The following is a 512,321-nucleotide window of genomic DNA, read 5'->3' as shown; positions in this document are numbered from 1 at the left end:
CCCAACTGCAGCCACTGATTCCAAGAGCTTGAATACCCCAAACCACCCCTTGTCAAGACCCCAGAAATCTTTCGGGCTGATGGGATCCCTAGAGAAAAACCTTTTGTGTTCAATGCATAGTGACGCATGCCAGCGGGGGGCATCAGCGAGCCATGTGGTTTGGTTTCCCAAAGCCCAGAAAAGATCATGCAGACTTGGGACTTGGTGAGAACAGTAGTAACAGATCTGGCCTAATTTTCAAACAAGCAGATTCCAGACTGAAAAGAGAAGGGAAGAAGGAAAAAGTCTATGGTGAACTACCCCCCCTTTCCCCCTCTTTCCAAATTAAGGAAAGTCTGCCTCTGAAGTCCTGATTCATAAACCGAGGTTGAGTTTAGGATTAGAAAGTAAAAAAGCAAAATTTCGGGGAAATGGAGTCCAAAATTGGGAACGCACACCCTCCAGGACCGCTTAGGACTTTTTCTGAGTCCCTGAGCTCAGGTGCCCGTGGCAGTGGTTCTTATGTGGAGATAAAAGGGTCTCCAGTCCGAACTTGACTTTTATTTTACTCAGGTAGCTGCAGTGGTACTTAATTTGTGAGAATCAAAGGTTATTCTTCAGAATCCCCTAACCGCTGCAGCATGTTTGTAAAGGGACAGGCCAAGAATGTCAAACGGGCTTTCTGGCTCCGAGTGAAATTTTAGCTCTGAAAACCGCAGTCTTGCACGTGAGAAGACTCACCAGAATCCTGTGAACTTGCTAACCCGCTTGATACAGTCGTGTCTACGGAGGAGCCACGATGGCTACGTGCTGGTGCCTAGACAGAGGTGGGATTTCAGGCAGAGGGGTGGGGAGGGGTGCAGCTGGCTTGGGTCTGGAGGCGGAGGGGGTTTGCCCGGAGTCGGAGTCGGGGTGACCACCAGGGATGGGGGGAGTAGATCCCGAAAGAGGCGGGGATTAGAGACCTAGGTTGGGAGTCCTGCTCCGGGAATCGGGGAGGAAGAAAGCGAAGGCAAGTGACAATGCGGAGAGAGGAAAGAAGAGGGTTAATTTCGTGCATTTCTGGTGAAGGAGAAGCTGGAGAGGAGGTGAGAATCCGTGGGAGGGGCCAGGGTGGCGGTGCTGCAGGCCAGGGCCAGGGGAGAGGTCGGGCAGCCCAGCCGTGGCGGTGCCAGAGGACAAGAGCCGCAGCAGCGGACGGGAAGGAGGCCAGGGGCCGTGTGTGCACCGGTCCAGGAAATGTGGGGCAGGAGGGGGCGGGGGGACGGGTCCTGGGCCCGCTGCAGGTCAAGGTCACTAAGACATGGAGAGCCCCGAGCTCGAGGCCTGGGAAGGCGCGTGAGGAGAACCGAGAACAGGGGTTGGCCTTGGCCTTAGGAACCGGGGAGGACGCTCTGTCCTCAGGACCAGAGGAAGGGGACAGTGAAAGGAGCTAGGTGAGTCGTAACCTTGGAGCAAAGTTGAAGAAATTCAAGTGGCCGTTTCTGGCTTCCTAACCAAGAAGGAAGTGAGGAGGGGCCCCAGGTGGGGCTGGGGGCTGGCGGAGCACTGCTGAAGGCCTGTTACACACACAGACTCCGTATCGGCCACTTGAGGCCCCCTGAGCGGGGATTGCAGAGCCCTAAGAGATGCAGACAGAAATTCAGGCAGTCCCAGCCCAGCTCCCCTGCACCGCCCCTCCCAGGGCCTTCTGGACCCACGACCCACGACTCCGCCTCTCCCTGCTCTGAGCTGCCCTGGGGTCTGAGGAGACTGGGGGCGGGGGACTCCTGAGGATGAGTAGGGCACAGGGGTCTCCTGGGGCCACCCCAACACTTCCAACCCCTAGATACCCCCCGCCCCTCACCCAAACACACGGGTGCCTTGGGGGCCCTGGGATCACTCCAAGGCCGGCAGAGAGGTGTCCCCCAGTGGCCAGACCCACATATCTCAGGGCCTCCACCTGGCTGCCGCAAAAAGAGAAGCAACAAACGGATTGCAGGGTGACCCAGTAACCTCCAGTGGTTGACCCTGGAGAAAACCTCCAGAACCCCCACATCTGGGCCCAGGCTTGGAAGGAGCCCATTCAGTCTGACTTCTGCCACTTGGCCCAGACTCCTTAGCAACCCCCGTACCCCCAAGGCTTCCACAAGCAAAGCTGCCCCCCCGCCCCATGTGGTATCTTAACTTTACGCAGCTCACACACCGGTCAGAGGAGCAGAGAACATGCACCTGCTTCCAGCCTACATTTTATAGTGAGGACATGGGGTCAGAAGGAGCCAGGAGCAGGGACAGGGCAGGATGGACTTGAGGCTAAAAGCAGCCTTCTTGCCCTGCCCGCCAGGTCCCTGCCCCAACCATGGACTCGGCCGCCCCCACCCTCCTCCCAAAGTTAGCATCTCTCCCTGGGGCTGCTGCAGCCTGGGGCCCTGGGCTCTGGTGTCCTGCTGGGGAATTCAGCATCCCCCCCTCGCCCCCCTGCAACCTGCGGGGGCAGCAGAGGGAGAGAAGGAAAGATGCATCCATTCAACCTCCAGACTTTCCACCTTGGGCGGCCCTGGCTGCCAGATTCCTGCCCTGCTCCCCCCACACCCCGCTCTGACCAGCCCTGGGTCCGCTGGACCCCCCTCCCGGTCCTGCTGCCCTGCCATCTGCACCAAGAGGGAAATGTCTGAGGGAGGCTGCAGGAAGCAGGAGGCATGAGGCCGGGATTCCTCCACGGGGCCAGAGTTGTCCTTTCAAATCACAAAATGTGCCCAAAGCCACGTCCACCTAGCTCTCCCCCACTCCCACGTGCTCCTGAGGAACTAAGGTGCTCTCCTGACGCTGCACAACCTCGGGATGGGGTCGCTGCAACTTTCCAAGAGCACTGGTGGGGGCGGAGCCGTCTCTCCCTCCCCGAGGTAAACGGCATTAAGGACAGGTCCCCTTTGCGAAGGTGGCCGGGTGGAACCCAAGCAGCAGACTGGATTCAATGCCTTTGGGATCTTTAAACAGAGGCTGTGGGTTCCCGTGGGCCTGGCCCCTGGAGCCCTAGTCTGCATTTAGCCCCTGGGTTAAGTGCGCAGCGGGCAGGTCATCCCTCCCTAGGCCGGGCTGCAGAGGGGAGGAGGGATCAGGAGGCGGCAGGGAGCACCCAGGGTGGGGGCCCCTGTGCTGGTGGGGAAGGGGGCCCAGCTCCTTGCTCCTGGTCCCCAGGCCCCTTCGGAGTTGTGCTGTGTCCCTAGGTGGGGGAAGCACCCAGCAGCCTGGTTGGCTGACTTTTCCGTCTTAGGTTTATTCACGGGGGACCGTGGTCGGTTTTGCTCTTTTGTTGTCTCAACAGCTGGTTGCACAGAGGTTTCATTGTAAGAGCACGTAATGATGTCCCCAGGAGCGCCGCGTCGCGCGGACGGCCGGCCCGCCTCGTACGATCTGTGCAGATCTCGCAAAGCCCTGTGTGTATCCTGAACTAACCTCATCTTTCATATGCACAAAGCCGTGAGGGTCACAGAGGTCCTTCCAGAATAGGCCAAGTCTTTGCACGCCAATGGGTATGGTGGCTGAAGTGTTGCCCCCTCAGCAGGTGGGGGCCGTGTGGTGTTTAAATCTGCACAAATTGGGCGCCTGGGTGGCTCTGTCGGTTGAAGTCTCTGCCTTCGGCTCAGATCATGATGATCTCAGGGTCCTGGGATCGAGCCCCATGTCGGGCTCCCTGCTCAGCCAGAAGCCCGCTGCTCCCTCTCCCCCTGCTCATGCTCTCGCTCTCTCTCTCAAATAAATAAAAATCTTAAAAAAAAAAAATACATCTGCACAAAGATGGATGTGATGTCAGCGTCTGCTGTCGCCTTACGGGCCTGTTCAAAGGGCGGAATGAACTTATTTTGCTTAAACACAAAAGCCAAGCGAACAATCAGAAAAGCCAGCGGCCTGAGCAGAGTGGGCGCGGGAGGCCAGCCCTTGTCCTGCCTGGGAGGAGACAGCCCGAATGAGGACGGAGCAGCAGATAAAGCCAAATACCCGCTCCCAGCCTCAAATAAAGACACATTTGAGGATGCCATTGTTCGGAGGCTGAGGAAGGAAGTAGAGAGGGCACGGGGCCTACAGAGAGGCTGTTTTACTGTTGTTTCTAATCTTACATAGATTCTGTATGTGCGCCTTTGTGTTATGAAATAGTCAATAAAAAGCTAAAAGCCTCCAAAGAAATCTTGCATCCCTCTTACGGGCTTGCAGACTTCTTCCAGAGGTTCAGCCTGGGCAGCTTTGCACCCCCCCACACGTCAGGAGCCCCCCAGAGCCCCACCACTGGAATGTGACTGCAGCCTACAGGGCACTAGAACCCAGGAGGACTTCTCATACCCCACCCCCCCCTCCCCCCCCACCCCCCGTTTCAGTTTCTGGCCCAGCTGGGGCTGGGGGCAGAACGCAGCATTTGCTCAGGACTCACCATGGATTCTGGCGCTTTCCAGGGGATTCCTGCATGGTCTCAAACCTGAGTCTTCCTGTCCAAAGCAAGTAGATGTCCTCAAAGAGCACTGGACCCAGGCCACCCCTGGACTGTGGCGTCTGGCCTGGGCTTGTGCTTTAGGTGGAAATTAATCCACCTCAGTCCTTGCATATGCCCCCAGCCTAGCCACGTGGGCTCTAGAACCATCCACCTCAGGGCAGTGCAGGGTACAGATCCACGGGAACCAAGAGAGGGGCTGGTTCCTGGGGCCTGGCATCTGGGGCGGGGAACCCGTAGCCAGGAACGGGAAGCAGCATTTCCCACAGGCCCAGCCCTCCAGGTCATGCTCTGGTGCACCTGACTGCTAACCAGCAATTCTCCTGAGCCAGGGATCCTCTGCTGGGTGCCTCCTGGCACCGAGGGCTGAAATTACCATAATAAGCCCCCTGTGGGCAAGGGCTGTGCTATCAGCTCCACCCCAACTTCCTCCACATGCCCCAGGCATCCAATGAGTGAGTGAGTGAGTGAGTGAGTGAGTGAGAGTGAGGACGCAATATTAAAATACAATCTCTAGAGATGCCCAGCTGGCTCATCGAGGGATGCCCAGCTAGCTCAGTTGGAAGAGTAGGAGGCTCTTGATGGGGGGGATTGTTAAGTTTGAGCCCCACGCTGGATATAGAGATTACTAAGAAGTAAAATCGTTTTTTTTTTTTAAAGAATGCATTGTTTACACACATAATAAAATAAAATAAAATAATAAAATAAAATAAAATAAAATTTCTGCCCTCTAAGAGAATGGCCACTATTTTTAGTACAGATGGCCCAGAAGCTGTCCCGTCCAAGCGGGGCACTGAGAGTTATTTGGTGAACACTGGAAAGAGACATCAACGGCAGAACCTATATATGAGTATATATGTGTATGTCTGTAGAACCCATATTTTACATGTTTTAATTAATGCATGTCAATGTAATTCACCAATCTTCTGGTGTTGATGTAGCTAAGCCTGTTTTTTGTTGTTTTTTTTAAAGATTTTATTTATTTATTCATGAGAGACACACACAGAGAGAGAGAGGCAGGGACACAGGCAGAGGGAGAAGCAGGCTCCCTGCGGGGAGCCCAATGGGGACTCGATCCCAGGACTCCAGGATCACAACCTGAGCTGAAGGTAGAAGCTCAATCACTGAGCCACCCAAGTGCCCCCCCTTTTTAAAAAATTATAGTTGTACTGGTTAGAAACTTGTGTCTTTCATAATCCACATTCATATGGCATGGTTTGTGAGTGCCACTTTGGATCTCTGTCCCAGCTCACACGAGAGCTCAGTGAAGCGATGAGAGTGCATCATCCCGGATTTTTTACCTTTATCTAACGTCTTAGAATTGTCACCCTCACACCCATTTGGACAGCAGGCTTGGTTTTGTTAGCAACTTACCTCCATCAAATGTTCTAAAGCATTCCCCGCCACTCTAATAAAAACAGCTCCTTTTCTCCTATGTACTCTATAAGTTTACACAATAATTAGATTCTTTGATTTTAGTAACAATTCACATGAGAAGCTTTGGGAACACAAGCAGCTGTTTCTCGGTGAGCACAGCACACCCCTTATGGGGACGGAAGACCATGGACTGGAGCAAGGCCACCAGGCCCCGTCCCCTGCCCGTCTGCCCCCGAGCTAGCTCAGTGGGATCTGCTGAGAGAATTTCCATCGTTGGCTACAATTGTGGAGAATAGTGCAGAGAGTCATTCACCTTGGGAGAATCCCCAAAAGGGGTCCCCCAAAGGGCAGCGTTAAGGACATTGAGGGACCTCTGCCCCTGATTTCTTATTCTCACAGAGTTTGGTCTCCCATCTCTGGGGGGCCGCACAGTAGCCCCTTGGTGGCCCCCGAGCCCCTGTCCCCATCCGGCTCTCCCCTCCTCTGTCCCTCTCTCCTGGGGTTTCTGTCCCCAGCATCGTGGCAGCCAGGCTCCACACCGGGCCCTGTTCTCCCAGACTAGAGAGTGGCCACCAGCCAGAGGCGACACTGGCTGTGGAAGTCAAGCCACCCACAAGGGACACATAGGCCGGGAGAAGCTGCTGAAGATGCACCAAGGCAGATGCCGGCAAAGCCCGTGTGCTCACGGACCCAGAGCCAGGCTTACCGGTCTGAAGGGCTCACCCGCAGGCGTCACCCGGATCTCAGGGCGGGAAGGACGTCAGCGATCGTCTTGACTGATGTCCTCTGCTGTCACGGGAAGCCAAGTTCCAGAACTGCCCACGCGTCACTGCAGGACACTGGCTCCCGCATTCTGTGAGGTCCCCGTCCAAAGGGGACGGGACAGTGGGGCGCGAGCCTCGGAAGGGCAGGAGGCACCAGGCAGGGCTCTCCACGGCGCTTCCCCGGCAAGGTGCCTCCGGGCCTGGACCTGTCGCCCCCCGCAGCGACCGGGTGGGCTGCGCGGCCCGGCCAGGGGACATCAGAGGCTACATGCGAGGACTTTACTACTGCTCCCTTCTCAGGCACATCCCCACATGCACACCAGAACCTTCTGTGACTCTAAGAGATGAGCACTTGGATAAAACAACAGATAAGATTAACGAATTCTGCAGAATGTTTGACAGAGCAGGGCAGGTGAGCGAGCTGGAAAAACCATCTTTAGGCCGTAGGACGAGCGTGGGGGCCCCACATGAAAGTTCCTCCATAAATGTGGGTCACCAGCTTGGCCTGGGGATGATAAAGCATCTGGGGACCACGTGGCTTGTGGGGCCGTGAGCCGGGGTGCCGGGGCGCACCCGCCCTGCCCACGTCTCCACCGCTGGCATCGCCCCCGCGTGTCACCTGCCCTAGAAGGCACAGCCGCCGGCTCCTCTCCAGCACAAGCCGCGCTCGAGTGAGGCGGGACACCTCTAGCTCCGGGGTCGGGGGTCCTGGAAAAATAAGCGGCAATAATAACACCCGCTGGATTTTGGCTTCTCTCGTTCTTTCAACACGTAGTAGGGGGTGTGAAGTCTGAAGGAGAGAGCAGAAGCCGTTTACTTTGCTGAACTGCGGTGGAAAGATGGGGAACACCGGGGGGGTTTGCCGGGGCTGCCGGAGCTAAGGACCCCGCACGGGGACCCAACAGCCGAGGTGTATTCCCGCGGAGGAGGAGGCTGGCGGCTGAGCCCGGGGGTGGCCAAGGGTGCTCTCTTCCCAGGCCGCCCTCCTGGGCTTGCGGGAACCGGCCGCCTGGTGTCTTCGCGGGGTCCTGCTTCTTGTGCCTTCCTGCGCCCCAGTGTCTCCTTAGGACAGCCGTCCATCGGATCGGGGCTCACACTAACCACTCCACTGCAGACTGTCCCCAAGGGCAGTCCCATTGGCAGGTACGGGGGTTAGGACTTCGACATGAATTTTGGCGGGACGCAAAGCATCCTGTAAGGAATCCCTTGAGGACAGAATGAAGGACCCTCCTGCTGGGGACCGACCCTGGGCCCCCTCTCCGCAGCGGTGATGATGCTGACAGCGGCGGGGGCAGGAAGGAGGCAGGTAACTGGGGCGGCCATCACCTCCCAGCCCGGTGGCAACCAGGCCAGCGAGTAGGCTGGGGAGGCGGCGGGCCTGTGGGGAACACGGGCTCGACAGGCGCCACCCCGCGGGCCTCCCTGCCCGCACCACCCACCTGCCAGGCACCGGGCCGCGGGGCCTGCTTCCTACACCTACACCTACACCGGTAAAAGGCGTATTACGGCAATATTCTTCATGCATTTTGATACTACTAATAGGCTATCCTGATTTTAAAAATGAATACTGGGGATCCCTGGGTGGCGCAGCGGTTTGGTGCCTGCCTTTGGCCCAGGGCGCGATCCTGGAGACCCGGGATCGAATCCCACGTCGGGCTCCCGGTGCATGGAGCCTGCTTCTCCCTCTGCCTGTGTCTCTGCCTCTCTCTTTCTCTCTCTGTGTGACTATCATAAATAAATTAAAAAAAAAATTTTTTTAAATGAATACTAAGCGGGGGCAGGGGTTTGCCTGGGTGGCTCAGTCGGTTAAACGTCTGCCTTCGGCTCAGGTTCTGATCTTAGAGTCCTGGGATTGAGCCCCACATCAGGCCCCCCTGCTCAGCAGGGAGTCTGCTTCTCCCTCTGCCCCTCCCCACTTGTGTACATGCTCTGTCTCTCTGTCTCAAATAAAAATAAAATATTTTTATTAAAAAAATTTTTTTAAATTTTAAATAGCTTATTTATTTATTCATGAGAGACACGCAGAGAGAGAGAGAGAGGCAGAGACACAGGCAGAGGGAGAAGCAGGCTCCATGCAGGGAGCCCGACGTGGGACTCCATCCTGGGTCTCCAGGATCACGCCCTGGGCTGAAAACGGGGCTAAACTGCTGAGCCACCCGGACTGCCCTAAAATCTTTTTAAAAAAAGAAAATGAATACTAAAGATTCTGACATATTTAATGTCATGCAGTTGCCCTGGCTGACCTTGGTCAAGAAATATTCCCACGAACCTAGACACCTGTCCATTTATGCATGTACCTCTGCATCCCCTGGTCCTCCTTCTCTCCTCTTAAAAAAAAAAAAAAAAAGGTTTTAAAATGGTGAACTTCTAGGCACCTGGGTGGCTCAGTCAGTTAGGTATCTGACTCTTGATTTTTTTTTAAGATTTTTATTTATTTATTTATTCATGAGACACACAGAGAGAGAGGTAGAGACCTAGGCAGAGGGAGGAGCAAGCTCCCTGTGGGGAGCCCGATGGGGGACTCGATCCCAGGACCCCAGGGTCATGCCCTGAGCTGAAGACAGATGCTCAACCACTGAGCACCCAGGTGCCCCTGACTTTTGATTTCGACTTAGGTCTTTATCTCAGAGTCGTGTGTTCAAACCCCACACTCACAGTGGAGCCTACTAAAAAAATTAAATAAATAAAATAAAATGGTGTGTTTCACCAGAGACTCTTCTCCATTGTCTCCTTCTGTCTTGTGTATCTTCACCATCAGCCTCTTCTCTGATTCTTTCCCTGCTAGACTGAAACCACAACAATTTCTATCTGGTTAAAAAAAAAAAAATCCCATCCCTGATTCTTGAAGACCAGTCTCTTGAGACGTGCTTGGACACCTGCTGACCCCGAGGTCTCCTCAGCCTGCTGCCATCTGGCTTCGGTCCCCCCCGGCCAGGTTTTTGCCAAATGCAAGATCACTCCTCAGGCTGCTAGTCATTTCCTCCTTGTTCCCTCACCTCTCTTGGATTTTGTAACATCGTCCTCTCAGTTTTCCTGCCACTTTCTTCCCCGTGTCTCCTGTAGGTTTCTCAGGTGCTTCCCTCCCTTAGCATGAATGTTCCTCTTGGTGTTTTGCTAGGGCCTCTGTATTCATCATGCCTTTTTATATTCTGTATTCTGCTGCACTGGCTTCCAGGCCCTTGAGGGAGCACCTGGAGGGAGGCACTGCCCGCCCCCCACCCCCTGCCCAGGGTTAGCCAATTCCTGGGGATAATAAATGAGTGCACTTTTCAAATGCAAACCAACCGGTCCAGAGCCCTCCTTTGTCAGGCTGGCACAACTCACCAGCCCTAATCACCCAGGACCTCGGGAACCTGCTCCCTTACCCCATACCCTGTACCCCGGAGCCCAGGGAGGATTCAAGCTCACCTGGCCTGAGTTGGTCTGCTCTGTGGCTCCTGCCACGTTTCTCCTCACTCCCCCTGAGCCCTGACTCCTAACCCACCCTAGAGGTCCTTTGTATGGCTCTGCAGGGTGTGGTGTGCCCCTTCTCTTGGGAACCTTAAGTAACTTTTCTTTTTTTTAAATTTTTAATTTAAATTCAATTTGCCAACACATAGTATAACACCCAGTGCTCATCCCATCAAGTGCCCTCCTCAGTTGTCCTTCACCCAGTTACCCCAACCCCCGCCCACCTCCCCTTCCACAACCCTTTGTTCCCCAGTTAGGAGTCTCTCATGGTTTGTCTCCTTCTCTAATTTTCCCCCACTTAGTTTCCCTCCTTTTCCCTTATAATCCTTTTCACTATTTCTTACATAGTAACTAACTTTTCAATGACAAGTGGCTCCTTATCTGTTAGCCCCACCATGCGGAATAATGTCATAAAGCCTACACCACGCAATGAGCTCCCACCATTCTCTCTGGGAGTATCATCTACCTCATACCTCCCAAATCTGTACCCTCACCCTAAATCTCTCTTCTTGTCCTGCATTGTACTGGACACCTCCATGCCTTCCCACCTTCTCCCACCCCCAAACTAGATCTTATCCTGTATTGATGCTGTCATCAAGCCAGCTTTCCAGCCCCAAACCTGGGAGCCCTTGCAAACAGCCTTCCCAGGCTCTTCTTCCAGCACTTGACCCCTTACATGCACCCTACTGAAGGGAGTAACATCAGGCAAACACACAGAGGGCTCTTCGCTCCCCGAGGACACACCACCTCCCACTGCCTGTCCCATTGCAAGGCATCTAAGGCAACAGACTGCACGTCGGTGTTTCTTGGAATCAAAGAATGTGAGCACAAGAAGGTGGTGTAGACCTTTGGCATTAGGAAACAAGACTTTCAAGATTGTTTTTAAAGGATTTATTTATTCAATCATTCATTCATTCATTCATTCGAGAGAGAGTGTGTGTGCAAGGTAGGGGAGGGGCAGAGGGAGGGGAAGGATAGAGACAATCCCTGAGATCATGACCTGAGCCAAAATCAAGAATCGGAAGCTTACCCGACTGAGCCACCCAGACACCCTAAGTCTTTCCAGATTTCAACAATTATAGAGGAAGCAGGACTTCCATGGCCTGACATGTGATCTGACCCGTGCAGCACAGGGTTGGGGCCTCTGAGGGTGACGTGGCCTGGCCTTGAGCCTGGTTGCTGCAGCCCTCACATGCCAGAGGAACTTCACACTCCCTGTGCCTGTCGCTATGCAGTTGCTTGGTGAAGTGAGAAAGAAAGCTGTAGTGAAAGCTGGACAGTGGTTGACTTGTGGTGTGCAACAACGCCAGGGAAATGTGATTCTTAGTGAAAATGTGCTTTCTGGAGAAAGCCAAGAGACTGTAGGAGCATTTGGGTATCTACGAACTTGATTGATGAAACTCTCTGCTCTTCCCCCTTAAAATGCCAAGGGATCGAGATTCTTAGAAGTTGACATGAAACCCTCACCCCAATGGTAGACTCCCCTGCACAGCTCTGCTGGTTGGGCACCCTTTATACATCCCCAGGGAGTGGGACTCGGGGACCTTATCACAGAGCCCTGACATACATGGTTGCCCGGGGCTTCATAGTGTTCTCTGGACCCATCTCCCATGAGAAGGGTGAAGAGACCTTTCAAGGGGGTCACTCCAAGGCTTCCATTTTGACATGGGTTATTTTGATAGGGCCTAGAAAATAAACCATGACAGTTAAACTATTTTTAAAACCAACTCTGGTTTAAACTAGACTGACCCATCTTACCCCTTCTTCCAAGCCTCACCCTCACAGTGGGGCTCTGAGGCAGGGTGGGGGTTTAAAGCTGGGGAGAGTTGAGGGATGGGATGGGACTCAGAAGAGTCTGGAAACAGGTGTCCAGAAATGGGTGGGTGTTATGGGTTGATTTTGTCCTCCCACAAGATAGGATGAAGTCCCAAATCCCAGCACCTGTGAACATGACCATAATTGGAAGCAGGTTCTTTGCAGGTGTAATTAAATTAAAACGAGGTTATTAGGGTGGGCCAAATCCAAAATGGCTGGTGTCCTTATGAAAAGACGATGCCACGTGAAGGCAGAGACACACCAGGAATAACGTGTGAACATGGAGGCGCAGATCAGGGATGCTTTACAAGCCAAGGAACACCAGAGATCACCAGCAAAACCCCAGAAGCTGAGGAGAGGCTGGAACAGAGTCTCCCTCACAGCCTCAGAAGCAACCAGCCACATCAAACCTTGATTTTGGAGTTCTAGCCTCTAGAAGTATGCAAGAAGGTTCTGTTTTAATGGAACCAACTGACAGTATTTTGTAACCGTAGCTTTGGCAAACTGGCACCGTGGGTAAGAGAGCTGCTGCCCACAGTCTCCTGGGGGGGACATGGTCCTCACACTTGATTGAGCAACAGGATTGCCCAGAGGGCTTGTTCGAACAGAGTGCTGGGCCCCTGCCTCAGAGGGGCTGGTTCGGCAGGTCTGGGGTGGGGCCCGAGAATCTTTCTCCTTCCTTCCCTTCCTTCCCTTCCTTCCTTCCTTCCCTTCCTTCCCTTCCTTCCTTCCTTCCTTCCTTCCTTCCTTCCTTCCTTCCCTTCCTGCCTTCCCTTCCTTCCTTCCCTTCCCTTCCTTCCTTCCCTTCCTTCCCTTCCTTCCTTCCCTTCCTTCCTTCCCTTCCCTTCCTTCCCTTCCTTCCTTTCCTTCCTTCCTTCCCTCCCTTCCCTTCCTTCCCTTCCCTTCCTTCCCTTCCCCTCTTTCCCTTCCTTCCCTTTCCTTCCTTCCCTTCCCCTCCTTCCCTTCCCTTCCTTCCCTTCCTCCCTTCCCTTCCCTTCTCTACCCTTCTCTACCCTTCCCTTCCCTTCCCTTCTTCCTTTCCCTCCTTCCATTTAAGAGAGACAGAGTGTGTGTGAGCTGGCTGGTGGGCGGGTGGGGGGGGGGGAGCAGAGGGAGAGGAAAAAAAAGACTCCCCACTGAGCGCCGAGCCTGATTCAGGACTAGATTTCATGAGATCATGACCTGAGCCGAATCAGACAGTAAACCCAGGCGCCGAGAACATACATTTCTAAGCTAGGTGCTGCTGGTCTGGAGACCACAATTGGGGAACCACTGCTCTAGTGGCTAGGACATGACCTGGGTGTTGGAACCTTCTAGTTCCAGTAATAATGAGATATATATCCCCACTGATATGAGTTGCGCTGGCCCACTTAGAAAACTTCAGTGACCGCAATCCATTTTCATTTTAGATAATTTCTTTAGTTTTAAATGACTTATACATGTGGTTGATTCATGGCCATCTCCCCCACCCCAGCAGTCACCCCATGTGATAGGTATTACAGTCCCAGTGGTTACAGACTGGAAAATGAGGCTCAGGTGTGGGTGGGAGTCCTCAGCAGGACACTCCCCTCCTGGCTCCCTGAGCTCAGGATTCTACACTCAGAGCCTAGCCCTGGAGCATCCCTGGCGAGCTGAGCCCTCAGAACTCAGATGTCCCTCTTTGTAAATCACGTCTGAGAAGCAAGCCATCCCTGTCCATCTGTGGCTGGTGTTCATTGTTGTCACTTCCCCCAGATCTCACAACCCTGCTCCTCTTTCCTGATCCTGTTTTATTCCCAAATGCCCTCTGGATATGACTTCTTCCTGCTTGCACGGGCTCTAACAGAACAACTGAGAAGCTTTAGAGCTGAGAAGCCGGGCATGCAGGATGGACAGGTTGTGAGAAATGCTTAAGGGAATGGCAAGAAGGATTCGTAATGTCTGGAGTCAGGTCTGGGCAGTCCTACTTGCCCGGCCCTTCTCCAAAGAGTCGGCCATCTGGTTACAAGGTTGCTCTGGGGCACCTCACCACACTGCTGGTGGGCCAGGCCCCTCTAGCCACCTCCGTGCCCTTTGATAAGTGCTGGGTTAGTGCAAACAGAGTGGGAATGTGAGCTGTGCACGCCAGCTGCCAGGTATGGACATAAACTGTGGGCCCCTGGGATTTATTCAGCGTGGTTGATGCAGGATGCGGAAAAGGACCACATCTTGAAGGCATCCTGGAGCAGAGTTCCAAATGCTTTGAGCCTTTGGTTCCGCCTCCAACCCCTGCCTCAGCAGGCCAGAAGCGCTCCACTGAGTGCTCGGCCGTCACGTCCCCAGAGTGACATCAAGGCTGGGACCTGTCTGGCCACAGGGGCCCACAGCCACGGAGAGTAATTCAAAAGCTGAGTGTCCTCCCTGCTCAGAATCCAGTGGAGCTAGACACTGGGACAGATGGAGGGAGCACGCCCAGAACTTTGACATGAGTCCCTGGGGGCTTTTCATGGACTACAGTGTATCCGGCTTCAAGAAACCAATACTCCTCATGGGCTAAACCAGTGAGAATGGACTGAGCACCACCTCTCATTACAGGCTGAACCCGTGCTGCCCTGGGGTGGGGGACAGGGACAAGGGGGCTTAGTCACAGACACTCAGGAGCTCCCAGCCCAGGGGCCACAGGGCACCCCCAGAAGACAACAGAGCCTGAAGCTCCAGACGGAAGAGTCAGGTGCCCAAAATGTCAGAAATTGCAAGGTGCATGAAACAGTTCATCAGGGTCACTGGGGGCTAGGGCTGGGGCACCCCATGGAGGACCCCTTCTGCAGCTTGGGGCCAGGACCCAGGGAAGCACGGGGCGGGTGGCTGACCTGCCACTGAGCAGGGAAGCACAGGTTGTGTTTCACGAAACTGAAACTGCAAAATCGAAATGCTACATAGGTTGCTTTTAAACTCTGGAGGTGCGATGAAAGGTTTGTCTTCATGGAATATAAACAACGCTTGCTTGTGTGGATGCGCACTTTCTGAAAGGCACTAAACAAACGAGGGACATATGCCTGCTTTTCTGACTTTCTTCCCTTACCCTGCCACTGTCCCCACTGGGGGCACAGGTGACAGGGTGCTTTCCCCTTGCAGGAGGTGGGCTCTGCAGAAGTGAGCCCGAGCCCACCCCACCCCCCACTCCCACTCTGCTCCTACCTCCAGATCTGGAACCAGGGTGCCTCCCCAGTGTTTTCTGACATTTCCAGGAAAACCTTGGCATTTTTGTAGATGTTAACTTTAAGATTTTACAAACTCTGTCTCGGAGGGAGGGGTGCTATTGCGCTTTACAACATTTTGCCTCCCCAAACTTGAAGCCTTCTTGTTTTGGTCTTTTCTTCATTTACTCTGCAAATTCTCTTTTCCAGAAAGAAACAGCACAAACCCCTTCAGAGGCCCGGGAGCTCCCTTATTGTTTATTGCAATACATTAAAGGTGCTTCATCATGAAGCTAGCAAGTTCAAGCTTTGGGGTCCCTCATCATCCAAGTATTTATTCTCTCATTTTTTTCTTAACAAACCCACCCCTCAAATCATCTATGCTTCAGGTCTGCCTAGAGATCATCTTAAAGCCAGTGACTCATTAGACTTTATTCTCTTTTTTTTTTTTAAGATTTTATTTATTCATGAGAGATAGAGACAGGCAGAAACACAGGCAGAGGGAGAAGCAGGGTCCATGCAGGGAGCCCGACGCGGGACTCGATCCCAGGTCTCTAGGATCACACCCTGGGCCAAAGGCGGCACTAAACTGCTGAGCCACCCGGGCTTCCCCTCTCTCACTTTTTTAAAAAAGATTTTCTTTATTTATTTGAGAGTGAGAGAGAACACAAGCAAGGAGAGAGGCAGAGGGAGAGAGAGAAACAGACTCCTGGCTGAGCAGGGAGCCTGACGCGGGACTCAATCCTAGGACCCTGAGATCATGCAGACGCTTCACCAACTGAGCCACCCAGGTGACCCTAGACCTTATTTGCCTGGAAGGAAGAGGAGGAGGATGCTGACACTCTGAGTTTTCAAATGCTGAGGAGCCATCTCCTGTAATGTGTAGATGCAAAGAAGTCACTGATGGAGTCAATGCCACAGTTCACTGAGCGGCGTGGTGAACTACAGGGACAGTCCAAAAGCCTTGTGCTCCGGGCACCCCCCGAGGGCAGAGCACCCCCGTCGCCATGAACTGGATGATGTTGAGGTGGCAGAGGCCAGAGCACACAAGCACAGCCACCTGCACCAGCAGGGTGAGCAGGTTGGCCTGCCCATGGCATCCCTTCTTGCCCACCAGAGGGTTTTCCCGGGGCTGCCCTGCACACCTGCCAGGTAATCTTCACGGAACAAGATAGTATGATCCCCACTGGCCCACAGATGCCACTGGGACCATGGGGACCATGAGGGGCAGCCTGAGGATTCCCTCGACACTGTCATGCTCCGTGGAGGCCAGCTGGAGTCCCGCACATAGTAGGTGACCCTTCCAGTAGAGCGAGTGTGAACAGGAGGTCAGGGGCCGCCAGGTGAGCCAGGTACACACCTGCTGTGTTGATCTTCTTGCTCTTTTGACAGGCGAGGTAGAAGGTGAGGATGTTTCCAGGGCACTGGAGACCAACGGCCAGAGAGTCAGGCGGACTGCCGGGTTGGGCAGTGAGGAAGCAGGAGGTGGCATCATACGAGAGGCTGCTCAGGTTGCCGGGCTGGAGGCCACGTCATTGAGGTCCCGAGGAGACCAAAAAAAGAAAAAAAACATGTAATATTGCCTCTGCACTAATAATCTGCTGAAGGAACACACATGAGAGAAACCCAGCTCTTTGGAAGTAAACTTTCTGTTGAAGTGCAACATGTCCTTCCAGTTACTATTGCTGCGTAACAAATTATCCCCCAATATGTAGCAGCTTAGAACACACTTTATTGTGTTCATAGTCTTTGAACAGGACACAGGAAGAATGGCTTGGTTGGGGAGCCTCAGCTGGGAAGGGTCGGCAGCTGGGGGTTACCTGATGGCAGAGGCCAGGACCATCTGGGGGTGGCTTCACTCAGATGAGGGGCAGTTGGCGCTGGCTTTTGGCTGGGACCTCAGGGGTGTCACACACATGGGCTCCTTGTGAGACTTACTCACAGCCTAGCAGCCTGAAGGTCACTTGGATTCTTACCCAGCAGCTCCAGGCTTGAAAGGAAACTGTCCCAGAAACCAGACAGCAGCTCTGTGATTTTCTGTATTCCAGTGCTTTCACATCTAGGGCCTTGTCTGACCCCACAGGGATTGCCTCTTCCTGGGTCAGTGGATTCCTGGAATGCGTTTTTTCAAATGCAAACCAACCAATCCAGGGCCACTCCCAACCACCTCCTTTATGGGGCTCCCATGCTCTGGGCCACTATGCACCTGCCCAGCTGTCCCAGTCACCTGCGGGATCAGATGCCAGACAACCAGGGGCAGCCCCTGTGTCCCAGAGCCCCCTGAAATGATCCAAACCAGCCAGTCCTAAGTCTGCCTTCCTGTCTCACGTGTTTTATTCCTGCAGAAACCATAATAACAGTTCTTGCCCACCTTTCTGCCTCTCTCCATCTCCCGAGTGACCCTGGTACTTACGGTCCCCCCAGCATGGCTCCCGGTAATGTGGTCTGCTCTGGATCTATGAGTAACAAGCTATGTTTATCAATAGCAACGTCTCCTGATCTGTCAGCCTCACTGCACCTCAGCTTTTCTATCAATACACTGTACTTCAAAACATCTTTTCTGACCTGGCCTCAGAGGTATTACATCACACACACCCCTTCCCCCCAGTGTTTTGTGTCATTCTTTCTTTTTACAAATTGGACTCATGGAAGAGAGCTGTTTTCCAGCACCCCAAGCCTTACATGCATAAAAAGAGGCCTGCTTCTTGGATCACGCGGAAGAAGCGCCTTTGCCAGGATTTGGGTCTGAGGACAGAGCCTCGCCTGTTCACACCTCCAGTCCCCGAGCTGCTTCCAGGGAAGACAGGGGAACATGCAGGGACAACAAAGATGAGGAACAGGCAGGAAGGGTCTCTGCAGCACGGGGCCCAGCTCAGGAGTTAAGGGTGGACTCTGCTGAGAAGGGCAGCTCCTTTCATGCCTCCTGCTCCTCCTGGGGCTCTGACCACAGTCCAGCTGAAGCCCTTGACGTGGAATCTTGGCCCAGAGACGTTGGAGGAACAGCCCAGGATGGCCTCCTGCCTGCCCTGCGGAAGGCGGCCTGCACTGCGCCGGCACCTGCGCCCGCACCTGCGGGGAGGCGGGAGGATGCTCTTCCTCTCCTGCTGCCGTGGCCGCGCCTTCTTTGTCTCTGGCTCTTACCGTCGCGCACGCCCACACAGTCACTCTGACACACGCACACGTGTTCACCCATGCACTTACGTCACCCGCTCCCACTCGTGTTCACGCACGCACACCAGGCGGCGTATGACCCGGGCCAGGGGCGGGGGGCCCGCGCCGTGGCCGCAGGAACTGGCGCCCTTCGAGGCAGCAGCTCCAGGGAGGAACCGGAACACAACTCGCCCCAGGAGCCTTGCCCGCAGCCACCCAACAGGGCAGGCTCTTCCTTTCTTCCTTGAGTCCTTCCCGAACAAGTCAGTGGTCAGGCCAGCTGAGCGAGCGGGGCTCTGGGGGGGGGGGGGGGGGGCGGTGCGCAGGGCAGGTGGCAGAGTCTGAGCAGGCCAAGGGAGCCCCCTCAAGGGGCCAGGTTAGCTCCGCAGGGCGCCGGCCACAGGGCGACTCCCTGTAAGGAGCACCCTTTCTAGCACCGAGCTGCCATTTGATGCATTTGGAACATGCGTGTCCCTTTCCTGGTTTGTTTAGGACTTGCGGGGTACAGGGAAGGGCCTGGCTGCTGCAGTCCCCCTCCCATGTCAGCTGTCCCGCTTCCTGATACTCCTGCTTCTTCCGCAGGGCACATTAGCACAGGCCGGGGGGCTCACCTGCCCCTGCTTGCCCCCTCAGCGGAGGGTACACCTTCCCCTCCCCTTGGAGGCCCCGTAAGTGTCACCTCCTCCAGGACACCTGCCAGCCTGGACAGAATTCACGTGCCCCTCCTCCCCGGGCGCTTCCGTAGCACTCGATGGCAACTCTCCGGCATGCTTCTCTCAGCAAAGGACACTCCTCAGTTAAATCTCTGCAGCTCCAGTCCCTGTAGCCCCTGCGGGCCTCTGCTAGTCTTCTTATTTTGGTAGGTGGCACAAAACAAGTGCTCTGGACACTGGGTGCTGCTGGAAGCCCTGTGGTCTCCCTTTCCAGGGACGCCCACAGAGAAGTCACAGCCATGCCCCCAAGGCAGGGAGGGCGGGTGCTGTCACTGCTGTGAATCTAGGGCGATCAGAACCAAAATAGGAGCCATGGAAAAAGGAGTACACTGTCAGGCCCTAACGCCCCAGACCTGCCCGCCTGCCCTCCTTGCTGGTTGGTCCTGTCCCCTTGCTTACTGATTTTGGTGCAAACCTCAGTACAAACTCCTCCGCTCCACAAGTGCACACTAATCGACCATTGTCAGACTGGTGCAGACTTTGTGCTCCACGGACCCTGGTCCGTACCTGCCCATAGGAGCACCCCTTGGCCCCTCTGTGTGTGCATCATCCCCACCTCTCGGGTCCTCCCCCACAGGCACAAAGCGCCCCAATCCCCTCACCCCACCCTATCCACTCTTAGGAAATGACCTAATACTGGTCATTTGTACCTTAATATGAAGCTACTAGTGCATTTCCCTCTCACAAGTGTATTTGCCTTTTGAGACTCCCCGAGCAGTGATTATAAAGTGCAAGGTGTGCCCTGTTCAGTGATTATCAGCGCAACCCTGTAAAGAAGAGTTATCCAAAGGGCTTCCAGAGGGTTACTCAAGGTCTGACCCAGTGGAGGCAGCTCAGTCCTATCAGCAGGTGTTACTCAGTGACTTGAAGGTGACACTGGCCTTCGTTCCTTCTGGCCTGAGCTGTCCATCTGTTCACACAAGAAATGGCAGAGGTCCCGCTGGTAAGCTGAGGTCACTGGGGATGCTGTACCCATTGACCACAAAGCAAGAAGAGATGGTGAGGAAGCAGCTACAATCTGAGATTTTCTCTCACGCCCTGGGAAGACTCACCTCTGATCTACTTACCTTGCTCGCCAGGAGCAGTGCACAGGGAGCCCGGCAGAGCCTTATCCAGGGGCCAGCTGCCTTCCCAAGCAGCCCGGAGTGCCCTCTCCGTGCTGCAGAATTGAATCAGATCACCGCACTAGACTCCATACTCTACCTCCCGTCACCCACCTCTTCTGAAACAGAAGAAAGGAACAAAAGAAACCCCAAGGGTATCAGCCAAGATGATCTCCCTATACAGGACATGCGTGCTCAGCCACAAGGCTCCCTGCTGGGCCTGCCCCCCAACCCCACCCTGCCACCCCCACCACAGCTACTGAGAAGGAGGGCAGGGAGAAGAGTCACTCTGGGAAGCCAGTTTCTATTCTGTTCCATTTCTGTGCCCCCCACAGGCTGGGATTTAAGCCCTATATATGACTCTCAAGCCACCAGTGTCAGGAAATTCGAAAGCAGTCATCATTCTCCCTCCTGACTGGGAGCAATGAGCTGGGGAAAGCACCAAGTGCCATCTGGGGTCTCCAACACTCTCAGCCTCTGTGGCGGAGTGGTGGCCTTGTCAGGATTTCCTGGGTCTCGTGATCCCAGCAAGATGCTTTAATGGAGCCTCAAAGCTGACCTTGCAGCCCTCAGAGGCATTGTTCCCAAGGGTGGCAGCTAGCAGGGCAGGACCGGCAGGATCCCAGATTCAGCCGGATGTTCTCCAGCTGGGCAAGGCCAGACGCCCCCCTCTTCTCTTCCTCCCATTTCCAGAGACTGGTTTTCCTCACCCTACAGCTGCCTAATAAATGAGGCATCAAACCTATCATGTGATTACAACCATGCCTCCCTCCTAAGGTGTCGCCATAGGGGTGTCAGTGTGTACATTGCACTGAGGCTTTCCCTGAGCACCCTGTGGAGCCCGCCTCCATCCGCAGCTTGCTCTCCAGCCCAGATCCCTGTGTGTATGTCATGGTATCCCACGTGCCTCAGTTTCCCCCAGTAAAAAATGTGGGTCAGCATACTCCCTGACCTGACCTCCCACTGACAAAGGCCATGAGACCCATTTTTTCCCATATGTAGATTGGGCCCCAAAACATGTCCCAGATTGCTTGATCTGTCAGTGACAGCTTACGTAAAGGAGCCCTGTCTTACCAGAAACTTTTACCAGAAACCTCCTCCCACCGCCCCCAGAAGGAAGAGCTAATGCAGTTTCCTGAGTGCCTGAGTTGTACACAGATCACCAACCCTAGGAGAACATTCCTCTGTATCCCCAAGACATTTAGGATTCTATTAAAAGGACCTAGAATGCCTAAGAAGGGCCAGACAGCAGAGAATACCCACCATACGGTGCTCATTCAGGATTAGGTTAATGAGGGTAAGGCACAGGGTGCTGAGCACCCATAAGAGCCAGGAGGGAAAAGCACATCCACCACCCTCTCGGGCTTGGCGGCTGGGCCTGCCCATGAGACTGACAAGACAGGCTGCCAGAAAAGGCTCCACGTTTTATTTGACGTTAATGACTGTGTGTGGCATGGCATGCTTCACTGAAAAGCAGCAAGAACCCAAAGGGACCTAAGAGTTTACAGCGTGTTTTCACAAAAAGCAACAAATTGTACAGAGTGTCAAGACAGAGGACAAAGAGGTGGCAGGGCCGCAGGGGTGGTGGGGGGTGCCTGGGTGGCTCGGTGGTTGAGTGTCTTCTGCCTTTGGCTTAGGGCATGATCCCGAGATCCCGGTATCCAGTCCCGCATTGTGCCCCTTGCAGGGAGCCTGCTTCAGTCTCTGCCTCTCTCTCTCTCTCTCTCTCTCTCTCTCTCTCTGTCTCTCATGAATAAATAAGAGACACAGAGAGAGAGAAAGAGGCAGAGACAGAAGGAGGCTCCATGCAGGGAGCCTGACACGGGACTCGATCCCAGGCCTCAAAGATCACACCCTGGGCTGAAGGCAGGCGCTAAACCGCTGAGCCACCCAGGCTGCCCTAAATAAAATCTTTTAAAAAGGAAGGAAGGGAGGGAGAGAGGAAGGAAGGGAGGAAGGGAGGAAAGAAAAAGAAAGAAGAAAGAAAGAAAGAAAGAAAGAAAGAAAGAAAGAAAGAAAGAAAGAAAGAAAGAAGAAAAGGTAAGAGCGGGGTGTAAATGTGTGGAGAAGCAATGGAAAAGAGAAGGCGTGTTGGGTGAGTCCCGTGAGACAGAGCCCCTGTCTGTGGCTCCGGGGGGGCAGCTCCCTCCCTCGTGCGGAGAGAGAAAGCCCTTTATAAATGGACACTTATGTCCTGCTTTCAGGCAGACAGAGGGAGGGCAGAGAGCTTGTTCCTTCTATTTCTTTATTGCCTTTAGCTCCAAGTAATCCTTCGGCCACAGTGGCACGTCTGGGTGGCACGTTCTGGTCCCCGCCGAGGGTGCAGGAAACAGGAAGGTGGGTGATGGGCCTGCTGAGGCCCTACAAGCCACTGCTCGCCCCTGGCCCGGAATCTGGCTGATCCCTGACAGACGCACCCATCTCTCCTGCTTGTCTACAGGGAGCCATGAGCGGCAGCCCCCACGGCCCTGATTTCACCTTGTCCCTGGGCTGCTCTCCAGTCCTCTCTTGTGATGGGTGTTGCAGGTTGGCTAGAGCCTCAGGGGCAGGGCCTGCGTGGGCCCGTTCATCCCAACCGGCTGCTAGAGTGGAAGGTTCCAGAGACATGATCCAGTCCATGGGGGCCAGAACTCGGGGGTCTGTGAACCTGGATGGAAAAACAGAGACAGCTCTATTTTCACCAGGTTCTTTTCTTTTCTTTTTTTTTAATATTTTATGTATTTATTCATGAGAGACACAGAGAGAGAGGCAGAGACACAGGCAGAGGAAGAAGCAGGCTCCATGCAGGGAGCCCGATGTGGGACTCGATCCCGGGACTCCAGGATCACGCCCTGGGCCGAAGGCAGGCGCTCAACCCCTGAGCCACCCAGGCGCCCCTATTTTCACCAGGTTTTAACTGCAACGTGGCACCGCGACCATATACATGAGCAGCCTGCCTTATGGTGTGAAGCATACCCACGACTGCGTCACTGATCGAAATCATGGATCTTCCCACAGCCCATTACCGACGATTCGGGTATCTCAAAATATGACGTATGCTCATCACTACTTCAAAATTATAGTCAATATTAGTTAATAAAAAATTCTATATGAGGTGCCTGGCCAGCTCAGTAGAGCGTGTGACACTTGATCTCGGGGTGGTTGAGTTCAAGCCCCATGTTGGGTGTAGAGATCACTTTTTAAAAAATCTTTTTAAAACAAAGGGAATCATATGTAACATTTTGTCCAAAAATCTATTCTTTTTGGACTTTGTTAACTGTATTCTAATATGAGTTGATTTTGTAAACTTATATATGTTCCTATATGCATTTAAAATGGTTACTCTGGGGGCAGCCCAGGTGGCTCAGCAGTTTAGCGCCACCTTCAGCCAAAGGCCTGATCCTGGAGACAGGGATCGAGTGATCGAGTCCCACCTCAGGCTCCCTGCATGGAGCCTGATCCTCCTTCCGCCTCTCTCTCTCTCTCTCTCTCTGTCTCTTATGAGTAAATAAAATCTTTAAAACTAAATAAAAATAAATAAATAAATAAATAAATAAATAAATAAATAAATAAATAATAAAATAGTTACTCTGGGGGGCGTCTGGGAGGCTCAGTTGGCTAAGCGTCTGCTTGTGGCTCGGGTCATGATCCTGAGGTCCTGGGATTCATTCCTATGTCGGTCTCCCTGCTCAGCAGGGAGTCTCCTTCTTCCTCTCTCTCTGCTGCTTTCCCTGCTGTGCTTGCTTTCTCTTTGTCAAATAAATAAATAAAATCTTAAAAAAAATCCATTACTCAGAAAAAGGTCTTTAGTCTTCACCTGAGGGGTCCAAAGCCCAAGGAGAGGTAGAGAACCCTCGATCTAGTGTAATGTTTTTGTTTTCTGAATGGGGAAACTGAAACACCAAATTTCCCCCCCAAAGCCTCCCAGCTTACACCTGGAGTCAGGACCTGAACCCTTGGCTCCTGGTTCCTCTTTGGGTCTCCCCCTACAACACAGAGCCCTTTCTTCTCTACACCCTACTTCCTCCCAGCACCAAACACAGCATGACTCAGGAAGGATTATTCCCCAAAGGCTGGCATTTGGACCTAAGGTGAGACTCTCTGACCCCTGACCCCTGACTATCCTGATTCCTCTTCCTCGTGGCTTGATGAGCCTCTTTCCTCAGAATCCATTTGTCATGACCCACCTAGCCCTGAATAGAGCACAGGATCTTCTCTGCTCACTCAGACCCAGGAAACCCATAGCAATAACAATTAACAATAATGGCATCCTACCAGTGAGAGACCAGCTCTTAATGCAAGCCCACCTCTGGCCCAGGAAGGAAGAAACTTCTGAATAGCCTCTGGACTGGAGTGAATTAGCTCAAGTCAAAATTTCTAGAATCTTTTCTGTGTTCACTGTACATAGTAAATGATCAGTAAAGACCTTGTAGTGTTCTGATCTGAAGGGGCACCTGTATCCCAATGTTCATAGCAGTAATGTGCATAATAGCCAAACTGTGAAAAGAAAAAGAAATAGCCAAACTGTGGAAGAAGCCAAGATGTCTAACGACAGATGAATGGATAAAGAAGATATATATATATACCACAAATATATATATATATATATACACAATGAGATATTACTCAGCCATCAGAAAGGATGAATACTTACCATTTACATTGACATGGATAGAACCGGATGATATTATGCTGAGTGAAAAAAGTCAATCAGAGAAAGACAATTATCATATGGTTTCACTCATATGGGGAATATAAGAAACAGGGAAGAGGGTTATAGGGGAAGGGAGGGAAAACTGAATGGGAAGTATCAGAGAGGGAGACAAATCATGAAAGACTTAACTCTGGGAAACAAACAGGGTTTCTGGAGGGGATGTGGAGGGGGATGGGGTAACTAGGTGACAGGCAGTGAGGAGGGCATGTGATGGGATGAGCACAACTCATGAATTATTGAACACTACATCTGAAACTAATAACTAACAATGAAACTGAAACTAATAATGTACGAAGTGTTGGCTAATTGAATTTAAATTAAAAAAAAAAAGAAGATGTTAGTTGAAAAAAAGAAAAAACAATAATGGCATCCTAAACTGAAGGCCTGCTCTCTGTTAGCCACTCTTAGCCATCTATAATGCCTCACTTCGTTCACAAAGAGGCATTATTATCTCCAATTTTATAGGTGAGGAAAAGGAGATTCAGAGAAATTAAGTGATTTATCCAAGGCCACACAGCCAATTGCATCAAAGAGTCAGGTGCTTCTGACAGTCCCAATTACAAGGAGGTTGCAGCTGGAGCTGGAGGTAGGGAGGTAGCCAACAGATAATGTCACCCAGATCTGAAGAATGCAAAGGGTTGATGTCACTATTCTTGGGGCTGGTGGAGCCGCAGCAGCCTTGACTGGTGATGTCTGAACTTGGTGACCATCCTGGGTGTGTTTACCCTCAGAGCACTGATTTCTGACACGATCTGTGCCTGCCCAGGGAAAGCAGAGATGGAACCCCTATCTCATCTCTGTGGTTTGCACATCTGTGTTCCGTGAGCGTCTTCAGCCCCAGGCATAAGTAGAGAGGCACAGTGTGGGTTAGTTCCGGGCACAGCGGCCGTGGGAGGGGAGCGGTTGAGCTGCTGCCCCGAGTGGGGTGGGGGTGGGGGGCCATTGTCTGTAAAGCCAATGCCTTTTTTTCCTTTTCTTTTTAAATGGTGAGGAGAAAAAGTTAGTACAGATGTATTTGTTTCCTCTTCTTTTTAGCCACTTAATTAACGATCTCACTTCTAGATACTTAAATAACATTCACTTATAGGGGTTCAGGACAGGCCATCTCACCCACCCCCCAAATGTGCCACTTTGGTATATAGATTATTTAGAGCTGAAGACACTTGAGATCCTGCTGGCCCAAGAGAAACTTTTGTCCTCCCTTAACTATGTGAAAGAATCTAAATTGGGGGGGGGTCTTTCCCAGAATAAGGCTTATTAACAGAGATAAATTTTATCTGAGTGACCCATCGGTATGGCAGGACAAACATCTAATTACCAAACATCTGCTCTTCTTTTCGCTCTGTAAGATGCATACCTTTCCTCTGAAATCCCAGACCCCTACCCTGCTCTCCTTAGCTGAGAATGACATAGAGACCTCATCTTGCCTGATTGTCTTTGGAATTTCCGTGTCTGTGTGGATTCCTCATACATACACATATTAAATTTAATTTGCTCCTGTTAATCTGCCTCATGTCCATTTGTTTCTTAGTGTGGCTAGAAGGACCTTTGAGGGATAGGAATTCTTGCTCTCTCACAACTCATCCACAGTGAATGTCTAAGTTATGCTGTGTGCTGGGGAGAAACACCAGGAAACCAAAGACGACCACACCACTAACTGTGTCCATCTCTCCAGCCAGGACTCATGTGTCCAGTGTCTCCTGGCCACCTCCTGGGTACATTGGGATCAGACCGCTGTGTTGAACCTCTCAGACCCACTGCCCCTCCTGGATTGGCCCATCTCCACGAGCCACACCCCCAAGGCCATCCTGCAAACCTCCCTCTTGCTCCCTCCACGTGACATCCACCCCAAGTCTCCTCCAGGACAGGCTCAAGGTAGTCTCTGTAGCCCAGGCCTTGCCACGCCTCTCTAGGAAGGCAGCCACAGCTTCTTGTTTCCCAGTGTTGGCTTTCAATCCTGACACTCAATCTACTCTACAGTCTTCATCCCACTGTCACGCTGATTTGGCTAAAATGCACAGTCGCCCTACTTTTCTTATTTATTTGTTTGTTTTTTAAAGGTTTTATTTATTTGAGAGAGAGAGAGAGAGAGAGAAAGTAAGGGAAAGGGCAGAGGGATAGGAAGGGGGATAAGCAGACTCCCTGCTGAACAGGGAGCCTGACTCAGAGCTCCATCTCAGGACCCTGAGATCATGACCTGAGCCCAGGCAGACACTTAACCAACTGAGCCACCCAAGTGCCCCTGTATGTTTGTTTTAAATAAGCTCTATGTCCAACGTGGGGCTTGAACTCATGACCCTGAGATTGGGAGTCTCATGCTCTACTAACTGAGCCAGCCAGGCGCTCCTGCTCTACTTTTCTATAGGTCACAATCCTAATTCCATGACCTGGCATTTGAGATTCTCTCTGCTGGAATGCATTTTCCTCTCCCACACGTCCTGGTAACTCTGCTTAACTCCTCCTGGTTCAGGACAGTTTTAGCACCATCTCCTGCAGGCCATCTACTGTGACTGCCCTCACCCCCTCCCCCACCTAACATAGATACCCCTCTTGTCATGCCTCATGGCACTCCACACGTCCCTATGTTAGTGTAACGGTAAATGACTGCCATCTGTCAGAGTGCGAGCCATTGAGGCAAGTGATGAGCTCTCATGCATCTTGGCCCTTCTAGGGTCTGACACAGGGCCAGGTATGGAAGAGTCGCTTCATGGGTGATTACTGCACACTGGAGCAGTGGTGAGGCACTGCTATTCCAAATCCATCTGCCATAGCTCCTACTGGCTTGTCTTCCCACCTCATCCAAAACCTCCCACCTATAAGATTTCATTGAGCATCTACTTTGTATCCTGAGCCAGCCACAAGGGTGGGGATGCAACACAGTCCAATACACATTCACACGCCAGAGATCCTTTTAGTTTCAGTGGAAAGTGGAGTTACTGGCAGGTCATTGACAGCCTTGCAGTACTGGACAAGAGGATGACAGCCTGGGATGGGGAGCCACCTCTTCTGTTTTCCTTTGCCTCACAGAGTCAGCAGACAGAGGGACTTCACAGAGGCTCCTATCCAATCATCCCACATTCCAGCTGTGGAAGAGAGACCCAGAGAGGTGGAGTGGATTATCTGCAGTCATATAGGGAGTCACTAGGGATGCTGAAACCTAAGCCCAAATAAATGCTCCTTAAGAAAAAGAAAGTATGGGACACTTGGGTGGCTCAGCAGTTGAGCATCTGCCTTCGGCTCAGGTCATGATCCCGGAGTCCTGGGATCAAGTCCCACATCAGGCTCCCTGCACAGAGCCTGCTTCTCCCTCAGCCTGTGTCTCTGCCTCTTTCTCTATGTTTCTCATGAATGAATAAATAAAATCTTAAAAAAAAAAAGTATGGGCACCTCCCACTCCCCACAACACACACCAAGAATGCAAGCAAAGCTTCAGTTCATGAGAACCAACCATATTTTCTCTTCTCTGTACTCTTTCTTCAAGAGGTCACAATTGAATTGCATTATCTCTTTTTTTCTCTCTCTCTTTCAGCCAGTGATTGTTCTTTAAGCACCTTTCAAGCTCAAGGCGTGCTGGGCACAGTTGAAGATTCAAGAGAAAACCCCACTCTTGTTTTTCAAGCTGCAGGGTTAAGGCACATGTGCCTGCAAGGTAACCAAGAATGCAAGGGAAATGCCAAATGGGTGGTTCAGGCAAGGAAGACCGTTTGCAAAAACTTCACAGGAAAATGCCCCAACGAGAAATTTAGTCAGAAAAGCAACTCCGGGGAGATCCCTGGGCTCCACTCAATTCCCAACCATGATCCACCCCCTGCCAGTGGCCATACTGTGCCATCTGACTTCACTGGCGACCCTGTTAGCTGAAAAAGCATAGAAACAACTCAGTGAGATTAAAAACTGGAATTGCTTGTTAGAATTTCTCCTAGACCCATGCTCTTCCAGGAGGATGGGATGCTGATCTTCCCCGGGGCCTGTGAGGCGCCCACGCCTGTCACCAACACTCCCCGCGTGGACAGGATGAACGCATGCATTCTCCTCACTACTTTTCATATTGCAGAGCTTGAATCTAAAAGGAGTATCTCCCAAACTGTTCGTTGTTCTTTTACTAAGGTTTTCTTTTTTAAAAAACGAAGATTTTATGTATTTATTTGAGAGAAAGGGAGAGCATGAGAGAGATCACAAGCAAGAGGGAGGGGCAGAGGGAGAAGCAGATGCCCCGCTGAGCAGGGAGCCCACTGTGATAGGGGCTCAGGTGGGGCTAGATCAAGTGGGGCTTGGTCAGGTGGGGCTCCATCCCAGGACCCCGGGATCGCCACCTGAGCTGAAGCCAGACGCTTAACTCGCTGAGCCACCCTTCACTAAGCTTTTGTATTAAAATATAACATACTTACAGAAAAGGGCACAAGTCATTAACTGAACGAATTTTCCATACAGCAAACACACCCATGTATACAAGCACCTAGATAAAACACCTGAACATTCTATGCGCCCCAGAAGCTCCTTCTGGTCACTACTACCCAAGGTTAGCACTGTGTCCTAGATTAGTTTGCCTGCTTTTGAGCTTTATATAAATAGAATCACATGGTATGTGCTCTCTCTACTCGTTTTTATTTTTTTAAGATTTTATTTATTTATTCATGAGAGACAGAGAGAGACACAGAGAGAGAGAGGCAGAGACACAGGGAGAGAGAGAGACAGAGACACAGGCAGAGAGAGAAGCAGCTCCATGCAGGGAGCCCGATGTGGGACTCAATCCCGGGATCCTAGGAACACACCCCCCGCCAAAAACAGGCACTAAACCGCTGAGCCACCTGGGCTGCCCCCCTCAACTCGTTTTGATCAAAAGTATTTTGGTGTGCTTCCTCCATATTGCTAATACTTGTAGCTCATTCACGCTTCTGCTGTAGACATTCCTTGGTTTGGATCAGGTGCTTATTTATTCATTTTCCTATTGATGAACATCCGAGCTGGATCTAGGCTGAGCCTACTATACTACAAAGAGAGGCGCTAGGAACATTCTTGGGCACATCTTTTGGTGAACATACACACTAATTTCCAGCCACATATGCCCACAGCAGGATTGCTGGGCCACAGGGTTTGTGTGTGTTTAGCTTTAGTTTATGCCACCTCCCCTTTTTTTAAGATTTTATTTATTTTTTCATGAGACACACACAGAGAGACAGAGACACATACAGAGGGAGAAGGTGGGGAGCCCGATGAGGGACTTGATCCCAGGACCCCAGGATCATGCCCTGAGCCAAAGGCAGATGCTCAACCACCGAGCCACCGAGGTGCCCTTATGCCACCCTTTTTGATATTAAAAGAGAAAAAGAGAGAGAGCAAGGGAGACAAAAGTTTTAATTATCTGACCAAAGTTCAAACTTAACACTTTGTCAAATGGAAACTTTTACGTCCGTGATTACACAATGAGATTTTTAAAATAGTATTTGGAGGAGAAGTTAGACACTATATAGTGCAGTATTTTTCTACCATTTAGTTGACATCTACAAGGGGTTTTAAAATGTTTTTTTTTAATTGTGATGAAACACACATCACACATTCACCATTTTAACTATTTATAGTGAGTTTTGAAGTCATTTTAGTGGCTCATGATCAGAATTGTTAAAAAACCAAACCACATAGACAAGAAAATGCATCCTGGTAAGTGTAAATAATATTTTGTGGAGCTTTTGTTATAACTGTGTGGGTTCTGGGTCAAACTGTAAATCACAGTCTTCACTTAACTCTTAATTTAGAGTGGAAAAATCAGAGGCAGAGGCGATGTTTCTAAACAGCTTGAACTAGGACCATGGAATCTTGGCTTCCAATTCCATGTATTTTCCAGCTCTCATCTTATCTCCTGGGATCATTGTTGCTGATCTTGGCAAACAGGCTGCAAGTGTCTGGTCTTCACGGCCTCCTATTTTGCTGGTGAGAAAGGACCTTCTATTCCCCGCTTCCCGAAGTGGCTCCCTAGAAAGTTGCAGATGAAGCCCAGACCCAACCACCAGCACCTCCTAACCTATTCAGACCCAGGGCACCCATTTGACCCTTTCTGCTATAGGGTCAACCAGAAACAGTACAAACCTAGAAACTTAAAAGAAGATGGGGGAAAGGACCTGTGGTTTGACATTTTTCAGAATTTTTTTCTTGTGTGTTTGTGTGTGTTAAGGGCACTTTTCAAGTGTGGAGCCCTGGAGAGGAAGCGTTATAAATAGAAGGGGCGGCAGGGGGAGGAGGAGGGGGAGGAGGAAGTATGCTTAGAACACCTGCTTGTCTCCCCATTCAGGCCCCTGGTGGGGCTTTTTTGGGGGCCCTTCCCCACACCCTACCCCTGCCTCCTCTTCAGCCCATCAAAACCAGAGCTGGCATCAAAGTGCTCTGGCCTGGTCTCCACGGCCCGGTCCCACCAGTCCCCACCCCAAGTCTACCCAAGGTGTCCCCTAGGAGGAAGAGGACCATCCCATCATGACCCTGAGTTCCCTTGGGTCATTCGGCTCCAAAGGCCTCCCATGGCATTAGCTCCTCACCAGCCAGCCATGTCATAACAACAATTAGGTTGTGTCTCACCCTAGTAAAAACTCAGCAACACCTTCCCAATATCTTAGAATAAAACCCTGCCTGCTGCCCCTTGGCAGCAGATTGGTCCCTTTTGAGCAGGTGGGCATAGCAGGATGGAAGGGAATGGAAGCAGCATTTGGGGGATAGGTTTGCAAAGCCCCCATTTCTGTAAGTTCCCTCCCTTGGGGGCTGGCTTCATGGGAGGAGGTGAAAAGGCCAAGGACATTGTTGGGGGGGCCACCCCCACCCCACCCCACCCCCTACCCCCATCCCTGCCATTCACGGACCACCATCTGGTTTTCCTGGGTATAAGACTACCACCTGAGCTTTGCCCCATCCCCTCTTACTTCTCACGTGGAACTGCCCCTTCACCCAAGCAGTGGTCAATTAGCACCTAACATCCTCAAAGAATATGCACTTGAAAGAGGGCTTAATCCTAGTCTGCCTGGTGCACTTCATGGAGATGTGATTACATACTATATGAATCATACTTTTAAACTGAGATTCCATGATTTTTAGTAAATTTAGAGTTGTGCAGCCACCACTCAGTCCTTTCTAGAATATCCCCATCACCCTAAAAAGACCCCTTGTGTCCATTTGAGGTTACTCCTCATGCCACCCACACCCAGTCAACCTCTAATCTTCTCTCTCTAGAAGTAGATGTGCCTTTTCTGGATGTTTCTTATAGATAGACTCATATGGTGTGTGGCCTTTGGCATCTGGCTTTCTTTCATTGAGCATAACGTGTTTGAAGTTCACAACATAGCATACATGTATTAGTGGTTTGTTTCTTTTTATTGCTGAATAGTATTCCTGGGTCTCAGCTTGTTACCAACAAAAGGGAAAGATATTTTCAGTACTGCAGAAACTATTCCTTCCTTCAAGAAGCCAACTCCAGAGAGACTGGCCAGGGCAAGGCTTTGGTGCCTGAGAGAGAGAACATCCTGTCATGACCATGGAGCATACACTAGATGGATGCAAAAGATGCAAAAGATCTCAAAGGAAGAGAGTGAGAAGCAGAAACTAGTTATGACAAATGCCCTCCACCCAAAAAAATCTCTTCAAATACCAAGTGCTTAAGTGCCAGAGTGCACTGGGAGAACAGAAGAGCCCTAAATTCAGAGAGATGATCTCAGGGCTAATATCAGTACAGCCCAATGCCAGGGTCATCCCTGGACCAAATAAATGAGAATCCCCTAGCACAGATTAGGCATCAGGAGCTGTGTGATTCGAATGCACAGCCAAGGTCAAAGTCAAGGGCAATTGCACTAAAGGATTACTGGGCACCCAAAATAATTGACCCTTCTTTCCAGGTGGTGGAATCTTGGTCCTTCCCCAACAACCCCACACAGACCTCCTCTTCTGGGAGGAGGGAGCCTCACCTGCTGACCAATGCCCTAACGCTGTCCTCACAGAGAGGGCTGCGGCAAGCATCACCAGAGTCCTGAGCCACCACCCACACCTCCCCTGGTGGATACAGACAAGGCCAGCTTGTCACAGGACTGAGAAGGCCAATTCCTCCTGTTTTATTAAAGAAAAAAAATTGCACAAGTACAACATGAATAATTTCTCATAGGAAATTCGTAAAGGGGGATCCCTGGGTGGCGCAGCGGTTTAGCGCCTGCCTTTGGCCCAGGGCGCGATCTTGGAGACCTGGGATCGAATCCCATATCGGGCTCCTGGTGCATGGAGCCTGCTTCTCTCTCTGCCTATGTCTCTGCCTCTCTCTCTCTCTCTGTGTGACTATCATAAATAAATAATAAAAATTAAAAAAAAAAAAGAAAATTCGTAAAGGAAATGCCCCCCAGAACCAATCACAACCACAGTTTGAGATGTATAGTTCTAAACATTTTTTAACACATTTACCTCCTCAAGTAAAAAAAAAAAATCTATAGTTTTTATTTAGTTCATAAACAAATGAGATTACACCCAATGCTTAAGGAATTATGTGAAAAACCCACTTCTCAACAGATCACCAAGATGATTTCATGTCAGAACTCACATCTGTGCTTCGTTTTTTTAAGATTTTATTTATTTATTCATGAGAGACACACAGAGAGAGGCAGAGACATAGGCAGAGGGAGAAGCAGGCTCCTTGCAGGGAGCCCAATGTGGGACTCCATCCCAGGACCCTGGTATCTGAGCCAAAGGCAAATGCTCAACTGCTGAGCCACCCAGGTGCCCCTCCTTACATGATTATTCACCCATGCTCCTTTTATTTATTTTACACGTAAGTCTTACTTATAGTTATAATTTGTTTTAGTATAAAAGGTGGGCTCCACCTTTTAAAAACTATAACACTATTGTCGTTTTCGTTCTTGGTTACATTATGGATTCTGTTGCTCTCCTGAGTAGACCCCATTCCCCCTGACATTTTCTAATTGGTTATAGTGATTAAGAAAACCAGTGATTTTTATTTTATGATAATATACACACAAAATTTACCGTTTTAACCATTTTTATGTGGATAGTTCTGTGGCATTAAGTACATTCCCACAAATAGCTGTTGTGCAACCATCACCACCATCCATCTCCAGAACTTTTTCATCTTCCCAAATAGACTCTGTACCCACTAAACAATAACTCCCCATTCCGCCCTACCTCCACCCCTTGGCAACCACCATTCTACTTTTATCTTTATGAGTTTGCCCACTCTAGGAATCCCATAGAATATTTGTCCTTTTGTGACTGGCTTCTTTCATTCAGCATGATGTCTACAAGGTTCATCCATGTGGCAGCATAGATCAGTACTTCATTTCTTTATGTCATCCAACGTTCCATTGTACAGATATCACATTTTGTTCATACATTTGTCTGTCAGTGACACTTGGGTTGCTTTAACTTTCTGGCTATTGTGAGCAGTGCTGCTGGGAACATGATGAATACGCAGTGTATGGATTTCTGTTCAAGTCCCTGCTTTCACTTCTTTGGATATACATCCAGAAGTGGAATTGCTGAATCATACAATAATTCTGTTTTATTTTTTGAGGACTTGCCATACTATTTTCCACAGTGGCTGCACCATTTTGCATTCCCACCAGCAATGCACCAGAGTTCCAATTTCTCCACATCCTCACCAACACTTTTTTTTCCTTAATAGCCATCCTAACGAATGTGAAAGCCACTCATATGTATATGCTGATCTTGTATTTACCACCTTATCCAATTCCATTAGTTTTTCATTTGCTGTCTTGAATTCTCTATGTAGTTCACCACATCACCTAAAATAGCAACAATATATATATTTTCCCCCATTTTAAACTCAGGTCCCATTTTCTTATTTTATTGTCAAGGACCCACATGACAAGGTTGAACAGAAGCAGTTATCCTTTCTTTCTAGTGTCAAACTATTATATGTCATGATTTGTGCAAGTTTCTGGTGGATACCCTGGTTAGGGTTAGGAATGTGGCCTTCCATGCTTGTATCTCTAAGAGTTTTATGGACAATATTCAATCTTGTTAAGTGCTTTTTTGGGGAGTCTATTGAGATAACTGTATGGCTCAATGCAGTGAACTACCCTGATAGATACTCTAATGATAACCCATTCTTGCATTTGTTAGATAAATCAAGTATCTGTGTTTAATGTAGAATCCCTGGACTACATTAGATTACGAATCCAAATGAACAAGTGGGCAACGGTTAAGGAAAGAGAAGTGGTAGTGATGGATATGGATCATGTCCTTGCCACAAGGATGGCACATCAGTGGGGGGAAATCCCCACGGGGCAAGGTTTTTTCATTCTTTATTTTTTTCGTAGGCTTCATACTCCCAGCATGGAGCCCACTGTGGGGCTTGAACTCATGACCTTAAGATCATAACCTAAGCTGAGATCAAGAGTCAGATACTCAACCAACTGAGCCACCCAGGTGCCCCAAAGGAGCAAGGTTTTTTCAAAGACCGGGCCTGTTGTAACAAGATGAAGAACACTTTATTCATCAAAGTTAATCTTAAGGAGAGTTCTGGACATGTTTGGAAGATCCATTTGGGTAAATAGCTTGCAACTGTTGACCTGTCTGCTCAAGGAGATGGGCGGGACGGCGGCAGAGCTGGGTTCTCTAGGAGGTGAAGTCAAGCAAGAAGGCAGAAGCCAGTGAAATCCGGCAGTGCTTGGGAAAGAGGAGTAAAAGAAAAGAAGCCAACCCTGGCATTGGGCAGCCAAGGAGGGCCAATGGGGAGAAGGGAAAGGCTACTGGGCACAGGGGCTATTTGCTGGAATTCCCAGCTGCCGATGCTACTGACACACTAGGAGTGGGCCAGGAGACTGTATGCAGAGAGGGTAGGAACTGAATGACCTGACTTCAGACCATGTCGAGGTTTAAGATGTGGTGGACACTTGCACTTGAGCTTGAGCTGACTGTGAGCTGCTCGGTACCAGAGCTCAGTCTAACTTGGGAAAATAATGGTTTAGTCTGGAGGCTCTCAATCAGGCACAGATGGATCCTTCGAGAGATTTGTGAATAGAGCTTAAAGGGTCTGCAAATTTATTTTTTCTAGAGATTTTTAAAAAAAATTTTTTTAAGTAATCTCTACACCCAATGTGGGACTTGAACTCACAAGCCCGAGATCAAGAGTCACATGCTCTGTCGACAGGTCCATGCACCCCCGGTCCATGAACTTCAGTAGGAAAAAGTGACCTCTCTATGTTTACTAGTCTCTAACTGAAAGGGAACATTTCCTTCTTCTATTATGAACATAGGCAACAGCCACTTCATTTTAGCCTCACCCAGAAAAATAATAGAGATTTTCATACCACACTTTAGGTTACTGATGACAAAATAGTGTTTCTATTTGTTGCCACTTGAAATCACGTAGTCATAGATCCCATGGGCATCAGAGTGTGGTAGCGCTGGACCCCAAGGACTGGACCAAAGGCAGGGGGAGGTGTTCCAGCTGCACCTTCGGTTTTTCTTTCTCCACAGCACATTCTCTAGGCTGGACCCTGGTGGCCCGGGACAGGTACAGGACAACAAGGGGGAGACCCTGCCTGCAGGAATCAGGGGCTGGGGGAGGCCGAGCCAGACAAACAGTGGCAATGCAGCGTGAAGTGATTCACGCTTTGAGAGCTCACAAGAGGGCTGGGGGGCGGGGGTGGGGGTGGTCAGACAAGGTTTCCCACGGGAAGTGACATTTAAACTGACTTTTTCAGGATATATTAAGATGTCCGCACAGGGACATAGGATTTTCCTTTAACCAGAAAAATCCCTTGTCAAGCGTGTGCGAATCTCAGCTTATAGTTCAGAGGAGTGAAAAGCAGAAATTTCCCCTGGCTGTGGGGCTGAAACAGGAAACCACCCAGAAACCCTCAGCAGGAGGAGGACGGGAATTCCCAGTTCCCCAGGACCCAGTGGACATTTTCACAGGAAGCACCTTTGGGTGAGGCTGCATCTGTCCCCTCGTCCTCGTCCTCGTTGGAATGGAAGCTCTGTGAGCTCGAGACCCTTGCCTGTTTTGTTTGCTAACGAATCCCAAGCACCCGTGCCTGGTCCAGATCTGGCCTCTGCAAATACTTGTTGAATGGGTGAACAAATAAGGCCTTCCACGGTTGATGGGGGGCAGGCCGTGACTCTGCCTACTGTCTGACATTTGTGTCTCCAAATCACCACGTTTCCCTGACCTCTAGGTGACCGAGGAAGATCGCCCACCGAGACTCCTGTTGTGCAGAAGTGCTTCGTGGCTTTGAGGAGGTGGAGCTCCCAACACCTGGGTTCCTCAGGTGCGAGTCATCTCTGCCCTCTTCTGGGACTGCAAGGTGTTGTCACAGGGATCCTTTCCCTCAGAGTGTGGACCACGCTGGAAGGATGAGGTCCCAGGTTAGTGGGGGCAGGGGGCTGGGAGCATCCCCACCCGAGCCTTCGTCCTTGAGTTCACAGTGGGTGAGGAAGGTCACCTCCCCCCAGGGCCTGACTTAGGCTGGTCCCTGATCCATGAAGGATAAAGCAGAGCATTTCTGCCCCATCTCTGCTCCCCCTAGTGATGTTATGGGCTGACTTTCAACTCCCAGATTCATCTGTTGAAGTTCTAGCCCTCAACACCTAAGAATATGACTGTATTTGGAGATAGGGTCTTTAAAGAGATAATTAAGTTAAAATGAGATATTTAGGGTGGCCCTAATCCAATAGGACTTGTGTCCTTTTAAGAAGAGGAGGTCAGGGGCTACCTGGGTGGCTCAGTGGTTGAGTGTCTGCCTTTGGCTCAGGTCATGATCCTGGGGTCCTGGGGTCGAGTCCCATATTGGGCTCCTTGTGAGGAGCCTGCTTCTCCCTCTGCCTATGTCTCTGCCTCTCTCTCTGTGTGTGTCTCTCATGAATAAATAAAATCTTTAAAAAATAAAATAAATAAAATAAAATGAAATAAAATAAAATAAAGAGGAGGTCAGGACACACACACACAGAGAAGACCATGTGAAGTCATAGAGAGAAGATCTATTTACAAGCCCGGGAGTGAGACCTAAGGAAACCAGTCCTCCCGACTCTCTGATCTCGGACCTCCAAACTCCAGAACTACAAGGAAATACCTTTCTATCCCTTAAGAACCCCAAACTGTGGTACTTTGTTGTCTCAACCCTAGCAAACGAATACAAATAATTTCACTGCATGAATTTTTTCAATGGGCTCTCCGAGGTCACACCCACACTTTCTGTTCCCACAAAGGAGAAATAAACAGCAATACCCTTCCCTAGACTCATAGGTCAGAAAGACCTCTTGACTCAAGGAATGGTTGTTTGGTTATTTGGTGACCTTAAGGCTTACTCAGTAAGAAAAACAGGGTTTCAGAGCTCAAATTTCCCAGAAGCATGAGTTGCTCCTTCCTGATGTCAGAGACCCACGCATGAGAGACACTCACGTCAATTTTACACATGGAGAAGGATAACCACAGGCCCTGAGTCAGGTGAAATGGTTCATGTTTGTAGGAAGGTTAGTGGGTTTTGATGGTAAAAAAAAAAAAATCTCATGATAGGTTTATTAGAAATGTACCTAACTTTACAGGACAAATGATAAAAATGGGTCCAAATTTGAAGTTTTGTAAGGGTACTTGGAAGCCCATCTTTAATTTTTTAAAAAAATATTTTATTTATTTATTCATGAGAGACACACAGAGAGAGGCAGAGACACAGGCAGAGGGAGAAGCAGGCTCCATGCAGGGAGCCCGATGCGGGACTTGATCCCGGGACTCCAGGATCACGTCCTGAGCTGAAGGCAGGCACTAAACCACTAAGCCACCCAAGGATCCCCCAGTCTTTAATTTTTCATGCATTTCACTGATTACCGAGAAAGGCCTCAGAAGATTCTGGAAATGCAGACCATCTCTCACTCTCCCAGGCACAAATTGCCCCGCAAATAAGAGCTGCTAGCTGGGCTCCAGTTTAATAAGACCAACTCCTCTGGCTCCCGAGAGAAGAGAGCTGGGGTGAGTGTGCCAGTTTCCAAACTACGATGCCTAAACTCCTGCGTGAAACCCTTGCTGGGCAGTGCCCACCCGACCAACGTCACCGAATTCCTCCAGGGCCCCGGGCAACCTGGCCCAGCTGCTCTACCTTCTGGGCTTCGATTTGCTCCTTGTAAAGTGAGAACCCTAAAAATAGCCCCTCAGGGGCCTCAGAGAACTAAGGGAGAGACATCTGTAGGGACCTGTCTGGGATCCAGCAAGCCCGAGTGTCTGTTCTCTTCCTTCCTGTCCCTTCTGGAGGGACAGCAGGACCGTGGCTTCTCCTCGGCCTCCCCCACGTCCTGAGGCACAACACCGCACACTCCTGGAGATCAGAATAAAGAGCGTTAGTGAGCTGATTTCCTCGTCTCATTCACAGTCCACGTGTTTCTCACCTGTATCAGTTCCGCTAGGACCACCTTTAAAGTCTGTGAGCTTCAGGGATGCCTGGGTGGCTCAGGTCATAATCCCGGGGTCCTGGGATGGAGCTTCATGTGGGGCTCCCTGCTCCATGGGGAGTCGGCCTCTCCCTCCTCCCCCTGCTCACGTTCTCTCTTTCATTCTCTCTCTCAAATAAAATCTTTAAAAAAAGGAATGTGAACTTTAAAACTCTTTTTCTGAAAAAAGTAATTCACGCTCCTTGGATTCAGTTTGGACTGTGTTTTCAAGAATAAAAAAGAAAATAAATATCATAGCCAACTTCAACCCCCAGAGGTCACGGTTGGTTAAAAGGCTACTACAATATTTCTTTCTGGCCTAGAGCCTTCCAGCGTTTTTGCCCCAGAATCAAAACTGCCCAGTTTCTAAGCCTCAAAGAAAAGACCTCACTGACGGTGCTAAATTTGATAGCATATTCTCTCTCAATATTCAAGGTAGCTCTGCAAACCTGTTTCACGTTTCCGCCTTGCGAAGGGTAAAATCTGCTCCCCTATAAAAAAAAACTTGGAGAAAGCTGCTGGGGTGCCTCCAGGCTGTCAGCTTGTAATGAGTCCCTGTTTAAGGGAGGCAAATAATTGAGAGGAAAGGATTTCTCTGGGTTGCCTGACATCTTGTCCTGTGCTCTGTTATTTAGGTGAAGAAGTCATCTTGGTTTTATTTTGGTTGAAAAGGACCTGGCAGCCAGTCCCCCAAGCCAGATCCTTTCCCCAGATCAAAGGTCCACAGATGCAGTCTGAGGGCTGGCACCCCTGTGCCTCTCAACTAACAGCCACGACTTCCTTGCTTTGCCAAAGTCACCCTGGGCACTCCGCCAGGAGGTCAACTGGATTTGCAAGTCTGGGCAACTTGATCTGATCCAAAGTATTTTTAGGAAATAATAATGCAGAGCTTCTTTGGCTCAGGTATAAGATTTGTAGAGTCCAGTGAGGCTGTCATACACCTCTTGTGATTTGGGGCAGCATCCACAATCTTATATCAGAAGTGAAGGCGGAGCCATCGCTGTGGTGGGTGGCTCACATACCCAGTCATCATGGCTTGGCTTCCCAAAGTGGGAGCCTTCCAAGCCCAGCTACCCTTCAGATATATAAGGGAGGTGTGTAAGTGCATGTTTGTACATGCGTGTAACGTGTGTGTGTGCATAAACGGCAGAAAGAAGACAATGCTGCAAGTTCAGCCTTGCACAATTTCATCTTGGTTAGGGGTAACTTTGTAAAATATTTGGATTGAGAATATCTGCTTCTACAAGTTTTCTTCACAGTATTTACTCAGCCCTTCACGCTGACTTATACTAGATTCCTAGAATATATTTAAATGTGTGTGTGTGCATCTATGTATACACACTCATACACACACATTTTCACTTGGTGTCCTGCAGATACGCAAGAAGGGGCAGCTATGATTATCCTTGTTACTTTGGACGAGAGTCTGGCCTTTCGAGTTAGGAGTACACGAAAACGGAGGCCCTGGGAGTTCAGACCTGAGACACCCCCCCACCCCCGCCCCCATCCCCGCCCCCGCCCCCTAGGGCCGCGGAATCATCTTGGTTGCAAACCAAGCGGCTCCCTGAGGGGGAGAGGAGCGGTGAACTCGCAAAATAGTTGGAGCTTATGCCCCCTTGTGGTGGAAAGGGAGCAAGGCGGGGGCCTGGTCTGCGGCTCTGAAGATGTTCCCTTTGTGTGACTGTCAGTGATCCCTGTTTTATCCCTATTATTCGGATCGCTGTGGTTATTAGCTCTATACCTCCTACGGCCCGACGATTACTATTCATGAGGACACGATTTGCCCTATGTCCCGGCACGGTGCTAAGTCAGCACTTCGCACACTGTATTTGGTGAAAGTTTTATGACAATTTTTTGGTGTAACTACTGTTACACTGCCCTTTACAGAGCAGGAGGCTTCAGCTCAGAGAGGCTGAGTAACTTCTCCAGTGCCACACAGCTCTTAGGAAATAGGCCTTAACCCCAGGCCCCCAACCACTTACCCAGGGCACCAAGTCTCACCACACACCATAGCTGGTTGCAGCAGTGCTTCTCCCATGTGAGTTACATTCAGATTCTTTTAAAAGAAAATATTTTCTTATGAACCAAAGAAGATTGAGACTCTTGGGAAACTTCATTGAAAGCAGAACCCTGTATGGGTGCCTGAGCGGCTCAGTCTGTTAAGCATCTGCCTTCAGCTCAGGTCATGATCCCTGGGTCCCAGGATGGAGTCCCACCTCCGGCTCCTGCTCCTTGGGGAGCCTGCTTCTCCCTCTCCCTCTGTCTCTCCCCTTGCTCATGTGCTCTCTCTCTATAAATAAATAAATAAATAAATAGATAAATAAATAAATAAATAAATAAAATCTTTAAAAAAATGTCGAACCCTGTAACCAGAGGTGATCCCCAGGTAGCATCACAACCACCAGTATGGCACAAAGGCCCATCTGAGAGGGGCTTCCCTGGCAGATATCACCTGCTTGGTCAAGAATAAACCTATCTATTTTTCTAGATTATCACTGAAATGAAAACATAGCTAAAGTTAATTCTCAAGGGGCAGATGGGCAAGGCACGGCCTTCCTCCCTCCACTCTGCCAACCATTTTTAAGAGACCTCAATCTGGGAAATACTGGTTGAGAGTATGAGTAAGGAATAAAGCAGTTGGTGCCACAGGGCCCCTTTAACAGTTCCTGAGTAAGGGCGCATGGGCAGCACAGTCAGTTAAGTGTCCAACTCCTGGTTCTGGTTCAGGTCATGATCTTGGAGTCATGAGTTCAAGCCCCATGTAGGCTCAGCAGGGAGACTGTTTAAGATTCTCCCGCTCTGCAACGTGGGACTCGATCCCAGGCCCCTGGGATCACGACCTGAGTGTAAGGCAGACGCCTAACCACCAGGCACCCCCAATAAATAAAATCTTAAAAGAAATTTTTTAAAGTTCCTTTAAGTGTTATATTTTTTAAAATTCTGTAGGTCTTTCTTGGATTTCATTTGAATCTGTCTGAAGGTACAGACCTGCCTTGGGCAGAGCCCCCTTGAGGCAGAGCTCAGACAAAGCCTGGTTGACTGGGAAGTGACCCCAGGAGGCAGGAGCGAAGGGCTGGGAAGGGAGACAAGGAAGGAGAGCCATACAAGCCGCGCTGCCAGATTGCCCACCAGAACCCGATGCAGAGTGTGGGGACTGATCTCAGCTTGTCCTCCTGCCCAAGGGAGCTGTGGGAAAGCTGTCCTCCCTTGCCTGGCACATTATCCTGCTCGCACTGGTGGAACGGGGCAGTAAGCCTGGCCCTGATGTGCTGCGTGCTGAGATGCCAAAATAAATTAGCAGACTGCGCACTTTTTTTTTTTTAAGATTTTATTTATTCATGAGAGACAGAGAGAGAGAGGCAGAGACACAGGCAAAGGGAGAAGCAGGCTCCCTGCGGGGAGCCCGATGTGGGACTCGATCCCAGGACCCTGGATCACGACCTGAGCCAAAGGCAGATGCTTAACCACTGAGCCACCCAGGTGCCCCGAGACTGGGCACTTTAAAACAGCAGATGTTAATTCTCTCACACTTCTGGAGACCAGAAGTTCAGTATCAGCTTCACTGGGCCAAAATCAAAGTGTCTTACTCCTTCCGGAGGCTCTAGGGGAGAATCCACTCCCTGCCCCCTCCGACTCCTGGGCTCAGAGCCACATCACCCCAACCTCTGCCTCCTTCATGTTGCCTTCCCCTCGCTGTGTGTCAAATCTCCCTCTGCCTCTTTCTTATAAGGACAATTGTGACGTCATTTAGGGCCCACCTGGGTAATCCAGGATGATCCTCTGAGCTCAAGATCCTTAATCATATCTGCAAGAATTCTTTTCCCAAATAGGATGACATTTACAGGTTCCAGGGATCATGATGTGCATTTATCTTTGAGGAGGAGGTGTGTTTTTCAGCTATCCCCAGATCAAAGCAGGAGATAAGCCTCGCTTGCTGCAGGTGATCCCATCAGTGCAGAGCAGGTGAAGGCTTGTTGGAGCTGTTGGCCTCCCCGTGGCTGGGCGCGTGGGAGAGAACGCAGCGGACGGTGCCGCCTGTCTGGGCTGCCAGAACAAGCCTGCTGGGACGATGGCACAGGCAAGTCTCTGCCGTCCTTACAAATCCCAAAGTTATATTTCAGCTCGGGCAAACATCTCCCAGGTACTGTGGCCCTTGCAGGCAACAGGCAGCTACCACATGTCACTTCTGTCCAGGGATATGTAATTAAGGAAATCTGGGAGAATGCCTGGGGCATCTTTTTCTACCCATGTTTGCTTTCCGCTCACCTGGAACATTACTGGGATAATTGCAGGAGGTACCTACCTGGCCCCCCTGCTTTCTCTTTCTCCACCCTAGAGGGTCTTATCTCCCAAAAGCAAACCAGTCCATACCCCAGCATGTCACCCCTTCAGCAGCCTCCAGGGCCCAAAGTCCTTAATATGGTGCTGTGGGATGGCTCTAGGAGGGCACTGTGCAGCGCCACCCCTGCATTTCCTAGTCTCTTGCTTCTGGGTGTGTGGGGGAGAGACAGATTGACGGAGACAGTGACACACAGAGGAGACTGCTAGCATCGTAGCTCATGAACAGTTGTACTGTTGAGAGCTGGCCAGTATGAGTCGGAGGAGGGCTTACTAGTGGGACATTCTCCACTCTGAGATGTGGGATGCTGTGAAGACCTATGGGTGGAAGCAGCTTTGCCAGGACAGCACTGGGCCTTGCCATTATGCTTCTGTGCCTGCCACGTAACTACTGGCTGGATGTGTACATGTATCAAAGTAAGTTAATATCAATGCTCATAATTTGAAAATATTACCAAATTGGTCTGTTTATTGTGTAGGCTATGCACCTATGGATGCATACCTCCCCACACGGTTGCTGTACAACTAGTGCTATCTGTATGGTACATATCCTTGAAGGATATTTTATGCATATATGAGTAAAAATGTGTGTGCATAACTGCTTTTTTACATTTCATAATATATTGGAAATCATTCCATAGAAATTTTTAAGGAATGAAGTACCACAAACTAAATGGTCAAACAGCAGAAACTTCTTGTCTCACAATTCTGGAGGCTAGAAGTCCAAGATCAAGATGTTGGCAGAACTGTGTTCCCTCTGAAGTGGCTCCTTCTTTCCTCTCCCTTCCAACCTGTGATAGCCCTGAGTCTTTCCTCGGGTGGCAGCAGCATCTCTTCAACATCTGCCTTGCAGATCTGGAAATTACTTCTCTGAAAGCTAATTGGCTACTCCATGTTTGAAAAAAATTGAACAGAATGGCAATGCCCATTAATACACCATGTTGGGGACACCTGGGTGGCTTTGTTGGTTAAGCATCTGAACTTTGATCTCAGGTCAGGTCTTTTTTTTTTCTTTAAGATTTTATTCATTTATTCATGAGAGACACACAGAGAGAGGCAGAGACACAGGCAGAGGGAGAAGCAAGCTCCACGCAGGGAGCCCGATGCAGAACTCGATCCCGGGTCCCCAGGATCACACCCTGGACTGAAGGCGATGCTAAACCGCTGAGCTACCCGGGCAGCCCCTCAGATCAGGTCTTGATCTCAGGGTTGTGAGTTCAAGCCTCATGTTGGGTTCCATGCCCAGTTCCACTTAAAAAAAAAAAAAAAAGATCAAGTTAAATAACCTATGGTACATCTATACGATGAGACACTCTGCAATTGCAAAAGAAAGAAGGATGACAGAGTTCCCAGGAAACTAATACACACGCTATCTTAAATTTCATTACCGAGAGATCACATAAAAACATCACAAATATTTTTGTACAGTATTATCACTGTCACAAAATCTCAAAATGTTGTTTAAGTGTATCACTACTTTGAAATTACAATAATTAGACCCAAAGCTACATCTTTATATTTAATAAGGTAATAAATAAACTTTAAATTTGTTTTTAAGATATTTTGATATTCCTGTAACTGTATTTAAGTGTAATTATTTTCTTTATTATTCTCTTCATTCTATTTTATGCATTTAAAACCATTATTCTGAGAAGGCTTCACCAGAATGCCAAAGGCTCCATGGCCCCTGTGGGTCGGGGGAGCCGCAGTACTCAAAGATTTCCAGCAGAGGGCACTAGAGCACCTATGCAAAGTACCATATACATTCATGCTGCCTTTATTGTTTTCCTCCATAGCAGAAACAAAAATCTCCTTTAAATTCATATTATTTTTAGACTATTAATAATGTATGCACTGTGATCAGAATGTGGAAATATCTGCAGGCTTACTATCCTATGTATTTGTTGATTCTTTAAATTGTCATACTATTTTTAAAATACTTAAATGAACAGTTGGTACTGAAGTTATTTTTAAACTGTAACTTATAGCTGCAACTACTTTATGATTTCTATGTCCTCTGTGAAAGTACACAATGAACATAAAATGGAAATTAATATAAAGAATAGCCTGGGGCGCTGAGGTGGCTCAGTCAGTTAAGCATCCAACTCTTGATTTCTGCTCAGGTCGTAGGTCATGATTTCAGGGTCATGAGATCGGTCCCCATTTCAGGCTCTGCATTCATCGCAGAGTTGGCTTGTCCCTCTCCCTCTGCTCTTCCCCCTGTTTGTGTACCCGCGCTCTCTCTCTCTCAAATAAATAAGTAAAATCTTAAAAAAAAAAAAAAAGATTCTCTCTCTCTTCCTCTTCCTCTGCCTCTCCCCACGTGCTCCCCCACACACAAAAAATAAAAAATAAAAATAAAATAAAAAAGAGAGAGAATAGCCTGACTCCCCTTCTGGCTGGCTCATTCAGTACAGCATGCAACTCTTGATCTCAGGGTCATGAATTCAAGCCCCATGTTGGGTGTAGAGCCTACATAAAAAAAGAAAGAAAGAAAAAAATAAAGAATAGCCTGGCCACATTACATATATACACAAAACACCTAATAATGTGATCCACAGTGATAATGGTTTGAAAGGGCCTTCTAACTCTTTGCCCAACCCAACTAGCACGTTATCTAAAGGCTTCCTAGTGTGTACATAACATAGTCCTTTTTCTCTTAGTGAAAGAAACACTTTCAGAATGCTTTTTCTCAAAGGGTCTGGTCACTTTGATATTTGTTAAATTATCTGAATGAACTGGGTGCTGGGCTATTCGGTTGCTTATTTTATACAAGAGTTTTAACTGGGAGACCAGTGGGAAGGCAGGACATTTTTGTCCTCTTGCTCCCATGTTCAACCCCCAACTCATTGCTCTTCATGACAGCAAATTTCACAGACAGCTTTCTGCATGGTTTTTCTGATGGAACAGGACCAGAGAGGGAGGGAAATGCATAGCAGGTAAGCCACCACCTATTTCTTCCTTTGCCATTGGTAAGCCCAGTGATTAACTTAACAACCATCTCCTAAGCATTCCTGGAGGATATTCTGTGTACCTCTGTGGCCCAGGGAGAAATACTCTCCAACCTAAAAACTCTACACAGGGCAGGGCTTCCTCCTTACATCATAGGGCAACAGTATCCCATAATTTTGGGCTTAGACAAATACGACTTCAAATCTTAACTGCACATAGTAAGTGATGTTGGTCAAATGACTTACCTTTGAACATTATCTCTGATTAATGAATAGTTATATCTGAATACTCTGAATACTTATCTCCATTAATATTTATCTCTGGACAATTCTCATCTCTGAAATTATCTCTAAATGTGAATTGTCTCCTCCATAAAATGGGATAGCAAGTGCTGTTTCATGGGATTGTTGTGCAAATTGGATTCAGTTTTGTTTGTAAAGTAGCAGGGTACCTGTTCCATCAGTGTGAACCTCATCCCCTCCTGCTCCTCCAAAACACGTTTCCTTCTCCTTAGAAAAGCTATACAGACCAAGTTTGCACATTACTTCATGATCCTAAGAGACTTAGAAAGAAGCAAGGTGGAGGCTGTAAAAAGATAAATTTCAGGAAAAGATGAAATTATGACTCTCATTCAAATATAATAAGAATGGACACATGTTGGACAGCCCGGGTGGGTCTGTGGTTTAGCACTGCCCTCAGCCCAGGGTGTGATCCTGGAGACCTGGGAGCAAGTCCCACGTCAAGCTTCCTGCATGGGGCCTGCTTCTTCCTCTGCCTGTGTCTCTGCCTCTCTCTCTCTCTCTCTCTCTCTCTCTCCCTGCGTCTCTCATAAATAAAAAATAAAATCTTTAAAAAACAAAAAGAATGGACACATGTTAAAGGTTTTATTTAGCATCTTGATTTAATTCAAGAATCAGATTTTGTAACACTAGTTCAATAAAGAAGTCAAGAAGCAAAAATTTGGTTCAGTCAATTAAGCATCTACCTTCAGCTCAGGTCATGAGACCAGGATCCAGGGATCAAGCCCCACATCTGCCTTCCTGCTCAGCAGGAAGTCTGCTTCTCCCTCTACCTCTGCCCCTCTCCCTGCTTGTGCTCTCTCTCTCTCTCTCAATAAATAAATAAATACATACATACATACATACATACATAAAATCTTTTTTTAAAAGAGCAAAAATTTATATGGAGCAAAAGAAATGTTGAAATGAATTGAAAAGAGGAAAACTGGTTTTTTCCCTAAGTTGAGAGGAGAGTTAGCTAAAATTCTCCTAGACAGAACTCGCATAGATACCAGTTATCTATAGCTCACAGTGTTTTAAATAGCTCAGAATCAGAAGGGGGAAATAAATCAGAATCTGATAAGGCAGAAAAGTGTGCGTAGTTCTCCATTGGGAAATACTTTTCTTTTTCTACCACAGCAGGTATGTGTGGCAATAATGGGCTCCTTTGTTATTTCCTACTTCCTAGAGTTAGATCATACAAAGAGCTAAGAGCATGTAGCTTTTTTCTAGGATCCAGGTCCTTGATTTTTAGTGATTTCACAACAGATTTGGGCCAAAGCAGAATGGTATTTGTGAAGGTGCCCCGAGGGAGACTGATGAGCTTAGTGGTCTCCTACTCAATTCCACATTTGCTGTCCAGCAGAGCACCACCACTAGCTCCCATTTTCAAACCCTGGTGGTCTGCTGACTAATACAAAACAAATTCTTTCCCTCACACCTTCTCCAATTGTTGAGACTCCCCAGATGGCCATGCACCCCAATTTGAAACCCTCCCAACTCCCCTCCTGAGCTCAGGAGAATGTTAGTCCTAATGTGGTTCCCTCACATTGCCAGTGGGTGGGCACTTGGTCTACAGCTGTGATTGGTAGCCTATGTATTGCTTATCACAGGGTTAGTAATTAACTGCACAAGGGAAGTGACCTGGAATCATGTTTTCTAATGATTGAACTACCTGGCTTCTATGTTGAACAGCAACTGGATTAGCAAGTGGGTTCAACTCCATTCAGCCTTTCTCTGCTCCAAATAGGCCCTCCCCCCTGGACTTCCTACTTAGCAGGGCTGGGACTAGGGTGAGGCAAGTGAGGCATTTGCTCCTACTGCAAAATTTAAGGAGCAGAGAATTGTGCCAGAGAAAATCCATTATTAATACTTTAATATAACACATTTAAAAACATCAAAATCAATGCAAAAATCCTTGATAAACAAAATATAAAAATTGTAAATGAAAAGAGGATCTAACCTTATACATGCAAGATAAGTCTTGGCCCTGCAACCTAGCCCAGGCAAAGGCAAATCAGGCCCCACTGTGTTTATGAATCTAGGCTCTTGCAGATTTATGCATGTTTTCATAATAGCAAATGTACATTTAAGATTTGCATTTCATAAAAAAAAGATTTGCATTTCATTAAAGGTAAGTTTTACACTAAAGGAAAAAAAACTAAGCAGACATTGAGTTCTGATTAATTAAATATTTAAGGGTAGGAGCACCTGGGTGGCTCAGTGGTTGAGTATCTACCTTCAACTCAGGTCATGATCCCTGGGTCCTGGGATGGAGTCCTGTATCAGGCTCCCTGCGGGAGCCTGCTTCTCTTTCTGCCTATGTCTCTGCCTCTCATGAATAAATAAACAAAATCTTTTAAATAAATAAATAAATAAATAAATAAATAAATAAATAAATAAATATTTAAGGGTAGATGTACTGATGTTTGCAATTTACTTTATAAAAAAATTGGATGGATGATAGGTTAGTAGAGAGGATAGAGGGATAGATGTTGATAAAGTATAGTAAAATGTTTATTGTGGAATCTATACAATAAAGTAAGTATACAAGTATACTTACTTGTAAGTATACAAGTGTTCACTATAAAATTCTTTCAACTTTGCTGTATGTGTGAAAATGTTCAAAATAGCATTAGAAATTTTTTATTTTTATTTTTTTAAGATTTTATTTATTTATTCATGAGACACACACACACACACACAGAGGCAGAGACACAGGCAGAGGGAGAAGCAGGCTCCATGCAGGGAGCCTGATGTGGGACTCGATCCTGGGACTCCAGGACCATGCCCTGGACTGAAGGCAGGTGCTAAACCGCTGCGCCACCCAGGGATCCCCAGAAATTTTTTTAATTAGGGGGAAAAATAATTCAGTCTGCTACAATAAATGTAGGATCACTAGCTCTCAAGTTAGAGATGTTGGATTTGTCACTTTCTCTCTCCTTTAATGAGTGGGAAATATTAAGGTTTTAACTCTAAGCGAACTAAATTTACCGTCCTCAGTGATATGTGTTAGATCACACCCAGTGCTGTCTGGTGGAATTCTCCAATGTTTAAGAACATCTAACAATTTTTATTTTTTCTGAAGCCCCGATATCACCTAATGTGTGATAATTCAACAAAAAGTGAGTTTTTGCTTTCCAGACCATTTACTGTATGTCATACCCTCACCACTGCACAGCAATTTGCCAACATTTAATAATGACTGTTAGCTATTGAAGAGTGCCAGAACATGCCACCCCAAATATGCACTGTGACATAAGGATTATTTTGAGCTAAAGGCAACAGGGAAGAAACAGATACTAAAATATCTCTCTGCCTTTCCTTATTTGCCTACTAGCAAGACATAAACTTATAAAGGTGTCACTCCTCTTTTCTTACCAGGAAGAACAAAGGTTAGTCTCTGAGACAATTTTAAACTCTTATCAATGGAGAAGGTACCAACCAAAATCTATATAAAAACTTTATTCATGTTTACTGTGCTTTTCCGGGGCACCTCCCCATTACTGGTCTTCCTACACCTTATTTTCTTTTGTCTTTAGGGGAAGATAGTATTTAAGCCTGAGTTCTAAGCCACTCTGAGAGTTACTCATTTTTCCCTGCATCTCTCTCTCACATATACATGAGGTTTACAGGTTAGTAAACTTCTGTCTGTTTTTCTCTTGCATATATTTGCCACCTATATGTCTTAAAGTTTGAGATTTGAGACCAGAAATTTGAAAGCTAAGATACAATAGCATATTTGTGAATAGAAGCAGAGGATGGCCTGGACAATTTTCTAGATAGCCACACTATTTAGCAGCTGTTTTGTTTTCCTAGTAGATGCATGATTGAGATATAATTCACATACTATAAGATTTGTCTGTTTAAAATATACAATTCAATGTAAATTTAGTGTATTCATATAACTGTGCAATCATCACCACATCAATTTTAGAACATTTTCATCATCCCACAAAGAAACACCATAGCCTATAGCCAGCACCTCCCAAAGCCTGTATCTGCACTCCCTCAACTGAGGTAACCATTCATTTACTATTTATTTATTTATTTATTTATTTATTTATTTATTTTTCATTTACTCTTTATCTCTAGATTTGCCTGTTCTGAACATTTCATATAAATGGAAGTGTACCATATGTGCCTTTTGTGACTGGCTTCTTTCACTTGACATTGTTTTCAAGGTTTATACATATTGTAGCATGTGTCAGTACTTCATTCCTTTTCACAGAAGAATAATATTCCATTATGTGATATAATACATTTCATTTATCCATTTCACAGCTGATAGATATTTGGATTTTTTCCACCTTTTGACTATTATGTATATACTGCTGTGAACACACATTTAGAAATTAAAAAAAAAATATTTTTATGATAGTCACAGAGAGAGAGAGAGAGAGAGAGGCAGAGACAGGCAGAGGGAGAAGGAGGCTCCATGCACCGGGAGCCCGACGTGGGATCCGATCCCGGGTCTCCAGGATCGCGCCCTGGGCCAAAGGCAGGCGCTAAACCGCTGCGCCACCCAGGGATCCCACATTTAGAAATTTTTATGTGGATATGTGTTTTCATTCCTCTTGGGTATATATCTAGGATTGGAATCATTGGGTCATATATCAGTTCTATGTTGAATCTTTTCAGGCACTGCTAGACCATTTACCATAGTAGAATTTTACATTCCCACCAAGGTATGGGGATTCCAGTTTCTCCACATCCTTGCCACTACTTGTTATTACTTGTTTTTTTCTTTTTATGATAACCATCCTTTAGCAGCCAAACATGCCAAGTTAAGAAGGTCAAGAGTGGAATGGACATCGATATTAGGCTCATTGTGTACTGAGTCCATGGTAGAGAGTGAATTTGCATTTCCTCAGAATTAGACATTGAGACAAGGATTCCAGAGCAAGTAGATTATTTTGGAGGAAAAGAAAATAGTGTAAGGGGAGTAGGGAAGTGAGACCAGAAGGCGAGGCAACTAGTGTGCTGTCAGCAATCAAGCCAGATACTACCATGGACAAGGAGAGCTTGGTCCCCCCAGGGAAACTCTGAGTCAATACTTTTCAGGCCTTCTAAGAGATCAGAGAGCTAGGGTATTTATACCTCTTCTCTCTTTAGCCATTGGTTGAGGCTGCTCTTGGGGGACCTGAATTCCTTGCCCCTGCCATAAAGAGAACAAGAGACAGCCTACCTCTAAAACAGAAAAACGGAAGTTCTGGCAGTTTGAAGTTGAACTTGAACAAGGAGGTATAGGAAGATCACTGAACAAGTACCCTACAGAGGGTATGAAATTGTGACTTACATCTCATCAAGGCAAGATGGGAACACGTGGCAGAAATAGAGGGCAAACAGTGAAATACACTACTATGTCAAATGACTATCTGAACTCATGATCAGAAAGACAAAAACAGTGCAGAGAGATGGCCACATATTAAATAAATCCATTTACAGGAGATGCCCCCAAAAGGCAAATCTCTAGAAAGTAAAGGCAGACTTGTGGTCCTGGGGCTAGAAGGTGGGACAGGGAGAGAGAGCAAATGGGTTCCACGGTTCTCTTGCAGTGATAAAAGTGTTCTCAAATTGGATTTTGGTGATGTCTGCACAACTCTGTAAATGTAGTAAAAATCAATGAATCATACACTCAAAACAAATGAACTTTATGGCATGTAAATTATACCTTAATAAAGTCGTTTTTAAAAAATGCCACAAGAGACTTGTCTGCAGGCACAGGGATTTGGGGCCTGCCTTCATCCTTTGTCTAGCTGCATACCAGGCCTCTTGCTGCTCCTGAATCATAATCCAAGTGACACTGGACAAAACAACTTTGCTGTTGGAAATCCATCAGATATTGATGGTTGTAAGCTGGACAAGTCACCTGATCTCCCCAGGATGCACTGTCCTCATGTGGGCAGTGTTGGGTGTTTTTTAAAGATCACAAGAGTACCTAATGCCTCAAAATCTAATACTATTATATTTGTTACATAGTGCCATTAGGAGTGATTTCTTGGCACTATGATACATAAATACAGTAATGAGATAGTCATGGAAACAAAAGTGGATTGGAAAAGAATCCTAGCCCAGGACACTTTACAAAATGAATGGAACTTTTAGAATGAATAATGTAACAGCGCTAATAAAGAAGAGTACAGCACAGGGCACAAGAAAAAGTGCAATGGGGAAGAAAATGGCAGTGCGTGGCTTTCTGGGTATAAGGCTTTTAATGATTTATATGGTTGGTAGAAAATCTGGCTTTAGGAAACCTCTAACTCAGTTTGATGAAGAATGAAAGGAATTTTCATTAGTTACTTCAGTTCTTATTCAGTCCTTCTGATGACAAAAGAAAATTGAAACCACTGAAGCGTGTCTTATATATGCAAGAATATTGATTTGATTTGAGCAGGTAATAAACTTGGTGGCAGTACCACATGGGATTAGTTGAATTAGGCCACAGTCATGGGATTTAGTCAAACTCTTTTTTTAAGCACCAATCCAGAAACTTCTCTTGCATTAGACACCTTTTAGTAGCTTAAGATCTGTCATGATTCCCCCCCAATCCTTTTGCAATCAGTTGTGGTTTTTCTGAGTATTTTGAGGTTGAACTTTACTAGCTGCAAACAAAATCAAGCCAACTGCTTAAAGTGATTTGGAAGCCGGTTTCACAAAATATGAGTGCATATTTTCAGAATGTTTATCAAAACAAGAGAATCCTGTGTATGACCAATCTTTCAAATGATTTTGCTCCTAGAAAGTAATGACTCTCCTGGTGAGCTTTATTATCTTTTCAGAAGTATTTTTTTCTGAATTTTACAAATATTCTAAAACAAATTGGTATTATTTTACTTTAATCGTAGGAATTTTAACTTAATTATGCCAAATAATATGTGAATAGATTCTGCTCATAAAATATTCAAATAACCCAGAAGTACCTGGAGTAAAAAGTGAAGTCCTTGCTGTCACCACCAACTCCAATTGTCTTTTTGTTTTTTTTTTGTTTTGTTTTTTTGTTTTTAAATTTTATTTATTTATTCATAGAGATGCAGAGAGAGAGAGAGAGAGAGAGAGAGAGAGAGGCAGAGACACAGGCAGAGGGAGAAGCAGGCTCCATGCAGGGAGCCTGACGTGGGACTCGATCCAGGGTCTCCAGGATCACGCCCTGGGCTGCAGGCGGCGCTAAACCGCTGCGCCACCGGGGCTGCCTCCAATTGTCTTTTTGTTACAGCTTTAACAACTATGACAGTTTAAAATGTGCCCTGCTAGTAATTTATTTATACACATATGTTGTTTTCATTATATTATATGTTTTGGTTCTGTTATATGTTGTGACTTGCCTTTTGTGCTTGCAAAAGTTTGGATGTTCTTTAAATTTATTTATTTATTTATTTATTTATTTATTTATTTATTTACCTATCTGCACACCAAGCATCATACTGGCTTCTCCTTTGACTCTGTGAGCTATGCCATGTACTTTGAATAAATACATTTTTATTTTAGTTAACCAACGTCAGATGGCTTATATTCAGAGAAATCTGAACAAATACCTCCTAGTGGGATAAGCAAGGGACAAACTCCACCATGTAGAAGGGACAGAGTTAAGATAAGGCAAGAGAAGCTCCCATTCTTCACCAGAAAGCTAGAGATTCCTACAAAGTGGTTAGAAATTCCCTGGCTATGCAGATGCCACTGTGTCCTAGAATTCTGGCCATGTATCTTCTGCGCCTAGAGCTTTAGGGGACTTGAGGAGGATGCCATGTCTTGGGTACTTCTTGAGGCTATGAGTAGAATTTTGCCAAAAAGAAGCAAGCTTTGAAATAAAAGAGTGCCCTAGAGGACAGGGAGAAGTGGGCATCTGTGCCTGTTTCTCAAAGACCAAATTCTCCCGTTCTAATGTCAGGATTTCGGGACCATCCTATGACTAGAGAACTTAAGGAACGGAGCAAGGATTGTTAGAATGTGGGGTCCTCAGGACAGGGACTTTGTATTTTTCATTGTTATATTGTCAACTCTAGAACAGTGGCAGGTACCTGGTAAGCACTTAGTGTTTATTGAATGAATGACTCATTATTTCTAGTCCAAGCATTTGATGAAATGCAAACTGGATGAGAGGACACCATGGGTTTACCAGTATTATATCGCCAGAGAAATCAAGGGCCTTACAAATGATGGAGTTTGGGTGGGCATGGCCCCTTGACATTCACCCTCATCCTCAGTCCCAGTGGTAGACACAGAACAGGGACAGCCAAGGCACTGAGCAATCAGTAGAGATAGAAACATGATGCATGCCAAGTCAGTTTGTGCTTTCCGAACTAGGCTGAACTGTGATGTGGATCAGTTACAGTGCCAGAGTACTCAGGAAATTGGTTTGAGAAATGAACTGTCAAGCTGCTCACGCAACTAGGGAGCAGACTGTTTCCATGACAGTGCAGGATCCTGCTCTTGTGAGCACTGGTTTTTTTCTTTGCCCTTTCCTGCTGGAGAATTCTCCAAGGTTCTACCCTTGACCTTCAACTCATGCTTTTAACTCTCTCTCTCTCCCTCTCATCCATTGTCACCTCTCCATCTTTACCTTCCTTTGGATAACATTCAAATTCATGTGTCCCTAAATTCTCTTTTCTCCAAAGAAAGATGTATGCAAAGCACAGAGGCCATTCCCAGGATCAGAGTATTAATCACTAAGATCAGGGAGGTTTCCACAGAGGTGGTCACCTGGCTTTAAAGATTAGCAGGAATCAGTTTGGGAAGAAAGGATAGAATAGAAGACACCATGCGAACACGTTCCAGACAGAAGTAGCAACATATGTGAATGTAGGGAGAAATAGCTCTGTGGAAATAAAGTTGTAATAGTAAAGCTTAATCCTTCATTTTCTTTAAAGTTTTATTTATTTAACTAATCTCTATATCCAATGTGGGGCTTGAACTCATGACCCCAAGATCAGAACCACATACTCCTCTGACTGAGCCAGCCAGGCACCTCTAATCCTTCATTTTTAATGTGCAACAGATCAAGTAGAAATAAAATCACTGAAGAAACAAAAGTCTGAAATAAAAAAAAAAGAAAGAAACAAAGGTCTGAACAATGTAGTTAACAAGATAAATTAATCAATCATACAGGAACTGTATGCCACAAGGAGCTATAGCATTTCCTTCCCCAGAATTGTATTCATAAAGCTTTAAGCTTGGAGGGAAGTAAGAGAAGCAGTCCCTCTCCACTGGGATCTCCCGGCCAGTGCCAGGGAGCATACAGAGTCAGAGCACAGGTGTGGCTAAATACGGTGCTGCTTTTGGGGAGGGGCGATATCAATTTTCTTTGGGGATTCTCAAAGGAGTGAAACATTGTTACTATAATCAAATCACCTTGAATATTTCTGAAGCAGAATGCAAACTTCTTATTATTTTTTAAGGTGACCCCCAAACCTTTACAGATGATTCTCAGAACCTTAGGGTATATCTTTGTAGCCTCTGATCAACTGTGTTAATGGTATTACTCCCAGTTATTCACTCCCCTTACCAGCAATAGCCCCTTATTTGTTGCTTTGTGACTTGTGGTGACCTCCCTGTGGGAGGGATATGATTTAGTGGCCTTGCTGATAGCCAGCGTGGCCATATGGCTTGCCTTGGCAAATGGATTTGAGCCGAAGTGACAAACAACCACATCCAAATAGAAGCTCTCAGAGACACTGCAAGGTTCAGCCACTTGTGCTTTCCTTCTGCCACAGGAAAATGGCATGTTCCCAGTAGGGGCTGCTCTTTCAGACCAGATTCTGGAATGAAGAAGACATATGGAAGAGAGCTGTGAGCAATACACAACTGAGGTGTGACATGATTGAGAAATAAATCTTTGTTCCCATAAGCTACTCAGATTTGGGGGTGTGGGAATGGACTCCAAAGCCTAGAGTTGGTATAATTATTATAAGAAGCTAACAAGATTATTATAAGGTTGTTATAAGAAGCTAACTAAAAGTGGCAACTTCTGGGAAATGGGGCTGCCACAAACTCCCCTTTCAGGCAGATCTCTTCCAGGAAGGGAGAACAGAAATAAAACTTAGCCCAAAGCCCTTTTCCAGGGGAGATCTGTGGCTCCGAAGGAAACAGACGACTCATACCTCTGTGGATAAACAGTATCACAGATTTTCTTATCTCCTCTTTGTTCTCCTGAAAACCCACTTACCTTCCCCAAAAGTCATTTGTTTTTCTCTAAGTACATTTCTCTTCCTCTCTTCCACCTATTAAGATGGTATATAAACCCTTAATTCTGACCATCCCTTTGTGTCACTTATCACCATGTACTCACAACATCTATATGTGTTACACATGTAAATAAACTGGGTTTTTCCCCCTGTTAACCTGGTTTTCATCAGTCTAATTCACAGGCTTTCGGTACAGAACATAGAGGAAAAGTTTTTCTTCCTTAAAGGAGTCATTTTTTACTGCAGCAAAGCTGAGTAGTAGATAGAGGCAGGCCTTAGTTTCTTTTTTTTTTTTTTTTAAGATTTTATTTATTTATTCATGAGAGACACGGAGAGAGAGGCAGAGACACAGGCAGATGGAGAAGTAGGCTCCATGCAGGGAGCCCCATGTGGGACTCGATCCCGGGTCTCCAGGATCACACCCCGGGCTGAAGGCGGCGCTAAACCGCTGAGCCACCCAGGCTGCCCCAGGCCTTAGTTTCTGATTGTGTCTGTGCCATTTGCTTGCTGGATGGAGCTTATGTTCTGGAAGACACGTGGTCAAATGCTCCTTTGTAGGTTTTTGAGGTTGTTTTGTTTTTTGTTTTTTGTTTTTGTTTTTGTTTTTTTAGATTTTATTTATTTATTTGATACAGAAAGAGCATGGGGAGAGATAGAGGGAGAAAGAGAAGCAGACTCTCCACTGAGCAGGGAGCCCAATGTGGGGCCTGATCTCAGGACGCTGAGATCATGATCTGAGCCTAAGGCAAATGTTTAATCGATTGAGCCACTCAGGTGCTCCTCTCCTTTGCAGTCTTATAAATTCAATATAGTTAATGGTTTTGTCTTTCTTGTAAAAAATAGGATGAATAAATTGTGATAATTGTATACTGGTATTAAGTCACAGTTACACATCTTTTTCAGAAGATAAATTATACATATTGCAATAAGAAAAGAGATTGGATAATATTTGCTAAATTCCTGTGAGAAACCTCTCTGTCTAAAAATTATTCTTCCTTTACTGTTTTAATGATCCTATTAAAGAATAAAGAAGGAAGTGTCCATTAAATGTGCTTGAAATCCCCATTTAGAATTATGGCTGGATGTCACATGGCCCACCCTTAGTGCCCTAGGAGAGGTTGTCAAAGGGAGCTGAGTTCCTCACCTTCCTGAAACTGGCATTTCCCCAGAGCTCAGCTGTGGGTCACAAATAGCACTTCTGTATCCATGCCTAAGATAAAAAGGGGCTGGAGAATCATGTAGATATTCCTAGATTTTGTTAAGCAAATTGTTTGAGAGAGAAAATAAGAAACATAATGTATTCCTTATTTGGGTGGTTACTACTTTATGAAACAAGAGATACCACCAGTTGGTGAAGTGATGTAGCTAGGTGATGGGTACATGGAAAGTTCTTGTACTTTGTCCCAACCTATGTGTAATTTGGGTTTTTTCATAAATAAAAAGTTTAGAGATCACAATAGGCTTATTCCAGAGAAGGATGTCAACTGAGCAAACTAACTTTCTAAGCCTTAGTTTCGTTATGTGCGAAATGAGATTAATAATACCTCTGTTGGGCAGCCCCGGTGGCTCAGCGCTTTAGCGCCGCCTTCAGCCTAGGGCGTTATCCTGGAGACCGGGATTGAGTCCCATGTCGGGCTCCCTGCATGGAGCCTGCTTCTCCCTCTGCCTGTGTCTCTGCCTCTCTCTCTCTCTCTCCCCCCCCCCCTCTCTCTCTGTGTCTCTCATGAATAAATAAATAAAATCTTTAAAAAAACAATACCTCTGTTGTAGAATAGTGTCTTAGTAAGGGTTTCCAAGGATAACACCCTTATGCCCACAAAACAGATACCTGTTTATAATGAGATGCTTTTCCTCTGGTTACTAAAGGATCCACAAAATATTTGAAGTTTCTAGGTAGGAAGTTTGCTGCTACAACTTGATTATAACAAACCTTTTAGATTTGGCAGCAATACTTTTTAAAATATAAATATGTGATTAGCTTTTAGCTAAATATTTTAAAGGGTTGGGTGGATATTTTTTTCTGGGTAGTCTCTAATTGCCTGTTTATTCTCTATGGATTCATAATGCCAGCCAGACTGCCTCGTGGACCACTCCTTAGAAGACCCAGGGCTCCTCCCAGCTGACCCTGAAGAGGGAAGACCCAAATTCCATCTCAGCAGGACAACCGTGTTGTTACTTGAACCCCACTGAAGATCACTGTTGAGTGTAACATTCCTCCACTAACCAGAGAAAGACAGAGGGAGGTCTCCTGAGGATAGTTCCTTCTCTCTCCATCATCAGCATGCACTTATGGTTAGACGTTGTAACCTTTGTTGCCTTCTTTGGCTCAAGATGAATGTACTCCCTCTATTCTATTGAGTCTTAGAAGGATGAAAGGTACTTTGAAGGAAAAAGAACCTGATTCTATTTCACTTTGAAACTATAAATGTATTTCTTAATTCAGATTAAGGCAGATAAATTGGTAGAGAATTTGATGCCATTTTCAACCCATAGGAGTTTCTCACTGAGTTCCCATAGATCTTGTTTAGCCTTTAGAATGTTCTGTTGTAGTATTTAAAATATATAGTATATAATTTTTTCCTAATAAACAGTGAGTTCTTCTGAGATATGATATATGATCAGCAAATGTTTATTGAATAGATAGATGTATGCAAAAAAAAAAGATAGATGTATGCATGGGTGGAGGAAGGATGGGCAGGTGTGTAAATAAATGACTGTATGGGTCAACGGATGGATGGTTAGAGTGCATTTATTTTTTTTTTAAGATTTATTTATTTTTTCATGGGAGACACACACACACAGAGAGAGAGAGAGAGAGAGAGAGAGGCAGAGACATAGGCAGAGGGAGAAGTAGGCTCCATGCAGGGAGCCTGATGCAGGACTTGATCCCAGATCCCAGGATCACGCCCTGAGCCGAAGGCAGACACTCAACCACTGAGCCACCCAAGGCATCCCAGAGTGCACTTTATTTTTATTTATTTATTTATTTATTTATTTATTTATCTATTTATTTATTTATTTATGATAGGCACACAGTGAGAGAGAGAGAGAGGCAGAGACACAGGCAGAGGGAGAAGCAGGCTCCATGCACCAGGAGCCTGACGTGGGATTCGATCCCGGATCTCCAGGATCGCGCCCTGGGCCAAAGGCAGGCGCTAAACCGCTGCGCCACCCAGGGATCCCCCAGAGTGCACTTTAATCTATGTAACTATCTCTCTAAGATTTCTGCATAGATCTGTATTACAGGCTGAATGTTTGTGTATCTCAAAATTCACATGTTGAAGCCCTAACCTCCAATGTGATGTGTTTGGAGGTGACACCTTTGAGAGGTAATTCGGTTTAGATTAATTTAGGAAGGCAGGATCCTCATGATGGAATTATTACCCTCATAAGGAGAGGAAGAGAAACTGGAGCTTTCTCTCTCTTTCCATATGCATGTGTGTTTTGCTTATTAATAAGAATAAAAGTGTAAGCATGAATCTACATGATTACAACAGCCAACATTTATGGAGTATGTTCCATGTGCTAGGCATTATGATAAAAGCCTTTACAAACATTATCTCCTTTCTTCTCTTCAGGATAGTTCTTTTTTAAAAGATTTTATTTATTTGAGAGAGAAAGAGAGTGAGCAAGTGCACTAGTGGGGAAGGGCAGAGGGAGAAAGAATCTGAAGCAGACTCCACATTGAGCAGAGAGCCCAATGCAGGACTCAATCTCAGGAATGCGAGATCATGACCTGAGCCAAAACCAAGAGTCTGACGCTTAACCAGCTGAGCCACCCTAGCACCCATCTTTCAGGATAGCTCTTAATCAGGACTCTTGTCAGCTCATGGGCACTATCACAGCTGCCCCACTTGTTAAAACATGGAAATATTACAGTACTGGTTGGTGACTAGGTGATGCTCAAGCACCGAGTGCCTCCAGCCATCTACCTCTCTGGCCCCAGGAAAGGCATCTGGAGGGGCTGCCTTGGCAACTACCACCAGCGTCCTGCTGGAATAGTAACAGCTCCCACCCCATTTGTAGCCGCCAGATCCATGGGAAAATGATCATTGCCAACTTGGCTTTGCGAGGCTGTGTTTACCTGCCGCCATCTGGCATCCTCCATAATTATGGCAGCTGCTTGGTGGAACGGTCTCCATGGCATATAATACAAGATATTTGATATTTTGAATGTCACTCCTGCCTTTATTTTTCTTTTTCATTTTACACCAACCACAGCAAGCTTAAAGCAAATCCACCTAAAAGATGTGTTTAAATCTCCCTAGAGGGGATCCCTGGGTGGCGCAGTGGTTTAGCGCCTGCCTTTGGCCCAGGGCGCTGATCCTGGAGACCCGGGATCGAATCCCATATCGGGCTCCTGGTGCATGGAGCCTGCTTCTCCCTCTGCCTGTGTCTCTGCGCCTCTCTCTTTCTCTCTCTCTCTGTGTGTGACTATCATAAATAAATAAAAATAAAAAAAAAATCTCCCTAGAGATCAGACATTTTTCATTCTTACCTGGAGACTCTTCTATCCTGGAACCTTGTTTGTATATACTCACAATTATTACATAGTTGTAATCAGAGCAAAGTTCATCTTTGTCTCTTGCTTCTTTTGAGTAACATTATGTCATAAGCATTTTCTCAAATTATTACATTGGTCTTCAAAATTCCTAGTTTAATGATTAATTAGATCCTACTTTGATTTAAGCCAGATATCTGTCCATAAAAATTAGGTGTGGTAGGTGGTATGTGGAGAAGAGAGAGAGAAAAGAAAGACAATACAATGTCCTCTCTCCCCATTTACTGGGACCTTCCACAGCCTGCAGATTTCCACAACAGGTGTCAGATAGCTAGACAAGGTATATTATTCACATTTCTCCTACTGGGCTCAATTTATAGCCCTGGAGGAGAAATTCCTATAGAACTTCACAAACAGCTGTAATTACAACTTCACCAAGATATCTGGTTCTTTGGTTCTGCATTACTTGTTTTATGGCTCTTTACTTGGGGAGCTCAATCCCCATGATACCCCCAACGCTTTTTGTAAAGGTACTAACACTACTATTAAAGGAGGGCAACTAGAACAAATGGTTAGTTTTGAAAACACAGCCTGTCCATTAAGTTCTAGAAAAAGATCACTAATTTCTCAGATACATCCCTTGATCTCAGAGTGATTGTATACTTATGAGAACACTTTTTAAAAATTGGGCTCTTTTTCATGCCCTAAATCAATGGCCTCTGTACTTCCCCACATCTTTCTACAAGCTGGCAAAGCAATAAAGAAAAATAAGAGAGGACTTGATAACACTAGGTATTCAAAAACACTTTCTTGTTGCTAAGGCTTTAAAATTCCTTCTTCGTGGAACACAATATCATCCTGTGCTAAGCTTGCTATCGGTAATTTAGCAACAGGATTTACTTAACAGAGCAGTTTTTACTTGATCTAATTTTAGATAATTACCTTTATTTTCCAAGCTTGTTTCCCTAGTACTTCTGCTGGTCCTGGTTTGTCACACACACGTTTACCCTAGGAACTCCTGCTTATAAGGCACTAGATAGAACAGCTCAAGTTCCTTCATCAAATTTCAAGCATGAACTCTAAGTAAATGTGTAAAATAAGGAATTCCACACCAGTCATAAAAACCTACCCACAAACAGGTGGAGAATGGAAAAAATAAATAAATAAAAACAAAAACAAACAAAACCTGAACCAGAATCCCTAAGTCAATAAAAGATTTCATGAATCCAAGCAAATGCTTAACATCACTGACAGCTGGATACCGAATCTGAGTCACTACCCAAATAGGGCACCCTACTTAATGTTCACCAAATACTGGTGATTTTTTTTTTATTTTTTTTTTTTACTGGTGATTTTTATTCCAAGGCTGTTTTCCTGGGACTGGGTTTGCTAATGCCTTAATAAAGCTAGACCCTGGAAATAGGGAAGGAAATCAGCTATCTCCTCAGCAACTACTCTCAGTTTTTGGGAAAACGTGCCTATATTCTTATAGAATCTTTCATCTTTTTGTTTGAGCACATTTGAAAATGCTTTACCTCAAATAGACATCCATCTCCTAATATTAATGACAGAGAACAGAGGAAAAATATCTACTCTTAAGAGCCTCCTCTATGCCAGGTGTTGAGTAGGTGCTTTTTGGGGGTTTCTCACGGAAACTCAGCCAAACCACATACTGAAAACTGTTCCCAGAACTGTCCCCAGAGGCTCCGTAGCATCTACTCTCTGAGTAGGCACTGTAATAGCTTCCCTGCTTTTATCACAAAGTTTTTGTGAGGACCAAATTAATGGGGGTCGTTGGGTTTGGGTGAGGGTGAAGTGGGGGGAGGTTCAAACTCCAAAGAGTGGTTATCTATGTGGGGTAGGAAGCTATCTTCTACTTTATTTTTTTTAAGATTTTATTTATTTATTTATTTATTCATGAGACACAGAGAGAGACAGAGACAGAGACAGAGATACAGGCGAGGGAGAAGCAGGCTCCATGCAGGGAGCCTGACATGGGACTTGATCCTGAGTCTTCAGGATCACGCCCTGGGCTGAAGGCAGCGCTAAACTACTGAGCCACCCGGGCTGCCCTACTTTATTATTATTTTTTTTTAAGATTTACTTATTTATTTATTTATTTATTTATTTATTTATTTATTTACTTACTTACTTACTTATTTGAGAGAGAGAGAGAGAGAGAGTATGGTAGGGAGAGGCAGAGGGAGAGGGAGAGAGAAACCCGAACAGACTCCCTTCTAAGCATAGAGCCACTTCCAGTGGCTCCATCGAGGACCCAGAGATCAGACCCCAGTGGAAACCAAGAGTCTATGCTTAACCCACTGTGCTACCAAGTCACCTGGCTACCTTCTGCTTTAGACATTTTTAACGTTATGCATTGCATTTGAAGCAATACACTTTTCAATAATAACTTTTCCTTTACAGAGAGTGTGCTAAAGTATCTTTGAGTCTGTAACGTAGTGTATTAAGTAGAACAGTAGTATTCACATTTAATGATTCATCTCCAACATAAGGATAAATGACAAATACCATCTGAAAAATCTCTTTTTTAATACATAGATTGATTTTTAGAGCAGTGTTAAGTTTATAGAAAAAAATAGCAGAAAGTACCCAGGGTTCTCATATATCCCCCTCTTCCCCATACATCCTTTCCCTATTGTTAACATCCTGCATCAGTGTGGTATATTTCTTAGCATTGATGAGCCAGTGTTGAGATAATATTATTAACTGAAATCTGTAGTTTACATTGGTTCTACTCTTTGATATTATACATCCTGTGTATCTTAACAGATATATAACAGGAACATGCCATGATAGTATCATAAAGAATATTTCACTGCCCTAAAAGTCCCCCACACTCCACCTATTGATCTCTCTCTCCCTCCCCACCAAACAAAGCCATGGTAACCACTGACAATAATTCTGTCTAAACCCTAACTAGGAAAAAAAAAAAAAAAAAAAAACCCTAACAAGGCTCCTCTGAGCTCTTTTTTTTTTTTTTTTTAAGATTTTATTTATTTATTCATGAAAGACACAGAGAGAGAGGCAGAGACATAGGCAGATGGAGAAGCAGGGTCCCCTTGGGGAGCCTGATGTGGGACTCATTCCCAGGACCCTGGCATCATGACCTGAGCCAAAGGCAGACGCTCACCCACTGAGCCATCCTGGCATCCCCTCTGAGCTCTTTCTAGACTGGGTTTCAACTTTGGCCTAAGAAGACAGGAACAAACACTAAAATAGTTGCTAGCAGCTAATGGCAACATCCCACGGATGACTCTCACCCTCTCAAAGTAGCTGCCTGAGAAAATTCAAGGTTCCCCCAAAGAACTGACTGTTCCAGCTGACACCCAAAGTCAGGGCCCCGACTTGTGGCTTCTGTGGGAAGGTAAGAGCCTAACTTCCACAAGCTCCAGTCAGCAAACCCAGATGGGTTTTATATGGACTAACCTTCCATCCTTGTTTTTTGTAAGTTTTCACTTCTCTGACTCTTCCTTCCCTCCCGTTCCCTCCTCAAAATATAGCTACCTCCGTACAGAGCAAGGTGGAGTTCAGTTCACTCTGGTTTCGTTTCCCTATTGCAATTGTTTGAAATCTGTCCTCACCACTTTAGCTAGCATCCAGCTTTGTTTATCTTTGATATGGATGATCTTTTTTTTTAATATATTTTTTAAAGATTTATTTATTTATTTATGATAGACACAGAGAGAGAGAGAGGCAGAGACACAGGAGGAGGGAGAAGCAGGCTCCATGCAGGGAGCCCGATGTGGGACCCGATCCCGGGTCTCCAGGATCGCGCTCCTGGCCAAAGGCAGGCACTAAACCGCTGAGCCACCCAGGGATTCCCTGGATGATCTTTTTACTGTCTCAATAGTTTTACTTCTTCCAGAATGTCATATAATTTGAAACATACAGTATGGAGACTTTTTAGATTGGCTTCTTTCACTTAACAATATTTGAGGTTCCTTCATGTCTTTTCATGGCTTGATGGCTCATTTCTTTTTATCACTGAATACTCCATCATCTGGATGCATGACAGTTTATTTATGTGTTCACTTGCTGGAGGACATCTTGGCTCTTTCCATTGTAGCAGCTCTGAGTAAAGTTGCTAATAACATTTGCATGCAGGTTTTTGTGTGGACATAGTTTTCTGGAAATGTAGTGTTTGGTTTGCTTTTCTAACCATCATATGGTCTTAAGTGATCTGCACAATTCTAAAATAAGTGACCTTTATGAACTGGAGAATTTAGCATGTACAATGCTCAATTAACCAGGATACTCTCCTTTGCATTTGACCTTAAAAAGAGAGAACAAATATATAAGGAAACAAGCTATTAGAAACTTGTTTTATAAAATCCCACAGCAAAAAAAAAAAAAAAAAAAAAAAAATCCCACAGCTTATATGTTATCCTGGGATTGTTGCAGTTTATATTTGCAATTATATGTTTCTATGTCTACATCTATAAAATAGGTCTTCTAAATACATTGTCCAGTTTTGAGAAAATCTTTAATGCTTGCCTTGGCCACAGAGCTCTGCTAAAGCATTCTCTACATACATTATGCCATGCTTGGCACCACACAGTTTCATAACACACTGTGACCCTGGCCAAACTGATTAGACCATTATTAGGAGCCTAGTCCAATAGCAGGAGGTAGCTTTGGAAGGGGCTTTACCCAGCAGGGACAAGGTAATAGGTATTTTTAGGTTGGCCCACCAAGAAAATTACTCTCTTCTAAAAAAACATTCCTTCAGACCATGTGGCACATATGTAGAAAGAATTATGACACAGCAATTAGTCTAAGGATGGGATCTAAAGCCCAGTTGGATCAATCACAACCTTTATCCCAAAATATTTTGATTTGGAACCAGCAAGTCTAAGATTCACCTCCTCTCTGATGATGGAAACGTAGATCTCTGGAGCCACCAGTCATCATGTTCCCTGTCCCATGCAAGTAAACTCTGTGAAGCTGTGAAATAGTTGTAGAAGCCAGAGTCTAGATGATTTTCCAGGCGCTGCTGCCCACTGTTCCTGAGACCCCTGGCCTTCCTACAGATGTGAAATAAGTAATATCCCCTTATAAGACTTGAGTTCTTATAAAACAGTCCTTATAAAAATACAGTCTGTGACTACATTTATAGAGAGAACACCATGTGAACATGAAGACAGTCAACTATAAGCCAAGGAAAAAGGCCTGGAACTGATCCTTCCCTGGCATCCCTCAGAAGGAAACAACCCTATCAACATCTTGATTGAAGACTTACAGACTCCAGAACTTTGAAATAATAAGTTTCTGTTATTTAAGCAACCTGGTTTGTAGTACTTTGTTATGGTAGCCCTAGAAAATTAATAGAATTTATTACATGCAACCAAGAATTCTGACTACCATAACTACCCTCTCATGGATAGTGAAGGACAAATCAATTCAGTCTTCTCTTGTGGATGATGGCAGGAACACTAGATGTGGAGACGCTGATAATTATCCACAGGGACAGGGCCCTAATTCAGGGAACAATAATAGACTCTCAACTTTTATGTCTTCCAGAGCTGCTATCAGATGATTTGAGTACTGTTTTGGTTTCCTTTGAAGACCGCTATCTTTGATATTGAAACATTTTCCTTCTCTCTAATTGTATTCCCTATTACCTGAGATACTTTGAATGTGCCCTTGGTACTTGCAATCTGAAAGATCCTGAATCTGCAAAAAAACCAATAATACATTTTTTAAAATTTATTTTATTTTATTTATTTATGATAGTCACAGAGAGAGAGAGAGAGAGAGAGAGGCAGAGACACAGGCAGAGGGAGAAGCAGGCTCCATGCACTGGGAGCCCGACGTGGCATTCGATCCTGGGTCTCCAGGATCACGCCCTGGGCCAAAGGCAAGCGCTAAACCACTGTGCCACCCAGGGTTCCCAATAATACATTTTTTAATTGAAATTTTTATTAAGATAGTGATAGACTCACATGTAAGAAATAACAGAATATACACTTAACCTGCTTCAGCGGGATAATGTTGCAAAATTAATCACCATCAGTATTTGACATAGGTACAATCCACCCATCTTATTCAATTTTGTTTTACTTATGCTCCTGTGAGTGTTTAGTTCTACACAATTTTATCACCTGCGTGTGTCTGTGTATCCAACCACAGTCAAAATATTGAACAGCAGCAGACACTTTTGGCAAAGTTTTCCATCAGTAAGAATAGATACAAAGACAGCTTTTTGGCAAAGCCCAATTTAACATAAAACCCAATAAAATAGGGATCCCTGGGTGGCGCAGCGGTTTGGCGCCTGCCTTTGGCCCAGGGCGCGATCCTGGAGACCCGGGATCGAATCCCACGTCGGGCTCCCGGTGCATGGAGCCTGCTTCTCCCTCTGCCTGTGTCTCTGCCTCTCTCTCGCTCTCTGTGACTATCATAAATAAATAAAAAATTAAAAAAAAAAAACAATAAAATAGATCAGCTGTATCCCAACTGGCCCATTTGCTTCCTATACTTCTCTTATAACACTATTATACTTCCTTATAGTTGCTCATTCAATTATGTGTAATTCCTTCTGACTTCCATTCTCCACAAGAGCAAGAGCATTGTCTGGCTTGGTTACCATTATATTCCAAATTCCGCAGCCACTTTCAATGTTCCTAATTATTTTACCTGAGATTTATGCCCAAATTTCTAAACAGTGTGCTTATTATAAATTAATTCTTTTTTCTAGTGAGATGATATAATTGGCCCCTACTATAGTCAATCGGTATTATTTTTTCTTTTTTATATATATAAAGATTTTATTTATTTATTTTTGTGCATGCACACTCTAGAGAAAGAGAGAAAGAGGAAGAATGAGCATGAGCTGCAAGAAGGGGCAGAAGGAGAAGCAGATTCCCCACTGAGCAGGGAGTCTGATGTGGGACCCTGAGATCGTGACATGAGCTGAAGGCAGACACTAAATGGATTGAGCCACCCAGGTGGCCAGTATTATTCTTTCTTATGTTATACACGTCACAATCCTCCCAGAATAACGTTTGACATTGCTGAAATTAATATATGTACTTTACATTAGGACAATATAAGTATTTCTTCCTGTTGAACCACATGGAGCACTGTAATGAATTATTTTACTACATAAATGTTTGTTCTTAAATTAACAACTAAATTATATTTCCATCTGCTAGTTTTCTATGTACCTTTATTAAGTTTTCTTCCAGACTTTATTAATCATACATACAGAAATCAATGGGGTTTCTTCTTCTCTTTTTTCCCCAAATTTTTATTTAAATTCTAGTTAGTTAACATATAGTGTAATATTGGTTCTAGGAGTAGAATTCAGTGATTCATCACTTACATCTAATACCCAGTGCTCAGTACTAACAAGTGCCCTCCTTAATGCCCATCATGCCCATCCCCCACCTAGGTTTTTTCTTCTTTTAAAATCCATTTGTCCTCTTGCTCCAATCTGGACTGACAGTAAGTTCTCTGTGCTTACTGCACAGTGCTTCTCATTTTGATTGTTCTGAGGAGTCTTTTCCCCTTTTTTCTGTATCACATGTCCTATTTTCATATCTTTTTCTTTCCTGGCTTACTCCCTCATTTTAGTAAAGGATGTGTTCCGGTCGCTTCTTAAGAAAAGGTGCACAAGTAGTAAAAATTTTGATGCCTATCTGTCTTTATTTTCATGCTTGAGAGTTTAGCTGGGAATGGAATTCTAGAGGTATACATGCCATTTCTGCTTCCTCATCCTCCTTTCATTTCTGGCCAACAATCAAGTACCAAATTAATTTTTCCAAGGGGTATATATCATTCAAACCACTATCTGTTCCTGGGTTTTGTTCCTCTCAAACTCTTGAGATTCTCACTTCCCCTGGCTTCTATAACCTTGTCCCCTCCTGGTTTGCTATTGCTCTAGCTATTCCTGTTCTCCCTCACTTTTTATTCACATACCTTCCTCACAATTTTAGCCTTCCTCACAATCATGGGCTTCTTTATAATTATACTAGGCTCCAGAGAGAAGTAAGCCATTAGTAACAAAGGCTGGAAATAGGAAATAAGACAGGTTTCAAAACACAGAAGTCTCTTATGAATGAAATCCAATGGGAGCGGGTCCAGCGCCAATATGGCCACTCCAAAAGTCAGCAAGGAGCTTTCTGCTCTGTAATCACTGAACTGCTGCTAGTTTTCTAGGCATCATGTCTGCTTTTCAGGAAGAAGATAAGAGGAAGGACTCAGGGGAGGAAAAAAGGTACCTGCCAAATGTCTGCCCACTTTTTAAAGGAGGTTTAGTTGAGTTCCCACCCAACTTTGGAACTCAGGGCAAATTTAGTCACATGGCCACCCCTAGCTATAAAGAAGTTTAGGAAATAAATCCTTCTAGCTCTAGCTAGGTATAGTGTCACTTGCATACAATGAGTGTCTTTTTACTAAAGAAGAGAAATATATTGGTCATTTGCTAGATAAGTAACAATCTCTGCCATTCTAGTATAGCTCACACCCTTGGTTTTAACTGTCTGTACCCCTTCTTTTGGTGAGAGCATCTCAGTTTTCCCTCCCCCATTGCCTGAAGTCTTGGCAAGACTCACAGTCAGGATGCTTCTATGTTCTCTTGGCCAAAGAGTAAATACCTGACCTAAGATAGGACAATCACATTCTTTCTATATATAATTTGACTTTTGAGTAGAGTATCAAAAAGACTGGAAATGATGGAAAGTGACTCAAGCAATGTCCTGAAAAGATTCTCCATTAGTTCCATTAAGTGGTTCTGATTCCTATAAGTATTTTCTTTCAATTCTTTGAGCTGCCTCCATTCTTCTGATAAATTCACTTTTCCTCCTTAAGTTAGACAGTTTCTACTGCTTGCAATCAAAGCATCCCACCGCTACCATTCTGCCTCTCCCATCTCCACTCTCAAGGCTTATGCACTGCACATCTTCAGAAGACACCATTCATATTGCATTCTGTTGAGCTGTGAATGGTGCCCTTGACATGGTGCAATAAATGACCCTATAATGCCAATTTGTTCTCTATGCCACTGCTGGAGTTAGCTTCCTGAGGAACATGTATCAACATTCTGCTTCATTCCTTGAAAACCTTCAATGGCTCTCCAATACAACAAATAATAAAAGTCAAACTGACTTCAACACACTTCACAATCTGGCTCCTGTCAGTTTTCTTAGCACTACTATCCACTACATGTTCCTCCCTTTCACAACATCTTGCACGCAGGGCTGGGCATATTGGACAAGCCATATTTCAATACATCCTGTGTTCTTCAGCCCTCGTGCCTGGTCCAGTGTGAGAATCTATTTCCTTTTTCCCCCAGTACCTCAGCAACCAAAGTCAGCCCTGCTGACTTTCTACTGTCTTTGACTTCTTAGGTCTTCTAGTTAAAAGGTATCACCTCATCTTCGTTGGCTATTATACTTTGTGTCTCTGATTACTGTATTTCTCACCTCTTGTCTGTAATTGTAGTCTTTTTTGAGAGAAAGAGAGAGTGAGTGCATGTGTGAGCAGTGGGGAGAGGCAGTGGAAAAAAGAGAATCTCAAGCAGGCTCCATGCTCAGCACTGAGCCCTATGCATGGCTTGATATCATGACCTGAGCCAAAATCAAAAGTCAGATGCTTAACCAACTGAGCCACCAAGGTGCCCTTGTAATTATAGTCTTAATCAGACGTCTCTCTCTTCCATTTTATTATTAGCCCCTAGAAGACAATAACTACCCTATCTGCTTGGTGTACCCCATAGCTTCCCAGCAGAGCTCTTCACTCAATTCAAGTTTTCCATTCAATGGAATGGAAACCTTTAAAATTGGACAGAAGGTAGTTCAGGGAGCTGAAGAGAGTCACTCTGGGGAATCACAGGGAAGTTATTTTTCTGAGCTGGCTTTGTCCTCTTCTGTTGCCCACTATCCGAGTTTTAAAGCTCTGTGCCCATAGCTCCACCAGAGTCTCTTAGTCCTTAGTCAGCTTTATTATGCCAAAACAACTAACAAGGAAATCATCTTCATGTAAATTTCCTTTGTTTTATTACTAAAGAGCACCATGAAAAGAACCTGAAAGAATGAATGAATTAAATGAATAAATGCATTAAGGAAGAGATACCTGAGTGGCTCAGTCAGTTAAGCATCTGCCTTTGGCTCAGGTTATGGTCCCAAAGTCCTGGAATCGAGCCCCACATCAGACTCCCTCTCCCTCTGCTGCTCCCCCTGCTTGTGCTCTCTCTCTTTCAAATAAATAAATCTTTTTAAGTCTTTAAAAAATTTGGGACACCTGGGTGGCTCAGTGGTTGAGCATCTTGCCTTTGGCTCAGGGCATGATCCCAGAATCCCAAGATGGAGTTCTGCATCGGGCTCCCTGCATGGAGCCTGCTTCTCCCTCTGCCTGTGTCTCTGCCTCTCTCTCTGTGTGTCTCTCATGCATAAATAAAGAAAATCTTTTAAAATAAATAAATAAATCTTTAAAAAAATTAATAAAGCATTAGGGAAGAAGATTTTCTCTAAAAACAGATGTCTTTCTTCAAATACTAAATGACCTATCACCATCTTATTTTCTGAGAGACACTGAGTATACATGTGATTTTAATATATCTTGGACAATAATATCTTAGGTTTTAATAATAGGAAAAATACAATTATGTATACATAAAAGAGAGTCTCATAATTATTCTATTACTTATTTTCTTATTAAAACATGTCAGATTATACCCCGAATAAAATGATAATATAATTTAAGGGCAATCATCAAGGAATCTAATTTTTTTATTGGAAATTCTGAATACTAAAAAGTGGGATATATTTAATAACTATGGTATTTTGTACTTGTATTTTAGTTACTTGTTCCCTCCCTGGTAGAACATTTATCCCTGTAACTTCTGTGAACTTCTATTGCTTTTAACCTAACATGGTGACTCGTTTTCCTGTACTGAATCACATACTGTAATTTCCTAATAAAAGGTCATTATATTATCTGTTATGGCCCCTTTGAAACATTCCTATTCTTGATTCTCCTGAAGCAGAATTCCTTAATGATGGTAGGAAAGAAGAAGGAAGAGAAAGGAGGAAGGAAAAAAAGAAGTCTTCTGCTGCCTTTCTGCTGTTACTGATCACTGAACCAGACTCAGAATTGAGCTTCCAAAAAAAAAAAAAAACAAAAACAAAAAACAAAAAACGAAACAGTGACTCCACTCTTCAGCTTTTTTTTTTTCTTTTCTTTTTTAAAATACTTTTGCAGATCTCTTTAATATCTAATTTCACGGAAAATTCAATTCTCTGCTTCTCCATTCAATCTGTTGAAGTATCTGGGTTTTTGAAATTATGATTGAGGAAGAATTGACACACAATGTTACATTAATTTCAGTTGTACAACACAGGAACTCAACAACTCTATGGGTTGTCACACCACAACCTCATTGCAAATGTAGCTGCCATCTGTCACCACACAACACTATTGCAACACCATCGACTATATTCCCTGTGCTGGGCCCTTTTCAGCTTTTTCTTAAGATTGACTCTAATTCCATCTTCTCCTTTCTGTGAGAGTTATTAATATCATATACAACACTTCTTGTTCCTCTAAGATGTTGCTCTAGGCAGCCCCTGGGCTGTGCTCTGCCCCCATATCTAAATTTCTGGTCTCAGTGGTTCTCCTCCTCATCCTGCTGGTCCTGCCCCATTACCAAGTCCTCTAAAAACCTTCCCCAGCTACTTGTGTCACAACCTCCTCTCAGATCCCCAGTAGTGAGTGATTTGTCACAGTGAATTATCACCATTCTTTTGTCTGGCTTCCTCACAGGACAGGAGGCTCCTCAGGAACAGGAACCTGTGAAATCCCACCTCCCTCAGTGGGGAGTCACGTGAAAGCCCACCTTTCTTTTCACTTTCTGCCCAGGAGAATGTTGCCAACTTCCTCTGGAGCTGACACACAGATTCAGTGAGGCTCTTTCTCAAAAGGCCTCACCTGGCCTCTCACGGCCCATGACATGAATTCTAGACACTTATATGGTTGTGGATGATTCTGAACTTATTCCTCCTAACCTCATCCCCAGTTTGCTCACCTGTATCCCTAAGCTGTCTACCATATGTTCCCCTCCAGATCTCCATCTCTTTTCTTCTGGCATGTGGTCACTTTGTTTCTGAGTATTCTTTTTTTTCTTAAGATTTTATTTATGTGAGAGGAGAGAGTAAGAGAGAGCACGAGTGGGGATGGGGAGAGGGGCAGAGGGAGAAACAGACTCTCAGCTGAGCAAGGACCCACCATGGGGCTTGATCCCAGGATACTGAGATCATGACCCGAGCTGAAGGCAGATACTTAACCAACTGACTCATGCAGGTGCCCTTGTTTCTGGGTATTCTAACACTTCACATTCATTCACCAGTAAAAACAGAAATAATCCAGTCTGAGAACTTTTTGAGTATTACTAGACCATCAAATCCTATTGAATAACTTCTCTAAGCTTCTTTTCACTACTATGAAACCACCTTCCCTGTTCAGTGCTATGCAAATCCTAATTCCTTCCTTTGGTGTTGTGTATACTCCTCTGGACTTCCATAGTTAATGAAACAATGTAAGACCCTCATTCTTCTCAAATTCATCTGTCCTAAGCTCCTTCCAAACATCCACTCTTATAAAAATGACAGAATAGAGCACCTGGGCAGCTCAGTGGTTGAGTGTCTGCCTTTGACTCAGGTTGTGATCCTGGGGTCTAGGATCGAGTTCCTCATCAGGCTCCCCACAGGGAGCCTACTTCTCCCTCTGCCTATGTCTCTGCCTTTCTCTGTGTCTCTCATGAATAAATAAATAACATTTTTAAATAAATTAATTAAATGACAGAATAGTGAATTTATCCATCTTTCTTCCTCCCAAAAAAGATCCTAAGATTTGATTTTAAAGTATAAGATAATATAATATGTAAAAACTTCAATAGTTCCAGACCAATTTAAAGTACCCCATTTCCAATCTTTAATATTGTCACTAGTCTGGTATGAAGCCTTCCAGACATATCCTATGCATGTACATATATATGTTTGGGTAGCTGTAGAAATAGATAACATTTTTGGTTTTGTTTGAGTTGCAGAACTATTCATTGGGAGTCAAGGCCAAACCCCTAAGAAATTACAACATGTCTGCTCTAGTCTTTTGTAATATCCTTGCTCTGTGTGGTATAGTTCTCAAGGCAGCCAATTGCTCACTGTCAAACTGCCAAGCTAAAGCATAATGCCTGATAATAACTGTGGATTTTTGAGAAACAAGTTGGCCTGGAGGATGCCTGTAGCCTCCCTTCCTGCTGGTAGCCGTGGCAGGCAAAGATGAAGGAGGCTGGGATACCCCAGGGAGTGATTGGAAGTGTTAGCTGCCAGGGTTCCAGTAGGGGTCTGCTCTCAGGGCCAGTTCTCATACCACAATCTCAGGCTTCCGTCATAAAGGTGGCAAATAATGAGTAAGTAGGCCAAATGCCTACCTGAAACTTGGTTTAAGTTTTTCTCTGTAGATTTTTGGATAAAACCACTGAAAAATTTTACCTAGCATAACTTTGGCTAGTGTCATAAAGCAAAATCATATAAGTCAGATGCTATTGGAACTCCTGATTTCCTAATGCTTAATACTTGATGAAACTTCTGATCTGTTTATAAGACAAACTGAGTTGATGAGAAAGGGGAGCAAATACTCGATCTATGGTATTGCATCATTACCCTTACATTTTCCATTTCACAAGGAATTCTGGCTACATACCATAAAGTGGAATCTGTTGGTTAATGGATGCTAATGGGAGACCTAATGGTACAGCGGAAGGCCATGGCACTCTGTGCTGTGGCCCATGGCAAAGCACAAGATTTATGGAGAAAAGACAGCACTACCAGTTCTTTCATAAGTAAAAGAAACATCTTATCCAAAAGATATTTTTTCCAATAACTCAGTGAAGCTTCTTTGCCCCCCAAAGCCTGAACCAATATGAGATAATGGCAGGCATGACTCAAGTTTTCCTATAACAAGATTTATTTACACATATATTACCTATCTAAAGAAAATCTCTTCATAAATGAAACATCTGTTCAGTATTTTTAAAACTGGAAATATTCCATAATCGAGATAGAAGCAAGCACTTGTATTTGCCTGCATGGAAATAACTCCTCGCAAAAATTGTATGTGTATCTTTTCTTTTTTTTCTATGTTTATATATTTTTTTCCATTTTTTTTATTTTTTTTATTTTTTTTATTTTTTTCCATTTTTAAACACTCCTTTCTAAAAGTTTTAACACATGTATAGATTTATGCTACACCCTCCAAAATCAGGATGCACAACAATTCTATCACTCCCAAAATTCCTCTTGTTATCTTCTTTGGTCATATCTTCCTTTACCCCTAATCCCTGGCACTGGCAAATACTTCTCTGTCACCATTGATTTGGGTTTTTGAAATTTCATATAGGGACGCCTGTGTGGCTCAGTGGTTGAGCATCTGCCTTTGGCTCAGGGCATGATCCTGTGGTCCTGGGATCCAGCTCTGCATCGGGCTCCGCACAGGGAGCCTGCTTCTCCCTCTGTGTATGTCTTTGCCTCTCTCTGTGTGTCTCTCATGAATAAATAAATAAAATATTTTTAAAAATTTCATATAAATGGAATCAGAGAGTGTGTAATATTTTGAGATTGACTTTTTTCCATCAGTGTGTATGGGATTCATCCAAGGTGCTGTGTGTATCAATAGTACATTACTTTTTATTGTGAGTATTCCACTGTATGCATGTATCATGGTTTGTTTATATATTTACAGGTCGAAAGACATTTGGACTGTCTCCAATTCTTGTAATTGTGAGTGGAGCTGCTATAAATATTTGTGTACAAATGTTTATGTGAACCTAAGTTTTCCTTTTTTCTAGAGTTTGAATACCTACCAGTGAAATTGCTGGGTTATATTATAAGTGTATGTTTACTTGGTAAGAAATTACCACACTGGGCAGCCCGGGTGGCTCAGCGGTTTAGTGCTGCCTTCAGCCCAGGGCCTGATCCTGGAGACCCAGGATCAAGTTCCACGTCGGGTTTCCTGCATGGAGCCTGCTTCTCCCTCTGCCTGTGTCTCTGCCTCTCTCTCTCTCTGTGTCTCTCATGAATAAATAAATAAAATCTTAAAAAAAAAGAAAAAGAAACTACCACACTGTTTTCCAGAGTGTGTTACATGTTACCTTGTTACATTCTTTTTTTTTTGTTTTGTTTTTTTTGTTTGTTACCTTGTTACATTCTTAGTGGCAATGTGTGAGCCTTCTGTGCCCTACATCCTTGCCAGCACTTGTTATTGTTGCTGCATTTATTCTTAGTCACCCCACTGGTACCTAGCGGTATCTCAGCATGGTTTCAGTTTGCATGATCCCATTGACTGATGTTAAACATACATACTTTATTTGGTGTCCACATAGCCTCTTAGATAAAGTGTCTGTTCAAGTCATTCACTATTTTTAAATTGGAGTTTTTTTCTTACTGTTGAGTTTTGGAAGTTCTTTATACATTGAAATCAAGTCCTTTGTGGGCTAGATAATTTACAAATACTTTCTTCTGGTCTGTAGTTTACTTTTGTATTATTATAACAATGGGTATTCATGTTTTAATAACAAAACTGAAATCAGAATGAACATGCTATTTTATAACATATCTCTTTCATTTAGCAATGTATCTTAGACATCTTTCCATGTCATTAGTTCTTAGCATAATTCCAAAGGCTGCCAAGTAGTCCATTGTGCAGATGTAGAATCATAATTTATTTAACAAACTCATCTGTTGAACACTGAGGTTGTTTTTTATTTTTTTTTATTTTGTTTTGTTTTTTATTTTTTACTGTTAAAAAACATTACACTGGGGAATATCCTTAGAGCTATATCTTTTCACACATTCTAAAATTTCCCTAGGACAGATCCTGAGAAGCAGAATCATTCTTTCAGATTATACACATTTTCAAGGCTTTTAAAAAAATACATAATGCCCAATTGTCCTCCAGAAAGGCTATTGAACTCAAATCCTCAGGGTATGAAATAACACAGTATTACTGTTGCTTTTTAACTTTGCTTCCTTGATAGCTTAAAAGAAGTATCTCACTGATTTTTAAAAATGTAGCATTCTTGGGGCACTCCGGTGGTGCAGTCAGCTCAGTGTCCAACTTTTGGTTTCAGCTTGGGTCCTGATCTTGGGGTTGGTTATAAGATCAAGCTCCATGGTGGGCTCCATACTCAGTGCAGGGTCTGCTTGAGAAACTTTCTCCTCTCCCTCTACCTTTCCCTGCTCCTGCTCTCTCTCTCTAAAAATAAATAAATGAATCTTTTTTTAAAATAAGCCATTTGGGCAGCCCAGGTGGCTCAGCGGTTTAGCGCCGCCTTCAGCCCAGGGCGTGATCCTGGAAACCAGGGATGGAGTCCCACATCAGGCTCCCTGCATGGAGCCTGCTTCTCCCTCTGCCTGTGTCTGTTCCTCTCTCTCTCTCTCTCTCTCTCTCTCTGTCCCCCCCCCCTCTCCTCTCTGTGTGTCTCTCATGAATAAATAAAATCTTAAAAAAAAAAATTCCATTCTTGGGACACCTGGGTGGCTCAGCAGTTGAGTGCCTGCCTTCTGCACAGGGCATGATCCTGGAGTCCTGGGACTGAGTCCCACATCGGGCTCCCTGCATAGAGCCTGCTTCTCTTTCTCTGCCTATGTCTCTGCCTCTCTCTCTCTCTCTCTGTCTCTCATGAATAAATAAATAAAATCTTTAAAAAAATATATGCCATTCTTTCATTATAAGTAAGGGTGAATATTTAAGTGCTTTTTGCCGTTTGTATATTTTTTTGTGTGTGTGTGAATTATCTCTTTGTGTCCTTTGTGCATTTTTGAGCACCTTCTTTGTTTTTGTTTTAAAGATTTTTGTGCATTTTATATAGGGGAATTTCCTCTTTTTCTTATTATTCTATAATAACCCTTTCATTGCAAATGTTTTCTCCCAGCTTTTCATTTCAATGTTCCTTAATTGTGTCATCCCCTTTTGAAGCCTCAAAGAGAAAGATCCATCAGTGTGAGGGTGGCCAGATTTAGTAAATAAAAATAAACAACAAATAGGGCCACTAGGGTGGCTCAGTTAGTTAGGCATATGATGCTTGATCTCAGGGTTTTGAGTTCAAGCCTCAAGTTGGGCTCTATGCTGGGTGTGGAACCTACTTAATAAACAAACAACAGATAATTTTTAATAATTATGCCCGAAAAATATTTTGTTTATCTGAAATGTAAACATAACATAACATAACTTGTATCTTATCTGGGAACCCAGCCAGGAGTCACAATTGCGGTGAAGTATGGCTGAATTGGGTGCTCGGTTCTAAACTCAATACATTTGGTGAAAATTGTGTAAGACCAAAAGTGCCTTTAAAAGTCCTTTAGAGGGGTGCCTGGGTGGCTCAGTCAATTAAGCATCTGCCTTCAGCTCAGGTGATGATCCCAGGGTCCTGAGATGGAGCCCCGAGTCACGCATCCTACTCAGCAGGGGAGCCTGCTTCTCCCATTCCTTCTGTCCCTCTGCCTGCTTGAGTGTGCTCTTTCTCTGTCAAATAAATAAATAAATAAAATCTTTAAAAATAATAAAATAAGTAAAAGTTATTTAAGAAGCTTTTAAAAAATTTTTTTTGAATTATTTATTCACGAGAGACAGAGAGAGAGAAAAGCAGAGACACAGGCAGAGGGAGAAGCTGGCTCCATGCAGGAAGCCCAATGTGGGACTCCATCCCAGAACTCTAGGATCATGCCCTGGGTTGAAGGCAGGTGTTCAACCACTGAGCCACCCAGGTGTCCTCCTTTAAGAAGCTTTTGAAGATCAGTATATATGAAGTTCTTTCTTCTACCTTATAGAGTAATTCATTCATTCATTCAGAATGTGAGTGGGGGGAGGGGTAGAGGGAGGAGAGAGAATCTTAGTGCTGCACTCAGAAGCGCATCACTGGGCTGCATCTCACTACCCTGAGCGAAACCAAGAGTCAGACTTAACCATATAAGCCACCCAGGCAACCCCGCCCCCCCCCCATGTATGGTAATTCTTATGCTCAATGAAGTTGAGATCCTCTCAGAACAGAAGGAAAGTCCCTGGGCAGATATCTGGTTGTTCAGACCATTTCACTCCATGAAAATAGTATGGGCAGAAAAGGGTGAGGAAGTTAAAGTGTTTGCCTTTAAACAGTGTCCATCTGTTTGCCTACAAGCTTTTTCTGGTTTATATCAGTTTCTAAAATGTTTAAACAAGTATTTACTGTTAGTTTGTAATTCAGATATAGTAGTGAAGTTCATCTCACATGGGCATCATGTTCTAAAGTTAGCTCTCAAGGAAAACATGACCAGGCTGTGATTCCACCGGATTATTTTTATACAGTTACCCTTCAGTTCATGCTTCCCAACTTCCTCAGTCCAAATTTTCAATAAACATTCTGACCCCAAATTACTCAAATATTTTTCTTCTGGGAGAACATGTATATTTTGGCCCATTCAGCAGCTACTTAAGGGTAATCATGGTGATGGGCTTACAATGCTTGTTATGCAATCATGTGCTCTTTCAGGCAACCTCTGTCTTTATTTCTTTTTATGGAAGTTTTTCTAAAAACTTTGCCCAACATTTTATTTTACTGAAATATACATACTGATACTCAGAAGTTTCAAACCAATCATTAGCCCAGAGTCCAAAGCAAAATGTATTCATTTTTTCAAACAATTCATGAATGACATTCAAATCTCATGTATTTCAACCACATTTTTTTTTAAGATTTTATTTATTTACTTATGAGAGAGAGAGAGAGAGAGGCAGAGACACACAGACAGAGGGAGAAGCAGGCTCCATGCAAGGAGCCTGAAGTGGGATTCGATCCAGGGACTCCAGGATCATGCCCCAGGCCAAAGGCAGGTACTAAACCTCTGAGCCACCCAGGGATCCCTTCAACCACATTTGAAACATTCCCATGAAAAAAATGTATAATCCTAGCCTAAGTTCATTTTTAATAGGATTTGCCCTGTCATAATAGGTTCTGTCATATTGTCTGCCTTCTCTTCCATGTATTTGTATCTATTTCTATAATATACATATAATACATATTCAATATATTTCTATGAATATATATGTATATGGATTTTCATTCAGATTGTTATTTTACATATTAGGTACATTGGTTTTGTTGGCTAATACCATATAAGCACACAAACATTCTCCTTATATGTTAATTTCCAATCTAACGTATTATAAAGGAATCCCAGGGCTCTATTCATGTTGCTGTGATCTCTGGGAAATCATGTTCACTTTTGAATAGACTGGCCAGTCCAAGTGCAACTCAAACATTTATGAATAAATATACATACAAAAATACACATACATAAGTATATATGTACACATATGCATATACATACATGCAAACATATGTGTTTATATATATTTAAACTTTTTATTGTGGAAACTTCCAAATGCATAAAAGTGGAGAAAATGGTATAATCAACCTCCTGTACCCAATACCCAACTTCAATGATCACTAAGTTTTTCACAATAATAATATATATTTTATTTTATTATTTAAAAAATATTTTTATTCATGAGAGACACAGAGAGACAGAGACATAGGCAGCAGGAGAAGCAGGTTCCCTGCAGGAAGCCTGATGCAGGACTTGATCCAGGACCCTGGGATCATGTCCTGAGCTGAAGGGAGACACTCAACCACTGAGCTACCCAGGTGCCCCAATGATATATATTTTAATAAGCTTTTTTTTAGAAGTACAACATACGTACAAAAAAAGTACACAGATCATAGGTATCCAGCTCCAAGAATTATTACAAAGTCCCTGCATCCAGGTAACTATCACCCGGAACAGAAGGAAAGATTAAGATACAGATTAAGATACAGAACAATACAACCACTGCAGCAGCCCCCACCACATGTCCTCCCAATCACTACTTCTTTATAGCTTTTAAGAGGTATCCACTAACCTGACCTCTAACATCATAGGTTACTTTTGCCTATTTTTGAGGCAAAAACTTCATATAAATGGAATCCTGCAAGTGCTCTCATTCCCTTTGTTTTACTTAATATGTTTGTGACATTAATACATGTTGTTGTTTTTAACAGTGATTTGTTTTCATCGCTGTCGTAGTACTCTATAGTAGAACTATATTATATTTATCCACACTACTGTAGAAAAACATTAGAGCTCTGTTTTGGTGAACATATCTTTTGGTGAATGGAAGTAGGTATTAGGTCTAGAAGTGAAATTTCTAGGCTATAGAATATGTGTGCGAAACAATTTCCCATCAATTTATACTCCCACTGGCAGTGTATGTACCTTCCAGTTGTTCTACATCCTTGTCAATGCTTAATGTTGTCAGTCTTTTAAATTTTAGTTCTTGGGCAGCCCGGGTGGCTCAGCGGTTTAGTGCCCGCCTTTGGCCCGGGGCGCGATCCTGGAGACCCGAAATCGAGTCCCACGTCGGGCTCCCTGCATGGAGCCTGCTTCTCCCTCTGCTTGTGTCTCTGCCTCTCTCTCTCTCTCTCTCTGTGTGTCTCTCAGCACATTTATTTATGAATAAATAAATAAACTCTTAAAAAAATAAATAAATAAATTTTAGTTCTTCTGCTGTGTAGCTCTATTTCACTGAAGTTTTAATTTACAATTTCCTCATAAGTAATGAGGTTGAAGATGTCTTCATTTTTCTGGACCACTATCTACTCTTGTGATATTCTTTTGCCCATTTTTCTACTTACTTGTCTTAAAAAAATGATTTATAACAATTCTTATATCGTGGATAGGAATCTTTTGTCAGTTATATGTACAGCAAATATTTCTAAACTCCATTTGAAAGATTCAGGGTGCTGAAAGAAAGCAAGTAAATAAAGAGTACTAATATTGTTGTTCACTGCTTCACTTATAAAAGAAAGGGTGAACCATTTTAAAATCCATAGAAATGATCACAATCTGAGTTTGAGGATTGGAGGTTACCCAGTGTCTAGTATTTTTGCAGAAATTTCAAGAAAAAGGTAAGTATATCTAGTAATACTGAGGAGTGAATAGCTGGATAATTACCCAGACAAGTGGATGACATTATTTTGGTGAGGAGAACAGACCCTGACATGAGGATCTGGCATGGTACTTTAAAGGTAAGCCTTATTCGTTGCGTATAAATAATTTCACAGAACATGAACATCAGACAAGGCCATTCTGACCATGGTCAAGACAAAACACAACCCCTCTGTAATTATGTCTTAAGGAGGGACAAAATCTGAACATTGGCCAAACCACAAAATCACCAAATATTTCCCCTACTTTAAGAATAGTGACTGCTGTTTCTTTTTTTTTTTTTTTTGGGAGTGACTGCTGTTTCTTTACCAAATACAGCTTTAGCCAACAGTCTAGCCTGTTGGCTAGATAATTCTAGATAAGGTTCATTAGGATATCCAGTCTTAAGAATTACCCCTGCTTCTTGGCAACATCCTATCCAGAGCAAAGCGCCTCTTCTTTAATTACTCCCCTAAAACATCCAACAAGCTCCAATACCATAATGAGTCCCTCCTAATACTCTTACTGAGATGTCCCATAGTTCACCACGATGTGCATCCTCCCTCCCTGTATTGAATAATAAATCTGACTAGTAATGAACCCAACCACTAGTGTGGTCCTGAAGGCCTTTGCATGGAGGGCATTGACATTGTGGAATCCAGGACAGCCTAGCAGCCTGACACAGGTAACTTGTCAGGACACTGAAAATATACCTATCCATGGGTTGAATTTACATTAGCTACAGACACAGAAATCAATAGATAAATACAATTATTAATTTATCGTTTTAAAAACCCAAAGGAGACAGAAAAGACACATTGTAGAGACAGTAGATTTGTGGTTGCCTAGAGCTGAGTGTGGAAAGGGGGATTAAACATTAAAGGTCATCTCATTGGGGTGATGATGACATGACTCAGTAAATTTACTAAAAATCATTGAATTGTAGACTTAAACTGAGTGATGCATGGTATGTAAATTATACCTCAATAGAGTTGTTAAAAGTAATTCCACAGAACAGATACTTGAATCCAGCAAACATTCGCTCTCTGTAAACAAGCTACATGGCAAGCTACATTATAAGCTCATAAGCTTGTGGGTAGCCTGGGTGGCCCAGCGGTTCAGCGCGACCCTTGATCGAGGATCGAGTCCCACGTCGGGCTCCCTGCATGGAGCCTGCTTCTCCCTCTGCCTGTGTCTCTGCCTGTCTCTGTGTCTCTCATGAATAAATAAATAAAATATTTTTTAAAAACAGAAAGCTTGTAAGCTTGTAAATCGGTTGCTGGGCATACATTTAAAGTAGCACTAGCTACATGATTAGAATATGTCACTCTGTATTAACAGGGACACACCACCACCCGTGTTGCAGACGCGCAGGCTTTGAGCCAGGCCATTATGGTCTTCTCGGGGTTCTCCCTTGGTGGTGTTTGCCTCTGCGGATTTCATTCTCCTAGGTTCTGCTGGCTAAATAATCCTTCCGGTTGCGACTCCTATTTTAGCTAATAAATCCCAATGTCCCGGGAACCATTCTTTCACCTTAAAACTTAACATTTCTTATACGTTGGCTCTGAACTTGCCTTTATAGCCTATTGTTCAGGGACAGTTTGGTTTCCTACTTGCAGTATTTAGACTGGGGAAGGGGACCATGGATTACTCACTTTTTGTCTCTTGGACTATCACATTTTCCTATCAGAAGTTAAAGGACAATGAGGTGATTTTTATCTTCTAGAAATTCCTGAAAGCCCATTAATTGCCAAGCATACAGCTAGCGGACTACAGCGGCCCTTCCCGCAACGTGACGTAGACATCGGGTTGCCAGGTCAGACGCACGCATGACCCAGGGAATATCTGGGATGCACATGCACTAAAAAAATTGTTTATTATTAATCTGGTTAAAATTTAACTAAGCATCCTGTACTTTTATTTGCGAGGAAACACATAGAAGCCGTGGGAAACGCAGAAAAACAGCTGTCTAAATTACTTTGGCAAAGAGGAGTGGAAAAACTGAATGCCAGATTATTAAGAGACTAAAACAGGAGTCATCCAATGCTATCTGCCTCGGAGGAAAGGACCAAAGCATATCCCTCAACTTTCAGAGCCGGGTCTGAGCTAGTCCTTGGAGAAAGGGAGCGTCACAAAGGGAGGATGTAAGGAAAACTTCGTATCTTCCTAGTTTGGAATTGGAATCCCCACCAGGGTTTCTGCGTGGCAGAGCCCGAAGGAAAGACCCCCTCCAACCAGAGACTCCATTTTGTGGCCCGGACGAGGAGGTGGGGCGACCTCCCCGAGCCACGCCCCGGGCACCGCAGCACGGTAACCAAGGGAACCCCGGCGACGGCGTTTCCGGGAGAGGCCGGATCCGGAAGTAAGCGCTCCGCTCCTCCCTGCGGCCGAGCCCCGCCCCCTGTCCTACCACCGGGCCCGGCCGCGAGGGGTGACGTGTCTGATCTGTGGAGGCGGAAGCCGGAAGGAGGTCGCAGGGGTAGGAGTTGGGGAGGAGCCGCCTGTGGGCCCTGCGCATGCGCCGTCCGCACTCTGGTCAGACAGGTTTGGGACTGGAGTCCGGGGACCATTTATTGAGGAAGACTCCACTTCTCCGGGTTTTTGGTGATGCTGAGTTTCGGGGGCTCGAGAGGCGGCGGGGTTTGGAGGAAAGGAACCCGGGGACTTCCTTGAACCCCCAGGTCTCTGAGGTCTCAGCCCCAATAAGTAGCTGATTGGCTGCGGGCAGCCACGCCCCTTCATTGTTCTATAAAAGGTTAAATGCATCTGGAAAACCTGAGGTTTATTTCAGCACTAGAAGTCTGCGATTCTAAACTCAGATTTGGAATTTCTGTGGTCCGGCCAGTGCTGGTCTTGTAGTGCTTTCCAGTTACTGACTCCACTTGTGTTCTACACGCTGCTCCAGGCTCTGGGGATGTAGAGATGTAGGATGTAGAAACAGAGTCCTTATCTCCCACAGAGTTTATATATAAAAGGGAAGTGAGCTGGTAAGCATAACCACGTTAATTCCAGGTAGTGGAAGCATGGGGTGCCGGAGTTAAGCAGATGAATGGTTTTGAGGGATTTAAAGACTATTAAGATCGCTGTTGGCAGGAGTGGAAGCTGAAAGGCTATTGCGGTAAGGGTGAAGTTCAGGGGGATCTAAGATTTTGGCTTGGACGAGGATGTGGCCGCAGACATGGAAAGGATTTAGTTTTGTTCAGCGCCCAGCAAGCAGACTCTATGTTAGGAGTGAGGAAACGAGACACTTGGGTTATCTCCCAGGTTTGGATTTTTTTTTTTTTTTTTAGTTTATTTATTCATGAGATAGAGAGAGAGAGAGAGGCAGGGACAATAGGCAGAGGGAGAAGCAGGTTCTCTGCAGGAGCCTGATATGGGACCCTATCCCAGACCCTGGGATCACGCCCTGAGTCAAAGGCAGACGCTCAACCACTGAGCCACCCAGGCATCCCCAGGTTTGGATTCTTTCTTTTTTTTTTTTTTTTTCAGGTTTGGATTCTTGAGCAAGGGGCAGCAGTGTCATTCCTGAGATGGGGAAAACTGAGCGAAGAAAGGTTGGGGATGGGGGCAGTGGGGGTAGTGAAGGTCAAGGAAAAATAAAAGATAATTGAACAGAAATGCTACTTTTCCTTCCCTCTCCTTGACCGTCTGCTTCCTCTTATGTTGGAAATCTCCATCAGAATGTTATAAATCCTTTTCCCTAGCTCAAACTGGATGCTCAACAGATATGTTAATTGATTTGCCGGAAGAATGGCCACTGCTCAGGCCCCCAGTACCTTGGCTTTTGTTATAAAAATGACTGCCATTTCTCTGTGCCAAGCAGTGTGTTCAGCACTTAACTTTTTTTTTTTCATTTAATCTTCACAACAACCTTAAGATAGCATTCTCTTCTCACTGCTTTCCAGTTCTACTACCCTAGATTTGATTAATTAACTTGCTCGGGGTCACATTAACTAGATAGTAGTGTTCTCACTGGAGTTAATGCGATTTGCCTTTGCATGAAAGAATTTTATCTTTCATTGTTCTGGTTACTCCACAGTACAGAACAGTGAGTGGTTTTCAACCTTTTTTTGTAGAGTCATAGATCCCTTTGAAAATTTAATGAACACTGTAAACTGTCCAGGGGAGGAAATACCCACAAGAATTTAGATAAAATTACATGAGGCTGCACACTTTCCTGAGTTACTGATTTAACAAATTTGCCCATTCTTGAGTTGGAGGTACTCCCAGGTTTTCATTCCTTGATATATAGTCTAAGAGAATCCATCCTTACAAAGTCTTTCAAAGCTCAACTGAATTGACATTATGTTACCAAAAGCAAGTTGCTCCTTGAAAAATACTCAAGAAAATACACACACACACACACAAATACATAAATACACAGATGGTCTTCGCGTCACTTCAATCAGGAAAGTGACAGAAACTTGCTTAAAGGTGATCGTAACCAATGGCAGAACAGAGGACTAGCTGAGGACAAAGCACGAACCTGGGGCAGCACATTGACAAGTCTTTGAAGGCAAAGGGACATTCCTCTACAGACTCAACTGCCTCCATGTTAATACTTTGCTAAGGACAAAAGGCAATCTTAGCCCCACCCCCAGGATCCTGTAAGTGTATTTTAACATATAAAAATTCCTTTAAGGCAGCCTGGGTGGCTCAACAGTTTAGGGCCACCTTCAGTCCTGGGCCTGATCCTGGAGACCTGGATCAACATCCATCTCCCCGCATGGAGCCTGCTTCTCCCTCTGCCTGTTCTCTGCCTTGCTCTCCCTCTGTGTGTGTCTCTCATTAATAAATAACTCTTAAAAAAAAAAAAAAGAAAAAAATTCCTTTAGAAATTTCGTTAACCTCTCCACACCAAAGATACGTGTTGGCAATCAATCATCCCCCAAGCACATCTGAAGGGTCTCATGACTCAGGTTTTATGAGACGGTAGTAAATGAGCTTTTCCCAACAACAGCTAGGCCCCTCAAGGTCCTGGAAATCTTGCTCCCAAAATCCCTTAGAGAATACAGTATCCTCAAACCCCTCACAACTTTCAGGTATATAATCAGCCACCCCTCATAGGCCCCGGGGCAGCAGCTTTTCCTGCCCATGGGTCCTGTCCCCGTGCTTTAATAAAACCACGATTTTGCACCAAAGGCGTCTCAAGAATTCTTTCTTGGTCGTCAGCTCCGGACCTCACCTATAATTCCAAAACTTCATCAATACCAGATTGCTATTTCACTAGAACGACTATCCTCACTTAACTGTTGCCCATCTTCTTTTGCAAAGAAACATCAACACTACCTTCTGTTTGCCCACTCCTGATTCCCCCCCCCACCTCATTTCCACTCATCTTTAAAGAGATCTCGTTTATTCTGTACTATTACTGTCCCAGGCAAAAACGGCTCACGGCATCCAACGCTTGGAACCTGTCCGTGCAAACAGGGACACTCAAAACTATACGAGACTTTTTGGCTAGTTTTCCCCATTTGTTTCTTTATCCTGCTCCCAAACAGGTGTTTGCCGAACTACTTCTCGCCACCAAGGCCGCCTCCATCAGCAAGCATTTCCTGGGGCACCAACTCTATAGCAAGGGTTGACGTGCCAGGAGAGGTGTGGCGAGGAAACCTCGTAATTGCTATGGGAAATTGAACCAAAGCAGCGAGCCGGGGCCGCAGCGCGACACGTGGTGCCCTCCTGGACGCCGCCAGGCAGCTCCAGATCTGAATTTGGAAGGCGAGCGGTGAACGCGGAAGCCAGCAACCCCCTCGTCGGCCTGCTGAAAACCTGGAAAGTGGATTTCCTCCAGGCTCCGTCCCGGAAACTCCTCCCGGCGCTTGCGGCCCCTCTCACTGAGCATGTGCAGGCGGCGCTGCGCATGCTCTGTCGAGCTCCGGTTCGGTTGCTGTTGCGGGACCCGCGGCGTCTCCTAGCGCAACCGGAACTGTCCGTGGCGGGGCGGTCCCCCTTCAGCTCCCGCGATCTTGTAGTCGTCTCCGAGGCTCCCCGTCCCTCCTTCCCTCTTCGCCCCCTCGGCTCGGCTGCCCTTTTCCAGAAACAGCCGTCATGAGCGCGAGGCTGCTGGTGTTGTCTCCGCCTCGGTGGCCGGGGCTGGTGCTGCTGTTGCTGCTCCTGAGGGCGGCCCCAGGCCCACGTCCGGGCGCCGCCTTCTACCTGCCCGGCCTGGCGCCAGTCAACTTCTGCGAAGAAGACAAAAAGAGTGACGAGTGTAAGGTGAGTGAGGCCTGGCGGACCCTGAGTGCTCTGACCGAAGGGCAACCTCCCCTTAGCCGGAGAGCTGCGGTCCGAGGGGAAGGGGGCGTAGCTGGGATGGGTCCGGTGTCCCCGGGGAGTGCTTGGGTCCGCCCGGCGGCAGGTCGGAGGTTCTGGAATGGCCTTTTAGGGGTGGGTTCTGCGGGGCTCAGTGGGCCTCAGGCTCGCCTCGGGTCTAAAGGTCCAGGTAGCACGAGCAGCTGTAGTCCGTTTGCCTGCAAACAGGGGCTGCGTGTATGGATGGCCCTCCGTTGGAGTTGGGTGCATGCGGGTCCGCACGCAGTCCACGGGGGAGTGTGGGCTCACCGCCCCGGGTCACGCACTCCAAGAAAGTGGGCGACTGGGTCTTCCAGTTACTTTTCAAAAAAAAATTTCATTGCTTCCCGAGGTGTTTTTTTTTTTTTTTTTTTTGTTTCTCCCTACTTTGTTGGAACTCCTGGTTGGTTCTGAGAGCTTGTTTTCTTTCTAGGACTTCGGTGTTTCAGCTTCACACTTAGCACTGTGTTCCTTTTTTGGTGAACTCTTAACACCCAGAACCGCGTAAACTGCATCAATAAAAAGTTGCTGTAATAGTGGAGGCTGTTCATTTCTAACTCACTTAAAATATTTTTTAGCCTGCAGAAATTGTAAAAGATCCCAGCACTTAGTTTCTCTGACATTGTTTTAAACACTGACAAGCAGGTCACAGGAGAAACGCGTATTATTCCTAGGACAGATCCTGAAAACTGTGATCTCTTACGACTTTTACACTCAAGGTTTTCAGCTTAACTGCTACTGAAGAGGCATATTAGTAACTTGCTTTTACGTTATTTGCTATAGAGCATGACGGTAGACATAATAGTTTTAAGTTGCTAACACCGTTGGGGCATGAGGATCTCTTTGAAACCAGTAATAATTTTAACAATTCAAATAATCGTTCAGCAAACTTTTACAGTCTGTAAATAGGTTTATTTATTAAGTTTGATTTTATTTTTAAAGACATGTTTATTTTATTACTGCCAGCTTTACTGTAGCTATGAATTTTAAGCTTCTTTTAGGGCATTAAATAAGCTATTAAATTTTTCATAGCATTTTACAGTTTGCTTTAAAATCTTCAGTCTCGGGCACCTGTGTGTGGCTCAGTGGTTGAGCGTCTGCCTTTGGCTTAGGGCGCGATCCCAGGGTCTTGGGAGTTGATCCCCTCAGGGAGCCTGCTTCTCCCTCTACCTGTGTCTCTGCCTCTGTCCCACTGATGAATAAATAAACAAAATCTTAAAAAAAAAAAAAAAATCTTGGATCTCTAAAAATGTCTAAGGATCTTTAAGTTTTACTCAAGTTGACAGTTACCACTATCAAACTGTTAACTTTCATACCCTGCAGCAAGAAGCTTTCACTCTTTGAGAGTTCTGACTGAAAGAATATAGTGCTTGCAAATAGAGAGTTAGTCTTGAAAGCACACTGTTTTTTCTGTTAAATATTTTAGTAACCAGCCTTTAAAAACTAGTGTTTGGTCTTTAAATTTAAATCTAACAGCAATCCTGTATTGTATTCCGAGTGCCTTAGAGACAAAAAAAAAAAAAAAAAAAAAAAAAAATTCCCTGTCTTCTAGGGACCTCAGAGTAAAGGACATAAGTTTATGAACAGATCATTGAAATCTGATATGTTATAAAAGATGTATGTCCAGAGTGCCTTAAAACACAAATGAGGAAACATCTGTGGATTGGAGTCTTAGGGGAAAGCTGCAGAGAGGAAGTGACATTTGAGATGGACATCAGTCTGAGTGAAATTTACAGGTGGTCTGCCTCTTAGATGATTTTTGGTTTCTCAACAGTCCTTCTTTAAGTAGCTGTTTGTTTTTTTTTTAAGATTGATTGATTGATTGATTTATGAGAGAGAGAGAGAGAGAGAGAAAGAAAGGCAGAGACACAGGAGGAGGGAGAAGCAGGCTCCATGGACGTGGAACCCGATCCCTGAACTCCAGGATCGCGCCCTGGGCCAAAGGCAGGCACTAAACTGCTGAGCCACCCAGGGATCCCCTAAGTAGCTACTTTTAAGTTAACTTTTGGATAATTTGGGGGAGCCCTTTGGTATTTTTAATTTTCAAAACTATAGGAATAAAACAGGCAAGGCAAAATGTTTTTTTCTGAAATATTTGGGTTTCACCTTTGTTGCCAACTGCTCTCACAACTTAGTCAATGGAAACAACTCTTAGAAGAACAGAAAGATATACCTGTAACCCTTTTTTCCTGCAATTTGACTGTGATAGAGAATTTGAAGTAGATTTTAATATATCTTCTTGGGATGCCTGGGTGGCTCAGCGGTTGAGCATCTGCCTTTGGCTCAGGGCATGATCCTGGGGTCCCGGGATCGAGTTCCTCATCAGGCTCTCTGCACGGAGCCTGCTTCTTTCTCTGCCTGTCTCTGCCTCTCTCTGTGTCTCTCATGAATAAATAGATAAAAATCTTAAAAAAAATATATATATATATCTTTGTTGCCTCTGAGAGGAGAAAAACAGTAAATAGTTCAAATGTTTATTACTTCAGTGTATTAACAATTTTTTCTCATATATTTCATATTTAAGAAGGACAGTCATGTATATACTGTTCAGAAAAGTTAAAGGAAATTATTTTTAAAATAAATAATGAAAAAAAAAATAATGAAAAGTAAAATGTGAGTGGGAAAAATTCTTTCCAAAAGATGCTGTTAAGGATAGGAAATCAAGAGTTGGATGAATTGTGTAGGACGCTGATACTTTTTCCATCAGTTTTTCCATCTGTAGAATAGGGATGATCATATTTGCTTACTATCTGTTCCCTTTGAAAAGTGATTTGCATTTTTTAGAGAAAAAGTACAATATTTATTGGTTGTGATATTATAAAACGTTTTCAAGTATAAAGATGAAACAGGTATATCTTCAGCATTTGTAATTTTTGTAGTGTAGTCATTACTTGTATACTGTCCCACGTTTAGTACATTATGTGTATATTGTTGAGAGACAGTCAAAAGAATCTTGAGGGTTTGGTCATTTTCTTCTCTCAAAATTATTTTATGTTCATTTTATGTTTATGGCAGAGAAATAGTCCAGTGAACATAAAATTCTACTTATATTGCTCTAACTTCTGATGTATGATCTTTATGATCCTTTGTAAATACTATGACTATGTTCTGTGGGTTCCCTTTTTTTTTTAGACTTAGTACGTGTATATACATTTGAATATCAACATAGTGCACATTCTTACTGGTTTTTATTGGCCATATAGTATTTTATTCTATTACTGTACTGTGGTTTGCTTAACCATTTCTTGCCTATAGGGCACTGAGATTGGTTCCAGTTTCTTCTGTTATAAATAATGTTGCTAGAATATATTCAGTAGAAATTACTTACATATTCCCAAATAAAAAATTACTAGGTCAAAGGCAAGAAGCAATTTTATAGCTCTATTTGATATTGCCAGGTTTCTTTCAAAAAAGATAGATTTGAAAAAAAAAATAGGTTTGCTTTGTAATGCCTTTAGCTAAATGATTCGCTGTGTCTCCAGAATATTTTATAATTCTTATTTATTTTAATAGCTATGTGACGATATGGAAAACATTAACGTATTACTTTCATTGCTGTTAAGGTTTCTCATTTAATTTTTTTCTTTTATTTGTTTTGTGTTGTTATTTTTTGAAACCATAGTAATAAAATAATTGAACTATGTATTTTTTCCCTCTAGGATTCATTTTACTTTCTTAAAATTAAGGGACAATGTATTGACTGCAATAAATAGAATAAAGCCCTGATCAGAAATTAATAGATCTTTACAGAGTAAAATGTGCAGTCTAATCTACTTCATAAAAGTTTTGATCATTTCAGTTAGCTGCTGCGTGTTGTTTTACTTTAGATTGGTCCTCAGGGTGCTGAGTAGCATTCTGATGGCTAATAGCTGATTAGTGAGCAGTTCACTGTTGCTGCATTTAACTTTCAGTTAATTGTCAGCTTGTCAACATGAATTCAGACCTAACAACTAAAATCTCCAAAACATCTGCCACTTCTTTACTGCTTGATATATAGATTGTGTTCTTTTTTTTTTTTTTTTTTTTTTTTTTTTTAATGATAGTCACAGAGAGAGAGAAAGAGGCAGAGACACAGGCAGAGGGAGAAGCAGGCTCCATGCACCGGGAGCCCGATGTGGGATTCGATCCCCGGTCTCCAGGATCGCGCCCTGGGCCAAAGGCGGGCGCTAAACCGCTGCGCCACCCAGGGATCCCAGATTGTGTTCTTACATGAAAGATTTTCTTTCCTGTCCAGTAAGGAAAAATAACTGAATATACCCCCTTGTGTTTAAAAAAAAAAAAAAAAATGTTTAAATGAATTAATTTACAGTTTTTTGATAAAAGGAAATTTAGTTAGAATCATACTTTTTCTTTAAATTGTAGTTGACACACAATGTTACATTAGTTTTAAGTGTGCAACTAGTATTGGACACCCTAAACTGTCATACAACTCCATTATAATACCATTGACTATATTCCCTATGCTGTACTTTTCATCCCTGTGATTTTTTTATTCCATAACTGGAAGCCTGTTCCTTCCACTGTCCTTCATCCATTTTGCCCAACATCACCTCCTCTTCCCCTCTGGCAACCACCAGTTTGTTCTTTGTATTATGGATCTGTTTTCTGCTTTTTTTGTTGTTGTTTTGCTTTTTAGATTACACATGTGAATGAATAAAATACAATATTTGTCTTTCTCTGTCCAACTTATTTTACTTAGCATAATATCCTCAGGGTTTGTCCATGTTGTTGCAAATGGCAAGATCTTATTCTATTTTTTATGGCTGAGTAATATTTTTGTGTGTGTCTATCACACTTTCCTTATACTTCTATCAGTGGACACTTAGGTTGTTTCCATATGTTGGCTATTGTAAATAATGCTATAGTAAACAAACATAGGGTGCATATATATGTTCAAATTAGCATTTTTGTTTTCTTTGGATAAATGCGCAGCAGTGAAATTACTGGGTTGTATGGTATTTCTATTTTTAATTTTTTGAAGAACCTCTATCCTGTTTTCCAAAGTGGCTGCACCAGTTTATATTCCCACCAACAGTGTACAAGGATTCCATTTTCTCCACATCCTTGCCAACACATGCTGTTTCTTGTCTTTTTCATTTTAGCCATTCTGACAGGTGTGAGGTGATATCTCATTGTGGTTTTGATTTCATTTCTCTGCTGATGAGTGATGTTAGGTATCTTTTCATGCGTCTGTTGGCCATCTGGATGTCTTTGGAAAAATGTCTATTCAGGTCCTTTGCCCATTTTTAAATTTTATTTTGTTTTTTAATGTTACATTGTATGAGTTCTTTGTATACTTTGGATATTAACTCTTCTCCCATTCTGTAGGTTTTCTTTTCATTTTGTTGATGGTTTCCTTTGTTGTGCAAAAGCTTGTAGTTTGGTGTAGTCCCAATAGTTTCCTTTTGCTTTTGTTGCCCTTGCCTGAGGAAGCCTATCCATAACTATGTTGCTGAGGCTGATGTCAAAGAGATTATTGGCTATGGTTTCTTATAGGAGTTTTGTGGTTTCAGTTCTCACATTTAGGTCTTTAATCTATTTTGAGTTTCTTTTTCTGTAGGGTGTAAAAAAGTGATCCAGTCTTCCAAGCACCATTTTTTGAAGAGGCTGTCTTTTCCCCATTGTAAATTCCTGCCTCTTTTGCCGTAGATTCATTGACCATATAAGTGTGGGTTTATTTCTGGGGTCTCTGTCCTATTGCATTGATCTGTGTGTCTGTTTTTGTTTGTTTGTTTGTTTTTGTGTTTGTTTGTTTGTGCTAGGGTCATACTGTTTTGATTACTATGGCTTTGTAGTATATCTTGAAATCTGGGATTGTTGAATCCTCTAGTTTTGTTTTGGCTTCTCAGAGTCTTTTGTGGTTCCATGGAATTTTAGGTCTATTTGTTCTAGTTCTGTGAAAAATACTATTAGTATTTTGATAAGGATTGCATTGAATCAGTAGATTGCTTTGGATAGTGTGGACATTTTAACGATATTCTTTCAATCATGAGCATGATATATCTTTCCATTTGTTTGTGTCATCTTCAGTTTCTTTCATCAGTGCTCTATAGTTTTCAGAGTACAGGTCTTTCACCTCCTTGGTTAAGGTTATTTCTAGGTATTTTATTCTTTTGGGTGTAATTGTAAATAGCATTATTTTTTTAGTTTCTCTTTGTTGCTACTTCATTATTAGTGAACAGAAGCATAACAGATTTTTGTATATTGCATCCTATTACTTTACTGAATTCAGTTATTGTAATAGTTTTTTGGTGGAGTCCTTAAGGTTTTAAGCATAGTATCATGTCATCTGTTATAGTGACAGTTTTACCAGAATCATACTTTTTTTTTTTTTAAGATTTTATTCATTTATTCATGAGAGACACAGAGAGCAAGCAGAGAAGAGACCTAGGCAGAGGGAGAAGCAGGCTCCTCCCAGGGAACCCAATCGTAACTTGATCCTGGAATCGGGATCACGCGCTGAGCGGAAGGTAGATGCTCAACCCTTGAGCCACCCAGGCATCCCCAGAATCATACTTTTAAATACTTTTTCTAGATAGTTACATTTAGAAATGTTTAATAAATTGTATGTCTGTTACTTTGGGAGCAGTTGCCTATAAATATGGAATAAATAAAGTATAAGAAAATAATTCTATTTTTTTTTTTTTTAGAAAATAATTCTAAATGTTGCTTTATGCAGATGTATATTTTACTTGTTTTAATTTAACCATAGATATAGTTTGAAGATCTTGAAATATCTAAAAAACATAATTACATACGAACTTTTTGATATAATTGATATATGTTTATTGGTATTTACTTTCATATTATCAGAATTCCGCTGGAATAAGAGATTGATTCTTAGCTTCTGGAAACTAATCAGTGTATGTGGGTTACTGATAATGTTTCAAATAGGAAATTTAGGGGGATCCCTGGGTGGCTCAGCGGTTTGGCGCCTGCCTTTGGTCCAGGGAGTGATCCTGGAATCCTGGGATCGAGTCCTGCGTTGGGCTCCTGGCGTGGAGCCTGCTTCTCCGTCCTCCTGTGTCTCTGCCTCTCTCTTTCTCTCTCTACATCTATCATGAATAAATAAATAAATAAATCTTAAAAAAAAAAAAGGAAATTTGGCGTTGGAATGACTTTGACTATGATAAATTCACATTCCAACAATTGTTTTTCTTTTCTGTGGGAAAAGTACATGGAGCTTAGAAAGTTTGCTTTCAGAAATTAAATTTTTTGAATAAAACTATTTTAAAGCTGTGATTGTTCAATAATACTGGATCTGAAAGCTAGGGTTGGGAAAGCAAGCAAGGTCAATATGGATAAAAAACTCCTGCTGCCATTGGCTCTTCACAAAGGGAAGCCCTTCCAAAGGTATATTTTTGAACATCTGAAACAAAGCCACAGACAAGAACTTTATATCCCACATCCTCAACACACTCATAGAAACACACACAAATTCTAGAGACAGGTCTGTGCTCTGTGGGCCTAGAGCCTAGTTCTTGATGCTCTTACTTCCTATTCTTCCTTGCACTTTTTAAAATCAGTGTCCTTTTAGTAAGTATAGAAAAGTATAGAAGTTAATAATTGCTACTCTAAATGTGCTCTAAAAGGTTACAAAGTCTTTCTCTTTTGCCATTAAAAATAACTAAGTATCCATGAAAGGCTTTGGAGGAAACTTTTTTTTTTAAGATTTTATTTATTTATTAATGAGAGACACATAAAGAGAGGCAGAGACACAGGCAGAGGGAGAAGCAGGTTCCCTGCAGGGAGCCTGATGTGGGACTCGATCTCAGGACCCTTGGATCACACCCTGAACCCAAGGCGGATGTTCAACCACTGAGCCTCCCAGGTGCTCCTGGAAGAAACTTTTGAAATATATTTTCTTTGCTATTATTCTCAATTTTCAAACCTATTTATTGCCTATGCTAATAATAACAATAAAGAATACAATTTGTGTACTTTGTGGGTGCCTTAGTTAATTAATGTTCAGAACAGTCCTGTGATTTATAAATAGAGAAACCGAAGCTGGATAAAATGAAGTAACCTTCTCAAGTGTATTTACCTAGTAAGTGGTGAAGCCAAGATTCAGCTCCTAGAGTGTCCGATTCTAAAGGCTGGGCTCTTCACCATGTTGGAGTACTGCTGTATATTCCATGCTGAGTACTCTCCACCTCTTCTGCCTCACCTTGGAGATCCCTGGCTGCTAATTATTGACTTCTACAATTGATGCAGTTTTAACCTGTAGAGCCAATTTTTAAGTAGTCATATTTTGTATTTATTCCTTTCTTTGATACAACCTAAAATTGAAATTTTAGTTTTCAGTGAAGTGGGGATAGAAGGAAGAACCTTAGTATATAGGAGATCAACTTCTGGGCGTTGCTGGTCAGATAACTCAAAGTTCATGAGCATCCATTTATGAGTTCCAGCATTTCTGTTGGGATTGTTTTATTATGTCTGAGTTAAGATTCTCCTTTTTTTTTTTTTTTTTTTTTTGAATTTATTTATTCCTGAGAGACACAGAGAAAGAGAGAGGCAGAGACACAGGCAGAGGGAGAAGCAGGCTCCATGCAGGGAGCCCAATGTAGGACTTGATCCCGGGACTCCAGTCTCACGCCCTGAGCCGAAGGCAGCCGCCAAACTGCTGAGCCACCCAGGGATCCCCAGATTCTCCTTCTTCAGAATTTTTCCCACTGTGGACTTCTCCAATATTGAGCAGTTGAAATGCCCACAGTTTTCCTTTTCTGTGGCTGTGCCTTCGTATCTTAGAGCCTTTTGTGACTAGCCACTTGCTTTGGTTCTTGTTCAGACTCACGTTTCTTCTCTGAATATTACTTGAAAATCAGTTGTAGATGTGGGTTGGGACAAATGTGGTGGCAGGTAAAGTGGAATAAAAGCAAAAAGAAGGAAAAGGAAATAAAACAATGCAGGCCTGTGGCATGGCACACATGGCTTAAGGTGATAAAGTACAGGTGTGACCAGAGCTGGGATCAGATGTAGAATGAGTGGGTTAGGACCAGAAAAAGAAAATTGTACATTTGGGAAGAGAAGGATTTAGAAGAGAGACCATAACACTCTAAATTAAATAAAACTATTTCCATTAAAAAATTCTTAGGGTGGGATTTAATTAGTCTTTATTTTTTTTTAAAGATTTTATTTATTTATTCATCAGAGAGAGAGAGAGAGAGAGAGCGCGCGCGCATGCGCACACGAGAGAGGGGGAGGGGCAGAGACACAGGTAGAGGGAGAAGCAGGCTCCATGCAGGGAGCCCATGTGGGACTCGATCCCGGGACTCCAGGATCATGCCTTGGACCGGAGGCAGGTGCCAAACTGCTGAGCCACCCAAGGATCCCCCTAAGTCTTGCTTTAAAATTTACTGTCTTGTTTTATGATTTATCTGTAACCTCCTAAGGGTGATGAGCCTATTTACAGCTAGTGTTTTAAGAACTGTGGAACCTGGATCCCTACAGATGCATTATGTTCTGCCTTTTAAATAAATATAAGCAATATTTAGGGAAAAAAAAAGTATACCTTTGTCACAACTTTTCATGCTTTTAATAACTCAGTTTGGGACACTTAGAAAGCAGGAATATGAAGTAAGTAACCTTTAAAGCTCTTTCTAGGGCAGCCCAGGTGGCTCAGCAGTTTAGTGCCGCTTTCAGCCCAGGGCCTGATCCTGGAGACCCTGGGATCGAGTCCCACATCGTGCTCCCTGCATGGAGCCTGCTTCTCCCTCTGCCTGTGTCTCTTTCTCTCTGTCTCTCTCTCTTTCTCTCTGTCTCTCATGAATAAATAAATAAATAAAATCTTAAAAAAAAATAAAGCTCTTTCTAGTCATGTCAGTGGTATTTTGTAGTTGGCTGTCTCTATTTAAGGCAAATTTCCAGAAGGAGATGTACTTAACTTTTGGATGGGAAGTAAAGATATGCAGAGTAGAAAGTGACCATAAAATTTAAAATGTTTAAAAAAATAAAATCCCTTGAGATTCAGTAACTATCCCAAGAACTTATAAATAGCTTTGTCATTTTTTTCTTTTACTTTCTTGAATGTATGTCTTATCTTCTCATCTGGATTAGAAATTCTTCAAAGGCAAGTGTTTCTGTCTTTGTATTATTATATCACTCACAATGTCTAGTATTGTGGCCATTAAATAAATGTGTTGAGTGAATGACTTTCTCATGGTTGTTCAGCAGGATTTTTTTTATTCTTGGGAATGTACTTCAGTTTTCATGTACATTGCATATTGTTTTCTCCTGTTTTAATACTTATTTTGAAGTCATCTTTCCTAGTCCAGAACAACTTTCCACGCTAAATTTTACTCTTTCATTTTTCTCTCTTCTTGCTTCAATTAGGCTTCTGTTGCTTCGCAGAAAGACTAAAGTCTGCTGTCAACTTTAAAGCCTTTTATTTTTCCAACTTTTAATTTTGACTATTTTCAAAGTTAAAAAAAAAGTTGATAGAGTAGTATAATGATCACCTATATATCCATTTAGACCACTAGAACCAACAGCTGATTATATTTTTCCAAATTGTTTTATCCATGTATGTGTTTATATTTTTAGAGATGAAGGTCAAGTCTGTAGCATTTTGCCTTTCATGAAATCACATGCTTATGAGCAGGCTCTTTTCCTTTCTCCTTCCAATTTTTAACATTTTCTCTACTGCCATATAACAAGGATCTCATTCCTAATAGCAATTTTATTTATTTTTGAGACAGAGAAAAAGTGTTTAAAAGGGGGGGGGGGAGTACAGAAGGAGAGGAAGAGAGAATCTCAAGCAGGCTCCATACCAAGCACAGAGCCTAATTCTAGGGCTCTGTCTCACAACCCTGAGATCATGACCTGAGCCGAAACCAAGAGTCAGACGCTTAACCAACTGAGCTGCTCAGGAGCCCTTACAAGGATCTCATTCTTAAAATATTATTGAAATTTCCTTGTTTCAGATAAGAGTTGTTATTTAAAATGAAGTATTATAGGGGCACCTGGGTTGGGCATCTGCCTTTGGCTCAGGTCATGATCTCAGGGTCCTAGGTTAGAGCCCCATGTGAGGCTCCCTCCGTCTTCTTCTGCTGCTCCCCCTGCTTATGCTCTTTCTCTCTCTCAATTAAATAAATAAATTTTTTTTTAAAGAAGAAAAGGGCAAATTAAACTCCAGAATTTAAATAAAATGAAATAAGTGTTATAAATGTAGCATATTTACAAATATGGTATAAATTGCTCTGTTCTTGTTAAAGATATCATTTATTGTAATTTACATTTCTTTGCATGTTGTAAGAGGATAATTCTTAAATTTTTAGATTTTCAGAATTTAAAGGAAGAATGAAAGTGCTACAAAAATAACCAGAATGAACTGAATATCCAAGATGTATTTTGATTAGTTCACCAAATAATAGAAAAAGGTCCGTAATTCAGTGGTGATATCTGTGATGGACTAACTTCCTTGTAAAAGTAAATGTGGAAAAGTGTCAGAAGAGACCAGAAGGAAGAGAAGTAGAGGATTGAGAGCAGCAGAAATTAAGTGATGGTAGTTAGCACTTGAGTTTCCGCACTTTTTTTTGAGTTAGCAGTCCAGGTTTTAAATTTATATTCTTAAAGTAGAGCAAGTAATCCCTAGCTCATAAGGTCATTATGAGAATTGTGCTTGATAATTATTATCTTCCCCTCCCCTAGACTAATAGCTAAGAAAAGAATAACGAATAGGTATAAACAGGTAGTAGATCAGAAGGCTGTTGTCTTAGTGTCCTTTTATGGGAGCAGGGAGAAACCGTCAAGGTTATCCTTATACTGGTAAATATTCAGATTCAGGAATGTCTCTTTTCTCTGAAATAAGAGTAGCTATGCTTATTTAATCATTTACCTTAACTGGATGACCAGCATTAAGGAGGGCGTGTGATGTGATGAGCATTGGGTTTTACACTGTATCTTGGCAAATTGAATTGAATTTATTTATTTATTTTTAAATATTTTATTTATTTATTCATGAGAGACACAGAGAGAGAGAGGCAGAGGGAGAAACAGAGGGAGAAGCAGGCTCCATACAAGGAGCCCGATGTGGGACTCGATCCCGGAACTCCAGGATCACGTCCTGGGCTGAAGGCAGGCGCTAAACCCTGAGCCACACCTAGGGATCCCCAGCAAATTGAACTTATATTTAAAAAGTCATTTTCCTTATTGTGTATCAACTATGGACCAGTTTCTATATTCTTATCCATTTTATTATCACCTTATACATTCCTCACATTCAAAATTACTCCTTGACCAAAAGCACATATTTATTAAGAGTAAATTTAGGACTTGAAGGACCTGAGCAGTCTGGCATTATGCTACCTCCAGACTGAAGTTGTGTTCCCTATGTTTTTAGGCAGTTTGAAATTCTTTACAAATGTTAAATCATTTAATCCTCATACTTCTCTCTCTCCCCCTCTTTTCTTTTCTCTCTCAAGTAACAAATAAATAAATCTTGAAAACAGCCAAAGAGAGAGGCTCCTGAGTGGCCTATTTGCTTAAGCTTCCAACTCTTGGTTTCAGCTCAGGTAACGATCTCATAGGTTGTGGGATTGAGCCCTGCATGGGGCTCTGCACTCAACAGGAAGTCTACTTGAAGATTCTCCCCCTCTGCCCCTCCCCCCATAAATGAATATATAAATTTTTAAAAAAATATTGGAGAAATTTGAAACTATGAAAACATTTTGTTGTAATTTAACTGCATATAAGTCCACTCAGTGAATGGATTTACAGGAGAAATGTTTATCATAAAATTTTACATTTCAAACATGTCAAATTAGTTTTTGGTTCTAAGCATGACTTAAGTTTTGATCTCCATTTGTTTATATTCTAATTCTTTGTTTCTTCATTTTCAGGCTGAAATAGAACTATTTGTGAACAGGCTTGATTCAGTGGAATCTGTTCTTCCTTATGAATATACGGCGTAAGTTTTTCAGCTTGGTTTTTATATAAAATTGTAAGTGACTCATCAGAATCTTGTACTTTTAGAAATTTATTTTCTCCACAGTTATGGGTAAATTCATATGTATTTTAAAAATGTACAGGATCTGAAAACATTTCTTAAGGGGTATTCTTTATGTTTAAGATATGGTTAAAATGTGAAACATGATCTTTTTCAATACAGTAGAAGCACCAACCAAAACCATGGATTTCCTTTTTTATCTGAGTGGACAAAAAGCCATTGTGTTTTCTTTTAATTTTTTAATTATAAAAAACTCCATACAGTTTTAAACAAAATCCTCATGTCCCACATAATCCCCAGAAACAGTTGCTTTGTTTTCTACTCTTCCACATTTTTCTCTGCATATTCTCATATACCTAACTACATCTATGCATTTTTGTTTTAAACAAAAGTAGTTTTGTACCTTCTTTTTCTTACTGAATCTGTTGTGTGCATCTTTCCATGTTAATACACAGCTACCATTACCTCAGTCTTTTTCATAGCTGTTTTTTCTTTCTTTCTTCTCTCCTTTTTTTTTCTTTAAGAGTTATCTATTTGAGAAAGAGAGAGTAAAAGCATGAGTTGGGGGGCAGAGGGAGTGGGAGCAGGAAAGGGAGAAAGAATTCCAAGCAGACTTTGCTAAGCACAGAGCTTTGGGACTTGATCCCACAATTCTGAGACTATGACCTGAACTGAATTCAAGTCGGATGCTTAATAGACTGCACCACCCAGGTGCACCCTCTTTTTTTTTTGTTGTTTTTTTTTAAAGTAAGCTCTTACCCAGTATGGGGCTTGAACTCATGACCCTGAGATTAAGAGTTGCGTGTTCTACCAACTGAGCCAGCCAGGTCCTGTTTATTTTTTTTTGTAAAGATTGTATAGAGTCATGTATGATTTATTTCACTAATTCTCTATGAACATCTGATTATTTTCATTTTTTGATATTATAAAAAATGGTACAAAAATATACTTTATTCTTTTGACCACTATATGCCATATTTAGTATTAAGCATAGTTGCTAAATTTTGGTTAGTTTCTAAATTTTTGTGATATCTCAGAGTTTTAAAAGAAAATGTGTTTATTGTAGAGAAAAGCATTATACTTAAAAGTAAGACTATCCTGTAAGAATCCATATGCCTAAATATGGAGAATATAAGAGAGTATGGCATTCATGAATGGATGGACCGTCATTTACGTAACCATTAGAGATCTCAGTGCTCTAGTTTTTGTTTCTTTTATTTTGTTAAATAAATGTATCTCCTTAAATCTTTGTGGATTTTCCTGGGAATAACAGTGATCTCTTACATCCAACACATAGAAAGCCTTCATTTGAGGACTTTTACAGCCCGTTTTTTATTACCTGAGATTCATCTTTCTCTTAGGAATCTAATCTGTAGCAATTAGTGCCTCAAGTACTCCCATATCATTCCAGAATGAACACAGAACTACCCTTTAACTTTCTATAGCAAAGCTGAAGTTTGACTGTAATGTTTAAAGAAAACTTTATTAAAATCTGGTTGATAATACAAGGGAATTATAGAGAAGCTTACAGCTGAGTGATAACGGCTTCTCCACAATTTCCTGTTTTCTAGGATCTGTCTCACACATGCTTCTTCCCATTTTGGGATGTGTTGGCCAGTGTACTGAGATGAGACAGAAACCCAGGGAACTTTGACACATCTACCTGAGATGTCATTATTAAGTAAAGCTTTGAATTAGAAATTATAACAAAACGAGATAAGTTAGCAAAATTCACTTGAAGAATAAGGATGTAAATAATTTTATCATTGAAATGAATGAAAATAAAATGTGTCAGTTTTTAAAATTTTGTAATTTACATCTTCAAAATGATAGTAAGACATCAAAGTATTCTGTAGTTTTCTGATGTTTGGTTTTTTGTTTTGGGGAAATATACGTGGGACTTGGAATGTGACTATGTTTCTTACTCATCTCCTAGAGCTACTGGAATGGTCTATACTTAATCTACCCTCTGCATTGGCTAGGAGTTTGATATTTCATTGTTTCCTTTCATATGTAAAAGCTTAAATACTCTTTCCCCTTAGGTTTGATTTTTGCCAAGCATCAGAAGGAAAACGCCCATCTGAAAATCTTGGTCAGGTATTATTCGGGGAAAGAATTGAACCTTCACCATATAAGGTTTGTATTCAGTGTTTTGTTTTGTTTTTAAGATTTATTTATTTATTCATGAGAGACACACCGAGAGAGAGGCAGAGACACAGGCAGAGAGAGAAACAGGCTCCATGCAGGGAGCCCAACGTGGGACTTGATCCCAGTACTCCAGGATCAGGCCCTGGGCTGAAGGCAGCACTAAACCGCTGAGCCACCCAGGCTGCCCTGTGTTCAGTGTTATATAGAAGTCATCTAGTTGCTTTTCGCTCTTTCATTCCTCTTTTTCTTTCTTTTCTTTTTCTTTTCCTTTTTCTTACAGAAAAGCCTGAGATAACTCTTATAGCTAAGGAGGATTTCATTTATTGTTTATCTCTGGAAATAATTTTTAAACTCAGAGCTTGGAAGGATCCCTCTCTTCACAATATGTCATGAATAAGTTTGTCTTAATGCACATTCAGATACCAATATTATAAATGATAAGGTGGTGGCCTAAAAGATAGTAGTCCGACCCCCAGCCTTACCTTACAGAAGGACCAAAAAGCCTAGCCTTCAGTCATGAAAGTGGCCTTAAGGCTCCCCATATTAGACATATTGTCTCTTAGCAAGTACAATACTACTTAGGCTCCCCCATTGGGTTTGAGGAAGCTAACCTTTCTCTTTTGACCATTAAAAGTATGTTTGGAATGTTCTTGGTACATTTTTAGGACATCAGTTAAACCAAACTAAGCACAATATAAGATATTCCCTTCATCATCACCCAGAATTGTTCTGCCTTTTAAATCTGTTAACACTTAAGCCTGTTTTCTTTCCACATTGCACAGTCCCCTGTTCATTTTATATCTGCTCTCATGCTACACAAAGAATAATGCTCACTCTCTTTTAGAAAAATTAGTTTATAATAACGATGTATTGCCATTTAAAAGCCTAAATGGTACAGAATAATATAAAGTAAAAAGCCTATCTTCCCCCTAGATTCACATTACCCTCTTTCTTAATCCTTCCTGAAATTTTCCATGCATTTATAAGCATATATAAATAAAATTTGATTTACTTATTTTTTTTTTTTAATTTTTATTTATTTATGATAGTCACACAGAGAGAGACAGAGAGGCAGAGACACAGGCAGAGGGAGAAGCAGGCAGGCTCCATGCACCGGGAGCCCGACGTGGGATTCGATCCCGGCTCTCCAGGATCGTGCCCTGGGCCAAAGGCAGGCGCTAAACCGCTGCGCCACCCAGGGATCCCTGATTTACTTATTTATGGGGACACCTAGGTGGCTCAGTGGTTGAGCATCGGCCTTGGGTTCAGGGCGTGATCCTGGGGTCCTGGGATCGAGTACTACATCATGCTTCTCCCTCTGCCTCTCTCTGTGTGTCTCTCATGAATAAATAAGTAAAATCTTTAAAAAAAAAAAAAAGATTTACTTATTTATGTTTTAACATATTATTCTGCACTGTGCCTTTTTCCTTTACGTTGCTACTGTGGGCATCTGTCTGCATGAACACATTTATTTTAATCGCTTTAACTTGACTTCCAAGGTTTATTCAAACCCAGCCTGATCCCTCTCTTAGAGTCTCATCCTTATCTTCTGTGACTTAGACCCCATGGTTAGCTGCCTTCTCTGCTTTCTCACTTAGCAGTGCCATCTATTTGCCTTGGCCCTTTCATTGCATTGAACATCTGTCCAGCAGATCCGTACACCTAGAGTAGTCCCAACACCTATTTTACTCCCTCTAGCACTGTGCTCTTTTGTGAAGCGCTGGGAAAAAGACACAGAGCTGTGCAAGTTTAATCCACATAATTTTACAAGTTTACAGTTCTCAACCATGAGTACTCTTAAGTACTGCAGTTTTAAATTTTCTACCCTAAAGATGCCAGTAATTTAAAATTTTTTCAAAGCCAGATTTGAAGGCATATGGGATGAAGTTACTGGGGGAAAAAGAAGCTCAAAGTGTATGGACATGGGTATTACTGAGCAGGGCAAACATATTAATTATCTATCACCTTTTTTTTTTTTTTAATTTATGATAGTCACAGAGAGAGAGATAGAGAGGCAGAGACACAGGCAGAGGGAGAAGCAGGCTCCATGCACCGGGAGCCCGATGTGGGATTCAATCCCGGGTCTCCAGGATCGCGCCCTGGGCCAAAGGCAGGCGCCAAACCACTGCGCCACCCAGGGATCCCCTGATTACCTATCATCTTAATTGTTTATCACTCCCTGGTGTGATAGTTTGAAAGAATACTATGGAAGTTATTGCATTGCTTTCATAGCAGAGGGTGATTTTCAGGCAAATTTATTAAATTATATAATCAACTATAGATATTCCTATGGTATCTCAGCCCCATTGTTTGTTTAGTGATACCTTTGCCTTGAGAAATGATGGAAGAGAAGAGCATCAGTAACATCTTCCGTGAACTCGAGGGACAGCAGGAATTTCTTGCAGTAAACAGCCTGTATCAGATTGTAGATAAACAGGGAAGGCCAGCAAAATATTCAAACCCCTGGAGAAGATTGTCCCTTTGGAGTAGAATTTAAAGGCAAATTACTTCCATAGTAGGCTTCCATCCAGGGTATATTTATTTACAGGGAAAGACAGCTGTGTTTCTTTTTAGGCCTCGTGACTTGCAGATTTAAATTTGAACCAGGAGTTGAGGTAATATAGGAGAACAGGAGTACTTCAAAATGGAGAAAGATGTGCGTACATCTCTCATTTTCTGTGAATTTCCTAGAAATTTTTAGGATCAAGGTTTGTGCTAAAACAAAATCTTTAAGTCCCAAGCTTAAAGAGACAGAGCAGGCATTTCTTAAGACCAGAGCATGGGTAAACAGAAATATGGGAGATTAGATTTTTGTCCAAGCCAACCATAAATGTATTGACCCATATTTTTCAATATGATCAGTATTCTTTGTCCCTTATTTTGACAGAATTTGGCCTTATTTTAGATCTGCAGTAAAAATATTAACAACCAGAAACCAAACCAAACCTCAAATCTACTTTGCTGTCTTTTATTTAGGACTTCTATTGAGGTCAGGAAAACAACAATTCAAGATTATGTGTGTGATGTGAAGCTGGAGCCACATTTCTCAGGGTCATAGAATCTCATCCCAAATATAACCAGTCATACTCATTCATTTACTCAGTTAACATGTTTGTGCCAGGCATTGTGGTAGGTGTGGCATGCAGCAGTGACCAGAGACAGAGACAAAGATCTTTACCCTCATGGATCTTACATTCTGATGAGGAGAAGGAAACAAAATGAATTACTAAAATATATAGTATGCCAGTTGCTGATGGAAAAACTATCAAAAATAAATCAGGGAAGGTGAATGGAGAATTGGTACTTTTAAATGGGCCAGCAAAAGTCTTGCTGTGACATTTGACCAAAAGACCTGAAGCGAGTAAAGGAATGAGCCATGTGAATATCTGGGAGAATGTTCTCTGTGAAGAAAGCAAATACAACTGTCCTAAGATGTCAGCTTGTCTGGGTGTGCTCAAGGTACAGAAAAATGTTGGTGTGACTTGAGCAAGTGAGCAAGATAGAGAATAGCAGGAAATGGGGGCAAAGAAGCGTTGGGATCACATAGTGACTCATAGGCCACTGTAAAGACTTTGGTCTGTATATCTGAACAAGATAATTAGCACAGAAGGATTTTGAGTAGGCTTAGATTTTAATACTATCACTAGCTAGGGCTGCTCTGTTGAGGATGGACCATGGAAGAGCAAGGAGAGAAGACTGGCAACCAGTTAGGCACTCAAAATCACTGGGATATGTATGAGATGATAGTAGTTCAGACCATGGGGTAGATGGGTAGGTTTTGTGAAGTGGTCAGAATCACAGAACTGGTTATATTTTGAAGATGGGGCCAGCACAACAGAATTTGCGAATTTGCTGAGGGATGGGATATAGAGTGTGTACTTTCTGTTTTCTAGAATGGGACAGTCTCTGGGAAGGTCAGGTTTGGGAGGAATGGGAAATTAGGTGTCTAAGAGATGTGGAGTAACACTTGAATATATCTGTCTGGAATTTGGAGGAGAGGTTTAGCCTACACATACACATTTGAGAATCATCATCAGTTAATAAATGGTATTTAAAGCCAGGAATTGTTGAGCTCCCCAAGGGAGAGTAGATAGATAATGAAGAGAAGGATTCTAAGGATTGAGCCTTGAGGCATCAGTGTTACTAGGTTAGGAAGATGAGGATTCAGCAAAGGAGACTACCTTTGCTGGAGATTACATGAGTTAATAAATGTTTATTATGATTAAATATCTTCTCTAGTTTTACTACTTTCACAGTTGAACACACAGCTGACTTGCCTAAATCCAGTATGCATTGGATTGATTTGCCAGTTTTGGTATAACTAGTAATGTCTATCTCTGCTCAATTTAAATTTGAGACCTATCCCTCTGATTCCTTAGTATCTATACTTTTCATTAAGGTTAAGAATGTTAAATAATTGTACAAACATTGCTACATTTACAGAATGTAAATAGCAATGAGGCCAAAACTAAACTCTTGGCTGACAGGTGGCAGCAGTGGGCCACACCTGAAGCATTCATTTGTCAGCTAATGCACAGAAGCTGGTTTAAGTGTTTTAATAATATACAAAACAATGGACTACTTAAAAGTGAAACATAGGCAAATTTTTTTTAATCATGTGTAATGAAGTTCGAATGTATTGAATGGTATATAATTATGAGCGATATAGGGATCCCTGGGTGGCGCAGCGGTTTGGCGCCTGCCTTTGGCCCAGGGCGCGATCCTGGAGACCCAGGATCGAGTCCCACGTCGGGCTCCTGGTGCATGGAGCCTGCTTCTCCCTCTGCCTATGTCTCTGCCTCTCTCTCTCTCTCTCTCTGTGACTATCATAAATAAATAAGAATTAAAAAATAAAATCTTTAAAAAAAAAATTATGAGCGATATAGAGTTATTTTAGTAAATTATAATCTTAAACTAGGAAATATATTTTTTAAATGAAGCCATAAATGGATCCTAATAAAGTAAACTTACATGTTACGAATATCATTATTTTTACACATATGAAATAAGTCCTAGACTCCGAAATTGGAGGAAATTTTGGAGACTCCGAAATTTTAACATTTAAATTACCAATTTTTGTTTAAGCCTTATTTTTTGTATCAATTTTATTATTAAATAAGATCCTGAAAATTGATAATCTTTTCAAAGGTGAGTAAAAAAATTATGTTTACCCTGATTTTTAGACATCCAAATCTGACTTCTTGTATCATCACAGTCTGTTACTCACTGCTGCATCTCTCTTACCTGACACATAGGAGGCATCTGTGGACTGAAAACTTGTCTGCTTATTACTAGAAAGCCTTCTACTCCACAATTTCTAAAACATCAGAGGACATTACTATAGAAAGACTAATGTTTCATTTTGTTCTACATGTAGTCTTTTTCCCCTTCTAGGATTCAGTTACATATAAAAGGTGGGTAGATTGAAATTATAAAAAATATATATAAAAATAAAAACTATTACTTATCAAAAGAAAAATTGATTTAAATTTTTAGAGAAACAGTAAGATTAAAATTTAAATGTGATTGAGCAATGAGAAATTTAAATATATATATTATCATTACTAATGCACTTAAGTAATTTAACGAGACTAGTATTTTTCCTCATGGGATAGGTGTGAAGGACCTAGATAATTTTTAATTTGCTTTTCATTTTATTTTAATACAGTTTACATTTAATAAGGAGGAAACCTGCAAGCTTGTCTGTACAAAAACATATCATACAGAGAAAGCTGAAGACAAACAAAAGTTAGAATTCTTGAAAAAAAGCATGTTACTGAATTATCAACATCACTGGTAAGACATGGAGATTTTGGACTTTTGGTATTTTCCTTTTCTAGATGACACCTCTGTTTCATGAATATATAAGTTACTTCATTAACTGTATAAAATATAGCAAATCAATTGATTTTCTTTTTTTGTTGCTAGTAATAGCATGAGGTATGACTTTGACTTGCCAAGGATTACTAAAGTTGATGGCTTACAGTATCATCTTTTAACTGCATAGATTACAGTAATATCTGGTACTTCTTTTGTCACATAGACTAAAAGTTCTCTTTTTCATATGTGGTTGACAAGAGCATTTTTATACTTTGGGAAAAGGACCTACATCAATCATCTAGAAAAATACTGTTATTTTATATGTGGAGGCCATGAAAAAGATGGTGGGAAAACAAACTTAAATTTTGTGTAATGTTTAATAAATAGCATCTACTTCAAATACAACACTTGTATTTTGAGTAATCTGTTTTTTATTTTATACATGTGGTGTTACATTAACTAGATCTTTACCAGTTTGCGTTGTAAATCAGAAAGCATTTAAACCTATTTTATTTTTGCTTCTAAAGTAGTATTGACATAAAAAATAAAGGTAGTATTGATTCACTATACAGAATTCGAATGTTGAATATTTAAAAAGGGGTCTAAAGAGCCAGCTTTTCAAGTATAACTATTGTTATTCTTCCAGGTAATTTTGCTGACAAATGCCTCTATTCTATGTAGGGTCTTAATTTACATGTTTTACATCTTCTGAAAAGTGGAGATACTGAACAGAAAGACTGTCTTCATGTACTTCTCTTGAATGTTTATCAGTATCTCAAACTGTCTCATTGCCCAAACCACAGGAGGTTAGGAACCATTGATTTCAGTTTGACATGCCCAGATCCTGTGATTGGAGCCTGTCATTCTATTGCTCCTCCCTTCCATATACATGGAACAAAAAAGTCCTCAGAAGGGGCAGCCTTGGGTCATTTACCCATCCGTGAACTAGTCTGTAACTGGGGAGAAATTCTGATTGGCCAGATGAGTAGAATCTGGTTCAGTGTCCTAAACCATATAGGAATAAGTTTCAGAGGTGTTCATAGCAGAACACCCCTAGAATGAGGAGGAAACTTGCCCATTACATTTGTGTGAGCTTCCTCCTCGTGTGGCCTTCAGTGCAAACACAAACTTGAAATTTCCTCATTTCTTTGTTTCTAGTAAGCCAAGAGCTTTTTTCTTCTAAGCTACTGTGAGAAGATTAGCTAATTGCTAAATCAGTATAACTTGAATACGTTTGCTTATTCATAAATAATTGAAATTTCCCTTGGTACTTTCTCTTTGCTTCAAATTGTTCTTTAACAGCCTTCAAAATAATATCTGAGGCTCAGTTCTTACAGTTTTATGTTAGCTTCATCCACCCCTATTTACTCTAATAGCTACTCGTTTGTTGACAAAATGAAAGAATGGCTCTTCAAGTCTATAGGTGATTTTTTAGCTGTTTCTTCTACTGTCTGTTCTTAGAATGCTACTGCTTAGAGGCTTGCTCCTAAAGGTAATAGAAGCACCTCTTCTTCGGTAGCCTCCTCAGAGTAAAGTACTTAGAAATATATTTATATTTTTTAAGATTTTATTTATTTATTCATGAGAGAGACAGAGAGGCAAAGACAGAGGCAGAGGGAGAAGCAGGCTCCATGCAGGGAGCCCGATGCGGGACTTGATCCCGGGTCTCCAGGATCATGCCCTGAGCCAAAGGCAGACGCTCAACCACTGAGCCACCCAGGCGTTCCCTAGAAATATTTTTAACTAATTTATGACACAATTAATATAGGTACTACTTTGATGCCCAAATGTATATAATAACAAGAATAAATAATTTAAAATAGTTTGTAAAGTTAGAAAGCATTTGATAGTGAAATTGATTCAATAATTTGTGATGGGTATGTCAATTGTAAACTTAAACTATAGTCTGTCTAAAAACTTGAAGATGCTGGGCAGCCCCAGTGGCGCAGTGGTTTGGCGCCGCCTGCAACCAGAGGGGTGTGATCCTGGAGACCTAGGATCGAGTCCCATGTCGGGCTCCCTGCGTGGAGCCTGCTTCTCCCTCTGCCTGGCTCTCTCTCTCCTTCTCTCTCTCTGTGTCTCTATGAATAAATAAATAAAATAAAATCTTTACAAAAATATTAAAAATTAAAAAAAAAACTTGAAGATGCTGGTTATTCAGTCTTTATCTGTTTGAGTCCTTTTTCACTGTATCAGAATGAAAATAAAATTTTAAGTATTTTTGGTGTTATAAATTCAAATAGCTACTACTCCCTCCCTAACTTATTAGCAAGGCAGTAATTGAAAATTATATTCTTTAAATTTTCTTAGATTTATTTCCAAGTATTTGGTTTTTTTTAATGCTATTACCAGAAAAGGTTATTGTGTCAAGATATATAAATGGTGCTTAAGATGCTTGCTTTTAAAAAGCCTAAATTGCTCCTTAATTTTTCATTTTGTAACTAGCACTATAATTTTTATGTAGTATTTTTTTGGCTATGATAGCATAAAGATGTTATAATCAATATATTGCCAGTATATATTCATTGAATGGACTTAATTCTCTACCTAAAAATTAAAGCAATTAACTGATTGTTTAAGCCTCCAAAATACCTGAATTATTTATTTTATATAGCATTGCTTTTATGCTTCTAATATTTTATAAGCCTTTTTCATGAAAACTACTAGCCTGCTGATTATAATAATAATGAACTTAATAGTAGGTGATTCTAAAATTTGGTATATTGGGTACTATTAAATAGCATTTAAATGTGACAAGACATGTTTTATTAGGTCATTAATGTACACCTTGGATACATATAGAATCATATTTTTACTTCCTAAGGCATACATTAATTAACAAATAAAACATGCCCTGGAGTGTCATCTTATGACTGTAATATAGCTAGTATATTTTTAGTAATTTTTTTAGATTTGTATCCTGCAGTGTGCTCTTGGGATAGGGGACCACATGCTCGGACTTTAATGTAGTTAGTGCTACAGAACCTTATTCTTTACTTATTTATTTTTATCCCCCTTTTAAGTGTGTTTGTTTGTTTATTTATTTATTTACTTATTTAAAGGTGTATTTTCTTTTTTTTAAAAAAGATTTTATTTATTTATTCATGAGAGACAGAGAGAGAGAGAGAGAGAGAGGCAGAGACACAGGCAGAGGGAGAAGCAGGCTGCATGCAGGGAGCCTGATGTGGGACTCGATCCTGGGTCTCCCGGATCATGCCCTGAGCCAAAGGGTGACACTCAACTGCTAAGCCACCCAGACATCCCTATCCCCCCTTTTTAAAGCTTTTTCCCACTATAGAACTTTTCAACTTTGTTTCTCTAGTTTTATAGCAGCATTTCTTTCAGACACAAGTTGGATTTACTTGGCTTTAATAGATAATACTATAATTTTCACTTTTTCACCTGGCCCTTAAGTTGACTCTTTTCCCATTTTGCAGTTATGTTCTTCTTTACATTGAATTACTTAGTAATAAAGGACATTTGCTTCTATACTGTTCCATTAAATTGTTCTCAAGGAACTAAATACATTGCTTTGCACCTAATTTAGAGCTTTGAGTATTCTGCTAAAGGTAAACTATACTTATTTATCTAGATAATGTTATTATTAAATTAGCAAGTCGGCAAATTAATTTATAAAACTCTCTTTCCTATATACACTTATAGTTTCAAAGAAGCTGTATTTTTCTTCACTGTAGTGTATCCAATATTGGAATAGTGCTATTATTTCTGATACATACCATATCTTAATAAAATTCTTTTATTATAGTTTTGACATCTTAAGGCATTTATAGACATTTAAATTTTGTTAAGTGGTAACACAGCTTGGGCAGTATTTCTTAATCATGTTTGATGATTTCTAACTTGACTTTTATTTCTGTGCATAGGATTGTTGATAATATGCCTGTAACGTGGTGTTATGACGTTGAAGATGGTCAGAGGTTCTGTAATCCTGGATTTCCTATTGGCTGTTACATTACAGATAAAGGCCATGCGAAAGATGCCTGTGTTATTAATGTAAGTTCATGAAAAACTCTGCTACTTTTTAAAAATGTTTTTTGGTATAGAAGGATTCTGTCTTTACCTGGACAGAATTTGTTATATTCATTGAATGAGTACAATTCAGATGTTCTAAAATACAACTGCTTAGATCTTAAATTTAAACCAGATTAACAATGTATAAATTTAATTTTAGAACTAAAATAATTCAGATTTAGTTCTGTATTCACTGAGAGTGTCTGTTATATGGTAGGCACTGTGCTAAGGGCTGGGACTTTGTATGTTCTGACTCTATTAAAAGTTTAGACTCATAAATGTATATATTTTTTAAAAAGCAGATTAGTGGAGTGCCAGGAATACCTCAATATTAAGTCCATGAAATTTGTATCACAAATTTAAGTCCATAAAATATTATATTGCACAAGTTTGATATTATACCTGTTTTAAAAACTAAATGCATAGTTTATTGCCATTCTTTTATATTTAAAAAGGATAGTAAAGTGAAGATGTTAACATATAAAGTATTAAAATTATTGGGGATATATATTAAATTTTATGTAATCAGGTCAATCCGATTTAATCTCTTAATTAATATTACCTGGTAGTAGAAGTTAGCATGAGCTTGATCATGAAACTGGTTACATTAGCTAATGCTTTTGGGAGAGTTGACCAGAAACACTTGCATAATTTAAGTTTTTTGTTTAGTCTGAAGTTATAAAACTTCTAAGGAGGAAAAGTGTTGAAATGTGGAAGATTTAGCATGTTCATAACATGTAACATTTTAAAATTTATTGTTAGTTTTGTCATAAGTGGAAAGATAGAAAATGTTAGATGTATTCTTTTTTAATAAGTACCTACTTTCATGTAAGAATTAAAATATTAAAGAAGCATAATTTGTACTCTGCCTGTTAGTTTTGGCTGATAGAGAGTTAAGCTTAAAACTGAAACATTTTTATGGGAAGGATTAAAGCTCTGTCTAAGCTCAAATATTCCTACTTGTGCCTCATTTTAAAGTTTTGTTTTGACTCTTGTATAGCCAGTTTTCTACCTTTAAGTTCTGTTCCACAGTCAGAATTCCATGAAAGAGATACATTTTACATCTTTAACCATGTTGACATCAAAATATACTATCATGTTGTTGAAACTGGGTCCATGGGAGCAAGATTAGTGGCTGCCAAACTTGAACCAAAAAGGTAACTATACAAACAGGTAAAAAGTAAACAAATGTGGGGGTGCTTGGCTGGTTCAGTCAGAAGATCATGTGGCTCTTGAGCTCAAGGTTGGGAGTTTGAACCTCACATTAGGTGTAGAGGTTACTTAAAATAAAATAAAGGGGGCACATGGCTGACTCAGGCAGTGAAACATGTAACTCTTGATCTCAGGCTCATGAGTTCAAGCCCCATTTTGGGCATACAGCTTACTTTAAAAAATAAAATGAAAAGAAATAGAAAAGTAAGTAAATGGAAGTGAAGTTGTTCCCAAAGAATAAATATTTAGGGCCCAGTTAATCAGTATTCTAACATATAATCTGGCATTTCAGGATTGATTTTACTAAAACTCCCTTTAGGAGCACCTGGGTGGCCCAGTCTGCCATTGCTCAGGTCATCATCTCAGGGGTCCTGGGATCAAGCCCTGCATTGGGTTCCCTGCTGGATGGGCAGCCTGCTTCTCCCTCTCCAATGCTTGTGCTCTTCTGCTTCCCCACCCCCTTTCAGGTAAAGAAATAAAATCTTTAAAGAAATAAAAAAATAAAACTCCCTTTAGTGTGATTTGCTATTGAGTTATAGGTTGTGCAGATTTATTTTTCTTGTTATGGTAAGTAGTTAAGCCAAAGTGCGTTTTTGTTTTGTTTTTTAATCAAGAAGTTTTGGCAGTTTTACTGTATCAGCTTGAAGTGAATAATGTGACTGATTGGGACGGTGTTTCTTCTTATAGTGGAAAAGCATTGTCTCTAATATTTGCAACTTGACTTCTTATCAGAGTCCCAAATGAGCTGATTTTTAAGGTTTTATTTTTTAAGTGATCTCTATACCCAACATGAGGCTTGAATTTACAATCCTGAGATCAAGAGTTGCATGCTCTTCTGACTGAGCCAGCCAGGCACTCCCTCAGATGAGCTGAGTGCTATCATTTCTAAAATCTCCATGCAGTGTTAGATGCCATTGCCTGACAGGTCATTCAAAGGGCATCTCTTCAAGTTGTCAGTATTTTTAGTATGAAAGTACCTGTCAGTTATTCATGGGATCCTATTTTGATTATTCCTTTTTGTTTGTTTTTTCATGACTTCCCCTCACCCCTCATTTAATTAGCCTTTTCCCCCATGCCACTGGTGGTAAAGAAATGCTTGCTGGGGTGCCTGGGTGGTTCAGTTGGTTGAGCCTGGGACTCTTGATTTAGGTTCAAGTTGTGATCTCAGGGTTGTGGGATCCAGCTTTGTGGGGGGCTCAGTGCTCAGCGCCAAGTCTGCTAGAGAGGCTCTCTCTCCCTTTCTCCCTCATCCCACTGTGCACACACTATCTCTCTCAAAATAAGATAAATAAAATCTTGGGATGCCTGGGTGGCTCAGTTGGTTGAGCATCTGCCTTTGGCTCAGGTCATTATCCCAGGGTCCTGGGATCGAGCCCCATGTCAGGCTCCCCACTCAGCAGGGAATCTGCTTCTCTCTCTCTTGTCTCTCTCTCTCTCATTCAGCCCCTCCCCCACTTGTGCTCTCTCCCTCTAAATAAATAAATAGCTTTTTTATTATTATTATTTAAAGATTTATTTATTTATTCATGAGAGAGGCAGAGACACAGGCAGAGGGAGTAGGCTTCCTGCAGGGAGCTGGATGGGAACTCGATCCCAGGACTCTAGGATTACGCCCTGAGCCAAAGGCAAATGCTTAACCACTGAGCCACCCAGGCGGCCCATAAATAAAATCTTCAAAATAAAATAAACAAAATTGCAAAGAAAAGATTCCCTCTCTCTCATAGCCCCTCTGTCTCACCTGTGCTCTCTTTAAAAAATGCATACCATTATAAGATGGCAGTTACTTTAAACTCCCTTAGTGTTTGTTTTTATTTCTTAAGGTATTTATTTATTTATTTTTGAGGATTTATTTATTTTAGAGAGCGCCAGTGTGTGCAAGATGGAGGAGGGGCAGAGGGAGAAGAAGGAAAGTAGACTTCCCATTGAGCAGGGAGCCAGATGTGGGGCTTGATCCTAAGACCATGACATCATGACTTGAGCCAAAATCAAGAGTTGGACGCTTTATTGACCCAGCTGCCCATTTTTTTTGAGATAGTTAAATGCTTTTCAAGTATAGTGCTTTTAAAAGTTTGTCTCTAATTTTGAGTAATAATTTCTTACACATATTTATAACTAAGTACATTATTTATATGAAGTAAATATTTGTAATATTAAATGTGGCATGAATAATTTTGCCTTTGACTGTGGTAGCACTGTAAAATATGTACAGAACTTCTAGTCTTTACCGCATTTTTTTAAAGCTATACTTTATCAGCATCTTGCCAAAATGTTTTTTTCCCACAGCTTCAAACATACCCATATAGATAAACCGGACTGCTCTGGACCCCCCATGGATATAAGTAACAAGGCTTCTGGGGAGATCAAAATTGCCTATACTTATTCTGTTAGCTTCCAGGTGAGTTTGTTTTATCTCTGGAATAACTCAGAAATTGATTTTAAATTCATACTACTTAAACTAATTAAAAATATTAATGATTAACCTTGTCACATAGATAAGCTTTTAATGAGCTGATATGGAATAGTCAGTGCACTAGGCAACATAATCACACTCAAAACTTAAGTCTCCATTTAAATGAGAAATATAGTAAATTGGAGAATTAAACTTGATTAAATGTTAAGTCATAAGAGATACGTAGAAGACAAAAGGTAAAGAGGCATAGAGAATAGTCTGAAAATGTCAAAGATTTAGGTAACAAGCATTTGGGAAAATGACACTATTTTGAAGTCTGGATTAGTATAAATTTTAATGGAGAGTTGATAGTAGATGATTTATATAGATTTTTGGGGAATTCAAGGGAGTGTTTTCATTTATGGATAAGTTTCTTGGAAGGAAAGTAAAAGTTCACTTTATGAGAATCTTAGGCAATATTCTACTTCTTTTTTTTTTTAAGATTATTTATTTGAGAGTAGGAGTAGGGCAGGTAGAGGGAGAGAGAGTCTTAAGCAGACTTCACATTGAGTGTGGAGCCCAACACAGGGCTCAGTCTCACCACCCTGAGATCACAACCTGAGCCCAAAGCAAGAGTCAGATGCTTAACAGACTGTGCCACCCAGGCACCCTCCACTTCTATTTTTAATAAACTAACTTGGCAATCAAGTATAGTTACAACGTTTATTCTCCTCATGTAGTGTGTAATTTTGCAAGCCTAGTGCTATAAACACTATATATTTCTTTTTAGGTATTAAGAGCTTATTCTGGGTGACACCTGCCAGATGCTCAGTTATGACTCTATTGTTTCATAAGCATAGGTGACATCAAAAAGAATAAAAATTAAGTACAGCTCTAAATTTTGATATCTAAAATAAACTTTTGCTAGCTAAAATTTATTTATTTATTTATTTATTTATTTATTTATTTATTTATTTATTGCTAGTTAAAATTTATTTATTTATTTTTAATCTTTTTTTTTTATTTATGATGTCACACACAGAGAGAGAGAGAGAGAGGGGCAGAGACATAGGCAGAGGGAGAAGCAGGCTCCATGCACTGGGAACCTGACATGGGATTCGATCCTGGGTCTCCAGGATCGCGCCCTGGGCCAAAGGCAGGCGCTAAACCGCTGCGCCACCAGGGATCCCCTAGTTAAAATTTAAAGCAAGACTTCAAAAAAAATGCAGGTAACTAGGTACTTATAGGAACTCTTATTATTTTTTATTTGCTACCGAATCTCATTTTGATTTTCCTGACTTGAGTTAGAGCTAAAGTCTGAAACTCATGACTAATCCAAGTTATGATAATGAGAAATAACATTTGTTAACTGAATGGAAGGTCTGTGGAAATGTTTAAATTCTTAATATACTTTGTCAGCAAATGCTTATTTGAAGAGTTATGTTTTCTTTGATCTTTGTAGGAAGATAAAAACATCAGATGGGCATCTAGATGGGACTATATTCTGGAATCTATGCCTCATACCCACATTCAGTGGTTTAGGTAAGAGTACAGAGTTAATCCACTTTAGGTCTGTGCTTATGTTTTGTCCCTTTGAATATCTTCTTTATTCTTTAATCCTCTCTAGTTCTCCAGAAGTCTGGGCTTTTGAGTTGGATAGATACATGTGCTCAATCCTGGCTTTAAGTCACTGTTTGTGAGTCAGGCCAGGTCACCGAGTTATTCAGAGTCTGTTTCTTTATCTAGAAATACCTGCCTCACAAGTCTATCCCTGAGGATTAGAGGAGAATGAATGAAACAGAACATTTGACCACTTTACTTGAAATGGAAGAAGCCACTGCTCATGTTAGGACTATTTATTATTATTCTCTCTTCAAAGCATGACTCAAAATTTTTATCTGGATAGTTGTTTATAGTGCCATCACTCTCCTTTTCCTACTTTGTTGACTGCCTTTTGACACTCATTAACTTACTGAGTAGATTTGTCATAAATTTTTTGAGGACACAGATCTTTGTTGATCCTGGCAGCTTGTATTGCATTTATTTGGGCATAGTACTTATTTAATAATGTTGACCACAGACAAAAAAATTCTAGTTCTCAAAGGATTATAAGATTGTTATGATAAGTATATAAAGTTATGTATCCACTAGAAGGACACAGTTCTTTGAATCTGTTGGATTTCAGGTCAAATTTTGATTTTGATCAGTACTGTTTTAATGTTACTGGATAAATATTTTAAAAAGAAAATTAAGCTACAGATTAATCCTGACATGCTTATTTCTACAGCATCATGAATTCCCTGGTCATTGTCCTCTTCTTGTCTGGAATGGTGGCTATGATTATGCTACGGACACTGCATAAAGATATTGCCAGATATAATCAGATGGATTCCACGGTGAGGGAAACATTTGAACTGTTCTTTGGTCTGTTAAGGATAGTCTTTATTTTATTCTTTGGAAAAAGTTGAAAAAATGGCTTTAGACAGAATCTTTCTTCTCAAAAGTTATCCTGAATTCACCTTTTCAAATAAGAAATGATCCTTAAGGGGATCCCTGGGTGGCGCAGCGGTTTGGCGCCTGCCTTTGGCCCAGGGCATGATCCTGGAGACCCGGGATCGAATCCCACGTCGGGCTCCCGGTGCATGGAGCCTGCTTCTCCCTCTGCCTGTGTCTCTGCCTCTCTCTCTCACTGTGTGCCTATCATAAATAAATAAAAGTTTAAAAAAAATTTAAAAAAAAAAAAAAAAAAAAAAAAAAAAGAAATGATCCTTAAGAATTGGTATTCTCTAGAAACTTAGGCAATCCAGTATTCAGAGCTGCACTCTTCACAGCCCCATCTGTGTTAGTGGATTGTGTGGGGTGGGTGTAGGTGCACAGCTCCAGGTCTGTCCCCTGTTTTCAGCTCTCAGATTGGCCATTCACAGCATGCACCCAGCTTATGAAACAGCAGGGCTGAGTGGAATTAACTCCCAAGCAGGTTTTATTTGTGTGTTTAATTTTTTAAAATTAATTTTAACTGAAGTTTATCATTTCAGCATTTTGGTATGTTCAAAGTTATTTAATGTCCCAACTTCATTTATTCTCAAAACACCTTAAGTTGCATATTTTACTTCCTATACTTTTTCATTGTATAGCAGCTCTTTGATGAAATTTCCACAAAAAACATAGTGACTTGTAATGAATACAAAAAACCCAGATTTTATTGCTTTCTTTTCCCTGACTTCTTAGCCTTTTCCCCATAACTTTCTGTCCTAATTAGAAAAAGAACATATTAATGTTACTAAGATTTTTAGCATTTCTGTGCTACAGTTTCTTTTCTGTTACTTTTATTGATTATTTAATTAAAATAATTTCAAGGGGGATGCCTGGGTGGCTCAGTGGAGCGTCTGCCTTCTGCTCAGGGCATAATCCTGGAGTCCTGGGATCAAGTCCCACATCGGGCTCCCTGCATGGAGCTTGCTTCTCTCTCTGCGTTCTCACGAATAAATAAACAAAATTTTTAAAAAATAATAATAATAATAATTTCAAAGGCAGCTCCGGTGGCCCAGTGGTTTGGCGCCACCTCAGCCTGGGGTGTGATCCTGGAGACCCGGAATTGAGTCCCACGTCAGGCTCCCTGCATGGAGCCTGCTTCTCTCCCTCTCCCTCTGCCTGTGTCTCTGCCTCTGTCTGTCTCTGTCTCTCATGAATAAATAAAATCTTTAAAAAAAATTTTTTTTCAAAATATTCTTCATAGTTGGCAATTTCAAATGATTGCTGAGCTAATATATATATATATTTTTTTAATTTGTGCAGAGGTGCCATGGATACAGGGCATGGCAACCCTGCTTCCATTCTTGCTCCCATTCCCTTTTCCTCCCTTACTGTAGTGGTCAGAGTCTGTTGCAGCATAATTCAGATCATTTTATTCCTGATCACAGCCCTCCTCCAGTGGCTTCTCATTTTACTCACAGTGAAAGCCAGAGTTTTACAATGGTTCATAGGCCCTACAGTGCCCCTGAAGCTCTGCCACAGCCACACTGGCCTCCTTGCTATTCCTTAGAAACATCAGGCATGTTCTCAAACCTGAGGCCTTTACACTTGCTTTTCTCTCTACCTCAGATGTTATTTACTCCCTCGGATATTTAGATTAGTCTTTACTAAAATAGGATCTTCCCAGTAAGATTTTCCTGACCATCTCATTAAAATTCACCTCCCTGGCCCCCACACATCCATATCTAAGTATTCTCTACAGTACTTACCACTATTTAATGTACTCTATATTTTACTTGCTTGTTTTATTGTCTGCCTTCCCAGTGAGAACTTGTACTCTAGATGGATTCTTCTGTTACACTCACTGTAGTATCTCTGATATTTTGAACAGTGCTGTGCTTATAGGTGGTACTCAGTAAATATTTGTTGAATGAATGAATGAGTCATTCCTTGATGTACAAGCTTTGTTGATGCATTGCTGGGTTCAGGATAGGTAAAAAGGTATCCAAGGACTACCTCCCAACTCCATTCTACCCCCCACAAAAGTGAGCTGAGACCAGAGCAGGAAGCAATGCAAGCACAAGAGGTAGGTTGGAGTTCTCCTTTGAGTCAATGCTTATGTAAAGTTTCTAACCATTGGGAGACTAAACCTTGGGTCAGTAATGGGAGAGCTGAACCTCAGTCTTCTCCTGTATTAAGCATGAATTCTTGAAGGGGAGCAAAATGATTCTAGATTAGTAAGTGCCTTCTGATTCTTGTCAGAATTAAGTAGAAATCCCTTGAGGCAAAGTCTCCCAAATTTAGGTTTGTAGGATTCCCTCAATTTAAGATCAATAAATATGATCTAGGGACGCCTAGGTGGCGCAGTTGGTTGAGTGTCTGACTCTTGATTTTGGCTCAGGTTATGATTTCAAGGTTATGGATTGTGCCCCACATTAGGCTCTGTGTTCAGTGAGGAGTCCTCTTGGGATTCTCTCCCTCTCCCTCTGCTCCTTTCCGCTCCTGTTTCTGCAAAAGAAGTCTAAAAAAAAAGGACCTGTTAGAAATTCACAAAAATTTACAATAAAATAACACGTTAGAACTCCCCCTGAAGTCCTAAATATGAAAAAATAACAAATATTTAGGTAAAAGGAACATGATGTGTCCCTAAGCAGAAGAAGTGAAAAGAAATCCACATCTAGATCAACCATGACAAAAACAGAACACCAGAGAAAAAAGATCTTAGAATCAGCCAGAGAGGGGGAAAAAACTTGAACATCTGCAAAAGAAAAACAACTAAATTGGAAATGGAAGCTCAGAGACAAAACGTCTTATATCAGTGAGAGAAATTAACTGTTTACATGGAATCATGTACCCAGAGAAGGTATCTTTCCTTTTTTTAAAAAAAAAGATTTTATTTATTTATTCATGAGAGACACAGAGAGTGAGTCAGAGACATAGGCAGAGGGAGAAGCAGGGTCCCCACAGGGAGCCTGATGTGGGACTCATTCCCAGGACTCCAGGATCACGACCTGAGCCAAAGGCAGAAGCTCAACCACGGAGCCACCCAGGTGTCCCAAGAAGGTATCTTTCAAGAATACCTTTTTCAGATAAACTGAAATAGTGGACCACAGACCATTATCGAAGGAATGTCTATAGAAGTAAACTTTAGCAGTTAGCAGTGAATCATTGAGTCCATTAATCAATCAGACCTGAAGAAATTTCTATAGAAGTACTTTAGCAGAAAATAAATAAATAAAAACCAATACTAACGAGATATTTAAAAAGATGGGTGAACAAAAAGATACCAAATAAATATTTTCTGTTTTTAATAATAGTCTAAATTTGGAGATTAACAAAAGTATATCAGCAAAGAAAAAACAAATTTGATATATAGTATTGGATAAAGTGAGTGGCCAACTGCTTAAAAAATAAGGTAGATGCCACCTTTATTCTTTATGTTAAATGAAAATATGAAACTATAAAATACTAGAACACATGAGAAGTTATTTTTAAACTTTGGAGAAGGGTAGAATTTAAGTATCACAGAGAGCCAGAAGTTATTAAAAAAAAAATGATTGCTCTATGATTACTGTGTTAAAAAATTTTTTTGAGTAGTAAGAAATACCATTAAGTAAAAAGATAAAAGTCAAATGGGAAAATATTTAGCACATGTCACAAACAAAAAGTTAATGCCTTATAAATCCTAAAGTCATTACGAAAACAGTCAGCAGCCCAGTAAGAAACCAGGCAAGGTACATGAAAAGAGAGTCCATTTAAAAGAAACAAATGGTCCTTACACATAAAAAGATGCAACATCATTCATAATAAGAGAAATGTAAAATAAAACTGCAGTGCAAGATTCTTTGCTCCTCTGGCACACTAGCAGATATTAAAATGTTTGATAATAATAATGTGTTGGGGGATTGAGGACACGAGCACTTTGATACATAGCTTATGAGAATGTAAATGGTATAACTTATGAAAAGCACTTCAGCAATATTAGTTCATTTTTTTTTATTTTAATTTTTATTTATTTATGATAGTCACACAGAGAGAGAGAGAGAGAGAGAGAGAGGCAGAGATACAGGCAGAGGGAGAAGCAGGCTCCATGCACCGGGAGCCCGACGGTGGGTTTCGATCCCGGGTCTCCAGGATTGCGCCCTGGGCCAAAGGCAGGCACCAAACCGCTGCGCCACCCAGGGATCCCGCAATATTAGTTTATAATGTAAATAATTCGATCCAACAATTCAGTTCTTAGAAACTAACTTGGATGGAAAGGTTTTATTATTACTGCTATTTTTAATTTTAAGACAGTGTATTGCTTATTATAAAAAATTTCAAGAAACCCAAATACTCATGAATAGGGACTGATTTTATAAGTTATGGAATATCCATGTAGTGGAATACTGTGTATTCATTAAAAAGAATGAGGCAGGGGTGCCTGAATGGCTGTCAGTTAAGTGTCTGCCTTTGGCTCAGGTCATGATCTCAGGGTCCCTGAATTGAGCCCCACATTGGGCTCTCTACTCAGTAAGGAGTCTGCTTCTCCCTCTCCTCCCTGCTGGTGTTCTCTCTTGCTATCTCTTCTCTCTCTCTCTCAAATAAATAAATAAAGTATTTTTTTAAAAAACCAGAATGAAGCAATTCTGTATACACAAATGTGGAAGCATTTCCATGATATTGGACTATAACAGCAAGGTGTGAAATAATGTGTATAATATGCTACCATTTATGCAAAATGAAAAAAAAAGTATCTGTGCATTTCTTTATGTATAGGTAGAGTATCTCTGCAAAGATAATAAGAAACTAGTCACATTTGTTTTCTCCAAAGAAAGGGGACCTGGCCCTTTATGGGAAACTTCATTTTCATTTAACTCTGGGTTTTTTAGTGCTTATTCAGTAAAAAAGTAATGAGAAATCTCTCATCTGTAACACTACTGCGCCTAAACAAAAAAAGGTGAATGTACTTTTTTTCCCCTCATACTTTTAATGTAGACCTTCAGAGAAGCACAGAGATTTAGTATACCCATCACTCTGGTCCAGCAGTTCTCAGCTCATTCAGTCTTGTTTTAGAATCCCACGAGTTCCTCCCTTTCAGTTATTTTGAAGCCAATCCAAATATAATTTCATTTAAACCATTTAGAGCCCATATACTTTTAACAAAACTTCAATTTGTACATTCCTTATAAATGACTGACTATAATTACCTGGTGTACATGGAAGTATTTTTATTTTTACTATTGTCTTTTATTAGCCATTGTAAGAGCAGGATTAGTACCGACATAAAATCCATGTTTCAAATTTTAGTTTATATTTACTAAAAAATATGTATAAATGTAACATACTATCAATAGTATTGTCTACTGCTCACAAAGATAGAAGTTTGGGAATTTGGGGTGGAGATCAGCTGCATCCTGAAGGAAATGTCAAGAAATGAGCCTGAAAAAGTTACGGGGGCCAGAGTAACCTGTAAGCAATACAGTTTGAAGGTCACGGGGAAGCTCTTGAAGAATTTTAAACAGCACTGACATAGCCAGGTTTGTGTTATAGGAAAATCACTTTGTTTTTTAAGATTTTATTTATTTATTCATGAGAGACACAGAGAGAGAGAGGCAGAGGCAGAGACACAGGCAGAGGGAGAAGCAGGCTTCATGTAGGGAGCCCGACATGGGACTCGATCCTGGGTCTCCAGGATCAGTCCCTGGGCTGAAGGCGGCACTAAACCGCTGAGCCACCCGGGCTGCCCAGGAAAATCACTTTGAATATGTGGAGAATCGGGGCAAGATTGGAGGTATAGAAACCATCCAAAGGTAGTTATGGAACTCCTGGGGATAGAATGATGGTAGGGAAGAAAAAAGGAGGTAGACACAGATAAACACAGGGGTTGTTTAGGAGGTGGGACAGATTATTGGTTGACTGGTCTATGGAGAAGGTAGAAGAGGGAGAAAAAATAAAGGACCCTCCTGGTTGTCATATTGAGAAGTAACTGAATAGAAGCAAGGGCAGGAACACAGAGGTCAATGTAGTATATGTTGGAATAGCCAGTTGAGAGGTAATGACTTGAACCTGGAACGAGTATTAGATTCTACTGAAATATTTTGGAGGTATTGCTGAAGATTTGTTAAAGGACTATGGTCAAGATACGAAAAAAGGGAAGGAATCAAGGAGGATTCCAAGGTTTTGGGAACTGAACAGCTGGCAAGATGGAGCTTTTACTACTGGGTGACCAGGGATGGGGCTAGGGGCGGGGATGGTTCCTGCAGAAAGAGTAAGTTGAGGAGAGAGAATCCATTCAGGTGTGGATAATTCTCTTCAGGATGCCTATTAAACAACCAGGTGGAGCTGCTTGTGTATTTGTGTCAGGGGAACAGTTAGGCCTGGTGGCAATCTTATTCATATGCTCGTAGCTAACTCTACCATACCCAGCAGAGTGGCTGTGAAACCTAATACCATTCACTCATTTTGGAGATTAGTAAATGTAGATTGAAAAGGATTGGGCAGCCTGGGTGGCTCAGCGGTTTAGCGCTGCCTTCAGTCCAGGACGTGATCCTGGAGACCTGGGATCGAGTCCCACATCAGGCTCCTTGCATGGAGCCTGCTCCTCCCCCTGCCTGTGTCTCTGCCTCTCTGTGTGTGTGTGTGTGTGTGTCTCTCATGAGTAAATAAATTTTTAAAAAATCTTAAAAAAAAAGAAAAAGAAAAGGTTAGAGTGTGAGTAAAAATTAAATCATTAATTTGGATCATAAAACTTGACTAGAACTAGGTAAGTATCATATGGTAGTTGTCTATGTTTTTAAAATTTCTTAGTAACTTTTAAATTAGTTTAAATTATTAACTTTATTTAAAAATCAATTCAAGAAAACTATGTAAAACCAAAACTTCATAAAACTTCAGAATTGAAATAAATACTAACATTTGTAAGTTTAAAAAAAAATTCTGTATCAACATATTCACCAGTGAACAAACTGTCTAGCTGTCCTGTGATACATGTCAGTTAAGCAACTTAATTCCCATTTTAGGAGGATGCCCAGGAAGAATTTGGCTGGAAGCTGGTTCATGGTGATATATTCCGTCCTCCAAGAAAAGGGATGCTGCTGTCAGTCTTTCTAGGATCGGGGACACAGATCTTGATTATGACTTTTGTGACTCTGTGTAAGTATTAAGTGAAAATTAAAAAGTAAATACTTTTTCTAAGTGATTATTTGAAAACCAGTCTTCCAGGGCACCTGGGCAACTCAGTCGGTTAAGCATCCAACTCTTGATTTCAGCTCACGATCTTGATTTCAGCTCATGATCTTCAGATCATGGGATCCTGCTCCAGGCTCAGCATGAAGTCTGCTTGAGATTTTCTCTCTCCCTCTGTCTCTGCTCGCATGCTCATGTGTTCTCTCTCTAACATAAAGAGATAAAGTCTTTAAAAACAAAACAAAACAAAACAAAACAATGAACCAATGTTCCTAAGTGAAGTAGGTAGGCTACTTGATGAATATGTGTGCTTTGGCTATACATCACTTGGGGGCAAGGTTAGCTGTGCCAGAAAACTGACTTCATATCTCCCTTAAAACTGCATAGAGACCAAGCCTTTGTCATGGGCTGGGACTGGAGGTGATTAGATAACCTGAAGACCATCTGGGTCTGAGTCTGGGTGATGTGGAACCAGGGTCATAAGGGTTGACGGTGCCACCCTACCAGGAGCAGTATGATTAGGATTCTAAGATGTTTTTGACTTCCACTGAGAAAAACAAAAAGGAAAAGAGGAAATAGGGTAGGAAGCTTTTTGTAGACCTTCCTCATCTTGGAAGGATATAGGAAGCAAGACTTTTTTTTCTCTAGCAGTGTTCAGGAGAGACCTTCCTACACAACAAATACCTCTCCTTTGTGCCACCTGAAAATCTTCAGAAATGTTATTACTTAAAATTTTTTTGTCAACTAGGACAACCTTTTTTTTCCCCCCAGATAGCTCCTTCTCCCCCCTTAGAGTTATTGATCAGCCACAGGGATGGTTCTAAGGCCACTCTATGGGAATACAGTATTTCTGCAATTTTCCTAATTGTAAGAAAAAGGTTTATGAATAGAGTTCTCTAAATTTTGCTATTACTTTCCTTATGTTTCCTTTATTGGTGCCTTCTGATGAATAATAACAAATGAATTATTACTGGAAGAATTCAGAAACCACTGACCTTTTAATAATTTTAATGAACGTTCTTATATTTGATTACATATTAAATATATAATACCAAAGTCATTTTATGTTAGTAAAATTACTCCAGATTTTTATGATGGAACTATATAAAATGCTTTACAAAGAAGATTCTCACTTCTAGGTGTCTGGCACCTGAATAAGGTTGAGAACCACTGATTTGCACCTTTAGGCTTACTTTGAAGACTAACTTGAAGATTAATTAGAACATGTATCTTTATCTACTTAGGTAAGGAGATGCAGCTGTGATGGGTAGACCTAGAATTCTTGAATATATTATACTGAAGAGGGTAGATTGGGAGAAGTCATCATGGCAGAGATTTAGACACAGTCAGAGGATAGCATGAAGGCATTAGATCCCCCAGAGAGCCAGGAGCTGGAGCAGAATGGATGCTTTAGGATAAAATTCTGCCTAAAAATTGTATTGGGAGTTGTCTTCTGTCATCATCTGGTTCTTGTTGGGGTCTGCTAGAAAGTGAACTCATGAGGAAGGAAAGATTCAGAGAACCTAGGGATTATTTTCCTTAAATGCTCAAATATGAACTTTCTCCTTCAGAACAGTCCATTTCTCTGTTCTGGGGAGAATGAGGGTGTGCATTTTGGTTGAAATTTGAATAGGTCTTCTAAAGTTCCCCTGGTTGGTTTCCTGCTCATGAGTTTCTCCTTTTGCCCCTCAGTTGGTGCTGAACAGAAGGTGTGGGTGGACATGTGCTTGATGTACACCTCAGGGAAACACTGGGAACTTTCTTGCTACTGGAATTAGAAAGTCACTTGGATTTCTTTCTGAGCAAAGTCATAACTTCCAAATCCCAGCTTAAATCCAGGAATCTCTATAAATATAAGATAGCATGTTTATTCTTATTAGTCAGGTGCATTATTATAAGGAAGAACAAATAAAACCAACCAACTAAATAAAAGTAGAAGCCAGAATTTCTCTGAGTCAGTGACCAAGTCCTTCAGTAATTTGTGTTCCGAAAGCCAATGTGTACTATGAAATCTTTTTTCTCTTATTTTACTCATTGATTAGATTTTGTCTTGTCTTTGAATGTTATAAGGTAATTTTCACCCAGAGGACCCGGTATTATTTTTTTAAAGGAACAAAAGTGGGACTATTTCATGGTGAGAATATCTTTATTCATATTAATTTTTAAAAAGCTGTACTTGATGGGGGCACCTGGGTGGCTCAGTCAATTAAGTGTCCAACTCCTGCTTTTGAAGCAGGTCATGATCTCAGGGTTATGGAATTGAGCCCCGCATCGACTCTGAGCTCAACATTGAGTCTGCTTGAGATTTTCTCTCTCTTTCCCTTTGCCCCTCCCCCAACTCATGCTCACACTCGCTCTCTCTAAAAAAAATAAATGTTAAAAAAAAGGGGGGGGGGATCCCTGGGTGGCGCAGCAGTTTGGCGCCTGCCTTTGGCCTAGGGCGCGATCCTGGAGACCCGGGATCAAATCCCACGTCGGGCTCCCGGTGCATGGAGCCTGCTTCTCCCTCTGCCTATGTCTCTGCCTCTCTCTCTCTCTCTCTCTCTCTGTGACTATCGTAAAAGAAAAATAAAAAATTAAAAAAAAAAGAACTCTGCTTGAATCTCAGAAGAGCTGAAAGTCCTTGTGAATACCCAGTCAGCCTTCCCTGATGATAGGAAAGGTGGAGCCTGTTGACATAGTACCTTACAATATTGCTAAGATTTAGTGTGGACCCTATGGTAAGACCGTGTATTCATGAATTTATTTAATTGTATTTAGTTTCTTGTTTAAAAAATGAGGTCGTCTTCTATCATTTCACAAAGGAAATAGTAACCAAATTTATAACTTAAAATTACTTATTTTTTTAGTTTTTGCTTGCCTGGGATTTTTGTCACCTGCCAACAGAGGAGCATTGATGACTTGTGCTGTGGTCCTATGGGTGCTGCTGGGCACTCCTGCAGGCTATGTTGCTGCCAGATTTTATAAGTGTAAGTAAAAGCCACCCTGAATGAGTGTCAGATCAGAAATCTAATCACTGCATATGAGCCTTTGTGGCCAGCAGGTGATTTTCTTGAAACAGTATGTATTATAGGTATATATCTTTATTTAAAAGAAGCTTGTGATGTGGATGACCATCCCTATATTTATTTATTAATAAGTGTTTATACAGTGAGGTAAGCAAATTTAGATGCTGCTTATCCACCATCCCTCTGTTCTTTTACTTTTAAGTTTTGGCATAAGAGGTTTGGCTGAACAACTTAGATTTGCTACATTCATAGAAACATATATAGACTAATAAAGGAAGTAAGCATATTTATATCACTGATTTATTAACTAAAATAAATAATATATATAGTCATACCTTCTCTTGAATAAGAGGTCATGCATGCTAAAGAGCCCTGAAGTAATTTAATTTGCTTTTATAATATAATGAGCTGTAATCTTGTATTCTTGCTATTCTTGAACTTTATTTTAGTTCAGTGAAAAAGTTCAGTGAAAAAAAAAACATCAAGTCCACAGGGTAAGGATGGGATGTGACTAGATGACTTAGCACATTTGCCAGGGGCAGTGAATGCCAGTGTTTGCCAGGGAATCCTGAAGTCTTCTTGAGATGATCTCATAGGTAACCTCAATTTAAATTGACAGGGAGGAGGTTAAAAAAAAAAACCTATGCTCTGAAAACTATAAGATATTAATGAAAGGAATTGAAGGCACAAATGGGAAGATATACCTTGCTCGTGGATTAGAAGAATTAATATCATTGAAATGTCCATACTCCTCAAAGCAGTCTACTTACTGATTCAGTGTGATCTTTACCAAAATACTATAGTATTTTTCACAGAACTAGAACAAATAAACCCAAAGTTTGTATGGAATCCCAAAAGACCCCGAATAGCCAAAGCGGTCTGAAGAAAAAACAAAACTGGAGGTATCACAATCCAAGTTTTCAAGATCCACTGCAAAACTGTAGTAATTAAAACAGTGTGGTACTGGCACAAAAACAGACACATATCAATGGAACAGCATAGAAAGCCTAGAAATAAACTCATATGGTCAATTAACCCACGACAAAGAAGGCAAGAGTATACAATGGGGAAAAGAGAGTGTCTTTAAAAAATTGTGCTGGGAAAATGAGACCACTTTCTTAAACCATATACAAATATAAATTCAAAATGGATTAAAGACCTAAATGTGAGACCTGAAACCATTAGACCCCTAGAAGAGAGAAAACGGCAAGTAACCTTTTACATCAGCCTTAGTGGCATATTTATGGACATGTTTCCTCAGGCATGGGAAACAAAAGCAAAAATAAACTTGGAATTACATCAAAATAAATATCATTGTCCTTTTGCACAGTAAAAGACATATTTTATGTGATTTCATTTCTATGTGGAATCTACAAAACAAAAAATACAGAGAACAAATGTGATTTGCTAGAGAGGAGGTGGATGAAAGATGGGCGAAACAGATGAAGGGGATTAAAATGTACAGATTTTCAGTTATAAAATAAGTCATGGAGGTGAAAATTACAGCATAGGAAATGTAGCGTGTTGTATGGTAACAGATGGTGATTATATAATGGTAAACAATGAGAAATGTATAGAATTATGGAATCAATATGTTGTACACCTGAAACTAATACAACACTGTGTTAGTTACACTACAGTAATAAATTCAGGGGGGGAAAGTGCCCACCAAAAAAAAAAAAAAAGAAGATGAGACAGAGCTAAGGAGCTAAGGTTGATGTGAATAAGGTTTGAAGTCAGACATGGTGGTTGGGTTATGTATGCATCCTTAAAGTGAGGTTGGCTAGACTCAACCCCAAGTAGAAGTAGAAGTTAGACTTTGCCAGATACAGTGCTCTTCTGAAAAGGTGAAGTCCTATATGTATGTGTGTCTGTGTTTTACTCTTTGTGGATTTTGTCAGTTTTTTTTTTTCCTTTCTTTTCATCCTTTAGTAAAGGACAGGGAATTGAGGGTGTCATGTGTGTTTTAATGATATGATCAGACCCCTGCCTCCCATGCAGCACATTCCCTTTCTCAACTATGCTGGCTTTCTTTCAGTTCCTCTGTCAGGCTGTGTACCTTCACACCTGCCTGAGGACCTTACCCCATGCTGTTCACTGTGCTGGAAGTACCAGCGCATTCTCCCTCCCATCCCAGGCAGAGCCTTCTTTATTTCCTCTCCATCCTCAGTTCTCCCAGCTGCACATTAATCAGGTGGAACATTCAGAGACATGCTGTCGTGTGGCCCCAGTCACAAAATACTTCATTTTACAGAATATTTCTAACGTTTCAATAAGTATATTTGAATTTTGTTTGGAATTGCATTAAACCCAGAATTAACCATTTCACAATAGTCTATCAATAATGCTGTGAATTCAAATCATATACATATCATTTGTCATTTCGTTGTAGGACAAATGGTACTTAAACTTGCTTATAAACTATTACAACTTTTTTTTTTTTTTTTAAATCAAAGATGTTCTCACATCTCTGCCAGTTTCATCTCCAACTTTTAAACCGGAATAGGAGGAGTGCTTTCATTTTTTACTCTATATACTTAAAAAAATGTTTTTAAGTGGGGAAAAGAAATTAGAGAGGAGCAAAGGAGTTTGAAAAGTTGATAAGCAAATTTATTCTGTGAAGTGGCCGAAACCCTTCCACTCTTCTTTGTCGCCTGATCTGACACACTGATCTCCCCACCCCCACCCATATCTCGGACCAGAAACTGTGATGCCAGGGGAATCCTAAAGATTTAGGCCTACTGTGGAAATTTAAATGTGTTGTACTTTAGGTTTGAGGGTTCCTAGTTTTATAACCAATTCTGAAACTGGCTGCAAGATAAAGGAGAATCCCCCCCTTATGCCCTTCCTCTCCCCAGTCCCATGGATTGAAACTGGCCCAGAACTTAAGGGTTTGTTTTATTTTGAAGTAAAAAAAGATTAGAAAAGCAGTGGTTTTGATGACCTTCCTTTGATGGTAGATTTATTATGCTGAAGCAAACATCTTGAGAGCCGGGCTTATTCAGGGAAGTCCTATGATGTGCATCTCTGATCTGGATCACTTGTGTAGGGACTGTCATATCATTTACTGGTGTGATTTTCTAGGAATGGGCCTCTAGTGCTGTCTGAAAATTTGTTTAATGTAGACATATATGGTCATTTGGTTTGCTTTGAAGAAAAGTCTGTGTGTTATCCCACTTTTGTTTTCTTCTACAGCCTTTGGAGGTGAGAAGTGGAAAACAAATGTTTTATTGACATCATTTCTTTGTCCTGGGTAAGTGAACATTTCAATAGTAACTTTCTTACATTATCATATTTTAGCTCCCAAATTTTCAGTCTCTTAAGTCTTGAATCTTCTCTGTCTCTAAACCATGTACCATAGAAAATTAATTTAATTTTTTAAAAAGAGATAAAAATTGAATATTTAATAAACATTTGTGCAGTGATTACCACATGCCATACCTGGAAAAAGTATCTTTGGACATGAGAAATTGTTACATTCCGTTTCTTAAAAGTTTGTTTCTTAGACTTTGTAAGTTGGTCTGGCATGTTGTTGTGTAAGGCTGCATTGAAAGCTTTTGAAGCAATTTTCACCTGAACATGGTTCAGGCAAGCAAATATTTTCAGATAGAAAAATGTTTGATAGAGGGCAGCCCCGGTGGCGCAGCAGTTTAGCGCCTCCTGCAGCCTAGGGTGTGATCCTGGAGACCTGGGATCAAGTCCCACATCAGGCTTCCTGCATGGAGCCTGCTTCTTCCTCTGCCTGTGTCTGCCTCTCTCTCTCTCTGAGTAAATAAATAAATAAATCTTAAAAAAAAAAAAAAAATGTTTGATAGAAAATTTTGACAGAAATCAAAAGTATTGCAGCTTTTAAGCCACCTAAGTGTCCATTGATAGATAAGTGGGGTAAAGAAGATGTGTGTGTATGAATATATATATATATATATACACACACATAAATACACAATGGACTATTACTCAGCTATAAAAAAAAAATGAATGAGCTCTTGCCATTTGTGCCAACATGCATGGACCTAGAGAATATTTTGTAAAGTGGTATAAGTTAGTCAGAGAAAGACAAATACCATATGATTTCACTTATATATGAAATCTAAAAGCAAATGAACAAAACAGAAATAGACTCATAAATAACAGAACAAATTGGTGGTTGCCAGAGGGGAGGGGTGGGGAAGCGGATGGGCAAAAAGTCAAGAGAATTAAGAGGTATAAACTTCCAGTTGTAAAATAAATAAGTGACAGAGGTGAAAAGTACAGCATGAGGAACATCCTAAGCTAGTTCTTTTATATCTGTATCAACCCTTTGATTTATCTTCTTCATTCCACCCTTAAAAGTAGGTGTTCACCAGAAGGATAGTGAAGTAATGAGAGAAGGAGAAGGAGGGAAGGAGGGAGAGGAAAAGCACACAAGAATGCACCGAGAACCCAAGGGCGCAGAGAGAATTGGTATTCATCTAGGAAAAGAAGTACCATTTAATGACATGAAATTCATGTAATTTTATGGAAATAAACACCTACATATAGTTATTGCAGTAGACACAACCAAATGGCATTTGATAATACTAAACATTGTTTCCACATTTTAAAAGAATTTAATGGAGAGAGATGCTTCCTTATATTAATAAAAATCTCAATTTAGTTGTGATATAATTTGTATACAGAGAATATCAATAAATTTCAACTATAAAACATGGAGAATTAATACAAGTTTGGCAGTATGTCTAGGAATCAGCTAATATTCCAAGATTATGAATACTACCAATAGCAAATTCCATGTTTTCGTGGTAGTTGTATTTGTTTTGGGAAGAGGACTCTATTCACCAGGAGTATTAGCCACAGGAAACCTTCACCATACCTGAAATAACTTGTCAAAACATGCGCCATTCATGTGACAAGTTTACAAAGCTAATTAACTAGTATGAGTTACAAATTCACCATGTTACTTGATGAGAGCACCAAATGTATGAGGGGTTTGGCAGTGTACTGTGGCTCCTAGCACAGAAAACATAGAAATAGACCAGATATTCATAGAGGCATGCTAGGTGTGACATCACAAACCAGAGGAAGTGTTAGAGGATGCTGGTAAATTGTCTATATGAAAGGAGAAACTCTCTTACCAGTCACACACAAATCAGTTCCAGGTGCAATCTAAATATAATGGGCATAACAATTGGAAGAAAATATAGAAGAGTATCATCATGATCCCAGGTTAGGAAAGACTTTTTTTTTTCTTTTTTTTTAGATTTTATTTACTTATTCGTGAGAGAGACAGAGGAGGGGCAGAGACCTAGGCAGAGAGAAAAGCAGACTGTATTGCAGGGAGCACGATGCAGGACTCAATCACCAGACTGGAATCACGCCCTGAGCCAAAGGCAGATGCTCAACCGCTGAGCCACCCAGGCGTCCCTAGGAAAGACTTTGTCTTAAATTACACAAAGAGTAAAGGGAAAAATTGATGACTGATCACATTAAAAACTGTGTGTGAGGAATGTAGAAACAATTATAGTATGATTACAGCCATGTTTTTAAAAAGGTACTCATAGGGCAGCCCCAGTGGCGCAGCGGTTTAGCGCCACCTTCAGCCCAGCGTGTGATCCTGGAGACCCAGGATCGAGTCCCACATCAGGCTCCCTGCATGGAGCCTGCTTCTCCCTCTGCCTGTGTCTGTTCCTCTCTCTCTCTCTCTCTCTCTCTCTCTGTGTGTCTCATGAAAAATAAATAAAGTCATTAAAAAAATATATATATATAAAATTAAAAAGTACTCCTAGAAGAAAGACTAAAGGGAAATTTAGTACACACATTCACTTGTTTGGGTTCATAAATAGCCATAAACTGGGAGAACAAGATATTTAACAAGGAATTATTAAATAACTAGAATATATAAATAACTCACATCTATAACTTTGGGAAAGTTGTACAACCCAAATGAAAAATGAGCAATAGATGTAACCAGCAAGTCACAGAAATAATACCTATAAAGCTAACAAGCACAAGATGTTCAGCAGTAGTCATCAACAGGAAATGCAAATTAAAACAACAGACTTGACAATCCAACGCATGAAGAAATTTGTAAAGAGGGAACTTTCAGGGACTCCTGGGTGGTTCAGTGGTTGAGCGGCTGCCTTCGGCTCAAGGCATGATCCTCGGGTCCAGGATCAGGTCCCATATCAGGCTCCCTGCATGGAGCCTATTTCTCTCTCTGCCTTGTCTCTGCCTCTCTGTCTCTCTCATGAATAAATAAATAATATTTTTTTTTAAAGTTAAAAGGAAAAGGGGTAATTTTCATAAATTGCTGGTGGGAGTTTAAGTCAGGCAGAACCAATCTGAAAAGTAATTTGGCAGTTTTAAATTCATACACCCCATAACTCAGCAGTTTTGTTTTCTTTGTATATAACACAGAAATTATGGTATTAATTACATATGATTGATACTATATCATTTGCTTCTGACTCAAGTTTTACCCAAAAGCCTATTGTATTTTTCAGGATTGTGTTTGCTGACTTCTTTATAATGAATCTGATTCTCTGGGGAGAAGGATCTTCAGCAGCGATTCCTTTTGGAACACTGGTTGCCATATTGGCTCTTTGGTTCTGCATATCTGTGCCTTTAACATTTATTGGCGCATACTTCGGTTTTAAGAAGAATGTAAGTCTATAGGTGTAAATTTCAAATAAATTCCAGCTATGGAAGTTAGCATATGCCACCTTAAAAGATAGAAAAGTATCTTTTAAAAATAGATGTCTAAAAGATATATGCTTACCTGTGTGGTCTGGATTTCACAGAAAATGGATGACCTCTTAGTTTGACTGGAGTCATTCTTAAAATAGCATTTTTGGGGTATGGTAGAAAAAAAGTCACAGATGTAAATTTAGATTTTAAAGTTTTGTAAGTAAAATAGGAAATGAAATGCTAATTCAAACTAATGAAAACTTTGACTTTTTAACATTAAAAATAATTGTGTAACTTTTTTTCTAACCTAAAAAGTATGGCATTTTTTCCTTAGCATTAAGTATTTGGTTTGGGAGGGTTTTTTTAGGTTTTAAAAAAATTTTATTTAAATTTAGTTTGCCAACATATAGTATAACACCCATCATCTCATCATGTGCCCTTCTTAATGCCTGTCACCCAATTACCCTATGCCCCCCTCCCAAATTAAGTATTTCTCCATTACTTAACAAAGTAAACTAAGAGTATGGGTTAAGAAGAAAGCTGTAGGAAAAGGGACTATAAAGTGACAGCCATTTTTTTTTAACGTGTAGCTTTGTAATAAATTTTATATGGTTTTCCTGCTAATACTTAATTTTAAGGAAGATTCTCAGCAAAGCTCAGTCCTTCCCTCCCCCAAGTCTTTCTCCACCTCTGCTGCCCTTTTCTGCCCTCAGGATAAGAGGAAAATGAGAATTTATTCTTCACTGTCCTTCCCACTTCACTATCCTTGTTCTTCCTGAAAACATCCGGTCCACAAGGTTAAAAAATATATATAATATATATTATATATAATATATAATGTATTACTGTCATACACTTTGGAAAGGGGACCTAGAATGTCCTGGCAGAGACTGTCAGTGCTTCGCTGTCTCCACTACACCTACCATGCCAGCCTATTCCTAAGATTTTTCAGTTCTTTGGCATTTTGTTTAATTTATTATTTTAAGTGTATGTACTATAAATAGTGACCTGACAAGATTTAAAACTTTTTGAATACATAGATAAATAGGTTTTTGAAACTCTAAAAATATGCCTGTTAAAAATATAAACACTGAAGAACAACATGACAATTCTCTACCTTTACGCATGCATATCTACATGTAAAGTAATTAGTCCATGGAAATAAAATCTCAATGAGAATACCAAGTTTTAAGTTTTTGACGTATCATCACAAAAACTATGGAAGTATGCTTTTGAAAGAAAGTGAATTTCTACATATGTACCTGTTTTACCCCTCAGCTATGTTTTAAGTACTTTAAGTTTCACTTATTCTTATTCTACCAGATCATGTATTGTGAAAGGGAGAATGTTATCAATACCTTATGGTCATAAAACTTCAGATAGCCATTCATTGTTGCCTTTGTGTTCTTAAGTCTTAGTAGAATTGAGATTTTTTTAATAAAGATGGCATTGCCCATCTCCAAATAAAAACCTATTACAATTTCAGAACCAGCTGATTTCTTACAAGTATATAATTAAAAGGGAAAACCTAACTCTACTTTTGTCTTAACTAGTATTTTTAAGTATTGTATTATCTCCTGTGTATTTCTTACTTTATCTAAAGCCATTAGTGGATAACTGCTGGAAACAGTTGTGGCTTGCTGCAACAGACAGACTGAATATTGTACTGATAGAGTCTGGGTCATTCTTTCTAAATACACATTTCAGCTTGATGACTGAAGTAGACTTGTATTGCCAATACAAGCATGAAAGCTGAGAAAAAGGCAAATAGTCTAATATAGAGAAGAATTTTTAAAATAGATTAATTATGAATCCATTCTTTTTTTTTTTTATTAAAGGCCATTGAACACCCTGTTCGAACCAATCAGATTCCACGTCAGATTCCTGAGCAGTCCTTCTACACAAAGCCATTGCCTGGTATTATCATGGGAGGGATTTTACCTTTTGGCTGCATCTTTATACAGCTTTTCTTCATTCTGAATAGTATCTGGTAAGCTAAAGGTGAAATCCTCTTATTCTCATTACCATTATATTATATTACCATTATATGTAGTAGCAGCTTGCTTTCTTTGTTTCTCTGGATGACTATCTTATAAACTGTTATCCAATAATCAAAAATATTAAGAGCCAAAAGGTAATTTTATCTTTTACATGTGTGAAAAAGAATAGTGATAACAGTAGCTGTTATTAATTGAGTACTTATTAATTCTCTTAATTCTCTTAATTCTCAGACCTCTGTGAGGTGGATATTATCCTCATTTTAGAGAGAGGTGAAGCATTGGATGTTAAGTAATTTATTTGTGTCACACAGTTACCATGTAACAGAAATTAACCTATCTCTCCAAACCTGTGTTATTAAATAAGTAATCTGTACTGCTTCAGAGAAAAGATACTCTGAGCTTGTTATAAAAGGGATTCGAACTAGCATTGGGAGAAGCATGGAGGTAGATGACCTTCAGAGTTCTTACTAATCCCAGGATTCCTTCATTCTCTTGATTTCTTATTTGCACGGAGAAACTTATAGTGCTAATTTTGAGCCAGTTTATTAGGGTATATATACACTGCAGTATATCATTATTAGTTGATCACATTGGTATGTTAGAATAAGTACCAAGGTTTGCAGTAGCTTAAAGTCAGAACTGAATCTGAGCTTTTTAGCGATTAGAACATATCTTTCCTTCCTGATTTTTATAGCATTTTCACAACTCACTGTTTCTTTCACACATGATAGAAACTATGTACGACATGGAACCCTTTTTTAGTTTGGCTCTGCCTGTCCATTAATTTTTTATTGAAATTATTTGCCTCACTGGTAGACAATTAGACTAAGCATATTTGAATAAGAGTTTCAGGTTCTATGTGAGTGAAAAGGCAAAATCCAATGACATTGCCATATCCTTTCCTCTCCCTGCCCCACCCGTACTCCATCACTGTCTACACCTATGAGAATTTGTTGTCTTTGATTAGTTGGGGCAAAAAGCAAACATTTCCCAGTTCAGGGAACATGAAAGGATTGTGTCAGTTACTGTGTCAAAGAGAAAATGTTTATAGTTTAATCTTGATGTGTTCATTATAGGTCACACCAGATGTATTACATGTTTGGCTTCCTATTTCTGGTATTTATCATTTTGGTTATTACATGTTCAGAAGCAACTATACTTCTTTGCTATTTCCACCTATGTGCAGAGGTATGTATTAGTAGTGCTCATTTATATTAATTTGTAGACAGTGTTTATAATTTTGGCATAAGCCAACTTTGAATAATACTAATTGAACTAATTTCTATAAATATGTGTTTGTTAAGATAGAAATTGACCTGTAGTCCTAAATCAAATGTAGCTCTCATTAGGAATAGATTAAGATAGTATCTTCAGTTCAGTATATTTATTTAGAGCTTAAATTTAAAATGTTAATTTCCTGAGAATAGCACATTATGCTGAGTTTTCCTTTTTGAGTTTTTAAATGTCTAAATTAAAAATTAGTGTTCTTCATGAAATATAGTTATTTCTAGGCTGGAAATTTAGTAAACATTTTTAAGTGAGAAAATTCATTAAAACATTTCAGTGTTACATTATAATGAATTCTATTCATGGCAAACTGATGGCATTCTTTTTTTTTTAACTGATGGCATTCTTATGTAGAATTAATTTTTAAAGGTCTAGATTGTATTAAATCATTTATTTTATAGTTATTTTCTGTATAGGAGATTGAATCTATTCAACTTGAGATGCTTTTTTTTTCCAAAATTAAGGTTAAATTCACATAATTTAAAATTTAACAATTTTAAAGTGAACAATTAGGGGACTTATTACTACATTCATTTACAGTGTGGTACAACTACCACCCTTCCTAATTCCAGAATATTTTCATCACCCTTAAATAAAACCTCATACCCATTAAGTAGTTACTTCGCCTTTCCCCTCTCCCTCCCAAGACCCTGGCAATCACCAGTCTGCTTTCTGTCTACATATTTACCTATTCTGAACATTTCATATAAATGGAATCCTATAACATATGGCCTTTGTGTCTGGCTTCTTTGACTTAGGATGTTTTCAAGATTCAGTACTTTGTTCCTTTTTGTAGCTGAATAATATTCCATTGTATAGATATACCCAATTTGTTTATCCATTCATCTGTTGATGGAAATTAGGCTTGTTTCCATCTTTTGGCTATTGTGAATAGTGCTGCTATGAACATTCAGGTACAAATACTTGTTTTGAGTACCAGTTTATCTTTCTTTTGGGTATATACAAAGGAGTGGAATCGCGGAGTCATGTGGTAATTCTTTAACTTTTTGCAGAACCACCAACCTTTTTCACAATGACTGTACTATTTGCATTCCTGCCAACAATGTACAAGAGTTCTAATTTTTCTACATCCGTGCCTACACTTGCTGTTTTCCTTATTTATTTATCTATTTTTCATGTCAAACTGCTTTATTACATCTTAAATAACAATAGTTTAATATAGTATCTATCTTGCATCCAGCCTCCTTGCCATACATTGACTTTAAAATTAAATACAAACAGTGAAGGGCACATGGTGCAGAGAGCTCTACAAAGGTGTCAATGGAAAGGAAGGAGGGCTCGTGTTTATTTTCTCTGCCAGATCCAGACATACTGCATGTCACAGGACAATTCTGTACAGGATGCTGCAGAAACAGAATGGAGAGAAGCCACCACTGCTGCTGTGGAGTGGGATTGGGTACAGGGAGGTGGCCCATGGCTCTGCCATCCAAACACTGCTGCCGGACACACTGGCCTCCAGTGGGACCAGGGAGGTCTGTGTGTTAGAGAATGATCTGCCTCAGATGCAAAAGGCTGGCAAAGACAGGCCATGATGAATTTATAGAGGAAGGCCAGGGTCTCCATCCCCTGCCCCCACCACCACCCCCACCCATTAATCCAACAATTTTCATTTGGAGCAAGACTCTTTTTTTTTTTTTTTTTTAAAGAAAGAAACAGTAACTAATCCCGCTGCCCAAGCATGTAGTGCTTCTGGCTGCACTGCTTCCCAACACTTGTGCACAGAATAGCAGCAGTGAGTGGACAGAGCCACAGTGGGTACAACTGTAAAGAGGTTATTTCTTAAAAGAAAAAGAACATCTAAGGATTGAGTCCTATATGTGCTTTTGAGTATTTCTACAGCATGCGATTCTAAGAGTAAACCCACCCAATATGGCAAACGATGAAATTTTTTTAAATTTAACTTAGAAAGTTTGAGGTCATTATTTTCAAAACATTGATTTGTACATGGTTTCATACACAAATAATTGACTGACTATCCAAGCACAGGACAGGCGCCTCTCTGGAAAACAGGTTCCTGATGGGGCGGCGGGCAGGGCGCAGGATAGTGTTAGGCTATTATTACGAACTTCCCTCTGACTTCACAAGGAAACCCAAGGCGAGATTAAGAACTGAACTGAGAAGGCAGGGAGGACAGGTCAGGGAGCAGACGGTGCCTAATCTGAGTTTACTATTCATCATGCATTCAAGACCAGCCATAGCATGTGCTTGGTTCCTTTCCTTATTAGCATCTTCCTTTCTATGCTATGTTTATGCCTAACAATTATGTGACATGAGACAAAAAAAAGAGACTCAATTTATATCATTAACAATTTCAGAGAGGCTGTACCAGACCCTCTTCCTCTGTGTAACTACTGAATGAAAGGAATAGATTTTAAAAAGGAAATATGGGGCAGCCTGGGTGGCTCAGCGGTTTAGCGCCGCCTTCAGCCCAAGGCCTGATCCTGGAGACCCGGGATCAAGTCCCACATCAGACTCCCTGCATGGGGCCTGCTTCTCCCTGTGCCTATGTCTCTGCCTCTCTCACTCTCTCTCTCTATCTCTCATGAATAAATAAATAAAATCTTAAAAAAATAATAATAAAAAGGAAATATGGGATCCCTGGGTGGCTCAGTGGTTTGGCACCTGCCTTTGGCCCAGGGTGTGTTCCTGGAGTCCCGGGATTAAGCAAAATCCTGTTACAGACACAACCTGAAATTTAGAACCTATTACAAGATAAAATCCTCAACTTGTTTGGCATGAACAGCACAAAATAGGGTCACTGACCTAAAATTCAAATGAACTAGTAAAAAAAAAGTGTGTGTCTGCCTCACAATTACACTCAAGTTTATCTGCTGGTTAGCACATTTATTACAGTATTTCCTTTTAAATTCATCCAAGACAAAAAAAAAAAAAAAAAAAAAAAGGACACAAAGACAATGGTCCCGGGAGGAATGGACAATTTGAGTTTACAGCACAGAGGTTCTTCCCTCCTTGGGAATTGTGCTCTTCATTTTAGCAATAAGTGAAGGAAAAGGTCTTGCCCTTTTAAAGTTCTGAGGGGGTGCAGGGCATCCATGTTAGTAGGGCTGGATTGGAAATGCTGTCACTGTAACGCTTCAAGGTTGGAATGATCTTCCAGTCGCCACAGCGTCTACTTGCTGTCAGTGTTAGTTCCAGATCTTGAGGAAGCTATCCCAGGACCGTGTCGCCGCAGCCATCCCATCGTCAGTCACCCCCAGGCAGCTGACACGGTTGTCATTCCCAGCCAAGACACCTGCTCTGTCGGCCTTGAGTGCGTCCCACACATTGCAGTTGAAGTCATCGTACCCTGTGAGGAGGAGGCACCCGCTCTTGGAGAAAGACACCGAGGTGATCCCACAGATGATGTTGTCATGGGAATAAGTCATGACCTCCTGCTGTGCACGAAGGTTGAACAGCCTACAGGTGGCATCATCCAAGCCAGTGCAAATGCATTGCCGTTTGGAAAGAAACAGATGGCATTGATGTCGGACTCGTGGCCGGTGAAAGTTTGCCGGCACATCCCTTCTTGCACATCCCAGAATTTGGCTGATGCATCACAAGCAACAGAGACAAACAGTCTGGTGTTGGGAGCGAGAGAAGGGCTCATAACATCCCCAGCGTGTCCAGTGAATGTGGTTGTCTGCTGGCTGGTCTCAATGTCCCACAGAGCACAAGTGGTGTCCCTAGAGCTGGTGATGATCTGATTGTCATCCAGGAAGCGGCAGCAGGACAGATAACCTGTATGTCTGCCAGTTCACGGCTCACACGTACATTCCCTTCACGAGTTTTCAGATTGTAAATGGAGCAAATGTTATCCAGGCCACCACAGGCCACATAGTTCCCAGAAGGGGCATATGCACAGGTCATGACCCATGAGGAACGCAGAGGGTTGGCATGGACCTAGTTTGTAGCGTAGCTATCCCAGATGATCAGTTTGTTATCCTGTGAGGCACTGACCAGAAGCCTGGAATCTGTGCCCCAATGCATGGCATAAGTTTTGGCCAAATGCCCTCAGCGTTCTCCTGGTGTGCATCTGGATTCTTCCTACTGGGTCGATGTTGTTTGTGATCTGAGAGATAGTTACATCTGCACATGCCTTTCTAACATCCCTAATTTGGTTTTTAAGCTGCTCGGCCTCCTGCCATAACTAGTCAAGTTCACTCATCTTCAGGTCCTAGTGCTCTTCAATGCCAACTCAAGGAATCTGAGATCTTAATTCAGAAGTGCTTCTGGTCTGGTCTCCAATGCATGAAAAATTGTCATCCCAACTCAGAAACTTCCATAGAGGAATTGAGCAGATATAGCTGATACCACTTCCGTGTGCTGTATAATTTAAAGGACTTGAGACGTGTCTCAGACACCTCAAAGAAGCATACGGGGAGGGAGTATCCCCCAAGTCCAAGCGCGGCCACCACCCGGGCAGAAGGGTCAGCCTGTTTTCCTTTTTAAAACAAAACTATAGCAATCTCCTAGTAGGTGTGAGGTGGTATCTCACTGTTTTGATTTTCATTTCCCAGTGACTAATGATGGTGAGCATCTTTTCTTATGCTATTGACCATCTGTGTATCTTGTTTGGAGAAATGTCTATTCAAATCTTTTGCCCATTTATGAACTGGGTGGTTTATCTTTTTTTTTTTTTTTTTTTTTGAGCTGTAAGAGTTCTATATATATTCCAAATACTAAAATACTAAATACTAGATCTTTATCAAATAAATGAGAGAAGACATTTGCAGATATTTTCTCTCATTCTTTAGTTGTCTTTTTACTTAATAATGGCCTTTATGCAAAAGTTTTTGATTTTGATAAAGTCTGACTTCTCTATTTTTTCTTTTGTTGCCATATCTAAGAATTCATTGCCAAATCTAAGGTAATGAAAATTTACCTCTATGTTTTTTTCTGAGTACATAGTTTTAGCTTATATATTTGAGTCATTGATCCATTTGAGTTAATTTTTAGTTGTGATAATTAGGAATCTACCTTCATTCCTTTGCATGTGGATATCCAGTTTTTCCAGTACCATTTGTAAAAGAGACTATTAGTCTTTTTCCATTGGGTGGTTTTGTAACCATGTGGAAAATCCATGGGTCATAGATGTATGAATTTATATCTGGATTCTTAAGCAATTCTATTCTGGTAGTGTATATGCTATCCTTATGCCAGTACCACACTGTTTTGATTACCATAGCTTTTTTTTTTTTTTTAAGATTTATTTATTTATTCATGAGAGAGAGAGAGAGAGAAAGAGGCAGAGACACAGGAGGAGGGAGAAGCAGGCTCCATGCTGGGAGTCTGACGTGGGACTCGATCCCGGGACTCCAGGATCGCGCCCTGGGCCAAAGGCAGGCGCTAAACCGCTGAGCCACCCAGGGATCCCCTGAATACCATAGTTTTGTAGTAAATTCTGGAATTGGGGAGAGTAAACCCTCCAACTTTGTTGTCCTTTTGTGAAGATTATTTTGGCTATTCAGGACCCTTTAAAATTTCATGTGAATTTGGGATCAGCTTTTCCTTTTTTTGCAAAAAAAAAAAATTGGAAATTTGATAGGAATAGCATTGAATTTTAGGAGAGTATTGCCATCTTAACAGTATTAAGTCTTCCAACCATGACATGGGTGTCTTTCCATTTGTTTCAGTTGTCTTTAAAAAAAAAAACAAAAAAAAAACCCAATGTTTTGTAGTTTTCGGTATGTAAATCTTTCACGTCCTTGGTTGAATTTGTTCCTAGGTATTTGATTTTTTGGGATGCTGTTGTAAATGGGATTTTTTTTTAAGATTATTTATTCATGAGAGATAGAGGCAGAGACATAGGCAGAGAGAGAAGCAGGCTCCTCGCAGGGAGCCCATTGTGGGACTTGATCTTGTATCCCAGGATCACACCTTGAGCTGAAGGCAGGTGCTCAACCGCTGAGCCACCCAGGCGTCCCTAAATGGAATTCTTTTTAAAATTTTCTTTTCAGATTGTTCATTGGTAGTATATAACAACACAGCTGATTTTCATTCCAATCATGTATCCTGCAACTTTGCTGAATTTATTAATTTGCTATAGTAGTTTCTATGTGTGGATTCCTTAAGATTTTCTCATTTATGCTGGTATGCTTTGTAAACATATTTGTTTTTTTCACATATTTTAAGGGGTAGAAAAGAATGAAGTATTTTTTTTAAGATCTCCTGTTAAATCTATAAGCTACTTTATATAAAAGTAAGAACTGTTTTAAAAATCAACCTTGTTTAAATTTTGTTAGTAGTAACTGAAAATAGATTTCATCAGGCCTTGATAGGATAATCTTTCTAACATAAAGTTGACCAGACTATATGATAAGTAATATTAATTTTAAACTACATAAGTAAGCTCTTATGCATTGCTTTTCTTTGGGCAGAGTACATTTTATTTTTTTTTTTAATATTTTAGTTTTTTATTTGTTCATGAGAGACAGAGAGAGGTAGAGGCAGAGACATAGGCACAGGGAGCAGTGAGCTCCCCGTAAGGAAGTATCCCGGGAAGAGTACATCTTAAAGTACAGTCTAGGGGCACCTGATGGCTCAGAGGTTGAGTGTCTGCTTTGAGCTCATGGCAAGATCCTAGGGTCCTGGGATTGAGTCCCACATTGGGCTCCCCACAGGGAGCCTACTTCTCCCTCTGCCTGTGTCTCTGCCATTCTCTCTGTGTCTGTCATGATTCAATGAATAAAATCTTAAAAAAAAAAAATACAGTCTAATTCTTCATTATTTGTAAACCATTTAAGATTTTGCCACAGGTTTTTAGCCAGTCTTTAAGTAGCTCCCCTAAAAGTAGAGGATAGTTCTTAGCATCTTTAGTGAGGAGGGAAATGGGCAAGGTTCAGTAAGGGAAAGAGATTGGAAATGATAGTAAAAATTAGATTTGGAGGCTATTATATGTTATCTATTAATTGAAAAGTAATTCTTATTCCTTTTTTCTTTTTACTCTAGGATTATCATTGGCAGTGGCGTTCATTCCTTACCAGTGGCTTTACTGCAGTTTATTTCTTAATATATGCAATACACTACTTCTTTTCAAAACTGCAAATCACAGGAACAGCAAGTACAATTCTGTACTTTGGCTATACCATGATAATGGTTTTGATCTTCTTTCTTTTTACAGGTAAGAATTAAAATGATTAGTTTTAGTTAATAAGTTTGTTGGCAAATTATTTATAAATATTTTCCTTTTATAAAATCCATGATGGTTTCTACTACTACGCACTGCTGTATTTAGTCCTCAGTGCAGCTAAGCATTGTTTGATCTGCCCTGCTGTGAGGTGGATGTCAGTAAACCAAAAGTGAGGGAACCAAACCTAATGGAAGAAATCTAGACAGACACCATCATTGTCCTACCATCCCGGGGTACCTGGACCCACACCTGCCCAAAGTTTTCCCCTGTAACCTCTTAATGGTATATAGTCTTTTGCAAGCTCATTTCAGAAGTAGGGTAAAAAGTTTAAATATGAGTAGAAGTTGAGGGGGTGAAGTCAAGATGAGCTTGAGAAAAATGTCATCAAGAGAACACCATCATAGAACACTCCTTATTCTAGAAGTTTTAAACTATAAGTTTATATCTCCACTTGAAAATCCAAGTACCTAAATGGGAAGTATTGGTACTTAGGTTATTTATGTGTGTCTTACCTGTTCACTAGATAAAAGTTTTCTGCATCTTAGAGCCCTTAGAGTAATTACTTGGTAAACATTTATGGAATAATCAAACTTAAAAAAAGAAAATTGTAGGACCTTTCTTTTTCACAAAAAAAATGTGCATCTAAAATTTGTATTTAAATAGTGTTGCATGTTCTTTGAGGAAGTATAGAATCTGAAAAGGAAAAGGGAATTTAAAAAAAATTAGAACTGTTCTATTTTTTAGTCATTTGTTAATATTTAAGAGAATTTGGTAGAGTTTAAAGTTTCCTTATAGGAAACTTTAACTGTATCAGCATAGAATGAGCTTTAAGCTCTTCTGTTGATTCTGTATTTCTAGGTCATTGGTCAGACAGTGGGGTAGGTGTATGTGTGGGAGGTGTTTATCTTGATGCCATGTGATCAATAAGATAGGTCCACAGCTATAAATCTTAATAAATAGTCTGTAAAACAGAGGTAGCCTATGAGACAATGAATTACTGCTTTTATGCATCTGTATCTGTGTGTTCCTAAGGGCATATATAGAATAATTTATTCCTGTTTACACACAAAAAAGTAGTGATCTTAGTGAATGTCTCTTGGTTTTCCAGGCATGTGATATAATAAGAGTTTAACCATCACCTAAATCTTTATTGTTCTGGTTTTTAGTGTCACATTTTATTTATTCAGAGTAAACCTTTGTAATCTAAATTTGGGAGCCACCTCAAATTTAATCATCCAGTTTAACCAATAGCTTTTGGTATATGTCACTTTATGGGAAAGATTCTCTAAAGGGGAGTGGTGAGCCCATTCAGTGTCTTACATGTTTCCAAAGTGGGATACATCTGTATTTTACTTCAGTGCTCCTAACTAACACCATGTCGTTGAAGTCAGTGTTTTACAAAACAAAACAATTATTCTGTCACATGAGAAAAGATGCCACTATCCATGTGTATGTTATATTTATCCCATATTAAGAACAAAGTGAAATAGTAAGAGTATTTTGTTAAGAATAAAACCTTAGGGTTACCAAATACGGTGATAAATGTATTTTCTCATCTTAAAATATTATCTTGAAGTTCTTGCTAAGCATAAGGTTGTTTAAATACATTTATGTTTTCACCATTACTTTTCTAAAATTAGCCCCAGCCTCTACACAGACCTTAATAATGATCTTTTGAATATCCAAAAGATGTATTTTTATTTCCTTTAAAACACACAGTGACTGGGATCCCTGGGTGGCGCAGCGGTTTAGCGCCTGCCTTTGGCCCAGGGCGCGATCCTGGAGACCCGGGGTCGAATCCCATATCGGGCTCCCGGTGCATGGAGCCTGCCTCTCCCTCTGCCTGTGCCTCTGCCTCTCTCTCTGTGTGTGACTATCATAAATAAATAAAAATTAAAAAAAAAAAATCTTAATGGAAAAAAAAAAAAACACACAGTGACTGACAAATTGCAGGGACTCATACGATGTATGAATGAGTACAGTAATATTTATAACATCCCCTAATAATGTCCCACATATAGTCTCTTGACTTAGAAAATCGACTTAGAAAATCTCCTTTAATACTTTTTCTTTGTATTACATTTAAGACAATGACGAAAACTTTGGAACTTTTTTTATTTAAATTCAGTTAAGTAATATATAATGTATTATTGGTTTCAGAAATAGAGTTCAGTGATTCATCAGTCTTGTATAACACCCAGTGCTCATTACATTACATGCCTCCTTAGGGCCCATCACCCAGTTACCCTATCCCCATATCCCCTCTTCCCTCCAGAGACCCTCAGTTTGTTGCCCGTAGTTAAAAGTCTCCTACGGCTTGTCTCCCTCTCTGGTTTCATCTTGTTTTATTTTTTTATTATTTTTTAAAGATTTTATTTATTTATTCATGAGAGACACAGAGAGAGAGAGAGAGAGAGGCAGAGACACAGACAGAGGGAGAAGCAGCCTTCATGCAGGAAACCCGATGTGGGACTCAATCCCAGGACTCTGGGATCATGCCCTGAGCCAAAGGCAGATGCTCAACTGCTGAGCCACCCAGGCGTCCCTAGATCCTCTGTTTTGTTTCTTAAATCCCACATTACGAGTGAAACATATGATAATTGTCCTTCTGTGATTATTTCACTTAGCATAATACCCTCTACTTCCATCCATGTCATTGCAAATGGCAAGATATCCCTTTTTTGACAGCTTAGTAATATTCCATTGTGCATATATGCCACTTCTTTATCCATTCATCTGTCGATGGATATAAAGCTTACACAAAGATATGTGCATCCCCTTCTGTGTTCATCAGCACTTACATTTATTTTCTCGGGGTAATTCTGGAATTTTTTCAGTTTTTAAAAATATATTAGGCAGTTAACAATTTAGTAAATAATCTTTTGCAAAACAATGTCTCTGAATTTGTTTAGTAAATCTAAGCATGGTAAGGTTTAAAAGAGCACCATACTTGAAGTCAGAAAAAGTGAATTTGCATTCTAATTCAGCTATGTGGCCATTAGACAGTTTCTTAACTGAGTCTCATTTTTGTCACCTGTCTAGCATTCAAATTTTCTGGAACCTAGACTGATGGAGGAGATACTTGAAAACCAAAGCATTTATTTTTCATGAATCATCTCATTTACTTTACATAGGACAGATAAAATTATCTCTGTTTTAATAATAAATGGGTTTGGAGATTTCATTTGACTAGTCTGAAGAATAATTCAGTCATGACAGAACTGCTCTGTCCTCCAACACCACACCACCTCTCATATTCAGTGGGGATGCACTTTGTTGTGATCCTAATTAGATCATTTTTAACACTGTAAAAACTTTGAGTTTAGTTTTATTGTATTTCTTTAGAAATTGATAATTCCCAATAACTATACTTAGGAAATAGCCCCCATTTAAGTCTATGAATCTGATATTCTGTTTAAGGTATTTATATCATACCTTGAATTAATTTTAATAGTGGTTTTCCATTTTGTGATATATTATTATTAAATAGGAAAAGGAAATTGATATCCTATTTATCTTTTCATTTTAGTTTTTTTGCAAGTAATAAAGAAAAGAATATTCTTAGGTAATCTTAGAGTATAAAAAGTTCTATCAAATCTGTAAAAAATTTGATTTAAGGTAGTTGTGTAATTTTCAAAAAACTTATAGATCTATGGTATATTCCTGGTAAGTAATAGTTTATAGTTTTGTGGCTATTACTAAAGGAACCAATCATTTTAAATCTGTGTTTTTGTGTAAATTATGAAATTTCCTTTGGAAAAGTATTTATTTATTTTTTTATTTTTTTATAGGAACAATTGGCTTCTTTGCATGCTTTTGGTTTGTTACCAAAATATACAGTGTGGTGAAGGTTGACTGAAGAAGCCAGTGTGTCCAGTTAAAACAGAAATAAATTAAATTCTTCATCAACAAAGAGCTGTTTTTGTGACTACCTTGAGTTTTATCAGACTTATTGGCCTAAGTAATCCTTGAGAAGCAACATAATTCTAAGTACACCTCTTCCCATACACCTGTCTCCACAAAATGTGTTTTCAACACTAAAACATTTGTATCGTGATTTGATTAAGTATATATTCAGTTCTCGTTGAAGAGCAAATTTAAATATTATGTGCATTTGTAAATACAATAGCTATAAAAGTTTCAATACTGCTAATGGCAGAATAGAGGAGGCCATATGAAACAGTGCTGATGAAATGCAGGACAGTTCATTGTAAATAGGATTTTCTAGGCTCGGTAGGTGGAAAGAATTATTTTTCTTTGAAGGAAATAACTTTTTATCATGGTAATTTTGAAGGATGATTCATATGATGTGTTTATTAGGGGGCTGTGGCTTTTAAGAAAATCTTGTATTGGTTGTAACTGTTCATATCTTCTTCTCTGTGTTGACTTCATTATTCCCATGGTACTGGCCTTTTAAACTATGTGCCTCTGAGTCTTTCAATTTATAAATTTGTTATCTTAATAAATATTGTAAAAACGTCTTCATTGCATCATTACCTAATGTATATTCAAGGAAAATCTATAAAAGAAATCTATGTACCAATGGTATTTTAAAATGGTTTATACTGTTTTATGAGATTTTACTGAGTTTTGTTAATGTAACACTTTCTTGGTTATCTAAATGAAATTCCAGTCTCTTGGGCTTTGTGACAAATCTGAGAGATTTTCACTATTAGTAATTATAGTCATGTACATCTAGCCAGATAAATAATGTATGTCTAGTAGTTAATATGGGCCTCACTACATTGTCATTAAGGATTTTATATTTTTGACCTGTTTTTCAAAATACGGTATTTAAAATTTTTTTTTAATAAAAGTCCCAATCATTTTATTTTTTTACTTTTTTTGGTTTTAGAGCATGAGCTGTGGTGGGGGAGGGGCAGAAGGAGAGGGGGAGAGAGAGAATCTTAAGCAGGCTTCAGATTCAGCCTGCAGGCCCAAAGCAGAGCCTGCAGGCTCAGTCTCATAACTCTGAGATCATGATATAGGCTGAAATCAAGAATTGGATGCCCAACTGACAGAGTCATCCAGGCGCCCCATTTTTTATTTTTTTAAGTCAGTATTTGTTTATATACTAGCAATGACTAGCAGATCTAGTCTTTATATTGTCTTCATTTGGAGTTCAGTTTTATTTCTTAAGAGTTAGGAAATAACTGTTTCTAGGGTGCCTAGATTGCTGAGTTAAGCATCTACCTTCAGCTCAGATCATGGTCCCAGAGTCCTGGGATCAAGCCCCACGTTGGGCTCCCTGCTCAGCAGGGAGTCTGCTTCTCCCTCCCTCCCACTCACGCTCGCTCTCTCAAAATCTTTAAAGGAAAAAGAACTATTTCACATTCATCTGACTAATTGAAATCCATTTATGTGGAAATAGAAATTTGAGATGATTACAGAAACATTAGTTTGCTTATATCTATAAGGATATTCATCTTGTATTTTAGGGGCTCGATGCTTGCTGCTTATGAGAGAACAAATCAGATAGTAACATTGCTGGGCTCTTACTCAGTTTTATGTTGATACTCTTTTTTTTTTTTAAAGATTTATTTATTTATGATAGACATAGAGAGAGAGGCAGAGACACAGGAGGAGGGAGAAGCAGGCTCCATGCCAGGAGCCCGACGCGGGACCCAATTCCAGGACTCCAGGATCGCGCCCTGGGCCAAAGGCAGGCGCCACCCAGGGATCCCCCGATACTCTTTTTTAAAAAAACGAACCTGTTGGTTTTGAAGGAGCTCTAGTTATTTTTAACTTCTCACATAGCGATTTTAGAGAAGTTCCTTTTAAATTTATTTTCTGGGGCAGCCCCAGTGGCTCAGCAGTTTAGCGCCACCTTCGGTCCAGGGTGTGATCCTGGAGACCTGGGATCAAGTCCCACGTCGGGCTCCCTGCATGGAGCCTGCTTCTCCCTCTGCCTGTGTCTCTGCCTCTCTCTCTGTGTGTGTCTCTCATGAATAAATCAATAAAATATTTTTTAAAAATAAAAAATAAAAATAAATTTATTTTCTGCATCTCTTAAAGTATAGTTTTTATGTATAATACTGTTAAAGTACGGTTGAGATAAGCTAGTTGACTAAACAAAAGATTTTATTAAAAAAAAAACTGGATTCAGAACGAGGCTAGTTTTGCTGATCAAAGTTAAGCTTAAATTTTATTGTTCCTTCCATGAACAATTAGCTTAGTGACTCAAACAGTCAACTTACTGTTTTGATATAATTTTTTTAATATAAAACTTTAATTTTTCTCTATACTTCACAGTAAGCACATTTTACACAAATAATGATGAGGCAATTGGAAAAATAAAATATCAAAGGAAAAGACTTAGTAGGGAGGAGTGATGAGGAAGGAGACAGCAAAGAGGAAAGCAAGCAAGACAAGTGGTGAGGAGGGCCTTGGAGAACACACCTCTTTGTGGCTTTGACGTCAGCTCCATGGTTCTAGCTCACTTGCCTCGGTTGCCATGGACACAGGGCAGTCACATGATTGGAGTCAGTTTGCTTTTTCTCCTCCCTTCAGAATTTACCTTTATGTGTTTTTCTCAATGCCCCAACTCTTGGCTAATTTGATAATCTGAAGCAATGACAGTATTTAAAGTAGTCTTAGTAACGCTATTTAACATTTGAAGTTTGGGTTTTATGGCGTATGAACAGTGCTTCAAGTGAGAGGAGTGCTTCTAAAGGGTGCCTTGTTTAGGTCACGGAGCACTTAGGGGAAGTGGCTGAGGGTAGACCTTTCTGCATTCATCATACCATACAAGGTACAAAGCTGGTGCATTGTGCAGCCTTGGAAGTTGCTGTATTGTCAGATGGGCATCTGGTGCCTTTGTCCTATGTGATGGGTGACTTGAAAATTAACCAGTACTTAAATCAATGCTATCAGGCCCTCATATTTTTACATATACCAGCTAAGATTAAGTAATGCCACGAGTCACAAAAGACTTTTAAAATTTAAAGCATTACAGGTCCTAAAGATTTTTTTTAAATGATTGATTATAGAAGGCTTTATAAAGGCCTGCTTTGAGTTTTTAATGAACAGGATAATGGCCTCTTAACAGAATGTATTCCTTACCTTCTGCCTATGGATAGCAGGACATTTGAGTGTTTCATTAATATGTAAATTTATGTCATTAAAATTAAAATATTTTTCCATTTTTGTATTTTTCTCCTGTAGCCTGGATAGTGGCCATAACATCTCTGCCTGCAATGAAATCTATATGTAGAACATTTTTTGTTTGCTTTCTCAGAAATTTTTACTTTGTCAAACTTGTTTCCTTCTACTAATTTGTTCTCTCCTTAACTGAAATTTGAAGTCTAAACACTAAAAATCATTGTTACTGCACATTTCTCTAGGTTTTGAAATATGTTGTATTTTTTTGGCCTGTCCATTTAAACTTTCTATCTTCGTTCTCATATTTGATTATCTTCTGTTCTCTTTCATTCTTTGGCCCACTGATATAGTTGATAGTTTCAACAGTAATGAATTATTTTATAAAGAAGAAAACATTGGCTTCTAAAAGTCCTATTTATTATTTCCTTTGGATAATTTTAGCAAAAAGCAGTCTAGGCCACATGAATGGTCTTGACTTTGATATATAAATAGTACTATAATAGGCCATAGGTCATTAATTTCTCTGAAAAGAATTAAAAATATAACATTTAACTCAAAAATGATTGAAGGATTAGTGTTTACTTTTAAAAGCTGGTTCTCACTGAATCTTTATAATCAAGGAATGTATATATAGAATTCAAATCTGATTTTCTTCCTCAATATAAGCCAAATGTTTTTATTAACATTATTATCAAAGAAAATAATAGGCCAGTGAGTCGAAGTGAATCAGGCTCTCTTCTCTGGCTAATGCTACAGCTAGACAAGTTGCGTTGCAGCCTGCTGACTGGCACTGTTTCAGGTACAGGAGCAAACTAAGGTGGTAGGGCTAGGGTTGACCACAGGAGAGTTGCTGCCTGCAACTCAGTTGTGTCCTGCTTTGGCAGTGCTAGGATGGAAGGAGCTGTGGACTCAGAAGAACCCATCCTGTGAGACGCTGCTGAACCACGGCCCTACCACAGAGTATCCTCAGTGGCCACCATCACCAGGAGTCAAAGACACCTTACATATTCTTACTCCTCTGCTCTGGATTATTTGACCTTGAAGAACTTTGCCAACCCCTTGAGGAAAAGGGGTCATGATAAGAAACCTCTAAAGCTGCAGAACTGAGGTTATAGGACCTTCCTTTAGGACATCAGGAAACCAGATGGTAATGGGAGCACCGAAGTGTGGTGGCATTTGCTTTTCATGCAGGGAAATTGTGAACCAGTCATTACTGGAATTGCACAAACCAGCTGACATCAAAAACGACCCCTTTCCCTGCCCACATTCATATGATTTCCTTGAGACCCATTGCATGACTAATCAGCAAATTGGGCAATCAACCTGTGCAGGATGGGGGCCCAGGAATCTGGTATCTGACAAACACACCCTGGGAGGCAGTGAGGACTAGGACCAAGATTCAGGCTGGCTTCCCTAAAGCCACCAGGATGCTTTGGACCTTCACCAACACAGTGATGCATCTTTGGGTTACCTTTAACCATTCTGGAGGCTGTACACCCACCTTTGTAAACCTGCCATGTATGTATGCGTTAGCTGTGTGTGTGTGAGAGAGAGATTTGAGTGGAAGTGATCTAAAGAGCCCCAGGCTTTATATTTTTTTAATGATTTATTTATTTATTTATTTATGATACACACAGAGAGAAAGAGAGAGAGAGAGGCAGAAACACAGGAGGAGGGAGAAGCAGGCTCTATGCCGGGAGCCTGACGTGGGACTCAATCCCCGGACTCCAGGATTGCACCCTGGGCCAAAGGCAGGCGCCAAACCACTGGGACACCCAGGGATCCCCCCGCCCTTTTTTTTTTTAAGATTTATTTATTTATTTATGATAGACACAGAGAGAAAGAGAGAGAAGCCCCAGGCTTTAGAATCCTGCTCTACCACTACTGATCAGACCCCACCCAGTATAAAGGTTTTGACCTAAGTAATTCTTCCCATCCTCTGAACTCCTAATAATTTGTTACATGGTGATGTTTGACTGCTCTCTTATTCTTGTCTTAAATATTACTTAGATTATTGTTTAACTTTGCAGCCTTATCCTCCCAGATAGAACACAGACTTCTTTCTGAAGGGCAGGAACCACCGCTTACATCATCTTTGGTTCATGCCCGGGGCATAACAGTCCTTGGCACATAGTAGGTGTGTGTTTATTGAGTGAAACTAAGAATTTAGGTTAAGTGATACAGATTTTGAATATTTAAATCATTTGATATGACGTAAAGACACCATTTCAGTATTTTGTTTAGCTCTCAGGTTCTAGAATGTGCTGTTTTGATTCCATAAAATTATGCATTTTAATGTGTATCCCGCAACATTGCCTTGTACACTTGTCCCATGATCACTGACAGTTGTTAAAACAAATCAGCACTGGCAGAACTTGGCCAGCTCCTCTCCACACTTAGTTTGAACTGTTACCCATGGAACTAGCTCAAACATAAAGCTACAAAGAGGCTAATTGAAATCAGAATGCTGGGTCATTTCTCATTCAAACAAAACAGATGGCCCTCCTAGCCACACTTCTGTCAAACTTTGAGGGGGGGAATGATTAAATGCATTTTTAACATCCACAGGTGCTTACTAGGCTCCTCAAAGGAATTACACACAGCTATTGAGATGCAGGGGGCAAAGGAGAGAGGGCTTTTTTTTTTTTTTTTTATAATAGCAGAGCTTGTTTCGCTTTACCTTGAAGGTTTAGGAAAAAGCACTGTAACAGGATATATAGTGTTCAGTTTCAGCTTAGATTCTGAACATTTATTATAATTTTCACTATTTTAATTCAATTTTTCCTTGGGGATGGGTAATCCATGTGCATGGTACACAATTCAAACCATAGTAAAGAATATGGAGAAAATCTGCCTTCGTCCTAAACGTCACTGAGTTCTCCACCCAGGAGACCATCACTGTTAACACTCTCCTTCCTGAGCACCATATCTTTCCAGAAACCAAAACTTCATTTTTAATTTACCTACTTGAAGCCTCCTATTTGGATCCTTATTTAGATGACAATATTAATAACATTTGGTTTCAGAATTGGCATGAGGATTTTGCGAAAGCAGCTGTGGAGATCGTTTTACTGTGCAGACTGTATTCAGCATGTAGTACAAAGCATCGCTGTTATTTTTTTTTTTTTTAATTTATTTGTGATAGTCACAGAGAGAGAGAGAGAGAGAGAGAATGAGGCAGAGGGAGAAGCAGGCTCCATGCACCGAGAGCCCGACGTGGGATTCGATCCCGGGTCTCCAGGATCGCGCCCTGGGCCAAAGGCAGGCGCCAAACCGCTGCGCCACCCAGGGATCCCCATCGCTGTTATTAAATGACACCTCAGGAATATCTAATAAATATGTAAAGTGATATATGCTACCTCTTAGGAACTGTTTGGTGAAACAGATTTGAAGAAAAACTTCTATTGCTTCCTAACTCAACTACCCACCATCATTATCTAATGACCAAAACTAACGAAAGCATCACTAGATCCCAACTAATGGATGCATCGTTTAATTCCGTGCATTGCTACACAGAAATGCGGCCCCTTACTACGGACCTTTGAAAACAACCTGATACCAGCACTTGACTGTCAGTCTTGATGTTTGCTCTTGTTTGCCTCAGAAGCCCAGTACCCTGACATTGCTCCACTGAGGTGGCTGCTTCCTTGGCTCACCCATGCTTTGTGCTGTGGCTGTGGCTAACTTCCGGTCTCTTCCCTTCAAACCCACAGGGCTGGTTTGAAAAGAACGCCCCCTTTCCTCTCCCTCACCTGATCTGGGGGCTTTGGCTGGAAGCCCAGGTATGTGAGTGCCTCAGAGCATGCTCCCAACTGGGGTTCCAGGTTCCAGCAATTCTCCAACATCCTACTACACCCTGGCTACCCAGAATAGTCCCAACAGAGTGGACCACTCCCCACCAAACTAACCCTAAGGTGGTTGGTGAAAGCCTCCCCAAGTATCTATGTATTGCTCTTTTCCACTGGAAGATGAGGCCTATTTTCAAAGCTGTGAAAAATCTGTAATATCTACTTTTATCCTTTCTAACTTACATTTACATTTAAATATTGAGTTTCTAGATTGCTATAGTTATGTATGGATAACTATATGTGAAATTCTGTCAGCAAGTGGGCAAAAAGCTAAAAAGGAGATAGGTCATTTTATATTAAGTAACAATTACCTCTGATTCTCCCAATGTCTTGTCACATAAGCAATGGTTTGGCATTTGGAATATTTATCCTAATTTTGCCAAATTCTCTATAATATGTAAGTATTCTGTACACACACACCTGAAAAACCAACATATTACTTTCTTTTTTTAAAAAATTAAGTTTTTTTAAAAAGATTTATTTATTTGTTCATGAGAGACACAGAGAGAGAGAGGCAGAGACATAGGCAGAGGGAGAAGCAGGCTCCCTGCAGGGAGCCCAATGTAGGACTCGATCCTGGATCCCAGGATCACGCCCTGAGCCAAAGGCAGATGCTCAATCACTGAGCTACCCAGGCATCCCAAAATTTTTAAGTTTTAATTCTAGTGTAGTTAACATGCCATTAGTTTCCGGTGTATATTATAGTGAGTCAGCAATTCCATGCATTACTTGGTGCTCATCAGAAGTGTACTTTTAGTCCCCTTCACCTGTTTCACCCATCCCTTACCCATCTCCCCTCTGGTAACCACCAGTTTGTCCTCCATAGTCAAAAGTCTGGTTTTTGGTGGCACCTGGCTGGCTTAGTTGGAAGAGCATGTGACTCCTGATCTTGGGGTTGTGAGTTTGAGCCCCACGTTGGGTGTAGAGATTACTTAAAATCTTTTAAAAAGAGTCTGTTTTTTGGTTTATCTTCTTTCTTGGTTCATTTGTTTTGTTTCTTAAACTCCACATCTGAGTGGGATCATGTATTGTCTTTGACTTATTTCCCTTAGCATTATACCCTCTAGATCCATCCATGTTGTTGCAAATGGCAAAATTTCATTCTTGTTTATGTCTGAGTAACACTCCATTGTTTATCTATATCACATCTTGTTTATTCATCAATTGATGGACACATGGGTTGCTTCCATTTTTGGCTATTGTAAATAATGCTGCAATAGGCCTAGGGGTGAATATATCATTTTGAATTTGTGTTTTCGTATCCCTTGAGTAAATATCCAATAGTGGAATTACTGGATTATATGTCTATTTTTAATTTTTTGAGGAATCTCCATATTGTTTTTCACAGTGGCTGTACCAGTTTGCATTCCCACCAATGGTGAACAAGTCTTCCTTTTTGTCTGTACACCCACCAACACTTGTTGTTTCTTGCGTTTTTGATTTTTGCCATTCTGATAGGTGTGAAGTGAGATCTCATTTTGGTTTTTATTTGCCTTTCCCTTATGATGAGTGATGTTGAGCATTTTTTCATGTGTCTCTTGGCCATCTGTATGTCTTCTTAGGAGAAATATCTGTTCATGTCTTCTGCCCATTTTAAATTAGATTATTTGTGGGGTTTTGATGTTAAGTTGCCTAAGTTCTTTATATATTTTGGATACTAACCCCTTATCAAGTATTGTCATTTGTAAATATCTTCTTCCATTCGGTAGGTTGTGTTGATTGTTTCCTTTGCTGTGCAGAAGCTTTTCATTTTGATGTAGTCCCAATGGTTTATTTTTGCTTTTGTTTTCCTTGCCTTAGGTTACATATCTGGAAAAACATTGCTATTGCTGATGTCAGAGAAATTACTGCCTGTGCTCTTTTCTAGGATTTTTATGGTTTCAGGTATCACATTTAGGTCTTTAAAGCATTTTGAATTTATATTTGGGTATGGTGTGAAAAAGTGATCCAGTTTCATTCTTTAGCATGTAGCTGTCCAGTTTTCCCAGCACCATTTTTTAAAGAGACTGTCTTTACTTCATTGGATATTCTTTCCTCCTTTGTTGTAGATTAACTGACCATATAAATATGAATTTATTTCTGGGCTCTCTATTCTGTTCCATTGATCTATATGTCTGTTTTTGTGACAGTACCATACCATTTTGATTACTACAGCTTTGTAGTATATCTTAAAATCTGGAATTGTGATACCTCCAATTTTGTTTTTCTTTTTCAAGATTGCTTTGGTTACTTGGGTTTTTTGTGGTTCTGTACAAATTTTAGAATTATTTATTCTAATTTGTTCTTTATATTCTTAAAATCATAACATGGCCTCTATGGAAAAGAGAGAAATTGTTAGAGGATAGCATAAAGGAACTAATGTGGTTCATTTTGAGGGTTAGAGTCATTGCTTGGGTTGTAGGAGGTAAGCCCAGGTCCCCACCAGTCAAGACAAGGGACTGTAGTAAAAACTAGTTGGAGGTTGACCAAGCAATGTCCATTGACTGGGACCTGCTAGTTAAAGAGCCCATATTTACTGGTCTTCTGTTGAGCAGAAAACACGAATCAAATATAGCAGTTGGATGGTAACTGGCATTGAGATAGAATGTGGAGAGTTTAAGGGAGAATAATGATCCTGAGTCCCTTGGTACCATGCCAATTATTCTCTAAATAAAGCAAGTGGCCTCTTGGCTGAATTGAAGTTCAAGATGTTGCCTTTGGTTTGTGATTTTGTTCCCATGTCTGCGCTGGGCAGGGCCAGAGCCAAAGCTGCAGTAACCTGTGAACACCCCATAAGCACTAAAGGAACAAGATCCAATGGGTGGGATGCCAAGAGATGTCATGGAGGAAAGTTCCAGAACTCTCAGTCTGTAGGCAAACAGCAGTCCTCAAGAAGATGAACTGTTGCATGAACTCCCTCCTGCTTTCAAATGGAACTTGATGAGTTCCTCAGTCAAAGGGAAGTTTTAGAAGTTGCTCAGGGTCTGGGTACAAGGAAGGCCTGAGCCTGACCAAGCCACCTGGTGGAGTGTAGCTGAAACAACACCCCAAATAGACTTCCCCCACGTGTGGAAGCCACATGTCAGTGTCCTGCATGGCCCATGTGGAAGATATGGTGCTGACAAGTGGTTTGCCACTGGGAGATAGGGAATCTATCTTGTAATTTCTTATGTTTTCTGCCAGGCTCTGCAGGATGTGCTGGCTGGGCTTTGGTGACCAGTTACTTTCCTGAGGAAGAATAGTCTAAGTGACTGTGTCTAATGTGCACAGAAATATAGGGCTTCTAGGGAATAATTAAAACTTCCTCCCTTTCTTCCTTCCCTGTCCTCCCTTCCCACACCACACCCAGCAGAAGTACCCAGAATTCCTCAACTGTTAAAGAATCAAAGCACATTTCTCTATTGGGAACCAGGACACAGCTGCTGCTTGCCTTCTTCTTCCTCCTCTTCCTTCTCCTCCTCCTCCTCCTCCTCTTCTTCTTTTTCTTCTTCTTCTTCATACTTCTTATTTTTCAAGAAGAATCATATTCTGAAAAGTAAAACTCATGACTCTTCTATAAACACATGCTTACATGTGAAAGATTTTATTTAACTCATTAATTGAGTTAATTAAGATGTTAAAACCAGATCAAATAAGATGTAGACTTATAGAGAAGATGTAGACTTATAGAGATGCAGATTCTCTACCGGACAAGTTAATTTTGCACCACTATGAACAAGACTCTGGCATCACTAGAGACGGGAAACATTTGCATAGCTGTCAGTTTTCTACAAGTTTACTAACACCTCTACAGAGTTGTAAACTAGTCCAATCAAAGACAATCAAAGGTACACACACACTTATAGTATCCAGTACTCCTGGCCAGTCTGGGGGACAACACCCCAGCATTTCCCTGAAAGAATACTAATAGTCTTTTTTGCCGATTTCCAAATCTTTGACAGTTTTTCTGGTATACATATTTTGCAGTATATAAGTGTGTTCATGGGGCTCTTCTGAGTTCTCATCCAACTTTGTGTGGGTCAGGCATGAGTAAGAAGGAATCTGTCACTAAATCTCTGACGGTACCTGAACTGAACCCTCTGTGGGTTTGCTCTAACTTGTCTTTCCTGAGCTGAGCTGAAATCACCCTATTAGCTGACCCTGTGCAAGGCCACTTGAGTTCTACTGCATCCATATCTACATCCCCAGGGTCCATTATTATTTGATGTCCAAGGGAAACACAGACTCTGCCAACAATCCAGCATTTTCTGCCTCAGCATTTGCCATCTTGTCTTATTTAGACTACCTGTGGCCAAACCCTCAACATGATTCCAGCTTGATCACCCTTAAACTGTGTATCCATTTCTTTGGTGCCAAGATGAGAAAACCAGTATCAGCTCCTGTAGTATAACCTTCTTTACTCATTCTATGGTACAGGCAGGTGACAGCTCACAATGGAGAAGAAAAGGAATTTAGCAAAATTAATATTTTTGCTAGTATTCAAAATATTTATTAAGCTGAGTGCTTATTATATGTTAGGCTTTATGGTAAGAGATAAGATATTCAGGGGCATTAAGCATCTGCCTTTGGCTCAGGTCATGATCCCAGGGTCCTGGGACCAAACCCCATGTTGGGGGAGTCCCTGCTCATCGGGGAATCTGCTTCTGCTCACTCTCACTCTCTCAAATAAATAAATAAAATCTTCAAAAAATTATAAATAAATAAATAGCAACCTTCTCAATTTAATGGGGTAACGGACAGAAAAGCACATAATTAGCCATGACCATGCATGGTATTCTAATGTTCCAATCTTTTATTTATTTATTTATTTTTGTTCTTTTTTTTTGTTTTGTTCCAATCTTTTAAAAGCTTGTTGCTTTGCCCCGATTCCCCATTGCTATAAGCTCTATCTGAGCATATTTATGCGTTACCCCAAGCATATTTTGTTGTACACAGGGAATGGCTTGTTGGGACAAGCCATGCCATCTAGGCTAGGTCTTCCCAGTCTCAACTTAGATATTTTTACTCATACATATGTCAGCTAATATGTTTTTGGGAAAATCTGAGTTTGATTACGAAGAAGAAAAGAGTAGAGGGACCTGGGTAGACGTTATGGGTTAATTGCATCTTCTCCAAAAAAAAAAAAAAGTCAAAGCCCTAACCCCCAATACGTCAGAATGTGACTTTATTTGGAATACGGTTGTTGCAGATAATGAGTTAAGTTGAAGTCATACTGGAGCAGGGCGGGTCCTGATTCAATATGACTAGTGTCCTCGTCAGAAGAGAAGAGAGAGACACACAAGGGGGAAGCTGTGTGACGAGGAGCAGAGGCTGGAGTGATGTGGCTGCAAGCCAAGGAGCACCGTGGATGGCCAGGAAGCCAAGAGAAGCAGGGAAAGAAGGAAGGGTCCTCCCCTACAGGTCTCAAAGGGATGGGGGTTGAGGGTGGGGGCCTGGCCCTGCTCACACCTCCCTCTCCGATTTTAGCTTCCAGAACTGCAAGAGAACAAATTTCTGCTGTTTTATGCCACCTGGTTTGTGGGATTTTTTTTCTGGTGGACCTAGGAAACTCATACAGTAGACAATCAGTAATGTCCCATATTCAGTACGGAAATGTGCTCTAAAGTGTGGACAGAATTGAAATGAAAATATCCCTCTGAGGGAGCTCTGGAGCCATCACTTCCTTAGGCCTAATTTGACTTTAACCTAGATTATGGACACATAATAGCTGTTTTCAGGAGGTGACTCTCTTAACCACCCTTGAAAGTGATTCTGATTATTTTGAGTTTCTGTTCTATTGAAATGTGGATTCAGACCACAGATGCCTTTATCTCACCGAATGCCTTTGACCTGAGGGCTTTGGCTGAAAGTGTGGGATTCCAAGGGAGATAGATGCCAACTAACCCATTAACCTGCTCTGACTGCTCAGACTGTCCCAGTCAGGGCTGGGTGCTGGGGCAGTGTGATGACAGCTTTATGACTTTTTTTTTTTTTAAGATTTTATTTATTTATTTATTCATGAGAGGCAGAGAGAGAGAGAGAGAGGCAGAGACACAGGCTGAGGGAGAAGCAGGCTCCATGCAGGGAGCCCGATGTGGGACTTGATCCCGGGACTCCAGGATCACACCCTGGGCCGAAGGCAGGCGCTAAACCGCTGAGCCACCCAGGGATCCCCGTGATGACAGCTTTAATGAAGAAGACCCATCCATGCCACCCACCACTGTTGACAATGGGATACTCCAGGGGACAGGAATAGGTTTTGCTTTTTTTTTTTTTAGGCATTTTTTTCACAAGACAGGAAACAGCAAAATCTGCTATTCTCTGGAAATTGCTATCTGGATGGACAACATAGAAATTTTTTTCAATCTGTCCATTACTTCATGCCAAGCCTTTGAGGTTTGATTGTCTTAGCCACTCATTCCCTGTAACTCTTGGCTCTCAGTGTGGTTCCCAGACCAGCAACATCAGCCTCACCTGAGAACTTGTTAGAAATGCAGATTCTTAAGGCCTCAGTCTATTTTTTTTTAAGATTTTATTTATTCATGAGAGAGAGAGAGAGAGAGAGACTGGCAGAGAGACACAGGCAGAGGGAGAAGCAGGCTCCATGCAGGGAGCCCGACGTGGGACTTGATCCCGGGTTTCCAGGATCAGGCCTTGGGCTGAAGTCAGCGCTAAACCGCTGAGCCACCCGGGCTGCCCAAGGCCCCAGTCTATTGAGGTGATTCTGATGCCCACTAATGTTTGAAAACCAAAACCTGAATCTATTGCCATCTGTGGCAATGCATTGTCTTAAGGCACTGGCTAGCCTTCTCAGATGCTTCTTTATCATGTCCTATCCTGGCATTCCTCCTTTATTCCCCTGCTTGTATGTGAGCATGTATGTACACATGCACACACACGTGCATTCATGCAGCTGACAGCAGACATCCAAGAAAGAGTATGCTATCCAAGAAAGGGCAGTTTGGTAGGTGGATCTACATGAGTCTGAAGGTTTGATGGGATGTTAGTTAAACTCCTTGAGGTTATAGGGAGCAAAGATCCTTTTGGACTTTTTCAGGTGGCAGCATTTATTGTAAAGAAACAAAGAGAATGAGCATCTCTTACTACAAAAATCAGGAAAAAACCGTATAGGGATGCCTAGGGGACTAAGTTGGTTAAGTGTCTGCCTTGGGCTCAGGTCATGACCTCTGGGTCCTGAGATGGAATCTGACACTGGGCTCTCTGCTCTGTGGGGGGTCTGCTTCTCCCTCTCACTCTGCCTCTGTGTTCTCCCTCTCTCTCTCAAATAAATCTTTTATTTTATTTTATGTATTTGGGAGAGAGAGAGAGAAAGCATGCAAGCACAAGTCGGGAAGAGGAACAGAGGAAGAGGAAGAGAGAGAAGCAGGCTCCCCACTGAAAAAGGAGCCCAACTTGGGCTCGATCCCGGGACCCTGGGATCATGACCAGAGCCAAGGGCAGACACTTAGCAACTGAGCCACCCAGGTGCCCCAAATAAAATCTATTTTTAAAAATGGAATAAATTGTATAAAGGTATTTCTGAGAGAGAGGGAGGGAGAGAAGCGAAAAGAAGTAAGACAGAGGGCAGCCCTGGTGGCTCAGCGGGTTTAGCGCTGCCTCCAGCCCGGGGCATGATCCCAGAGACCCGGGATCAAGTCCCACATCAGGTTCCCTGCATGAAGCCTGCTTCTCCCTCTGCCTGTGTCTCTGCCTCTCTCTCTCTCTCTCTCTGTCTCTATGAATAAATAAATAAAATGTTTAAAAAAAAAAAAGTAAGACAGGAAATCATCTCAATGTCTAGGCTCCGTAGAATCTTGGAATGCTCTTCATGACAAGTAGTGACTCCCAGTCACTCCAGCAGTCCAACATTGAGTGTCCTTTGCTACTGGCTCTAGGAACTCCACTCATATATGATAGAGCTTCCTACATCTCTGTCTCTTCTGTGATTATTTCTGCTTCTCCTTGATGCCACTGCCTACCCTTAGGTGTGATTGCCGTGAGAGATCTGCATATTGGCTTTTTTGTTGCTTTCTTTCAGTCTGGCTGTCAATGTGGAGTTCCTCTGTCTCACATTCCCAGAGCCCACAAAGACATCTGATTGGGTCTCCAGTGTCACTGTGTCAGCATAGAGCTTTCCCATTTAGGTGGAGAATTGCTATGGCCTGTCTAGAGGTGGCAGCTCTTGCTTGAGCACCAGTCCCTGATCAGTCAGTTTGGGCCAGGACATGTGGAGGTACAGGTGAGAAACTGCGTAATGTTGTGGGGTACCCAGGGGTATTCTGGGTATGATAGGCGCTCAGGCAACATCAGATCCTTCTCTGGATTAGAAGAGAGGTCTAGGAAGAGATTATAAGTCTTAAAGTCATGACTCTATAAGTAGGTGGTAGTTGGGATGCCTGGGTGGCTCAGTGGTTGAGCATCTGCCTTTGACTCAGGTCATGATCCCGGAGCCGGGGTTTGAGTCCAGCATCGGGCTCCCCGCAGGGAGCCTGCTTCTCCCTCTGCCTGTGTCTCTCTGCCTCTCTCTCTGTGTCTCTCGTGAACAAATAAATACAATCTTAAAAGAAAATAATAGGTGGTAGTTAAAGCCTCATGTGTGGTAACATTGCCCAAGAACAATGCTAAAAAGAAAGAGAAACATAAATCCAGGATCACCCACAGCTACTAAGGGGTAGATGGAAGGCCATTAGAATATAGGAGCTAGCATTTATTGAGAATCTACTGTTTACCAGGCTCTAGGTTTTGATATTTTACATAAATTATCTTATTTTTAAAACTCTTGCAAACTAGTTATTTTCATTACTGTCCCCAATTTACAGATGAGAAGGCTGATTGAGACTCACAAAGATCAGGATCAAGTAACTTATTAATGACAGAGCTGAGATTTCAATGTAGTTTTGCCCAATTCCAATATTCTTACTCTTGCAAGAATATGAACTATATTGGCTTCAAAGAAATGGTTTGAAATGTAGTGATATCAGGGAGAAGAATGTTTTCTGGAAGAAGTGATTAAGAGAGAAAACCTCTAAAAGGAGCCTCTTTGGGCACTTAGGAATTTCTATTTCATTTGCGAGAGTTCAACTGTGATGAATTAAGACAGGAAAAGGAGACCGTGAGGGTCAGCTGTGAAGAGTAAGAAGTGGGGAAAGCCTTGTGTTGTGTTGTTGTCTGCTATTTTATGGTGAAGATGATCCAGTCAGGAGACAGAATCCATGCTAGTAATTTGAACAGAGAAACTTTAGCACAGAGAATTATTAAGTTGGTAAAAGAGTTAACCACGAAGAGTAAAGAGAACTCAAAAGACACTCGCTGAGACTGAGATAAAGGACTCATTGGGGAGGGTGTGACTGTGGCCACTGGACAGGATGCCAGTTTGCTGGGGTGTTGCAGGCCATGGCTAGCAAACAGAAAATCACCTGCTGGAGCGCAAGTAAAACATCCTGGGAAGCTGCCAGCTGGGGAGCGGCAGCTAAACTTCCTCAGGGAGTGTGTGCCATGGATCTCCCGCTGGCACCGCTGGTTTCTGTGCTATAGGAACAAGGTCAAAGACATTGGAAGCAGGGCAAAAAACCCTTTTCACCTGCAGTGTCTTCCCCTACTTCCCCCACCCACCCACCCTGAGTGCCTGCTGCAGATAATATTTACCTTTTGTGACAGGTGGCAGGACAAATGTTTACAGGGTCCAGTCCCAGCATCACATAGCAGGGCAAAGAAGGATGGATTTGGAGCTCCAAGGAAATAAATTGATTACTGGTACAAATGGGATATACTGCAATGGAAGAGCCAATAGAGGTAAATATTTATGAACCTCTATGAAGGTTCATTCATGTTAGAACTCCAGTGATGACACTTTCTGTAGAATTCTCAAGCCATCGTGTGTCCTATCTACTCACCCAATCTGACTCCAGTCTTGTAGCTAGCCACTTTCTCTGATGAGCTGTGAATGCACACGTTTGTAATTCAGATACACAGAATTTAGCTAATTCCATTATTGTCATCTTTATGTGTAAGGCCCCTCTCTCCTTTTATTTTTCTCTTAATTTCCAAACCTTATTTCTCTGCCCACTCTACCCCAGCCCCTATAATATTTGATGTGTGTCCTGGAATATGTACATATGCACGTAATCATTAAAAAACACATAGAGTTCTTTGTATATGTATTATATATATATACACACACACACACATATATATGCACACATATGTACATATGTAGTATTGATCTATGGGTCTCACTATGTTCTGTTTTTCTCTCCTCCACAGAATGATCTATCCATGCAACTCTACAAATCTCTAGTTCACTATTGGCTAATGCATAGGCCCCTCCCTGTAGGCTGTACCCAGGACACCTGATTGCCCCTTCCTTTGAATATTACCAGACAGATTCCAACAGCCCACTCCCACAAACTGCCGAGATGGACGTCCTTGTGCACATTTTCCTACAGACCAGAGTGAGGTTTCTCAAAGTTGCACCCAGGAGTGGGATTGCCGGGTATTCCACACATGGGCATTTCACTAAGTCTGGCTACTCTGAAGAACACTGCACATTCTTTTTTTTTTTTTTTAGAATGTATATATATTTTTTATTTATTTATGATAGTCACACACACACAGAGAGAGAGAGGCAGAGACACAGGCAGAGGGAGAAGCAGGCTCCATGCACCGGGAGCCCGACGTGGGACTCGATCCCGGGTCTCCAGGATCGCGCCCTGGGCCAAAGGCAGGCGCCAAACTGCTGCGCCACCCGAACACTGCACATTCTACAGTCCAATCTGCACAGCACAATAATTTCCATTTCCATACATCTTTGTCAACTATTGTTATTTTCTAATTTTTCTATGCTGACTTTCTAATTTTTTCTATGCTGTGAGTATAAAGTGGAATCTCATAATTTGCATCTCTTTGACTAACAGTGAAGTTGAGCGTTTCGTCATATTTTCCCTTTTATATCCTTGGCCCATTCTTCTACTGGTTTCCTGACACTTTTTGTTAACATCCTTGTATATTCTAGGTAAGATGTCAATAAATTTTACTATAAAGGGCCCAGATAGTAAGCATTTTAGGATCTGCAGGCCATATGTTCTCTGCTGCACCAGCTCGACTCTGCTGTTGAAGCATGCAGCAGTCATGACAATGTGTGAACAAGGAGGGCGATGTTCCAGTAAAACTTACACAAAAATGTGGCAGGGCCAGATATGGCCTGTAAGCCGTGGTTTGCCAACCTCTGTTCTAGATATTACTTCCTTGTTGGATTTTGACTTTACAATTATTATCTCCTCCCTTCTCTGTTGATCAGAACCATTTCATTTTGATGGGTTCCCATCCACCCATTTTATCCCCCTTACAGCTTATACTCTTAATTTAAGAAGTTCTTCCCAACCTCAAGATGATAAATTTATCTGATATTTATTGCTATTGGTTTTATAATTTTTCTTTTCACATTTAGATTTTGGATTATCCAGGATTGATCTTTGTATATAGTATTATTTTCCTATTGATATTTGTATATAGTAAGCCATTTCCCCCCCAACACCACCCGATAGTCTATCCTTTCCCCACAGGTTTGTGATACCAACTCTCCTATATCCATTTCCAAGTGTAAATGGATCTGTTTTTGAGCACTTTATCCTGCCCCCACTCCCTTATTTATCTGTTCCACTGCCGACACCACATTGTTTTTATTACTATGACTTTGTAGTGTGTCTTCATATCTCACAGTGTGACTCTTTTCATGTTTCCTTTCAAAGGCCCATGAATCCAAAAAAAAAAAAAAAAAAAAGGCCCATGAATCCACATCTATTTCAATGACTTCTTCATTCCTTTGCTGCTGCCATTTGGCTTCAAACCATTTACAGGGCAACGCACAGAATGTGAAGTTAGGCAAAGTCTAAGTGGTAATTCTCTATTGAACTGTTATTTAGCTACTATTTCTTCTTCTTCTTAAAGATTTTATTTTTAAGTAATCTCTACATCAATGTGGGGCTCAAACTCACGACCTCGAGATCAAGAGTCATGTGCTCCTCTGACTGAGCCAGCCAGTCTCCCCATTACCTGCTATTTCTTGAATACTTGCTGAATTAAGACTCTTGGTTTCAAGAGCCAAAAACTCACTCAAGCAACATTAATTTAGAAAATATATACATATAGCTGGAAGGTCTAATGAGTAACTCAATTAGATCTAAGTGTTCAAACAATATTGTTAGGACTTTCTCTCTCTCCATCTTTCTGAATTTCTCATCTCTGCCCTTCTCTGTTACATGTGTTCTCAAGGAATCTCTCTTCCCAAAGTAGCCTAGATGGTGATACTATCAGGCTTACAGTGTCTTTACTATACCTGATATCAGAAGAGGAGATCCCTTACTTACTAAACATTCATTTCCATCCCCCAAAATGGATTCTGATGGATCACATGCCCTCATCTGGATCAATCATGGTGGCAGAGAATATGGTCATGTGAAGACAACCCTACCAACTAGCAGAGGTGTGTTCCCAAAAGGAAAGACACTGGGCAGACTGAATACCCACAGATATCCACCTCACCTCTGTAAGGAGCCAAGCCAGGATTAGCAAACAGCTCTATGGATGTCAAAGCTGGCTTTCTTTCCACTATGCCACACTGCCACTCGATTATACCACTGTTGCTTCAAACCTACCATGGTACAGAGTGAGCTCATCATTTTTCCTAAAGTCATGTTCAAAGATCAAAGTCTCCAAAAATTACTGCCAAGACCCAGGAGTCTTCTAGGTGCAAAAATGTGCCTCTGTTCCCACTGATTCAACCTTTTCTTTCACCCTTTGTGAATCCTCTCAGTCTTCCTGTTCCTCTTGTATCCACTGCCTGCACACTGTTCATGGGCTAATCATCCAACATCTGAACCACTGTACTATCTTTTCCTCACCTCAGTCCAGCCTAAACACAGTAAAGGTTGAATTTTTTAAAAAGATTTATTTATTTATTTTAAAGAGAAAGTGCGTGTGTGTGTGCAGTGTGAGGGGCAGAGGGAGAGGGAGAGAATCCCAAGCAGGCTCCTCACCCAGTGTGGAACCCAACTCAGGCCCCATCCTACAACCCTGATGTAATGACCTGAGCTGAAATTAAGAATTGGATGCTTAACCACTGAGCCACCCAGGCGTCCCATAAATGTGGTAATTTTAAAGAAAAATTATTTATTATTCTTTTTTGCTTTAAGTGTGTTTTAATTTGTATCACCACAATAATGCAACATAGCAGGGCACACTCTAAACTCAGAGGCTTAATATAACAAACAGGTATTTAGGATTGGTCTGTTGAGGTTCAGCCCATTTGGGCTGGGGCAGCTTCGTTTCTCACTGCAGGTGGCAGCTTGGCTCCACTGGGCTCTCCTCCACACTATGGTGTGCTCTGTCAGGGTCTGTTCTTCTTACAGTGATGGCAACAGTGCAAAGGGAAACCAGAAACATGTGGGGCCTCTTAAGGCCTAGAGCTTCAGTGTGCACATGTAGTCAAGCTCAAAGTCAAGGGGTAAAGGATATACTCTATGCACACTGAGCCGATGGAAGGGTGTGGAAGCAGAGAGGGTGGAAGAATTGGAATCTCCAACTCTGTCTACCATTATGAGGGTGAAATCTAAACTCCACTACCTAGATTTCAAAGCCTCCTATTGTCGGTCTCACTCCATTCATCCAACCCAACCCCTCACTTTGGGCTACTCATCTAGGACACAGTTCATGGACCTTGGGAATCTTCAAGAAACTGGACAAAACAGCAAAATGTATTCCAACTATAGGCCAAACTTAGCTTGCTGCTGCTTTCCCACCACACAAAACAGAGGGGGGAGTTTTATGGGTCAGCTTGTTATTGGTAGTGTTTATAAAACAAACAAATGCTAAAAAATTTTTCCTCTAGGTAATAAACCAAGCCAGAGATCTTCTTTATGATCTTTTATTTTCGTTCTTTGGGGGAAAAAATCTCCAGGAATTATTTTCTCAATAAACAATGGCAACAGTTTATTTTTGTGGGATTGACTTGAATCCTCCCCCATTTTCTTTTTTTGGATTAAGAGGTTGACTACAGAAATGAGAAAGAGATAGTTTTTTATTCTTTTTTTGTATGTGGTTTCTCTGGCTGGAAAATAAAAGCTCTGCATTCTTTCTGTATTCAGTGCACTTCAAAGTTATAAAAATTTAGATAAAGTACATCAGGGTTATGGTTGTTCTAGATTTCAGTCTATTTATAACTTTCTCATATTTCACATTAGTTTGACCTCAGGTTAAAGGAATGCTTTTGAAAAGTATAATGATTTGATCCTAGCAACGGATATGGCAAAAATACTGGGGTCAATAAGTTAAATTAAAAGGTTTGAAATAAAAAAAATAAAAAAATAAAAGAAGGAAAAGAAGAAGAAAAAACTAGATCTGACAAACTTAAAGTTTAGGACTGCATGACAATAGGAGAAATTTCCTAGCCGTGTTCTCATAAAAGAATAATGGTGTGAAAAATATTTTTCAAAGCTTGCCAGAGTAAAAAAGTTTGAACTGAAAGAAACTAATTTCCTAAATTCTGACTCATTTTCACAGCTTACATATGTATGTAAATATGTATTTGATTTAAAAAATATATATGAGTATGTGTATCTATATCTGTCAGTTTAGGGTGAAAAAGAGATACACATACACACATTACGCAGAAAAATGTGTAAGAAAATGTCTATAAGGAAGATACCAGAATATTAAGAATTACCTTTGTGTGTTAACTTTCCATGCCCCTATTTTCATGTTTAAATTTGTTTATAGCGAACATATATTATTACCTATATAATACCAAATGGGATTTTTTTAAAAAAGATTTTATTTATTTATTCATGGGAGACACACAGAGAGAGAGAGAGAGGCAGAGACACAGGCCGAGGGAGAAGCAGGCTCCCCGCAAGGAGCCCAATGCGGGACTGGATCCCGGGGTCACGCCCTGAGCCGGAGGCAGACACTCACCCGCTGAGCCACCCAGGTGTCCCGGGATTTTTTAAAATAAGAGAATAAATATTTAACAATTCAACTTTTCACCAGAGGAATTCTGAAAGAACTTTCTAACTTTAAGGAAACTGATGAGAAAACCTTCCATAGGGTGCTTGTTGGAATGCTGGAAATCCTGTAGGTAGCTTTATTGTTTCACTAGGCAGAAAATCAGAGTGGGACAGAATGAGTTGGGATCCCACCAGTTGCCTTCCTCACCAGGCTTGTCCTAGTATGCCCCTAGGGAAGCATGCCCTGTGCAGGAGCCATATACCCGGAGTTACCTCTGAGTCTGGGCCGGTGTATAATCACCATTTCACCGCTTCGCATGCAGCATGGGGAAGTGGTTGCTAGACCAAGGGTCAGGCAGGTCTTGCTAACTGAGATATTAATTTATGCTTAGAAATTTTTCTTCTACAGCGATACTTTAAAAAATAATCACATTCATTGTGATATTATGGATAAGATTAAATACTAACCATATGCACAGGTTTAGAACCTGGCAGATGGCATTTTACTTCTTATAAATCAAAAGGAATTATAGATGTGACTTAATCTCTCTTTGTGTTTCCAAATGTAGTCTGTTAAAATTTAGATATCTGAGGAGTGAAATTATGTTAGTTTATGAACAAGGCAATCCCACAACTGGTTTTGAGAACCTGCTGAGTGTTAGCTACTGGAGCTATAAGCTAGGAATGAAGAAACGGACCTCGCAACATTCAGGGATTTGTGCTTATCATAGCAACAAGTTCAAGATTTGCTTTGTCCTTTTGTTTTAAATCTTAGAACAACAGATAAAAACAAGAGGGACTAGGGAATCTCAGCCATATGAACAATTATAAATAAATAGTCCAATTTATTAGATGGACTGTTTTGCCATCCTGGATCAAGGCCAGTTATGCCATTATGGGCAGAGGTGCAAAGGTTTAGCAAATGGGGATTAAGGAATAGCTCAGAGCAGTTAGATCATATAAAGTCCCAAATGCCTAGTTTAGCGGGATGAATCCAAGTTTGGCTCCTATTGCTAAAAGAAAAAATAAAAAGCAATGCACATGTTACTTACAAGCAAACCTGAGGGCATGCCATCTATTATCAGCAATAAACAGATTTGATTCTTTCGTAAACGAGATTGTCAGGGCCCAGGGGATTTGTGAGCACCCAGATAATCCTTCAAATCATCTGCCTGGCCTACCATGGTAATAGGAAATTGTCAGTAATAAGGCTGGTTAACAATCTTCTTGTCTGGTGCATTAAAGATTATTCCACAAAACCCAGAGGGTCTTAGCCACCAGCCTTCATTATATGGTTCAGCATTACAAGTCCACAGAGCCTGCAAAGACTGTCACCTGTGCAAGTTGCTAGGCCCTCAAATTTGCGCAGCAGCTGGGACTTGGGGAGTTTCTGATGTAATATGGGATATGAAATAGAGAATTTGGTGGCCACGGGCATGCCACAGTGTATGCAATAATATCTGACTCTCCACATACCAAGATAGTGCAGGAAGCCAGGCCCAGTTAGGGATCCACAGCTTCATGAAGGTCAGACTGTGGTTTCTTTCCTTCCTTCCTTCCTTCCTTCCTTCCTTCCTTCCTTCCTTCCTTCCTTCCTTCCTTCCTTCCTTCTTTCTTTCTTTCTTCTTTCTTTCTTTCCTTTCTCTTTTTAGATTTACTTATTTATATGAGAGGAGGGTATGGCACAGAGGGAGAGGAGAGTCCTAACCAGCTCTGAGTTCAGCAGAGCTTGATCTCATGACCTGAGATAATGACCTGAGCTGAAACCAAGAGTCTGAGGCCCAAGGGACTATGCTACCCAGGCACCGCCAGACTGTGGTTTCTTGTTTCTTCTTTTCACTTTATTGTTCATATGATTCAAATTTAGTGGTTTGAATAAGTAATACATACACATGATTTATAAAAAACTTTTTAACTTTTTTTTTTTTTTTTTTTTAAGAAAGCTCTATGCCTGTTAGGGTTGCCTGGGTGGTACAGTCAGTTAAGCATGAGACTCTAGGTTTCAGCTCAGGTCATGCTCTCAGGGACATGGGATTGAGCCCCATGTCAGGCTCAGTCCACACTCAGCAGGGAGTCTGCCTCAGATTATCTCTCCCCCTCTCTTGCACTCACATACTCTGTCACACATAAATAAAATCTATTTAAAAGAAAGAAAGAAAGAAAGAAAGCAAGCAAGCAAGCTTGCTCTACACCCCATATGGGGCTTAACATCAGGACCTGAGATCAGGAATCACATGCTCTACCAACTGAACCAGCCAGGTGCCCTTCAAAAAATTTTTCTTAAAGATTTATTTATTTATTTATTTATTTATTTATTTATTTATTTGTTTGTTTGTTTATTTATTTGAGAAAGAGAGTGAGAGAAAGAGAGTGGGGAGAGGGACAGAGGGAGAGAGATGAACCTCAAGCAGACCCCACAAATATTTATTCAGCATCTACTGTGTGTTAGGTATCATTTTAGGCATTGAAAATATAGTAGCAGACAAGGTAAACTCAGTTCCCACCCTCATGGGGTTTCCATCCTAACAGTAAGTAACATACTGTAAACAAAATGACAGTAACGGCGGGCAATAAACAAATAAATGTATACTGTAATTTGAAGTAGTGATATGTGCTCTGTGTCTGTATTTAATGGGTTCAGGGGTGAAGAGTCTCTCTTTAAAAAAAAAAAGATTTTATTTATTTATTCATGAGAGACACACAGAGAGGCAGAGGGAGAAGCAGGCTCCTCAAGGGGAGCCTGACATGGGACTGGACCCCGAAACTCCAGGACCACGCCCTCCCCACAGGGAGCCTGCTTCTCCCTCTGCCTGTGTCTCTGCCTCTCTCTCTGCGTTTCTCATGAATACATAAATAAAATCTTAAAAAAAAAAAAAAAGATTCAACACTTTGAGTTTAGCAAATGAGATTTAAACATCTGGTGTGTGCCAGGATACACCAGTGAACAAAACAGGAAAAAATCCCTGCCCTTACGGGGCTTACATTCAGCAAGGACATCATGTATCAGGTCATCAGGTGGTAACTTAGAAACGGGGACGTGCTGCGGAGGCAAGGAGGAGAGGATGGGCAAAGGCAGCGGAAGGCCGCCGGCGGCGCGGGCCCCTCGGCCTGCGGACACTAGAGGGAGCTGCAGCACACTCCTGGCGCCTGGATGGTACCGGATCTCGTTATATAATCCGTGTTTGGGAGCCAGAAGGAATTTTAGAGGTCAGCTGGTTTAACTTCCTCAGTACATAAAGAGAAAGTTACGGCTCAGAAGGTCCACAATGTGGTCGTTAGTTATTCTGCATCTGGCCTAAATTTGAGAGTCTCCTCCTCTCTCTCCAAGAAAGCCAGACATAGTCACCAACTATCAAAGGCAGTGCCTGCCAGGAGGTGAGGCTGGGAGGGTTTTGTATCAGAGCAGCAGGAGGGATGGATGATCTCAGAGTGTAGTTCTATCTATGCCACTGTTGAAAAATCATTCCACAGAACTTCTAATATGTCTTTCTAAGTGCAGCATTCTGAAGTCTTAAATCAGTGACATTGCCCTTCAGCCTTTGAGACTCAACACTGGTGAAAATAACCTATATCGGCCAGACACCAAAGGAAACAAAAAATGGATTATGATAAAGAGCCTTTGGTGTTTATAACAAAAGAATAATGTAGCTTCATTTTCCTAATCATTACTGCCTTGCTTGGCTATTTAAGCTTTAAATGGTTGCAGTAAATCATCAGCTGATTAGCTATTTTCATCCAGTATCTCCTGGGGTGTGACGATTTGCCAAAGGTGTAGTTGAGCTGATACAAAAGCCCAATATTTCTAAGATTAATAAGGAGAGTTATTTGAGTTTCATGACAATAACAAAACCAAGCGGTAACAATGTAATGCACTTCTATTCAGGAGACCTGTATTCTTTAGGGCAACATTGGTTGAGACTCAAGCATTCCCCAAGCTTACAGTCTGGCCCCAGGCAGTACCTTCCCCCAACGCTTTTAGATCCACTAGCCAGTCCCAGCTGGCTGTCCCATTCTCTGCAAAGTCCCAGGGTTGTCCTGCCCCTCTCAAGCAAAGGGAATTCCAGGATTCTTTCTGCTTCTGTATTCCTTTCCCTGTTATCACCCGCAGACTCAGGACCCACCTATTTTTCCCATTTACCTGTCTGCCTCTTTCACTATACTGAATAGCTTTCTTTTTAAAATCTTTTTTTCTTGAGGTGCCTGGGTGACTAAGTTGGTTACGCGGCTGACTCTTGATTTCAGCTCAGGTCATGATCTCAGGGTCAGGAGGTTGAGCCCAGGGTCGAGCCCTGCACTGGGTGTGGAACCTGCTTAAGATTCTCTCTGCCCCTCCCCTCCTTGCACTCTATCCCTCCACCCCCACCCCCGAAACACATGTGAGCTCCCTCTGTCTAGAGAAAATAAAATCTTTTTTCTTATTGTGGTAAAATATACAAAACATAAAATTTATCATTTTTAACCATTTTAAGTGTACAGTTCAGTAGTGGTTAATATATTCACATTATTATTTTTTTATATTCATATTATTATGCAACAATCACCACTATCCATCTCCAGACCTTTTTTCATCTAGTAGAACTGAAATTCTATACCCATTAAGCAGTAATTCCCCATCCCCACTTCCTTTCAGCCCCTGGCGACCTTCATTCTCTGACTCTATGAATTTGATTACTCTGGAAAACTCCTAGTAGTGGAATTATACTGTGTATGTGTGTGTGTGTGTGTGTGTGTGTGCCTGGCTTATTTCATTGAGCATGATGTCCTCAAAGTTCATCCATATTGTAGCATGTTTCTGAATTCAGATAGCTTCTTGAGGTTAGCAATCATTCAATGTTTAAATTTGTTTGAGTTGGGGTACCTGGGTGGCTCAGTGGTTGAGCGTCTGCCTTTGTCTTAGGTCATGATTCTGGAGTCCTGGGATTGAGTCCCACATCAGGCTCCTTGCAGGGAGCCTTCTTTTCCCTCTGCCTATGTCTCTGCCTCTCTCTGTGTGTCTGTCTCTCATGAATAAACAAAATCTTTTAAAATTTTTGAGTTGAAAAAACTAGGTGGATACAAATGTAAAGTAATGAGATCTGTAAATAATCTCCAAAGGAAGGAAGTTAACATTGATAGCTCCATATCAACAGAAAAAACAGATCGACAGGCATGCATATATGGCCACAGTGTCTGGTACCCCATGCTGACCTGCTGCTTCACTTCCACCTTCTAGATCTCATACAAATATCTCTTCTGAACAATCTCAACGTGGAACTACATAGTCAAGGAAATTCTGGGAGAAGTGGTGTCAGCTGAGCTGATCAACAGTGTGAGAGCCACTACAACGCCATTAGAGTATATACCAGACAGGAGAGTTTCCACATTGACCCGATACAGATAAGAACGAAACATTCTCTTTGCAATTTTACAAATGCGGTCCACAGATGGTCTCTGGCTTCATATATTTTAAACTTTCTCTTCTATGACCCACATATTTCTGGGCCACGTGCCTTAGAAACATATTCTTATTGAAACATGACCTCTGGCCTTGCATGTCTACACAGGTGAGGCAGCACACTGGGCAGTAGTATTCCTAGAAAGCAATCCTAAACCTGGACAGATAATAATAACTAAACATGGAAGTGCTTACAAATCACATAAATACAGGGGTGCCTGGCTGGCTCAGTCAGTAGAGCAGGCAACTTTTGATCTCAGGATTGTAAGTTCAAGCCCCATGTTGGGTGTAGAGATTACTTAAAAATAAAATCTTTTCAAAAATCACATAGGGGTGCCTGGGTGGCTCAGTCGATTAAGCTGCAGACTCTTGATTTTGGCTTAGGTCATGATCTCAGGGTCCTAGGATGGAGCCCTGAATTGGGCTCCATGCTCAGAGGGGAGTCTGCCTCTCTCTCTTTCCCCCTGCCCCTCCCCATCTCTCTCTCTCTCTCTCTCTAATAAACAAATTTTAAAAATGCATTTAAAAAATCACATAAACACATTCTACTAGATCTAAGCCAAATATAGCTCAGCTCAACTTCTGCTTAACTGGACCCTCAAACTGCTGCAGCCACAGGGGTACCTGGCTGGCTCAGTCAGTAGACTATGTGACTCTTGATCTCGGCTCAAGAGTTCAAGCCCCATGTTGGGTGCAGAGATTACTTAAATAATTACATAACATTTTTTAAAAATGCCACTCCAACACCACCCAACACAAAAGAAGCCTGAGAGAAAGTAAGTTGCAGTATACAGAGAAAGTACACTGACTAATGGTAGTTAAAGTATCTTACTTTTACAAAGACAAATGACCTGTGAACACACAGTAGGAGGGACTTGTAAGGGGCCTATTCAAGTCAGGGGCCCTGAGGCTTAACCTTCAATGGTTTTGGGTAAAATTGCCTTTGGCTCTTTCTATGCTAAGTATTAATTGAACTGATTTTTGTTTTAATTTTTTTGTTAAGAATATTTTTCAACATATACAAAGGTGAGGAACATATAATCAACCCCACTCCCACCCTATGTACCAGCCACCCAGCTTCAATAATTATCAGTGTTGCTTCATTATTCTAGTGCTCACCATTGCTACCCCTGAGCTTATTATGCTCCAGAGGTAATGTTTCTGGCCCTTATTCTTCTTTCTCAGATCTCTGCAAGGTTCTTACCCTATTGGATTGCCTAATTTAACAGGATAATGAGTCTCTGCTAAATTTCATATTTTTAAAATGTCCTTGGGGCAAACATGTACTTTTATTTTACTTTTGGAGGCTGTGAATAAAAACAGATTTGACTAGCCTCAAAGGAGGAACTCTGGTTTCCTTTCTCTATTATAGCCAGAAATATGGGAAGTTAATAAAACTTTATTTTCAAATATACAAACATTAGAAAACAGTTCTTAATACCTATGAGTTAGTCCTCTCATGAAGAAGCTCAACAAAACCACAGGAGTCCTGGTGAGAAAGAGCATAGCTACAATTTCTTCAAGCAGAGTCTGAAAGAAATTCAATCAGCAAATGAGTCACTGGAGGTCCTACTTTACCTAAAAAGCCATAAGGTCCAGGGCATGTTTAATAAAGATAACTACTCATATGGCAGTTCTTGGAATTATAATGAGGTTGGTGGAACATTTTCGTTTTATGTTTATTAAATACCTACTGGTTATAAGTTACTCACCCAGGTGCTCGTGGCACCAACACTGACAAGAAACACCAGGTCCCTGTTTTCCAAGAGCTCACAGTCTATTCTTGTAGATGGAGTTTTCAAACCAGAGAACTAGTCTGGTTTCTGGGAGTGGGACTGCCTACACAATACTAGTCTTTACCCCCTTAATGGTCATAACACATCCCCAAAGCCCAGCCCTATGATCAATGGGCAGCAGTTCCCTTCCACCTTGAGAATCCCCGAGGGAGAGGCAACAATAAGAAAGTGAATTCACAAATCTCCAAATATCATGATGAGGGCTGTGATGGAAGCCATCAGGTTGCTGTGGCAGTGAAATATATTGGGAGGACACTCTGGGAAGTCAGTGCAGGCCTCTTTGGGCAGGTGACAGGTGGTCTAAGTGTGCTGGAGGATGAGAAGGTATCTCTGTGAGTGTTCTCGGGATGGGGAGCAGCATGCAGGAAGGCCCTGAAGTGGGAGATGGCTTAGTGAACTTTTAAAAAGTGGGAAAAAATGTGGGCCTGAAATAAGGTGGAGATAGGCAGGGTTGTGGTGAAGAACTCGGATTTTATTCTAAATGCTTCCCATTGGAAGCCACCTAAGGAATTCAAGAAGGGAATTGACATGATGATGATGATAATGAGAATGAATGCTACTGAACACTTGCTCTGGGCCAGCAAGGCTTTAAGCTCTTTATAGGCATTAACTCAACATGTCCTTGTAACAGCCCTATGAGGTGAGTACTATTTATATTCCCATTTTATACAGGAGGAAACTGAAACAAAGAGAACTTAAGTAACTTGCCCAAAGTCACACAGCTAGTCACAAAGTCTGTTTTAATACCTTAGGAGTCCCCCAACTGTAAAGTAGTAGTTGTATTTGCTGCAACACTAGCAAGGAGTTAGAGTGAAGAGTTGTGTTTGCTGCTTGAGTGTTCAGCAAGCATTTCTCTGACCCCAAAAGTTGCCCACAGCTGTTCTGATCCTACTACAGGCATATATGTCCCATAATGGATTAACTGCTAAAGTGTGCACATGGTGAGGCTCACAAATTTGTTAGGGAGTTCTTTTTTTTTTTTAAGATTTATTTATTCATGAGAGACACACACACACAGAGGCAGAGACACAGGCAGAGGGAGAGAAGCAGGCTCCATGCCGGGAGCCTGATGTGGGCCTCGATTTCAGGACTCCAGGATCACGCCCTGGGCCAAAGGCAGGCGCTAAACCGCTGAGCCACCCAGGGATCCCCTAGGCAGTACTTTTAACAACAAAAGAAACTAATCCCTAGAAAATTTGGCCTGTCTCTCTCTATGTCTATCATAAATAAATAAATAAATAAATAAATAAATAAATAAATAAATAAATAAATCTTTAAAAAAAAAGGGGGGGGTATCCCTGGGTGGCTCAGCGGTTTGGCTCCTGCCTTTAGCCCAGGGCGTGATCCTGGAGACCCAGGATCGAATCCCACGTCGGGCTCCCCGTGCATGGAGCCTGCTTCTCCCTCCTCCTGTGTCTCTGCCTCTCTCTCTCTCTCTCTCTCTCTCTATCATAAATAAATAAATAAATCTTAAAAAAAGAAAAAAAGAAAATTTGAAAAAGTTTGAAAAAAAAAAGTTGCCTTAAAAAAACCCAGAAGCACCGAGAAAACTGGGTTCAGTCACCCAAAAAACCGCTCAAGGAAGGGCCACCCATCCGGAGTCCTGCTGTGCCTGCCGGGACCACGGAGGAGTTTCGGCAGCAGAGACCCTCCCCCGGCTCCGGGCGGTGCTTCAGGGAGGGGGCGTGGCTTGCGGGGCGGGGCGGGGCCGGGTTGAGGGCGGGGCCACGTGGGGCGGCCCCCGGGGGCGGGGCGTAACGAGGAAGGACCGGAATGAGGCGGGGCGCGCGCGTCAGGAAGATGGCGCTGCGTCTGCTGCGGAGAGTGCCACTCGGGACGCCGGCGGCGGCGCTGCTGAGGCTGTAAGTGCAGGTCCCCGAGTCCCCCGCCGCCCGGCCCGGCCTCCCCAGTACCTGTCGGGAACCACCCCCCAGCCCACCCTCCGCCGGCCGGGAGCCCCGCGCGCCTCCCGCGCGCAGGCTCGACCTCTGCCAAGGTCGCCGACGCTCCGCGAGGGTCGCCTCAGGGTCGCCTCTCCCGCGCGTGCTTTCCTGTGGGAGGGTCCTTGCTCGGGCCGGGGAAATGGGTGCAAACGTTCGGTTTAGCAGCCCCAGAAGCACAAAACGAGCCTTTCCCGCAAGTGGAAACCGCGAACGCGCGGCTGTTTTATAAAAGGGTCCCGGAATCAGCCCCTGAGGGGTGGCTCGCCGCCTGAGAACACCCTCCACCCGTTTGTCCCCACAGAGGCTCCCGGACTGGTCTCGGGATCCCCTTTACACGCCGGAAAATTGTCGAGGACCCCGAAGAGCTTCTCTTGTGCCTATTAATTCTTATGGTGTGAGGAATTAAAACAAATTTAGTTTTTTTAAAAGATTTTGTTTATTCATGAGAGACACAGAGAGAGGCAGAGACACAGGCAGAGGGAGAAGCAGGCTCCCTGCGGGGAGCCCGATGCAGGACTTGATCCCTGGACCCCGGGATCACGCGCCCTGAGCCCGATCGCAGACACTCTGCCACTGAGCCACCCAGGCATCCCTAAAATAAAATTTAAAAGCACTCATTTATAAATGATAAACCCATAACATGTCAACACAAACGTAGGTCGTGAAAGAGAAGCATGGTTTCATATTTTTGAAAATCTCCTTAGTTTCATAAAGGACAACTGGACCCATCAACTGCTTTGGAAGAAGTTTACAAAGGAATTCTGGGTGCAGGCAGGTGCTAGTTGGAAGAGGGAAACCTCTCAGACCATCTCGAAGGATCTCGGGAACTCCCAGGTGTCTTTGGACCACACTTTGAGAACCCCTGGTCTGGTAGTTGGCCAACTACATGCACACACGTTATCTCATTTGATTTCCTGACCACCATGTGAAGAAGTCAGGAGACTTCTTTGTAAAGATGAAGAAACAGGCTTCAAGATGCTAAGTGATGCCCAGATGAGAATGGCAGAGTTTGGTTCCAAAAGCAAGTTTATGGCTCCTGGTCCAGAGCTGCTTACATTTGCCTGCTCCGTGCTTCCTGACCCACCAGTGTGTCCGGAGCTGAGACCTACCCGATGGTGTGCATCCCACCTTCCCCATTCCTAAACCTGAGCCTGGAACATGCCCTTGGGTTCAGGTGATCACCCCTGGAACCAGAGATGCTGCTGAGGCAATATACCCAGACCCTTCCAGCAGGCCCCTTTTCTTGCAGGCCAGCTTCTAAGGCTTGTTTAATAACAGATCCAGTCACCACATGCAGTCACCTACTTCTAAGAGATGAGCGTGGGGCTCATCTCAGTGCTCTTTGCCGTCCTTATTAGCATGCTGGCTCATTCTCTACACGCTTAACAGATCCTACTAAGGCCACAGCAGCAGGCTTTCATGCTGGGTGCTTCAGAGAGCCTACCCATGGGTTTAAGTCTTCTAGGTTTCTGCCCCTTTAGAACACACAGAGATGGGAGAAGTAAAGGTGTCAAATGCCAACTTAGAAAGGTCTGCTTAGAGATGCCTTAGTCTCCACCCCTTGGGTTGTGCTTAAGCTTCAGGTGGATGTGCCTGCCTCTGGTGGCTTTTCCTTCTGTTTTTAGAGCATTAGCACCATTGCTGGTAGACAGGGACCATTCCTGGCTGCTCTTCTGAGTCTCCAATATTTCCCCTGATGTAGTGCTGTCCCTGATGCTGTCCTTTTCATCTTATCTCTGGCCCCGCTTTCTGTAGCTACTGCTCAATTTATGTACATACCTGGCCCTCCACTTGAGGGAGCATAACTCCCCACTCCTAGCAGTGCTTTTGGTAGGAGTGTCATTTAACCCCTCTCCACTGACAGAGCGAAGAAATAGATGTGTGAATAGCAACCCATGCATGTGTTATTATAAATACATATTTTTTAAGGTAAGCTCTGAGCCCAAAGTGGGTCTTGAACTCATGGCTCTGAGATCGAGAGTCGTATGCTCTATAGACTGAGCCATCCAGATACCCCTAAATATTTCTATATGTAACTATTGTACCTATATTAGGCTAAACATGCGTTCATACTACCTCCAGTTCTAATTTATTACCAGGGATCCCTGGGTGGCGCAGTGGTTTAGCGCCTGCCTTTGGCCCAGGGCACGATCCTGGAGACCCGGGATCGAATCCCACGTCGGGCTCCTGGTGCATGGAGCCTGCTTCTCCCTCTGCCTATGTCTCTGCCTCTCTCTCTCTCTCTCTCTGTGTGTGACTATCATAAATAAATAAACATTAAAAAAAAGATTTAATCTATTACCACATGGATCATTCTAGCTTCCTCCCCTTTGCTTATTGATCAGTTTTTACTACTGAAATTAGAAACTTGGTGCTACTCCCCCTCCCAAATCCCTTCCCCTAACCAAAAAGGAAAGAAAAGAAACCCGGCTCCCACCATCCAATTTCATCATACACATATAGCAGTATTTGGATTGTTAGATCATACTCCATGGGAAAAAAACTGTCAAAAGTACAGTACTTATGTGCAGTTCCACTCATTTCCTTAGTTACTTAGGTTGGTGGCATTTCGTCCTGTCCCCTTCAGTGAGATTGTTTCATACATCTGTGATAAAGGTAGATTCCCTTGTCACAGTCTGTATTCTTTCCTGGGGTCTCTTACCTCCTATGTGAATTTTTAAATTGCATATATTAAGGTTCACTCGTTTTGCTATAAAATTCTATGGATTTTTACAAATGCATAGTATCATGTATCTACCATAACGGTACTATACAGAATTGTTTTATTTCTCTAAAAATGCCTCTGTGCTTCATCTATTCATCCATCCTTCTTCCTCCGAATTCCTGGCAAGCACTGATCATGTTCCTGCCTCTAAAGTTTTGCCTTTTCCAGAATGTTGTATAATTGGAGTCATGTAGTATATAGTCCCTTTAGATGGTGTTCCTTCACTTGCAATGTGCCTTAAGGTTCCTCTGTGTTTTTTTCATGGCTTCATAACTCCTTTTATTGCTGAATATTCCATTGTAGAGATGTTTCATAGTTAATCTGTTTATTTGTTCACTGACTGAAGAACATTTTAGTTGCTTCTATAAAGTTTCAATAAAGCTGCTCTAAACATTCTCTCTCTCTCTTTTTTTTAAAATTTTGTTTATTTATTCATGAGAGACAGAGACATAGGCAGAGGGAGAAGCAGGCTTCCCACAGGGACCCTGCTGCAGGACTCGATCCTAGGACTCCGGGATCACAACCTGAGCCAAAGGCAGACACTCACCCACTGAGCCACCCAGGTTCCCCTGTGCTAAACATTCTTGTGCAGGTGTTCTATGTGCATAAGTTTTCAGATTAATTGAGTAAATACCTAGGAGTATGATTGTGTGTAGAAGTATAAATTTAGCTTTGTGAGAAACACCCAAATTATGTTCCAAAGTGCCTGTGCCATTTTGCATGCTGCCCATCATCAATGAAAGTTCTTGTTGTTGTGCCAGCATTTAGTATTGGCAGTTAAAAATTTTTTTTTGTTTAGTCATTCTAATAGGTGTGTACTGGTATCTGTTGTTCTCTCTCTTTTTTTTAAAGATTTTATTTATTTATTAGAGAGAGTAAGTAAGAAGGCATGAGCAGGGGGAGGATCAGACTCCCTGCTGAGCAGGGAGCCTGATGTAGGGCTGGATCCCAGGACCCTGGGATCATGACCTGAGCTGAAGGCTGATGCCTAACTGACTGAGCCACCCAGGCGCCCCTCTGTTGTTGTTTTACCATTAATTTGTTTAACTTGAAGTTCTTTGGTGTCAAATGATGTTGAGCATCTTTTCAGATGTTTATTTGCTGTCTGTGTATCTTCTTTGGTGAGCTGGCTATCTAGATCTTCTGCCTATTTCTTGGATTGTTTTCTTATTGTTAAGTTTTAAGGCTTTTTTGCATATTTTAAATACAAGACTTTCATAAGATATATGTTTTGCAAATATTTTCTCCCAGTCTGTGACTAGTCTTTTCATTCTCTAAATAGTATCTTTCACAGAAGTTTTTTATTATTTATTTTAGAAGTTTTTTATTTTAATGAAATCATGCTTATTGATTGTTTTCCCCATGGACCATGCTTTTGCCTTTTTTTTTTCTTTTAAGACTTACTAATTTAGGGGATCCCTGGGTGACTCAGCAGTTTGGCACCTGCCTTCCACCCAGGGCACCATCCTGGAGTCCCCGGATCGGGTCCCACATCGGGCTCCTTGCCTGGAGCCTGCTTCTCCCTCTGCCTGTGTCTCTGCCTCTCTCTCTCTTTCATGAATAAATGAATAACATCTTAAAAAAAAAAAGGTGTACTAATTTAGGGGCACCTGGGTGGTTCAGTGGTTGGGCATCTGCCTTTGGCTCAGGGCGTGATCCTGGGGTCCTGGGATTAGGTCCCACATTGGGCTCCCTGCAGGGAGCCTGCTTCTCCCTCTGCTTATGTCTTTGCCTTTCTCTCTGTCTCTTATGAATAAATAAATAACATCTTTAAAAAAAAGATTTATTAATTTATTTGAGAGAGGACAGGGGGAGAGGGAAAGAATCCTCAAGCAGACTCCCTGCTGAGCACAGAGCCTGAAGCTGGGACCTTGAGATCGCAGGACCCTGAGATCAATACCTGAGCTGAATGCTTAATGGGCTGAGCCCCTGCTTTTGTTGTTATATTTAAGAACTCATTGCCAAATCCAAAGTCACATAGATTTTCTCCTGTATTGCCTTCTAAGTTTCACAGTATTATGTTTTACACTTGGGTCTATAATCCATTTTAAGTTGTTTTTGCTTTTTGTCATGAATGGATATTGGATTTTGTCAAGTTCTTTTTCTGCATCAATTAATATAATCATATGATTTTCCTTGTTTAGCCTGTTGATGTGGCGGATTACATTAATTGATTTTTGAATGTCAAACCAGCTTTGTATACCTGGAATAAATCCTACTTGATCATGGTGTATAATTCTCTTTATTACATTGTTGGATTTGATTTGCTTATATTTTCTTGAGGGTTTTCCATCTATGTTCATGAGAGATACTGGTATTGGTCTGTAGTTTTCCTTTTATGTGGTGTATTTATTGAGTATTGGCTTCTGTATGTCTCATGTCCTTTTTGTTCCTCTGTTCCTTTCTTACTGCTTTTTTGTGCATTAAATGAATATTTTGTAATGTTTTACTATTTTAAATTTCTTTAATGATTTTTAACAATTTTTTAACTTTTTAATTGTATTTTTATTTTTCAGATTTTATTTATTTATTTATTTGCCAGAGAGAGGGAGAAAGCACAAGCAGAGGGAGCAAGTAGGCAGAGGGAGATAGAGAAGCAGGCTCCCCATGGAGCAGGGTGCCTGATACAGGGCTCAGTCCCAGGATCCTGAGATCATGACCTGACCTGAAGGCAGACTCTTAAGCAACTGAGCCACGCAGGCACCCCATTTAATTGTATTTGTATTTTTAAAGGGCTTTTTATTAGTGATTACTCTAGGGCTTATCATATATATATATTTTTAAAGAATTGTGGTAAAATAAAAACAAAATATATGTAACATAAACTTTGTCATTTTAACCATTCTAAGTGTACAATTTAGTGGCATTATCACATTCACACTGTTGTGCAGCCCTTGCCACTATCTATTTCCAAATTTTGTTCATCACTCCAAACAGAAACTCTGAACCCATTGTGTAAATAACTCCTTCCCCCAGTACCTGGTAATCCCTAATCTACTTTCTGTCTCTCTGAATTTGCTGATTCTAGATATTTCATGTAAGTGGAATCATACAATTTTCTTTTGTTTCTGGCTTATTTCACTTTGCATATTTTCAAGAATCATTCATTTTGTAGCATGTATCAGAACTTCATTCCTTGTTGTGATTCAACGATATTCCATTGTATGTATATTACTATATACATCTTAATTTATCAGAGTCTACTTTTTAAAAATTTTTAAATTAAATTTAATTTTTTTAAGATTTTATTTATTCATGAGACACACACATACACAGAGAGGCAGAGACACAGGCAGAGGGAGAAGCAGGCTCTATGCAGGGAGTCTGACATGAGACTCGATCCTGGGTCTCCAGGATCAGGCCCTGGGCTAAAGGTGGTGCTAAACCGTTGAGCCACCTGGGCTGCCCCTCAGAACCTACTTTTGATTTATACTAACTTAATTCCAGAAGTTAGAGAAAGTTCCTTCTATATAATTCTATTTCCTTTCTTTTTTTCTTCCTCTTATTTATTTATTTATTTATTTATTTATTTATTTTTTCTTCCTCTTTTTAAAAAAAAAATTATTTATTAGAGAGAGAACATACAAGCAGTGGGAGTGGCAGAGGGAAAGGGAGAAGAAGCAGATTTCCCACTGAGCAGGGGACCTGGTATGGGACTCAATCTCAGGACCGCAGGATCATGACCTGAGCTGAAGTCAGATGCTTAACTGACTGAGCCACCCAGTTGCCCTCTTCTTTTCTTAATTTTTTTCCTTTTTTTTTTTTTTAAACAAAAAGGTTTGTTTATTTATTTGAGAGAGAGAGAGCACATACATGAGGGTGCTTATATGCCAGGAGAGAGGGAAGTGGGGCAGAGGGAGAGAGAGAATTTCAAGCAGACTCCAGGCTGAATGGTATTATAGTTATACATATTGTATTTATATGTTACAAACCCAGTATGCACTGTTATAGTTCTACTTATATACTTTTATGTCATTTCTTTATTTTTAAAATAGGCAGTCTTTTTGTGCTCTCTGTCAAATAAATAAATCTTAAAAAAATAGAAATTTAGAGAAGGAGATGCAAATACACACACGCTTTATAGTATTTGTTATTGTTACCTTCTTATTTACTATTTCTGGTCCTCTTCATTTGTTCCTAATTATTTGAGTCACCATCTGGTGCCATTTTTTTTTTTTTTCAGCCTAATACATCTTTGCTTTCACTCATCTTTGTCTAGTTATCAGTAAATATCTTACGTTTCTATATGTTATAGACCTAACAACACAATTATATAATGCTCTTCTGTATAGTTGCTTTTAAATTAGATAAGAAAAGAGGAGAAATATGGATTTATATTTAATTACCTTGCCACAGTTCTGTGTGTGTGTGTAAGAGTTTGAATTACTGTCTGGGATCACTTACTTTCAGTCTGAAGAACTTCCTTTAGTATTTCTTCTAATGTGGGTCTGCTGGCAATAGCTCTGCACATGTGTGTGGCCTTTTAGAATCCCAGGAATATGTCAGAGCTTTTCAAAACTTCTTATGGACATTTCGTTTTCCAGCGTTTCCTTTTTTAAACAAATTATATGTTTTAGGTATACAGCTTTATAACTTGACATCTGCATACACACATAGCAATCACCACCATAGGTCTAGTTACTGTCCATCACCATTTTGCCAACTCCTCCACCCCCTTAACCCATAACCATTAGTCTGTTCTCTGTATCTATGAGATTATTTTTGTTTCATTCATTCATTTCTGTTGTTTTTTAGATTCCACATAGGAGTAAGATTTTATATTTGTCTTTATCCATCTAACTAATTTGCTTGATACAATACCCATGTTCATCCATGTTTTTGCAGATGGCAAGATTACATTCTCTTTCATGGCTGAGTTTGACTTCATTATATAAATATAACATTCATCTATTGATGGACATTTTGTTTTTAAAGGTTTTATTTATTTATTCATGAGAGACACTGATATAGGCAGAGGGAGAAGCAGGCTCCATGCCGGAAGCCCTATGTGGGACTCAATCCCAGGACTCCAGGATCATGCTCTGAGCTGAAGGTAGAGGCTTGACTGCTGAGCCACCAGGTCGACCCTACTGATGGACATTTTATTTCTGTATCTTGACTATTGTAAACTATGCTGCAGTGAACATAACAAGAAACAGGAGTGCGTATATCTTTTTAACTAAAGTTTTCTTATTCTTTGGATAAATACCCAGAAGAAGAATAGCTGAGTCATATGGTAGTTCTATTAATTTTTTGAGGAAACTCTATACTGTTTTCCAGTGGCTGTACCAATTTATAATCCCACCAACAGTGCGTGAGGGTTCCCTTTTCTCTACATTCTAACACTTGTTATTTTTTGTCTTTTTGATAATAGCTATTTTTACAGGTATTAGGTGATATCTCATTTTGGTTTTGAGTTGCATTTCCCTAGTAGTTAGTGATGTAGAACATCTTTTCATGTGCCTGTTGGCCATCTGGATGTATTTTTTGGAGAAATGTCTATTTAGATCCTTTCCCCATTTCTTAATCAGGTTGTTTGTTGTTGTTGAGTTGGATGAATTCCTTTTATATATTTTGGATATTAACCTCCTATCGGATATATGTTTTACAGATATTTTCTCCCATTCAGTAGGTTGCCTTTTCATTTTCCTGATGATTTCTTTTGCTGTGCTGAAGCTTTTTGCTTTGATGTAGTTCCATTTATTTATTTTTGCTTTTGTTTTTCCTGCCTTTGAAGTCCAGTCCACAAAGAGGTTGCTGAGACGGATGTCAAGGACTTTACCACCTATGTTTTCTTCTAAGAATTTTATGGTTTATGGTCTTATATTCAAGTTTTTAATCCATTTTGAGTTAATTTTTGTGTATGGTGTAATACAGTGGTCTAGTTTTATTCTTCTGCATGTAGCTATCCAGGTGCCTCAACACTATTTATTCAAGAGACCATTCCTTCTGCATTATATATTCTTGGGTCCAGCTTTTCCTTTTAAGCTTTTTAGTTTCCCTGTTGTTTGCTCTATTATCTGCTATCTCAGGTGGCGGTGATATTAAATAATTGCTTCTGATTTGACAAACGCTCTCAGGGAAAATGCTATGCCTACGATTCAGGCTCTGAACTGGGTGAGCCTTGGAAGTGAGATTTTCTAGGGGACTACTGGATAGGTGAGATAGTTGTCAGTTCTCTGTAAATGGTGCTTTAAAAGAGCTCTAACCCTGCCCTGCTTCCTCCAGTGGCTGCCAGGCTGCTGGTTTAAGACCACGATTGTGGCTCTTGGTTTTCAGGCTACCTCTGAGCTAGGGAGAAGGAGTGGGTAAGTTAAAAAGAAAAAAAACAAAACAAAAAAACACAACACCCACATAGTTTGTTGTTCTTACCGAGATTCTTCCGTGTTTTTTGAAGAAATGCTCCCAGGTTGCTGCAAGCCTCTGATTAATTTCTAGAGTTCTAAAAATGTTGATTTTGACAATTTTTGCCAATATTTTCTTTGCTTTTATGGAGGATTGGGTTTTTGAATGTCCTTTCTCTGCAATTTTGTTGAAGTCACCCCTGCTTAGAATTTTGATCAAGAATGGATTTATTTTTTCTCTCTTTTTTAAGATTTTATTTATTTATTCATGAGAGACACACACAGAGACAGAGAGAGAGAGAGAGAGAGAGAGAGAGAGATAGGGAGAGGCAGAGACACAGGCAGAGGGAGAAGCAGGCTCCATGCAGGGAGCCTGAGATGGGACTCGATCCCGGGGCCCCAGGGTCACGCCCTGAGCTGAAGGCGGCGCTAAACCGCTGAGCCACTGGGCAGCCACTGAGCTGCCCTCAAGAATGGATTTGAATGTATAAAATGTTTTTCCGGTATCTATTGTGGTGATCATGTGGCTTTTCTTCTTTAGTGTGTTAATATGATGTTAATTAGATTGATTTTTTTTTAAAGATTTGTTTATTTATTCATAGAGACACACACACACACACACACACACAGAGAGAGGCAGAGACACAGGCAGAGGGAGAAGCAGGCTCCATGCAGGAAGCCTGACGTGGGACTGGATCCCAGGTCTCCAGGATCACGCCCCGGGCTGCAGGTGGCGCTAAACCGCTGCGCCACCGGGGCTGCCCTAGTTTGATTTTTAAAGTTAAGCTAACTTTGCATTCCTGGAATAAACTCTACTTGATCATGATGTATGATTTTTTAAAAAGATTTTATTTATTTATTTGAGAGAGAGAGAGCAGGTGAGCAAGGGCAAGGGCAGAGGGATAGGGAAAAACAGACTCCATGCTGAGTGAGGAGCCTAAAGCGGGGCTCCATCCCAGGACACTGAGATCATGACTTGAGCCAAAGTCAAATGCTTTATTAACTGAGCCACCCAGGCACCCCATGATGTATTATTCTTATATATTGTTGAATTGAATCTGCTAACGGTTTGCTGAAGTTATTTGCATTTGGGGGTGGCTGGGTGGCTCAGTCAGTTAAGCATCTGCCTTCAGCTCATGTCATGATCGATCCCATGGTCCTGGGATCAAGCCCCATATAGGGCTCCCTGCTCAGTAGGGAGTCTGCTACTCCCTTTCCCTCTGCCTGCCACTCTGGCTGCTTGTGCTCACACTCTCTCTGTCAAATAAAGAAACAAACAAATGAATAAATAAAATCTTTAAAGTTTTTTGCATCTGTGCTCATAAAGAACATTAGCCTATAGTTTTTGGTACTATTTTGGTCTGGGTTTGGTATAGGGATAATAAAGGCCACATAGAATTCATTGGAGAGGAATACCCAGGTGGCTCAGTTGGTTAAGCATCTGCCTTCGTCTCAGATCTTGATCTCAGGGTTCTGGGGGCCCACGTTAGGCTTCCTGCTCAGCAGGGAGTCTGCTTTTCCCTCTCCTCCCTGTTGCTGCTCTCTCTTGCTATCTCTGTCTCTCTCAAATACATAAATACAATCTTAAAAAAAATTCATTGGAGAGTGTTCTATTTTCTGGAATGGTTAGTGTAAATTGGCAGTATTTTTTTTACTTAAATGTTTGTACCTGGAGTTTTCTTTGTAAAAAAATTTTAAACTACAAATTTAGTTTCTTAATAGATATAAGGTAACTGAGGTTATCCACGTTCTTCTTGGTTATTTGTGTCTTTCAAGGAATTTGTCCTGTTCATCTAAGTTGTCAAATTCAGGGACATAAGAGTTGTTCATGTTTTTTTTTTTTTTTAAAGAGTTGCTCATGTTAATGCCTTATCCTTTTTCTTACAGCTTTATAAGGTATAATTTGTGTATCAAAAATTCATCTTTTGGGCAGCCCTGGTGGCTTAGCGGTTTAGCGCCGCTTTCAGCCCAGGGTGTGATCCTGGAGATCTGGGATCGAGTCCCATGTCAGGCTTCCTGCGTGGAGCCTGTTTCTCCCTCTGCCTGTGTCTCTGCCTCTCTCTCTCTGTGTCTCTCATGAATAAATAAATAAAATTTATTTTAAAAATAATAATAACTTAAAAAATTCATCTTTTGTAAGTGTGGAATAATCTTTAGTGAATTCATAGACTTGTGCATCCATCACTACAGTCCAGTGTTAGATCCCTCCAAATTGCCATCTTCCAGATTCCCTCAAGCCCATTTTCAATTAACCCTCACTCCCACTGCCGGCCCTGTCACCTTTTAATGGGCATAAAGTACCATCAGTAGTCACGTGCCCCTCTCCCTATTTTTTTTCCTCTCTCGTTTTCATTTGGTCTGGCTACAGTTTTGTCAGTTTTATTTATCCTCTTAAAGAACCATCTTTCAGGGATCCCTGGGTGGCTCAGCAGTTTAGCACCTGCCTTTGGCCCAGGGCGTGATCCTGGAGACCTGGGATCAAGTCCCGCATTGGGCTCCCTGCATGGAGCCTGCTTCTCCCTCTGCCTGTCTCTCTCTGTCTCTCTCTGTCTCCGTGTGTGTGTGTGTGTCTCATGAATAAATAAAATCTTAAAAAAAAAAATCTTTCAGTTTTATTTGTTTTTTCCTGTTTTTCTGTTTTCTGTTACATTGATTTATATTCCTATCTTTATTATTTCCTATGTTAAGCTTACTTTGGGTTTAATTTGCCCATTTCTTCTTGCTTCTTAAGGTGGAAATTTAGATCTATTTTTTTAATATAAGCTTTTTTTTTTTAAAGATTTTTTAAAATTTTTATTTATTTATGATAGTCACAGAGAGAGAGAGAGAGGCAGAGACATAGGCAGAGGGAGAAGCAGGCTCCATGCACCTGGAGCCCAACGTGGGATTCGATCCAGGGTCTCCGGGATCGCGCCCTGGGCCAAAGGCAGGCGCTAAACCGCTGCGCCACCCAGGGATCCCTTAATATAAGCTTTTAATAATAAATTGCCTCTAGGGTTTATTTTAACTACCTCTAGCAAACTATGAGAGTTTTCTGATCCCTATAATCTCTTTTCACCTCTTACCTTGATCCTCTTTTTTTCTAAAGTAGTTAGTAGTAAAACTCTCAAAGGAACTACCTCTTGCCTTGCAGTATCAGGTTAGAGAGGAGCCTGGTATGGGAAAAAAAATAGGTGAAGGTAGTTTAGAGAGGGACAAAGACAAACTAAGCATCTGAGACTGAGTAAACAGGAGGGAACAGTATGCAAAGCAGGAGGGAACAGTATGCAAAGAGGCAGCAGGGTTGTGTAAGTGGCTGAGGGAGCTTGACTGGGGTTACCTGTTAGAGGTCCCAGTAGTCCCTTTTATAGATTTTGCCTGAGTTTTGAAGATTTCTAAGGTTGTGGTGACAACCATTGCTGTCCCTCTATACTACTGTGAGGCCATTAAAAGAAGGGAGGGAAGGAATTAAAAGGGAGTATGGAAAGGGAAGAAAAGAGGTATACATGGGGGAGGCCAAAGGGCAGAGAAGAACAGAAGTGGTGAGAAAGGGGAGAAACGTTTACAGAATGAATGCTAAAAAGCAGGCAAGGATTAAAAAGGACTGAGAAATTTAAAAATGATCATTTTGAAAAGAACTAGAATAAGAGTGAATATGTATACTTTGCTACTTGAACTGTTATTAATAGGTCAATGTGGAATATTACTTGAAAATATATATTGGCATCATTAGAAATTGACTTGCCCAGGTACATGGTGAGAAGCTAAAAGGGAATGCTATAATCAAAAGTTGTTTTGAGTTGCAAGGCAGAAAGTAATTTTAAGTGATCCAGGGAGGCAAGGGACCAATGATTTCAGCTTGCCCAGGACTGGCCTGGTTTTAGCACTGAAAGTCCTGCCTTCCAAGAGGCCTCTCTATTTCAGGCAAAGCTGGATAGTTATTCACTGTAGAGATAGAGAAGTGAAAGGCTGAAGGATGAAGTGAAAAATGATCAAAGATGGTAGACCAGAAGTTCAAGATCGGAGCTCTAGCCTTTTAGAATGGCCTCCTAAAAGAATGGAATGGGACAGAGTATTCCGAATGTTTTAATGGAGAAAGAAATGCCTCTGTTGGAGGCTGAAGGGAAGAGAAAGAGAGAGGAGACTCTGAGGGTGCAGGAAATACCATGAGAGGGTACACAGATCAGGAGTAGCCTGTGAACAGGGGACATGTCCTCAGGCTGGACAGAGGAGTTGGTGGGAAATGAGGTAACCCAGAGCAAAAACTAGTGGCCAACAGCCAAGCTGGTGATCAAGAACTAAAAGTGGTAGCTGGGCCTGAATTGGAAGATGCACATGTGCGTGGGTGGTACCTCCTGGAGAAGACGTCCTTGCAAGGAGAAATTCCCAGCAAAGTGCTGTTTGTTAAAACAAGGCTGCGCCAAGTCTACTAAATAGCATAGCCTTTGCTGTGGATCTCTTCCAGCTGTGTTAGGGCTTCTGCTCCGATTGTACTGTTTCTCTGTCATAGAATTTTATGTGAACTAGAACCATCTGTGTGGGTACACGCCAAGAGAAAGGACTTTGGGTAACCCAGATGGTTTCTATGGAAGAGGCCAAGGAGTAGAGGAAAGACTGAGACCTGAAAATGAATTCTTGACTGAATAACCATTACCCTCCACCCCCTTTACCCTGTGGATCCATGGGGGGAGCTGAGGACAGTTTCACCACATGTGTTTTTCTTTACTCCCCTCTGAGTAACTGTGGCCACCAAAGTCTGTGCCACCCAAGGAAGTCTCCTGAGTGTCCCTGTTTTTTAGAATGCTTGAGTGGCATATACACTTTATGATTCTAGAAATACTCCATGGTGGCGAGTAGAGGATGGAGTATTTTCTGAAGTTACATTTGAGGCTTAGAAACTGAACATATATGCTTGGTTGTGGATGAGCCTGGTGGAGAACATCATCATACATGGTCAGTGAGATAGCATCTACAGAGTGGCTGGCACCACTCAGCATTTGTACTTCACTGAAGTGCTTATTTTCTCCAGTTACAGGTTTTTAACAGCCAGGGTCTGATTGATGTAATTTCTAAGAACAGTCTTTGGTCACAGTTTCCCTTAACTGAATGTTGTGGCTGCCCTAAAGGAGCTACTGTTTTATGTGTGACTCCCTGTGAGGCAGTCTGTAGAGGCATGTGGCTAAAATTTTAGGAAGGAAGGGAGAAGAAAGCTGGGCTCCTTGGGGAGTGATTATTGGTAGGTTTGATAAATATTCTTAAGATGGAAAAGTTGTTAATTGTAAAAACAATACACTCTCTGCCCCTGAGTGCAACTGGAGCTGTGTTCTGTTGTTAAATTTTGCTTTGTTATTCCTCTATGCATCGTTCATGAGCTTGACAAGTTTAGAATTTTATTAGTTAATTTAAAAAATTGGAAATAATGTTTATGTTTTCATATCAGTCACTTGGGTATGAATTTAAATCCATTCTAATTAAAACAAACTTATTGTTGTTACTTGAGTGTTTTATGACTTATCAATTAACTCACTTGAATGAGTAGATAATATATGCACTCCAGAATGGAGACTCATTCTTTCCTTACCTCCCTCTCTCCCTCCCTCCTTCCTACCCTCCTTTCTCTTTCCCCACCTTTCCTCCCTCCTTTCTTCCCTTCTTTTTCCCACTATAAGCCAGGTATTTGGTGGCTTTTTATTTAGCTCCTTTGATTTTATACTTTGGTTAAATTTTAGGATGTTAACCTAATCTGGGAGCATTGATGTTCACTATTGTTCCATGACTCTATCACATATATATTTGTATGATATAATTCCATTTATTCATTTAAACTATTTCCAAGTTTTCTGCCTTAGGAAATACAGAGAAAATGTCCCTATACTCAGATCTCTGTAGTTACTCTTACTCATGTACTTGGAAGTAAATTTTTGTATGTGAAATTGCTGGGTCAAGAGTAAGGACATTTCAAGTCTTTTGAGGCTTATTTTCAAATCACCCTCCAGAAAAACGAAGGATACCTGTATTGCAGGATGCCCTTTGGAGGCTTGTCTGCTCATTTTCCTTGGCATCAGCAGGCCCATGCACAGTAAAGGAAGTATATAGACTGTCTTGCTGGTCACACAGCTGGCAGAGCCAGGGCTAGAAAGATCCCATCCCCTAGCTGTGAGTCAGGGGTGGTTTTTCTGTCTGTGGTGTTGGCTGTCATACTGACCTTGCTTCTAGGTGTTTCTATAAACAGCTATGAAATTTTACCTCTTCTGCAAGTTCTCTTTTGAATTACACCATATGTAATGTCTTCCTCCTAGGTTTTTGAGATCGACAGAGGCGCTTGATGTCATAATAAAGGATTCAGAGTCAATCTCTGTGAGAAAGTAAAAATTCTGCTTTAATAGGATGCTAGTATGGGTAGGTTTTACATACCTGCTCCCCTTCACTATGTTCAGCCTGAGAAAGTAGAGTGACTATAGTATTCGGTAAGTATTTGCAGGACACTTTTAAAAAGAATATTCAGAACATGCAAATATTGGGAATTTTATTTTTAAAAATATTTATTTATTTGAGAAAGAGAGTGAGTGGGAGAGAGCACACAAGCAGGGAGTGGGAGAAGTAGCAGAGGCTGAGGGAGAAGTAGGCTCCCTGTTGAGCAGGCAGCCAAATGTGGACCTCGATCTCAGAATCCTGGGATCATGACCAGAGCTGAAGGCAGATGCTTAACCAACGGAGCCACCCAAGCACCCCCAAATATTGGAAATTTTAGAAAATGCTTTCTACTTTATTGCCCTCTTTCCACCTTTAGTAAAATTAGGGTCACAGTTCAGTGGTAGATTGTGTTCACTGTTTGACAGTTCTACATTGCTAAAAAATTAAATAAGGGATTCTATGAACCTTTTACAAGTGTATATAGTCATTTAAAAATATCATCACACATGTATACATTGTACCACTTTACAAGTAGTGCACACTTTAAAGCACACTTGCTTTGTCTTCTTATTTAATCTCATAGTATTTGTGAGAAAGATGATATGTCCTCCTTGATATACATATCAAGGATGATATTTATTTTTTGGCCAAATACAAAAGTTTAAGAAATGAAAAAGAACAACAACAAAAATCTGTGCCAAATGGTATTTTCACACAGAGGCACTGGAGGGTGCTCTAGCAATGGGAGATGTAAATTGTCTCCTTACAATCCTTACTTGTGATAAAATAGGGGAGATGGTTTTTGGTCACTTAAAAATTTTTTTTTTGAATTAGGTAATCTCTATGCCTAACGTGGGCTCGAACTCATAACCCTGGGATCAAGAATCACATGCTTTACTGACTGAGCCAGCCAGGTTCTTTCTGTCACTTTTTAAGACAAATGAAAGACACATATATGGCAGAGGAATTATTTCTATACTGATCTTTTCCCTTGAAAAGTTTATAAAACTTAAGAAGTAAGTCTGTGCCTTAGGGTTCCTTATTACTCCTACCTCTGTTGGCTCCATCCAACCATACTGCCTCCTTGGCAAGGCTCTGTCTCTATCCTAAGACTTTGCTTCTTTAAATCTTTCCTCAAATGTCACCCATGGGAGAGGTCTTCCCCCACAGCCCTATACAACATAGCAACTACCCCCCACCAAGACTCCACACTCTCTTCTTCTCACCCTACCTGTTGTTTTTTCCATTGTTTTCATTTCCACCTGACAATGTTTCTCTGTTTGTTTGTCTTCACTCCATCACTTCCCACCTCCCAAATATTCGTGAGAGCAGGCACTTGTTCTGTTTATCCCATTGCTATATAGTCCAGTCCTAAAACAGCACCTAACATATAGTCCCAATATAAATTTGCTGAAGAAAAAAAGAACAGATTTAGGGAGTGCCTGGGTGGCAGTTGGGTAAGTGTCTGACTCATGATCTCAGCTCAGGTCTCGACCTCAGGGTCATGAGTTCAAGCCCTGTGTTGGGCTCCAAGCTGGGTATGGAGCCTAAAAAAAAAAAATCAGGTTTCAGAAATGAAGTATTTAGGATAGTCCTTCTGGAGATTAGTGCCTTTTTTTTTTTTTAAGAGTTTTTTCCAAACCACTTTTAAATATACAGATTGGTTCATTTCTCTTCTCTGCTTAGCATCCTTAGAGCTCCTTCCCTTGGCCTCCCAGGGCGTGTCTGGTCTCTTTCTTTCTACCCCTGGTAGCTCACCTGCTTCTACCCTTCTCACATGTTCTGCTCATGCCAGCATCATTGGCTTTCACTTGCTTTTTCCAGCAAGGAAGGCAGACCATGGGCTTTGAGGGTCAGAGGGGTTCAGACACTTGCCCGAGATCACACAGACCTGAGCAGTAGCCCTGGCCCTGCCACTTATTAGCCAACTCCCTTTAGTTTTGTCATTTATAAAAGCAGCTTGTGGTACTTACCACAGAGAGCGGTAAAAATTAAATGAGATACAATGAATGCATAGTGCCTGGCTCATAAGAATGTTAATAAACAGTGGATACGAAAAGAAAGTAAGATAAATATGTAAAAGCCACCTCCTTGGGGAGGGGGACAACCATGTAAAGCATGTCCTCTCTCACAACCCCATTTTCCTCCCTCAGGGCATCCTATTCCTCATTACACTTGCAGTGTAGTGTGCTGTGAATGGGTACATTTCCCTCATGTTTTGTTTCACCCACTAAACTGGAAATTCCATGTGTATTCTTTATGCCTGTATCCAGCATAGTGCCTGACACATAGTAGGTACTTACTAAATATTCTTGAATGAAAAATATCCTCATAGGGTCACAGTAAACAGAATTCATTACTCATTATTCACTTGACATGAGAGGATGGAAAGGCAAACTTTTTATGTGTGAGTGTGGGTGTATGTATGTTTTCCTAGATTATAGATTTGTCTAAACATTCCTGCTAATTTAAGATGTCAAATCTGAAGGTTCTTTCTTGGCTTGAGTTTTTGAACACAGTCCAGGGCTGTTTTCAGATTTCTTAGTATTCTCCTTTTTGTGAAAGTTTTTGAAAGCATAAAGGGGCATCTTCCACACATGCTTGTCTACATTATTTGTTTATGTAAATGAATTGTGGGTTGAGGGGATATTTCAATGACAGAACATGGCTTTACCTTGGCATTGAGGTATCACTGGGAGATCCCAGCCTGTCTGAGTCCATGTGGTATAAATCTCCTGCCAGCTAGTGTTTCTCTCCCAGGTACATTCTGTTTATTTCAGAATTTCTCACCTGGGGAACACACTACTTCCTTTTGATTCCAGATCAACTCAGCAACTAGATGTGTTAAAAAAAAAAAAAAAATCTTTCAATTCAGTGTAGGAATCTTAGCAGGATCCAAAACAATATTTGCTCTTATTCTGAAATTTTTTCTGGTTTTGTTTTTCCCTCTCCCTACACCATTTCCCACCCTCACCCCAGATACCCTGGTTGATACTAGGGTGAGGTATCCTAGAAGGCTTGGACTTCTGGCTTTGGCTGTAAATGTATGTGGCCAACACTGGATTACTGACTGCTGTTGGAGAAGAGCCTCCCTACTCGTGACTTCTCTGTTGGGAATTTGTTGAATGAGCCCACAGGCTGATAGGGGCAGAGTTCTGTTGTTGATCTGAGGCCTGGTGGGCTGTATGCTCCTTGAGGAAAAGGCATCATGTTTCCTCATTTCTGTCTCTCTGCAGTTCCTGTGTGAATCTGCACCCCAAGCAAGTTTCTGAAACCAGCTGGATGGCTCCATACGTTCTGTTGTGTGTGGGAACCGCTAAGCATTAGCAACTAGCCAGTGACCAGCAGTGACGAGCAGTTTTTAGGCACCACACACATTTAATGTGCTAAATGAGGACCCCAGGCATCGGCTGAAGAAATGACTTTTAAAGATAGAAACAGGACTGTTGACACAGGTGCATATTACTAATTGGTGTACTGTTTTTGAGGCATAGTAAAAATGTTAGTATTTCCAGAATTATTGTTAATGAGGGATAAAAAACTTATCTTTATCTTCATGACCATATGGCTTATTGCTTGATTTGGTTTTCTTTCTGTGGTGTTTTTTTTTTTTTTTAATTTGGCTTTTATTTTAGTAAGGACAAAACCATTTTCTTGCAAGAATTATTATTTTATTCTGCAGGTAAATGGGAAAAGTATTTAGTTTTAGAACATTTCTTTACAAGAAATTCTAGAATATATTGATGGTGTTCTTTTTAAGTAAGAGGTACTTATATTTCTTTTTATTATTCAGACATTCATTTATACATTCTCCTGAAAAGGATGAGAATTATGCCTCTAGTAAGTTCTAGGAGGCTCCTAAAAATGAGGAAGGGAAGAAAATTTCCCATGGGTTTTTTTCCATGCCACGCACCTGGAGGTGCTTTGTTTGGCACATCTTTTGTAAGATATATGTGTCATCTGAGATGCCTGGGTCAGGGAATGAGACCCTGAGAGGACAATTCTCTTATTATATTTTATTCCTTGAATAGCTGGCAAAGTGCTGTGGACCGTGGTGTGTACTTAGTAAATGTTGAGTAAACTGAATGTGTCATGGGAAATGGTAAAGCAGAGGCAGGAGTGACTTTCAGAGGGCATGGGAACTATTCCCAGGCAAGTTAACCTCTGAGCAGATTTGAAACGATGGCAGGAGAGGGAAGGGCATTCCTGGCTGAGGGAACTGCATGTGCAAAGATACAGCAGGGGAGTTAGGAGGGGGTTGTTGTGGAGTAGGGGGTGCCTAGTGGCAGAAGAGCTGGGCCTAAAGCTGAGCAGGGGGTTTGGGGCCAGGTAGCAAAGGGCCTCCAAAGCCAGCCCAAGATTTCAGATTTACATCTTGTTGTTAACAGGGAGGCAGTGGAGATGTTTATTGTCTCTCAGCCTCCATCAAGTTAGTTCTTTGCTCTGTGCTATGGTCTAGGTTGTAGTCCTCGTCATGCCAACCTCTTGTCTTTCTCTTTTCTTTTAATTACATTCAAAATGTGCTGGGAAATCTAGTTATCTAGTTGGAATAGAGAAAAAAATGATGAAATTATAGCCTATGGTCAGGTTAGTTCATCCTTTCCTCCTAATGCACATACTATATTTAAACGCTTCTAGTTATTTGGAGCCTTCAGGTGACTTCATTTCTCTGAATACTATACACTTAGTTTCCTACATCTGCTGTTAATTTCTTAAGCGACCTTAATGAGAAACTTCAAACAATTTAAATGTCAATTACCAAAAAAGTGAGGTTTTCAAATTCCAGTAATCTGTCCATATTGGTCAGTGGAACATAATCCTAGGTGGATGTAATTCAAGACAGATGACATTCCAGAGCTTCCCTGACAAAGAGCTTATAGATATTTGGGACTAATAGGCAGGCCCTGGTGTTGCTATAGTTCTGGCTTATCTGGCACAGGCTCTGTGCTCAATGCTTTTAGTTTGCTGCATTCGTTCTGGCTCTGTGTTTTGGCTGGTGCTTTTGAATCTGGGAAGACCCAAAAGCTACTATGTACACAAAAATATGTTGAGAATATAGTAAATGTAATAATTCCAATTTTTAATCCTACATTTTTGAGAGGGATAAAGTATTCACGATGTACTTTATCATAGAGTTATTCTTTTTCTTAGTAGGTTTATTCTTTTTTTTTTTTAAGATTTTATTTTTAAGTAATCTTTGCACCCAGCATGGGGCTCTCAAATTCACAACCCCAAGATTAAGAGGTACATGCTGGGGGATCCCTGGGTGGCACAGCGGTTTGGCGCCTGCCTTTGGCCCAGGGCGCGATCCTGGAGACCCGGGATCGAATCCCACGTCGGGCTCCCGGTGCATGGAGCCTGCTTCTCCCTCTGCCTGTGTCTCTGCCTCTCTCTCTCTCTCTCTCTGTGTGACTATCATAAATAAATAAAAATTAAAAAAAAAAAACAAAAAGAGGTACATGCTGCCCCAACTGAGGCAGCCAGGTGCCCCTTAATAGATTTATTCTTAACACATGGGTTAATCTTAAATTTCTGACTGAGAAATCCATTTCTTGCCACTCCCACTTTTTCTCCCCGAGTTCCTTCCTTTGCCTTTATTTTTGATTAAGATAAAACACAGGAAAAAAGAGTTGAATATGGTGATGAGTATTATTTTAACAGGAAGTAAAACCGGAAGCATGTAGAATAAATTACGCTTACATTTTCTCTGCAGGTCACTTAGTGGGTGTTATGTGCTACAGAGTAAACAATTTTTGGCAGCTAGTTTAGTTTTCACCACTTCTAAGCCTCTGACAAATGATCTTAGATGATCTTTGGTCTTAAAAAGGAAAACTTTTTATGTGTAAGCTTTAAGTTCAGTTTTGTTGTTTTTTGAAGGCTTTTTAAGCCATTTATGTGAACTTTTGTTTTATTTGAATTTGAAATTCTAAAGTTTTTAAAGTAGAGTCTGCCATATTGAATTGTTTTTCACATGGTTTACATTTAAAATTTAACGTACCTTTTCTAGTTTTAAAAGATACTGAGAGGGATCCCTGGGTGGTGCAGCGGTTTAGCGCCTGCCTTTGGCCCAGGGCGCGATCCTGGAGACCCGGGATCGAATCCCACGTCAGGCTCCCGGTGCGTGGAGCCTGCTTCTCCCTCTGCCTGTGTCTCTGCCTCTCTCCTCTCTCTCTCTGTGTGCCTATCATAAATAAATAAAAATTAAAAAAAAAAAAGATACTGAGAAAATAAAGTTCCCTCATTAAACAGTCACTATCAACTACTTTTGAAAACTGGAATATTATGTTTAGTTTGTATGGCTTTAGGTTGTTTTTCTCCCCCAGGAGAAATAACGTAAATATTTTTAGACCTACTGTCTACCCATTTATCTATTTAGCTTGCCTTAAGTCTCTCTTTAAAAAAAAAAAAAAATAAAATAAAATAAAAAAAAGATTTTTATTTGTTTATTGGAGAGAGAGGGAGCATGAGCAGAGGGAGGGCAGAGGGAGAGGAGAGGAGAGGAGAGAATCTCTCGTCTGCCCTGAACACAGAGCCAGATGCAGGGCTCAATTCCACAACCCCAGCAAAAACCAAGAGTTGGTTGCTCAACCAATTGAGCCATCCAGGCGCCCCTGCCATAAGTCGCTTTTAAAGGTAAGAAAATAGTCATACAAATATATAGCTGAACATGTGAATTTCAGTACTTTCTGATAATCAGCCCTGTTTTAAAGGCTTCTAGAGTTCTTTCAAAAGCAGGTCATTGGTGCTGTTATTTGGTATTTTGTATATTGTTAAAACTTCACGCAAATGTAGAGGTGTACCGAATTGTGCACTTTATTTTTTTTTGAATTGTGCACTTTATAGAATCTTGTATGCCAACATGATCACTTTTCCAAGTATCAATAATCATTGTATTGTGAGATACATGTTATCATGTATACAAAACTTATGTCTGACTTGTCTGATTAGAATGTGAAATTTAACAGTTTTCAGTAGTTACTTCTCAACGTTCTAATCGACTAATACCCACTAAATGTATATTTAAGTCCAAATGTAAAATCAGTGGGTTGCTTAATCAGCTTTACAGGTGTAAGTTAGGATGCAGATTCATATCCCTTCTCTCTCCAGAGAGGTGACTTGGTGACTTACTCCTCTTTCAGTAATGTAGTAGAGCCTATTTGGCTTAATCAGCATGGGAGTTGGAGCAGCCATTTGAAATATTGAGTGGAAAAGTTCTTTGTACTTGGAAAAGTCAGGAGGCCAGGAGTGAGAGACATATCCACATCCTTTCCCTGGTGGCCCCTCACCTGTGAATTCACACCAGGGTGGTAATAAAATTGTAGGAGCTCATTTTATGTGAAATCATTAGCAGCCTGAGAATTTGGAGCTAGCTGCCTCTCATACTTTAAGACACTAGAAAGTGTCATTTATAAGCATGGAGGGGCCTGAAAGCAGGCAGAACAGGCTTGTAAACTGTAGCTTTAGGCTCTGGACAGTAATCGGTTTGTAATATAGTTTAGTCTTAGGCTGTCAGAACCACAAATGCGCCTTTTAGTGTTGCAGGCAAATCCCATGAAGTATTTGCCTATAAAAGGTGGAGACAATGGCTAGTTATTTCCTATTTTGTTGTGATATGTTATTTTCTTTTTGTGCCTTCACGGATGAGGGTGGAGGGGAAGGGGGCCATGCTGCTAGTGGAACAAGTGAAACTCTGAATATTTTTGTTAGTTTTTAGGTTGCCTATGATGATGGTATAACTATCATAGCTAATATGGAGGTTTGACTTTCATACAGCTACTCGTGCATGCTTCCTGCTTCTTTGTGTGGCTGACTCTGAGTTCCAAGGCTGGGGCAAGTGTGTGTGACAGGCAGAGCCCTTGGGGCTGGGGGAGTAGGGAAACATTTCCAGCTTCCATTGGCTCAGAAGATGGAGAGTTCCCCAACATGAGGGCAGAATTCAGTTTCTTGGTCACCTGTGGAAATAACAAATGCCCTCACCGTGGACCAGCCCAGCTTCAGGATCTCGCCTGATAATCCCAAAAATAATTCTTTAACTGAAGCCATGAAGAAACCAGATTAGGTGAGATTTCAAGATCCAATTTTGCAGATCGAGAACAGTCTACAGAATCTGCCTAGGCAAAACAGTGTATATATCAGGATGCTTCAGGTTTTGCCTCCTGACCAGTACAAATGTGACTGTTTAAAGATTTATTTTATTATTATTTGAGACAGAGAGCAAGAGTGTGTATGTACACAGGTGAGCTGAGGGAGGAGTAAAGGAGGGGGAAATTTACATATTAAATGGCACAAATCTTTGGCCAGCCACTAAGCTGTCTGTTTGTGTAGAGGAGCTTCCAGTGGAACTGGTGAAAAAGCAGTAGCTGGAAGCTGAAAGAACTGAGTAGAGATCTTAGCTGCTGTTCACCACAGAGGAGACAGAGTGTGGTATTTGTGTTCAGACAAACCAACTGTCTGAACAGTTGGTTAGTAAAAATCACCCTTTAGATAAATTAATATACAGAATATAGAATCTATATAACATATTAATCATTATGTCCAAAGGCCTATCAAAAATCATTGTATCAAATCATGTTGTATACTTTAAATGAATACAATATTATATATCAATTATATCAATAAAATTTTAAAAATCACTATATACATGAAACAAGAGGGGAAAAGCACTTAATTGAAGCCAAACTCAAGATCATTCATATGTTGTAGTCAACAGATAAGGATGCTAAAACATCTATCATAAGTATGTTCAAGGTCTTAATGGTAAATATATACACAATGAAAGAGCAGATAGAGAACGTCACCTTAAAAATAAATACTATTAAAAAGAGCTGAAAAGGGATCCCTGGGTGGCTCAGCGGTTTAGTGCCTGCCTTCGGGCTGGGGCATGATCCTGGAGTCCTCGGATCGAGTCCCACATCAGGATCCTCGCAGGGAGCCTGCTTCTCCCTTTGTCTGTGTCTCTGCCTCTCTCTCTCTCTGTCTCTCATGAATAAATAAATAAAATCTTAAAAAAAAAAAAAGCTGAAAAGTACTGGTTTCCAGGGGTTAGAGGAGAGGAGGAAATAGGTAATGACTATTTTAATGTGTTTAGTTAGGGTTTCCTTTTGAGGTGATGAACTTTTTTTTTTTTTAAGATTTTATTTATTCATTCATGAGAGGTACAGAGAGAGAGAGAGAGAGAGAGAGAGAGAAGCAGGCTCCATCAGGGAACCCGATGTGGGACTCGATCTGGGGTCTCCAGGATCACGCCCTGGGCTGAAGGCAGGTGCCAAACCGCTGAGCCACCCAGGTGTCCTGATGAACATGTTCTTGAACTAGATAATGGTGCTGCTTGTATAATATTGTGAATATATTAAATGCCAGTGAATCGTATGCTTTAAAAGGTTAAAATTAATTTTATGAAAAGAGAGCTGAAAAGTACCTTAGCTAAATTGAAAACTTACTGGATGAGCAGAATAGCAGGTTGTAGACATCAGAAGAGTCAATGAACTAAAAAATAGACCAATAGTAATTACTCATTTGATGAACAGAGAGAAAAAAGATTGAAGAAAAATGAATAGAGCCTCAGAAAACTGTGGGACAATATCAAGCAGTCTAATGTATGTAATTAGAGTTCTAAAAGGAAAGAAAAGAGACAAGAGGCCCACAAAATATTTGAAGGAGTAATAGAAACTTCTCAACTTTTTTTCAGAAACTTCCCAAACTTGAAATACATTAGCTTACAGGTGACTCAACAAACCCTGAGCAAGATAAATATCTTTCCTCTCTCTCTCTCTCTCTCTCTCTCTCTCTCTCTCTCACACACACACACGCACACGTGGCATGTTGCTGAAATCCAAAAATAAAGTCTTGAAAGCAGCCAGAGGAAAAGAAGATACATTACTTATAAGGGAACAGTGATATGAATGGCAGCCAACTTCTCATCAGGAACAATGGAGAGCCGGAGATAAATGAATTGATGTTTAAAGTGCTGAAAGAAAAAAGAAAATGTCAACCCAGAATTCTGTGTTTGGCAAAACTGTCCTTCAAAAATGAAGCTAAAATAAAGACCTTTACGGAAAAGAAGAACCTGAGAGAATTTGTTACAAGGAAATCTGCACTATAAGAAATGCTAAAGGAAGTTCTTTAAGCTGAAGAGAAATAACCCGATAATAACTTGAGTATACAAAAAAGAATGTAGATCACCAGAAATGATGAAGAGAAGAACCAGGTAGATTTGTATGTGTTGATGTGAGCATGTAATAACCATAAAAACAATAAATATTCATATAGCAAGTAGTGCTCTAAGTGCCATATATATATATTTAATATATATATATATTATATATATTTAAAGATTTTACTCATTCATCCATGAGAGAGAGAGAGAGAGGCAGAGACATAGGCAGAGGGAGAAGCAGGCTCCATGCAGGGAGTCTGATGTGGGACTTGATCCCAGGACTCCAGTATCACTCCCTGGGCCAAAGGCAGGCGCTAAACCACTGAGCCACCCAGGGATCCCCCTGCCTTAGATATATTATTTAACCCTTCCAACAATCACATGAAATGGGTACTATTATTAACCTTATTTTGTAAATGTGATAACTGAGGCACAGGGTAATTTACCTAGTGTCACATAACTAGTGGGGGTCATATGTAGGATTCAAATCCAACATTCTGATTCTAGAGGCTGTCCTCTGAACCACTCAACTCAAGCCAAATTGCCACTTGATATATTATTACCTAAACAAAGCAGTGTGCATATACTAGGATCTTTATGTAAATAAAAATATATATGAAGAGGGAAGCCCCAGAGGTGCAGCAGTTTAGTGCCGCCTGCAGCCTGGGGCGTGATCCTGGAGACCTGGGATTGAGTCCCACATCAGGCTCCCTGCATGGAGCCTGCTTCTCCTTCTGCCTCTGTGTGTGTGTGTGTGTCTCTATGAATAAATAAATAAAATCTTAAAAAAAATATATATGAAGATATAAATTATTTTTAGGAAGAATACATAAGAAAAACCTTTAATGGCAGTCATCTTTGGGGAAAGATTGAGGGCTTGGGGTATGAAAGGGGAGACTAAAGTTTTGAATGTTTTTTTAATGTGCTTATATCACTTTTATTTTTGAAAAATAAATTTTAAAGATTTTGTTTATTATTTTAGAGAGAAAGTGCATGAGCAGAGGGAGGGCCAGAGGGACAGCAAGAGAATCTTAAGCAGACTCCCTGCTAAGAGTGGAGCCCAACGCAGGGCTTCATCTTATGACCCTGAGATCGTGACCTGAGCTGAAATCACAAGTTGGATGCTAAACCAACTGAGCCACCCAGGTGCCCCTTGAAAAATAAATTTTAAAATGTCATGAAATAGGGCAGTCTAGGTGGCTCAGCGGTTTAGCGCCACCTTCAGCCCAGGGCATGATCCTGGATACCCAGGATCGAGACCCAGTTTGGGTTCCCTGCATGGAGCCTGCTTCTCCCTCTGCCTGTGTTTCTGCCTCTCTGTGTGTGTGTGTGTGTGTGTGTCTCTCATGAATAAATAAAATCTTTTTTTAAAAATGTCATGAAATAGCTGGGAAAAAAATAGAGATATGTGGTAGAGGGTAGGGGAATATAATCTGTTTCTGCCTTATAGGAAATTTGACAAAAATGAAGAAAATGTGGACTGGGAGTCAGGATTCTGGGTCAGAAAGAAAGGATGTCATTTGACAAAGGCTACCATGGAAGTGTCAGATAATGTTACTAGGTTTTTGACACTTTTCTCCCTTTCCTATATCTTCTCTATCCTCAGACTTTCCCCTCTTATGTAGGAGACAACTCTAAGGAAGCACCTCTTGCTTTGAAGTTTTCTCCTCAACACTACCATCTCAACACACATTCTGGCTTAATTCTTACTCGGAGCTGCTGACATTAGGGCCCCTGGCTGGTTCTGCTTAAGGTTACTTCACTCCTAAGTGGTAGAGCCAGGATTTGAACAGGATGGTATGATTCATAGGAGCCCCCTCAGTGACTATGAAGTCCTGTGCTGGTTGGCATCACATCAGTTAACCCTATCCATTGCTAGATCAGGGAACCAAGAAGGAGAGGGGTGGGTAGCACGGGTGGCTCAGCGGTTTAGCGCTGCCTTCAGCCCAGGGCCTAATCCTGGAGACCGGGATCGAGTCCCACGTCAGGCTCCCTGCATGGAGCCTGCTTCTCCCTCTGCCTGTGTCTCTGCCTCTCCCTCTCTCTCTCTCTCTCTCTGCGTCTCTCATGAATAAATAAAAATCTTAAAAAAAAAAAAAAAAGAGAGGGGTATGTACCTCTCCCAATATGAAACTAAGAGGCAGAGTTGGGATCTCAACCACAGGTCCCATTCCAACGGTAGGGCTCTTTTGACAAGACTATGCTGACCTAGTTTCTTGTGTTTACCCTTTCACCCAAGGCTAAATTGTAGTTCACAATCAATCAGATTTTGAAGAATCACCCATTAAAAGATCTTAAAGATGACAGTGATAAATGCTGTTAGAAAGCCAATAATCTGTGGTGTCTGAGTAGCTCAGTTAAGTGTTGGATTCTTCATCTCAGTTCAGTACTGCTTCTCCTCTTGCTCATGCTCTCTCTCTCTCACTCTCTATCAAATAAATCCTTAAAAATACATTTAAAAAATAATAAAACCTATAATTAGACAAGCAGAAATACTAAATAAATAGCTAAGTATGTAACTGTCCAGTCTGCTAAACTGTCTTATATGATCTGGGGGTCTTGAGTTCAAGCCCCACATTGGGCTCTGCATTGGGTATGGATTATACTTTTAAAAAAAAAGGCCTGGCCGGAGCCTGAGTCCTGGCCTCCTGTGTCACGCTCTTACTCTCCGAACAGCATGAGTTCACCACCCACTCTACCTTCTCTTCCAACTACAGGTCCCTGGGCTCCGTGCATTCGCCCAGCAACCAGGTCTGGCCGATCAGCAGCAGGGCGGCCAGCATCTATGCAGGTGTGGGGAGCTTGGGCTCCTGGATCTCCATATCCTGCTCCACCAGCTTCCAGGGTGGCTGGAGGTCTGGGGGCTCGGGCCTGAGGATGGCCCGAGGTCTGGGAGGCAAAGGGGCATCCAGGGTGAGAAGGAGACCATGCAAGACCTGAATGACCACCTGGCCTCCTACCTGGAGAGGGTGAGGAGCCTGGAGGCTGATAATCAGAGACTAGAGATGAAAATCCGGGAAACCTGGAGAAGAAGGGACCCCAGGTCAGAGACTGGGGGCATTACTTCAAGACCGTCGAGGACCTGAGGGCTCAGATCTTTGCAAGTGCTGTGGACAATGCCTGCATCGTTCTGCAGATTGACAATGCCCATCCTGCTGCTGACGACTTCCGAGTCAAGTATGAGACAGAGCTGGCCATACACCAGTCTATGGAGAGTGACAACCATGGGCTCCACAGGGTCACTGATGACACCAGTGTCACTCGGCTGCAGCTAGAGACAGATTGAGGCTCTCAAGGAGGAGCTGCTCTTCATGGAGAAGAACCATGAGAAAGTAAAGGGTCTATAAAACCAAATTGCCAACTCTGGGTTGACGGTGGAGTTGGATACCCCCAAATCTCAGGACCTCAGCAAGACATGGCAGATATCTGGGCCCAGTATGACGAACTGGCTCAGAAGAACCGGGAGGAGCTGGATAAGTACTGGTCCCAGCAAATCAAGGAGAGCACTACAGTGGTCACCACCCAGACCGCTGAGATAGGAGAAGCTGAGATGACTCTCACGGAGCTGAGACATACCGCCCAGTCTTTGGAGATCAACCTGGACTCAATGAGAAACCTGAAGGCCAGCTTGGAGAACAGCCTGAGGGAGATCGAGACCCACTATGCAATGTAGATGGAGCAGCTCACTGGGGCCCTGCTGCACCTGGAGTCTGAGCTGTCTAGCTGTCCCAGACCCAGGCAGAGGGGCAGCGCCAGGCCCAGGGGTATGAGGCCCTGCTGAATGTCAAGGTCAAGCTGGAGGCTGAGATTGTCACCTATCGTCGCCTGTTGGAAAACAGGGAGGACTTCAGTCTTACTGATGCCCTGGACAACAGCAACTCCTTGCAGACCATCCAGAAGACCACCACCTGCAAGATCGTGGATGGCAAGGTGGTCCCTGAGACCCAAAGACACCAAAGTTCTGAGGCGTTGAGGCAGCAGAAAGAGCGTACCCTTTGAGGAGCAGGAGGCCAATAAAAGGTTCAGAGGTTTAAAAAAAAAAAAAAAGAGGGATGCCTGGGTGGCTCAGCGGTTGAGTGTCTGTCTTTGGCTCAGAATGTGATCCCAGAGTTCCGGGATTGAGTCCCACATCAGGCTCCCTGCATGGAGCCTGCTTCTCCCTCTGCCTGTGTCTCTGCATCTCTCTCTCTCTCTCTCTCTCTCTCTCTCTATGTCTCTATGTCTCTCATGAATAAATAAATAAAATCTTTAAAAATAAAGAAACAAAACCAATCTACCAGTCTTCACTTCACGTTAATGAACAGTATAGCCTTCAAATTTATCATCCAAATATGGACAGTTTTGAGAGTGAAAGGGATGCTATTAATACTGACACTGGGACATCAGGAGTCAGCCAAGACCATCACACAAGCCAGGGCTTGTGGTCAGTCATTCTATATACATAGTATTTTATTTAGTGCCCATACATATGTATTGTTATTTGTAAATTCCGTTACTCTTTGGGATGCAAGCCTCCAAAGTGCAGAAATAGTTCTAAGCCTTAATCATACATTGTTTCGTAAATATGGGCAACCATAATAGCAACTACTTGGCTAAACTGATTGGCTAAATCCAATCAGTTCTAGAACATAAGCGTTTGTAGTAATTCTTAAAGGAGTGCTCCAGTGGTTTAGCAATTATTTAAATGCATTTATATATAACACATGAAACCAAAAACAAAAATAAAATAAAATCTAAAACCTATCCTTTTTGCCTACACAAGGTGACTGTATTTTTAGAAATACAAATTAGTGTACTCATTGAGCACATGAGTACATTGGTGGAAGTGGATATTGGGACAAAACATTTGAAATTGAAATTATCTGGGAAAATTCTAGGTATGTGATTGCTCTATGTGTAGTTGAAAATGCATATTCTCTAAGTAATGTAGAGTTTAATTAAACAGAAGGATCTCATTTTAATCTAACTTTTTATACTTATAAAATTGTTTCTAGGCACCTGGCTGGCTCAGTTGGTGGAGCATGTGACTCTTGATCTCAGGGTTATGAGTTCAAGCCCCAGGTTGAGTGTAGAGATTAGTTAAAAAAATTATTTTTTTTTTAAAATTTGATTCTTTTACTTTTGGTGGCTTTTTAAATTTTATTTTTAAAATTCCCCCCCTCCCCCGGCTTTTTTAAAATCATGAGCTCAAAGCTCAAAACAATTTTTTTTTGCATATGAGGCAGTTTAATAGACTGGACAGTTGCATACTTAGCTGTTCAGTGTTTTTGCTTATCTCATTATGGGTTTTATTTTTTTAATATATATTTTTTATTTTTTAAAGATTTTATTATTTATTCATGAGAATAGACAGAGAGAGAGAGGCAGAGGCCCAGGCGGAGGGAGAAGCAGGCTCCATGCAGGGAGCCCGACGTGGGACTCGATCTAGGGTCTCCAGGGTCACGCCCTGGGATGAAGGCAGGCGCTAAACCGCCGAGCCACCGGGCTGCCCCAATGTATATTTTTTTAAAGATTTTATTTATTTGAGAGAGACAGTGAGAGAGAGAGAGCACAAGCAGGAGGAGAGGCAGAGGGAGAGAGTGAAGCAGACTCCCTGCCGAGCAGGGAGCCCAGCGCCCTTCATTATGGGTTTTACAAATCATTTAGTCTGGCTCAGTCAGCTTAGCCTCTGCCTTTGGTTCAGGTCATGATCTCAGGGTCCTGGGATGGAGACCCGCGTTGGGCTTACTGCTCAGTACGGAGTCTGTTTCTCCCTCTCCTGCTCCTCTGCTTGTGCTCTCCCTCTGTCAAATCAATGAAATCTGTAAAAAAAATACTTTAGTTTGGAACCAGATATATTTAGCTATGGCTTTTGTATACTAATTGACAGAAAATATTGTTGTTAATGTTTAACAATCTCCACCATGTTAAGCTGAAGATATTTTTTGTTTGTAACATATCCTTTTTTTTTTTTTAATTTTATTTATTTATGATAGTCACAGAGAGAGAGAGAGAGAGGCAGAGACACAGGCAGAGGGAGAAGCAGGCTCCATGCACCGGGAGCCTGACGTGGGATTTGATCCCGGGTCTCCAGGATCGCGCCCTGGGCCAAAGGCAGGCGCCAAACCGCTGCGCCACCCAGGGATCCCTGTAACATATCCTTTTGTGTCTTATTTAAATCTATATCTACTTGCTTTAAATAGTTGGGATTATTGCAAAGGGGAGTGGAAAATATTATAAGTGTAAAAATGAGGGTTTTTTCCATAGTGTTCTATTGAGTAGTTGACATGTGAAAAAATTCAGGTTTTCTGCCTTTCCACCTTCTAGTAAGCTGTGCTTCTGAAGAAATATTCCTAACAACACACTGCAGTATGTCAGAAACTGCTACATTACGGATGCAACATCATCTGAAAGGAAAAATTGAGTGTGGGTTTGAAGATGACAAGTGATGAAAGTAGCCCCAAAGTTGTTGATTAGAAAGTGAAGGCCTGGAACTAATAACTTAATAGACAGAGCCCCCTGCTATTTTATCTTAAGGACTGTAGGATTTTTACTATTCTGGCAATATGTATGTGTGTGCCCCGTTATGTACATAAATACACACGTGTATGTGTACGAATATATGATGAGGTGCAAAACCAAACTACTCACTGATACATTTACTAAAAATACATTTCCTTTATGGGAGGACTTGCCAAAAAAAAAAAAAAAATTCAGTGCCTAGTATTACCCTTGTTTCACGTTTATTGTTTTTCTGACATAGAGCTTATATTGTTTGGTTTTATGACTGTATTGGCAAATCACAAATGTGAAATATATATAATTTTTGTGGAGTTTCTTATGAAAATTCTTGCTTTCAGTCCTGCTGGGAGTCTTTTTTCCAATCGGCAGTGCAAACATAGAATCATGCATTATCTGTAATTGATACAACCCCAATTGATATAGTATGCTTTTTGCTGATTTTAAAATATGAAGGTCACCTGGCTGGCACAGTCAGTAGAGTGTACAAGTCTTCATGTTGAGGTTGTAAGTTCGAGCCCCACGTTGGATATAGAAATTACTTAAAAATAAAATCTTTCAAAAATATATGTGTAATCATTTATAACCTAGGTCAAAATGAATTGTAAATGGATAAAGTAGAAATCCAAATTAACCAAAGCTATATTGTATTGGCATTATATGCTGCTTTCCTTTATTTATTATATCAATTTAAAAAATCACTTTATTTATTTAAATAATCCTACAACAGAAGAAGGGATGAAAGTACAGAAATAAAAAGCCCAAGGTGAACTCAGTGGAGTTATGAGTTTATGAGATTGGTGCATTTTCCTTTTATGAGATGTCAATTCAAATTAAAACCTCAAAAATTGAATTAGAAAATAATGCTTCCCAGTTTTTTGAAGGAATTTTAATTTTTTTTATTTTTCAAAGATTCTGTTTTTAAATTTTTTAAAGTAAACTCTGTGTCCAACATGGGGCTAAAACTTATGACCTTGGGATCAAGAGTTGCATGGTCTACTCACTGAGCCAGCCAGGTGCCTCTGAATGGAATTTTTAAATAAAATGTGACAATGCAAAAAAATGCATACCTGTGTTAATGAAAACCCATAGAAGACAGATCAGAGATGACTTCCCCAGGAAGAACTCTTAGAAGGGTCCTAAGTTCTTGGGCACAGTGCAAGATTCTGAGAGATTGTTGGGAAACATCCTGATTTTATGATCTCTGACTGTAGGTAGATTTGGTTGAGAAGCCCACACTCACTGGAGAGGGGCAAAGGCCTCATCCCATGGGCATTCTGACCCTTCAGTACTGCATCTTTGGCTAATGTATGTCTCTTGTGAGGATGGGAATATGCAGTCATCATTAGCCAAAGCAGGCATGGGAGAGCTTGGCAGTGATCATAGCGGGTTCCTTGAATCTACCACCAGCATGAAAACCAGAATATTGGCCCCTTTCTAATCTATTGAACTCAAGTGTTCATTGGGCGTGGCCTTCACAAGGACTTTGGCCCTGGGCTTATGAGGTTCCTCTCAGGTACTTACTTGTCTCTGGATTTCCCAGAGTCATCCCTTCACCCAGAATCTTTGACTTTTCTCTGGAGAGAAAAAAACAGGTCTGTGTGAAGGAGCTAGAAGGCTTGGGATACTGTGCTTCTGTCTGATTTCTGAGATAGCACCTAGTGGGTAGTAATGACATTCCTACTCCCAGCAATGTTTGCACATAGCTCTGGTGCTGAAAGCTCAAGCATTGATTAAATTATATCCATGTGTTCTGAATAACCAGAAACATTTAAGTTTACAGATCATCAGGCTTTTCATCAGCATGATTTGTAGTCTCTGTTACCTAGTATCTGTATCTATAGCCTCAGGTTTTCTGCCAACATCTGTATCTTTGACAAGATAGAGAAGGGATAAAAAAAAAATAAAAATAAAAAAAAAAAAAAAAAAAAGAGAAGGGAAAAGAAAGGAGTTGATTCAACAGGTTAGAGCCTGAACCAAGGGACACATGTATCTCTGACACATATGCAAGAAATTGTCTCACTTTTATATTTTTTATTCATAATTACATTAAAATTTAGTCATATGCTATAGAAAGTTGAAGTATCACACATGAGCAGCCATCACTCACTACCCCTTTGTGTCTCATTTTGGATCATTTGGCTCCCAGGAAGTGAGCTGGAAATTAATTTGAATTATAATTAAAAATGAATTATAAGAGTCATTTTTCTAGTCAGTACGTTACATGTTAAATTTTGTTTTATAAAACTGTTGTTTCTTTTAATATGTGTGGGGTGTGTGTTGGGGATGTTTCTGGGCTCAGTATAAAATACGTTTCTTCCTGTGGGTTGTAGTAAAAAAAAAACTTTGGAAAATGCTGCATTTGAGGAATCTTTGGTCCAGGGAGATGGCTTTCTTTTGGGTGTATGTGGGGCACCCACAAGCTACGAGCAGCGTCCTGCGTATTTTTCCTGTGGTTGTGGAGCTCCTTAGTTTAAACTCAGATTCTCGTCCAATGAATACTCTGTTACGTAACTATTTGGGTATAGTTAAACCAGCACTTTAGGACATTGTGGGGTTGAATGGGTTTCTGTGGGCTCTCCTGAGACCCTAACCATCATTTGTAACATCTTTTCCATGGGGAAAAGTGCATTTTAAGCTCCAAAAAAGCAAATTCTTGGTGCATTTATTTTAGCAGAACTCTGTCATAAATTAGGTACTACTTTTTTACACTTTCTGTATATTTAGTAGTAAAATATATTTGTACCTTAAACATTCCGTCACATTCCTTTACCCCTTTTTAATTTCTTATGAAGAGCGATGTGTTCTAGGAGCTCTGGGTGGCCGGGGGTAAGTGATGTTGCTGACAATGCTTCTGAAGAGGGAGGCTGGCAAGTTCAAAGGTTAGAACATCTGCATGTCTGCACCCTTTAACGAGCCTCAGAAGTTATCTTCCCACATTCACAACAATTTATAATCATCAGGCTCCTTTTACCATTGAAGCCAGGATGGCCCTGTATTAATATAAGGTGTTCTTTACAAAGGCACATTCATACTGGATCTGCCTGCTGTTCTTTCCGCAGGCATTGATTGAGTACCCCTTCTGTGAGAGGCACTATTCTAGGTCCTGGGATAAGACAGTGGGCAAGGTGGATCGGGGCCCTGCCTAGGAACTTCCTCTCCAGTGAGCCTGCCCTTGGTTGGTCTCCCACTCTGATCTTTTGTCATGGGGCTTGTTGGGGGTCAAGCTGTGCTACAGATTTACCCTTCCAGTATGATAGCTGGGCCCAAAGATGACTCTGTCCTCACTTTCAGTTGGGCCAGGTGTCAAGCATGTGAAAGACTTTTAAGAGAGAAAGGAATTCCTTCTTGGGAAACGGTATATTATTTGAAGAACAAAAACCTTACTAAGATTTTGAGAGCCCCAGCTCAACAAAACAGTAGTTGGGACACAAGCTTATAGACAGCAGAGAGGACAACATGCATCAAATCAAGATTTATTGCTCTAGTGTCTAAACAGCCTACTTAGAGAAGCACCCCACCCCCATCTATAGCTTCCCAATTCCATAGTATCTAACATTTATCTATGAAATCTATCCATGTTACATGTTGCCACCCCCCACCCCCAACACAACTTCATGCTAGGAAGAACTTATTTTACTGCCTATTTTTCCTGAGGTTTATAAAAACGAAATGTGTGAAGGGAATGTATGCTGATTCTCTTGGGACTAATTAAACAAACAGACTCAGGGAAAGAAAACAGAGAAGATGTAGGATAGTTAAGATGTAAAAAATGTAATTTTCGGGATAACAGCCGTCAATTTTTCCACTCGAGTGTTTTTCCGAAGGGCAGAGGGCAAAAAGCATCTTACGTTCTCTCAAAGCTGAGACACATTTCAACATGGAGATATTAGAAGCAAATTTGGTGCCCAAGACAGGTGCCAGATTTTAATTACAGTTGGCATTTCTGAGCATGCTTTTGGCAGAGGTGGCCATCTCATTGGAAAAGCCATAGATTTTGACACTAGCAGTATGGATGCCCAGTTAAAAATGATTGAAAATAATTTCCCTCCTATTTTCATCATGTTAGTTTTGAGAGAAAACTTTAGTGGTTAATATTTAAACAGGAAATTCTCTGTTCAGAGAAAACAGTTGTTCATTGGAATTGTCTTGGTGGTTTGGAGCATTAGTTCTGGGGGTAATAATTTTTATCTTAGAGCCTTTGAAAAACCCCAGTTAAAACAATAATATAGGATGTTTCATTATAAGAAAAGAAGTTGGCATGTACCAGGTTTTCCATTAAGTTCCAGGTCACAGACAAATAAAGAAAGTATGTTAGGGAGAAAAATCCTTTTTAAAAATAATTAGGGAGCTGTCTGTTTTGTTCACCAGATGGAAAATCCGTAGTTGTGGGTGGTCTGTGTTGGAGAGGGCATCTCACAATTGGCAGGACCATGCCTTTAACTTTTCAAGTCCTAGGACAAAAATTTGAACAGCATTGACTGTTCAGAAGGCTCCTAATATGTGTTAGCCCTTCCTAGGGCTCTGCTTCCTAAATTTTACCATTTTTTAAAAGAGTATATAGGTAAAATGATTATGGAATGCCAAAATAAATGGCCTATTGTTCTTTGAATTCTGAAACAGTTTTCCTGTCAGCCCTTGTTTTCTGTGACTTCTCTCACTGTCAATACATTATGATGATAATGTGATTAGTGGAACTGCCTGCATTACTATTTAGAAGCCCCTTTTTATTACACTAATGTATTCCAGAGCAGATAGGATGGCCAAATGTGCCTGAAGCCTAAGAAATTGTCCTAAGATTGTTATTTACTGAAGAAGGATATTGGGCCTTCATCAATGTTTAAGGTCTTTTATAAACTTGCCTTGATTATCTGATAAAATTAATTCAGCAAAAAGATATATAAAGCTTTTCTCACCACTTTCTTGGACTGATAATAGAGAGTTAGCATCTAGCTTCACTAGTGTTTTTTTTTTAATAAACTAGTAGTTTTTTTATATGCATCAAAATATCATTTTTAATCCCAATAACATGTTACATGGCTTTACATCTGCAAATCAGACTTTGAGATGAATATGTTTTATGTTTGAACATAAGGGTGTACATATATGTTTATATTAACATTTCATTCATAAGTTTAACCCTTCCCAAATAAAAAACTGTTAAAGATTATAGGACAGTTAAATTGATAAAAATCGTTTTTGGATGCATAAATGGGTAAACTCTCAAATTGAATGGGGAAAAAAAAAAGCCCTGGGACGTAAATCATTTTTCTCGGACAGCAAATGTTTGGCTTTGGCTGTACTATGATATTCTGCCTATGTGTAATAAAAACGGCAATGATTTATTAGTTCCATATCCCCCCAGCACAGATGCTGCACAGTCTGTCCCTTTTCTGGGCACTAAACACTGGGTTTTAAAAAACGTAATTTCACTCAAGTTTTCTGCTTGTGTCCTGTGTTGTACTATTAATAGCAACCCTTTGTTGCTGGTGCCAGCTCTCTTCTAGCATAAGACAATGATGCACAGCGACCAGTTTTAACTAAAATACTGTAATTGGCACCCATTTTTCATATGATAGTCCAAGTAGTGCAGTTCTGTGAAGAATACAAAGACCCTTAAAAATGATGTAATGAAGGTAAAAAAGCTAAACACGTGTAACAGTTCAGTAGATTTTAGTGAGCTATACCTTTGCAATGTCATGGTTTCTTTGGCAAATCTTATTTATTTGCTGTTAAAAGGGGGTGAGGAGTGGGGGAAAATTTGAAACATTGATCAAGAACTTACATATTAAATATTCTATGATTCTTCATGAGAAAAATATTTTCCTAGAGGGGACATAGTAAAGAACAGTGTTGGAAACAAGCTTTACCCTCTTTTAGCCTCACTGTTCAGGAACCAGGAACTGTATTGCTAATTCTCATTCAGAGATGAAGTTGAGTCTTGGTTTGGCCAAAGGTAGGTGTCTTCTTTTGAGTAGTGAGGTAAGCATGGAAGCCTCTGTGTTTGGTGTGTTGTTCTGGTCATTGCACCACTCCATGTTTCGTGGCTGAAATCTCATTGATTCCATCCAACTCCTTAGATTCTGCGTATTTCTACCATGGCTCCTGGCCATTCCATCCTTGCTGCTCTCCCAGCTCATCACTATATCCTCTTGCCTGGTCTCTCCTCCCTCCTGTCTGTCTTCCAAAGTGAAGTCTCTGAATACAAATCTCATTGCTCTACTCTATAAAAGTTGAGTAGCTCCCAACACTAAAGAATGGAGACCTTACGTGGCCATACAGTAGCCTTTATACTCTGTCTTGAAACTACCTTTCCAGAATCATTTTCCAACACCATGTACCTGACCCACCAGTCACGTTAAAACTCTTAATGGGGCATCCCTGGGTGGCTCAGTGGTTTAGCGCCTGCCTTCGGCCCAGGGCGTGATCCTGGGGCCCCGGGATCCAGTCCCGCATCGGGCTCCCTGCATGGAGCCTGCTTCTCCCTCTGCCTGTGTCTCCGCCTCTCTCTATCTCTCTGTGTCTCTCATGAATAAAAAATTAAAAATGAAAAAAACCTCTTAATGTTAAGATTCCCCAACCCTGGCTCTTGCCCATCTCCTTGCCGTTGCTTAGGCACTTCCTTCTCCCTATAGTGCTCCTCTTCCCATATTCTACCTGGTGAAATCCTAATCATATATCACCTTCGTCTCATGACATCTTAGCAGTCACTCACACTCACCCTGATAAAGGACACTCTTCCTCTGCATCCCTATAGCTTTACTCATGTTTATTGTTTTTTGTGCTCTATTATGTCTCCTATATTAGGTTAAGTCTCTTCAAGGATAGCGCTAGTCCTTGTACCTGTTTGAAAGCCAGCACCTGTCTTGGTGCTGAGTGTGCTACAAAAAGAATAAGTATTTTTTTGATTTAATGGAATTCTAGTTTGTGGCCTTCTATCAGTTAAGATTCTTGGTTAAGCAACAGATACTGAAGTGGGCTCTTTTAAGGTAACAGCAACAACAAAAAAAATTTTTTTTAAAGTAAAGTTCTACATCTGATGTGGAGCTTGAGCTCAGCACCCAGAGTTAGAGTCACGTGCTCTACCGACTAAGCCAGCCAGACGAAGAAAACAAAAATTGCTTTTTTATAAGTTTTTTTTTCTTAGATTTTTAAAAATTTATTTGAGAGAGAGATAGCAAGAGGAAGAGGGAGACCAGCCTTCCTGTTGAGCAGGGACCTCCTCGCCCCCCCCCCCCCCCATGTAGGGCTCAATCCTAGGACCCTGGAATCATGACCTGAGCTGAGGAAAAGGCAGATGCTTAACCAATTTAGCCACCCAGGTGCCCCAAGGCAAGAGCAGTCTTAAGCAAGAGATACCAAATTTGGCTTTTTTAAGCAAAAAGGAATTTATTGGAGGGATATGGACACACTCATAAAATCATTGGGAAGGCAACCCTAGGCATTTTGGCATCAGCATGACTCCTTCGTCTTGTCCCAGCTCAGCCATCAGAATGGAAGTGCTGCCAGCATGTTCAATCCTTAACTCTATTCAAAATGTTAACTGTGGGGATGACGTGTTTGATTGGTCTAAAATGGATCCACCCTTTGGCTCTCAAAGAGTGGGGCATCTTGATGTTAATTCCAGAAGACAGTCAGTTGTGGGTAGGATGACGCAATTCCTCAAGAGGTGGGGTGGATCTTGGGGCGGATGGTAACCAATAAATGTTCATATGGGACTGAATGAATGTTCTGTTTCTAGCACTCAGGCACCCTGACTGGCCTGTCTGATAAGACCTGTTAGGGATTCTGAGCAAGACTTTCTACCCAAAGGAGAAGAAAGTCCTTTATAAGAATGCATATATTCCTGGAAAAGGATAACACAGACCCTGCAATTCACCCTCTCTCAAGCCTGGCTATGTGGCCTGTGGATGCAGGGTTTGGAGTAGGCTTGGGCAGCTGAGGTAAGAAGGGGCAGTGTACATGCCAGCAGTACCATTCACCCTGCTCAATGGTGTCATGGTCATACTTGTAGTAAAGCCATTCAGGGGCCTTTGTGCAAGAATGGTCAGGTTCTTAGCTGGGCCCTAGATGTGAGGATGCCCCTGAAAGTTGTTTCTCCTAAGAAATCAGTCAAATCAAGATGATGGGTACCACTCTCCCAAGTGGAAAGGGCTGTGTTGGCCAATGTGGGAGTAGTTGCAGTCATGAACTCAGGGAGATATGACCTAAAAATGATGAACAAGTGGCAATAAAAGAATATTTCCACCGTGAGTAGGCTTTGAACATGCGTGGTAGAAGGGATGTGATACTGGGGAGGCAGGAAGTTATGCAGTGTGTTGAGAAGATAAGTCAGTTGAAGGCAACAGTTTGTGTGGGGACTGGTGAGATATGAGATTGGAAAGTTGTGTTTGGGTCAGAGTGTGGAGAGCCTAGACTTATAGGCTACTGATTTTAGGCATTGCTTTCTAGGCAAGTAGGAGCACCTGTAGATTTCAGAATGGGAGTATGGTAATGTGTTTTGTTTTTGTTTTTGTTTTTGTTTTTTTTTAAGATTATAGTTAAGTAATAGGTCACAGAGGAGTCTTTGTCATGAGGCAGATAACCTAGGGACAAAGATGGCTGGCCAAAAAAAAAAAAAAAAAAAACACTTTGGGAGGGAGCACCTAGGATCTTAGTCTTAAAGTTACTCATTTGTGGGGAGCCTACGTGGCTCAGTCAGTTAGGCATCCAACTCTTGATTTTAGCTCAGGTCATGGCGTCAGGGTTGTGAGTTTAAGCCCCACATCAGGCTCAGCACTGGGTGTGGAGCCTACTTGAGATTTTCTTTCTCCCTTTCCCTCTATGCTGCCCTCCTTCACATGCACCTGTGCTTTCTCTCTCTCTCACAAAGTTTAAAATAAAGTTAGTTGTTGGGGCAGCCCCCCGGTGGCTCAGCGGTTTAGCACCACCTTCGGTCCAGGGCATGATCCTGGAGACCTGGGATCAAGTCTCATGTCAGGCTTCCTGCATGGAGCCTGCTTCTCCCTCTGTCTGTGTCCCTGCCTCTCTCTCTCTCTCTCTCTCTCTCTCTCTGTCTCTCATGAATAAATAAAATTAAAGTTAGTTGTAATTCCAGGGAAGTATCTGTGCCTCAGTTTTTTTATCTGACGGTAATGGCACCATTTTTATGATGATGAAATGAAATAATGATGTTTCACTTTAAAATGTCTCCTTAATCATGTGCATCTATTTGAAAATTTAAACTACTACCTAAGGGGCTCCTGGGTAGCTCAATTGGTTAAGCATCTGACTTTGGCTTAGGTCATGATCTTGGGGTCCTGGAATTGAGCTCTGTGTTGGGCTCCCTGCTCAGTGGGGAGTCTGCTTCTTCCTCTCCCTCTGCCCCTCCCCCTATTTGTGCTCTTGTACCTCTCTTTCTCTCTCAAATAAGTAAATATCTTTTAAAAAATAAAACTAAACTACCACATAAGAAGCTGATTATTTTCTCCTTGGCTTTCCGTTTGTTCTGTTTTTTTAAATTCTTTTTTCCTCCATGCTAGTTTTTATTAACCTTGCCTTATACTTGAAATCGCATAGTGCTCCAGATGTCCTAGTGGACCAATAGTGTAGTTTTGGTTTACTTGTTCTTTCTCCTGATCAAATTTAGACTGATTTTAGTGATAGCTAGGCACAGTAGGCTAGGTGCCCATTTCATTCAAACATATAGAGTAACTTGTATATAAGTCAGGGTACAGGTTTGGATATTGTAACCAAAAGGCCCCCAAATACAGTGCATTATCTAAGATAATTTCTCTCTCACTTTAAGTATACGTAGGTGGTAGAAACTGTGATGGCTCTATGAAGGCCCAGGTTCCTTTTATCTTGTGGCTCTTCCTTCCTCAGCATCTTACTACCTAAGAAGGCTGCTCTGCTCTGGTCCATGACACAGGAACCTGGAAGATGTGCAGGATCTTCCTTTTACTTCTGCTCCATACTTCTGCTTATCCTGACCATACCCCATCCACCAGAACTTTGTCTCATGAATATACCCAGACACAAGAGAGGCTGGGAAATGTCATCGTTAGATGGGAAATCCATTAGCTTCTTCCTGGGTCTGTCCTGGTGGGCAGACAATGCCACTGTAGTATTTACACACCAGAGCTGAGGGATAGCTAAAGGATGTTTGGGCTGAGACAAACACCGAGCTTAGATGTACAAGTTGGCATAGGCACCACATATACAGGACTGAACCAGGGACATGAAGAGGAAGGGTGGGCAGGGTCTTGGGTCTTGGGGCCTCCACTCAAGTGCACTGAGGCCCACATGTGGAGGGGTGGCCATGTTCAGCCCAGATCATCAGGTCTCAAGTTGTTTCTTGTGCATTATATTAGCCTGCTTCCCTGTCATCATAGTCTTGATTACTGTCAAGGTCTCCAAAGAAATCATCTCAGAATAATTCGTGAAAGTGGGCAGAGCACAGAGCCTCTGACCTCAAAGCCCAGAGTGAGCCACATTGAAACAACTCACAATTTTAAAACTAAGTATTTTAACAAAACTTAAATGTCTATAATGAGAAATAACAGTGCTGATATTAATCCTGTGGGGTCAAACCCAGTGGTTAATCTCTTCAAACTTTGCTCTGCCACACATATTTCAGACTGCTCACTGTGTTATCTACTTTTATGCTTCAAAACCGACCTATAGGGATCCATGGGTGGCTCAGCGGTTTGGCGCCTGCCTTCGGCTCAGGGCATGATCCTGGAGTCCCAGGATCGGGTCCTACATCGGGCTTCCTGCACAGAGCCTGCTTCTCCCTCTGCCTGTGACTCTACTTCTCTCTGTGTGTCTCTCATAAATAAATAAAATCTTAAAAAAAAATACAAACAGTCCTATAAGCTTGGTCCTGTTATCAGCCCCATTTTATAGATTAGGAAATATGTTTACTAAAGTTAAATAAAAATAAATAAATAAAAAATAAAGTTAAGAAATTTGGCCAAGGTTACTGAGAGAACAGGTAAAAAAACAAGAACAACAAAAAACTGCACCTGTGTACCTAGGTCTGCCCAACTCCAGAACCTGTGTTCTGAAACTTTAACCTGTGCATTTAGCATGCATGGGGGAAATGGGGGCAATGCCATACACTTACAGTGGAGTTCCCATGGCGATGCTCCCTGCCATCATCCTTTGGTGATCCCCTCCTTTCTTTCTGTCATTCAGTAAATATATACTGAGCCTCCCTCCAAGGTTGGCACAGAACTCTGAGTACATCATCTCATTTAACTCTGATTAGAACAGGTGTTGTGACTCCTGTTTCATATTGGATGAGCACAAGACCCAGAGGGTTAAGGATCTTTGCAATGGTCACATGGTGATGCTTGGCAGAACCAGAATTCTGGCCCAGACCCACTCCAAAGCCCATTCTTTCCATGCAGTGACCCATCTATCTTGAGAACCCCTCTTCCTGCCAGACCGAAGTAAATAGATCTTAAATGTTCTTACTTCATGCACACAAAAATGGTAATTGTGTGAAGTGATGGCTGTGTTAACCTTACTGTAATTATTTTGCAATGTATATGTATATCAAATCATGTTGTATATCTTAAATTTACACAAAATTATATGTCAATTATATCTCAAAGTAGGGTGGGGGGAAAAACTTAGAAGAGTATGGTAGGGGGATCCCTGGGTGGCGCAGCGGTTTGGCGCCTGCCTTTGGCCCAGGGCGCGATCCTGGAGACCCGGGATCAAATCCCACGTCAGGCTCCCGGTGCATGGAGCCTGCTTCTCCCTCTGCCTGTGTCTCTGCCTCTCTCTCTCTCACTGTGTGCCTATCATGAATAAATAAAAATTAAAAAAAAAAAAAAAAAAAAGTATGGTAGGTTCTACAGTGTTGCATTTTGTTACTGTCAGTACAGCTATGTTCTTTTAGGTGTCTGCACACAAAATGTGACTCCCAGAAGCCAGGACAGTGGCCTCTGGTGGGTGGAACAAGCGTGTGGGTCAGTCAGTTCTGGGCATCTTTCTTCCCTCATGGGCCACCGCACACATGTACTGTAGGATACTGCCTCAGATGGCTGGAGAAGTGCTTCGAGGTATGCTTGCAATACTAACCACTGTGTTTGTTTTAGGAGGATTAATATCAGCAGTTATTTCTCATTATTATTCATAATTCAAGCTTTCTAAATCCGGTTTGTCTCTTGGGCTATGGCATAATATGGGGAGGGGGGTTCCTCTCATCCCAGTAAATGACACATTATGGGTTGGTGCTCCATGGAACTTTAAGTATTTGAAGCATGGAAACTGTTGGCCTTGCTTCTGGTGCCTGTTGTCAGTGTGTGACGTGGCCCTCTCTGGGTGTCAGGCAACAGGGATGGTCTCACACGATGAACACGAATACCACTTCTGTTCCAGTAGACTTGAATTTTTCTTTTTAAGGTTTTATGTATTTGAGAAAGAGCATGAGTGGGGGTTGGGGAGAGGAAGGAGACTCCCTGCTGAGCACAGAGCCCAATGCAGGCTCCATCCCAGGACCCCAGGATCATGGCCTGAGAGGAAGGCAGATGCTTAACCGACTGAGCCACCCAGGTACCCCTGGACTTGACTCTTTACAGAGCATATCCACACAGATGATCTCATTGCATTTTTAGCAACCTACTCTGAGGCAGACAAATATTGTAGCCCTGTATTATAGTCCGACTGATGCTCTGACATTATATTCTTGCCCACAGTCCATTACTGGAGAATGCTTACTACCCTGCATATCCAAGGGCTAACCCTGATAGTCCCTAAACACTTTCTTTAACTGTTAAACTCTTTAAGTGTCCATGTTTTCATACAGAGGGGAAAGGTGCTTTTGTGGAGGTGGCACAGTCTGGACCCAGACTCCTACACTTCATCCCAGCACTGCCACTATAGTGAACTGGCTTCACTTCTCTAGTCCAGTTGCCTTTTCTATGCAATGGGGATGATAGTACCTACCTCAGAGAATTTTTGTGAGGATTCGGTGAGATAAAATTGAAAGAACTTGGAACAGGTGTGGGCATAGTGTGATGTAACTGTTTATTATTGTTATTAAAGTGAAAAGGGAAAGAAGGAGTGAGACCAGGTGATCCAAGGAAAATCAGCCTCACTTACCACTGCACAAGACCCTAGTGTGCTGGGGCTGCTTTTGACTATGTAAGCCCTCTGAGTTACCATGTACCCTGGCCTAGGACTCTGCAGCACTGTATGTGAAGAACGTAGGTACCCTCCCTTGCTCATTCTCATGTGAACTGTTCACCCTCCTTTCAGTGACCCCTTCTCGGAGCAGGAGGAAATGATGAAATGAGTCATTGTCTCTCCAGGTCACCTGGGGAGGGTCCTTCACCTTTCTGAGTCACTTAAGCTGGAAAATGAGAGTTGGAATATGTACTTTTCAGCTATAACAGACTATCCACATCTTGTTCTCTCTCAGTACCTGCACAGGAATAGTGATGCCCAGCCATAGAGCTAATTATCCATGCCCCACCCCCACCCCGCCTAAAGATTTAACACCAGAGAGTGGGCAGGTGTAGATTGTAGGGCTCCCTGTTTATTTAGCCTGGTCCTTCAGGTGTGGTCACAACAACTCATTATCTAGAAACTCTTTAAGTTTCTCCACATGGCTTGGAGCAGCCCTTAATGGGGACACCTGTGATATACTTTGCTTCTGGGAGACTCACCCCAACCTTTGGGATCATCATTGATCTTGTTTTCTGAGGCTGTTCGTATTTTTGGTTTATTTGGAAAATAGGGGAGAAAAGCTTCATTTATCGGGCAGGAGGGTTTTGAGTACTGAAATGAGCCAAAATGGAGTGGAGAAATGGGGGTCATTGGAGGACTTTTCCAAGTGTAGCTAGACCAGGGTGCAGTTCTAGGCAGACCACTAGATGGCACTCACACATTAGCGTTGGGACCAATCCCTGACACTTTCCACTTTGGGTTTTTTTGTAGAATCTCTCTAGGGACTAGCCAAAGCTTTGTATCTGTCATCTCCATCCATCCATTCATCCCTCTAACCTCTCTTGCTCTTCTACAAATAGGTAAATGTGCCTGCCTCTCTGTCTCTCTTTCTCTCTCTCTATTTAGTGACCTTAAAAACCTGCCAAAAATAACTTCAAAGCCTCCCACATTTTCAGTGCTTTATTTTTACTGTATTCTCCTAAGCAGATGTTTACATGGCAGTAAATCCATTTTCAGAGTAGGAAACAGGGAAACATATCTCTCTTTAGTCATTCTGAGGATAGGTGCAGTAAAAGGAATGGAAACTGAGGGGAAAGGAGTTATTTAAAAATAGTAGGTAACAGAAATGTATAAAAATATTTCCATTCAAGGGGTGCCCAGCTGGCTCAGTCAGTAAAGCGTGCAACTCTTGATCTCAGGGTTGTGAGTTCAAGCCCCATGTTGAGTATGAAGGCTTTTTTTTTAAATGGTAAAAAAAAAAGAAAAAAAAGAATCCATTCAAAATTATAGGTTCCTAACTTGTGATGAAACAAAACACCACTTAAGATTAATGAAATTTTGGGGGCAGCCCTGGCGGCTTGGCGGTTTAGCGCCTGCCTTTAACCCAGGGCCTGATCCTGGAGACCGGGGATCGAGTCCCATATTGGGCTCCCTGCATGGAGCCTGCTTCTCCCTCTGCCTGTGTCTCTGCCTCTGTGTGTGTGTGTGTGTGTCTCATGAATAAATAAAATCTTTAAAAAATTTTAATGAAATTTTTAATCAAATCATTTTCTATTAGAGGATTTTCCAAAAATGGGGATTCAAATGCAAAATGTCTCATTCTACTGGGGATAGGAGAGAGAAGGGATAGGCAGGAAATCACAGTTGATATTATCTTTATCAGGGTGCTTGTATAAAAGCAAAACTCCATCTTAAATTTATAATCTGATGTTTCAGATGAATTTAAAAATTAATTTCTATATGTCAATTGAAATGGGTTCTGCTACTGCCTTGTTCAGTTTTCTCGCAGCTGGGTGAACATGTTGGGGAGCTGTTTGGAGCATACATGCAGACGTGCTTCATCTGTGCACTTCTTAGCTGAGATAACAGTGCCCTGAGCCCCACTGCTAAGGTTAACCTGTATACTGCAGAAGGACAGCAGATGGAAATTCTGGTTTGCAGCCACTGCAGAAAAATAAAAACATGTTCCAAAGGGAAAAGGATCTTGTATTTCTGCGTTTGAACCTTTGATCTGCACTCACATCTGAAGGGAAGGCTAGACCTTTTGGTGGAGACACATGGCTTTGCATCTGTGAAAACACAGCTGTATATAGCAAAACAAAACTAGTGGAAAATACAATGGTTTTGCTGTGTCAGGCTAGCTGCTAATGCTCAAATTCTATACAAATATTGTCTTTTGATAGCTCTTTCAGAAACCCTTCTTGACTTTCTCTGTAATTGTTTAGTAATGTTTTATTCTTTTAAATTCAGATTTTGAGCTCTTTAGGATTAAGGTACATGGGTCTCTTTCATCTTTTCTTTTAAAAAGGCAGTGAAATAAATGGCTTATTGTTAAATTGTAATATTATTTAAATTCTGACCTAATTGGGAGTGTTGAGGGAAAAATTAAACCCTTAAAAAAAAAGATTAAGTTCCAAGTTGATCCTGATCCTGAAAATTTTTTATTTTTCAAAGATAATATTGCACTTTGTGCTATAAATTACATTCTTAGTCATTCTTGAAACGTATTCTCAGGCCTCTTAGGCATCCTTGAAACTTAGCTGCTTGGTTTTGAGCAATTAGCATTTGTTGTTAAGTGAATTAGCAGCTCTGCTTTCCCTCATCTTTAAATAGCCATCTTCGGCTGGTTTCTTTATCAGCGTCGCCCAGTAATGTGAGCCAAGTTTGTTTCATTGGGAGGCATTTGCCTTGAACCTCCATGTTTCCTCTCAGTCCCAGCCAGACACTGAGCCCAGTCTGTGTGCCTGCCTTATCCTGCCCCGTTCGGTGGCTTCCTACTATTGAATTGGCGACCTTTTTCCGTCCCTCCCCTTCCTGTTGGAGCTCTGGCCCCTCTCAGCTCCCTGCGGCAGGATTTGGGTGCAGAGAGCTGGTGGACAAAAGATGAGGATGAGGGTCTAATGTGCCCCACTTTGCAGAAGTATGCCTTACATTTTTCTGAAAGGAGCAGAGAGCTACGGCAAGGCCTTTTGTGCTGTCACCCTCCCCACCCTCCCTAACACCAACATCTTCATCAGCAAGCAACTCAGGAGCTGAAAAGTGGTTTTCTTTAAGAGAGATAATTTTGTTTTTATCATTTAATAACAACCTTTGGTGTTAATCACACTGATGGGAAGAGCAGAGCTAGGAAACAAGTCCTTCCAAGAAGTTTCGCCTTTGAAGTGCTGGTTCCCGCCTCACCCTTCCAAGAGCGAAGAGGGGAAAAGAAAACAAGTGTGAAGATCTGAAGCCACTGAGGAATGCCGAATTGATGTCTCTCCTCAGCATCCCTGCCCCTCTAACAGTTATCCCCTCCTTTCAACTCCCTGCCCTTTGAAACCGCAGGGTTGGGGTGGTCAGGCCCTCCAGCCAGGCCCTGTTGTAGCCACAGGCCTTCTCTGTCAGGTGACTGGTGATGGGCGGTGGAGAGAGGAAGAAGAGGGAGAAGAAGCTGGGAGGAAGTCGTGGTGTAGATCCTCTGTAGAGTCAGGGCTGAAGGCTTTATCCATTGTGATAAAAGAAAAACAAACACACCCCCCAAACAAACAAAAAAGCCCTCCCCCAACCCCAAGTCCTCCTTTACAGCTGCATTTTGTTTCTGGGACTGTGGGTGTCACTAGAACCTCTTTCTTTGCAATTCTAGAAGATACTGTAAAGGACTTGTCAAGCCTATTAATTTTTCAGGCAGAACGGATCAAGCCTGCCTTTGATGTGGCTGCTTCCTAATTTAATATTCAAAGGTAAAGAGTCTCACCTTCTCTTCACTCTTTACATAATTAAAGTTTTTTTTTTCCAGTAGCAGAGAACTAGTGATGTGTAGTATTTTTTGAAGTTAAAGGTCTAAATTTTTATATAACATCTGTTTTTATCTCTTTCCTTAAATATAGCCAATATTTACTTTTTGCTGGTACTTAGTTGTATACCATTCGCCCTGTGCTTTAATTTTTGGCAGATGGGGTTATAAACAACATGTTCCCCCCTACCTTATTCCCCTAATTTTAAATACATATATATATTTACGTACATACATATGTATATATTTCTATTCTAACAAACTGATGGTACAGTTAAAAATAAAACTCTGGAGTTGTTGCTTGCCCTAATTTGTCCATTGCCCTCGATTTTTATACTTGAGCATTCTAAAGTTCACTCAAGTGGACTTTCACATGTTTCCTTCTGCTGTGTTTAATAGCAAATTGTGACCCTCAAAACCACTTCAGGGCCTTTTGTAACCTTATCTGTGCATTTCAATACCTTCTGGGAAGTGCCTTCGGTTTCACTACATATGCAAAAATCCCAGCTTGAATTTTTTGACACCCGCTCTCCGTTTGTTGGTAGAGTCCTGTTTTCCATTGTCTGGTTGTTGATGTTGGCAAAAGTCATTTGTTTAATGATGCCAGGGTTACTGTGCCTTATTTTTTATTGGAATGAAATCTGAAAATATTGCTAAGTATTAAAAAATTAATGCATGCTGTTGAAACTGTTACATACTGTCATGGTTTAATTTTTCCATAGTAAGGTGAATAATATTTTAAAGATACTAGGTAGTAATAGTCACTAGAAGCCAGTTAAAACCACTAGGATTCTATCAAAAACCTGTTTGACAGTATAAATAATTGATATCTGGAAATAAAACGGCTGCTCCGTGCACAAGGCCCGTCTGTACATGACTGGGCAGCGTTAGCAATCTCCGTACTTCACGAACCAGGAGATGATTCCTGGGCATTGTCGCCTGGGTTTTAAAATTTTGATGATAAGGCCACATGCAAACAGATTTTTAAAAAACATCTTCTTTACCTATGGATAGAGAGAAATAGTGGCATTATTTTCAGATGTTTGAGCTTCTTATCGTTAAAGGAACAAAATACCCCCACTCCTCAAGAGCCAGGTGTGAATGGAATAAATTGAGGCACTGTCCCGACCCATCCAGCTTTTTAAAAAAATGATGTAATTAAAAAGGACATTTGAGAACAAATTTATGAAGTTGTTATGGCAACTGAAACACTTGGATTGAAATGTGTATAACTGAAACATGAAAGATTGTAGGAAGCCAGAGAAATAAGCACGGCATTGTATTTGGAAAAGGCAGCTGAACAGTGGTAGCCAAATGTTATTTCTTCGTCGGTCATCACTGAGGGTTACTGCCTTGGTTTCCACTTGTAAAAACGTGTGGTGATTGATGCTTTCCCAGACTGTGTCGCCCAAAGTCGCCATGCCTTGAACCAGCGTTTGCTCATTGGTCATTTGACCCGTTGAGAACTCGCCCTTATGTTGTCTTCAATGCGGAGATTGCATTTAGAGTTGCCTCAGTGTTTGCCCCTAAGTTTATACGTCTGTGTTTTTATATTAACGTCCTTGTTTGTTAGTTGCCTCTACAGTGTGACCATTCACCATCTCCCCCAACCCTGGCCCACCACCGGTCACCAGTAAACAGCCGCACTCAAAGGAGTCAAAAGATTTAAATATTCCCTAGAATTCTCTGTTTTCTTCTAAAAGCTGTATATCCTTTCTACATAACTTGATTCCACCTTAACTTCTCATCCTTTTTAATTTTTCTCTCTGGTGCTGGCAAAAGTATTAAGTAACTGTTGTTTTAAATCATAGGCAAGGATGTTTAAAGTTAACACCTACAAATTTGTAGTACAGAGTGTTAGAAAATTAATCCAAAATGCTTCAAGTTTTTTCAGTCATTAGATTTCAGATATATAGTGTCCAGAAAATTGTTTTAAAGATATTACTACAAATTCTTTGTAATATATATTTTTGGCTTTACATGAAAAGATAGTTAAATGTCAATTATAGTAATTTTAGTAGATTATCCCATAAGTAATATGCTATTTTAATTTAAAAGAGTTTGACACCAAAAAATACATTTACACCAAAAAATTCAAATGAAAATTTCTTCTTTATAAACATTGACTGTTGAATACTGATTACTGGTTATTTGGTCTCCTTGATTTTAAGCATAGTACTTTTAACTTTGAATAGTCTTAATTCCTAAAATTAAGCGAAGTGAAGCAAAGGAGCAGAAAAAAGCAAAATAGTATTTGGAAAATTTTATATTCCTTAAGTCATGAATTGGAACTTTTTACTCTTGCTGAAATTACTTAGCAGTTTGATCTTTTTTTTTTTTTTTCACTTAGCAGTTTTTTAGTTGGACCTGAGGGCATAATACCAAACTTCCCATGTATAATGGAGTGTTTTCCTATTTCTTTAAAGACTGAGCTCAAAATATTATTCTATTGCAAAATTAACTGCTGTTAAATCTGTCAGACTTATTATTCATTTTAAGTATTTAAATCTGTGCATTTGTGGTTTTAATCCCTTTTTGCATATGTACATGGAAGTGAGTCTATTTTGATATGACTTCCTTATTTTGAAAATTCATAGATTGTAGATGACATCAAAATAAAAAAAAGTGTTTCAAGAGTATTAAACATAAGAATTTGGGGTATTTACACACATTTAACAGTAATGGATTTCTTTTTTCCTTTCTTTAGTCTTTCAATTTTAAGGATTTAAAAAAAAAAGTATGATTTTGATGCTTCCAAAGTGGATACTATTTTATTTCAGGTGGGTCATTTAATAGTTTGTTGATGTTTTCAAGGTCTCTAAACAAAGTCTGATGTGTTAACAGTCTTATTAACGATGTTAAAATAGAATTAACAGCTTGTGGATGCCTCCAGAGCACAATAGCCTGTCAACCTCGCCTGCCCCCTTATAAATTGTACCCCTGCTGTCTTCCCTTTGTTTCATGCCCAATCAGCAAACTAAACTTTTGTGGAGAGAGAAGGCAGTTCAAGTGTTTCTGCTGCAGCTGAAGGGAGGAGCTAATGTGGAATTTACTGGGAGACCAATCAGTGCTGGAGGGAAGAATGACCCCAGATTGGGAAGAAGGACTTTGTTGACCTGCTTGGCTCCCTGACCTTTCCTTGCTATTTTGTCGCTTTAAAGAGGTTTACTCTGGTTGTCGAGTACTTTATGATGCTTTTACTAAAGCTGCTGACGTTTTAGAAGTTTGGGATTATTTAAGATAAATCTCAGCATACATTTGATAGTGCTGTGTGATCTTTAGTAATTTGATGAGATGTTTGCATTTAAAATTATTTAGAAAGCTGGCACAGCAATAATAACGTGTTTTTTTTTTTAAGAGAGGAATAGATTTTCATCAATTATCTTGAGCCAAAATAGATTCCAAATCTTTTCTAGTGTCTCTTCCCCATAGCTATTTTTGTGTAGGGAGACTCACATTAGATACTGATGTTAGGCCATTGGTTCTATTTTGTTGAATGTATGCTTGCTTTGAAAAAATAGATTTTTATTTTTTTAAAAAGTTCATTTATTTTTAGTGATCTCTATACCTAATATGGGGCTCGAACTCATGACCCTGAGATTAAGAGCTGCATGCTCTTCCAACTGGGCTGGTTAGAGGCCCCTATTATCTTCTAACTCCTTAAAAGATTTTTCTTTGTCAGGTAATGGTTAAAATGAGTTGAAAACTAATATTTTTAGGAGAAGAGTTATTTTTTCATTAGTATTGCTAATTTGACAAACTGTCACATTTAAAAGCACAGATTTAAGGGTTAGCCTGACAAATGGGTGATACCATCTTCCTTTGTCACCATCCAATATAATAACTTACATAGTACAGCACATTTATAGAGTATTTCCCAATTCTCACTACACAGTATACCAGTTTTGGTAAGAGATAAAGAGACATTATTGAAATTATTTTTGTTTTTGTACTTATTAACCTTTAAATGGGCCACTGTTAAGTGAATCAAAATACAGTGCTGAACTCTGAGATATTTACTGTTGGTAGAAAGAACATCTCATGCAGGTGCAAGACGGAACATTTTCTTTAAATCAAGGTTTAATAAAATTACTCAAATGCAGGGCACCTGGGTGGCTTAGTCAGTTAAGCATCTGCCTTCAGCTCAGGTCATGGTCTTGGGGTCCCAGGGTCCTGGGATTGAGCCCGGGATTGGGCTCTCTGCTCAGTGGGGAGCCTGCTTCTCCCTCTCCCTCTTCTGTTTCCTGCTTGTGCTTGCTCTCTCTTTTTCTTTGCCAAATAAATAAATAAAATATTTTCTAAAAATTGGGGCAGCCCGGGTGGCTCAGCGGTTTAGCGCTGCCTTCAGCCCGGGGCCTGATCCTGGAGACCCAGGATCGAGTCCCGAGTCGGGCTCCCTGCATGGAGCCTGCTTCTCCCTCTGCCTCTGTCTCTCATGAATAAATAAATAAAATCTTTTTAAAAAAATATTTTCTAAAAATTACTCAAATACAGGGTGCCTGGGTGGCTCAGTTGGTCAAGTGTCTGCCTTGGCTCAGTTCATGATCCCAGAGTCCCAGGATCAAGCCCCACATTGGGCTCCCTGCTCAGTGGGTAGTCTGCCTCTCCTTCTGCCCCTTACCCTGCTCTCATGCTTTCACTCTCTCTCTCATTCGTGAGAGACACAGAGACAGAGGCAGAGACAGAGGCAGAGGGAGAAGCAGGCTCTGTGCAGGAGCCCAATATGGGACTGGCTCCTGGAACTCCAGGATCACGCCCTGAGCTGAAGGCAGATGCTCAACTGCTGAGCCACCCAGGCATCCCAAAATAAATAAAGTCTTTTAAAAAAATTAAGTGCATACAGATCAGGGAATGAGATATAAGGAAATGAACTATGATTTCAAAATACAAGTATTTTGTCAAGGAATATGCTAGAATGAAAATAAGGCAGTACAAGCATATTACTTCTCTTAGCTCACCTTGTGCTACTTACTTAGGTGAAGCTCAAGAGGAATATTTCCTCCTAACTTTATAAACCCCAGAGATATGTATCCATTGATTGAACAATATATAAAACTGGGGCAAATAGGGCCTTGTTTGATACTAGCTACATGCATGGGTATAAAAAACATTTTCTGTTTGGCATCCTTGAATGCACACTGCTTCATTAGAGTCCTTTTACCTGGCCAAGGAAGAATGTCTCTGTGGTAGTTCTCCCACAAATGTAACTGCTTGTCATTTTTACCCAAAGCACTCGTTGCTGCCCACCCCTACCCCATGGCCTAGCATGTCCACACATTCCACTGCTGGGTAGCAGAACCATCTTGCAATCAAGTGTAACTGACCTCTTTTTTGGTGTGCCCACTGAATGAATATTTCAGGCTGTAGAGTTGGGGATTTGCCTAGGGATGTTGGGCACAACACTTTTGTGGAGACCGAACATCAGGACTGTAGCCACCTGATGCAATTGTCCAGTGCATGTTTGCATGAATTGAGGATAAGAAGCCAAAGGGATTAACAACAAACAAAGAAACCTTGTTACCTTTGTGCAGAAGCCAGCTGGCATCTCACAGGGACAACTTCAGCTGCTCCATTGTCACTAAAGCTGGGTTCGGGTGGATCTCATTTGCTACTGCTGCAGTATGCCACAGACTTGGTCACCACAGGGGAAAGGGGAAGAATCAACTGGAAGCCCTGTGCAGGGACCCATGTCTTTTGTTTTAGGTGCTGCTGAGAGGGATAAGACCATAAATTTAAAGAAATTTTAATAGTGCAGTTTCTCTCCTCAAGGATGTTGTGAATAGCATTTATCTTCCAAAAGTTCTGTCCTTTTTTTCGTCATTTGTTTTATAAGCTTGAAGGAGAAAGAGAAGTTGGTGGTCCCAGCATTTGCCTTCGTCATGGCCTAAACGGATTGTAACTTTTGAGGACTACATTTACTAAGATGATCAGAGTCATAACATAGAGCTATATCCCAGTTCAGGTCCTGACCATCCCCCTTGAACAGAAGTTCTCGTGTGCTCTTAGGATTCTGAATTGTCCCCAGCAACTTTCAGGAAAGTAAAGGATACAAATAAAGTTTCTGACAATTTGACTGTTTGCTTCTGCCTCTTAAAATTTGGGAAATGTAGAAATAATTTTTCTCTGAGATTTTGTAATTCTTTGAAGTGGATACTTTAAGGGCAATTGTGTGTGAAATGCTGTTTAAGAAAGAATTCATGTAAGTGTGCTTCTTTATTTAATCATAAGGGAGACTAGAGAAAGGATGTTTTATTTTTCAGTAGTTTTTGTTCCATAAGAATATGAAATTATTGTTGTCACGGTTAGTAATACTTTACCTTTACACAAACTTTATAATTTTTCATATACTTTTACACACATTATTAAATATAACCTCTGAAAGAGTTCTGCAGGAAGATATTATTATCCTGGCTTATAGATGAGGAAATAATAAATGCACATACTCATAACATGCCACATAGTGCCAGCTTTGTATTTCCAGAGAATTTTATGTTTTAGGAAATATATGTGGTATGTAAAATGGTTAGATAACATAAATCTAGTACTGAAGAAGTTATTTTGGTTCCACATCATTGCTATAAAAGATGACAAAAAACTGGAATAAAATCATATGATAATGTGCAGTCCTCCTTTTAATACACAATTACATGAATGTTGGTTTTATGATTGCTTTGTTTTCATGTGTAAAATACTATATGTCAAAAAAAAATAAAATAAAATACTATATGTCACATAATAATCAAATAGAATTATTCCACCCTGTTTTTATTTTTTTATTTTATTTTTTAATTTTTTTTAAAAGATTTTATTTATTTATTCATGAAAAACGCAGAAAGAGGCAGAGACACAGGCAGAGGGAGAAGCAGGCTCCATGCAGGGAGCCCGATGCGGGACTCGATCCTGGGACTCCAGGATCACGCCCTGAGCCAAAGATAGATGCTCAACCCCTGAGCCACCCAGGCATCCCCCACCTCTGTTTTTAAAGATAGAAATTATAATCAGTATCATAGTAGAAGGATATTTTCCAGTTAAAAGGTAGTCTGATTTGTAGTTTATGATTTTTTAAATGAAATACCAAATTTGTCAAAATATATTTACTCTTAAAAATCATATTTTTTTTCCTGCTTGTTAAAGACTAGGTAGCCATGGTATTTGTTTTGGGGCAATTTAATGCCACTGTTCAGAAACAGAACTATGTTACTGGGGACAGGAAAATCTGATTAGTGTTTCTAAGAATTATTATAGCACAGCAAGACAGGGAAGCAGTCCAAAAGTACTAAAGGTTAAATGCAATTTATAATAACTAGGAGAAGGCTTTACTTGTTTTTAAAAAAAATCTTAGCCATTAAAATGATCTAAGTGTTACTTGGACTACTTTCCACTATAATATTATATTATTTTCATAAAAAATATTTTGTTGAGAGGAGCAGAAGAGGAAGAATTAAAATGAGAAAGAAAACCAAAATAATTTCCTATTTTATAAAATCCAAAATTTTCTCAACGTACTTTTCAGTGAAAAAAATTATTAGTGTTCCGCTGTGTTTCTTTAGGTGTATTTGTTGCAATGACTTTGTAATTTGGAGATTTTATATATCTCCAAAATATATGTATATACACATAAAAAAAGAAAAAAATTATTAGTGTAAACTTCCATATGACAACCCTAAGAATTCTCTGCATATGGTCCCAAAGATTTAAAAAAATAATAAAACTGGGGAAGTAATTATTTTATGAAAAAAGATTGATTTAGAATTTTTCTAGGGTTCCTCTTAGAATCAAATCAAGGTTCATTTTTATCTTTCATTCTGATAAGCACACATTTTGCATTCTAGAAGTTTAGAGAAGGAAAAACTATTGGTATTATATGTCCAGGGTATTTTTTAAACAGCTCTAACATCAAAATGGCCAAACTGTTGGACTGATTCATGCTAGATAAAACAGATGGGATTCCCAGATCGTGCACCGTTCAGCCGTTTGATGGAATTCGCGCCACCCTGACCAGCGAGCCCAGATGGCGCTTAAATCTGTCACTCTTTAACGACCCTACTGTTTTTTAAAAATATTTTTATATTTGAGCCCATTCGGTTAATCTGAGAGATTAATCATTTCCAAGATATGTCTGGGGAGGGATTTACTGTGGGTTTCATTTGGAGGAGCTGAGGATAAGAAGAATGAAGAGGCCTTCCAGACACAGGTCCACCTTCTAGAAGGAACATGAGGGGAGAGGCCTGGTGGACTTGGGCTTTGGAATACTTTCTGGGCAGCAAGGTTGAGAAGGCCACATAGAGAGCAGTGGCATTAGGAGTTAAGGGAAGAAGAGGGACATTTGGGATGGGTCTGGAAGTGGATGAATGGAGATGCCTAGAGAAACTATTGCATTGCTAAGCTTAGACCCCAGCAAGGGCCCAAGTGCCAACTGCCCACACCAGGGTGGTGTGTGTGGTCTGATTCTCATCCTACTAGGATGACTCTGGTGGGTGTGCCACCTGCGGCAGAACCCAGAGATCAAATCCAACATAAGCTTCTCTGAAATGGTTCTAGGAAGAACCTGTTCTGCAACAGAACATTCACTAATCTCACTGGGTTTTTCCCTGAAGGGTTTTCGCCCCTTTCTTTCTTGAATTACTATTTTAAGTCAGTTTGCTGAAATGCTTCAGTGATTTGGGGCATGAGATTCTGGCTGGCTCCTCCCTCCAGAATCCCTAACCTTGAATACATTTGCAGAGTGGCTTGGAATTGCTTTCTGTTCCTGCTTGGATGGAAAAGGGAAAAATGAATAGTTTTTCATTATGCAAACCCAATTTTTTTTAATTTTTATTTATTTATGATAGTCACAGAGAGAGAGAGAGAGAGGCAGAGACACAGGCAGAGGGAGAAGCAGGCTCCATGCACCAGGAGCCCGACATGGGATTCGATCCCGGGTCTCCAGGATTGCACCCTGTGCCAAAGGCAGGCGCCAAACCGCTGCGCCACCCAGGGATCCCAAACCCAATTTTTTTATTTGCATTTGAATCAGATGTAGTAGATGTCAAAATATGGTGCAGAGGTTACACCATTCATGCAAAAATTTGCATTGCCCCAAAAAGCCATCAGAAATGGGCAAACCCATCTACATTAACAAAATTTAAAATGCCGTGCTCTCTTTAACCATGTTTTTGATGGTATTCTGACAGCTTAGTGGTGGTTTTCCTTTTTTTTTTTTTTTTTTAACCTGAGGGTCCCTATATAGGTATCCTCTGCTTTTTGAAAGTTTGCATTATGCCACTTAGCCTTTATGAAAGACCTATATTAATATCTGTTTTCACCAACTCAAAAAAATCCTAGGGGATCCTTGGGTGGCTCAGCGGTTTGGCACCTGCCTTTGGCCCAGGGCATGATCCTGGAGCCCCATGATCGAGTCCCACATCAGGCTCCCAGCATGGAGCTTGCTTCTCCCTCTGCCTGTATCTCTGCCTCTCTTTCTCTCTCTGATATACATAAATAAAATCTTTAAAAAAAATCCTAAGAGGATTTTTGCTCTTACGAAAAAAAACCAAAAATAGCATTCAGTGTTGGTTTTATAGCAAACTGTTATAGAGGCATCGCGAACCCACAATAGCCAGAGGGGCTCCACTAGGTTCCTTCCCCAAGAACTGCACTCAGCATCTCAGCATCCAGCCACCAGAGCTTTGAACTGTGTCTGTGAACATTTGTGCTTTATCTCCATTTTTTTGTGTGTATCTGTTAGCAAGATGTGTTGTATCAGAAAAGCCTAAGAGGATATTTTTTGGATTTGGGAATGCTAAAAAAAATTCCATATACATTAATCGTAATTGCTTCTTCACTTTATGCCATTTCAGTTTACAAAAGGTTTTTATAGAAATGCTGTACTTTAAAAAAAAAATGCTGTACTTTCAGATAATGGGAGAAACCTATACTTAGGAGTCTCACGGAAGGCATGCTGATAGGTCTTACCCTTGTGCATGCCCGAGCACGTGGGAATGGGGTCCCAACATCCTGTGCCCCACCGAAGTATGTGCACACTGAAAACATGTTAGAGTTTTGCTTTAGAGGGTTTCCAAGGAAAATTAAATGACCTTCATATACACTAAAAAAGTCGAAGAAAAGTAAGTTATGTGGGGAGGTTCCTTTGGAAGCTTTAGAGCTTTGGGGGTCTCAGGGACTCAGGGTCTGTTAGAAATCACCGCTGTACCAGAATACAGTGGGAACTGACACTTGTAATTAACCACCCATGTGTAACCATCCTGTGGGGATAAAGCTAGATAAGGTTTTGAATGAGTAGAGTACCTTCAAGCACAGAATATGTTGTTTTCATCTTAAATCTGCTGTAAGCATGCAACTATCACGGTTCTCATTCATTCTGTCTGTCTGTCTCTCTCTCTCTCTCTCTTCCACGCACACAGAGCCAGATTATGGAAAGGATTGCTGATAGTCATGCTTAAAGGATGTTGCTTTTTATAGACAGTAAACTGTCACTGGAAGAGTAGAGAGGCCACTCTGCATCTCATTCTGTAATGTTTAGGACTCAATAGTAATCCGTAAGACTCAGTTTTGTGTGTATGTGCATTGTGTGTTGGCCTCAATTTCTTTGGGTATTTATGGAATAAAATTGAACATTTTAATGAAAGCAACTAATGCCCACATTAAAAATTATTTTTATGGGGGCAGCCCAGGTGGCTCAGCGGTTTAGTGCTGCCTTCAGCCCAGGACGTGATCCTGGAGTCTCGGGATCAAGTCCCACGTCAGACTCCCTGCATGGAGCCAGCTTCTCCCTCTGCCTGTGTCTCTGCCTCTCTCTCTGTGTCTCTCATGAAAAAATAAATAAATAAAATCTTTTAAAAAATTATTTTTATGAAGCAATATAATGTATCATATTAAACAACCAATTTCTTACCTTTTGACTAAAGTATATATACGTGATCATCCAAATAAACATTCTCTCTTATTTTTTTTTAAGATTTTATTTATTTATTCATGAGAGACCTAGAGAGAGGTAGACACACAGGCAGAGGGAGAAGCAGGCTCCATGCAGGAAGCCCAATGTGGGACTCAATCCGGGTCTCCAGGATCACGCCCTGGGTTGAAGGCATATGCTAAACTGCTGAGCCACCCGGGCTGCCTAAACATTCTCTCTTAAATTTTACCAGTCAGCTCATTCCATATTCCCGATTTCCTCTAAAAACTAAAATCTCTCAGGGTGCCTGCCTGGCTCAGTCAGTACAGCATGAGACTCTTGATCTCAAGGCTGTAAGTTTGAGCCCCACGTTGGGTGTAGAGATTATTTAAAAATAGAATCTTAAAAAAAATAAAAAAGACTAAAATCTCTCTACTATTCCAGTCGGCATATGGTCTAAGAACAAAAGGATGTGTGTGTGTGGGGGGTGTGTGTGTATTTGTTTTGTTTGAAGAATTCTGTGGTCACCTGAGAAATAAGTTTTTCACCCATCATTTTTCACTAATGCCAAATAATTATTAAAAATGAGGACCAGAAAAAAAAAATGAGAACCAGAGAGGCATCTGGGTGGCTCAGTTGGATTAAGCATCTGACTATGGCTCAGGTCATAATCTCGGGGTCCTGGAATTGAGCCTCGCTTAGGCTTCCTCTGCCTCTGCCCTCCCCACTTGTGCTCTTTCTCTCTCTCAAATAAATAAAATCTTCTAAAAAAAAGTGAGAAGCAAAAATAATACTTCACTGTTAATGAACTGTTGACCATTTAGACTAGATGATTGTTTTGGTAGATAGAAGAAAGAGGAAAACTGCACTCTTCATTGCCTGTGTCTGTATTCCCTCCTTGGCATGAGACTGGCACAGCAACCCCAGCCTGGCTTTTGGAGGTTAAACTGAGCATTGCGTAGCCAGCCAGGTCCAAGGTGCTGGAGCCAAACCAGGAAATAAGATTAAGGGATAAAGCTAAACTCAAAGACCATGGTACTGTCAAATCAAGGTATTAATATAGGTGAAGAGTTACAGGGACAAGAGTCAGATTCAGAGCAATCAGGGAGCTGGGCCAGTTAGTTCAAGGTGGAAGGCAGGAGATGGAGCGCCTGGAGGTGTCCTCAGCTGTTGGACAGAACCACTGGTGTTCTTATAGGGCCTCAGCTTTGAACAATAGTGAAGCATTAAGGAACCAGAATACTGTGAAGAACATGCAGGTTGTCTATTCTTCTTTCTAGAGCCCTGTCTAGTCTTGGCAGAGATTCCACAGGCTCTTTTCAAAGTATCTTTTAAGAATCAAAGGAGAAAAGTCATAAGCCTTCAAAAAGTTGGGTATCCCTAGGAACCCTAGTTTTCCAAATAGGAAATGTAAAGTTGGATGGCAGTTTCAAATTATTGTTTCATCTTCTGCAACTTTGAAAGATTTCCTAGTTCACTAAGAGCCTGCCTTCAACTGCATGGATATTACAAAGTTTTTTTTTCATTCCCTATAAAGATCCCTATTTTTAGCTTTAAGGAACTGTTACAACTGAGATATAAACTGTACTCTGTACCCCACACAGTACACATCTCAGGATTAGAGACAGAATTCCTAAAACTGCAAGACAAGTTTAGTTTTAGTCAATCTGTTACATTTCCTTATAGGCATATTTTCTTATATTATTTAATTTGAGTGAAAGGCCTATTAGAAATTTCCATGTGAATAAATGATGCTTAAAAAGTTCTCACTATTCAAATTATGTGAAGTCTCATGGCAGTTTATAATTTCCCGAAACATAACTTGTTTGTAATATCTACACACATGTTCTAAAAGCAGCATCCATCAGACCCACCCGTAACGAAGGATGGGAGACTCAGTGATGGACTGGACTACAAGGCCAAGGAATTGAAATTGAACTGGAAGGAGCTTCTGAAAATTTTCAAACTGGGAAGGGACATGATTGAATTTTAGGAAGATTAATCCATAGCAATGGGCAAGATAAATTCAAGGGCTCTGTGGGAGCCAGGGAAAGACTGGAAGCTAAAAAGCTAAAGTGAGGAAGTGATTGCAAAAGTTCTATTAAAAGATGGCAGGGACCCAAACTTTGTACATTGAAGAGATGTGTGAGAGACTCCCCTTCTACCTGGACTCATGTCACTGACTTGTGCACCCCAGTGTCAAGCACAGTCCTGATCTCACCTTTTCTCAGCTCATGCCCTCAGGCTCTGACTGCCTTTTGGGAGGCTCCCTCACAGACTTGTAGTATTGAGGCCAGGAACTATGTCTTACTCTGTACTTACATACTTATATTCAGTGTCTAATTGAACAGATGTAATAGGTGTTCAATGAATACTTCTGGATAAATGAATCAATTCTGAAAGCAACTTATCATGCAAACTTTTAATTGATATTGTAACTTTGGAGCAGTTAATACACATTCCTTTGCTTCCTGTTTTTTTGTTTGTTTTTGTTTTTTGCTTCCTGGTTTTAATTTGGTGGCAGGAGACAGTTATGGTTAAGAATGAAGGCCCAGGGCAGCCCGGGTGGCTCAGTGGTTTAGCGCCGCCTTCAGCCCAGGGTGTGATCCTGGAGACCTGGGATTGAGTCCCACGTCGGGCTCCCTGCATGGAGCCTGCTTCTCCCTCTGCCTGTGTCTCTGCCTCTCTCCCTCTGTGTCTCTCATGAATAAATAAATAAAAATGAAAAATGAAGGATACTGTTAAAATGATCAAATGAGACCAAGTATCGAAACTTCTAAGATCATTGCCTGGTACAATGTTAGATCATATAACTATTAATTATAACTTATTATAATTAATATTGATAGCAATCATAGTGGGAGCCATTTACTACATTTTGATTTGGGATTGAAAGTTTACTGATAGTAAGAGATATATTGAGATGATAAGCAGGATTGTTTTTTTAAGTCCTTCACATTCTGTGGGGCTACTCATCTTTTTAAATGATATTTGTGAGGCACCTGGGTGGCTCAGTTGTTTACGCATCTGCCTTTGGCTTGGGTCATGATCCTGGAATCAAGCCCCATAACTGACTCCCTGCTCACTGGGCAGTCTGCTTCTCCCTCTCCCTCTGCCATTCCTCCTGCTTGTTCTCTCTCTCTCTCTCTCTCTTTCAAATAAACAAAATCTTTAAAAAATTAAAATAAATATTTTTATGTAAATGAAACTTCTGGAAAGCCATTAAAGTTTATGTGAAAGTATATTATAAATAATCATATTGAATGTATTAAGAGCTGTTTAATGAGTTGGTGTAAAACTCAAAATATTCGTGTGTGTTTACCCAACATAAATGACACTGGTTCACGAGGAAACTGAGCAAATTCTAGCTCTCCTCTTAGTATTGGGACGTGACTGGGACTTTTTGTAATTAAAGAAGAAAAAAAAGATTGGAAAAAGAAAAAAAGATGCTAGATTCTAGCCATGCTGAAGCTCAGAGGTATACATTGTAATTGATCATTGATGTTTTTATTAATTTTGACTCCAAGCACCACCTGTGCTAGTGATAGTTGTGAATACAGGGATGGTGAGATTGCTTCTTGTTGGGAGTTGTCACCTCTGAAGCAGGCGCTGCAGGCCCCCCTGGGTGGTGCTTACATGTCAGATCTGTCTCATGTCTTTTAGATGATATCACTCTTTAATATAGACCTATATTATTAGCTATTAATATTAATAACTATATTCTTTTTAAAAAGATTATATTTATTTATTCATGAGAGACACACAGAGAAAGAGAGGCAGAGACAGGGGCAGAGAGAGAAGCAGGCTCCATGCAGGGAGCCCGATGTGGGACTCGATCCTGGGACCCCAGGATCACGCCCTGGGCCAAAGGCAGATGCTCAACTGCTGAGCCACCCAGGCATCCCTAATAACTATATTCTTATTAGTGATTATTAGCCCCCGTTAAAGCTCTTCTCAAGAAAAAGCAAATACATTGTAGGTGACTACTTCAGATCTTTTTCTTTGGGAATTTCTTAGTCTTAGCACAGTAACAATAAGTTTTGAATATAAAATTTTGACATAGAATGTGGCAGTGCTTCCACAGTCTCACTGGAAAATTTCATGCAACATTCCTTTTTTTTTTTTTTTAAGATTTTATTTATTCATGAGAGATGCAAAGAGAGAGGCAGAGACACACAGGCAGAGGAAGAAGCAGGCTCTCTGGGAGGAGCCTGATGCGGGACTTGATCCCAATATTCCGGGATCACGCTCTGAGCCAAAGGCAGACGCTCAACCACTGAGCCACCTAGGCATCCCCATGCAACATTTCTAAAGTTACAGATTGTGAAGAGGATCAATGTGTTCTTGTTTCTAAAGTCAGAAATGAATTTTGTTTACAAAAAGACCAAGATACAAGATAGGTCATTTTAACTTTTCTCCTTTTGTAACACAGGATATTTTTGGATCTCTCTTTAAAGACCATTTTCACATGTTATTGCAGGGAGGAGCACCACCATAGAAATCTAAGCTTCTCGAAGATCACTTGAATTTGATGGATATCTCTATAATCTGCTCTTTTCCTTTCTACTCCAAATGTTGGTGTTAGCGCTTCAGAAATCTAGAACACATTTTCCTCTTTTACCTGTGAATTTTCATTTGCCAAATGAGTGTAAATATCTTAACATTCATAGTTTTATTTTAAGATTTGTGGAGTTGAGAGAATCTCATCTGTGTCACCTGTGTCATGTTTCAGGGCCATAATAAATACTAAACAGCAATAACACCTTACATCAATTTTCTCCACTGTTCATTTTGTGTAAAAATACGTGTAGCAAAATTTTATACCGTTAACTTGTAAAGTCTCCATTAAACAAATGTTGGCAGGTTATGGGTCCAATGAGATTTCAGGAGTCATTCATTCATCCAACCAATACATATTGAGGAACTACCCTGTTTTAGGAATTTGAGATCCATCAGTGAACAAGAACAAGTATCTGCCCTTCTGGAGCTCACGTTTTAGCAACCTGACAACAAATAGAGATAATAAGTAGACACAATTTTATTTTTTTTAACTTTTTAATTTATTTATGATAGTCACAGAGAGAGAGAGAGAGAGAGAGAGGCAGAGACACAGGTAGACGGAGAAGCAGGCTCCATGCACCGGGAGCCCGATGTGGGACTCGATCCCGGGTCTCCAGGATCGTGCCCTGGGCCAAAGGCAGGCGCCAAACCGCTGCGCCACCCAGGGATCCCAGTAGACACAATTTTAGAAGATGGTGAAAGAAAAGGCAGCTAAGCCAAGGAAACTTCCTTTGGGGTGAGGAAGGGAAGGCAGGTGGCAATCTTAAATAGCATACCAAGGATAAGCCCCATTGAGAAGGTGAAATATGAACAAAGGTTTGAAGGAGGGATGGGCATATATCTATATACATACATACATACATATACACACACATATACACACACATATGTATGCATATGTCTTATAAATGCATATAATGGGAGAAGAGTGCTTTAGGCGCAGGGAACATCCTGTGCCTAAAGGATAGCAAGGAGGCCTACGGGCCTGGCATGGAATAAGAGAGGGGTGGCAAAGCAGTAAGAGATGAGACGAAGGAAGTAGTGGATGCCAAATTGCTCTAAGGATTTTTCCCAGTACAAGTGAAGGGAGAACTATCGGGGTTTTGAGCAAAGGAGAGACACGGGAGGGCCCATATCCCTCTGTAACCTGTGTTGAGAATAGACTGTAAGGGACAAGGGTAGAAGCAGGGAGACCAGTCAGGAGGTAGTTGCCTTGATCCAGCTAAGACCTGATGATGTTTCAAACTAGAGTGGGAAATGGTGAGATGTAGTTTAGCTAAATTCTGAAGCAGAACCAACAGCACTTTCTGGCAGATTGAATGTTCCTCAGTTGTAAATAAAAAAGAAATCAAGGGTGACTGTCAAGGTTTTTGGCTCGAGTGACTAGAAGAAAAGAGTTGCCTTCAAATGAGATGGGAGAGGGATGCTTGTGTGGCACAGTGGTTAAGCTGCCTGCCTTCAGCCCAGGGCATGATCCCAGGGTCCTGGGATCAAGTCCCGCATCAGGCTCCCTCTGGGGAGCCTGCTTCTCCCTCTGCCTGTGTCTCTGCCTCGCTCTGTCTCTCATGAATAAATACATAAAATCTAAAAAAAAAAAAAAAATGAGATGAGATGGGAGAGATTACAGATGGAATGTGGTTTCCTTGGGTGTTGGGGCCAGAGGAGGAGGAAGGATCAGGAGTTTAGCTTTAGACATATTGACTTTTAGATTCTCCATTAGAAATCAGGTGGAGGGAACACCTGGGCAACTCAGTGGTTGAACTCCTGCCTTCAGCCCAGGGCGTGTGATCCTGGAGTCCCAGGATCAAGTCCTACACTGGGCTCCCTACATGGAGTCTGCTTCTCTCTCTGCCTATGTCTCTGACTCTCTCTGTGTGTCTCTCATGAATAAATAAATAAAATCTTTGGAAATGAAGTGGAGATGCTAAGTTGGCAGTTGAATGTAGAAGTATGACATTTGGAAGAGCGGCCTGGACTAGAGAGCTACATGTGGAAGCTGCTAGCATAGAGGTGACATTTAAATCAGTAATACCAGGCATGGTCCCTGTGGGAAGAGTGTGAGGCTGCGGACCCAGCGCTGGCTGTGGACACTCCCAACATTAAGCGGTAAGTGGGAGGGAAGATCCAGCAAAGTAGATGGAGAAATAGCAAGCAGTAAGATAGGATTATAACTAAGGAGTGTGTGTCCTGGAAATCCGATGAACACAATATATCAAGACAGGGTAGGGATGGTGATTATGCTACATGCTGCTGGTAGGCCAAGTAATTTAGAAACTGAGAATTAGCTAACGTGAGGGTCATTGGTGGCCTCAACAAGAACAGATTTGGAGGAGGTATGGGTTTTTTCTTCCTCTTCAGAGGAGGAGAATTTTTAAATAATACTCTTTGTGGAGTACTCATCAATCTTTATGGTTGACCCTATAGCTTCTCCTGAGACCAAAAGGAACCAAAAATGTAAGGAATCTCTACTTTTTAAAATATATGCATAACAACTTTATTGGAATGTCATTTACATATCATATAGTTTATCCACTTGAAGTGTACAATTCAGGGGTTTTTAGTCTATTTATTATACTATTTATTTTAGTCTATTTAGTCTACTTATAGAGTTGAGTGGGCATTACCATTGTTAATTTTAAAACATTTTCATCACCCCAGAAAAAAAGTCATACTTATTAACAGTCATTGCCCTACACACTCCCCAGGCTTAGGCATCTACTAATCTATCTCCTGTTTCTATATATTTACCTATTCTGGATATTTCATATAAATAGAATCATAAAATGTCATCTTTTGTGACTGGTGTCTTTCCCTTAGCATAATGTTTTCAAGGTTCATCCATGTTCTAGCATGCATCAGTACTTTATATCTTTTTATGGCTGAATAATGTTTCATTGTTTGAATATACCATAGTTTATCTCTTGATCAGTTGATGGACATTTGGGTTGTTTTCTGCCTTTTAGTTACTGTAACACTATTAGGAACATTTGTATCCAAGTTTTTTTGTGGACATTTGTTTTCTAGTGTCTATACTTAGGAGTGAAATTAGATTTCTACCTTCTTGCTTTTTTTTTTTAAGATTTTATTTATTTATTCATGAGAGAGAGAGAGAGAGAGAGAGAGGCAGAGGGAGATTCAGGCTCCATGCAGGGAACCCGACACAGGACTCCATCCCAGGTATCCAGGATCATGCACTGGGCGGAAGGTGGCAGTAAACTGCTGAGCCACCAGGGCTTCCCTCTACCTTCTTGTTAATATTACAGTAGCCTATATTGATAGTACCACAATTGCAGGCTAGAGGTAAAAAAAAACGAGACAAAGTTGATAAGTGGGGCCTAGAGCACGTGTCTGTTTTTCTTTCCCAGATACCTACATTTTTAGAGCTATTTTAGCCATAGTTACTGTTGAGTTACTGCAATGTTAAATGAATGAATATTTTTTTTTTTGTTCTGCTTTGGAGCATAATGCTATATAGTAAGCTGCATCAAAAAGGGCAGAGAGTGAAAGAGAGAGTCCACCTGCCATTGGCTTACTGAAAATATAAGGTTATTTCAGAATCTAGATCATTGTTTACTTTTAGCTGCATTAAAATTTCAAGTAGATTTTCTTTTTTTTTTTTTTTTTTAATTTTTTTTTTTTTTTTTTTTTTTATTCATGATAGGCACACAGTGAGAGAGAGAGAGGCAGAGACACAGGCAGAGGGAGAAGCAGGCTCCATGCACCGGGAGCCCGACGTGGGATTCGATCCCGGATCTCCAGGATCGCGCCCTGGGCCAAAGGCAGGCGCCAAACCGCTGCGCCACCCAGGGATCCCTCAAGTAGATTTTCTTTTTTTTTTTTTTTTTTTTTTTTTAATTTTTTTAAATTTTTATTTATTTATGATAGTCGCAGAGAGAGAGAGAGAGAGGCAGAGACACAGGCAGAGGGAGAAGCAGGCTCCATGCACTGGGAGCCCGACGTGGGATTCGATCCCGGGTCTCCAGGATCGCGCCCTGGGCCATAGGCAGGCGCCAAACCGCTGCGCCACCCAGGGATCCCTCAAGTAGATTTTCTTAATAGCATCACCAAAATAAAGAAACCAGGAAAAGCAGCCAAATACATTGACTTGGAGAAAAAAAACAACTTGTAATTGCCTATCAGACTTTGGATTTATTTCTGGGGAGCACCAATTAAAAATCTCAAACATAGCTTTTTCAGTGAAATTATATTGATATGAAGGAGTTTTATCAAATATGATCGTGTGTGTGTGCGTGTGTGTGGTTTTAAACATTTCCATAATGAGTTCCCAAGTGCTTTTTTGGCTGTGGTTATTAAAGCTTGTGTGTTTGCAATTTATTTGGCAAAATGCCTTTAGTGAAGAAAGAATATAGTGTTTTCTTGGTTCTTTGCCCAAAGTAATTTTGGAGAAGTCTGTGACTGTGTTTAGTTCATGTCATTCATTGGAGACAAGTCATTGTAATTACATTTGATCACAATCAGTTTACAGTTGTTTTATCATGTTTTCATACTGAATATCTACTCAGACATCATAGCAAAACTTAATGGCTACTGTTTTATTTGTACATAAAATGTTTTATAGCCTTTTTTGCAGTACACATCAGGTTTCAATCATCACTGCTGCATAGTGAGAGGAAAGAGATGGATAAGGAACTATCAAAAATCCTTAACTATATAAAATTTTATTTCGGGTCACCTTGCCATTAAAAGACATTGAATATATTTTGTGGCTTTTCTCCCCAACATGTTAACCATTGTAGAAGAGTTACTATATTTGGAGAAAACCATATGAAACATGGAACTTAATTCACCTAAGATGGTTTACATTTGCATTCGCTTTCTACTGGAAGTGGGTATATTGAGTACTTTGAATGGCTCTTAGGTAAAAGGCAGCAAATTGTTATTCTTGGGATTTAAAAGCAGGTTATCTTCTTAATTGTAAGGCAAAACATTTTGTCATTGTTGTTTCAGAAAGTCTGCTCTAACATCTGCACTGTGTGGCAGAGTTACATTACAGGGTGTTATTTACAGCTACCAAATGCTGGAGGCTCTCAAATCCCGGACAGTCCCTGATTTGCTAATTGTGGTAGCCCTGCTTCATCAGTGAATTTGGGTGAATTCACTAGTTATCTCCCAAGTGTCAGTTCTCACCGTTATTTTCCCCAAAAGGTTGGTCCTTAGCCCTTCTGAAAACTGCTGTTGTATATGTTTGCTTCTCCGTGGTTGAAGAAGCTCCAGTTAGAAAAGTGTAATTAATGGGAAACTTTGACATCCAGCTGAGAAAATTAGTTTGCATCAAAAAAGGCAAGATAGAGGATTAAAGAAATTTTAGTCCTAATCTAATTAACACCAATTAAAAGATGCAGATGAATTTGCACCAACAAATTGTTAATTATGCACCAATTTGCCTTTTCTATGACAAAACTAAAATTAAGATAGTATTATTATCTTTTTTTTTATTTTAGGAGACTACCAGAGTGGGCTTGTTACAATCATCTTTTGTATAATTAAAGAAAAGGTAGGTGGCAGGAGTTAGTGTGAAATATTTTACTCTCCTGACATTTTCACATAGATTAACTCTTTAAAAGCAAAATATAAGAGAATGTGCTTAGCATGTCTCTCACAGATATCTGAGGAGGACCCAGTATGTACTGGATTCTTGCTCCATGCAGTGAAAAACTGCGCATGTGTGCAACAAATTGGGTTTTCTCATTCAGAATATTTCAGCTCTTTATAATGGACTGATGTACTGTTCCTTAGAGAAAGCCTTGGGCAGTCCCGGTGGGACAGCGGTTTAGCGCTGCCTGCGGCCTGGGGTGTGATCCTGGAGACTCGGGATCGAGTCCTACGTCGGGCTCCCTGCATGGAACCTGCTTCTCCCTCTGCCTGTGTCCCTGCCTCTCTATGAATAAATAAATAAAATCTTAAAAAAAAAAGAAAGAAAGCCTTGTGACCTGAATTGTACAGCTAACTAAACTCTGCCCTGGGTACGTTTTAGAAAAGGAGACTTGAACTTTTTCTAGGCCTCAAGAAATGGTCTTTCGTGTCCCCAAATTCCTCTTTAACACTGTGGCCTTTTGGGGTATTCTGCTTACATGTTCCTCAGTTGGCAGATCTGTGCTTCGGTTTATCAGAGTATTACTCAGATGTCCACTGTGCTGGGACTTTGATTTTACCTTTTGAATCGCTCTTATAGGTCCTCAGATGGTGATCTGAGTAATTGTGTAGGGGGCAGTGAAGCACAGACCTGTTGTATCTGCAAATGATACATCTGTCCGAGGGTCACATAATGAGTAACCACAGCCCACTTTATATAAACCATATTTTTTCTGTTTCCAAAACAGGGGGGAGAGAGGGAAATATCTGCTAGAAATGGGAAGAAAGGCAGATCAGTGGATTCCTCTGGCCATTGACTGGATGCAGAATCCAGCAGCTGCCCTTAGATTTCCAGGTACCCATTGTTAAACTTCATCCAAAGAAAATAGTTGGCCAACGGGTCCTGATGTGAGAAACAGCATTTTTTTAAAGATTTTATTTATTTATTCATGAGAGACAGAGAGAGAGAGAGAGAGAAGCAGAGACACAGGCAGAGGGAGAAGCAGGCTCCATTCAGGGAACCTGATGTAGGACTCTATCCTCAGTCTCCAGGATCACACCCCCGGCTGCAGGCGGCACCAAACCGCTGCGCCACCTTAGCGGGGCTGCCCGAGAAACAGCATTTTTAAAGAGTAATGTTATTACTGCCCAGTGTATATACTTAGAACCTAAACAATAATATCTAAATGGCCATGTTTTATTAATGGGACAATAGTCAATATAAAAATTTAGGATGCTCAGTTTGCATTTTTTAGTATTTGTGCTGGAAACTTTTGCGTTCATGACTTTGGCTGAAAGCAAACGGCTATAAAGTATCTTTTACTGTCTGATATTTTCATGGGCAATGGTGGTTTGAAGTAGGCCTACTAATGGGAGAATTTCACTATGGCAATGCCTATGACAGCAAAGAAGGGGTCTTCTTTAAAAACAATGTCTTGGGGATCCCTGGGTGGCTCAGTGGTTTGGGGCCGCGTTTGGCTCAGGGCGTGATCCTGGAGTCCCGGGATCGAGTCCCATGTCGGGCTCCCTGCATGGAGCCTGCTTCTCCCTCTGCCTGTGTCTCTGCCTCTCTCTCTGTGTCTCTCATGAATAAATAAATAAATAAATCTTAAACAAACAGACAAACAGAACAATGTCTTCCGGGCACTGGTGGCGCAGCGGTTTAGCGCCGCCTGCAGCCCGGGGCGTGATCCTGGAGACCCGGAAGCGAGTCCCACGTCGGGCTCCCTGCATGGGGCCTGCTTCTCCCTCTGCCTGTGTGTCTGCCTCTCTCCCTGTGTGTGTCTCTATGAATAAATAAAACCTTAAAAAAAATGTCTTCCTTCACACATTCAGAAGAGAATATCTGATACCATTTTTGACTTCTAGAACACCCATTGTACTTCTTATTGCTCATGTCTGAAAATCTCCAAGGATACAGTGCACCCTTCCATAAAAACATATTCCTGGGCAGCCTAGGTGGCTCAGCAGTTTGGTGCCGCCTTCAGCTCAGGGCGTGATCCTGGAGACCCGGGATTGGGTCCCAGTCAGGCTCCCTGCATGGAGCCTGCTTCTCCCTCTGCCTGTGTCTCTGCCCCTCTCTGTGTGTGTCTCTCATGAATAAATAAATAAAATCTTAAAAGAAAACATATTCCCATTATCATAGATTCTATGTAAAATGTTTTATGAATCAGTTTAGAACATAGCCTGATGAAGTGGCATTAGTAGGGTTAGAATAGCAGTTGCTTCACTGATACTTCTGTTGCATTAGAATAAAAGAATGATGCCTCAGTTGACCTAGTCTTAGAAAAGTACTCCAAAAATAATTAATCAAGGACTGATCAACTAGCCTACCAAATTTCTCACCCCTAATCCAAACCTAGAATTTGTTGTGATTAGTAGAAAAGTTTATTTGTTTTATACCTAAATAAGATCCTGAATTACCCAGTGAGTTTCCTTCATTGAATGATGATTCCACCAGGGTAGAACAGGAATTTCGAGTGTAATTTTCCGGTGCTAGTCATTGTGCCTACCGAATGCCTTACCCCCATACTTAGCCTTTTCTCTGATCAGCAGCACAGACATGATACAGCTACTAACATCAAGGGTCTAGGCTGTGGCCTCACAACAGACTGCTTGTGTTTCTCTCCCTAGCCTGAAATCTTAGTTATATTTGCATCAGGCTTGAACCAAATAAATAGCTTGGTTGTGAAAACACATATTTTTCATGATGTTTTACTGTGCCTCTCCTATGTCCTCTTTCTTTTTTAAAATGAGTTTTATTGGGATGCCTGGGTGGGTCAGCAGTTGAGCGTCTGCCTTTGGCTCAGGGTATGATCCCAGAATCTGGTATAGAGTCTCAAATCGGGTACCTTGCAGGGAGCCTGCTTCTCCTTCTGTTTGTGTCTCTGCCTCTCATGAATAAATAAATAAATCTTTAAAATAAAATAAAATAAATTTTATTTTTCCTCTTGTGATTATTTTGGACCAGAGCCATAGCATGAGATTATAAGGGGAATTATTTGTGAACAGTCTCTTTAAGAAATAATGTGATACTGTGCTTTACTGACTTTAAAGAGGCATGAGAACTAAATGTAGTTAATGATTTGGGATCAGGTCATGGGCCTGAAAAAATGGACTTAATCACCTTATTGGGACAATTGATGAAATTTGAATAATGTCTACAGAATAGACAACAGCATTATATCACTGTTCTACTTCTTGATTTTGATCATTTTAGTACAGTTGTGTAGGAGAGTATCCTTGATTTGAGGAAGTATTTAGGGGTAAAGGAGCACAATGAATACAATTTACAAATGGTTCAGAAGAAAAAATAAATAAATACGTAATATATGAACCTCAGTCAATCAATAGAGGGCAGTAATGATAAAGCAAATATGAAAAAATGTTAACAATTGGCAAATCTGGGTAAGGGGTATTCAGGAATTTTTTTCGGCTACCCTTGCAGCTTTTTTGTTAGTTTGAAATTATTTAAAATTTTATTAAAAAATTAAAGTCAAAATGCTGTCTTTTTGCCTCAGATTAATAAGCCTTTTTGTATATGATTCTGGAAAGAAATCAGAGGTTTCTACTATGACAGAGATTCTCAGACAAAGCCTGCCACTGCATCACATGCAGAGGGTCAGTTGTAATGGCTCAGCTAGTCAAAACGGATTCTTAGGAAGAACGTTCACCAAGGTGTATTGGTTATATTCAACAGTTTAATGTATTTCTTCAAAATCTACCAGCCTGATGGAACAGAGAACTAAATGATCCCCTCCGAGTCTACAAATAACAAGATAAAATGTTCTCAAGTCCATCTTATTTCTCACGTGCACCTCCCTGGTAAGATTGAGCCATGGCCTTCAGTGAGCATTAGAACTGAAGTTCACTGTATTGTATGTTCCTTTTCAGATGGGATTTCACAAAGACCCTCTTTTATAAAGAAAACAACCAGCCAATAAAACAGTATTACAGTACATTATATATGTGACCAATCATTTTATAAAATCTGATGTAAGCCTTCAGGCATAATTGGAGTTCTTAGCAAAATACTTTGGTTTTTAATATTTCTATGACCCTCTAAGGGGGACTTAGCAATTACTCTTAAATTTTCAAAGTGGTGCATGGAGTTTTAGCTGTGTGACTTCCATTAAAGCCCATAGGAGTCTTGTTGCTAAAACATCACACAACTCATGAAAATGTGCTCCTTCTTGTGAAATTGTTAGAAGTAATGGGTATGGATGTGTAGCCTGGTATTTCTGGTACATTTACAGGCTTTCTGCACTTGTTTCAAATTTTATACTTTTATAAAAACTCAACAGTTCTATAGGAACTGAAAAAAAAGCTTATTATGTGTATTTCAAAAGTGAAAGGGTAGAAAAATACAGAACCACTAAAAAATAAAAAATAAATTCTAAAATAATTCTTAAATTTTTAAAAAAGATTATCTGAGAGAGAGAGAGAAAACCAACACTGGAGGTAGGGGGCATGCAGAGGGAGAGAGAATCCTAAGCAGACTCTGCACTGAGCACAGAGACAGCCCATTGTGGGGCTGGATCTCACAGCCCTGAGCAGAAACCAAGTCCCCCAAGAGTTGGGGGGGCCACCCAGGTGCCCCTAAAATAATTCTTTAAGAAAATCCAAATGTTTAAAAATATTAATCACTGGGCAGCCCAGGTGGCACAGCGGTTTCGCACCGCCTGCAGCCCAGAGTGTGATCCTGGAGACCCCGGATCGAGTCCCACGTCAGGCTCCCTGCTTGGTGCCTGCTTCTCCTTCTGGCTGTGTCTCTGCCTCTCTCTCTCTCTGTGTGTCTCTGAATAAGTAAATAAAATTAAAAAATATATATTTATCACCTTTATTTCAAAATTAATATATTAGCTCCCAGGTTTTTTTTTTTTAAGATTTTATTTATTTATTCATGAGAGACACACAGAGAGAGGCAGAGACACAGGCAGAGGGAGAAGCAGGCCCCCTGCAGAGATCCCGATGCGGGACTTGATCCTGAGACTCAGGGATCACGCCCTGAGCCAAATTCAGACACTCAACCGCTCAACCACTGAGCTGCTGAGCCATCCAGGCATCCCGTTGGTGACCACTTCTTGAGTTAATTATTGTTGGCTCAGTTTCAGTGGTACTGTTTTGCTGTAGATCTTTTTTTTTTTTCTTCCCAAAATTGCTGTAGATCTTTTACTAAGCAGTATTGAATTATCTTTTTTTTTTTTTTTTTCATTATCTTGGGAAGATCCGTTAGGCATTGTTTTCTCCTGAAATTTCTGCTAATGTCTGAAGAGATTTTAGGATAAGTTTTAAAGATGGAGAACTTGACATAGAACCAATTTTGCAACATAGCATCGAGCAAATAACATCAGTTAGGTGTAAACTGTGCCACTGATTTGAAATGTCCCAGCTGGGGTCAGAATTAGGGACTGTCTAAATAAGGGAATTTCAGAAAGGCAGGGGAGAATATCAAGGTACAAATCGGAGGAAATAAGCCATTGTTCCTTTAAAAAGCATAATCACCTCGATAATGAGAGGCTATGAAATCGTTCTTTTTATGACAGTAGCTTCTTAACTTCACAGCCCTAAGAACTCCTAGGGTCACTTGCCGAGAGCCCCAGGGCTACACCTGCCTTGCATAGATTAGGACCTGCTGCAGCTGTCTTCATTTGCAAGACTAAGGTGGAGCTCGGTGAAGCTGTGGGTCTCCGCAGGGAGTGCTTCTTCCTGAGCTCAATAGGCTGGCATTTCAGATTAAGATGGTCATTGCAAGTTAGGCTCAGAAATGGCAAGATGAAGCAGGTAACTATTTCCTGAGTTTTATGTATCAGACCTTACGAGGTATCAAGCAGGAACTGCTATATAAAGCTGCCTTGAATTAGCCAGGCCTTTTCCAATCAGCCCTGCAGAAGGGCAGCTCCCTACACCATCTAGCATATTTAGGGGCCAAGCCAGCCTTTGGCTCACAACATGTTTGTAAAGAGCGTGTGAATGTATAGGATGATCTATTGATGAGGACAAAAGGGAATGCTCTTTGGAACCTATACCCGTCAGCGTTGGTCTGTGGGTTGGATACGCTTTCTCTGTAATGTGCATTCATTTCACAGAAAATACAATTAGGATAATTCTTGTGTGTTCTCTACAGGAAGGAAGTAGTATACTGCTAGTGAATGGTAGGCTAAATGAGGGAATCATTAAAGGGTTTTTAATAGACTTTTGAACGAAAGGCTTAAGGGACTCAGTTATGTTGCCTTAATTGAGAAATATTTTGCAGTATGAGGAGACTTAATCAAATTTTCATTTCATACCTGGTCAGGGACTAGGCTGATTGTTTCTTTAAGCAATTTGATAAAATGCACATGGAAGACTTGTTGGTTATGTAAGAATGTGTAGAAGTGCTTAGCATCTCTCCAGTGGGTGCCTGAGTATCAGATACTTGGTTTACTGTGTTGGGTTGAATGCTTCTGTTCTAATTTCTAATGAACTTTACCACCAGACTACTTGATCATGACTCAACCCAGGAACAATGCAAATGGAATTGCCCCCTGATGGGGAGGAATGGGCCCAGATGGCCCTTAAAAGGTGATAATTAGGAAATATAGCATATCTGAGTAGCTCGAAAGAGAGAAACTTGTTAAAGACAGTCAATCTGTTTGAAGCAATGGTCTTTCCCTTAATTATATGCATTTTCATTTAGAGTTGCTTTAAAGTACTATTTTCTCAGGAAAATTTTTTATTAGTAGCTAAAACCTAGAAACCAAACATTTTTTTTGCTACTCGGTTTTAGATTATTTTAAAAATCCTTTCTTTCATACATTTTTTGTTTTCTAGATCTGTGTAACAGACTTGCTGTGTGTGTTTTAGGAGGCCGTTTTAGGTTATTTTAGCTCTTATGCTGAAACAGTGGGGGAGTGATTAAAAGTGAGAAAAATATTGATATATATTTGTAAACTGAGCTTTTAAAATTAAAATAGTTACAGGATATGACAGTCTGTGATTTCATATACTTTGTAGGATTGCCTTAAATGTATCGCCTTCTTGGCAACATAATCTCCAGATTCTTCTTGAATATGTCACTAAAATAATTTTACATATGACAAGTAGGACTTTTTAAGCATTATGTTTTTATCTCAATTAGCATATTTGCATTCACTAATGACATCATTTCTTTGGCTTTTCCTTAGCCTCGTACTTTTTGGTGTACCAATTTGTCATTGCTAGAAGAATAACATGTGAATGGAAAATGAGAAAGTGGTGAATTAGGTGTGCTCAGGGTATCTTTTCCAGCTTCTACATGGCCTGCAGGGTTGGGAATATAGCTGTTCCAGGAATTACAGCATAAAAGAAAAGCTCTAATGGTCAGTAGGTAACTTCCTTATTTGTAAAATCAGAAAGTACAATTACATGAAGTGCTAAATCAGAGTATTCCAAATATCGTGGTAGTCATATTTTGGCATGTGAGTTGCTTTCCTGAAATTATTCAACACCATCATTCATCTTGACAAAAGCCCGAGGTATATAGATGCACTTTTGGGACTGTGGCCAGGGGAAGACCTATATTTTCCAGGTCTGCCCACTTTGGTTTTGAAGGACTCACCATAAAATAAGCCTCACACCCCAGGCATTGCCCCTCCCATCCTTAGCAATTACATGTGGCTGAAATGTAGAGTTCCCAGGATCTAGTCCTTGGGGCCTAATAAAACTCCAAGTATCTTCTTCCACTCAAAAACCTCTTAGAAAAAAAACAAAAAAAAAAAAACCTCTTAGAGTGTCTTTGACATTGTAAGCCTTGTTATTGAAAAATAGCCATAGTTAATAATCAATTTCAGGATTCCAGAAGCACGTAAACCAAGACAGAATGGAGAAGTGTCGTGCTCCCCTTCAGCAAGCTTCAGGGGGAAATAGGATCGGGAAGGAGCCTTGGGTCCACTATTTGCAGGATCTTTTGAAAAGTATCCTTGTAATCATTGACAGGTTGGCCCAAAGGAAATAATCTGGCTCAAACTTCTCTTGTTATCAGTGAAAAACAAAAATTATTTAGTGCAGGTATGCTTAAGGGAAGAAAAAGTCAAGAGAAAATTGGAGATAAAAATCACTGCTATCTTTAATTCCATGATTCACAGCAAGGAAGGGAGTAGGTTTTACATCCTTTGTGCCCAACTGTATCTATAAATGAGGGTTTGATTTTTAAAGATTGTACCCAATTATTTCAGCCTTAGTAATTGCAAAACAGATCTAGCACTGTTGACTGAACAATCACATATATTTACCCTTACTTCCTAGATGTGACCTGACTTGAAACGTTTATAGTTGTTGAAACTTTTATTCACCACAGAACAAGCTCTGAGGAGAAGAGATTCAACTTTTCAAGTGTTTTTAAGAGACTTAAGTTTCATCAAAACCTAACTTGCCTTTTCCTAAGATAACTAAAACATGATTGCTATAACAATATTTGGAATTTTGTTTAACAGCAAGTATAAAGAACGGAGTTGAAATAGACCAGGAGATGGATGGCAATTAACTCTGCATTCTGTTTTAGACTGTTTTATTAATTAGTTCTCTAGTCTCAAATAGGTTACATCCCCTAAGCAGTAAATTGCATTCCATTTGCAAGCTCTGTGGATGAAATTTGCATGTGGCCTAAATGCTATTCACATTGTTGTGTTAAGTAGCATTTTATCTCTCTAGACCCTCCCCCCCCCCACCCAGTGGAAAGTTTTATCCACTTTTCTTGCTAGAAGGGAAAGTTGTATGTAGTTTGGTCATTTGGCGCCATCTTCTTTTTTATTGTTAAATCCACTAAAGTCGGTCATGCCTGGCAGTACCATGCAAGCTCTTTCCGGTGTTCTGGTCTGCTAAGCATTTGGAGTTCTTTGCTGTTTATTTACATGGAATGTTTTCAGTTTCTGTCTTTGCTTTAAGAGCTGATTAAAAGGAACCTTAAAAAAAATAAGTTTTGAGGGTAGGTTTTTTCTTTCTGGAATCTTTTCACCTCTCCCTCTCTCCCACCCCAACACAACCTTGCCCCTGTCCCCAGCAACATGTACTTTTCCTTTTTAAATTTTAACATGACTTTAGAAATCACAATGCTGCACAGCTTGGAGGATAAGAGAACTGGACAAGTCCCCATCACCAATTGGTCACATCATCAGTGTTCTAGTTTAGTTTATCGTTATGCTTTGAGAATTTTTTTTTAAAGATTTTATTTATTTATTCATAGAGACACAGAGAGAGGGGCAGAGGCACAAGCAGGCTCCATGCAGGGAGCCTGACGTGGGACTCGATCCAGGGTCCCCAGAATCACACCCGGGCTGCAGGCAGCGCTAAACTGCTGCGCCACAGGGGCTGCCCTGCTTTGAGAATGTTACCCAACAGCTGCCCCTCAGAGGATGTTGATACTTAGACCCTCCTGTCATTTATCTGACTCAAAAGCAGAACTCTTTTGAAACAATCAGTATCAACCTTACTGATGAGAATTTCATATTTAATAGAGTGGATTCCTTTTAGGTACATACTTCTCAATTCAACAGGGAGGATCCCCTCTTTTAAAAATCATTAATCACATACTTCTGACATTTTCCTTTTGAATTTCCTCTGGGGGAAAGTTATCTGAATAACAAACAAATAAACAAAAACCCCTCATCACAAATAGCTGTCAGCCTCCTACTTCAACAAAAGGTTTCTATCATACTGAGACCTACAGTGTCCTGTATGGTTAGAGGCAGCAGGGTGGTATAGACACTATGCAGAAAGCCTTGGGTTAATGAGTACTCTCTGGATTTAGTGTTTTTCCTAACCCTTGGATTACTACTTTGAGTTTCTAGCATAACCATTGCCCTATGCAAAATTTCCAACATGGTAGCCTCTTCCATAGATGGCTCTCCTAGATGTCCTGAGTAGATAGCATGGAAATTTGTAAAGCAGTTTGGTTTTCGAATGAACTGGAAGTAAAAACCTTAGGCATTGATTCTTTGACCAAAGCACCATTTTTCTTAATGAATGTCTATCTGGAGCTATGAATGAGGTGCACAAATGAATTTTTATGCTTATTTATTTATTTATTTATTTAAGTAAGCTCTGCACCCAATGTGGGTCTCCCACTCATGACCCTGGGATCAAGAGCTGCATGATCTGACTGAGCCAGCCAGGCAGCCCAGTACAAACTAATTTTTAGACACACATCTTTAAGTCTTTAGTTCAAACCAACTCTTATATAGAAACTCTGACTTATTTTTTTGGAGGAGTTCCTTGGGGATCAGAATCCCTCCCCTTTGCCTCTCAGTTGCTGGTCCCTGAAGGAGCTTTCAGAGAGCCCCAGGTTTAAAATGCATCTTGTGTAATGAAATAGGATCAAAATGATATTCTTTCTTGTGACTGTGTATTAGATTGAACCATTGGAAATTGCACACTGTTTGACCAATTTGACTTGTAAAAATGACAACTAGAGTACCAAACATTTTTCTTAGTGTAATAACAACACCTCCTGATAAGAAAATGAACAAATAAGAAGGCTTGAAGAGGGGCACCTAGCAGGTTCAGTTAGTAGAGCACGTGATTCTTGATCTCAGAACTGTGAGTTCAAGCCCCATCTCTTTTTAAGAGGTTACTTAAAAAAAATAAAATCTTAAAAAACAAAACACGAAAGCTTGAAGAATTAGGCTATAAGCTCATTATAAGCAAATAGTGACTGACTTCCTCCTTTCCTCCCCCTCCCTCCTCCTCTCTTTCTTCCAGGGTCACCTGTTGATTCCCCTGTGTGTTTCTGGTTCTAGGGATATAGAGATAAAATGTTTAGTCACTGCTCCCAAATCGCTTGAAGGACAGATAAGTGCAAGCACTCCAAGTGATGGTGGTGGGAACACAGCAGGTGTTTTTTAAAATCTTCAAAACCTGAAACCCACACTGCACAGAGTTTTAAGCCCCTGAGTTTTTAGAATGCTGTTTCTATGGACTGTATGGAAGTAATTGTTTCAGAATGTGGGAACTCTGTACATTCTTCATGGCCAGGAGGTTTGAGGTGAACAATGAATCCAGTGATTTGTTTTCTGTATTCACTCATTCTTTCATTTTAAGAAAGTGCTTAAAAAAAAAGAAAAAGAGGGATCCCTGGGTGGCGCAGCGGTTTAGTGCCTGCCTTTGGCCCAGGGCGCGATCCTGGAGACCCGGGATCGAATCCCACGTCGGGCTCCCGGTGCATGGAGCCTGCTTCTCCCTCTGCCTATGTCTCTGCCTCTCTCTCTCTCTCTCTGTGTGACTATCATAAATAAATAAAAATTAAAAAAAAAAAGAAAAGAAAAAGAAAAAGAAAGTGCTTAGAATCCTCATCATGTTCTTTTTTTTTTAAATGGTTTTATTTGGGCAGCCTGGGTGGCTCAGCGGTTTAGCTTCAGCCCAGGGCCTGATCCTGGAGACCCGGGATTGAGTCCCGCATCAGACTCCCTGCATGGAGCCTGCTTTTCTCTCTGCCTGTGTCTCTGTATCTCTCTCTCTCTCTCTCTCTCTGTGTGTCTCTCATGAATAAATAAAATCTTTTTTTAAAAAATGGTTTTATTTATTTATTTGAGTGAGTCGGGGAGAGGGGCAGAGGGAGAAGCAGACTCCCTGCTGAGCAGGGAGCCCAACACTGGGCTCTATCCCAGGACCCTGAGATCGTGACCTGAAGGCAGGTGCTTAACTGAAGGAGCCACCGAGGTGCCCCTCCAATAGCAGTTTTAAATAGTAGTATTATTGAGATCAATTCAAATACCATAACATTCACCTTTTTTTTAAAGATTTTGTTTATTTGAGAGAGAGCACAGGTGCGCGAGCAGGGGCGGAAGGTCAAAGGGAAAGGGAAACAAGCAGACTCCCCACTGAGCAGAGAGCCCAATGTGGGGCTTGATCCCAGGACCCTGAGATCATGACCTGAGCTTAAAGGCAGATACTTAACTGACTGAGCCACCCAGATGCCTCAATATTCACCTTACTAAAGTCTATTCATAAAGTTGTGTGATGATCTCTACTAATTCCAGAACACTTTCCTCACTCCAGAAAGAAACCCCATACCCATTAGCAGCCATTCCCCACATGCCCCTCTTCCCTCCCCCTGGCAACCTCAATCTACTTTGTGAATCTATAGATTTGTCTGTTCTGGACATTTTGTATAAATGTAATTGTATAATTGTGCCCTTTTGTGTCTAGATTCTTTCATTTAGAGTAATGTTTTCAAAGTTCATCCTTGTAGCATGGATCACTATTTCATTCCTTTTTAGGACCAAATTATGTCCTATTGTAGGAATATACTACATTTTATCTATCCATTCATCCATCATGGACATTTGAGTTGTCTCTGTATTTTGGCTATTAACAATGCTATGAACACTAGTGTACATTGTTGATGTATGTTTTCTTTTGGGGGGCATACCTAAGAGTGAAATTGCTGGGTTATAGGGTACTTCTGTGTTTAACATTTCAAAGGACTGGGATACATAGCATTCTGTCCCTAATATTATAAAACTAATTATGAAGCAACTTAGTTATCACAAGGCTTGTCTCTTGCACTAGGTTTTAAGTTTCCTGAGACAGGGGTTGTCCTTTTTCATCTTTGAACCCCTCCTCTCTCTAGTGTGACACCCACCACGGTGTGTAGCATGTAGTATGTTCTCAGAAAGCTGTTGAGAATGGAGCCGACCAATGCAATGTCCTATTGCCTGTGAAATCCCCAACACCCCTGATGACATTCTCCCTCTTTGTCTCTCTCTTCCCTGTAACAAGTGACAGCTTGTCAGGAATAGAAGCAGCTCCGTATTGTCCATTGAGCTTTTCAGCTGGTTGCTGACCTTCCTTATCTGCAGCAGGGCCTTTTCCCAGATCTTGGGATTTCTCCAGGCTGCGTCATCCCCACAGCAGCAGTTAGGACCCACTCTGGTTTATGCAGATACCTAAAGAGAGATTATTTTAAGCACCACTAAGACCCAGGCAGAGGCAGGGCTGGTGGAAACCCCAGCATTTGGGGGCACGTCCCCTGCTTGACATGGTTCACATACCTACTTTCAGGGGATTTGGACAAGGAGGCCCTAAAATGCCTATCTAGGCTTTGACTTGGGAGCATTGTACAGGAGGTTTAAGAAAGCTTATTTTAAGACTTTCTCAGAAGGCTGGAGCAGCATCTTTATGATTTATTCTGCTACCTTTCGCTCAGAGCCCATGATTTCTAATAACATCTATTTCAGGTTGGATTTGAGAGACAGAGCAGCCGCTACAGAATTGGCCACCTTTGATGTTACAGTACCAAGGAGGGGAGGGGCAGATGGAACAAAAGTCGTAATTGCCCAAATTTACAATAGCTTCCCAGCAGCAGCCAGCACAAAAGAAATGTTAATGCAATAAACTATAAATGGAAGGAAGCTAAGCAGGATTTATGGTTGGTGAAAACTGCACCAAATCACTGGAACCTCCTTCATCCATGAGGCATTTCAATAGTCACAGTAGAACTGAACCCATTTTATTTATTTATTTTTTAAAGATTTTATTTATTCATGAGAGACACAGAGAGAGAGAGAGAGAGAGAGAGAGAGAGAGAGGCAGAGACACAGTCAGAGGGAGAAGCAGGCTCCATGCAGGGAGCCTGACATGGGACTCGATCCTGGGTCATGCCCTGGGCCGAAGGCAGGTGCCAAACTGCTGAGCTACCTAGGGATCCCCTGAACCCATTTTAAAGTCAGCCACCACTCCACATTCTCCATCCCTTGTATGTCTTGTACCCCCTAAATAAACAGTTTCCTGTAGAAACCTAGGAAATCTGATAGAACAGTTGGGGAGAAAAGATCAGTCATTGAGGGTTCAAACCTGAAATGCTGGCAGCGTCAAGAATGCACATCAGCTCTAAGCATGTGCATTACAGCTGCAACCAAAGCAGGCATTTTTCTTTTGCTCTGAGTTGAAGATCTCTGCAGACACAACAGATGGCCAGAGTGTTTCCATGTTTCAGCCACGGAGTGAGAGGGCAGCGTGTCATTCGCCAGCCAGGCACTTACCCATCCGTCAGGGCCACTGCTATAAATGGCTGCTTTTCACATTTGGGTTCCCGCAGCTTTCATTTCCATTTAGGCTCACACATACCTTTACCTGTGTTGTAACGTGTGGGGTGTTCATTGTCTCCTTGTCCAGATTGCTGGCCCGTTTGGTTTTTTAATTAGCTGAGGAGCACAGTCTAAACGGAAAATTGCTTTCTGAGATCCCTGTGCTCTAGTTCCATGCTGTGAGGGGCTCCCTGTAATTAAACACGTTTTAAGAGTTGTTCTCTTGCATATGTGCTGTAGGCCTCAGTGCCTTTTCCACTAGTTGGAGAGTTCTGTTTCAGGCCTGAGACTTAAATATTAATACTCAGTATAATTAAAAAGGAAATTTATATATCAATCAATTAAGTATGGGCGATTTTTCCCCCCTTTGGTAGCTAGGGGAAAGAACTCCTCAGTGGGAAAATAATGTTTACACTTTTCAGGGCTAGGAAGATGGTCAAGCTTTATAGAGGCACTGAGGAAACTGGACAGGAAGTCAGGAGATCAGGAGCACAGATGTCAGGAAATTCTCTAAGGTCCTGGTCCCCACACTGGGTATTCCACAAGTCCCCTCACAGATCTAGAATTCATCCTAGAGTTATAATTTTCAAAATAAAGTACCATGTTTAGAAGTTCCTTCTGCGGGCAGCCCTGGTGGCTCAGAGGTTTAGTGCTGCCTTCAGCCCAGGGCGTGATCCTGGAGACCTGGGATCGAGTCCCACGTCGGGCTCCCTACAAGGAGCCTGCTTCTCCCTCTGCCTGTGTCTCTGCCTCTCTCTCTCTCTCTGTGTGTCTCTCATGAATAAATAAATAAAATCTTTAAAAAAAAAAAAGTTCCTTCTGCAGTTTCAGATGCTACACAGGCAGTTCATTTTGAGCTTGGGACACGAAGGGACATGTCATAGGGGTCCCTTCCTTGTGAGGGATCAGTTCACTAATAATTAACAAAGGATAAAGGAAACCTTCATGAAGTTTTTGCTGAGACACTGAAAAATTGAGAGTTAATGGTCCCTAAGTCAATGTGTCTGTTAGAAAAAGTCTGACATAATCTGTAGAATAGCATGCTCTTCTCTGCAGTCTTTTTTGGAAAAGATTTTGCAGTTGTTTCTAATAAACATCTGGACAAAATCATGGGGCACATAGAAGTCTGAGACCAAAACCGTGTAATAGAGATCATTCACTAGGAAAAAATATTGGAATGAAAATCTACTAATCAGGCCCTAAGATACAAGGCACATGGCACGTGGTAAAACTTAATTTAATCACTTCCTATGAGGCCTAATCCTGGCAAAGAAGGAAAAAGAAAAAGATGAAAAAAAAGACAAAGAAATACCTATAGACAAAGAGCCACATATACTCAAACTTCTGTTTTTTTCATAAATGTCCATTCCTGTATTCTGTGACCTATGTCTTCTGACTCTGTCTTCTCTATGTTTTATAGCAGAGCTCATATTTTTCTATGTATTTCTGCTGCCAGTACTTTTCCCAAACCTTGGACCATTTGCCCTCTAACACTTTATCCCATTTGGGTAAGCTCTTTGAGCTACTTTCTTCTTTTTGAGTCTTAATTGATGTTTAAGGTGTGTGACAACAGAAAGCACCTAGAATTTGGATGTTGCTTTGCAGAACCTTGGAGTTGTAGTTGCCAGCACTCTGGTTTCCTTCTCTGTGCAGTAGGTACAGTCAGAGTCTTGGAAGGCTTTAGGAGGCTGTGAAGTGGATGTGGACAGTGGGGTTGTTTGCAACAACTTTCATATTTTGTTTCCTTGTAAGTTTGTGATTTCCTCTCACTTGGATCCTCTTTTGTGCTGATGTTGCCTTTCCTTTTCCCCACAGGCTTTTAAATCTTGAGGTCAGCAGGGCAGTGGGTCAGGAAGTGTATTTGGTATCATGCATTTGATTTAATGTCTGGTAGGAAATAGATTAATTAAGGATTAATTAAGATGGTTAACGCCATCTAACACTAAATCTCCTAAAGCCTCGCAGGGCACCCAAAGCCCCAGTCAGTCCATACAACACATATACAGTCACATGCTTCTGAGCATTTTGAAGGCAATTTGCCTGGCTATATTTTTTAAAATTGTTATTATCAGATGGGCTCAGGATGACAGCCTTGATGGAGTTTCCAGTGGAGGGATTAGTGTCATTTATGGGCCCCCACCAGAATTCCAGTGAAGCTGTAAGTAGTCATGCAAAGTCGTAGGTTAAATGATTTGGGAATAAAATGTCATTTGACGTGACAGAAATGAACCCTTAGAGGCCCACACTTCCTCTGGGACTTGCTCTCAATTACAGTTCTTGTGTTAAGTAATTTTATTAACTGAGGAAAGGAGGAGCATGAGGTGACAAGGGAAATGTACTTTGTTAACATTTTAATTCTAATCACAAAATTAAAAAAAATTATTGTGTATGTTTTTCTATGCATTTGTAGCTATGAAGCCCTGGAAGACGATGAAAGTAAAACTGAGAATGCCTTGTTTTTCTTCCCAGGTGTTACTTAAAGCATTGTATGAATTGTCAAAAAGATTAATTGTTGTTGCTTGCAGCTAAACAGATGATAAATTTTAAAATTATATTATTACTGTGTGTCAGCATAAAAGCTCTGTGTCCCAAGTGTGTCACCTTTTTCTGTTGCTGTTGACAAGGTTCACATTTTATAGCACACCGCCAGAAGGTGTTGACATATATTCAGATCACGGGATTAAATGTTTTTAAAACGTGCCACTCAGAAACTAACCCTGATGTTCTAGGAAAGAATCGTTTTGGGGAGTCAGATTTTTTTTCTCTTTGTCATTGATATGGAAGATATTTATTTTTATTTTTATTTTATTTTTTTGGAAGAGATTTTAAATGTTGCCATTATAAAAGAAAAAAACAACCCACAAAAACCTCGTGATTACATTTTCCTATTTTAAATTGTGATGCAGAAGAGAAAATGTTGTTCAGCATTCCCGTTCTTCCTCTTCTCCTTCTCAGGAGGAAAAGCAACACAGTGTAAAACTATCTCAAGGAAGGTGCGAACTGGCTACTTGTTGAGCATGGGACTCCTGATGGAAGAGAGTGAGGGTGGTTCTGAGGTTATGTTGGAGTTGTAAAGCCTGGTGTTGTTGTGACTCCTTCCTGGTTCAATGCTGTGACAGCCTTGTGCTACAAAGTATGAGAGCAGACAACTTTTGCACAGCAGCTGAGTGGTGCAGAAGCCTGTTTCTTTTCACAGCATAATGCTTGACGATGTTGCTGGTCATGGCTTTTTGCGTTTTGTGGATGGAATGGGCTGCCCTTTAGACCAAAGGCTTTCAGTGAATCTAAATGTGTATTTGTTACAGTGATAAACATAATGCCTCATGAAACAAGATTTTTTTTTTAAAAGATTTTATTTATTCATGAGAGACGCAGAAAGAGAGGCAGAGGCAGAGGTATAGGTAGAGGGAAGAGAAGCAGGCTCCATGCAAGGAGCCCTATGTGGGACTTGATCCTGGGAATCTGGGATCAGGCCCTGAGCCAAAGGCAGATGCTCAACCACTGAGCCACCCAGGCTCCCCCCCCCTTTTTTTTTAAAGATTTATGAATCAAGATTTTTTTTTAAAGATTTTTATTTATTCATGAGAGAGAGAGAGAGAGAGAGAGAGGCAGAGACACAGGCAGAGGAGAAGCAGGCTCCATGCACCCGGAGCCCGATGTGGGACTCGATCCCGGGTCTCCAGGATCGCGCCCCGGGCCAAAGGCAGGCGCCAAACCGCTGCGCCACCCAGGGATCCCATGAATCAAGATTTTAATGCTTTTTCTTTTCACTGTTAAGGTACTTGTGGGACACTGTCAGTAGATGCTCTTGTCTGTCTGAGCACAGCATGAAAAAACTTTGAAACAAATGATTTGCTACTCATTATGGAAAAGTTGAATTTTTCCTCCTCCCTGATTGTCAGGATTCCTTTGTCTATGTCAGTTTGGGAGTGTGACTTTTTCCCTCTCAGTAGAGAGGAAGTTGACATTGTTTCAGTGATGTTGCAGAGGATGATGTAGGATGTAAAGCCCATGTCGATTGTCACTTCACTCCAGCATGGTGCAAGCTTAGAGATGATTCAGTGACAGCCTTGGGTGCCCTTAGGGGGACCAAATCTCCAATGATCTCCATGACCAACAGTATATAGAAGGTTGCGAATAGTTAACAGTTCATGGCTGCAGACATGATAGCTGCCATTTACAGAGCAATTAATGCCTATCAGGAGCCCTAACTACATCACATATATTGTGTCATTTAATTCCAACAACATAACTGCAGCTATGCGAGGATATGTGTTTATCACCATTTTCACAAAGGACTAAAAGCAAGACTCAGTCATACTTCTGGTAAATGGCAGCCAGCATTGGAACCCAGGTATGTCATATCTTAGAGGCACCTTCACATTCATCCAACAATTGTGGGTTTTTAAAAAAATATATTTATTTATTTATTTATTTATTTATTTATTTATTTATTTATTTTTGGAGCACACACAAGTGGGGGGAGGGGCAGAGGGAAGAGAAAATCTCAAGCAGACTCCTTGCTGAGTAGGGAGCCCAATCCCTCCAGAGGGGTGCTTGATCCCATAACTTCGAGATCCTGACCCCAGCCAAAATTGCTCAACCAATAAGCCACTTAGGCGCCACCCCCAACAATTGTTTATTGGTAATCTATATATTAGACACTGTTTTTACCACATCTATCACTTTAATCTTCTTCTTCTTCTTCTTCTTTTTTTTTTAACCTTAATTTACTTATTTTGGGGCTTTTAAAAAATTGGCTCACCATTAAAAAAACCTCATGCAGAATTCCCTGGAAATTCAAGATAAAACAGTATTCTGGGAATCTTGTTTTCCTGCTTTAAAGAAGGAGTGAGGAGGGGATCCCTGGGTGGCTCAGCGGTTTGGTGCCTGCCTTTGGCCTAGGGTGTGATCCTAGAGTCCCGGGATAGAGTCCTACATCAGGCTCCCTGCATGGAGCCTGCTTCTCCTCTGTCTGTGTCTCTGCCTCTCTCTGTCTCTCTCATGAATAAATAAATAAAATCTTTAAAAAAAAATAAAGTAGGAGTGAGGGGAAAAGATTTTAAGATGCTCCCTGGAAAATAGCCCCTGTGGCTCCATCTTATTTACTTTGGACAACTGGAGATGCCTCAAGAGCTTCTGAATTTATATGTAAACACTTTGTAGGTTATTTAAGTTGCTGATAACATTGGTTGGCTTCTTGGAGGTGAACTGGGGACAGAGGAAGAGTGGCTGAACAGAATACCTTTCACTATTGAACTCTTTGGTACCTTTCTGGAACCTTGTGAGTATAGTATCTTTTCAAAAAGAAAAGGACACTTTCTGCTGAAAAGCCACTTCAGGTAATTTGGTTGAAATGAAAATTTCGGGCAGCCCGGGTTGCTCAGTGCTTTAGCGGCGCCTTCAGCCCCGGGCCTGATTTTGGGGACCCGGGATGGAGTCTCATGTCGGGCTCCCGGCATGGATGCTGCTTCTCCCTCTGCCTGTGTCTCTGCCTCTCTCTCTCTCTCTCTCTCTGTCTCTCATGAATAAATAAATAAAATCTTTTAAAGAGAGACAGTGGGTTGAGGAGCAGAGGGAGAGGGACAAGCAGATAGATGCCTTGCTGAGCATGGAGCCCAGCACAGGGGCTTGATCCCACAACCCTGAGATCAGGACCTGAGCTGAAATCAGGAGTCTGATAGTCAACCCACTGAGTCACCTGGGCACCCCTGAATTTCTTTTTAAGATTTTATTTATTTATTTGAGAGAGAGAATGTGCAGTGGGAAGAGGGAGGGGCAGAAGGAAAGGGAGAGGACTTCCTGTTGAGCAGAAGCCCAATGCAAGGGCTTGATCCCAGGACCTGGAGATCATGACCTGAGCCAAAGGCAGAAACTCAACTGACTGAGCCACTCAGGTGTCCCTGAAATTTGGTTTAATTTATTTTTACATTTTTAAAGATTTTATTTATTTATTCATGAGAGACACACAGAGAGGTGGAGACATAGAGGGAGAAGCAGACTCCCCACTGGAAGCCTAATGTGGAACTCGATCCTGGGACTCAGGAATCACCCCCTGAGCTTTATAAAGGCAGCTGCTCAACTGCTGAGTCACCCAGGTGTCCCTGAAAAAAATTTTTTTCCAAGGTATGCTTATAATTTATTTTTCAGATTCCTCTGCAGGATTAAAAAGTCTTTTTCACATTGAATTGCCATGCTTCCTGTTCTTGGTCCTCATTTCCATGTACACATTCTTCAAGCATTTTCTCATCTCCCTATCAAGATCATTGCAACGACCAAAAAATTTCAGAATACTGTGCTGACTGGCGGCCACACCAGGACGGCTGAAGTGACCGTTACTACTGAAGACTCCCCATCCAAAGGCTGGCCCCCCGGGACGCCGGAGGTGGGGCAGCTCCGGGGTGGCAAGAGCTCCTGGCACTCTCCACGACTGACCACGGCTGACCCCACTGGGCTCGACCAGCCCCTGAAATTTGTTTTTTTTTTAATTTTTATTTATTTATTTTTTAAAGATTTTATTTATTTATTCATGAGAGACACAGGGAAAGAGAGGCAGAGACACAGGCAGAGGGAGAAGCAGGCTCCATGCAGGGAGCCCGACATGGGACTCGATCCCTGGTCTCCAGGATCAGGCCCTGGGCTGAAGGCAGCGCTAAACTGCTGAGCCACCCGGGCTGCCCTGAAATTTGGTGAGTTTTGTTTGTTTGTTTGTTTATTTATTATTATTATTTTTTTTTAATTTGGTTTTAAACACAGGCTTCACATTAGCTCCCTAAACAGGATGAGAAGCTCAGAAGATCTGGGGGACTTTCACAGACTAATTTACATCTTTCTTCTTAGTGAGTTAAGTGGAAGGTAGAGCCAAGCATACTGTTTAAAGTGTTTCTATTTCTCTTTAGGCCTTTTTTCTTCCAAGTGCATGTAGTTGAATTTGAGTACCTTAAAGTACAAGCATTTGGCACCTTAGGTGGCTCAGTTGGTTGAGTGTCTGACTTTTGATTCTGGCTCAAGTTGTGATCTCAGGATCCTGAGATTGAGCCCTAACTGGGGCTCTTTGCTCAGTAGGGTGTCTGCTGGTTCCTTTCCCTCTGCATACATAATCTTTCTCTCTGTCTCTCAAATAAATATGTTAAAACTTAAAAAAAAAAAATGCAAGCATGACAATTTTTTTAGAGAGAGATTTGGCCTTGATTTTTGAATGATTTATGGTGATATGTTTTATAATAAGATATTTAAAAGTTTAAACAGTAGTGGGGTATCTGGATGGCTCAGTCAGTTAAGCAGCTGCCTTTGGCTCAGGTCATGATTTCAGGGTCCTGGAATTGAGCCCTGCATCAGGCTCCCCACTCATCAGGCATCTCCCTCTCCCTTTGCCCCTCCCCTTGCTTATGCTCTCTCTTGCTCTCTCTCTCTCTTAAATAAATAAAATCTTTTTAAAAACTAAAAAATACAAGTTTAAACTAGTTACTAAAAAGCATTCTCTTGGGGCAGCCCAGGTGGCTCAGCGGTTTAGCGCTGCTTTCAGCCCAGGGCCTGATCCTGGAGACCTGGGATCAAGTCCCACATCGGGCTCCCTGCATGGAGCCTGCTTCTCCCTCTGCCTGTGTCTCTGCCTCTCTGTCTCTCTCTGTGTCTCTCATGAATAAATTTAAAAAATTAAAAAATTAAAAAATAAAAAGCATTCTTTCTGTACTGTTAAACATGTTGCTGCTATAATAACTGTTGACCTTGTATTAGGGAGTTGATAAAGCCTGGTAATTTGTATAGATGACCAAATTGTGTTTTTTTCCAGGCTGGCTACTAAAATCTCATCTTTTTCACTTACATTTTTTTTTTCAATTATAAACCTAATTTTTCATTTTATTCCTTGTATCAACAGGTTAAGAAAGTGAAATTCTCCTACATACTGATTTATGTTTATAAGCAGCACACAAAACATTATTTCACAGAGAAATATTCAGTAATCCCCTTAATTGCAGTTTCTTATTTTAATCTAAATGCAATAATTTAATAAGCTTAACACACACAAAAATGGTATATCCTGAACTACAAAAGTGGTTTCCATAGCCATATATAATTTGTCAAGTACACATTTCCACAATGAACAATTACTGACAAACATGTTAATAAAACACTATCTCAAATGCTTATCCTGCCATCAGCTTTTTAAGCAACACCATTTCTACTACTGAAAGTATTTATTTTCAGAAGTTTTAATCTGACCTAGGAAAATGAGTTCTCTTAAAACTTGACAACTAGTTCATTATTAAGTCCAAAAGGTTTTAAATCAAAGCCTTCCAATACGAAAGAATTCACATGAAACTTTTCATTTAAAAAAAACAAACAAAAAAATCATTCTTGTAATCTAAAGAATATTAAAAAACAAATATCTTAAGACCGATAAACATTCCTCCAAAACACTATTATTTTCTTGTATTATCTTCTCCTTTAAAAAAAATGCAAACCAGTTCACTCTCTTAATAATTTCTTAGACTTCTGTAGTCTAAAAACTTTAGAATACATGAAACATCTTAGCAATCATAATCAAAGGTGCCCTTTAGATTTCATATATTAAACAGCTATTGTATAGCCTACAATGGCACAAATACATTCAACACATAAATACTACTTCATCATTTAGACGGTCAAAGTCAGAAGGAACTGCATGGTTTGCAAGGTATTTCAACTTACATGTGGTCATTAAAACCCAACAAGTAATTCAAGTATAGTCATATAAGGGCAGGCAATTCAAGGCTCAAATTTCACTCTAAAATTGAAGATCTGAAAATAAAAGCTGAAAACTTTGTTTCTCCATCTTGGATATAGATGGATAGATACTGGGACCTTACTGTGGAAAATATACAATTATTATACACGGTTTCCCCAGAAAATAATGAAGCTTCAGAAAATACAGAAAGTGTCAAGACCCATAATTTGCTTCATCAAAAGCTTTTCTAGCTCGTTTCAATTCTTCATTCATAGTAAGCAAGTCTTTAACCCTAGCAAACTTCCTTGGGTCCTTTCGAATCAAGAAGACGATATCTTCAACTTGTACCCGACCTTGTCTTCCAATTGACATTGCCTTGTGAGTCATTTCAGTGATGAACTCTATGACAAGGTCTTCAAGAATATCCACTGACTCAGTATAAGGATTCTGGTCATCCCCAAACCCATACATCATACATCACAATTCTTTAGAAAAAAGTCTCTTCCTTTTACCCTGTCCTCCTTCTGCACCTCCTCCAATTTCTTCATTTTCTTCCTCAAAAGCAGGGTCTTCCTCCTCCTCGGCCATGCCGCCGGCCAGCCTAGGAGCGCCGCAGCCTCGCTTGCAGCTGCTTCACTAGTTCCTCTTCACTTACATTTTTTTTAAAGATTTTTTTTATTTATTCATGAGAGACCCACAGAGAGAGAGACAGAGACTCAGGCAGAGGGAGAAGCAGGCTCCATGCAGGGAGCCCAATGTGGGACTTGATCCCGGGTCTCCAGGATCATGCCCTGGGCTGAAGGCGGGGCTAAACCGCTGAGCCACCAGAGCTGCCTTTACCTACATTTGAAAATCATTTCAGAATTGTTTAATTAGAATTGGGCACACACATTAAATCATTAATCCATATGTTTCCTGCCACCAAACACATTCATTCTGACTCTGAAACCTGCATGCTCTGTACTAGGTGGCATTTAGCATTCACCCTGGATTTAAGGATGCTACTAGAACTCTGCTGGGTGCTTTGGACCACAGCTCTACTGTGTAGAAGTTCTCAATCACCACCAAGTTTGTGTATTTCCCATTCATGTACTTCATTCATTCACTTGGGCATTTATTTATTGATATCTGAATGGGTGGGTAGAACCGTCTCCTTTTTTTTTTTTTTTTTAAACTCTGCCTACTGCCGGGATTTGAACTCAAGGACCCTGAGATCAAGAGTCATGTGCTCTCCCTACTGAACCAGCCCCACCCCTAGAACCCTGTCTTTTTATATAGGGAGTAAAGGATAGTAGTTAGCACCTTGGTGATCTCTGCCTTAATTTCAGACTTCTGGGGACTCCTGGGTGGCTCAGTGGTTAAGCATCTGTGTTGGACTCAGGGTGTGATCCTGGAGTCCTGGGATCGAGTCCCACATCAGGCTCCTTACATGGAGCCTGCTTCTCCCTCTGGCTATGTCTCTGCCTCTCTCTCTCTCTCTCTCTCTCTCTGTCTTTCATGAATAAATAAAATCTTTTTTTAAAAAAAATTTCAGACTTCTGGCTTCCAGAACCGCAAGATAATACATTTTGTTGTTTCAGCCACTCAGTTTTTGGTACTTTGTTAGGGCAGCCCTAGAAGATGAATATGGTTGACGTTATCATCCTCAGCCTTCTGTGTTTCTCGTTGACCTGAGAATCTGCCTGTATTTCCTGGCCAATGGGAAATAACGTGCTCTTTTTTCAGCTTGTATTTCTTTCCTTTTCTTTCTTACATAGCATGAAAATAGATTCCTAGCAAGAAATAGCACAAAAAATACTCCAAGCAAGAACAGGTGTTTAAGAAAATTTCCATGTCCTTTCATTCCTCTGTCTCTTCCTAAAAAGCTGTAGTTGAAAAATTTGTCTTCTCATTTAACCACATTTCTTCTCCCCTTCTCAGCTTGATGTTTCTTTCCTTATAAGATCATAACCCCCTTATAAATTAACTCCTAGAGATTGCTACCTCTCTCCCGAAGTCCTGACAAGAGGTGGGAGTGTTTTGGTAGGCTTTTACATATGACTTCTTTTGATAAAAAGGAAATACAGGCATGAGGGGAGGGGACACGTGGAGGGGGGGTGCTGTGGCAGATGATGGAGCACATGATGGGGGTGCTCATAGTGTGACGAGGCACGTGAAGGGGACAGGCAGAGTGTGACAGGGCTTGTGAGGAGGACACGTGGAGCATGATTGGGCATGTGGTAGGGGCATGATGGGACCCATGGGGAAGTCACTCCCAGCAGTATATGTAGGCAGTGAGGACTAGGGTTGGGGCGCGTGATAGGATGCATCCAATGTGATGGGGCGATGGAAGGGTCTGGCCATGTGAGATGCAGCAAAGGTGGGGATGTGTGGAACATGATAGGGCAGGTAATGGGGAGGCCAGAGCATGGTGGGACATGTGGCAAGGACATGTGGGGCACCTGCTGGGGCACTTAACATGTGAGTTCGTGGTGGAGTAATGTGGTGGGACACATGGGGAAGGGAAGGGAGCGGGACACACAGGTAGAGAAGATTAGCAGTGGGGCTCATGGTTAGAAGGGAGGAAGTGGTGGGACATGTACCTAAAGCAAGCTCTTGAGGTCAAGACCCAGAAACCCAGGCCTGGCAGCAATGGGTTACTACCACCTTCCACCTTTTTGTTTCTGAGGTTCTTACTATTTCTTTAAGTAAACTCTGTGCCCAAGGTGGGGCTTGAACTCAGGACCCTGAGATCAAGAGTTGCTTGCTTTACCAACTGAGCCAGCCAGACTCCCCTGTTCCTGAGAAATTTAGACACAGACAGGACTTTGAGGTCAAACTGCCCAGTTCCTGAGAAAACGAGGTTGTGTCCTTCAGTTTCCCATCACCAAATCCACAAAATCTGATGTACTTGCTGCCATGTGATACAGAGGGAGAATGGCCCTGGATCTGCCCCTTTCTGCTTGTTCCCTGGGTCCTTCCACTCCTGCCTACTCAAGGACTTGACTCCTTTGAGTATTCTGTCCATTGGCACCAGTATTGCCTTGACTATCAGATCATTTCCTCATCTGTGTCCTATAATTTCCCACTTTAGAACAAATACCCTCTTTTTGTCCCATATCTCAATCCTGCTACAGGTGGCCCCATTACGACTCCTCACAGAAAAACTTTTCAGAATAGTTGCTGCAAACTATAAACTCTCAACTGTTTTTTTCTCTTGGCTTCTGTATTAGTTTCCTATCATTGTGATAACAGATGACTACAAAACTAGCTGTTTAGAGCAACACCTATTTATTATCTCTCAGTTCTGTAGGTTAGAAGTCTGACACCAGGGTCACTAGTCTAAAATCAAGGCATCGGCCTTACTGGGGGCTCTAGGGAAGAATCTACTTCAGAGCTCATTAAGTTTGCTAGTAAATCCAGATCCTTGCAGTTCTAGGCCCGAGGTCCCCATGTCCTTGCCACCTCAGCTCTTAGAGGCCATTCTCCAATCCCTGCACATGAGATCCCCACATTTCAGAGTCAGCAACAGTGTGCTGAGTATGTCTCAGGTCTGGAATCCACTTGCCCCCTTTTCTGCTGCCTCTGTTTCTGACTCTTGCCATAGAATGTTCTTCACTGTTTAGGGGCCATGTGATTAGGTTCGACCCACCCAGATAATTCAGGTCTGTGACCATAATAGCACCTTCAAAGTCACTTATGCCATGCAAAGTAACATTCACAGATTCTAGGAATTAGAGCATGGAAATCTTTGGGTAACCATTCTGCCTACCACCACTTCCTGGGCAGCAGTCTGATTTTCCTCCTACCTCACTGGCGCTCTCTCCTCAGTCTTCCTCCTCTTCCTGACCTCTAAACAGTAGCAACCTCAGGGCCCTGCCCTTAGACCCCATCCCTTCTCTGTTCTCAATCCCTGTGAGATCCCAGCCGTTGCCCCAGGTTTAAGTATGTGGTGTACTTAAACAGGTGGTGAATACCCGGCCAGCCTCGAGTCTCTCCTGAGTGCCAGAGCTCCAGGCTCCAGGGTCCAATTGCCCTCATTCTCATTGTGTAGTCCCCAGACAGCAGCAGCAGTGTGGTCTAGTCACTTGTTATAAATGTGAATTCTTGAGTCCATCCCAGTATGCCTGAATCAGAGATTCTGGGAGCAGGGCCCAAGAGTCTGTTGTTTGTTTGCTTGTTTGTTTGTTTTTTAAGAGTCTGTGTTTTGACGAGCCCCTGAGCCCCCCCCCCCAGCTGAATCTGTGGTTTGCTGAAGTCTCCAGATCACTGGCTACTCTACTTCACCTGGATGTCAGGTACCTGGCTCTGGATTCCCCCATCTACCTTGTCCACCTTCTCTGTATCAGTCTTCAGCATCCATCCATCCATCCCTGTTCTCAGGCCACTGGGATCCTTTATCTACACAGTGGCCACAGTGATCCTTTAAAAATATAAGATAGATGATATTCCCTTGGCTTAAAACCCTCTAATAGTGCCCACTGCCCTTGAAATTAAATACAAACCTTTGCGCTGCTCAGGCCCTTCCTGCCAACACCTCTGGGTGCCTCCTCTGGTGTTCCCTCTCACTACCCCCCAGCTACCCACAGATCTCCTCTGTAGTGTATCTCCTAAATACTGAGCTCATTCTAGCCTGAGAGCCTTTGTACTTGCTACCCATTGCCTGTCCTGTCCTCCTGCAACCTTTCAGGTCCTCGGTGTTCCTCTATCATTCAAGTCTCAGCTCAGCTGTCCTTCCTCAAAGCATCGCTCTGCCCCTTTCCAGTGTGCCTTTCACACAAGCCACCATCCCCATCCCTCTTTCTCACACTGGTCACTTTCTGCTTAGCATTTAACACTGCAGTATTATCTTGTTTATTTATGACCTTACCCCACTCCTGCCACCACTACACTATAAACCCCAACAGGACAGAAAGTTGTCTGTCTTCTTCTCTAATGACTCCCTAATACCCAGCTGAGTGTTTGACACATTGCATGTGCGAGATAAATATTTGTTGAATTAACAAATAAAATTAGCTTTCTCCCTGCCTTTACCAGACCTTGGTCTCGTTGTTGCTGTCACAGGGCAGAGACACTCTCACTGGCAGACATGGATTTAGGCCTGTGGGGGTCATGGCCTGCTGGTCTAGAGCTTTCCTTTCCTTTCCTCTCCTTTCCTCTCCTTTCCTCTCCTTTCCTCTCCTCTCCTCTCCTCTCCTCTCCTCTCCTCTCCTCTCCTCTCCTCTCCTCCCCCTCTCCTCCCCTCTCCTCCCCTCTCCTCTCCCCTCTCCTCTCCCCTCTCCTTTCTCCTCTCCTTTCTCCTTTCCTTTCCTCTGTTTTTGTTTTTAATTAATCTTAACACTCAGCATTGGGCTCAAACTTACAACCCCGATATCAAGAGTCACATTCTTAGGGCACTTGGGTGGCTCAAGGTGGTTGGTTGGTTAAATGTCAGACTCTTGATTTCAGCTCAGGTCGTGATCTCAGGGTTCTGGGATCAAGCCCCATGTCAGGCTCCATCCATACTCAAGGGTTCTCATCCATACTTAAGGGTTCTGTCTCTCTCTCTTTTCTTCTGTCCCTCCCAGTGCTCACATGCATACGTGTACTCCCTCTTTATCTCTCTCTCTCTCTAATAAGTAATTCTTTAAAAAAAAAAAAGAAAAGAAAAGAAAAAAGAGTTGCATTCTCCACCCATTGAACCAGCAAGGTATCCCAGAGCTCCTTTTTTTTTTTTTTTTAAAGATTTTACTTATTTATTCATGAGAGACACACAGAGAGAGGCAGAGACCTAGGCAGAGGGAGAAGCAGGCTCTCTGTGGGGAGCCTGATTCGGACCGACCCCAGGACTCTCCAGGATCATGCCCTGAGCCAAAGGCAGACACTCAACCACTGAGCCACCCAGGTTTCCCTTCCTTGTTTTTTAATACTCCTGGAGACCCTCTTTCATCTCTGTCTTTTCCAACCAGTAATTTTTCACTACACCCCTGTGATGCACATAATATATGGTCACTGTAATATTTATTAACTATAACAAAATGTCATCAAACTTAAACATTTAAAAGACTTTATATTAGGGGCACCTGGGTGGCTCAGTGGTTGAGCATCTGCCTTTGGCTCAGATCGTGGTGCCAGGGTATCTTTTAAAAAATATTTAAAAATAAATAAATAGATAAAAGACTTTATATTTAGAAGTTCACAATTTAATAATATTGAGTAAGGGAAGTCATACTATATACATACTATATAATTCTGTTTATTTGAAATCCAAAACCATGCTGTGTCAATCTGTGGTGGTATGAGTCAGGATGGTGGCTCTCCTTATTAGGGTGCTCTGACTGGGGAGTGCGTGAAGGTATCTTCCAGGTGCTGGAAATGTTCTATATCTTGATCTTGAGAATGAATATACATATATAATGTACATCAAGTGCATGGTTAAGGTTCATGCATCCTGTAGAAGCCATACCTCAAAAAACCTAAATAAGTAAAAATAAATACCTTCACAAAGGGTGGGGGAAGGAAATGTAGATGAACAGCTGTCTGGAATGAAGCAATATAAAGGTCTGGTAGAGCGTCCTCTGACTGCACTTGAGTAGCAGACCTCACCCTTATCTACCTTTAAATTGGTGGCTTGGGTTTTTCTTTGTTGTTTGTTTTTAAAGAAATTGGAGATTGGACAGTGTTTCTCTTTCCCCCCCAGAGGCCCAGAGCAATGTGGCCGGGTGCATTCTGGACTGGGCAGCATTAACATTTGTTCTTCCCAGGGACCGTCTGCTACTTTTCTCTGCCCCAGTGGAGCTGGAGGAATAATAAAGCTGTTATTATTTATACTGCACAGCATTTTTGTCAGTGGTCTTTGTCATTGAGAGTTATGAAGTCAATGGAGGGCACGAGGGAATTTGTGAGTTTTGTTTGTCTGCTTGTTTGTTTTAAAGATTTTATTTATTTACTTGAAAGAGAAGGAGAAAGGGAGAAAGCACAAGCAGAGGGAGAGGGAGAAGCGGACTCCCCGTGCCAAGCATGGAGCCCAATGTGGGGCTCAATCCTAGAACCCTGGGATCATGACCTAAGCTGAAGGCAAATGCTCAACTGACTGAGCTACCTAGGCATCCAATATATGAATTTTTAATATAGGTAAGGGAGAGAGGTAAAGGGGGGTTATTTTTCCAGGGATGTTACTTTTCCAGACACTTTCAGTTTTCCCACTCCTTTTCTTGGCCCTTTGTGCACTGTCCTTTTACACACATTTAAGATTTTACTTATTTATTTGGGAGGGAGGGAGGGAGCAAGAGCGAGCGAGAGCATGCTCACATGAGCAGGGGGACAGGGAAAGAGAGAGAGACAAGCAGACTTCCCATTGACCTGGGAGCCCAGTGCAGGGCTTGAGCCTAGTACCCCAAGACTATGACCTGAGCTGAAGTCAGATGTGTAGCCAACTGAGCCACTCAGGCACCACTAAATATCCTATTCTTTAAGGCAGAAAAGTACTTGTTGGGTTTCCAGAAGTGCAGGCCATGACTCAAACATCACACTTTCTCAGTCTCCAACTGCTGCACTTGGAAGGGAATCTTCTTCCTGCCTCCCTAACTTTCTCAAATGAGAGGCTGTTCTTCCTCTTCAGGGTTGCTACCTTCTCGTTTCTTCCTGCTTCTTGGGGAATGTTAGCACACCAATTGAGCCCTTCTCTCTCCTGGTTTTTTTACTTCCTTCCCCTTTGTGGAATTCTTCTTCTCCACAGCCTACAAAGAGATTCTATACACATTGCTGTCAAAAATGAAGTAAAACATTAACTTACCTTTATGTCTACATCTTTAAGCCGTTGACATGTGTCCTAACCTCTCTTGATCCCTAACTTCTTTGAGGAGTTGTCTGCATCCACCTTTCCTACATCCCACTAAGTGACATTGAATTCTCAGTCCATTAGAACCTATTTTATTCCCTTTAACTCTGCACCTGTCCCCTGAAGATCCCCTGCCTTTAGAATTGCCAGATCCAAGGCCTCATACTAGTTGACTCATACTAGTTTAATCCTCATACTAGTTGACTCTCTCTAGTTCTTGGTACTGTAGATCATGCCCTGCATCTCTAAATTCTCTCCTCCCTCTCCCCTGTATTGAAGATGCTAATCTCCCTAGATCTTCATCTTTATGTCTGAACATTCCTTCTTGTTTTCCTAAAAGGATTTTTCATCCTCCATTGGACCTAAAATCCTAATATTGCTCTCCTGGGTCATTTCCCTTGATGACGACATTCTTTTCCTTTATGATGGTCTCAGAATTTTATTTCAATCTGGATGTTAGTACAGCTCTTCTAAAGCCTGTATATACCAGTCTGGCTTCAGGAGGTTTCTAGAAAGTATACTGCCTAAATTTGAGTCTAAATAATGGCTCCATTTTAGCACTAACCATATTGTGGTGTGACTGCATGTCTGTCAATCCAACTAAAATTTGAATGCCACAAAGGCAAGACTTGTGTCTTTTCTATAGAATCTGTGCTTGATTGCTGCTGGTATGTGGGAATGCTGCTTGATTTTTTTAAATGTAAATTTAAATTTATATGAAATAATATACTCAGAGTTTCTCACTTCTCTTGAGTGCTCTGCCTGCTAGTTTGTTTTCAGTCTTTATCTTTCATTTTGTTTATTTTTTTAAAGATTTTATTTATTTATTCATGAAAGACAACAGAGAGAGAAGCAGAGACACAGGCAGAGGGAGAAGCAGGCTCCATGCAGGGAGCTCAGTGTGGGACTCGATCCCGGGACTCTGGGATCACTCCCTGAGCCCAAGCCAGATGCTCAACCAATGAGCCACCCAGGCGTCCCTTTATCTTTCATTTTAGCAATTTACCTCAAATGTCTGGTGATCTGTGGCTATCAGCCCATATTTAAGAATGAAGAGCTTAAGGACACCTGGGTGGCTCAGTCAGTTAAGCATCTGCCTTTAGCTCAGATCATGATCCCAGGGTCAAGGGTTCAGGGCCTCTATTCAGGCTCCCTACTCAGTGGGGAGCCTGCTTCTCCTCTCTCTGCTCTTCCCCTTCTCATGCTTACTCTTTCTTTCTTTCTTCTTTCTTTCTTCTTTCTTTCTTTCTTTCTTTCTTTCTTTCTTTCTTTCTTTCTTTCTTTCTTTCTCTTTCTTTCTTTCTTTCTTTCTTTCTTTCTTTCTCTCTCTCAAATAAATAAATATTTTTAAAAAAGAGTAAGGAACTTAAAAATTGATAGGGAGTTCTTTTTGCATGCTAACTAATGGGCTTTGCTTCATGGAGGGTTATCAGATGGGGACCTGCCACCTTCACCAGGGGACTGACAAATATTAGTGTCTAGAGGGCCTCTGTTTCTCCTCTAACCTCTGGCTTACAGGAATAACCTGACTGCTAGCATTCTGGAAGCCAAGGAGGGGATGGATCCAAGGGGAATCCTCACCATTTCATAGCTGACTTTCACTTGGGCCCAGTTCTTACTCCCATGATTAACTCCTCGTGTTTTGTATCCACAAGTTGGAAGCTGGTTCAGTTTCTCTAGAGAGTTACTCCCTTTCCTTTATTAGCATGGGAAAATTAGTAGGGGCAGGGTCTTAGTGTTCTTTATACAGATTTATAAACAATTCTTTTGTTCATGCCCACAACCCTCCAATCATGGGTTGCAGGAAACTCAATTCCTCAGCATTTCCAGAGCTGTATTCTAGAAAGTCGCTGCATTTCTTTGGCCTGCCACACCTGTTTGGCCCCGGTATGTCAGGCAGTTCAGTAGCTAGTTTTTCACCTGTCGACTCACTATTTCCCAAATTTGTTGACATTTCTTTTTTTTTTTTTTTTTAAGATTTTATTTATTTATTCATGAGAGACAGAGAGAGAGAGAGGCAGAGACACAGGCAGGGGGAGAAGCAGGCTCCATGCAAGGAGCCCGACGTGGGACTTGATCCCCGGTCTCCAGGACCACACCCTGGCCTGAAGGTGGCCCTAAACCGCTGAGCCACCCAGGCTGCCCAGTTGACATTTCTTAAAAGGGGTTTCTTCCATTGCATCTGGTACTGGGGATTCATACTCCTCCCCTTCAGTTGGGTTTTTGAAAGGAAATGGAATTAAATGCATGTTGATCTGGCATGTTTCAGCTTTTGATTTAGTATCCAGCCAACTGTATGAACATTTGTTAGTTTTTTAAAAAAATTATCTTGATTTTTGTTGTTGAGTTTTAGGAGTTCTGTATATATTCTGGATATTAATCCCTTATCAGATATAGAATTTGCAAATATTTTCTCCCATTCTGTCAGTTGCCTTTTTGCTGTTTATATCTTTTGATGCACAAAATTCTTTACATTATTGAATTTGATAAATGATTTTCCTACATCTTTTGAGATGTTCAGAAGACTTAAGTAATTTGTTAGTGAACTATATACTAATATACTTTCTAATGTTATTACTGGTATGAAACCATTTTTTTTTTCATTTTTTTATTTGGTTTGCTAAAATTCAGGAATTTTGCATTTATGCCTTAAGTGAGACTGGTAATTTTCTTGTATTCACCTTCTTTGGTTTTATACTCTCTTCAAATATATTGTGAAGAATTGTTGAGCACCTTTCCCTCATTCTTTTCTGTGAAAGTTTGTATAAAATACGAATATTCTGTTTCTTGAAGGCTTCTTAAAATTTGCTAGTAATTATCTGTACAACTTGTGTATGTGTATATCTTGACTATTAATTCAGTATGTTTAATAGCATGATTTCTTCAGGTTTCCCGGTTCTTATTGAGTCCCTTTTAGTTGCTTATATTTATCTAGGAAATTGTTCACATTGTCGGTTTTCAGACTTATTGCCACAAGGTTGTTTCTAGCAATCTCTTAGTCTCTTTTGTACCTACCTGTAGGTTTAGGGTTTTGTGGGTTTTTTTTTTTTTTTTTCATTTTTTTTTTTAAAGATTTTATTTATTTATTCATGATAGTCACACAGAGAGAGACAGAGAGGCAGAGACACAGGCAGAGGGAGAAGCAGGCTCCATGCACCGGGAGCCCGATGTGGGATTCGATCCCGGGTCTCCAGGATCACGCCCCGGGCCAAAGGCAGGCGCCAAACCGCTGCGCCACCCAGGGATCCCTTTTTTTTCATTTTTTAAAAATGTTATTTGAGAGAGAGAGAGAAAGAGCATGAACCGTGGAGGGACAGAGTGAGAAGCTGACTCCTGGCTAGGCCGAGCCGGGAGCCTGGGGGGGGGGGTGGAGGGGCTCTGTCACAGGACGCTGGGATCATGACCTGAGCCAAAGCAGATGCTTAACTGACTGAACCACCCAGATGCCCCTGTTTTTGGTTTTTTTTTTTTTTTTCATTTCTAATATTATTTATTTGAAATTTTTTTTTTCTTCAGAGAGAGAGAGTGAGTACTCATGGTTGGGGAGGGGCAAAGGGGGAGAGAGAGAGAAGGAGGGAGAGAGTGAATCTTAAGCAGGCTCCACACCCAGCACAGAGCCCTACATGGGGCTCCATCTCATGTCCCTGAGACAACCTGAGCCAAAATTAAGAGTTGGATGCTTAGCTGACTGAGCTACCCAGGTGCACCCAAATTTTTGTCTTTTAGACCTATCAGTTTCTGCCCTTGAATTTGTTATTACTTCTGTACTTCTGGTAATTTGCATCTATTTCAGATGTCTATAGTTTAAGGAATACTATGTCTTTCTAATAAAGTAATCTTTTTGTCATTATCTAATGATATATTTTTTATCCCTAAGGATGTTTTTTTGCCTTAATTTCTATCTTGTTTGATATTAACATTAATTAATTCAGTCATTCAGGGATGCCTGGGTGGCTTAAGCAGTTGAGAGTCTTGCCTTTGGCTCAGGGGATCTGGGGGATCTCCCTGCAGGGAGCCTGCTTCTCCCTTTGCTTTTGTCTCTGCCTCTCTCACTGTCTCTCATGAATAAATAAATAAAATTTTAAAAAAATTCAGTCATTAATTCAGCAATGACTATCAAGAAAGAACCTAATCTATGCCAGGCATATCATGACCGGAACAGGGCAGTGTCCCCTGACCATCCTTATCATCATATATAAATTTTTTAACTTTCAGCCTTATGTTTTAATGTATCTCTTTTAAACAGTATTTAATTGATTAATTTTTGTTTTTCTTAGCGTTTATTTTCTTTTAACAGGGATATTTAATGTGTTTACATTTGTTGTGTTTACTTACAGAAATTTATTTTTGCTGCCTTTTTTGAAAAAAAAGATTTTATCTTTAAATAATCTCTACACCCAAGTTGAGGAGATCCCAACCCTGGGATCAAGAGCAGTATGCTTCACCAACTGAGCCAGCCAGCAGCTTTCTTTTTTTTTTTTTTCACTTTTTTAATGTACCATTGTCTTTGCTTTATTTTCCTTCATTTTCTGCTTTTAATTGGATTTACTTAGCTTTATTCCTTCGATTTTGTTTATGTTGATTTACAAATTACATATTCTAGTTTTTTCTTTTGGCGATTACTTTTATAATTTTAATATGTATATTTGATTTAACAAAATCTAAAGTTAACTGATAAATCTCTATTCTCCTTCTGAACAAAGTGTTCTAAAATATTTTTTTTGTTCTAAAATATTTTAGCTTTGATATATACCCCTAGTCTTTCATGTCCTCTAATACATTATCAGAGCCTACTACTTATTTTCTTGTTTTATTTTGTTTTCTTAGTCCTTTGTTTCAAGTGAGATGACATTATTATTGCTGCTGCTGTTCTAAAAGGCTCTTTTAGATTTAGTTACCTATTTGCAACCTCTTGGCTCATCATTGTTTCTTGGATCCCACTCCCTTCTTCTAGACTCGGCCTCGTGTATTATGAAATATATTTCTGGTTACTTTGTTTGCTCAGAGAAAGTATGAGAGTTGTAACTTCTTTTACTCTATGTTTGTCTGAAAAATGTATTTATTTTACCCCTATCTTGAATGATAGCTTAGTTGAATTCAAGACAAAAAGTTATTCTCCTTTAATACTTCAAAAATATTTTTCCATTATTTGGGGTTTTTTGCTACTGGGGAACAGTATATTGTACAACAAAACATGTTTTTTCTTCATGAGTATTTAGTCTTTTCTGGATTTTTGTTTTTGTTTTGTTGTGGTTTTCTTATTTAGGTATTCTATAGGTTCACTGCCATATGTTTTAGTGTTGATTTGTGTTTAGGTCATGACTGCTTCTTCATTCTGAAAACTTAAACATTTCAGTTCTGAAAAATAGAAGTCATGAATCCTCATTCTATTCTCTCTTAGATATACTCATTTTGCCCTTTTTGTTTCCTATCTTCATGACTTCTCTTTTTTTCTTTTTGCATTTTTAAGCCACTCCTGTTTTTTAATAGTATTCAATTTTTATCTATCTTCATGATTTCTGTCACCTACCTGTCTGTGCCATATTCTGTATGATTTCCTTTTATCCATCCTATAGCTTACTATCTGATAAGAGAAGCAAAAACTACTGTTGTGCTTATTAATTTCATGACTCTATTTTTTCCTTAAAGGAAATCAAATGCTATTTGATTCTCTTTCAAATTTTTATTTTCAGTACTGTCCCTTTTTTTTTTAATAGTTACTATTCCTTCTGGGATCACTTTAATAACTTCAAACATATATTTCAGATTCCTCCTTAGGTTTTCACCTATTTCTAGTTCCCAGGTACCTAGTTACCCTTGCATTGTACTTGCTTACTGTCCCACCTGGTGGCTTATTTCTTCACATAATTGGAACTCTCTATTTTAAGCTCATCTTCAGCAGGGGTGTTTTTATCTCCAGGAGTCCAAGTGCCCTGGACTGTGGATATATTCTTGCAGCACTGCTTTGCATTTTTTCTACTATACACCAAGACTTAGTTGTTTCAGGGTCTTGAATTCAAGTTAATTTTAATTTCTTTATGTGTAACATCCAGGTGGTATAAACTTAATGCCTGCACTGCCCCTAATCCTTGTGCCAGGACTGATATCCCTCTGTGGCTACAACGTCAGTTCCAGGAGTTCCAGCCCTGGAATTCCTGCTCTTTCAGCACTTGAAGATTTCCCTTTACTTTTTCTTTCAATCTCAGCTATACATTTAACCTTAAAAACACACACACACATATATATATATATATTTTTTTTTGCTTTATATTATCCAATATATCTCTGTATTTTAAGTGGGAGTGGGTTCTGCATCAACTCAGCTTGCCATAAACCTATTCATCTTTGTACTCCTCAGCCCAGAAGAGTAACTAGTCTGTACCAGATGTTTGATGACTGATTGACTGACTGACTGGATAAATGAATGAATGGATGAGTTTCTCACCTCTGGAAGCAAATGTAAGCAATGTTCCAGTGAGTAACAACCCCTGTCTCTCCAGGGGCATTGGAATAAGTGGAATTTACCTTTTTTTTTTCTTTTTAAATTTATTTTTTATTTTTTATTTTATGTTTTTAAATTTTATTTATTTATTCATGAGAGACACAGAGAGAGGCAGAGACACAGGCAGAGGGAGAAGCAGGCTCCCTGCAGGGAGCCTAACGTGGGACTCGATCCTAGGTCTCCAGGATCACGCCCTGGGCTAAAGGCGGCGCTAAACCGCTGAGCCACCCAGGCTACCCCTTTTCCTTTTTTTTAGAATTTACTTTTCTATGAGGATGTAAGTTCCCCGTAAACAAAATGAAGAAGAGAATAGGACTTCTTATGTGTTTTTTCTGTAAGTTCTGGAACAATGGGAACATTTAACTGCCTTCTACTAGTTGATATCCAAAGATGGAGGGAAAGTGGGCTGAGGAATGAGTGCTCATATCGTTTGCTATCCTTCGCTGTGGCCCCATACTGCACTGCATGCTTACCAAGAGGAGAGATTGAAGAATTGCAGAGAACAGGACGCTGGGCCAGTTTAGTTCCCCTTCTCTCCACTGTTTTAAGAAAAGCGTGCTTTTGATGAGCTATAGCTGTGGGCTCTTGTTTTCCTTCTTATGTCAGCCACCTTTGTTAGAAGCTGGTTATTGATGCCATGCCCTGTTTTAATTCACACTTCTCTGCTAATCAATTACAGCGTTTATCCATTAATCAGGCATTCTGACAGAGTCAATAACTGCTTTTTTAAGGATTTTGTGAGGGGCTGCACACTATCCAGCAAGGAAATACATTCAGGAGTGCACTTTAAAACAGTGTGGCTTTCCCAGGCTGGTGGACTTCCGGAGCAATAAACATCTAGTGGGGATTTCATATGGTGGTTTTTTAATACATTTGGTTGATGGGATTTTCTCACTGAACACTTCATTAGCAGGGCTCAACATTAGTGAAGTGTGGACAGGTGTACCTCTGTTTAAGAAAAACAGAAACATCAAAAGGTAATTATTCCCATCATGTATAAATGACTGCATTCACCTAAAAGTAGCATTAAATCATGAACTTCCTTCACTCATAATAAGTGTAACAATATCTTCTTGGCAGTGGGGTTTGAGAGCAAAGAAACTGAAAGCCAAAATGTTTGGAGCTGCTACTAGATGAAAGCCAATCCAAAACTTAGAGCAAATATGTCTATAATTACAATGTGAGTCAAGAGGAAAATATTTTATAAACAAAAGCTGAGTTTATAAACAAATTTCCTGAAGCCAATCTTTTACATAGAGTGTTTTAAACCTTTGTATACATGTATTCATACATTTAAGTACTCCTAGAGCTTTATAATTTGTTATAGCATATTCACATGTTATAAAGTGTCATGGAAATTAAACTTTCCCTTTTAGCAAGGGTAAGAAACAGAGGTGGCAAGGTTTAATTGGAGAGTTACAGTTTGGGTAGTTAAGTTTACCGCACATAATGATGGTAACAGGTTTCAGTGATCTTTTTTTTTTTTTTTTATGACAGATGTACCAACATTTAATTGTTTTTCATCAAGGGTGGAGAGAAAAGACACTTCTGTAGATTTTTCAATTCTCCTACGTGTCACTTAGCTGTCCTCACCATTGTCTAAGCTCCTTTCTCTCATCCTTTTTGCTGCAATGAGTTGTGTCATTCCCTCATGATCAGCACTTTTGTTGTCTTTGTTTTTTGCTGTACCTCAGAAGTCCATCTTTTCTTTCATCTCCTTCCCATTCATGCATGAGGGAACAGTTGTGCCCTGTTGTGGGGATGTTCCGCTGGGTTTCAAACAGTAGGGTTTCTTTTTATTCTCTTCTAAGTAGTACAATGGGGCTGAATGTCTGTTGCAGAATGCACACACTAATATGCCAGGTTATTTGGTTTCTAAGAAGTCAATAAAAATACTACATTTAGTCTCAGCCTTTGGCTTGCTTTTTCCCTGTTTGCCTTTCATGTCTTCGGTTATAAATCTGTTTGTTTGTTTCTGATTATGAAATATAATCTTCCATATTAAATCAAAGCATGGAATCAACAAACAGAAAAATGTTCCTGTCGGTGGAGTATTTTCACACTAGCAGATTTGGCAGTCTGCGCCCTCCCTTGATAAGAGCCTTGAAACAGCCGCCAGAGCTAATTAATGGTAGCTAAACTCAGAGTGAAGGAAAAAAAGAGTGGATCACAAGTTGGTCTTGGCAGAACTTTCCAGTGTGAGAAAGTACCACATCTCTGCATTTAGAGGTTTGCAACTTTGGCTATTTTCCCCCAAGTCACCTTGCTTGATTGTTGTTTTATGGGGGAGGTAAGTATGAGCATGAGTATGTATACTGTTATAAACACAGACCCAAAGTCCATCCCAGCAGTAAAAGGCTAAAGACATAAAAAGCTAGAGATGTCTTAAGACACTTTGTTCTCATATTCAGGAACAATCTTCAAAATCCTCCTTAATGAGGTCATAAAAGAAAAAAATGGAACAAGTGTTCCTTGTGTATCTCACTAGGGCATGCCATCAGGGTCACTTGCCACCAGTATCCTATTTAAAAAGGGATTGGGGTAGTTCAATCAAGCATTGCATTAAGAGAGAGACTTTGATTAATTCCTTCTCTTTTCTTTTGTGCCACAGATAATTTCAGTAAATTTGTGATACTTTCTGCTTAGCCATTGCTGAGGCTTAAAGTTCTTGATGCGTCATGCTGAGTATTAGCATTTATCGGGCCTACTTGGCGATGGTGAAGAGGAGTGTATGCTCCAGACAGCTCTCTAATCTTTGACAAGCAGGGCTGGTCTTTAAACATGACCATTATCTGAGATCTTAGCGTAGGGAAGTTTCTACTCTCAGGTTGGTGGAAAGAAATCTTGGTAAAAGAAGGAAAAAGACTCAACAGTAAGGAAGATGGTGATTTATCATGGTTAACTTTTTTAAAGGTACTGGATCTGCCTCTTAACTCAGAAACGCACAGCTTGGGTAAGTTTCAGGGATGGCTCTCAAAGGAAACAAAAGCAAGAAAGGGACAAGTAAGTCCTACCACTGTGTGCTTTCACTGAGGCTGCTGTGGGGGGAGTTGCAGATTGGCCCCCGCGATGGTCAGGATCAGGTAGGAAATTGGATTCTATTGTCATTTGTTTTCTCTTATTTACCAACTTTGCTTGTTGAGAGGCCATCGGAGATATGAAGGGTCATTTAGCACTATGCTGCAGAAACCCAGGGTTGAATATTGTTAACTCTTTCGGTTGTTTTGACCTAGTAGCAAATTAGGGTATATTTCAAGCACTTAGTTAAAAAAAACTCAAGCACATACCTATTGTATTTTTTATAAGCTGATTTCGAAAGGGTGTATCGTGTTTACTTTATTGCAAATGCAAGGTCTGTTAGGTGTCTGTATATTTAGGTGTCATTGAAAAGTTGGATTTGGGTTCTGATGGACTGGAACGGCTCCCAGGGGCCATTGTGATGGTGTGTAAATCCCTTTTTGTTTGTGGGTTTACTCACTGGACGCACTAGATCGGCTCTCTTAGGGCTGCTGCTTTCCGTTCTGATAATTCAGTCACCGCACATGCGCATGAAGGCAACAGGTTAATAGTTTTAAGAAGATAGTTTTAGATGTGTGTGCAGATAGAATCTCTTCGCTTCCAGTTAAAACATTTGTTTTCAGCTAAAGTGAGGTAGTTGTATTTATTTTCATGAATTCATACATCAGATGTGTTTTTATTAAGGCAAGTTAAGGCAAGATTTTAGAATTAATTTTAAAGTACATCTTATGACAATTACTACTGTCCTGCTAAAGATTTAATAGCCAATCATAAGAGTTTTTTAAATTATTAGTTTAAAATGAATAAGATATTAGATTTCTCATAGATTCTCTTTTGGTATTGTTTCCAGATTAAACACCAAAGCTGAACTTATTCATTCATTCATCGAATACTAATTATTAAACTCCTACTTTATGCTAGGCTCATAGAATTACAGCAGCATTGTTATCATTGTCAATATAATTGGTTTTTAAGTCATTTCTACAGTGATTATTATAAATTGTGGAAACCTCTAAGTATTTAGTTTTTGATAATCAGCTTTAACTGTGGGAGTGAACATGTTCTCTGTGAAGCATGTCTGTGAATAGATTACTCAGGCCTGACCATAGTTCTTGGAATACTAACCAAAGTTGCATGCTTGATAGATTTTTTCTTTTTGTCTCTTTCAAAAAAAAATATTTTAAAGTTTATTTATTTCATTATGTAATCTCTACACCCAGTGTGGGGCTTGAACTCACAACCCTGAGATCAAGAGTTGTGTGCTCTCCTGACTGAACTAGCCAAGTGCTCAAGTAGATTTTTTCATATTTGAAACTGTAAAGAGCCATGGAGGCAGAGTAGTGTCATGAAAAAGATAAAGGCTGTCACTTTTTTTTATCTGAAAGGGAAAAGCCACTAAGTCAAGACAGTGTGAGAATAAGTTCTCCGATTGTGGTGAAGGAACCAACACAGGGCTTTGCTCACAGTGACTCCTCTGTGAGTGCCCCACCCCCTGCTTAAACCCAAGAAATAGGTATCTACAGGGCATCCAGTGTTTGCAGTCTGATTCCCATCATGCATGTTGAGGGTCAGAAAGTTACTTAGTCATGCTTTCTCTGTGCCACCAAAAATGGTGTGAAGATGTCCATTTGGAACCTCACACTGTAGAAAATCCTCAAAGACTCAGGTTCAGGGAATACCTGCTTCATTTGCTTTATATGAAACACAATTGCATACATTTTGGTATTCCCTACAATGGAAATACTCTAAATGCTGCTTTTTTACACAAAATCAGCATGATAATTGCTGAGAAGAAAGAAGTCACAGCCTTTACTTTCTCAACAAAATCAAGCCTTCCACCACATTTCTTCCAGGGTTGCAGGTTCTTTTTTGGATAAAGGTCTCACAGGGCAGACTGTCTTCTCATATAATCGGAGGACTATGATCCTCTGGACTCCTCATCTTCAGAAACCAAGTGGGAAAAAAATTGATGAACACAAGCACGTTTCAGCCTCCTTCAGACCTCCTTATGGTCAAATCTGGGATCCAGTAAGTAGCAAAAATAGGTCACCTAGCAAATGAGCTATTTCCTTTGAAACATAATGCAAGTGAGAGATCTGGGCTTAAACATAGACCTAGTTCTCTCTCCCATAGCTAATGTATAATAAATACTAGCTGAAGAAAATTATCCTTTTAACCTTATGATAGATATCACAGGGAATGATACCATTGCCTTTATTTACAGAGGATATTAGGATTGATATTGCAGGTTCCATTATACTGCTTTTCATGTGTTTTATGATGAGAATTCCTCAAAATCCATTCAGTATAAATTGGAACCTTCTCAATACTTAATTAAAACCTAGAAGCTTGAGGATCCCTGGGTCCCCCAGCGGTTTGGCGCCTGCCTTTGGCCCAGGGCGCAATCTTGGAGTCCTGGGATTGAGTCCTGTGTTGGGCTCCTGACATGGAGCCTGCTTCTCCCTCTGCCTGTGTCTCTGCTTCTCTCTCTCTCTCTCTATGTCTATCATGAATAAATTAATAAAATCTTAAAAAAAACTTAGCTTTTTTGAGATATTCAAGACAGTTGTTTGTTCTGCTTTGGAATGCTGAAAACTTTCTGCATAAATAGTGCTTTGCTATTAGAGCTAGAAAAAAGCATAATGACAAGGACCATCTCATTGTTTTCCTCTTGTAGATCAAGTTGAAGGACTGTATTACGTGTTCTCACTCATTAATAATTGGAAACAAGTAGCACTGAAAAGAATGATTCAAAAAAAACTTTTTTTAAAGATTTTATTTATTTATTTATTCACAAGAGACGGGGAGAGAGAGAGAGAAAGAGGCATAGGCAGAGGGAGAAGCAGACTCCATGCAGGGAGCCTGACATGGGACTTGATCCCGGGTCTCCAGGATCAGGCCCTGGGCTGAAGGCGGCACTAAACTGCTGAGCCACCCGGGCTGCCCGAAAAAAATGATTCATACTGATTTTTCTTGTCTTTTCAAAATGTGAACCCTAGATGAGAGAGTGTGTTTTTGTGTGCTGTCAGTATGCCTTATATATTGCTGGTGACCAGCAAATGTACTCAGTCATTTATATGAAGATAATATATGTGTGATCTTAGCCAAAAGGCCCTCCACTTATATGTCAATTGCTAAGCCTGTCTTTAATGGCCTTTTAGATTGGACTCCTTTTTTTGTTTTGTTTTTTAAAGATTTTTATTTATTCATTCATGAGGGACACACAGAAAAAGGCAGAGACATAGGCAGAAGCAGGCTCCATGCAGGGGCCCCGATGTGGGACTCGATCCTGAGACTCCAGGATCACGCCCTGGGCTGAAGGCAGGTGCTAAACTGCTAAGCCACCCATGCATCCCTAGATTGGACTCCTTTTTCAGCCATCTGCTTGAACCAATTATGCTTTAAGGAAAAGACACAGGAAGTGTCTTTGATTGATGTTACTTACTGTAAATGTGTCTCTGAAGCACAGTTTCATCTGGTCAGTAAGATGTCTGCCTTTGGATACATGGGTCTGTTTTGACTGAATATCCTCAGAGTTTGATGAGCTCTTGAAATGTACATAAATAGGATAGGAAAGAGAAACCATGAAGATACATCGCCAGCCCTTCCCTCCCCTCCAGAGGGAACCAAAGAAAAGTGCAGATGGCCATTGGCCCATGGACTAGACACTCCAAAGTCATTGAACTATTCTTTTTATTTCTGTCGGTTAACAACATATAATTTTCTTCTGTTTACAAAAGTTTACAAAAAAGGAGAAAGAGGAGCACTGCATCCTGGACCACTGTCAGCTTGTACTTGAGTGTTTTGCATGTATGACTGTCTCGACCCCTAGATGCCACTGCACCCCACTCCCTGCGCCAATCAGTGCTTTGTTACTATTGTCAGTGTTGTTGTCAGACCAGCCCCTGGCTGGACAGTGGCAGGGCCTGGAGTGCTATCTTTCTGGGAGCCTGTCACCATAGCTGTGGATCTCAAGCTACACCAGCAGGTATTCAAGAAACTGACCTCCTAGTTGGGCAGTGAAGGTGTCACATTCCTGCTTTAATGTGTTCCATCCAGTATCTGGGTCTACCTCTTGCAGTTTGACTAATGTATGTAGTAGAACTGGTCTGCATCGGTCTGCAGGTGCATGGACAGTGTGGCAGGCCTGGTGGCAAGCAGGAGGCACAGCAAATGGGCCCTATGGGGGCAGCCCCAGCACCAGCCAAGTCTGCACAGAGAGCAGTTGGCTACATCACTGATCTTTTGTTAGTTAGGATCAAGGATTGTCACTTGAAGCACTTGCCCCTTTGTCTTTCCTCAGTACAGGCCATACTAGGTTGAAGAGGAGGGGCAAAGTGGTTCTCTACCCATGCAGGGATGGGTGGGACTGGGGGACAGGGCAGCTTCTGAGCAGTAGTTTGTAGAAGGAATGGCGACACATGGGCCCCAGAGCCCAGGGAGCAGCAGAGCAGCCCAAGATGATTCTGTAGGGAAGCCAAGGTACAAAGGCTACAGCCTGGAGTCTCAGTGGAGAAGACCATGGAACCCATAACTAGGAGCCTGAGAGAGGACCCCTCCCCCAGGAGCCCCAGAGCAAGCTCCTCTGGTCAGGGTTCAGGAAGGAGGGTCATGGATTTGTAGTACTTTGTTAGTATAGGCCAGATACTGGCAGGTTGCGCCATAATAAGAAAAATAAACAAGGATGAAAAGTTATGTGGATTAGTACAGTCAAAATAGGGCTAGCAAAGCCTGCTTTAAAAGTTGAAGGTGAGGCAGCCCGGTGGCTCAGCGGTTTAATGCCGCCTTCAGCCCAGGGCCTGATCCTGGAGACCCAGTATCAAGTCCCACGTCAGGTTCCCTGCATGGAGCCTGCTTCTCTCTCTGCCTGTGTCTCTGCCTCTGTGTGTGTGTGTGTGTCAGGAATAAATAAATAAAATCTTTTAAAAAATTATTTAAAAAAAATAAAAGTTGAAGGTGACTTGGGGCACCTGGGTGGCTCAGTGGATCTGCCTTTGGCTCAGGTCATGATCCTGGAGTCCTGGGATGGGGAGCCTGCTTCTCTCTCTGCCTGCGTCTCTGCCTCTCTCTGTGTCTCTCATGATTAAATAAATAAAATCTTTTTTAAAAAGTTGGAGATGACTTTAATTTCTTAAATAAAAAGCCTAGCAGTGGACTGGCTTGCTTTCAAAAAAAGGATGCCGGGGAGGGGAGGAGAATGCCTCAAAGCATTGAAATAAAACTTACTGGTGATTCCACCAAAAGAATGGAAACATTCGCTGTTGATTAGGCTGATAGGTGATGGATTCAGATGGTGATAGAAGGATTCAGACGCATGTAAAGATAGAGGTTATGAGGTGAGGGAGTGCTAGCAGGAGAGTGTGGATGCACATTTGTAATGCACAGGGTGTGGGGCGACATGGACAGTGGCAATACTGGGTGATGGAGGGGGTGCAGGGAGAAGAGAACGGAGAAATCTCCTGAGAAAAAAAGGTCTGTGCTGGCACTTCTAACTTCTTTGTTTTCTTGCTAAGGAGTAAACTGAATAACAGACTTCCCACAATGCGGTTTCACATTGCTTTAGCTTTTCAGGAACCAGTACTTCAGTTTTTTAGTGAGAACTGTCACTATGCTCCTCTGTTGGAGGCTATTGGGATGACATATTTTGAAGCACAGGAAGTGTAGGTACTCTTGCATGAATAGTACCAATGGCTATGCATTTTAACAGTATATTCTGTTGGGGCTTCACTTTTATTAAGAGTATATAGTTGTTTCTTTTCTTTCTTTTTTCTTTGTTCTGTATATAATATATAAAAACTCCCATCTTCCAGACCACATTGTTTTAAGGATTTCAGCATTATGTGGCATTTTAAAGGTGTTATCTTCTTTTTTCTCTTTTCAGAGAGAAATTGATTTCCTGTGTATTTTAAGCTATATCCACAGGAGGATTATGATAATGAGTCATTGTTTTGTAATTTTGCTATTTTAAGTGAGTTTAAAATAAAACCTGTGGCTAGTTCATGATCACTGGGAACATATCCATAAACCTTAGATGCTATAAATATGTTGAGAGCTTAAAAGTAGAGTTAAATATGAAAATAGAGTGTTGTAATAAAAAAGGTTTTCATTACATTCACCCTTCCTATCAACAGGACAATTTTATATTTCACCCAAAGATATTTAAGAATACATCATCTTCCTCAGAAATCTCTTTTGAGTATGAGGCACCTGGTTGGCTCAGTTAGTGGAGTGTGCAACTCACGATCTCGAGTTTGTGTGTTTGAGTCCCACATTGGGTACAGAGATTACTTAAAAATAAAATCTTTAGGGGCACCTGGGTGGCTTAGTTGGTTAAGCATCTGCCTTTGGCTCAGTCATGATTACTGGGGTCCTGAGATAGAGCCCAATATTGGGCTCCCTGCTCAGCGGGGAGTCTGCTTCTCCCTCTACTTCTGCCCTCCCTCTACCTCTCTTTCTCAAATAAATAAATAAAATCTTTTTTAAAAAATAAAATCTTTTAAAAAAAGGAAAAAAAGAAATTTCCTGCCTATGTATCACTGTTTTCTATTTGAATGATTAACATATGCACATTAGTTAGTAGGCAAATAGTATAATTTTATTTGTTCTTCCAATTCTCTACAAATAATTATTATCACTGTCATACAGTTAAGGAAGGGAAATTTATACAAAGCTAATTTAAGATACTTGGTTTTCGCACCCATTTATTTACACATTTATAAATTTAATTATCATCTACTGTATGCCTGGTATAGTGCCAGGGTCAGCAACAAGGCTGCTTTCAAAAATCACAACTCCCTAAAATCATGGCTCTTGGGCAGCCCTGGTGGCGCAGCGGTTTAGCACCGCCTGCAGCCCAGGGTGTGATCCTGAAGACCTCGGATCGGGTCCCACGTTGGGCTCCCTGCACGGAGCTTCTCCCTCTGCCTGTGTCTCTGCCTCTCTCTCTCTCTGTGTCTCTCATGAATAAATAAATAAAATCTTTAAAAATAATAATAATAAAATAAAATAAAATCATGGCTCTTAAAATCAGTTCTTTATCTCTGTTTTCACCCCTCCAATATTATCTTCTCTTCTACCTTATCATTGTTATCAAAGCTTTGTATTAATTTTTAAGATTTTGTAATCCCAGTGACGTGTAATATGCAGTAGGTATGGTCAGAGAAGAGAAATCTTTAAGAAATTTTAATTACGAGGTGTGGGGGGGATGACTCTAGCAGAGAAATGATCAGACTTGTCCATATAGAGATGGAGGGTTGCTCAGGCTGAACTGAGACCCTGTTGTGACTGAAACTCTTTCTACTTTATTGTTCAAATTACTGCCGTGACTTCCTTCCCTCTCCTCATTTGCCTATTCCTCTTGCTTTTTTATCTTCTGTGTTACCAGTGTACAACATAGTGGTGTTTAACTACTTCCTGAAAGCATTATTAGTCATCAGGAGCACTAGTTCGTTATGGATGTAGATAAATGGGTAGTCAGCCCATCAACTACGAGTTGGACTAATTTGGAAAATATGGTTCCTTCCCTCCAAAGAAACTGCTTATACTCCTTTGGACACTTCAGTAAAATAACTATGTGCATTTCCCCATTCATTATGAACAACTAGAATCAGGGTGTCCCGCTTGATGCTAGAACTGGAATTTAATTCACAATGGCAAAGAAGCTTTACCTAGAATGTCTGTCCACAGGAAAGGAGGGGGAAAGGCCTTACAACTTCCCTCTCCCTTTCCGTTTTTGGTGAGCCTTCGACTTTTCTTCCTTGTGATTATTATTGAGTAGAATGTAACCCCAAATCTTTCACCAGATGTTGCCTCACCATCTTAAAGGGAAGAAGAAAATTATAATGGATGTTTTGAATGTGCTCAACTTTTGTTTTGTTCAGAGCCAAACTGAATGAGGCAAAGAAGTTAAAATCTTTTCTTGTTCCATCTGAGTAAGCATGAAAACCTACAATCCTTAATCTTTTAAAAGAAAAATAACCCTCCTCTGTTTGTGGGATTTCTGATTCATTTCTTCCACCCTGCTCCCCTGCGCTGCATTTTTGTAGTCAAATTCTGTCTGGACTTTTGTGAGCCAATAACCTCCCTCCTCACCCCACTCCCCTCTCCTCCCCCATCTCTACCCTATGATCACACAAAGAGCAGGGAGCCCACAAAAGAGTGAGTTTCTGGGTTTTGTATTTAAAAGGAGGATGAAATTCTGGTAGACTTAGGAACACAAAACTGATTTGTTAAAACTTTACCAAAAAAGAAGTTTTTTGGCCTCAGGATACGGGGAATAAGGAAAGTGGGAGAAATTGAGGTTTTGTTTTTTTTTAAATGCCACAAACAAGTGAATATAACATACTTTTTGTGATTCAACACTAAGTTGACTTTAGTGTAGCACAAGCTAGTTGGTGTGGTAGCAACTTCAAACCTCCAAAGTTAGCAAGTAATATTAAAAAAAACGAGAATCCCATGGGAGGGCAGTGGGGAGCCCTGGAAACTTTGTATTTGTTGATATCTCTGAATAATAAACAGGGCTGGTGCATGGCTGCTGTTCAAAGCTGAGAACCTGAGTCTTAACCATTTTGCTCTGTTGCCATGATTGTGGTGAGGGCACTTCTCTGTAATTTGGGTCCTATGTCTGTGTACTCTGGGTCTCCACGGTGTTTATTTTTATTTTTTATTTTTATTTTTCCCACGGTGTTTAGGTTTGTCTTAGGCTAAACCCTTAAATAAGTATTCTAAACCAAGGGTCCACAGGCCAAATTTTGCTCACTACTTATTTTTATACAGCTCTTGAACTGAGTTGGTTTTTCCAGATGCATGCTCTAATGAAGGGAACATATTTACCATTAACTCCCAATTAAGCAAAATGCTATTCCCCACCCCCCCACCCCAGCCCCGCAAAGAAATTCTTCTCTTGGTTAGAACTATATTATCAAAAGTTGTACTCAATTTTATTTTGAGTTTCATCAGTTAAAAAAATATGGGAAATTTGTGTTCTCTCTTGTACAAGTCCTTGTATAATATCCCAGCATTTATCTCTCAGCTCACTATCTGAAATAGTTACTATCTAACCCTTTCAGACAACATTTGCTGAGCCTTCTTCTAGACTGTCCTACATAGAGACAATTTTGAAGGGGAGGGAGGAGGCATTCTTGCTATCATTCCTTGTTTGAATATCTGTTTTGATTTTTTTTTTTGAATAGTGAAGCTCTTCTGATCAATATATATGTCAGTTAATATGTTCTGGCTTGTGCACTGCCCTGAGAAAATGTATCAGTTGTTAATGTGGCATAGTATTGTCAGCAGCTGCCCGTTTGAAAATTTACAGTTATTGAATAAAATAAATTTAAAATTATTAAATAAAGTTACTGAAGTTTAGAAGTGCTCCCCTATATAAAATAGGTGACAATAAGAGTATCTATTTCATACAATTGTTGAAAGGATTAAGAGAACTGTAAATAAAGAACTCAATAGATGTTAGAAAGAACAAAGTCTACCATTGAGAATTTAGGTTTGTTTGCCTTAGAATGAGTACGGCTACCTTGTATTTTAACATTTCGAATCTGTGTATTATCCCTTGTGCATTTGGAGTTACCTAGATAATGCTGCTTTGCTCCTAAGCTTCAGATAATACAAATCGTAATGGTTGTATCTCTTCAACATGATTCTGTTGGAAATACTTGTTTAAAACAAAATTATTAGTTAAGTCTAAGATAATTTTAAAGCATAAATGAATCCTATCAGAGAGCCAAAAGGGGAGGTTTTTTGATTCAGAAAATTTCAGGATATTGGATTGTCACTGTTCTGCTCACTGTAACAGAGGACAGGATCAGAAAAAGGACAGTTTTTTTGGTGTTTTATATGGTTAGTGTTTACATCTGGGAATCTAGCACATGCACGAAGCCAACATATTAGTTAGAGATGGGCATGGCATTTGCAAAGAAAGAAAATCACTGGTGAGGGGCGCCTGGGTGGCTCAGTCAGCTGAGTGTCCAGCCTGACTCAGGTATGATCTTAGAGTTGTGGGATCAAGCCCCAGATGGAGGCCTGAGCTCATCAGAGTCGGCTTGTCCCTTTTCTTTCCCCTCTGCCCTTCCCGCCCTTGCACGTTCTCTGTCTCTCTCAAATAAATAAATATAAAAATCTTTTTAAAAATATGGATAGTGATTATATTTAAAAACAACAACACTGGTGATAATTGAGATGAAATCAGTGAGTTCACCTGTGCTCTTCCTCATCCTTTTGCACCCACAATGCACCTTTTGCCTCTGGAGTTTGCCCCCTTCCAACATTGTTACCACCTCTGAGAAGCCTTCTTTGAATGCCTCCTCCCACTCCTGGGCTTCTGGCCTCTGTTTGCCTTAGAGACCCCTTCTTGGGTCTGTCCCTCTACCTAGACTTCAACTTCCCAGACAGCTGATTCTCTCCTCATTGATATCCCCAGGGCTAGGCTTAGGTATCTAATGCCTATTTGTAGAATCATTGAAAGAAAAAATTGCCTAACATTAAGATAAAATGAATGGCAAAACCCTTTGGATTTTCCTCTCTTTTTAGATGTAAGATTAATGTGCATAGGTAAACATGAAACATTATTTTAGAGCTGTTTAAAAATTCATAGGTATGCCAAAATTGGTATCTAGTTTGCCCAACTATTAAGTTCTGAAGACCCGGAGGGTTATATATTATAGAGGAGATATAACTTGACGTTTTTATTTTCTGCGCTGCTTACTCTTAGCATGGATGAGGGGTCCCAGTCCCATTGGTAGGTGTGTTTCCCAGATGTGGCAGAGTGCCTCTCACCATCTGTGTGTGTGTGGGCGGGGGGGGGGGGGGGGACAGCACACCTGTAAAAAATCCCAGGCAACACTCTGTTCCAGACCCCCATGTCTAACTCAAAGAGGTCAGAGAAGAGGAGGGGGAAATGCCTTCTTTTTAATAATAGTGGCTATTATTGATTGGACTTCCTGTGTGTGAGACATTTTATTTTATTTTTTAAAGATTTTATTTATTCATGAGAGACACAGAGAGAGAGAGGCAGAGACATAGGCAGAGGGAGAAGCAGGGTTCATGCAGGGAGCCTGATGTGGGACTCGATCCCAGGACTCCAGGATCACGCCCTGGGCCAAAGGCAGACGCTCAACCACTGAGCCACCCAAGCGTCCCAATGTGAGACATTTTATCAGGTGTTCCCTGCATTCACTGATTTCTCACAGAAATCCCAACTCATAATATGAACCTAAGATTTAGGGAGACCAAGTAACACACTGAAGGTGTCACCAGATCCAGGTGTGCTGGATTCCAGAGCCCATGCCCTTAACTGCTCTGATTTCCTTACCACTCACCTCCTTTCCAGGGAAGTAGAAGAACAATTCAGAGATGGCAGGTCTGGGGACAAATGACCCTTTCTTTCTCCTCATAGCACAGACTAGCGGAGTCAGGTGGGCAAGTATCACTATCCTCTCTCCTTGAGCTCAAGAAAAACAACTCTGAGTATTAGGAGTTAGTTATGTCCTGGTCATTGTCCCCTTGTTCTCTCATAACTCAGAGGAGAGTCATCACACACCCCTGGATGTGGGTAGACTGCAAGTTGCAGGTGAAAAGTGAGGCAAACTGCACGTATGACCTCCAACTTTTAGGAAAGGCTAGCTCCTGTGGACTTGAATTCTTCTAACCATTTTTGATGGGATTGTGCAGAAATACATGTGAGTTAAATCCATTGAGTACTACGTGCTAAAGTTCCAGGCAAGGAGAAATAAGCTGCATGGTAATTGAGAATGAATTTAAGGAAGAAAATTTTATTATTAATCAAGGACTTAATTGCCTCTGGGACATTTTAAATAAATGCCACGCCATACTTAAGGAGCAATATTCTGTAAGTGAGATGCAAAAATTCTTTAATTAAACCATCGTGGGTATTCCCTGATTGAAGTATCTGTCTTTATCTTCATAGTTAAGCCTTCATGATTCATGTAACAACTCAATCAGGGATTGAGTAAATTAAGGTCTCCTTGAAAGAATAGCTCAATTGCATAAAATTGATTGAAATTATTTCTGGGACAGTCTTCATTGTACTTATTTGTATTGACCAGAGCATATTTTTGGTGTATTTGCTATTTAGTAGTCTTATAGAGTAAGCTGTTTTTCAGCCTGCAAGGGACAGATTGTGGCTATTGCATAGTACAGCACAGGCAATTCTTAGACTTCATCTGAGCAATGGAACAAATATAATTGTTTAATGACCATGGAGAAACCCAATGATGATGACCATCAGTTAACCAGTAAAGAAGCCAGTAAGTCAATCAGTCAACAAACACGAGTGTGGCTACATGTAAGGCCTCATGCTAGATGCTGATAAACTTGAGTCAGTGTCCACGAGCCAAAGGGCCGAGTTCTTATTGCCAACTGAACAAAGCCAAAGACTCAGATTCAGAAACAGACTAAGGAGATTTGTGAGCTTTCTCATTGTACATGGAAAAAACAAAAAACATGAAAATGAGATATTCAAAATTTTTGACTTATGAAATTCCTCACTTTGAGTGGCAGAAGCCCTTGAATGGAGCTTGGTGAAGTCTTGTGAAAAGAAGAGTGGGGACCAGCGCCTGGGTTGGGGGTGGGGAATGAGCTGCCAGCACATCTGTCCTTGTCCCACTCTAAATTTTCCTTTAGTTGGACACTCAGCTACAATTCTCATTGTGCCATAAACAGAGGTCTTTGTGAGAATTCAAAAAGTATACAAGAGTGTACATCAGAGGCATTTAAAAAAGTTTGTAATGGTTTGTTTTGCCAAGCTTACACTGTGATTTCATTTAAATTTTTTTTCTTTTTTAGATTTTACTTATTTATTCATGAGAGACACAGAGAGAGGCAGAGACATAGGCAGAGGGAGAAGCAGGCTCCATGTAGGAGCTGGATGTGGGACTTGATCCCAGAACTCCAGGATCACATCCTGAGCCGAAGGCAGATGCTCAAGCACTGAGCCACCCTTACACTCCTTAATTCTTAAAAAGAGAAAAATTACTATCTGAAGCTACCAAAATCTTCAAACATATGATCACTTCTATTTATTTGTTTGTTTATTTAGTACAAGCCGAGGGAGGGGCAGAGGGAGAGGGAGAGAGACTCTAAAAAAAAAAAAAAAGGGATCCCTGGGTGGCGCAGCGGTTTGGCGCCTGCCTTTGGCCCAGGGCGCGATCCTGGAGACCCGGGATCGAATCCCACATCGGGCTCCTGGTGCATGGATCCTGCTTCTCCCTCTGCCTGTGTCTCTGCCTCTCTTTCTTTCTCTCTGTGTGACTATCATAAATAAATAAAAATTAAAAAAAAAAAAAAGAGACTCTCAATCAGACTCCGCACTGAGCATAGAGCCCAACGCGAGGCTTGATCTCACAATCCTCAGATCATGACCTGAGCCAAAATCGAGAATCAGATGCTCAAGTGACTGAGCCGCCCAGGGGCCCCTGATCACCTGTATTTTTAAATTTTTATAAAAGTTGAATTATCAGAAAATAACCTATATAATTAATCAAATAATGGTATTTTTTTTAAAAAGATTTTATTATTTATTCATGAGAGACACAGGGAGAGAAAGAGGCAGAGACACAGGCAGAGGGAGAAGCAAGCTCCACACGGGAGCTGGACTTGGGACTCGATCCCAGGTCTGCAGGATCACGTCCTGGGCCAAAGGCAGTGCTAAACTGCTGAGCTACCGGGGCTGCCCCAAATAATGGTATTTTATAGAATGAGTTCATAACTGAAATTATTACCTTCTGTTATTTAGGGTTCTTGATATAAAACAACCGAGTCTTTTATTTTATTATTATTATTTTTAAGATTTTATTTATTCATGAGAGACACAAAGAGAGAGGCAGAGTCACAGGCAGAGGGAGAAGCAGGGTCTATGCAGGGAGCCCAATGTGGGACTTGATCTCAGGTCTCCAGGATCATGCCCTGGGCTGAAGGTGGCGCTAAACCGCTGAACCACCCAGTCTGCCCAACAACTGGGCCTTTTTTTTTTTTAATTTATTTATTTATAAAGATTTATTTTTATTTATTTATGATAGACATAGAGAGATAGAGAGAGAGGCAGAGACACAGGCAGAGGGAGAAGCAGGCTCCATGCTGGGAGCCCGACACGGGACTCGATCCCGGGACTCCGGGATCGTGCCCTGGGCCAAAGGCAGGCACAAAACCGCTGAGCCACCCAGGGATCCCCCCAACTGGGCCTTCTAAAAGTGACTTCATTTTCAGTAAAAACACAGATATACTTTGTGAACGGAGTACTTGAAGAAAGGGAATGAAAGGAGGAGAGAAAAATATTTGAAGTCATATTTTCATAAAGGCTGTGTTTAGACATGTATGGCCAATTCAGGCCAGGCTCAAAATGACAGGTAAGATTTTACTTGCTGCCCTGGGACCACACTGGACAGTGTGTCCCTTAAAAAGCCTTCTCTTCTTTGTTGTGGGCACATAGAAAGCCTATGTGGTATTCATCAGCTACAGAAGGGTCCTGTGATGGTTTAGATGTGAAATCACAACTTTTGGACAGTGTCTGGAAACTTAACATTGTAATGTCCCTGCAAGTGTAGAAATCCCTTTAAGATTTTACGTGATGACTCAAAGGATTAATTCTGTTTTAAATATCATGCTCTGGGAAGAACTGTGTTTGTTTAAGTTTGACAAGAACAAGCATATGTGCACATAGTCTGTGAAGAAAGGCAAATGAGCCATACACTCATAGCAAAATTAGCTACCTTCCCAAATAGATATAAATACACCTTATTCTTCAACCTATTCCCAAATGACTCAGACTTACTTTAAGAAACATTTGTGAACCTAGGAAAACAAAATGGTATCTTAGCATTCTCTCCCATCAACATTTTTTGATTCTTTAATATCATGTAAGATATATTTGTGAAATCACTTTTTCTGACTCGAGTATATCTGTCTTTGGGAGCTCTGTCATAAATACACAACTTACACGGATACTAAGGGGTTTGGAGTTTCTCATGACACATTTGTCCCTGCTCTTTACAGAGCGATGGTGCCCATGAGCATGTTTTCATTAAGTGTGCACTCACTCCCTGGTTGAGTCCAGAGGGTCTCAAGTCATCTCAAGAAAATTGCCATGTGAACATGATGTTGCAGAGCTCTGGTGTTTGCTATTTAGGAGGGTGCATGGATTGTTTGATCATTTCCCCCTCTCTGTCTTATACATTCTACGTGCTGGGCTTACCTTAGTCCATACGCTTCCAGAGAAGGTATCATGAACAACTTGACGCCCATATTATGACTTAACAAGCTGGCAAAGTCGGTGTGTATAGATTCTTCATCTCTCAAACTGAGATTTTTGATTCAGAGACAGGTTGCCTGTGGACACTTCCCAGAGGCTTTGGCTGCTTGACACACAGATTGTAATCACAGTAATTAGCACTGAATTTTCAAGTCCTGCTCTCCAACTTGACCTGGCAGCATTTAGTCAGCATGCGCACAGCTGGATCAATGGCAGGAACTGAAGGACCCAGTTGTGGTGGGCGTCATCCCTGGGGAGTTCCAGGGGAGCATCAGGGACAGGGGAGCAGTGTTGAGACCTGGAACTCAAGAGAAGAAAAATATGATATTGATAAAACACCTGTCAGTGGGAATTGTGTTAAAGATTGTTATAAGGGATAGATCACAGTACAGACTTTGCATGAAATTCATTATCAGTGAATTCATTTTTTTCCTTTTTGCCTAGTTCAGTTTTGGGTGTTCTTAAAATATCCCCTGTTAGGGATCCCTGGGTGGCGCAGCGGTTTAGCGCCTGCCTTTGGCCCAGGGCGCGATCCTGGAGACCTGGGATCGAATCCCACGTCGGGCTCCCGGTGCATGGAGCCTGCTGCCTGCTTCTCCCTCTGCCTATGTCTCTGCCTCTCTCTCTCTGTGTGTGACTATCATAAATAAATAAAAATTAAAAAAAAAATATCCCCTGTTAAAACTTTATACTTCCTTTTCCTAAGAGAAAGTACCTGCATATCTTAATCCAAAAGCTAGTCAAGAAAAAAAAACAAAACAAAACAAAAAACAAACCTGTAGGACACGAAATAGAAGCTTTGATGGATAAAAAATAAAGTCTTTTTTTTTTTTAAAGATTTTATTTATTTATTCATGATAGTCACAGAGAGAGAGAGAGAGAGAGGCAGAGACACAGGCAGAGGGAGAAGCAGGCTCCATGCACCGGGAGCCCGACGTGGGATTCGATCCCGGGTCTCCAGGATCACGCCCCGGGCCAAAGGCAGGCGCCAAACCGCTGCGCCACCCAGGGATCCCAAAAATAAAGTCTTTATTTCACATTCTGCCTTCAGGTAGCTTACCTTGAGAGCACAGTTATGGCAAAGAAACACCTATGCCTGATTTGGAAATAGATTATCTGATAAGTTTGGTGGTGGAGGTACAGAGACAGGTATTCAGTTCAAGTAAGCTGTAGGGCACTTCTGTTATCCACTTGCTCTTTTCATTCTCATGGGTAGTGTGTTTGTTACCTAGAAGGGAAGGGTGATAGAAATATGGCAGTTGAGGGGGGGGATTTCAGACCCTTGACTCCCACCCATTAAGGGTTAATGATTTTTGGGGGGGATCCCTGGGTGGTTCAGTGGTTTAGCGCCTGCCATCTGCCCAGGGCATGATCCTGGAGTCCTGGGATAGATACCCACATCAGGCTCCCTACATGTAGCCTGCTTCTCCTTCTGCCTATGTCTCTGCCTCTCTCTCTCTCTCTCTCTGCGTGTCTTGTGAATGAATGAATAAATAAATAATTTTTAAAAAGGGTTAATGATTTTTTTAAAGACTTTGAGAGAGAGAAAGAGAGAGCTAGTGCACAACCATGGGTGGGGAGGCATACAGAGAGAGAAGCAGACTCCCCACTGAGCAGGGAGCCTGATACAGGACTCAGTCCCAGGACCTTGGGATCATGACCTGGGGATTGAGCCACCCCGGAGCCCAAAGGTTAATGAATTTGAATAGACAGTTGAAGACTGAGTGCTGAATAATAATAAATAGGTTTAAACTTACAGAAAATACTTTTTTCGGGGGACATCTGGGTGGCTCTGTGGTTGAGTGTCTACCTTTGGCTTAGGGCACGATCCTGGGTTCCTGGGATCAAATCCTGCATTGGGCTCCCTGCTGGGAGTCTGCTTCTCCCTCTGCCTGTGTCTCTGCCTCTCTCTCCGTGTCTCTCATGAATAAATAAAATCTTTAAAAAAAATACTTTTTAAAAAATAATCTCTACACCCAGTGTGGGGCTTGAACTCATGACCCTGAGATCAAGAGTTGCATGTTCCTCCAACTGAGCCAGCCAGGTGCCCCACTTACAGAAAATACTTAATTCACAACACAAAATGATGTGAATGTATGTAATATCGCTAACACTATGGTCATTATAGTTGGGAAAGCAGGTAGGCAAATTTTTTTTTAATGACAGATTTTTAAAAGTTTGGTTCTTTTAGAGTTGGAGACACAATTGGTTCCATTCTGCCATTTTGCAAATCAGTACTTCCTATATATGCTTTAGCTTTGAGGAGGTACTTTTGCATTTCTCATAATTGTAAGTTTTGCACTCAAGTTGCTAGAATGTTCATGTGGAAAATGAGGGCAATTCTGTGTTTAAATGAACTGTTATTGGATATCTCACTTGATTTTGTGACTTGAAAGTTAAATCATGTAACCGTCACATGCACACACATAGTAGGTTTTAGGCCACAATTAAATTTGCCGCTAACTTGTCCCTTAGAAAGTATTTATAGATGCTGCTATGAATGCCCTGTTCTAGTGATAAACATCTGTTGGCAGAATGTACCTTATTCTGAGAGTAACCTGGTATTTTTTCTCAAAAGTTCCTTAATATCCAGTAGCTCATTCATGCAAGCACTTAGCATTTTTTCCAGAAATTCTTTCGTAAATCAACAGGAAGCCTTCTTTCCCGGTTTTATTATAAAGGGGGAAATGATGATAAAACTTAAACACACGTTGTTATTTTAACATCTAGTCTTAAATCTGTTGAGAAGTTGTGTTTTTACTTAAAAATATTTTAGCCGAGAATCAAAACCAGAGGATTATGCCTGTTTCCCAACCTTCTGTCAATGATAGCTGTTTGTTAAAGGCATACAGCAGAAAACACTATGTCAAACTCTCATTGGCTTTAAAAAGCCAAAGAAGCCTGAAAGCTTCAGTGCTTAATTTTTCTTAATATTAAGTAAATTGCGGTAGAAATCTGTGCCAAACTTTTAGAAAGTACTTCTCACATCTTGCCCTTATAAGTAACTGTGGAATAGGCATACAATAAATTTACTTCCTATTTTCTTAGTAAGTTTGGATTTTCAGATACCCTCTACCTGTCATGTTATAGATCTTACAAAGCTGTTCCATTTAATGTTGAAGAGACCCAGCTGACATTGGTACACAATTTTTTTTTTTCCTTAAGTGCAAAAGTTAGGTTGGGACAGGGACTGTTGAATTCAGAAAACATCAGTTTTCTTTTTTCTCCATCCTATCCTTCTGTGTTTGTTTCATTTTGTAGCTGGGGGTTGTGGGGCTTTTTCACCCTCTTTGTTTCTTTTCCTTTACAATACACATTAGGACAGGGTGGTAGGCTTTTTTGTTCTTGTTTCGGGTTTTTGTGTTTGTAGGATTTTGTGGGGAGGTTTTGTTTTTGTTTTTGTTTTTGTTTTTTGCATATTCCTCCCTTTCCTTCAGATATTGTTGCTGACCAAATTTAAAACACTACAGTGTTTAGGATCCCTGCGGGGCCATTTTTAGTATTTGGACCCGTAGAGGGCCCCAAGCAATAACTACCTGAATTGCTTTTAATTACACAATAAAGCTGCATCATTTTACTTCAGATTCTTTTTGATTGATGCTGCAAGGCAATTGTAACCGCGGATGATGGGATTAAGTGCCTCTTGAAGTGACTTTAGCTTCTTGTGGGAACAAAGGGAGCGAGGAGAACACTTAGTCCCTTTTTGCCTGAACTGCCTTTTTCTTCACTTTCGTATAAAGAAATACAATTAACAAACATTATCCCCAGAGGTAAATTGAAATGTACATGCAGACAAGAACTGCTCTTGACTGCAATTAGACATATATGATCCGAGGTATTCTGACCATTCATTAGTGTTAATTGTTTGAGAAACAAGCCTAGAACAAATGATTAGAATGTAGGCGCCATAACTGGGATTATTAGCATGTGTGATAAAATGTGTGCTCTGCAGCTGTACTAATAAAACGCTTTAGAAAGTGGCTTTGATTAGACAAATGCTTGGTTTGGCTCTGTGGTGAGCTCTTGGTGTTTGCTCAAGACCTGGTGGTGTTTATAACAAACAACTTATATCTTTCTTTCTTAATTAGTGGGAATTACTATGCAAATGTTGGTATTTCGTAATTTAATATCCTATCGTTTTCCCTGACTTTAGATTGTTATTGCAGTCTATTGGTCTTGCTGGGAATGGGATAAACTGAGCTCTAGGGTTGTGCTTCATTAAAATGCTTTCTTTAAAATGCTGGATACCCTGGAAAACTGCAAACTTTACTCTTACTTGGTTTTTTGTTTTTTTTTTTTTAAGATTTTATTTATTTATTCATGAGAGACACACAGAGAGAGGCAGAGATGTAGGCAGAGAGAGAGAAGCAGGCTCCATGCTGGGAGCCCTATGTGGGACTCCATCCTGGGACTCCGGATCACGCCCTGGGCCGAAGGCAGGCGCTCAACCACTGAGCCACCTAGGTGTCCCTCTTACTTGGTTTTTGAACCAAAATAGATTCTTTTGTATTTAGAATTTGTATTATGGTGACAGAGATCTGGCAAGGGTGACCTAATCAAACATAAACTAACTGGGAACTGGTTGGCCCATATGGGCAGTCAGCATTCTGCTAAATCCTCCAGCCTAACCCGAGCTAAGGGAGTGGAACCAGAGGAAGACAAAAATGACCAGCAGAGTAAGGCCCAATTTCAAGATATAGACAGCAATTGAATTCCCCATGGAAATGAATCTAGGAGTTTGGGGTTATGAAAGAAATGTGAGTTCAGCTAAAGGAAGCACTTCTTTGGGAGACACAAGTGGGAATGGAAAGAAGATATGAGATGGAAGAAAGAATGGGACCAGGGTACCAAGAGCTGTTGGGAAATGTGCCAGGCAATCAGTAGCTAAAATCTGAGGCTGATCTAAGAATGGATGTTTTATGTCTCCTGACTTGTAGCTTAGTATTTCTCTGTAACTTGTTTGCGTTTCTGGAAACCAGAATCAAAGAAGAATCTTTTGGAAATTGTCCATTTGGTGCCACAAAACCTTCAACAATTTTTCATTCTCAAGTGGTCTGTCATTGTCATCCAATGATCTTCTGAGCCACTTAACTTGTAGCATATCATTAGCACTTTCCTTTTATTAAATTTTATTTATTTATTTATTTATTTATGATAGTCACACAGAGAGAGACAGAGAGGCAGAGACACAGGCAGAGGGAGAAGCAGGCTCCATGCACCGGGAGCCCGATGTGGGATTCGATCCCGGGTCTCCAGGATCGCGCCCTGGGCCAAAGGCAGGCGCCAAACCGCTGCGCCACCCAGGGATCCCTCATTAGCACTTTCCAATAGAAGACAAAACATCAGTGTTGGTCTAGATAGAATGTAAAATTAAATTAGCTTTTAAAATTAGTTAATGTATTCCAAAGACAAATACTAAAAAGTTGTCTGGCTATCTTACTCTCTGTATAACCTATTTTATCTCTCTTGTCATTAGGCCAGAAAACTGTGAATCAAGTCACAAGTAAACCAAAACATAGATTATCATTGACATGCACCTTGTGGAAAAGATTCACCTCTTAATTTTTAATTTTATTCCCTTATATTTACAAAAGAATGTTACTGTCTGAGTTTGACCGGTTTATTCCATCAAAAACTAAGTAACAGTACACATTCAATAAGAGTAGTCTTTTGGTTTACTCTACTGGAATTAAAATAAAAAACTTAATAAAAAGAGTGGTTTTACCCCAAAGATACAGATGCAATGAAACGCCAGGACACCTGCACCCCGATGTTTATATCAGCAATGTCCACAATAGCCAAACTGTGGAAGGAGCCTCAGTGTCCATCGAAAGATGAATGGATTAAGAAGATGTGGTTTATGTATACAATGGAATTTTACTCAGCCATTAGAAACGACAAATACCCACCATTTGCTTCAACATGGATGGAACTGGAGGGTATTATGCTGAGTGAAATGAGTCAATCGGAGAAGGACAAACATTATATGTTCTCATTCATTTGGGGAATATAAATAATAGTGAAAGGGAATAGAAGGGAAGGGAGAAGAAATGTGTGGGAAATATCAGAAAGGGAGACAGAACATAAAGACTCCTAACTCTGGGAAACGAACTGGGGGTGGTGGAAGGGAAGGAGGGCGGGGGGTGGAGGTGAATGGGTGATGGGCACTGAAGGGGGCACTTGACGGGATGAGCACTGGGTGTTATTCTATATGTTGGCAAATTGAACACCAATAAAAAACAAATTTATTATTAAAAAGAAATAAAAATATTGGTGTAGTTATAAAGTAAAAAAAAAAAAGAGTGGTTTGAGAGGGAACCAAAAATAAAGGGAAAAGAAGCTCTTTTGTACTTCAAGCTGGTACATGCTAAGTGTGGCACTGAATTAAGAAAAAAAAAACCTAAGCTCCCCTAAAATTAGAGCAAGTTCTAGGAAATCTGGCCTTAAATAGATATTTAAAGGAATTAGTGCCTGTAGCATGTTACACGTACTTAAAAAAAACAACCAACTATGTTAGAAAAAGCCTTCATGATCACATCCATATGTTTAGTTTTAATTTTTATCACACTTAGCTCTGAATAATTAAGAAGGAAAAAAAACAATCTTAATCTTATTGTGGGTCCCACACAATCAAAGCCACATACACGTGATTCGTGATCACAGCTTGTATTCACAGCTTTCGTGTGTGTGGTATGGGTCTGGCAATTAGACTCAGACTGTTTTTTTTTTTTTTTTTCTATTCAGTGCTAGAGAGAGATCAATATTAAATCCTCCCAAAATCTACAAATCAGGATAATCAAAGGACCATAGCTAACAATATCAAAATTCTAAGCTATGTAACATTCTGGCCTTATTTCATTGAGATTGACACTTGAAAGGAATTTTTGAGAGAATCTAGGGAGAAAAATGGAGATTCCATTAACCCACATCATTTTCATGACAGTTACAAAAAAAATTTAAGATGTGGAGAGAACTATTTTCTCAAAATTGCAGAGCCATTTTCTGGAAGGGGAAAAAAAATCTCCCATGATTACTTTCATATCAAAGAACCCGGTCATGGGGGAGATGCATTAATTTGACACATTTAGCAGCCTTTGAGCTTTTGAAGAGCTCTGTGAAAGAATCCATGGTTACATCTGTCAGGTTGACAGTCTTCTTTCGTGACCTTTAAAAAAAAGTTAAGGAGAAATTGATCTTTCTAGTTCACATTTGCTCAGTTACCTCTAAAGCTCTGTTAGGAAATAATCATCTCAGTTTTTAATTTATTATTTTTTGAGATAGAATACCTAGTTACTAATGGAATCTCTAAAGGGAGAAATTTTGTGAATGGTCTTTTTTATAAAATTTTCTGGTAGACCTATGGTAATATTTCCTATACTCTCCACTGGCTGTTTTAATATATTAACTACTAAATATTGCCTTTTCTGCAATTTGTTTTAGAATGGATCTTCTTAGGCAAGGGATGTAAACAATGAACCATATAAACAGAAAGCCATACTCTGAATGTTCACCTTTGGTCAGAAATGAAACAGTATGCTATTTATTCCTCAGGCTCAGAGATTCCATATCATCTCTACAGAGGCAGAGGAAAATCTGATGGCATGTCCTTTAGGTTTTTATAACAATTTACCAAAAAGCTCCCATGTTCTGTGCTACGACAGGTACTATATCTCGTATGCGATGGTGGAATTACACTTGTTAATTCATCTATCAAATCTCTGTGGGCAGAGGTCCTGAGTGTCATTCCTGGACCAAGTCCTCAGCAACATCAACAGTTAACCATTAATGAACAATATCCTTGGACTTCTTTGTGTTTCTAGGAGCCCCTGGTGGAAGCAGCCCAGAAATAGAAGAGATGCTAATCTCATTGTGTTCTTAACTGTGTTCAGTGAAGGAGTGCAGGTTTCCCTCTTGACCTCAGTGTCACTCCAAGAAAAAAAAATCCTTCCAGTTTTCCGTTCAGATAAAACTTCTGCTCCTCCTTCTCTCACCAAAAGTAGAGCAAGAAAGTGGGATTACTGTGAATACCCAGTAACAGGCACATGCTCTATTGTCATCCCCTCCTCAACACAAAACAAGGAACTTTGAGGAAAAACAAAGGTCTTCTCTTACCCCCTCCCCTCCTCCACTGTCCCTTTCTGCACCCTCACTTCCAACTGCCTTCCTTCACTCCCACTTTTCTTACCCACCCCAACTTTCCCCTTGCAACTCCTCTTTCTCCTCCTTCCTTTCCTTTTTCACATCCTCTTCCTCTCCCTCACCTCCTCCAGAATAGTCTTCTTGCTCTTCTTTTCCTCCTTGTTGGCTGCTGGGCTGGCCTGGCTTAGCCAATATCAAACCCTTCCCTTCCCTCATCTTCCTTTCAGAAAAATGGCAGTCTTGACCCTCAGAGGTGCTACCAGACGCCTGAGTCTGAAGACCAACTCTGAAAGGTGCCCATAACAGTTATTAATAAAGACTAATAAAAAAAAAAGACTAATCCATATGGGATATAAATGTGGGTCTCTGTTCTCATGGAAAACTTGCCTCCTTCTTTGGGACCCATTCATGGTCACACTATTGTAGGTGTTTTTCCCCCCAATTCTGGAACTTATCCCCACACAAGTTGTGCACACATCTAGAAAAATAGAGTCCTGCAGCTATAGCAGGCAGAATGTGCAACATTGAGGGTGTGCTGGACGCGTAGCTTTATAACCGTGTTTGCTCAGCCCCCACACAGCCTATACTGAGCAAGGACCAGCTTGCAGTGGACTCAGTATTTATTGGATGCATGATTAATACTAAAGTTGATCAATACATTTGTGTTTATGAAATGATAGCATGGATATGACAAGGGAAACAGATTTGGTAACTTTTTTCTTCATTGCAGTAAAATATACCTAATATATAATTCGCCATTTTAACTATTTTTAAGTGGACCATTCAGTGGCATTAAGTACATTCTCTGTGTTGTGCAACCATCACCACCATCTCCAGAACTTTTCATCTTCCCAAACTGAAATCTCTTCCCATTAAATAGGAACTCCCCTTCCCCATGCCACCACCATTCTACTTCCTGTCTCTGAATTTAACTATTCTAAGTACCTCATATGAGTGGAATTATACAGTATTTGTCCTTTTGTATTTGGCTTTTTATTTCACTTAGCATAACGAGTATCTTAAATTTTTGACATGGTTGGTTGTCTGCTTTCTTGTTCTATGTGAAAAAAGACCTCCATGCAGGGGGTCACTTGCTTTGCCTTTTGGTATTCTGATGGTCTGAGGAGGCAGAGATCTGCTGTGAAATAGCATGACACAAACTTCACCAAACTGGGCATAAATATAGATTCTTTTTCTTCCCCCTACTCCTGCTAAGTCTGCCCTTTGTCCAGTGTCCACTTTTTTTTTCTGGGGCTCCATGGCAAGGATAGCTTAAAAGGGAATTCCCTCACCAGTCACCCTCTTTGTACATAACACCCCACAATGGCTAAAAGGCTGGTCCACAGCCCCTGGGTTGCCCCATCCTATGTCCAGGGCTTAGAAGCAAACCCACAGTGGACCACAAACTGCTATCTTGTGTGTCTACTTTGGACACAAAAAACTATATCTTCACTTCAGTACAAAATGGAGCATTTGATTAAGGTGTGATAGAATTGCTTCATGAGAGAATTTGCCCTGAAAATGTTTTCTTGGCTTTTCTGAAGCAGCCTGCACGCTTATTTGTATTTCCACCACATGCTAATCTCACGAATGGCCCTGTTCTGCCAATGGGAGGACAAATAGCTGTTCTTTTACTCTCGTGCCCAAGGAAAGCTCTCCCCTTCTCTGTGCACTGTTGCCATAGTAACTGAAATAGTCCTCAGAATAGGGAATCTCTCTGGCACTTGGGAACTTAGGAAAGTGAGAACATAAGTAGGCCTCCGTTATTATAGATGCTGGCATAAATACCTATTATTAAGTCATAAGCATGGTTGAAATTCATAGGAGAATTTTACTGTCTTTTGTGGGGGTAGGAAAGGATTGGTTAAATGAGTTTTTTTTTTAAGATTTTATTTATTTATTCATAGAGACAGAGACAGAGAGAGAGAGAGAGAGAGAGAGGCAGAGACACAGGCAGAGGGAGAAGCAAGCACCATGCAGAGAGCCTGACATGGGACTCGATCCAGGGTCTCCAGGATCACGCCCTGGGCTGCAGGCGGCGCTAAACTGCTGCGCCACCGGGGCTGCCCGGTTAAATGAGTTTTTATCCTCATTCTAATTACATATATTCTTCCATAAGCACCAGAATTGTCATGCAAGATCAGACCTATGGGCCATGCAACACAGAACTCGGTTTTTCCTAGTGTATAAACTTAGAAGAAACAAAGATATAGCTCAGTTATACTCCTCCAGCCGTCTCAAAGGAATGAAGATCCAGCCCCAAATAGAGGAAACCCATCAGGAATCTGTCCTATAGCTATGGATTTGTGCAGATTTTTTTTCATAAGAAATTTTTATTTAAAAAAAAAAAAAGAAATTTTTATTTTATTTTTTTTTATTATTTAAGTAAATTCTACATCCAGTTGGGTGCTAAAACTCATGACCCTAAGATCAAGAGTCGCGTGCCCTACTGAGCCAGCAAGACACTCCAAGAAATTTTTAGTTTTAACTTTGATCAGTTCTTAAGAGTCAAAATCTTATTTTCTTTATTAAAAGATTTTATTTTAAGTAATCTCTACACCCAACATGGGGCTGGAACCTAAAACTCCCAGATCGAGAGTTGCTACTCTACTGACTGAGCCGGTCAGGTACCCCAAGTCAAAATCTGTAAAAGAACTTAAAGGGCCTTGTCATTTCTGTGCAGTATTCTAACTAGAAATTTATTGATACATTATTTTTATTTTTATTATTTTTTAAAAATATTTTATTTATTTATTCATGAAAGACACAGAGAGAGGCAGAGACTTAGGCAGAGGGAGAAGCAAGCTCCCTACAGGGACCCCAATGCAGGACCCAATCCCAGGATCCCAGGATCATGACCTAAGCCAAAGGCAGACACTCAATCACTGAGCCACCCAGGTGCCTGATGTATTATTTTTAAATGGTGCTTTGTTTTCTTATTATTTCTTAGGTTTATAAACAAATGAGAATCTACCAAAATTTATTAAAATTTTTGGAAGGAAATTTCTTTTTTTTAAAGATAGTATTTATTTGAGAGAAGGAGAAGCAGACTTCCCACAGAGCAGGGAGCCTGACACAGGACTATCCCAGGACCCCAAGATCATGACCTGAGCTGAAGACAGGTCACTGAGCCACCCAGGCACCCCTGGAAGGAAATTTCTAAAGGGAACATAAAAGACGATTCTTTTGGGGAGGGGGTCCAAAATACCTGTTCAATCATTACTGTATTCAAATGCAGCATAAAATATTTAAAAATAGGGATCCCTGGGTGGCGCAGCGGTTTGGCGCCTGCCTTTGGCCCGGGGCGCGATCCTGGAGACCCGGGATCGAATCCCACATCAGGCTCCCGGTGCATGGAGCCTGCTTCTCCCTCTGCCTGTGTCTCTGCCTCTCTCTCTCTCTCTGTGACTATCATAAATAAATTTAAAAAAAAAAAATAAATAAAATAAAATAAAATAAAATATTTAAAAATAATATCTGAGTGGAAATGTAAATTGATACAGCCACTGTAGAAAGCAGTATGAGAATTCCAAAAAAAAAATTAAATATAGAATTAACATATGATCTAGCAATTGCACTTCTGGGTAAGTACCCTAAATCATTGAAAGCAGAGATTCAAATAGATATATGTACACTAGTGTTTCTTATTTATTTATTTATTTATTTATTTATTTATTTATTTATTTATTTATTTATTTATGAGAGACACACACAGAGAGAGGCAGAGAACAGGCAGAGGGAGAAGCAGGCTCCATGCAGGGAGCTTGATGTGGAACTCGATCCCGGGTCTCCAGGATCAGGCCCTGGGCCAAAGGCGGCACTAAACCGCTGAGCCACCCGAGATGCCCTACATTAGTGTTTCTTTTCTTTTTTTTAATTTTTATTTATTTATGATAGTCACAGAGAGAGAGAGGCAGAGACATAGGCAGAGTGAGAAGCAGGCTCCATGCACCAGGAGCCCGACGTGGGATTCGATCCCGGGTCTCCAGGATTACGCCCTGGGCCAAAGGCAGGCGCCAAACCGCTGCACCACCCAGGGATCCCCTACACTAGTGTTTCTAATAGCATTATTCACAGTAGTACGAAAGTAGAAATAACCCAAATGTCCACCAACAGATGATGGATAAACAAAATGCAATATGTCCGTGCAACGGAATATTATTCAGCCTTAAAAAGGAAGGAAATTCTGACACATCCTACAGCATGGATGAACCTTGAGGACATTATACTGAAAAAAGGCAGGCACAAAAGACAGTGTATAATTCCTCTTCTATGACATACCCAGAGTGGTCAAATTCATAGAGACAGAACAATGAGTGGTGGTCTCCAGGTGCTGGGAGAAGGGGAATGGGGAGTCTAGTGGGTTTGGAAAGATGAAAAGTTCTGGAGATGGATGGTGGTAATGGTTGCACAATGACGTGACTATATTTCATGCCACTGAAATGTGTGCTTAAAAATGTAATGATAAATCTTGTGTTATATATTTTACCATAATAAAAAAAATTGACATGGTAGGAGTGTAAAATGATAGAATATAGGTCAGCTCAAGGTGGGGAATGCCAGTTTTGAAGGGATTAATACAATCCATAAATTGGGGATCCCTGGGTGGCACAGCGGTTTGGCGCCTGTCTTTGGCCCAGGGCGTGATCCTGGAGATCCGGGATCGAATCCCACGTCGGGCTCCCGGTGCATGGAGCCTGCTTCTCCCTCTGCCTGTGTCTCTTCCTCTCTCTCTCTCTCTCCCTGTGTGACTATCATAAATAAATAAAAATTAAAAAAAAAAACAATTCATAAATTGTTTCATCATTACTCAAATAGGGCTGTTGTAAACCTTTCCCCAAGGCTTCACATCTCCATCCCCTTCCTTTTTTTTTTTTTAGATTTTATTTTAAGGGGGATCCCTGGGTGGCTTAGCGGTTTGGTTTGGCCCAGAGCGCGATCCTGGAGTCCCGGGATCGAGTCCTGCATCGGGCTCCCGGCATGGAGCCTGCTTCTCCCTCTGCCTGTGTCTCTGCTTCTCTCTCTCTCTGTGTCTATCATAAATAAGTAAATAAATAAATCTTAAAAAAAAAAAGATTTTAAGTAATCGCTACAGTCAATGTGGGGTTCGCACTCAGAACCCAGAGATCAAGAGTTGCACGCTCCACCATCTGAGCCAGCCAGGCACCCCTCCAGCCCCTTTCCATTGCAGCCTTCACTCACTACATCACACCTCTTCTCCTTGAATACCCCAAAACCACAGTGTAAAAGTTAAAAGGATGTCAGGAGCCTGGGTTCCTGTACTGCTAGTGGGAGTAGAATTAGTACCTTTTGGAAAGAAAATTTGATGAAATCTGCAGAGCATTACAATGACCATTTCCCTATTATCCTTTTTCTAAGATTTTATTTTTAAGTAATCTCTACACCCAATATGGGACTTGAACCCATAACCCTGAGATCAGAGTTGCATGCTCTACCAACTAAGTCAGGTAAGCAAGCACCTATGCCTGCTCTCCTCGTTAGCCCTTGAGGGACAGAGGCAAGTGGAAATATGTGGCCCTTTCTCACCACCCAGCTAGCCCTGAGTTTGTTCTTCCCTGCATTCAGCTTGCATTTCCTGAGTCCCTAAATATGGGAGGCTCAGTGCTGAGTACACAACGCAAAGCAGGTGCTTGCTCACCAGAATCCTGTGCCTTGGGTGTGTAGAGTTGTAAATGGCCAATACCAGCTGGGACTGACTTGGGCAGAAAAGGAATTTCTGAAAGGGATGTGGGCAGGCTGGAGAGTTGGGCTTGGAAAGTGGGCAGTGACAAACACCTGAAAACACAGCCCAAGTCAGGCCAAGACACCCTCCTGCTGCCCCCAGCTCCCAGGCTCCTGGCACCACCATCCTCGGCCACCTCCCTCCTTTGCCACTACTGGGATGAGGGAAGTCTTCACTGTCCTCCATCTTTGCCTCATTCCTCAAGGCTCCAAGGCTTGTCTTTAGCATCTCAGTGGCCACACTGTGCCATGTGTGCTCACCCTTGCTTTTAAGGACCATTGGGTCGCCTACTTCTTTCCTGCCAAATAAGAAGGATGGGATACCTGAAATGAAAAAAACTCTTGTCAGTTTTGTGGAAGGAAGACAAGAGACAAGTCAACAGGCTAATAATTCACTTCAAAAGGGGAAAGTCTATGAAATGAATAGACAGGAATCTGGAGTAGAGGGTCACAGAAGGAGTTTGATTTAGTATTAAGAGGTTGGGGAAGCCTTTGCTGAGGAGATAACATTTAGACTTGATGAGGGAACTAGACATGCTAGGATCCAGGAGAAGAAACTTCCAGAGGGGATAGCATGGGAAGCTTCTGAGGCAGACAGGAAAAATGAGGCTCATTCAGGGAACTGGGGGAAGATCCCTTGACCAAGGCTAGTAGCAGAGAGGGATGGACAGGTCACAGCAGCCAGGCCCTTGTTGGCCAGGGTAAGGTATTTGGGTTTTAATGAGAGAACATCTGAAAGCCATTAAAGTATTTGGAGCAGAGAAATACCATGATCTCAGGATCCCTGGGTGGCGCAGCGGTTTGGCACCTGCCTTTGGCCCAGGGCGCTCTCCTGGAGACCTGGGATCGAATCCCACATAGGGCTCTCTGTGCATGGAGCCTGCTTCTCCCTCTGCCTCTCTCTCTCTCTCTCTTTCTCTGTGTGAGTATCATAGATAAATAAAAATTAAAAAAAAAAAAAAAAGAAATACCATGATCTCATCGACACTTGTAAAGGTCCAGCCTGGCTGTGATGTGAGGAGGAGACTGGAGAGGAGCAGAGAGGACATGGGATGATGATAAGTCTTGAATCAAAAAGTTCTTATCTGCACTTGGTTAAGTCTGGACTGCCATTTACTTACTTATTTACCTACCCACTTATTTATTTACATATGAAAGAGTGTGTGAGCAGGGGGAGGAGCAGAGGGAGAGGGAGAAGCAGACTGCATGCTAAGTGTGGAGCCCAACATGGGGCTTGATCTCATGACCCTTAGATTATGCATGACCTGAGCTGAAATCAAGAGTCGGACATTTAACCAATTGAGCCACCCAGGTGCCCCTATTTCTTTCTTTCTTTCTTTGTTTCTTTTCTTTGTTTCTTTTCTTTCTTTCTTTCTTTTTCTTTCTTTCTTTCTTTCTTTCTTTCTTTCTTTCTTTCTTTCTTTCTTTCTTTTCTTTTCTTTTCTTTTCTTTCTTGTATTTATTTTTTTAGAGAAGGAGAGGGGGAGGGCAGAGAGAATCTCAAACAAGCCCTACAGGCTCCATGCCCATTACAGAGCCCAATGTGGAGCTCGATCTCACAACCCCGAGGTCATGAGCTGAAATCAGAAGTTGGACACTTAACCAGCTGAGCTACCCAGGCAACCCTGGATAGCCTGCTATTTAGATGATTCCGAGAAAGTATTAGATTCCAAATTTATGGGATCGGGCAGCCCGGGTGGCTCAGTGGTTTAGCGCCTGCCTTCATCCCAGGGCATGACCCTGGAGACCCCAGATCGAGTCCTACGTCGGGCTCCCTGCATGGAACCTGCTTCTCCCTCTGCCTGTGCCTCTGCCTCTCTCTCTGTCTCCTCTCTGTATATTCTCATGAATAAATAATAACATCTTTAAAAAAAACTTATGGGATCAAAACATTTGTGTTTATGAAATGATAGTAGGGATGTGACAATGGAAACATTAGAAGTCCTTGAAAGTTGTTGAGCTCGCCAGCCTGTGGTGCTTATGGAGGGCATCCATGGGTGAGGCAAGGGCATCTTGGGTCAAGGATCAGGGTCAAGCAGAAGACATGGAATACTGAGGGAGGGTCCCTGGACCTTGATCATCATATTTTACCCCACATTAGCTTTCAGAGACCTTCTGCTGCTTGTGAAGAGACCAGCTCAGGCGTAATCCCTCAGTCCTGCTCTGCCCATCCCACGCTGTGGATCTGGACACTTGACTGCGCTCAGGCAAACTTCTTCTCTATCTGCATTGGTTATAATTTGGGTGGGACCCAGCATCAGGGCACTCCACAGCCTCATCTGCCCAGGCCAGAGGAAAGGAGTCAAGTCTGGGCAAGCAGCTTGAGGGCAGGAGGAACCAGCCAGCTGGCATCTGTGCCATGGAACAACTAGTTGGGGGGGTAAGGCTGAGAAGCAGAAGTTTCTAATTAGCAGGAATGCTCTGAAGTGCTCTAGCAGCTGGTGGTCTACTGACCACCATGAGAACTAGGCCAAGCAGCAGGGTCCTGATGAGCAAGCCCAGGTATGCTTCCAAGGCAGAATCTGTGGGGTCCTGGCAGGGAGCTAGGGCTACCTTTCACTGGCCCTGTGGGTTCCCAGCCTTCACCTCTGCAAACCTGACCCCAGTATGAGGAGAGCATTTCTTCCTCCAGTTTCCACTGACCTACTTGTGACTGTCTCATCAGAGTCAGTACTGAGGCCCTGGCCTCAGCTCCTGGTGTTGCAGGGACCCAAGGAAAGGTACCTCTGACTTAAGATGGTGGAAGAGGGGCAACTGGAAGAGAACCTACCTCAGCCTCCTACTTACAGAATATAGCAGAAAATTCTTCTAATGCCAAGTTCCTGTAGCTCTTGCTTCCTAGGGAGGTGGCTTGCTTCCTTGGGATGTTTCCCAGGACACAGAGGGCATCTACGGGCTTCTCCACACCCCCAAGTCCTCCCTGCTTCCTATTCTATGTGGTCATATTCTCCCTATCTCGTCAGGGACTCTGGCCCCTCAATGCCTCAGCCTCCTGACAGAGTCTGAGTGGTCAGTTTCTGAGAATCGCAGAAACTCTCTTTATCTTTGTATTTTTTCCAGGGGTCTGGCCCCCTAGTGATCACTAATTGTCTGATGATAACTAGAATCAGAACTGGGATTGAAAGCAGCATCCAGCCAACAGGCCCCAGTCCCGGACCTGTGTATACTGACATAAAATCCTACCTTCCTGAGACACCTGGGTGGCTTAGTTGGTTAAGTGTACAGCTCTTGATTTCAGCTCAGGTCATGATGGGGTTGTAGGATCAAGCCCCATTTCGGCTCCCTGCCCAGTGAGGAATCTGAGATTCTCTCTCTTCCTCTGCTCCTCCTCACACTTGCAATGTCTCTCTCAAATAAATAAATCTTTAAAAAAAAAAAAAAATCCTCCCTTCTCCAACTTTGAAAAGCCTGTCAAATTTTCTAACAAAAATTAAATATGATAAAATAAAATCAAATTGCTGTTTTAAAAACTCCAATTGCTGTATAAACACATTTCACCTAAATAAAAATACATTTGTTAAATAGACCAATAGTCAGTTGGCCCAGCATTTGTAAAAGTATCTGATATACAGGGCTCTTCTTGGAATATGAGTTTGTTATAACTTCAAAAGCAAAACAGCATGAGTTTGGACACTTTGGTGGAGCACTGGTGGGTTCTCAGGAAACTAGAGGCTGGGTGATTGTTATTTGTTAACTTGGGATTCTGTCTCTACTGCCTTCAGTTTAGTCTTTAGTCTTTCTTTTTCAAGATTTGGAAGTTTCCCTTCAAATCTAGTTCGTTTTTATGTTTTTCATTTCTATGTTTTTATCATTAAAAATGTTGTCAGTTGCTCTTTTCTGCATCTATTCAGATGACTGTGATTTTTGCAAAAATTGTAAATTTGAATTAAATTGGCTCCAAGTAGAGGAAGATGTGACTCCTTGGAAAATACAAAGCAGATAAGACTCAGCAGTTATGGGCGCCTGGGCATTCATTTGGCTAAGCATCTGCCTTCAGCTCAGATCGTGATCCCAGGGTCATGGGTGTGAGTCCTGCATCAGGCTCCCTGTTCAGCAGGGAGTCTGCTTCTCCCTCTCTCTCTCCCCTGCTTGTGCTTTCTGTCTTACATGCATGCTCTCTCTCTCTCTCTCTCTCAAATAAATAAATAAAATCTTAAAAAAAAAATTCAGCAGTATACCTGAACCCAGAATCAGAGGCACCAGTATTCGCTGTAGCGAAATTTAACTAATTTTGTTACCTCAGTATCATGGGTCATGAGGAACTACTAAGCTGGGACGCCCAGGTGGCTCAGCGGTGGAGCGTCTGCCTTCGGCTCAGGTCGTGATCCCAGGGTCCTGGGATCGAGCCCTCATCAGGCTCCCTGCATGGAGCCTGCTTCTTTCTCTGCCTGTGTCTTTCATGAATAAATAAATAAAATCTTAAAAAAAAAAAAAAAAAAGAAAAGGAACTACTAAGCAAGAATATAGTATGCTCGTCTTGGGTCCTGTTGGTGGCAGGGATTTTGCTTACTTTTAAGTCCCCCATCCTTTCTCACTCGGCTTCCTGGGAGCTGCAGGTTCAGCCCCTCCAGCTACTGGAAATGAGACTTCCTTTTCTGTTAACAAAGGCAAACTTATGGGGCAGCCTGGGTGGCTCAGCGGTTTAGCACTGCCTTCAGTCCAGGGTGTGATCCTGGAGACCCAGGATCGAGTCCCACGTCGGGCTCCCTGCATGGAGCCTGTTTCTCCTTCTGCCTGTGTCTCTGCCTCTCTCTCTCTCTCTCTCTCTCTCTCTCTCATGAATAAATAAATAAAATCTTTAAAAACAAAGGCAAACTTTTTATTTCACTGTGGACTTGATCTAAGACTCTAGTTTGAAGTGCCTAGTATAGCAGAGACTTCCTGTTCACCCCACACCACTTTCAAGCCCCTGCAGGTGATGGCTACTGGTTCAGTGAGTGGGGGATGTAGAACATCATGATTTCTAGGCCAAGAAGGTTTTCCTCACTCCTCTCAAAATTATCATTCCCCAGCCATTTGATTAGTAGGATAATTTGCATAGTTGGTACCCAGCTCCCCTGCCTAAATATGGTAGGATTCAGTTCTGGCAACTGGTGAAGTCCAGCAACCTTTAGTCCTTTCTAGGACCAATTAGACATTTTGGTTGTCCTTGCAAATGGTAGTGCAGAAGTTCTCTTCCTTGGCTGCACTTTGGACTTTCCCTGGAAGCTTTAAAGAAACACTGATGCTTGAAACTCACCGCTGTGCTCTTATTTCATTGGGTTGGGGAGTGTGGCCTAGGGTTTTTTTCTTTTTCTTTGTTCCTTGGGTGATTGTGATGGGCAGCTACTATAGGGACATCTGTACTAGCTATCAGCTAAATAAAGACACCACTAAGTTGGGTATAGAAGTTGCGTACCAAATTGTAGATCTTAATATGGCTATTAGCTCATTTGAGTATTGCTCTTATTTCAAATATTGTTAGCAGTTGGTGTGTTAATTTTTTTTTACTAGAACAACTTTTCTTTAAACATGGATTTTTTTTTCTAAGTTTGCTACATTTTCAGTTATGATCTTATTCTTTTCCTGGCATCTACTTATGTATAGAAGTAGCACATGACTTGAGAAATTTTTGTTGGGGCAAAATTTCCTGTATTAAGATAGTGGCTACACATTGGTCCTCCTCAGAAGACCTCCATATTGAGAGCTTTTAGAAGTCCCAGAGCCTAGGCCTTACCCCAGACCAATGACACCAAATTTTCTGTGCCTGGAGCTTTAATGACAGCATATCTGCAAGTTCCCCAGATGATTTCAACATGCTCCCAAATTGAATCAGCCTAGAGCAGTGGTTCTCAGACTTCCATGTGATAAGCAGCCCCTGGAGATTTGTTAATATGTAGTTTCTGATTCAGAGGGACTTGGGGAGGGGGGGCAGATTCTGCATTTCTAACAAGCTCCCATATGACGATAGTAGATGCTATTATGAGAGATGGGAAATTCTCACATGAGGACAGGTAAGAGACCAGCAGTACTGGTCTGCAGCAACTCACATAATTCACAAGGACTTAGCTCAAATATATATATTTGAGAGAGCCTGGCCCTATTACCAATGAATTGAATTTGATTATGCTGGATGGGGCTAATTAACATATAGTGTGTTACTAGTTTTAGAGGTAGAGGTCAATGACTCATCAGTTGTAAATAACACCCAGTGCTCATTATATCACATGCCCTCCTTAATGCCCATCACCCAGTTACCGCATCCCCTACCCCTCTCCCCTCCAGCAACCCCCAGTTTGTTTCCTATGGTTAAGAGTCCCTTATGGTTTGTCTCCTTCCCTGATTTTGTCTTATTTTATTTTTCCCTCCCTTCCCCTATGCTCCTCTGTTTTGTTTCTTAAATTCCACATGAGTGATATCTTGATAATTGTCTTTCTCTGATTTACTTATTTCACTTAGCATAGTACCCTCTAGTTCCATCCATGTCATTGCAAATGGCAAGATTTCATTTTTTTGGTGGCTGAGTAGTATTCCATTACATATATGGATCACATCTTCCTTATTCATCTGTCAGTGGACATCTGGGCTCTTTCCATAGTCTGGCTATTATGGACATTGCTGCTATAAACATTGGGGTGCAGGTGCCCCTTTGGAGCACTACACTTATATCTTTGGGGCAAATACCTAGCAGTGCAATTGCTGGATCTAGGGTAGTTCTATTTTTAACTTTTTGAGGAATCTCCATACTGTTTTCCAGAGTGGCTGCACCAGCTTGCATTTCTACCAGCAGTGTAGCTTCCTCACCAACATTTGTTGTTTCCTAACTGGTTAATTTTAGCCATTCTGACTGGTGTGAGGTGATGCTCATTGTGGTTTTGATCTTGACTTTTTAAATTTTTATTTATTTATTTATTTATTTATTTATTTATTTATTTATTTATTTTTAAAATATTTTATTTATTTATTCATGAAAGACATAGAGAGGCAGAGATAGAGGCAGAGGGAGAAGCAGGCTCCATACAGGAAGCCCGATGAAGGACTCGATCCTGGGACTCCAGGATCATGCCCTGAGCCAAAGGCAGACAGACATTCAACCGCTGAGCCACCCAGGCATTCCAATTTTGACCTTTTTTTAAAAAAAAATTTTTTAGTTATTTAATTTAGAGAAAGAGTGTGTGAGCAGGGTGGGGGGCAGAGGTAAAGGAAGAGAGAGAATCCCAAGCAGACTCCCCACTGAGCACAGAGCTCTATGCGGGTCTCCATCCTGAGACCATGACCTGAGTTGAAATCAAGAGTCACTCAACCAACTGAGCCACCTAGGTACTCCTGACCATTTTTAAAAGGTCCCCGAGTGATGGTTATATTGAATCCCAGGTGGGAAACCCCTGCAGCATTAGGGGTACCTTTAGCTATATAAGTGGCTTATAAAAATTTACCAGGTAGAGGAGGAAAGGAGGGCCAGGAGGGCCCCCTTCCAGCCAAAAGAACCCTTGGACCTGCCAAGGGATATTTTACATCCAAAAGAAGGTCCCTCTGTAGAGAGAACTCACCATAAGGCTACCAGATTTTTTTCAACGCCTCTTAAGCCCTGTTTTGCATATTGTTTGAATACATTTACATGTTGACTATCAAGAGGCCCTAACTCCAAATATGTAAGATAAAATTAAGTTAGCTCTTGTCACCTACTACAATTGTATTCATACACAATAGTCAGTGCTGAGCACAACTCAAGTGTGGAACAGATTTTGAAACAGCCGGAGATGGGGAAGGAAAGGACACAGAAGCAGTATAGGGATGAGAGAGAGGCTTGAGGAAGCTGAGATGGGCTTCTGCCACCTACCCAGCAACAGCCCCCTCCTGAACCTCAGAGTCTGCAACAGAACCTGAAACCCGAACCCTCTCTATACCTTTCTCCTTTTCATTATTCCAGTTTTACTGCCTTTGATCTTTTTCTCTGGAGCTTCATTATGTACTTTAGACTTCCTGAGCTGCTTGCGGACCATTGTTTGGGTGTTCTTCCCTGGACCTTCGGGGCATGTCCTGTTTCTTTTGTGCCACCTCCCCACTGCACTCAGCACAGAGTGAGTCAGAGCCCCTACATACAGTTGTGTGGAGGTATGCCCTGATCGGGGGGTGCCTACAGAGAGGCATGTGTCAGGACTGAGCTTCAGTGTATCTCCACTCACCAAAGCATGTTGCCTCAGAAGTAGGAGGTGTCGTTTTGCCCTTCTACCTGCTGGAAGGTGCCAGGGGGCCCTCTTTTCTTATTTGCAGAGAAGGACCTGACATATGCTAGTGGTGACCCAGTGTAGGTCTCTCCGTAGGTGCTTAATCAGTGCTTGCTGAATAAGTGAACAAATGAACAAACGAATAAATGAAAGAGTATAGTGGAAGGCAAGATTGATAAGAGGCTTCCATAGTCATCTAGGTCTAGGTTAATGAGGCCCTAAATAAACTAGCCTGTTAACACTGTGTTTATGGAAAGGAGGGGATAAATATGGAAAAAGAAGCAACAGACTATGGGTCGGATTAGAGTTTCCAGGATGGCAAAGGAAAGAGGGAATAAAAATGACCTCCTGCCTATAATCACCACTAAAACTTGACTCTTCCACAAGAAGAATAAAGACACTGTGGTTGCAGATCTGTCCTACATACCCACCTCTGGATTGCTGGCTTTTTTAGATGATACGGTAACAGGAATTGTTTGTCTCCTTGTGTGTAAAGCCCTGTGCTGAGCAGTGTGGAGGAGACATAGGCCTTTCTCTCCCTCATAGAACTCAAGACCTAGTGGAAGAGGGTGCTGGAGACAAGATTCCTGATGTAGGGCTGTGCTGACCAGCATTGAACATGAGTGACAAGTTTCAGATAATCATAATAGCTAAGTGCATGATGCTTTACTGCTTGTGGTGAACTCTCCCCTGTATAAGATATAGCAACATATAGCTATCTGTTGCTTCTTACTGAAGAGGGAATTAACACTTAGAGTGACATGGTGGCTTGCTTCTTTTTTTTTTTTTTAAGATAAAAATTTTTTTTAAGATTTTATTTATTTATTCATAGAGACACACAGAACAAGAGAGAGAGACAGAGAGACAGAGAGACAGAGAGGCAGAGACACAGGCAGAGGGAGAGGTGGGCTCCATGCAGGGAGCCCCATGTGGGACTAGATCTCAGGTCTCCAGGATCACGCCCCAGGCTGCAGGCGGCGCTAAACTGCTGTGCCACTGAGGCTGCATGATGGCTTGCTTCTCATCCCATCTTCTGAATGCCAGTCACGGTATTGGATTGAACCATATAAAATGGCTATTTTTGTAAGTCAAAAATGGTCAGATATCCTAAATTGCATATAGTCCATCTTTTCTACTATATTATGAAGCCATTTGAGACCTTTTGGGTGATTTTATTGATTTGTTTTAAGCCAGTTATAGAAGAGATTTTTTTTTAAGATTTATTTATTTATTTATGATAGAGAGAGAGAAAGGCAGAGACATAGGAGGAGGGAGAAGCAGGCTCCATGCCGGGAGCCCGACACGGGACTCGATCCCAGGACCCCAGGATCACGCCCTGGGCCAAAGGCAGGTGCTAAACCGCTGAGCCACCCAGGGATCCCCCTAGAAGAGATTTTTTAAAGGAGCATCTGGCTGGCTCAGTCAGAAGAGCATGTGACTCTTGATCTTGGGGTCGTGAGTTCGAGCCCCACATTGGGTGTAGAAATTACTTAAATAAGTAAAACCTTAAAAAATGAATTTTTTAAAAAAGGAGTAATGCTTCTTCTAGTAAATATGCAAAATAGGAACAAATGTGCAGAAGCAGAAAAATCTTAATCCCAAACTCTACAGTTCAGAGGTATCCCTCATAACATTTTGGTGTCTTTCCTTTCCGATATTTTCCCTTGCATTTTTTTACAATTTGAAATGTTATTGTATATATAATGTTATATCCTCTGTTTAAAAATAGCAGTAACTACCTTAACATTAAATATTTTTATAAACTTAATTCTTAACAATAGCATCATATTCCTTGAATATATATACTATAATTCATCCTACTGTTGGACCTAAAAGTGGTTTTCAGTTTCTTTTTTTTTTTAATTTTTATTTATTTATGATAGTCAGAGACAGAGAGAGGCAGAGACACAGGCAGAGGGAGAAGCAGGCTCCATGCACCGGGAGCCCGATGTGGGATTCGATCCAGGGTCTCCAGGATCGTGCCCTGGGCCAAAGGCAGGCGCCAAACCGCTGCGCCACCCAGGGACCCCTTCGGTTTCTTAATACACATATCTAGTCTTATTTCTTTTTTTAAAGATTTTATTTATTTATTTATTTATTTATTTATTTATTTATTTATTTATTTAATTTTTATTTATTTATGATAGTCACACAGAGAGAGAGAGAGGCAGAGACACAGGCAGAGGGAGAAGCAGGCTCCATGCACCGGGAGCCCGACATGGGAATCGATCCCGGGTCTCCAGGATCGCGCCCTGGGCCAAAGGCAGGCGCCAAACCGCTGCGCCACCCAGGGATCCCATGATTTTATTTATTTGTTTGAGAGAGAAAGCACAAGCGGGGGGAGCAGCAGAGGGAGAGGGAGAAGCAGACTCTCTGTGACCAGGGAGCCCAATGTGGGGCTCAATCGCAGGACCCTGGCTCATGACCTGAGCTGAAGGCAGATGCTTAACCAACTGAGCCACCCAGGCACCCCTCTAGTCTTATTTCTAATTATTTTCTTAAGATAGATTCCGGTCTATTAGTTCGTTCCAGGTGTTATAGAAGGATACCATAGATTGGGTGACTGGTAAACAACAGAAATGTATTTCTCATAGTACTGGAGGCTGGGAAATCCAAGATCAAGGCTCTGACAGATTGGGTGTCTGATGTGGACTCACATCCTGATTGTAGACTTCAGTCTTTTTACCATGTCCTCACATGGCATAAAGGAACAGGGAGCTCTCTAGGGCCTCTTTTCTAAGGGCAAAACCCTCAGGACTTAATCACCTCCCAAAGGTCCCACCTCCAAATACACTGGGGATTACATTTCAACATATGAATTTTAGGGAGTCACAGACATTCGGTCTATAACAATTTCCAAAAGGAATTTTGTCAAACAACTTAAAATTACCGGGTCAAAAAGTAGAAAACTTTTTAGGTCTTTTGATTTGTATCATCAGTTGCTTTTCCAGAACTCTTCTGCCATCTTAATTAACTTTAGCTTGATAGCAGAACTTTAGCCTTAGTAGCAGCCTTGATAGCAGTCCTTTGCTGGTTCTGGTTTGGTTATGATTGATAAATGCTGTAAGAGTTTAAGATGAGAGAGTTTTTTTTTTTTTTTAAGATTTTATTTATTCATGAGAGACACACAGAAAGAGAGGGGCAGAGACACAGGCAGAGGGAGAAGCAGGCTCCATGCAGGGAGCCCAATGTGGGACCCGATCCTGGGTCTCCAGGATCACACCCCGGGCCGAAGGCGGCGCTAAACCGCTGAGCCACCAGGGCTGCCCCAAGATGAGAGAGTTTAAATAATAGTCAAGAAAGCCTCAAGATTCAGAGTGGAATTTGAACTGAACTTGAAGGATCCTTAATATTCTAATAAACTGAAAGGGAAGACTTTTCCAGCAGAAGCACAGCAGAAGCAAAGGTACTCTGGAAACAGTGACTGTGGCATGTTCTAGAGATGATCAAAATCTAAGTTTCCTAAGATACTTACTGAATGGGAATAACGGGATATAAGTTGAGAAAAGGAATATCAGCTGAGAGTGAACTTAATCATATAGGTAGTGAGGAACTGTTGACAGTTTTTTGACCAGGAGATGAGCAAAATAATATTTTAATGATTATAGAAGACTATCTGGGAAACCAGAAACATTAACAGTGGCAGATTTTTTTAAGTGATCATCTGTTTTAATTTTATTTTTATTTATTTATGATAGTCACAGAGAGAGAGAGGCAGAGACATAGGCAGAGGGAGAAGCAGGCTCCATGCACCGGGAGCCTGACGTGGGATTCGATCCTGGGTCTCCAGGATCCCGCCCTGGGCCAAAGGCAGGCGCCAAACCGCTGCGCCACCCAGGGATCCCGATCATCTGTTTTAAAATTACACTTCATATAAATGTGCTAGGAAAGATTTACTCAAGTGCTTAGCATGATGGTGATATGATTTACAACATGAGCTATAGCTGGGAGCTCAGGCTTGAGATTCAAATAGTGTAGCTTGGAGACCACAGTGGCTGGAGCTGAAATGGTGGTCAGAAGCTATTTCACGTGGAAGAAAGCTCAGTTTTCATTAAATGACTGTCGGTTGCCAATAAACAGATGTGTCCAGACATTTACTCTGTCAGGTGAAGTGAGAGATCTAGGAAGGACCACTGAAGCTCTTTCTACTAGAGCCATTCTCAATCCTCTATTTGGGTTTTACACGTGCAGTTACAACAAATTCTGATGAAGAGTAATTTTGACCCCAAGCATTTCCTGGTAAATAAGATTTCATCTTGTTTAATTACTTTTACCAATTTTAAGGAAATGGATACATTGCAAATTTTGGATTCCAGTATGAATAAGTAAAATATGATTCTTGCTGTTACATCATTATATTTTCTCACTTTTAAAAGATAAACCAGATATTTTTAGTCAGTGCACAGCAATGACAGGTGTTTCAGTTTTCTTCAATTAGCTCACCATAATATATTCTTTCAAAATACATTTTATATTAAATAAAATGTCTTATAAAACTTGTACAGTTTTTTAAAAAGATTTTATTTATTTCAGGGAGAGAGAGAAAGAGCGCACGCGAGTGCATGCATTAGGGAGGGACAGAGGGAGAAAGAGAATCCCAAGCAGACTTTCCACTGAGCATGGAGCCCAACTCAGGACTTGATCTCACAACTCTGAGATCATGATCTGAGCCAAAACCGAGTCAGATGCCCAACCAACTGAGCCACCCAGGCATCCCAACACATGCACCACTTTTAAAATCCATTTGTATCTCGCCATACCTCATGTAGCGTAATGCTTATGCTGTGGAAAATAAGACCCAGACTCAAATTTTATAGTGTATTTAGGTTGGCTACAAGAAGGAATGAGGAGTCACACACAAAATTGATAGACCACCAAAGAATGAATGATTTTTCTTGAGATTCATTTTCACAAGGTACCCTAATCATGGCAAAATGTTACATCCATGTAAAATACTTGATGGCATTAACTTAGGATAACTTCCAAAAAGGGAGTTTTCATGAAAAGTAGAGCTGATATATATTTGGAAAGGATGATGCTGTGTACTCAGGGCAGAGTAAAACATTAGGGTGCTTCTGGCTTGCTGTGGCTTTAACCTTTCCTTAACTGGGCACTTCACGACATATATAGCTTGTCTGTCATGGGGAGGGCTGGCTTTGTAGATATGTCATCTGGACAGTCACATATGGCCCTGTGCTTAAAAGGGTCTGGGGCTTGGTTTGATGTTCTTCTGTCACCAATCTTAAAATTCCTAATACATTTTGAACAAGGGCCTATATTTTAATTGTAGACTGGGCCCAAAAATAATGTAGCTGGTCCTGATCTCACCTTCCTTTACCATATGTTATGGGCTAAACCATAGCTTTCCCAGCTCCAAAGTATGGACCAGGTTAGGGGTGAGGGCTGTAATGAGCCAAACAAGCTTCTGGCTAACTCCTCTTATTTCCACAAGAGCCTAAACTGAGTCCAGTAGGGAATGGAAGGAGAGAGCAGGTGTCAGAAGCAGGCAGGGGCCACTGACACCTAGTTTCTCCACTAAGAATAACAACTGTCAAAAAAAAAAAAAAAGAATAACAACTGTCTGTACTCCTGGAAAGCATACCACCACATCTTCCAGGCCCTTACTGGGTGCTTCATGTGCCTTATTTTCTTTAACTCAACCCTCTCAACAACCTGCAAAATTAGTATTATTTTTATTGATGAAGGACCTGAAGTTTTCAGTAATGAAGTTGCCTTCCATTCCAGAGCTAGTACTGATCTTTTCCCATTCATTATCTTTTTTGCTCCCTTACAGAGTAGCCAAGCATCCTTGTCTGTTGTTAAAACTGAACTTCAATCACTTATTTGCCGATTTTAGACTCATTGGCAGGGAGAGGGCCATAGACTAATGTTTATATAGGTTGTTTATTTTCTGCTTCTGTTTTCTTATAATTATAGATAGTTACTTAGGACCTTCTGGATATAAATTTATTTTCTCTCTGTTCATGGATACTATCTGGATAATATATTAATACTGGAATGTTTTTCCAAGATGAAATAGGTACACACTCCTTCTTTTGTCTGAAGATTGTCTCAATAAACAGCGCTATATATTTTTTAAACTGTAGCCAAAAGGACATTTTGTTTCTTGGTTATTTCTGTTATTATTGTTTTCCTAGTTATATGTGATTGTGATCTGCTGAAATTAAAATAATCATGTTTCCCGTTTTATTTTGCATTAAAATATAGTTTTTCAAAAATTTGTAAATAGATTCTATTCTAGACTAACCCCAATTATGTCTCCTGCAGGAAACCATTTCTGGTAGCTGATGTGCCCAGGCTTGGGTACAGTTCCTCATCCAATCACAGGTACGTTCCCCGGAGGGCAGTGCTCTATGTACCTGGAAATGATGAGAAGAAAATAAAGAAGATTCCCTTCCTGAATGTAGATTGTGCGGTGCTCGACTGCGAGGATGGTGTGGCTATGAATAAAAAGGTAATAGCATGATTTTTCCTTAGGACAGGAAAAAGAAGTGGATTGAAATTTGGTGCTGTCTTGGTAACATTGCTCACTAATTGAAAAGATGCTACCACCCTCACCTTTTGCTATTACTAATATATTCTTGACCCAGTCTTCCTATGGGTTCTGAATGTGTGTCTCTTTTCTCCAAGAGAAAGGAAGAACCCAACCAAAATATACTTAAAATCATGACCTTCAGTATATGTGACTATATATTGATAAAGAGATAAGACAATCTATTTTGGCTATACAATTTACCACTTAGGGCAAATGAGTTTAATCTGAGAATTATGATATAAATCTTTTAGACCAGAAAGACGCAACTAGGAATTTATTTCTTTTTTTAAGTAGGCTCCACCCTAGAGCCCAATGCAGGGCTTGAACTTAGGACCCTGAGATCAAGACCTAAGCTGAACAGGGCTGGACACTCAAGTGACTGAGCCGCCCAGATGCCCCAGGAATTTATTTAATTTTAATATTGAGAAATAGCTTTATCTTTTCTGGGACAAGTGCCAAGAAAATAAAAGATAGACTTTTACAAATAAGTCACCATTTTTCTTACTTAATTTAAGGGAAACTACATGCAGAACCTTAGGGTTGCAGCTTTTGGCTGATTCCCTCATGGCCTGACCAGAGAGGACTGAGCCTTAAAAAGTATCCCATTGTAACAGGTACAAGAGGTTCTTCCTGGGTGGTGGCATAATGGATGCTTTTTGTTTCATTTGGTATACTTAACTTCATTTTCCAGGTTTTTATAATTAAGATGGATTTGTTTAGTATTTAGGTGAAATAATTAAGTGTAAATCATTATAACAATAAGTTCTCTTTGTATGGAACTTTTGAAGTTAAAACCTTGTTTTTACTTGACCTTTTTCCTTTTTTTTTAAAGATTTTTTTTCTTTAACGATTTTATTTATTTATTCATAGAGACACAGCTAGAGAGAGAGGCAGAGACACAGGCAGAGGGAGAAGCAGGCACCATGCAGGGAGCCCAATGCAGGACTCGATCCCGGGTCTCCAGGATCACGCCCTGGGCTGCAGGCGGCGCTAAACCACTGCACCACCGGGGCTACCCTACTTGACCTTTTTCTATCTAGTCCCTAGACAGTGACGTTGTCTGGGAATAAATTGTAGGGCTGGGTGATAGAGGGAGATAGCCATCTGGATTTATGCCTATCTGGACACTTTCTTGTCTAAAGTTATCTGAAATAGCATGGCTGTACTGTACAGCTTTCTTGATTAGTTGCTTTCTTTGGAGAGTCTAGCAAACAAATATTTGCCTTAATTAAAAAAAAAAAGACAAAGTTAACTTCCAACATCTTCCTAATGGTCAAATCAAGACTTTTCAAGTATTTGGAAAAGGATTAGAATAAGCATGTGGAATCTAAAGAGCCTCCTCGACATCTTTGGCATGCCCCAAGGAAAATACAATTAATCTTCTTTTTCCCAAAGATTAAGGTAAATAGGCCTTTTCTTGGAGGATATAATGTGCTTCCAATATGCTCCCTTCCAAATATCATGTAGTGCGCTCTAAGATTAGATACTAAATTGTAATTTCAGTTCTTTGTGACCCAGGGCAATTCACTTTACTTCTTTGCCTCAATTTCTTATCTATACTGTGGGTTGACAAAATCTTCTTTTGTCAGAGACAGGGATTATTATGAAGAAAAGTTTGATAAAATGCCTGGGAGTAGCTTGATTTCCTATAGGAAATAGATTAGATAAATCCTATAGTAATCATGATTAGAGGAGAATTTATTTTAGCATGTAGCACAGTGAGCCATTAGGTACCCTGATAAACTTCTAATTACATTCACAAATCTTGAGGCTATCTTCCCATATCAACCAGAGGATGTTTTCTGCCACCCAAATAAGTTGGAAATATGGTCCATTCTTGCCTCACATTTCCTTAGTGTTCACCTGTGTTCTCAAGCGCATCCTTGTACCCAGAGCCTCTACTTATGAGGACGAGGAAGCGAAGGAAAGGGAGGAAGGAATTCCTGATGGGCAGGCTATGCCTGCCATCTTTGGGTCTATATCCAGACAATGTCTTCATCAGGACACTCCGGTTCTCTTAATGCAGTTAAACTTCCCATTAATTGCTCAGCTTGTAAAAAAATTTTTCTTAAGATCTCTATCCAGGACTTAATTTTATCTCATATGTTTTATTTCATTTCTACCTTGCCTATCAAGATCTTTTTTTATTTTGATTCCATCATCCATTATTTATAGCATTTGAAAATTTGACCAGCATATCATATGAAAATGTAACAAGTTTTTGATGGAAGTGTTGAAGAGGTTGGAGCCAAGTACTGCAAAAGCATGCAACTAGAAGCTTCTGTTCATGTTTTATTTGTATAGTGCTGACTAAATGCCAGGCACTGTTCTAAGAGCTTTAATTTGTATAAAAACCCAGTATGGTACTACTATACTGTTTCTACAGATAGAAACTAAGGCATGGAGAGGTCAATTTTATGAATCAGTACTGTGAGTTTGGTTATTCAATCACCTAATGCTCCTAAAATCCAATCTTTTCATAAGGATTTACAAGAGATTTTTATCTAATGCCATTTCAAAATAAAGATACCATCCCAATTAACTGCCTAGAAATGCCTTCTCCCCCTGCACTTAACACCTTGCCACAAAAACGAAGTTAAGCAGATGAGACTTGATCCTGAAGACCCCTTATCAGTACCTAGCTGTCTTCATTTTGAAGTGCTGGAGATAGAAAAATAGTAATAGCTACCATTTACCAAGAATTTTCTATATAGGAGGTGTTATAGTAAATCCTTTTTTTTTTTTTTTAAGATTTTGTTTATTTATTCATGAGAGACACAGAGAGAGAGGCAGAGACATAGGCAGAGGGAGAAGCAGGTTCCATGCAGGGATCCCGATGTGGGATTCAGTCTCTGGACTCCAGGATCATGCCCTGAGCCAAAGGCAAACGCTCAACCGCTGAACCACCCAGGCATCCCTATTTTAAATGCTTTTTATGTATTATCTCATTTAATCCTTGCAGCAGTTTTCAAATATGTCCAAGATCACAGTGCCATTAAATACAGAACCAAGATTTGAATCTCCTAGAATTTTTGCCAGGAATCAGCCTCAAGTTCACCTGTCTGCATAATCCCATAATTAAACTTTTTTTCCTTTCTTGGCAAATTTATACCTTGGCTTTTCTTTATCTTTTGTCATCTTTGTGACCTGATGGTTTCTCAGAGATTACTGATGGGAGATTTGTATTCACCACTGCAAATTCTTGTACTGTCCTGGGATTGTTAATCTAATTAGATTAAGTCTAAATAGATTTAGGGACTTCGATTCATTTGAAATGCCCAGATACGTCTGAAACTTCTCACATATCACACATATATTATTTTTTCTTTGTTGAGGTCATCTTTTAATCATATTTCTTTTTTTTCTTTTTTTTTTTTTAAGATTTATTTATTTATTTATTTATTCAGAGAGAGCGAGAGAGAGGCAGAGACACAGGCAGAGGGAGAAGCAGGCTCCATGCAGGAAGCCTGACATGGGATTCGATCCCGGATCTCCAGGATCACACCCCAGGCTGCAGGCGGTGCTAAACCGCTGCGCCACCGGGGCTGCCCTTTTAATCATATTTCTTATTGAATATTAGTCTTTTTGATGAACAAGATGGAGTAGAGACCATTTTTAGGCAGTTTCTTTTTCTTTTCTTTTTTTTAAAAGATATTATTTATTTATTCATGAGAGAACACAGAGAGAGAGAGGCCAAGACACAGGCAGAGGGAGAAGCAGGCTTCATGCAGGGAGCCTGATGTGGGACTCGATCTCGGGACTCCAGGATCATGCCCTGGGCCAAAGGCAGGTGCTAAACCACTGAGTCACCCAGGGATCTCCGGGAGTGTATTTCTTAAGAAATACATGTTAAAACTCACTTCAGGAGGTAGCTCAGTCAGTTAAGTTTCTGCTTCAGCTCAGGTCGTGATCTCAGGGTCCTAGGATCAAGCCCTACATGGGGGCTTTCTTGATCAGCAGGGAGTCTGCTTCTCCCTCTCCCTTTATACCTCTCAATAAATAAAATCTTTTTTTAAAAACCTCATTTCAGATCGTTTTTTTCATTTCAGATGTTTTCATTATAGTTTTGCTAAACTCAACTATTGTCTAATCAACTTTCTTGGCACTATTAAAACTTGCTTCATTTTGTAACTCTTTTTATTTCTTTTTTATTAGTAGACTAAATCAATCTTTCATTTGATTGACATTGTGGAGTATGGGTTTGTAATGAAAACAATAGGAGTTTCCACGGAGCAGTGTATAATACCTTCCTGCAGGCTCTAAGCCTGTCCTGCTAATCCAATTTGTGTTTAAGTAGCTCCTTCATGTCAAGGATGGCACTACCAGCTCACCTTCCCAAGTATGGATGATGAAAAGACTGTCTTCACTCCCTTCATTACATTTTTCTTTTTGTTGTTAAATGTGTGAGAGATACAGAACTGCATAAGCCACTGCTTGCTGGAACACAGTGAAAATAAGCCAAGTAATATACAGATTTCTGGTGAATTTCCATGACACTTGGGTGAGGCCAAGAAAGTAGGAGTGGAATAAATAGAGACAAGATTCCAGGGTTGCTATTTTAGTTGAGCAGTTATTAAGGTAAATACTTAAATTGATTTAATATTTAAGCTTAAATATGTAAATTTAGACACTGGATATCTAAATAAATATTGAGTATCTACTCAACCAGGCACTGTGGCAAGAAGGAGGGGAACAAAGATGATTGCATGGTCCCCAATGTGGAGGACTCAAAGGCTGGTGGTGAGACAGGGAAAAAGTAAAAAATAAAAAATTATAATCTAACCATAAAAGTCTATAAGAACATATATTTTTTGTTCTCATTGGATTCTAAGTATTTTTTTTTAAATATTTATTTATTTATTATTTATGATAGACACAGAGAGAGAGAGAGAGGCAGAGACACAGGAGGAGGGAGAAGCAGGCTCCATGCCAGGAGCCGGACATGGGACTTGATCCCGGAACTCCAGGATGGTGCCCTGGGCCAAAGGCAGGCGCCAAACCACTGAGCCACCCAGGGATCCCTCTAAGTATTTTTTTAAAGATTTATTTATTAGAGAGAGAGAACGTGAGTACACACGTACATGAGTTGGGGGAGGAAGGGAGGGAGAAGGAGAGAGAATCCCAACCCAACTCCCTGAGGATTGAGGAGCCTGATGAAGAAGGTGGAGTGAGGCTTCATTTCACAACCCATGGGATCATGACTTGAGCCAAAATCACGAGTCAGACACTTAACCGACTGAGCCACCCAGGTGCCACAGTTCTAAGTATTTTTTAATTTCTATTTTCATATCTTTCTTGAACCAGGAGCCAGTAAAGAATGCATTCCTCTCTGCGGTAAAGAACCAATTTGGGGGCAGCCCCGGTGGCCCAGTGGTTTGGCGTCGCCTTCAGCCCAGGGTGTGGTCCTGGAGACCTGGGATTGGGTCCCACGTTGGGCTCCCTGCATGGAGCCTGCTTCTCCCTCTGCCTGTGTCTCTGCCTCTCTCTCTCTGTGTCTCTCTCATGAATAAATAAATAAAATCTTTTTTTAAAAAAATAAAGAACCAATTTGGTTATTTTTATTTGTTACTTTATTAGAAATGTTCTAAGCATTTCTAATCTATTGTTGACTGATATTTTTATAAAATACAAAAAAAATTGCTAGAAAAATTAAATGCTGCTTGGGTGTCACAACAATGTCGAGTACTATAGAAGTTTCTGAATTCATACCCCTCATTTCATGCTACGTACCTCGTAGCGTCATGGTCTTGGTCAGAGTTTGTGGACCAAGACTAGTCTGTAGACCACAGTTTGAGTAGCAGAGGCTTAGAGTTTTTACGTTTTCAAGCAGATGAGAAAGTTTTTATTTGTTCTTTTATTTCTAATCTCTAGCTTAGTTGCATGATGGTTAAAGAATGTGACCTGAATAATGCTGATTTTTAGAAATTTATTGATTTCTGCTTTACATGAGCCATTTTTGTAAGTGTCTCATATGTGCTTAAGAAGACTGTGTAATTTCTGTTTACTAGACCAGAGTTCTATATATTTTTCCATTAGACCAGACTTGTTAACTATATTATTCAAATACCCAAGTCTTTACTGATTTCTATCAGCTTGATATATCAATAATTGAGAGGCTAGTTGAAATTTAGGCTCCAATAGATAATTTTCCAATTTCCCCCTTTAGTTTTATCAATTTTTGCTACTTGTAGTTTGAGCCTATGATATTGAGTATATAAAAATTCAGAATTATTGTATCTTCCTTGTATATTGAATCACTTATTATTATGCACTGACCCTCTTTGTCCCCTAAAATGTTTTGCTTTAAAGTTTCTGTGATCTCATATGAATCCACCAGTTTCCTTTTGGTTTGCATCTGCCCAGTATATTGTTTTTAGCCTTTTGCTTTCAACTTTTCCATATCTGTATATTTTAAATATATCTCCTATTGTTTTTTTTTAGGATTTTATTTATTTATTCATGATAGACATAGAGAGAGAGAGAAAGGTAGAGACACAGGCAGAGGGAGAAGCAGGATCCATCTGGGAGCCCAACACGGAACTTGATCCCGGGACTCCAGGATCACGCCCCTTGCCAACAGCAGGCGCTAAACCATTGAGCCACCCAGGGATCCCTTCTCCTATTGTTTTTAAATTTTTTTAATACCTTTGTGGATAATCTCTGTCTTCTGAATGGAACACTAATCCACTTACTTTTTATTTTTATTTTATTTTTAAGTTATCTCTACACCCATTGTGGAGCTTGAACTCACAACCTGGAGATCAAGAGTCACATGCTTCTACCAAATGAGCCAACCAGATTTACTTTTAATGTAATTACTGAAAAATTTAAATTTAAATATTACATTATTTTTGCTCTATTTTTCTCATCTTTCTGTGTTTTTTCCCTCTCATCTTTCCTGCCTTTTAAAGATTGACTTTTTTCATTTCTTAGTCCTTGTTTTCCTTTCTTAGTTTAGAAGTTATGACTGTATTTCTAACTTTCATTGGTTACTCTTGAAATTTTACCAGTATACTTAACAAAGCTTAAAATTAACCTACACCTTCTTCCTGGGCAACACAAGAATTTTAGAAAACTTTATTTTTATTATTATTATTATTATTTAATGATAAGTTACCTGCAATTAGAGAGGTTTGGAACCTTTTTCTTTTTTAAGATTTTTAAAATTTATTTATTCATGAAAGACACACACAGAGAGAGAGGCAGAGACACAGGCAGAGGGAGAAGCAGGCTCCATGCCGGGAGCCTGATGTGGGACTCAATCCTGGGTCTCCAGGATCATACCCCGGGCCAAAGGCAGGCACCAAACCACTGACCCACCCAGGGATCCCCAAATTTTAGAAAACTTTAAATCCAATCCTCTCCCTTGTAATTGATGTTATTTTTGCCTAGTATTTCAATTATCTCTTTTTAATCTCACAAATTTTGTATTGTTGCTGTCATTATTTTATATATACAGCATTTATTTAGATTAACCTACCCACTTCATCATTTCTTTAACTTGCTCATTATTACCCTTTTTTACATCTCAGATCTCTCTGGGATCATCTTTCTTCTGATGTGCCTCCTTCAGAGTTTCCCCTATAGCAAAGTTTTGATGATGTAATCACAGTTTTTATTTGTTTGAAAATGTCTTTTTGTTTGGTGAGGTAGAAAAATCTGGACTAATAGTTATTTTCTCTTAGAACTTTGAAGATGTTATTTCATTTTTTTCTGGTCAAAGTTATTTCATTTTTTTCTGGCTTCTGTTATTGCTTTTGGGAACTCCATTGTCAGTCTACAAACAAGGTTACTTGCCTTTTCTTCTTTGGCTGCTTTTAAGATCCTCTTGTCTTTGCTGTACTGAAATTTCACTAAAATATTGACTAAGTGTTAGGGTGCCTTGTGGTTCAGTCTGTTAAACATCCGACTCTTGGTTTTGGCTCAGGTTATGATCTCAGGGTCTTGAGATTGAGCCCTGTATCAGGCTCCATACACAGCAGGGATTCTGCTTGAGATGCCCTCTCTCCCTCTCCCTCTGCCTCTCACCCCCTACCATCTGTTCACAGACACTCTTTCTCTCTCTCAAATAGATAAATAAAATCTTTAAAAAATATTGACTAGATGTTGGCTTATTCCTCCTTCCCTTCTTTTCCTTACTTTCTTTAGTATAAGTTGCTTTTCCCATATTTGTGGATTCATGTCTTTTATCAGTTCTGTAAAATTTCCACCATTAGCAATTCAGATATCACGTCTATTCCATTCTTTCTGTTCTTTCCTTCAGGGGTGTAAGTAGACCTACTAGGAGCTTTTCATCCTATCCTCCGTGTCTCTTAGTATCTTTTCATATTTTCTGTCTTTTTGTCTGTCTGTGCTACACTGCTGGTTAGTTCTTCATATCTGAACAACACTTTTATCATTCTCTTCAGTTGTATTTATTTTACCCATCCTCTGAGCTTTTTATTTTAATTGTTATATTTTTCATATCTAGAAGTTCTGTTTGACTTTTTTCATATCTACTTGGTCTATTTTGAATGACTATTTCAATTCTTTTATTTTCTTTTTTCTTTTTTTAAGGTAGGCTCCACGCCCAACACGGGCGAGTCAGATGCTCTACCAACTAAGCCAGCCAGAAGCCCCAATTTTAATTCTTTTTGCTTTTAAATCACTTCTTGTTGTTCACTGACTCATAGTCATGATCTGAACTCATATTGATTGAAATTAATTCCTGGGAATCCCAAGGGCCTAGAGTAGGGAGCTTTTCCTCCAAGAAATTGTGTTTGCTTCTGCTGGGAGTCAGGGATATTACTAATTTGGAGTCTCAATTTGTTCTCCTCCAACTTTGCAGTGATCTCAGACTTAGTATCCTGATACCAGGTCTGATATAGGTATTTAGTTCTAAGCTTTCTTACTTTTCTGACCCTTCATAAATCAAACATCAGCTCTATGTTGTTGTTTTACAATGGCCTTGGGAAAATTCCCTTGCATTCTTATGAGCCCAGCAATGCAATGAAAAGTACTCATGTTGAAATGGATCCATCTTATGGTTGGATGGCCCTTTAGAGAATCTGGTTTGCCATATTGCCGAAGTAAAGTATCCAACCTTTAATTTTCTTTTTTTAATTATAAACTTAAAGGGATGCCTGGGTGGCTCAGTGGTTGAGCATCACCTACAGCTCAGGGTATGATCCCAGAGTCCTGGGATTGAGTCCCACATTGGGCTCCTGGCAGGAAGCCTGCTTCTCTCTGCCTATGTCTCTACCTCTCTCTGTGTGTCTCTCATAAATAAATAAAATCTTTCTTAAAAATTATAAACTTGAACAGAATAATCTAAAATTACACGTAAAAAATCAAATAGTTATGAGATAAGCAGTCCCTAAACATCATTCCATTTCTCCCCTTCAGACACAGTCCCTTTTATCTCTTCTAGCTTACTTTTGTGGCAATAACTCCCCTATCTCTAAATGATAGACTTCTTGAATTATTTTTTCAGTTTCAGGCATGATATTGACTCCTTGCTATGGGATTTTCCCCACCACCACCCTTACTACTATGTGTGAATTTCCTCATCTCTCAGTTGTTCGATAAAATTATATATAACTTTGATAAGATTAGTATTTAGTGTAAAAACTACTTAGAGTTTAACTACGTAGTAATAAATCAGTTATCTTTTTTCCCCCTGCCAACCTGTTGTTTCCGCTGGAGTTCATAATTACCTTTCCTTTCCCCTGAATTTGTTTCATATTCAGTTGTTACAAAGTGAAAACTTACTTCCTCACTAATTATCTAAATCTCTTCTAAATATGTTCAGAAGCATCCAGTATTTTATGTTTCATCTTCTTGTGGAAATGTGTCCTTGTGTCTTCTCATCCCCTGTAAGAGTTCCTGAGAGATAGTTCTCTTATTCTTCCTTTAAAAAAAAAAAAAAGATTTTATTTATTTACCCATGAGAGACACAAAAAGAGAGAGAGGCAGAGGGAGAAGCAGACTCCATGCAGGGAGCCCAAGGTGGGACTCCATCCTGGGACTCCAGGATTAGGCCCTGAGCCAAAGGCAGATGCCCAACCGCTGAGCCACCCAGGCGTCCCGATAGTTCTATTTTGAAGGACAAAAGCAACTTACATGAACATAGTATTTTTTTTTTTTCTAATATGATTTGCAAGTAGTGGGGATGTATTAGGACTTTATAGTCATGAGGGGTATTACACCTACCCTTCAGGAAGCCAAAGGAGGAACTCTGAATTGTAATTCAGGGAAGATTTTTCTGTGGGAACCTAAGGTAAAATCTGGGATGTCACTTGTGGGCACCTTGACTTGGTACCAGGAACCCAGTTCAGTAGAAAGGGTAGAGAACTTGACAACATGAAGCCTATTTAAATTTCCCAGTTTTAACACTAGCTAGTCAGGAAACTTGAGTTTATAAACTCAAGAGCCTCTGTTTCCTTCTGTGTTCCATAAGATAGGTGATAATGAAACCTGCACTGCCCACCATAGGACCAGCTCTGAGGTTCAAACAGAACAGCACTTTGTAAACTCTCACGCATTACAAAAATATTTCTTTAAGTAATGGTATCATTCTTTTTTTTTTATGATAGAGAGAGAGAGAGAGAGAGAGAGGGATAAGCAGGCTCCATGCCGGGAGCCCAACGTGGGACTCGATCCCGGGACCCCAGGATCGCGCCCTGGGCCAAAGGCAGGCACTAAACCGCTGAGCCACCCAGGGATCCCTAGTTGTATCATTCTTAAAGGAATAAAGCTTAGAAAACTTAGGAGAATAGATAATATGTTCCATAAGATGTCCCTTTCACATAGAGGAAAGTTATTTGATGATCAAGAACACACATATTGAAGTCAAGCTGCCTATGTGTGGATTCTGGTAATATCTTGTCCTAATAGTGTGACCTTGGGCGAATTACTCTGCTTCTCTGTGCCTCAGTGTTCCTTCTGTAAGTGCTATAAGAAGGTTTGATAAATACTTAAAGAGCAAGTGTCTTAACTATATTCCTGACCAAGGGTCTGATGGATTAATTCAAGTCTCCTTGCAATGCCAAGATTCACTGGTATTGATTCATACCTTAGATTCTTGACTCTCATAGGGTAATATATTGGCATAGATAGGTTTTTGCTCTAAATGTGATGGAGTTTGCCAATTTTGCTATTTTTTTAACCTTTCTCTTAAAATGGTAGACAAATAAAGAAAAGACCCTAGAGACAAAATACCAATTTTTCTACTTTCCTCACAGATTTTTTTTAAGATTTTATTTATTTATTCATGAGAGACACAGAGAGAAGGCAGACACAAAGGCAGAGGGAGAAGCAGGCTCCCTGCAGGGAGCCCAATGCAAGACTTGATCCTGGGACTCTGGGATCACACCCTGAGCTTAAGACAGAGGCTCAACCACTGAGCCACCCAGGTGTCCCTCCCTCGCAGATTTCTTAACACTAGGAGGCTAGAGACAACTATGTCAGGAATATCTTACTTATTCTTTTTCTTAGGAAACCAGAAAAGAGATTATCTTTCTTGAGTAGCTAATCAATAAATTTTTACCTTGCATTTACTTTCTTGGCAGAAAGGGAGTAGGAAGATGGTAGAGGAAGGTAGACAGATCTGCCTGTGAGGGCCTGGGCCCCATGAGAATAATTAGAGTAAGGAAGAGCTAGGCTGTGGTCTAGGTCCTGAGAAAGACCTGTTTAAAATGACATTCTCCATTTTGGGAAACTGAAGGAGGAAGACTGTCACAGAGCTTCCCTTAGTAGAATGTCAGGGGGAGCCTCTTGGTTGGTAGGGATTGGAACAGCAGCTCTCTTCCCACCACTTGCTCTGCTTGGCAGAGGACCTAGGACTGCCAGGAGGACCATGTTGTCAAAGCTGCCCACTGTCATAAAAAGCAAGAGGGAGCCATTTGCCTTCTAAGCAACCACCAGTGCTTCAGAAGCCCCATAGGATCATTCCATGAGGCCATGTTCTTTGAATGCTTCTCGTCCCTCTATCCACTTTGGATATCAGTACACATGTGAGGCCTACAGAAAGGTTAGTGGTTGTGAAGGAAACAACAATTTCAGGCAACACTGCAAAGGCAAGGGAAGTGCAATTGTGTCCCCAGTAGAGAGCAACTTTCTAAGTACTCTTCACAAACAATAATTGAGAAAGCGCTCCTGATTACCTGTCAGATTGCAGAACCCTGGAGTCAGTTGCATTTGAGAGTTTGAGTTGCTCATTAAGAAACACCAAATATCATGATCTCAGGGTCATGGGATCAAGCCCTGAGTTGGGCTGGGTGTGGAGCCTGTTTGGGATTCTTCCTCTCCCTCCTCCCCACTCCTGCACATGCACTCTCCTCTCTCTCTCTCTCTCTCAAAAAAAAATAAAATAAAATAAAATAAAATAAAATAAATAAATAAACTAAATGTCAGTCAAGGCCTTTGGCTTATATTATCAATTGAAAAATATGACTATGACTTCCTGACACTCATCAGTTTAAGCAGTTAACTCTTGAGTTCCTTTGTAATGCCTTTAATTGTCATACAGATCCTTTTCTACCCTGAACACATGTATTCTAATTTGTGCTCTTTCATTTGGTTTCTTTTTGTGCACATTCATGTGTGTGCAAATACACACAAGTACATTATTACTACACCCCATTTGTACTTACCATATGCACACACAAATCCATTTAGCTAAATTTTAAATACCTGTGCTGTTACTTCAGTTGAAATAAATTTGTAGAGTAGTGAGGTGTATTCTCCCTACAGGGAGAAAGCTAACTGACGTGCAATGAATGATTAAATGTATACAGGGGCGTAGGGCGCTAACTCCTCTTCAGTAGGGGTGTGAAATTGGGATGGAAGGCTCCTCTCCCAGGGGCCTTGCCTTTATTAAACGACTTGAAAGCTTGGGAGATTTCTTCAATAGGAATTGGGGTATCTGTGAGTCTTTTTGGAACAGTATGGAAAGCTGAACTGTGCTTAGGAACTCTGCAAGGTCTTTTTGATCCTTAAAGGTTCTGATACAAATACCTTTCCAGGTTTTCAAAGAAATAGTAAAGTGTTTTCGGTCTTTTATTAATCCCTTCATACCCTTAAATAACCTTTCCCCTTTTGTGGAGTAATTGCTTTAACCTCCCCCAGAAAAACTCTGACCTTTTCCCCCCTCATTGTTTTATTCTTCAAAACAGGGTTCTTTTTAATGCAAGGATTCAAATATCTCTATTAGGGTCATACTAGTCAGCAATTTCCATTTAATGAGCTCAACAAAATCTCTTTACAAAGAAATACAGGCTTCAAATAACCAGTTATTTCTTTTCCTGCAATTCCTAGGAATCCAATTAAGACAGTATGATCTATAATATGATATACCTGACCATGGAAAGCCCAAGCCTAGAACAGATCTTTGAGCTCCAGTTCAAAATTAAGATTGAAAGAAAGGAACCCAGCTTAAATGAGCTGAAACTTTATAAAAGTAGAAACTATAGTCATTTCCTTCAAAATGAAGTAAGAAATAACTTGAAATCTGTAGTGAAAATCATTAAGCTGATTTATTCCAAATTTAGTTACCGGTGAAAAAAAATCTCTTCTTTTTTTATCAAGGGACCTCAGGTCATTTTCACAAAATAAGCCTAGGAGACCTCAGTTTGGTAAATTTCAGTCACTAAAAAATTGAGTACATATAGCTACAACCAAAATGAAGGAGCTACAGCATGAAATTTTGCAGTGCAACATACTTGATATCAAAGAATAGTATATTCTTCAAGTTTTCCTATTTCAGTGACCACAATTTATAAGTATTAAATGCCACCATGTTTTCAATAATGAATTATTGGGTATATTTTAAGGCATAATTTAACATTTTGAGTTAGAGAGGTGATTAAGAAATAATACACTTTTGCCATGTATTTTTTTAATACATCAGAGTTTCTCAGGATGATGAGAATTTAATTCTTATTCTATACCTGCTGAGTAGGTTGGAGAAGATGGTGTTTTGATGGGAAAAGAAAAGTGTGGCTTGTCAGAAGCAAATGTCAAGTCAAAAACTAACCCAAAGCATAGCCTGCCTTTCTAATAAAGATATGCTGTCTGTTTCAGATATGTTTTTGCAACTTTTTCCCACTTAATAAAATCAGTGGTCATAAATTAACCTGCAAAAGTTAGTAGTTGTACCCTGAATTTCCACCCAAGTCTTGTCTAAGAAGCACATATTTTTGGGAAAAGTACTGAATAGCTCCAGGTAACTAGACCAGAAAGACCTTCCTACACATGTGTCAGAAGAGCAAAAGCCTAGAAAGATGAGCCAGGGAACTGGCCTGAGATGAAAGTAGGCTTCCCAAAGATGCCTCAAGTTTTTCCAGTAGAGGATGAATTCTTGGAACCTCAGAGGGTGGAAGAATGAAGCTAGATTAAGCCCCAAGAGGCTGTTCTACTAAGCCTTTTTATAAACATTATCTAATTGCCTTTCCATAGTGGCAGGAGGCTGATGGTCTGGCATAAATATAAAGAGCTTCTCTTTCTGGATGGCTAGATGCATAGGGGAAGGAAAGTAGAAAAGTAGGGCCAATAAATACAAAGAACTAACAAGGGATGCCTGGATGGCTTAGCGGTTGAGCGTCTGACTTTGGCTCAGGAGGTGATCCCCGAGTCCCCAAGATTGAGTCCCACATCGGGCTCCCTGCATGGAACCTGCTTCTCCCTCTGCATATGTCTCTGCCTCTCTCTCTCTCTCTCTCTCATAAATAAATCTTAAAAAAAAAAAAAAAGAAAAAGAAAAAAAAAGAAAGAACTAACAAATAGGCTGTCAAAGCAAAGGAGCCTGAAGTGGGTATGAAGCACCCAAGTTTGGAACCAATATATGAGAAGGTTAGGGAGACCTTTATCAAGAATTCCATTGATCAAGGAGCTCCCACTCTCTGAGCTGGGAGCTGTGACTGGGTTTTCTTTCCACATTTGCCTGGGAGACATACTGAGCATATCACCCTTCAGTTCTGAGGGTCATAGTAGGTATGGACAATATCACCACTCCTTCCTGGGTTCTCCTTGGATTTTGAATTTTGGTCCATTCCTGGGCCAAAGGCAGCTAGCTATCTACAATCATTCTTTCTGGCCTCTGCCCTAATTGGAGTGAGCCTTGGAGCTGACCGTGGTGCTGAAGGTGATATGGGACCAATACTAGAGAACATTTAGAATATGTCTATGTGCCAGCACTACTTCTAGGTGCTTTGCATGGATTGCCTCATTTCATATGCACACCAGCTCTATGAAGGAGGTACTGTTATTCCCACTGACAGATAAGGAGATTGGAATACAGAGAGGTTAACAAACTTGCCCAAGGTCACACAGCCAATAAGTGGGAAAGCTGTACACTCTAGAGCTTCACTTGTGGTCACTATGATGGGAGAACAGAGGACTAGCTGAGGACAAAGCACAAGCCTGGGACAGCACATTGACAAGTCCTTGAAACAGGCAAAGGGACATTCCTCTACAGACTCAACTGCCTCCATGTTAATACTTTGCTAAGGGCAAAAACAATCTTAGCCCGACTGCCAGGATCTTGTAAGTCTACTTTAACATAAAAATTGCTTTAGAAATTTCCCTTTATCAACAAAAAAGAAAAAAAAGAAAAGAAAAAAGAAATTTCCCTTTATCTCTAAACCCCCAAGATACATGTTGGCAATCATTCTCCAAGCACATGGCCCACTGATATACATCTGAAGGGTTTCATGACTCAGGTTTTATTAGACAGTAATAAGTGACCTTTTCCCAACAATAGCTACCTCAAGGTCCTGGAAACTTTGCTTCCAGAATTCCTTAGAGAGTACAGTATCCTCAAACCCTTCCCAACTCCCAGGTATATAATCAGCCACCCCTCACAGGCCTGGAGCAGCAGCTTTTCCTGCCCACGGGTCCTGTCCCCGTACATTAATAAAACCACCATTTTGCACCAAAGACGTCTCAAGAATTCTTTCTTGGTCGTCGACTCCGACCTCACCCCACCACACCTCACCTATATTCCAAAACTTCATCAACTACACTTGCAAATGAGAGTTATTATTAGAACCATACAGAACTTACTGAACTTCACTTGTTTATGTTTTGTCCAAGCAGAAGTGAGCTACAGTCCCCTATCTCAAGTTGCCAGGGTAGTGCTGTGGTTTGGCATCTTGGAGAGCCAGACACACAGTGAAGACTGGTTGGGTGTACAGAAAAAGAGTGACTGACTTACTCCATCATAACAGCCATTACACCTAATGTAATGACCTATTCCACATCTGCTTTCCTGGTAGGCTCAGTTAGATGAAGAGGGTGCCAATGTATCCCCCACAGCTTACCATAGTACTTGATACATAGTAGGTACTCAGCAAACGTTTGATGAATAAATGAGTTGCATGTGATCAATATAATTCTTATTAGCACATGTACTATTTCAACATTAATAGAAGCACTGTAAATTTGTTAAAATCTGAAAAAAAATAGAAACACTATGTTATGGAAAATATAGTCTCTTTGTATTTTATATTTGTCATGCCCCATCTTGGGCATTATACGAAATTTGGAATGCGTCTTAATCTCTTATAGATGCATCTATACAGACAAAAGAAAAATGCCCTAAGGTCATGATTTGGACAATTAAAAATTTTTTTAACATTTTATTTATTCATGAGGGACATAGAGAGAGGCAGAGACATAGGCAGAGGGAGAGGCAGGCCCCATGCAGGGAGCCAATGCAAGACTCAATCCAGGATCATGCCCTGAGCCAAAGGCAGACGCTCAGCTGCTGAGCCACCCAGGTGTCCCATGATTTGGACAATTCGAAGGCCTAAACACATGTACATTTGAATTTTGGTTATATGTTAGATTTGGGGGCTTGTGCTCCCAAAGTTAGATTTAGGATTTTATAGTATCTCAGGAAGATAGTTCCTATTGACATGAAAATAACTGTGAATGCCTTTTTTAGAAGGTATATGAGTACTCTGTGGTAGCAGTTTGTAGTGGCAATTATAGCATACTCCAACCAAATTTCCCATTTGAAGGCTATTTGTTGTTTGATGTTCATCAAACCATATTTTTGTCGTGTTGTATTAACATGTAGAAGATTTCCATATCTGCCGTGTTAACTCTTTTCCAGCGTGTGTGTGTTTTTAAACAACACTCCACAGCTGAGCTCTTGGAGGACCAGCCTATTTTGACAGCTCCCCTTAGTCCATGTATCACCAAGCTCGTTCTCTGCCAATATGTTTCACATGATTCTGTGGACATGTGTAGCGCGCCTGTGCAACTTGCAAACACCCATACATTATTACAATAATAATTGGGTTTTGATGCAACTGGAACTCAGTACTACCAAGCTGCCAGCATTTCCTTTTGGCTACCAGTGCGAGGCAGGAAAATTATAGTCTAACTGTCTTCCTGTTTATTGATAAACAAAGTGGCCAGCCCAGCAATGGAGCCTGATTAGCAGTTTGCACCCTTTGTGAAAGGATAAACAGAACCCTACTGTTTTCTGTGTTTGACTGCAATTTGCATCTTTAAAGAGGTTGGACTGCCCTGAGATTCATGTTCAACTTCCGAGTGCCTGAATATTCTTTGATATGTTACATGTCAGCCTCCTTGTTTTCTTCTCCTTCATCTTGAAACGGTTATTTGCCAGCATATCTTTGTTCCCATCTGGCCCACCATAAGCTTCCGGAGTCACCTGCTTGAAAGAGGAGGGGAGGGAAGAAGGGAAGAGAAATATGTCTCTGTTTCACCACACTTGAATTTTGCATTCCCAGAAGGCCCTTTAATGCCAGCTCAACTTCATTTTTGAAGACAGAGTGATATAGGAATGAAGAGCCAAAGACAAAAGGGAATCTGCTTACCACCCTCACTTTGGTAAGCAGTGAGATCATTTTGGGGGCCCTTTGCCTTTCCTTATCTTCACCCACCCTCCAAAAAATGCCCTCTCTTTTGTAAAGTGAGATATAATGTTAGCCTCTACCTCAATTGTGTTATAGTATTCTATTCTGAAATTTATTTGTACCTAACTAGATTTTTTACATGTTAACAGACCAAATAGTTGACTCCCCTATGACTGTTTTTAAAAGAGAGGAATGAAGATCATTTTAACTTGAATTTGCGTGTTGGAAAAAGGAGCATTAATACATGTAAACATGGATTAATCCATTTAAATAAATGTTTCCCGTAGTCCTTACTGTATGTAAACAGCATTTGTTCTGCCTTAGAGATACTGCATGATTGGACCCATGAGACTGGCTATCCACTGAACAGTTTACTTTTATAACTTCAAAAGAAATGTTATATATTTATTGGAGGTTGTAAGAAGTTAAGTGCAGTTAGACATGAATTTTACCTCGGCTATTTTGTTAATGCCAATAGGGATTAAATTCGATTTTATAGCTGTTGTAGAAGTCTATTTGGTAGCTAACAAGTGGGATTTTTAAATCCTGGAAAACATAATCCTATTATAAAACAGGCAGCTGAATTAACATTACCCAGAAAGGTTCGCTTCATGGATTAGCATTTTTTGACAATAACAAAGAAAATCATCAAATTCTATGGGGATATTACATGCTTTTCTCAAAAGTCAGAATAGCGAATTGGGAAAAAAAGAGCAAGATAAATGACCAAACATGTTATTACTTAGACTGTTTCTTTTTAAGAAGAGCAGTGGAGGCTGGGGAGAACAGCTGAGTGTGGTCTTGTCTGTAATAATGGCACGTGCTCTGGAGTTGGAAATGTGGTCTTAGTGATTTATATGTCTGTGCTGTACCTTCAGTTGTATGTAGTTGTTTACATCGGTAATTTTCAACTTCTCGTTTCCTTATGTGGTCACCAAAAGGCAAAAAAGTCACTAGGACACAAAGTCTGTGAATTAAAACACAAATTGTGGAATAAAATGCTACTTCCTGTGAAATCAGTAACAGGTCTTAAGTTATTATTAAGACCCTAGAATCTGAGAATTCTGGAGCTGAAAATTACCTTGATATTTCTTTTCTTTCATTTTTGTAGTCCTATTCTAAGTTTTAAACACTACAGAAAAATAAATCTCAATCTCTCTCCTGCATATACATTCATACACACCACATACATACACAGTTAAGTGCCTGTTTATTTTTAAAGAACCTTTCTTTAAGTCTTAGCCATTGGCTTTGGCTTGTAGTGAGGGTTATTATTAGAGCTCACAGGACTTGCCAATTTTCATTTGCATGGGTATCATCTTAGCAGATAATCAGATGGGTTTCAATCACTGGCATATCATTGTGTTAGATAATTGCACAAGCATAATCGCATATGGATCTGGAGCAAGTCATCACATGGGCACCAATTCCATCTATATAGAGGAAGGTAATTGCATTAGAAGCAGGAAAGGGTGTATCTTCATGGCAGATAATCGCATAGGTATCAATCACATTAGGTATTGAGGTCGATAATCCTTTACATATCTACAGCATGTACTAATGGTGAGAACTACATGCATAGCAATTACATCAACACCCTGGTTTTCTCATAGAGGTTTCATGTAAAACAATCATATCACGTGTTTGCTTATGTCCGAGAAGAGGCCTGATGTCCCTGTACACACACCAGGTCTGGTGGCTACCGGGTGGCTTAATGGGTAGAGGAAGCAGTGCCATCCACAGTCAAGTGTTGGCAACTCCATGATTAGAGAGCCATTTGAGACTCATTTTAAGGTTTTGTGTCCTGCAAGAGTTTAAATACTGGGAATAATGTGAATGAGTATAGAAGACATTTGTGATTTGCTACTGAGCATCCATTTTTCCTTTTTTAGAGGATGGCTCCTGATTTCCATTCCCAGCCCCCCCATCCCTCTGTCCTCTGAGTCAGATGTTCAGGGATAATCAATCAGTGAGTTGCATTCTTCTTGCCGCAGTGATTGGCCACGAGCACATGACATTAGCCCATCAGAGTCAGTCTAGGAACTTCTGTGGGACAAAGGGGCAGGAGATCTTTCTGGCTGGAGCTTCTGTGAGCGGAGGTGAACTGGCACTGTGGCTACCCTCAGACCACAGTAGCCCAAGAATGTCCAGGGTCCACAATGTGGAGCCAGAAATGAAGCCTCTCTAGAGAAATTAGGACTGAGAAATGGAGAACCCAGCCCTAAGGTCATCCTCTGGACCTGATTCCAGGAAGCCCTGAAGCAAAATCCCTGGCCTGAAAACACTCGTTTAAGACATTAAAGTCCCTTTGGGCCTAAGCCTGTGGGAGGTGGTTTTCTGCCCTTTTTTTTTTCAGAGTCCTAACTGATGGGACACATTTATCAGATTTTTTCCTGAGAACAAGGTTTCACTGGAGCAGGCCCTGTAGGAGAAGAGCAGCTCTGAGGGATGAAGTGAGGGCAGAGGAGGGGTTTGGTTAAAGACCAACACTGTGGCCCTCAGCCTGCCCCCGGGGCTGCACTTGGCTGTGTTGGCGTGCCCCAGTCCGCTGGCCCTTAAGCATTTGAGCTCAAGTTGTGAGGAGTATTTATTAAAAACCTTTAAATGCAGCCAATTTTCACTTTTTACCCTTGCCTATTCTTATTATTTTGATGTTTATCAAATGTTCCCAATGTACAAGTTACATATCATTGTTTAAATTAGTTTCTACTACCAAATAAATGAAAAAAGTGTGTGTGTGTGTGTGTGTGTGTGTGTGTGTGTGTGTGTCCTAATGGCAAGACTCATTCTGTTGCAAGGTATTCTTTTATTGACATTGCAGTAGACAGTTGGATTTTTTTTTTTATCAGACTGAATACTACATTGGATTGATTACTGATTGATTTGGAGAAAGCCATAGTTTTTGGAAAAGGAGTAATAGAAATAATTGTCTTTGAGGTATAATCAATCCACTGCTATCCAGAATAGAACATGTCTTAGAAAAGCTAAGTGGAATGTGTATGCTTTATTTACCAAATTCTATGTGTTAAGCAGTTTATCTCTTTTCCCTTTGGTTTGTATTTTTGTATTCTCTCCCCCCCCCCTTTTTTAAAGATTTTTATTTATTTATTTTAGAGAGAGAGCATACAGGGGCAGGAATAAAAGGGGAGAGAGAGGGAAGGGAGAGACTCTGTAGCGGACTCCATAATGAACAGAGCCCTACCCTGGACTAGGTCTCAGGACCCTGAGATCATGACCTGAGCCAAAACCAAGAGTCAGATGCTTAACTGACTGACCCACCCAGGTGCCTCATGTATTCTTATTGATATTATCACCTGTATATATGCTGAGATTTGAAATAAGAAATGAATGGCCCAATCCATAGAAACACCTAATAAGAGAATGCAAATAATTGAAATTTACTTTAATCTTAAAACTGCACCTTAATAATTCCAAATTCTTTTTTTTTTTAATCAAACTTAACTCAAACATTAAAGATACCACTTGTGGTTTGAAATTCACCTTTTTGAGGTGGTCCAGACTGCAGTGGAAGTTTAAATAAACAATAGTATGGCTAGTGAAAAAGAGAGATGAAGTGTAAGGCATGGCTCATTCGCAGACTAATCAGCTCTTAAGTCCCTTTCACCGATGACATGCATACCTTCTCACCTACTGCTGGTAGATATTTATGTCACGAATGCATCAGGAATGACTGACTAAACAAATGATTGGTCTCTGGTTGACAGGTGTCCCAAGAATGAAAAGTTCAGTGTGAGAGTTGTTCAACTCATTCTCCACTCCACTATTCCCTCTGCTCAGCATTGTCTGAGTCTCTCCAAGATCATCATTCCTTAGGAGGCCTTCCAGAACCACTGAGACTCAGCAGTTTTCCAGACTCTTTGTTCTACATACTCCATGTCCTTTCCCTTCTATAACATGCATCATACTCTTATACTTGTACAGTGCTTCTTTTCTTTCGTACTAGATCAGAAGTCCCAGAGGGGCAGGAATTGCGTTTGGATCCCCAGCACCCAGCACCAGACCTGTGTATGCCACTCCGCAGGGAGCCCAATGCGGGGCTCTATCCCAACACCCTGGTATCATGACCTGAGCCAAAGGCAGACGCCCAACCGGCTGAGCCCCCCAGGTGCCCACAGAATATCCTTTCTTTTAAAAACTGAATAATATATCATCGTATGGGTATACCATATTTTGTGTATCTGTTGATGGACACTTGGGTTGTTTCCACCTTTTGGCTATTGTGAATAATGCTGTTAGGAATATGATGAGTATACACTATCTGTTTAAGTGCCTACTTTACTTCTTTTGGACATATACTCAAAGATGGAATTGCTGTGGATCTTATGGTAGTAACTGTTTAATTTGAGGGGTAGGGGAGATTGACCAGATTGTTGCATAATATTACATGCTTTTTTAGAACCATATATTAAGTAGGGAGGAAAAAACAAGTTCATTTTGATGAGAGAATCCAAAAGTGTAAGTGTCCAGATCATATTGAGCTCTGGAAATCATAGATAAAAAGAATAAAAAGCAAAAGGAACACTCTTACTGAGAAAGAGAAAGGTACGGAGGTATTGCGTGACCAGTGATGATCCTGTATCTGCTGGATGCTTAAGCTGGAAGGAAGGAGGGGTGAGGCAGAGAGGGCTGGGGGGAGACTGTCGAGTGCTGCAGACTTATCTCTTGCTACTTTTGCATCCATTATTTAATCATCAAGGCAACCCAGCAGGTGCCCTTATTTTTAATGAACAAGTTTTGTCAGCTACTTCAAATTTTAATTTTTATTGCTTTTACCAACAACAAAGAATATTTTTAAAAGGGAAGAAGTCATTTTGAATCCACCAATCCACAAAATTCATTTTATTAATTACTCCCCTGTTCTTTTTTAGGCTTTGTCCATTTGCAGCCATAATTTTTACATGAATGAGTAGTTATAATTTTATATTTTCCTTTTTTATTGCTATAAAAAATTTTTGTTTTTATTATTTTTGTTTGTTTTAATGTATTTATTATTTTAATAGGTATATAATATGCATCAAGTGGTTTCATTTCAATTCAGGTAATCATTTCCCTATTATTGAATATTTAAGTGTCTCTGGTTTTTCACTACAATTTTATGATGTAGTTATTATATAATTTTATTGTATGATTAGTATATAACTTAAAATTTTATAACCTTAGCACTATAGAGCTTTATGTATATAACTTTTCCCTCCTTAGACTACATTTCTTTCTTTTTTTAAGATTTTATTTTTTTATGTAATCTCTACACCCAACATGGGGCTTGAACTTATAACCTTGAGATCAAGAGTAGCATGTTCTCCTGACTGAGCCAGCCAGGTGTCCCTAAACTGTATTTCTTTAGAATACATTTCAGGACCACGGGGCACCTAAGTGGCTCAGTCAGTTAAGCATCCAACTCTTTTTTTTTTTTTTTTTTAAGAATTTATTTATTTATTCATGAGAGACACAGAGAAAGAGAGAGGCAGAGACATAGGCAGAGGGAGAAGCAGGCTTCATGGAGGGAGTCCGATATGGGACTCGGTCCTGGGACTCTAGAATCATGACCTGAGCCAAAGGCAGATGCCCAACCACTCTGCTACCCAGGTGTCTCAAGCTTCCAACTCTTGATTTCAGCTCAGGTCATGATCTCAGAGTCTTGAGATCAAGCCCTGCACCAGGCTCCTTGCCCAGGGCGGAGTCTGCTTGAGATTCCCTGTTTGCTTCTTCCACACACACATATACATACTTGGGCTCTCTCTTTCAAATAAAAAAATAAATAAAATCTCTTAAAAGAAATAGAATACGGGCAGCCTGGGTGGCTCAGCGGTTTAGCGCCGCCTTCAGCCCAGGGTGTGATCCTGGAGACCCGGGATCGAGTCCCACATCAGGCTCCCTGCATGGAGCCTGCTTCTCCCTCTGCCTGTGTCTCTGCCTCTCTCTCTCTCTCTCTGTCGCTCATGAATAAATAAAATATTTTTTTAAAAAAGAAATAGAATACATTTCAGAACTAGGATTACCAGCTCAATGGGTAGAAACGTTTTTATGGATTTTGTTATGTATTGCTAAAATGTTTTACAGAAGGTATATATAAGAAATTTCTGGGATCCCTGGGTGGCGCAGCGGTTTAGCACCTGCCTTTGGCCCAGGGCGTGATCCTGGAGACCTGGGATCGAATCCCACGTAGGGCTCCCGGTGCATGGAGCCTTCTTCTCCGTCTGCCTATGTCTCTGCCTCTCTCTCTCTCTCACTGTGTGCCTATCATAAATAAATAAAATTTTTTAAAAAATTTCTTTTTGAAAGATTGATGATACATTTTCAGCAGCAGTGTTGGGGTGTACCAGTGTGTCCACGTTATGTATTTATTTTAAACTTTGTTTTACGGTTTAGTCCATGTAAAATTATATTTGTGTAGCATAGAAATGTCTGTCAGAACAGGAACCCAGGGAATTCCTGGGTGGCTCAGCGGTTTAGCGTCTGCCTTCAGCCCAGGGCGTGATCCTGAAGTCCTGGGATTGAGTCCACATCAGGCTCCCTGCATGGAGTCTGCTTCTCCTTCTGCCTGTGTCTCTGCCTCTCTCTCTGTTTTTCATGAATAAATAAATAAAATCTTAAAAAAAAAAAGAATAGGAACCCAGCACACCCATGTTCAGAACAGCATTACTCACAATAGCCAGAAAGTAGAAGTAACCCAGATATCCATGATAGATAATAGATTTAAAAATGTGGTGTAGAGGAGCCTGTGTGGCTCAATCGGTTAAGCATCTGCCTTCGGCTCAGGTCATGATCCCAGGGTCCTGGGACTGAGCCCCACACCGGGCTCTCTGCTTCATGGGGAGCCCGCTTCTCCCTCTCCCTCTACCTGTAGCTCCTCTTGCTTGTGCTCTCTCTCTCTCTGTCAAATAAATAAAATCTTTTTTAAAAAATGTGGTGTAAGGGCACTTAGGTGACTCAGTTGGTAAAGTGTCTGATTCTTGGCTTGGGCTCAGGTCATGGTCTCAGGGTCCTGAAATTGAGCCCCATGTTAGGCTCCATGCTGAGCAGGGAGTCTCCTTGAGGGATTCTTTCTCTCTGTCTGCCCTTCCTCCCTCCCCCCCTTTTTAAAATAAATGAAAAAAAATTGTTAAATATGGTGTATCCATACGATTAAATAGTAGTCAGTCTTAAATAGGAAGGAAATTCTGACATGTGCAACAACATGTATGAATCTTAAAAGACATTATGCTAAAAGAAAATGACCCAATCACAAAAGAACAAATACTGTATGATCCCACTTATATAAGGCATCTGGAGCGGTCAGATTTATAGAGACAAAGTAGAATGGTGGTCACCACAGCCTACAGGGAACATGGAAGGGGAATTACTGTTTAATGGGTAGAGAGTTTCAGTTTGAAAAGATGAGAAAAGTTCTGGCAATGGATGGTGGTGATAGTTGCACAACCATGTGAATGTGCTTAATGTACCACTAAATTATACCTAAAAATAGTTTAAGTGGTAAATTTTATATCAGGCATATTTTACCAGAATAAAATATTTTCAAAATTGGGACCCAACCAAGAATATGAAGAACATGAAAAGAGATTAGTTGAGGGATGCCTGGGTGGCTCAGTAGTTGAGCACCTGACTTTGGCTCAGGTCATAATCCCAGGGTCCTAGGATCGTGTCTTAAATCAGGCTCCCTGCAGAAAGCCTGCTTCTCCTCTGCCTATGTCTCTGCCTCTCTCCCTATGTCTCTCATGAATAAGTAATTAAGATAAAATGTTAAAAAAAAAACAATAACAAAGAAAGATTAGTTGAAAAAAGCAAATGGGTGGGAAGGTTGCCTCTCAAAGCAGAGGAAAGAATTAGGTTCAATTGTAATTTTTTTGTTGTTAAATTTTATTTATTTACTCATGAGAGACACAGAGAGAAAGGCAGAGACACAGGCAGAGGGAGAAGCAGGTGCCATGCAGGGAGCCCGACGTGGGACTCGATCCCAGGTCTCCAGGATCACGCCCTGAGCCAAAGGCAGACACCCAACCACTCTGCCACCCAGGCATCCCTCAACTGTAATTTAGACTCAAGAAAACCAATTCTATCTGAAGGGCATGAACTTTAAATTCCCTATAATCATGGCAACCAGAAGAGGGCTCAGGATCCTGTTGGCAGAGGAAGAATCACCTAGGCCTGTGTGCCTGCAGAGGATCTTTGGCCTATAAGCAACCTCAGTTTCCAGAGTATCTTATAGATTTACAAGCACTATTGAAGTGCTTATTTGGGGGAGGTTTTGCCTGCTCAGTCGAGTATTTGAAGCACTTAAGAAAAAGAGGGTATTGGGGCACCTGGGTGGCTCAGCGATTGAGCACCTGCCTTTGGCCCAGGGCATGATCCTGGAGTCCTGGGATTGAGTCTCATATTGGGCTCCCTGCATGGAGCCTGCTTCTCCCTCTGCCTGTGTCTCTGCCTCTCTCTCTTTCTCTCTCTCTCTCTCTCTCTGTCTCTCATCAAAAAGAAATAAAATCTTTAGGAAAAAGAAAAAGAGGGTAAAATCATAAATACGATTTTAAAAGTTTAAGGGAATTTAATAAAGTAAATTGCAATTTAAACTTATTTATTTATAAAGATTTTATTAATTAATTAATTTATTTATTTATTTATTTGAGAGAGAGAGAGAGAGAGAGAACATGAGCAAAAGGAACAGTGGGAGAGGGAGCAGTAGACTCCTCACCAAACAGTGAGCCTAATGCAGGGCTCAATCCTAGGACCTTGATATTATGACCTAAACCAAATGCTTAGCTGACTAAGCCACTCAGGCACCCTTCAATTTGAACTTATTTAAATCTAGTCAATTTGAACTAATCCATTTCATTTATAAACAGAATAATAAGATTATAGGCTGAACTCAAAGGCCTAAGGAAAATAGATTTCTGAATTGATAATTTTTAAAACCAAAGGAACCTACATGATCTTTTCTGTATACAGAAACTGCCTTCAGACATTAAAAGAAACTCATGTTGACACCTCCAATCCTATACTTTCTACTCTACAACATAGTTGCTGATTTGTCCGTGGCTCTCTTCCACTAATACATAATAAGCTCCTTGAGGGCCACAACCATGTTTCTGTCCTAAGCATCTAGTATATAGCTCCAGACACACAGAAGGTACTCTACTAATGGTTGAGGGAGATGAGTTAAGGAGAAGAGATATGCTTGAACTTATCCAGGTGCTATGTTAATTTTGTATACACACACCTCCCAGATACTTGCAACTTCTGTTTTGATATCTCTGTGGACATTTGCTAGATGAAACCATCCACTTATTATCATAGATTACCATAATAATGTAATTAAACAAAGAAATTATGAGGACTGTTAGTTATTTTATTTTTCCCCTAGGAACCTTATGTAGGAGTATCTACACAATGGGTGTCCAATCCACATTTGCCCACATACTTTCCTAAAAGCAAAATGTTACTTTTGTGAGACCCCTTTCTGCAGATGGCCAGTGTCACACAGAAGGCCATCCTCTGCCATACTGGGCTTAATTAAGATCACAATTCTGAAGTCCAGAGGCACTACATTTGGATCAAAGCATCAAGATTTCAAGCTTAGTAACAAATAAAGAGACGCTTCCCAAAGCATCTTGTACAAGTTGGGGAAGAAATGCCCTTTCTCTGAGACAGGAGCCATGTCTTCATGCATGGCTTCCTCTTTTGGCACCTTTCCCCTCGTGGGACAGATCCTGAAGTGAAGAAAAGGACGGCTGTAGGCCCTTGGCTGTCATGCTGTTAGTGATTAGCTGTTTTCAGCAATTATGCCCTTCCATCCAGGGTGTGACGGCTGGCACCTCTGGTAATGAGATGATTTCCAGGGCTTGCATGTTTAAGGCTCTGCCGGCTTCCTCTTGGCCTTCGCTTGCTGCTCTCCTTGGCAGCTTCAGAGTTTACTGACATTATTACCAATGTGACATGTTCCTCTTGGCCAACATGAAGACTAGGGGAAGACATGCCAGTCTGCCATCAGAGAGAGCCTTTGGAGCTTCAGGAGAGAAACATCAAGCTGGATGTAGTCTCCACAGCTGACTCCAGGGAGTGGAGACACTGGCTCACTCATCCAGACTCTTAAGAGTAAACCATGCCTGAGTTTTCCCAGCAAGTGGAATTTCCACTCCATAGTGGAGTAACATAGGAGTTTTTTTCTTACATAAGAGTAGTATTGTTCATGAGGTTGTCACACTAGCTAGATAAATCATTCACTGGCTACCTCATCAAATAATTACTAGGAAACTACCCTCTGGGAATGCAGAGCTAGCACTGGAGGTGATAATCCTGAGCAAACAAAATTTCAGCCCCTCCTCTCACAAAGCTGATGGGCCAGTGGGAGAGACAGAGAGACATCAGCCCAACAGTTGCTGAAATAGCAAGTTGTCAATTGTGATAGGTGATAAGGCGAAGTCCAGAGTGCTGTGAGAGTAGGAAACAGGACTCCAGGCTGGAGAAAAATGAACTGGAATCTGAGAGATGAACAGGAAATAACTGGATTAAGGGGTGGGGAAACGTGGCAGGGGAGCAGAGAAAGAGCCTTTTGGGCAGGAAGAAAGGTGTGTGTAAAGACCCCGGAACAGCAAGAAACCTCTGAGAAGGCCAGTGAGCATGGGGATCTGCAGGATGAGGCTAGAGAGGGGGCAGGGGCCAGTTGATGCAGGACCAAGGGCCATGGTAAAGACTACATGCATTCTAAGAGTAATGGAAGGCCACTAGGGGTTTTAAACACAGAGATGAGTGTCTTACAAAATATCATTCTGGGTGCAGTACAGTGGATTTGGCCTGGGCAAAAGTGGAGGAAGAGGCCACTATTAGTCACCATGGTTAGTGAGAAGAAATAAGCACAAAAGATGTGGGAGACAAAGTTCTCTTTGCTTGCTTGCTTGCTTGTTTGCTTACTTGCTTGCTTGCTTGCTTGCTTGCTTCCTTCCTTCCTTCCTCTCATCCAAACCTACCCATCATGATTGCTCCAAAGACATACATGGGTTCTTTTTTCTTAGAAGACCTTTATGGTTTACTAAGTAAAATTCCATCCTCCTGTCCCTATGGTGAAATTCCTCAAAGAAACAGGTGCCTACAATTCTATGCCAGATGAAAAATTTTAGAAAAGTTGTGATCCAGTTCTGAAGGGGCAAAGGGCACAATCACAATATTCACAATCACAATATTCCTTCCTGTATCACTCCAAAACTCTTCCATCGAGGCCCATTAGAACCCCCAAAGTGATCTGATTTCCATCAACCCCAAAGTCAGCCAAGCAAAGTCACGTTTATAGGACTCCCTCCCGGCAACAGTCCAGAAAACAATAAAAACAGATGCAAACCCTGCTGTTGTACAGAAGCCCACTTTGGAAACCAGGGGGTCAAGTGCCCATTATCCAGGTAAGCAGGCTCTCCCTGGGAGACCAGAATTGCATGTCGACATGCCAAGTGAAGAGGGCTTGGAAATCACAGGGGCCACCTGGGAAAGGAGGCCTCAGCCAGGCAGTACTAATAAAACCGGACAATGCCACAGAGCTGGCGTGGCTAAGCCAGGAGTGAGGGAAGCATGGGCTGGGGGAAGGGCCTCCCTTCCTCCAAAATCAATGTCTTTGTTAACTTGGGCAGAAGAAAATCTGACAGCCCTGGAAACCTGCCCATCTGATGAGAAGGAAGAAGCTGAGAAGCAGTTGGAGCCGGAGAAAGCCCAGAGATACAGGCACGATCAGTTGCCCGTTGGGGACCTGGTGGCAAGCCCTCCCTGCTCAGCTTTTACTGAAGCCCAAGAGGACAGGTGCTGCTTCCAGTCCCCACCATGACCTCCCCAGCTGCCTCATAAAGCACCTGCCCCTCCGGTGATCCCAGCAGGATCTGTTTCATAAAAAATCTAAGAAACAAACAGGGCAGCCAGCTTCTGAACCCAAGCTCTTCTAAGGTCTATCCAGCATGGGACCATTCCATTTTGTTATCTGGGATATAACTGAAAGGCAGTGGGAATAACCAAAGTCTACAGAAAAACAAAAGTCCTAACAAGAAGAAGCTATTGAAAAACCACCCTTTTACTGATAAAAGTGATTGATACTATCCAACTGGTCCATGACACTTGTTCAAGGTCACCCGTGTGAAGAGAGTAGTATGAATCCACAGTCCTTTATTCACAGTTCCAAATCCAAAGAGCTCCAGAAACCACAGGTTTTATCACAAGTTTGCAGCCGACTTACTCAGCAGCAAAACCTGACCTATACTGATGTGAAACAGTTTGTAGACTCCATCACCTTAGCCTGACTAGTCCTACATTTTGATCCAGGTTTTGGGAGAAGCAAAACAAAACAGACTATCTGGGTACTGTTTTACTTTTGCAAGGTTCAAAAAAAAAATGCTTCATTCCAAAACATCTTTGTCTCTGAGATTTTCTAATAAGGGATTGTAAATCTGGTATCGTTATGGGTTTGACGACCTGTGGTCCAATAGACAAACAGGAAATCCAAGAGCAGGCAAAATAGAGCCCTTCACATTATAAAATATTTCAAAGACATATAGAGATTTAGGTTGATGGAATTACAGAAATTTCCTGTTAATGGAGGCTAAGACCAGATTTCAATGGAGACAGCATGAAGTGAAAAAAAAAAGCAAAGGTTTAGAAGTCAGAAGGTGCCTGAGTCATTGTTCATGACCCATGTGGCCTGGGCAAGACTTTTCTTCTCCCTGTATCTCATCCATAAAATGAAGGAATTGGACAAGATAATCTCTAAGGACACTTTCTGTTTTCAGATTCCATAGTTCAGTGAACTACCTGTAGAAAGGATAAGGTGCTGGGTAGCAAGAAGCTCAAAATAGGCCTCCAGGTGGGAAAAGCAAGAATATAGTCTCATGTTCCAGTACGTTAATAGGAATGGAAATAACACAAGCCAGTCAACTGCGGTTCAGCGAATCATGCCACCATTTATGGGACTATTCACATACCCTTGGTGACTGGGTGATCAATACACCCAGGACCCCGGATGGTAACAGGCCTGGCACTGAGTGAGGCCGAGAAGGATCCCTGTTGTGCCGAGGCTGTGACATTGCATTCTGCTGAAATCAATTTGGCTCCGTTTCATGCATACCTAGCAGATTTACCAGATTGTGAAAATGAATGTTTTCTATGCACGTGGCTGATTTTTGCATGCATCTGTTCACTCATCTAAACCTTAGTTACATGCTGCTAGGAGAATGAAAGGCTATAATTTCTTCTTTTTGAAGCAAGAGTGGTAAAGGCACCATGATTTCTGCTCTACAATTCTGAGCCAAAATGCTGAACCACTTTTCTTCTTTTTGTCTCAGGAAAGAAAAAAAAGTGATATAGCTGTATTTTCTCTGGATTTGCAAATGATGCTGACCTTAATGGGAGTTCAGTGCCTGAGAACATGGTCTGCAGAATATAAATATCTGGTGTAATGCAAACATGAGTATTTAACTATATCATTTTCATGTGACATTAATAAGCCCTTGCTGGCTTGTCACGTTTCCATTTCAGATGACAGTGCTTCCTTCAGATGTCAATGGTCAAGTACAAGAACAGTAATACTAGTATTTATTTAGTACTCTGCATTTCTGAGATGCTTTTATTGCCCTTAATTAGGAAACCACAATAATTTCTGCTCCATAGCTTAGAACTACAGTCTTTCAGTGTTCATGAGGATAATATGCTCTAGTGACTAATAAATAGGATGGACTTTGGAATCAATCAAACTCAGATTTGAACTCTCACTTACTGGGTGTCTGACCCTTGGCAAGTCTCTGAGCACTCATCTATAAAATCAGGATAGTCATACAGAGCCGGTATGAAGATTAAATCAGAATGTTCATGGTTACTGCATAACTTAGTGCCTGACATGTAAGTGCTCAATATATCTTACCTGTAAATCAGATGACAGCCACTCTGCTGTCCCCGGGTCTTCCAGCTACTAGAAAACACACCATAGGATAATCAAATACTTGAAACAGAACATAGGCCACTGTCATGGACCAAAGTCCCACCACCTTTCTAACTCCCTCTCCCCTTCGTTCTCAAACTGCTAGAATGTCTTCATTCTTCTTACTTCGTTTTGCAAAGAAATTTGGTTTTCTTTCTCTCACTCCGAATCCATCTCAGCCTCACCTTCAGGGTTATCTTTCCACTAGCAACTACCACAAACAGTTTATTTCTTTTTAACCAAACAGAGCTAGTTCTCTCTACCATTAGCCTTTCTATGCTAACTATATTGAAGGTGATTTTTAAAATAATACTTTTTTAAAAGATAGTTTTCTTCTTGATAATTCAGATGCCTGCCTTTAAGTTGTCATCTTCTCCCACTTCATCATATAGATATTATGGGTTACTGCAAGCCCTGGTTTAAGGGCTGCAAAACCCATGCAAAAGTAAGGAACTTACCCAGGTCATATAGTCAGAGAGACTGAACTCAGAGAATAGGAATTGAACCTTCTAGTTGTTTATTTTTTTAAGATTTTATTTATTTATTTTGAGAGAGAGAGAGAATGAATGAGTGAATGAGAAATGAAAATATAAGCACAAAACCAAGAAAGGAAGACTGGCTTCCAGTTCTTGCCCTGTCTAGTTAGGTGGGAGCATTTGTGTAGCAGAGATCAGCTAGCTGTTCCCCCAAACCCATTTCCACTTCTTCCTGGCACACAGATGATATTTTCCCATCTACCTTTGCAGTTACATATTACCGTGTGATTATGTTTTGACCCACAGAATGTGGGTTGGAGTGATGTTTATCACTTCCGGCTCTTGCCCATAAAAACTTTTTGCTGTCCTCCGTGTTCCTTCTCCTTGTTTATTATTAATAGCCAAAGAGACAACTTGTGAGTTAAAGATGATAGAGGCCTCGCAGCCTGAGTCCTGGAAGATAGGGTAGAGCAGAACGCACAGCCACCCCGCCCTCCACTCCTCCACAGCTGAGATTCAACATGAACAAGATAGGAGCTGCTACTGTGTTAAGCCTCTATGATTGTAAGTTTTCTGTTATAGCAGCTCATATCACTGTAGCTAAAATGTGAAGTCGTTTGCCCTCTTCAGTTTATATAGCTGTAAGGTAGGATTTGCTTTGTGTAAAGCTCTACTTAATCCACTTGAAATGTGATGTGTGTAAAAATGCTTTCCTTACTCTATGTTCTTTTCCAGCCCTTCCCCATGCATTTTCACTTTGTTGCAGTAATAGTTTGAATATAATTTTGTAGTTAGCTATTTTTTACTTAATACACAAGAATTTTTCCACATCACCACAGTCTTCATAATTATAAATGTTAATGACTGCTTAATATTCCATCAAGCTGATGCACAATTGTCTAAAACAAGTATGAGATGCTGCTGTTATACCCTGCTTCAAGACAATCCAACTTATCAAAACACTTAAATCAGGGAGGTGACTAGTAAAGTTAGGGGAATTTTGCTCATCAAAAGAATTCTCAAAAAAAAAAAAAAGAGAATTCTCTACCAAGGACTTTTATTTTTTTTTAAGATTTATTTATTTATTTATTTATTTGAGAAAGAGAGAGTATGCATACACACATGCAGCGGGGAGGGGCAGAGGATGAGAGATTTGGATATGGAAGGATGTCTATATTTATCTGTATCCTTAATAGGTTCCAAGCGGCTTTAAGACAGGAGCTATATGGGAACCCTGGGTGGCGCAGCGGTTTAGCGCCTGCCTTTGGCCCAGGGTGCGATCCTGGAGACCCGGGATCGAATCTCACGTCAGGCTCCTGGTGCATGGAGCCTGCTTCTCCCTCTGCCTATGTCTCTGCCTCTCTTTCTCTCTCTGTGTGACTATCATAAATAAATAAAAAGTTAAAAAAAAAAAAGACAGGAGCTGTAATGTAGTCATCTTTGTTTGTTTGTTTGTTTTTTAAGATTTTATTTATTTATTCACAAGAGATACAGAGAGAGAAAGGCAGAGACACAGGCAGAGGGAGAAGCAGGCTCCATGCAGGGAGCCCAATGTGGGACTTAATTCCAGGACTCCAGGATCATACCCTGAGCCAAAGGCAGACGCTCAACCGCTGAGCCACCCAGGAGTCCCTGTATTCATCTTTGTATGCCAAGCATCTGGTACAGTGCCTGGCACTTAGTTGGTTTAATTCACATTATTCTGTAAGTAAATGAATGAACAGATAAGCATAATTTATCTAAAATTGCTACTGTTATTGGATAAGCATATCTCTAATTTTCATTTTCTGTGGAAAATTGGACTAATTCCTCTCTGTGAAGGACATAGCCAACGGATTCTGGTGTGTGTTGCAGGGCAGCACCAAGGCACTGCATGTGTGTAGTCAAAAATGCTGCTGCCTTTTCCTTACCTCTCTTTGGTGTTACCTACCTCAGTGGTGTTGAGATCAGACTCAGGAGAACCTAGTTTCCTACATAGAAAGCACACTGCCTTTGTTTTCTTTTATGGAGGGGCAATAAAAGAGAGAAAGATAAATCCTTATGAGCTTACATTCTTCTTGGAGAGAAAAAATGTTACCTCCATTTCCTGGGGAGAGAGCTCTGTCTCCATTGAGGGTTGGTGCCTGGAAATCAAGCAGGGACCCAGATCACAACCAGAGAATATGTCTGTGGTAGATTCCAATGATTCATGCCTCCTATATCCACACTCTTGTGTAACCCCCTCCTGCATTAATTCTGGTTTAGGCATGTGACTTGCCTTGGCCAAGGAACACATTGGGGCTTGCCCTTCTCGAACTTTGCCATCTCATAAAGGATTCCTGGCTTTCCTACTCGAGACACATGGCCCTAATGATAGCCTGCACCAACAATCGGGTAGATGGGACCATTAACATCATTCAGGCCCAGTCAAGCCACGAGATAAGTGGATGCACATTAGCAGTCCCCAGTGAGACCAACAGAACCACTCAGATAAGCCAGCACAAATTCTGACCCACAGAATCATGAGCCAATAAAATGGTTGTGGTTTTAAGCCACTGACTTCTGGAGTGATTTATTCACAAATATAGGGTCCATACTGTCAAGTCTAAATGAGTAGGTAAGAATGTAAACGGGATAGCAAAACAGCAGAACCGGTGTCTGGGAAGCCTAAAACTGGGACAGGATCAGGGTCATGAAAAAAGTCAAAGAAGTGGTTCACGAGTAAGGCTGAGATTCATGAAACCTGAAGATCCCTCTAGTCTGGGTAAGAACAGGCATGGTAACTTAAAAGAGTCCTGCAACACACCCAGAGATCAACCCAATGGATCTTAGTAAGTAGTGATTATGGATTTGTGCTGAGCAACTCCATTTGCTGTAGCCCAGTTTTGTTTTGTTTTGTTTTGTTTTTAAGATTTTATTTATTTATTCATGAGAGACACAGAGAGCGAAAAACAGAGACACAGGCAGAGGGAGAAGCAGGCTCCATGCAGGGAGCCCGATGTAGGACTTGATCCTGGGACTCCAGGATCACGCCCTGGGCCGAAGGCAGGCGCTAAACTGCTGAGCCACCCAGGGATCCCCTGTAGCCCCTGTTTTAATTTAGACAAATGGCACATGACTGCAATGAGATGAAGATTCATGTGCTCAGAGAACAAGATCATAGTTCTGACTTTATTAATATTATGTCCTACCTACTACATAACTGTGACCCAAAGTGCTGAGGAGTCAGGGAAATATAGCTGATATAGGGGTTTCCTTTCTTTTACAATAAAGCTCATAAAGAAAATCCACCATTTCCTGCCCCTCCTCAGGCCTTGCTTCCTAGAAAAAACTACTTTCAACTTTTCTAACTTTCTTACTGCCTCTAAATAGCATGTTTATACTGTTACTTCTTCATTTTTCAGTTTTATATATTACCTATTGACTTCTTTTTATGTAAGATGAGGATTGAACTCTCTCACCTCTCTTCCTTACCCCCGTCCTCCCAATATAAATATAGTTTAGGATTAAATCAATATTCAGTGTTTACCTAACATACTTATTTTCACAACTGAGTCATATGGTTTACTGTGATTATATTTTCTTTCTCGTTCTTCTTGAAATTAGTAGGCGCCTTGGTTTTACTTACTTATTTACAAATTTTTTATTAACCAAAGTTAATATATATTTTATATATTTATAACTATATACTATACTTTACCTTACGATTCATTCTCTGTCTTGTACAGATTACAGGCTTTTGACAACTGCATAATGTCATATATCTACCATTACAGTATCATACAGAATGATTTTATTAGTCTAAAAATCCCCTCTGCTCTATCTATTCAGCCTGCTCCAGTGAGCTCCTGGGAACCACTGGTCTTTTTACTATCTCTATAATTTTGTCTTTTCCAGAATGTCAAATAGTCAGAATTATACAGTATGTAGGGGGATCCCTGGGTGGCTCAGTGGTTTAGCGCCTGCCTTTGGCCTAGGGCGTGATCCTGGAGTCCCGGGATCAAGTCCCACATCAGGCTTCCTGCATGGAGCCTGCTTCTCCCTCTGCCTATGTCTCTGCCTCTTTCTCCCTCTATGTCTATCATGAATAAATAAATAAAATCTTTAAAAAAAAAAAGAATTATACAGTATGTAGACTTTTTAGACTGGCATATTTCACTTAGCATTATGCATTTAAGATTCCTTCATATCAAAAAAAAAAAAAGATTCCTTCATATCTTTTTGTGACTTGAGAACTCTTCTTTTTATTACTGCATAATATTCCATCAAATGAGTATCATGGTTTATTCTTTCACCTATTGAATTTGCTTTATTTTCTATATATTTCTCACTAATTCAATCCCAAACTCTCCAACAGAACCATCATCCACTGCTCCAATCTGTGCTGTTTGCCCAATAGCTTGTTATCTGGTAACTTCCTTTCCTGTCATCCTGGGAAATCCTTTGGTCTGATTTCTGAGTTGGATTTTCTATATATCAGATCTCATATCTTTTTCTTTCTTGGTTTATTCTCTTGTTTTAAGGGAGTACATACTCTAGGAACTTCCTTAGAAAGGATGCATGGGAGATAACTTACAAAAAAGTTTTGACGTATCTACACATGTTTATTCTGTTCTCACAGATCAGACTTTTCTGGACTTAAATCCTAAGAGGAAAACTAGTTGGTTTACTGATGGCTTAGTATAAGCATGCTACTAAGATTCCTGAATAGTTTACACTCTACTATTATATCTTTGGTCTAGCTTTTCTTTTTTTACTATTTGAAAGCCTTCTGACTAATAGCCCCCTACCTAATCCTATTGTAAAATAGTTTGAACTAGCCATGCTTGATTAATTGAACATTAGAAATATTAGCTTCTATGCAGAGATATATGTTATATCATAAGAGTGGTTATGTTCATTCACGTGCTCTCTCTCCTTTTGGATTGAAACAGGACAGAATAATTAGAGACTTTTTGGCAAATAAAACAGTCAGTAGTTAGAAAGGTATGTTTTAGTGAAGATTGTTTATAAACACACCTCTTGCTGCCAGGATCTTAAAGTCTAATTAATGAGCATCAGCCTTTCCTCTTCTATCAGTTCTTTCATCTTCTTTCACTTATACACACTTGCACACTCCTTATTCTCTTGCTTTCTCTTTTCCTCTTTATCTCTGTCTGTACAAGTTTGCACACAAAATTGGCTTCCCTTCTAGCTGTTTTGTCCCTGCGCTCCATCAAAAAATATTTTCTGCATCTCTAATTTCATCAAGATATGCCTGACTGAGAATGTCAAAACCACTGAGCAGAAGTGTTTAATCCAAAGTTGGCTCTGCCGGTGATGATCAGCTGAGGAAACAACCTCAAATTTTTTCTTAATTACTTGTTAGGACATTCAGTTTTCACTTTATGGAATAGATTCATATCCTGCTTCTCATTCCCTGCTCTTTATGGTGCAGAGACATCCCCCCACACACTGAATTCCAACAGAGAATTCTCTGCACCCAGGAAAGACACATGGAAGGGAAAAAGGTAGGGTACCTGGCCGTATGTAGGAACAATACCTTCAATGAAGATTTTCCAGAAGCAGAGTCACTTCTTGATTTGGTGGACAGTTGGATTCTGGCCACCTTTATGTAACTCCATAAACTAGAGTTGGAGAGTTGAGCTGGTCACCAGCAGCAAGCCCTGGAATGAACTGAGCAGCCCCAGGTGTAGCCAGGAGCAGAAGGCTACACCTCCAATCCCTGCCTAGCAGTCTGATGGCTGTATGGTAGCAAGAGAGGCTGCTAACCTCTCCAAACTTTTTATGGCATCATCTGTAAAATGGGAGTCATACAATCAACCTTTTATCCTCAAGGATAAAATATAAGTGTGTGTGAAAGCGCTTTATAAATGATAAAGTGTCATGTGAATGGTTCTTATTACCTGCTTTAGTCCTCTTTAGATGAAGGATGCTTTGTTGTTTAAACTGTTTTATATGGGGCAGCCCGGTGGCTCAGCAGTTCAGCGCCGCCTTTGGCCCAGGGCCTAATCCTGGAGACCTGGGATCGAGTCCCACGTCGGGCTCCCTGCATGGAGCCTGCTTCTCCCTCTCTCTGCCTCTCTCTCTGCATCACTCATGAATAAATAAATAAAATCTTTAAAAAAATAAAATAAACTGTTTTATAAATATAAAAATTATGAAAGGAAAGATTTATAGTACAATTAGCCGGGAAGGAAGCTTATGTTTCTTTAGGATGAGAACACCCATGACTTGTTGGCCCAGTATATTCACAATTTCCTTTTGTGAAGTTTACCCACATGGTAAGAGTACATCATGCTCCAAGGACACACTTAGTGAATACTTAGGAAACAGTGTTCAGGAAAGACACGTGCTAGTACCTGGTTGGCTGGGCAACACAGACAACTATTGCAGTTGGAGTAACTGCTTTGGAGACACTGGTAGAACCAGAACAGAAACTATAGAATAAGTGATTTTTCTCCTCTCCATTTCAGCTTGTTTGCCAGTACCTTCTCTGGACAACATTTATAGAAGGCTCAGAATCTGCATCCTCTTCCAATAGATATCTGGTGAGGAACACTGTAGAGCTGCATATTGTTAGTGTATCATGCCTCATTTGATGAGGTGTGGCTTGCAGGACCCTTTCAAAAGGAAGAAAGCTGAATCTTCATGGACTGAAGACATTTATTATTTTTTTACAGTTTGAAAGAAATCTGCTGTGATGATCTGTTTTATGTGTCAACTTGGTAAAGCTATATAGTACCCAGTCATTTAATCAAACACAAATCTAGATGTTGCTAAGAAGGTATTTTGTGGATATGATTAATATCCATAATCAGTTTACTTTATATAAAGTAGATTACCCTAGAAAATGTAGGTGGGCCTTATCCTATCTGTTGAAGATCTCCTGGAGAAGATATTCTGCTTTAGAATTATAACATCAACTCTTACCCAAGTTTCCAGTGTGTCAGCTTACCTTATGGATTTTGAGCTTGTCAGTCCACAGCCTTGTAAGCCAGTTCCTTAAAATAAATCTGCCTGTCTGTCTATCTAAGTATCTCCTGTTGGTTCTGTTTCTCTGGAGAGCCCTGACTGATACAGCTTTTCTCTACCCAGAGATTACCTTTTCTTTGACTCTGTTATAATCCAACTCTCATCAATCCAGGATACAAAATGTTTTCTTTTCACTAGGAAAATCACTGCATTACTAGAACAACAAACCGTGTAAATTGACCCCAAACTATAAACCAACTCTGATCTTAGAATCTACTAAACTTTGGTATAACTAAAGTATATACTTTTTTAACCCTTACTGATTTTACCTCATCAAATTCAAAAGTTCAAAACATCTGTGTTCTAATCCTGTATCTGCCTTAGTTCTCATAGCTATACAGTCTCTAATTATTCCCCAAATGGTCTCCCCATGAATACATGCTCATCAGTAAAGAATCTCAATGTACTGTCCAAGTGGCAGTTGTCACAGGGTGCCAAGGCAGTAGAACCCAAGTTGTAAGCTTTATGTTTCAAAGAAGTAGTCTTTCCCTTGACACTAAACTTGAAAAGGTAGTGATCTCATAATTCAAGGTTTTAAGATCAGTCAGGGGTGAAAAAATTCTTCCCTGTTTAAGTAGTTATTTTATTTGCAGGGCCAGCCCTGGAATTCTTTACATACATTCTAGTCACTTGAACTCCCATGAATCACAAAAGTGATGAACCTCACCTCTGGCCATTCCCAGGCAGACTAAGTCAGGGTCTGGGTTCCGTGAGTCATTTATCACAGACTTCAGTTTTAAGCAGTTCCCAGTGGGGTTACGTGTGAGCCTTTTCAATTGTCCGTGACTATGTTCCGTATACACATATCGATCGCCCTCTCTAATTCCCAGACCTGGTGCCCTGCCCTTCTGTCTGGCTTGGGACAAGCAGCATGGAGGCACCATGCTGGCCCCTGAGGGCTGGGGAAAGAACCTGGCGCCACTGAGCAGACGTCCCTTAATGGTAATCCTCCAGCGAGTCAGTGGCCTCCAAAGAGACCATGAGTGTGGCCTGTTGATGAGGAATGTAGTCATGGTCACACAAAAAAATCCCCAGTCTCTGCCTCAGGACCCCATGCATGGCCCATCATCCCTGCTGCAGAAAGAAACTGGACAGGACCTCCCCTTAGGAGCCTGTCAGCCCTCGTCACTAATCAGCCCAGGGGCTGCTCAGAATGACTGGAGGCACTCACTTCTACCCCCCACCAACTCACTGCCCGCTCTCAGCCCGTACCACCTGGGGAGCCCCACACCAGGCCAGGGCACTCAAGCCGACTTCTGCGTGGCCATGCAGAGCTCACCATCAGCCGAGCTCCTAAAATATTTATATTTATACATGCATGGCTCAGACTTTCTTTCTACCATAGCAAGTAAGGACTGAGTATGGTTTGGGAGAGTTTGTTCATCCCATGCTAGCAAACCTATCAGCAGTGGTTCAGCTGGCCAGGAGAGCAGAGATCTCACTTACAAAAAGAGCTAAAAAGTTCGTCATTGTCATAATCCATGCATTGGAAGAAATACACATCAGAAAATAATATGGCCTCCCCCTCCCTTTTCTTCAGAGTTTTGATTTAATTCAAGCACAGGCAAAAGTCAAAATACCTTTCCTGATGGATGCCCCTTCTGGGACTCATTGCCAGCACATTGAAGGATGAGTGAGCACTATATATGTATTTATTTTCAAAGATAGCCTGACCTGACACCATTGAGCTTTTGTGGCTACCATTCTTTTTTGAAGGACTGTTAAAAAACTAGATGGTTGGCAAAAAAAATCTATAGAAGAGAAGGAGGCTAGAAGATCTATAGAAGAGAGGGAGGCTAGAAGATGGGTGGTACTCTTGACCCTCACTTAGCAGTTGTCCCCAAATATTCAGAAAATACCTTAGACTAGGGTTTTCTGATAGAAGACAAGGATCAAAGCCTGAGAGTTAGGTGAATTTTTCTGTTAGTGATGATTGTCCCCACATTAATAGTTAAGTTTTTCTAAAAACTGAAGGTTTCACTAGCTTGTGCCTTTCATCAAATTGGCTTTGCATGCATGGGAATTATTTCTAAGTACTCTAAAATGGTATTATTTCCTAGTTGCAAAGTATTTGGGTATATTTTGAAACTAATTAAAAGGGAAATGTCCTATTTTTTAAAGAGCAGCATTTCTACATTTAAAAAATCAGATGTTCTCAGTGGGGAGCAGGGTTTTATCTTTGTCACTGTTGGCTATTGCTAAGTGCATCCCAGATTGAAAATCTAAATGAAATAACTACAAGGATTTACATGGGGGAAGTTTATATTGGAAAAGCAGGAGGGAGACCCATATACATATATAATACATAGACAATTTATCTGTGAATTTAGAAAGCGTTTTCTTGTCATATTTTTTTCTTCCTAGTTACCTGTTATTTCACTGAGTATTACAAACATGGAGGGCTGCAGAGGTGCCAGGTTCCATCATGGTGTCCAGAAATTGGCTTTGTACATATGCTAGATTAGAGACTAGCTGGCAGAAGCAGTTCACAGATCCTGGATTGGCAGAGATTCCTCATGAAAGAAGACAGGGCCGCAAGCCCAAGGGACTCATTCTCCAGCCAGCAGTCATGCAACATGCTCCATCCAACAAGCCAAAACCCTTTTTAAAATAAATTCTGAATCTTCCATTAGGAATCAGGTCCATCTCAGGTAACATAGCCTCCAAAAGTCTACTCCCCTTTTCTGTTTCATGAGGAAGAGACTGTATTGAACCTTGCATGGGCCAGAGCTTTGAGATTTGTTGCCAGAGGTTCCAGGTCATTTAAATTGCCTCCAGCAGTGAATAGGCCTCCCCAGTATTGAAGGAGGAGGGTAGGAATCTTACAGATAAAAACCTTTCTGTTTTTGTTTTCCTTAGAAATAAGCAAACTGCTGTGATGGTTCTGATGGAGGAAGAGTTAACACAGTGGATAAATGTATTAGACAGCCGGAGCAGATAAGTCTATGCCAAAAGGATCCACCATCTGGGTCTTTCTCGCTCCTGTGTCAACTAGAAAACACCTCTCTCATTTACAAGTAGCTAGTTGATGGTTTCACTGTTCCCAAGAGATATACTTTATTTTATGGAGAGTAATGAGTTTTAATTTTAAAAAAAAAAACAGCTTTTTTATTGTTCTTATTGTTGACTTTGAGTTCCTGCTAATTCTTAGAGTTGAGTACTAGAGAGGAAGTAAGGAGACTTATCTTCTAAGTCAAGAAGTGCTTTGGACTCCAATGATGACATCTGACAAGTTACAGAACAGTTCTAAGTGGGGACATTGACTTCAGGTACTTTACCTTTCCTCTAAGGAGATAGTGAAGAATTAAGAGCTGAACTAGGTGTCCCTAGTCCCAATCAGTGCCCTAACAGATCTGTAAAGCTGGATCAGAGCCTTGCAGCCTTTTGGGTTCCATCAGTCTTTCACTTACCTGAATGCAAGCTCTGTGAGAGCAAAGACCTTGTCTGCCCATAGCACACATTCAGTGAATATATTCATTAGGTTATGTCTTCATCAGTTTGAGCTGCTATAACAAATAGCATAGACTGAGTGGCTTAAACAACAAACACTTATTTCTTACTGTTCCCAGGACTGGGAAGCCCAAGATCAAGGTATAGGACAATTTGGTTCCTGCTAAGAGTCCACTTCCTTTTTTATTTTTTAAGATCTTATTTATTTATTCATGAGAAACAGGGAGAGAGAGGCAGAGACGCAGGCAGAGGGAGAAGCAGGCTCCATGCATTGAGCCCAACGTGGGACTTGATTCCGGGTCTCCAGGATCACGCCCTGGGCTGAAGGCGGCACTAAACCACTGAGCCACCCAGGCTGCCCAGGAGTTTACTTCCTAAATCATAGATGACTGTTTTCTTGACTTTTCTTCACAATGCAGAAAGAAAGGTCATCTCTCCTTGATCTCTTCTTTTAAGACATTAATCCCACTCAAGGTATTCACCCTCATGACCTAATCACCTCTTTACTTCCAAATACCATCACATTGGAGGTTAGGGCTTCAACATACGGATTTTGGGGAGACACAAACATTCAAACCATAGAAGGTTGATTATTTCATTAGCTGACACCAATGAGGCCAACATCTCAAAGAGTAATTCATGTAGAGCAAGCTTTGCATCACATTCTGTATCATGTGTGATGGAGTGGAAAAGTGTTTACATAGGCATCAGGAGACTTGAGTTCTAGTCTTGGCTCTGCCCCCATCATGTAGAGTGGCCTTCAGTAATTTGTTGATCTGTCTGGGACTTTTATCTCCTTGTTTCTAAAGCAATTAGATAATTGCTGAGATTTCTTTAGCCCTAAGATTGTATGATTTTATGATTCAAACCTTTGCCAACTATCTAAAAATACATTTTGTGGTTGATGAAAGATATCTGTGAGGCTTACATGGAAAAACCAGCATTCTTGGTAGAAAGAATTTCTCCAAGCACATAGCCTAAAGACTGTGGATCAGAAGTACTATTTTCCTCTTCCCTTATCCTTAGGTGCTCTTTCAGTGGGAGTAAGAAGCAAAAAAGGGAGAGAAAGGCACTGATGCACAGAATAAATAGGGAGGCTGAATATGGCTAGAGACAGCACTATGGCCTACAATGTAGTGGTTAGAGCTAGCCAAGAACAAAGAGGTGGACTCAGAGGCATTCAGGTGGTTGTGAGTGCCCCTCAGGCCAGAAATTTTGCAGAGGGGAGTTATGTATGCAGTTAGGGTTGTCCCAGGTCACCTCTAAGATCTGTCCCAACTCAACTACCCTATGATTCTGACAATACTGAGCCCTGTTCCCTATCTTACAGTGGCACCCCTGGAGACCTTGTCAAAGACCTATAGTAGTCCAGGCATGTTCACCTAAACAGAGAAGGGGAGGAGAGGGTGGACAGAAAAGAGAGAGATCATATTAACATATGATTAACATATTTTCTAGTACCACTTTTTAAAAATGTATTTATATATGTATTTTTAAATTTTATTTAAATTCAATTAATTAACATATAATGTATTACTGATTTCAGAGGTAGAGGTCAGTGATTCATCAGTCTTATACAACACCCAGTGTTCATTACATCACGTGCCCTCCTTAATGTCCATCACTCAGTTACCCCATGCCCCCACCCACCTCCCATTTAGCAACCCTCAGTTTGTTTCCTATGATTAAGAGTTTGTTATGGTTTGTCTCCTTCTCTGATTTTATCTTGTCTTATTTTTTCCTCTCTGTCCCTTTGATCCTCTGTTTTGTTTCTTAAATTCCACATATGAATAATATCGTATGATAATTGTCTTTCTCTGATTAACTTATTTTGCTTAGCGTAATATCTTCTAGTTCCATCCACATCATTGCAAATAGCAAGATTTCTTTTTTTCTTTTTTTTGGCCTAGTAGTATTCTATTGTGTGTGTGTATATACATATATACATACACACACACACACATAAAATAGTATTCTATTGTGTATATATATATACACATATATATATATAGTATATATACATTCATCTCTCGATGGACTTGTGGGCTCTTTCTATAGTCTGGCTATTGTGAACATTGCTGCTATAAACATTGGTGTGCAGGGGCCCCTTCGTATCACTACATTTGGATTATTATGTCTTTGAGGTAAATACCCAGTAGTGCAATTGCTGGGTCATAGGGTACCTCTGTTTTCAACTTTCTGAGGAGCCTCCACTGTTTTCCAGAGTGGCTATACCAGCTTGCATTCCCAACAGTGTATGAGGCTTCTCCTTTCTCCATATCATTGCCAACATCTGTCGTTTTCTGACTTGTTAATTTTAGCCATTCTGACTGATGTGAGATCATGGTGTAGTATCTCTTTTAAGGAACCATTCATCCCATTGTTTGTGTTCATTTTAGGGAGTAGGTTTATTTTTATTCAAAAAGTTACTGTCTCAAGACATAAATACAAATTAGAAAACAGTACAATTTAGGACACTAGATTGGAGTGATATATAAAACATTTTTAGGGACACCTGGGTGGCTGAGCAGTTGAGCATCTGCCTTCGGCTCAGGGCATGATCCCAGAGTCCTGGGGTCAAGTCCCACATCGGGCTCCCTGCATGGAGACTGTTTCTCCCTCTGCCTATGTCTCTGCCTCTCTCTCTCTCTGTCCCTCATGAATAAATAAATTAAAATCTTAAATAAGTAAATAAATATCTTTAAAATTTTTTTTAGCTGATTGAAAACAAAGCTGTAAGAACTGCTTTCACAAAGTACTGTTTTCAAGAGTAAGAAAAAAATCAACTTAGGTTGTTTTTTTTTTTTTTTAAGATTTTATTAATTCATGAGAGACACAGAGAGAGAGAAAGGCAGAGACATGGGCAGAGGGAGAAGCAGGCTCCATGCAAGGAGCCTGATGTAGGACTCGATCCCTGGACCCTGGAATCATACCCTGAGCCAGAAGCAGACGCTCAACTGCTGAGCCACCCAGGCATCCCTCAACTTAGGTTTAAGATCATATATCTAGTTCTCTCAGCAGTTCTAGTAAGTGTCATGGTGTGAAAAAAAAAACACAGGCAGTAGTTTTGTCCATAATATTTGTTGATGGCAAATCTGTTAGACAAGTATGGTTTCATTTGTTATTAATAAAATAGTAGTATCATGATCTTTTAGTTAACCTATGATTCTTGGCTATCACAACCCAATGCTTCTTGATTTTCTACTCTAAGAACTGGAAGCCTTTATGGGATGCTTGGGTGGCTCAGTCATTTGGGCGTCTGACTTCAGCTCAAATCATGATCTCAGGTCCTGGGATCGAGTTCCACATCAGGCTCCCTGCTCAGCAGGGACTTGCTTCTCCCTCTCCTTCTGCCTACCATTCTCCCTGCTCATGCTCTCTCTCTCTCCTCTCTCTCTCTTAGATAGATAGATAGATAGATAGATAGATAGATAGATAGATAGATAATAAACAGATAAACAGGTAAACAGATAAATAGAACTGGAAGGCTTTGGGGGTACCTGGCTGGCTCAGTTGGTAGAGCACACAACTCTTAATCTCAAGGTTGTGGTTTCAAGCCCCATGTTGTGTGCAGAGATTACCTAAAAATAACTAAACAAACTTGAAAAAAAATAACTGGAAGCCTTTTGGTATTTACCCATCTGAAGATATTCTTGCAAGCATATTAAGGGTGGAATAATTGAAATAATATACCTCAATTACTGGGGTGCCTGGGTGACTTAGTTAGTTGACTGTTCAACTCTTGGTTTCAGCTCAGGTCATTTTTGATCTCAGAGTCATGAGATCAGGCCCAGCATCAGGCTCTGTGCTTAGGACAAAGTCTGCATGGGATTTTTTCCCTCTCTTCCTCTCCCTCCCCCTCTGCCCCTCCTCTTGCTCACTTGTGCATACTCTCTTGCTCAAATAAATAAATAATACATATATGAGACATATTTTTATATTTTTTATTTATATATAATAAAAATATTTTAAATATATATATAAATATATAATATACATTTTATATATATAAAATACTCTAGTGGTTTGAAATGTAGCTCTCAAAAGCCATGACTATATCCTAATCCCCAGAGCCTATAAATGCAAACTTATTTGGAAAAAGGGTCTCTACAGATGTAATTCGGTCATTGAGATAAGATCATCCTTGATCATCCAATGTCAGGTGTCCTTTTAAGTGACACAGAGGAGAATGCCACGTGTAGAGAGAGGCAGGATGAGAATGACACAGCTAACACAAACTGGGAGCAGCCAGGAAAGATTCTCTAGGGAGGGAGACAGCCTGATCGATACCTCCATTTCAAATTTCTGCTTTTTGGAGCTATGAGAGAATAAATTCCTGTTGTTTGAAGCAGTCAGAGTTTGTGGTAATTGGTTATGGCAGCCTTAGGAACTAATATACTTCAGATGGGTATATCTTAAAGGATGGACACCATAAATCAGGAACTCTAATCTCTTTTCCTATTAACCTCATAGCTGGTCTTACTGATCATTAAAATCAAAGAACACTGACTTAAGACATATTAATAATATTATTAAACAGGAATACTAGATCTCTTTTGAGATAAACATTTTTGCTCACATAAGAGCTGTCCAGGGCAGCCTGGGTGACCCAGCGGTTTAGCGCTGCCTTCAGCCCAGGGTGTTGATCCTGGAGACCCGGGATTGAGTCCCACGTCGGGCTCCCTGCATGGAGCCTGCTTCTCCCTCTGCCTGTGTCACTGCCTCTCTCTCTGTGTCTCTCATGAATAAATAAATAAATAAAATTTTTAAAAAACTGTATAAAAAAACTGTCCATAAATACCACCCTCTGAATGAACTACTGTTTCCTTAAGATTTTTTTTTTGTGGAAATAAACACCTCATTATCAGAGAAAAAGGCTTCATGATGGTATTCCTCCATCCTCAGCTTTGTTTGGTAACTTCATTTCTGTATCAGATATATACTCTCCAATAACCTCTCCATTGTAGGGCATTTCAGCTTCTTAGAGTAATAGTACCAATAAAATTTTGCTGTATACATTTATCAAATAGTCCGCTATCTGGTTTTTTGGCCAGAATTTGTTGGCGTGTCCTTTCAATCAATAGCTCTGTCTCAGTACATCTTTTATTTTTATTTTTTTTTAAAGATTTTATTTATTTATTCATGAGAAGCACAGAGCGAGAGAGACAGAGACGCAGGCAGAGGGAGAAGCAGGCTCCATGCACGGAGCCCAACACGGGACTCCATCCCAGGTCTCCAGGATCAGGCCCTGGGCTGAAGGCAGCACTAAACCGCTGAACCACCCGGGCTGCCCCTCAATATATCCTTTAATAGCTGTTTCCCAACATAGTCTTCATTTCAAAATTAGAATGTGATGTTAATCAGATTACTAGTTCACAGTTGAGGGTGAACAGGTTACAATGTTTGTAGCAATACTGGATTTATTTATTCCCAAATGAGTGATTTTTTAATAACAGCACATTGTGTACTTGCTTGTTTTTCTGAATCCAGGTCAATATCTGAGCAACTCTGCTGTGATGATTCACTTCCATCAGAAAAACTATGAAAGCATTGACTGGGTTGTACCACTTGTTTGTCCTTTCAAATCTTAAGATGATCTCTTGAAAGAACTTGCTTTAGATTCCACTGTTACCTTACTTCTACTTCTTTTTCTTATTATTCAATTCAGTTCAGTAGACATTTGTTAAATACCCACAGCATGCTATCCAGGTAGAAGAAAAAAAACAGCATATATATGGATCATTTCAGTAGATGGTTAATAAGGAATGACCTAGCCTGGGTGTGAGCTAGTGTGTTCAGATTTATTAAAACAGACATACCCTGGAAAGGAGTTTCATTGTCAGACTTCTCAAGTTACCTTCTGAGGGAACCCAAGAACTCATCCCTTATGTGGACAGGGCAAGTTGGCTGTTTACTCCTTATAATCAGAATTAGGAATATAGCTTTAGAAAGAAAGCAGAACATCAATAATGGCTCCATTTGACCACCAGTGGAGATCAGTTCAATGTGATACCTCTACTCATGCTCTTTCTCTCTCTCCCTCTCTCTCTCTCTCTTTCATAAATAAATAAATAAATAAATAAATAAATAAATAAATAAATAAAATCTTTAAAAATAAATAAATAGATGTTTTGATTCTCCTCATGCTGATTCTTGGTTCAGAATTTTTTTTTAATTTTTTTTTAATTTTTTATTTATTTATGATAGTCACAGAGAGAGAGAGAGAGAGAGAGGCAGAGACATAGGCAGAGGGAGAAACAGGCTCCATGCACCGGGAGCCCGATGTGGGATTCGATCCTGGGTCTCCAGGATCGCGCCCTGGGCCAAAGGCAGGCGCCAAACCACTGCGCCACCCAGGGATCCCTTGGTTCAGAATTTTGATGATCAAGAAGGATTGAATTTTTTTTTTTTTTTGGTGGACTTTATTTATTTGAGAGAGAGAGCACAAGTAGGGGAGGGACAGAGGGAGAAGCAGACTCCCCACTGAACAGGGAGCCCAATTCAGGGTTCAATCCCAGGACCCTGAGACCATGACCTGAGCCAAAGGCAGATGCTTAACCAGCTAAGCCACTCAGGTACCCCTATTTATTGAAATAATAAAGAAACACATCTAAAAATCAAATTAATCATCTACACATACAGACTCCAAAATTCCACCTGTTCTGTTGGGTCTTCCCCCTCCATTTTTGAAACATGCCTCCCAACTCCCAACACACATACAGAGCAATGAGAAAGGGAATTATCTAGAACCAGTAAAAGGAATACCAGTCAATGCCCAGGGTTTAGAGGCTAGGAAGTTGGACTTTATAGCAGAACCTTCATGTTGTTATATTCTCCCAGACAGTCTTCTTCTCCCAGCTGCATACTCTACTCTCACCCTCTCACCATTTTCCCCACTCTTTATATGTAGGTGATTATTCTCTTCTTTTGTGTTCAGGCTCAGCTGCTATAACAAAAAGACCCAAAGCTGCATTGGCTCAAACCAAGTGAGGTTTATCTCTCTTTCACCTAACGATACAGAGGCAGGCAGGTGGTCCAGGTGGGTAGGCAGCACTCTTCCTTGAGGTCATTGGGAGACCAAGTCACTTCTACCCTGTTTCTATGACACCTTAATCTGTGTGGCTGAGACTGGCTCCATATTGTATTTGAGTTCCAGCCTGTGAAATAGGAAAAGACAGAGTGAAGAGCAAGTGGCTTCCTTGAGAGATTAAAAAATCAGACACATCACTTCTGTTACATTCATATCCTAGTCATAAGTAGGGCTGGGCCATGCAAGTTTTGAGAGGTAAACGATATATATACCCTGGTAAAACTCAAAGAGGCAAGAATGGATACTGGAGCCATGAGCAGTCTTTGCTATACCCTATACAACCACCACATGATGTCTGCCCTGTTGTATATATTATCACCTTGATTTGCAATTTTTCATTCCTGTTTATTTCAAGGGTGCATTTTAAAAATTTATGTAAGTGATCTCTACACCCAACATGGGGCTCAAACTCACACACCCCAAGACCAAGAGTCATGTTCTCTTCCAACTGAGCCAGCAAGGCATCCCAAGAAGGATGCATTTTTAAATATATTTTTTAAAATATTTTATTTATTTATTCATGAGAGACACAGAGAGAGAGGCAGAGACACAGGCAGAGGGAGAAGCAGGCTCCATGCAAGGAGCCCAATGCGGGACTCAATCCTGGAACTCGAGTATCACGCCCTGAGCTGAAGGCAGACGCTCAACCACTGAGCTACCCAGGCGTCCCTTTTAAATATTTTTAGTTGTGGTTAAAAAAAAAAATCACATAAAATATACCATCATAGCTATTTCTTAGTGTACAGCTCAGTGGTATTAAGTTTATTCACATTGCTGTACAACCAATCTCCAGAACGTTTTCATCTTTGCAGAACTGGTTTTAAGTCCTCAAAATCCCAGTAGCTTTAATATCCACTAATACTTCTTTAATCCAGTTTAAAGATAGGTAGGTGTTATCTATTCTTTGACTATGCATAATTATATATTACATATATGTGTATAAAGGCTAATGTATACAGGCTAATAATAAATTTCAGCTGACTTTTTAAAAACATCATTTTATCCAAAATGATTTAAAAAGCTTTTATATTTAAAACTATAGAACACTCAAAATATTGGATATTTTGCATTTTCCTACTATAAAATACTAAGTTGAAATGTTAACCTAGCAGTATGTTATTACTTCTACCTGAAAGGAGATGATAGAGGTGTGTATTTCTATGAATTGAGAGGCTTTTCTTGAGACACTTGACCCAGGGTAGGGATATACAGAGAATGTTAAATGTTAAAGCCAGAAAGCAACTCAGAACTTACCAGTTTAGAAACTGAGGCCCAAAACATGTGAAATTTTTATCTTGGGAAGCTTCCATCTGTGGCATATTTTCTATCGCAGATAAAAATGAAAAAAAAATGAGTTGCCAAAAGAAAATTCTGAATATACATATCATTGTTTATCTTTAGGACAAAGACTGACTTTTATGAGATATGGTAATTTTCTCAGATTATGTTATTAAACATATAACATTCTTTTTGTTTTTGTTTTTTTTAAGATTTTATCTATTTATTCATGAGAGACACAGAGAGAGAGAGAGGCAGAGACACAGGCAGAGGGAGAAGCAGGCTCCATGCAGGGAGCCTGACATGGGATCCTGGAGACCCAGGATCTTGCCCTGGGCTGAAGGTAGGCACTAAACCGCTGAGCCACCGAGGCTGCCCAACATATAACATTCTTAAAAACCCTTTTGAAAAACTGAAAAATTGTTATTCACAATGGCTGGATTTAAGAACACTGTAATGAAAGCCATGTTGTTAAGCACATTGAATGTATAAAAAGTCTAACATCCTAACATCCTTGTCAACCAACAATTTTACCAGCCTTCTTAGGAATCAACTATCCAGCCAGCCAGATGTCATGCCCCCACATAACATCCAGATGAAGAGCAATGGGATCCCTGGTTCTGAGTTTAGAAAGAACTTAGCCGAATCTGGATTATGTCCAGAGGAGGACAACTCAGTGGTGCGGGGAGGTTGAATCTGTATCATAGACTTCTAGAGAGACAGCTATGAGAATGAGGAGCATTAGAAGACCAAAAACTTAGGAAATAGAGTAACCATCCTGAAGATTTTGTAGGACTTCCCATAGCCATGCTTACACAGTAGCAGAAAAATCACTTGCCAAGAGGATCAAAGGGGAGTCCTGCCCTGGCCAGAGCTTCTTGGGGTTAATTTCGAAGACCCCTCCCAACTCTAAGACTCTGATTCTCTGTGATTCTTACTCCAGGACCTCAGTTACTGATCATGTTTACAAAACATAAGAAAGAATCCATCATACCTAAGAATGGGGCATCTACTTCTTGGTGCAAGAACCTAACAGACATGGAAAAAACAATGCATATGTATGTGTAGGAGAGAGAGAGAAAGTGAGAGAGGGAAAGAAAAGGTGTGTGTGTATGAGCAAGAGATGTGAGATCTGCTCACTCCTGTGAGATCTCACATCTGACTCCCTAGGTAATCTTTCCAGATAGGGCATCTATTCCTTGCCCTGCCCTACCCTAGGAACTTTGAGGGCTTCAAATCATGGTCAGATCTCAATGAGTTTATTTCCTTTACCTGCTTATGGAGACAAGACTGATATGCCTAAGATGAAAGAGAAACCAGGAATTATTCTGGGGCTCTTGTGCTTTGCAGTCTTCATTTTCCTCCCTATTCCATGCTCTCCAGTCTTAAAAAAAAAAATTAACTTCATCTATGTATAAGTACCTTAATCACAACCACCTCCATTGAAAAATGCATACAACCTAAAAAAAGATCAAAAACCTCTTATTCCCTCCTGCCTTCTTAATCAAACATGACCAAAGTAGTGTTTGTTGCCAAAATATAGTAAATATGGCTTGAGAAATCAGTTTACACATAGTCCAAATTTAAATCTTTAAAATCATCCTCGTTCCTAGACCAAAATAGCAGCAGATGGACAAAGGAAGAAATGGAACGTAGTCATATTTTATACCAGCAATATAGACCTTTTCAGATTGCAGTAAGTCATGTGCCATCTGCAACCTGTGGTCTTTAATTCCTCCTGAGGCACTGAATCAAGATTCTGGGTTTGGGGTTTCTAAGTTGGAACAAAAACATTTAGCAGGTTGCTTTTTTGTTTTTTAAATCAAGCAATGGTGAGCACACTGGACCTAGCTGTCTCCCTGAAGAACCCAGTAACTTGAAGGCTATAGTACCCATAGGAAAGTAGACTCTAGATATTTAATATCTGATTTTATTCAAAATGAAAGTTCTAAGATTTGGGGGACAGGCTATCTCCCATTATCTGTGAGTAAATTTGGTTCCTTTGGGGACTGTCCTTAGTGCTAGAAGACCAACCCCATGTGTTTTCCTTTCAGTTAGGCATTGGGGACATAGGAGCCATGAAATCCCTGTTATCATGTGGTTATAGTTCTGGTGTGAGGATACTGGGTTATCAAAAATAGGGCAAGCTAGTATTAGCTCAGAACCAACCCCAAGTAAGTGGACTCCAGGAAATGGGATTTTTTATGTTTTTATTTTTTAAAGATTTTGTTTATTTATTTGACAGAGCACAAGCAGGAGGAGCAGCAGAGGGAGAGGGAGAGGGAGAAGCAGGCTCCCTGCAGGGAGCCCTATGCAAGACTCAATCCTAGGACCCCAGGAACATGACCCGAGCCAAAGGCAGACACTCAACCACTCAGCCACCCAGGCGCCTTGGAAATGGGATTTTAAATTTGGACAGCCCTTTTTTTAAAAGTAGTTTTCATATACACATTAAAATGAGCATGTATTTTGTTTTCAATGTAACATTTATTAACCACTTATATTATACTATTTTTAATCCTCACCAATCCCTAAGTCAGGCACTATTATTGTCCCCACTTTTCTTTTTTTTTTTTTAATTAATTTGTTTATTTATTTATTCATGAGAAACACAGAGAGAGAGAGAGAGGCAGAGACACAGGCAGAGGGAAAAGCAGGCTCCATGCAAAGAGCCTGATGTGGGACTCCATCCCGGGCCTCCAGGATCACACCCTGGGCTGCAGGCGGCGCTAAACCACTGCGCCACCGGGGCTGCCCATGTCCCCACTTTTCAGATGAGGAAACTGAGTCACAGTGAGGTTGAGAAACTGCCCAGTTTCTTACAGAGCCAGGAATTTGCACAGTTGGAAACATTTACGAGTTGATATATATGTGTATGTGTGTTTACATAGGAAAGCAAAACTCCAGGTGCATCAGAGGAAGAATTAGGTACATCAGAGTCACCCACAAGTTTCAATACATTTCTAACATGTGGGATTGCCTCTGAAAAAACTAGACTTGCTGGATCAGAGCTGGTTTAGAGGGAGGCTCTGAAAGTTGGAATTTCATGGCCAGTCCTTTGGAGCCTAAATGAGCGTGTAATTTGACCTAGCATTTGCACTTCTAGGATTTATCCTAAGGGAATATTCAGACAAGTGCTCTGAAATGAATGTTCTGGGGTATTCATTACAGCTTTGTGTATAATCTTTTAGGTATCAGGGCAAATGTCATGTCTGCAAAGAAGCTGTTTGGCTGCCCTACTCAAGTACTACCACCACCCCCCCAGCATGCTATCCCATTACTAACTAAATTCTGTCCTTTTAAAGATCTTTTCATAGGCTGCAGTTATTTATTAGTTGTTTTCCTAACTGAAATATAAGTTCCATGTAGGCAGGGATCTGTTATTTCTGTTACCTGACACATAAAGAATATTCAGTAAGTATCTGTTGAGTAAAATGAATGAATTAATAGCAAAAAATTGAGGAAATTTAATATCTTAGTCATTAGAGGATTGACTAGCTAAATTATGTCCTATCTATGTAATAGAATACTGTGCAGTCATCACAAATTATTGTGGAGATTTTCTCCTTCATTAGAGATATACGGTGCCTGTTGTTGGGTGAAAAAAGTAGGTGATGCACGTTTAAGATGATCCCTGTACTAGTCAGGACTCCTGGTAGCCAGACACAGAATCTACTCTACCAAGTAAAAGCAGAAAACAAAATAGTTTATTATAGACTACTGGGTAACTCACAGACCCTATACAATGCAAGAGGGGCTCCACAGACAGGGCACAAGATTGGGAGCATGACACTTGAGTTCTGCATCACCTCCACTGCTTCCTAGCTATGCAATCTCTGAAAAACTTAACTGTTGTAACTCCCATGTTTTTCAAGCAAACATGGAGAGTAAAACTTTCCCCATTACACCTTACGACTGCTATTAGGGCACATGAAATACAAGCCCTATGGAAAGTTAAAAGACATGTTCCATCAGGCACCTGGCTGGTTAAGTCAGTAGAGCATGCAACTCTTCCTTTCAGGATTGTGAGTCTGAGGGCTACGTTGGGTGTGGAGATTGCTTTAAAAGTAAATGAATGAATGAAAAAAGCAATGGGGTATAAAAACAAGTTTAAAAAGTACCATGTAACATTTACGTCCCTGTTCAAAAAGACAAGAAATAACAAGGGTTGGTGAGAATGTAGAGAAACTTTCATGCACTTTTCAGGGAATGCAGCAGCCACTGTGGAAAACAGGATGGAGGTTCCTCAAAAAATTTAAAGTAGAAATACCATATAATCCTGTTATTGTAGTACTGAGTATTTATTCAAAGAAAACAAAAACACTAATTCAAAAATTTCAAAAAGATAATATACACCCTTATGTTTATTGCAGCATTTTTTACAATAGTCAAAACATGGATGCAACTTTAGTGTCCATTGATAGATGAATGGATAAGAAAGGTTGTGTGTGTGTGTGTGTGTGTACATGCACACACAATGGAATATTACACAGCCATAGAAAAGATGAAATTGGGATCCCTGGGTGGCGCAGTGGTTTAGTGCCTGCCTTTGGCCCAGGGTGCGATCCTGGAGACCCGGGATCAAATCCCACGTTGGGCTCCCGGTGCATGGAACCTGCTTCTCCCTCTGCCTATGTCTCTGCCTCTGCCTCTCTCTCTCTCACTCTCTCTCTCTCTCTCTCTGTGACTATCATAAATAAATTTTAAAAATTTAAAAAAAAGAAAAAATGAAATCTTGCCATTTGTGACAACATGGATGGACCTAGATGGTATTATGCTAAGTGAAATGTCAGACTAAGAAAGGTAAATACCATAGAATTTCACTCATGTGGAATCTGAAAAAAAAAAAAAACAAATGAATAAACAAACAAAAAGCAGAATCAGACATGTGAATACAGAGAACAAACTGATGGTTGCCAGAGGGAAGGGAGTTTATGGGTGAAGGGGAGTGGGAAATCCAGGCTTCCATTTATGAAATGAGTAAGTCATGGGAATAAAATGTAAAGAATAGGGAATACAGTCAATGATATTGTAATATGTTGCCTGATGGTAGCTATGCTTGTAGTGAGCATAACATAAGGTATAGAGAAGCTGAATCATTATGATATACACCTAAAACTAATGTAACATTGTATGTAAACTACATTAACAGAGTTTAAAGAAAAAAACATTTACATCCTTATTATCCAATGATTCTAAATGTGTGAACATATGTCCTTCTTTTAAAGCCATATTACTCAGCATTGAAATGCCACTGGGATGCCACTGGTCCTATCTACTAACTGTACATCACGAAGCATTAAATTACACATGGCAGTGATCTAGACAAAAAGGCTGGTAATTTTGGCAGTCTTGTTTACTAAATCCCTTTCCACGTGCCTTCAGTTACTCTTTCTGTGGGGTCACCTCTGCTTCAGGCCTGTCCTTTTCTTGAGACTCCGTGAGCTTGCCATCTGCATGGAACATGCTATTCTCATCTGTGAGATCTGCAGTGTCTAGCATCAAAGTTTGGCGTCTCCCTGAAAGTCTTCCCTAAGCTGCATCCCAAGGGCTGACCTCTGGAACATCAGTGTTCAAAGTCACTATCAACCAAGACTTCATGTGTGATCTGGGCAACTTCCCAGGTATATAATGAAGGCTGGATTTAAGAAGCCTTTAAATTTCCTTATAATTCTATTCTTTGATATATTTTTTAAAGATTTTATTTATTTATTTGAGAGAACATGAGCAGGGGGAGGGGTGGAAGGACAAGTAAACCCCCCACTGAGCGGGGAGCCCAACTCAGGGCTTGATCCCAGGACCCTGGGATCATGACCTGAACCGAAGGCAGATGTTCAACCACTGAGCCACCCGGGTGCCCCTATTTTTTGGACCTTTTTAAATTGTTTGGTTCTCATTGCCCACCTATCATTAGGGAAAAATAGCATTGTGATATAACAGGGCATTTCTACAAGGTACTAACATTGTTAAAAAGGACTTTGATGTTCCTGAAACCAGGCATGTGGTGCAAAGTGGGATGATGTTCCTATTTCCTGTATGTCCAGAAGCCTTTCCTGGCAGAGCTTTTAGCCCCTGAGACTTCCAACTTCATCTTGCACGAAAGATACAATTTGGTCCTGACGCATGGATTATAGAAGCTGCTGAGCGTCCACACAATCTGTTATGCTAAATCACACCTGGTGTCTGCACAGAGAAGGCTCTGGCAAGCTTCCTCGCCACTGGGACCAAGGCCTCTGACTCTGACGCCAGAACATGGCAGTGTTGCAGGGAGCCTTCCGAGAGCCTGGCTCACCGGCATGGCAAATTAACCTGCTTGTTCTCACGTTAAATGCTTTATGAAAATTTACTGGGCGATAAAAGAGGGAAGAAAACCCAAGTGGTTCCGCACTGAGCCTGCCTGGCACCAGTGAAGGAATGAAGCTGCCGAGAAAGTCAACATGAAGAGCTGGCAAGAGGACAAGGTGTACAACACAATGAAAATCAAGTGTGGTGCGGGCCATTGCATTGTTTTATTAGCATTTCCTCAAGGAAGACCTTGAATTATAGAAGAGCTGGTATTCATGAACTAGGTAAAATGATACTGGGCTCTGCCACTTTCTCCATGGTACCCATTTTGAGAGAAATTATGGCATGCTCCAATGGACTGTAAATAGAAACTTCCTGGGTGGCTCAGTGGTTTAGTGCCTGCCTTTGGCCCAGGGCATGATCCTGGAGTCCCAGGATCGAGTCCCACGTTGGGCTCCCTGCATGGAGCCTGCTTCTCCCTCTGCCTGTGTCTCTGCCTTTCTCTCTGTGTCTCTCATGAATAAATAAGTAAAATCTTTTAAAAAGAAAAAATAAACTTCCTCCCGTGTGGCTTGGTCCTTGAGAAGGGACTTTTGCTGTAAGCCAACCATAGTTCTCAAAGCATAGAATCTGCTTTTTTAAAAAAATAAGATGTTCTAATGGCCATCCTCCTCCTCCATTCTTCAATTTTCCACATTGTGCCTTTCTTCTCTTTTCCTTGTTGATTTTAGAATTAAATAAAATGTCAAGAATAGGATAGAGAAGTTCTCTTTCAGATACCTATAAATTTTGGGGTACCTGGCTGGCTCAGTTGGTGGAGCATGTGTCTCTTGATCTCAGAGTTGTGAGTTCAAGCTTCATATTGGGTGTAGAGACTACTTAAAAATAAAATCTTAGAAAAAAATAATTAGAGGCGCCTGAGTGGCTGAGTCAGTTGAGCAGTAGACTTGGTTTCAGCTCAGGTCATGATCTCATAGGTCGTAGGATCAAACCCCATGTCCTGCTTCATGCTCAGCACGGAGTCTGCTTAAAGATTCTCTCCCTCTGCCTCTCCCCCGAATCACTCTCTCTCTCTCTCTCAAATAAATAAATAAATAAATCTTTAAAAAATAAAAATAATAATAATAATAAAATACCTATGAATTTGCCACCTAAAAGAAACAGAGCCTTTTTAATGACCACTTTCTTTGGGAAATAATTAGGAAGCAAGACAAACGAGATCAACAATGAACCATGAAAAATAGAGGCACCTGGGTGGATCAGTTGGTTAAGCCTCTGCCTTTGGCTCAGGTCATGATGTTGGGCTCCCTGCTCAGAGGAGAGCCTGTTTCTCCCCATCCCTCTGCCATTCCCCCTGCTTGTGCTCTCTCTCTTTCTCTCTCTCTCTCTCTCTATCTCTCTCTCTGTGTCAAGTAAATAAATAAAATCTTTAAAAATAAAAGAAAAAGATATGATTACCTACTATAAAATGAAGCATGGGTATTTATTTGAGCAATAGAAATCAAAATCTACAAAGATAGAACCGACTGGTCATATGCAAGGGATTTTAAAATTCCTTTTCATTTTAAAGCCTCAACTACATTAAAAGTAGTTTGTGGGAATAATAATCCAGTTTAGCTTACTGTAAGAAATACTTCTTCATATTCGATTTCTGCTATCACAGAGCTTATTCAGTTACTCGATTTCTTCATTCATGGCTGCCAGGAAGACTAATTAAGAATCCTGCTTGGGATGCTGTTCTTCCACAGAGTAAAGCTTCTTTCCCAAAATGTGAAGTCAAGGCCTTGTGCCTACAACTAGCTGAAATGCCCATTATTTTGGTTTGTTGAATTGCGTGGCTGTTTGTGCCTTATTATTAGACATTTATCCTTCTATCTGTAAGCTTTTATAACCTCCTACTTACAGAGACAAGATTCTTTGTGTCAGCACCTTAGAGAAGTGTTGTAGAAGCAGTTGGCACATGGACAGGAATTTCCCAGCAGCACCGTGGTCGCAGCAGAGCTCCTGTGGAACCCACCTTAATGCGGCCTTGGGAAGAAGTTGGCCTGATTCGCCTCCAAAATTGTGACAGGCCAGCAAACAGATGCTTCCCCACATAGAAGGGAAGCTTTGGCTTTCTAAGAAAATTGGTTCTTCCTACTGAGATTATGGGACAGTTTGGATTAGTTGCTAGCAATATATCTTTTTTTTTAAGATTTTATTTATTCATTCATGATAGAGAGAGAGAGAGAGAGGCAGAGACACAGGCAGAAGGAGAAGCAGGCTCCATGCCGAGAGCTCCACGCAGGACTCGATCCCGGGACTCCAGGATCGCACCCTGGACCAAAGGCAGGCGCCAAACCACTGATCCACCCAGGGATCCCCTAGCAATATATCTTAGGAAGTCATCAGCCACAACAGTTGTGAGCATCACACTAGAACTGCTCAGGCCAGGCCAGGTGACATGGCTATTATCTGAAGCATCCTTGAAACCATGGCAGAGCTGCCTCATTACATGATGACCCAATCACTCTTGACTTACCGTTAAAAAGGAATAAAAGGCCCACAGACCCTGCCCTGCGTGGGTGGGTAGTCTATGGCACCTGTGGCAAATGGCAGTATTTGCATCCTTATAATGAAGAAAGGTAGGTACAGAGTCCTTTGATGACACTATTCCCTTTCGCTTGTTTACTTTTATTCTCCCACACAGACTGCAACCCAGCAGGAGGGCTTTAAAACCCAAACAGTTAATTACCTTCTGTAACCCAGAGAAGTCGAGAAACAGAAATCTAGCAAGTTGAGAGGAAGAGGGCAGCTTTGCTTGGGGCTGTGCTTTGCACCAGGTGGGAATGGAGCCACCTTCGCCATTCTCAGGGCAGAGGGAGACCAATTAGAAGGCAAAAGGGAGGGAGGTGGGCCTCGTTCCCACTCTATGTGTACTTTACATTTCTTTTTCAGAAGAGAAAATGCACTGTAGTGTACCTATACTGGACACTGAATCCCAGATCAGAGACCCATGTAGAAAAAAGGAAAAACAAAAAAGCACCCATTCCAAAGACAAAATTGAGTAGCTTTAGGACTAGAGGCCCTCTGATGATAAAAGCATGCTTCACGCTCGCTCCCGCAATGGAGAAGTTGCCCACGGGGAGAGCAGGCTCAAGCAGGGAGCTTCTCCACTTGGCACTCAAGGGATAGACCTTCTCCCAGTCCAGGGCTGTGCACCAGCAGCTTCCACTATGGAGAGTACTATCTCAAGTGAACTGCAATTCTTGTCCCACCACCCCCAAAACTGTCTTCTCCCTCCATGAGGGGGGAAATATAAGGCTTCAACCCTTGTATTCCTAAATTGGGGCTGACTCCTGCCCATCTGGGAAGCTCTTGTCTTTCTGTCTCCTGGTGCCAGAACCTTCCCTACCTCACCTCATATGTATTGACCATCTGCCTCTTAATTCATTCACTATTCCTGCCTCTGCCCTCTGCCCTCTGCCCTTTACTGGCTCTTTGCTGGGTGCTAGCCCCTATGCACCTCCAGAAATCCCCAACTCTACTGCCTCCTAACTGAGCCTGAAGTGCCCTCCCCTATTTCTAAGTCCCACAGTCCTATTGTCTGTTCCATCCACTTGAACTATTTCACTTCTCATTCTATAGATCTTTCATTGCCACAACTAGATGACACAGCCCTCTGTTGATTTATATATCAATATAAAGTTATTTATATATTTTTCCCTATCCCTCTACACCTGTTCCCAGCACAGTGGATAGCATTTGATTGATCCCTCTCTTACTGGTTAAAAAATTTTAAATGCAGCAGACCAAAAACATTAAACAATCTGGGGATAGTATTCAGGAAATTTTCTTTTCAGAATCACAAATGTTCTTAAAGAAAAGGACAAATCCTATCAGTTATCGAAGTGTTTTCAAGTATCTAGGGATGTTTGGCCTTAAGTACATAAAATACCTAACTAGTGGTGGTGTTGTCTAGTTTTCCTCTGGATCCTTCACATCATCTAGACATGGCTAGTGGCCCCCTGCTAGCACCCTGTTCCTCCACTCACATTGTCCTGCCTAGAACAAGTCTCATGGCTTCTTGTGCCTCTGCTTCCTTGCTAGAAACCAGAAGTTATACCATTGCCCCTCTGAGGCTGTGAGAACAAGTGATGAGTGAGAACAAAGAAAATAGTAAGAGTAGGAGGACTCCAGAGCTCCATAAACACATGTGAGCATGGCAGTTATTATTCACATGGGGAAATGCAATACATGCCTTTAGTAGGTAAATACTTTTTGTCTTTTGAAAAGGTGATGTGCAAAGTGTACCTCAAAGCCACAATGCTAAGTCAAAGTTAACAAGAAATGAAGAAAGCATAGGCAGCTGTGCCCACGAGGGACATCTTCTCAGCACTAGCTCCCCATTGCCTGTGAGTTTGGCCCCTCAGAGGCCCATAGGGGTGCCTGGCAAGATTCTTTAAAAAAAAAACTGTCATATACAGTTGAAGCAAATCCATGAGAAGCAGGTGGGGAAAGGCAAAGTAAGAGAGGAGTAGAGTGGGTAAAGGTGATGGATAAGACTCAGCAGTTCTTCTCCTAGATATATACCCAAAAGAATGGATACAGAAAGTAAATTAGAGGTTACCATGTCTGGAGGTAGACAGGAATTAAAATTATTACTTAATGCTTAGAGTTTCTGTTTGGAATGATTAAAAAGTTTTGGATATAGGTAATCATGATGGTTGCACAACACTGATGAATATAATTAAGACCATCAAATGGTACACTTAAAATGGTTAAAATGGGGACCTGAGTGGCTCAGTTGGGTAAGCATCTGACTCTTGATTTTGGCTCAGGTTATGATCTCAGAGTTGTGAGATGGAGCCCTGCATGGGGCTTCTCACTTACCTCAGGGTCTGCTTGGGATTCTCTCTCTCCCTCTCCCTCTGCCCCTTCCCTCCAAGTGGCTAAGATGGAAAATTTTGTATTGTATGTATTTTACCATACTTTTTTAAATGGGCAAAGGATTCAAACTAGACCTTTCTCGAAAGAAGATATGAAATTGGCTAATAATGGCAAAGCTGGGTGGCTCAGTAGTTGAGCATCTGCTTTTGGCTCAGGTCGTGATCCTGGGTCCTGGGATCAAGTCCTGCATTGGGCTCCTTGCAGGGAGTCTGCTTCTCCCTCTGCCTATGTCTCTGCCTTTCTCTGTGTGTCTCTCATGAATAAATAAAATCTTTTTTAAAAAATAAAATAAAATGGGCTAATAAGCACATGAAAAGATACTCAACATCATTAGTCATCAGGGAAATGCAAATCAAAACCAAAATGAGCATGGTGAGAGACCACTTCACACCCACTAGGATGACTGTAATCAAAAAGATCATAACAAGTGTTGGTGGGGATGAGAGTAATTGGAACCTTCATATACTGTTGGTCGGAATATAAATTGACACAGCCACTCCGGAAACAGTTAATAGTTTGTCAGAAGATTAAACAAAGAATTACTTTATGACCCAGCAATTCTACTTTTTCCTAGATAGTACTCAAGAGAAATGAAAACAGATAACCATACAAAAACTTGTATATGAATTTTCATAGCAGAATTTTTCCTAGCAGCCAAAAGGCCAAACAAACCAAATGTTCATTAACTGATAGTAGATTAACTTAATGTGGTATATTCATACAATGGAATATTATTTGGCAATAAAGAAGAAAATACTAATACATGCTACAACATGATGAACCTTGAAACATTGTACTAAGCAAGAAACCAGTCACAAAAGATCACATATTGCAAGATTCCATTTATATGAACGTCCAGAATAAGCAGATCTACAGAGAACAAGATAGATTAGTGGTTGTGTAGACCTGGGAGTAATTGCTAAAGAGTATGAGGTTTCCTTTTAGGATGACAAAAATATTCTAAAATCGATGGCAGTGGTTGCACTATGAATATACTAACATTCATTCAATTGTACACTCAAAATGGGTGTATTATTTTATTTGAGCTTTATGTCAATAAAGCTGTTAGCCAAAAAAATCACAAGCCAAAAAATAATCTCCCCCAAATTATTTCCCACAAATAACAAGATGAAGTTCACTTGTCATTAACTTGTTTTTTTTTTAACTTGTTTTTTTAATTGAAGTATAATTAACATACAGTGTCGTATAAATTTCAGGTGTGCAATAAAATGATTCAACAGTTCTATACATTACTCAGTGCTCAATGAGGTACTTTTTTTTTTTTTTAAGATTTTATTTATTAATGAGAGACACAGAGAGAGAGGCAGAGACATCGGCAGAGGGAGAAGCAGGCTCCCCACAGGGAGCCCAGTGCGGGACTCAATCCTAGAACCCCGGGATCATGCCCTAGGCCAAAGGCAGAGGCTCAACTGCTGAGCCACCCAGGTGTCCTTCATCGACCAACAGTTTGGTCTCTGTGTTCAAGAGTCTGTTTTTGCCTCCTTTTTGTTAATTTGTTTTATTTCTTAAATTCTACATATGAGGGGCACCTGCATGGCTCAGTCGGTGAAGCGTCCAATTCCTGATTTTTGATTTTCCTGATTCCTGATTCCTGATTTTAAGGTCGTGATCTTAGAGTTGTGGGATCAAGCCCTGTGTCGGGCTCCACACTCAGCATGGAGTCAGCTTGTCTCTTTCCCTCTGCTCCTCTCGATCTCTCTCTCTCTCTCTCAAATAAATAAAATCTTGGGACGCCCGGGTGGCTCAGCGATTGAGCATCTAGCTTTGGCTCAGGGCATGATCCCAGATTTCTGGAATTGAGTCCCACATCGGGCTCCTAGCATGGAGCCTACTTCTCCCTCTGCCTGTGACTCTGCCTCTCTTTCTGTGTCTCATGAATAAATAAAATCTTTAAAATAAATAAAGAAAATCTTTTTTAAAAAATTCCACATATGAGTGAAATCATATGTTGTCATTTTAACCAGTTTTTAACATTTTTTGTGGAAATATTCTAATATGATGGTTCAATTTAGGATTTTTCAACTTTATAGTGGTGCAAAGTGATACACATTCAGTAGCAACTGCACTTTGAATTTTGAATTTGGATCTTTTCTGGGCTAGCAATAGGCAGTAAGATCCTCTCTCATGTTGCTGAGCAGCAGCAGGGAGCCACAGCTCCCACCCAGCCACATGATCACAAAGGTAAACAACCAATACACTGACAACTATCTGTACCATACAACCACTCTGGTTTTCACTCTCAGTACAGTGTTCAGTAAATTACATGAGATGTTCAATACTTTATTATGAAATAGGCTTTGTATTAGATGATTTGCCCAGTTGTAAACTAGTGTAAGTGTTCTGAGCATGTAGGCTAGGCTCATATATGACATTTAGTAGGTTAAGTGAATTGAACACAGTTTCCACTTACAGTATTTATTGACTTAAGAGTTTATTGGGACAATGAGTTTATTGTCAATGAATTGATTGGGACATATCCCCATCATAAGCTGAGGAAGATCTGTATATGCAAATGTAAAGAGAATAGTGTCAAGAGTCCCCATGTATTCATGAATCAGCTCCAAAAATTATCAACATTTTAGAGGCACTTTAAGAAATTTTCTTTTTTCTTGGGATGCCTGGGTGGCTCAGCAGATGAGCATCTGCCTTCAGCTCAGGGTGTGATCCTAGAATCCCAGGATCGAGTCCCACATCAGACTCTGCAGGGACTCTGCTTCTCCCTCTGCCTATATGTCTCTGCCTCTCTCTCTCTCTCTCTCTCTGTGACTCTCATGAATAAATTTTTTAAATCTTTAAAATCTTTAAAAAAGATTTAAAAATTTTTTTAAATTTTTATTTATTTATGATAGTCACACAGAGAGAGAGAGAGAGAGAGAGGCAGAGACACAGGCAGAGGGAGAAGCAGGCTCCATGCACCAGGAGCCCAACGTGGGATTCGATCCCGGGTCTCCAGGATCGCGCCCTGGGCCAAAGGCAGGCGCCAAACCGCTGCGCCACCCAGGGATCCCAGATTTAAACTTTTTTTTCTCAAATTGTATTATAAAAATTTTAAACATCACAAAAGTTGAACAATTGTACAGTGAAAAACCTACCTCCTATATTCTCCCATTAATGTTTTACAGAGTAAAACCTTACCCACCTATCTGTCCTTCTATCCATCAGTCAATTCATTTACTTTTTAATTAATTTCAAAATAAGTTGCAGACAACAGCAATAGACTTCCCTTTAAATACTTAAATGTGTATATCATTAACCAGATTTCAAAAATTGTTTACCATTCTCTTTGCTCTTTTGTGGTAAATTTTATATAAAATGAAACACAAACTTTAAGCATACATTCTATAAATTTTGATGAACGTATAGGCCCATATGACTTAAAGTCATTTTTAAGTGTCTTTAAAAAATATTTTTAATTGCTCAGAGATCTTCAGACTAAATTCTTTTCATAGATTTATTGTATCCTAGTATTGTTTCTTGTAGAGTTTTCTCTTTTTGCATTATATCTCTGAGGGGCAGAAATGCCCATTGCATGTTATGAAGTATCTATCCATACACCCTGAGTCTTCTTAGTCCTTTGAATGAAAGCTGATTTGGCATTTCACCATAAACTTGTGTTTTATTTATTTATTTTTTTTAGATTTTATTTATTTATTCATGAGAGTCACAGAGAGAGAGAGGCAGAGACATAGGCAGAGGGAGAAGCAGGCTTCATGCAGGGAGCCTGATGTGGGACTCAATCCCGGGACTCTGAGATCACGCCCTGAGCCAAAGGCAGAGGCTCAACTGCTGAGCCACCCAGGCGTCCCTAAACTTGTGTTTTAATGTACCTTTTATAATTAACACATCAGAGACTTTGCTCTACCCAAATCTACATTTTCAGAATAAACAGAGTGCCTAGAATATAAGAAGTTGTGGGATAAAACAGTGAGTGAAAATTTTTTCACTTTTTTTTTTATGGTGTATTGTATCCATAACAAAATTTACCATCTTAACCATTTTTAAGTGTACTATTAGGTTGTTAATGGTATATTCACGCTGTTGTGCAACCATCCATCCTTGTAACTCTTCATTTTGTAAAACTGAAACCCTAACTCCCCAATCCCTCTCCCCCCAGTATCCGGCTACCACTATTCTACTTTCTGACTGCTCTAAGTACCTCACTGCAGTGGAATCACACAGTATTTGTCTTTTTGTGACTGGCGTATTTCACTTACCCTAATGTCCTCAAGGTTCATCCATATTGAAAAAAATTAAAATTTTTAAAAATAAAAAAAAGGGATGCCTGGGTGGCTCAGTGGTTGAGCATCTACCTTTGGCTCAGGGTGTGATCCCGGGGTCCTGGGATCAAGTCCCACATCGGGCTTCCTGCAGAGAGCCTGCCTCTCTCTCTGCCTGTGTCTCTGCCTCTCTCTGTGTCTCTCATCAATAAATAAATAAAATCTTAAAAGAAAAAAAAAGGAAAAATAAATTAAATAAATAAATAAATAAATAAATAAATAAATAAATAAATAAATAAAATAAAGGTTCATCCATAATGTAGTATATGTCAGAATTTCCTCTCTTTTTAAAGTTGAATAATACTTCGTTGTACATACATAACACATTTTGCTTATCCATTCTTCTGTCAGTGGGCACTTACATTGCTTCCACATTTTAGCAATTGTGAATAATGCTTCTATAAACATAGGTGCACAAATAATCTCTGTAAGACCCTGCACCCAGAAGCGGAATTGCGGGATCATATGGTAATTCTATTTTTAACTTTTTGAGGAACTGCCATGCCATTTTCTATAGCAGCTGTAATTTACATTCCCATCAGCAGAGTACTAGGGTTTCAGTTTATCCACATCCTCACCAACACTTGTTTTTTTTCTGTTTTTTGTTTTTGTTTTTTTATAGTAGCCATCTTAATGGGTGTGAAGTGGTAGCTCAGTGTAGTTGTGATTTGCATTTCCCTAGTGATCAATGATGTTGAGCATCTTTTCATGTGCTTACTGGCCATCAGTATATCTTCTTTGGAGAAATGTTTATTCAAATCCTTTGCCCGTTTTTGAATTGTGTTGGGGTTTTTTGTTTGTTTGTTTTGCCCATTTTTGAATTGTGTTGGGGTTTTTTTGTTGTTTTTTGTTTTGTTTTGAATTGTGTTGTTTATTTTGTTGTTGAGTGTTAGGAGGGAGATCTGTATATATTCTAGATATGAATCCTTTATCAGTTAAATGATTTGCAAATATTTTCTCCCTGTCTGTGGGTTGCCTTCTTTCTCTACTTATAGTCTCTTGATGTACAAATGCTTTTTAATTTTCACGAAGTCCAATTTGTCTATTTTTTTCTTTTGTTACCTGCACCTTTGGTATTACCCATGAATGAAATTTTAAACCAGTTAATTCATGGTATATTCATGGTATATTCATTGTTGTCAGTTTTCTTCTTTCAAAAACAAGCAAACCAAGGTTTCCTTTTCATGTGGAAAAAACACTGGAATAGAAAATTCAACACTATTACCTTCCTAAAGAAACACTACCACGTTGTTGTTAGTTAATGAGGAATTTATTAGCCTTTGTCCAATGGAGTCACTACAACAGTCTCTGGGATTTATATACATTTTTATGAGAAAAATACGGTAACATAGTTTACAAGTGATGACCTATCTTATGTCACAAGCACTTCTTTTTTAAAAACATAAATATATAAAAGAAGTTACATGGAAAACGAGCTCCTCCAATGGAAAAGTCCACTCCAAGTTTTGTATTTTAAACCAAACAACCTCAAAGTTTAAAAAATTTCACATGGATACTGATAGCAAGGCCATCTGCCCAAAGTTTGTTGCACCCCCATGCCTGTGTGACATCATTTTACAAATTAGATAAAATGGAAATCAGATGGGCAAATTCAGAAAAGATAGAATTCACTAGTGTTTTTGAGGATGTAGCATGGCAATTTGCCTTTTGGCATGATGAAATATTAATTGCACATTTTAAAAAAATCACCAAGATTATGCATCTCCCTGGAGTCTAGAAAGTCTTTCATATTTCTTAATTACCAAATCTGGGTTCGGCCGCTCGGCTTTCTCACTGCTCCTGTTGCATCAAGGGCGAGCTTGTGGTTTCCCCTGAAAAGGACTATACATTAACATACAAGGTTTGAGTGGGGGGTGGAAGAAGGGAAAGGTGTTAATTCAGATGTTATGAAACTGTGATAATGCTATTATTTAAGGCACTTATTTGGGTATGTTTATACTTTGTAGTTTTATAAATAAACCCAAGGGGCTCCTCCTGGTTGTCACAATCCTCCTTGAATCTTGTATCCTGTCTGTCTCTTCCTATCCGACAGTAGAATTGATGCCGCTCTAATCCCTGGAAGTTGGGAACTAATGAACTGACTGCTGAGCTGCCGCCACGGAGCTTGGTCCCAAACTATACTGTACTTCACACTCGATTTATTCTCCAGATGGCGAGACTGTGCCGCCCTGCCGCGAGGGACCACCTCTTCCACTGGAGTGTAAAAGTGGACGGATGTTGTTTTCTTTGCAGATTTGATCATTCTGAGCTAGAAACTTGCGAGGATGATTAGTTATTAGCTTTAATGGGTGCCAATTGAACCAACTGCACGCATATTTTCTCCTTTAATTTTGGAGTCTGCAGGTCTTGGCGACGGTTGATTTATCCGCTCTGTTACGTCACCGGAGCATGTCTCTTCCCCAGGTGATAAGAACCAGGTCTCTGAAATCATAGCACGCCTTGGTTCCTGGCCCAGACAGAGTCACATAATACGGTGGCTTATGTAGAAGGACAAGTTTATTAGCCACTGGTCCACTGCACTGAGCAGTCCGTGGCACGAAATATCGATTGAATGTGGGAAGTTTGGTGACACCACTTTTCATTTAGAACAGGGCGGGTGAAGAGTCTGATCCGTGCCAACTTTCTTTGTGACTTCTGCAAAGTTCGCCTCTGGAATCAGACATGCTATAGAACATACTTCAGTAATTAGTCTCTGCAAAGATCTAATGGAACTGTTGAGAAAGGCCTTAATGCCATTATTCTGTTTTTTCCAGGTTGACAGATTTTAGAGGGACAAATTCATCATAGATTAAGAAATGCTTACCAAGGCCGTTCTGTAGTGTTAACACATTTAGAATGCAGTTCCTTCTAAACTTCACTTTGAACAACCTGTCTTGCCATCAGAATATAAGACACTCCTCCCCCTCCCCGCCCCCCAAGAAAGGTCTTTTTTTGAGTGGCCTCTTTTTGCTTTGATTTCCTCTTCCTTCTTTTGCCAGGAAACATTACCTCCCAATAATCTCAGCAGATCATATATAGCCCTTCAGAGAAGGAGTTGTCTGCCAAGCTGTGTCTTATGGATCCCCCGAATGAGATAAAAATTGGAAGGATAGTCAGGGCCAAACAGGAGCCAGAGAGAGAGAGAGAGGGAGAGAGAGAGAGAGAGAGAGGGAGGAAGAGAGAGAAGGGAGTATGGTGATGCAAAGGAGAGAGCTGTGAGAGAGAGAGATTGGTATCAGGGAGAGAGGAAGAAGGGACAGGGAGGGAGAGAGGGAAGGAGGGAGAGATCAGAATGAACAGAATTTCTTTCATTTCACAACTGGGTGGACTGTGGCTCTCTCTAGCTGAGCACCCAGAACTAAACCTAATTGTTCTTAGAAACTGCCTTCCTCTCACCCAACAGATGGCATGGGTGTGTTTGCTAGCACAGTAACATATTTCACCATTAAAGCACTAAAAAGAAAAAAAAATCAACATACTTGTTGGTTGGTGTAAATTCAGTGAAGTTGTTGGATATTTTGGGATACATAGCAGAGGGATGCACACTTAGTTTATGTAAATTGCAACAAGCAGCAGCCTGTTAATAAGGGTGTTGTGTGGCAATATACCTCCAAAGCCATCATCTTTTTTTGGAAAGGTACAGAATGATGAAGTGGAAAGAGCTTGTTTTAATTCTGAGAAAAAAAAAAGCCTAACAAAATGCTGAGTATTCACTATTCATTATTATAACACGAAAAGTACTAATCAGATTATGCCTAAAATTGGAATTAGGTACTTCATTTGCAGCCAATTTCACAAAGGTTGAATTTTACTAAGTAAACCGGAATGTGCTGAAACCATGGCAATCTGACTTTAGATAAAAATCACAAACAGGTTTAGAACATGAGCTTTGAACAAACAGTCCCTTTCTAATCCAAATGAAATAACAAAACAGCTTAGAGGTCAGATTTTGTTTGACACCGACATGAACAATTTAGGAAGTTGACTTTGCCAGGGATCCTATACCTCGAGCACACGGGATGATTAAAGTAGAGCGTATATGATGATTCGAGTAACCCAAGTTTTAAAATGCATTTCAGGCTAAATGATCTAGTTTAGTTCCCTTCCATTTTCTATTTACTTTGTCCCAGGAGACCCTTTGACAAGCCCAACCTGCTATCAAAAGAAATCCTGGAAACTGAAATATTTACAAGTTGGAGCAATCCTGAGTTTGTAGCTTGTGCAGGCTACACAGAGCATAACACATTTTAGGTTCTCGGAGGCCATGGATCTAAATACCTGCACTGCCAGAGCTGAAGGCATTCTCTCCACAGTTCTAGATGTTCTTGGAACCATGATACTGAGCTCACTTCCACCCTTCACCTTCAGGATTTTCCTCTTTAGTGAATGTAACAAGAAGGCATGGTAGAGCAAGCAGATGAGTTTTATAGCTGTGGAATAGCCAACGGCATGATGTGGAATCAAGCCACTGCTGGCCACATCGCCCTTCACTTTAGAAGCTAGTGTGCGCTCTTTCTTGCTTTTGTCTAAGCTTGGCCTAATTATCTGCAGTCAGAGTTCTGTAAATCAGGGCTCCACAGGGCTGTCTTAAACTGGTCTACGTATTCTGTTTCCATCTGACCTGACAACTCTAAGCCACTGTTTCCTCACACTGTTTAACTCAGACCACATTTGGAAGCCTTCCCCGTTTCCACTCGGTCGTAGACCTACATCCGTCTGCTTTAAATCTACTGTCCTGGCTTGTCTTGTTGATTAGACTTAGACCCAATATCGGCTCTAATAATTCTCTTTTTGTCTCCACTTTGGCTTGCTATTTCCCAGATAAGTATTGTTGTTCAAATGGCTGTATATTGTTCAGGCTTTTTTTTTTAAACCACATTCGTCAGCAGTAAGAAGCTTTAAAGTTTTATTAGTATCATAAAAACCCTTCCCAAATGAAACTACTTTTGATAAGTGTTCATTCTGACAATGAGAATTTGTTGAGGGCTTTTGGCAAGTTGAAGGAATTTGTTTTTGAAACTGAAATTGGCAGGAAGTAATGACCGCAAGTGCTTTCTTTCTCTTGACTCCAACCCCCAGCTCCTCAGTGTCCTTTCTCTTCCCACCCCCTACCCCACCTTCAACACCCCAACTCAGAGCCAATAAATAACATGTTTGGTTTCATACAATTTTTCTAGGGATAGTTCATATACTGAAGCAGGCTTTCAACCTTTCAGCTTTTCTTAACTATGGAGCACAGACTGTCAAATCCAAGGGGAAAAAATGTATTTGTCCTCCACTTCATGAAGAGATTTCTTGGTGGTGTTATTATTACCTTCCATCTGAATAAATTGGAGTTTTTTTGTACTATGGAGTGTCATTTTCCTGTGAGCGGCTTAATTGAATGTCAAAATTCAACTCAGTAGCAAAAATATTTTAAGTGACTAAAAAACATGACACATATGGAAAGAGAAAAACAAATCCTTATTTTTTCCCTAATGTGAATATGCTGACAGACGAGACTACCATTATCCACATGTTATGTAGTTCCTTATGTTTATGAAATGAGAAAATGCAGGTAGAGGACTTAGAACCATGCTTAGAGCTTAATAAATGCTCAATAAACGTTACCTAGGGCACCTGGGTGGCTCAGTGGTTGAGCCATCTGCCTTTGGCTCAGATCGTGATCCCACAGTCCTGGATTGAGCCCCGCATCAAGCTCCCCCTGCAGGGAGCCTGCTTCTCCCTCTGCCTATGTCTCTGCCTCTCTCTGTGTGTCTCTCATGAATAAATAAATAAAATCATTTAAAAAAATAAGTAAGTAATGTTACCTATCAGTTATTTTACCTTTGTAGTTGAAAAACAGTGCTAATGGGTGAGAGCACAGAACTATTTGGAAATGCACCAGTATGCATTATGGTTGCTGTCATCTCTGTTATCTTGAATGAAATCTGGAAATCAATCACTTGTCTATCAGATTGGACAACTTATTTCAAATACCATCTATCTGCTGGACAGGAAATGTGTAGATATAGTCTTGGTGCTCAGAATCTGAATCCACATAACATATCCCCTCAATGATAAATAACCTTAGGAGATACATTTTATTGTCACTGACAGAATGACGCTAGGCTGAGGATAGTAGAAACTCTTGAAGACTTTGACCTGGGCCCAACTGAAACGTGTGTGAGAGTCAACTCGGTATCCAGTGGTCTAGCCGAAGAGGACCTGGAGACCCTTCTGCAGTCCCGGGTTCTTCCATCTAGCTTGATGCTGCCCAAGGTGGAAGGTCCTGAAGAAATCCAGTGGGTGAGTAGCTGATGTCCTGCTTTAATTAAAGTCTCAGGAGCAGCTATGAAAGAGTAACAGAAGGGAAGGATGTGGGGGTCACATATTTTGAAAATGTGTACACGGAGCAGAGAGAAAGGGAACTGAGGGAAAGGGGAGGGGAGCCCCAGAGACTGTTCCCTTCACACAAGGAGAGCCTGGCCTTACCCAGAGTGTTCAAAGGAACAACTCTGCTCTTGGGATGATGCTTCTGCTCCCTACTCAAGACTTGCAGTTTGGCCAGAACCGCCTCCTCAGCAGCCTCACATAGCAATCCCTGGAAACAGGCTGGCCTGAGAACTGGATCACTTCTCACAGCCTGCCAGGCCCTAACCTCCACCTGAAAGAGCAGTGAAGTAAATGGCTCTTAGCCAGGTTCATTTGCAGTCTTCATAGACAGCGAAAGCACATTAGCCACGAAGGAAAAAATGAACCTAGAGGAGAGGGAAAGGTCACTCCTGAGGGCAACTAGAGGAAGTAACAGGAAGCTTTTAACTAGTGGTTTTAATTAGCACAGATATTATTTCCTGACCAGCTCTCTAGTCTGTCCTTTTTAAATTGCTGACAGGTGTGTGTGTGTTTCATGACAGACTTTTTGGCCAATAAAAACCTGGCATTTCAAATTACTTAAGAAAACTTTGAAATAGGCCTAATTATACTATGATTGTTTTCACTGTTAAAGTAGGGGGAGGCTAGATTTTATTTAGAGGTTGCTATGATTTTGCAGATCTCTGCCAAATAAAATACCTGCCAGTTGTGCCACTCCAAGCACAAAGCCTGGGACATGTCCGTGGGTATGCAGACGGTGCTTTTGACGCTAGATCTGGGATTATCCCTGAGGCTGTGGCTGCAAATGTAGCCATACACGGAACAGTTGTAATACTGGAGCAAACTACTCACCTTTTTCATGCATGTAGATGCATTGAACCTGTACTTTCCAGCACAGTGGCCGCCTGCCCCATGTGGCCACTGAGTACTTGAAATGTGGCAAGTCCAAATTGAGATGTGCCATAAGTGTGAAATACACATGGGATTTTGAAGCCTTAGTAGCCCCCTCCCCAAAAAAGAATGTAAATTATCTCGGTAATTTTTATATTGATCACATGTTGAAAGTGGTAATATTTCAGATATACTGGGTTGAACAAACATTATTAAAATTAAACTCCCCTGTTTCATTTTACTCTGTTAATGTAGCTACTAAAAAATTTCAAATTACATCTATAGCTGCCACTATTTTTCTGCTGGACAGCTCCATGTTGGGGTCTTCTTGAAGACCCCATGTTCAAGGACCCATATTTACTTTCTAAACTGGAGTTCCTCTCCAGGGTCACCCCTCAGAAGCTAGGAGATACCCGTTACAGTAGGTTACAATCCCTGAGGCCTCTACCCCATTTGAATGTGTCTTAAATTGATTGAAATGGAATCTGAAGCCACTGTTCCCTCTTGGTTTCATGTTAATGCCTGTTTATCACCGTTATTACCCTTCATTTAAGAGGGGAGGACCCAACCCAGCCTTCAGCTACAGCTTCTGTTCGCTGTTTTAAATCCTTGGATAGAAATAGGATTTCTAGTTAACAGAAGTCTTTTGGGCTGTTTATTTTTTCCTCTCCGTTTGTATTTATGTGAAGCATAAAACCCAGAGCCCTGATGCACAACTGAAAGATGGGCTTCCTTGTTTTCTTTTGTGTGAGAATCTCTTGCTGGCCTTTTGTCGCTAGTGTGGGTTCTTGTTTGACTGGCATGGCTTATTGGACTATAACAAGCGTGACTCTGCCTCCTTTGTCGTGGGACAATTCTCCCACAAATCCCGAACAGTGTGCATTCTTCCAACACACTATTGGGTGTGCACTGGAATTGAAAGAATTGCTGAGCCCTGCTACTTCATCTCCTCCCCAATCTCTTTGTGATTTTTTCCCCTTCTTTTCCTTCACCCCCCTCCCCAGCCCCACCACCTCACTGAAATGAACACTTTACCAGGCCGGAAACATTTAATCGTCTCCTTTTGAAAAAATTAATTGAAACTTCTCCACTAGTTACCTTTTGTGTCAGTATTTAATGCAATTTTTTAAGAAAGAAGGGGAGGAGGAGAAGGAGAATGGGCCAGAATATTTCATTTTTAAATGCCCCTGTTGGCTTAAAAACAAAAGGTGGTTAGAGATTTTTTCTAAGAACAGGAAATAGAGTGTAAAGTATTTAACTAGTTTTAAACTTCATGATTTTGTTGTAGGTACAACCTTTATCACAAAGAATGGGGCAAGTACTGTGGCACATTGCTGTTGTTGTTGTTTTAATGAGAAAAAAGTTCCACCGGTGCATCCATAACACCAAAACCCCTAATATTTCACTCCCCATTTTCTAACTTAAATGTGACATAAGTTAGGTTTTATTTTTATTTTCATGGAATATTATACACTTTGTCTCCTTACATCGTAGCCTTCTCTTCTTTCTTGCTGTTTTGCTTGAGTTATTCCTTCCCTTGAAAAGTTACTAAGGAGGTGATGATGGTGGTGTCTGAGGCAGGGAGGGGCAACATGGGAATAATTCTTCATTACTGAAAGCTGTGATTTATTTTAGCCTAATTGTAAAGTTACTGCAAATTGCTCAAAAGCTTTTTAAAGATCCCAGTGATTAGATTTGGGGGGGGGGGTGCTGCATAAGCAAGGAGGGGGCAGCTAAAAGGGGAAATAACACCTCTAATCCTGCTTCTGGTAAATAGGCTGCCAGCTTTTAAAATGAGTTTCCTTTCTATTAGTCAGAATATTATGCTAAGCCTTAAGCATTAGTTTTTTTATGTTGCCATAGCAGCCCTATTCCTGCAGGGTGGTGACCTGCGATGATTACAGTACAAAGCTTATAGGGTCTTGAAACCCCCTTTGAAGATGAAAAGTCTTTGATGGTTTATATTTATGCAAATCTCTTAGATATGATTTACCCAACTGAGACTGAATGGAGAGATGATTAAAATTCCCTTTTCCTTTGATATCCATTAATGGCTGAATATTCCTTAAATTTAAAATGGATATATATGTTTTCATCTTTATTTACAAAAATATCTTTATCATACCTGTGTTGTTTCTTTTTTATCTCCCCACATCTTATTAGATCTAGATAGACATAATAGATTTACAATTTAGAGTGTGGTGGGTTGTGTTTTTTTTTTTTTTTTTCCTTTTGAAAGGGGGGGTGGTGGTGGTGGTGGAGATCTGTGCAAGAGCTTTTGTATGTTTCCAGATGATAGATTTTGGAATTTGGGCTACCCCACTGGCAGCACAGAGCTAGCTGTGAACTGGTCTCATGGAAAAAATTGGCGAGCTTTGGTCTTCAAAGAATTAAACTTCCTTTTTAAGGTCTTCCTAGGTAAGCTAAAAAATTATGAAGAAAAACCTTCAGAACAAAGGATAATGGTGCTATAATGAATAATATGGGTTCCACGTAGAAGGCTGCTGAACAGTTACACTCATGTCAGTGCCTGGTCCAAAACAAAAACAGAATGGCAGGTAGAACAAGACTTCGCTGTTTTGGGGGCCTATCATTTGCATTTAGCTAAGTGAAGGCTAGAGGTCTTAAGTAAATATGTTTTCAAGGAAAGCATTTTGACTCCAGAATCTCTCTTTCCACTTCTAACTCCTAGGCCTCAAACTGTTCCTTTAGGGGAAAAAAAAAAAAAAAAAACAAGCATTATAATGCACTAAATTTACTATTTACTATTTAGTTTGGTGGAAACTTTGTTACCTTTTTATCTTGGTCTTTCCTCCTGGTTTTGTTTTGTTTTGTTTTGTTTTAATTCTTTTTCATGTATGAAATAGACTGGGATATTACTTCCTTAGGCCAAAGACTCAAATACTACCGTGTCTACATTTCAGTGATTGTACATTTTTCCCCCTACTAATTACCAATGACACTTCTGATTTTAGTTTTCAGACAAATTTTCATTCTACTTAAAAGGCCGAAAACTTGAACAACCTATGAATTTAATCCCTTTTGTGGAAACTGCAATGGGTTTGCTCAATTTTAAGGTAAGAGAACATAATGTAACTAATAAGTTAGCTTTATTTATTACCTAAAGAGAACTTTTGTTCTCAATTTTGACATCTACTTAAAATATTTTTCTAGAAAGATTTATAGGCAAAGTAAACCTTGAACACCATTTGTTATCTATAATAATCTAAAACCAGGCTGTGAGCATCTTAGAAAACAAAGAAACTAGCTAAATAGCAAGAAAAGACTTCCCAATCCTAAATATTTAAGTGAAATATTTATATATTCTCACTTTAAATAATCCTATGTAAACACACGCTTTGAATTATATTTATTAATGAATTGTACATGAAAATCTATTTTGTTGTCCTTATGAATTAACTTTCGATTGTTCTTTTGTAACAATTGCCTTTTAGTGGGAAATTTTCTGGCCTCTTTGTAGTAATAGTATCCATAACGTCTAGCATATAAGACTGCTGTTTGTCAGTTAGTATACATCAATAATTTGCAGTATATTAATTCAGTTTGTCACATTAGAACATAAAATATTTCCTGATATGCATTCAGGAAGATCAGCTGAGCCAAGTGTTTTCCAGCATTGTATGGTTGCATTAAATAATTTGCCTTAATGATATCATGGCTAGCTTGTTTTTTTCCCCCCTTTATCACTGATCATTTAAACTGTTTTCCAAAATATGCCTCACATTTCACCTGACTCATGAACATCAATGTTGCACCCCATCTCAGAGGGCAAAAGGGAAGAAATCCCTAAAACCAAAGAAAAGAGATAGTTGAACACTTCCCTAGAGAGATAATATGGGAGTAAATGCTCTGAGAGGAAACTTTGAGACCTACTGGACCATGCAGGAGGGGCAGAGGGCACATGTTTGGGAAGCTGCTTCAAGCCTCATGATGAGCGCATTTACACAACTGATCATAAATTCTTCTAGGCTGCCCCACAATTCTGAGATATAAATAAAGCATGTCCCTTAGATATGACTAGATTCATACGATGATTGAATTCTAAACTCCACCGCCCCGTTTTATTTCATATTGTACCTAGAAGCACTTTCAACCCCTGAAATTAATCAACAGTGTCCACTCCCAATTTTCAGATCTTCCCTACCCACATACATTAGCATGCTGAATCTCCATCTCAGTAGATTGTTACATCTATGACAAATGTTATTAATCTTTATTTTCACATAGAAATATGGAAGTTGCTAATTAATACATCTTGGATGACTTGTTGCATTTTTATTTTCCCCTCTGGAGTTGTAGATTTTTGTACTGTATGTCTTTAATCCTGAGACCATTTACTAAGAAATCCTGATCCTAACACAAATAATCCAATTAATTTGATTTAAAAATTCTTTCCTTCTCTCCTGTGGTTTTATGTTTATTGTTTGAGAGTCTCTTAAAACAAAACAAATTTCAGGAAAAGAGAATCAATTTACAGAACAATCAAAGTGAATTCAAAGTTTTTTTAGAAATTAGATGAACTGTGATTCAAACATTATAACTGTATTCATATATATTTGGAACTAAATATAATCCACTAAGCAAAGCAAATCTATACAGCATAATTATTTTGGACAATATTAAATGCCTTTCAAAAGGGGTAAATTTAGGGCTGCATTTTTAGGACTGCCGGTTTGCTTTCAGCCAAACTGTGTTCAGAGTTGGAATTTTCTGTTACTGAAAATACACCATGCTGCTTCTCTCTATATTGTGCATTTCTATGAGATTTGGTTCTGTCCTGTTCTTTTACAGGCCGTGTGTGAAGAAGCACTAAAGAGTGGACCTCAAGTAGGTCTTTTTCTAGATGCAGTCGTTTTTGGAGGAGAAGACTTTCGAGCCAGCATAGGTATCAAACACATTTCTCTCTTTTTCAGTCTCCGTGTGTGCATGTATCTCTGTGTGTCTATGTATGTGTATGTATGTACTTTTTCTTTGCCCCTTCATGAAAGGACATTTACATGACAATATATATTTGCCAATCATGACAATGGTTTTTCAGCTGAATGGGCAGTACTTTCTGATAATTTAGGGCACCTCAGAACTGTCCTGCTTCCAGAACACCATATTACTACTTCTGTTCATTTATAAAGTAATAAAAAGCCTGTTGCAACCTCAAATGTGTTCAGGAGTATATGACATCTACTTTATTCATTTTGAGTATAATATATGAATAGCCTCTCTGTTGCTTAAATATTTTGTTTTCACATCCATCTGAGAGTTAACTAGGCTTGTAACACAAATTTAACATAATTTCACATTTGCTTTAGATCATTTTCTACAGTAAATGTAATATGCAAATATTATTTTAAATAGATCTTAAGTTCCTCCTAAAACACATTTCAGAACTCCTTATTAAATATTTATTGAGATAGTATGCTCATTTCCACTGATCTTCCCCATCCCTTGGGCACTATGCCTCCGGTCTGGGTACATGTGTACATAGTGACTCTGGGCACACCTAGAAAAGACAGCAAGGCCACAAAGCATGTGCAGAACCACAGTCCCGGTGGCCTAGAAACTGGAGCTCTCCCTGAGCGGAGTGTCACGGTCCAAATGCAAACAGTGACACCCCACACACACCCGCCCTTAGGGTGAAAGAAAAGGAACTTAGTTTAATACCAGTCTTTCTAAGAGACCTTTGTGTTTCCGACAGTTCAGTGGACACTTTCTGCCTCTTTCAAAATGAGTGCCCTTCCGTTTCCCTGAGTTCTTCATCCAAACGCTGAAGCTGCGCTATTTGGCTCAGAACCTTAGTTATGGCAGAGCATTGCAACCCCAGCACGCAAATTTCTGTGCTCAGTGAGAGAAGTTAACCATTTCCTCACACAGCCACTTGGCCACCTTTTGTGGTACTGTCTTTGGACCGATACTTTCCAAGCAACGGCAAAAAGGAAAAAAATATACCAGAAGTAATTTGTGACCTATCAAGTCATTTGTGATTGTATCTCCTGAGATGCAGGAGAATCCTTTTTTTAACACACACAAGTAATGACGCTGAAAGATGCCTTCCAAGATAAAGAGACACATAGGAGATTTAACTCTGCCTCCACATATCCCTCTCTTCATTTATATTAGAGTCATCATTTTGCTGGGGAACAATCCCCAGGACGATGTCTTTACAAACCAAGTTTTTACAACAGATGGCTAGGTTTGGTTTCCGAGTTCATGTCTCTTTTTTCTGTCTACATCCCATTTCAGGTGCAACAAGTAGTAAAGAAACCCAAGATATTCTGTACGCCCGACAAAAGATTATTGTCATAGCGAAAGCCTTTGGTCTACAGGCTATAGATCTGGTGTACATCGACTTTCGAGATGGAGAGGGGCTCCTCAGGCAGTCAAGGGAAGGAGCTGCAATGGGATTTACTGGTATGATTTTTGATGATACCTTAGAAAGCAGGATCTAAATTAGCAAACATTCCAGAAAAGTAGAAATAGAACCAGAAATTAGAGTTTCTAATGTAGCCATATATCTCATATACTTATTCTGCTATTTGAAATGTGAAAAAGCCATCTAGGGCAAGAACCTGCTGAACAAATTGTCATGTTTTCCTTTGTCTGTGCAAGTCGAACAATGAAGCATTCATTTTGTTTCCTCTTTACATTAGTTACCATTTTTTTTCTGTCCTGTCCTCCTAAGTATTTTGTTTTTTGCTGACCCTGGAGGAGGGATGAGGCTATTATAGAAGTGTTTTTTGAATGAACAGCCGTAAGAATTTGGGCTGACGGGTAGAACAAAAATTTCCTTAAACATTCAAAATATTCACTCATTTCTGAAAGAAACTTTGTTGATATCTTCTTTGATTTTTTTTTTTTTTACTCATAACTAGCTTTTTATTCTCCTGCCACTTCAAGCCCCGTATTTCTCTCCCACCTCCTAGTAAGTGTCTATGCACCTGGCGACACCTACGGGCATTGGCTGGCACTAAGGTCAGTGGGTTCCCTACAATCCAGTCCTGGAGCGCTGGCAGATATCTGTTGATTGATGTGTCCGATCACTGAGCATCAGGAGTCCAGGGAGCAACCGAAAATTATGTTTTTGAAACAGAAATCCATTTTTTTCCAAAACCACAATGGGATTCTATACACAAACACATATCTGCAGTTGTGTGCACTCACACTCTTTCTCTCTCTCTCTCTCTCTCTCACACACACACACACACACACACACGCAACCATGGCTAAGCCATAAATTCTTTTATGCTTATTTATTCTTCTGCTACAAGTTCTAAGAATATCATGATCAGAAATGAACTCAAATAATGAGAAAAAGAGACAAGCATCCTTGCTGTCCCTTTTGTAAATATTTTTGAAATGTGTCCAGTTAGGGAGTTCATAAAGTGACCTTACATGTTAAACATATCTTAATGAATGATGCTTTAACTCCAAAAAAAATCAAACAACTGGAGAAACAATTTTAGTGTTATATTAGACTTAAATAATTGTGTTATTTGTTATGTTTTTAATATGAAGAGTTAAAATAAAATGTGATTCCCCTCAAATCTGTTTAATAAATAAATAAGTAAATAAATGTGATCTTGTATAGAGAAATATTTTCCAGTCATCTGAACTATTAATAAATTAATCCTCCCTACATTTAACAGTGACTAAGAAAGAAAGAGTCCCTCTATCCTGGCCTCAAGGTTGCCATTGTCCCCATGGCCTGTTACATCTGCCTCTTTCCAATGACCAGTTAGGACATAGCCCAAATGGAAAAGTTAAGAGAAACACTCCATGAAATCTATCTAATAGACCTCGATGTTATTGGTCTAAAATGTGTGGCATTAGCTGCCAAGCAGCCAGATGTTGCTGTGAAATGGGTACTCATTCAATAAAAATTAAAAAAAATTTTTGAAAACACTGAATTGATGCTAGCCTGTATCACCATCGCTCAGTATAACCTGGGTGTCCTCAGCTACCTCTGGGGTAAATGTTTGCTCCAGAACTTACAAAGGAGTTTGAGAATTTCTCCAAGAAACAGGGCTGAATTAAATTGGTCCCTAATTCAGTCGCAGAAGACACGTTACTTCAAATCAGATTTAGATTTCTAGACTGTGCCCAACTCAGCATGAGGAGCTTATGCGCTTGGCACTATTGTTTCTCAACAACAGGGAGTATTAAATCACACACACACACAAAAAATGGAAGCAGGGGGAGGATGGGGAGACATAGAGGGTATAGTGCCCATTATATATTCAAGTGAATAAGTCAGTAAACTAGGGAGCTATACTTCATAACCAGTTTGCAATTTTTAAAAGGAAGATCTTTGTTGTCCCAATTATATTTCTACATACCAGTAAAAAAGGTAATTAGTCCAATAATAAGATACCAGATTATTTGTAGTATTTTGAAATAAGAAGGGCTTTGAGTATTTTAAACCCACTTGTGATCTGTTTGTCCTAATTGTCATTTAATTGTCATAACTTGGGCTTTGCACAAGCAGAGAGAAAAGCAAGGAAGGAGAAATACACACCCTCTCTGAAGCAGGTGTTTGAAAGTTTTAGAATCTCATGAAAGTATCATGTTACCCACAACACTGATGAGCAACAGTCTATGCCATAAGGATTTTCTCTGCTTTTAAAAATGATACATTTTTAAACGAGTTTTGTAGTTTTTTTTAAAGTTAGCCAGGCATCAAACAGTGCGTTATGGTTTCTCTTCTGCAGTCGTTATTTCACGGGGCCATAGTCCATGTGGATTGATTTGAAATCAATGCATTGGCCATACAAGTGGCTATTCACATTAGGAATTATTTTTATAAAAAGAAACCAAAACTAAATCTTGTAATAAAGCTTCAACAGCTGACTTGGTCATCACAGTTATTGCAGTCCTGCATGCTGAGAAGAAAGATGATAAATATGAAGCACTGTAGGTTTTCTTCTTTTTTGCAGTCTTTTGTAGAAGACAAAAATGACACCATCATACAGTCACCTAAAAGACTTGACAGGTATTGATTTAAAGCACGATATATCAAGTGGTACTGTAAAAAGGATTTCATGGTCATAAATTTTAATGTCTTCCAATTTTGTACCCTCGGTAACTTGCCAATAACAGCACTTCTGTATAAAATATTTGCCTCACTCTCACATGACATTAAAGTGTGATGTTCCATTGTTGGGGTGCACAAGAATCGACAAAAGATAACTTCATACATGGATGTTCATAAATTTCTAAAACTTAACACATATCCTAAAATTAGCCTCACTACTGAAATATGGGTACTTGCAGGCCATCAGTGGTTTCCCAGTATTCCTAAATAGTTTCTGTTTTGCTCCTTAAGTCATAGTATCTGTACCAAGAAGTTCCCGTGAAATATGGCTTTTTACACATCTGTGTAAATTATGTACATAAATTATAAAATTCAGGACTAACAATTAGTACAAAATGACTACCAGAACTGACATCCTTTATTAATAATATTGTAACAGCTATTAGATGACTTAGTATAATTGCAATACCTACCATTGAGAAAAGCTCTCATTTGTCATCACTGATACTATTTGTTCCCTGAAATTATTCCTCAATTTTAATATATGTTGCTGCCAAAGCAAGCATGATTCCTCAAATAATTTAAAGCATCTTTATTTGTATAGGGTTTTAATGTTTTATTAGTATGCTGACATATGCGAATGAAATAGCAAGGTTGAAGGTGTTCTAATTATGCTACTGTAAGAAAAGATACTGCTATATTTATTCACTTAACTCTTTTTCCATGAAATACTAAAAAACTTTTTTTTACATCAAAGGTATAATTTGTACTGGCCAAATGTTAAAACAACTATTTCAAAAGCAAAGCACATTGATATATGGTCAAATATATTTAGGAGAGCAAATTATCATTAAGTGCACATTCATTTTTAAAAAACCAAATATGTCCATAATTTTATCATGTAATAAAATATAATCTCATCATTATTATAACATTAAATTATGTTGTATTTTATTAATGACCTGATTCGATTTTACACTTCCCTGATTGTTAAATTGTTTCTTTTAATGACTGCATGATTTCGTAGAAGCCTGTGAGTCTTATGTTTGTGTAATGTTTTTTCCTCAAGATCCTTAAACTCCAAAAAGAAGCAGAAAGCTTTTCTAAAGCTATTAGCACAGAGATAAGCTTTTCTTCTGGGGTATTTAAATATCTGTATAAGAGGGAAGTATTTAATCTTCATTCTACAAGAAAAAAGGGAAAACCTGATTATGTTTTTGGTTAGAGAAACTTTCAGGCACTTTTTTATTTAAATATTTTGAAATGGAGTAACCTAGAGACCACTGTGTTCAAATCTGCCTTCTGTTTCACTGTACTGAGTAAAATCTTTTCATTGAAATCCAATTTTCTGTTAGTGGTTAGAAATGACACACACTATATTTGTCTAAAAGAAAGAAAATTAAATGTGTTATTGTAAGCCACTATTTTATATTAATATAGTTGTAACATCTGCTCCTGTTAGCTTTATGAAAATCAACAGACCACTTCTAAAAGAAATCATGGTAGGTGGGATAATGGTACAAAATAAGCAAAAGACAACTTATAAAATTTGAAAGAGTTAACATATAATTTTTTTTTACCTTAACTCAAAATAATCACTCTAATTTGCAGATATTGTCCTTTAAAGTTCCAGCCAAAGGATTAGTCAACAAGCTGTCTAGTCAACCCACCTGTAACTAAAAATGAGAGATTATCTGCGCTAAGGTGGCATTTCTGTAGGATCAGAAACACAATTACTTCCATTCTTCTGTGTTTCTTATGTGGTATTATGGAAAAGCATGCCAGATTGCAGTTACTTTCTTTTTAAAAAGTCTAAAATAATTAGTTATTTTACATACAGTTTGTGAGGCATTAGGAGCCTTTTGTGGTTGAGACATTTTGTTTGAACATCTGTTTGTTGTTTCGTGTTTCTGGTGTTATTAATCTTCTTGTAGGTAAGCAGGTGATACACCCTAACCAAATTGCCGTCGTGCAGGAACAGTTTTCTCCTTCCCCTGAAAAAATCAAGTGGGCTGAGGAACTGATCACTGCCTTTAAAGAACATCAACAATTAGGAAAGGTAAATGTTTTGTTAATGCCTCGGGTGAATCTGCTGTTTAAAATACTGTGGGTGGGGGGGATCTAAAATATAGATCCTTTGAGTTGTTTCAAAAATTAATTGGCTTGTGGCGGGGGCAGAGGGGGGGCCGTGCGGGGACAACATTCATCAGGGAGAAATATGCTTCAGGTAAATTTGCCCTTCCATGTTTCTGAATATTTCACTACATGGCCCTCAAGTCTCTCTATAGCTTCTTCTTTTTATAAACTATATTGGCAGCCTTTGAGAAAATAGAAGTCTGTAGTTTTACTCTATAGACTCTGATGCAGCATTCACATGAAAATAATTTTAGATCAAAGTAAGAGCAAGTTGTAATGAAATAAATGCAGTTTGATCAAATGGTTCTTGTGGAGAGAGGATATAAATTTTCGAGTTATTTTAATTTGAGGGCAAAAATGTACAAAAAGCTCCTCCGGTTTAGTCATTTAAGAGTGGGAGGCTGTGTATGTGTTTGTACCAATTTCTGGACCTGAGATTTGGATAGAATGGAGAGCAAATTAACACTGGAGTATGGTTGTTCCTAATTTAGTGCATCATTGAGCCTCGCGTTTCCTGCTCTGTGGGTTTCTGCTATGTAAATATTGCAGTGGTGATGCGCAATCTGTCTCCACTTTGTGCCAGTAACACTTAAATTAGGTGTCGCCTGAAGGAAGATTTTATGCTAGTTGCAGCATTGTCAGTTAATTATCTTAAAGGTTATTTGCAGTAATACCGTTTGCCTCTTTGTAAGAGAATGGGGAGAAAGTTGCATTTATAAATCTATCCTAGAGGTACTATCTGAACTCAGCCTTGTTACCTACATAAGGAGTGAAGTTTTAAAACCTGTGATGCAAAAGTACTTGGGGGGGAAAGAATGCTGAAATATTACCAAGGTTGTAAATGCTAAACAGCCCCTTACAAAAAAAAAAAAAAAAAAGACAAAACTGACTTCAGTGGTGAACTGGTGACATCAATGTGAGAAGTATCACTTGCACTTTTCACTGGCAGTAAAAACACCTAAAAATCCCAGGACTTGGGAACATGGGTAGCAATATTAAGTGGGTCACCCCCTCCCTCCCATTACGAATACCTGCCTTCAGCTTTGACCTTGCTCATCCTCACACACTCAGAGGTTCATCTTTGCACAAACTTGCACTTCAAATCAAAAGACAAAATATGTGACATTGGAAACATCCCATTTGGACTTACGCCAATTTCAGCATAAATACCATTACTTCATTTCAAATCAGGAGTGGGCTACTGGAAAAACACTGCAGTTTATAGAAATATATTTTGAAATTGACATTGTATTTTAATGTCCATTTCTGTATCCTGACTCCAAAACCCAGCTCCTCCATGAATGCACATAAATATTTGCCTAGAGAGAAGAGCCATGTACCTTTTCTTTAAAAAAAAAAAAAATTATTTATTTATTCATGAGAGACATAGGCAGAGGGAGAAGCAAGCTCCCTGCAGGGAGCCCAATGCGGGGTTTCGATCCCTGGACCCCGGGATCACGACCTGAGCCAAAGGCAAATGATCAACCACTGAGCCCCCCAAGCATCCCACCATGTACCTTTTCATTCTATATATGCAAATAATTCCATCCACTCCCCTGTCCCACCTGTGCACACACTCACTAAATGTTCTCCACCTCTCTGTGTGTACCTTATAGTCAGCTGATAAATACTTCTGACTGAAATAAACTGAGGCAGGATATGGGCCATCAAAATGGCAGACCAAGCAGAGTTCCACTCTGGACCAGCACTGCCTCCATTAACCATCTACACTGGGTTTCACATTGAATAACAGTTTAAAGGATGCCACTTAGCATTATAAGCAGCCAGGAGCATGGAAAAGGTTACCCTAAATTTCGGGAAGCCAGTGAACAAAATTCAAATTGGAAACACACTCTTTTGTTGGCATTTATGTTCTCGAGTGAACGAAAAAAAACCACACTTTTCCTTGTATCTTAAAAGTGTTCCCAAACAAAATTGTTCCAAAGTGTCTTTACCTTTTGATGATGGCAACTTAAATGTTAAATTCTGAACTGGCTTTTTTTTTTTCCATAAGAAATGCTCTCTTGTTGGGGCATAAGCATTCATAACAGTGTAGCAGGACAGCTTTTCTTAACACAGAACCACAGAAATTAGAGCAGAAGGGAGACTCACTATTAGGTCATTTCCTCCCTGCCCCATTGGTGTAGGTTTGTTTCCTACAGCAAATTCTCCTGGTGCTTTGTCCAGCAAGGTTTAAATGAGTCAAGTAATGGGGCTTCCAGTGGGGACATATGGTTATTTTATCCAGTTCACATGTTTCTTTCACTTTGCCTATAAATTGGCTGGTCACAAAAATTGGGTCTGCAGGTAGGTGACTCTGGGTCTTGAAGGGTCTTGGGGTTTAAATAATGTGGCATTCTGTTTGTAAAGATTTAGTATAAATAGGTTGTTCAATTGTAGAAAGTATTGCTTCCAACAAACATCTAATCTGTTTTATTTCCAATGTGAATCGTGATGAAAACATACACCCTCAGATACTTTATCCAAAGCACAGGTGAATTTGTCAGTGATGGGAAACTGATAGTTTGTGGCCTAGTGAGATGGTTACAAATTTCCAAAAGACCTTTTTCCCCCCTCAGATGAAAATTTCGTTCAAGTAATGTTTTTAAAGGAATGACCCAAGAAGGCAAAATTACATATTTTTGCTTTTCTCTGCTTCTGCTCCCATCTTAAATTATATTCTGCCCTAAAACCAGGGGTATAGCTAAAGTTCACAGGTAATGCTGGGTCCTTTGTATTTTCTATAGTGATAATAATAATTATCATTATACAACAATAATAATTATTATCAATAATAAAAGTTGTACCTTTCTTCTGTTCCTTTCAAATAAAATTTGTGGGAATACTTAGATTATAAAGTAGATAAATTATTGGAGCTCAATCTTTGGTGTCACAGAATTATTTGTTTCATTTTAATTGGAAGTTCTTAGGAAATAAAGTTTGATGTCAGGTGAAAAATACATTAAGAAATAATAATCTCCTCATATAATCTGTTTGGCAGCTAGTGATACTTGTGACTGCTTTGCTTCAGGAAACTATAGCTATTTACAAGCAAAAGCCTTTTGCCTGGCACAGTAGTCCTCACTAATAAGAATTAGGCTGTAGATTGAAATTAGAGACTAAAGGCCATCTTCTCTTATTAAAATCTTTTAGAAAAAGCTTAAACACTTCACATACTCTATGCTATTTTAATTCCCATAAGTTAAATATGTCAAATTTAGCTGACATCAGCCATGAGATATATATCCTCAGTATTCATCAAACTTGAGTTTTTCTCCTGTCCTAGAAAAATATATTTTGAGATACAACTTGCATGTCATTAATTATTTTAACTCTAAATTATTTGGTAGAAACTTTAGTCAGGATAAATCACTTTCCATGTAATTTATTTTAAGACTATAGAAGATTTTCCTAAAGGTCAATTTTATTTTTGATGTTATTTTTTCTGTAACAGTGGTGATTCCAGTATTTGAAAATTCTCCATTCAGAACTGAATTTAGTATTGTTTCTTAAAAATAGAATTTTGACAGTTCTTTTTGTATCAATTTAAAATTGTGTATAGTATGAAAATTGGATAACTGAAATGAAAACATCTCAAGAAAATATTTAGTTAATATATATCAATGAAAACTATAATGTACATATAAGCACATTTAAATATTTATGCAATATTTATACATTTATGTATTATGATACAGTATATTTTTTCAAGCCTGTTATAAATTCAGTTCTGATTTTTTTCTCTTTTCATATTCATTTCTTCTTGGGCAGAAGTGACAGCTAAAGGAACTGATCAATAGGTAATCTAAGGTATCTTAATATAAGAACTTACCATTTCTTTCTAAGTAAAGACTCTAAAAGAAAAATGTGAGAGAATAGCAAAGTATATTTACATGTGATAGATTTTAAAGGTACTTTGCTAGAATAGTCCCGTTTTCTGTAGTATCTGACCACAAATATGGCTTTGCTTCATTTTCAGTTTTATTCATATCATTATAATTTGGTTTTGGAAGGATTTCGTTGAACTTTTTCAATATTTTTCATTTGTTACAGCTTCACAAGCTAGCTAAAAACCAAGGAAGGGGAAATGTTCATCTTTAAAATCTAGGTTCAATTAACAATTATAAAGGTCAAAAATAAGGTCACTGACATAACAACTGTAAGCATCACTGAAACATTCTAATTTCACTCATGAGAAAACCATAGAGCAAATTAATAAGTTTACATTAATAAGCAAATCCTCTACTGGAACATAAATTGGGAATTTATATCAATAAAGAAAGAGGGTTTTTCCCCCTCGTATAAGTCTTTTCATCTAGAAAATTACAAAGAATAATAACCCCCCTCCAAATATTGAAAGCAAATTATTTTCATAGGTATCTGATTGCTGCTCACACACCTTTCATTTGTGTTTCCAAATGCAGGGCTTTACAAAAGAAATACTGTTTGGGCCAGATGGCCTTCTAGAGGGCTCCCTGAGAGAACTCAGAAGTCTCTCTAGCCAAAAATATTGTTTCCGCTTATTCAAGTGCCAGAAATCCCACTGCCACTCTTTCACGCAGATCAAATAAACCATCTAAAGATTTGGTTGTTGTCTTTGTCGTCTGAAAGGGTTGATTCCACTAATAGACAACAATATACCCTCCCACACCCACGCATCCCACCACCCACAGCCTTCCCCCCCCCTTTTAATTATAAGTAGGAATACTAAAATCAGAACCAAGTGATGTGTAGTGAAAATGAAAACTGAAGAAACACAACCCTATTTTTGAGATGCTCAGTTATTACATTACTCCCTTTATTACCTTTTTCATTTAATATTTCTAGAACCATATGCCATAATTTTGATTTTGAACAGTCAAGTTCATTAAAAAGCTGAGAGTCTGGCAAGGAGGACTTCAAGGGTGATCTGATTAGCAACAAATTGCAGATTTCTAAACATATGAAGTAAGACAATACAATTCTGGTGGCAATATATTCGATTTCTCATAGTTTTAGTGGCAAATGGTTCAGTACTAGAAGATAGATTATATCATTGAGGTTAAATATGATGATTTCTAAAGTTGTTTGCTTTGTCCTTAATTTATAACACATTCTTAGGGATATTTTAATCAAAATATTTTTCTCCTGATTTATATTCTCAGGATATTTTTTTGCTCAATTTCAATTAAAAATATAATTCTTTCAGTTGGATAAAATCTCAGAAATCTTCCAGTTAAATCTTTTCAGTTTACAACTTAAGACACTAAGACTCAGCAAGGGTTTAGAAGTTACCTGTGGTCACTCACAACCAAGGTAGTGATAGAGCCCCTACCAGCATTCAGGGCTAACTTTGTAAATAAAGATATGAACACAGTTAACACAAATGTAGTTTTACTTGGATCATAGTAAACCTCCGTCCACATTAATGACCAAAAGTAGATAGAGCCTTAAAACTGTTCAGTCACTAACAAAATGTTAATTTGGTTAGTTCGGATTAGTATTTTTTTCTTAGTGCTATATATATATATATATTTTTTTTTTTGCATGAGCAGAAACCGATGAGGAGGGAAAGAACACAGAGTTTTCTGTGTGCCTTCCCAACACTCACTGCTCTTATTCCCCACATCGCACCCTCCTTCTCAATTCTCTCTTGCCCCAGAAAGACTTTTTGGCTCAGATCACTGCAAATCCTGCTCTGTTGTATTAGTCATCATTTGTTCCATCTCCCAATGTAGATTGGAAACTCTCCTAGCTAGACTGGGAGCCTTTGGCAAAGAGGCCATATCTAGCTCCAAGCTCCATTTCATCTCGCTCGAGGACAGGTTCCCAATGTCCTGTGTCTCACTTACACCTGTGGTTGCACAAACACCATGGCTTTCAGCGTCTGTAATATAAGCAAGATCCAAACACGAGCCATGAAAGGATGGTTTTTACTCTTTGGACATCTTCTTTTTTCCCTCGTAGAATATTTCTCCCTTTTTGTATGTGTGGGTCGGATGTGTGTTTCTCTGTATAGCTTGCCTATTCCTTCCTCATTTTCCTTTCCATGAGCTCTCACGTGTTTCCTCTTTATCTTTCTCTCCCCCCACATCATCTCCACACCCCACCAACATCCCTTGCCTTCTCGCCCTTAGCCGACTATAATAAAGAAGTTCAGAGCATTCTTTGAATTGTTTGTTATACTTATTAAAGAATTTTGTAATTCTTTTTATATTAAAAAGCAAGCAAATGGAACTTTTATTTTATTAAAAAATATAAATCGAGTTTCTATAATTTTTTTCATTGTAGGTTAGTGAACCTGAATCAAAAGAAAGTAAGGAAATTTTTCACCACTACCCTAGAGAGTAAAGAATTCTGTTTACTAAAACACATACCTCCCCACAGCATCTTGGATAGAAATAGGTATACAATATGCATTTAGTAAATACTATTTGGCTAACTGGTCTCTAAATTTCTGACTCTCCTAGAAAGAAATGATTCACTCTACTTTTAACAGGTTATATCATACTGACCTTTTGTTTCCTTCTAGAATAATTGAAAAAATATTTTCACCAGTTATTTTATCATTGTCATCAGTTATATTTTAATAGATTTTTAAAATTTAAAGTGACTTTGAGTTAATTTATATGTGCTTTCCAAAGAAAGAAGAAACCTATGGTGTACAAAATAGAAGTTTTAACATTATTGCTCTTAGCTGCAAGCTGCTTTAAAATGACTTCCATTCTCTGCTTTTCTCATAGGCAATACCAGCTTAAATTTGACATGAAATATCCTAAGTTAAATAAAAAATGTTTACATATTTAACTCAGTGTTAAAAATATTTTCAACTAAGATTTCTAGTTTAAAAAAAATTTGAGTGGAAGGTGATAGCTACAGAACTCTATATAATTACTAAAAATCAACCAATTGCACACTTAATAATGGGTGAATTGTATGGTTATACAAATTATACCTCAGTATACCTCAGTTTTTTTCTAAAAAAAAAATTAAGTACATCTAATGCACTAGCAAATGTGGAAACTCCTTTAAATTACAATATGCTTATAAATCCAATTGTTGCACCTCATTAGGTAGCTTTCCACATGGCATACTTGGTTCCAAATTTCCTTATCAAAAGATATTTAAAATAAAGACTTGCCTGTCCCTATCTGATCATTCTGCCTGGGTACTTTTAAAGATAAGTTTTGCAGCCTACATTTTGTGAGCTCTGAGAAGAATTTTCAAAAAAAAGGTACCTTTGGTCTCCCCATCCGTTTGTATAGTAAAGATGGCTCTGGTCCACTGAGACCGTCCATCTGGGCAAGTAGACAACTCAGTACTGGTCACATATTAAGATAATTGACCCAAACATTCACCTCTGCTCTCCTCCCTACTGTCCAGCCACCTCCGTCTTCCCTGCCAGTTTCATTTTGCAAGCCTTTCACTGTTTTCTTTTCTCCTCCCACTTCCTAAAACTGTTGGTGAAATCCCCAAATAATCTTAACAGCGTATAACACGAGAGTTTCTGCCTTCTGTGCAGAGCTACAGCTAAATGATTTCATGCTTCCTTTTTAAAGAACAAAATGTTAATGATGCCTATTCATTTTACATTCACTCAATGTCCACATCCCAAGGAATTTCCTCCTTTTTATAAATGCATCAAGCCATGTGCTTTGCTAGCACTCTTCTGTTCTGCTCTCCTGTTGCTGGAAACCCTGTCCTTCTGTTTACTGCCTTCTCCAGTGTAAATTTCAGATCATCTGCATTTGATTAGTATCTCCTCAGCTGATACTCTAAGCTTTTAAATGATTTTAAATGTATTTGTTTTCAAATTTCAAATACATATATAGCACCTGGGTCTAGTTTCTTAAAGGGACAATTCAATCTATGATCTAAGCTATAGCTTAGAGGAGGCAGGGAGCTTTAGGCATGAGTCGGGCTTGACTCATTGCATCTTCAAGAATGTTGACGTCCCTAGAATCTTTAAAGCTACTCTGAAATCATGAAATCCTGTTATAATTCAAATACTGTGCAAAGGGGATCCCCGGATGGCTCAGCGGTTTAGTTCCTGCCTTTGGTCCAAGGGCGTGATCCTGGAGTCTCGGGATCCAGTCCCACATGGGGCTCCCTGCATGAAGCCTGCTTCTCCCTCTGCCTGTGTCTCTGCCTGTGTCTCTGCCTGTGTGTGTGTGTGTGTGTGTGTGTGTGTCTCATGAATAAATAAATAAAATCTTAAAAAAAAATACTGTGCTTCTCACTGCACCTTTCTGTGATAAATGGAATTGAATCATCTCTGGCTAACAATAGCAGTGGCAGTAACAACAGTGATCATGCTGGTGGTGACAGCAATCAGGTAGAGGTGATAACATTGGTAGTGATAGTGGCAGCAGTCTCAAGGGGACACAGTCACAGTGGTAGTGACAGTAATGGGAGTGGTGCTAGAAGTTGCAGCTCCCATATACTGAGAGCCTGTTCTGTGACAGGCCATTGCATACATTATTTTACTTAATTCTCACAACAATTCTGTAAGGGAGATATTTTCACCCCAATTTTACAGGTGAAGAAACTGAGGCTCAGAAAAGTAACATTGTTTGCTGTAGCTCACAGCTAGGAAATAGCAGAGCTTGGATTCAACGTGTAGCTGACCCCAAAGCCCATATTCTAACCTCTGCATTAAGATGCCTTACATAGGAGAAGCAAGACCCTTTCTCTGTTTGTGTTTGTATACTTTTTGTTTCAGCTGCAAGCTACAGAATACCACTTCAGAATGCCCATCCTAGAGAGTTGCCTATTTCTGTTTGGTGGAAGGTCACAAAGGGGCTTCCTAGACAGACAATCCTTGGTGTCCTCTTGGGCCACTACTGCCTCAGCTGGTGGGACTGCTCTGGAATAGAACCCTGCCCTTCAAACCCCTCTGGAGTTTTTACAGTCAGAGAGCTATGGGGGGAAAAGATGGGAAGAATAAGGAGGGAGCTTCTCCAGGCTTTTTCACCTTTCAGAAATTGGAAACTAAATCTGATAGGTTGCCCAGGATGCAGGATCCCCCAGACCTCATACCCTTTCTGAGTCCACGTCTGAGGCAGGTGCTGAGGGGCCTTCCTAACAGTTTTACAGTCCTGAACTGTCACTGCATTCCCCAATCTGGTACAATACAAACCCGCTTCAGATAGTCCAACTATTACATTCTTAGGAATCATTTAAAGGGCTTCCCCACCAAAGGCCATGCAGTGTCATCTGTCAGAATTTCAGCGCTAGTAGTAATGACACATCAGCTCAATGTGAAGTGTTGACCAAGTCGAATGGCTTCAGTTGAACTTTTAGAAATTCATGTAGAGCTACATTAACATTTGAAATTTTCTGGCCATAGCAGTAATTGGCTTTTGATTTTTTTTTTAAGATTTTATTTATTTATTCATGAGAGACACACAGAGAGAGGCAGAGACACAGGCAGAGGGAGAAGCAGGCTTCCTGTGGGGAGCCTGATGCGGGACTTGATCCCAGGACCCCAGGATCATGACCTGAGCCAAAGGCAGACGCTCAACCACTGAGCCACCCAGGTGCCCCTGGCTATTGAATTTTAATTCAAAATATTGTTAAAGTACCTATCAAATTATCACTACAACATAAGTGTGAAAATAAGAAAAACATGTTCTCTATTTTCCAAGTCTTCAGAAATATTCTTTTACCCTCTTAATGGTAACATTAAAAAGTGTTTATCTATAAACCAAGGGTTACTGATACTCAGAAGTATATATAAGGATCAAATGTCACCTCCTTTAGTCCTTCTTAGAAATGCTTTAGGTTTTTTGAGGACTTTAGATGTCATTCACATATTTATTATTGATTTTTTCTCATTGAAAATATCTTTCAGTATTCCTAATATCATAATAATTATAGTAAAGTGGGTTCACCAATGCATACAACCACCCGCCTGGGTGGCTCAGCGGTTGAGGGTCGGCTTTTGACTTAAGGAGTGATCCCGGGATTACAGGATGGAGTCCTGCATTGGGCTCCTCTCAGGGAGCCTGCCTCTCCCTCTGCCTATGTGTCTGCCTCTCTCTCTGTGTCTCTCATGAATAAATAAATAAATAAAATTTTTAATTATAGTAAAAGCTGTTAAGTGGAAACTCAGGATTGAAGCATTTATATTTCAGTTGTTCCTGAATTCAATTATTAAAATTACATTTTGGGGGCTCCTGGGTGTTTCAGTCAGTTGAGCATTCAACTCTTGATTTCAGCTCAAGTGATGATCTCGGGGTCATGAGATGGAGCCCTATGTAGAGCCCTCAACCTCAGTGCTCAGCACTGAGTCCAGTTGCTCCACTTCCTCTGTTCCTCCCCTACCACCTGTGCTTTCTCTCTCTCTCTCTTTCTCAAATAAATGAATAAAATCTTAAAAAATAAAATGAAATAAATTACATTTTCACATATTTGCTTATCTGACCTTATCTGTATATCATTTTTTTCAGCCTCATCCTAAGTAATATTATCTCTGAAATAGCAGTTCAGATATGGTGGTTATTTCTTATAATGCACAAAATAAAATCTTTAAATATATAGTATTATGTAAAATAAATATATATTTTAATTTTTTATATTTAAACATTTTTATAACCATCTCAGCACTGTCACCAGTCATACTTTGGAGTATACCAATTAGGAGGAAGAGTTTGGGATTTAGGGTGATAAGCCTTAGATTCTAGTCCTGTCCTTCCCATAAGTTGCTTTAAAAAGGTTAACTAAATCTGAACTGTAGTTTTTGCATCTGTAAAACAGAAATTGCCATGCCCTACCCCCTGCAAGTAAGAAGATGTCTTTGAAATGTTTTGTAAAATCCTAAAGTACTATTAGATGAAATCTCTTTTTTTGGTATTGGGTCTTCCTAATAAGATTGTACCTCTCCGGGGCGCCTGGGTGGCTCAGTTGGTTAAGTGTCTGCCTTGGGCTCAGGTCCTGATTTCAGGGGCCTGGGATAGAGCCTCAAGTTGGGCTCCCTGCTTGGCATAGTTGCTTCTCCCTTTGCCCCTCCCCCCACTTGTGGGCACTCTATGTGTCAAATAAGTACATTAAATCTTAAAAAAAAAAGATTGTACCTCTCCGATTTTCAGTTTGGAAATAATCTTCCAGGCCTTACTAAGGTCTATTGCTAACTAGAGCCTAGGCTATAGTTGCTGAGGGAATCTTCATATTTCCTCTTCAAAAGGGAATGAACATCCTTCTCATCCCCCTGGTGCCCAAGTCAATCCATTTATGATGGTCCCACTCAGAAGCAAAGCTGAACCAAGCCAGCTCTTAGCTTGTTGGATCCCCAGACCACCCTTAGACAGGGAGATAATGCCTAGAATAAAGGAAAGGAAACAGGTGATTCACTCTCTTTCCCCTAGGGTCCAGGAAGGGAGCAAGTACTGGGTTCACCAGGGCATACAAGAACAAAGGGATTCCAGTGGGTTCCAGTCCAGCTTCATCAAGGAGAAGCTAAGTTTTGTGCCTTGCATAAGGAAAGCCAAGCAGCCAAGGAATAATAGAACCAGTAATCATCCATATTAATATAGGCTAGATCAGGTTCCCTTTCCTTAGATCCTAGAGAATCCCATTCAGCCATAGACAGATGCAGTATCTCATACTGTGTTCCTTCATTTTGCTTGACCTATTGAATCATTGGTGGCCAGAGGCATGAAGGGGTCCTGCAGACACAGAAAGCCAACCCCACTGATGTGTCTCTACATGCTGCTCCTAGTATCCATTGCCTCTCTCTTGTTCCTTTGGTATCCCTGACCTTCTAAACCTGACTTTAAATGTACCTGTTCTTCGAAGCCTTTTCTGGCCAAACCACCTCCATCTTGATGACCCTGTTCCTCTGTAGTTCCTCAGTCCTTAAATGCCACAAATATGACAGACTTGCTTGTATTTTAACTATTAAGTCACTTGCATGAGTTAACCTGACCCCAACCCAGCATCACATTTCTTAAGGTAAATCACTGTGTCCCACTGGAGGCTCAGCAAGTGTTAGCCAACTGACCAGGGAGTATTACCAGACCAGGGAAAGATCAAGTGGCATAGAAGGATGTTTGAAAATGAGGGAGAGGAGATAGGTATGATGGATAGCATCTTCCCATATCACTCTCCCCTCAGCCACCCAACTCGAGGCCCACAAAAGAACTAAGTTTCTTGACTCCAAACTATGTTTTGAGTACTGGGTTCTGGGTATTCAAAGATATATGAGACATGACCCCTTCTTCAAGAGTCTTACAACTTGGTGAGAAAGACAGCAGAGTAAACAAATCATTACAATGAAGTGTGACAAGGGCTGTAATGGAAGGCTGTGTAGGGAAAGGAAGGATAGGAGCATCTGGCTGGCACAGTCAGTAAAGCATGTGACTCTTTTTTTTTTTTTTTTTTTTTTTTTAAGTAAGCTCTACGCCCAATGTGGGACTTGACCTCACCAGCCTGAGACTAAGAGTTGCATGCTCTAACAACTGAGCCAGCCAGGCAACCCCAGGCATGGGACTCTGGATAGCAAGATTGTAAATTCGACCCTCATATTAGGCATAGAGTTTACTTAAAAGAGAAAAAAAGGAGAGATCAGCCCTACCAGGAAAGTCTAGAAACACTTTATAGACCTGACATCTTCTGACGGTTTAAAGGATGAGTTTATAGGACAGATAGGGAAAGATCCTCAGAGCAGAGAATAGAGCATATGGGAGAGGTACAGAAGAATGTAACTATGGGGGGGGGGGTGTTGTATGGGTGTGTGGGTGTGTGTGTGTATAGTGGGTGGACCAGCAGGGGACAAGGCTGAGAGCAGAGACAGAGTCTGGTGTCCTCATGGGAAGCCTGGGATCCCTGCTAAGGAGATTGCATTGATTTTGTAAGTCCAAAGAGAGCCAAAGCCAGGTATAAGCAAATGGATGATCCTATCCAGTGCTTTAGAAAGATTGGGATGCCTGGGTGGCTCAGCGGTTGAGTGTCTGCCTTTGGCTCAGGGCATGATCCCAAGATCTGGGATCGAGTCCCATGTCGGGTTCCTTGCAGGAAGCCTGCTTCTGCCTCTGCCTATCTCTGTGTGTGTGTGTGTGTGTGTGTGTGTGTGTGTGTGTGTGTGTGTTGCTCATAAATAAATAAAATCTTTAGAAAGAAAGAAAGATAACAACATGATCCCAGTTAGGGAGGTGCAACATCCCAGTAAACATCCCAGCAGTCTCTCAGTGAGACATCCCCACTGAGCTGTGGGTGCCTGCCTGGCAACCAAACTAACATCGTTGGAAAAAAATGTCCTAACAAGTCATGGGGCAACCAAGGGCTACCCTGGGGCCTCTCCAAGGACTCTCGAGGGTGATAGGGTGAAAAATGGGAAAGAAAGAAGAATGAAAGAAAGTGTCCATCAGAATGCCTCAGTGGAGTAATCATCCTCCTCCTTTTTGGAGTAGGGAGGAGCAGATGATTTTCTAAGGAAGAACTAATCACAGACCATGCTGGGTCTGAGAGATTTGAGCAAATAGAGGGCACAACCTAGATCTTGAAGAGAAATTTCATAAAGGCCAACGCTGACAAAAGTTTTAGGAATTCACTGGGAACTGCTGTGAGGCAAATATTTCACTGGGCATTAGGCTTAGAGTCATACAGGAGGAGTGTCACCCTGAAAAAGAAGGACCATGACAGCTGTACTAATGTTATCATTTGTGCCAACAGAGCACCACCATCACTGGCATGCCAGAGAGAACTCCCCAAGTGCTCAAAGACATTATTTGAAAAATAAAGGAGGAGGGAAAGAATTAAACCCATTTGTGTTTCTAGTAAATTACTCTTTTAGTACTCTAGAGAAAAAAATTCTCAAGTATTAAGTGCCAAAAATGCAAAATATATTAATATTTCCTATAGATGATTCCTTTTGTCATCACCACCACTATCATCTGTACTTTGCTACCAAACTGTAAGTCCAATTCACCCCTATGAAGAACTTTTGAGTCTGGCGAAATTCAGGTTATCTCAGTGCTTGTTTTACCAATGGGCAATAACTACATTGTTAGAGAAACTATAACCCAAGAGTAATTGTTTTCTTTGCTATACAGATAACATGTATGCTAAGAGGATATTGCCCTTCACTTCCAGGAATTTGAGACTCTAAACATGTATATAGTGAAATGTGCCAAAGTGATTGACCAATGATTTACTACAACAAATAACTCAATAGGTAACTCTGGAATAAAACCCCATTGCTCCGTGGCAGCTCTAGCCAGGAATGCATGATATGTACTAGGTACACAGTATCATATCCATGTGAACAGGGCAAACGATCCTGAGTAGACAAGGGCAGTCCTTTCAGACCCTCAGATCTCTCTGTGCTCATCACACTGGGCTTTTTTCTAATTCTTGTTGCATTTTATGGCACCTGCTTCTTTTCCAGCACATTGCTCCTTGAGGGCAAGGATCAGGTCATATCCATATCAAAGGGAGCCTAACTATTTCTAACCAGAGGAGCTAACACACAGAACTTTTCCAACTTGAATATTGGCTTTAGAATCATGAGATGATTGCTGACAACCCTCCACCCCCAACCTTCTGCATCAGATCCTGTAGGATGGGACTGTATGTGCATTTTAACAAGCCACATCCCCTACCATCCCCCTTAGATGATTCTGATCTGGTTGAGAACATTTCTCAGTCTGTGAGCCTACAGTGTAAGCCTGGAGCACACTCTAGATCAGCTAGAGCTAGCTTTCATCCCAGTTCTGTACTCAGTAGCTACAGGGCAGACATATAGAAGTTTCTTAAGCCCAGCCCCCTCAGTTATAAAATGGGGATATATGTACAAATTAGATACACAATAAGAATGATGGCTGCCAGGGGCTTCTGGAGAGAGGATGTGGAGTAACTTGTTTCATGGGTACAGAGTTTCAGCTCTGCAGGATGAAAACTTTCTGGAGATCTTTTGTACAACAATGCAAATACACCTAACATTACTAAGATGTACATTTAAAAATGGTTAAGGTGCGGGATCCCTGGGTGGCGCAGCGGTTTGGCGCCTGCCTTTGGCCCAGGGCGTGATCCTGGAGACCCGGGATCGAATCCCACGTTGGGCTCCCGGCATGGAGCCTGCTTCTCCCTCTGCCTGTGTCTCTGCCTCTCTCTCTCTCTCTCTGTGACTATCATAAATAAATAAAAATTTATTTAAAAAATGGTTAAGGTGATAAATTTTATGTGTTTTTGCCACAATTAAAGAGAATTTTTTAAAGAAAATTTTAATGGGGTTGCATAATAGCATCTACCTCACACTGTTGTTAAGAGCATTACATGAAATAAAGTATGTCAAGTATCCGGCGCAGTCCGTGATCTAGCAACTGCTCAAAAAATTACAGTTATTATTATTGTCATGGTTCTGGTTGTTAAGGTAGTTAACTATGAATAAGTTACTATTTAAAGGCATTTTAAACCAAATTATAGACTGAATCTTCAAGCTGATGGAGGTTCTCTATACTTTTTGAAATGGTAAGCCAGTTTTTCAGGAAAGCATTGGGCTGTAAAATGGAAATTTATTGGGACACCTGGGTGGCTCAGTGGTTGAGCTTCTGCCTTTGGCTCAGGGTGTGGTTCGGGTGTCCCCCTGTTGAGTCTCATGTCGGGCTTCCCTCGAGGAGCGTGCTTCTCCCTCTGCCTATGTCTCTACCTCTCTTTCTGTGTCTCTCATGAATAAATAAATAAAATCTTTTTAAAAATGGAAACTTATTTCTAATCATTAATTAAGGACTGTTTCAATCTCTCCCCACAAATTCAAGTAACTTTTGACAAACTGCATTTTTCCAAATCCTGAGCAACAGACCCATTCACATTTCACATGTAGATCCTTATGTTTAAAAACCCAACCATATTACAGGTCAATATGTGAAAGCAGGAGGATTAGGCAGTTGAATTCCTAACACTAAGATCCTCAATTGCAGAGATGGAGACAAAAATGTTTAATTTTGTTTTTGCAGCTTAAGCTTAATGAAGGAGGCCAAGCAAAATCTGCTACTGTAAAAGAAAGAAATGATCTTCATGAAATATTTTGCATCTTTGATGTGCACATGGAACCCAAAGCAGATTTGGGAAACATGGCATAAACCCAAGGCCGTAATTTTGATTGTCTGTGCATCATTTTGATTTTGTGTGCATCTATTCTAATTTCTTCTCTCCAGCCTATTATTTAAACCTTAGCAGGACAGATGTGCTGTTTTACAGGGGCATAATCCACTTGGTGGGCGGATAACCAAGAGGCCTTTGGTCTTCATCATTTACTCCAATAAGAAAACTAGACTATTGCCTTGTAAAACAGCGTGAGTCCCACACCCTGATTTCACACGCTATGCTAACCCATGGAATATCCTTGGAACTTCTCTAACTGAATTCATAAAATTCATCATGGTCACAGAGATCACCAAAATTTGCTCTAGGCTGAATGAAATTAGGCAAAAGTCAATCTAGAGATATAAATAGTAAAAATGAGAGGGTTGGAAAATGAATTCAGGTATAGGATGTTAGGCCAGCACAGGTGCTCTTATGAATCAGATTGTAAGGCTGAGTACTACTGGTACTCTAATCCCAGTGGCTTTTAAATCTCTTAATTGAAAAATAAATTCCAAAGTCATTGCTAAGGATTCCCTGCCACTTTTAAAAATCTCCATTCTATGTGTAACTCTTGTAATTGTGGGAGGTAAGGGTTTTCAGAAAGACCAGGAGACCCATCCCAGAACTTTTGAGTGATGACAATATAGACTGTCAAGAGGTGATACTTGTGAAATCAGAAATGGACGGCAGTGTATGCAGATGGACCACCAGCAAGGATTATGATTGCTCCCACCCACCATTATCCTTGCCACGTGTTACGTGGAAGGAAGGAGAAATATGAAGAGCTGTGATTGTAAACAGCAAGAAGGAGTGATTAAAAGAATGTAAATAACCAGACATTAACTTCAGATTCTGGGCATACTGCCTTCTGTCCAATTAATTTTTCTTTTTCTGATGCAGTAAAGACATTACCTTGTTACCTTAATATAGGAGTCTCTGATCAAGGCTTGAGGTTCTGATACCCAAGTGTTAGCTCCAGCTCTAACTTTTCCTAGTCACGTGATCTTGGAAAAATCACAACTACTCTAGGACTCAGATTCCTCACCTAGAACAGAACTTGGATCACATGACACATTGAATTTGGTATTTGCAGAAATTGAAAAGAAAATATATCTGTAAAATGGTGATAAACCAGGAGATCTCAGAAATTCTTTCCAGACTCACCATTCAACAGACCTGTGACTTCTTTTTTATAGGCTCATGTCCCTTGTCATTCTAGTCCTCTTCTGCACTTCTGTATCACCAGAGGGATCCCTTTTTATTTTTATTTTTATTGAGTACAATCCTACCTTACATTTTCTCATCGCATGATAGTGTTACCCCTCAATTATGTTACAAGAAGGAAGCATTTGCCATTAACCTGATCATACAGCTATTTTTTCAAACAACAATCAGTTGGTTACCAGAGCATATTACTATTTTTAAAGTTCCGTGTAATATTTTGAAAGCTATATAAGGAAGTATTTGCATTTTCCTTCCATAGTTGTGTTCTGCTTGATTTCAAGAGTTAAATGAACAGTTTCAAATGCCTTCTGTATGATGCTTTTCCCCTCCATTAAAATGCTGGAGGGTTGGGGGTTTTTTTCCCCTTTTGAGGAGGAAAAAAGAAATCTTACCCCTGTAATTTACTTTGGTTTTTTCAAAAGTTGGGTAGGGAAGTCAATATAATTCAGGTAGAATCTAAAGTGTTTTTGTTGTACAAGTGTGCACAGAAAGGAAGCCTATAATTTCTGAACATTCTTTTAGGAAGTTTGTATTCTCTGTTTTCCAGGGAGCCTTTACTTTCCGAGGGAGTATGATCGACATGCCATTACTGAAGCAAGCCCAGAACATTGTTACGCTTGCCACATCCATCAAGGAAAAATGATCTGTTAAATGAAACTCTCATCAGGTGGGCTGAACATATACAGTGGGTTTCTTAAAGACAAACCATAATACTCAAGGCAACTTGTTAGTATGCCAGATCGGAACCTTTTTCCCATTTACAGTTCATGTTAATCCAATTTTTTTTGTTATCTCACTGGCCAGTTATTCCTTTAAAAATGAACTTCCTTCTTTTTGATTCCAAGCTTATGATTTTACTGCTCATTAATGTGTTACAAATATGCACTTAATGATTTCACAGGGAGATAAAATAGTGAAGAGAGATGGGCTGAGGGGCTGTTAGGACTTTAATGAAACAGATCTTTCCCGAATATTTCTCCCTTCACATTTCTCACATTAGATGTTTCCCACATTGTTCTACTCCACACTATAAATAATTTTAAGGCCAATCTTAAAAAATGGTAGTTAAGTGAAGGGGTTGTGTTTATTTCACTAGAAATCTGATAAAACGAGAGATGACATAGAAAAAGTTATCATTTTTGTTCATACAGATGGCTTCTAAAAATAAATCTTCAAAACTGATTACTTTTAACCTCCACCTCCCAAAATGAAACATCCCTACATTTGAACTGCTAGGTGAGAACTCTGAAAGCCCTCATCCTGGGTGAAGGCTATGGGTCAACAGATACCAGCAATTAAAAAAAAAAAAAAATGTGCAGAAACACAAGACCATCCATTCTCTCCCTTAATTTCCCCATTTAACTGTTTGCCATTGAGGCCACTTCCCCCCTGTAAATGTATGGCCAGGACAGGGCCCCCTCAGCAATAAACTTGTAGACTCTAAGAAGACACAATGCAGCAGAGCTGGTGCATATGGTCCCCTGCGAGATTTGCATCACATTAGAGATGCTGCTGCAGGTCATATGGGCGGTATGGTTAACGGGCTTAGTAAAGCTGTTTTGAAGAGGTTAACCCAGCTTGTAGTAAGGGTAAATAAACATAACAACCAGCCATTCTTCCCTATTCAGCATGTGCTCTTATACTGAAGGCTAAAGGGTATTGAAGCTGGGAAGGATCAACTTGTGTTTGCCAGAGGACGCCAATGAAATTTGAAACACCAACAATCAGAGATTTTGTTTCTGCTCCTCATTAAATCATGAGCTTTTGTGTTGAGACTCTGGATGACTGTTCTTTAAGAAATTAACAGAATGGGAAGTTTTAAACTCTACACCAACCTTTTCATGACCTACACAGCAGCAAAGCTGCTACTCTTAGACAAACACTGCAGGGAAGGCTGTTCTGTTTATTTAAATTTGTAAATAGAAAACAGTTGTTTTTTTATTTTCATTTTTCACCTCCTCCTATACCCTTGTTGTTTATTTCCTCCATGGCCTCTACTGTACAACCCATTCAGGGGTCCACTTTGTCCCTGCCTCTTCCAGTTCCTACAGGAAGCCTAGAGTTGGAAGTAGAGTTGAAGGTTATATACAAGGAAGGGCGCCATGGAACCCAAGCAGAGTGGGAGAGGCCCACACACCGTCCTGCAACACCCACGCATGCAGTGCACTGAAGAAAAGGGATGATTCATTTCTAACTGGCATCCGGAAGGAACTGAATCTAGGCAGGAAGAAAAGGAATGATTCATTTCTAACTGGCATCCGGAAGGAACTGGATCTAGGCAGGAAAGTTTTTTGCAGGGGGACACATTCTTGAAACACCAACTAATAATCCCAAACTTGGGATCTGAGGAGACTGGGATGGGACATGCTAAGCCGGGGTCCTAGGCTGCCTTGGGCAGTGGGTCTCCTTTCTTCTGTGCACCCCTCTCTTCAGTCCCTCATGAGAGCATTGTCACCCTTCACCTAGGTCATCCTGTGCTGCCACTGCGTTAGCTGGAAAGGAAGGTAGGTGCTTGCTCCATCCTCACAAGGAGCCACCAGCAGGAGGAGGATGACACCTTAGCCAAAGTGGGAGAAAACTGGCCTCCAGCCATTTGGGGCAGCAGTCAGCAGTTACAGCACCACCACCACCACCACTCTTGCAGCTATGCCAGTGTGGGCTGGCAGCCATGTGTGTACCAGGGTAGTTCAGGATCATAGACCTGGTTCGGACCCCTTTACTCAGAGCACAGAGACACAGGAGGACTCCGCAGAAGGCAGAAGGCAAAGGGAGGCCTCCTCTCATCCTGACCTGTCCCATACACACACCTCCTCCTCACCTGTAGAACTAACCCATGCAGGACCTGTCTTAAACAAAAAAAGAAAATGAAAGCCTTCCTTCATACTTCCCTACATCAGCCCCCACTTCAACCCAACTGCCCTTCCTATTCTTGTATGTTGGTGCAGATAACCAGTTGAGGATTTGACAGGATGAAAGCCCAGACATTATACTCTCTACCCCAGTTACATAGGAAACCCCCTAACCCTACATGTGAACGTCCTCAGGCCAAGGGCCCACTGAGAGCTAAGCCCTCCCTCTGAGGGCACCTCAGATTCTGGGGTGAAGGCATTGGGACCTCAGGAAAAACAGACCCCTCAGCACTGTCTCTGGGTGCTGAGAGCCTGGATGTGGCTAGGACTCCCCACCCCCATTACCAACAGACCCATGGGTTCCTAGATACCTTACAACGTGGGACTGACTGGTCACCACACCCTTTGATCTGACACCTAAATGTTGCATTTATCTTCTTTCTCACAACCCAGTGTTCCCAATTATGGTAATATCATGAGACGAAGACCCACTAGAGCCAAAAATGCGGACCAACATCGTACTCTGAGCAAAAAACCCTAAGGAGGGCCCCAGAAGAGGGTTTAAGTTAGAGTCAGAGATCCTGGGGAATTCCTCCAGCTAGCAATGGCCTACAAGAAGAGGAACTTGCAGCAATCTGATTAATTAAAAACCATACCTGTTTATATTTTGTGTAGCTCATCACAAGCTGCTTCGCCATATCACCCCCTTGTTATTAATTCTTGGGGGCTAAATTATGGGTAACACTATTAAAACATTATCAGAACTAATGAGAAACAATTACTTAGAAAATGAGCCAGGACAAGATTGAGTTGAGAACATCAGTGGTGATCACTGTAGATTAGTTTAATAAATCATCAGGTGCAGGGCAGGGCTGACTCTATGTATGCAAAGCCCTGTCACGGGAAAATGAAATTGAGATTTTTTTTGCATAATTTTTTCATTAATCTCAATAGGACCCGTGTGGTGTAGATTGTTTTATTCCCCTAATACCTTGCCTGAGGGGGGGTGCCCAATAATGTCTTCATTGTTTTACTGAGATCTTAATGACAATCTGTGACAACCTCATTTTAATGTATAGAGGATTATATCAATACAATCATGTTTTATTGAAATGGTGCAGGGGAAAGTCCAGCGGAGTCAGGCACTGTCTGTGAGCACAAGTTGGGAATTTCTCGGGCATCTGGGTGCAGTTCCCTTCAGATTTCCAAGTATTGAACCGCGGGCTGCCCTTAGGTCCTCTCCTCCAGGGACAGGCTGGGAAAAGCTTCCTCAAGACTTCACCACAGCCTCTTTGAATTTGAAAGTAGCTCGTAGCTTGCCATGTATTTCTGGGCACATGGAATAGACCATGTAGGTTGTTGGGTTTTTTTTTTTGTTTTTTGTTTTTTTTCCTTTTCTAAAATATACCTGTTACGATCATTAACACATGAACCCCTAATAGTTCTGCCCGAGTTTGGGAAACTGACCTTACACTGGAGAGGTTATATTTTCTAAGGACGTCTTAAGAGGATAAAGAGGAGTACATGGCTTTTTAATTTGAAGGACATTCTGGTTTTAAGGTTTGCATTCATCTTGGAAGGCTAAATGTCCGTTTTGTTTTTTATTTGTACCTCTAGTCCTTGGAAGGCAATTGATGGTACAAAACAGGTTATAAGATTACCAGCAGGATCTCGTGCATATTAATGCGGGCGAGGGGCACCGAACCGGTGGGTCACTGAAGAGTTTGTGCCCCAGGCTCGGGGACACTGCATTGTAATTGAGGGGAAAGTGGAGGAAAGTCATTAGCAGAGCTCAGCATTTAAATGTTAAAACTTTAATCTTCCTTTCCGCGCTTTATTTTAAATCGGGGGCGGGGGCTAACCGAGCGAACAAAATGGCAAATAATTAACTTTAAAATACCTAACTTAGTACCTGAAAAGCTTGCGCCGTGGTACTGGGCAGCTCTTTGCTCTCCTGTGACGGGCGATTGTGGCTGTTGGTCGTGGTAGTTTGTTTACATTCCAGCAATTATTTGGCAGCATATTTCTTTCCGAATCGGTAAGAATTGCCAACCATAAAGAAAGTGATGGGTGGGAAGGAACCAAAAGCGTCGTTAGCGCCTTTTGCGATGGTTTGCTGTCGATCCGACCCGGTTCCAGCTAAGCGGTCTGAAGCCTGCAGAATTTTTTTTATTTAAAAAAAAAAAAATGTTTACAAGTCTTGTAAAAGACGAGATGTCTCGCTCTCGCCCTTCCCTTTTTTTTTTTTTTTTTTTTAATTTTGTTCGTAAGCAAACGGCTCGGCGTTGCCGGTTGCTGCTTCTTCCGACAGAAGGGCTCGGCGAGCCCGGGCCGCGCGCCCCGTCGGAAGGACGTGCGCCCCCGGGCCCGGCGCAAGGCCGCGTCCCCGCCGCTCCCCGAGGACGCAGGGCGGCCGGCGGCGCAAGGGGGCCCCGGGGCGCGGAGCTCGGCGGCCCCCGAGGCACCGCGCGCGCCGTCCCTACCCCGCGGGGGCGGCCGGGGCCGGGAGAGCCCGGTGGGCCGGGGCCGCGCACCCGTGGGCCCCCGGAGCCCGCGAGCCTGTCGCGCAGCCCGGCTGTAATGGTGGCAGATCAAAGGCTGCCCCGTGTCCCCGCGGAGCCCGGGACAATCCCGCGCCTTTGTGAGCTGTTGCTAGGAGCTCGGGAAACTAAGGGAAAGTGTCAGGAGCATGTTAATCAGACTCGTTACAGTGTAACAATAACGTCTCTCTCGGGTCTCCCAGGCCCCCAGCACCCCTGGCGCACCCTGCGCGCAGGCCCGACACCTGCGCGGGGCCCTCGCGCCCGCCCTGGGGACCCGCCGGCCCCTAGGTCCCTCCGGCACTGGCAGCGCGCAAGGCCCAGCCCTGGGGACCCTGCAAGCGCCCGGCGCGCCCCCTGGGCCCAGCTCGCCTTGACCAGAGCCCCGCGCGCGCCCTTCGGCTGCCGGGCTCAGATCTGGATCCCTGGCCGGAGGGACCTTCGGAGGAATCGGATCCCACCCCCCGCACACAGTCACTGGACTGGATTTCCCACGATATTCAAACACCGTATTAGAATCAAGAGAAAAACGAGCATTCCATTTTAGATTGGTTTTTGGTTGAGTTTCTTCAAAAGACTCAAAACCAACTTTGCCAATCTCCCTCTGAAATCCATAGAGGATAGATACTATGAGTGATAATCCCGAGTTTAAAAACAAAACTTTTCTGAAAGTAAAGATTCCTCTGCACTTTTTTGAGAGAATCCTTTCATTCATTCGTTTATTCATTCAACAAACATCTGTTGAGCCTGACCCGGTGCCAAACAGCTAGCTTGTATGAAAGTCATAGGACTGGTTCCGGATGCACTTTTCTTTCAAAATTAAAATGCTCTTGTGTGAAGTCAAAGGAAGAGCAAAGGCGTAAAATAATGTCAAATGCGGAAACAAAAAGTGCCATTGACTACAGTAGTGATAGTAACAAGAGAGGTGCGGATTAAGAATTTAAAACATTTGAAAAACTATACACCATATGCTTGGAAAACCAGCCACTTTTTTCATCTGTTTTATCTCCTTCTGCCCTCCTCTTTTGGTCTCTAGATGCTCGGCCAGGCTGCAGTCCTGAAGCTGGGAGTCCTGCCTGAAGTCTGAAGAGTGAAGTCAGTTTGTAAACAGCCAGTCAGACTTATCAGAACAAACACTCGATCTCGTCCCATTCTCCCCTTGACTTTACACAGGGAATTGGAAAGCCGTGCTCAGGTTTAGGGATAGAATTTGACCAAATGGAGGTGCCGTCCTCCAGTATGGGCTCTTGTTCAGGAACCAAGGAAGTTCCTTTGGTTTAAATGCTGAACCCTAAGTCAAAGACCAAGCTTTCTATTTATCAGAAAGGATAGAAAACGCACCCTCGGATCACCTGTGCCTATCGACCGAGGGAGTCCTCGGTCCTTAGACTTCTCCACTGGTCAAAATCAATTTCTCACACTGTGTGTGCAACATGTAAACATCTAGAAAACTGGTCCCAGAGATTAGTCTAAGCCCTGGAAGGAATTTTTAAGATTCCCTTTATTACATGTTATAAGAGAGTTGATATACTGAAAACTCAAATCTTGTGAAAAACAAAGAGAGACCAAATACCAACTACATTTTGTGATGTTAAAACGTCTAGCTAAACGGAGATATTCAGTGACAAGAAACTGGATTTTTTGGTCTACACAATGCCAGATAGCTGGTCTGGCCGGGTTCTGCTTTGTTTTTAAACAATGCACAAATTGCCTTAGTTATTCAGACCAGAAAATAATCAAGAGAAAAATGAACATTCCATTTCAGATAGCCTTGTGGTGGAGAGTTTCTTCAGAAGACTATACATTCTAGGCTTGTGGCTTTTTTTTTTAATTGGCTCTTTTGAGGTCCATGGAAGGAAGAACATAAAAACTAACATGAATTTCTGGCTTAGATTCTCTGGGAAAACTGTCTTAATAACCTGAGCACCCAAACGAGGAAAGGAACACACCCGTTTCCTCCAGCGGATTTCCAGGGATTGGAATCATGCAGCAACTTCTGGGGAGCTCTGTGAGACCTCTCCCAATCTGGCTGGAGGGAGCTCCCATTGCTGGGAGCTCCACCAGCATTTCCACACTAGTGCCGCATCACCTCTGTCAAGGGGCCCTGGTCTTCAACTCGCTGCAGCTACTGACCCTCTTTTGCAAAGCCTGTGCATAAGCTGCAACCTCTTCCTCTCTGGCACACCCAACAAACTCCTAACCATTCTTCCAGACATTCCTTGAAGGTCAGTCTGTGAGATCTCCCCAGCTTCCCACAGACGACTTGCTGTCCCTCCCCCAGTCCTTCTATTGCACTGGATCAGATGGCTGCTGTAGTACTTGTTGTGTGTGTGTCCCCCACCCCCAAAGAAGAGTGTGGATGCCCTGAATACTGGACATTGCCATGCGTTCCTGCTCATCTCTCACCCCCAGCAAGAGTTTGCGACAAGTGCATTCATTCAAATTAGGAACAGTTTTTCCTCGATCAGACACTTAGGTTCTAATCCTGGCTTTCTGATGACCAGATTGTGTTACATTTAGAGAGAATAAATGAGTATCAGTTTCTTCAGCTAGAATAATAATACCTAACTCAAAGAGTTGCTATGAGGAGGCAGTGGGCACCAAAATGCACCTCCGGGGTCCCCCTTCCACCGCTCCCACTCGCTGGCTCGGCCAGCCAGGGACAGTGAGGTAAGCAGACAGCCTCCAGCTGTCAGCTCCTCCTCCTTCAGCATCTGCCTCAGATGCAGACAGCTGACCAGGGTCTCAACCTTCTCATGTCAGCCTGCATCCGGTGATGTGTAGATTTTACCACGATTTAAAAAAAGAATCTTTAAAAAAGAATGAATGTCAAATAAATAAAAAAAAAAACAAATGAATAAATATAGTACTTTTTGAAAAGTACTAACACCACGATTGGTGCACAGCAGGCATTCAGAAAGGCCAAATAATTTCCATCCCAGTGCTGAACCTGTGCTGTAGTCCAGGATGGGAAACACCCCCAGCAGCAAACTGGCTGGATAATGAATTTCTATTAAGTGAACCCCATTTTCTCATTTACTTTTATTGGCAGGTGAAGGATATGTTCTCACAGGAGAACATACTGGTGGGACCAATCCCAGGACATGCTGGGCATGGCAGGGCACTCCCAACAGCCACGCACATTCTAGGGGAGCTTTGTGGCTCTGTTGTTGTTGTTGTTGTTGTTGTTCAGAACTTCCTAGTCCCATTCCCAGACTATGGAAATTTCTCCCGCTATAGAGCTATTCTGACTACCAATTCATGTTTTCATTCTGTCCAACCACCCTGATTTTGGAAGCTCCCAAAGATTATACAGTACCGATTCCTGGCTGAAGGGGGCTCCATTCACATAGGAAAAAAAAATGGAGTTGTGCAAATACTGGCCCTTCTAGCGGACTTGCTCAAGGTCACACAGCTGGCAAAACCAAGACTACGACTAATGTCTCAAAATTAAACCGTAAACCACATAGCTCCACACCCAAGAACTCCTCTCCTAAAACCAGATTTCTGGTTTTACATTAAGTTCCCCACTAAGGAAGCTCCAAATAAGTTTTTTGAAACAATGAGAAAAATAGCTGAAACCTCTTTTTCATTTTTTTTTAATGTGGGCTCCACACCCAACATGGGGCTTGAACTCACAACCCCAAGATCAAGAATCAACGGTTCACTGACTGAGCCAGCCAGTGGCCCCTGAATCATCTTTTTCAATAACTCCCTCCCTCAGACACAGGGCCTGACCCAGCAGAGATATTTGAGCTCATCACAACTGAAACAACTAGTCCTCAAACGCAGTCAGGAAGCTCCATCACCAGGCAAACGCCATCCTGATGGCCCCTGGCTCCTGTAGGCCTGGATCACCTCCTAGGTTAAATATTTCCCATGCCTGCCCACTGAGGTCTGGTCTGAATGGCTAGAGAATGTCTTGGGTGGTCTAAAGAAAGGAATACCAGTGGAGGGATGAAGGAGCAGTCTGAAGACCTCCAGGACAGAGCTATTTAAGCTCTCTGGGATTCCCCTTGGCTCCAGCCTCCCGGCTCCCTCCATGGCCTTCTTTCTCTGTCTCCTCTCTCATGCCTGTACCTACTGTTGGCCTGTGTCCACTCCCACTCCCGTCTTCCTTAGAGTCTCCCTTTCCTTCCTCCCCTTGCAATTCCAGATGCAAAACCAACAAATGTAGGAAAGAAAATGAAATGGGGTAAAAAAAAAATTTTTTTTTCTAATTCTGTGTCCACATTTTGGAAGTAAATCTAACATCTTAAATTGTGTGCAGGAGGCTCCATAGTCCTTCATTTACTATGAACTTGGCACAGTAAGTTTATTAGCCCATCTTACTGCAGAGAACCCGAGTGCAGAGGACAGCTAATATTGTACTTTGGGAATCAAAGTAGAAATGCCAATGAGGCTGCTAATTATTCAGTAAATTAAATATCGCTGCCAAAACTGCTATTCCTAATATCCTGCATTTGATCATGTTGTCTTAATGCAAAGGCAACATTCAGATTCTATTTATGCGATAAAGATGAGGATCCTGCAAATTGATTACTGGTTCTTTATGTTTTACTAGAAATTATTTGATATGCAGCCTGAAATTTATGTTACTTATAAGTAACAATGTTCAAGGATATAAAATTTGATTTCTGTCCTGTTCTTAACCGTATTCCTTTTGGGGCCAGAGCAGGGCGAGGGGGAGCATTACTAGACAGGTAGCAATAAGTGATTATTTACAAAAACAGATATTTTCAAATTATGATAAACATTCCATTTTACATAACTAAAGGTGTGACGCCCCCCCAATCATTTTTTACAACTATGTTTTGTAAAAGCCTTTAAAAAAATCAATTAGCCTTTGTGTCGTCTAAGGAACTTTAAATTGCGGAATATATTTATGAGAATATTTAAGGTAAATATTTCCAAAGTAAGGAGCAAATGAATGGGCCATAAATTTGCATGCACTGCCTCTGAAAACGAGCACATTTTAAAATGGTTTGTTCAAACGGAGCCATTGGCCTTTTTCCTTCCTTCTCAGAGAGCATATGTGTTAGATTAGTACTCAGAAAAGAGCATGATTTCATAGCCTCCAGTGCTGCATTTATAAAAATTGTGATGATTTTAGGACTGCACCTCCATTTTTTGAATTTTCAAAACTTGTCCCTTTTTACTCTTTTATTTTCTTTCAACAAAGCAAAGACCGAAGAACCCTTTAAGAAATTTTATACATTCCCACAGAGTCCCAGTTTGTTGACCTTCAGGCCACGGAGTAAAACCTTCCTTTTAAGTCAACCATTCCCCATTGGGAAGCGCTCCAGCTTTTTCTTTTTATGAGGAATTTTAACTGCTGGACTTAATTTAATTATTGTATTTTGTACATACTCCCAGAAGCCCCAGGGCATGAGCTTTACTTTTTTTCAAAACTTTCAAATGAATCTTTAGAAATGCACATTTCTGATGGTAATATTACTTCTTTCACTTGTATTTCTAATCTAAATACCAAACTTGGATCTGTTTCCTGACTTATTCACAGAGAGTTTCAACCTCGCATCTCTGCCACAGATACACTTGTGAGTCCACAAGTAAGGATGTGGTTATTTGAGCCTTCAGTGTGGATGCCTGGGCTTTATAATAACAAAATAAAAATCATCTCCAGCTGAACTACATTTTAAAAAGTTGATGGTTCTGGGAACGAGTCTTCAATAAGAACAGTTCCTAGGTAGACGTTGCTTTGAAATCAGTAGCATGCTGGCCCCATGGCTGCAGTGTGCCATCATCTGTCCTTTTCGTGTCTATGAGATCCCCTCACGCACATCAACTGCTCCTCCCGATCCCAGCAGACGCTCATGTGCAAACACACACTCACGCATAGGGAGTTGTCATCCCAAGCTAACAGCAAAGATTCAATATCTTCATTTCTCCCATACCTTTGTCCACAAACATTTTATTGGGTCCCTTTTCTATTATTATTATTGGAGTTCAATTTGCCAACATATAGCATATCACCCAGTGCTCATCCCGTTAAGTGACCCCCTCAGTGCCCGTCACCCAGTCACCCCATCCCCCTGCCCACTTCCCCTTCCACTACCCCTTGTTCACTTCATTGGGTCCTTTTGATTTCCAAATCAAACACTTTGACCACATCTTGACCATCAAAGGGGAAAAATAATTTGGGGAGGGGGGTAATTCCCTTAAAACTCAGTTAGGAGTGTTGAAATGCAGGGCAAACATAAATTTTCAAAATTCATAAAATCTGACCAAAATACCTTAATGGGGTTGGAGTTGGGCTAGTTATGAAATAAATTTCATTTTAGGATTTCTGAGACCTCTGAATTTGGAAAGATGTTTTTAAGCAGAATGCTCTATGAAATGAACCTGATTTTCTGATTGATTTTGATTTAAATTTTAAATTAGAAAAATCACAGCATTTAGGTGCCATAGAAGGACTCTAGAGATCACCTAGGCCAATGGTTCTTAACTCTACACATTAGAATTACCTGGTGGGCATTTAATAAATACCAATGTCTGGGCCCCACTGAGACTCATTAAATCAGGCGCTGGTCTGACCTGTCATTTTTCAGATACAAACAAAAACAACCAAGCAAAACTCTGAAAGATTTTTTTTTTTATTTAGCCTAATATATTCAAAGATTTATTGTTTCAACATAAAAATATTAGGTATTTTACGTGCTTTTCCTACACTAAGTCTTTTTTTTTAATTTATTTTTTATTGGTGTTCAATTTACTAACATACAGAATAACCCCCAGTGCCCGTCACCCATTCACTCCCACCCCCCCGCCCTCCTCCCCTTCCACCACCCCTAGTTTGTTTCCCAGAGTTAGCAGTCTTTACGTTCTGTCTCCCTTTCTGATATTTCCCACACATTTCTTCTCCCTTCCCTTATATTCCCTTTCACTATTATTTATATTCCCCAAATGAATGAGAACATATAATGTTTGTCCTTCTCCGACTGACTTACTTCACTCAGCAAAACTCTGAAAGATTAAATATGCCTTTTACATTAGGGATCTGAGTCTAATTATGCTGTAACATACTTTGGGAACTCCTAGCCAGGCTAACCTTTAGAAGCAAACTTACTTACAAGTAAGTAACAAGTAAATTTCCATAATTCAGTTTAGGGTCACATTAATTATAAAATAGTTGATTGATTCTTCCCATGTGATGGTACTTTCTAATGTTTACACATTCACATCCCTGACTGATTCACAGAAAAGGTTAGTATAATCATAGTCTTAAAATGTCTCACACTTAATTTTTAAAATATGGCACATTTATATGGATGGTTACCCTCCTATACATTGTACTTAAAAGTTTGAACTCTTCAGTGGCAGCGTCATACTTCATGACTAATATTCTGTAGGGGTTTTTTTACATGCATTTAAAACGTTCAAGCAGAAAGCAGTATTTGTCCCAGTATCATCTGAAGATCTCAAAACACCTGAATTTTACATTGTACAGTTTTTATAGAAATGGAGTCAGGAAAAAAAAATAAAAAAATAAAAAAATAAAAAAAAGAAAAAAAAAAGAAATGGAGTCAGGGATGTCAAACAACAACTCATCCTGAGTGAGTGAGTCCCCACATTCCCCCCCGAAGGCAGGAGTGAGCTCAGCCATCGGGGCTCTGAAGGCTCTGAAGGCTCTGAAGGCCCCGAGAGAACAAGAGAGGCCATGCTGAGCAAAAGAGCTCCTTATAGTAAGAAGCCTCAGCCTGGGACTCAGCAGACTTTTGAGCCATCTTTGTAAACAGTCACCCTTACTGGCCTCCCCCAAGAACATCATCTCCCTCACCTTTTACACTCCCCCAAATCTGCCTCCTTCTCCTCTTTTCCCATCAGAGACAGCAAGCTCACAGGTCACAAAGGCAAGGGGAGAGCCCAGTCTTTTTTGAGTTGAGGTCCTGGTTCTCTCAGGCAAGGACCTCCCGGGAGAGATCCAGGAGACTTTGATCTCAGTTATTTGCTTTGGGCTAAAAGACCTCTGGTTGGCCACTACTCTAGGATCCTAATAAGGCCAGGACCTGGGATCACAGATGCAAACCTTTTTTTTTTTTTTTTTTAACCAAAGGGGACACTGAGGTGCAGTGATTCAAGGGATAGAGTTGCTAGGAGAGAGTAGGTTAACATGTGGCCGACTGAGATAGAACAGTTTATTGATTCGCTCCTCCAGAGGGGATTTATTGAGCTCCTATTATGTGCCTATGCTAAGTGATGGCACTGCGTTCATGACGGCTAAGAGGGCAATCCTAGAGATGGTCCTATGTCCTCTATGGTCCAGGAGTTTTGTCAGGAGTGAAAGCAGGATGGGCTGTTGAGACCTTTCTTATTCTGGTTTTCCCCATCCCCATTCCGTTCTAATTACTCTTTATTATCCCTTATAACAAATATGCAGATGCACTAAGAACCTAGCTCGAGGTCTGAAAGAAAAAAAAAGGAAGAAACTTACAAGTATCTTACAGGTAAATTCTCATGTAACCATAAAAATGAATGTTTATAAAAAGATTAAAAATTTTTCAGGGCAAGGAGAACTGCTGAAGGCAATATGTTTTTGCCTATCAAATTAATCATTTTATGAGTGGTAACCTCTGAGGCCGACACTCACATGGCTGGTGGCAGTGTGACCAGGTCCAGTCCTCCTGGAAAGTTTTGGGCAGTGTATACCAATGGATTTGTCATCATCTTCTTGTACCTTTTAAACCTGGACCTGAGGATTTATCCTAAGGAAATTTTGTGATCCTAAATGTAGAAAAAGCCTCATTCACTAAGACTACTTGATTTACAATTATATCATTTAAATTACTGAGCTGTGGTTAAGTAAACCATGGAACATTTCTTGGATGGAATATTAGCAGCCCTGAAAGCTGGTGTTTCTGAAGAAAATAAGAAAATGCTCTTAATATAAAGCTAAGGTCAAAAACAAATACCAAGCTTCATATGCAGAGTCTGGAGATAGACTGCCGGGCTCTTACGCTTATTATCTACTGCTGGTACTCACTTCTCTGTGCCTCGGTTTTATTATCTGTGAAAAGGGGTAATACTAGTAGCTATCTCATAGATTGATAGGAAACTTACATGAGGTAAGACATATAAAGAACTGGGGCACCTGGGTAGCTCAGTGGTTGAGCATCTGCCTTTAGCTCAGGTTGTGATCCTGGGGTCCTGGGATCCAGTCCCACATCCGGCTCCCTCTGAGGAGCCTGCTTCTCCCTCTGCCTGTGTCTCTGCCTCTTTCTGTGTGTCTCTCATGGATAAATAAATAAAATGTTTAAAAAATAAAATATTAAAATATATCAAAATTTTAAAAACCAAGTTGGGGCTAATTACAAATACAAATCTACTGAAACACTGCTTTTGATCATTATATGATCATACTGAGAAGACCCTGAAAAGAGAGGCCCTAGCAGGTTGTCTTCACATGATTGGAGACATGCTGCTGCCAGGACTCTAGGCAGGGACTCCTTCTGACTTGGCCACCATGGCCACTTCTCATCACAGGGAGGACAGGCTCAGCTGTGCTGGGCGGTGGAAGGCCACTCAAGATTTGCAAGAAAGTACACAAGTCCCAGTCCCCACTCTGGCACCGACTCCCAGTGAGGTCTTGGGATGACACTCTTCCTTCTCTATAAGGAAGGATCTCTGATGCAATTAGCAGCCTCCGAGAAAGAGAAAAGCAGTTTGAGGGAATTTTTGAGATACTGCCTCAGAGGTAGAAGAAGTGATTCTGAAAACTGTAATACTCCACTCCAGCTCTCCTTCCAGGGCAGAGAGCCCATCTGCTCTGTTTACACACCTGGACCTGGTGTGAAGGGCGGTTTAGAGGAGGTGGCTTCCTGACCATTTGTGGAATCATTCCTGCTTCCAAGCAGCACGCTACAGGCAGGCCTTCAAAGAAATACCAGAAGCCAAGTGTACTATCTGTCATCACTTACTAATGCTTGAAGCTTTTCATATAACAAAAGGGGAAGAAACAGCCCTACCTCGCATTGTGGGAGCCTGATAATTCTTCCATCAGCTCTACACCAAAAGGGCTTTCTCTTAACTGTAAGTATTAGATCCGATTAACATAGGCAACCAGTGCTTTTGGTAAGTAAAATTGGAAGAAAATAACTGTTCGCAACTTTATTTCATCTCACGCTATAATAAGGAAGGAATTGATAAGTTGCAATGACAAGTAACTGCATGGGTTTTTTTTTTTTTCATTTTGGGGGTTTTTTTGGTGGCCTTTTTTTAGACAAATATGTCCCATTTAAAAATGTCAACATCATTTTTCTACACATACTCTTGTGAGGTAGGAATTAATCCACAGAGACAGAAGGGTTATCTGTTTGTTCATTCCTGGCATCCAGCATGGTGCTTGCTGGCCCTTAATAAATTTCTGTTGAAACTAAAAGACAACCTACAGAATGGGAGAAGATATTTGCAAATGACATATCAGATAAAGGGCTAGTATCCAAGATCTTTTTTTTTTTTAAGATTTTATTTATTTATTCATTAGAAACAGAGAGAGAGAAATAGAGGCACAGACACAGGCAGAGGGACAAGCAGGCTCCATGCAGGGAGCCCAACATGGGACTTGATCCCGGGTATCCAGGATCACATGCTAGGATAAAGGCGGCGCTAAACTGCTGAGCCACCCAGGCTGCCCAGTATCCAAGATCTATAAAGAACTTATTAAACTCAACAGCAAAGAAACAAATAACCCAATCATGAAATGAGCAGAAGACATGAGCAGAAATTTCACCAAAGACATACACATGGCCAACAAGCACATGAGAAAATTCTCCACATCACTGGCCATCAGGGAAATACAAATCAAAACCACAATGAGATACCACCTCACACAAGTGAGAATGGTGAAAATTAATAAGGCAGGAAATAACAAATGTTGGAGAGGATGTGGAGAAAGGGGAACCCTCTTGCACTGTTGGTGGGAATGTGAACTGGTACAGCCACTCTGGAAAACTGTGTGGAGGTTCCTCAAAGAGTTCAAAATAGACCTGCCCTACGACCTAGCAATTGCATTGCTGGGTATTTATTTACCCCAGAGATACAGATGTGGTGAAAGACCGAGACACCTGCACCCCAGTGTTTATAGCAGCAATGTCCACAATAGCCAAATTGTGGAAGGAGCCTCGGTGTCCATCAAAAGATGAATGGATAAAGAAGATGTGGTCTGTATATACAATAGAATAAGCTTTGCACAGTGGCGGTATCGTAGCCAATGAGGTTTATCCGAGGTGCAATTTTTGCTACAATAGAATATTACTCAGTCATCAGAAAGGACGAATACCCCCATTTGCTTTGACGTGGATGGAACTGGAGGGTATTACGCTGAGTGAAGTAAGTCAATCGGAGAAGGACAATCATACGGTTTCACTCATACAGGGAATATAAAAAATAGTGAAAGGGATTATAGGGGAAAGGAGAGAAAATTAGTGGGAAAAATCAGAGAGGGTGACAAACCATGAGAGACTCCTAACTCTGGGAAACAAACAAGAGATAGTGGAAGGGGAGGTGGGCAGACGGATGGAGTGACTGGGTGACGGGCACTGAGGGGGGCACTTGACAGAATGAGCACTGGGTGTTACACTATATGTTGGCAAATCGAACTCCAACAAAAAAGATACACATATAAAAAATAATTTTTTGTTGAATGAATGAGGTAATAGATTAGTGAATCAAATGAAAGATGTTCTCCTCTCTATTGTGCTAGATGCCATGGATATAAAAATGTGTGTAACTCAGGGTCCCACTCTTAGCAGCTCACTCTGGTGGCAGAACCAGACCTACAAATGGAGAATGATTCAAATGCAGTGATAGATTCCTAAAATCATACCACTGATCATCAGTATTCATGGAGCTCCAAATAGGAGCTCCTCCTATTTCAGGTATACACAGCAAAACATAACCCCTTCCTTCACAGTCTGGTCCAGAAAGCAAGCATGAAGCATAAAAAGCCCAAAACCACATGGAAAGCAAAATGGAAATATGTACACTGCAGAGAGGCAGCATGCCGTGATTTCATCATACAGACGACTCTGACATCAGACTGCTTGAGTTCACAAAGCTGTGTGGCCTTGGACAAGATGCTTAACCTCTCTGGGCTTTAATCATTCCACTTGTAAAATGGGGATAATACTGAGACTTACCTTACAAGGTTGTTATGAGAAATACTTGGGTTAATACCTGTAAAATACTCAAGATAGTGCCAAGCTCATACTAAGTACTATGATAAATATATGTGAAAAAAATCTTTCCTGTATTCTTTGAATTTTAAACTCTAAGAACTTTTTGGCTTTTTCTTTGTGCATGCCTGATATTCTCCCCAGATAAAACATACAACCAAATGCAACTCCAAAGCTGTGGGCTAAGCTTAAGAAGGGAAGGAGAAATGAGATTCCTATCCGCTTGTGGAAAATAAGCATTTGGCAGAATGGAAAAAATTCTCCAAGCCAAGATACCTAAACCAGGACTGCAAATTCGTTCTAAACAACCACTACTCCCTTCTACCTAGTCCAGGACAGAGACTGCTAATCAACCTCAGTATCCTTTCCAACGGGGTCTAGATTCAGGGTCCAAATTATTGTCCAAAAAGGACAGTTAGGTTAGTATTGACTACTAACCAAGGCCTACTGGATCTCTGGCCTAACCCCTATCCTTATGGTTGGCCTCAGGGTTGTCCTTCCCACTGGGTCCACAGTCGCATGGTGAACCGCCTGCTCCCATGACTGAAGCCCAGCTCCCAAAATGCCCTGCCAGACCCCACTCCTGAAAAAACACTAATGGAGTGGGTCCCATTCTGCCCTCCCTTGTGGGTCCATGGCTGATGGCTAATTCTGTGACCTCAGCTAAGCAAGTTACTTAACTTCTCTGAGCCTCAGAATCCGATTCTTCCTAGGAAAATAGGATCTCTCCCTCTCTCAACTGTTGCAAAGATTAAATAGGATAATGCATATAAATAGATCTGGCTGGGATACTGGAGGAGGCTCCCAGTAAATGGCAGGTCCCATTATTGCTAAGCCCTGCTTTGTATTCCCTCCAGCCAGGCCCAGTGCCTTCGTGACTTCATCCCCAGGGTCCCAGCATAACCTAAAACAAGGCTGGGATGCTCCTGTTTAAGCCACTGCTACCGGCTCCCCCCAACACAGGATTAATAGTCCATCATGAACTCAAGGTCATACAGGCTCCACCACAGTGGCTGGGGGGAGGGGCAGAGGTGGGGGCGGCAGCTTGGGGATGGGGAGTGGGAGTGAGGGGATCACCAAGGTGCATGCAAGGACTCACTGACCCTACTAAGGATCAACAGAGAGGGCACTTGGCTCCAGTAAGCCGAGAGGGTGTCTTCTTCAGGCAGGGACCAGGGGCAAGACCAGGCCGATGGTGACCCACCTGTCTGCCTCCTCCTGCTCCTCTGAATGCAGCGCTGACTCACCTAAGACTTTCCATTTCTGGAAGCACTCCCCTTACTTCCTCCCACTGGATCTTGGTATGGATGACTCAGTTATGAGTTCCTGCCCCTTCCGCAGATGGGAGCATTGTGCCCTGAGAAGCTTAGCCGCAGTCTTCTCCCGCTGCCTCTGCCTCTCCGCTCTGCTTTCCTGCTCTGACTCTGCCTCCTCTCTCTGACTGTCTTTGCCTGCTCTTACCAATATGTGTGTAATATCCCCCCACCCTCACAGAGAGGAGCAGGTCCCACTGGCCTTCCAGAGAAAGCAGCCTGGCACCCTTTAGCCCCAACCCATGTTCAAGAGCAGCAAATTAGTCAAGGCCTGGCATCTCTGGGTCATCTGCGGGATAGCCAAGTGACCCTTCTCTCCTCCCTGCATCCACCACTTCCTGGGCCTGGCCTGCGATTTGACACCTCCAAACCCAGAGCCCTTCATGTAAAGGCCCTGTCAACATTTCCATCATAGACTTCTCTCTTGAGAGTTGACAAGTTAACTTGGAAAATGAAATGAGCCCAAGCGGAAAGTTGCCTTACAAGGGCAGAGAGAGTACAGTGCAGTGATGCTCTCAAAGAGAGTCGGTGTTGAAAGGGCGGCCAATTTAATGTCTACATTAAAAAACGGATTTGTGTGGAACACAGTGCTTCTTTTAATTGCTCCAAATAAATATCTCGGGTAATTTTAAGAAAGACTGCTGCAGTAGCTTCCCAAGCAGCACGAGCCATATATTACCAGGAAGTGCTTTGGGGTATTGTTTGCTGAAAAAGGCGTTACATAAATTGAAACTCCTTTTGCTCAGAGCCGAGTCCTGAAAGTTCATGCAGTGAGAAACATTTCTCACCATGCACAAACTGTGAATTGTATATAAAATTAAATTTTCTGATTAAAATCTGCATTGTTGGACCTCCTGCTGACTGCCACCATTTTGCTGAAATAAGATACTATTTGTGGTAATGGCAGCACAGGAAACCTGTTATCATTGATTGTAAACTGGCCTCACTCCTACGGCTTAAAAAATCTGGAGAGCTTTATTGTGCAAACATTGCATTTTCCTTACAAATATTACAGAGCAAAGCTTTACCATGGATTCATCAGCTGGGGTGCACACAGATTACAATCCAACCCATCGGCCCTAAATCTCCTGCACACCCAACAGTGGGCTGCAGGTAGGGTTGGGCAAGGTGCAAGATGTCAGCACAAGGAGACAAGCATATATAACCATCTGCTATCTAATTTTTAAAATGTTTGGCTTCACAAGGGTGTTATTATGAGAGACAAGGAAGATAAAAGAAAAAGATGAGGCCCAGGAAGAATTCAAATTCAACAACCCACCCTACCCCCACCTGTGTGAGCCCCAGGAGACTGCCAGCATGGCCCCAGCCCCTTGCCCAGCACTGCCAACTTCTGAGCCCAGGTCTGAGAATCAACTTTATGACAATCAGCTAGAACACTGCCCAGAAGTGCTGAGAGAGGGGTCCACGCTAATAGCTTCGCTTGACAAATGCAGAATCTGAAACCAAAACAATGACTTTTTTTTTTCCTAAGAAGATCTGTGTTCAGAATTAGAACCCCAAGGGCTGGCTTTTCATCTTTCATTTTCCCCAGCTTTGAGTTTACAAGCGTACGTACGCTCTCCAAAAGTCAACATCAGCCAGCCACACATAAATATTTTTTATTGCCTCTTAACCATTAGAATAGATTGTCCCTCTCTTTCATTTCGTAAATCACTTTGTTGCTTGGGTGATACAAAATTGCTTTGACTTACAAAGAAAGATGGGGCGCGGGGATGGGGGAGGGGTACAGGGTGGAGAAAGGTTTCACAAAATGATTGATCCATAGTGGTATATCTCATGTTTTGACAAATAAAATGAACCAACTTCTTAAGTCTGAATTTAATAAATCTCACCAAATCTTTTTTGAGAAAAGAGCACTAAGGTTACGGGCAAAGCCAGGGCTAAAGTAGAATAAGCTAAACTATGTGCTCTGAGGGAGCAAATGCAAGGTAAGTGGCTTGAGGTGGATGCGTACTGGAGACCTGAAGTTCAAAAGCATAGACTTCCTGGAAGGCACCTGTGTAAAATGGGTAGGATCACACATCACATCACATCACATCACATTGGGTTCAAGTGTCCTTTTGCAGTTTCCTTGCCCAAAAAGCCAATGCTAGGTATTCTTATTCATTAACTAAGCCATCTCACCTTTAGGAAAAATATGTGGAGGGTAAGAAACGGGAAGTGCCCAGCGGGGTAGCTAACCCAATCCCCAGTGTATTACCTTGCCTGTAGAATAGAATTTGAGGAAACTACTAGTAATTATGCAGACTTTTGTTTCAATTGCATAACCACTAAACAAATTAAAGTAACTTACAAATCCATAAGTTAGCTAATTTTGAAAATTATTCCACTGTTTTTTTTTTCTCCCTCTGGACTTCTCTTGTAATTCTCAGTCTTTCATGGTTTCCACAACTCTAAATAGCTCTAACCTGAGTTTCTTACATGAACATAGTGGGGTGAGGGTGGGGAGGAGTTATCTGTTTTCCCTTTTTCTCTTATTACTTACCATCCATACACATGCCTTCTATTTGAAAACCAATAATAAAATCAGTTGCAATATCACACCCATCCATTCGATAATATGTCCTGAACTTACCAGGTGCTAGGAGCTAAACTATTAATCCTCCTTCACTCAAGAGTTGTGCCAGCCTGAGGAATACATCAGAAGTCCCAACTTTACTGTCTTTTGAACTAAGATTTGAAGAAACCAAGAGAATCTACAACAGGAACTTGCATCTGATGGCACCTCCTTCTCCCAACTTCACTTTTCTCTTTTGCCTTAACTCCTACCTCTTTCCAGTTAACTACAGATCCTGGCCCTCTCCTTGTTCCCCATAGGGCTCTGCTACTGGAAGGATTCCTTTCCATGGTTCTGTTATCCCCTCTAGTCTTGACCAAAGATGAAATTCGTGATCTGCCCAAACTTAACCCACATTTTTGCTCTAGGCTTCCATTTATTCTTAAAGACAAAAGTTGTTCTGTAAAAAAAAAAAAAAAAAAAAAAATTAAAAAAATTAACAATATTCCACTGACTTTTTCACAGCTTGCAACAAGAAGACATAACGCCAGTCCCTCTCTAGGACACCAAAAGTCAATGACAGGATAGACACATTCGAAAATGAGTCAAGATTTAATAGGCTGGACAAGCCAATCATACCCTGCTCAAGTGCTCTGGCAACCATAGCCAAAGAGTGGGCAAAGCTTGGTAATATGTCAAGAGGGGAGGAGCTGGGGTGAGAAGGAGCTCCAGGAGCCAGTAGTAGTTGCTTCCCCTCCCCCAACAAGGCCCTCAAGTCCAGGCTATGCTAAAAGGCTAGACAGTGAGGCCCTGCCTGCCTTGGGGATTACTGATAGAATCCCTAAAAAGAATGGAAATCTCTAGTACCTCTCCATCTCAAGGAAGAGGTGAGTTCTCAGGTAGGGATCTGCCATTGTGATGGTTGGTCATCACCCAGTTCTTTTCCCTATTAGTCCCCCAAAGAGAAAGGCCAAGCCCCATGCCTCCATGAACCTACTCTTCATCACAAATCACAGAGGCACCAGATTTATTAGACAAATAGCCATGGAGGTATCAACTCTCCTCAGCCAAGGGGGAGTTGAAATCCCATCATTTACCAGTAAAAAGAATCCAGTACCATGCTCATCTCCCTTTTTCCCTCTCCAAGTCTCCACCTTTCCCCTGGTATGGAGTGTCTTCTTTCTATCGTCCCTCTACTTCTCGTGCCCTTCCTGAGTTCTAGTCTTTCTTTTGGGTTGGCTGACACCAGAGGGCAACATAATCTTACCTACTTGTCATTTCTTTCATTTCACCAGTAGAGGGAAGAGTTTGAGAGAACCTACGAGAAGCAGGAGGTAATGTGGAAATTATTTTGAAATATGGAATTAGCTAGCCCACTAGGACAGCTCTCTCAAATGCATCCCGTGCCAAGGCATTCTGTTCCCGTTGGTAAATAATCTGTTATAAAACTGTTTAAATGCATATTAACTCACCAGAGCACGACACTGGCAAAATTTCCCTCTAGGCTGTATTTTACAAAGAGACAACTTTCAAGTGATGTGAGACCTGAGAGTAAACTAACAGAAGTCATACATTATTCAAGGTAACACTGCTGCTCCATCCCTTACTCACCACTTAGTCTTTTGAGATCCAGCTTTTTTGTTTCAGAAATAATTAGTAAGGCATTTAGCTCTAAGTGATCTTGTTTTGGGTACCCATCGTCTTCCCTCTCTAGGTGCTCTGAGGGTACATATGGGCTTATTTGGGCAAGTAAGGCTGAGTTAATCAGAATGACTGATTATGAATCAAGCAGCAGAGCCCTAAGGAAGAAGTGCCCCAGAAGCCTCTGTCAAACTTAGAAGTCCATGCAAGGGCATACTCCATCACAACCTCCCCATTCCGCCACATAAATCAGAGAACGTTCCCCTTAAAAATGTTGGGAAGGAAGGGATTCGGAAACTAAATCTGTGCCAATGAACTGACCATTTACCAATCATCATCCTGACCAAGTTAACATCAATACCTTTAAAAAGTAGACAACGTGGGGCTAAGCAATCTGCTCAACCATTGCAATGTGCTCAATTGTTTGAATCTAATTACTTGGCCTGGATATTTTCTGCTTGGTATCCCCAGCCTTTGAACCTTTTCCAAAGCCAGAGCTTTATAGAAAAGGTCTTTGAAAACCCTAAGAGTCTGTGATTCTGTCGTTCTTTAGATGGATTTTTGATCCAAGTGGCTGAATTTATCCTTTGCCTTTATTTCTTCATCAACACTCTTTCTTTGATTAATTATCTAAAGTGAGAGTTCTCATCCTGAGTTTCAGAAGTGGACTTGAGCAATTCTATGAATCTCTGGAAATTGTGGGCAAAATTCTATATGCATGTACATGCACAGTGTTTCTAGGGAGAGGACACATAACTTTAATCAGATTCTCAAAGGGCTCCAAGACCTCTGTCTTGTCACTGTACATTCATGATGTTCACTAGACCAGGGTTTCCTCAATCAACATGCAAGAACAGGTTACAGATGTGTGCCTGGGTCTTTAAGTCCAGACAGGGCCAGGAATGGCTGGCCAAGAGCTGCCCAGTTTCTATAAAAATATTATTTTCTCTGTGTGCCACAGTGTTTAACAAGTTGGGAAGCATTACATAAACTCTTCGCTTTTTTTGCTTTTTTTTTTTTTTTTGAAAGTAAGCGCCACATCAATATGGGGGCTCGAACTTATGACCCTGAGATCAAGAATCTCATGTTCCACTGACAGCCAAACAGGTGCCCCTAAACTCTTTCTTCACTTTTATCGCATCCACCACCTTTGCTTTCTGCATCTCTTTCATCATTTCCATGGCCTTAATTTTCTAGAAAGAAGTGTGGCGTGGATCTGGCCATCTATGGTACAATCTGCCCTTGTGTACTTTGACAGGAAAGAAAATGCCATTGTACTATTCCCTTTCAGAAATGCTCCCTGGCTCCCACATCTGGGAATTTGCCTTGCTGGCCACATGGTAGTAAATGAGACCAGCTCATACCTCCCTTTCCTGGGAGATTCCTTTTGCTGATTCCTTGCATCTGCCCCTTTCCTATAGTAGCTCTGTCTTGTCCAGAAGTGTCTGGAAGAATCTCTATGCCAGATAAATGGCTCCCAGCTTCATTCCAAATATTCCTCAAAAGAGGAATTCTTTCTTTAGAAAGAATCCATGAAAGCAGACATTAAAATTTTACATAGAAGGGCAGCCAGGGTGGCTCAGCAGTTTAGTGCCGCCTTCAGCCCAGGGCCTGATCCTGGAGACCCGGGATCGAGTCCCACGTCCGGCTCCCTGCATGGAGCCTGCTTCTCCCTCTGCCTGTGTCTGTCTCTGCCTCTCTCTCTGTGTCTCTCTCGTGAATAAATAAATAAAATCTTTAAAAAATAAAATAAAATCTTACATAGAATCCATGTAGAACCAAATTCAAACTCAGACATAATAAACAAGGCAGGCAAAGTCTCTTGGGTCCTGACTAACACAGAGTACCCTGAAAACAGTTACCTTTTTTTTTAAAATTTTTTATTTATTTATGATAGTCACAGAGAGAGAGAGAGAGAGAGAGGCAGAGACACAGGCAGAGGGAGAAGCAGGCTCCATGCACCGGGAGCCCGATGTGGGATTCGATCCCGGGTCTCCAGGATCGCGCCCTGGGCCAAAGGCAGCCGCCAAACCACTGCGCCACCCAGGGATCCCAAACAGTTACCTTTTCAGCCCTTCCCTGCCCAAACCCCTAAGCACACAAAAGTCCCTATAGTCCCTGACCAGACAGGCCATCTGGGATCAGTCTCATCACCTAATACTCAGATCACATCATTTTCCTAGCAACAACTTCATAATTTTGGTAAACTAAGAAGTATCCCATCCACTTAGTTTATTTGTTTATTTTTTTAATCTTTGCACCCAACGTGGGGCTCAAACTCATGACCCTGAGATCAGGAGTCACATGCTCTTCTGACCAAGCCAGCCAGGTGTCCCAGTATGCCACCCACTTAGGATTAATTTATGATTCAGACTTTTGTATGAGTCAACAGAATGTTGACAATTGTCTGCTGTACTTCATCTGTCCTTTTCAAAGTCTTGAATACCTAATTCTTAAATATTTTTCTAGCCCATACTGTGTTGCTATTAGAGAATAAAACTATCTCTCTGCATTTTACCAGTTAATCCAAGCTGACAGCCCAAGATTTCAACCACATTAACTGATCCTTGACACAGTCCTGACCCATAACTTCCTAGTCAATACACCATTTCAAAAATACTTAACTTCTGGGGAAAAGAAATCATTGCTAAATCATAAGGAACTATAAGCACTTGTTTCTTAAATATATAACTGCAGTGTTACTAACTAGAAGGTTATCTGGCATAAAATAAGGAATGTAAAGTCAAGAGTGTGGGTGTTCCTCTCCTTTTGGGGTGGCACTGGGAGAGTCTGCTAAATCTGTCACTGTCACAAAGCCCCTAGGTCTCCAGATTTCACTTTGCTGTCGAAGAAAAACCACAGACCCACAAATAAGTCTTTTCTTGAAACCTACCACCAAGCGGCAAAAAAAAAAAAAAAAAAGAAACCTACCACCACTAACTCTAAATAAATTAATTCTTCTTAGACCATTTCCAGCTGTAGTTAGAAAGGTCCCCCATCTGGGTGCTCCTAGAAAGCATTACTGTCAGTATTACAGGGCGTTGTTGAAGAATATTTATACGAGATGAGCTACTTCCTTCTTAATGAAACTGACAACCAGACTGAATTCAGGATCACTTTCCTTGAAGGATATAATCTCTGGCAAATCCTTTATGAAAGCCATCCTATCACTTTTCTGTGTATTTTAGAAATGGATGTATTTGAAAAAATGCCTGAAAATCACTTGCAGTCATTTTAAAACTGACTTTTTTTAAAAAATTTATTTATTTATGATAGTCACAGAGAGAGAGAGAGAGAGAGAGAGAGGCAGAGACACAGGCAGAGGGAGATGCAGGCTCCATGCACCAGGAGCCCGACATGGGATTCGATCCCGGGTCTCCAGGATCACGCCCTGGGCCAAAGGCAGGCGCTAAACCACTGCGCCACTCAGGGATCCCTAAAACTGACTTTTTTAAAGCCAATATCTGGAGTTAGAAAAAACTATGTGATGGGTTCCCCAAAATAAAAATACACAGAAAATATTACATTTTCTTTTGATTTATTTATTTTTAAAAGATTATTTATTTATTTGAGAAAAAGAAAGCAAAGGACAGAGCACAAGCAGAGAGGGAGGGGCAGAAGCAGAGGGAGAAGCAGACTCCTAGCTGAGCAGTGAGCCCTATGTGGGGCTCAATCCCAGGACCCTGGGATCATGACCTGAGTTAAAGGCAGAAGGCTAACCACTGAACCACCCAGGTGCCCCTACATTTTATTTTTAGAATAAAATAATGTACATTTGCAAGTTGCAAAAAAAAATTAAATCTTTTTTTTAAATATTTGCTGAGTTGACAGAAAATGAAACACTGCACTCTCATCTGCATCCATTATAACAGAGGATTTACTGGTTATCATTCATGAACCTTATGTGTGCTCCAGCCTTTGAGGAGAGAGATGAACAGTTTTTGCAGTGTGATTATAAATAAATGAAACATTAAGCACACCCCCGAATCAGCCTCTTACTCAAATCATATACAATGTAGATCATGCCAATTTAACTTGATTCGGATGTCCAGATATCCCAAGGACCTCAAATTTGTGTGATACTGGTGATTAACAATATTCCTTATTTTGTCAACAGGAGCCAATTGAATTTCATTCATGGTGATGTTTGTTTCCGTTTTCTATTACTTTTTTTTTTCTAAAGATTTATTTATTTATTCATGACAGACGAGAAAGAGAAAGAGAGAGACAGAGAGACAGGCAGAGGGAGAAGCAGGCTCCATGCCGGGAGCCCGATGCAGGACTCGATCCCGGGTCTCCAGGATCGCACCCTGGGCCAAAGGCAGGCGCCAAGCCGCTGAGCCACCCAGGGATCCCTACTTTTTTTTTTTTTTTTAAGATTTATGTATTTTGGACAGAGAGTACATGTGTGGGCACGAGTAGGGAGAGGCGCAGAGGAGAGAATTATCAAGCTGACTCCCTGCTGAGTGTGGAGCCCCATAGGGGCTCTATCCCATGACCCATGAGATGACAACCCATTAGACTGCCACCTGAGCCAAAACCATGAGTCAAATGTTTAACTGACTGAGCCACCCAGGTGCCCCAATTTTCTCTTTTGATTGCTAAAGTTTGAATAGTAGTGAAACTCCTTTTTCTTTTGTATTTTTTCATTTAGGAGTTCAAAGTATGTTTTAACATCTTTTCATTTTCCTTTTGATCACTCTAATAGCTAAAGCTGCTTTCATTGTACTTCTTTTTTTTAAAAGATTTTACTTTTTATTAAAAATATTTATTTTGAGAGAGAGAACACAGAGGGGAGAGGCAGAGGGAGATGGAGAGAGAGAATCTTAAGCAGACTCTACACCCAGCGAGAAGCCTGACCCAGGGTTAGATCCCACTACCCTGAGATCACGACCTGAGCAGAAATCAAGACTCAGACACTTTAACCAACTGAGCCATCCAGGCACCCCTAAAGATTTTATTTTTTAAGTAATCTCTACATCCAGCATGGGGCTCGAGCTCACATCCCAGAGATCAAGAGTCACATGCTCTACCAGCTGACCCAGCCAGGTGTCCCTCATATATACTTTTGTTGTCTAACCATCTGTAAGCAAATACGTGCTTTCTACTTGATACTAACCTAATACGTTTCTTGACATGGGGTTTTCAAAGCCTCAGAAGCATCAGTTAGCAAATCCCCAACAGTCTCATGGGGAAGAAGCAATAAGGAAGCATGCAACACGACAGCTATAGCCTGAGATCCAGCAATAATGCAGGTCTGCTTGGAACCCTGGCCGAGGGCCTTTCATTTTCTGATATATCTTCTCTCTTAAAATATAAATGCACAAAAAAGAAAAATAAGTGGAAAAAATTTCATGTACAGAATAGCACAGTGCGTTCTGGACACTGGCAGCTCCCAACTCCCAATCATGTCATTCTGTACCTGGGTTCAGTGAGCTGTGTGTCACTTCCTCTTTGAAGGCTTTCCTGATCCATGCACCCCAAACTCCTCCTTCACACCCCCACTGGACCCTCTACAACCCATTACATTTGACACATCCCCATTCATTGGCTTTTACATTCATGTCCCTGGCTGCACAACTGACTCCTCAAGAGTGAGAAGCAGTATCTGCATCACCTGGATCCCCATCAACTGCCACAACCACTCTGACAGAGAATGTACTCATAAGTGTGGAGAAAACAAATACCTGGCTTTTCTGGAATCCATGATTTATTTTCTAAATCCCACTTAGCACATTTAGCCTGGAGCTACTTGGTATCTAGAAGAGGATGAATCAACCTTTTCAATTTTCTAATAACCCAGGTGGTAAAAATACAGGTACTAATTCCCAAAAAAGTGGGAGGAAGCTAGGAAGTAGAAACATGTGCATGGGCGCATTCAGGACCGGGCAGAAGAAGGTGAATGAGGGACAGAGCCTCTGAAGAGGTCATGGAGTAAACAGGAATCGGGCAAATGGTATGAGCCCACACAAAATTTCTGACACGACTGGTGACATTTCCCCGTGTTGTAGCCACTAGCACATGAACAACCTGCCACCTCTGGACTTCTTTCCATCCCAGGCGTCCTGGCTTCTGCTGCCTAACGAGGTCTCCACCTTCAGCTTTCCTCGTGGCCAAACATGCGGGCCCTGGCCCACCTTCCCAGGACTCCATGCCAGCCGCAGGCCAGCCACGGTGCGCACCATGTTAATAGGTAAGTTTCCTGCGGGGGGATGTTAGGCACCACACCCACCTGGTAAAGACTATCTTTGGCGCCAGGTGGACATTTTGGTGCCGTGAAATCCCACTATCAAGGTTGCCACTGTCTCCTAATACAGCCCCAGAGGGAGTGTAGATCTAGGGAACTCAAACAACTTGGTCCTACATGCTCAAATTGCTAGTTCCTTCAAAGAGGGACATTGCTATTATCATATGCTACTGAACATTCAGCATGTGCCAGGCATCGTGCTAATCAGGCCTTTTGTCTAGAGATTGAGTCTAATGATGCCTTTAAAATCAGCCCCTCCTTGGGGCATCTGGGTGGCACAGTGGGTTAAGTGCCCAGCTCAGGTCATGATCTCAGGGTCCTGGGATCAAGCCCTAGGTCAGGCTCCTGCTTAGAGGGAAGCCTGCTTCACCCACTCCCTCTGCCCCACCCCACGAACATTCTCTCTTTTTCTGAAATTAAAAACGAAGTGGTAGTGAGGTGCAGAGAAATTTGAACCCTTCACACTGCTGGTGGGAATGTAAACTGGTACAGCCACTGTGGAAAACTGTAGGCCTGTTCTTTCAAAAATTAAAGAACGCCTGGGTGGCTCAGTCAGTTAAGCATCCAACTCTTGATTTCAGCTCAGGTCATGATCTCAGGGTCATGAGATTGAGCCCTGAGTCGGACTCTCTCTCCCTCTGCCCCTTGTCCCACCTCCCTCTCTTAAAAAAAAGAAAATAGAATTACCATATGATCCAGCAGTTCCACTTCTGGGAATGTACCTCAGCGAATTGAAAGCAGAGACTCTAATAGATACTTACACACTCATGTCCCTAGTGACATTATTCACAATCATTGAAAGGTAGAAACAACCCAAATGTCCACTGACAGATGAATGGATAAATAAAAAGTGGTGTATGCATACAATGGGATATTATTCAGCCTTAAAAAGGAAGGACATTGGGGATCCCTGGGTGGCGCAGCTGTTTGGTGCCTGCCTTTGGCCCAGGGCGCGATCCTGGGGACCCGGGATCGAATCCCACGTCGGGCTCCCGGTGCATGGAGCCTGCTTCTCCCTCTGCCTGTGTCTCTGCCTCTCTCTCTCTCTCTCTGTGACTATCATAAAATAAAAATAATAATTAAAAAAATCTTTTAAAAAAGGAAGGACATTCTGACACATGCTACAGCATGGATGAACCTTGAGGACATTATGTTCAGTGAAATAAGCCAGACACAAAAGGACAAATACTATATGATTCCTCTTATATGTGGTACACTTAGAGGAGTTAAATTCATAGAACTTGGAATGATAGCTGCCATGGGTTGGGGGAAATGAGGTACTATTGTTTAATGTATATAGAGTTTCAGTTGGGTGTGGAGATGAATGGTGATGATGGCCACACAACAATGTGAATGTTTTTATTTTTTTTCCAATGTAAATATTCCTTTGTGGTTTTTAAAAAGATGTTATTTATTCATTTGAGAGACAGAGACAGAGGTAGGAGAGCACAAGCATGGAAGAGAGGGAGAAGCAGGCTCCCAGCTGAGCAGGGAGCCCAGTGTGGGGCTCAATCCCAGGACCCTGACATCACGACCTGAGCCAAAGGCAGATGCTCAACAAACTGAGCCACCCAGGTGCCCCTCAACGTAAGGGGGCACCTGGGTAATGTTCTTAATGCCACTGATCATATTCTTAAAAATCCTTAAGATAGAAAATTGTATGGGGGAGCCTGGGTGGCTCAGTGGTTGAGCATCTGCCTTCTACTCAGGTCGTGATGTCAGGGTCCTGGGATCATGTCAGAGTCCCCGCAGAGAACCTGCTTCTCCCTCTGCCTAAGTCTCTGCCTCTTTCTCTGGGTCTCTCATGAATGAATGAATGAATGAATGAATGAATGAATGAATGAATCTTTTAAAAAACTAGAAAATTGTATGTCACGTATATGTTACCACAACAAAATTTTTAAAAATAACCTGCTGCCTGCCATTCCTAAAACCCAACCTGATGCATCTGTGCATACTGTGGAGCACTCATCCAAGACCCTAACTTGCCCTGGCCTGCCTCACCCAGACCTTGACAGCAAGCACAAGCCTCAGTTCTGCATCCCTGGTGCCCGAGCCCCCACTTGGTGCTCATTTCCCCACTCTCTACACCTCAGCTTTTACTCACTGACCTCCCAATGGCTTGGCCTTTGCCTGTCTGTGGCCTGGGCTTGTGCTCAAAAGCCAGTGCCCCAGACCCCAGGAGTAACCTTACACTGCCACCCCCCAAGAGGGATGAACGGGCAAAGAAATATTCAAAACCCATTTCCAATCTTCATCTTTAGATAATACTAAAGTAATGCTTATTATGTGCCAGGTCCCGTGCTAAGCATATTGTTATCTCTTTTTAATTCACACCCCAATCTCACAAAGGGGTCCTTCTTGTTCCCATTATCCTCATTTTGTAGTGAGGAAGCTGAGGCTAAAGGATGCTAAGTAATCTGCCCAACGTCCCAAAGCCAGACAGAGCTACATGTTCAGGATAGGAAGCCAGCACTCTGATTGACAGTCTGTGTTCAGTTATGAGGCCGTACCATGAAAAATCTTTTTTTCTTTTTTTGAGGTTTATTTCTTTATTTAAGAGAGAGAGAGCAGAAGGAGGGGCAGATGGAGAGAGAGAGAATTTCAAGCAGACTCCCTGCTGAGCACAGAGCCTGTCCTGGGGCTCGATCTCACGACCCATGAGATATGACCTGAGCCAAAATCAAAAGCCAGATGCTTAACCAACGAGCCACCCAGGTGATCCTATGAGAGGCTTCTATAAGCTTCAATCCTGGATGACACCATCTTGATTCTCTCCCTCGTTGATATTAAAGTTATTTAAGGAAAGGAGAAAATGGGGATCCCTGGGTGGCGCAGCGGTTTGGCGCCTACCTTTGGCCCAGGGCGCGATCCTGGAGACCCGGGATCAAATCCCCCATCCGGCTCCCAGTGAATGGAGCCTGCTTCTCCCTCTGCCTATGTCTCTGCCTCTCTCTCTCTGTGTATGACTATCATAAATAAATAAAGAAATAAATAAATAGGAAAGGAGAAAATGTTTGCTACAACCTGACCTGTGCTCACAGCAAGCCAGGTGTAAGCTAAAGGTCCCAGTGTGTGTTGGGACGCCTGGGTGGCTCAGCGGTTGAGCGTCTGCCTTCGGCTCAAGGCGTGATCCCAGTCTGGGATCGATCCCACATCCGGATCCCTGCATGGAGCCTGCCTCTTCCTCTACCTATGTCTCTGCCTCTCTCTGTCTCTCATGAATAAATAAATAAAATTTTTTTTTTTTTAAAATGTCCCAGTGTGTGTAAAAACATTAAAATTTAAAAAAAAAAATCCCCTGTGACTGTGTAACTATAGCCCAATCTAGGAAATTCTGAGACCAGAGGTTCAAAGCAAACTTTTCTGAGCTTCAGTGGCACGTTAGCTTTAAACTCCAGCGTCTAATTCATGATCTTGGGAAAGCCTGTTAGGAGAATTTCCATTAAAGAGCATCAAATACAATCAAAAGCTGGTCTTTCCCAAATACACATCCGTCTGACCAGGCTGCCTCTCCAGCATGCCAGCAGCACTTAGGTGTTTAATTTGGAATTTGATAGCTGCCTAAATCTCGACATCTCCCGTAGGTGCCGCACACAAAGCATCCTCAATGGTCACTGGCAGAAATTCTTAGAAAAACAATCATTCTGGTTGTTGGAATCACAACTACTACTTTCACTCCCCGCCTCCCCGTCACCAAAGAAGCTGTTTTGACTTGAATCACAGGAGCCCATGCGGACTACCTGCAGTCCAAATGTGCATGTGACAATGGACACTCCTTTGCTGGCCGCCCGGTGTTATTTCAGACACTGTTGGACAGATGGGCTCTGTTCCGAGTAGGGAAGAACCACACCTCACAGAGGAAATTTTTTACAGAGCTGTCTCCTCCCCGCACACAAAATGTCTCATCTCTTTGCCAGGGTGGGGGCCAAAAGGGGGCAGATCGCTTCTGAATATCAGGGCAGTGGTTTCTCCCCCAGCATCCACTCTCTGCTCTCAAGCCCTGGACAGAATTTCAGAGATCCTGGTTGTCTGCTCCCCCCACCACCTGCCCAGCTCGTTTCTGCCATGTGTGGGGCATGTGCTTGGAGCACAGCAGCTGCTAGAACGCAGTAAATCCATTCACATCCTGACATATCCCGATGACTAATACGGGCTTAGCGAGGAAACAGAAGTGTTTGACAAGCAGAAACAACTGAATTACTTGTGGAGGGGTGAGGAAATGACACCCCCAATGGGCTTGATCTCACCATTTGGTTTGGACTGGGGAGCTCACCATGGGAGGCCGCTGGATGTCCTTGCAGTTATCCACCATCATTAATTTTGAGCACAAGAGGAGCAGGGCCAGTGTTGGGGGAGCAGGAATAAGAGGGATAAGGAGATGGTGGTCTTGACCATGTTGAACGTGAAAGTAAATTGCTCACACCCCGAGACTGGAAATGAAGGGCAGTCTCTTTTGCAGGTTGGAGGGCTGGGTTTGGAATCAGACAGAACTGGGTTCAAATCCTGCCTCTGCCACTTCTGTGACCAAGCCATGTAGCCTTGAGTCTCTGTTTCCTCATTTATAAAGCAAGAATAATAATAGGATTCCTCCCTAATCGGTCTGTTTTCAGGAATGAATGAGACGACTGTATGAAGCACTTAGCATATGTGTGTATAAAGCCTGGTGTACAATAAGCACCTAATTAACATGGGTATTAATCATAGTGATATATTTTTAATAGGAGATAATGAACCCGGTGTTTGTCCACACGTGCAGACAAGTAACCGAGAATTCACCTCACGCTAACTAACCTAGCTCCTAAAAGAGTGTGGAATCAAAATGAAGCTCAACATTTACTGCTTCAAAGCACACTTTCTGGGACGCCTCAGTGGCTCAGCGGTTGAGCGTCTGCCTTTGACTCAGTGCGATCCTGGGATCCAGGATCAAGTCCCACATCAAGCTCCTTACAGGCAGCCTGCTTCTCCCTCTGCCTGTGCCTGTGTCTCTGCCTCTCTCTCTCTGTCTCTCTGTGTCTCTCATGAATAAATAAAATCTTAAAAAAAAAAAAGCATACTCACTTTCTCACCAAGATCCCCACCACCACATGCATCAGAGCCTCTGCCATGAGGAGAATTAGAGAACCACCTGAGGCTTGAAGATGGCAGGCACCACCAGACTTTGTGTCCACGAACAGACCTCCACAAACACCCTCCTGCCTCTCATGGAACATGAAGAATGCCTTCTCCCATAGTTCCATAAATTACAGGGCAGAGCCCTAGAGCTTGGGGTGCCAACCTACAGAATCTACTGGTCTGGATATTATTAACAAGTATTACACAAATAAAGTAGTATTTGCTCCATCAAGTACACACAATTTTGTTCCCCTGGAACAGTGATTACCATAACCTCCACTTACGAAGTGTACCTACTGATGACGTTCCATTCCTTTTGGACATCTTTTTTTTTTTTTTAAGATTTTATTTTTAAGTAATCTCTACACCCATTGTGGGGCTCAAACCCACAATTCTGAGATCAAGAGTAACATGCTATGCCGGCTCCACCATCAAGAGCCAGCCAGGCGCCCCCACATCTTACATCCACCAAGCAGAAACCCACCAGAGCTCCTCCCCAAGCCAGTAGAACAAGGGAGAATGAATGGCTTGTTCACACCTGCTTCTAACTCACGAAGTCAGCCAGGGGTAGCAGATGTGGCCCTTTATAACGAAGCTGATCAAAGGAAAACATGAATTAACCACACTAATATAAGCTGAAGAGAATAGGACAAGGAGAGATATGAAGTGGATTTTGTAGAAGGGTGGAAGTGAAAACTCTGGAAGAGTTCAGCTTGCTTCAGGGAGGACTTTCCACTGGACCTCCTACTGACCACACCAGGGCAGGGATGTGCCAAACTGTCCACTGGTGCTCCCACCCTCTCCATCCCTCTCCTTCCACCTCCTTCATCCCCCTGCCCAGCTCCAGCTGACTCCTTTTATCCTCTCCTGGCCCTTCGGCCTGTGGTTGGAGTGTTAAGTGTTGCTTTGGGTCTTCCTGTGAAGTTCATCACTAAAGAGCTTCTCCCTCCCCATGCCATGTTTTAGTTGGAGCCCATATTTTTTCCGAATGACAAAAACTATGAAAACTGATGTGCTTCCTGGCCCTCTCTATCCCAGAGTATCCCAGCAAACGCTCAACACTTGCTGTCTTTACTGGGTCTTCTCTCCTCCTTCTCATTCTTCTCCACTGATGTTCCTTATTTGCTCTGGGAGCTGTATACCCAGAGAACATTTGAGTCCTGTACTGACCCAGAGTAACAAGAATATACTGAGCCTAGTGTCTTCGTATTTCCTTAAAGCATTCCTCCTTCCCTGAGTTCTAACCCTGTTGACTATTTATAGACACCAAGCAACACCAGGCTGTTTGAAGATGCAGGATAGAAGAAATTCTGAGGGCTGCCCCTTCCTTCCTTATACCTCCCTCAGAGCTATCTCCAAGAATTTAAGGCAAGGAGATTCACTGAAACACATTTCACTGGTTTATTATTAATTGTCCCTTGGTGGGCCCAGGAAAGTACCAAGCAGAGGCAGGGATGCATGACTTGTGGTCACTGAAAAACTTTCAAGTATCTGCCCAGGTCCCAAATTTATGCCACAAACAGGGAGCCAAAATGAGGAAACAGAAGTCACAGAGATTGGATGGGAAGTAGGGAGGGGAAAGGAGGGGGCAGGAGTTGACTAGTACAGGGAACAAAACAGGGAAGCTTGCTGGAGGGGGCGGGGCTTCCTTGGAAATGAAACCAAGGTCTAACACCAGGGTATGGGATCCAGAAAACGCTCACAGGTCAACATGAGCAAGAGCCCACCAGCAGAAAGACAAACACTGCTTCTGGCCCCAGAAACAGAAGCATGGACAGCCAAGGAAAGCAGATCATTATCTTCTGGACAAGGGCGCGGCAACCCACCAGCTCAGAAACATATTAGCAAGAAAGGGACCCTGGGGCAGCCAGAACACTGTTACTGCCTGCAAAGCATGTCCGAAGCTCCCACCTGTGGAAGAAAAGCAGACACACACCTCACCGAGCACACATTCACACAAGCGCACACACACACCATGAAAAAATTAAATGGCACCTCACTCCCTAATAACACCCAAGCAAGGCAGAGACGGTGACACGCAGCCAGACCTGAAAGGACTCTTGCCAGTGACTCAGTTGTTCTGTGCTGACTTCTAGTTCCCAGAGTAATTTATTTGGGAAAAGGGGCCGTTTATTGTTGATATTTTATGAATGGGCCAGAATCATACAGACAATAGTGAACAATACAAACTGGATTTTGCAAAGTCTGAAAAACACTCCTCGGCTGCCCCTCTTTAGGATTCTCCTTTCTCCTCCCCCAGAGTTGTTCTGTCTTTTATTGATTAGCATGCATGAGCCCCTTCTTAAGGCAAGGGACTACATCTTTTTTTTTTTTAAGATTTTATTTATTTATTCATGAGAAACACAGAGAGAGGCAGAGACACAGGCAGAGGGAGAAGCAGCAGGTTCCCCGGAAGAAGACTGATGTGGGACTCGATCCCAGATCCCAGGATCACTCCCTAAGCCAAAGGCAGACACTCAACCGCTGAGCCACCCAGGTGCCCGTAGGGACTAAATCTAACAGAGATATCATGTTATTTTCATTCCCCTAGAATTTTTTTTAAGATTTTATTTATTCATGAGAGACACCGAGAGAGGCAGAGACACAGGCAGAGGGAGAAGCAGGCTCCATGCAGGGAGCCTGATGTGGGACTCGATCCCGGGCCTCCAGGATCACGCCCTGGGCTGAAGGCAGGCGCTAAACCACTGAGCCACCCAGGGATCCCCACCATTAGGATTTTACAGGCAGGTTTGGGAGGCATCAATTCCTTATGGTGTGCCAGGCAGGAGCCATGACTGTCTTCCTAAGTGGTGGAAGACATTCCAGAAGCTTGTGCTGTTCACTGACTCTTACCCTTCCAGCACCGAGTCGTTCACTCCTATTTTACCTAATCAGTGCCAACGTCAGTAACACACCTTGTAGGGAGCCTGTAAAACCGAGGGTCCTTTCAGACCCCTGGGTGAACATGGGATAAATCAACTATTAGGATAAAAAAGATCTGGGTGGTAAGGGGCACCTGCCTGGCTCAGCTGATAGAGCATATGGCTCTTGATGTCAGGGTCATGAGTTTGAGCCCCGTGTTGGGCACAGACTCTACTTTTTAAAAAAGGATCTGGATGGTCTGTGAGGTATATGTGTCTTCGAGTGGTACCACTGATCATCATCTCTTCTGAATGCTAATCTTTGTTAAAAGGCACAGTTATACTCTGACCAGCCTGTAACACAGGAGTGTTTGACGTAGTCATAATTTCAAAAGCAACCTGCTAGACCAGCAGGGCAGAATGGTCATCTTGTTAGGAAACTGAACTGCCCTCTGAAAAATTAAATGATGAAGGTGGTAACCAGAGCTCCAGGGACAGGGGAGCAGCTGTTCAGTAGGTGGAATTTCAGATTGCAAGGTACAAAGTTCTGGAGATCCGTTTCACAACAATGTGAATGAACTTAACACTAGTGAAATACACATTTATTTTTTTTTTAATTTTTATTTATTTATGATAGTTACAGAGAGAGAGAGAGGCAGAGACACAGGCAGAGGGAGAAGCAGGCTCCATGCACCGGGAGCCCGATGTGGGATTCGATCCCGGGTCTCCAGGATCACGCCCTGGGCCAAAGGCAGGCGCCAAACCGCTGCGCCACCCAGGGATCCCGTGAAATACACATTTAAAAGTGGTGAAGTTGGGAAATGTCATCTGTGTTTTTGCTGTAAAATAAATGCAGATAGTTTTAAAAATTAATGATTAAGATTACCACATGGAAACAAGTGTGGGAAAAAGTGGAAATGGCTACAGGACAGCTTTGTTTGTTTGTTTTCATGGACAATGTTTGATACCTGTGAACTCGTGCCAACAAAACTCAGGAGTACTTTCATAAGAAAGGGGTTCTAGGGCAGCCCTGGTGGCCCAGCGGTTTAGCACCGCCTTCAGCCCAGGGTGTGATCCTGGAGACTCGGGATCGAGTCCCACGTCGGGCTCCCTGCATGGAGCCTGCTTCTCCCTTTGCATGTGTCTCTGCCTCTCTCTCTCTCTCTCTCTGTGTCTCTCATGAATAAATAAATAAAAATCTTTAAAGATAAAAATCTTAAAAAAAAAAAAGAAAGGGGTTCTAAAGAAAGATAAGTGGCTTTCCTGACAGATGGCTATTGCCTGGCTATCCCTAAACCAGGGCTCCCCAGCACGGCATCACTGTGATCCCCTATCAGAAATATCCATGGGAGAGGGAGAGGAAGGAAAGACTGGAAGGAAATACCAGTCACGCAGGCTGGTATTTACGAAGGGGCAGTTCTAGCTGCTTTACATAAACGACTGCATTTATTTATTTATAAAGATTTATTTATTTATTTATTTTAGATAGTGAACAGGGAAAGGCAGAGGGAGAGGGAGAGAGAAACTCAAGCAGACTCCATGCTGGGCATAGAATCCAACATGGGGCTCGATCTCACAATCCTGAAATCACAACCCTAGCTGAAACCAAGAGTTGGGTGCTTAACCAGCTGCACCACCCAGGTGCCCTGTAAACTACTGCATTTAATACAACAAACTTATGAAGTGTCTTTTCATTCTGGCCTTTTTAACTGTAAAGAAATTGAGCCGCAGAGCTAGCAAATACTTTGGCCAAGGTCACGTGACAAAGACCTGCTTTATGTGTTTCCAGAGCCCATGATTTTTTACAATCCTTTTGCCCCTTGACCTACAAAACTACAAAACAGAGAATCAACTATCCGGAACCCTAAAGGGAGCATTTTTTCCTGCATCCCATTTGAGAGTTTAATTGTAATGTAACCAGAATTTAGCTGAAAAGTGACCTCAAGTGTATTCCCTAGAGCTGAAGTCCACCTGTCCCCCAGGTGTGCTGTGGAAGTGAGTCACAGGTGTGCCAGGACCCTGAGAAGGCCCTCAGCCATCAGGGTGGCCAGGGTACCTCCTGGGACACAGGAGTCCCTGGGCTGAGGCCCTTCAGATTGTAAGCATCTGAGGCTTTTACCCTATTGTGTCATAAAACGTCACTGCCTATGAGTGCCCTCTGGGACAAAAGTTGGGAGGCACTCTGCCTTGTGCTCTGAAGCAAACTGCCTAGATTAAATCCCAGTTCCAGCATTTCGTACCAGCACATGCTAACCTCTGTGTGCTTCAGTATCCTCATCTCTCCATGAGAATGGAAATAGAATTTACCTCATGGGGTAAAGAAGTAAGTCAGATTAAAAGGCGCCTGGGTGGCTCAGTCGATTAAGTATCTGACTCTTGATCTCACGGTTATGAGTTCAAGCCCCACACTGGACTCCACACTGGGCGTGGAGCCTACTTTAAAAAAAAAAAAAAGTAAAATAAAATAAACAGAGCTGTCAGTGTACCTTCCAGAAGTGATCCCTCAACAACCATGAACTGAGCCAACAGGTAGAGTCCCATAGGCTGTGCGTGCCATGACACTGTGGTACCATTCACTCAGGCTAGGCTACCAACAGTGCCCCCCAGAGTTGTGTGACCATGCATCCCTCACTTTAGTCTCGCATTTTAACCTATAAGTGTCCTTCATGGTCAAACTCTAATTTATTTCCCAGCCTCATTACCTCCACTAGTTCTCAACCCTCTTCCCCACAGAACATCAAACACAACAGCCCACTTACAACCCTGTGGATTTTCATGAATGTCCCTGCTGCCTGGAACATTCCCTCTACTCTTGCTTGCTTCCATTCTTTTTTTTTTTTTTTTAATTTTTATTTATTTATGATAGTCACACAGAGAGAGAGAGAGGCAGAGACACAGGCAGAGGGAGAAGCAGGCTCCATGCACCGGGAGCCCGACGTGGGATTTGATCCCGGGTCTCCAGGATCGCGCTCTGGGCCAAAGGCAGGCGCCAAACCGCTGCGCCACCCAGGGATCCCCGCTTACTTCCATTCTTATTCATCCTTTAACACCCAGCCTATAGTCACCTTCTTTCTCAAGCTTTCTCTGACGTCCCCCACAGAGTTGGCCCACCTCCAGCGTCCCCAGAGCACATTGCAAATACCATGATAGAAGGATCATTTTGTTTTCATGTGGCTCACACAGTTTACCTGCATACAGTCCTCCTCACTGAGCCATGAGTTCCTTGCGATCAGACAGTCTTACTCCCCTTAGCATGGACTGGAACTATCTGCCTGCCCGGGTGCCTGCATCTCTATCCACCTCACTCAGTAGAAGACGGTCTGAGTGGGACCCAATATTGTCAAAGGAAGCTTGGAATACCAAGGACACAGACCCACTTCAGGACACAGAAGATACCCTTGACCATGTCTGAGTGGGGCCAAGTTCCCCTGAGTAAGGGCCTGAATACACCAAAAGGGAACGGGGCCTCCGAAGGCCTCCTGGCACCAGTGTGCGAGGTCCCTTGACAGAGCGAGATGGCAGACTGGCAGCGGCTTTGACAGGTGGGCTTTGTTTGATATGTGAGAGTAAAAACCAGGAAGCGTGGCCCACTTGCTCTTTCGAAATCCCTCCCTTCATTATATTTGAACCTCATGTCTCTATGCTTTGTTTCAAACTAAATTTCAAAAGTCTTCTGTTTCTGTTATCTCCCTAACAGTTCTTCAATATACTATATCAAAAACTCTCCGAGGACCCCAAAATGCACTTTTCTTACAGAAGTTTTTTTTTTTAATTTATTTTATGATAGTCACACACACACACAGAGAGAGAGAGAGAGAGAGAGGCAGAGACATAGGCAGAAGGAGAAGCAGGCTCCATGCACCAGGAGCCCGACGTGGGATTCGATCCCGGGTCTCTAGGATCGCGCCCTGGGCCAAAGGCAGGCGCCAAACCGCTGTGCCACCCAGGGATCCCCAAAATGCACTTTTCAAGTGATGTTTAAGAGCTTGCCACCCCGTCCCCCATCTGTCTTCATTTCTGAATCTCAGATACTGCATAAAACAAAGGAGAATGTACCAAAATGTGCTTCTGGACTATTTTAAATACTTTGAGAGATCTCCTCTGTCTTATAGAGCAAACAGTGCAGACTCAGATGTCTCGAAAGTCATATAATTCATACCTCATGCTGACGGGCCACTAACCATATCTGCACAAACTCTATCCCACATGGTACATGCAATCTCTGTGCATGGTGATTGAAGAAAATGGCCTGCTTCTTGTCAAAATGCCCTCTCCTTACCTGCCCACTCTACCAAACTGGGTAGCTACACGGCTTGAACTTTATTTTTTAAAGATTTTATTTATTTATTTATTTATTTATTTATTTATTTATTTATTTATGAGAGAGAGAAAGAAAGCATGAGCAGGGAAGGAGGGGCAGAGGGAGAGGGAGAAGCAGACTCCCCACTGAGTGCAGAGTCCAACCCAGCGCTCGGTCCCAGGACCCCAGGATAATGACCTGAGCCTAAGGCAGACACCTATCCAGCTGAGCCACCCGGGCTCCCAGGACTTTAATTTTATTAGACAATGTTTTCTTTTGCTTTTCTCTGTGTATATAAACTCTGCCTGGGTTATCCAAATGCTTCACTGGTAAGTGTTCATTCGCTGAATATTTATTATCTACTGTGTACACCACATGATCATTGATTAAGGAAAGTCCTTATTCTGTGCCGTGTAGGGTATTTAGCGGCATCCCTGGCCTCTATCCATGAGATGCCAGTATCATCCTAACCCCTCAGTTATGATAATCAAAAATGTCACCAAAAATCAGTGAAAAGAGGAGCGGTCACCAGGAGTTAGTGAGGATGGAGGGATGGAAAGGTAGGCATGGAGGGTTTCTCAGGCGGTGAAACTATGCTGAATAAGACCATAATGGTGGATACATGTCCTTATATAATCGTCAAAATCTACAGAATATACAACACCAAGAGTGAACCCTCTTCTTTTTAAAGATTTATTTATTTTAGAGAAAAAGGAAGCAGAGAAGAGGGAGAGGAAGAGAGAATCTCCAGCAGACTTTGTACTGAGCACAGAGCCGACAGGGGACTCGATCTTGCAACCAAGACCATGGCCAGAGCTGAAATCAAAGGTCAGACACTTAACGGACTGAGCCACCCAGGTGCCCTTTGTTAGATAAAATCTTTTAAAAAGATTTTATGTATTTATTCCTAAGAGATACACAGAGAGAGGCAAAGACACAGGCAGAGGGAGAAGCAGGCTCCGTGCAGGGAGCCCGACGTGGGACTCGATCCCGGGTCTCCGCGACCACGACCTGGGCTGAAGGCGGCGCTAAACCGCTGAGCCACCCGAGCTGCCCACTCCTAGATACTTTTAAATGTGATACTTTCCAGATCACTTCTTATGAGAGAACATGTGAGGTCACCGTGAATTATTCACGTTATGGTTATTCAGATTCCTAACACTCACAGCCAAAGACAATCATGATCTCTTAGATACCGAGTAAATCTAATTAAAATGATGTTATCTTACTTGAAAAGCTTGTAACTGATTAATATGTCGATACTTCCTTTTCAGCCTGTCCCCTGTCACTCACTGCCTTGGGGAAGTGGCCCAGCTGCCTTACACATGTTTCCTGCTGTATTGGAAAGAGGATGATGAACACAGGCCCATCTCCCTGGCCTGTGAGTGAGAAATGAGGCACAGAGTTCGTGGATGGCCTGCACAGGCAGTGAAACTATGGTGGCGGTCCCATTGGCGCGGTCCCATTGGCACGGGCGTGAAGGAGTCACAGCGACAGACAGTCGCGGCCCAGGCAAGAGGCCCTGGCACTGGGGTGGCTCGGGCGGGCTGGACACGCTGCTGCCCAAAGGCTCATCCCCTCCCCTCTTCTCTTTTACTGAATCCCCACTGGGCTCAAGGGGCCACCTGCCCAGTAAAACACTCCCCTCCCACATGCCCTGGCAGCTGGCAGTGGCTGTGCCCATGCCACTCAAGTCTAACCAAGGAACTGAAAGAGAAACTGGGTGAGGTTGCTCTTATCAACCACTTCTATATGTGAGGGTTCGGAAATCAGGCCTTTATGTATTTGTAAGTCAAGAGGGATGTCACCCCCACCCATCCCAGCCTTGTTCCCTTCCTCCTCTAGTCCTATTGTTTCTTTTTCCTGTGTCTCCCTTGCAAGTATGAGCAAGTCCGTGGGTGTGTGCACACAAAAGGATGCATATCAACACTATCTACATCGATGTCTTCACTGTTCTTTATTTCCTATTCTTGTATCTTGGCGATTACCCCGTGGCTATATGTGTAGCACTTCCTCTTTTTTACTGCACAATATTATTGTGTCTACTATGACTTATCCAAACAGTCCCTCGTTGATGGACACTGGGTTATTTCCAGGGTTTGTTTGTTGTTGTTGTTTTTTAATCACCAGTAATGCCACAGTAAGTAATCTTACCCATGAGTCATTTTGTATTATGCCTGATACCATTCAGGACAGATTCCTAGAAGTGGGATTGCTGGTTGAAGGGCAATAGCGTGAGTAATTGTGCTGTAGCTTGCCAACTTCTGTGCCACAGGAGTTGTACCATATATTTTTAAAGGTTTTCTTTCTTTCTCTCTTTCTCTCTTTCTTTCTTTCCTTCACAGAGAGAAAGAGTGCGAGCCAGCAAGCCAGAGAGCACAAGAAGGGGGAATAGCAGAGGGAGAAGCAGAGTCCCCACTGAGCCGGGAGCCCAACCCCCAGAGGGGGTGGGACGACTTGATCCCAGGACCCTGAGATCATAACCTGAGCCAAAGGCAGACTCTTCGCCAACTGAGTCACCCAGGGGCCCGGAAGTTGTACCATTTTGATTTGCAAAGCTTTTGGTTTGCCTTCTGCTTTTTTTTTTTTTTTTCTATCTTCTTTTTTTCCTGTCTAGGATCCAGAGCTGATTCTAAAAAGAACAGAAGCCTTCTCATAACCTTGAAGATGAAAGTCACACCACAAGGATAGTAAAACTGGAAGGTGAAAGAGTTCTGCAAGGCCCGTCCTACCCACCGGTCCAGTCCTTCACTGCCCACCACTGCCCTTCCTGCCGTGGGAGAATATGAACCCACCTGCATGGCCCTGGTTATTCAGATTCCTAACACTCACAGCCAAAGACAATCATGATCTCTTAGGTACCGAGTAAATCTAATTAAAGTGATGTTATCTTTCTTGAAAAGCTTGTAACTGATTAGCATGTCGGTACTTCCTACAAGCTCCACTCCCATATGGCAGCTACTAGTCTCATGTGGCCATTTAAATTCAAGTTAAACTGGGGGATCCCTGGGTGGCTCAGCAGTTTAGCGCCTGCCTTCAGCCTGGGGTGTGATCCTGGAGACCCAGGATCGAGTCCCACGTCAGGCTCCCTGCATGGAGACTGCTTCTCCCTCTGCCTCTCTCTCTCTCTCTCTCTGTCTCTCTCTCTCTCTCTGTCTCTCATGAATAAACAAATAAAATCTTTAAAAATAATAATAAATTCAAGTTAAATAAAATTAGAATGTCAGTGCCTTGATTGCACTAGCCATGTTCCAAGAGTTCAGCAGGCACAGGAACCTAGTGGCTGCCACACGAGACAGCACAGTATGGAACATTGCCATTATTACAGAATGTTCTGCATCGTTGATACGAAATTTGACGTAGCCCTACAGGGTCTCTGTAGTGCCATTCTGATGCCCTCCTAGGTCTTCTAAAGTATTCCTGGAAACATTATTCATGTGAGATTAGGTTTGTCTATGAATCACTTAATCCAGTGCCATGGTATCAGGTGACCTTCTTCAGCTTCTCCCATTGTGGAACAGCCCACCCCCTGTGTCTTTCTGCCGCCTCGTCAAGGGCATCTGGGTTATGGGACTGGCCTTCTCAGGTGTGGCCTTCTCAGGTGTAGCCTTCTACATAGTGCAAGTGCATCTTCCAGGAACAAAATCTGTAGGCCAAAAGTATATATACATAGGCAACATCAGAAAACTCGGTCACCAGAAAGGATGATTGGTGTATTGGAAAGAAGAGATTATTTCAGTCAACAATGCAGAAAACAGCCCAGGGCGTGAGAAGCATGGAAGAGGTGAGGTGTGAGGAGATGTCAGAGCAGAAAGCCCATAGAGTTTGAGAAAGGGCCTTTCTACCTCCACTTCAGTCTTGAGGGGAAAAGCATAGGGCGGAGATGCAGAAAGCAAGAAGGACGTTTGCAAGTTCCTGAAGCTTTGGGGGTTTTCACACAGTGCGGATGCCCATATTGTGTGATCAGATAAAGTGGAATCATCTGTCAGCCTGTCTGTTCACATAGCTATGCTATTCATAGAAAATGTACCTCTTTCCCCAAATAAACCCCGTATGTGTCTCCTCCTACCTAATTGGGTGCATGTGTCCTAGGGGAGGTGATGCTGGGTGCCTCAAGCGGCTACTTCGGGCTCTTGTGTGGAACATTCTTCAGGGGTGTCGAGCAATAGGGAACCATGTTAATTAATCAATTTGAAATGAGTTTTGACTCCTGCCATCTACGGCATCACAAGAAAGGAAAGGAAAGACGACAGCACCATCTTTTGGACTCCAAAGACATCATTGGTCACCTCTTCCCACCCTCTCAGCCTGGGCTTACACAGCCTGACGTACAAGGTCCACCCCTGGCACCCCTGCCTCGCAAACCCCTATAACTCCCCTGCTCCCTTCTACCTCCCCAGCACGCCTACGTCACTCGGCTGGGCGCCCAAGCATGTCTGCACCCCAACATGCTGGGTAGGAAACATGCGCCTGCGGTTCCCAGGAGCTTTGGGGGGTGGGGGTGGGGGTTACCATTTAATGGCTGCAGAGTGTCGGCAAGGGACAACGAGGCGGACCTGGAGAAGCACGGCGGTGACACTTGCACACCAGTGTGAATGTACTTAATACCGCGGAACTGGTTAGCGTGGTAAATTCTTGTCACGTATATTTCACCATAATAATGAAAGAGTTTAAAAACTGCTCAGTGTTGCTGGCTGGTGTCACTTTATTTTTCTTTAAGATGTTATTTATTTGCTTGACAGAGAGAGAGAGACCTAGAGAAAAGAAGGGGCAACAGCAGAAGGGGAGGGAGAAGCAGACTCCCCACTGAGCAGGGGCCTGACGTGGGGCTCCATCCCGAGACCCTGGGACCATGACCTGAGCCCAAGGCAGACGGTAAACTGACAGCCACCCAGGCACCGGCTGGTGTCACTTTAATTCAAAGACACGAACAGCAAATGGACACGTGACACGGCCAACGACATAGTCTTTAGTTTTGCACTTTCCCACTCTTCAGATGCCTCTGCACACTTTCTTCCATCTCTTCCTACGCTCTTACCCCAGTGCTCACTCTCCAGCCTCAATGAGAAAAGGTGAGCAATCCCCAGAGCCTCTCCTATCTGCCCATTGACAAGACCACCAGCCTACCCTACCTCAGCCATAGTCCATGCCTTCCCTCTTGTTATTAGGGCTAAGATGTCCTGCTTTTATCAAAACCTCTCTGGCCTTTTGGCTCGCTGCTTCCGAGAGAGCAAGGTAGTGACCAGCGGCTCTTCCTCTCCTCAGGAAGCCATCTGAGGAAATGTGACCAGGGTTGTCGTTCCTGCTGCCTCTGCTCAAACCATACGGTGTGAGGTCTGGGAATACGGCCTCAGGGCCTGGGTACTGGAGCTCTGGGGGTTCTCAGCAGTGTATGGAGGATACAGGCTGCAGTAGTGAGACCAGGTCAACTTCCTTGAATAGGTCACCCAGGGCACCTGCCTTAACTGCAGATACCCGGGCTACCTACCTTAGTGTAACTCTTTGTACACAACATAAAAATACTTCAACTAATTAAAAACTCTCTTGGGGCACCTGGCTGGCACAGTTGGTTAGTGGCAGCCTCTTGGTTTCTGCTCAGGTCATGATCCCGGGGATCTGGGATCGAGCCCCACGTCGAGCTCCCTGCTCAGTGGAGTCTGCTTCTCCCTCTCCTTCTGCTGTTGCCCCTTCATTTAAAGGCCTCACCTTCCTCATGGCACTGCTGCTTGCCCTGTTGCTGGATTCAAATCCTTGATGCTTCTCTCCATCATCTCCACTTCTTTCTGCTGGTTCAGCAAGTGCTGCCAATTTGTCATCTGAGACATACCCTGGAGATAGCCGTCCGTCTCCATTCCCCCATTGCCCGGGCCATTACAATGCTTGCTCCCCTCTTGCCCCCAGCATAATAGCCAGTCCCCCTACTTGGGACTCAGTTCCCAGAAAGTTACTTACATCGTTCCAGGCCCCAGTTTAAACCTTTGCACTGAACCTCTGGTAACATCTAAACATCTAAACTCCTCACCTGATCTGAGCCCAGCCTCTCTCTCTCCAAGCTCGTCTTGAACCACACCCATCTTCTTTTTTTTTTTTTTTTTAAGATTTATTTATTTATTCATGAGAGAGAAAGAGACGCAGAGACAAGGCAGAGAGAGAAGCAGGCTCCTCTCAGGGAGCCTGATGTGGGACTCAGACCTGGGAATCACGCCCTGAGCCAAAGGCAGACGCTCAACTGCTGAGCCACCCAGGCATCCCTACACACCCATCTTCCTAACCACACTCTAGCCACTCCAGCCGCCCTCCTGTCCTCTAACTTGGTGGTTCTTATTGGGCATGATTTTGTCTTCAGGGGATATTTGGCAAAGTCTGAAGATATTGCTTTATTTCTACAGTTTAGAGGGGAGTGGATTGCTCCTAGCATCTGATGTACAGATCAGAGGGAGGGAACAGTGCTAAATGTCCTACAAGGCACAGGAACCACCCCCACCACCACCACCCACACACAAAAAATTACCCGGCCCAGAGGTCAATAGTGCTACCATGGGCTAAATATTTGCGTGCCCCAAATTCATTTGCTGAAGTCCTAATGCCCAGGGTGATATTTGGAGGTAGGGCCACAGGGAAATAATTAGATTTAAGTGAGGTCACAAAGGTGGGGCTCCCTTGAAGGAATGAGTGCACTTAAAGAAGAGGAGGAGACTCTCTGCCATGGAAAGACACAGCAAAAAGGCAACTATCTCCAAAACAGGAAGAGGCTTTCACTAGACACCAGCTTTGCTAGAGCCTTGATCTTAGACCTCCAGCCTCCGAACTATAAGAAAATAATGTCTGGGGTGCCTGGGTGGCTCAGTCAGTTAGTGTCTAGCTCTTGATTTCAGCTCAGGTCATGATCCTGCGGTCCTGGGATTGAGCCCCACATTGGGGTCTGCCCCCAGTGGGGTGTCTGCTTCTCTCCCTCTCCCTCTACCCCTATCCCCACCCCATGCTCTCTCTCAAAAATAAATAAATAAATATTTTTTAAAAATGTCTGTTGTTTAAATCACCTAGTCCATAGTAATTTGTTATGGCAGTTCAAGCTAAGACATGTACTGAGGTTGGGAAATCCTGCAAATTGCTAAAGAAATTGGACAGCAATCTCCCTGCCTCAGGGCCTTTGCCTGAACTATTCCTTTATCTAGAATTGCCCTTTCTCTACTCTCTGCATGTCTCACTCCTTCTAGTCATTCATAGCCTGCCTTAGATCTTATTTTCCTAGAGAAGTCCTTTCTCATCCCCATTCTGAAGTATCACTATCATATCCTATTTTAATTTTCCAATGTATTAGCTGATAGTTTTCTTGTTTTATCTGTTTATCATGTTTCTCTTCCTAAAATTAAGTTTCTTAATAGCAGAAATCTTATCTAACTTGCTCACCAGGGCCTAATAAGTGCTTGTTGCATAGTTGGTACTCATTGAATCCCTGGGGGACAGATGATTTTTCTAGCTGATTTAGCATGATTCTAAAAATATGTGTGAGTATCTATTATTACATTGTATAAGCAATAGGTACCTCAGGACATTTAAAGCTGATTATCACAGTCTCCACTCTCAAGCAGCTTACAATTGCTTAAGAAGGATAAAAACGTGTTTTTACACATCTTGGGCAGAACAGTCAGTACATGCACTATACAGAGACGGTGTGGTGTCATGTGGGGAAGGGCGCTCACTGAGTTGTGAGATACTGCATGTGAGATGCCAGCAGGAGGGGCACCTGGGCGGCTCAGTCAGTCGAGCATCTGACTCTCAGTTTAGGCTCAGGTCATGATCTCAGGGTCATGAGATCAAGCCCTACGTTGGGCTCTGTACTCATCGCGGAGTCTGCTTGAGGATTCTCTCCCTCTCCCTCTGCCCCTCCCTCGAACCCCCACCCCCTCCCAATCTCTCTGAAAAATAAATAAATAGATCTTTTAAAAAATACACAAAGATACCAGCAGGGTAAGAGCTGAGAGGCAGCATTGTGCAGGATCAGGAGTATGGACTGTGGAGCCCAGACTAGTGAGGCTCCAATCCCAGCTCAGCCACTTCCAGATGTGTGACCTTGAACTGGATTTTTCACCTCTCTATGCTTCGGTTTCCTCATCTGCAACACGGATGTAATGAAAGTACCTGCTTCCCAGCCTTGTTGTGGAATCAAGTGAGTTACAGTCGGTAGAGTGCATGGCTCCAGAGGACACACCAGCCTGGCCTCTGGGACTAGACAGAGATGGTGAAAGGGCTGACTTCTGAGAGAAGGTGAAGTTCAATGGAAAGGATAATGAGGCGCTTCTCCGTGGAAAAGTTATGTTCTACATCAGAGAAGACGCACCACGGCCTGGAGCGTTGCTTACAAATCGGGTCAGGCAAACATCCATTTTCCCCATTCACTCATCTGTTTGTTTTTTGAAGGAGAGATGATAATGGGATGCTGGTCATCTGCTGATCCTATTATATCAGAAAACATGACAGAGCTGGTCACCAAACCACAATATCACTTTCTACTTTATTCTTTTTTTTTTTATTATTTCTGTCCATTATGCTTTGGTTTATTTTTTTTAAGATTTTATTTATTTATTCATGATAGACATAGAGAGAGAGGCAGAGAAAGAAGCTGACTCCATGCAGGGATCCCGACGTGGGACTCGATCCTGGGTCTCCAGGATCATGCCCTGGGCCAAAGGCAGGAGCTAAGCCGCTGAGCTACCCAGGGATCCCTATGTTTTGGTTTAAAAAAAAAAAAAGATTTGAACTAATTTGGTCCTACCCTTTCTACCATGTGAGTCCATCCACTTGCCCCTAAAATGATAAAGCCCGCCCACTGTCCTCTGGAGGGCTAGTGCCTGGGTTAGAACATGAGCAAGATGCCAAGGTTTGGGGAGATACCACATAGATGTCAGATGGATTTATTACTGTGGTCTTTTCCTAAAAGGAAAACCCACCCAGGGTTTTAGTCAGAAACATCATATGCAGGGGCTCCTGGGTGGCTCAATTGGTTGGGCGGCTGCCTTCAGCTCAGGTCATGATTCTGGAGTCCAAGGATCAAGCCCCATGTCGTCTGGGCTCCTTGCTTGGTGAGGAGACCACTTCTCCCTCTCCATCTGCTGTTCCCCCTGCCTGTGCTCTCTTTCTCTCTCTCTCTTTCTCTCTCACTCACTTTCTGTCTCAAATTAATAAATAAAATACTTGGGATCCCTGGGTGGTGCAGTGGTTTAGCACCTGCCTTTGGCCCAGGGCGCGATCCTGGAGACCCGGGATCGAATCCCATGTTGGGCTCCCGGTGCATGGAGCCTGCTTCTCCCTCTGCCTGTGTCTCTGCCTCTCTCTTTCTCTGTCTCTGTCTCTCTCTCTCTGTGTCTCATGAATAAATAAAATCTTAAAAAAAAAAAAGTCAAACTTGAGAAGAGACATGACCCAGAATTTTTTTAAGTTGCAGAGACATTTCAGGACACATCAGTCCATCTATTTTGAGCCTCCCCATCCTTACTTTTCTTTCGTCCCAAGGTCAGGACTAAAGGGCCAGCACAATGCTCTCCCAAAAGAAGAGGTGGCGGGGGGCAGTGAAGGTGAGAGCAGCGACCACAGGAGGGGCTCGGTCCTGCCACCTGTGCTCCAGCCGCTGCAGCAGCGCTGTCCCTCCCAGAGAGGCAGAGGTGCCCAGCCCAGGCTGGTGCCTTCTCCCCTGGGTGCGGTGAGCACCCCACACGCTCTCCAACTTCCATTCCTGTCAGGGGCACTCAACAGAGTTCCCAAGTAAAGGGCCAAGGGCTCTGGGGCCACAGCGGGACCAAAGGCCATGGAAGACAGTGGGGCTCAGTGGGAAGGAAGGAGCGCCTTTGGGCCCCCAGGGTGGAACGGCAGGAGAGGCCAGGCTCCTGGGGTCTCATCAAGAACGAGATCAGAAAAAGGCATAAGGTCCCATTTCTCCCAGCCCTGGGAGGTTGAGGGGGCGGGGTGTCCCTTCAGGGAAGCTCCTCAAAAAGATGGGGGGAGTTCGAGAAAGTGTTGCAAAAACCAGAAACCAAAAAATCGAAAAACCCAGAGCAGGGAAGGGACAAAGAGAGAAGCCAAGATGGGATGGATGGGGAGTGGGGAGCTGCAGAGGCCTAGGGGAGCACAGGGGCAGGGAGGGCAGACAGGGGAGCAACCACTCTGCTCAAGGGGGTGGGGGTGGGGACGCTGCCCAGAAACCTCAGCTCAAAAGACTCCCTTGGGTTTAACCGTCCCCTAGGACTGTGGAAACAGGGGGAAAGGAAGGGAGAAACAAGTCAGAAGTCTCAGGAGGATGGAGCTTTGTGCTGTAAGGACTACCTCTTGGGCCTGTCCCCAATTTTCTGGGTTTTGTTCCTGGTTTAAAGGAGGTTTTATGTCACCCATGAGAGTCTGCATTTTTGTGGGATTCAAATATTCCTTAATTAGGTGTTGTCTCTTTACAGAAAGAAAAGACGCCTTTTATTTCATTTTACTTTGCCATTTTAATTTACTCCCTTTCGTGTTTAATAACTAGGTAGGGAAATGTTAAACAGCTGCTGTAAAATATTACAAACCCTGCTCCCTGGGAACGTTGAGAAGGAACTTTCTAGAGCTATCTCCCTCCCAGAGAGGAGCCCTGTGAGAGTGGACCCACAAATCCCAGCCTGGGTGGGGGGAAAGGTAGAAGAAGTGGAGGTGCGCTCTTTCCCCCTTCCACCAGGAGTCCCCCTACCCTGTCAGCCAGACCCTCCCACCCCCCAGACCCCCATCTCTGAGGTCTGAATGCAGAGGGAGTGAGAGGGAAACTGAGAAACACACACATCCACCTCCTCCAGGTGCCCCAGCTGATAGGACCCATCCAGAGCTAGAGGATCTGCCCTGGGAAGCTCTGGAAATTCAAGAAAAAAAAAAAACCACAACAGAAAAGCAAAAGTGTCCAAGAAAACGTCTCTGTTTGGCCTTGGTCTACTGGATACTGCCTTTCTTATTCTGTCCTTATTGAGTCTGAGGACGACCACATACACCGGACCAGGCTCTAGTTTTTATACAGCTAGAAAAGTAAGGGGGGTGGACTCCCCATCTCTGGTGGGTTGACCCTTTGGCCAAGGGTCAGTAGCTGTCTGCAAACTGCCAAAGCTTCCCAAGGGATCTGGAACACAAATTTGTAGGGCAGCACAGGGCACCAGTTTCCATCGACTGAGCTGTGTATGATGCTTATACGCTCATTTTGCTGGTAAAAGAGCCTGTCATAAAATGTAATACTGACTATAAAACAAATCAGCGCTTTGAAACGACTTGCTTCAGATGTTTTCATAAATCCCTAATGACTCAGGCACTGCCTGCTATTGATAATATTAATGTGTTAATAGTTCCTCTGAAGCAGCAGCACTGGGTAGGCCTGGACACACACACACACACACACACACACACACACACACACAGAATACCACACTGGAAAACACAATGCTTTGGCTCTCCCTCGAATTCCAGCTGCACTTGATTGACCTCAGAAAGCCAGATCCAAGTGAGAAATCTGAGATTTCAATTATTGGCTGGAGCTCCCCTTTAGTTTAAAGTGTTTTACATAGGTTCATAAAAAGGTATATTTTTATGCAAAAATATGCAAACATATAAAAGCATGCAGGCACACCTGTGTTCCCAGCAGCATTAGTCACAGCAGCCAAAATGTGGAAACAACCCAATGTCCATTGACAGATGAACAGATAAACAAAATAGCATATATCCAGGTGCTGGAGTATCGCTCAGCCATAAAAAGGAATAGAGTTCTAAAGCGTGTTACAACTCGGATGCACCTTGAGGACATCCCACTCGGTGAAATAAGCCAGTCCCAGAAGCCGTACGCATACTGCAGGGCTCCACTTACATGAGGAACCTGGAGCCCTTAGGTTCACGGAGGCAGAAAGTGGAAGAGGTTCTCAGGGGCCAGAGGAAGGGGACGTATATCTGTTTGGGAAGATGACAAAGTTCCAGGGGGCGGGTGCTGATGGGTGCACAACATTGTGAATCCCCTAATGCCACAGAACCGTATACTTAATGGTTCACATGGTAAATTTCATGTTACATTTACTTTACCAGAACTTTTTTTTTTGCAAATTCATTTTTTTAAAGATTTATTTATTTATTCATGATAGACATAGACAGAGAGGCAGAGACACAGGCAGAGGGAGAAGCAGGCTCCATGCAGGGAGCCCAACATGGGACTCGATCCCCGGGATCTCCAGGATCATGCCCTGGGCCAAAGGCAGGAGCTAAGCCGCTGAGCCACCCAGGGATCCCTACCAGAACTTTTTAAATGGGAGAAGAAAAGCGTGTAAGGGACATGAGGGTTTTCAACAATCTTCCACACCCTGCCTCCCCTGCTTGTATTCCTCTGCAGAGCCTGCAGCCCGTCCCCAGGCCCTGGAGCTCCCAGCACCACCCACGCCTGAACCAGCCACGTCTGGTATCCTTTGCCCTTAAGAAAATGGCACGTTTTGGGGCGCCTGACTGGCTCAGTCAATGGAACATGTGACTTTCGGTCTTGCTGTTGTGAGTTTGAGCCCCATGTCGGGTGTAGAGATTACTTAAAAATAAAATCTTTAAAAGAGAGAGAGAAGGAGAGGTTTTGTGTCTACACTTCCCAAATGCCCGAGCAGCTCAGGGAAGCCTCTCCAGGAAAACCCACTTCCAACCTGAAAAGGGAGTTTAAGGAACCAAGAATGACATTTTCATGATGCAATTTCTCTGTTCCTAACCGGCAGCATTCAGGTCGGAGGAATCTCAGAAAATCAATGCTCCAATCTCCCTGCCTGTGGCCACAGACACTAAAGTTTTCTCGAGGTATGTTTCTGTGGCTGGAGCACCTCAGCCCCCTGTTTCCCAAGATGGACAGGAAGGGTCTAGAGAGCCAAAGTGACAAATAACAGGGTGGGTGGGCCGGGAGGGGAGGCGCTGGCTAGATGGCAGTGTTTTCCTGGACTGGCCTGTCTTTTTGGGTTCCTCATTCCTGAGAAGCTCTTGCCTAGAATCATTTTGTGATTTTGCCCCCACACAGGTCCAAGAAGGGGAACCTGGGAACCCCCAAAGGTTGGATCTGAAGGCAGAAAGGGGAGGCCCAATCTGAGGCCAGCACCTACCTAGAAGTTCTCTCAGTAACACGGCAGACACTGGACACAGACCACAGGTTTTTCTAACTTGTTCTTTGGGGTCAGTTTATTTAAGAAAAGGCCAGAGCATGGTGTGGCTCAGTCGGTAGACTATGTGACTCTTTTTTTTTTAAAGCAAAGACAGATCTTTTTTTTTTTTTTAAGATTTTTTTATTTATTCATGAGAGACACACAGAGACAGGCAGAGACACAGGCAGAGAGAAGCAGGCGCCATACAGGGAGCCCGATGCGGGACTCGATCCTGGGACTCCAGGATCATGCCCTGGGCCGAAGGCAGGCGCTAAACCACTGAGCCACCCAGGCGCCCCGACCATGTGACTCTTGATCTTGGGATTGTGAGTTTGAGCCTCACACTGGGTGTAAAGATTACTTAAAAATAAGTCTTAGGAAAAAAGATGGCCAGAGCAGTCAAACCCTTGGCCCTCTCCCCCTGAAAGGAGAAAAATATTAGCATAATCCTTCCTATTCCAAGTCTCCCTGGGCCTTCCTTTCAATTTTCCCTACACTCCATTACCCCAAGCCAGGCAGCCAAGAGCTCCTGGGTCCCCTCACACAGGCTTTGGCCCAGTTTTGCATCTACAACGCATCAGAGCCAGTCTTCTCCCTGCAAGTCAGAAAGATGACCCCCACAGCTGGTATGAGAAGCATGTTCAAAGCCCTCCATAGAGATGAGGACAGAACGGAACACGGTGCCTGTGAATTTTCAGGGTCATGGGCCCAATGTTAAGGACCCCTACAAAAAAGAGGAGCCCACCAGAAGGGCCCCACACAGTCTATAGGAGGAGCCCCACTGGAAGGTGGCAAGCAGAGCATAGGGCTCCCAATATGGAGGGAGGGCCTCAGGTGGGATGGCCCCAGGGTGCAGCCGGTTCAGAGCCTGAGATGTGAGCCAGTTACTAGGTCAAACACTGTTAGGACTTGGAGCTGTCAGGACTTGGAGCCAGGAGAGATGCATCGTCTAAGTATCACTAAGAAAACTTCACAGCCAGCATCCAGATTTTCTAAATCAGCCACTTCACCAAATTACCTGCCAGCTCGTAAAATGCTTCCCTGACTTGCCTTCCTTTCTCCAAATGATTTTATTAACCAGTGTGGGGGTGTGTGTGGGGGAGCAGAGAGAAAACTCAGGGGTGAATTACATTTTAATTTTATTTTAGGAAAGCCTGGGTGGCTCAGGGGCTGGGCATCTGCCTTCAGCTCAGGGTGTGATCCCGCATGGGGGATGGAGTCCCACATCCGGCTCTGGGTGGGGAGCCTGCTTCTCCCTCTGCCTGTGTCTCTACCTCTCTGTGTGTCTCTCATGAATAAATAAATAAATCTTTTAAAGAAATTTTATTTTAAATGCAGTCTTTCTCAGTTTTGTTTCTTTCAAGGCTGTGCTAAATTTGGTTAGGTCCAGGATGTGTAGGCTCTGAGAATTTGCCAGCTTGGATTTAAATGTGACGTAATTGTGTGTGTGTGTGTGTGTGTGTGTAGACTTCTCTGATCCTGACCAAACATACACTTAATATGAACAGGTACTCATTTTAACAGAGCAGAAACATGTCAATTTCAAGAAGTGCTTATGCTTACAGTATTTGGAGATACATTTAAAAAAATCGTATTTCGCTTTGTGCATACATATTTGCTTTTGCTTGTAATTCTTCTAGAAACCTGTAATTCTTCTGGAAGCCTGATTGTTTCAACTACTTCAGCATGGATTCACTGGAGGAGCAGGGAGGGTATGCAAAGCTGCAAAGTGCTTTCGTATTTAAAAGGGCCTTCTCCAGGATTGCAGACCAGTGGGTCGATGGTTTTTCTCTGGATACATTTCCTGTTTTTCAGGCTGACTCAAGTTCTCAGACTATCCGGGGTGGGTCTCAGCAGCTGGGGGTCTCAGCGGGATCTCTGCAATTCAAGGGAGCCTATTCCGGGCCAGGATCTGAGCCACCGCCTCTTTCTCATCCTCTGTCCAGCAGGCACTAGGCTGCCAAAGACCCCGGGGGTTGAGGGCCAAGTGACCTGTAAGTCAACTTTACAAAAGGAAGGCTGGAGAAAAAAACAGGATGAGTTTAGGATCGTGAGACCGGAGGAAAGGAGGAGAAAAATGGAAGACTGAGGAAGCTGGACCCTCCTAGGAGCCCAAAGAAGGAGTTGTCATGGGTTTGGGCTCAGCAGACTGCAGGCCTCAGGAGAGCCCATGTCTGGGTCCCTGACAAGCTAGGCCTCCAGCCCCAGGAGCACAACCACAGCCAGCTGAATCCAGAGGCCCTGGTGCCACTCCCCCCAGGACAGACCCTGTCACCATGCAGCCACCCACTGATGCACTCTCTGGGCCTGCTGGAGCACAAACTCCACACAACTGATTGAGTCTGTATTGAAACCACAGGTCAGAAGATCACCAACAAGGCAACAGCTACCTTTACACACTCACTACCTCCAAACAGTTAACTGGATCACACACGCCTGGCCACACAAACCAGTGGAGAAATCGAAGACCTTCTTCTCACAAACACAGATACACGGGGTCCACCTAGGAGAGCAAGCTCCAGGCCCCCCAGCGACTGGCTTCCCAGGCCCAGTGGCAGGCTGTACTCCCTGGGCCTCTTCCTAACCTCGCGGCTGTCCGCACTCGCAGGCTCCTGGGAGAACCGGATCATCAGGGACCCGCCTCTCCCCGGCCCTCGGTGGCCTCGCCATTTCCTGGGCTGGGAGCTCCCGCAGCAGGAGCGCGTTGCCCGTGCTCGAGGGACTTCAACTTGGAGCGCAAACCGGGCCCGGGGCAGGGGCGCGGGGGCGCAGGGGGGCGCCCACACCCCCAGGGGCCGCACGGAACTGGGCCGGCGCCGCGGCCTGCGGGGGGGGGGGGGTGGAGCGGGGTCACGGCCCCCCGGGAGCCGCGGCGCGGGGCGCTCGGGGCCTGGCGGGGCCTGCAGCGGCTCCCCCTCCTCTCCAGGCGCGCGCTCGCAGTTTGTGGGCCGCCGCGGAGCTGCGCCCGGGGCTACAGTCCCCAACGGAAGGCGCCTCCGCGGCCTGGACACCCAGCGAGCTGCCTCCGCGCGCCCCGCAGCGGGGACGGAGGCGAGTCCACGCGCAGCCGCGCACACCCACGTGCGCACACACGCGCGAGCCTGGGCGCTTCGCAGGAGGTGCCTCCCGGCCCGGCCTCCGCGCTCGGCCCTGGGCCGCCCCGGGCCTGGCTCCTGCCGCCGGGTCCCGGCTCCCGTGCGCCGGCTCGGCCCGGGAGGAGAGCGGCCGCGCAGCCGCCCCGCGCGCCCAGCACGGCCGGGGCTGCGGGCAGCGGGGGCCGCAGGGCTGGCCTCGGGCCTGCGCCCTGTTTGTTTTCCCTTCGCCCCGTGAATGCTAGATTAAGACGTAAAGATTACCCGCGCCGAATAATGCCGGGAGTCAACACTCGAGCAAACAAAAGTGCTTGCACAACTCCGCCAACCCCGCTGGGACCCGGGCCGCGGGCTGGGGGGGAGAACGCGCTCCTCGCTGCTAATTACAAATAAATGATGATGTGCTCACTAAGTAATTGATTTAATGAAGTTCCTATGAAACTATTAAACCCGGGTGGAGGTCAGGCTGGAGGCGCCCCAGAGCGCCCATTGTGGGCTGTTTAACTCCACCAGGCTCCTCGGAAAGACATCGGGGCTAATAGGTGAAGTCACAGCTGCTCGCGCTGACTTCTCGGAGCGCCCGGCCGGCCGCGGGCACCCCCGCGCCCTCCTCCTGCCGCGCCCGCGTGCCCCGCCGCCCGCACCCGCGCCGGCCAGCTTACCCACGCCACTCCCAGCCCCGCCGCCGGCTCCCGAGGGCCTCTCCAAAGGGATCCCTGGTCTCGTTAAGAGCGGGAAGTTGAGCGCTGAACTTGTGCGCACCGCCAGCAGTTGGCGGCGTCCACCGCGCCCACCCCTCCCTCCTCACCCCACCCCCGCCACTCCGTGCAGGAACTGCAGCCAGTGTGCCACGCAGGGTGCTCGCGCGCTCTTGGCAAGGTGCCTGGAACCCAAGCGTGTGCCCAGTGCACTGGCTAGGGCGGGGGCGGAGGGGGTTGAGTTGTACATGGGTGTGTGTGTGTGTGTGTGTGTGAGAGAGAGAGAGAGTTGTGTGTGTGCGCGCGCCCTTGCGTTTCAGACCTAGAGGCCACGTTTTTACATCCCTTACCCTGGCCTGCGGCCTGTGTGTGCCAGAAAGTAGTAGAGGCAGGGAGAAGGGGACCAAAGAAAAAGGTGCAAAAAAGATCACCCATGGGGGCAGTTGGGCATGGGAAGCCTAGTCTCTCCGGTCTTGCAGACCCGCCGCTGGAGGAGGGGGCTGTTCTGGCACAGCGCCCCGACCCGGCCTGAGGGTTCCGCCCTAGAGCAACGCCTCCAGCTCCCAGTGGGGCTGCTGTGTAGGCCGCAGGCCGAGGCTCCCGCTGAGAGATCCCAGCTCCCTCCCCGCCCGGCGCGCAGAGCCCAGACCCCGCTGGAAGGTGGCAACTGCTTCTGCTGCGGGATTGCTCTGGAGGGAAATGTAACCGCCCCTTATCCTGGAGCCCGAGGGGACCCCTGAGGGGACACAGGCCCTAGGTGGAGAAGCCGACATTGCAAACGGATCTAACGTTAAGGATGCTAACCCCCTGCCCTCTGCAGCAAGGGCACGAGATACTGCATCTCCCTTCACCTTCTGGGTACCTAGTAATGAAGGAGAGGGCCCATGTCCATCTGGAACTCCACGCCAGGAGCCAGAGCCTCCCGTGGGGGTTCTGGCCCCAAAAGTCAATCCACCAGGGTACCCTGCATCCCCCCTCCCCCCCCCTCCGGCCAGCCAGGTCTTGTCTGTCCTGGTCAAGAACTGAGAGTTCACAAAGTTTCTTAAAGTACTCATTTCATGTATGTCACAGTTAGTTAGCAATAAGCTCCATTCCTTTTTTTTTTTTTTTTTTAACGTTAGTAATTTCCAGCTGCTGAAATACACTTCCATTTGATTTTGAGTCAAATGCTTGGCAGCGGGGAGGAGAGAGGTGTATTGGCTCGGTTCTTGGGGCCCTTAAAGAGAACTCCCTCTGTCTGGGTGTTTGGTCTTCCCTTGCCCGGAAGGAATCCTGACAAACATCTTCCCTTGAGGCTTGCTTGAGGTCTCAGTTTCACCGTCTGTAAAATTGGAGTGGAGGAGGTCCTTGGCAAAGCTCCTTTGTGCTCTGGGAGAGGAGGAAGTCAGTAAAGATGCCTGCTTGCACCAAGCTTTCGGTTTTCTTTGCACAAACCAGCTCCTTTGTAAAATAACACCTGGCCAGACTGCCTCTTGGATTTTTGCAAGGCTGGGGTTTTAATGTTCCCCACGCGAGCCAATGACAGAGAGCGGGTGTGCCAACTCGGCCGGTCCCGCACGGCCCTGGTCCGCTGAACTGCACTCTCCCACCTGTGCCCAAAGCGGTGCCCGCCGGCGCCCTCACCTCCCGGCCGGGGGCAGATGTTCCCAAGTTGTTCCCGCCTCCCCTCACCCGAGCCCTCAGCCCTCGGATTCCTTTAACGCCTGCTGAGGACTGCATCCCTGCCGCCCTTAATGCAGGATGGGCCCTTCTCTTCAGCCTCCAAATGAGAAGTGACATTTGCACTGGGCTCAGCCACCGCGTGAGCACAGCGCGGGGACACAGGCCCATTGACCTAGTGGGGCCGAGGGGCCGGCGGGCTCGGCGGCATCCGAAGCTGCCTTAATTAATACCATCTTAAATAGTCCAGCAGCCACCGAAGACAAAGTTGAAGAAAGACTTTAAGGCTGAGTGCCCCTCGACAAGCTCTTTTTCCCCGTGTCATTCAATATTTAATGCGCCCGCTTCTAATGCTACTACTGGTGTTCCTTTCTCAGCGAGGACATTATTTTTTCACGGTGCCCATAGCCAGGGAAAGCCCTTTAGGCAAAGAAAATCAAAATGTTTGTTGTTTTGGATGACTTATAACTCTTGTTTAACACAAGCACTTTCAGCAAAGTATAACAGGCGCAGCCTCCAAAGCAAACAACACAATCCTTGTGACAGAGTCAGACACAAAAAGCGCATTGTCTTGCGGACTACCCCTTTTCTCTGGTGCTAGATGGGGGCCTGTCTCCGAGTGAACACCACGATGCCATTTCACTTTTGAACTATTGTTTTTGAGTTATGCCATGTGGTCAAAAGGAGCGAGAAGGGGGTTGTTTCCAGGCTCATAAGACAAACGAGTTGCCTTTTCATTGAAATCCCCCCGCGATCCTTGAAAACGGAGTTTAAATGTCACCTCCGCCTTTCTAATGGGCACAGGGCTGGAGGCGACCCTTCAAAGCGCCCGGGTGATAAACGACCCTTATTAAATATAGCCGGGACCGCTGGGAAAGTCCTGCGCCCGGCCAGCACGTGGGAGAGCGCCCCTCGCTGGAGCGCCCCAGACGGGCCGGGCCTCCCCTGCAGCCGAGCGGCCCGCGGCCGGCCGTGGCCCAAGCCCAGGCTCGGGGGCGGGGTGGGGAGACCGGGGTGAGGGGGGCCGGTTGTAATACAACTTCTTATCTGCCGCCCCCAACACGCCGGTGCGCCCCCATCCCCAGAGGCTCGGCGTGAACGCTCGGAGCATTTCCCCCTGACTTCTTTTTGTCCGTTGCCGAGTGGCGTCTGCAAGTCTGAGCTGCAAAGTTACTGATTTGCAGGCTGCATGTTAAGGCAGTCCATGTAAGTAATTTCTGCGGGCACCCCGGCAAAGGAGAACAAATCGCTGACAAAGGCGAGCGCTTTCGATTCAGCGGCGTCGTTAAGGCAACCCCAAAGTATTCCTCCTATAATAAGTTCCACTTCAAAGGGTTTCTCATTCAGCGGTGACTGCTTCGCACTTTTATTAAGTCCGGGCTTTTTCACTCGGAGGAATCATCTGTTTGGTTATTTTTCATCGTGTTTATTTTTCACCATTCACACAGTACTTGTATTAAATAAACAAAGAACAATCGCTCTGCAAATAAAAGTACTTAGGTGGGGAGAGAAGGAAGAGGAACTGGAGCCCGGGCGCCCCTTGCTCGGTCCCCTCCTCTAACTGCACCCACCCCACCCCCACCCGGCTTTCCCTCCTCCTCTCCTATCTCCCTCTCCCCTTTCTGGCGAGCTCGGACGTTCTATGGGCCACCGTAACAAGTGGGTGGAAAGACCTAGGTTATTATAGGTCGTGCGTGTCATATTATATGGGTGATATTACATGTAATACCTATATTTCCGACGAGGTGAAAATTGAGTGAGCTACGTGGGCATGAAAGTGCAGGTCACTGCAACTGTATCTTAATAGAGTGTCTCGAATGGCTGTGGACCCTCTGCCAGAGACTCCCCTGGCCCAGCCCATTGCCATAGCAATTCTGAACACTCGGTGTGGGTGTACCATAAAAGCAGTAGTTTGAATTTCAAAGAACATGCCTTTGAACTTCTCCCTGCCTGATTAGGCACTTGTGCCCTGTGTGAATGCGTGTGCCCAGGAGTGTTTAGGCGTGGGCATGTGGGGGGTGATCTGTGAGTTTTTGTTCAGGTAGGGAAAGTGGTGTGCTGGCAACCCCAGGGCAGTGTCACTGTGGGTCTCCTTAGCCATCCCTCCAGCTGTGGAGGGTGGGTTTTCCCGGCCATGTGTCTATTTTGGTAGATGATGGGTCCTGTGATGTGACAGGCTGAAAGTATTAATAAGTATCTAGATTGTTTGTTTCTCTTGTATTCAGCTATCTTTTTCTCTGACTCAAATGATCTCTCTAGAAATCAGGTTCTCTCCTCCTCCTCTCTCCCCCATTTTCTATTTCCTAACTGAACTGGGCTAAAAAATACTTCTGGGGGAACATCTCATCCCATTTCAGAGAGAAAGGAGAGGTACATAGATGATAGATAAATAGATGATAGAAACATAGAAAATAGAGAAATAGCTAGCTAGATTAGTTGCCAGGTAGGTAGGTAGGTAGGTAGGTAGGTGGGTGGGTAGGCAGAACAAACCACTCTTGTCTCAAAAAACTTCCACAAAATGCCGGATGTAAAAGACAAGAGTGCAGTACAAACATGTGTGCAGATAGTTGGGCCTCGCCTTCAAGGACTTTGGGCCCCCTGTTCCTGTCCCCCAGCGCTATCCCTCTTGTGTGGCCATCTCCAACTCCTTAAAAGAATATAATTCCCACCCTCAAGCTATTCCCGGTGCTTTAGATTTTTGGAGCATTAGTTCTACCAAAGAATCATGAATGCGGTTAAAGATAAACATAAACCACAAATAACCATGCGTTTGAAGATTCTCCTAGCCTGGAAAACAAAGGTAGATGATTTAAAATGTTTGTGAGGGCCACAAGGGCCACGCTTTGCCTAGAAGAGATGAAGTCTTTGATGATAGCCAACTTAGTGTCAATAAGTGGCTTTCTTTGAGACATATTCAGATGGGAACGTCTTGCTTGCCAATTGCCATAGAAATCTTAACACACCATGAAGATTGTCCAAGCGCCAAGCCTTCCGTTCTGGACTAAATTACTTTGAAGTGGCGCAGGACGAGCAGTGGTCAATTTTAACTCTATAGACTGGACAGAGAACTCTGGGAGTGGGAGATTGTGCGTTTTAAAGCAGAAAATAAGAAGGGGAAACTTGTTTTATACACTCTATACAAGGTTCTGCTCATTGTCAGATATCTTTTATCTTTTATATTTCCCATGAATGATTCATGTCTTGGTGGCTTTGTGTCACCCCTTTCACCAGAAACTTCATTAGAGAGCTATAAGTTTTCCCATTGATTGGGGCCCTCAGCTATGAGTGTTTTTCTCCTTCGTGTGGTGGTTATTGTCATCTGGCTTAAAACAACTCTTTGCAACGTGTTTCACTTTTACTACATTTAACAAATCTTTTAAAAACCGCCATAACCTTATGGAGAACTGCTTGTTGACATTACTACCAATTGTTTTTTCTTCATCTTTTTTTTTTAACTATTTGCCTTTTATCCCTTTTGTATCAGCTAACCGAAAAACAAGCAGAGGATCAAGTGGACATCCAATTACATCAGTTTGAGCTACTTGGATATTTTGTTGCCATTGAATCTAATTTCTAGCTAACACATGCCTACTAAAAAAGCTGAGCTAGGCTTCCTAGATCAGCTCAACTTGCAAATAACCAAAATCCAACTGGATGCTGCCTGCCCCCCCCCCCCTTCCCCAATACCTGATGGGTAGAGGTATTTGATGCCCACTATTCGTTCACCAGGTGTTTTTAACCCCGCACCCATGCCAGCTCCTGATTTCACCTTCTTTTTTGTCTGGTAACCTATCACTGTCCCTTCAGCTTTTCCTCAGTCTTTTTACCCTTTTACGTCAGAAGCTAGGCACCAAAGAAATGCTCAAATTCACTCACCAGATTTTCACTGATTATGATCACTAAGGATATTATTAACAAATGGATGCAGTAACCCCTAAGACTTATGCTAGTGTTACATGCAACTTATAGGGCTTAGTATTCATAAGTACATTGTATTTTCTAGATTAGATTGTAAATTAAACCAAGCTGTAAAAATATTTTATTGCTTGGGAGAGGCTAAGAATAAAGAGCTCAAGAGAACCCCAATGTTCACTAGTCAGCAACCTGTTCTGTTTGTAAAAGAATGGCAGAAAAATGCCATTAGGTAAAACATAAGCAATACATAGGAAGAATACCTTTATTAAATTTTTTACTTCATAATCATTCTTGCTTTCTTTCTATTGGAGGTACACATTTTAAGTTTTTATTTTAGGTGTATCAGGAACCAATAGATCTGTGGCAGAGTAAACCTATGCATGGCAAAATACATAAAATACATATTCCTTTGTTTCATAATAAATAAACCTGTAGCATAATAAAGAATAGTGCAAACTACCATTGAAAAAGTTGTATAAATAAAACAACTCATTATAAATCAGGAATATTTTGTTCTAATAAGTTTACGATACATAAATTATCCCCCCAAAGTTCATACCTATTTTATCTATTTGAAAGAGCTTTGAAAGTGAATAATATGAAAATCAAATAAACTTTAAAAATGTAGAATTATTTTATATTCAAGTTTTATGGTCTTTTTCTTTATAAAGGAGGGTCTGCATGTTTCATATTCACTGTAACAATCTGAAGACAACATTGAAAGGCTTTCAAAGTGACAGCACCATGCACTGTACTAGTAATATAATATATCTATAAACTATATAGAATCTTGTCAACACAATGCAAAAAAGACATGCAGGAAGAGTCCTGGTTTTCACATTACGTTGTTCATTCAAGTAAGCTTAAAAATATATTCCCCCATTTTCTTTCCTTTTTTTTTTTTTTAAATAAACCGTGTGTCATAAACAATCCTTCACCAAAATGTATAATATAATTCTTTGGTGTGCTTTGAACTCTTCCAGGAAAAACAAAGGATGATGTCTGAAAATAAATTAATTCAACTGTACAAATAATAGTGTTCACATACAAGTTATTAACAATGACAAGACTACATCAACCACTCACAGCACACAGAACAAATTTCTACAAACCCTGGGGAGGGGGTGTCTTCAGGGTCTCTGAGGATAAATTAGTGCTCTTTAGTATATTTGTAAGATGTTTATGATGAGCTATATTTTGCATGAGATGTGTTGCACGAACTGAAAATAAATTGACTAAGAGTTATTGTCCTAGGTCCTTGACCTTTTTTATCCTAGCATGACAGCTCTGGCAAAGGTCACACATTCAACAATGTTTGGTGGTAACTATAAACCCTTAAAAAATTTTAATATGTATAGCAACTCCCTCCCCTCTTTTAATGTAAATCATACACTTCACACACTGTCATTTTTAAATGGGATCCAGTTGCGTGTGCTCAGTGCTCAGGTGGGAAAAAACTCATGAAAAATGCAGTTTCGGGCATTGAAAAATAAACACTTTTTTAAAAGGCTGATACAACAGTATAAAAGAGGGCTTGGCCTGTTTTAAAAACAACAGCTTTTCCCAAAAATAGGCATGTTGCCAACATCACACCTCCTTAGACTTGCCTGTTAATTTTGACATCCCCAAGAACTTATCTAAGACTTATCTCTTTATTACACGAGAAGTTTGCACACAGTAAAGAGGCAGCATCTGAGATTTCAGATTTTAAAAAAAAAGAGAGAGGAAAGGAAAGCACTTGAATTTCTTCTATTTCACAAAATATCACAGTTTCACAGTTGTCTACACAGCAGCCTTTTCTGTTCTCCACTTTTGCTGAAACAATCACAGTAGCACAATAAATGGAGACGTCTTAAGGCTGCTGCATCTTTTTCGTTTTAAATCATACAAGCGTGGTACCAAGGAAATAATCCTGTATAAAAATAGTGTGTTAGGATGAGATCAGTAAGAAAAGAGTGGAAATTTAAAATTACAATTATTAGAACTTAAAGGGTTTTTACAAATATTTTTTGGACACATGTACAGTCTAAGATCTGTTGGCAATGCAGCAAGTGTGTGGTTTACAATCAAGGGGCCTTTTTTTGGAATTCGGACCCAAGGAGGAGGCAAGGGGGCTCTAAAGAAGCCCACGTTATGGTGTTAAAGGCATTCTGGAGGCACTGCAGGAAATGCAGAGGGCCTTGTTGCTCTGTGGAGTTGACTTCAAGCTTTTTCTCACTCCTCTCAAAGTATACATGTATTGTATTGGCAGTGTGTATCTCGATTAACCCTTGGTACATTTTGCTCCTAGCCCTGTCCCCCTGCAACATACAAGTCCAGCTTGGTTGGTTTTTTGTTTGTTTGTTTTCTAAGGAAAAAAAAAAAAAAAGCCCAAATATCTTAATTAAATTAATTAAATGTACAAACACCATAGGGTTTCATACTGAATAAATAGGGCTAATTAGACCCGGTGGCAAGTCTGAGTCAAGGGTTTGTCTCAGGCTCGGCATTGTCCCAGGTTAGGATATGGTCCAAGGACTCCCACTTATGACTTATTTTTATTATGACTAGTAAATTCTAATGTATCGTCCGTGCAACTTCAGAGTTCCCATATATCTCCTCATCTTCAGACTCCGAAGTGGTTCCATTACTGGAAGGTGTGTGAAGGTGGCTGGGGGCTCCACTGGCCTGGCAAACGTACCACTCATTGAGGTTGGTCACCTGAGGGGATAGAGTGCTCGAGCGACTCCTGGTTGGGTCCAGCACAGGAGAAACGGGGGCACCCACTGGAGTCCCCACTGATGAGTAACCAAGGGCTCCTGGAGAAGGTGGTGGGGACTTGCAATGAATCTTCATGTGTTTCCTCAGAGAGCTGGGGTGAGTGTAGGACTTGTCACAGCCTCGGATCTTGCAGTAATAGGGCTTGTCGCTGGTATGGACATGGGAATGCTTCTTCCGATCACTGCTGTTGGCAAACTTCCTGTCACAGCCATCAAATTCACATTTGAAAGGCTTTTCCCCTGCAACAAAATAGAGGGAAGGTCAACAATTGCTTTTCAGAGACCCCTCACTTGATAAGAGAAATCCTGGAGTAGAAATGTGAATGCATCTTCCCATTCTCTTGAAGACCAACCCCAGGCCTGGCTTCTCTTCCTAATCCCTATGTTCCAGAAGGCAAAGGGGAAGGGATACTCCAGGGATGGGCCTGTCAGTCCCTGGGTTACCACAGGGCTCAGGGGCAGGAGAGCCAGAGTGTTGAACCAGCCAGTGTGCTTTGAACTCTTGGTCCAAGAAGCCACACTGAAACCCTACAAGTACCCAAATACCCGATCCTCACTGCCCTCAGGGTCTGTACCTGCAAAAACACAAGCAGATCCCCTGTCAAAATAAATGCTGATAAAATGATTCTTCTAAAGCCACAGCTTGGGTGAAGGATATATAAAAAAAAAAAAAAAAAAAAGTAAGCACAGCCACTAAATTAAAAGTGAAGTGGGGGTAGTGCCATAAAATTACAATAATGGCATTTTGTGTCAGAGCGGCCCCAGGATTCTACCGATTGGAAAAGAAATGAAATAACGCAAAATATCATTCTCTTCAGAAACAAAGGCACCTGTGAAACACACAATCCCATCACTAGATTTTGTATAAGCCTGGCAGGGCAGAGACTACGCTGACGGCCTCTTCATTCTACCACCTTCCCTCCCAACTTGCAGGGCAATTGAGAGCCTCTGGAATAGAACTTTAGCATGTTAATAAAAAACCTCCACCAGAACCGAGCCCATACCTGATGCCCTGCAGAAACAGATGCTGACAGCTTCCTACCTTATTTAATAGTCAGAAAAGGGACTATTATTTACCAGTCTTTGGCCCACTGCCCCTTGAAGCTGCTCTAACCACCCCAGGAACACAATGTCTTTAAACACAAGGCCCCTAGAGCAGGAAGCGGAAATGCTTAATAAGACAACTAGAAATTCAGCCACCATACATTGGTATTAAAAAGGAAAAAAGGAAGACTGCAGATAACAGTATGAATTTTCTCTCTCACTAAGTATCTATGAACTTGATGTATTTGAGTCATGATTGAACAAGTCATCTCTTACATATTACTGTTTAATAATATTTCCCTCATATTTACATGATTTTAAAAATAAAGTTGAATTTCTCTACATTACCGTAGCTATTCTGGTGGCTTGCGAGGTATGGCTTTTTCTTTGGTTTGGGATAATACAGTTTTTAAAAAAACGAACAACTACTAAAACAGCTCAGTGTATATAAATTTTTGTGGTGAATTTTCTTCTGCAAATATTTCAGTGCAGGGTTTTCTGTGTTTTGTTTTGTTTTTTTTAATTTCACCAATGATAACTGCTTCGATGCCAGAGCGTATTAACACAATCTGAAAGTATTCAGATGGCTGGAATATTACTTATCCTACCTAGAAAGACTGTTTAAACATGAAATTAGATATTATTCAAATATAGGTCCTGCATTGATCCAGAGAGGAGAAAAACACAACAAAACACAATAATCACAACCTTCTCTGCAGATGAGCTGCAACAACAAAAAACGTTAATTGTTTTTTTATCAAAACATCAGTTATCTGTCCTGACTTGTGTTCTACTTTAACTCGAAGATAATACTAATTTAATACAACATAATTTTTAAAATTGTCATCAGCCTTTCTTCAATTGGTAGGCCTAAGTGGTTTTATTCACCCTATGTAAATGTGCAGTGTTGTTTGGAGTTGTTTTCTAGGCTGGCTATATATCCCCGGTTGTGAAGAACACACACAGCTTAGACACTGCTGCCCTGCCACTGCCCACGATAAAGAGAATTAGGCCCAGTGAAGGGAGATATGGAATGGGGAGGGGGGGGGGAGTAGAAAAGGAGGGCCAACGGAGAGGTAGAGGAAGAAAGTAGAAGCAGGGGGGAAAAGTGGGGGGAAAAAAGTGAGGGTGAAAGAATTGCCTGATTTATTCAGGGGGCCTAAGAGGGCAGTGAGCAAATTCTAGCTAACTGGAGAGGGTGAGACCCCAGTGTTTACATTTCAGATGCGGACAGAGGGGTCAATCAGAACTCAGCTCCTTGCAGAATCTGAGGGAGTAAGGGATGCTACGTGAGCCACCCTCAGGTCTACCAGTTGCCTCTCCCAGACAGAACTCGAGTCCGGCCCGGAGGAAGGCTATAAACCGAACTGGGGGCACGTGGGCCAGGAAATGGGCCTTCGGGAGCGACCGGGGAAGGCCTCCCTTTGATCAATCTGTTCCGGAATCTCGGATAACCCCAAAAGGGAGAGTGCCGTGGCAGGGACGGGGCCCGGATGGCCCTTCTCCGCACACAGCGCCCCGGGGCTAAGCGGCAGGCGCGGGCTGGAGCACGACCGCGAGGGCCGGCACCCCTCCCCGAGGGCCCGGCGAGAACCACGCGGCCCGGGGAGCCGGGCTGGCAGTGCACCCTCGGCCCGGGCCCGGCGTCCCGGATCTCCGCCCCGCCGCGCGCGCCCCTCCCCGGGGGCCTCCGGCCGCAGGGCCCACCTGGGAGCCGGCGCTGCTCCCGCGCCTGCAGCTCCGGCCGCCGCGAAGGCAACGTCCGCGCCCTCGGAGGCCTGGAAAGGCGGAGGCCCGAGGGCGCAGGCTCAGCTCTCAGGGCGCCCGCAGGGGAGCGCGCTGCGGGCAGCCTCGCCTCCTGCGCCCCGCGCGCCCCGCGCGCCCCGCCGCCCCGGCCCCGGGTCCCTGCCCTGGCGGCAAGCGCTGGCCACGGGGGCGGGCCGCGGAGGTTTTCCAAAAGCCTCAGGGGGAGCTTCCTTTTGGAAAACTCTCGAGGGCGGTCTGCTCCCGACGAGAAGAGCGCGGCCGGCCTCGGGAGCTCCAGGGGAGACTTCCTCCCAGGCCATCATCGGTCCCCAGGCGGCCGGCCGGGTGTGGGCCGACAGGCGCAAGGCCCCGGGCCCCGCCTTGGCCGCCCTGCCCCGGCTTCCCCCCAGGAGCCCCAGGAGCCCCAGGAGCCCCCGGTGCCCCCGGCCCCGGCTGCCAGCCAGGCGTTGGGCCCACGCGCGGCGGCTGCCTCCTCGCCGCCCAGCGCCGATAAATCAGCTAAGTAATTACTGAATGTAAACTCCAGTTACTTAAGTGTCCTCCGAGGGGTAATATTGTCTGTCCCTATAAATCCCGACTGCTCGCGCTCACCAGCGCTTCCCACCAACCCGCTCATCCGTTCCACGGAGGCACACGACGCACAGGAAACACCCCACGGTCCCACGCCGCAGCCGCCTCCACGGGGGGGTGGGTAGGATGGGGAGCTGGGATGGGAGGGGTCGGCGCCGCGCCGGGGGGGGGGGGGGGACAGGTACCAACGACCGCAGGAGACTCAGCTCACCCTGTCCTCCTCCACCGAGGACCTTTTTTGAAAGGACAGAGTAAATTTCTCGAGCAGCTTCTAGGACACGTGTGAATGTGTGTGACAGAGCTGTGTGATGGCGCATGGGTGTGTACGAAGTGTGCCTAAGTATAGAGGTAGGTGGAAGAGGAGGGTGTCCGAGCATACGTGTTCCCGGAATGAGGCAGAGGTGGGTAGTCTGAGATGCAGATGTGTGAAGTTGTTGACGGGCCGCGTGCACGTGAAGGAGTACCTGTGGGGTGCGTGAGTGTGCGCGCGTGTGTGTGTGTGTGTGTGTGTGTGTGAAGGCCTGGGGGGGGGGCCCAAAGGCGCATTCCTTTGGCATTTCGCACCACGCCCCGGAGACCCCGAACCCCTCCCCTCCTGTTAGGGCCACAATGAGCCTGGCCTAGTGGCCCCAATACCGGAGTGAATCCCACGTGCCCCCTTGCACGCGGGCTCTTCCGAGCACGGCGACCGCGCGGGGTCCGCCACCGGGTGCGGAGGGAAGAGCCACCGGGGCGGCTTCGGCTCCAGCCCTCCTTCCCCAGCGCCCTCCCCAAGTTCCCGGGGCCGGGCGAACGTGGGCTGCCGACCGTCCTGGGCGCCTTCCTGCTCCGACTGCTGCTGCTTCTGCTCCGGGGCGGCGGCGGCGGCGGCTGGAGCGCGTTGCCGGTCCCGGCGAAGGGGCTGTGGACGCGCTGGAGACTCCACCGTGTGGGAACCCAGCGCGGGGCCTGTGTGTGCTATCGAATTACTTATTCATAGAAAAAAAAGGGGGGGAGAGAAAAAAAAGAAGTCACATGTCCGGGTTATACGTATGCGAAGAGAAGCAGCAGAAGTAGGGAAAAATTAAGGCGAGCAAGAGGAGGAGGAGGAGGAGGAGGAGGAGGAGGAGGAGGAGGAGGAGGAGGAGGAGAAGCAGCGGCGGAAGCGGCGGCGGCGCGGGAGGCGGCGGCGGCGGCGGCGCGGCCGGGGACAGACACCCACCTGTATGAGTGCGCTTGTGGATCTTGAGGTTCTCGGAGCGCGCGAAGACCTTGCCGCAGCCCGGGAACGGGCAGGGGAAGGGCTTCTCGCCCGTGTGCACGCGGATGTGGTTGATGAGCTTGTATTTGGCCTTGAAGGGCTTGCCCTCGCGCGGACAGTCCTCCCAGAAGCAGACGTGGTTGCTCTGCTCGGGGCCGCCCACGTGCTCCACGGTGACGTGGTTCACCAGCTCGTGCATGGTGCCGAAAGTTTTGGAGCAGGGCTTGGCGCCGCCGGCCGGGGGCGGTGGTGGCGGCGGCGGCGGCGGCGGCGGCGGCCCGGCCAGCTCTTCGGGGTCGATCCACTTGCAGATGAGCTCCTGCTTGATTGGCTGCCGCATGTAGCGCAGGAAGGCCCCGGCCGCCCCTGGGAGGTGGGGGTGGTGCTGGTGCGGGTGCTGCGCGGGCGCCGGCGGCGGCGGCGGCGCCGGGGGCGGCGCGTGGTGCTGCAGGTGGGGGCCCGGCCCGGCCGCCGCCGCAGCAGCCGCGGCCGCCAGGTTCAGGTTTAAGTTCACGGCTCCGTAGCCGTGCAGGGCGGCGGCTGCAGCGGCCGCCACCGCCCCGTAGTGCGCATCCCCGGAGCGCGGCGCGAAGGGCGGCTCGGCGCGGCCGTACAGCTCAGCTGCCGCGGCTGCCGCTGCCGCCGCCAGCCCCAGGCGCATCTGGCCGTTGAGCGGGTGCGGGTGGCCGCCGGGGGCTCCCGGAGCGTCGTGCAGCGCGGGGAAAAGCGCCGGGCCCCCGCCGCCGCTGCTGTCCGGGCCCGCGTAGGTGCCGCTGGCCGAGATGAACATGCCGGCCGAGTGGGGAGGCGGGGCCGAGTGCTGGGGGGAGCCCGTGCCAGACCGCTGCTCCCCTCCGAGCGGGACCCCGTGCATGGCCGCCGCGGGGGCCGTGGCGAAAAGGTCCCTCCGGAGGACGAAGTCCCTGCTGTGGCCTTTGCCGCTGCTGCCGCCGCCGCCACTGTCGGTGGTGGTGTAGCCCGAGAGGGCAGGAGGAGGGGGAGGGGGAGGAGGAGAAGGAGGGGGAGGGGGCGAAGGGGAGGGAGGAAGAGGAGGGGCTGGGGGCGGGGGCGCGGAGGGCTGCGCGCGGCTGCTGCCCCCGCCACCCGGGTAGGTGCAGGCGCCGGGGTGCGTGTCCGAGGCTGCAGCACGGGCGGCGGCCGCCGGCGCCTCGGGCTGTGCCGGGAGAGCCTGGGAGGGAGGGCTGAGGCCGAGCGCGCTCGCCTGAGCCATGTGCTCGGGTCCGAGCGGAGTGATGGCCACGCCGGGGTCAGCGCTCAGGTCCCGAGGGCGGAGGTGCGTGGCTGTGGCGCGGCCTTGGGAGTGGGCGGGCGGGCTGGCCAGCGCCGGGAAGCCTGTCATATTCTGAAGCGGCCTGGCCTGAGCCGTTGCCAAATCCGCTAATCTCAGCGCTGGCGGGTTCCTCTTGCTCAAAGGGGGCTCCATCAGAACTACACAATCAGACCCATAGACCCTCACTGGGGGGACTTTTTTTCCCTCTGCCCACCTTCAAAAACATGTATATATTAGGCTCCCTTTAACTTCTTTGTCCTGGCCTCCTAACTCTGCTTATTCCTGTTCCCACTCTGTCCTCCAGCGATTGGCAGAGCCAACACCACATTTGAGCTGCACAGTGGGACCGAGATTTTGGAAATGGCACGGGTGGGATTGGAGGGAACAGCGTGATTGGCAGCAGCCACGGCTGCCGGATTGGCTCCCATTCAGGCCTCCGGCCCAGCAGGGATCCGCCCCCGTGCTCGCCGCCGCCTTCGCTTTCGCTTCGCGCCCCCTCCTCCCCTGGAGCCCTGCGTCCCCGCCTTCCAGGGGGATGCCCAAGTTGCACTTGCAGAAAGTTTGCGCTGGGCCTGCGCGCGCAGCGCCCCGCGTTCCCATGACGCTCCTTTCGGAGACCGTGCGCCGGCACGCGGCCGGAGGGAGCGGGGTGGGTGGGGGCTGGGACCCCCCCCACCCCGGGACAAAAGATGGAAGGGGCATAGCCCCCAACTTCAAAAACCTCCGCCTCGCCGCACGCAGCGTCTCCCCCAGCGTGCAAACACTTTCTACCTCCTCCATTGGAAGAGCGCTGGGCTGCTCTCTGGAGGAGGAAGGTGAACAGAGTATAACCCGTCGTCGTACTTCTAGAGGTGATGCTAGAAACTTCGTATTTGGGAAGGACACCCAATCTGCCGAGCGCTCACGTAGGGCGCAGAGACAGGCCCTCTCTGAGGACGGATATTAAGGACGTCCTATTGGTTGCAAAACAATTTAGGTGATTTGGCTCCGCAAGACACCAGGTGAAGTCAAAATAAATATTTCCGAAAAAGGAACCGTTTTACCTCGACTTTTTCGCTCATGCAGTCCTTTTCAACGTGGTTCAAAGGAGTTGGCTCG

The 512,321-nt window shown here is 41.9% G+C and overlaps 3 protein-coding genes, 1 long non-coding RNA gene, 1 other non-coding gene and 4 pseudogenes across 15 annotated transcripts; 4 read left to right on the top strand and 5 right to left on the bottom strand.

The window, feature by feature from the left end:
- Positions 1 to 26,930: 26,930 nt before the first annotated feature.
- Positions 26,931 to 27,003, bottom strand: TRNAG-CCC (transfer RNA glycine (anticodon CCC)). Its single transcript has one exon. It is a non-coding gene; the product is annotated as a tRNA-Gly (tRNA).
- A 61,207-nt stretch (positions 27,004 to 88,210) lies between these two features.
- Positions 88,211 to 151,418, top strand: TM9SF2 (transmembrane 9 superfamily member 2). Its single transcript, XM_077855090.1, has 17 exons — positions 88,211 to 88,565; positions 101,480 to 101,547; positions 103,629 to 103,722; positions 109,403 to 109,530; positions 113,439 to 113,568; positions 114,619 to 114,743; positions 117,082 to 117,193; positions 118,650 to 118,729; positions 119,475 to 119,583; positions 126,661 to 126,793; positions 129,676 to 129,795; positions 133,030 to 133,087; positions 136,317 to 136,476; positions 138,339 to 138,490; positions 139,577 to 139,688; positions 146,757 to 146,928; positions 150,729 to 151,418. The coding sequence occupies exons 1-17, from the start codon at positions 88,398 to 88,400 to the stop codon at positions 150,794 to 150,796; spliced, it is 1,989 nt and encodes a 662-aa protein (XP_077711216.1). The 5' UTR covers positions 88,211 to 88,397; the 3' UTR covers positions 150,797 to 151,418.
- On the bottom strand, positions 142,753 to 144,128 carry LOC144287781 (guanine nucleotide-binding protein G(I)/G(S)/G(T) subunit beta-1 pseudogene; annotated as a pseudogene).
- A 30,383-nt stretch (positions 151,419 to 181,801) lies between the features above and the next one.
- Positions 181,802 to 482,933, top strand: CLYBL (citramalyl-CoA lyase). Of its 9 annotated transcripts, XR_013355530.1 has the most exons (12): positions 181,802 to 181,935; positions 335,832 to 336,018; positions 408,843 to 409,031; positions 412,964 to 413,065; positions 414,801 to 414,894; positions 416,247 to 416,414; positions 420,969 to 421,093; positions 439,004 to 439,123; positions 467,569 to 467,701; positions 480,723 to 480,859; positions 481,306 to 481,543; positions 482,377 to 482,933. XR_013355530.1 is itself a non-coding variant. In XM_077855081.1 (9 exons), exons 1-8 carry the CDS (start codon positions 181,847 to 181,849, stop codon positions 439,097 to 439,099), a joined length of 1,050 nt encoding a protein of 349 aa, XP_077711207.1. In that variant the 5' UTR covers positions 181,802 to 181,846; the 3' UTR covers positions 439,100 to 439,123; positions 456,181 to 459,187. The 9 variants fall into 9 exon arrangements, 8 of the variants coding, with proteins under 8 accessions (XP_077711207.1, XP_077711206.1, XP_077711204.1 ...); XM_077855081.1 differs by lacking the exons at positions 467,569 to 467,701; positions 480,723 to 480,859; positions 481,306 to 481,543; positions 482,377 to 482,933 and adding an exon at positions 456,181 to 459,187; XM_077855080.1 differs by lacking the exons at positions 467,569 to 467,701; positions 480,723 to 480,859; positions 481,306 to 481,543; positions 482,377 to 482,933 and adding an exon at positions 444,882 to 450,147.
- Positions 205,326 to 211,902, top strand: LOC144287770 (keratin, type I cytoskeletal 18-like; annotated as a pseudogene). Its single transcript, XR_013355529.1, has 2 exons — positions 205,326 to 207,685; positions 210,352 to 211,902. The product of XR_013355529.1 is annotated as a keratin, type I cytoskeletal 18-like (transcript).
- On the bottom strand, positions 273,993 to 275,484 carry LOC144287768 (transcription initiation factor TFIID subunit 13 pseudogene; annotated as a pseudogene).
- Positions 406,382 to 497,077, bottom strand: LOC144287778 (uncharacterized). 2 transcript variants are annotated; one of them, XR_013355535.1, is made up of 3 exons: positions 496,943 to 497,077; positions 443,218 to 443,460; positions 406,382 to 409,074 (listed from the first exon to the last, which is right to left on the bottom strand). It is a non-coding gene; the product is annotated as an uncharacterized LOC144287778 (long non-coding RNA). The 2 variants fall into 2 exon arrangements; XR_013355534.1 differs by lacking the exon at positions 496,943 to 497,077 and having other exon boundaries at positions 443,218 to 443,708.
- On the top strand, positions 455,044 to 455,120 carry LOC144288181 (U4 spliceosomal RNA; annotated as a pseudogene).
- A 5,719-nt stretch (positions 497,078 to 502,796) lies between the features above and the next one.
- Positions 502,797 to 511,533, bottom strand: ZIC5 (Zic family zinc finger 5). Its single transcript, XM_077855067.1, has 2 exons — positions 509,894 to 511,533; positions 502,797 to 505,551 (listed from the first exon to the last, which is right to left on the bottom strand). Exons 1-2 carry the CDS (start codon positions 511,374 to 511,376, stop codon positions 505,109 to 505,111), a joined length of 1,926 nt encoding a protein of 641 aa, XP_077711193.1. The 5' UTR covers positions 511,377 to 511,533; the 3' UTR covers positions 502,797 to 505,108.
- Positions 511,534 to 512,321: the final 788 nt, after the last annotated feature.

Source organism: Canis aureus, chromosome 17 (genome assembly GCF_053574225.1).
Source record: "Canis aureus isolate CA01 chromosome 17, VMU_Caureus_v.1.0, whole genome shotgun sequence".
NCBI classification, from domain to species: domain Eukaryota; kingdom Metazoa; phylum Chordata; class Mammalia; order Carnivora; family Canidae; genus Canis; species Canis aureus.
The sequence above is the reverse complement of the archived record's forward strand: the minus strand, read 5'-3'. Positions and strand labels throughout refer to the sequence as shown.

Excerpts from the sequence above, each read along its gene's own strand:
- TM9SF2 (XM_077855090.1), top strand. The coding sequence starts at position 88,398 with ATGAGCGCGAGGCTGCTGGTGTTGTCTCCGCCTCGGTGGCCGGGGCTG. Across the intron at positions 109,531-113,438 it reads CTGAATTATCAACATCACTG|GATTGTTGATAATATGCCTG; the intron begins GTAAGACATGGA and ends TTCTGTGCATAG. Across the intron at positions 113,569-114,618 it reads AAGATGCCTGTGTTATTAAT|TCAGAATTCCATGAAAGAGA; the intron begins GTAAGTTCATGA and ends TCTGTTCCACAG.
- CLYBL (XM_077855081.1), top strand. The coding sequence starts at position 181,847 with ATGAGGCGGGGCGCGCGCGTCAGGAAGATGGCGCTGCGTCTGCTGCGG. Across the intron at positions 409,032-412,963 it reads GTCCTGAAGAAATCCAGTGG|TTTTCAGACAAATTTTCATT; the intron begins GTGAGTAGCTGA and ends TTCTGATTTTAG. Across the intron at positions 413,066-414,800 it reads TGGGTTTGCTCAATTTTAAG|GCCGTGTGTGAAGAAGCACT; the intron begins GTAAGAGAACAT and ends GTTCTTTTACAG.
- ZIC5 (XM_077855067.1), bottom strand. The coding sequence starts at position 511,376 with ATGGAGCCCCCTTTGAGCAAGAGGAACCCGCCAGCGCTGAGATTAGCG. Across the intron at positions 505,552-509,893 it reads CCACAAGCGCACTCATACAG|GGGAAAAGCCTTTCAAATGT; the intron begins GTGGGTGTCTGT and ends ATTTTGTTGCAG.